The sequence below is a fragment of the Engystomops pustulosus genome, chromosome 2 (assembly GCF_040894005.1).
Source record: "Engystomops pustulosus chromosome 2, aEngPut4.maternal, whole genome shotgun sequence".
NCBI lineage: Eukaryota > Metazoa > Chordata > Amphibia > Anura > Leptodactylidae > Engystomops > Engystomops pustulosus.
In genome coordinates this window covers 93,750,914-94,276,956 of record NC_092412.1, presented here as the reverse complement: position 1 = coordinate 94,276,956, position 526,043 = coordinate 93,750,914, and the positions used below count along the sequence as shown (strand labels likewise).

The window sequence follows — 526,043 nt, the reverse complement described above, 5'->3', positions numbered from 1 at the left end:
CATGCACACTTTGAAAGGTGAAAGTGTGCATGTTATGAATATTTCTGTTGTAGAAATAAATGCTGCACAGCTGGCCACCGGATACATCAACAGGCCGGAGCCTCTCAATGTATCTGGCTGTGCCAGAGAGGCCGCAACATTATCATACACCGGAGCACAAGGGCTGGCTTATGAAAAATAAACCACTTAGTGCCTGTAGGCTAAAAGACAAAGAGATCACCAGTGATGAGGAGCTATGTTCTGTTGCCTTTACGTCAATTAACACTGGGAAGAATGCAAATAAGTTTTCCAAGGTGTTAAATGGAAAACAATACCTCCTTTTGCTACCTTGAAAGGCAGCACCCTTAACATCAAGTATGACCTACAAGAAGTCTAAAAACATGATGTGGGATTTAGCCAAACCAGTATATCTATTCCATAAGGAACAGACTCCCAACTGTAGACAGCACTGTTTCAACCTGATTGGGTCTCCTCAATACAGTGTAGGGAACTGATTTGGTCAATTAACACTGCAGATAAGATAAGATAATCCTTTATTAGTCCCACAGTGGGGAAATTCACAGCATTACAGCAGCAGAGAGAGTACAGAGAGTGAAGTACAAACTATGACAACAATAATATTAGGGATAAATGAACAAAAAGAAAAGGGGGATAAAAATGATAAAAAAAGATCAAAGGAAATAAAAATGAAACTTAAGAGGTAAATATTCCTTTGCAAAATCTTTCTAGCATAAAGGTCAAGCAACAAAGTGCACATTTGGTACCCACAATAAGATACATGAGGCATGTAATTGCTAACCAAATTTCTAACTTGCATTAACCTATACAGGAATAAGTTGCATTCTACAGATGTTTAGCAAGACATTTACAATCAGAAATTGCAGGTTTCCATGTCCTTGGAACATGACTTTATTTTTGCCTTAACTTAATAAATTTCTCTTGTTCTTGGTCATCCAGAACTATAGTGAAGGTATACTTTACCTTGTCAACCAGTACTCTGTTCCATAACAATGAAGGACAGGTGGCCAAAAAAAAAAAAAAGAGTGGAGATGGGTATAGCTGGTTTAGGTGCAATCCTGATTAGATTTCAAGATCAGAATTCCATTTTTTAAATCACATCAGGCCTGTTCTGTGTGCTGCAAAAGCTATAAGCGGTTTTTATGTTTAACATATTTTTTAAGAATATTTGATGATGATTTAAAATAATCCAGGCCCTTATTTATATTGATTGAATAAAAAGTGCTTTATTCTGCAATTTTCACACTGTCCAGTTTTCTCACCGATAAACATTTGTTTATAGAGGAGTATAACATATACAACAGAGGTGTAAAAAGGATATAATATATCCTAATATACCATCAAGAAATATTGATAATTCCCACTTTTATGTAAAATCCCACCCATTTATCCACACAAAATCTCCAAAGTCATGTGAAAATGAGAAATGAGAAACATTGGGGCAGATTTATCAAGCTGTCTGAAAGTCAGAATATTTGTAGTTGCCCATGGCAACTAATCACAGCTCAGCTTTCATTGTACCAGTGCTCATGAATATTTTAAAGGGGAACTGTGATTGGTTGCCATGGGCAACTACAAATATTCTGACTTTCAGACAGCTTGATAAATCTGCCCCAATATATTTAGTTTGAGATGAGTCAAGAGTAGAAGCTACAGGGTGAGTGTAAATTCAGACGCCTTTATAAATTCTTCTGCTCTATAATACCTATAAACATGTATTGGTGCCTTATTAAAGATAGGAATCAGGTTTGCAGTTCAGTCAGAAATAGGCAGAAACTGGATCTTTATCTGTAGCTCGCATTTCCAACTATATCTTCAGAGAATGCATGTGAACCCCTTTTTGAATGAACAGCACCATGAAATGAATGGTTCTCAATCCATAATTAAAAATAGACATACCGAATTCCAACTCAAGCCTGCATCCACCTGGCCACTAGGTCCTCTTGCCTGATTCGCTCAGCATCTAACAATGATAATACTGTTCTGTTTTTCCGCCTATCATGCTCCCATGGAGAATACCTCAACCATGTGATGTACCAGAGAACACCTATGACTCGTGTTGATTACTTAACTGCTAGTCAACCTAGAATTATCTGTCACCTTCCATAGCTAAACCCCCCTAATTTATTTACCTTGTTGGTCCTGTTTGATTTTTGTTTAGATTTCTTGTTTTATGTAAAGAATTCTTTATGAACTTTGGTAAACGGTCTGATAAGTGTCATTCATATAAAATACAGATGCCCTAAATCTGTCAAAATGCTATGCTCATAGAGAACAGACAAAAGTGGTGGATTCCCTTTCAATGGAGATAGGGCATACATATAGGGGCAGATTTATCAAGCTGTCCAAGAGTAAGAATGTTCTTAGTTGCCTTTGCCAACCAATGATACCTCCCCTTTAAAATATTCATGAGCACTGGTAAAATGAAAACTGAGCTGCAATTAGTTTCCATGGGCAACTAGGAACATTCTTACTCTTAGACAGCTTGATAAGTCTGCCTCATAGTCTTGTTTTAAGAAGAAGTGCCCTTTAAGTGCAAATTCAGACAGCTGCATGCAGTCTGGGGAAAAGAGTCCATGTGCATTGCACATTTTCAGCATCAACTGTGGCATCTTAACCCCTTCCCGACATTTGACGTAATAATAGTGCATTCCCGCATTTTGCAGTATTATTACGTCATGCTTCTGGCACCGGTATGTTACAGCTGGCACCCATCTCTAGTACCCGCAATCGGAGTGCAAGGGTCCCGTGCGCCAAATCAGACCCCCCTGCGGCGCTTACTGAGGGGGGGGGGGTGTCCAATCCTCCTCTGGCATCCCCGGGGTCTGACAGTGCCTCGGGGATGCACGGCTTCTTCCGGGAGCCAGGTTGGACCCGGCTGTGACACACTGAGCAGCATGCAATTTTTTTCAATTTTTTTTCCTACATACATTTAAGAGTTAATAAAATCTCATCAATGAGCTAATCACCCACTTAAATGAAGTATTTGTAAAGTGTATCTAATGTCGCAAAAAATAAGCCCTTATTAGTCCCAATTTTCCAAAAATAAAGATTGTATAGCCAATAAAAAGTGACAATGCATAATCTGCTCTGAATGGCGCAGCTTCCCTTCAATGCCCTGGCATGTGCCCATACAGCAGGTTACTGCAACATATGGCTATTGTTACACTCAGGGGAAATTTGGTATCAAACTTTGTGGACCATTTTGGTATTTTATACACTGAGAATTAGTTCCTTTTTTTGAAAAACACATTCATTTAGCCAAAAAAAATGTAAATTTCAAAATTGCATCCTTAACTTCCTTGCAAGTGACAAGTAAGTACAGGCGGTCCCCTACTTAAGGACACCCGACTTACAGACAACCCATAGTTACAGACAGACCCCTCTGACCTCTGATGAAGCTTTCTGGATGTTTTACTATAGTCCCAGACTGAAATGATCAGCTGTAAGGTGTCTGTAATGAAGCTTTATTGATAATCCTTGTTCCTATTACAGCAAAAAATGTTTAAACTCCAATTGTCACTGGGGCCAAATTTTTTTTGTCTGGATCTACAATTATAAAATATACAGTTTCGACTTACATACAAATTCAACTTAAGAACAAACCTCCAGACCCTATCTTGTACGTAACCCGGGGACTGCCTCTATCAGGATGATACAGGAAACATAGAAACCTTTAGAGCTTAGGCTGCCTCAGAATTAGTAGCATGTTTTGAGTACAAAATCTAAAACAAGAATTAAATAGCTATAGAAAGGTACAAAAAAAAAGTTTCAAAACACAAACAGAAAAAACGCACAGTATGAATTCTATGTGTAGTTATTATACTTAAAACCAGAAATAGCCTTGGCACCTGCCTCAACAGATTGTGAATGATTAGTTTTATCCCCGGTAAAATAATTGAAGGGTTAACAAGTCATCGTGATTCAGTGTCTTTTATGAAAATTTGAGAAATCGTACCCAAAGTTTAAAGCCCCATAACATCTTACAAAAATGAGAGAATGCATAAAAAACCATGGAGACATAAAGCAGACATCCGGTTAATGTTAGTTACTACGTTTATTTGCTGTTATGTATGGAAAAAGTAGAACATTTTCAATTTCAAAAATCGTGACTTTTTCAAAATTTTCAGTAAATATCTGTTTTTTTCATAAATAAACGCAACACATACAACCAACATTTTTCAACTAACATGAAGTACAAAAAGTGTCACAAGAAACCAATTTCAAAATCACTTGGATGTGTTAAAGCGTTCCAAAGTTCTATCCACTTATAGTAACATAGGGCAGATTTTAAAAAAATGGGCCGTGTCAAGAAGGTGAAAAGTGGCTTCGGCTTCAAGGGGTTAATGATTTATGATTTTAGCATGGGACAGTAGAACTGCAGTTGGGCAGGAACATACAGCATGAAACATTATTATGATGCATTGACTATATTTCTGTAAGTGCAGGAAATGCATCCTATTACTCACAGCCATTGGAATTTTAAAAAAAAACAGATATAAGATTTATTTAATCTGCTGACATCAACCTATTGCAAATAATGGTCCCAAGGAATCAATGCAGGAGAGACAGTAGCAAGAAACAATAGGACATTTGTTTTCAAAATTCAACATGATATTTTAAAGGCTGTAAAGAACTTTTTTTTTTTTCTTCCATTACATATTAGAACGGATCTGGAATTTGGATCAACTCCAGATTATTTCCAAATGCGGCCCATATCCAAATAAAGCTTTTAATGAATACTTGGGAAAGTCTGCATTCAGATATTTGATAAAATGACTGGATGAATTATAAGGTCGGATAAATTCTGGTCCATTATAATTACCCTGTTCTAAAGTTTGCCAAAATCAATACTTTAAGGCATTTGAGAAATTGAAATCAATTTTTGAGCTCAAGTAGAAATTTGTAGTGACATCCACTGAGACTTAATTTCCAGGTCAACTGTTAACCTGACTTGATGCACTGCTCAGTTTATAGGCCTTGACTTCCTTGCAAGTGACAAGTAAGTATCAGGATGATACAGGAAACATAGAAACCTTTAGAGCTTAGGCTGCCTCAGAATTAGTAGCATGTTTTGAGTACAAAATCTAAAACAAGAATTAAATAGCTATAGAAAGTTACAAAAAAAGTTTCAAAACACAAACAGAAAAAAACGCACAGTATGAATTCTATGTGTAGTTATTATACTTAAAACCAGAAATAGCCTTGGCACCTGCCTCAACAGATTGTGAATGAATAAATACAATCATTTCCATGTTGTCATCTAGAACAACTGAGAACCTTTTGTAAAAGCAGTCTGCTGATTAAAATACTGTATAGCATTATATAAAACCTTGACATACTATGACAGAATGAGACTTTCTGCAAAAGCAATTTGCACCTTTCAAGCTGAGCATTATCAAGAATTAAAGAGAAATATGACATGTAACAGAAGCATAAAGTTAATGAAAACATGAAGCATAGGGGCTCATTTTACTAAACTGAAAATATTTTCCTAAAATGAAAGAAAAAAATGAAAACATTCCCATTCTTTTGGACTTAGAGAACAGGAATGAAAGGTTCAGAACCATTATGATCTTCATTCATTTAGAAGACAGAACTCCCATGTAAAATTGGCAATACAGTGGGTACGAAAAGAATTCAGACCCCTTTAACCGCTTAAAGGCTATTCCACACCCCAGTAGCCTCTTCAGAAAATTAGCATATCAGGGAAATAAAAGTTATAAAAAGATACAGGGATGTGAGGATTAGCCGTTAAAAGGGCTATCCTCACGTACAATAGAGGCAGCTACCATCCGATTTACCTTAGTAGGTAGATCCGTGGTGGTAGGTTTCTTTTAAGGACTTTGCCATTTTTCACCTTCATGACATGGTCCATTTTTTCAAATCTGCCCTCAACATATGTAAAAATAACCCTATTTTATGTTTGTTAACCGTTTAAGGGTTTCACATGGGTTAAAACAAATTGAGGTTCAATTTTGAAATTGTAATTCGGTTGGCTAAATGAAGGCATTTTTCAAAAAATTTACACATTGTCCGTAGATAAAATACCAAAACGCTCCACAAAGTTTAATACCCAATTTCTCCCGCATATGCCAATATGTATTGGTAAACTGCTGTATTGATAAATGCCATGGCATTAACCCCATAGCGCAATAAGACGTACCTGTACGTTTTATTGCGCATGGGGTAGTATGAAGAGGGTTCACGGGCTGAGCCCTCTTCATACACACCGGGTGCTTGCTTCACAATGAAGCAAGCACCCGTCGCTAACACCCGCGATCGGTGCTTAACGAGCCGGCGGCGCGTGGGCGCCGCCATCTTGGCTCCGATCGCCGCTCCCCGTGACGTCATCGGGGAGCGGCGATCCGTTGCCATGACAGCCTCGGATCACACAGTGATCCGAGGCTATCATGTTTTAGGCCATCTATTACAATGTGCGATCTGCATATTGTAATAGATGGTGTGCAAAATCCCCATATACTGCCATACTGTAATATGGCAGTATATGGTAGGATCAATCAGACAACCTAGGGTTAAAGTACCCTAGGGAGTCTGAAAAATAGTAAAAAATTTTAATTAAAAAAAATAAAAAATAAAAAATTATATTAAAAAAACCTAAAAATTCAAATCACCCCCCTTTCCCTAGAACTGATATAAATATAAATAAACAGTAAAAATCTTAAACACATTAGGTATCACCGTGTCCGAAAATGCCCGATCTATCAAAATATAAGAATGTTTTTTTACTGCGTTTAACCCCGTAACGGAAAATAGTGCCCAAAGTCGCAAATGGCATTTTTTTTGCCATTTTGAAAAATATAAAAAAATCAATAAAAAGTGATCAAAAGGTCGAACAATTCTAAAAATAAAAGCATTGAAAAGGTCATCAAAAGTCGCAAAAAATGACACCACCCACAGCTCCATACACCAAAGTATGAAAAAGTTATTAGCGCAAGAAGATGGCAAAATGAAGAATTTTTTTTTTGTACAGGAGGTTTTAATTTTTGTAAATTTATGAAAACATTATACAACCTATACAAATTTGGTATCCATGTGATCGTATTGACCCAATGAATAAATTAGACATGTCATTGTGAGTGCACAGTGAAAGACGTAAAATCCACGCCCACAAGAAAACAGCGCAAATGCGTTTTTTCACCATTTTCACTGCATTCAGAATTTTTTTCCCGCTTCCCAGTATACGGCATAGACAATTAAATGCAATCATGATGAAGTGCAATTTGTTACGCAGAAAACAAGCCATCACACAGCTCTATACATGGAAAAATAAAAAAGTTATAGATTTTTGAAGATGGGGTGTGAAAAATAAAGACGCAAAAACGAAAAAGGGCCTGGTCCTTAAGGGGTTAAAGGGAAGGTGCACCATTCAGGGCAGATTTGCTTTGTCACTTTTTAAATGCTATGCAATCGTAATTTTTTTTTGGCAATTTGGACATATAAGGGCTTCTTTTCTACAAGATAAGATGCACTTTAACCCCTTAATGACCACCCTATTGGGATTCTCCCGCAGTCATTAAGGGTAATTAAGATTTTGAGACATTGGGTACCGAAAGTGCCGGTGTCTGGCTGTGAGTGTATAAGTGTTTCCGCCGTGGATTGGACCCCTCCTGGCAGGACCCGGTTGTGTGTTACTTACACTGTACACTGCGTATACATGTGTGTATACAGTGTAAAGGCTTGAACAAGCGATTGGATGAACACTTGTTCAAGCCAAGAAGTGAAAAATGTAAAAAAAAAATGTTACAATAATTAAATAAAATTCTCCTAATCAGACCAATTACTTATAAATTTTGGAGGAAATATTAATAGCCGTAAACAAAATCAACCCAGCCATAGAAAACCTCTCTACACAGCTAGCTGAGATCAGAAATGACGTATTAGCAATTAGAGAGGATCTCACCAAAATGGAGCATAACAAACTACCCCTGGACCAGATTAAAGCTGAAAACAAGGAATTACAGCTTGTGGATATGGAAGACCGATCTAGGAGATCAAATTTAAGAATAACTGGATTCCCAGAGGGGGCGGAGGGGAAGGACCCGAAGCAATTTATACAAAAATGGCTGGTGGACACGGTTGGCACACAAAGTCTATCTTCCATGTTTTGCGTGGAACGTGCTCACCGTGTCCCGTGGAAGAGACCAAAACCAGGCGTTCACCCCCGATCAATAATATGCAAGATTTTACTATCAAAGGACAGGGATACGATAATCTGTGTATTACGGAATAGCAAAGAGGTTGCTTTTGACGGGAATAAAATTTCAGTCTACCCAGATTATTCGAAACAGACAATGCTCAAGAGAAGGGGATTTTCTGAAATAAAAAACGTCTAATTCAGACAGGTTTAACTTATTCCCTACTTTTTCCAGCCCGCTTAAGGGTAGTATATGAGGAAAAATCTTGGTTCTTCGACAATGCAGAGGAGTGAATGAAATGGGTAGAATCTAAAGATAGATAATTGACAGTGGCTGGAGGTGGGTGGTGTAGTGGGGCGGTGGGGGGGGACAGAGGGACTACCCAAGGTATGAGTACCATAATAGGATCTTGGTACACTAAGAGGGGAGAGGGGGGTAGCCGATCGGGAGGGAGAGGGCACAGTTTTTTTTCCCTCCCCTGTTTATGACAGATGTTCTCTTTAATCACATAGAACTTTAGGGGGCTGGGAGACGCATAGTAAAAAGACGCATAGTATTTGATATTGTGCAATTACATCTACCAGCCATAGTATGCCTGGTTGAAACCCATCTGAGTAAAGAAATGGTGAAACTGGGTTGGAAAAAATGGGCATACAAGTGTATTGCAGTGTAAAGGCTTGAATAAGCGATCGGATGATCGCTTATTCAAGCCAAGAAGTAGAAAATGTAAAAAAGTAAAAAAAAAAAAAATTAAATCTTTTTATAATATAATTAAATAAATAAATAAAATAAAAGTCCCATAATCTCCCCAGTAACACATAAAATGCAAATACAGTAAATAAAACACAAAAACATACATATTTGGTATCACCGCGTCCGTATTAATCTGTACAATAAATCTAAATCAATATTGAACCCGCTCGGTGAACGATGAAAAAAAAAACTACGAAAAACTTCCCGTAATATACAATTTTTCATCAAACACCATCATAAAAAATGTTCTAAAAAGTGATCAAAAAAAGATACGTTCCCTAATATGATACGACTGAAAAGAACAACTCTTTTCGCAAAAAATAAGCCCTCAACCAGGTCTGACAACATAAAAATACAGAAGTTATGGCAATAAAAAGTTGTCAATAGTAAAAACAATGCGATATTCTCCAATATTGGTTTTGCTCAGGAAAATTGAGCAAAGATAAGAAAAACTATATAAATGAGGTATCACAGCAATCGTAGTGAACCAGAGAATAAAGATAAAATATTATTTTTACATTAGGGTGAGCGGGGGGGGGGGACGGGGAATGCTAAAAATCCAAAATAAAAATTGATGATTTTGTTTGTGCCCCCCTTGAAATAGTTAATAAAACCTCATGAATAAGCTATAGACCCCCCCTAAATGAATTATCTATACATTGTATCTCATTCCGTAAAAAATAAGCCCTCATATGTTTGCATTACCAAAAAAAATAAAAATGTATAGGTAGTACAATGTGACAATACAAATCTGCAGTGAATGGCGCCTCCATTCATTCTATACTCGGCCGTGCGCCTGTACAGAAGTTTACCACCACATATGTGGTATCAGTACACTCGGGAGGAATTGGGCATCAAACGTTGCAGTGCGTTTCATCATTTAATTTATTCTGAAACTGTCAGTTTGGCCTAAATGAATGTATTTTCCAAAAAAATTCCATAGTTTCTAAATCGCAGGTCCATATTGTTTTAACCCATGTGAAACACTTAAAGGGTTAATGGACTTAATAGAAGTTGTTTTACATACATTGAGGGGTGAAGTTTCTATAGTGGGGTAATTTATGGGGTTTTACTATTATTTAGGCCTTACAAAGTCACTTGGAAGCTGAGTTTTCCCTCAAAATGTGAGTTTGGGCAATTTTCATGAAAATGAGAAAAATCGCACCTAAAGTTCTGCACCTCATAACATCCTAGAAAAGTGAGAGGATGCATAAAATATCATCCCAACATAAAGCAGACATTCCGTAAATGTAATTTATCAAGATTTTGGGGTATTTTTACTTCCTATCTGTAAAGCAGAACATTTCAAACTTGGAAAATGAAGAATTTTTACAAACTTTTGCCAAATTTTCACTTTTTTTCAGAACGAATCGCAAAACATATCACTTAAATTTTATAACTAACATGAAGTACAATGTATCACGAGAAAACATTCTCAAAATCACCGGGATATGTTAAAGCGTTCCGAAGTTATAACCAATTATCGTGAGACATGTCAGATTGGAAAAATCGAGTCTGGTCATTGAGCTGAAAACTAGTGTCGGTGATAAGGGGTTAAAGAATCTAGAAACCTCTATCCCTGGAGAGATGCAGGAGGTGCAGGAATCAACTGGGACAAGACCATGCTTTTTCCCCTGGGTGACACCTCTCCAACTAGACTTGGGTTGATCAACATCAACCCGTCCGAGCAAGAGATGGAATACTTAGGGCTGAAGATCTCGTCTAAGGTAGATGACTTTGTCAAGCTTAATGTTGTCCCAGTCATTAATAAACTGAGGGGTAAAGTGTCGATATGAACCAAACTACCACTGTCTAGAGCAGATAGGGTGGGTCTCCTCAAAATGGTTATCTTACCCCAGCGGTTTTACGGGTTGTCGGCCTCCCTGATATGGATTCATGACAAATTTTTCACTTAATCGAAAGATTGATAAACGAACTAATATGGGGGCGTAAGCATGTAAGAATAAAGCTAGATTTCCTATACAAAAAGTATAATGAAGGCGGCTTGTCCATCCCCAACTTTAAACTTTATTTCTTAGCATCTAAAATATGTTTTTTGTCTTGATGGAAAGATTCTGACGCGATGAACGACATAATAGGAAAGGCTAAGGGACTAGGGCAATGGATGGAAGTGTTAGAGTCAGGACAGCTGGGCACTGGCGAGCTGCGAAAAATCCCTCTTTGCAATATGCTTAATGAGACATGGAGAACACTAAAGAAAGTAGGGCAAATAAAATAAAAAATTTTATAACCTGTACATTGTGACAATACAAATCTGCTCTGAATGGCGCTGCTTTCATCCTATGCCTGTCCGTGCTCCCATAGAGCAGGTTACCACCACATATGGGGTGTCGAAACACTCGGGAGAAATTGGGCATCAAACTTTGCAAAATATTTCAGCATTTTAGTCATTATGAAAGTGTCATTTTTTGCCTAAATGAATGTTTATTCCCAAAAAAAGTCAAGAGTTAATAGAAGTTGTTTTACATACGTTGAATGGTGTAGTTTATAAAGTGGGGTCATTTATGGGGTTTCACTATAGCGTAGGCCTTTCAAAGTCACTTGAAAGCTGAGTTGCCCCACAAAATGTGAGTTTTGGCGATTTTCATGAAAATTTTAAAAATCACACCTAAAGTTCTAAGCCTCATAACATCCTAGAAAAAGGAGAGGACGGATAAAATATCATCTCAACATAAAGCAGAAATCCCGGAAATGTTAGTTGTCTAGCTTTTGGGGTAGTTTAACTTCCTGTCTGTGGCGTGTACTCATCTCCTTTGGTATGGTATACTAACAATCTAATATAGCAGTGGTGGAGACCCTTTTAGAGACTGAGTGCCCAAATTGCTAACCAAAGTCAACATATCTATTACAAAATGCCAACATGGGAATTTAGCCCAATATTGCCATCCATATCACTATACAAGGGCCACATAATACTGGTACATGATGACCATCACCATTACCACAACATAAATACCACAATACTGATAATAAAGACTACTATACAAATAATAATATCACTAACCTAGCGCAAACAGTGATTCATTTTACCGCTATACAAGAATAAATAATACCGGAATACAGTGATAAGTATTACAACCATACAGAGATAAATAATACCACTGATGAATATTGCAGCCATACATTTAGGGATAAATATTACAGCCATGCATACAGGGGTAAATATTGCAGCCATACATATAGGGATAAATATTACAGCCATGCATACAGGGGTAAATATTACAGCCATACATACAGGGGTAAATATTACTGTCATATATACAGTTACATACACTCACCGGCCATTTTATTAGGTACACCTGTCCAACTGCTCATTAACACTTAATTTCTAATCAGCCAATCCCATGGCGGCAACTCAGTGCATTTAGGCATGGTCAAGACATGGTCAAGACAATCTCCTGCAGTTCAAACCAAGCATCGGTATGGGGAAGAAAGGTGATTTGAGTGCCTTTGAATGTGGCATGGTTGTTGGTGCCAGAAGGGCTGGTCTGAGTATTTCAGAAACTGCTGATCTACTGGGATTTTCACGCACAACCATCTGTAGGGTTTACAGAAAATGGTCCGAAAAAGAAAAAACATCCAGTGAGCGGCAGTTCTGTGGGCGGAAATGCCTTGTTGATGCCAGAGGTCAGAGGACAATGGGCAGACTGGTTCGAGCTGATAGAAAGGCAACAGTGACTCAAATCGCCACCCGTTACAACCAAGGTAGGCAGAAGAGCATCTCTGAACGCACAGTACATTGAACTTTGAGGCAGATGGGCTACAGCAGCAGAAGACCACACCGGGTGCCACTCCTTTCAGCTAAGAACAGGAAACTGAGGCTACAATTTGCACAAGCTCATCGAAATTGGACAGTAGAAGATTGGAAAAATGTTGCCTGGTCTGATGAGTCTCGATTTCTGCTGCGACATTCGGATGGTAGGGTCAGAATTTGGCGTCAACAACATGAAAGCATGGATCCATCCTGCCTTATATCAACGGTTCAGGCTGGTGGTGGTGGTGTCATGGTGTGGGGAATATTTTCTTGGCACTCTTTGGGCCCCTTGGTACCAATTGAGCATCGTTGCAACGCCACAGCCTGAGTATTGTTGCTGACCATGTCCATCCCTTTATGACCACAATGTACCCAACATTTGATGGCTACTTTCAGCAGGATAATGCGCCATGTCATAAAGCTGGAATCATCTCAGACTGGTTTCTTGAACATGACAATGAGTTCACTGTACTCAAATGGCCTGCACAGTTACTAGATCTCAATCCAATAGAGCATCTTTGGGATGTGGTGGAACGGGAGATTCGCATCATGGATGTGCAGCCGACAAATCTGCGGCAACTGTGTGATGCCATCATGTCAATATGGACCAAAATCTCTGAGGAATGCTTCCAGCACCTTGTTGAATCTATGCCACGAAGAATTGAGGCAGTTCTGAAGGCAAAAGGGGGTCCAACCCGTTACTAGCATGGTGTACCTAATAAAGTGGCCGGTGAGTGCATTACCGCTGTACACACACAGGGATAAATATTACAGCCATACACACAGGAATAAATATTACTATCATATATACAGGGATGCATATTACAGCTTTATATAAAACTCTGGGAAATAGTGGCAAAGTCACATATCAGAACCAAGCTTCCTGTCATTGTTTACTTTTAGCCAGAATCACTGCCAAGAATAAAAAGGGCCACTGTCTAATGGGAGATCTATGCTGGATTGCCCAGGAAAGTGGTGGAGTGACTATAGGTTTTTTAAATTATTTTATATGAAAGTATGAATAAGCTTCCACCAGCCAGTTGTTGTGGGCATAAATGCTGCACTAACATGGTGTTCTGCAGAAAAGGAAACTACAATTCCCAGCAGATCCATAGGTCCCTAAGGGCATGTTGGGAGTTGAAGATACACACAGGAAAAGATGAATAGTAACCAGATACAGAGTGTGTCAGACCTCACCTTTATAATCCTCCTGCCACTCTCTGTAGTCTTTGGGGAGGGTGGATGCCAGGGAACTTTTGTGTGTATAGCTGTACAGCTCCAGCAGGAGGCTGCTGCTGGTAGGATGAGGGGGCAGGGCACAGCACTGGGGCAGAGCGTGCACTCATCCCACTGCTGCTGGAGAAAATCACTGTCAGTGCTGCTCAGGGAGCAGATCTTCAGTGTCACAGTAGCAGCACTGATACCTGTAGAAATGCTTTGATGGGCAGGCATGCTGAGCAGGGAAGGAAGGTCCCGGAGGAAATCATGAAGAGCTGCCGTAAGTCCTCTCCCCTGGCTGCTGTGTGTAGTAGCAGCGGAGAGAGTGTGTAACTATGTGTTGCCACTTGTTTTCAGTTCATTGGTGCCACAGGACACCAGTATAGTTAATAACACAGAGGCCCCGGGGATTCTCTGCAGCTCCGGTTGTGCTGTAGCATCTCCTGCCTGGCCGGAGCTCTGATTATAAACTGAACCTGTGCAGGGGAGGGATGTGTGTGCCCACAGAGAGAGCTTTGCGTGCCCTCTGTGGCACGCGTGCCATAGGTTCGCCACCACTGTAATATTGGGTATAGGTTTGGCTTTGTGAGTTCTTAATCTTTTCATGTCTCCTTATGTGCCATATCTTTTTATTGATGGATTGTATAACCTACTTTTAAGCCCTCTAGTGGCTGTTACTTGTATACATGTCACTTTTTATCCTTTTTCTTGGTCTACGTATTACTGTCCTTATTGTGTGATACCTTTTACCATGATTAATAAAGATTGATTACATTTTCGAAATTTGGAGTTATTTATTTTTTGTTCAAGTATTTGGTGGTATTCCTGTCTGGAATGCAGAACATTTCAAACTTTGAAAATGAAGATTTTTTCCAAAATTTTGCAGAATGTTCATTTTTTTCCAGAAACGCAAAACTTATCACTTAAATTTTACAACTAACATGAAGTACAATGTGTCTTGAGAAAACAATCTCAAAATCACCTGGATATGTTAAAGCATTCCGAAGTTATAATCAATTATCATGAGACATGTTAGAATCGAAAAAGCGTCGGTGATAAGGGGTTAAAATTCATTTTAGTTTGCCTTAAGCTTATTGATTAAGATTTTATTAACTATTGAATGTATGATCAATTCTGGTTTCAGATTTTTGCACTTTTTTGGAATGTTCACTGTACCATGAAATAATATGTTCTCTTTATTCTATGGATCACTACAATTACAGTGATACCTGATTTATATATTTTTTTTTATATATATATATATATATTTACAATTTTTATTACATTGACAATCTTCTCATTGTTTGGGAAGATGTCCATCCCAACCTTCGTGCAGAACTTGAATCATAACAATTATTACCAGGAATGTTTTTTTTAGCTCATGAGAAACAATAAAGATTAAAAAAAAAAAAAAAAAAAACTCTACAAGGAGGATGACAATGGGTGGCGGACAGCTGGGATTTATTTGGTTATTAAGGCTTTATTTATTTAGAGCTTTAATAACCTAATATAATCCCTGTTGTCCCTCACCCACTGTCAGGGGCAGACGCAGCACCCCCTCTTGCCTGTCAGCTGCTTGGTTTTGGCAGGTACCTAGATCATATTTCCCCTCTTTTTCGCGTATACCGCATCCCAATTTTTTAGCTGATGTGTGGATAAAAAAAATGCCTTTTTATTTCACACTACCCGCCAGCATGTGGTAAGTACCCTCGGGGAAGGCTGCTGCAGCATATGTTCCTTTGTCGCAACCTCCTCACCTCCATACTCATCCAGCTCCCTCTGCACTTTCTGAGCAGCCAGGGAAGGAAGATGGTGTGGAATAGAGGAAGAGTGCATGAGGAGACAGACACTGGCTGCTACAGTTGCTGCCCTTCCCTCGGACTCACCACATGCAGCCGGCAGGGAGCCAGGTAATGTAAAATAAAGTATTTATAACGTGCTGACAGTATGCAGCATGCTGACAAGGGAGTTTTTAAAATCAGCATACCTTGGCCTATTTGAACCTGTCGTCAGCTAAAAATTACATTCCTGGTGACAGGTGTGCTTTAAATTTAAGAGAACAGGTTAACTTCCTAATGGGTGCGGATAACACTGGCAACTTCTTTAAATATAAAACCACAAACTGTTAACACTAGTTGCAATCCATCTCACACAGTTGCACAGCTGTAACTGTTCTGAGAATACATAAGTGCTTGGAGCCATGCAAATGATTAAACATGTTGGAGACAAATTTATTATACGGTTTACCCATTCTGGTAAACTTTCCACTTCTGCCTGTTGAAGCCATAGGTCATATCATCAACTGGTAAATGATTTTGGGAATTCCAATGACATTCTGTGTCTTGAGGAATTTTGGTGGGTAAGGGGGCAGTGTGTTTATTACTGTATGTATAACCCCTCCATTACCACCAATCCCATGTCACTGCTTACGGATGGATGTGCTTGCCACAGCTGGAAACAAAAGTGAGTACACTCCTAAGTTTGGCCCCCATTCTTGTGATAATAGTAGCTTCAAGCTGTCAGGCCCGACCATTCAGATGGTTATCCCCTTTCCTTGGACGTCATTAAAAAAAATTAAAAAATAAAAAACACTTAAAATATAATATGCAGACAATCAACTTCCCAAATAATTTTTTGCCATTAAATGGCTTTACATGATTTATAAGAGTACAGGTTACAAAATGCCTAAATCAACATTGTTTCACTTTTTTATGATTCAAATAAAATGGTCACATTATTCCAAGTGGTTAAGATAGAATATGATTTGGTCAGTGATCATGGGTTTGTGCGTTTGTTTTTAATTTACAACAGTCTCCCACTGATTGCTTAATTAAGTACAGTCATTATTTCCAGATATAGCACACACAACCGGAAAGAACATCCACAAAACCGTGTGATAATTACCAAAAACATTGAAATATATCAGCAAAATCAGTATAAGATCAGCAATTTAGTATGACCTCAAGGTGATTACTTCTTACCAAGTAATAAAAGAATGTACCAGTGAAGGCAACATGTGGAGAGTAAGTTAGTGTCTAATACATTGAACTAATTGATGAATATGGTAGCATTTTCACATGAAAATTACCGTATATTCTCAAGTATAAGCCGAAATTTTCAGCACAATTTTTGTGCTAAAAAAGCTCCATTTAGCTTATACTCAGGTATATAAAAAAAAAAAATAAAGTTAGTACTCTCCAGCGTCCTCCACATAGCATGTCTTCAGGTTCCCGGCTGGCAGAAGGACGGTAGAAGTATCAGATAACATCATTGCATCTGCTGGATTGAGAGTCATGTACTGCCGCTGCACAGGAGGAGAACAGAAAGGTATGTCCGTTTTCTTCCCACTGCTTTCAGGAGGAGGGAGTGTGGATGGTGACTGGTTACAGTGTGTGCAAATATTGGCCATGCTGGTGTTTTTTCCCTCTATACTACCCCCATCAGACAAACCATCAAATTTGGTTTACAGTATCATCTCCTTGCTGATGATACCTGGCTGTATACTTCTGAATTAAGGAAGGGGTGATGTTGCGTGCAGAACACTACTGAATGTCTCTGCTGTAACTAACATCATGTCCTCTCTCTCGTTGAAACTTTATCTTAGACTGAATTTCTTATGTTCCCACCATCTACTAACCAATCCAGCCAAGACTTCTCCATCTCGGTCTGTGGGATCACTATAGCACCGAGGCAGCAGGCCCCCTATCTTAGGGTTGTCCTGGACTCTCCTTTGCACCGTATATTCAATCTCTTGCTCGGTCTTGCCACATGCATCTTAGAAACATCTCCAGGATCCATCCATTCTGACAACTAAAACCTCTAAAATACTGTAACCCCCTACTAATTGGACTCCCACTCACTAAACTCTGTTCTCTACAATCTATTCTTAATACAGCAGCCAGGCTTGTCTTTCAGACTAAATGGTACACAGATACCTCCAGTTTGAGCCAATCACTGCACAGGTTGCCCATCTCCTTCCCAATGCAGTTTAAAATAATAACCTCCATCCACATAGGGAGGTGCAGCATTATGCAGGCTATCTCACTTCCCAGCCCAACCCGAGTTCTTGATTCTGCTAGAGACATTAGATTAATCTCTACCTTAATTTGAACCTCTCATGCACGTGTCCAACTTCTCCCAAGCTGCACCCATTCTCTGGAATACTCCTCTCTTGACTATCAGCCTAATACCCAACCTCCAAAGTTTCAGGCAAGCCTATCTAGTTCGCTAACCAAAATGAAAGGTTAACTCTCCGTTTACGGATCCATCCTATGTGTTTCCTTACCTGTCAGAGCTCTGCAGAATGGTGTGTTATGTGGTGGCAAAAAAAAAAAACCTAGTGGACAAAATCTATCCCTGCATTTCTGCTCCCTGTTACTTGCCATTTCACTGGGAATAATTGGGCTTTAACCCCTTCCCGAACCTGACGTAACTCTACGTAATAGGATGCAGGTAGTTCCCCGCACCTTGTTACAGAGTTACATCATGGTGAATGCCCGGGCACAGAAGCTTTGAAAATGAATAATAATTTTTTTAAAAATTTGCCAAAATGTTTAAGTGCTAGACTTATAAAACCACTTAAAGTGACACCTTGGGCTTGGTCCTAAACCCCTAAAATGGCTAACAAATTGTTAAAGTAGTAAAAATAGAGGCTCACAACAATGTCAATTAATATTGTATCAACATGTATTAAGAAAGATCCAGCTAAACAAAAAATGCTGTGTAAATATAAGTGTCTCACTGTATGGACCTTGTGTGAGGTCATAACAGGAGGAGCATCACAGAATGCATCTACTACATCTGGTGAACACAACACTTTTTTCATAGAAATGGCTTCCAGTGAATAAAATGATTTACTTCAAAAGGGGTATTGCCACTTCAGCATTTTAATGTTATTGTTTGTATAATGAAATGTTACATATAGTATAGTATTCTAGATCTCGGCTTGCTGTCCTTGTATAGAAAGCTTCATTGTTTATTTCTAGTGGATAGAAATCTGACCATGGTCACTCACTTGTTTGACCATAGTCAGATACCTATCCAGTGGAAGAAATGATAGAAGCTTTCTATTGAAGTCAGCAGAAGTACAGAGATCTAGAAAACCATGAGGAATTGATACAAAAGTACCGTATTTTTCGGCCTATAAGGCGCACCAAAAATCCTTTGTCTCAGAAAACAAAGGTGCGCTTTATAGGCCAGTCCGCCTTATATATGAACTTCTACAGAAATGTACTACAGACAAGATGTACTGTATATTTACCAGTGTTTAATAGCTCCATCCCCAGAAATTTCCTGTACCTTCCCACACAGTATACAGGGTCCCTAGCTCCTGAAGTGCCCTGGCACCACAACTAACATTGTGCCCATCCTGCCCTCCCCTAGCACGGAGAGACCGGAGCTGCCATAGTGCCGACCACGAGGCAATCATCATCATCAGTAAACAATCCCCCATACCTGCCCTGTAATAGGGGAAAGAGAAGCAGCCACAGGGAACCGCACAGGAATAACACCCTGGCTGAGGAGGGAAGGAGAAGGGGCAGAGGGAGACCGCTTAACCCCTGCTGCATCACCCTGCATTAACCCCCAGCAGCCCATACCTCTGAGATCGGAGCTCTCTGACACTCTGAAGACAAGTTTCCTGGGAAGTGTAGCTGGCTTGAACTATGCACAGGTCTGCCACCTGCTGGTCATTTTTAGGTACTGCATTTGATGCTGCGCCTTATACTCCAGTGTGCCTAATATATGAACCTAGATGTCTTAGCAGGCATTTATTAGAGGTGCACCTTAAAGTCCAGTGCGCCTTATAGGCTGAAAAATACGGTATATTGGAAAAATATATAATTCTGCAACAATAACATTTATTTGTTATTTAAGAAAGAAAAATTAAAGAATAATAGACACTTTCTATTATCCTCATCATAGTCTAACAATTTTTTTAAAATATTTCCAATGCCTTTCTGTATTATTCCCAAGAGCAGTTTTATACCATCTATTGTAGAGGAGATGACTACCAAACTATTGTATCCTAGGACTTCATGTCAAATGATATTATCGTAGTGCCTCCATCAGGAGGAATTTCAACTTTTCTGTATCACATTTTGTCATTACAAAGACTTTATGTTTTCTCTCCAACATGCCTAATGTATCCAACACCATCATTCCTCGGGTCAAAGTGCCACTTAGTTCAACCCCAACTGCACAAGAAATAGAATCGGTGACAAATTTATCATCAATTGCTGCAGCCACAGCGTAGGAATCGCAAGTTATAAATCCTTTAGCCCATGCCTCTTTTTCCTCTGCACAGCTTTTGGTGTATTGTACAGAATGAGATGTTATTCTCCTCATGAACTCTGCCTTTTCTGTTTTCTGAGAGATCCAATCATGGTAAAAATCCTATAAAAACCAAAAAAATATTTAATACCCAAAGCTAATAATAACAAACATAAAATACATTAATACATTCCTAATAAAAAAACAGGTTATTCAGATAAGGTTATTCAGATACACCAGATGGATTCCTTTTACAAAGTAGATCAGGTGCAGCAAATCAGACATTTACATCTACACTGGCTGGATGCTGGAGTCCAAATAACTGAATTGGGGTATCATCCCTCTTAGCTTATTAACTCCTTCGTGACCGGTCATTATTTAGGTAAATTTTTGACATTCTGCTAAGCGCTTCTTTAACCCCTTCACGCTCTTCGACGGATATATCGGCCGCAGAGCTATGAAGGGTGTATGAAGAGGGCTCACGGGCCCCTCTTCATACAGAGATGAGCTTTGCTTCTTTGCTTTCATTGTAATGAATCATATGCAAAAACTCCATATGCTGCGATACAGTAGTATAGCAGTATATGGTAGGAACAGGTGTTAGAGGCGCCGGCGCGAGAAGCTCTATGTAATAGTACTGCAAATTGCAAGAACGCACCTCCCGCGATGCAGTACTATTACATCAAATGTCGGTAAGGGGTTAATATTCCATGGCGTATACTGGGGGGGAAAAAATGCAGTGAAAGCAACAAAAAAAGTTTATATGCATTTTAAAAAACAACATGTGGCTTGCCTGTGTTACTCACTCCTCAGATCTTAGCCCCCACCTTTGTGCTCCTGTACAGCTCCACCTCCTGCTCCTTTTCAAAGGTCACAGTCTGGTGAACTGACATCAGAGGGTGAGGGACAGAGCTGTACAGGAGCACAAAGATGGAGGCAGCCTGCAGCTCAGACAAGTCAAATGTTTTTTTGAACTGCATCCAAACCAAAGCCATCTCCCTAGGAGTACCCCAGGATTTTGTCAGGATGCAAGAGTAAGTTCTAACACACAAATATATTGTAATGCAAATGCTTAGAAAAGGCAGAGAGGCATTTTGCACTGCAGATGTCATGGGCTTTTACAATCTGTCTTTAGTGAAAATGAGGTCCCTGGTGACAGTCCCTGTGTGGCAAAGCCAGACCATCAGTAGCAGTGAAGTGAAGAGGTTTGACAAATATCCCATAAACGTTGCAGAAACAATGTGCAGCAGAAGCTGTATTTCCCGGCTTATTTGGGATCTGCGGTAAAAAGTGGAATGCCAAAATGGCAGTAATATACGCTTCAGAAACCAGGTGATGATTTCAGCTCGTCTCTGATGCCGGCAGAAATACCGCCTGGGTAAATCCCATAGTCATTACAATACATGGAAAGATACCCACAGGCTGGTACTAAACAGCAGAGGGGAATGCGTGCAAATCAATGTAGGACATTCAGGTCACTGGTCATTGCTGCAAGGTACAACTTACCCAAGGAAGGTCATTTCTACAAGTGAATTCCCATGTTGCAATGTGAGTTGGACAATCAAAGCTGTTTAATACAACGTAAGCTGCTTCTGGATCACAAGCAAAATTAAACTCTCCGCAGACAGTGATGTTGCCTCTTGCTGAATTTAGAAGGACAAAAAAAAAAAAAAAAAAAAAATTACTACACATACTGTATATACTATACAGAGACTTATTGTCACAGTCACAAACCTCCAGCAGCCACATCCAGGTGTTAGATGGCAGCTAAAAATAAGATAAAATGACTTGAAAACACACAAATAGGGGAATGGTGGATTCTTTACAAAAGATATTTAATTGGCAGGTGCATTGCCTAACTTCTCAGTCCTGCAGAGCTTGAAGGGGTATTCTCGCCTGGGCATTCACATTCAGTTTGATAAATCAGCTATATATAAACATTTATTCAATTAGATGTTATTAAAAAAAATATTCCTGTGTGAAGATAATTTCTCATAAATGTAGTGATATGGTCCCTTAGAAACAAGACTGTGTCCGTGGATACGGCCACCTCTGCTGGAGGGATTGCACAAAGAAACAACAAGTTTTAGTAGATGAAATGTCCGGGAGTTACTGCAGGTCCCAAAGCCGTCCCGTGGTAATCATTGCTGAATCTAGGTGGTCAGGCAGGACTCAATAGCGCATGTTTGGCCACTGCTGCCAAAACGTCAGGTGGTCGTATCCAAGGAGGCTATCTAAGAGACAACATGGCTAAATTTATGAGAAATTACCTTCACAAAGGAACATTTTTTTTTAATAAAATCCAATGGAAGAAATGTTTAAATATGGCAAATGAATTTAATTAAATGTGAATGCCCAGATGGGAATACCCTTTTAAGCATGAATCAAGTTGGATGAAACAACACACAACTATGCCACATAATAAGGCTGGGTTCACACTACATTCTTACCATACGCTACAAGGACACGCCAACATATGGCACAGGCATATCCCACTATATGCTTATGCATTGGGATACAGGCAGTCCCCGGGTTACATACAAGATAGGGTCTGTAGGTTTGTTCTTAAGTCGAATTTGTATGTAAGTCGGAACTGTATATTTTATCATTGTAATCCCAGCCAGAACTTTTTTTGGTCTCTGTGACAATTGGATTTTAAAAATGATGGGTTGTCATAAGAACCAGGATTAGCAATGAAGCTTAATTACAGACACCTGTAATAACTGTTATAGCTGTTTATTGTAGCCTAGGACTAAAGTACAATAAATTACCAATATCCAGTGGTCCGTTTGTAACTAGGGGTCGTCTGTAAGTCGAGTGTTCTTAAGTAGGGGACCGCCTGTACATCGTCCAGTGACTCCTCCTCTACCATGAATGTGGAAGGGAGGCATGAACAACAGCAGCAGCCAGTGATTGGCTGCTGTTAATGTATGGGGTGTTTCATCAGTCACTGTCCTTATATCTGCCAGCGAGGCTTCAATACGTTGCATCCACTCTTGTAATTTGTCCGCCAAGCCTATACGTCGCTCAGCAGTAGTGAGCAGGATGGAAAGACGACTGGTGAAATGGTGACAACTATGCCTCAGTCTGCCAGTTTATATGAATGGGTAAACCATAATCATAAAATTCTTGGTACCAAAGAGTACTTACATTCCATGTTACCGCCCATAATAAACAGATTTTTAATTTTCTGTGGAAATGTCGCATCCATGTTTACAGCCAAAGCAAGGTTGGTCAATGGACCAGTTGCAACTAGTGATACCTACAATAAAACGTAATCCAAAAAATGTTAAATAATTACGCATTATAAACACATTAGGTATCGCCATGTCTGAAAATGCCTACTGAAAAAACAATAATGGTTTTTCACGGCATTTAACCTTGTAACTGAAAATAGCGCCCAAAAGGCAAATGGTCCCTTTTTGCCATTTTGAAAAATATAAAAAAATTCAACAAAAAGTGAAAAAACGGTAGCAATGAAAAGACACAAAAAATGACACCTGCCACAGCTCTGTACACCAAAGTGTGATAAATTTATTAGCGCAAGAAGATGGCAAAATGAAGAGTTTTTTTGTACAGGAGGTTTTAATTTTTGTAAATGTATGAAAACATTATAAAACCGACATAAATTTTGCATCCCCGTGATCGGACCAACCCAAATAATAAACTAGACATATCATTTGGGGCGCACAGTGAAAGCCATAAAATCACACAAGAAAATGGAGCAAATGCGTTTTTTCATCATTTTCATTGCATTCAGAATTTTTTCCCGCTTCCCAGTAAACAGCATAGAATATTCAATACCATCACTATGAAGTGCAATTTGTAACACTTCAAAAAGAGGCTTATTTTTCGTCCCGGGGTTAAACGTCAGAAAAACATATATATTTTGATAGATTGAACATTTTGGGAAGCAGCAATACCCAGCAGCAGCAATACACATGTCCACCATTTTTACTCTTTATATCAGTTCACAGGAAAAGGGGGTGATTTGAATTTTTAGGGTTTTAATAACATTTTTGTTATGTGACGTACAGACACATTCCACGTCGGTAAGGGATTAAAAGAATATAAGGCAACAACATTATTAAATATGGAAACATCTGTAGTGGACAGTCAAGGAACCTTGTATACTGTGATAGGCTAGAAATTCTAGAAAGGACATTTCATACCCTGCTTGAGGAGGCTGGTAGTTTAATGGTGTAAGAGTCCCCTGCATGAACCTACCGTATTTTTGGGACTATAAGGTGCACTAAAAATCCTTTGATTTTCTCAGAAATCATAGGTGCGCTTTATAGTCCAGTGCGCCTTATATATGAACCGTACTGACAGACAACAGCTGCCATGCCAAGTGAATCCAAGTGTAGTGTAACCAATGGCATCACAACTCCCAGCATGAGATGAATCAGAGCTATGAGGAGGTAAATATATGAGTAGAGGCTGTGTTCACTACTCTTTTATTGAACACATTAGGCTGCTGTGGTGATGTTCCCCTGAGGCTGCATATGTGACCTTATTACCTAGAGCCTTATGACAGGAGTTGCATGTTGGGGGTATACCACCATGTCCCCAGTCAAAAAATTGTTGCCCCTGTACTTATGTGGGGCAAATTAGTCAATTCATTTGATTAATTCACCCTTAAGGGATTTCTGATTGATTTTTCAATAGAGACCCCCATGCTGCTATTCTGATATAGTATATTACTGAAACTGCAACACCGTGTGCAAAGCAGCATCAGCTTGTATATATTATACTGTGCAAAAGTTTTAGGTAGGTGTGGAAAAATACTGCAAAGTAAGGGCTCATACACACGACCGAGTGCAGCCCATTGAACCGGGCAGTATGGTGGCCAGATTCCACAGTGGACAAGAGATAGATGTATATGGATACATAATGCAAGGACATCCTGTCTGCAAGGATGCGTGCATTAGCCCCAGGAATGCTTTTCTAAAAAAGTAAATATGTTCTACTTGTGGTCTTTGCTTTCATGTACTTATTGAAAATACTGTCAAAAATATGGGGATTGGGACCCAAATAAGTGGAAAGAGGATGCAGTTTTTCCACTCAAAACCAGAAGTGAATCCAACAGGATTACAATTCTATGTGGATCTACTTTAACTGAAACAACTGCAACAATGTACCAGAAAATAAAGCGAGGGAAACCACCCCACACGAGTCGTAACGGTTACCAACAAAAGTAAAACCACTTGACATTCCCAGCACTCCTTCACATTTCTCTCAATTACAAGATCATTTTAAGAACCTACTGTACAAAAGTAAGATGCCATCATAACTTGGCCATTGCTTAGAATTGATTTCCCCTTTACTGCAGAGAAGATAGGACCAATTCATTAAAGAGGACCTGTCGCCCATAATTTCGGCACTAGGAGCTGCACCAGCATTATTAGCCAAACTGGCAGCCTAGATATTGGTACTTGTCTAATCCTGATGACCCCCTTACGGAAGGAAACTACCAGTGCTGTGAAGCTACTTACTAAAGAATTCACACATGTTAAAAAAAATAGCTGAAAACAGATAACTGGGGTTAGGAGATTAACCTACCTGACCAGGGTATTCATTAACAATTCTCATCATTGCAAGAACAGCATGTTCTTTCTGTAGAAGGTCAAGACCAGGGGCTGTAGAATCTGGTACATCACCCAATCCATCAACACCATGGTAACAACTGGCATGGAGCGACTTTCCCAGTAGCGGTCTACTAGCGCCTCTAAATACAGGAATCTGCAAGATAGATTTAATCTCATAACACGCAATATACAGGAAACTTCCTAAAAGAGGATGTCCCACAATGATCACATGTCTAGAATATAACTAATAAATGTCCTATTGCCACAGTCCCAGCACTGGGCTCTCATTTTTTTGTCAACTCACGGTGGATGGTAAGGCAGGGAGGATTCACGCCGCACCCTTTTATCACTTTGCAGGGGACAGGGGACTACACCACTTGCTGTCATCACTTACAGAATAGTGAAGACTTCATGTAAAGAGAAAAGAGGCGGCACTGGGATAGCAAGTCTCTCCACAGAGGCTTTGTTACCTAACCATTTCCATACCCAAAGTTGAATTTTAGCTTCAATAAAGCATATTTCCTTGGCCCATTCTAAAAATGAATCTCAAAACAAGGAACAAAAAGTTACCTGGAGCTTATTGCAGATTTTTAAGACACGTAGAACGTTTCTGCAGACATTTTCTAAAGTAGAGTTTCCATGGCAGCAGGTGATCCCCAGGATCTCCACATGTGGAGCCACCAATGCCACCATAAGCGCTTGAGCGTCATCTACTCCACAGTCCACATCCACAAGCAGTAATTTCCTGTCCATCTTATAAAATCTGGGAAAAATAAAATCAGTTCATTAAAAGTTGTAAATGGAACTTTATAGGTCAGAGCTTTTATCCTATATCTATCCTCTTCTACTCTAAGAGTTGCATACTATCTCTGCTTTTATATCAGTTAGATATGTCCACTTGGACGAAAAATGGACCATATTTTTTAGCTACTCTGAAAGGTCTCATAACATTGAGGTGCACTTTTCACGGCCGTCTGGGGGGGGGGGGGATGTATATGCGGCCGCATATACATCCCCTTAGATGGCAAATCTATATATGTTCTATACTTCCCTGTGTGCGCAGCCGAGCGCCGCTGTTCTCTATGGAGGGGTCACCTCCACCTCCTCTCCAGTGCACAGCGATATTCCCGCCTGGTTGCGGACAGGCAGGCATACGGCTGTGTAAACGTACCCTAACTCTTTATTTTCAGGCAATCCCAGTACATCAAAATCAAAGAGCAGCACCACCTTTCTGACTAGCGTGTCTGTTGCACGCCAAAAAAACACATCCATTTGCAGTCTGTGTGGTATTGTAGCCGTGTCTGCCTTTTTGACGTCCATATGGCATCTGCAAAATTGTATGGTTGTCTAAAACAAGATGGCAAAAAAGCTGGTATCATTTGATAGGGACAATGTTCTTTTGCAGACCCATCGACTTATATGAAAATCTGTCATCCACAGACAAGCAAACAAGAATGCACGTGCAAGTTATTTAACCCCTTAAGGACGCAGGGTTTTTCGGCCGATTTCTCGCTCTCCAACTTCAAAAATCCATAACTTTTTCATTTTTCCGTGTACAGAGCTGTGTGAGGGCTTATTTTGTGCGTAACAAATTTTACTTTCCCGTGATGTTATTTATTTTAGCATGCCGTGTACTGCGTAGCTGAAAAAAAATTCCAAATGTGGAAAAATTGAAAAAAAACGTCACGTGCGTCACGTTCTTGTGGGCTCAGTTTTTACGACTTTCACTCTTCGCTCCAAATAACATGCCTACTTTATTCTTTGGTTCGGTGCGATCGCGGTGATACCAAATTTATATAGGTTTTATTGTGTTTTAATACATTTTCAAAAATTAAACGAATGTGTACAAAAAAGAAAAAAAAATTTTTGCCATCTTCTGACGCTAATAACTTTTTCATACTTTGGCGCACGGAGATGTGTGAGGGGTCATTTTTTGCGAAATGAGGCGACGTTTTCATCGCTTCCATTTTGAGGTCTGTGCAATATTTTGATCATTTTTTATGTTATGTAAAAAGGTGTAAAAGTCGCATTTCGGACATTTGGGCGCCATTTCCCGCCTCGGAGGTCACTGCCGGCCGTAACCGTTTTTATATTTTGATAGATCGGGCATTTTGGGACGCGGCGATACCTAATATGTTTGTGATTTTTACTGTTTATTATGTTTTATATCCGTTCTAGGGAAAGGGGGTGATTTGAACTTTTAATATTTTATTAATTTTTTTTATTTTTGAAATTTTTTTTTTCTTTTTTTTTTCACTATCTTTTAGACCATCTAGGGTACATTAACCCTAGATGGTCAGATCGCTGCTACCATATACTGCAATACTTCTGTATTGCAATATATGGCATTTTTGCAGCACATTCATTACAATGAGCCACTGGCTCATTGTAACGAATCTGCAGCTGCCAGATAGCCTCGTGTCAAAAGAAGACACGAGGCTACCATGGCAACCGATCGCCGCCCCCCGATGACGTTCGGGGGCGTGGCGATCGAAAAAAAGATGGCGGCGCCCGCGCGCCGCTGTCTTTTAAATGCCGCCGGCGACTTTGCCGGCGGCAACGGGGGGGTTAATAGCTGCGATCGGTGCTAGCACCGACCGCGGTTATTAGCGGTGGGGGTTTTATGCATTTTGCAAAAACCCCCACCTTTGTATGAAGAGGACTCAGCCCGTGAGCCCTCTTCATACATCCCTTATACCTCTGCGCCGTAGAGCTACGGCGCAGAGCGTTAAGGGGTTAAAGGGCTATTCTCAACTGGGCATTGACATTTAATGTAATTCCGCTGCTCTATCTATATACACACACATACATATTTCTTCAATTGGACGTTATTTGTTAAATATCTAGGCACAAATAGTTATTGCCTATGAAACGTCCAGAAGTTAATGCATGTCCCACAGACGTCCTGTGGTAATGAACACTGAATTCAGGTGGCCGGATGCCTCATGGCGCATGTCTGGCCACTGCTGCCAGGGTATGGAGGTGGTCGTATCAAAGGACAACTCTGTTGTTTCTATGGGACAACATGGCTCCATTTATGGGAAATTATCTTTATAGTTATAGTGTCTATATAGTGTCTGCGCTGCTATTGTGTCACATGCTACCCTTTTGTGGTGCAGCTGCGCTGGCCTCCATGTGACACAAATTAGGGGGCGTGCTCGTCGGTCGGTCTGACTGATTCGGACCAAGCGCCGTATTTAACTTACAAATTGTGTCACACGCCCTATGTTAACCCCTTCCCGACGCGGGTCCGGGTGCAGGGAGAGGGCTCGCGGGCCGAGCCCTCTCCATAGCCGGTAAGTTTTGCTGCATATTGCAGCAGAGGCTTACCGGTAACACTCGCGATCAGTGCTAGCACCGATTGTGGGTGTTTTCACTGCGATCGCCGCCGCCAATGCTGCCGGAGGCTTTAAAAAGATTGCTCCCCGATGACGTCACGGGGAGCGGTGATCCGTTGCCATGACAGCTTCGTGTCTCACGGAGGCCCGAAGCTGTCTCGTTTTAACCCATTCATTACAATGTGCTATCAGCACATTGTAATGAATGAGGAGTAAAATCCCCATATACTGCCATATTGCAGTATGGCAGTATATGGTAGGATCGATCAGACAACCTAGGGTTAAAGTACCCTAAGGAGTCTGAAAAATAGTAAAAGTAAAAAAAAAGGTTAAAAAAAAAATTATAAAAAAAAAAAACTAAAAATTCAAATCACCCCCCTTTCCCTAGAACTGACATAAATATAAATAAACAGTAAAAATCATAAACACATCAGGTATCGCCGCGTCCAAAAATGCCCGATCTATGAAAATATAATAACGGTTTTTCACTGCGTTTAACCCCGTAACGGAAAATAGCGTCCAAAGTCAAAAATGACATTTTTTTGTCATTTTGGAAAATATAAAAAAATTAATGAAAAGTGATCAAAAGGTCGCACAGTCCTAAAAATAATAGCAATGAAAACGCCATCCAAAGTCGCAAAAAATTACACCACCCACAGCTCCGTACACCAAAGTATGAAAAAGTTATTGCCGCCAGAAGATGGCAAAATAAAAAAAAAACATTTTTTACAGGAGGTTTTAATTATAATTATTATAAAACCTATACAAATTTGGTATCCCCGTAATCGTAGCAACCCAAAGAATAAAATAGACATGTCATTTGGGGCACACAGTGAAAGCTGTAAAATCCAAGCCCACAAGAAAACGTCGCAGATGTGTTTTTTCACCATTTTCACTGCATTTGGAATTTTTTTCCCGTTTCCCAGTACGCGCCATGGAATATTTAATACCGTCACTACGAAGTGCAATTTGTTACGCAGAAAATAAGCCATCACAGAGCTCTTTATGCGGAAAAATTAAAAAGTTATAGATTTTTGAAGGTGGGAAGTGAAAAATGGAAGTGAAAAAACTAAAAAAGGCCAAGTCGTTAAGGGGCTAAAGATGGTGAACAAAAGATGGTGAACTCTGTTGGGTCAGTGCAGGGAAGCGACAAATTCATGATTTCTGTTGCACAATCTTAGTAAACGCTGCACCCAGTATTATACAGAGATAGCACTTTCAGTGCATTTCCTAGGTAGATGTGTCCCACTATATCTAACCTGATGCTCTGAGTCAGACTCTATAAGCAGCCTCTGATAAAGCTAGGATTGTGCTTTAAAACATGTTAATGTGAATAAGCCCCTAGTTCCCCTGTTTGTACCTGACTTCATGTAATATCTGATTTTCTGCATACAAATAGTTTCTGAGCGCTAAAGTTGGGGTTATAGTAGGTTACTATCACCAGGTAAGAACTGGAGAGGGGTTACCTATAGCTTACAATGTATATTAAAGAGAAATATAACTACACAGTCATGAGATACAGGACAGAAGCCTCTATACAGCTCTTGTGTAATGCAGCAGGAAGGGCCGTGCAAGCAGTAATGGAGGCGCTATTCTCCTTACTGTACATCGCCCGCACCTGCGGTCTCCATATACTTACCTTCAATGGAAGCGACCGCGCTTTCCCACACTCCTCTAGTGTCCCCGGCCCTATAATCCCGCCCACAGCCCTAAGTGAAAGCACTGCGCTGTCAATCAACAGCGACACGTGATCTTCAGCTAAGCTCCGCCCTACGGCTCACTGGCGGGAGTGAAGCCTCGCCTCTGGAAGAGTAGGCTGTAGTAATCCCAAAGCGTTGTGTACGGGCTGCGCTACTAGTAAAAAAGCTGATTACATCATGTGTGACATAAAATACTCAGAATTCTGAAGAAAAATAATAAGAAACCTTTAGAAAGAAAACATCAGAAATGGAAAGAACTGCCATTACAGCCTTGTAAAATCTGATATGTGTTTTGTTGTGTCGAACCAAACTGAACCTTGTGTTGGGCTGTCAGCAAGCAACTAAGGTCAGTCTGTGAAAAACAGACTGCTCACTGTCTGGATTTGGCAGGTGGACCACGTTGTAGAGGACGAGCATCAGTGATATACAGTGGGGCTTATTTACTAAGGGTCTGCGGCTGCACTTTTGTTGGATTTCCAAACGGTTTCAGGTTTTGAGTGGTTGTGACAGATACTTAATAGGGGATCGTGTTGCACACGATCGGCTTTTGGCGCAGCTTGCTTTCATGCGACAGAAATCAGGGAGCATGCCGTTGGACGATACGACTGATTCAGGCTGTGTGCGGGATTTAACTTTCTAATTGTGTCGCAGGCCCAAGCACTTATATACACCAGGAAGAAGAAGGTGAACTCCGTCAGACCTGAGCAGGGATGCGACACATGTAGGATATCAGGCGCACAATCTTAGTGAAGCGCAGCAGAGTGCATTATCAGGGGACAATGCACTTTCTGTGAACGGGTAAGTCGAACTGTAATGCCATATATATTACTAAAATGCTCCAGTCCTCTGCACTCTGGTCAATCTTTTAACTGGCCAGTGCACAGACACACCATAATGGTGTGCCACCAGCCAAACACAAGTTGCATGCTGTGGACACACGTTTCGTTCATAACGCAACTCTATTGCACAGGGGGTGGACTCGGCCTGATAGCATATGCGTTTCCAAAGAAACGCATTCCATTGGAGTTATCGATGGCATGTATTTCCCTGGTGATCGTGCCGAGATGCGAGAGTTGCATTATGAACACAATAATCGCGGAACGTGTGACTGCGGACTCAGTTTGGATCTCCACTGTGATCTACACAGCAAAATACGTATCAGATTTTACAATTATGTTATATTTGTTATATCCATTTCCCCATATCTGCTAGATATTTTGACAGAGCAGCCCGGCAGTCTTAGCCATCATAGACAAAAGCACAGTTTTTCCATCAATTATTATTTTTTGTTTTTTTGCACACTGTCACATTAATTTCAATGTGAACACAACTGATTTTCATGTATTCATGTGGAGGCTGCAGAAAACTCAGAGCAGGTCATTCTGATACAATGCCGGGAATGTTAAAAATATGAATGCCACATAGATGATACCAGGGTTGGACAGGTGTACCTAGGGCCCACCAGTGAAATTGATTCTGGGGGCCCACCCTACTGCTGCATAGAAATGTTATCTATATTACGTCAGTCAGGGTCAAAGAATTTCTAGGCATTGAGATAAGAAATGAATTCCTTTCTCCTATCCTTGCTGCAGCGCTTATGCTTTTTCAGGGAATTTTGTGTACAGTCACACGTCAATCTTCTACAGGTGCTATTAACTAGGGGTCCTGCCCCTGTTAATGCCTGAAAGTAAATTTCAATCAATCGCAAGCGTTTCCCTGGAAACACATGTGCGTTCGGGCCGAGGACCTCCCCCTGTGCGCTAGCGTCGCGTTATGAACGGACGCCTAGCGCTACGTGTTACCATGGCCTAAGGGCATCTTGGTAGATTTAACTCTTCTCGGCCGGCCCGCTGACTTTAGATGTCTCTGCAGTTTTCTGCAGCTCCCGCTTTAATCGCGGGAGCAGGACAAGGTCTCTGGGTGTCAGAGGCACCCGGAAGACCCTAGGGAGAAGGGAGATGCGGTTCATTAACGCTTCTCCCTTTTCCGCTCCACCGCGCATCACACTGAATAAGCGTGATGCATAGAGGAGCTGAGCCACCGGCTCCATAGACTTGGCGGTCGCAAGACCGCCGGGTCTAAAGGGGTTAACCAGAGCTGCTGGGCACTCCCCTGTAACGGAGGCTCTTATAGATGCCTTAGATCAGGGTCGGTCTGGCCCGCCGGGGAGCCGGTGAATCCCCCGGTGGGCCCCGACTCCTGTCACTATGGCATGGGCCTTTAATCGAGGCTGCTCCTCTACTACTAACAATAGTACTTGCATCATTCAGATGCAAGTACTATTGCTTACAGCGCGGCGCAGGACGTCCTGTGCGGCACTGCTGTGACACTTGCTAGCGCTTCCTGTGTCCCTCCCACAGAAGCAGCCAGAGAAGGAGCGAGGGGGAGGAGGCGCGGGAGCACCACATTCAAATCTGTGGCTGCTGCACAGAGGATGATGACAGCTCCATCCACTGCCATGACGTATCCCCTGCCTGACCTGGACCTGCTGCCGGATATCAGGTAAGTGTAATGTGTATATGTATGTGTCTTCCCTGTGTATGTGTTTTACATGTGATATATGTATATGTGTGTGTATATACAGGTATAACATGAAATAGGTTTATATATAGGTTTAACCCCTTAAGGACGCAGCCTGTTTGCAGGTTAAGGCTCGCAACTTTTTTTTGAAATTTGACCAGTGTCTCTTCCTGTGGTAATAACTTTTCAACGCTTTAAGATATCTCTGTGATTTTGAGACTGTTTTCTCGTGAGACATTGTAGTTTATGTTAGTAGTGTCATTTCGGTGATCCGTTCCTTTTTTGGGGGGTAAAAATTCAAAAATTTAGGAAAAATTTGAAAAAAATGACTATTTTCAAAGTTTCAAATGTTATACTTTTTAGACAAAAAGTGATACCACAAATTTTTTTTGATAGAAACCTTTTGCCATTGGTCTTCTTTTTATATCCATTATTTGTTTTAAGTTTCCATTTTTTTTTTATGGATGTGAGAAGGTTTGAAGTTTTAGTAGCAACTTCTCAGATTTTCTTGAAATTTGAAAAATGCGAACTTTTTGGTGATCAATTCAGTTTGGAAGTGCTCTATAAAGGCTTATGTACTATATACCTCCACAAGTAACACCATTTTATGAACCTAACATCTCAACCTATTCAAATCAGCATTTAAGAAGTCTGTTAACCCTTTAATTATTTTTCCGGAAGCATATGAAAATGGAGTGGAAATTTTGAAATTTCAATTTTGGATTTCAATCTTTCCAATTTAGCCCTAAAATGGATACATTCAGAAGGAATTTGAGGTAAATATATATTCCTAATTTCTTGCCCTGCTTCTTCCGAGTACGGCGATACCAGACATGTGGATGTCAGCTGCTGTTTCCCCGCACAGCGATGTCCAGAACAGAGTTAGCGATACTGGGAATTTGGAAAGCCAATTTGGCTGCAAATATTTTGTGGTGCCACAGTGTAATTGAAGAGCCCCTGAAGTAAAAGTACAATAGAAAACCCCCCAAAATGTCACCATTTCGGAAACTAGACCCCTCAAAGAATTTATCGGTGGTTGTGGTGAGCATTTTAACCCCCGACACGCTGGTCAAAATTTTATGCAAAGTAAATGGTGCAGAGTAAAAATTGCGTTTTTATCTCAAAAATGTCATTTTAGTGCCTCATATACTGTGCCCAACCCATGCCACTTTAGACAAACACCCCAAAAATCATTCTGCGGGTTGTCCCGAGTACAGCAATACCACACATGTGCCAATAATTTACAGACTGGGCACACAGAAGGGATGAGAACAGAAGGAGTGAAATTTTGATTTTCCATCTCCGTTTTCACACGTTTGGATTTGGAGTGCCATGTCATGTTGGCAGGGCCCGTGAGGTGCCAGTGCAATAGAAACCCCCAATAAATGATACTATTACGGAAACTAGACCCCTCAAAGAATTTATCGGTGGTTGTGGTGAGCATTTTAACCCCCGACACGCTGGTCAAAATTGAATGCAAAGTAAATGGTGCAGAGTAAAAATTGCGTTTTTATCTCAAAAATGTCATTTTAGTGCCTCATATACTGTGCCCAACCCATGCCACTTCAGACAAACACCCCAAAAATCATTCTGCGGGTTGTCCCGAGTACGGCAATACCACACATGTGCCAATAATTTACAGGCTGGGCACACGGCAGGGGTCAGGAAGAAAGAAGCACAATTTAGGTTTTCAAGCTTCGTTTTCACTAGATTGGTAATGGGGGGTACCCCCGAGGTACCAGTACAATAGAAAGCCCAAGTAGTGAACCCATTTTGGAAAGGGCACCCCTCAAAGAATGTATGTAGGCTTGTATGAGTATTTTAACCCCTAAGGTGCTGGCTCAAATGTAATACAAAGTGAGTAGTGCAGAGAAACAGTTGTATTGCAATTTATCAAATATGCCATTGAAGTGACAAAAGTATTTTGCCCAACTCATGCCACTGGGGAAAAACACATCAAAAATCATTCTGCGGGTTACCCCGGTTAGGGCAATACCCCATAGGAGGCAATAATCTGTAGGATGGTGACACGGCAGGGCTCAAAAGGGAATAACTTGTTGGAGCACAGACATTGTACTTTTTTTTTTCTTTTTGGCATCATGAAAGATTTGTAGATGCCAATAGGGGCCAGTACAGTAGAAACCCCTAAGAACTGACCCTATTTTGTAAACTACACCCCTCCATGAATTAATCTAGGGGTATAGTTAGCATTTTAACCCCACAGGTGGACCCCTGAAAAAGTGCAAAATGGATAGTGCATAGTAAAAAATATCTATTATGTCATTTTGTGCCCAGCTGCTGCCATGGGAGACAAACACCCTAAAAATCATGATGCATGTTTTCCCGGGTAAAGCATACGGGACAGTAATCTACAGGCTGGGCACATGGCAGGGCTTAGAAGGGAAGGTGCGGCATGATGTATAAGCTGTGCGTCAGGGTAACAACAGGGTACTCTAAAAATCCAGGGATGTATGATAAATTCGGAAGCAATCTTTCATACATAACCCTGGTTTTTCTGGGCATGTCTCACAGTGATGAATGGTGTCCTTCCGAATGCCATTTTTGGAGCACACCCTGCACCTCTTTTGTGACCTTCCCTTGCTGGCTGTTTGGGGAACTACTCCTGGAAAGTGCTGCCCTGGTACAATACGTGATGTGGCCTCACTTCCAGATGTGCTAGCACTCCCCCCTTCCTGGTCTCCAAAAAGAAAGTACTTTATTACCATCTCTTGAAATTCCAGGAAAGTTCCCCTCTGGCCGGCATATCGATGCAGCACATAAGCATTATACAATGCCATCTGCATGATGTGCACGGCCAGCTTCTTGTACCACACCCTCGACTTCCGCATGGCATTGTACGGCTGAAGCACCTGGTCAGACAAGTCCACCCCTCCCATGTATTTGTTATAATCTAAAATACAGTCTGGCTTGGGGGTTTCTGTACTGGCACCTCGTACTGGGACAGGGGTGGTGGTGTGCTCATGTATTGTGGTTAATACAAGGACCTCTCTCTTGTCCTTGTACTTAACACACAATACAGAGTCGCTGCATAGTGCCCTGCTTTCGTGCCTTTTAAGTTTTTGCCCAAGCAGCGACTTAGGGAGACCTCTCTGATTTCTGCGTACAGTGCCGCATGCCGCAGTATTTCTGGAAGTGAGGCACTTGAACAGGGTGGTGCTGGTGTAGAAATTGTCCAGGTAGAGGTGGTAGCCCTGGTCCAGCAGTGGGTGCACTAAATCCCACACTATCTTCCCTGTAACACCCAGGAAGGGGGGGCATTCTGGGGGCACTATAGTGGAGTCCTTCCCTTCATATACCCTGAACTTGTATGTGTACCCTGATGAACTTTCGCACAGCTTATACATTTTCACACCATATCTTGCCCTCTTATTGGGCAGGTACTGGCGGAATTGAAGTCTCCCTTTGAATTGTACCAGGGACTCGTCTATGCTCACATGTTTGGCGGGAGTATATGCCTGGGCAAACTTGGCACTAAAATGATCTAATATGGGCCTGACCTTAAATAACCGATCATAACTGGGGTCACCTCTGGGTGGGCACTGTGTGTTGTCAGTGTAGTGCAAAAACTTATGGATGGCTTCAAAGCGCATCCTGCTCATTGCCATGCGGAACATGGGGGTGTGGTACAGTATATCTGTGCTCCAGTAGTCCCTGATTGAAGGCTTCTTTACTATCCCCATAAGGAGTATTATGCCCCAATACTTGTACATCTCTGCTGCAGTGACAGGGGTCCACCTGTAGGGTTGTGCATAAAAGGACGTGGGGTTTTGGGCAATATGTTGTGCAGCGTAGAGATTTGTCTGAAATATAATAATATTTAGCAGCTCCTCATCGAAAAAAAACTTAAAAAAGTCTACAGCTCTGAGCCCTGTCGTGTCAAAGTTAATGCCAGGATGGCCCAAAAAGTCAGGGACCTGAGGGGTATAATTATCTGGGGCTACCCATGTGGGGTCAGTGGAAGCCCCAGACGCTTCTCCTGCAGAAGTCCCAGGCGCCTCTCCTGCAGAAGTCCCAGGCGCCTCTCCTGCAGAAGTCCCAGGCGCCTCTCCTGCAGAAGTCCCAGGCGCCTCTCCTGCAGAAGTCCCAGGCGCCTCTCCTGCAGAAGTCCCAGGCGCCTCTCCTGCAGAAGTCCCAGGCGCCTCTCCTGCAGAAGTCCCAGGCGCCTCTCCTGCAGAAGTCCCAGGCGCCTCTCCTGCAGAAGTCCCAGGCGCCTCTCCTGCAGAAGTCCCAGGCGCCTCTCCTGCAGAAGTCCCTGGAACCCTACAGCGCCTTCTTGGGGGTCTTTCCAGGTCACTGGAAGATGAGCAGGAGGATGATGATTGGTAAAAGGGACCATCATCCCCACTAGCTGACTCGGTGTCAGAGGCAAGCATGTTATATGCCTCCAACACGGTGTACGTCTTCTGAGACATTGCACACAAAAAAAAATAGAGAACAAGAAAAATTAGATAATGTGCACCAAACTACACGGATAAACCGTCTAGCAGGCACACAAAAAAAAAAATATAATGCACACCAAACTACACGGACAAGCCGCACAGATGGCACACACAAAAAATAATGTGCACTAAACTACACGGACAAGCCGCACAGATAGCACACAAAAAAAAAGGTAATGCGCACCAAACTACACGGACAAGCCGCACAGATAGCACACAAAAAAAAATAATGCGCACTAAACTACACGGACAAGCCGCACAGATAGCACACAAAAAAAAATAATGCGCACTAAACTACACGGACAAGCCGCACAGATAGCACACAAAAAAAAATAATGCGCACTAAACTACACGGACAAGCCGCACAGATGGCACACACAAAAAATAGCTAAGTACGGGTACACCTACGGCGTTCTGGAAAAAAAATATTACCAGGCACCGAAAAAAACCTATGTGCACCGCGCAAAAAGGCGCTACAAATGCACCTAGCTTGCCCTAAGACAAACTAACTACCGCTAAGATTGCTAAAGATTCTGTGCAGCGCTATTCACACGGCGCACTGAAAAGTGCGTCCAGTGCAGAACAACGCTAACACAGCGCACTGAAAAGTGCGTTTGGGTTCAGAAGGGACAGACAGGGAAAAACGGAAGACACGTGGGATCACACAAGGCGATCACACAGGGAACACACAGGACACAGGAAAAAACAGATAGGGATGGGAATTTGTAGGGAACAATAGGGATCAGATAAGGATCAGAACACTATTTATAGTGTAAAAGTGTATTTTGGTGCACACAGTAACGCTCTTTCCTCTCTCCAGCGATACCAAACCAAAATGGTGCCGCTGGAGGAAGAGGAAAGTGCTAACAGCACATTTTTTAGCCTAAAATCGCTGTAATTGGCCAGTCAGGTTTGACTGGCCAATCACGGCGATCGGCGGGCGGGACCGATTTGATTGGTCGGGTGACGGAGACAGGAACTCCTCCTACCTCTGTCACCCAAATTTCAGCCCGATGTCACCACGTCTCGCGACGTGGTGACAATTCTAAAATAGTATGCGCTCGCGCAGTAGCTGTACTACGCGGAGCGCCAATAATGGGAAGCTGCGCAGTACAGCTACGGCGCGGAGCGCTAAGGGGTTAATATGTAATGTGTGTGTGTGTGTGTGTGTGTGTGTGTGTGTATATAGTGATTGCTGGGGGAGCTGCATATAGTGATTGCTGGGGGAGCTGCATATAGTGATTGCTGGGGGAGCTGCATATAGTGATTGCTGGGGGAGCTGCATATAGTGATTGCTGGGGGAGCTGCATATAGTGATTGCTGGGGGAGCTGCATATAGTGATTGCTGGGGGAGCTGCATATAGTGATTGCTGGGGGAGCTGCATATAGTGATTGCTGGGGGAGCTGCATATAGTGATTGCTGGGGGAGCTGCATATAGTGATTGCTGGGGGAGCTGTATACACTGATTGCTGGGGGAGCTGTATACACTGATTGCTGGGGGAGCTGTATACACTGATTGCTGGGGGAGCTGTATACACTGATTGCTGGGGGAGCTGTATACACTGATTGCTGGGGGAGCTGTATACACTGATTGCTGGGGGAGCTGTATACTCTGATTTCTGGGGGAGCTGTATACTCTGATTTCTGGGGAAGCTGTATACTCTGATTTCTGGGGAAGCTGTATACAGTGATTGCTGGGGGAGCTGTATACAGTGATTGCTGGGGGAGCTGTATACAGTGATTGCTGGGGGAGATGTATACAGTGATTGCTGGGGGAGATGTATACAGTGATTGCTGGGGGAGCTGTATACAGTGATTGCTGGGGGAGCTGTATATAGTGATGCTGGGGGAGCTGTATACGGTGGTTACTGTATACAGTGATTGCTGGGGGAGCTGTATATAGTGATGCTGGGGGAGCTGTATACGCTGGTTGCTGGGGGAGCTGTATACGCTGGTTGCTGGGGGAGCTGTATACGCTGGTTGCTGGGGGAGCTGTATACGCTGGTTGCTGGGGGAGCTGTATACGCTGGTTGCTGGGGGAGCTGTATACGCTTGTTGCTGGGGGAGCTGTATACGCTGGTTGCTGGGGGAGCTGTATACGCTGGTTGCTGGGGGAGCTGTATACGCTGGTTGCTGGGGGAGCTGTATACGCTGGTTGCTGGGGGAGCTGTATACGCTGGTTGCTGGGGGAGCTGTATACGCTGGTTGCTGGGGGAGCTGTATACGCTGGTTGCTGGGGGGAGCTGTATACGCTGGTTGCTGGGGGAGCTGTATACGCTGATTGCTGGGGGAGCTGTATACGCTGATTGCTGGGGGAGCTGTATACACTGATTGCTGGGGGAGCTGTATACTCTGATTTCTGGGGAAGCTGTATACAGTGATTGCTGGGTGAGCTGTATACAGTGATTGCTGGGGGAGCTGTATACAGTGATTGCTGGGGGAGCTGTATACAGTGATTGCTGGGGGAGCTGTATACAGTGATTGCTGGGGGAGCTGTATACGGTGGTTACTGTATACAGTGATTGCTGGGGGAGCTGTATATAGTGATGCTGGGGGAGCTGTATACGCTGGATGCTGGGGGAGCTGTATACGCTGGTTGCTGGGGGAGCTGTATACGCTGGTTGCTGGGGGAGCTGTATACGCTGGTTGCTGGGGGAGCTGTATACGCTGGTTGCTGGGGGAGCTGTATACGCTGGTTGCTGGGGGAGCTGTATACGCTGGTTGCTGGGGGAGCTGTATACGCTGGTTGCTGGGGGAGCTGTATACGCTGGTTGCTGGGGGAGCTGTATACGCTGGTTGCTGGGGGAGCTGTATACGCTTGTTGCTGGGGGAGCTGTATACGCTTGTTGCTGGGGGAGCTGTATACGCTGGTTGCTGGGGGAGCTGTATACGCTGGTTGCTGGGGGAGCTGTATACGCTGGTTGCTGGGGGAGCTGTATACGCTGGTTGCTGGGGGAGCTGTATACGCTGGTTGCTGGGGGAGCTGTATACGCTGGTTGCTGGGGGAGCTGTATACGCTGGTTGCTGGGGGAGCTGTATACGCTGATTGCTGGGGGAGCTGTATACGCTGATTGCTGGGGGAGCTGTATACGCTGATTGCTGGGGGAGCTGTATACTCTGATTTCTGGGGAAGCTGTATATAGTGATTGCTGGGTGAGCTGTATACAGTGATTGCTGGGGGAGCTGTATACAGTGATTGCTGGGGGAGCTGTATACTCTGATTTCTGGGGAAGCTGTATACTCTGATTTCTGGGGAAGCTGTATACAGTGATTGCTGGGTGAGCTGTATACAGTGATTGCTGGGGGAGCTGTATACAGTGATTGCTGGGGGAGCTGTATACAGTGATTGCTGGGGGAGCTGTATATAGTGATGCTGGGGGAGCTGTATACGGTGGTTACTGTATACAGTGATTGCTGGGGGAGCTGTATATAGTGTTGCTGGGGGAGCTGTATACGCTGGTTGCTGGGGGAGCTGTATACGCTGGTTGCTGGGGGAGCTGTATACGCTGGTTGCTGGGGGAGCTGTATACGCTGGTTGCTGGGGGAGCTGTATACGCTGGTTGCTGGGGGAGCTGTATACGCTGGTTGCTGGGGGAGCTGTATATAGTGATTGCTTGGCCTTAATCCGGTTCTGGCTGTATCTGTTTTGTACTCCATGGCGGTACTTTATGAATTTTATACTACATGGCGGTACTCTGTATGTATTTATATAACATGGTGGTACATTGTATGTATTTTGTACTAAATGGCGGTACTCTGTATGCATTTTGCATTGCTTTATTTTCACACCAAACCTATATGATGGATCTGGTCCTGACACTCCCTTATATATTACATATATAGGGGGGGGGGTCTCTCTATGGCTTGCCTCGGGCAGCATAAAGGCTTAAATTCTTCACCCCTGCATGGGAGGCCAATGGCTGCAATAGTACTCGATGCGGCCGGAAGCGGCCGCTTGAGTACTATCACTGAGTGTGTGCACCGCACTCAAACCTTAGATGCCTTATATAGTGATTGCTGGGGGAGCTGTATATAGTGATTGCTGGGGGAGCTGTATATAGTGATTGCTGGGGGAGCTGCATATAGTGATTGCTGGGGGAGCTGCATATAGTGATTGCTGGGGGAGCTGCATATAGTGATTGCTGGGGGAGCTGCATATAGTGATTGCTGGGGGAGCTGCATATAGTGATTGCTGGGGGAGCTGCATATAGTGATTGCTGGGGGAGCTGCATATAGTGATTGCTGGGGGAGCTGCATATAGTGATTGCTGGGGGAGCTGCATATAGTGATTGCTGGGGGAGCTGCATATAGTGATTGCTGGGGGAGCTGCATATAGTGATTGCTGGGGGAGCTGCATATAGTGATTGCTGGGGGAGCTGCATATAGTGATTGCTGGGGGAGCTGCATATAGTGATTGCTGGGGGAGCTGCATATAGTGATTGCTGGGGGAGCTGCATATAGTGATTGCTGGGGGAGCTGTATACACTGATTTCTGGGGAAGCTGTATACAGTGGTTGATGGGGGAGCTGTATATAGTGATGCTGGGGGAGCTGTATACGCTGGTTGCTGGGGGAGCTGTATACGCTGGTTGCTGGGGGAGCTGTATACGCTGGTTGCTGGGGGAGCTGTATACGGTGATTGCTTGGCCTTAATCCGGTTCTGGCTGTATCTGTTTTGTACTCCATGGCGGTACTTTATGAATTTTATACTACATGGCGGTACTCTGTATGTATTTATATAACATGGTGGTACATTGTATGTATTTTGTACTAAATGGCGGTACTCTGTATGCATTTTGCATTGCTTTATTTTCACACCAAACCTATATGATGGATCTGGTCCTGACACTCCCTTATATATTACATATATAGGGGGGGGGGGGTCTCTATGGCTTGCCTCGGGCAGCATAAAGGCTTAAATTCTTCACCCCTGCATGGGAGGCCAATGGCTGCAATAGTACTCGATGCGGCCGGAAGCGACCGCTTGAGTACTATCACTGAGTGCATGCACCGCACTCAAACCTTAGATGCCGGAGGGAATGGCAGCATGTATGGGGCGGGGGCATTAATAAAATATGGAGGGGGGATGGCAGTGTGTATCAGGGGCCTTAATAAAATATGGAGGGGGGGGGGTTGCAGTGTGTATCAGGGGCCTTAATAAAATATGGAGGGGGGGGGTGGCAGTGTGTATCAGGGTCCTTAATAAAATCTGGGGGGAGGGGCAGTGTGTATGACATTGTTTTATCCAGGTGACATTATACTGTAAGTAACTGTGGTATTTTTAGGGGTGCAGTGAGGGGGATCTGCTTCCCTCATCCCAGAATATTTCTATGTGGTAGTAAGTGGGCCCCCAAAATCAATTTCACTGGTGGGCCCCAGGCACCCCAGTCCGACCCTGCCTTAGATACAGGGGAAAACTTGCAAAAGTAAAAAAAAAAAGTGAACATGTCCCCCAGGGGTCTTTTATGACCTCATGGGGGACATATAAAATAAAAGCACACACATACACAAAATATTAACCTGTTCATGCTCCGTTTCCGATATATATCGGACGCTAGCACTACTTGCACTTTGGACGTCATCCTGTTGCGAGACAGGGTGACACCTCGGTGGGAGGTGTCGGCATCGCTAGCTGATACCCCTCTGATGACATCACAGGACTAATCTGGTGGTGTTGGATAGAGTTGTGCTAGTGATCTGTCTCTTTATTGTACCCCAAAACCCACTATTAGCGTGGAGGAGGAGTTTTAGTAGCGTTGGGGAGCAGGCGTAGCTTGGAGGAGTAGGAGGAGTTGGAGTAGCATGGAGGAGAAGGCGTTTTGTGGAGGAGCAGGCGTTATTCTGTGTAAGTTGTGTTCTATCCCCCCATCATGTCCCAGAAGACATATACTGACTTGGAAGTATATAATTATATGGCCTCCGATATGGGGTCTGCTAGTGGGGACGAGTGTGGGACGTTTTATTTGTCCACCTCACAAAGTGACTCTGAGGAACCCCCGAGAAGGCGCTTTTGTTGTTGTGCTGAAGTGCCTGGGACTTCTGAAGTGCCAAGGTACAAGGACAAGATAAAGGTCCTTGTACTAACAACAATCCTTGGGCATGCCACCACCCCTGCCCCTGTACGAGGTACTAGTATTTTGGATTACAATAGGTACATAAGAGGGGTGGATTTGTTGGACCAGGGTCTGGTACAAGAAGCTGGCCATGCTCATCATGCAGATGGTGCAGGACAGAGAGAAACTTTACTGGAATTTCAAGAGTTGGCAGTCAAGTAGTTGATTTTTGGAGACCAGGAGTGCTAATACACCATGTATTGCACAAGGGCAGCACTTTCCAGGAGAAAGAGAAGGACACAGAGGAGGTGCAGGGTGTGCTCCTAAAGGGGCATAAAAAACAAACGATATACCAGTGTGACATGTGCCCCGAGAAACCAGGGTTATGCATGAACGAGTGTTTCAGAATTTACCACACGTCCCTGGATATATAATTGTACCCTGATGCACACAGCTTATACATCATGCCGCATACCGCACATTCCCTGCTGAGCTTTTCAGTGTGCCCAGCCTGTAGATTATTGCCACACATGTTTGTCTCCCGTGGCAGGAGCTGGGAACAAGATGACATAATGGATATTTTGCACTTTTCACTATCCATTATGCATCATCCTTGAGGTCCACCTGTGGGGTTAAAATGCTCACTACACCCCTAGATTAATTCATGGAGGGGTGTACTTTTCAAATAAGGTCCATTCTCAGCGGTTTCTACTGTACTGATCCGTAAGGGCATCTACAAATGTTTTATGGTGCCAAAAAAATGTAAATGCCGGTACTCCAAATGCCATTCCCTTTCGAGCCCTGCCGTGTCTCCATCTTGTAGATTATTGCCACGTACCAGGGATAACCTGCATGATGATTTTTGGGGTGTTTGTCTCCAGTGGCATGAATTGGGCAAAATACTTTTGACACTACAATGACAAATTTTGAGCAAATTTTTCTCGACACCATTCAATTTGTGTTATATTTGAGCCTGGATCTTATGGGTTAAAATGCTCATACAACCCTAAATAAATTCTTTGAGGGTTGCCCTTTCCTAAGATGGAGTCACTACTCCCTTCTCAGGCCTGACGTGTCCCCAGCAAGTAGACTATTGCCACACATGGGATATTGCCATACTTGTAATAACCCACATAATGATTTTAGGGGTGTTTATCCACAGTCGGATGAGTTGGGCTGAATATATTTCTTCCTACTCTGGCACTTTTGAGAAAATAATGAAATTTTTACACTGTCCCCTTCACTTTGTATTACATTTGACCCAGCATCTCAGGGGTTAAAATGTTCATACATCCCTAGGTAAATACTTTGAGGGGTGCCCTTTCCTAAAATGGGGTCACAACTCAGCAGTTTCTATTGTACTGGTACCTCAGTCTAGTAACAAGGGTGCTCCAAAAGCAAAATTTCGCTCCTTCCCTTCTCAGTCCTGCCGTGTGCCCAGCCTGTCAATTATTGGCACATGTGTGGTATTGCCGTACTTGGGACATACTGCAGAATGATTTTTGGGGTGCTTGTTTAAAGTGTCATGGGTTGGGCACAATATATTCGGCACTAAAATGAAATTTTTAACTCTGCACCATTTACTTTGCATTAGATTTGGACCAGCATACTGGGGGTTAAAATGCTCACCGTAACCCCAGATAAACTCTTTGAGGGGTGTAGTTTCCTAAATGGTGACAACCTTGGAGGTTTTCTATTGTACTGTTACTTCAGGGGCTCTTCAATTACACTTTGGCACCACAAAACATTTGTAGCCAATTAGGCCGCCAAAAACCCAATTGCACGAACTCTGTTCTGGACATCGCTGTGCGACGAAACAGCAGTTGACTTCCACATGTTTGGTATTGCCATACTCGGCAGAAGAAGAGCAAAAAATTTTGCGATGTATATTTACCTCAAATTCCTTCTAAATGTGTCCATTTTAGGGCTAAATGAGAATACTCTTATTCAAAAATTTAATTTTCAAAATTTTCAATTAATTTTTGTTCACTTCCAGAGAAAGAATTAAAGGGTTAACAGACATCTCAAATGCTGATTTGAAAACTCTGAGATGTTAGGTTCATAAAATGGTGTTACTTGTGGGGATATATAGTACATAAGCCCTTATAGGGCACTTCCAAACTGAATTGGTCACCAAAAATGTAGCATTTTGTTTTAGGAGTTGCTACCAAAACTTGAAACCTTCTCAGATCCTTAAAAAAAATGAAAACGTAAAACAAATTATGGAAATAAAAAGAAGACCAATGGCAAAAGGTTTCTACAAAAAAAAATTGTGGTGTGACTTTTTGCCTAAAAGGTAAAACATTGGAAACTTGAAAATTGTCATTTTTTTCAAATATTTTCTAAATTATTGAATTTTTAGCCCCCAAAAAAGAAACTGATCACCAAAATGACACTACTAACATAAACTACAATGTCTCAAAAACGGTCTCAAAATCATAGGGATATCTTAAAGGGAACCTACCACTACGAATCTACCTATAAAGGTAGATCGGGTGGTAGGTGGATGTAAGGGACGTGAGGATTAGCCCTTTTTAGAGCTAATCCTCACGTCCCCGCTAGCTTAGCATAAACTTTAATGCCCTAATATGTTAATTTAATTAAGCGGCTACCGGGGCGTGGAGTAGCCGGACACGAGGCTACACGGCGCGGCTACTCCACGCCCCAGTAGCTGCTTTCCCCCGCCTACCCTGTGATCTTCGGCGCGCAGCTCCTGGCAGCTGCGCGCCCTCGTCGGAGAAGCCGGAGTTCTGCGCATGCGCATGCGCAGTAACTCCGGCCTCATTCCCGAGATCGCGCATCTTGGCCGGAGTTACTGCGCATGCGCAGAACTCCGGCTTCTCCGACGAGGGCGCGCAGCTGCCAGGAGCTGCGCGCCGAAGATCACAGGGTAGGCGGGGGAAAGCAGCTACTGGGGCGTGGAGTAGCCGCGCCGTGTAGCCTCGTGTCCGGCTACTCCACGCCCCGGTAGCCGCTTAATTAAATTAACATATTAGGGCATTAAAGTTTATGCTAGGCTAGCGGGGACGTGAGAATTAGCTCTAAAAAGGGCTATCCTCACGTCCCTTACATCCACCTACCACCCGATCTACCTTTATAGGTAGATTCGTAGTGGTAGGTGCCCTTTAAAGTGTTGAAAAGTTTTAGTTTTTTTAAATTCAAATATTTTTTATTCATTTTCAACATTTTTGCATTTAAATAAACAATCCCCCATTACATCCCCTCCCCCCCCCCCCCCTCTATCCCTCAAACCTACCAGACAGTAAAACATTTTACAATACAACAGAGTTTTGGTGTTACATGGGTGTACAAATGAGTCAGTATAGAATTGTACATGTTATACAAAGTTTTAACATAAAACCAATAGTGCCCTTTTAACAAGAAAAAGGGGGGGATGGGGGCACTGTTGAATAAATGGAACAAAGCAAATAGAATTAAATATGATACTTTATTGTTGAAAAATTAAAACATGTTGATAAAAGCATTTGTGGGCACCCAGAATAAGGTGCTTTAGAAAGTATGCAGTTCAGAACGGTGACACAGATGAGATAGAGTCGTCACCCTGGACTGAAATGGAGGAAATATGAATAATCAGGATACATAGGCACAAATGGTAGGGAAAGGTAATAGGCATATGCTATGCAATGGGTATGGAAAGGTACACAGATATTTCTATACTGAACCACTGTGGTCACCAAATGAATTGGTTGTAGTGCCTTACCAATAATGAAGATGCAACGACCTCCGCTGTCTGGGATGATGGCAGCCCCGATGAGCGTTTCGGCTCTGATTGAGCTTTCGTCCCCAGTAGCAAATGTTAGGGCTTCAGCTCTGTTCTGTACTTCCAGGGCATGCCTTAATTGTAAGTATTGATAAAAACAATCATGTGTAAGTTGAAATTCATCTTGCAGTTGTTCAAAACTTTTTAAAATACGCCCTCATACAACTGAAGTAGACCATGTATACCCCTGTCCTCCCATCTCCGAAATCCCTCCAGTCCCATCACTTAATCTAGCACGGGGTTATTCCATAATGGGGTAAATTTTGTATGACCCTCTATTTTCAGCATATCTTTAACTTTTTGCCAAAGTTTCTGGAGTAGGATAATCGTAGGAGCCCGATCAGGTGGTCTGCCCTGTGCGCCCAGTTCTAATATATAGAGAGGAGGTCTACCCCCTCCGTGTATCTGCAGCAGAATTTCAGACAACAGGCGACTATTAGGGTGGCCCCAGCCTTTCAAGTGCTGAAGTTGAGCTGCTAGGAAATACAACCATGGGTTCGGAGCCGCCAGCCCTCCCTGATCCTTCGCCCTTTGTAGTATCTCCAGTTTAATTCTAGCAGATTTTTTACCCCAAATAAGGGTTCTGAATATCTTTTTGATTCTGTTAAACATATTTAGTGGGATCCACACCGGGAATTGTGGAGAATGTACAGGAATTGGAGCATAAGTATCATTTTACATAGGTTGGTTCTACCTATTACTGTCAAGGGAAGGCAGCACCAAGTGTCCACCTTGCCTGTGACTCTTTCCATTAGTGGGGCTAAGTTATTGGGTACATAGTCAAGCACTCTGGGCGAAATCCAGATGCCCAAGTACTTGAACTTGGCAACCAATTGAATCTGATGTAGGTCCAGGTCAGCCGATAGAGGGTCGAGTGGCATTAATACTGACTTGTGCCAGTTGATGGCGAGGCCAGAATATTGTCCGAACTCTGTTAGTAGGTTCATGAATGGGTCAAGAGATCTATTAATGTCTCCTACAAATAGTAACATGTCGTCTGCGTATAACGCAATTCATTCCTCCCTATCTGCATAGTGGAAACCTTGTATATCTGGGGAGGATCTCACAAAAGAAGCTAGGGGTTCTATCACCAGAGCAAAAAGAAAAGGGGACAGTGGGCACCCCTGTCTAGTACCCCTGTGAAGGGCAAATGGTGTGGACAGGAGACCATTCGTTCTAATTTGGGCTTTGGGTGATTTATATAGCATTTGTACCCATTTCAAATATCTAGGTCCAAAAACCATTCTCCTCATGACTACCCACAAAAATGGCCATTCAACATTATCAAAAGCCTTGGCGGCATCTAATGGCAGTATTGCTCTAGTGTCCTCTCCCTCCTGCTGCATCTGTAGGTTTATGAATAGCCGCCTGAGATTAATGGCCGTTGATTTGCCAGGCATGAAGCCCATTTGGTCACTATGAACCAAAGCCAGTATCACCCCAATTAACCTATTGGCCAAGACCTTTGCAATCAACTTGACGTCTGTGCACAATAGTGAAATTGGCCTATATGACTCGGGCAATAGTGGGTCTTTGCCCGGTTTTGGTAGCCGTGGAAGCCGGGAGGTTGAAAAGTTATTACCACATGGAGAGACACTGGTCACATTTTTTAAAAAAAGGACTAAGCCTTAACTTACAAACTGCATCATTAAGGAGTTAAAGGAGATACAATGAAGGACTGTATGCAAACGAGCTTCAGGGGCTCCATGCTCCATAGGGGTTAAAGGGAACCTGTCACCAGAAGACCCATTTTTAGCACAACCCCAATCCCCACAGAGCATAGTACATATAGGTTTTACAGAAAAAAAGATATGTTATATGGAACCTTTCAATGCCATGTGCTCTGTGACTAGGCGCCTGGGAGTGGCTATAGAGGAGCAGGGGGTCCCGCTTAGCCAAGTGATGGGTCTTTTCATACCCTTATTATATTATACACAGTGCTGCCAAATCAAAATGTCCCAAATGTGCCACAATTATTATACATATAATCCTGTCCAAATCATTAATTTGGATACAGTAACCCTTAGGGCGCGTTCACATGTTGCGCTTTCATTGCATTTTCATGCATTACAACAGCTGAGGAGCGGTGATTTGCCTAATTACATTACTGTTTACTTTTGTTAACGCGATGTGAACGCATGCATTAGCAAAACGCATTTGTTAACGTATAGTTTATACATGTGTTAACATCACATTTACAATGCATTTTGTTAACGCAAATTTTAACAGTAATGTAATTAGGCAAATCACCTCATCTCAGCTGTTGTGATGCGTTTTAAAACACAATGAAAACGCAACCAAAGCACAACGTGTGAACGCGCCCTTAGGGTGATGCCACACATGGTGTTTTGAACCTGTTTTTAAGTATTATCTTAATTAAAACTGGTCAAAAATGGATGCTTAAAAACGGGCCAAAAACGCATTCAAAGCACCACGTGTGCCATCACCCTTGCCATCGCCATTTTTAGTCCGTTTTTTTTCCCAATTATCTTAATATCTTAATAGATAGCATCACTGCATCCTTAATGAACCATAGATTAAAAAAGGATCCTTATTGAACACTTATTGATGAACACCGCAGAAAAGAAACATTTTAAAACCCAAGTGATAAAAAAACATATGTACTCCAGAATAATACTGTTGCAAAGTACAACATGCCCGCAAAAAACAAGCCATCAACCAGCTCCGTAGCCAAAAAAGGAAAAATGTAATGCCACTTGGCAGACCGTGATTGCAAAGTGATAGATTTTTCCCCACATTTCAAGTCTTGTTTCCCTGTAATCGTATTGACCCATAGGATAAAGGTAACATGATTATTAGGTTATACGGTGAACACCAAAAAAAGTTACAAATCCAGTACAGAATTGATGCTTTTCTACTCCTGCCCTTAAAAAGAAAAAGTTCCTAAATTTTCAACAATAGGGGATACGAGCCCCAAAACGGTAACAATGGAAAAAGCATCTCATCCCGCAAAAAAAAAATGCCTTCACGTGGCCCCAATAATGAAAAAGCTAAAAAGCTAAAATTTTGTAGCCTACAAAAGGGGCCAATGAGGAAACTAAAATCCTGGCAGCTTCTGGGCGGCTGCTCCTTCCCTTCTGAGTCTCGCTGTGTGCCCATAAAACAAGTAACAGCCACATATGGGGGGGGGGTCACTGCATTGCATATCTTTTGGTAATGTGTAAATTTTAGGGCCATTTGGGAAAATACAGAAAAGCAATATTCGATTTTTAAGCCAGGTGACATCAAAATAAATTATCCAGACATTTCCTAAATAAGAAAATGTAAAGTAGACATATGGTAAATGTTATTCAGCAACTTATTTAGGTGGTAAATCTATCTGCATGAAAGCGGAATGATTTCAAATTTTGAAAATGGCAAATTTTTCAAATAATTCATAATTTTTTTTTTTGTAAATAAACTCTAAACCAGCCCAAATTTACTACTAAAATGAAGTACAACATGTGGGGAAAAAAACCAATCTCATCCAAGCCAACATGGCGGTGCCGGCTTTTAAATGGTGCCGGGAACTTTGCCAGCAATATGCAGAAAACACTCACCAGCTATCCAGAGGGCTCAGCCCGTTTCCAAACACCCACAGTCGACGCGTGTTTAGCAATACGTCATGTGTCATCAAGGGGTTAAGCCCTTGCGACACAATGAAAAATTACATTCTAACAAACCACACAGCTTTTGCGGCAAAAAAAAAAAGAACCTTTCAACACAAATAAATGATCCCCAATATTTTATTATATGAGGAGTGTCTCCCTTAGCTTTCTTTTTCAAAGCTGAGTTACTGTATATACTCGTGTATAAGCCGTGTAGTATTAAGTTTTTTTTAATTGACATTTTTATGTGCTGAAAAACCTCACCTCGGCTTATACACGAGTCAATTAAAAAAAACTTAATACTACAGGGAGCGGGCTGGCTGTATACTACATGGGGCTGGATGTATACTAACGGGGGGCTGGCTGTATACTACATGGTGCTGGCTGTATACTACATGGTGCTGGCTGTATAGTACATGGGGCTGGATGTATACTACTGGGGGAGGCTGTATACTACAGGGAGCTGGCTGGCTGTATACTTCATGGGGCTGGCTGTATCCTTCATGGGGCTGGCTGTATACTACGGGGGGCTGACTGTATACTACATGGGGCTGGCTGTATACTACATGGTGCTGGCTGTATAGTACATGGGGCTGGATGTATACTACTGGGGGAGGCTGTATACTACAGGGGGCTGGCTGGTTGTATACTACATGGGGCTGGCTGGCTGTATACTACACCCTCGGCTTTCACTCAAGTCAATAGGTTTTCCCAGTTTTTGGTGATAAAAATTTTTTGTTTCACTGTGCCCCAAAAAGTCTGATCTATCAATGTATAAAAAATGATTATTCCCAGCAGCAAAAGCCATAACAGAAAATAGCGCCAAAATGTCTGAAATTCCACTTTTTTGTCATTTAGCAAAATTGATAAATAAAAAGTGATCAAAATGTATAACAGTCCAGGAAGCGGTAGCATTGACCACGTCACGATGTCCAGCAAAAATTGCACCTAATACACTGAATTATGAGAAATTTATTAGTGTCAAAGGGTCGCACAGTGGGGATTTTTGCAGGAGCTGAGGGGGACACACCAAGTACAAATATTAGACCTGCAAGGCTGGTAATTGGTTAGAGACCAGGATGCTGCAAACAAAATCATGTTGCTTTCTGCTGGAAATATTTGGTTACTGGAGCCATCCATCATGGCTGACAGGCTTAAATTGGCAACTTAGATGTGCATCCCATTTACAATTCACAGGGCTATTTACTGTTCTGCAGACATTGAAACATGAGCAGTTACTTGAAACTGACAGAGAATTCCTAGAACAATCTTTTTTTTTAGAAAGGAGTTTAAGAAGCAATACATTTTCTTTGTTCCATGCTACAATATCTCAAAATCTTCAATATTTATCTTCATTAGGCAGCAAAAGCATGTATTTTATGCTCCAGTGATCTTGTGGCTTCTGGTTACATTTGCCTTGTATTATTGGTAAGCACCCTTTATCCCACAAATATACTTTAGCGACCATTCCAGATAAAGTGATTCCTAATTCAAGTGATCTCCAATATATAAATGGCAGCTAAATGAACATGTTGAATGGGTATATTGGCATATCTGATTTTATAACATGTACTACATTGGTTAAAGTGTTTCACTAGATTTGCTCATTAAAATCATTGGAAAAAATGGACACACCACAGAGACCCCATCCATGCGATGCTTTTTCAAACATTTGCAACAACACCCAAGAATTTTTCAGTGTTGCACCACCTTATATAGCTTTAAACTCCAGTCCAGATCATGAAAAAGTAGCAAAAAACCCACAGATTTAGCTGCCTGGAATATCAATCTCTAAGGTAAATCAAACAGAGCCAAAACCCAGGGGGGGGGGGGGGGGTCGAAGACACATCCTGACAATGTCCTGACTAAAGATAAATTACTTGCAATGACTCATAACACTCGAATAGAAAAAACTCACAGAATAGTTTCACCTCTAAAAGCTGAATGCAAAATATTAGAAATTTGTAGAAAAAAAATATTTTTCTTGTCTGGCAATTGGCATACTGTTCCAAGTGAGTATTTCCAGATAAAACTTTATGTAAAAAAAATAAAACAAGGGTCACACATTGGTCGTGCAGGACCTAATTGAGAGAGCCATATAGCACACAGATCACATTATGCAACGATAAATATTCACCATAATGAAAACAATCGTCTGGATAACGGTCCACCCAGGGATACCAATTAATGTTAGAGATTTTTATCTAGGGCCTAACCGCCCTTATCAGTTGTACAGGTGACTTTCAAATTAACCCTTTCATGGTTGTCCTGGTACCAGGAACTTGAACATAAAACCAAGACACGTCAGTCTCTTAGTGTATGTAAAGATCTTCTCCCGTTTAATCTCTCAAATGCATAATATCACAGACAGAAGAGTCATCAAAGAGGCGTGAATAGAATACTGCAATGCTATTGGCCATAATGAATTTACCAGCAGATTTCTCAGAAAAGGCTAATAGACCTTGTTCCCAGACATGTTTATACTAATTTCCCTGAGAAGAAAGAGATAAACTGGCACCAAAATCAAAATATTGAACTAAAGATGAAGAACAGTCTGGATTCTCATTAAATGTCAAGGGTAATTAGGCGAGCAAACACGTTACAAAAAATGAAGTTTGAATCATGACATTAACTGGACAGTGCTTTGACCCCCAGCGTGACCCCTGGCTAATACTTAGAATGGCGGACAGTCCCTTATTCTGGGATTTCTTAAGTCAAGATGGCGTCCGAAACCAGTGCGATCTCCTTAACAACGAGGAGCTATTTATCATCAGAGACAATAGTTTCGTGAGAGGCTTTCATAAGGGTTTGGTGGGTACTCTGTTTGGGTGTGTTATTACAACCAAGAGTAAGAAGAGGGAAAGAAAGGGTAAGCAAAAAAAGAGGGGGGAAATAGGAAGGGGAAAGGAAGCCATGTGCCTCACATGGCTGTTCATACCACCTTGTGCAACCCCAACGGTGTACAATCGTATGTTGAATCATTCCACTCACAGGAATATATTTTAAAAAGTCGCTGAGTTTTGTTAGGCCTCCGAAGGGGCCCAGACCATGATTGTCTTGTCGGGGTCCCTGGCCACCATCTCCTCCATTTTTTATATGAACCGGATTTCCGGCAGCCATTCCACAATCGTAGGGGGAGAAAGGTTCTCCCAGTGTCTTGGTATCACAGTTTGTGCAGCCGCAAGAAAGTAGCGAAGTAGACTTTTCTTAATTGAGGAGATGGCACCCACAGGACCGGGAGGAGCGCCAACTGAGGGGAAACCAGGACCGACTTACTAGTGACTGAACGGTAGGTGTTGAACACCATGGTCCAGTAAGGCTGGAGCACAGAGCAGCTCCACCATATATGCAGGATCGAACCCATCTCCCACGTGTGTCCGGGACCTCCAGGTATATGTTATTGAGCATGAGGGGACATCTTTACCAGCGGGACAGCAGTTTGTAATTTTTCTCTTGCGCACTACACGGCAGGGGCATTTTATGAGCACTACACTGTCAGGGTGATGGACAGATCAGACTCCCATGCTCCCACAAACCCAGGCTAACCTGGGGATGAGTCTTCCGGTAGGATACCATACAGTCTAGAAAGGGCATGCTCCGGTGGTCTAAATAGAACTTCAAACTCTGTGATGGAGGAGCCAAACCGTGTGGGACCAGGGTCAGCTCTAACAAAGAGGCCAATTGCTAGTACTCCATCCAGGACAGTGTCATGTCAGGGTTTGAGGCCCCAGAGGCCGCTCCAGAGTTTCCGGCCTTCCCAGAGGCCACTCCAGAGCCTCTGGCCTTCCCATAGGCCGCTCCAGAGTCTCCAGCCTTCCCAGAGGCCGCTCCAGAGTCTCAAGCCTTCCCAGATGCCACTCCATAGTCTCCAGCCTTCCCATAGGCGGCTCCAGAGTCTCCCAAGGGCCACTCCAGCCTCTGGCTTCCCAAGGGCCACTCCAGCCTCTGGCTTCCCAAGGGCCACTCCAGCTTCTGCCCCCCAAAGGGACACTTCAGCCTCCGGCCAAAAGACATACCAGACATCCTCAAGATATCCTCAGCTGGTTCCCTGCCAGGTCGAAGCACCTCATTGGGATTTGTCCTGTCTTCACTGTTCCTGCTCTCCTCCTCAGGTGTCCCGTCACCGAGAAGAAAAGGAGGAAGTGGAGAAAGAAGAGGGGGCTGAAGAAGAGGGGACCTAAAGGGGGGGGGTACTGTCATGGGTGTGCCCGCGATCAATGTCGCAGATTGCGGGTACACCTGTGCTCCGCGCTGTGGTGTTCCCCCCGGCCCGCACTTACCTTTCCAGGCACCAGGCTGTGGTCCCGTCCAGGCAGCACGCCTCCTTCGGCACCTCTCTTCACTCTCTGATGGATCTTCAAGTTATTCCCTGAAGTGAAAGCCCTCCTGTGATTCCTAGTGTTCCAGGGTTCCCAGGTTTCCTCTGTGTGCCTGTTCCAGGGCCGGTTCTAGACATAGTGGGGCCCTGGGCAAAACTAAATGTGGGGCCCCAAAATAAAACTATTTTATGACCAGTCACCGTCAGTAAAAGGCTCCCTTTTGTATGGTAAAACAAACTGTAATATGGGAGAATTTTATGGGAGATAGATGATAGGGAGATTGATGGGCAGCATGGTGGCTCTGTGGTTAGCACTACAGGCTTGCAGCGCTGGTAGAATTTGCATGTTTTCTCGGTGTTTGCGTGGGTTTCCTCCGGTTCCTCTGGTTTCCTCCCACACTCCAAAAACATACAGGTAGGTTGATTAGATTGTGAGCCCCATGGGGTTAGTGACTGATCTGGCAAGCACAGTGCCGCGCTGAATAATCTGCAGCAAAGAGAACGTTAAATCCATAGGGAACACCAAACAATTTTTTTCAGAAAATTGCACTGAGCATCACACAGATGCTCACTATCATTATACGCTCCCTTACACAATGGTAACCCAAATAAATAACTATATATCTATAAACCAAGCTAATGAGATAATAAAAGTCACTTTTAGATGTGCGCCATTGTATTATCCACACAATAACAGAACCCTCCGCGCTTCATAAGAATTTGAGTGAGAACGTCATAACATAGGTTAATGGAGGATGGTGTGAAATAAAAACTTTATTCCTGAACATGTGTGTATTTTTAGTGTTACATATAACTTTATGGACATGTTCTGGGTTGCAGTGTTAATATGTAGCCACATTAGGCGAAGAGGATCAAATATTCATCGGATCAATCGTGTCAATTTTCACTAAAAAAACTATCACGAAATAAAAGGCAATAAGAGAGAAAGTGTATTCTTAGATAGTTTTGGATAGGAGAGGGTTAAAAACATGAATATTCGTTTATATTATTCCTTATCAGAATGTAGTATCATATAAAGTGAATATTTCCATTATCTGTGAGGTTCAGCAGCTCCTGTGTGCAGCAAACTCTCCCTGTAGCCTAAGAATCTTAAGGGGGGTTTACACTTCAGAGAGCTGGATCTCTGGCTCTTTGACACATAGAACCTCACTTCCTATGAAAGAAGAGAGTCTCCTCTTTTAAATGAATCTAAATTTGTGTATCTAGGTGTCAGGGAAACGGAGATATTAACTGTTAAAATACCGTCAGGAGAGATTTTTATATTTAAAAATCGCACCTGATATTCTCACTTTAAACCTGAATATCTCTGGATCCAGGGCAGAGGTATTGCCATCCTGCCGAGGTCCTGCCCTCCGGTGATCCGTTCCTGTGGTTCCTGTTGCCTGCTTCCCAACCTTGGCTGCCACCGCGGGCCTAGTCCCACCCGTGGAACGACCTGGTGGCACCCCGCCGCAGCAAGACCATCCCGCTTTGCGGCGGGCTCTGCTGAAGAGCTGGTGACAGGGGTCACTAAGACTCTGGTCCCTGGTTGCGGCTAGTACCATCATCCCCCACGGTGGTCCAGGGAGTCCACAGATTTTTCCCACAGAGACTTGCTTACGGTTCATCCGCCCGAACCGTCACATAAAGGAGTCGAGGCATCACATCACATTTTTAACATGTTAATGCACCTGAACCACGACAGGTGACCGCTGTGGTAGCGGGCTAGGTCTCTTACAGTATGGTCCAGGAGAGTTTTATAGTGTAGGCTGTACAATAAGGATAGGTCGGCTGGGAAATACCTGGGATAATTCTCTGTATTTGAAATGTGTTGGTGCCACTTAAAAGGGAACTGAGATGCTAAATGTGCAACCACTGAGGCCGGTAAAGTGACATTCAGGTGAGGTTGACCTTGAAATTGCTAAGGTGGCCGAACCTCGTTAACTCCACCAGGATAGACGGGAGGGAGACACCGATAGATACCCCTCTGGAGTTGGCTGGCCAATTCCATGTCGGACCTGTTGCAGAGGGTAGGGACGTGGTCGGTGCGGAAGTGGGTCTCCTGTAGGAACAAGATAGCAGCTTTAAGCTTATGTGTTCCATATAGTACCTGGGATTGCTTTTGGAGGACATTTAAGCACCTGGCATTGAAGGAATAACAGATAAGAGGAACCATGTGAGACAGAGGGCAGGAAAGATGGAGAGGAAGGGGGGAGGGAAGAGGATAGAGGAAAGATGAACTAACAAATAAACCCGGGAGAGATTCCCACAAAACAATTGGGATACTAGTGGGTTAAAAGCTTGAATGTATTTGCCTCCTACTGTAACCCGCAGAGCAGGAAGCACCCCTTGTGGGAAACGGACCTTCTACAGAGGAGCTGTAGATTTAGTTATTGAGATAACAGAATAATACATGAATGTATATCCAAGGCAACATTATATAGTAACAGATCTCCATGGAATGTGCGGAATTGCAATTCCCACTGTACCCCTCCAAGGCCCCGCTACTAGGTTCATTGGGGAATATGACGGGGAAAGGAACCCCTGCTGAAGTAAGAGGGGGTAGGTAGGTCAACCTCGGCTCAGGACAACGGGGCACATCTATGCATCACCGGTGAGCCTAAGCACTCTTGTTAAGTCTTCTTGGAGGGGACGGTGAATCATGGAGAATCATATATACTCAGGGTAGAAAACAACTAGTCCATGTAGGGAGCAATGTGTGATACAGTCACCGTATTCAGATGGAACAAAGGTGGCCTCACAGCTGCGGGTCCCGATCTTGGGGGGGGCCCTCTCCGGTCTCTGGTGCCCTCTGAATCTGTTGCGGCTGCAAGGGCCTATCTGTGGACAAGGCGTCTGTCTCCAGGCGGCTGGGACCTCTCTGGGTTGCCTCACAAGGTGGAGTGTCCTAGCCTGCCAAATCTGAAAGCAGGGGGGAAGCCCCAGGTGTATGGGATCTTGGGCAGTTGTAGAAGCTCCAATAATGGGCGGAGAGCTCTCCGCTTCTGGAGGGTATATAACTGCAGCAGTGCATCCTGATTGACAAAGAGTAACAAGGAATATATGGCAGTATAGCCTACGCATTTCGGACGTACAGAGTGTCCTTACTCATGGCTAATGTACTTTCGATACTACTTTTATCAGAGAATTGGGATTAAAGATTTACGTTTTTATCTACACCTGGTGCGGCATGCGATTTCTTCTGCATTATTTCTCCTTCCCCTGTTCTCAGCATCGTCTACCATGCTGCAGATTGAAGCTACATGGAGTGGGTAGCTAAGGCATTCTCATGGCGGTCAAGCCTGTCTGTGTTAGCTGCAATGGAGGCCTCAGTAGTGGACACATGTTCTTCAATGCCTCTGAGATCAGTCCACAAGGAGGTCAGCTCAGTTCTGTACACTGCTTCCTGTCTAGATACATACGACTCCATGTATCTATGCAGAGCTTTGGCCACATTAAGCATGTTTTGTGAGAGATGTGCAACTTGATGTAGCGAGCCCCCTGGAGAATCATAACAAGGAGAGCTTGCGCCAGGGGATCGCAAGGCCTCAGGTGTGGATGGGCCAGATAGGCTTCTGCAGTAAGGGGGTGCTGGCGATGGCACAGGTGACAGCTATGCAAGTTATGGTTCAGAGCGGCCCATGTAGTGACTTTGTGAGCTGCCAGCTGCTGCATTGGTGGTCAGCGTCTCCTGGTCTGGCCCTCTGGCTGGTGGTAGGGGCCTCATATTGGCCCAAAGTATGCCACTGCGGCTCTAGAGTGCCAGGAGTCTTTGGGGGCCGGGTGTTCTCTGGCAGAGTTGGCTGGCGCTGTGGGACAGGGGACTGTACCTCCAGTTGCTGAGGGAAGGCATGAGGGTCCTCTGCGGCTTAGGTGAGTGTAGGGTCCGGGTCACCGTCCGGATGGCTGCTCTGGTCACCCGATGGCTGCAGTGCTGGAGAAGCTGGAGGGGAGGGCTCACGTGGCTGTGGGTCGCGTGCTGCAACAGGCGCGGTGGCCATCTTAGATTCCTCTGGCACCTTTACCGCTGGGAAGAACTGCTGGTTCCTGTGGTTGCAGCGGCATTTGGCAGGTCAGCTGGGGCCTCTGACCCCTTATTCTTTTTTCTCACCCCCATGCTTGCCTTGGAACGTGGCGGTCGGGTGAATAGGAGCAAGGATGGAGCAGAGCTCAGGAGAAGCACGTCCTCACTCCTCCATAGCCAGGCCACGCCCCTTGCAGATAAAACTTTAGATTCATATGTAGGCTGTTTTTAAAATGAATAAACAATAATAATGACAATGGGTTTGGGAGGCAGAGGAATTCAGCAGAAAATACGATAGACATGACTCCCAGATAGTCTCAAAAAGAAGTATGCTGTTGGATAACAGAAGGTGCCACAGCAACTTCAGCCTGAGGTTGAGAGAACACATAGCTCACCAGCTTGCAAGATCCGGGATGGTGGTCATCCTGAACCGGATAAGTAGAGGTATATTACGATTATATCACGATTACGAGGTGACATGATTCATTTATTTAAATATATGAATGGTCCATACAAAAAATATGGTGGTAAGTTGTTTCAGCTTAAATCAAATCAAAAGATGGGAGGGCACTGTCTCCGTTTGGAGAAATTAAGGTTTAATCAGGCGACAGGGCTTTTTTACTATGAGAACTGTCAATCTGTGGAATAGCCTGCCTCAGGCTTTGGTCACAGCAGGGACAGCAGAGAGCTTCAAGAACGGTCTATAGAAGTGTTTCCCCTAAATTCCTCATCGAATCCCTTCCCTTCCTTGGTTGAACTTGATGGACAAGTGTCTTTTTTCAAAAACTATATATGGCTAAAAGATTTTACAAAGTTAAAAAAAATAAACATTTTATAAAAACCTAATCACCTTTTGCTTAGAACTTATATAAAAATAAATTAACATATATAATGTCCCAAAATATCCAACCTAGCAAAATATGAAAAAATATTCCCAGTGTCACGGGCACCCCCGCAATCCGCAATATGGATGCACCCATGCCCCTCTCCGCTGTGCCGACCTAGCTCCCGTGGACTTACCTTTCCTGGTTCCCGCTCCCATCTGGACTAGGCCCCGCACGTGGGCCCACTCATCTAGGGCACGCGTGCAGTGGTACTTCAAGATTTAAAGGGCCAGCGCACAGGTGATTGGGGCTGGCCACTTCCGGATCTTCAAGCCATTTCCCTGAAGAGAAAGCCCTCCTGTGTATCCTGCATTCCTTTTTTATGGGCTGAGCAAACTGGGGCCTGGCTACATACTACACTCGGCTGGCTATATACTAAAAGGGGGCTGGCTATATAATAGCTGGGCTGGCTATATAATACAGCGGGCTGGCTATATACTACTTTGGGCTGGAAGGCTATATACTACCAGGGGCTTGCTGGCTATATACTGGGAGGCTGTGACCAATGCTTTTTCAACCCTTGGCTTATACTTGTGTCAATAGGTTTTCCTAGTTTTTGGTGGTTAAATTAGAAGCATCGGCTTATACTCGAGTATATACGGTATATAAAATTGGTATCTCTGTGATTCACTGATTCAAAGAATAAAGAAGGTGTAATTTGGGGTGCATACTGACACAAGGAAGTACAATTTCCAAAGAAATCTTACTTGCTTAACATATCCAGGAGCACTTTATGTTACCGTATATTCTGGCGTATAAGACGACCTGGTGTATAAGACAACCCCCCTACTTTCCTGTTAAAATATAGAGTTTAACCCCTTAGGGACATGGCCCTTTTTCGTTTTTGCATTTTCCTTTTTCACTCCCCACCTTCAAAAATCTGTAACTTTTTTCCTTTTTAGCACCGATCGCGGGTGTTACCGGTAAGCCTTTGCTGCAATATGCAGCAAAGACTTACCGGCTATGGAGAGGGCTCAGCCCGTGAGCCCTCTCCATGTAGCGCGACTCGACCGCCGCCGTCAATTATCGGCGTATAAGACGACCCCAAACCAGACAGAAGATTTTTCAGTCTTCAAAAGTCGTCTTATACGGTTTTTTATTTATTTTTTTTAATTAAATTGGGCAAAAATTAAAAAAAAAATTCTTGATTTTCCAAATTAAAAATTTTCAACTTTTTTGACACATTTACTGAACATCAGCTTTATGTTGATATGTTTTATTTATGTATCCTCTCATTTTTGTAGAATGTTATTAGACTTAGAACTTTAGGTGCGGTTTTTCACATTTTCTTAAAAAACATGAAATTATACTTTTGAGGGACCTGCTCAGCTCTCAAGTGACTTTGAGAGGCCTTAACAATAGTAAAACTCCATATATTAACATATATTAATATAAACTCTATATATTATTTAAAAAAAAAATGTACACATTCTCGGTGGATAAAATACCAAAGCGCTCCACAAAGTTTAATAACTTTAATAACTTTGGCATTGATGGGCATTGATTTTTTGGCAATTTGGACATATAAGATACTATGATTTTAGACACTTTAAAAATACTTAATTTTAGCTATCTTATTGATAAGATTTTATTAGTTCTTGAATTTATGGAGTAAAAGGAAATCATAAATTCTGGTTTTGGATTCTTAGCATTTTTTGGTGGGCATTTCACGGCACCATAAAATAATATGTTATTTTTATTCAATGAATCACTACGATTACAGTTGTATTTCATTTATATAGTGTTTTAACCATATTTTTAACATTTTACTGAAGAAAAACTAATCTGGAGAAAATGTAATTTGTTTTAGTATCGCCATCTTTTTGGAGACATAATATTAGCATTTTTTCAATTACTATATTGGCGCACATAACTTTTTTGATCATGTTTTAGTGAAAGGATTTGATGAAAAATTTAAATTTTTGCAAAGTTTTTCGTGTTTTTTTAAGGCGTTCACTGAGGGGTCCAATAATGTTTCCGATTTATTGTACTGATTGTTACAAATGTGGAAATACCAAATATGTGTGGGATTTTGTGATGATTAGATTCGTATGGGAAATGTTGGTGTTTATCAGCAATAAATTATGGCCAGGATAAGTTGTTGTTCTATGCCTGATGGAAAAGAATCGTCACCTGTGCAGCAGGATGAAACTGTGGGCAAACCATTCCAGAGCATAGGTCAAAGGCAGCAGCTGAAACTGATATGTGCACTTGACGGCGATCAGGATTTAGGTATATGGAGTCTTTGGATACAGGCCATAATCATAATCTTAATATCCTATATCAATTGCAGTCCATTGCATAATATCCAATTTCAATTGCATTTAAATGAATCCATTGCATAATATATTATGCTTGCTAGTTATATTAATTGCATGTTAAATGAAAAAAATTTTGATTTCCGGTGCACTGAAACTACAAATTGCTCAGAAACAGGAAAAGGTATTTCTGGAAAGCTAATATGATTTTTTAGCTACTTTGTAAGGCAACTCCATTGATATCATGTATGATGCGGGATTAAAACCCAACCAGTTTATCTATTCTAGAAGATTCCCAACTGTAGACAGCACTGTTTCAATGTGGTTGCGTCTCTTCAGTACAGCGTAGGGAACTGGTTTGACTTTTTACTATGGTCGGGAAGTATGAGTTCTCCTTATGGAGACTTTGTTGCCCTTTTCCAGTTTTGAACCACCAGTTCTATCTTTGAAGAAGTGCCAAGAATTCTGTAATCCAGATTAACATGCAATAAACCCTACAGCAGTTATCATAGTAAATAATGTTAGAAAAATACATCAGTCCATCTAGTCCAACCTAAAAAGGAATGGGAAATCAACTCCCATAATAAAGACAAATTTAAGAAATGCCTTTCTATTTTTTTTCTTCTATATTTTTGACAATGAGCCGTATTAGTCGATTTTTACCAAAAAATAAATTTGTAATTTTTAGTTACAGCTTTTTCTTACACATTTAGGATATAATGTTAATCTATCATGACCAAGCAAGGTGACCATTGTCCATGCTGTTTTGAAAAATGTTATTCAAATGTAATACAGGCTGCGTCTGCCATCTTGTGGATAGAAGTGGAATGTGTTTTTTTACTTACTGTATTTTATTTCATCAATTAAATCTGACAGCAGATCCTATCTGCTATTTTATTAACAGTGTGGTATGTTTTCTATAAAAGCTGCAAAAACAGGATTCCATTATTCTGGAGAGCAAAATTCAATCTAGTCAATCCCATTTTGTTCTTAATTTAACAGTAGGTGTTTTCCATAGATAAGAAATAATGTCGCATTAGGCATCTATTTCCACCCAACAATTTTTTTTTAGGTACTGTTTTCAAATACAGTCACTTACAGTCAGATTGAAATGGATGTCTACTATTTTCTAGTTATTTTAAATTCAGACAATCTTATTATTGCTATTTTCTATTTAACCACTTCTGGACAGCTGTTATACTTTATACTTCTGGATGGTCCGAACCTGACTCTGCAAGGACATACCCGTGCATTTAGAGATGAGCGAACATACTCATCGGAGCTAGATGCTCGTTCGAGCATTAGCGTACTCGAAACTGCTTGTTGCTTGGACGAATATTTTGCCAACTCGAGAAAATGGCATCTCTCACCATTTAGATTTTTGGCGGCCAGAAACAGAGCCAATCACAAGCTAGGAGACTCTGCAGTACACCTAGCATCACATGATACACTTACATGTTGATAGCAGTGGTTGGCTGGCCAGATCAGGTGACCCTGGGATAGACTAGCCGCTGCCCGCGCTGCTCGGATCATTCTGTGTCTGGATGCCGTTAGGGAGAGAGCTGCTGCTGGTCAGGGATAGCGTTAGGGTGTTCTATTAGCTTACTGTTAGGCAGGAGTGATTCTACAAGAACCCAACAGCCCTTGTTAGGGCTAGAATAGCATTATATTTTATTTTTTTATTTCCTTGTGGCTGGGCTTGCTGGCACTAGTAGTGCAGCTACTACCATATTGTGACGAATTTGCAGGGAGACTTGCGAACATTATTTTTGCCTCTTAGTGACACACATATCCATTTCAAACAGCTAAGTGGGACAATTTATTGGGGGTTTGATTGAATTAGGCAGAGTCTGCAGAAATCTCCAGAAATCCCAATCCACATTCTCTCTGCCGGTGAAGCGTACTGTACGTCACGTTTGGCGTAATCTAATACATTTTTTTTGTTCACATTAGTACCAGGACATTCAGCAATCCGCATTTCAGTTTGCTTGTTTAATGATATCTTCTGCGTGTTTCGTTCAGAAAGAAATTAAAAAAAAAAAAAACTGCCGCTGCTGCCTCCGCATGCCGTCCCCTATAGTGTCAGTGTCAATTATTGGGTGTTTTAGATGCTATCTAGCCTCACTCTGTCATCGCCATGCTGTTGCCCATAATTTTGGCATAATGGTGCGATTAGGCAACCTCAAAGGCATCCATGCATGCTGCCCCTGCTGTTTCCTGTCCATTTCCGTGGTGTTTCCATCATTTTCTGAGGTTTCCAGGTTTTTGGCCAAGCTTCCCTGTGCAGAGCCTTGGTCCCCTTGAAAAATGCTCGAGTCTTCAATTGACTTCAATGGGGCTTGTTATTCGAGACGAGCACTCGAGCGTCGGAAAAAGTTCGACTCGAATAACGAGCACCCGAGCATTTTAGTGCTCGCTCATCTCTGCAGAGTTAGGCCAGACTTGCCCACGAACGAATGTGAAATTGTATGATTTTGGTCAGCGTTTTGTCTGATTTTAGTTCTAGTGCTTTCCCTCAATACATTTTTGTATTCCTGGTTAAATTTTCACGTCTGATTTTCACAGCCCTGAAACATGTGCATGATTTTTACAGTCCTTGAAACATGGACATGAAAAACAGACCCCACTAGGATGGCATCCTAGTAACGTCCTTTTTTTTTCACCTAATCATTCATCATATGTCGGCGCTCATACTGTGTTTTTCTCTGATAGGATCAGACAACAGACTGCAAAAACCATCTGACGTGTGCATAACACAATAAGCTATCAATGAATTAGTAGACTATGACAGTGTCACGGGTGTCCCTGTGATCCACGTCTCGGATCGCAGGCACACCCGTGCCCCACTGCTTGGCGGCACGATCCACAGTCCTCACTTACCTCTCCACGCTCCTGCTTCCTCCTCCCCCGATCGACGTCCGAAATCCCTAGGGCGCGCGTGCGCCGGCACTTGAAGATTTAAAGGCCAGCGCACCACTGATTGGCACTGGCCACTTCTGGGGTTTCTATAAAAACTGACTGCTCCCATCCACCCCAGCTGGATCTTTGAGCTAAGTGCCATAAAGAAAGCTTCCACTGTGATTCCAGTTCCCATTATCTGTTCCCGTCCTGATTTGACCTTGGACCTGACCTTGATTCTGCACCATTGCTGCCAGACCTGACTATCTGCCTGTCCCCAACTTTAAGCCTGGATTGTGAATCTGTACCTCGACCTTGGCAGCCACTGCGGGCTTGTCGCACCTGTGGAACGACCTGGTGGCACCATGCCAAAGCAAGACAATCCTGCTTTGCAGCGGGCTCGGTTGATGACCGGGTGCTACTTAGATACCGGTCTCAGGTGTCAGCTAGTGTCATCATCCGCGGAGGTCCAGGGGGTTCACTGACCCCGAGCCCTGACAGACAGCACTTGTACAAGCAAATTTTTCTGTGGGAAAGGGTTCTTAGAGCAGTACTTTTGCCAAAGATCAGATAAACTTCTCCAGAGCATTCAATCCCTTGTTTAAAGTGACTATATCATCTACAGGGTTCGGGTAAGAAGGAGTCAAGAAATGTGCAGTGTTTCATACCCTTTTATTCACGTGATGTAGGTACAGTGTAGATTTTCTGTTGTGGAATAATGTGTAGATACTTTCTGCATATTACAAGCATGATTCACACACTGTAGAAAGAAATCTGTAGCGGAAACTGACTGCTGTATGCCTTTTTGTGAATTTTATGCCCACATTTCACCGTTTGAGTAAAATATGTTAGCACACTATTTCCAAAGTAAGTTATACAGAGACAGATTTGCCATATTTTGTCTTACAGAGGGTCTTTGACTGCATCCTCTAATAATTACAGATTCTTGTGTATATGATAAATTCATGTGTCCCCCAGCACATACATATTACCTTTGAAAATATAGCTACACAGTATCAGACTGATCCAGAAGTCTGCTTTATTATGTTTAATAGACAATAAATATCTGAGCGGTGCTCAAAACCAAGTTTTAATGAGTATGACTATAAAAGAATAAGGCTACTTTCACACGAATGAACGCTGCTCACCTCTTCTTTATCCATAGCGAGGCAAGGCGTACGGCCGTAAACATGGAAAAGATCTGTGTGGCCAGATATTGGTCCTTTACACGTTCGTGTGAAAGGAATCTCATGTCTATTGGCAATTCAATAAATATTGCAATCACTTCCTGTGATTTCAATGCGACTCAGAAGCAGCTACAGAGAAAAAATATATATACTTATGCCTGTGGTGCCAAAAACTGCTTTCAAAGTGTGTATATGCCACCAGTGTACACTAGGCCTACTGAAATAACTGGTGGCAATACGCATGGGGAAGCTAACCCCCACTCCCTCATTGACACTGGTGATATCACGACTATTTTTTGTCATACTTTTATCTGGTTCAGAGTTGTATTTGAATCACAGGGTGTCAGGGGCAGTATTTATTACCATACTGCCATGGACACATGTTCACATTTAATATGTGTTCTTTAGTCTTTTTATCATGGCCTGTTTTCCATATGATTTAAAAAAGGTATTTTTTGTTACATATGTACTCCCTAAGAGTTCATTGCAATGCCAATACACAACACTCTGCTCTCTTCCATGGCAATATCTTATATTGTGATGCTTGGCAGCAGTGTACTATTGTAGGATTTTCCTCTCCTGCATTCTCTCGATTTTCCATCATGAGTTTAAGCGACTCCTTAGAGCAGGATGCAGAACCCGCTGCCTGCCGACCCACGTGTTGTGGCCCTGGTCCTGCTGCCTGCAACCTCCTGTGCAGAAACAAGGGCGCAATTTTATTCTGTTTTTGCTGCGATTCACAGCAAAAATGAAATAAAACAAGTGTGCAGTAAGCACACAGTAGCTTGCAATAGCATCATCACATGAGCATCTGGCTTCTCCTCTGTATGGCCTCCTGTGGAACAGGGCTGCTCACAGTGAGGAGGAGAAACTACAACTGGGGGCAGGAGGGGTGGGGACTAGAAATGGTGGCAGGAGGGGTGGGGACTAGAAATGGTGGCAGGAGGGGTGGGGACTAGAAATGGTAGCAGGAGGGGAGGGCCTAGAACTGGGGCAATGGGGCGAACAAGAACTGGGGCAACGGGGGGGGGGGACTAAAACTGTGTACAACGGGTGGGACTAGAACTGGGCACAGCAGGGGGGATTAGAACTCGGGGCAAGAAGGAAGGGAACACTAGAAGTGGAGGCAACGGGGGGGGACTAGAGCTGGGGGCAGTAGGGGGGGACTAGAACTGGAGGCAGCAGGGGGACTTCAAATGGGGGCTAGAACTGGGGGCAGCAGAGGGGCTAAAAATGGGGGCAGGTGGGAGGGGGAACTAGAACTGGGGGAAGGAGGGATGGGTGGACTAGAAGTGGGGACAGAAAATGGGGCTAAAAATTGGCGCAGGTGGGAGGGGGAACTAGAACTGGGGGAAGGAGGGATGGGTGGACTAGAAGTGGGGGCAGCGGGGGGGATAAACCTGGGGGGGTTGCTGTGTGAGAAGGGGGTAGCACACATGGAGGGGGCTGTCTGAGTGAGGAAAGAGAGAAAAGACCTGGGGGGCTAGGTGTCTGTAAAGGGGGGGGAAAGCAGTTTTATAGTAGTTATATCCTTGTACATAGGAGGCAGAATTATAGTAGTTATATTCTTGTACATAGGGGGCAGTATTATAGTAGTTATATTCTTGTACATAGAGGGCAGTATTATAGTAGTTATATTCTTGTACATAGGGGGCAGTATTATAGTAGTTATATTCTTGTACATAGGAGGCAGTATTATAGTAGTTATATTCTTGTACATAGGGGGCAGTATAATAGTAGTTATATTCTTGTACATAGAGGGCAGTACTATTTTAGTAATATTATTGTACATAAAGGGCAGTATTATACTAGTTATATTCTTGTATACATGGGCAGTATTATAGTAGTTATTTTCTTGTACATAGGGGCAGTATTATAGTAGTTATATTATTGTACATAGAGGGTAGTATTATAGTAGTAATATTATTGCACTTAAAGGGCAGTATTATAGTAGTTATATTCTTGTACATAAGGGCCAGTATTATAGTAGTTACATTCTTGTACATATTATAGTAGTAATATTCTTGTACATTGGGGACAGTATAATAGTAGTTATATCCCTGTACATAGGGGGCAGTATTATAGTAGTTATATTCTTGTACATAGGGGGCAGTATTATAGTAGTTATATTATTGTACATAGAGGGCAGTATTATAGTAGTAATATTATTGTACATAAAGGGCAGTATTATAGTAGTTACATTCTTGTACATAGAGGGTGGTATTATATTTGTATTTATCACCGTGTTATCACCGTGTTACCTTTTTATGGGAACATTTTATGCATACAATCACATGGTTTATTAATAGCACTCACACATAGATAAGGCTCTATTTGGTCCATCCCAATACTGTTTAATTGAAAAGTTGTTATATAAATCAATGAGTCATATATTGAAAATTTTATGGACCTCTTCTATTTTAAACCCCCCCCTTCCCCCCCCCTTTCTCCCCTATTTCTCACCTCACCCATTTTTTCACCCCATCACCTATCACCACACTCATCACCTTCCCACACTTCCCTTCACTATCCATCCCTAAAATAGAAGTGATCCATAACAAATACATATATATTTTGGTCCATATACCTTTAATAGAGAAATGCATAATCCGCCTAAGAACTTACCTATAACTATTATATATTCCTTTTTTTTGCTGTTCTCTTTCCGGTCCTATGGATCATCGATATAGAACATGTACAATCTACCCTGTTCTGGAGTAATTGATGTTTAATAGAAATGTTAGTAATCTCAGAATCATTTCATTAGCTGTTTCTTTCTCCCCTCCCATCGATTCCTACATTGGCACATTTCTCACCTGATAATATACCGGGGGTGTGCGCGCACGGACTGTAGGATCCGCCCTCTGTTTCCATGACTCTCCCTCCGGTCACGTGTCCGGGTGTGACGTCACCGTCACATGACTGGTCACGTGCACGGAGATGAGCGTGGACTGGGGGCGGACACCTTCCAGCGTGTGTGCGCCCAGTAGCTCCGCCGGCTCGAACTAATAACTTTAATCAGGTGAGTGCACGATTTCCTCATTGGCCGATCCCTAAATAAAATCCAGCTGCATTCATAGGAACAATACCCCCAGACGAAGGCTTGCGCCGAAACGCGCGTCGGGGAATCTATCCACAGCAGACGGGAGACATAATCTAAACATGGGTATGTTTACAATGTATTTTTTTGCACATGCACTGAGCACTTTATATATTTAAAAAGCTGCAGTATCAGTCTGAATACTTACTAGTATCTCGTGCATGGCCGTTGCCATATATTTGTGTATGAATTGTATGATCCTCTCTAAACCCATGTGACATGATGTTTTAATACTCATTACTCTCCCAGACGCTCATGTTTTTAATTATCCCTGTGTGACATCCTCACTATCTGCTTGTATCCCCCACTCCCCCTTTATCTTCCTTTTGTGGAATATGTAATTTTTTAATGAAATGAAATAAAGATTTGTATACTTTTTGGCTAAAAATGGCTTAGTTTTGTGCTTGTAGGTGTAGGGTGGTATTATAGTAGTAATATTCTTGTACATAGGGGGCAGTAATATAGTAGTTATACTATTGTACATAGGGGGCAGTATAATAGTAGTTATATCCCTGTACATAGGGGGCATTATTATAGTAGTTATATAATTGTACATAGAGGGCAGTATTATAGTAGTTATATTCTTGTACATTACATAGGGGGCAGTATTATAGCAGATATATTCTTGTATAGTAGTTATACGCCTGTACAAAGGGGACACTATTTTATTAGTTATATTTCTGTACATAGGGAGCAGGGCTCTCATTCCTATTGCTCCATCTGATTATGTTATTACTCTGTAATGTCTTATTATTTTGTATATGTACCAATGATCTGTACAGCGCTGCAGAATATGGTGGTGATATAAAAATAAAACTTTATTATTATGCTCACAATTTTGTATATAAAAATTTTCCTTTTAAAATCATGCATGCAGGCCAGACATCAAGGCCCAACCCAGGGTTTCACCTCCAAGTGACCTGAGTTCATGACACTTGGTACATATTCTCATCTGAGTCCATCGCAACACACTAATTCCAGAGCACTACAGGCTACAGCAGAAAAAAAATATGTTCACAACAACTTGATTGCCCCAAAGAAAGTACTGTGTCCATTTAAAGAGATGTTTGCATTGTTTCTTCTTATTATAAGCTGAATTTCATCACCTTCATCCAATTTTGCAATTCCTAGAAAAAAGGATATATATTAAAAACTGTTCAAACTGGGGGCGTGGCCTAGCGCTTGATGTAGGAGGACGTGGGACACGAGCGCTCCTCCGCAAGTAGCCTGAATAGTCATCCTGACCCCGCTGTACCTGGGTAAAAAGGAGTTGGTCCGGTGCCGGGAGACCTGCGGAAGAAGCGGAGCAGGGAATTAAGGAGATGACGGGTCCCCGAAACAAGCGCTCGGCCGACAAACACGCCGAGCGCGCGATCCAAGATGGCGCCCGGACTCCAGGCGGAAGCGCTAAGGGACTGCGTGCAGAGACAGCAGCGCGCCTTGGCAGCTTTGCAAGGCAGTCAGGGGAGAGAACCCCTGGAAAGAGGTCGGATCCACAACCGGGGAGCCTTGCCCATGGGTCCAGGTACGCAGCGCTGGCAGAGGAGGAGATGGAGGATGAGAGTGAGGAGGAGATGGGGGAGCAAGGAGAAGCTCACGATGTGGGGGAGGAAACTGCTGAACCAACGATTGCTGATGTGATGAGGGCACTGCAACAGAATACTGCTACTCTGCTTAAGCTAACTGGCCAAGTGGGGGGCCTTAAAGAGGACATCTTGCTTTTGAGAAATGATGTGCATAAAGTGGCAGAACGCACCACAGCAGTGGAAGGGCGATTGCTGGAAGTGGAAGAGATGTTTCCCCCAATACAGCGGGAGGTGAGGGATCACTCCCAAGCAGTTATGCTCCTTCAAGCAAAGGCGGATGATTTGGAGAATAGACTGCGCCGAAATAATGTGCGGCTAGTTGGGGTGCCGGAACGGGTGGAGGGGCAGAACCCGGATGATTACTTTGAGAAATGGCTCTTGGAAACATTTGGCAGAGAGAATCTAACACAGCTGTTTGCGGTGGAAAGGGCACACAGAGTCCCTACTCGCCTAGGCCCGCCTGGCCGCCCACCACGTCCCGTGCTGGTGAAACTACTACATTACAAAGATAGAGATCAAATCTTGCGTCAAGCCAGAGAGCGCCAGGATATAATGATAAACGGTGCCCGGATTGCTTTTTTCCAAGATTTTTCTGCGGAAGTCCAACGACGTCGGATGCAGTTTCTGGATATAAAGAAACGCCTGCGGGCGCTCGCAGTGCCATATTCAATGTTATACCCGGCGAAATTACGAGTTGTAGCACTGGACACTACACATTTTTTTGAAACACCCGGAGCTGCACTTCATTGGCTAGACATCAATGAGCAAAGGCTGAGAAGACCTGCGGGGAATCCTGAGGACGCCTGAACACGGAAATGTGTGAGGTTCACGGTCGCTACCAGGGGACTAATACGTTTGGTTTAATATTCACTGGACAGTGCTGTGGCATGGAAGCGGACCTTCTATAATATCTGAATTGGAGTGGGGTGGAGAGAAAAATGCTGTTGAAGTTTGAAGCGGCTGTTATATAATTGTTTTTGCTTATATCTAGCATTATTATTTTCTCACAGGTACAGGGGGGTAAGGGAATTGTAGCGGAGGAGCGATCCGCTAAGTTACAGCTATGAGAATGGGTGATTTGTCTGTTAAGACGATATACTCTGCCCTGGGGGAACCCCTGACAGTTAGAGGGGTAACCTTAAGGGAAAACGGAAGGAGGAGATGGGTGATGGGTTGGTTAAGGGCTAGGAGGCTACAGGATAGCCCGTACCCTCTACGGAGGGGAGGTTTACAGTTCTGTTTAGGGGGGGTAGTTGGGGGGGCAAAGGGAGGGATGTGATCTGGTCTCTAAGAAGTTATGTACTGGTCGTATATGATGGGTGAGATTTTCTACTGTGCGTCCTGGAATGTCCGGGGCTTAGGCGCTGCAAATAAACAAAGGGCCATCTTTAAATATATGAAAGACCATTCAGTTTCCATAATGAGGTTACAGGAAACGCATTTAACAAAGGATACGGTGTCGGTACTACACCGTTCGTGGATTAGCCACGGGTTTCACGCATTCCATTCTACCTATTCGAGAGGAGTGAGCTTGTTGGTCAAACAATCAGTGCCTTTCCGATGCCATGCCTCCTTTGCGGATCCGGAGGGTCGATTTGTGGGGGTGCATTGTAGAATATACCGCTGGGATTGCATTATAGTGGTGGTATATGTTCCGCCGCCCTTCTCTAGCGTAACGCTGAGGGCGATATTGGAACGTTTGTCCTCTTTACCGGAGGCACCACTTATTATTATGGGAGATTTTAATGCCGTATTGGATGAAAGCATTGACAGGTTTCCTAGTGGGGGGGGGAGGGGGACTACAGGTTCCACACTACTGGCGAGATGGTGTGAAGAGTTAGGTATGCATGATTTGTGGCGGGTACGACATGTGGGAGTCCGTCAGTATTCTTGTGCCTCTGCTACTTATAGAACTATGTCGCGAATTGATATGATAATGGGCTCTGAGAGGGTGCTGCCGGTGGTGATGGACGTGAAGTATTTGCCTAGAACCCTTTCGGATCATTCCCCTGTTGTGATGCAGGTAAATGGAAGTGGAGAGAGGGAAGTGGTGAGTAAGAATGGTGGGATATGGAGACTGAATGCGTTTTGGTTGAAACTGTTTGAAGGGGTACGAATGAAAGAACAACTGAGAGAGTTCTTTGCCCTTAATGAGGGATCTGTGCCTAGACGGGTATTGTGGGATTATTTTAAGGTATATTTGCGAGACAGGTGTAAAAGCGAGATCAAAAAGGTCAAGGAGACTTCTAGGCAGATAGGGGCAGACCTACAAAGGAGGGTGGTGGAGTCAGAGGAGAATCACATTATGGGAGGTACCCCGGAAACTGAGAAAGTGTGGATGGAGGCACAACATCAGCTTACAAAATTCCATTTAGAACAAGCTGATAATAAACGTATGTTCTTAAAGCAGCAATTCTATGCGGAAGGAGAACAGACGGGAAGGTTGTTGGCAAGGATGGCTCAGGGGCAAAAAGAAAATAACTTTGTGCATAGTATGCAGAATGAGGAGGGAGAGCTGCTTACAGACACTAAGGGTATCTTAGGAGTCTTTGAAACTTTTTACGCCAGATTATATGCATCCAGGGTTAATTATTCAACGGCTCAAGTGGAGGAGTATTTGGGGGGGATTGCAATGCCCAGATTGGGACAGGAGGCACGGGATATGTTAGAGGGACCCATAACAATGGAAGAACTTGAGGAGGCGGCTATGGGCATGGCCAATGAGAAGGCCCCGGGTATGGATGGCATACCGGCTGAAATGTATAAAGAGTATGGGGATATCCTGTTACCTCAGTGGTGGGAAACCTTAAAGGAATGCTTTGAGGAAGGCTGTCTTCCTGCCTCATGTTATGAGGCATTGATAGTGGTGCTTCTGAAGGAAGGGAAGGAGGCCCAAATACTGGAATCCTATAGACCGGTCTCCTTGCTAACGTCTGATATTAAGATTCTGGCGAAAATATTAGCCAATCGGCTGAGCAGGATAATAGGGACTGTAGTACATCATGACCAAACGGGATTTATCCCATCCAAATCCACGGCTATTAATATACGTCGCTTGTTTTTAAATCTACAAGTACATCAGGAGGGGGCGGAGGAGGCGGCGGTGCTATCTCTAGATGCCGCCAAAGCCTTTGATAGTATAGAATGGGAATATCTATGGGCAGTGCTGAGGAAACTGGGCTTTGGGCCACATTTTATAAAATGGGTGCAGATTTTGTATAGGGCTCCTGTAGCTTGTGTCCGAGTTAATGGAATGGTATCTGAACGCCTGTGCCTGCGAAGGGGTACGAGGCAGGGATGCCCGTTGTCCCCACTATTATTTGCTATGGCTATTGAGCCCTTGGCCTGCCTGATAAGACAGCACCCGGACTTAACAGGGTTTAGATATACCGGGGGGGAGGAAAGGATCGCATTATACGCAGATGATATGCTCCTTTTCCTGGCTGGAGTAGACCGAGGCTTGCCCACGGTAATGAACCTCTTAATTCAATTTGGAGACTTCTCAGGGCTGCGCATTAATTGGACGAAGTCAGCATTACTACCTTTACGGGCATCTAGTTCTACCGGCATGCAGAGGTGGGGGATACCGGTGGTGGAGAAATTTAAATACTTAGGCATATGGGTCACAAGATCTTTGGCGGCTTATATAGATTTGAATTTGGCCCCTCTGTTGGGCAGAATGAGGTCCCGAGTGTTGGTGTGGAATAAACTGCCCTTATCGGCGCTGGGCCGATCCAACCTCATTAAAATGATTTTAATGCCACAATTACTCTACATATTACACAACGCACCAGTTTGGATTCCGAAGTTTTGGTTCCGAAGGATACATAGCTTGTTTAGGGACTTAATTTGGAAGAAGGGGGTCCCCAGAATTAAGTTGGAAAAGTTACAGCTTCCTAAGAGCCAGGGAGGTCTAGCAATCCCAAATGCATGGGTATATTTCCTTGCAGCACAATGTCAGCACCTCGGGGGGTGGGATATGCCTGGCTCGGAGTCATGGTGTCCGAGGGTTCTGCAGCATTTCTGTGGTCCATTGTCTCCAATGGCGGCTTTGGAGGCGGGGGTCTTTGGGAGAGTAGCTAGGGGACACCCGACAGTGCTCTTGGTTCAGAAAATATGGGGAACTTATAAGAAGATAATGGAGATAGGACCCATTACAAAATATACCTCTTTATGGGATAACCCGTACCTGGGGGAAATATATATGCTGGAAGGTATGCAAGGGTGGAAACAGCAGGGAATAAAAATGCTTGCACAATTATATGACCAGTCTGTACTGAAATCATTTCAGCAATTGGTGGATGAATTTGAACTACCCCGTTCATTGTTCTTTCAGTATCTTCAAATTCGCCACGCTGTGCAGGCTCAATTCGGCCCTGAGGAAGTGATGTTCTCCTCCATTAAAGTGATGCAGGGGGTAGTGTCTGCTAAGCATATGAGGGGGCTAATATCTCTTGTATATATGGTCTTACTGGATAAGGTGTTGGGGGACCCAATGTCAGGGGTGAGAAGAAAGTGGGAGGAGAGAGTCGGGAGCATGGAGGACGAGGAATGGGGGGAAGTATTGTCATCTCCAAGTACGCTGTCTATAAATGTGGCGCAGAGGCGATCGCAGCTGTTCTTACTCCATAGAGTATACAGGACGCCACAGGTGTTGCAAAGGATGGGTTTGAGGGGGGATGCCTGCTGTCCAAGGTGTTCAGAGGAGGAAGCAGACGATCTACATATGTTCTGGACATGTAGAGAGTTGGATGATCTGTGGAACAGAATGCTGGAAATGATACACAGGGTGTTTGAAGTGGAGGTGCCAAGGAATCCAAAAGAGTGCATGTTGGGGTATGTGGGAGAGCTCGAGGTTAATAAAAAACAACAGCTGGCAATAGCTAAGGTGTTATATCAGGTGCGCAAATCCATTGCCATGCACTGGTTGGATGCTGCCCCGCCGAGGGTGAGGGAAGTGCAGAAATTTTTGAATAATACCATATGGTTGGAGCTGAAGGTGAATGTGAGAAGAGGTGCAGTGGATAAATTTGAGAAGCAGTGGGGAAAGTGGCTTGAATGTCCAGGGATGGCATCGGAGGAATTGTCGCGGAGCTGGATGCGGGCCAGACCAGGGGGAGTGGTAGGAGTTTAGAAATGGTGGGGTATCCTAGTGGAGGAGGGAGCGGGTTAGGAAGATTGTAATGGTGGACCAGATCACAGGGAGGGAAAGGGTTCTGGGGAGGTAAAGGGGTGGGTTTTATTGTATTATCAATATGTTCTTCTTGATGCAGTTTGTATTATGCTTAAAATGTAAAGCTGTAATTTACTCTGAGATATCTGCGTTAATAAAATGATTTTTTGATTTAAAAAAAAAAACTGTTCAAACTGTATAAATTGTGGGGAACTGCTGTTAAAAACGGTCATAGCAACTATATGAAATAGCAATTAGTGCGCATCTTCTCCTTAAACCAGGCAATACGCCTTCCTCTGATATTCCGTCAAAATATGTATGAATAAATGAACAACTTGGTTTATTCATCCCCCTTGTTGGCTAAGTGGTAACATCCAGGTGTGATTTATTTTTACAAATCTCTATATAACAGATGAAGAGAAAAAAGAAGGGTTATGAGACGCTTCAGTCTTATTTCACACTTTCATATTTCAAATGCGGGCAGTCCCGGGTTGCATACAGGATGGGTTCTTTAGGTTTGTTGTTTAGTTAAATTTGTATGTAAGTCGGAACTGTATATTTTATAATTGTTGCTCCAGACAAAAAATGTTTTTGCCCCAGTGACAATTGGATTTTCATTTTTTTTTGCCCTTGTAGGACCAAGGATTATCAATAAGTCTTCATTACAGACACCTTACAGCTGATCATTACAGCCTGGGACTAAAGTAAAGCATCCAGAGAACTTCACCATAGGTCACAGTGGGTAGAGGGGTCTGTCTTTAACTAGAGGTCATCTGTAAGACAGGTGTCCTTAAGTAGGAGACTGCCTGTATTAGTTTTAATGAAAACAGAAATGCCAGTAGAGCTGAGAGTTGCTCTTCAAAATAATAGTATTTGTAATCTAATTAAAATTTGTGTCACACTTTTGACTTACCTGCCGTGAAACATGAATTGTTTGGGCTAGACTCTGGCATATTTTGTATGCATGTAAACAGAGTTACCACACTTGGATCATCACCCACTATATGTATCTTTTTCCTCTGAATTGCATGGCCCATTGTAAACACCTTATCCCTATACCAAACCTATAAAAAAGGAAGAAAATCAAAAAACATTCTTAATCACTACAATAGTATTACTATTTTATTTGCAATACAGCCTGTAATTTCCACTATATTATTTAAATAAACAATTATTATTAGATCTTGTTTTAATTGCTTGCTGGGGGTAGAGCTCCGAGCTTGTCACCCCAAAGATGAATCTGGCTGCTAATGCTGCATTTATGGTTTGAGTGATGATGCTGAAAGGTATGATAGAGACCCAATCTCAGGACCCTCTGATTTTTCCTCTGCTTGTAGCCACACATGGGGCTGCTTGGCTACGTTGATTGACAGCTGCCTTTCAGAGTCAGTTCCCCTGGCTGAGTTGGGTGTGTGTTCCTCTGGAAAGCTGGGTGGTGTCTTCAGAACCTGTGTGCTAGTATCAGCTGTGACCTGAGTGATGGATAACAGAAGCAGTTTCTGCTAAGGGTGGTGCCCAGGAACTACTTATATACAGTACAAACCAAAATTTTGGACACACCTTCTCATTCAAAGAGTTTTCTGTATTTTCATGACTATATTGTAGATTCACACTGAAGGCATCAAAACGGTGAATTAACACATGTGGAATTATATACTTAACAAAAAAGTTGAAACAACTGAAAATATGTCTTATAATCTATGTTCTTCAAAGTAGCCACCTTTTGCTATGATTACTTCTTTGTGCACTCTTGGCATTCTCTTGATGAGGTAGTCACCAGAAAAGGTTTTCACAGGTGCCCTGTCAGGTTCAATAAGTGGGATTTCTTGCCTTATAAATGGGGTTGAGACCAACAGTTGTGTTGTGCAGAAGTCAGGTGGATACACATCTCATAATACTACTGAACAGACTGTTTGTTTGAATTTGTATTATGGCTATATAAAATCAGCAAAGTAAAGAAAAACGAGTGGTCATTATTACTTTAAGAAATGAAGGCTGGTAAGTCCCAAAATTGGGAAAACTGAAAGCGTCCCCAAGTGCAGTTGCAAAAACTATCAAACGGTATAAAGAAACTGGCTCACATGAAGACTGCCCCAGAAAAGGAAGACCAAGAGTCACCTCTGCTGCGGAGAATAAGTTCATCCGAGTCACCAGCCTCAGAAATCGCAGGTTAACAGCAGCTCAGATTAGAGACCAGGTCAATGCCACACAGATGTCTAGCAGCAGACATCTCTACAACAATTGTTAAGAGGATACTGTGTGCAGCAGCCTTCATGGGAAAATAGCTACTAGGAAACCACTGCTAAGGACTAGCAACAAGACTTGTTCTTGGGCTCAAGAATACAAGGAATGGACATTAGACCTGTGGAAATCTGTGTTTGGTCTGATTATTCCAAATTTGAGATCTTTGGTTACAACCACCATGTCTTTGTGTGATCCAGAAAATGTGAACAAATGCATGGTTCTCACCATGAAGCATGGAGGAGAAAGTGTGATGATGTGGGGGTGCTTTGCTGGTGACACTGTTGGGGATTTTTTCAAAATTGAAGGTATACTGAACCAGCTGTGGTTACCACAGCATCTTGCAGCGGCATGCTATGCCATCCGGTTTGCATTTAGTTGGACCATCATTTATTTTTCTGTGGCTGTTTATTGCAGTCGCTTCACTCTTGTCTATTGCTATTGCTTTTCTATCCTGTGTATCCGGCCTCTGCAATGTTTATTCAACCATTCTCTATAATTCTCTTTGCTATAAGATTCTGTGCCTAGATCCATCTTGGATTTGACCCTGCTGTTTATGACAATGCTTGTGTGTCTATTATCTGTTGTTAGTCCCTCAGTGCCATGTTGTTGCGGGTGTGCCTGCGACCTGGACATGGGTCGCAGGAGCACCCGCGACACCATGGCACTGAGGGACAAACAACAGATAATAGACATATAAGCATTGTAATTCCATCCATTGTGTACTCTGCAGCCATGTGAAGGTTTTGAGGTATCAATTATATCTCTTAAAGGTTGCCTGTGATAAGCCATGATAGATGTAGAATAAAAGCCATATACTCTAATACATGCAAAATAGCGATATATATTGCAACACATGAACACATTTTCTGGTGTCCATGGGGGACTAATAAGTTGAGAATTTCTCATTTTTTTTGTCTGTGTAGTTTTTTTCAAGCTTTTAATGTGGTGTCCTTAAAGGAGTTGCCAAGCTTATTTTTTAGTATTATAAATTGGCAGCGGAGAGTGGACAAGCTTCTGTCAAGCAAAAACAACTAATCAGCTCTGCTATGAATGAATCAACAAAATCATAAATGAATCTTAAAAAAGAACACCATACCTGACCATATATGAAAAACAATCCGCTTTCTTTTATCAACATTTTATTTTGGCTTTCTTCGATAGAAGTTCCGTGTTTCAAACTGAGAATCCAAGGTATTATGGTATTATCACCTGAAATGTCATAAAGTAAGAAAATCTCATTTTTGCATAATCCCCATTCAATTCAGACCCCCCAAAACATTACGGTTTATCCGTTAAAAACTGGGCCAAGTGTAATTTTTTTTATAGTACTTCCATGTTGCATCCGTGTGCCTTTTTTCCAGCACCCATAGATTTAAATGGGCTGTGAACATAGACCATAATAGACCAGAAAAGAGGCACATTAGTTAAAGAAATTGACTTCTGGAGAATATATGAATATTATCTATAGGAAGAAAATAGATAGGTGCTTGATAGAAGATATATAAATAGATAGACAAAAAGCTAGATAGATAAATGGTTAGATAGACATATATATATAGATAGGAAATAGACAAATTATAAGAGATGGATAACTGGACAATACAAAAAAGGAAACCAAGTCCGCACAGTGGATAAAAACCTCAATAGTGGGGGTGCAGAGCCTTCCTAGATCATGGCAAGATCCTTCAGTAATAAAGTTAAAAAAGTGTAGGCAGCCTGATGAAGGTGGTTCACACTGAAACGTCGCCACTGTTTCAATAAACCTCACCCTTTGGAATTTTGCATCTTTGGAGTGCTGCCTACACTTTTTAACTTTATGGATAACTGGACAGATAGATGATAGATCCTTGTCCCAGTGTGTGAGCTGACAGGCCCACAACTACAAAATGCATTAATCCAAATATCTAATATATAAAACTGTGTGTGTGTGTGTGTGTGTGTATGTGTGTGTATGTATGTATGTATGTCCGCTAAAGGAATCTGTACTGTCGCATTTATAATCACCAAATTTTGCACAGTTGTTACCTGTGACTCAGGGAACATCTTAGACCAGGCTTTGAGACAATTGTTACTGCGTGCTTTCCAAAACCCACTTATTAACCACCATATACAGAAGCCATTGTCTGCTGCTGTGGCTGTTGAAAGCTGAGCTGTGATTGGTTGCTGTTGTGCCACAGGACATTTTTATGAGCTCAGAGCTTTGAGCTTTGATTGGCTACTACAGGCAATGGGTAGAAGACAATTTATGTGTGAGGTAAGATGAATAGGGTTACAGAGATAGGGGAAGATTATCGGAAATGTTTGAGGTAAAACTGTATTAGTTTCCCATGGAAACCAATCAGAGCTCTAAAACTTGAGCTCTAAAACAGTCAGTCAACAGACAGTCACTGAAAGAGATTGCCAGCGACAGACAGACAGTCAGAGACAGTCTGAGACAGTCTATAGATACATATAAAATATTTTTTGTTAACCCATTCTGTTTTGTTGTAGCTAAGAGCAGTTATTTACTACAGTTATTTACTACAGCTAGTTCTTTAAAAAATCTTCTTCATCAATCACATATATAACATATAGTACGACACTGCATATGCATAGAGTTCAAGCTTTGTCATTATTTAATAATGAACGAGCAACTGATTCTAAATCCGCAGCAAATATCAGTTACTGACTCCATAAGATTTGTAAGGGATTTTTTATAAATCCTATTCACTAGCTGTGACTACAAGGGATGTGGATCATGGCCCCCCTTCCGCTACAAAATAAGCAATTTTGGATGGCTTCTGATGCCTGTGCAATGGTTATGGAGCTAATGCTATGGTAAATTCCTCGGCCATCATGCAAAGTGTACAGATAGCCTAAACCTATGTGGGTTTGCTGCAGATCATTTTAAGCTCCCTGGCCTTATACAGCTTCTATACCTTATCTAACTAAGCTGATTAATTTGCCTTTGTAATCATTATTTTCCCTAAAGTTACTTAGAAAGAATGACTACCATGCATTACTGTGATACAGATGAAATCATCAGTATCAAACTTACATTTAACAATAGAAGCTGATAAAGGATATCCCAATCAGCAGAACAGGAGTTATAAAAATCCAGAAATATTTTGTGTTTTCTTCCTTTTTTCAATTTGAAATCTTTTCACTTAAGAGCTTTTTCAAATTAGTGCGATTTATTGCAGTCTAACGCTTACATCCTTGGCTCTATGCGATCAATCAATTCATGAATTTGTTTGACCTTTCTCTTTTCCAATATGTTCTGCCGTTTTAAGTCTTAGGACTCCGACAACAACACCGAGGGCTATAAAGTATCCAATATTAATCACTGTTTGCATTAATATTTGCCCTTCACATTTGCTGTTTTACGGATGTCCCTGTGTCATAGAGAAAGGGATAAGCTGATAGAACATGTATTGGTTGCTAAAGTCAACACTTAATATTCAGCATTCATAAATTGTGCACAAACCAGAAAAACAACAGGCGCACACAAGTATTTGTCATAATGCAGCATACAAGGTAATCCAATAAAGCACTTCAAAGGAATAATACAATTTAATGGATTCTACACATGTTTAATTAAATTTATTAGTGCACATTTTTTATTTAATGGACATAAATGAAACTCAAAGTAATAACCTTGCAACATGGTTTTACCAAGCCATTAAATATCTAGATTTATTTAACTTAAGCTGTCAATGATATATCGCAAAAGAACACATTATTGTTTTAGGTATTTGAGTTCAGGTTTTCTGATAGCTGCAAGTGAGTAGAAATAGTAGTTTTAAAAAATATAACTAGGCAGAAGCCTCCTACATTTCCCCTGATCTGTAAAGCATTGCGGAATATGTTGGTGCTATATAAATAAAGATTTCTCATTTTTCCTACACTTATCTATTATTATTATTTGGTTTCATACACCGGGTACAAACATATACATCTTTAAATGTTTTATTCTTTGTTTCATTGCAGAGAATTAGTAAGATCAAAAGTTCTTTATTTTGCTCCTTAATGTACATTCTGCACCCCATCTTTACAGAAAAGAAACAAATGTAGATTTTTTTTCTAATTTATTAAACAAGACAAAATGAAATATCACATGACCCTAAGTATCATCAGTATTGATTATATTATGATAGATAGGACTTTTTGAGATGCAGGGGTACCTAACATGTTTATGATTTTTACTGCTTCTTTACATTTATTTCAGTTCTAGATGAAAGGGGGTCATTTGAATTTTTAGGGTTTTTTAACCCCTTCCCGACGCGCGCCGTACTAGTACGGCGCGCGCCGGGTCCCGGTGCATGGAGAGGGCTCGCGGGCCGAGCCCTCTCCATAGCCGGTAAGTCTTTGCTGCATATTGCAGCAAAGGCTTACCGGTAACACCCGCGATCGGTGCTAGCACCGATCGCGGGTGCTTTCACCGCGATCGCCTCCGGCAATGCTGCCGGAGGCTTCAAAAAGATGGCGCCGCCATCTTGGCGCGGATCTCCGCTCCCCGATGACGTCACGGGGAGCGGTGATCCGTTGCCATGACAGCATCGGGCCTCACGAAGGCCCGAAGCTGTCTTGTTTTAACCTATTCATTACAATGTGCTATCAGCACATTGTAATGAATGAGGAGTAAAATCCCCATATACTGCCATATTGCAGTATGGCAGTATATGGTAGGATCGATCAGACAACCTAGGGTTAAAGTACCCTAGGGAGTCTGAAAAATAGTTAAAGTAAAAGTAAAAAAAAGTTTAAAAAAAAAAAATTATATTAAAAAAACCTAAAAATTCAAATCACCCCCCTTTCCCTAGAACTGATATTAATATTAATAAACAGTAAAAATCATAAACACATTAGGTATCACCGCGTCCGAAAATGTCCGATCTATCAAAATATTATAACGGTTTTTCACTGCGTTTAACCCCGTAACGGAAAATAGCATCCAAAGTCAAAAATGACATTTTTTTGCCATTTTGGAAAATATAAAAAAATTTATAAAAAGTGATCAAAAGGTAGCACAGTCCTAACAATGATAGCAATGAAAACGCCATCAAAAGTCGCAAAAAATGACACCACCCACAGCTTCGTACACCAAAGTATGAAAAAGTTATTAGCGCCAGAAGATGGCAAAATCAAAAAAAAAATTTTTGTACAGGAGGTTTTAATTTTTTTAAATGTATGAAAACATTATAAAACCTGTACAAATGTGGTATCCCTGTGATCGTAGCAACCCAAAGAATAAAGTAGACATGTCATTTGGGACGCAGAGTGAAAGCTGTGAAATCCAAGCCCACAAGAATACGTCGCAAATGTGTTTTTTCACCATTTTCACTGCATTTGGAATTTTTTTTCCCGCTTCCCAGTATGCGCCATGGAATATTAAATACCGTCACTACGAAGTGCAATTTGTTACGCAGAAAATAAGCCATAACACAGCTCTTTATGTGGAAAAATAAAAAAGTTATAGATTTTTGAAGGTGGGGTGTGAAAAATGGAAGTGAAAAAACTAAAAAAGGCCAAGTCGTTAAGGGGTTAATATAATTTTTCCCCACTGTAGACATCACTGTTTCAACCTGATTGGGTCTCCTCAGTACAGCATAGGGAACTGGTTTGGATGGGTGAGAGGCTTGTGACTAGGGTTAGGAAGTAAGAGTTCTGGGAGAATATGCAAAGTTTTCCAGGATGGGATAAAGAAAAACACGCCTCTTTTAGCTACCTTGTATGGTAGCCAAACCAGTTCCCCATGTTCCCCATTCCTTCTGGAATAGATATACTGGTTATGTTTTAATCCTGCATCATATCATAAAGCCTCTTGTAGGTAATGCTTGATTAAGGGAGCTGCCCTACAAGGTAGCTAAAAGAGGCATGGTTTACTTTATCCCATCCTGGAAAACTTTGCATATTTTTTCTGAGCTCCTTGGGCAGTTCATTAGACCTCATGATTCTCATGTGACTGTGATCTGTACAGTCTTATATAGACAGGTGTGTGCTTTTCTAATCAAGTCGAATCAGTTCAATCAAACACAGCCGGACTCCAATAAGGAGGAAGACCATCTCAAGGAGGATCAGAAGGAAATAGACAGCATGTGATTTTAATATGTGTGGCTCAGCAAAGTTTCTGCATACTTATGACCATATGATATTTCAGTTTTTCTTGTTTAATAAATTAGCAAAAATATAAACATTTCAATTTTTTTCTATCAAGATGTAAGCAGAGTGTACAATAATGTGCAAAAAAGAGCTTTTTAGCTTACCAATTGGCTGCAATCAAACAAAGAGTAAAAAATGTAGAGAGGTCTTAATACTTTCTGTTCCCACTGTATCTAGATTTAAAATGTACATATTTACTAATTGACAATGCACAAAATAATGTAATCCATCAATCCTAACTATAGTTAAAAAGATGTTGTTTGGTGTCAATTGTGCTTCTTTGAAGAGAACTTATGTCTTAATTTAAATGTTAAAATATTATAGTAACCATTTGGTTTCACGGTGTTGCTTATTCATATACTGATTAGATGGAACAATCTCTATTAGGACGTGAATAGGTGGTACTGTTTTACCCAGCTCCCTATCCATTACTAGTACCTTGCTAGCAGCATGCTGGGAGCTGGGATGAAGTGCTGAGCCCACAGATAACACTTTAGATACTGTGATCACTGCAGCAGTGACATCTAAATTAGTTATAGTACTGAGGTAGGTACTTTACTTACTTCTGGCAGTACCCCACAACACAATTACGTGCTGTTCTCTGTGCTGGAGGACAGCTGATGTCTTATAAATCAGGGACAGCTTTGTCATTATTTAATAATGAGCAAGCAACTGATTCTAAAACCGCAGCAAATATCAGTTTCTGACACTGATCTTTTTTCACAACATTTGTAAGGGATTTGTATAAATCCTATTCACTTGCTCTGACTATAAGGGATGTGGATGATGGTGCAAAGTAAAGGTTGAGCTAAGCCCCTCCTGCTGCCACAATACGAATGAGCAACCAGACGATTTTGGCTGGCTTCTGATACCTGTGGAAGGGTTATAGAATTGATGCTGAGGTAAATTCCTTAGCCATCATGCAAAGTGGTTTGCCGTAGATAAAAACAACAACAAAAATAACAGAGCAAAATTGTGCAGGAATAATAAAACATTTCTCTAAATACTTAATAAAAACAGAAAAGAATCTTACAAACCTTGATTTTCTGAATTTTTAGTTTTGTCAGGAATAAGTTGCAAGCAGGAATGGGAATCTAAAAACAAAAATAATCTGTTCTCAGTGTTAGTAATATTAATGGAATTCTTTTTTTTAAACTCTGTTTTAGTAAAAGGTTTGCAGGTATACATTATGCACTTTGTACAATGTGATATCGTATAACATGTCTTCATCTAAGTCAGTATATCTGTACATAAACAAGCAAGGACGGGTATAAAGCCCTGCAAAGAGCTAATATCACAGGATTAAGAGAAAAACAATACAATGAACATAAGTGAACTAAACATTACACTCTAGCTGCCTTTGCACTCTTCTGAAGGATAGGATATAAATGATGTCAGGTATATTCCCAATATCGCGGGTATAGGTTGGCGTGCGGGTATCTCCATCATGTGGAGAAGCATCCAGTTTGTTTTAATATATACGCTGTGCAATCTAGGTCAAGTCATTAATAGCTCCCACTAGTTCCTGTGGCTGGTGTGACGTGAGGGGGGAGTCACACCACTGATCCCATATTTTGTTAAACTTGAGGGGGCACTTCCTATTCTTGTAAATAACTTTCTCATACGTTATTATTTCATTTGTGAGTTTTATCCATGTACTGCACTTAGGGGGTCTTGGGTCCATCCACCTCAGAACAATTGCTTTTCTAGCCATGAATAGCGACTCATTGAGGCATATTCGCTCATAGTGCGACCAGAAGTCTTCATCCAGGAGCCCAAACAGATAGACTCCGGGAGAGAGGGGAACCGGCCTTCCCATTACTGACGTCAGTGTCGTTATGACCTCTGACCAATACCTCTGTAGAACTGGGCACTCCCAGATCATATGGTGGAAGTCTGCTGGGTTGTGGTAACAGCGGTGGCATTGTGGAGCAGGTATACGTTGAATTTTATATAGTCTTATAGGTGTTAAATAATTCTGATGTATAATATGTAATTGAATCATCTTATTATTTACAGCAGGGGATACCCGTAAGTGCGATTGGTATATTTCATCCATCTCAGAGTCTTCCCCAATTGGTATCAAGGTTCGCCATCTTGCCACCGCTGGTAGTGGAGTAGCCAGTGCCCTTGCATAGATAAGGTGGGAGTACAGCATGGAGATCAAGCCTCCAAATACCCTGGGTATTTGGATACAGTGAATTGTGCAGCTAGGGCATGGCGTAGTCTCAAGTATTTGTAAAAAAGCGTGTTAAGTAGACCAAATGTATCCTTCAGATCTGCGAATGCTTGCAGTGTGTTATTTGAGTATATGTCTCCCAGTGTCTTAATTCCATATGAGGACCAGTATTGGTCATCCCCTAATTGCGTTAAGTGTGTGAGCGTGACATTTCCCCATAGGGGAGTCTCTGCTGGTGTGTCTGTCGGGGATGATATTTGTTTAGCAGCTATCCATATCTTTCGGGCTGTGGTGTGAATGGGCAGAAGATGTCTCGTAAGTGGGGCCTCTCCCTCCAAAACAGACCAGAGGGTTCTCCCCTCTAGGTATGCAGACAGATGTGCTTCGGGAAACGTGGGTGTTGTGGGACCCAACCATGTTGGTAAGTATTTCAGCTGACCAGCCAGGTAATATAGGTAGACATTTGGTAGGGCCATTCCTGCTTGTTCTTTTGGCCGTTGTAGCTTTGCTAACTGTAGTTTGGATCTAGACTTGCCCCAGATAAAGGATATTAACATTGAGTCCAGGGTGTCAAAAAATTGCTTGGGTATGGGTACATATATGTGTTGTAAGGCATATAAAAATTTGGGAAGCACTATTAATTTAATTAGGTTGATCCTGCCTGGGACTGACAGGGGTAAGGAAGCCCATATCTTAAATTTGTCTTTAAATGTTATGAGAAGGGGATCTATGTTGTATCGTAGCGTGTCTATTGGGGTCCTGCTAAGAATGAATCCCAGATATTTAACTCTCTCAGCCACCTGTAGATTACATACTTGCGGCGGTGAGTGGTCCTATTCGGAGAGAGGTAGAGTAGATAAGATTTAGACCAGTTGATGGTCAGCCCAGAGTATTGGCTGAAATCATTAATAACATCGATTGGCCGAGGTAGTGTAGTGTCTGGATTTGCCATGAATAAGAGGAGGTCGTCCGCATACAAAGCCAGACATTCCTCGTGTTGTGTCTCAAGTACCCCCCTGTACAGCTCATCAGCTCTGATTCTCATAGCCAAGGGCTCAATAGCCAGTGCAAATAGCAGGGGGGACAGGGGACATCCTTGACGGGTGCCCCTACCCAACCTAAAGCTTCCTGACTGTTGGCCATTCAGGGCAACTGAGGCTTTTGGGTGAGCACATAACATGGAAATCCACTTAAAAAAGGAGGGGCTAAATCCAAAGTGCTCATGGACTGTTATCAAATATGGCCACTCTACGGAGTCAAAGGCCTTGGCGGCATCTAGTGACGCCAAGGCCCAATCCTCCCGCCGAGCCTTTCCTATCTGCAGCACTACCTGTGCACGACGCAGGTTATCCGAGGTGCTGCGACCCGGCATGAAACCTGCTTGATCCGAATGGACCAGTGAGACAACAGAATTCAATCTACGGGCAAGGATTTTAGTTAGAAGCTTGTAGTCTGAGTTTAGTAATGATATGGGGGTCTTTTCCGGGCTTTAAAATTAGCACTATCGTGGCCTCGTAGAAGGAGGGTGGTAGGGTACCTCTGTCAAAGGCTTTTTGTAGAACCTGGAGGAGAGGGGGAAGGATTTGGTCCTGATATTGTTGGTAGGTTTCAATCGGAAACCCGTCCGGGCCTGCTGCTTTCCCCTTAGGCATTTCCTTCAATGCTTCCTTTAACTCATCTAGGGATATGGGGGCATCTAACATCTGGTGTTGTTCCTGTGTAAGACGGGTGAAGGTCAAGTCACTTAGGTATTGAGCTGTCTCTACTGGGGTTTTGTTACATCTTGAGCTGTAAAGGTCTTGGTAAAATGAAGTGAATGTGTTGAGTATGTCTGCGTTGTCAGTCTGTATATTCCCATCCGCACCCATGATTTTGAGAATAGCTGGGGATGAATTGTTCTGGTGGACTACACTCACCGGCCACTTTATTAGGTACACCATGCTAGTAATGGGTTGGACCCCCTTTTGCCTTCAGAACTGCCTCAATTCTTCGTGGCATAGATTCAACAAGGTGCTGGAAGCATTCTTCAGAGATTTTGGTCCTTATTGACATGATGGCATCACACAGTTGCCGCAGATTTGTCGGCTGCACATCCATGAAGCGAATCTCCCGTTCCACCACATCCCAAAGATGCTCTATTGGATTGAGATCTGGTGACTGTGGAGGCCATTTGAGTACAGTGAACTCATTGTCCTGTTCAAGAAACCAGTCTGAGATGATTTATGAAAATCAAGATGAAGAAATCAAGATTCATCAGACCAGGCAACATTTTTCCAATCTTCTACTGTCCAAATTTCGATGAGCTTGTGCAAATTGTAGCCTCAGTTTCCTGTTCTTGGCTGAAAGGAGTGGCACCCGGTGTGGTCTTCTGCTGCTGTAGCCCATCTGCCTCAAAGTTCGACGTACTGTGCATTCAGAGATGCTCTTCTGCCTACCTTGGTTGTAACGGGTGGCGATTTGAGTCACTGTTGCCTTTCTATCAGCTCGAACCAGTCTGCCCAGTCTCCTCTGAACTCTGGCATCAACAAGGCATTTCCGCCCACAGACCTGCCGCTCACTGGATGTTTTTTCTTTTTCGGACCATTTTCTGTAAACCCTAGAGATGGTTGTGCGTGAAAATCCCAGTAGATCAGCAGTTTCTGAAATACTCAGACCAGCCCTTCTGGCACCAACAACCATGCCACGTTCAAAGGCACTCAAATCACCTTTCTTCCCCATACTGATGCTCGGTTTGAACTGCAGGAGATTGTCTTGACCATGTCTACATGCCTAAATGCACTGTGTTGCCGCCATGTGATTGGCTGATTAGAAATTAAACTGTTAACGAGCAGTTGGACAGGTGTACCTAATAAAGTGGCCGGGGAGTGTATATGGGCCAGGAGAGCACTAGATTGGTTGCCCATCTCAAAATATTTCTGTTGCGTGAAAAACATACAACGTTTCTGCTTCTCGTGGAGGATCTGCACATATTTCCTACCAGCAAGAAGCCAGGCCTCTCTATTGTTGTCAGTGGGGTCAGCAATAAACGTTGCCTCTAGGGAGACGCACTGGGCCGCTAATGCCTCTTCTTCGGCGGCTGTGGTCCTTTTTATATGTTTAATGCCCATCTGTAAGTATGACCTAAGCGAGGCTTTGAGTGATTCCCAAAAATAGGAAGGGTTATGGACTGGGGAGTTATGTTCTAGAAAGTCCACAAAATAGAGAAAAATATTTTCACTATGACCGGAGCTCCAAGGATTCTAAAACTTCGATGAACAGCACCAATCTTCAATTTCTCCTGCTGAAAGTATGTCACCATTCAGACTAGCACCATCGCATTCTCATTCTCCTCCTTTATTATATTGTAACTGGAAGACAATATGCAGGCAGATGGTGTGGTACGTTCCAACAAGGTTAAAATTTATTCCAATTCATTATACTCACAAAAATCCAATAAAAACCGACCCAGGGTTTCACCGGCAAGGCTTCAGCAACGCCCCGGAAGAAGCCTTGCCGGTGAAACCCTGGGTCGGGCAGAGAGAAAGCTAGCGTCCCGTTATGTGAATTTGTGATATGCGCATTTTTATTGGATTTTTGTGAGTATAATGAATTGGAATAAATTTTAACCTTGTTGGAACGTACCACACCATCTGCCTGCATATTGTCTTCCAGTTACAATATAATAAAGGAGGAGAATGAGAATGCGATGGTGCTAGTCTGAATGGTGACATACTTTCAGCAGGAGAAATTGAAGATTGGTGCTGTTCATCGAAGTTTTAGAATCCTTGGAGCTCCGGTCATAGTGAAAATATTTTTCTCTATTTTGTGGACTTTTTCAAAGACTGTGTGGACCGGTCTTATACCGTGAGTAGCTCCTTAAGGGGCAAACTGTGCACCACAAACAACTGTATTTTATGTTCTAGAAAGGACTGTAGGTGTATGGGCGTTTGGCACTGTTAGCTATTAGTGTTAGCCAGAAAGGGTGTATCTTCCTGATTCCCTGGACATGGTTGGGAGGGGAGCACTGTAGTTCGGCCATGAGAGGGGAGTGATCTGAGAGCCCTCGGGGTAAAAATGTGATACCAGTCAGCCAAGTATGTGCAAGGGTATTACCTAAAATGTAATCTATTCGGGAGAGTGTATTTCTGCCTGGAGTGTAACAGGAGTACTCCCGGAGTTGAGGATGACGACTTCGCCACAGATCAATCCAGCCCATTTCAGTAAGGAGCATCTGCAAATTAGTGGTACTTGGGTTGGAGGGGGCCGTGCCTGGTGCCCAAAATTTGTCAAGGGAGGGTTCCAACATAGAGTTGAGGTCTCCCATGCAGAGGACCGTGGCATGCGGATAAGCAGCCGCGAATCCCACTGCTTCATACAGTATATCTAAGGAGGAGGCTTGGGGGATATACACGCCAATGAATACGAATGGTTTGCAATTAATCCATGCATGAATAAATATATAGCGGCCCTCTGGGTCTTTACACACCACATCAGGCTCCCATCGCACCGTGCGATGTATCATAAAGGATACACCTCTAGAGTAAGAGGTATGTGTCGCATGACATGCCCACTGTATCCAGGGCTTTTTTAAGACTGAGGTGGTTTGACTTGTAAGGTGCGTCTCTTGTAGACACTTTGGGGGTCATTTACTAAGGGCCCGATTCGCATTTTCCCGACGTGTTACCCGAAAATTTCCGATTTGCGCCGATTTTCCCTGTATTCCCCGGATTGTGGCGCATTGGTGCAGGCATGCAAGCGACGGAAATCGGGGGGCCTGGCCGAGCGAAAACCCAACGGATTCGGAAAAAACGCCGCATTTAAAACAATAAAAGTGTCGCTTGGGACGCGCTTACCTTCACTTGGTCCGGCCCGGTGAACTTGAGTGCGTTCAGATGCTTTGCAGCGCAGCAGCACCACCTGGTGGACGGCGGAGGAACTACCTTGATGAAACCCGGCCGGACCCGAATCCACCGCAGAGAATGCGCCGCTGGATCGCGAACGGAACGGGTAAGTAAATCTGCCCCATTAAGTGTGGAGTGCGTCGTTTCATATAGGCAAAAATCATGTGGCGTTTCTTAATCTCCCCCAACCCCCTTACGTTCCATGAAAACAGTTTAAGTGACATAGCAATTTAAGCACAATCAACAGCTAGAGTTGCGAACAATTAAAACATACAACTAATACTTGCCAATGGTTAACTTTGCAAGTATAGATTGGAAAAAAGCTCGTGGACTAGTTTCCTGCCTGTAACACGTGGCAATAATAACGGGTTAGTCTGTGTTAGATGTAAAAAAGAAAAAAACAGACTATTGCTCCATTTACTGGGGCCCCTAAAAGCTAATACATTCTTAACATTTAACCAGTAAACATATATATTATCTTAGGTGATGAATAGACTATTAACCCCTTAAGGACGGAGGGTTTTTCGCCTCATTTCTCGCTCTCCAACTTCAAAAATCCATAACTTTTTCATTTTTCCGTGTACAGACCTGTGTGAGGGCTTATTTTGTGCGTAACAAATTTTACTTTCCCGTAATGATATTTATTTTAACATGCCATGTACTGCAAAGCTGAAAAAAAATTCCAAATGTGGAAAAATTGAAAAAAAACCGCACGTGCGTCACGTTCTTGTGGGCTCAGTTTTTACGACTTTCACTCTTCGCTCCAAATAACACGCCTACTTTATTCTTTGGTTCGGTGCGATCGCGGTGATACCAAATTTATACAGGTTTTATTGTGTTTTAATACATTTTCAAAAATTAAACGAATGTGTACAAAAAAGAAAAAAATTTTTTTGCCATCTTCTGACGCTAATAACTTTTTCATACTTTGGCGCACGGAGATGTGTGAGGGGTCATTTTTTGCGAAATGAGGCGACGTTTTCATTGCTACCATTTTGAGGTCTGTGCAACATTTTGATCATTTTTTATTTCATTTTTTATGTTATGTAAAAAGGTGTAAAAGTCGCATTTCGGACATTTGGGCGCCATTTCCCGCCTCGGAGGTCACCGCCGGCCGTAACCGTTTTTATATTTTGATAGATCGGGCATTTTGGAACGCGGCGATACCTAATATGTCTGTGATTTTTACTGTTTGTTATGTTTTATATCCGTTCTAGGGAAAGGGGGGTGATTTGAACTTTTAATATTTTATTAATTTTTTTTATTTTTTAAACTTTTTTTTTTCTTTTTTTTTTCACTATCTTTTAGACCATCTAGGGTACATTAACCCTAGATAGTCAGATCGCTGCTACCATATACTGCAATACTTCTGTATTGCAATATATGGCATTTTTGCAGCACATTCATTACAATGAGCCACTGGCTCATTGTAACGAATATGCAGCTGCCAGATAGCCTCGTGTCAAAAGAAGACACGAGGCTACCATAGCAACTGATCGCCCCCCCCCGATGACGTTCGGGGGCGTGGCGATCGAAAAAAAGATGGCGGCGCCCACGCGCCGCCGTCTTTTAAACGCGCCGGCGACTTTGCCGGCGGCGTTTAGGGGGTTAATAGCCGCGATCGGTGCAAGCACCGACCGCGGTTATTAGCGGTGGGGGTTTTGTGCAAAATGCAAAAACCCCCACCTTTGTATGAAGAGGACTCAGCCCGTGAGCCCTCTTCATACATCCCTTATACCTCTGCGCCGTAGAGCTACGGCGCAGAGCGTTAAGGGGTTAATATACATGTGTAAATATTAGATACCAGGTTTATGCAACGTTACCCGTTCCCCTGAAGGAGGGTGCATATATGGGCTGTCCAAGACATTATGACCAGCAGAGCCAGTCGTAGGGTACGTCCAACCATCTCAGTGGCAGCCCGCCGGCTGGTATTCAGCACCTTGGTGATCTCCGCAGGGTGTTTATCCAGGAATCGGCCTCAGTAGGAGACGTGAAGAAGTGTGTACTCTCCTCATAGATAACCCGAAGGCGAGCTGGAAATGTCATACTGTACTGAATCTGCATCTCCCTTAGACGCTTCTTCACTCCCATAAAGGAAGCCCTCATTTTCTGGAGGGCAGTCGAAAAATCAAAGAAGATCGATATGTTGGTGTTCTGGTAGGTGATGGTACCCTTTCTTCTGGCAGCCTGTAGTAGTTGGTCCCGGTCCTTGCTGCTCAGGATCCTGGCGAGCATAGATCCTGGCCCCCAGTAGTATACAGCTTGTCCCCAGTAGTATACAGCCTGCCCCCAGTAGTATACAGCTTGCCCCCAGTAGTTTACAGCCAGTCCCCAGTAGTATACAGCCTGCCCCCGTAGTTTACAGCTTGCCCACAGTAATATACAGCCTGCCCCCAGTAGTATACAGCCCAGCCCAGCTTTAAAAAAACATAATAAACTTATATACCTACCCTCTGGTGGCCCCAACGTGCAGCGATGCCCCCCGATGTCCGCGCGGGTCTTCTTCTGGCTTCCGAGCCCGTCTTCTTTCTTCTCTAACTTCGTGCTGGGCGCTGCCATTGTTCTCCCCCGGACGGCGCCTAGTATGATGCGCCGCTGCTGACGTCATACTACCACCCGGGAGAAGAACATGGCGGCGCCCAGCACGAAGTTAGAGAAGAAAGAAGACAGGCGCGGAAGCCAGAAGAGGACCCGCGCGGACATCGTGGGAGCAGCGCTGCACTTCGGGGCCACCGGAGGGTGAGTATATAAGTTTATTATTTTTTAAATATTTTTTTAGTATATATATGTGCATAAGCCGAGAAGACGTTTTTCAGCACATTTGTTGTGCAGAAAAACTTGGCTTATACAAGAGTATATACGGTACTCTATTTCTAGACTCCTCAGGGTACTTCAACTCCAGGGGGTCAGATCACTTATACAATATACTGCAACACTACAGTATTGCAGTATGTTGTAAATTCACTGGATCTGTAAAAGAGTCTGCTGACAGCTGGCTCCTTTAGAGATCCTCCTATGACAACTATGGAACCCTGCATTAGGGTCTTGGCTGTCATAGCAACTAGCTGACGCCCATCAATGACATCACTTAAGTGCTGCCATTGTGTTTGATGGTGGTGCTTAAGAAGTTAACACCAGCATGAGCCATGGGTGTAAGCTCCATAATGTAGTATTTGACTATTGTAATACCGTCAGACAAAACGTGTCAGGGGTGGATTAAGAGTGCCATACACCCTGGGCTGCTTGAATATTATAGCACCTAATGTACAAATTTGGAATTCACTTCCTATATATGGCAAAATTTGGCCAGTAGTTTGGGTAGCCATTAGCCCCCTAGAAAGCTTGGTCCCCAAACCGCCAATATTATAATCCACTACTGGTTGGAGCTAAGGAGGGGGCGTGTGTTATGCTAACCTTCTCTGACACTGTCCAATCAGTAGCAGACAGCGTTACAGAAAGTGTAGTGTATGCTCTTTATCATAATCTGTCACACTGTCAATGGCTTAAAGGGGTATTCCCATCTGGGAATTAAAATTTAAGTAAATTCATTTGCCATATGTAAACATTTCCTCAATTGGATGTTATAAAAAAAATGTTCTTATGTAAAAATGTTGTCCCTTAGAAACGAGATAGCTTCCTCGGATACGCATGAATATTGCATGAATTGCATCAATTTTACTACAATCAATTTTTCATATTTAAGTTGAATAGTGTCACACAATCAAAAAGGCCCCTAAAATTTTGTTAGAGCTAGATTAATGAATGATTATAACAAATACACCTATTGATTTTTGGTGAATTTAAATATAAAACATTTAAAGTAAATTATTATTATATAAAATACACAAGAAATTGATAGATTGCTGCCACCAAAGCTGTTTTATGCAAACACAGCACTGTCCTGATTTCAGTGCCTAAGATTTCAGCACAGGGAACAAATTCTTCACTAGATGTGTACCATAGCGTTTCATCAGTTGCTTCAGATGGGGTGCAATCAACTAAATGCAATTTATGAGAAGATCACAATCACATTCCTCTCCACCTGAGCACAATAAATTCATACCTTTACTGTCAGATGCATGTCTTCGTGATCGTGTGTTTTGTAGTAGACTTTCTTCTTTCTGGACTTCTGAAGATTTATCTCTCTGTAAAAATTGTTGTAAGCCAGGTTATACAACTGTGCAATTCCCTATAGTTAAGTCTACAATCTAAACCAATCCAGCATGTGTAATATTTGGAAACCCCCTTTTTATCTAGATTGTAAAAGATTTATATGTCTAATATATTCTGAAGATTATTTTAAAGGGAACCTGTCACCAGGGACCTCATTTTCACTAAAGACAGGTTGTAGAGGGCCATTACAGGTGGCTTGCAAAGATGCTTTCTGTCCTTTTTGTGCATTTGTATTAAAATATAATTGGGTTTTAACTTACCTTGCACCCAGACAAAATCCTGTTCTGAGTCCCAGGTTTTCTTTTGGTTTGGATGCAATAAAAAAAACAGTGGCTTTTCTTTGCTGCTCAATCACTCATCAGTTCTTGGCCCCACCAAGTGCTCCTGTACAACTCCATCCACCCCACTGATGTCAGCATATCACACAGTGAACAGTGTAAAAGTCTATCATCCTCTGTCTGTCAGACTCTGTATAAACTCAAGCATCTCTCATCTGTCTCATCTCTCTTTCTATGTGTCAATGTGTTAGTGCAATGTCAGAAGCCCGATGGCAGTGTATATACACCTGTACCCTGATAATCTAACCACAATGTCACCCCACAGAACTAGATGGATCATAATGTGTCTGCTAAGAGAGGCCCCGCCCCCACACCCTGGAATCTTACACTGACCATCATGGAGTGGCGTCATCCAGAAAATCAACTTTGAAGTGAGATGTTTACGAAGTCAAGCTCTCTCTGCCTTAGAACGATCCCTTCAAAGTAATTGATGGTCCTGCATTCAATGACTTCATCGATCAGATCTCCTGAAGTCTGGCACATGATGTCAATCACATAGAGGGAGAGCTTGATTTCGGTGTTAAACTCTCCTCCTCCTTGACTTTATACAACCAATTAACATCTCACTTCAAGTTGATTTTCTGGTTGATGTCACCAAGCTGGGCCATGAAACAAACACGATCTAGAAGCTGTTCAGCTTCTTGAGAACATAATGGCAGTGGTTAACTAGGCTTATTTCTGATGACAGGTTCCCTTTAAGTAACTATTGCAAAAGAGCAATTTGATACAAACAAGTGTGAAGTCCAAAGTGCTGATTTCCTTAAATAAATTATAAATAGATATCTGAATATCTGAATTCAATAATACAAACTAACCTGCAAATCTTCACCCCAGGTTGGGTGTGCCTTACTGGGTTTGTTTTCAAACACATTTGTAGAATAATGTTGATATCTGTCAACTTTTTTGAATGATCTCAGCTCATCTTTTAAGTTTGTGAGCTCTGCTTTCAAAGCAAAAATATTATAAAGTAATACAGCTGATAGGCTGGACAAGAGAAAAATGATGACTGGAAGAAGGACCCATAATAAAACTCCTTTTGAGTAGTGGTAACAACAGAAGTGGATCCTTTTTTGTTCATTGATGGGTGGACGATAATTTACTGCTGTCATTTCTTTATCTATGTTGTAGTTCTTTATAGGATATATAAGGATTTTCTTACTTGTTCCCTTGTAATCCTTGGTGTGCTTCAAAATAAAAAGCAAGTTTCCAAATTCACATCTTATTCCGTCCAGTGGGTTTCACGTAATTATCTGTATAGTTTGTAATCCTCATTTTTAATTGTATCAGCTAGTTCCTGGATCCTTTTTCACGCTAACAATTGTTTCTTTGCATTCCGTGTTATCACATGACGTATTTCTATTTGCAATCTTAAGTAACTTCTTCTTTTCACAAAGGAAGTATTATTTAATGATATTTTCAGGAAGGCAAAGTGTCATCTTCTCTTTCTTTGTTACTGTAGACTACATGTTTATCATAATATAGATGAACAGGTTAAGGAAAGTGGAAAAAAAATAACAGACTTGCCCTCTTTGGAAATGTAATTTGTTGGAAGTATTTTTATAAAGACAAGTAATCCTTGGCAACTGTAATCTGTGGGTAGCAAATGTTGAATTACACTGTTACCGGGGTACTACTTGAGGCAAAATTTGTGGTATTATTGTATTCATAAACTGTGATGTTGAGTCAAGCAGAAGGTGGTGCAGATTTACATCAATAAGGTACATGTAGCACTGATCTATAGCTTTTCCATGTGCAGTGATTGAGTCTTACAAGAAAATTGACACAAGCCCATGTGTTCAACCATGTAGCCAAATAAGACAGACAAATTACACAGAAATGATTGATATGCATATCTACAGTAGGGAAAATAAATATTTGAAACACTGCCAATTTTGCAAGTTTCTACAAAGAATTTAGAGGACTGTCATTTTTGCATGGATACACTTAAAATGTAAGATTCAGAATTGAAAAAAAAAATTAATTTGCAATTTATTGTATGAAATAAGTATTTGATTACCTTCCAACCATCAAGATCATAGCCTCTCATACCTGTTAGTTTTTCTTTAAAAAGCTCTTTTGGCAAGAGCTGTGCTGGGCTAAAGGATGATAGGCAAGCAGCTTGTTGAGTAGGCAACAACTGTTGCCGCAAATATTAGAACATGAAAGAAACCCAGGTTTATTGTTAATCTTTCACCATCTGGGGCTCCATGCAAGATTTTTCCATGCAAGATCTTGCAGAAATCAGCTCAGAACTACACTGGAGAACCTGAGCTGAAGTCAGCTGGGAACACAATCTCAAAGAATAACACTAGTAACAAACTATGCCGTTGCAGATTAAAATACTGCTGGACACACAAGGTCCCCCTGTTCTTGCGAGCAAACATTTGAAGTTTGCCGATCTGTGTAATCATGTGTTCAGATTAGACCAAAACAAAGCTGTTTGGTATATATTTCACTTGCGGATTTGAAGGAAGAAGAAGGATGAGTACAGCCCCAAGAACTACATCACGTCCAAACCTTAAAGGGAACCTGTCATCAGCATTTGGCCTATTAAACCACTACCAGTATATTGTCAAACAGCGTAACACCTTCTAGTTTTGCTTCTTTCATGTTTCAGTGTGGTGGTGTTGATTTCCTGGTTGATTCTACCACACTAGATCATGAAAGAAACCCGATCTGGCAACATATTGCCAGTGGCTTATTAAGTCTATTTCTCCCTTTAAAGCATGAGGGTGTAAACATCATACTTTGGGGGTATTTTTCTGAACCATATTGACGGGAGGATGAAAGGGGCCATGTATCGTGAGATTTTGGCCAACAAGCTCCTTAACTCAGTAAGAGCATTGGAGATGTCATGGGTCATGGCAGGATCTCCCAGGGACACTAAAAGGGGGCTCCATAAGAAACCATCTTCATTTGAGGGCACGTTTCGGCTCCACCCCCGATGTAAATTCCGGTGATCATGGTGGCACTGATCACAGGCATTAATTTTTTAAATGCTGCTGGCAAAGTTGGATACTTCCATTTTGAACATCGCTCCCCAACGATGTCATCAGGAGAGTCGACCCTCCCAATAAGTGTCAGCACCTCTAATTTAATGCCTCTGCTGCATTTAAACAGTTGGCAGTGATCGTGGGTGCATTACTGGCTGGGGTCCATTTTTTAAAATCCAGGTCCCCCCCAGCCCGAATTTTAATGCATCCACTCATCAACAGTAGGAACTATAAAAGATAACAATAATACTAAATAAAGATTGTTAAAAAAACACATACAAAGAACTTCATAATAAAAATGAAACCCTTTTTAATCTCTTAAGATAAGTCCTGGGTTTAATGACTGATATTTTTTTTAGCGAATTTACAGATGCTGTGGTGTCAAACGTGTATTTGTTTAGGTTTTTTATGTTGTTTACATTTTTAGTTTTATTTGATGTTAAGGTTACAAAAAGTTTATTGTAAGTATGTTTTTTAAGTTCATTTTTAGAATTATTTAAAATTAACATTATAAATTGATTCCTTATTGTGGGACAGTCAAAAATTCTTAAATTTTATTGGGTAATATTGCATCTGGATCAGAGGTGTACTGGGTCTAATTAGACCAGGCTCTGATTAACACTTGTAGACTCAGCCACAATGTGACTGTCGGTTCTATACAGCTGGCGGCACTGCCACCTCCTCTACTCACTGCATAGTGCTACTTCATTGCTATGTAGTGTGGAGAGGAAAAGGCAGAAGCAGTAGTAAAACCACTTCTACCTTTTTCCTAGGTCTCTAGCTCTTGTTGACAGTTGGAAATCTGGTCCTTCTCCTCCTGTAATCTGAGCAGTAGCAGGAGAAACTGCAGCAATAGGGCCCGCACCCCCTGCTGTCAAAAGACAATGGGAGGTAAGGATCAAGTTACTTAAAAAACTGAAAAAATAAACATACACATTTTTTATATCGGCATGACCCTAATGAACCCAGAACCAAGAGAACCAAGGAATTTTTGCCTTCTCAGTGAAAAAATATAAAGAAATGCTTGGTTTTTTAGTCACAGGATCAAGGAGTGTTGGCGAGGACAGGGCTGAAGATCAATCTGTCATGATTAAGTAAGAACCTCACAACTGGACACTTTGAATGGAGGCTGGTGCTTGGCATCATTGTTTCTCTTCTGTTAACCATGGTTATCTCTAAAGAAACACGTGCAGTCATCATTGCACTGCACAAAACTGGCCTAACAGGGAAGAGTATTGCAGCTAGAAAGATTGCACCTCAGTCAACAATCTATCGCATCATCAAGGAATTCAAGCAGAGAGGTTCCTTTGTAGCCAAAAAGGCTCCAGGGCACCCAAGAAGGACCAGCAAGCGCCAGGACCGACTCTTAAAAGTGTTTCAGCTTCTGGATCGGGCTACCAGCAGTGCAGAGCTTGCTCAGGAATGGCAGCAGGCAGGTGTGAGTGCATCTGCACGCACTGTGAGACTGCGGAGACTCTTGGAGCAAGGCCTGGTGTCAAGGAGGGCAGCAAAAAAGCTACTTCTCTCCAGAAAAAACATCAGGGACAGACTGATATTCTGCAAAGGTACAGGGAGTAGACTGCTGAGGACTGGGGTAAAGTCATTTTCTCTGATGAATCCCCTTTCCGATTGTTTGGAACATCTGGAAAACAGCTTGTTTGGAGAAGACAAGGTGAGTGATACCACCAGTCTTGTCTCATGCCAAATGTAAAGCATCCTGCAACCATTCATGTGTGGGGTTGCCAAGGGAATCGGCTCTCTCACAGTCTTGCCTAAAAACATATCCATGAATAAAGAATTGTACCAGAATGTCCTCCAAGAGCAACTTCTCCCAACCACCCAAGAGCAGTTTGGTGATCAGCAATGCCTTTTTCAGCATGATGGAGCACCTTGCCATAAAGCAAAGGTGATAACTAAATGGCTCAGGGAACAAAACATAGAGATTTTGGGTCCATGCCCTGGAAACTCCCCAGATCTTAATCCCATTGAGAACTTGAGGTCAATCATCAAGAGACGGGTGGACAAACAAAAACCAACAAATGGTGACAAAATGCAAGCATTGATTGTGCAAGAATGGACTGCTATCAGTCAGGATTTGGTCCAGAAGTTGATTGAGAGCTGCCAGGGAGAATTGCAGAGGTCCTGAAGAAGAAGGGTCAACACTGCAAATACTGACTTGCTGTAGTAACTCATTCTAACTGTCAATAAAAGCTTCTGTTACTCATAATATCATTGCACTTGTATTTCTGTATGTGATAAAAACATTTGACATACACACATAAAAACCAGGGGGCAGCAGATCATGTGAAAATATAATATTTGTGTCATTCTTAAAACTTATGGCCATGACTGTAGGGGAGATAAACTTGCATTTGTTAAGATTTTATTACCTAAACAATGACTGGGCCAATTATTTAGAATGAGCATATGTAGGAATGTTAGTGGTGATTGAACAATCATTCCTCCTTCATATAGTTTGCATTTGCCGATGGAAATGTGTGCCAATCTATCTGATATTGAATGCCAGCAATCTTCCCATGCACCACCCTGTATATATGAGTTATAAAAGGCCACAAATAATGCAATATCTACTCAATATCCATATATTCAGATGCTTGCATTAAATCTAGTTACATAAATACTACAGCTACTGGAAAACCGGTGCAGTTAATGCATTGACTGACATTATAATGGAGTGAAAGTGATAGAATAACTGCTGAGTATTTGTCGGCTCAAGGACATCATCAAGGTCACAAATATTGGCTTCTGGCTGCTTCTCAAATACATTTACAATTCCTTTTTTCCCAATGTGCTTTCACAAAAATTCTAAATGGTTTCCCATGAGCTTGTGAGGGCAGGTGACATCTGTTTCCTTGGGGTTAACTGTAACAAAGGCATTTCATACGTATTCTATGTAAATGAATGTATATAAATTATGGCACTAGGATAACTATTATCTGATGACTCCCGCTCATTATCCTGCGCAATATGTACTTTTCCCAAATGCAGCAATTACGTACAGTATATCCATGCACAGTGTCCAAACTGCTAGCTTCACTTTCGCTTGCTGGTATCAACACTGGCTGTCTCAATGGAATGAGAAGTCACAAGGTAAATCAAATAAAAAATGTGGCTGCTTTCTTCCAAAAACAGTGCCACGCCAGACCATGGTTTGTGCAGCTCACCTGTATAGAAATGAATGAGCTTAGTTGCAATACCACACACTACCCATGGTCAGGTGTGGCACTGGTTTTGGAAGAAAAAAAGAAGCCATTTCTTTCAATCTCGGGAGAATGCCTTTAGAGTGGTATTCTGGGAATATAAACTTCTGATACAAAAAAACGAAAATGCTATAAATAAATGAATACAACAAAACTCAATGTAATTAATCACAAAAAAATTTCAAAAAGTTTGCTTTTATGATTCACAAAATTTTATGGACTTTCTAAAGTAGGCAGGCTCATCTCCAAGATGACCGCCATCTACAGTAACCGCTCCTGCCTCTTATGCTCTGCTCTCAGTGTAGGTCAGTTATGTATTGACTAGACACACCTGCCCATACTGTACAACCGCCAAAGACTTGTCAGGTGACAGCACTGGTTGATGCGTAGCATTACACAGGGCTGAATTATAGGCAGGGTATCCAGAAGGCGCACCTCCACTTCACAGGATTCAGGGACCTCTGCCAAATCAGTGGGTTTGGACCGAGCCTGCCAAACCAGCAGCTGCCTGGCACCTGGGGCTGGCACCTAATGCAACAGAATAGAGTAACTGATTACATGGTGTTATGTACTGCTGTACAGAGACTTGGGTGAAGACGCTGCAGCTGACCCTCTGTTGAGATAATGAGAAAATGCTACTTCCTGATAGCACTAGAGTGCAATAAACATGGAGGAGCCAAAAGAGGGGGAGGAGAAGAAGTAGGGAAGAAATATTCAGCCTTCTATCATCTGCCTGGACACCTGGGTGGCTCTTCAGCAGGTCAGTGAGTGTGGGGTGTTGGGTGGTTAGGGAGTCCAAGAAGCTACCTGTCCACCTGTCCACACACCACCTAAACCATACAGGCTCCTGCCACCCAGTAGCTACCACATAGAACCCAGCCCTCCCCCTGCTCCCCCTTGTCTTAATGCCATACACCGATTGTGGGAGCCAAAACCCGCTTTCTGTCTCATTCTATCCTCTCCCTCCATAAAGACATTTCTGTTTATATGACCGCATAAACTTCAATTGCCTACATCATAATAACTTCCCCTCCACTCAATAAATTAAGTTAGTCTCTGTGCTGCCCCTCTTCCCGATCACATGCCATTCTCCTATTCCTATGACAGAGCCTGGTTATTTTGTTTTCCCCCTGTCCCCACCATAATCACTAACTACTGGCTACTGTGGGGCCACTGTCACTAAATTGGCTACTGTGTAGCAATGTTACTATATTAGTTACTGTGTGGGGCCTGTTTCTGTATTGGATACTGTGTAGGCACTGGTACTATATTTGCTACTGTCTGCGCATTTTTTTGACAATGATATAACTGCTCACCTATAGACAGGAGATGCTCTAAACATCACAGCAAATCACTGGCTGTTGCCAATGTTAAATCCTCCTCCCGATTTGAGGGGGAGGAGTTGAGCTGGGAAATATATCCCATGCTATAAGAACAGTGGGATACATTGTAGCCCTCCATAGTAACTATATATCAGGAAGCCTCATGATGTACACTTGCAACAAAAACAAGTTCTGAATGCATACTATAGCTATCTGGTTAACTGTTGTTTGGTTCTGCTCCAGTATCTATGTGGTATCTTGGTTATGGTCCTGTTTCCACATAGTTTTGGTCCTGCAACAATGTATCAATCTTGGTTCTGGTACCATATCTATGTAGTAAGCTTAATTCTTATGCCGTTTTTAGGTTCTCATCTTGGTTCTGATAACATATATGTAGTAAGCTTAGTTAGTAAGTACTTACCTGAGTAGTTAGATGTGTTTTAGTACTGTCCCCATGTAATCCGTTTAGTTATGTTAAAGTTCTATGAAACAAGTTATACCACTGTAGTATTGAATGTAGTAAACTAAAAACTGCAAACCGTTGGGGAGGCCACAATCTCTAGCCCTAGCCCCCATTCACACTACCATATGGGGGATGTATGTTTGGCCGCAAGCTTGCGGCCGTACATACGTTCCCCATAGAGGGCAATGGTGACCCTCCTCCTCTTCATGGCGCCGGCCGTAGCCGTGCGGGCTTACATCAGTGTGAATGCGCCCTTACACTTATATATCCAATGTTGTCTAGTAGTACAAGATCAGAAACCAATGTGTGCACTTTAATCTGGCCCCAGATTCTATAGATTTTGAATATACTTTCATATCAATCCTTGATTCGGGAAGCATAATTTCTTATTTTCTTTAGATAAAAATGTTGCTTTCTTACAGCTAGGCCAGTTTACAGCTTAGCATGGTTAGTGTGAAAGATTGCTGGATGGGAAACAGCCGATTGAACATTTCCATGCCACTTAGGACAAGAAACTCCAAACCTTCTCTTTGTGTCTCATAGTACTGGTTTTCAGTAGTTGTTTTTTACATGCATTGTATCCTGCTACAGAATAGCATTATAAAGAAAAATAATAATAATTCAGTCTTAAATTCTCTACTTCATTGATTCTCCAAAGTGGGCAGTAGATACTCAAATCTGCTCAATTCCAGATGTAATGAACACATACTACTGTATATTTAAGGATTCCATATGCGCTTTTTCAGCAGTAGATGGCAGCATATTGTAAGATGATTAGGAACTGCTTCCATGATGTGCATATGTATCACAATAAATGGGAGTCTAGGTAAACCCATCAACCAGAAATTATATGGCCAGGACTCTCCTGTGTGTCAGTTAAATTTAATTTTGCCACTGTAATTGTTGAGCTTTTTTCTATAAGCTCAGTTTAATTTCCAGAGGCGGCTGGACTTACAAAAGTAATGTGTAGAGACGCTTACTAATGTTTCATGCAATCAGTGGACAAGTGGAAATCATTATTAGGAAGCTGTATATTATGTAGGTCTTTGGGCTCCTGGCTAGACACCTGGAGGACTTCAGCATTATCCTTTCGACTTCCCTTATCCTGATAAGCATCGGATATGTGCGGTTTTCCCTTCACTTTACATACAGAACATGTTACCTTTTTCAGAATACTTGTTATATTTGAGAATACCCTTGTAGCCAGACCTTGATTCATCTATCGGACTAGTCCGCAGTGGTACCGCTATGTGGTAGAGGGACATGAATTAGCTATGATGGCCATTGCATACAGTGGTGGGAAAGGGTCGTGGGAACTACATGCTCTGTCTTAAATACAACTTAAAGGAGGTTTCCCATGAAAAAAAAATTCTCAAATTTCAATACCCTAGTGAGGTTTACACAAGATATTTTTTAACCCTTTACTTTACAGTTTTACTCCGTTTTAGCTCCTATTGCTCCCTAGGCTGCCCAGTGTAAGATTCCAAGCTGTGGGCTGGGCCTCTCTAAGCAGACACTTCATGATCCCTCTAGTGCTATAAGATGCCGTGTGCTAACAATGCGCTTAGATTATCAAGGTACATGTTTATATACACTTTCATTTAGCTTCTGAACATTCACTAGTATCTGACACCTATATCTCACCTCTAATACACAGAGAGAGCTCTGCTATATGTATCCCACCACCTTCCCTAGATAAACACCTTATCTGCCTGTAGCTTGTAGATTAACTCTCCTCACGCTGTTGCTTGCCGGCAGGAAGTGTGTGTGTGTGTGCGCTTGTCTTGGAATGCAAAGGGGGGGGGGGAGCTGGAGGCAGAGTAGAGCTCAGTGCAGCATCAGACAGGAGAAGGATCTGTCTTGCCTAACCCTTAAGTCAGAAGATTAACAGTCAGATCCCAGGGAAATCAAAATTTTATACACCTGGACTGATAGAAACAGGTTGGAAATATATCTGTGAAATGCTGTATTTTTGTTAATATATTAGAATTAAAAAGAGTGTGTTATTTTGTTATCATGAGTACATTTGAGAATCTTGTCTTCATGGGAATACCCTTTACGTACAAACCTAAAGAACTTAATACAGGGACTGCCTGTAGAGTTCATTTCCCAGAAATGTTATGGAACTCCAAAAGGACAGGATTGGTGCGCACTTCCTCATCCCTAACCAGGAGCTATTTAGAATTTCTTACTCCTGTCTCCAGGTCTTCTCATTAGTTGCACCAAACAATCAGATTAATACAAACTTATGACATTTCCTTAGCATATTACAGAGTGTTCTGTGACAGGTGATGGAAGTAACACACTGTATATGTGAGTGGTCATCTGTCAGGCTGGCTGTAAACACTCTTGTATCAGAAATAACCATCAACAGAAAGCAACACAAAGCACTCATCTGTCAAGCATTTTGAAAACATGAATAATTTATTCTAAGTATGTACATCTTGACATGAGTAAAACTGGTGTTAAAACAGCTTTCATACAAAGTGAACATTCTTACAATAAGATAGAAGCCCTTGCAATGTGACTGTGAGCGTAACGTCACATCATGGATAGTGCGCTAAGGACATGTCACCACATTGTTTCATTTAATGGTCATCTGCTTTAATGTGTAAATTGCCACTAGCAAATCTAGAACTAGAAATTCTTCCGTTCACTGGGTTTTCAGTGCAGGTCCTGTAAATGTATCACTTGCTGGGATACTGGTATGGAAGGCAACAATTTCATTTCCTAGCGAGTACGAAAACCTCACCCAAATCATTCAAAAAAATACCAATAATATAGATTACCAAACCCAGCCCATGATTAGAAGTAACTATTGCTTATACTCCATTATCTGACCATTTATTGCAATGGATGAAACAAAAGGTGCAAGTTGTAACAGAACTGTGGGTTAAAAGGGCCTGTCCTCAAACTCTGAATTATACCTTAAAGGAAATCTACTATTAAAATCCATCACCATAAACCAGGGACACTTGCTCATAGATCCAGGCACTGTGACTGTGGTAATTATCTTATTTTTGTTATCCATGGTCTCCTTCCTTATTAAATCAACTTTTAAAATAATTCTAATGAGCCTGAAGCTCTGTGCTGCATCTTCACACGATGTTAAATGGTCACACTCTTCCAATCCCTCTTTCTGGTGTAATGTCAGGGCAGCAGCACACAGTGCAGAGAGTGCTGAGGGAGCAGGGGGAGAGTAATAATCTGTTACTGTTAAGGCAAAGCATGGAGGGGCTCTGGTAGAGCACTCATGGCTCAAAGGCATGATTTTCATTTTAAAAGTTGACTTTAGAAGGAAGGAGGCCATGGATAACAAATATAAGATTACCTCAGTCATGGTGCCTGGATCTGTGTGTGGTAGATTTCCTCTAATGTAGGACACTGGGATGAAGCCTGCCCAGGTTGCCCCATAAAAATACTTTCCAGACACAGATAAGGTGAAGTGGTGCATTACCATGGTAAATTATAGAAACCAGTAAATAATACAAGCATGCATAACAACAACTGCTGAATGAATTGCACACAATATTAGAAATCAATCTCTGATCACAGCACATTAAAGAACACATAATGGATCTCAAAAAGAAAACTATACCGTTCTGTACAGTATATTAGTTGACCTAACATATACTGCATATCACTACTCTGTAGAATAGGTTATACTGGCATAGTAGTCCCCCAGGATGGTTTTTTAGCCAGCACAATTCTCTACCATGATAAACTAAGCTTCATGTTACCAAAGACATAACAGATGTTCTCTCGGACTTTGGAAGAGCTTTCACCACCATCACCGACCTCAAGTCTTTCATAGGCTCTGTATTTATTTCAATATTTTCAGCCTTCTATTTACTGTAAGGCCTAAAATATTAACACTGACTTCTTTACAACAGTGAGCACTTGGCTGGGGTTGGTGAAAATGGTGGAAGGCCCATTTTAAAGGAAGGAATTGATCAAAGGGTAGTTGGCTTTCCTTTTTCTTTTCACTGTTGGCAACAGGCCATGTATGGTGCAGCTTTTCTTGATAATGATCAGCTTCTAAACCGGACATGAAAAGAAGCCATTGTTACTTGGGTCAAGGGGCAATTTTCCTAAGAGGCCACAGACACTAACTTAATCAGACCATGAGTAAGTCCAATGTGCCAAAATGCATTGATGTGATGGCATTTTCGACATGACCCATTTTTATTCTCAATAAGAAGCTTCTCTTCCGACTGGTACTGGACTGCAACACTTTTTGTTAAACTTAAAGTTGGTTGAAATTTCAACTAAATTGACTTATCTTTGAGTTAAATAAACAACTAATAATTATTTAATTGAACTAACTTTCCACAATAGGAAAATTTTTTCCATGCCACTGAAAGTTTATAGCCAGTCTGAATGACTGACTGTAACGGCCAATATGAAATATCAGTTCCGATGCATCAGAAGAACAACCTAATCCCTAACAACCATTTTAAAGTGAACTGCAACATTTGTGTTGATTTCTTTTCATGTAATTTTACCAGAAGCAGAAGACATGACCAAGGCATATATATGTATATGCATATAACTGTATAATTTCAGGTAAACCTGCCAAGTAGTTGGTTCAAAATGAGGGATATGTTAAAACAGTGCATGCACTGAACAGGAGTTTATTGAGAAGTTTCCATAGAAAGAACTGAAGTGTCAGCTACATCACGGACACACTCCGCCTTCTCATGTTTGGAAAACAAACAGTACAAATGACATTCTTTTAATAAAGTCCCAGAAACTTAATATACAACAGTGCAAGGGGAAGATGTTGGCATTCAGATTATTGTCACATTTGATGTTTTTGCATTTTCTTCTGGACAGTGATTACTTGTTAGTTCTTTTATAAATTGTTCAAGTGCAGCAAAATAGCCTTGGCACTGCCAGGTGTCATTATGTGTCCCATCTGGGAAGATGGCTAATCTCTTAGTCCGGGATGGAGAGAGTTCATAGAGCTGTTTCATCATGAACGGTGGAATTAGCTGGTCAGATAACCCAGAGATGAATAAGGAAGGCATTCGGCACTGAGAAATTTTCCTGTAGGACAAAAACTTATTTTTGTAGCACCATAAAGGAAGATACCTCATAGGAAGAAAAGAAAACAGGGTGCTGGCCATGTGAGGAATGCTAAGAAAAGTATTTTCTAATATCATCGCTGATATTCTGTGTGCATTTTCAGATGCTAAATGAATGGCCACACCACCCCCTAGTGAGCGGCCAAAGAGTATAATTTTGGTTTTATCAATGTCAGGTCTGGTCATGATGTAATCAAGTACTGCTTCAGAGTCTAGGTACAGGCCTTCTTCACTTGGCTCTCCTTCACTTTTTCCATACCCTCTGTAGTCAACCAAAAGTAAATTCACTTTTAGGTTAACCAGCATCAACAACGCATTCGGTAATCTATGGCCAATATTTCCTGCATTACCATGAAAATAAATAATGGTTGGTGAAAAGTTTGAGTTATCACCTGTGTATCTCAAGAGGATGAGGTTGAGATGTACACCATCCTTGGTTTTAACAAAGATATTTTCATGTGGTATTCCAGTAGGCATTGGTACATAAAGTCGCGATGAAGAAGGCTGGTCGGGAAAATAAAGAAGTACGTCCTGGAATTTAAATAGTATTCCAGCTATGGAGACAAATATTAGGAGCAGCAAAATAATACCACCATACATATTAAACGTTAATATTAAAGGGAGAAGACATATCCGACATAGTCCCCATGACCAAGATCCTAAAGTTAGTAACCAGCGCTCGGCACAAGCCCAAAATTTCAAATGTTTTTCCATTCTTGTTCTCTTGTATTTGTGCCCTTGAAAAAAGAAAAAAAAATCAAATGAGATGGCATATACGAATGCTCAGTTACATTGACGTCAAAGCACTTACTCATAACCTAAGCCAAGAAAATGATCATTAAAACCTGTCAATGTTTGAACAATCTGGATATGATTGTGTGTCGCACGCGATCGTTTTTTGGCGCAGCTGCACTGGCTTTTATGCAACACAAGTTGGGGGTCGTGCCGTTGGACAATCTGACTGATTCGGACTGAGCACGGGATTTAAAACTTTCAAATTGTGTCGCAAGAAAATGCACTTACATGCATCACGAAGAAGAAGGTGAACTCTGGCGCATCTGAGCGGGGAAGCGATACATGCAGGATATCGGGCACACAATCTTAGTGAATCGCAGCAGAGTGCATTATCATGGACAATGCACTTTCTGTGAACTCCTCGGACCAGGTAAGTAAATGTGCTCCATAATTTGCCATGGGACTGACTAGGAGCTCAAGGAACGTATTCTGGCAAAAGCCAGGAATGCAGATTCCCTGACATATGAAGGTACCAATCTCCAAGTCTTTGTCGATTTGTCATGACTTACTCTTCATAAACGACACTAGTTGAAATCACTTTCAGCCCAGCTCAGTAACCACGACATACCATATTGCTGAACGGCCAGACATTCTCACTTCATTCCTATGTAGACCTCCCTGAATTGTGCAAAGCAAGAATCTCAAAATCCCCGACATAACTGATTGGGAGACCAATACACCTTCCCCTCTGCTGCAGTGATCTCAGTACAAAGGAAGAAACAAAACCAGCTGGCAAGAAACGTGCTGGAAGAATAGACTATCCATAGTAAGTAAGATTGACGTGCTTATGTCTTGATGGCTCCATCTTCTTCTACCTTTACCACTTCTAAGACTTACCATTGATATTTAAATGGGATGCTAAATAAGAAACCTGCGCAGTGAGATGTGCTGGCCACTACCATGACCAAATTTTTTCATACTAATGAAAGTTTACTTTCTTTGCCTATGCTATAGGTAGCTCACAAAATGATGGTTTGAGGTCAGTGTACATCTCTAGCTAAAGTCATAAAGAAAGATAGAACTGAAAGATTAAAGCTTTGATCCAGGGAAAAAAAAAAAAAAACACAAAAGGCGGAACAAAGCACATACCCGCTTGGCATGACAAATCTGGGAAGCCTCTGACAAAATTAAAGCCCATTCCTTTGCTGATGGCAGAGATTTTCCAATTATTTGTCTAAACTATAATCTACCCAACATGCTACCAATATACGGTGGAAGCTCTGGGGGTCTCCAGTACTGGTAGGGGTATTCCGGGAATATGAATGCCTGATTAAAATAATCGAATACAACAAAACTCAATGTTATTAATCACAAAACAGAGCTTAAATAGTTTGCCTTTTCTGATTCACAAATTTTTATTGGCTTTTTAAAGTAGGCAGTTATATCCAAGATGCATGCCATCTACAACAAGCCTTCAGTTTTCGGTAACAGCTCCTCCCTCTCATCCTCTGCTCCCAGTGATGATCTAACAGGCTGCCTTGCTATGTTACCATAGTGCACATTACTTCACTGAGATGGGTCTCATCACAACACTGGTCATATTGGGTGCACTGCAACCAACCTTCTACAGCCAGACATAGTGATCATCACTCAATCTGCCCAGGCAGGTGCAGGACACGTGATGTAGATATGTGACCAGCGGCCATCTCCTGTCCTGTGTCTCCTCCACAGGGACAAATCACAGGACTGATTAAAGGGCATTTTAATTCTTCATTACAGTGTATGTCCACAACATTTTTCTGCTAATGGCAACAAAATTTTAAATAACTAATTACATATTAGATTATATTTTAAGGACCCATTTGTATATGAATTATGCCGATTCCTGGAATACCCCTTAAGATACAATGTGTCGCGAGAAAACAATTTCAAAATCAACTGGATATGTTAAAGTGTTCCGAAGTTTTAACCAATTATTGTGATACATGGCAGATTCTAAAAATCGAGTTCAGTCAATAAGCTGAAAACAAGCATTGGTGACAAGGGGTTAACAACCATAAAGTACTCCGGAATTTGATGGCGCTAAATAAGTAAAGATTATTTTTTATTAACAACCATAATAAAATAAACATACCTAAAGTCACAGTGGAGAATAAGGCAGGACAGTGATTTCTTCAGGTAGCAGCACTACAAGTAGTCCTCCTATATCTTCTAGGACCAGCATCCACTGAGACACAGATTATTGGAACCTGTTTCAAAAACAGAAATAATAATAGTTATATATTTTGCAGTATATTTGCAACATGTAATAGAGCCTTAGGAATCTATCTTTCAAGCACTGAAATGGATCCCCTTCATCATATCAGTCTCAGAACATAATGCCACATAACAATCATACATTCATTCAGTCTTGCGCATGCGTAAGAACTCTGTCCCGACTTGCAGACAGCCAGCAGTCATCACTGCACGTTTGCGAAGATATGGGGCCCGAGAGGGGGGGGGATAATAATTAGTGGTGGGCGTGCCTAATTAGCGGCCCGCTGAAGCATTGAAATAACAGGGCCATCTATCCCCCAAGGTAACACGTGTGATTGGGTAATCTGGTGGTAGAGGTCCTTTAAAGAAAAACTACACAGAAAGCAAAGTCAGTTTTCTACAGGTTATATGTACAGTATGGGTCTTTGGTCATGGGCAGTAAACAGGGACACTGATATTTTAGGAAGTAAGCTAATATATCAACATAAAATACTCCAACTTTTGGAGGGCAAATTAACAAAAAAGGTCAGATGTGCACATAGCAATGTTTGATATGAAGAGAACTGACAGACAGTCTCATGATCTGCATTGTTTAGATGTCCATTATAAAGAGCTTTACTTAAATGTATGCAGTATGTGCTGCCATTCCAGCCAAACACCATGAGGGAAATTTATTAGAGGTGTCAGATAACAGTGGGGCAGCAGGGTAGCTCAGTGGTAAGCATTACAGCCTTGCAGCGCTGGGGACCTTGCAAGTCCAAGGGCCAACATCTGCAAAGCTTCTGTACATTCTCTCCGTGTTTGCCTGGGATTCCTCCGGTTTCCTCGCACACTCCAAAACATACTGGTAGGTTGATTAGATTGTGAGGTCCATGGGGACAGGGACCGATTTGGCAAAGCTCTGTGTAGCGCTGCATAATCTGTGTGCGCTACATAAAGAACATTATTATTATTTTAACTGTTATAGTTGCCCAAGGGGACCAATCAGAGCTCATCTTTCATTTTCCCACAGCTGTTTATAAGTTTTAAAGCTGAGCTCTAATTGGTTTCCATGGGTAACTAGAACAGTTCTGCTCTCAGACACGTCTGATAAATCTCCCCCAATATAAAGAGTCCCCCCCCCCCCCCTACATATCACACTCAGGGCAGTCTCTATATTGAGGGCTTGCTCCTGTAATCCAGCATTACACCCCTTCCTCACATAGACAAGCAGCATATACCCAGTTATTTCTATACGTGCTCACAAGCATTGGTGACAGTGCAGCCTCCATCATGCACAATGTCATGTGTGTGCCAGGCAGACGTCACACTGCAGACATAGGAGAAGGACGGTGCACACATACACTGCCATCTACTACATGGGACCTCGTCACCACACTAGCCCCCTACAGTGCTGCCCCCTACAGACAGCGCTGACGTATAGCGGCCATGCCATCCCCCGCGCTGCGCACATACTGCTCACATGGCCTGTACAGGTGGCGGCTCGCTCTGGGCCTCTCATCCCATCGTACTCTGGTCCTGTCTAGATTGGAGTTCTTCCTGGTTGGGATGATGTCAAGGGAAGGGGCGGGGCCTCTCGGGGAAGGGGTGTGGCTTCCTACACAGTCCTTTCACATTGCAGGAAGCTGTAACGTCTCGTGGTTCTGTCTAGAAGAGGAGTTGTGTGTGGCAGGTATGATGTCACAGAAAGGGTGGAGTCTCCCGGGAAAAAGGTGTGGCTATGGTCTTGTCTAGAATGTAGTTCTTCCTGGTAGGGGTAACGTCATGGGAAGGGGCGGAGCTGTCTAGAATACCGTTGCTCCTAGTTGGTATGATGTCACTGAAAGGGGCGGGGCATCTCGGGAAAGACTTGTGGATTGCTACACAGTCTTTTAGCATTGCATTTGATGTCTGATTATACGTGGAGGGGAGAGGGTGGACAGGAATGTGTATGTGTGTGTATATAGAACAGGACGGGATGTTATGAGGATTGGAGTAAGCTCGGGGGAGCGGCACTAGTACGTGTAATGTCTGATTATACGGAGAGGTCAGGTTACATGTGTGTATGTATAGAGGTGACTGTATATAGAACAGGACGGGATGTTATGAGGATTGGAGTATACTCGGGGGAGCGGCACTAGTACATGTAATGTCTGATTATACGGAGAGGTCAGGTTACATGTGTGTATGTATAGAGGTGACTGTATATAGAACAGGACGGGATGTTATGAGGATTGGAGTAAGCTCGGGGGAGCGGCACTAGTGCATGTGATGTCTGATTATACGGAGAGGTCAGGTTACATGTGTCCTCATTACATCCAGCAGTGTTCTGCACATCCTCACCTCATACATTACTCCTCTGATTCCTGTGATGTGAACAGAATGGGTAGAAAGCCACACCCCCTTTCCCCAGAGGCCCGCCCCTTCCCGTGACATCAGCTCAACCAGGAAAACTACAATGTAGACTGGACGGTCAGACATTACAGCTTCTCTGCTCCCTGCAGTGTGCTGATACACACAAGACACCAGGTTGTTGTGAGTCTGTCGCTTCCCGTTATGTCCCACTAGTGATGTACCTGACTCCTAGCTGCGCAGTTATCACTATGCTCTACAACTATTTCAGTTTTACATCGCACTTTCCAGTTACATGGGGATCAGACACCATTGATTTGAGCTGTCACTTCCATGTGTTGCAGATGTCACTTACCTTTGCTGTAGACACCTGTGTTGCAGATGTCACTTACCTTTGCTGTAGATACCTGTGTTATAGATGTCACTTACCTTTGCCGTAGACACCTGTTGTTGCAGATGTCACTTACCTTTGCCGTAGACACCTGTTGTTGCAGATGTCACTTACCTTTGCCGTAGACACCTGTTGTTGCAGATGTCACTTACCTTTGCCGTAGATACCTGTTGTTGCAGATGTCACTTACCTTTGCCGTAGATACCTGTTGCTGCAGATGTCACTTACCTTTGCCGTAGATACCTGTTGCTGCAGATGTCACTTACCTTTGCCGTAGATACCTGTTGCTGCAGATGTCACTTACCTTTACTACAAGTGAACAATGGATGTGCATCGGTGTCTGGAATTATTGAGGTGTTCCTGTCACTTATCTGTGCTCAAGTTGATGGGGTTCCTGTATGTTTGACACATATTTCTGTCACTTGCCTATAATGGGTTGTCCCCGGTTGATGCAGCGCTGGGACAGCGTAGGCGTGCCAGGCCACTGGAAGCTTAGTTGGGGGGACTATTGCTTGATCAGTCACTTGCCTATTTAGTAGATGACAAGGACTTTGAATCAGTGCCTTTTTGTAGATGTCGCTTGCATGTTTAGTTGACCACTTCTGTTTTCCTTGCAGTTGCCTGTTCTTTAGATGTCACTTCCTAAGAAATAAATAAAGTGTTGGGGACTATTCCTTTTTAATAGCAACTTACCGGGGCTATAAATGACACTTAGCTTTGCTTACATCTGCCTGGCACTTCTCTTCTGTGTAATGTCCCTTTACTGTTGTATCAAAGTTTTAACTATTGATGTGTATCAGGTACCTAAAGGGACTATTGTCTGTGTCACTTACCTGTGCAGTAGATGTCACATGCTTATTTTATAAATGAGTGGCAGCCACTATGGCAATACTCATTGCAGGGCCCAGAGCAAAGTTTCTCAAACTTTTCCAGTAACAATCCCCATAGCAAAAAATTCCAACATGAGTAACCCCAAGTAAGCAACTATTTATATGTGGTAACAAAATAACGTTCTGTCCAGGACATCAGTTGGCATCTGTCTTATTTGACAAGAAGAATAACACAGCATGCAATTCTTTTTTACCTATGAAAGTGATTTGAAGGGGTATTCCCACAAAGACAAGATTCTTAAATATACTCAGAATAACAAAATAACACTTTCTCCAATTCACTGTTATTAACAAAAATACAGCATTTCACAGGTATAATTCTAACCTGTCTCTATCAGTCCTGGTGTACACAATTTCACTTGTCCTTTATAAAAATTAACCGATAAATGACTACAAATGTAAAAATAATCATTTTTCCGATTATCTCAGATTCTGTGAAGCATCCATACACAATCCATGTGTTTCTAGGTGCCAGGGTTCAGAAGATATGGCAGTTTGAAGTTAGCCACTTTCATGACGTTTATAAACATCCTTTCTGAACAGGCATGTACAAATAGGATGTATATAGCAGTATGGCAGCCGTGAAGGGGTTAAGGAGGGGAGCAAAAAAATGGAAACACAAAAATGAAAAAGGGCATAGTTGGGAATGAGTTAAACAATAATGTAACTCAAAGTAAATACATAGTTGGGTCTGTAGCAGAAAGCCTTAAAGGGCATCTACCACCAGGATGAAGGACTGTATGTAAATGAACCTGAGGGGCCCTAGGCTCCATAGGAGTTAATGAAGCCTGGAGCCCCTCGGGCTCATTTACATACAGTCTGTCATCCTGGTGGTAGATGCCCTTTTAAAGACAGTATGCTTATAATGTAAATGAGAAAATGGATTATTAGCTATGGTATGTACCTTATCAGGATGTACCCTCTGGGTTATATGTAGTACAGGAATAGTAGATGATACAATTTTCTAATACACAGTGCACACAGATTTTCCTTCAGTCTGTGCCGTGTCCTGTCTGTAAAGAAAACAAATTGTATGGCCCAGATATTTTGGTAAAGGTTTAGCCAGTTTGATGGAAAAAATGAGAAAATAGCTCACTGTATACAATTTATTTTGAGTTATTTGTCTGATGATTCACAACAAAATAAATGTAATTAATCAAATATTTCATTTAAGATGATTTCTTACACATCATGAAAAACACTATGTAAAATTGTTAAAATTTGTACAGCTGTTCTAAATATATCGTAATTTAAATGAGAAGTGAACTGTAAAATGTGACATGCACATGACCCTTGGTCATGAGAGGGTTAAAGAAGGCATAGTCATGTGCCCTTCCATTAGCTACCACTTGGTGGCACATGGCTCCCAGCACCCTGAAATGCTCCCTCTGCTGGCAGGATGATTTTGCATTTCAAAAATAGAAGATTCCTATCCAACCCACAAATCTGATGCCCATTCATGTATATAACGGCCTCTTCTTTGTAACAGGTTTTCAGTGAGATACAATTGCAGCCATATTGCCATTTAACTTGATATTCTCTTTGCAGGATATAAACCTTGGGTGCTCATTGGTGTCCCCATTTTAATGGTTCCAGTTTCGGCAAAAAGACTGTGAATTTTGTTTTATATTTATAGGTTTGTATTTTATTTATTCTTTAAGATATACTGGGGGGAGATTTATCAGAAGTGTTTGCGGGCAAAACTGTTCTAGTTGCCCATGTTTTCATACAAAATGTTTACTTTACTTCAAATCTAAAAAAATACATATATGTTTGTATGATCTCCGCTGTGATGGTACCGGGCCCAGAGAATAAAGGGAAGTTGACATTTAGAGCGCACAATACAATCTGGAAAAAACAAAAAAATGGCATTGAAGGATTTGTTTGTCAAGTTCACAGAATTTTACTTTTTTTTTTTTACGCTTCCCAGTACATGGAATATTAAAGGGAAGTCCCATTTTTAGCACTCCCCCATTCCCCACAGAGCATAGTACATACACTGCCAAAGTGTTTTTGTATAAAAAATTGGTTTTACAGAAAAAAAGATATGTTATATTGTACCTTTCATTAGCATCTGCTGTGTGACTAGGCAGTTGCCAAATGGGAGGGTCTGGAAAGGAGCAGTTCCCCCCACCCTTGAGGAACAGCTACTCCATGTGACCTTTTCAAATATATGAAAACACCCATCACGCCCCCTGCTCCTCTACAGCCAATCCCGAGTGAGGGGAGTTATTCAAATATTTGAAAAGGGCTCCTTTCCAGCCCCTCCCATTGGGCAACTGCCTAGTCACACAGCAGATTCTAATGAAAGGTACAATATAACATATCTTTTTTTCTGTAAAACAAATTTTGTATACAAAAACACTTTGGCAGTTTATGTACTATGCTCTGTGGGGACTGGGAGAGTGCTAAAAATTGGTCTCCTGGTGACAGGTTCCCTTTAAATACTCGAAGGACAATTTGTTATGCAGTAAACAAGCCCTCATAAGGGAAAAAAAGGGAAACGCAAAAACAAACATGGCATCAGCAGGAAGGGGTCAAAAACTGGTGTGGGAAAATGAAAGTTGAGCTCTGAAAAGTTTTGCTCTCACACACTGATAAATCTCCTTCCCAGATTATTTTCCTTAGATGGTGCTAGTCAAAAGTTTTAACCATATACGAAGATGCTCCGGATTAATTCTATGTCAGGTCCTGCTTGGCATAGAATTGACCTTTAGCCTGTGGTAGGAATGTGTTGCCCCAGTCCACTCCCCACCCACTCGGATTGAGTCATGATAAGATTTTGACAACGTGATTTAAGTACTGAGTACAAAGTACTCCGTTGCTGCAGGCAGCCACAATTGCACAAGTAGCTGCCAGTTGCAGTGCAGTGAATGCAGATTTCTATAGTGAACCCTTTCACAACCCCAATGATTGCTGTGTCATCAACCTGGAGACTTCTACAGCTTGCCCTATAACCCTTCACATCATAGTTTTTATTCATGGTGATCTTTTCATTAACCACATCTACAAAGGTATATCCATGTCTGCTACTGGGCTCTGTCAGCCCGTGTGCATTTCAGGCATCCACACCTGTCTCCATAGAATGAGCCGCCTCCTGCTTTCGGATGACTCTCTCGGTTGGAGTAATTAGCTAATGGATGCTAGTAGCGTGTTGTTTTTACCTGTTAAGAAAAGTGTAATAGACCACTTCTCTCTGCAGAGACAATTTAATCTGATTACTTTTTTTTTTTTAACATGGGAGTATATACCATATTTTTGGACTATATAACGCACCAGATTTACTCATCCAAAAAACTCACACACAGCTCTGCTACATCCATTCACTTACATGAAGACATTAAGCACTGCTATATACATTCACACAACATATCTTCTTAAAGAGAACCCGTCAGGCAAATTAAAAAAAAACTGACATTAGAGAGCATTGCCTCTATCCCTTCATTGTCCCTCTGCATGCCTGTAACCTTAAGCAATGAGGTCCTAAGGCTGTATGCAAATGACCTGTGAAATGTCCAATGAGTCATTATCATATTCAAGCTGTCCAGCTTATTCATGAGTGGGAGGCACAGCCACACCCCCAATGCTTGACTGACAGCCTGTATAATGATGTGAGGTATAATGGTCTAATGGCTCCTCCATGTGCTTCCTGGTGCTGGCGGCCCCCTGCAGCCTGTGTGTGTATAGGAGAGATACAACAGCTCCAGGCAGCCATGTTATAGCAGAACATGTCATGTACTTGTGTAGCTGATGTCTGTCTCACACATGTGTATTAGGAGGGAGAGCATGTCAGTAGATGGAGCACAGACACTAGCAATGCTTTACTATACATTAGACACAGACATGAGCAGGGGGAGGAGAGGGGAGGGGGAACAGGAGTGACATCACTGCCTCTGACCATGTGACCAGCCTCATTTACATAATAAAGAAATTATGGTTTTACAATGATTAATGTTTGAATTGACTAGATAAAGGCTGGGATGGATCCTTGTGAGCTGCTCCAACAGGTAGTAGTGACTGGACAAGTGACACAGACCTGATGACAGGTGTCCTTTAAGGTTCTTGCAGTGATGCAGAAAGCATGTTATTAGTCACATGCTTCTGACATCACTCTAGGTCCTGCTGTAACGCTGTCCGAACTGGCAAGGAGAGGGAAGAGAAGTGTAGTGGTTCTCTTCTTTGTCAATCTCCATTACAGCGTCAGGAGGGTCTGGCAGTGCTGGATCATCATGACCTTCAGAAATCTGATGTAAATACTTTTGTGTAAAAACTACAAAAGTGCTTAAGGAATGATACCTTTATTGGCTAACCAGAAAAATTATATTTGGTGCAAGCTTTCAGGGCACACAGGCCCCTTCTTCAGGCATGGATACAAATGAAGCACTGAGAGAAAAACACAATATTTGAGGGATGTTACAACAAGATAATTAGTACATATGGTGAGACTCAATTAAGATAAGCTGGGGCAATAAAATTAGAGGTTATGTTACACAGAGAAGGGTGATGGGCAGGGGGTGGGGGGCTAGGATGGCAGGGGTCTGGAGTTAGTCTCTTGTGGGGATTGAAGCGAGTCCATGTAATGGGCCATAAACCCAGGTGCAATATTGAGGCCTTGTGTCAGTGACTGGAAGGTCATCATCAATTTGAACTCCCAGGTTTTCCTTTCTCTGCTGTCCTTAAAGTCACCTTTCAGTATTAGGACCTTTAAATCCTTCTCGCTGTGGCCTGGTCCAGAAAAGTGTTTTCCCACAGGTGTGTCCATCCCCTCACTTATGGTGTGTCTGTGAGAATTCATCCTCCTCTGAAGTTTTTGTTGGGTCTCCCCAATGTATATATTATTTGTGTGACACCTCATGCACAGTATCATGTACACAACATTGGAGGATCTACAGGAGAATTTGCCTGGGATTTTATACTCCTGTTGTGTGTTGGGGATGTGGACTGTGCTTGATGATAGAACATGGGCACACGTCTTGCATCTTTTGTTATGGCAGGGAAAAGTGCCCGTCTGTGTTGGTGGTGAGAGGGCACTTCTTACCAGGAGATTCCTTATGTTTGGTGGCTGTTTGTAAGCAAGGAGGGGTAGGTCCGGGAATATGTCCTTTAGCCTGTTGTCCTTATGAAGAATGGCTTGGAGATCTTCCGCAATTTTCTTTAAAATCTTCATTTGTGGGTTGTACATGACCACCAGGGGCACTCTGCACTTGTCCTCTTTATGTTGGTATTCTAGCAGGCTGCTCCTTGGAATCCTTCTAGCTCTGTGGATCTGTCTATCTATAACTAGGGGGTGATACCCCTGTTGTAAGAATGTTCTTCTTAGTGATAGAAGGTGTTGTTCTCTATCCTCACTCTCTGAGCAAATCCGGATGTATCTCAGAGCTTGGCTGTAGACAATAGATTTCTTGATATGTTTTGGATGGAAACTGTTCCACTTTAGGTACGCTGGACGACCTGTAGGTTTTTGATAAATTGTAGTTTGTATGCTGTTGTCCCTAATGTATATGGTTGTATCCAGGAAATGTACCTTAGATTTTGAGTAGTCCAGGGAGAGTTTTATGGTAGGATGAAATTTGTTATAACTTCTGTGGAAAGACAACAGTTCATCCTCAGATCCTGACCAGATGATAAGCAGGTCATCAATATAGCGGAAGTATGCTAGAGGTTGAGTGGCGCAGGTTGTAAGAAACTCCTCCTCTAGTTTTGCCATGAACAGGTTGGCATACTGTGGTGACATTCTGCTTCCCATGGCACTTCCCATACACTGCAAGTAAATGTCCTCACCAAAGGAGAAATAATTGTGATGCAGTACAAACCTGATGAGCTGTAGGACAGGTTCTGTGGCCATGTTGTTCTTCTGCAGAAAGTATTTACAAGCAGCTATACCATCTTCATGTGGGATGTTGGAATAGAGGGATGCAACATCCATAGTTGCCAATATTGTGCCATCTGGTAGTGGACCCAGGTTGGAAAGTTTACGGAGGATGTCGGTGGTGTCTTGGACATAGCTAGGCGTCTCCTTCACTAAAGGTTTTAAAATGTTCTCCACCCAGCCAGAGATACCTTCAGTTAGGGTTCCAACACCAGAAATGATTGGTCTCCCTGGATTGCCATCTTTATGTATTTTTGGGAGCATGTAGAATGTACCTATTCTGGGAGTGTTTGGTATTAAATCCAGTAGAGAGTCAGATATTGGGTCAAAGCCATTAATGATCTCAGTAAGTTCTCTTGTATATTGTACCGTGGGATCTTCCCTCAATGGTGTGTAGTATCTTTCATCAGAAAGTTGTCTTTTAGCTTCCTGAATGTAATCTGAAGTGCTGATAATTACTACAGCTCCACCTTTATCTGCTGGTTTGATGACAATATCTTTGTTGGATTTTAATGACCGTATGGCTTTTCTTTCTTGTATGCTTAGGTTGTCCGTGATGTTGTGATTTCTGTCTAACAATTCCGATTTCACTTTTTTTCTGAAACAGTCTATGTAGTAATCCAAGGTTTGATTAAATCCGGGTTGAGGGGTCCAATTAGACTTTTTCCTCTTTCTTGATGCTTCATGTCCCGGGTCAGTCTGTAATGTGGACTCACTTTTGTCAAAAAAGAATTCTTTCAGTCGTAATCTGCGAAAAAATTCTTCTACATCACTGCAGAATTGTACCTTGTCAAGTGGTTTTGTGGGACAAAATGTCAGTCCTTTAGATAAAACATTTATCTCCACTGTGCTAGGTTTATACTGAGAGAGGTTTACAACAGGGGATGATGCATCCAAGTTGTGATGTTGACTTTTCTTACCTTGTTCTTTGAGACCTGCTCTCATCCTTAACCTGTTAAGTTTTTTTAGTTTGTTGGTAATAAGTTGATCTTGTAAATTATTGAAAAAGTTCTCCAATGTGTTTATAGCCAGGTTCGACCCTGTTCCTTGTATTGTGTCCATCATACAATTAATATCCTTTTGTAGATTTCTTTTCTTGTTGTAGAAAAATCCAATAAGGTGATTCCGTAGTCGTTCAGATGATCTGTAGCAAAGATTCTGTGAAAAGTGAGTGTTGTAAGTATATTGAGTTGGATTTTTGATCATCAAGCCTTTGGGGATAAGATTCTCCTTTTTGCATCTGGATAAAAAGAAGATGTCGCTGTTCAGTTGTGCCAGTTTCTTCAGTTGGTTCTTAAGGTCCATTTGTGTTCGGTAGATTGGGGTATCCTCCATTGTCATAGTATGTTGAGAAAATTGTTGACGTACCGTGTTAGCCAGGAAAAATCAAAAATCTGATGTAAATACTTTTGTGTAAAAACTACAAAAGTGCTTAAGGAATGATACCTTTATTGGCTAACCAGAAAAATTATATTTGGTGCAAGCTTTCAGGGCACACAGGCCCCTTCTTCAGGCATGGATACAAATGAAGCACTGAGAGAAAAACACAATATTTGAGGGATGTTACAACAAGATAATTAGTACATATGGTGAGACTCAATTAAGATAAGCTGGGGCAATAAAATTAGAGGTTATGTTACACAGAGAAGGGTGATGGGCAGGGGGTGGGGGGCTAGGATGGCAGGGGTCTGGAGTTAGTCTCTTGTGGGGATTGAAGCGAGTCCATGTAATGGGCCATAAACCCAGGTGCAATATTGAGGCCTTGTGTCAGTGACTGGAAGGTCATCATCAATTTGAACTCCCAGGTTTTCCTTTCTCTGCTGTCCTTAAAGTCACCTTTCAGTATTAGGACCTTTAAATCCTTCTCGCTGTGGCCTGGTCCAGAAAAGTGTTTTCCCACAGGTGTGTCCATCCCCTCACTTATGGTGTGTCTGTGAGAATTCATCCTCCTCTGAAGTTTTTGTTGGGTCTCCCCAATGTATATATTATTTGTGTGACACCTCATGCACAGTATCATGTACACAACATTGGAGGATCTACAGGAGAATTTGCCTGGGATTTTATACTCCTGTTGTGTGTTGGGGATGTGGACTGTGCTTGATGATAGAACATGGGCACACGTCTTGCATCTTTTGTTATGGCAGGGAAAAGTGCCCGTCTGTGTTGGTGGTGAGAGGGCACTTCTTACCAGGAGATTCCTTATGTTTGGTGGCTGTTTGTAAGCAAGGAGGGGTAGGTCCGGGAATATGTCCTTTAGCCTGTTGTCCTTATGAAGAATGGCTTGGAGATCTTCCGCAATTTTCTTTAAAATCTTCATTTGTGGGTTGTACATGACCACCAGGGGCACTCTGCACTTGTCCTCTTTATGTTGGTATTCTAGCAGGCTGCTCCTTGGAATCCTTCTAGCTCTGTGGATCTGTCTATCTATAACTAGGGGGTGATACCCCTGTTGTAAGAATGTTCTTCTTAGTGATAGAAGGTGTTGTTCTCTATCCTCACTCTCTGAGCAAATCCGGATGTATCTCAGAGCTTGGCTGTAGACAATAGATTTCTTGATATGTTTTGGATGGAAACTGTTCCACTTTAGGTACGCTGGACGACCTGTAGGTTTTTGATAAATTGTAGTTTGTATGCTGTTGTCCCTAATGTATATGGTTGTATCCAGGAAATGTACCTTAGATTTTGAGTAGTCCAGGGAGAGTTTTATGGTAGGATGAAATTTGTTATAACTTCTGTGGAAAGACAACAGTTCATCCTCAGATCCTGACCAGATGATAAGCAGGTCATCAATATAGCGGAAGTATGCTAGAGGTTGAGTGGCGCAGGTTGTAAGAAACTCCTCCTCTAGTTTTGCCATGAACAGGTTGGCATACTGTGGTGACATTCTGCTTCCCATGGCACTTCCCATACACTGCAAGTAAATGTCCTCACCAAAGGAGAAATAATTGTGATGCAGTACAAACCTGATGAGCTGTAGGACAGGTTCTGTGGCCATGTTGTTCTTCTGCAGAAAGTATTTACAAGCAGCTATACCATCTTCATGTGGGATGTTGGAATAGAGGGATGCAACATCCATAGTTGCCAATATTGTGCCATCTGGTAGTGGACCCAGGTTGGAAAGTTTACGGAGGATGTCGGTGGTGTCTTGGACATAGCTAGGCGTCTCCTTCACTAAAGGTTTTAAAATGTTCTCCACCCAGCCAGAGATACCTTCAGTTAGGGTTCCAACACCAGAAATGATTGGTCTCCCTGGATTGCCATCTTTATGTATTTTTGGGAGCATGTAGAATGTACCTATTCTGGGAGTGTTTGGTATTAAATCCAGTAGAGAGTCAGATATTGGGTCAAAGCCATTAATGATCTCAGTAAGTTCTCTTGTATATTGTACCGTGGGATCTTCCCTCAATGGTGTGTAGTATCTTTCATCAGAAAGTTGTCTTTTAGCTTCCTGAATGTAATCTGAAGTGCTGATAATTACTACAGCTCCACCTTTATCTGCTGGTTTGATGACAATATCTTTGTTGGATTTTAATGACCGTATGGCTTTTCTTTCTTGTATGCTTAGGTTGTCCGTGATGTTGTGATTTCTGTCTAACAATTCCGATTTCACTTTTTTTCTGAAACAGTCTATGTAGTAATCCAAGGTTTGATTAAATCCGGGTTGAGGGGTCCAATTAGACTTTTTCCTCTTTCTTGATGCTTCATGTCCCGGGTCAGTCTGTAATGTGGACTCACTTTTGTCAAAAAAGAATTCTTTCAGTCGTAATCTGCGAAAAAATTCTTCTACATCACTGCAGAATTGTACCTTGTCAAGTGGTTTTGTGGGACAAAATGTCAGTCCTTTAGATAAAACATTTATCTCCACTGTGCTAGGTTTATACTGAGAGAGGTTTACAACAGGGGATGATGCATCCAAGTTGTGATGTTGACTTTTCTTACCTTGTTCTTTGAGACCTGCTCTCATCCTTAACCTGTTAAGTTTTTTTAGTTTGTTGGTAATAAGTTGATCTTGTAAATTATTGAAAAAGTTCTCCAATGTGTTTATAGCCAGGTTCGACCCTGTTCCTTGTATTGTGTCCATCATACAATTAATATCCTTTTGTAGATTTCTTTTCTTGTTGTAGAAAAATCCAATAAGGTGATTCCGTAGTCGTTCAGATGATCTGTAGCAAAGATTCTGTGAAAAGTGAGTGTTGTAAGTATATTGAGTTGGATTTTTGATCATCAAGCCTTTGGGGATAAGATTCTCCTTTTTGCATCTGGATAAAAAGAAGATGTCGCTGTTCAGTTGTGCCAGTTTCTTCAGTTGGTTCTTAAGGTCCATTTGTGTTCGGTAGATTGGGGTATCCTCCATTGTCATAGTATGTTGAGAAAATTGTTGACGTACCGTGTTAGCCAGGAAAAATCAAAAATCTGATGTAAATACTTTTGTGTAAAAACTACAAAAGTGCTTAAGGAATGATACCTTTATTGGCTAACCAGAAAAATTATATTTGGTGCAAGCTTTCAGGGCACACAGGCCCCTTCTTCAGGCATGGATACAAATGAAGCACTGAGAGAAAAACACAAAGATATTGTCATCAAACCAGCAGATAAAGGTGGAGCTGTAGTAATTATCAGCACTTCAGATTACATTCAGGAAGCTAAAAGACAACTTTCTGATGAAAGATACTACACACCATTGAGGGAAGATCCCACGGTACAATATACAAGAGAACTTACTGAGATCATTAATGGCTTTGACCCAATATCTGACTCTCTACTGGATTTAATACCAAACACTCCCAGAATAGGTACATTCTACATGCTCCCAAAAATACATAAAGATGGCAATCCAGGGAGACCAATCATTTCTGGTGTTGGAACCCTAACTGAAGGTATCTCTGGCTGGGTGGAGAACATTTTAAAACCTTTAGTGAAGGAGACGCCTAGCTATGTCCAAGACACCACCGACATCCTCCGTAAACTTTCCAACCTGGGTCCACTACCAGATGGCACAATATTGGCAACTATGGATGTTGCATCCCTCTATTCCAACATCCCACATGAAGATGGTATAGCTGCTTGTAAATACTTTCTGCAGAAGAACAACATGGCCACAGAACCTGTCCTACAGCTCATCAGGTTTGTACTGCATCACAATTATTTCTCCTTTGGTGAGGACATTTACTTGCAGTGTATGGGAAGTGCCATGGGAAGCAGAATGTCACCACAGTATGCCAACCTGTTCATGGCAAAACTAGAGGAGGAGTTTCTTACAACCTGCGCCACTCAACCTCTAGCATACTTCCGCTATATTGATGACCTGCTTATCATCTGGTCAGGATCTGAGGATGAACTGTTGTCTTTCCACAGAAGTTATAACAAATTTCATCCTACCATAAAACTCTCCCTGGACTACTCAAAATCTAAGGTACATTTCCTGGATACAACCATATACATTAGGGACAACAGCATACAAACTACAATTTATCAAAAACCTACAGGTCGTCCAGCGTACCTAAAGTGGAACAGTTTCCATCCAAAACATATCAAGAAATCTATTGTCTACAGCCAAGCTCTGAGATACATCCGGATTTGCTCAGAGAGTGAGGATAGAGAACAACACCTTCTATCACTAAGAAGAACATTCTTACAACAGGGGTATCACCCCCTAGTTATAGATAGACAGATCCACAGAGCTAGAAGGATTCCAAGGAGCAGCCTGCTAGAATACCAACATAAAGAGGACAAGTGCAGAGTGCCCCTGGTGGTCATGTACAACCCACAAATGAAGATTTTAAAGAAAATTGCGGAAGATCTCCAAGCCATTCTTCATAAGGACAACAGGCTAAAGGACATATTCCCGGACCTACCCCTCCTTGCTTACAAACAGCCACCAAACATAAGGAATCTCCTGGTAAGAAGTGCCCTCTCACCACCAACACAGACGGGCACTTTTCCCTGCCATAACAAAAGATGCAAGACGTGTGCCCATGTTCTATCATCAAGCACAGTCCACATCCCCAACACACAACAGGAGTATAAAATCCCAGGCAAATTCTCCTGTAGATCCTCCAATGTTGTGTACATGATACTGTGCATGAGGTGTCACACAAATAATATATACATTGGGGAGACCCAACAAAAACTTCAGAGGAGGATGAATTCTCACAGACACACCATAAGTGAGGGGATGGACACACCTGTGGGAAAACACTTTTCTGGACCAGGCCACAGCGAGAAGGATTTAAAGGTCCTAATACTGAAAGGTGACTTTAAGGACAGCAGAGAAAGGAAAACCTGGGAGTTCAAATTGATGATGACCTTCCAGTCACTGACACAAGGCCTCAATATTGCACCTGGGTTTATGGCCCATTACATGGACTCGCTTCAATCCCCACAAGAGACTAACTCCAGACCCCTGCCATCCTAGCCCCCCACCCCCTGCCCATCACCCTTCTCTGTGTAACATAACCTCTAATTTTATTGCCCCAGCTTATCTTAATTGAGTCTCACCATATGTACTAATTATCTTGTTGTAACATCCCTCAAATATTGTGTTTTTCTCTCAGTGCTTCATTTGTATCCATGCCTGAAGAAGGGGCCTGTGTGCCCTGAAAGCTTGCACCAAATATAATTTTTCTGGTTAGCCAATAAAGGTATCATTCCTTAAGCACTTTTGTAGTTTTTACACAAAAGTATTTACATCAGATTTTTGATTTTTCCTGGCTAACACGGTACGTCAACAATTTTCTCAACATACCATGACCTTCAGACACAGGCACTTTTTTGCAAAATTTTTTTTTGCTAAGTTCTGCTGTACTCCTTTACCATTGGAGCTTCCATCATGTATTAGTTAGGACATTCCCCAGCTGAGATACGACATGAACACAGCCTTTTATATAGTCCGTAGCCACCCATATATTATGGAATGTATAATCCCTCTGCTGCATTGATCTATTCCAGAACACGAAATCTTAAACAAGTGTTTTATGTCTTTGTTTACAGATTCCTGGCAAAATGTCCTCAAAAACTGTGGCTTCTCAGGTTCCATTTGCAGATCTCTGTACTACTTTGGAAAGAATTCAAAAATGTAAGAACAGACCGGAGAAAGCAAAAATTTTAAAACAATTTGTTGACTCTTGGAGGAAATTCCACGGTGCCCTTCACAACAATGACCCTACAACCACAGACTCTTTTTATCCCGCAATGCGACTTATTTTACCCCAGTTAGAAAGAGAGCGGATGGCTTATGGAATCAAAGAGACTTTGCTTGCCAAATTGTATATCAAAGTTCTTGGTTTGGCCAAAGATGGCAAAGATGCTCTTAAACTTTTAAATTATCGAACTCCTACTGGCGCCAATTCAGATGCTGGTGACTTCGCGGCAATTGCATACTTTGTGCTTAAATCGCGTTGTCGAAAAGAAGGAACTTTATTTATTAAAGATGTCAATGACCAGTTAGACTTAATAGCGAGCAACAATGTCGGTAAAAAGAAGGAACTTATAGAGAATAGTCTACTGCATTTGATAGCAAACACCACTGCTCTGGAACAGAAATGGCTGATAAGAATGATCATAAAGGACATGAAACTTGGGCTAAGCCAACAAACTGTCTTCTCCATCTTTCACCCAGATGCTGCAGAACTTCACAATGTGACCACCGATATAGAAAAAGTGTGTGTAAAGTTACATGACCCCAATGTATGCCTTAGTGATGTTTCGATCTCACTATTTTCTGCTTTCAAACCAATGCTTGCTGCTATTGCTAACATTCAGCAGATAGAAAAACAAATGAACCATCAGAGTTTTTATATTGAGACAAAGCTTGATGGTGAAAGGATGCAGATGCACAAGGATGGAGATGTATATAAATACTTCTCCCGGAATGGGTATGATTATACCCAGCAGTTTGGTGGTTCTCCTCTTGAAGGCTCCTTAACTCCATATATTCACAATGTCTTTCATAAGGATGTGCAAAACTGCATAATTGATGGTGAAATGATGGCCTTCAATCCCAATACTCAGACTTTCATGCAGAAAGGTAACAAGTTTGATATCAAAAGGATGGTTGACGATTCTGAACTTCAGACTTGTTTCTGTGTGTTTGATATTTTGATGTTTAATGGCCAAAAATTAGCTCATGAAACACTTAGAAAAAGATACGATATTCTTCGTGATGTATTTATCCCAATTTCTGGTAGGATTCAAATTGTTCAGAAAGCTGAAGCCAGCACAAAAAAGAATGTTGTAGATGCACTAAATGAGGCCATTGATAACCGTGAAGAGGGGATAATGGTTAAAGACCCCATGTCCATTTATAAGCCAGATAAACGTGGAGAAGGCTGGTTAAAGATCAAACCTGAATATGTAAATGGACTCATGGATGAATTGGATATTCTTATTATTGGAGGGTATTGGGGAAAGGGTCTGCGTGGTGGAATGATGTCCCACTTTTTGTGTGCAGTGGCAGAGAAACCGCTTCCAGGAGAGAAGCCCACAGTCTTTCATTCACTGTGTCGTATTGGCTCAGGCTACACCATGAAGGAATTATATGACCTAGGTTTAAAGTTGGCTCCCCACTGGAAGCCATATCGAAAACGAGATCCGCCTTTCAATCTCTTGTGTGGGACAGAGAAACCAGAAGTGTTTATTGAGCCTTGTAATTCTGTTATTATTCAAGTGAAGGCAGCAGAGATTGTTCCCAGCGATATGTACAAAACAAATTGTACTCTCCGCTTCCCACGAATAGAAAGGATCCGAGAAGACAAGGAATGGTATGACTGCTTGACGCTGGATGACTTGGAGCAATTCAGAGAAAAAGCCTCTGGGAAATTAGCTTCAAAACACTTGGATGTCAGTGAAGAGCCACCAGAAAAGAAACGAAAAACTGTCCCGAAGATTAGGAAAGTAATCGGTGTGGTTTCTCATTTGCAAGCACCAGATCTTACCAACGTCTCAAAGCAGTCTAATATGTTTGAAGAGGTTGAGTTCTGTGTGATGAGTGGTACAGACAAGCATTCAAAAGCGGATCTGGAGAGCATGATAGCGGCTTGTGGTGGCATAGTAGTACAAAATCCTGGAGAAGACACCTATTGTGTTATTGTAGGGAACACAAACGTCAGAGTGAAAAATATTATCTCATCGAATAAGCATGATGTTGTTAGAGCAGCCTGGCTACTTGAGTGCTTTGAAAATAAAGCCTTTGTACCTTGGCAACCTGGCCATATGATTCATATGTGTCCGTCCACAAAGGAACATTTCGCTAGTGAGTATGACTGCTATGGTGACAGCTATGTCACCGATACTAATGAGTCTGAGCTGAAGGACCTGTTTACTAGAATGCCTGCCATCCAGGAGAAAATCCCCCTAGACATGATTGCTGACCTAGAGCAACGCTATTCATGGGAGAATTTGTCTAACAGTCTATTTCGTCAGTGTGTTGTGTATCTAGATCTATACACCATCATTAATGACCCACGCTCTAAAATAGAAAATTCTTCTTTGAGCATAAGAGCATTGGAGTTACAATTTTGTGGAGCCAAAGTAGTAAACTGTCTAGAAGAAGGAGTGTCACATGTGGTGTTAGGTGATGACTTGTCTCGTTTAGCAGAAATTAAGAGTCTAAGAAGAACATTTAGAAGAAAATTTAAGATTGTTCCAGTTCTCTGGGTAGTTGATTCAATGAAGACGGGGACTTTTCAGATGGAACAGGAATATTTGATGTGAATTCTAATTTTAAATGTACCTTAAGTTACTTTTTAATCTATATTTTATAGAAATGAGCAGACCCGATGGTCGTGTTCGCCTGCCTGACCCGGACATCTTGGCGGCTGAATCGCGAATTTGGCAAATTTACGCCCCCAGCAACTAGCCATGGCTATGATTGCCAGGGGGTGTCCTGGTCAGGCAGCCGAACCTGACCACTGGGTCCGCTCATCTCTAATATTATATTTCTATAAAAATTTTTATGTAAAGTAGTCCTTTCTCCTGTATAGATATGTTTTAGTCACTGATTGTATATTCCATATTTTCTTATAACTTTGTGTTGTACTGTTCCTTTGGTTTTTCCATATAGTTATATATTTGGAGTTAGACAACTGGGTGTTACTAGTTAGCTTTATTCCCATGCATGTCTGACACTGTCAAACCAGTGCTGTTGGTATTGAAATGAATGAGGACGCTACACTGGCAATACCCACTTGCCTTTATTACCGTTAAATTTCTATAAGGAATAGCAAAGGAAAATCACAATGTAAAGTTATAAGAAAAGATGCCCCAAAATTGTTATTTTGTGGGTATTAAAATTATTTATTAAACTAGTAATGTCATGAGAGGTGACACATTCTGATTTTATGGTCAATGTTTGTTTGTTTTTAGACAGTTTTCAAGATTTTGATGAATGATGATGTCCTTAAAAAATAATCTAGCCTTCTCGAACCTGAACACAAGGTGTACTTAGATCCTTACCATTCTGTATTAAGTTTTAAGATTCTATATAAACATTTCTCACAATACAGTGTACTATATGCAGGTGTCTAGGATCTCTTACACACTGCTCATTATGTCTCCAGACAGCAGAGTTGCTATTGCAGTCATGCAGTGGCAGGGGTTTTCCAGGTGGGGTCAGTATTGTAGATACAATCTGTTCTACTTCTTTTAGGAAATATAACCTTTATTGTGCCTTTTTGACTGCAAACATTTTAATGCTTTTATGTAAAGGGACATTGTAAAAAAATAAAAGTTTCTATTTAATTTGCCTGGTTTTAGTTTTATTACTAGTGCATTTTATGAAAATAAAGCTATTATGTTTTTGATTAAAATTTATTTTCTTTAAAGAAATATACACACACAATATACAATTTAAAGAGAACCCGTCATGAAAATAACCCCCCTAATGTAAATATATTTTCATATATTAGAGAGCATTGCCTCTATCCCTTCATTGTCCCTCTACATGCCTGTAAACCTAAGCAATGAGGTCCTAAAGCTGTATGCAAATGACCTGTGAAATGTCCAATGAGTCATTATCATATTCAAGCTGTCCAGCTTATTCATGAGTGGGAGGTGCAGCCACACCCCCAGTGCATGACTGACAGCTGCTCCATATAATGGCTGCTCCATGTGCTTGTTGGTGGCCACGCCCCCTGAAGCCTGTGTGTGTGTATAGGAGAGATACAACAGCTCCAGGATGCAGCCATGTTATAGCAGAACATGTCAGATACTTGTGTAGCTGATGTCTGTGTTTCTGTGTATTAGGAGGATGCAGCATGTCAGGAGATGCAGCACACACACTAGCTATGCTTTACTATACTTACACACAGACATGAGCAGGGGGAGGGGTAACAGGGGTGACATCACTGCCTCTGACCATGTGACCAGCCTCATTTGCATAATAAAGAATAGATGATTTTATAATGATTAATGTATGAAATAACTATACAAAGGCTGGGATGGGATCCTTGTGAACTGTTCCAACAGGTAGTAGTGACAGGACAAGTGACACAGACCTGATGACAGGTGTCCTTTAAACCAGAGGTTTACTTACATTATCTAAATCAAAACATATATATGTTTTCTCACTATGTGATATGAAATCAGAATAAACTTTTCCCATTTTAGGTCAATTAGGATTACCAAAAATATTTATGTATGCTAAATGCCAAAATAATGAGAGAGAATGTTTTAGGCATTTTTATTACTTTCTGCAAAGGCCAAAGTTTACATTAGTATTCATTAGATTAGTATTTGGTGCCATTGCCCTTAAACTGGGTCAAACGTTTTGGATACCCTTCCGTTCATCCATTTGCGCCCAAGCTTTAACCTCTTGGCTCATGTCTTGAGATATTCCTTCAGTATTGCCACATAATTTTCTTTCCTCATGATGCTATCCACTTTGTGAAGTGCACCAGTCAAAACAACCCAGCCACATATTACTGCCAGCCCCCATGTTTCACAGTTGGGATGGTGTTCTCAGGTGTGCAAGCTTCTCACTTTTTCCTCCAAAACGTATTGATTGTCATTATGGCCAAACAGTACAATTTTAGTTTTGTCAGACCACAGGACATGTCTCCAAAAATGTAAGTCTTTGGGGCTTATTTAATAAGGGTCGCACTTCTGTCGGACTGTGTGTTGTTCTGGGGATTTACACAGCTTTGACAGGTATTTAACAGGTGTCTGTGCTGGGATTGTGTCGCACATGAACGGTTTTGGCGCAGCTGCACTGGCTTTCATGCAACAGAAATCGGGGGTGGGCCGTTGGACGATCCAACTGATTCGGACTGAGCACAGGATTTAACTTTCAAATTGTGTCACAAGACAATGCACTTACATGCACCAGGAAGAAGAAGGTGAACTCTGTCATACCTGAGTGGGGAAGCGACACATGCAGGATCAGATGCGCGATGTTAGTGAATCGCGGCAGAGTGCATTATTGTCGGGACCGGGTAAGTAAATGTGCCCCTTTGTTCCTGTGTACATCTACAAACATTAATCTGAGTTTTTAGGTTTCTTTAGGAGTAAAGGCTTCTTCCTGGCAGAGTGCTTTCCAGGCCATGTTGATACAGTTCTCATTTCACTGTGAATAAGCACCTCCAATATTAAATCCTTAATGACCCCTTTAGTAGGAAAAAGGTTACGGGACATTAGTTCTAGCTGGTGCCAGTGTTGTGCTGTGAGATCACAGCCCAGACCCGACACTAAAACCCCTTACACGCGGCGGTCAAGCAACGTGTAATTATATCACCCGTGGAGCTTAGTGAAGGATCCGATCCCTCCTACCACTGCCCCGGGATTCGGCAAGTGCCCCGAGGCTGCCGGTTCCTCTTCACGCCGGATTCCACCTGCTGGCAAGTGTATTGCAGTGTAAGGGCTTGAACAAGCGATCGGATGAACGCTTGTTCAAGCCCAAGTCTGTAATATGTAAAAAATCATTTTAGAATAATAAATAAATAAATAAAAAAAAGTCCCATAATTTCCCCAGTTACATATAAAATGCAAATAAAGTATATAAAACACACAAAAAAGTACATATTTGGTATCACTGCGTCTGTATTAATCTGTACAATAAATCTAAAGGACGAAAAAAAACAGATCTGACAACAGAAAAATACAGAACTTATGGCCCTGAAAAGTTGTCCATAGTAAAAACAATGCGATTTTATCCAATATTGATTTTGCGCAGTAAAAATTGAGCAAAGATAAGAAAAACTATATAAATGAGGTATCACCGTAATCATAGTGAACCAGAGAATAAAGATAAAATATTATTGTTACGGTGAGCGGGGGGGAAAAGAAGTGCTAAAATCAAAAATAAAAATTGATTATTTTGTTTGTGTCCACCTTGAAATGGCGAATAAAATCTCATAAATAAGCTGCAAATAATTATCCCTCATATGTTTGCATTACCATAAAAATTTGGAGGCCACTGAAGTACCACAGACAACTTGCTAGGATCCATCTGTAGAGCCCTGATGGAGATTATATATCTGAGGAACGGAAAAGGCGCCCAGTAGGACTTCGTGCTACACAGAGATTCCTGGGGTTCGCTTATTATTACCGACAATTTATACCACATTACTCCTCTCTTGTCTCTCCCATTGTGGCATTGGCAAAGAAAGACGCTAATCCTAAACTCTGGCGGATGAAGAATTGTTCTCCAAGCTGAAGTCCGCCTTTTGCCTCTGCTCCTGTTCTCACGCGGCCTGATTCGGAGAAGCCATTCCAGTTGGAGGTTGATGCCTTCTCAGTGGGAGCTGGAGCGGTGCTCACCCAGAAGGGGCCCAAAGGCCGAACTCTAACCTGTGGGTTCTTCTCTGCTGTGTAGAGAAATTACTCCATAGGAGACCTAGAACTAGTGGCCTTAAAACTTGCCCTAAAAGAGTGGCGCTATCTTCTGGAAGGAGCTCGCCATCCGGTTTGCGTATATATACGGATCACAAGAACCTCCTCTATCTCCAGACTGCTCAGTGCCTCAACCCACGACAAGCTTGCTGGTCGCTCTTCTTTTCTCATTTTGATTTCTTGATTCACTTTCGGCCCGCAGAAAAGAACATCAAGGTTGATGCCCTCTCTCGTGACTCTTATGTTATTGGGGAAGAACCGGCTCCTCAGCATGCCATTCCTCCTGAACAACTGCTTGTTGCCGCTCCAGTGGACCTTTGGCAGCTTCCTCCTTGCAAGACCTACGTCCGACCTGCTCTTCGGAAGAGGATATTAACATGGGGACATTGCTCTCGTATGGCTGAGCACCATGGGATGCAACGCTCTGTTGCTCTCATTTCCCGTTTCTACTGGTGGCCATATCTTGTCAAGGATGTACAGGATTTTGTGGACTCCTGCACTTCCTGTGCCCGAAACAAGCCATCTTGTCTAAAACCAGCTGGTCTTCTCCTCCTGGTACCGATACCCAGCTGCCCGTGGACTTTATCACGGATCTTCCGCCTTCCTCTGGTAATACCATAATCTGGGTGGTAACAGACCAGTTCTTCAAGATGTCCCATTTTTGTGCCTCTGCCAGGTCCGCCGTCGGCTCCTCCCCTTGCCAGCTTCTTCTTCATCCACATGTTCTGACTACATGGACTTCCTCTGCACATCGTCTCAGATCGAGGGTTCCATTTTGTTTCCAAGTTTTGGCATTCTTTGTGCAACCAATTACAACCAATGACCAATTAGATGGATTTCTCATTTGCATATCATCCACAGTCAAATGGAGAGAGTCAATCAGAACATGGGTTGCTATTTGCGACACTGAATCTGCTGGGGCTGCCCCCTTCTTCCTTCGGAAGAATTAATTCAAGATCAAAATTCCATCTGGGAGCAAACACTTCAGTCTCTACTCCGGGCGTCCGCCCGCAAAAAAATCTATTCTCCAATCTTCTCTCCAGGTGATAAAGTGTGGCAGTCTTCCAGATACGTCTGGCTGAAGATTCCCAGCTACAAGCTTGGTCCTCATTTCTTGGATCCAATCGAGGTGCTGAAGCGTATCAATCCCCTGGCCTATAAACTCCGTCTTCGTCCCACTATTTGTATTCCAAACTCCTTTCATGTCTCTCTTCTGAAGCCAGTCAAGTTCCTCCTCCTGATCCTGAGGCTAATTCCACCAATGTCTTTGAGGTGAAAGAAGTTCTGGACTTGAAGACGGTGAGAGTTAAGCGGTTCTTCCATGTTGACTGGAAGGGTTTTGGACCTGAGAAGAGGTCTTGGGAGCTCGAAGACAACATCCTGGACCATAATCTTCTTCAGAGGCTCCTTCAGGCCAAGAAGAGGGGGAGACTGAAAGGAGGGGTACTGTCACGGGTGCCCCTGCGACCCATGTCTCTAATCACAGGCACACCCGTGTGCCTCTCTGTACCCCTACAGCCTGGCCATGGTGTCACTCATCTCTCCAGGCTCCAGTGGCGTCTCCAGTGGACTGGAGCGTGTGATCCAGCCTCCTAGTGCACACGCACCGCCTCCTGCCTGTCCCTGATCACGATTCTGCCTCACAACACTGTACCTCACCTTTTCCGCCACTGTGGACAAAGTCATTCCTGTGGAGCGACCTGATGGTAGCACGCTGCAGCAAATCCAACCCACTTTGCGGCAGACTCTAGTGAAAACAGGGTGCTACCTACACTACGCTCTCAGGTGTCTGCTTATGTCATCGTCCACGGTGGTTCAGTGGGTCCACTACCCCTGGAGCCTTAATCCTGACAGCATTGGCCTCTTTTTTTGTAATCTGGCATGTTACATTTTATACGGTTTTTGAGCACTTTAACTTACCAAAATTATTTTCAGATTGCTTTTTTTGTGACACATCGTACTTCATGTTTGTAGTGAATTTTGGTTGATATGTTTTGCGTTTATTTATGAAAAAAAATAAAAATATGCTACATTTTTTGGAGAAATGTGTCATTTTTAAATTTGAAATGATCTGCTTTTGAGACGTTTTACCACCCTAATGATTGCTTACTAACTTTTCACTTATCTCAGTTTTATGTTTTCATCAATTTTTAAAAGTCCTTTTATTCTTATAGGATGTTAGACAGCTTACAAATAGAATAGAGTTTATCACTTTTTTTGCCGAAATTTCTACACATTTTGGGATAATTTTTCTTTTGAATGTGTCTGTAATATAAAATTATTAGAATCCCCCTATGAATCTCCCCATTTTCAAAAGTACACCCTTTTTAAAAAAACTTTAAGATTTAACCCGCTGCATACTAATTAAAACAATATAGAGATGCAATTTAGAATGGTCTAATTTTGTGGGTAATACATTAATTTAGCCCTATAATTTACACATTTCCAAAAGATTAAGAAAGAAAACCCATCTTAAAATTTGTTATGCCGAGTACGGAGAGACCCCACATGTGGACGCACAGTGAGCCGCAGGAGGGAAATGCAGCTGCCAGTTTTATCCTATAGAACTTGTATAGGGTATTTTAGTTTCCTCATTGGTGCCCTTTTTAGTCTAGATTTTTTTTTTTTTTTTTTTTTTTTTTTTGCGGGATGAGATGTGTTTTCCAGTGATACCATCTTGGGGTTAGTATGCCCTATTGTTGATAACATATTGACTTTTGGGGGGGTTGGATTAATAGAAAAGCATTCATTATGTCATTGATTTTTTTTATAATACAGGCAGTCCCCGGGTTACATACAAGATAGGGTCTGTAGGTTTGTTCTTAAGTTGAGTTTGTATGTAAGTCGGAACTGTATACTTTATCATTGTAACCCCAGCCAGAACTTTTTTGGTCTCTGTGACAATTGGATTTTAAAAATGTTGGGTTGTCATAAGAATCAGCATTAACACTAAAGCTTCATTACAGACACCTGTGATAACTGTTACAGCGGATTATTGTAGCCTAGGACTAAAGTACAGTAAATTACCAATATCCAGAGGTCCGTTTGTAACTATGGGTCGTATGTAAGTCGAGTGTTCTTAAGTAGGGGACCGCCTAAAGGGATTTCCCAAAAGGGATTTTTGGGAAAAATATAGCCATATAGCCTAATAAACATTATATTTTTATTCTATAGGTCAGTAAGCTGACGTGGACACCATACTTGGATATGTTTTCTTAGGTTTTACTAAATTTCTCACAATAAAACCTTATATAGGGAAAAATCTATCATTTTTGCTTCACCGTCTTCCAAGTGGCATAATACTTTTATTTTTTTACTTATGGAGCTGGTTGATGGCTTGATTCTTTTGCGGGACTTGTAGTACTTTGCAGCAGTATCATTCTGGAGTAGATATGTTTTTTAATCACTTTTTATAGCATTTTTTGTGGGATAAAATAGCCGTTCATGGTGTGGGTTCAATAATGATTTATTTTAATTCTACAGGTCATTATGGAGTGATGCTATATGTGTGGGGATTGTGTAATGATTTTGATCTTTTTCACATTAAGTGTTAATTTATGTGTTTATGGGGATTTTGGCCTTTTTATTTTATTTTTTATTAAATAACTTTTTTTTAAACTTTTTTATTACTTCCCCAAAGGGACATGAACAAGTACCGTATATACTCGTGTATAAGCCGAGATTTTCAGCACAAAAAATGTGCTGAAAAATCTTACCTCGGCTTATACACGAGTCAATTAAAAAAAAATTAATACTCACCCTCCGGCACCCGGATCCTTGGCGGCAGCACCCGGATCCTCGGCAGCGGCTCCCAGTCCTCAGCGGCGGCTTCCTCTTCTCTCTGCATTCTTCACTAGCCGGCAGTCGCGTCCATGCAAGCTGCCGGCGGGCCCACACTATGATGCGGCGGTGTCATAGTGCACGCGCCGGAAGCTCGCATGGACGCGACTGCGGCTAGTGAAGAATGCAGAGAAGCCGCCACCGAGGATCCGGGAGCCGCCGCCTACTGCCGGCTAGTGAAGAATGCAGAGAAGCCGCCGCCGGGGACCAGGAGCCGTGCCGAGTATTAAAGGTGAGTATCGTCGGAGGGTGAGTATTAAATTTTTTTTTTTTTATTAGCTTGGCATACTTGGGGCAGGGCAGGCTGTATACCACTTGGGGCAGGGCAGGCTGTATACCACTTGGGGCAGGACAGGCTGTATACCACTTGGGGCAGGGCAGGCTGTATACCACTTGGGGCAGGGCAGGCTGTATACCACTTGGGGCAGGGCAGGCTGTATACCACTTGGGGCAGGGCAGGCTGTATACCACTTGGAGCAGGGCAGGCTGTATACCACTTGGGGCAGGGCAGGCTGTATACCACTTGGGGCAGGGCAGGCTGTATACTACACCCTCGGCTTATACTCGAGTCAGTAGTTTTTCCCAGTTTTGGTGGTAAAATTAGGGGTCTCGGCTAATACTCAGGTCGGCTTATACTCGAGTATATACGGTAATCCTCTAATTTGGTGTTTATGATAATGGGCTGCAATACTCATGTATTGCAGGGTATTGGCTCAGTCAGCCTATGCACATGCATAGGCTGTCACTGTGTGCCTTTTACATCCTGTCAGAGACGGAATCTTAAAGGCACTCCCTACGGACAGCCTTGGGGTTCTGATCGGACCTCAGGGCTGCCATAGAAACAACGGAACCCCCGAGGATGGCAGGGGGGGAAGCGATTGTGGGGGAGAAACCCCTGGCTGGCAACTTAAATGCCACAGTCACGCTAATCGCAGTATTTAAAGGGGTATTCTCGTCTGGACATTCAGTTTGATAAATCTGCCATATATAAACATTTCTTCAATTAGATGTTATTAAAAAACATGTTCCTGTGTGAAGATAATTTCTCATAAATGTAGTCATTTTGTCCCTTAGAAACGAGATAGTTTCCTCGGATACAGCCACCTCTGCTGGAGGGATTGCACAAATAAACAAAAAGGTTTTTGTGTATGAAATGTCCGGGAGTCACTACATGTCACACAGCCGCCCTGCGGTAATGATCGCTGAATCCTGGTGGTCCGGAAGGACTCTATAGCCCAAGTCTGGCCACCACTGCCAGAGTGTGACGTGGTCATATCTGAGGAAGCTATCTGGTTTCTAAGGGACAACATGACATCATTTATGAGAAATTATCCTCACACAGGAACATTTTTTTGAATAACATCCAATTGAAGAAATGTTTATATATGGAAGATTAGTGAAATTGAAAGTGAGTGCCCAGACGAGAATACCCCTTTAATGGGTTAAACACCTGTGATCGGAGCTCACTCGGACCGCAGGTGTTACACTGGGGTGTCAACTGTTAGTTACAGCTGACACCCCATGTTTTATGATGCTGGCCTAGCTCGTTATCAGAGCCTAAATCTCTACCAATTTGGTCAGTCTGATTCAATCAGTACTAAACCTATAAGAGTCTGTGTCTCCTGCGCATTAACACGCTTGTTTCATCATCTCAGCCCTGAACATGTACAGTACTGAGGGTTAACTACTTTTCTGCTGTGTCATTCATATATGGCACAGAAGGGGTAGGAAAATTAGGAATAAGTTGTAGAGTTAAAGGGGTATTCCCATTTCAGTAATTTAATGTTATTGTCTGTATGTTGAAAAGTACAACTTTCCAATATACTTTCTGTACCAAATCCTCACAGTTTTCTAGATCTCTGTTTGCTGTCATTCTATAGGAAGCTTCTGTAACAAGCAGTGGGTTGTGACCCCACTGTGCTATCCAACTGATTTGACTTTGGGCCACACACTAAGGGGGTTATCCCTGGACCTCTACGGTATTCACCCTTTTACCCCTATACAGGGATCTGGAGTTCGCTGCAAAGAGATTGCAAAGCTGCTACCTCTTGTGGTGGTCCCAGTATAGATAGTAGCCGGCTCAGCTGGCACAGGGACACCGGTACGTGGTACCAAGGGATAGGGCAGAGTGGGTAGTCAAAGTCATCCCGGAGTCGAGGCAGGCGGCATACAATCAAAGCCAGGAACAGGCAAAAGGTCTTGGCAAGCTGCACAGGATCAGGAAACAAGCTGGGGTCGTACACGAGAATACAAGCAGAATCAGATATTATACAGCAGGACCAGCAAGCTTGGAACCGTTGCTCAGGCGCAGGAAGCAGGGCATGCTTGGGTAATAAGGTTGGAGGTGCACAGAGATTGGCTGGGACACGCTATTGGAAAAAGCCCTGTTGCTTCAAGGAGCCTGAAGAGGTGCCGCCCGCACCCTAAAGGAGCTGAAGTATGGGTGGACACGGCAGCTGAAGATAAGCCTGCAATGGAGAACACACCAGAGGCGGAGCCCGTTGCCAGCATTACAACATCTATATTTACTTCCTTTTGACAGACATCTGACCATGGTCACACACGTGCACGGCTTGTTATAACCCACAGCTCTGATTAATCTCTATGATACTAACGAGTTGTGCCCACGTGTGACTTTAGTAAGATCTCTGTCCACTGGAAGTAAATATGGAAGCTTCCTATAAAAGGACAGCAAGCAGAGATCTAGGACTTGGTACAGAAAGTATATTGGAAAATTGTAGAACTTTTCATTACACACACAATTATTTGCTAAAATGGGAACATTCCTTTATGGTATAGAATTGTGTAAACAGAATCATAGTATATCAAGTGTTATTATGTATCATTCTTATTGAAGAATGATAATCTGTGTGGTCTAACTGTCCAGAGCTAGCCCTACATCTCTATCATGAGCATTTTCACACATTCAATTCGAATGCCTTGAACAATATATTGCATTCCTTTGGCACACAGCTAATTGTTTCACACAGTGAGAAAAGTCATTCTCCTGCTGGGGCTACAATTGATAATGTTCCAGAAGCTGCTGCAGTTCAGTATTTCCAACACCTTGACTTAAAAAGATGGCTCTGCTTAGCCTCCTTAACAATGTATTATAGCTACTGGTAAAGGGAATCTGGCATTCATGTATCAGGATATACCATGTGAACTGATGTAGTTAATACCACTGAGTTATGGAATAGAAAAAATTGTTATATTGTCGCATATGCAATCTGCCTGAGCCCCACCCCCTTGCCCTAGCTTTCTGTTAGGAAACGCTAGCGTAGTGTTAAGGATCTGATGACTGCACCCTCATGTATCCTGTGGACTTCAGTTGCTGAAGGAAATAGACGTCAGGTGGCAGAAGAGTCTCAATTAATGCCCATCACTGTGTCTTTTGTGTTTCATGCTGCTTTATGCGTACATTAACCCTTTCAGCTCACTGGCTGATCCCTCTCCATAGCCGGTAAGTCTTTGCTGCATATCACAGCAAAGACTTACCAGTAACGGGTGTTGACCCGCACATCGCCGCCAGCAAAGCTGCCGGCGGCTTCAAAAAGGTGGCGGCGCATGGACACCGCCATCTTATTGGAGATCGACGCTCCCTGTGACGTCATCTGGTAATGGCAATCCATTGCCATGACAGCCTCGGGTCTTCGGAAGCCCCTAGGCTGTCTAATTTCAATCCATTTATTACAACGTGCGATTTGTAATGAATGAGGAGCAAAATCCCCAGCAGTATGGCAGTATATGGTAGGATCAATCTGACAACCTGGGGAGTGAAAAAAAAAAATGTAAAAACAAAAAAGGGCGAGGTCCTTAAAGGGTTAAAGTCCAGTAATGTAATGTTATGATGTCTGCTTTATATTACTGGACAAATTTATGGTCACATGACCTCCTTTCCTCAGACTAGTGTCCATCTGAAGCCTAGAATCTTCTGAAATAGCAGATACTCAGGTTCAGTAATCACAGTCAGTCATCTCAGTCCAGGCATGTGCTTAAGTAGTGCCCTGGATCAGAGAGGCATTGCACTTTGGACATTTGTGAACATTTGAATATTTCCCATTTGCGGACTAAGCTCTTCTTACTTTATTTAACATCAAGGGTTAACTTTCATTAATCTATAGTGTTTTGTTGTACTGTATCTGTATAGATTAGTAGTAATATTTAATAAACATTGAGAGTAATTTCTGTGTATCTCTAACTATAGAGAAACTAGTAATTTTCCAACTATAGTACAGATTGTTTTGCAGAGGAAAAATAAACTTGTTTACCAGTCAAGTAGACAGCTTTAACCTTTAAAATGACAGGTGCTATCTGGAAAGTTGTTTACACTTTAGAATCTTGCTACCATAGAATATTATAAGGGTTATTGTGTCTGCCACTACCACCTTTCGACAAAAGAAGATCTCTTCCAGGAATACTACTCCTTCTTTAATTCCCTTCCTTCCTCCTTGCCCCCAACCTCTCCTGATAGAAATTATCTTTCAGATGAGTCTCCAAGGACTGGTCTATCATATCTTCACTATAAAACATATCGCTATTACCCCATATGCTTAAACTGTTTAATGGTTTTATGCAGGGCTCCCCTATGAACATTTAGTGACATGGATGCCCCACATTATCCACAAACATCAAGTGGGATTTTAAGGTATAGACAAACTGGGGATAAACACATGTAGGATGATAGACCTTATTGATATAGCCAATAAAACGAAGGTGTGAATTCTGTTTCTAAGTATTGATGCAGAGAAGGCCTTTCATCTCCTGAACTAGCACTTTTAGTCCCTTTGGCTTTCAAGGGCCTTTCCTGCAAGCTCTAAAGGGGCTATATACCCTCACTCTTCTCCTCTACAAATGGGACTAGGCAGGGATGTCCCCTCTCTCCATTATTACATATCCTGAGTATAAAGATCCTCGATGCTCATATTAGCCTTAATCCTTACATTAAGGGAATATATGTATGTGAAATTAACCTTTAAAATTTCTCTTTTTTCCAACAATGTCCTCCTAACCCTCTCTGAACCCCTTATCTCCCTCCCCAATCTACATTTTCAGTAAGATTAATATGTCACCTTTTGGATATAAAATATACTCAATCTTTCTCCTCAATTGTTGCTCTCCTTGCAAGATTCTTTTACATATAGCTGGCGCCAGACATCCTTAAAATATTTAGGGATTAAGCTTATGCCAAAGGTACAAAAGCAACTATGAGATTGGAGATCTCTATAGCTGTCTGTCCCAGGAAAAATAGCCGCTATTACAATGTCAGTCCTCCCAAGACTCCATTACCTTTTTGAAACTGTATCGGTCTGACTCCAGTTTTACATTCTATTTAAACAATGTTTTTAAATTTTATTTGGTCCGCCAAGAGAAACCGAATATCTAAATCTGTACTAATTCCGTTAAATGAATGAATAACATAGAATAGTGGTGAAGCAATGCATAAATGATAATGTGAAAATATGAGAGTATGTACAGAGTATAAAAATTATGTGAAAAAATGTTAATATACTGCATCTACAAAACGATTCTGAAAGTAAAAAAAAATTGAAAAATAAATTAATAACATGATCAGAGAGCGGAGTTCATCATGTGATGGAAATAGATCAAGTGTGCCAAGCACAAATCAATTCATTAAGCCAATTCAGTGTGTTCATGCATGTATATGCAACCATACACATCCACACATATGTGATCATACAGATGTGCGTACAGCCATACACATCCATTCATTTTTATTCACATACACACTTTTGAGACCATACGACTCCATGCTCACAGTCACATATCCAATACATGCTAAACCATATCAGGCAAAAGTTTTTCTTAAACAATCCTCCGCACTCCTATAGATGAGAGAAAGCAAATATAGATTGTATATATAAACAATAAAATTGGACAAACAAAACAGTATAAAGAATATGATTAAAAACAAGCCGTAACAGCCGTAACAAGCCGATCTCTCCGCAGATTAGCGTCACAGTTATAAAATTTCTTCAAATGTCTCAGGATAGGTTTCAATTTTTCAATTTCTGATTGGTGGTGGTTAGTGCTGCTGTAATGCTGTTTACATGTTCCCTCGTTCTAGTACGCAATTCCCTCGTTGTCATGCCGATATAAATCATCGGACATTGACAATGAGCAAGATTAATCACTCCCTTTGTCTCACAGTTAATCGGCCAGGGGATTGTGAATTCTCAACCACCACATAGATCAGAAAAGGATGATGTTTTCTCAATATTAGGACATGCAATACAGCACCCACAGAGGGTACATCCCCATTTTGGCTTTGAAGCACCAAAAATTGTCACTTTATTCTGTTCCAGAGTAAAATAATTCCTGACCAAGATGTTTTCAAGATTGTGTCTGTAGTAAGAAGTGGCCAAAACCAAGCCAAGCTGGATGTCATTTCTTTCCACAGATTAGGGAATGGAGTTACCAATCTGGGAGACTGGATCTCAATAGTTTTAGTTTTCGGTTTCAACTAGGTCACCCTTGATGCATGTTTGGCTCTCTGATATGCCCTTTTAATGGATTTGTGCCTGTACCCTTTATTCAAAATCTCTGTTTCAGCTCTCCAGCACATTTATCAAATTGTTTGTCAGTAGAGCAAAGTCTGCAAATACGTAAGAAGTGTCCAGTTGGAATTGCATTCAAAACCCTCCACGTCTTTAAAATCTGTGCAAGCAGTTTGCACTAGAAAGAACATGTAAAGTACACCAGAAAACTGGTGCAAAGCCCCAAATGTGGCCCAATGTGTTAAAATTAGAATGGATATAATATGTTTATTATGATCCTGTAGTGGATAATTTTTATTGTTGTGTTTTTATTTCCTTTGATGCCTTTTATTGGTTTATTTGAAATATATGAATCCCATGAGGTGGACTTTTATTGTTATCCCCCCTGGAATTCCATAACCTTCATAAAGGCTTTGCAAAAAATTTGAGCTACTGGACCTACTACTGTTTTAGATGCCATATATTTGTTAGACTTAGTTTTGATGTGTTTTCAATAATAAACATTATTTTTTTTTTATACTTGTTGGCCTGGTGCTAAGTGTATTCTTATAGGCGCTGTAATTTTTTAATGCAATGTTGACCTTGCTATGTTCAGTGGGAATACTTACTGTATTAGTGTTTTAGCCTCTATAATCAGCATAATGCATCGAGCAGCTCTGCATTGTCCTTGGGCTGACATCATCTTGTTCCCATATTCTGCAAAGCTGTCACTTAGCGACATCCCTTTGATTTTATTATTTGGGTTGATAATTTCTATAAATAACTTGTTTTACAACCTGAAATATTTTTTCTTTGCTCCCATCATAGTAACTGTAAAAATATATAGAGATATATCTTGTTGTATTTTTTCAGATCACATTTAGCTTGCAATTTTTAAAACCCATCAGCTATTGCAAGATGGTCATCTTTCCCTAGAGAAATGTAGGTTGCAAATCTCCAAAATTTGGAGAATTATAGAAGCAAAGTCCCATGAAGAAAATAGACTGTGAAAAAGTCAACTCATATATTGAGGCATAAAAGCTAACAACCAGACTATTCGGTCCCAAGCCATCACTTGAGACCCTAGTAACCTGTTACTGTTCTAGTGACCTGTTTATCTATAGTGTAAAGTGCCTGCTTTTAGAGTTATATCCAATCTCCAGTACTACAGCAAGGTGTCAGCGATATACAGTATCTACACCTCTCATATGAAGATATAAAACTTTTGATGCAATGTAAAGTAGCCATACCTCCCAACATTTGGGAAAAGGAAAGAGGGACAAAATGGCGGCACGCGTAGCGTGCCGCGGCGATCCCCCTAAGCCACACCCCCAATCACTCCCTGGCCACGCCCCAAATGTTAGCCATATTAAAATAATAAAAATCATCATTTAAAAAAAAAAAAAAATTATCCTCATTGGGATTTGAACCCAGAACCTGCAGTGTCCATGTACAATAATGTCACAGCGCCTCAACCCACTGAGCTATAACCTCTGTGATTAACAAGTAGAGAATTTTGGTAACTAAGAACTATATACTGCCTTGGTATATAGGGAGGGATCTTCTCAGATTATTGTAATTATTGAGACTATTATTATTATTATTATTATTATTATTATTATTATTGAGATGATTATTATTATTATTATTATTATTATTATGGAGATTATTATTATTATTATTGAGATGATTATTATTATTTTTACCATTATTAATAATCATCTCCATAATAATAAAATTTATAATAATAATAATAATAGTGTCAATAATTACAATAATAATCTCTGAGAAGATCCCTCTCTATATATCAGGGCATTAGTCTGTGTCACAGTGTAAATGGCAGATAACATGTCTTACTTACCAGAAATCCTCAGCTCTGTGTCACTGGGCTTATAGCTCAGTTAGTTAGGCTCCTGTCTATGGTGCAGAGGGTCCCAGGTTCGAATCTCAGCCTGGACAAAACTTTATGTAATTTAATTATATAAAGAGCTTGTGTCTGGGGAAGCCCTGGAGACCATATATGGACAGATAGAGATCTGACCTGATGACGTGGTCCCTGCTCTCTCCACTAAGCCGACACTTCTCTGAAAAGGATTCCCTGCCCGATGTCTGCTCTGGGGAACCCTAGGAGATGTGACCATATATGGACAGATCTGAAGCTGATGACGTGGTCCCTGCTCTGCGCTAAGCCGACACTTCTCTGAAAAGGATTCCCTCCCGATGTCTGTAGAAGCCATTCTGTACTGTGAGTTCAGACTTTCAAAGTATTTACTATGCGGACACAGCGGCGGGACACAGCGGGACCTGGGGGGAAAATCCGTGACAATCTCATAGCTGCCCGTGACGCGGGGCAGGGGTACGAAAAACGGGAAAGTCCCGTCAAAATCGGGACGGTTGGGAGCTATGAGTAGCCAGTGTACAGCTTGTGTTACAGTGAAAACTTACAATCACACGACGATGTGCCCACCGTACCGTAGTAAGGCGGGCACACGTCGACGCCCACCCGGCGTCTGCTCAGGCCCTCTCCTCACCATAGTGATATATGCCACACGGCATTACGACATGTCCTATCTTTCTCCCGGCTACAGAACGGTACAGTGTCGCACGTGTGTGGCAACGTACCGCTCCCGTATGGTGCTGTGCGCCCATTGCCATCTATGGGGACATATATACGCCGTATATACGTCAACCGTATATACGTCCCCCATACGCCCATGTGAATGGAGCCTTAAAGTGTAACCGTCATTCTGAACAAAAAAAAACTAAAATACATAATTCTGCTCCAGGTGTCCCTGGGAATTATTCCTCAAAATATTTTGCCTCTTGGTCCTCATTTAGTACCTTTTTTGGCCCATAGCAACCAGGGTTTCCAGCTCTCAAAAAAACTACAATCTGCAAGATGGAGAGGCGGGGCCTGCCTGCTGTCACCTCATCACAAGCACCTGCTGCTGACCAATGAGACCAGAGCTATCTTATATCTATCTATCAATCTATCTATCTAATATCTATCTATCTGTCTATGTAACACTCCAGCACAGCACATGAGGGCACAGCATGAAGACTTGGAGATTGTCTCCTGCCACTTCCTTGTGTGCGGTGATGGGGGGAGGGGAGCTGCAGTTTCTGTCAATGTGGATTATTTGTTGTACACAAGTGTAGGGGCTGAGGAGAGAGAAGATGAAGGTGCTTGGTTATTACATTAGTCAGGGCTTCTTCCTGCACATGACTGAGTGCTGGAGTAGAGACACATGACTGCTGCAGCACTGAGCTATGAGGTAGCTGTGAGCAGTGAGACAGTGAGCCATGAGGTGATCAGCTGTGAGCAGGGAGGGGGCGTGTCTCCTGTTGTAGTCTTCTTTATGAAGACGGAATGTCCATAGTAACAGCTATCTGAGCAGTCACTGCCATCTAGGGGAAGTCTGCAGAATACAAGAGGAAGGAGCAAGATTTGGCTAACTAATCCAATTGCAAAGGGCTTAAAATTACCTGCCCTACAACCAGGGCCGCACCTGCCATGAGGCGAGATGAAAATCTCGCCTCAGGCGGCAGATGTCCGAGCCCTGATGAAAGCGGCATCTTGTGTGAATAAAATGAGGGTGATTTGAGCACCCATTGCCGCCCGAATCACCCATCATTAAATTAATCGCGTCTGTTTCTTTAAGAACACAGACGCGATTAATATACAGAGCGGCGCAGGCCCGTTTGGCTGCGCCACTCTGTTGCACTGGAGGACCCAAGCGGCGTGTGATGATGTCACGCCGCCTGCGTCCTGGCACAGATCGTTCGGGGGAAGCAGAGGAAATGGCAGCGGCTGCGTGCAGTCTCGGGTCTCGGGCAGCGGCAGCGTCAGCTGACGATCCCCTCCAGACTCACAGGGAGCACTGGAGGAGGCTCAGATCATGCACAGCAGCTGCCCGGGGCTGTAGATGTTGATGGCGGTCCGTGTCAGCCCCGAACTCTCAAAGCTGCAGCTCCTCCTGCTCAGGTTACCGGCACCATCGGATCCCCATGATGCTCACACAGAAGCAGCCCGCATCTGGTACAATCTGGAACAGCAGCAGCCCGAGCCACACAGTTATCTTGGGGACACAATAGGAGGAACTGATGTATGTATATAATGTGCATGGTATGTATATACTGTATGTATGATGTCTATATACTGTATGTATGTGCATACAATACAGTATGTACAGTATATGCAGTATGTGTGTATATATTGGGGCAGATTTATCAAGCTGTCTGAAAGTCAGAATATTTCTAGTTGCCCATGGCAACCAATCACAGCTCCCCTTTAAAATATTCATGAGCACTGGTAAAATGAAAGCTGAGCTGTGATTGGTTGCCATGGGCAACTAGAAATATTCTGACTTTCAGACTGCTTGATAAATCTGCCCCATTGTGTTTATACTGTATGTGTGTATATACTGTAAAGTGTTATATATCCAAGTATATTATGTGTATATGCTATATGTGTTTAGAATGTATATGTACTATACAGAATGTATGTATATGATGTGTATATATTGTACGTGTGTATAAATGTATGTGTACATATTTTGTGTGTGTATATACTTTATGAGTTTATATATGATGGGGATTTTTATGCAGGGCCCCAACAGCCCTCTTGACTTTTGTAAGGTGAGTCCTAATTAACCCTTTGAGGGAGGATGAGATAGCTGCCGGCAGCGAGCTGACAGAGTCAATGAAAAACACAGTCGGTCTTCCGATGCACTCAAATCAAACTGTTTATTTCAAACCAATACCGCTATATTTTAACACATGAAGATCAGCATTTGGGATGTTGATAAGACACTTAGATTCTATTGGCCATTATGTTTTTGTACCAGCACATTCTAAGAAAAATGACTAGGCCTTGTTTACAGCCATGCTTATCTACACAATGGCTCCTAGAAGCTTCTTCATAACCAAAATAAATAACAAAAATACAGAGGCCCGAAGGACAGTAAGAAATGCCAAGGATATTGTGAAAAGTCAAACAACAGTTTAAATGAGAAAAATAGCTGAATTAAAACATTTAACCCTATAGCTTCTAAGAGGGAAGCATACCCCCCCCCCCCCAAGGTGGCCGCTGTATCTAAGATGGCGGACAGTAGTCAAGATGGCGTCCGAAACCAGTGCGACCTCCTTAACAATTCCCCCCTTGTTTGAGACTGCAGACCTACAACCTCTCAAAGCGACCTCCTCAAGCTCCAGGTACATACAGGTAGGCTAAGCCCGTACCTGCTGGACTTGTTAACTCTTCACCAGATCCCCTGGAGGCCAGTCACTAAAAGGGTTAAAGGTCTGCACACTCAAATCACATCACTGAGTTCTCATAGTTCACAGGTTTATTATCAGGCTGGTTCTCCAAATGGGAATCATTCTCCATTCCGAGCACTTCTCCTCTGGTGGTTCTTACTGCCCGGACGGCCATCTGGGACATGGTGGACTTGATGAGGGGGACCACACAGCACGCAATAAGTGACAAGAGCAAAATCACAATCCCCAATATCACCCCCACTTGAGTCAAGAAACTCTTTCAGTCCCCCAACCAAGTAAAGAATGATGTGTCCACTCCCGAATTCTCCTTTAACTCTGCAGATAAGGCCTCAATTTTGTGAAGGGCGCGTGTTATTGACCCCCCCGGAGAAGTGTTGTTAGGTATGTACGTGCAGCAGGCAGCCCCCACCATCTTGCAAACTCCTCCCTTCTCAGCAAGAATCATATCCAGGGCCATCCTGTTCTGGAACGCCATGATGGATGAGGCGTCCAACTGCTCAGCAACACCTTTGAAAGCATCTCGGGTATAGTTCACAAATCTCTGTTGGTTACAATAGATATAATTAATCCAATCAACATTTTTATTAACAGTTATCTGGGGAATTATGGACTCTAGGCCTGCCCATATCTGGTTTCTAGCTTTAAACTCATCTGGGACCCCCCTTGGGACTCCTGTTGCATCTAAGTACACCCGGTTATCTAAGGACCCCTTGGGTGCTTCTCTTTTTGCTCTTGTAGGTTTCCAGAACCCCTCATAGTTCTCTACTTTTTCTTCATGCACCCGGTCAAAGGTTTCCCAGGGGACCACTAGGAAAGGTTGTATGAACTTGATCACTGCACACTCGCCCTCCCACCCCTGGGGAAGGTAAGCCCTAACCTTCTTATCCCCACAAAACCAATACACATCTGACACTGCCACTTTATGGGATCCTGTGTTGGTTATACCAGAATAGGTCTTGTTGCACCAACCGTAAGTGAAGTTACCAACTTTAGGAGCATTTTGGTCGGCTCTGTAGATGCAGAGGAGATCCGTGTTAGCATTCACCAGGGCACCAGAGGGAGGCTTGTATGGTTTTACAGCATGGTACTCCTTAGTCACTGGTTCACACTTGTTATCTGCGGAAGATTTGTTTTGAAAAAGAGTCATAAGACAACCAAAAAGAGAAGTGGGAGCGCTGTCAGGGGCAGCTGGAAAAGGGACAGCAAGGAGAGAAGATCTAGCCATGCCACAGACCAAACAATTGCTCATGTTCTGACTGGCTGCACTATATTTCATCCATTCCACCCATGCATTAGTAGCTTCATATCCTGTTTCTATGGCTAATTTGTCCTCATAGCTAGGATTTGCTCGGGCCACTATTCCACGGTATGCTGGTACCTCTTGAAGGAAGACATTGGTCGTCCGACCATATGGTCCTTCCATATCACGTATCCAGAATGGAGTTCTATAGTCCTCTGCTGCTCCCCCATATGTGCCTATTATGTACATGCCTTCATCATACTCCCCTGGGTTTTCTATGGTGATAACAATCTGATTTCTCCCCAGATCACATGGTCTTTTCGTTATTGTCATACGGCTCTTAAGTGACTGTCCCCTGTGATCCTTCCTGTCAAGGGCCGACTGGGGTTTGTATCCCCAGTCACCTCCTGTGTTCCACCCTACTGCACCCCAGTCTTTACAGGTCTTTCCCCAGTAGTCATCTGTTACACATATGTACTGTGTTCCCTCTTTACACATGTGGGCCTCCATCCAATTTTCACATTTTCCCCCTGGGCATCCCCTCTTAATTTTGCACTTTGCTATCTCACAAAAGCTCAGCTCAAAACTTGCCACCGTCACTTCAGTGGAGTTATACCATAGTGTTTTGTTTCCCTTTTCTCCTGTAATTGCAATTACTTTATGTTGGTCATGAGTGCATTGGACAATTAAGAAAAGGATATGTATGCCCACTAGGATGAGGGCTGTTGTACTTTCTTGCAATGTGAAGCATGGAGCCATGTTGGTTTCCCCTCAAGCTTGACAGATGTGGCGTTGGTCAGCAGGACTTGGTATGGACCATCGTAGCGAGGCTCCAAACTCTTTCTGGTGTGTCTTTTCACGCACACGTAGTCTCCAGGCTTCAGGATATGGGTCCTGAGATCACTATCTGGATCTGGAAGGGAATCAAAAACACTTTTGTGGACCTTTTCTAGAGCTCGACTCAACTGGATAGCATAGTCCACTTGGTTTCCCCCCATCAGCTGTAAGGTCTGCGGGAAGTACAGGCCTAACCTCGGTGCACACCCAAACAGTACTTCAAAAGGGGACAATCCTGTCTTTCTGTTGGGGGTGGTTCTGACTGAATAGAGGGCAGCAGGAAGGCACTCGGGCCATGGTTTCCCTGTATCCTCCATGGCCTTCTGGATCTTTAACTTGAGAGTGCCGTTTAGTCTCTCAACCCTTCCACTAGCTTGGGGGTGGTAGGGGGTATGTAGGGATTGTTCTACACCCAGGAGGGACAGGGTCTCAGTCATTACCTGTCCAGTGAAGTGGGTTCCGCGATCGGACTCTATGGTCTCTGGGAGTCCAAACCTGCAGAAAATCTCACTCACCAACTTCTTGGCTGCAGCTCTGGCAGTAGCCTTGGTCGTGGGAAAAGCTTCCGGCCACCCTGAAAAGAGATCAATGCACACAAGCACGTACTCGTACGTACCACTTTTTGGTAGCTGGATGAAATCCATCTGCAGTCTCTGGAAGGGATACAGCGGCTTGGGTGTCACTTTCTGTGGGGTCTTTACCACCTTACCCGGGTTGTGGCGGGCACAGACTATACAGGCCTCAACTAGTCTAGTGACAGGGGTAGTAATGCCCGGGGCAAACCACTGGCGGTTTATAAGCGCTAGCATGGCCATTTTGGATGTGTGTGTGTGTCCATGGGCTATTTGACTTACTGCTGGGTACAGGGATCTTGGCAGGCACACCCTCTCTCCCAGTATCCAGGTCCCATCGGCTTGCATCTGGGCCCCAGCTCTCCTCCACACTTCCCTCTCTTCTAATGACACTTGGGCCACCAGGGACAGGAACACCTGTGGATCAAATTCTTTAGGCTCAGTACTCACCATAAAGACTACCGGACAGTCTCTGGGTTCCCTCCGTGCAGCTGCCTTCGCTGCCCTGTCAGCCACATCATTGCCCTTGGCTTGTGGAGTTGCCAATTTTGTGTGTGCTTTCACTTTTATTATCCCCACCTCTTGTGGAAGTAAGAGAGCATCCATGAGCTCTTTAATCAATTGGCCATGCTTAATGGGGGTCCCTGCAGAGGTGAGGAAGTCTCTGGCCTTCCATATGGGTCCATAGTCATGACAAGCCCCATGGCAGTATCTACTGTCCGTGTAGATATTTGCCCTCTTACCTTCCGCCAGCTGTAGCGCTTCCTTGAGTGCCATCAGCTCCGCCTCCTGCGCTGACCTGTGTGGAGGGAGTGGTTCTGCTTTTACTACCTCATGTGCGCCACTGACCACTGCATATCCAGTGTAGAACCGTCCATCTTCTCCCACCGACCTGGAGCCATCTACAAAAAACTCAACATCCGGGTTAAATAGCTCCTTATCTGTGACATGAGCAAAACCACAGGTTTCCTGTTGGATAAGGGACAAACAGTCATGCTCATGCTCAAGTTCAAAAAGCTCCTCATCTGAAAGGCTGTGAAGGAACAAGGAGTCTGGAGGGGACCCTTCCTCCCCCCTCTCTGAATCCTGTAAGGCTGGCAACAGAGTGGCAGGATTCAAAGTTGTGCACCTTTTCAGTGTGACGTTCGGGGGCATCAGGAGTGCACACTGGAGTCTGAGCTGTCTGGCCATGCTCAGATGTTTGGGCTGTACCTGGGTGAGGACGCTGTGCAAGTCATGTGGGGTTTTCACAGTAACTGGGTAGTCCAAGATCAACTCACTGGCCTTGCTGAGCAGAGTGCTGACTGCAGCCACTGCTCTTACACATGAGGGGGCTCCTCTCACAACTGAGTCTAGCCGGGCTGAATAGTAGGCCACCGGCCTGGGAAGACCACCATGCTCCTGAACTAAGACACCTGTGGCATGACCTTTGTACTCAGTACAGAACAAGATAAATGGTTTGCTGTAATGTGGTGTGCCTAGGGCTGGGGCAGACAGGATTGCCAGCTTAAGGCTATGGAATGCATCAATTGCCTCTGGAGTGAGGGCAAATGGGATAGAGGCAATGCAGTCATAGAGAGGTTGCATCAGGCTGGAAGCAGACCTTATCCAAGGCCTGCAGTAGCTTACAAGTCCCAAAAACATGCGAAGGGACTTAAGGCCTCTAGGGAGGGGCATGTTCTGAACTGCCAGCTTTCTTTCCTCTGTCAGGTGTCTGCCTGCGGCTGAGAGGCAGTGGCCTAGGAAGACCACCTTCTCCTGGCAGTACTGGAGCTTATCTCTGGATGCTTTGCAACCCTTTTGGAACAAAAAACACATAAGATCAATAGATGCATCTTGACAAACCTGCAGGGTGGGTGCACACACCAGTAAGTCATCCACATACTGCAAAAGTACAACATCAGGGGGGGGAAACCAGTCTGACAGTACTTCCTGTAGAGCCATGGAATACTGGGTGGGGGAGTTTTGCCCCCCTTGAGGGAGCCTACACCATGTGTACTGGAAAAATTGGTTAGTGAAAGCAAACAAAAACTGGCAAGCTTCGTGGAGGGGTACTGAAAAGAATGCATTTGCCAGATCAACCACTGTAAAGAATGTGGCATCCTCGGGAACTCCTGCCAGTAAGGTATGTGGGTTAGGGACCACTGGAGTGATCGCCTCAGTACACTCATTGACAGCCCTTAGGTCATGGACCATTCTGTAGGTGTCTGGCTGCCCCTTTTGAGTTTTCTTCTTTACTGGAAACAAAGGAGTGTTTGCTGGGGATTCAGTGCGCTTTATCACCCCTGCCTGCAAAAGGTCTCGTACCTGGGTATTGACAGCATCTTGTTGGGCGGGGGTTAGAGGATACTGCCTTAGTCTAGGAGGCTCCTTTCCTGGTATTAGGTTTACCATTACCGGGCTGACTGGTAGTAGCCCCACATCAGTTTTAGAGGTGGCCCAAAAGGCTATGGGGACCTCTGTGTCAATCCGGTTGTCCACATAAATCTGACCCACGGTTTCCGGGTCAACAGCGAGTGCTAGGATTTTACACACCACCTTTTCAGGAAGTCCTGAAGACAGGGTAATAGTGCCGTCAGGGTGATACTGTATACAGGCCTGCAGTGCCTGCAACACGTCCATCCCTAAAAGGTTCTGTCCTCTGCCTTCCAGTACCAAACACTTTGTTACTACTGTATGGTCAATGGTCTTACCAAAGTCAAGTGAGAGAGGCACCGTTGTGTGGTATGATGCCTTCTGTCCATCAAACCCAGAAGCTCTGAGTGTCTGTTTTGAAATCTGATCAGGTTTCAGATGTTTTTTGTTGATAACAGTAATGGCTGCCCCCGTGTCTACAACAAAAGGAACTAGCTCCCCGTTCAGTTTTATATCAAGTACCTGATCACCTGTGGCTGTGCCTGTTGTAGTGACAACAGCCTGCACGGGGGACACGGGGTTGCCTGCTTCCTAGCGTGGAGCAGGGCCCCCACCTTGAGTGGGGCTGTCTTGGGGAATCTGTGGGCTGTCTTGGAGGGGGAGTGCCTGCTGACATCCTGGTTCATTTCCACCCCATCGAGTCTCTTTCTGTTTCCTAGGGTATGGGCAGTCAATCTTGTAATGTCCCACCTCCCCACAGTTGAAACACGCCCTCCTTTTGGGTCTGGCGGCTGGTACTTCCGGAACTGTTGTCAATCTTACTCTGGCAGTGGTCGGTTCGTGACCAAGTCTGATCTCTGTCCCTCTGGCTTTCTGTAAGAGTTTGGTAGGTCCCTCTGTACGCCAGTCTGGTAAAGAAGTCTCCAGCCCGTTACGCACCCTTGGTAACAATCCCTTAACAAAACAGTTGGCAAAGTGCGCTATGTGCTGGTCATTGGTCAAATCATATCCCATGTGTCCAAAAGCTGCATACAGTTCCCCGTAGAACTCTTCTACTGGCTGTCTGGGTCTCTGTCTTATCTCATCCAGACATATAGGATTTTCTCGCAACCTTTCTCTAGCCCAGCGTTCCATGCTTTCTATAAAATGCTGGCCAGACTCCAATGTCTCAACAAAAGGTGCACCGTCCTCAGGGAGATAGTTATGCAAGAATGACTCTAATTGTGGTCTCATGCTCTCTTTGACTAGGTCCCACATTCCCCGGGGGAAACACATGCTACATAAGGTCTCCAAATCTTGCCAAGTACACTTAAATGAAGTGTTGGTGTTAGTCAAGTAAGAAACAAAATTCATGGGCTCTGCTATAGGGTCGGGGGCTTGCCTTTGCTTGGCATCTAACTCTGTTGCAGACCAGGGTCTATAGAAATTCACACGACCATATTGTGCCGACTCCCCTTCCCTCAGTACGTGTCCTTGTCCGTCTACTATCGGAGCTACTGCAGCATTCTCTAATCTCACTTCAGTACGGACGGGTCTTATGGAATGATGAGGTCTAGGAGCTCCACAGTTCCTGCAAGTCTCAGTCCAGTCCGGGTTTTGCAGACCACATCTGCAACAGGTCCATCCGTCCGGACCTTTTGAATTAGTACTGCCCTTGGCATACACTGGTCGGATTGGGGTTGGGCGAGTGGTCTGTCCGTCACAGTATCTGTCTGTCAGGCAGTTAAGGGGGGGTGATTGCTCAGAGAACTTCTGATACCATCCCTTCTTTCCTTCAACCTTAGTCCAACCCTTTAATGTCAGATCTCTACTCACTTCAAGCCAGCCTTCTGCCTGTGCATACCACTTTCTGTCCTTAAGCCAGCCGCTTTTCTCCTCTAAAGCTGTTTCCCACTTATGTACATTCAAGGGATCATCTGACATACCCAAACCCTTTAAAATTTCACTACTACCTTTTGTCCATTTCTTTCCCTTCATGTGGGACACAATCTGAGTAGCCTTCCTAGGTCCGCACCCTTGGCTTACTTTACTTTGCTTACTTCCCATCACAAATGTCTACAACCGCAACACTGCCAAACCTGTCCCCCACAGATACAACGAATCCGACACCTTGTGTGACCGACCCCAAAGAAACCAGATACCAGACTTCCACAGAGGACTCTTTACCAAGTCTCCCTTATTGACTCTTTACCAAATCAACTCTCTTTACTGAACTACTCTCTACTTGACTCTTTACCAAGTCAACTCTCTTACTGACTCTTTACCAAGTCACTACTAGTTCTTACAGTCATCCACAAAGTCGTTCAGACTCCAAAATGAAGCTAAACGCACACTTGATCAGAGTGGGTCTCCGCTGCACGTGCACAAATTGAGCTCTCTACCTCTATGGGTAACCCTATTGACACTAGTCAAACAGTACTATAGACACTATGATAATCTGACAATCACAACAAAGTATCTCCTACTTTAGCAGTGCGGACCTCTAAGGGTTACTCCCTCCCGTCCCACAGCTTCAGCTAACATCACAGACTGTCTGAGCATCTGTCACTGTCCAGTCTCTGTTCAGTCTCTGTCCATCACCTTACAAAGTGGTTCTTTGCCAAAAACTATGAGCTTAGGTTACAGTGAACAACAGTGGCAAATACATAACACAGAGACAGTCTTACCCGGTCAGTCCAACCAGTGAACCAGAAGTGACATATCAAGGTAGACAAGAAAAATTAATCTCTTACCCTGAGAGCGCTCTGGTCAGTTCTGTTCACCGAGCCGGCGGGGACACTTCACGGAGGCTGTCTTGGTGTTGTTGTTGTTTACTCCTAAACCCACCCAGATGGACGCCAAATATGATGGGGATTTTTATGCAGGGCCCCAACAGCCCTCTTGACTTTTGTAAGGTGAGTCCTAATTAACCCTTTGAGGGAGGATGAGATAGCTGCCGGCAGCGAGCTGACAGAGTCAATGAAAAACACAGTCGGTCTTCCGATGCACTCAAATCAAACTGTTTATTTCAAACCAATACCGCTATATTTTAACACATGAAGATCAGCATTTGGGATGTTGATAAGACACTTAGATTCTATTGGCCATTATGTTTTTGTACCAGCACATTCTAAGAAAAATGACTAGGCCTTGTTTACAGCCATGCTTATCTACACAATGGCTCCTAGAAGCTTCTTCATAACCAAAATAAATAACAAGAATACAGAGGCCCGAAGGACAGTAAGAAATGCCAAGGATATTGTGAAAAGTCAAACAACAGTTTAAATGAGAAAAATAGCTGAATTAAAACATTTAACCCTATAGCTTCTAAGAGGGAAGCATACCCCCCCCCCAAGGTGGCCGCTGTATCTAAGATGGCGGACAGTAGTCAAGATGGCGTCCGAAACCAGTGCGACCTCCTTAACATATATAATGTATATATGAGTGTATAAATATATCTATGACTACATAAATGTGTGTGTATGAATTTATACATTTGTGTGAGAGTGTATTAATGTGTGTATGAGTATAGAACTTTATGTAAATGTATATAAATGATAAATCTGCTATGGGGCTGCGTGGGAACGTAAATGGAGGTTATTGGGGGGGGGCAGCATTTTCAAGTTTCGCCTCAGGCAGCAAAAAGGCTAGAATCGGCCCTGCCTACAACATATCAAAAGTTTTTTCGAAATGACAGTTACACTTTAAGGCTGGGTTCACATCATGTTTTTTGTGTATGCTCAGCCTATATGTTGGGAAAGCTCCTGGCATATATGCTGAGTGTATACATTGACATATAGGGGGTCATTTACTAAAGGCCCGATTCGCGTTTTCCCGACGTGTTACCCGAATATTTCCGATTTGCGCCGATTGTACCTGAATTGCCCCGGGATTGTGGCGCACGCGATCGGATTGTGGCGCATCGGCGCCGGCATGCGCGCGACGGAAATCGGGGGGCGTGGCCGAACGAAAACCCGACGTATTCGGAAAAACCGCCGCATTTAAAAACCGAAAAAGTGTCGCTTGGGGAGCGCTTACCTTCACCTGGTCCGAGGTGGTGCATTCCGGCGCGATGAGATGACTTTCAGCGCAGCAGCGGCGGAAGAACTACATTCATAAATCCTGGCCGGACCCGAATGCAGAGCAGAGAACGCGCCGCTGGATCGCGACTGGACCGGGTAAGTAAATGTGCCCCATAGTATCAGATGAAGGGATAGCTTTTGCCCAATCTTTTGCTTGTATCCATCAAAAAGGCAGGATGGAAAGATGCAGCAAGTTCTTCGTTGTTCAGCAGGAGCAGGAAGTGTCCATACAACGTATGGCAAATAACGTGATGCAAACCTAGCCTAAATTTGGTGTGCCCTCAAAATAACTTTTCAGACAGACATTAATTTCTTAGACGCTGCCAACAAAAGTGAGTACACTGAGTAAAAATGGTGCACAAAGTGTCAATATTTTGTGTGGAAACCACTATTTTCCGGCACTTACCTTAACTCTCTTGGGCATGGAATTCACTAGAGCTTCACCTGTTGCCACGGGAATCCTCTTCCATTTCTCCATGACAACATCACAGAGATGGTGGATATTAGAGACCTTGCGCTCCTCCACCTACAGACTGGGGGTGATCCACGTGTAGAGACAGGTTATAGGGAGGATGGGGACCCCACCATCTAGCCGGTCTGACACCTGCACGATCAGTAGTATCATTATCCTGAGGACAATTTAGTACTGTCTCACTGACTGTATAATCCTAAATAATATGCATGGTTTGCATGTCCAATGATTGGTTGCAACACACCAGGGATCATACCCCAGAATATATCCAAAATTAAAGGCTCTGCACAAATTCATTAGAATCATGAAAGTGTTTTTGATTAATGACAAACAGTGTCCCAGTAACGTTTTGGCCTTTGTCAAACTCACTGTAAAGGGTGTATGTAATGAATGCTCCAGGCATAGTGCTGCTGCACATACAGTAGGTATCAGCATGCCGCTATGTGCAGCAGAACTATCCCTGAAGCATTCATTACATACACACTTTATGTGTACGAGCCCTCTTCCTAGGGAACGCCCCCTGGATCCGGAATGGATGGCTGCAGAGGGCCGCCTCGAAAAGCAGCATGATTGGCTGCTGCGATACGAGCCCTCTCCTCCTGGATCCAGATTGGACAGGAGGACGCTTAGGGCCGCCCCTGTGGGTGGGGCCTCCCCTCTTTTTAGATCGGGCTTGCGCTCGCGCGCGCCAGATAGTGCCGAGAATGTCTAGGCGGCTGCACATAAGAAAATAATGTGAGGTGCAGCCGCGCTATTACCTACATCCTCTTGTGTATACCTCTGATGACACGATACCCATATAGTGGGATCGTAGAAACGCGTCAGGTGTTAAAACATGTTAGGTAGATTAGGATACTGACCGATAAAAATATATAGTCAGCATTCAATGGGTGAACAATACTCGGTGATGTGCTATAAGTGAAACAGAAGGTGACATGTAGCATCACTGTCACCTCATATTAGCACTTTAGTTCGTTGTGTGTGTGTGGATACCTAAGAAGAGCGTGATCTCACAAGCTACCTTCATTGTGATCTCGCTAGGTGCCACACACGACGAACCATTTTACACTATCACAACAGCACTTTATTCAGTGTGTAGACATCAAATTTCAGACAAAACAATTTTTGTTCTGACATACACACTGTAAGCCTGATATTATCAGTCTATGGCTGAAGAGTGGTTAAAAATTATCTTTATTGTGCTAACATCACTAGGGGATTGAAATGTGAGAATTTTCTTTTATGGGCAAACCCCTTTAAGACTCTAGACCAGGCCTAAAAAATGATTCCATTCCTAGATCTCAAAATGAATAAAGTCCCTAGACCAAAGCAAAGCATTTTCAAGTTTTGCCTCAGGCAGCAAAGAGGATAGAATTGGCCCTGCTCAAAATTTCACTATCCTCCTTGAAAATTCTGCTTTTCCAAATGAGTCACCTATTAGGAGTTAGTTAGTTTTTCATTATATCTCTTAGCTTTTCCTATTACCAGCCAAATGTGAAAAGACCAAATTAGGCCTATATACCCATGGTGCGCTTTCACTTCTGCACTCATTTCTAAAATCTGAAAACAAATCATAATACTCCTTACAGCTGAATATGACATATTGAGCATCAAAATTCCATTGGTTCTCCTGACCTTCTATGGTCTGCTGTATTCCCAAACACCAGTTTCTATCCATTTATTGGGTATTTCTGCATAATAAATGTGGGGGTGAATTTTGTCTTTTAACACCTGGTAAAAATAAAAAAATCAACACATCAGTTCAAAATATTATTTTTTATCTTTACAATTCACTTATTGAGGTTTCCAATGTAGCAGATTGAAACTACCATGGGCCCCATAACAGTCTTGAGTTTTGAAATACATAGATACAGCCTCATACTCCTGATCCCCCAGTACATGATGTCCACTAATATTACCAAGCAGGTTTGTTCTCTAGAACTGCTCATCCACTTATCCACAATAGAGATAGGACATTTAACCATCAAAATCCATTATGATAAACCAGGTACACTTACCCATAGATCCAGTCACTTTGACTGTGATAATCTTCTTATATTTGTTATCCATGGCCTCCTTCTTTCTGAAATCAACTTTTAAAATTATGTTAATGAGACAGAAGGGCTATGGGGTTGTCTTCACACTGTGCTTGAGCACTCCTGTGTGCTGCTGTACTGTGATCACAGTAGGCAAGGTAGGGGGAAGTGCTGAGGGAGTAGGAGTGGGGGAGACCTGCTCCTGCAAAGTAAAAAAGCCTGTGAAGCTACAGCATGGATAATAACCCTGTGAAAGTTTCTGGCTCATTACCATCATTTTTTTTGTTATACCGAAGACCACAAACTACTCTTAATGGAAACAGAGCAAAATCCTGACACAAAGGAAGTTACCCAACTCCTAGGACAACTCCTTTCAGATTTGATATAAAATAGTAAGTTATTTCAGTACTGCACCACCAAATCTGCAAATGTTCTATTGTAAGGCTCTTGGGACATTATAAAGGGCATTGTATTTATATATTGATTGAGTGGAAGAGTTTCTGGGGCCTACATGAGTACATGAAATTTCCTTTTAATTAGAGGAGAATGATTTTTTTTGATTGGCACGGCTTACAGCATTATTACGTGTGGGATCTGATATAACAGAGTACATCTCGAGTTAACATCACTAATTTGCAGACTGCGATAATGATTTTCATTATGTTAATTCGGAAAGGAAGCACAAGGAAAGTGAAATGGAAGGAAATATGTGCTTGGAAATTCTTACTTTGGTAAGATACATTATTTTCTCATTATACTGAAAATTAAAGAACGGTGGTTGTATTAATGTTAACTAATAATTTAAACCCATAAAAAAAGATGTGAATTTATATTTAAGTACAAAAAATAACATTAAAAAGAAACTTTATAATAGTCAAGATGTTAACTATTAACCTTACACTACAGTCCCACACTTTCATTGCATACTCCTCATTTCATTCTCAGTAAATATTTTTTCTGCTAATTTTTTATTATACGAGATCTATCCCGCTAAGGTTTCCAAAGGAAGAAATTAAAAGGATTCAAAAATATATTGATAGATACATCTGGAAAGGTAAACCGCCACGGGTTGCCCAAGGAAACGTTACATGCCCCAAAATCCTTAGGAGGGGGTTGGTCACCCGAACATTCTAAGATATCAAGAAGCTATCTTTATAGAACCAATAAAAATTATATGCCAAAATTCAGAGAGCGAAAAGTGGATAGCAATAGAGTAAGGGGCAATAAGGAACACATCTCTGAAAAACCTGATTGTAGTAAACTGGCTTTGAGGCCTCATTCACGCACCAATGCTTGACACCACCAAGGCAATGTTAACAGCCTGGCAATCGTACCACTCCAGTTGGGTTACATCTGGGGAGGCAAGATGTTGGGTTGGAGGTACTAAGTCTGTGCATTACTGACTGTCTGTGATTAAATGGAAACATGAAAACATATCTTCCATAGATGACATTTACAAAGAAGAAATACTAATGTCCTTTGAGGCCATTTGTAAAACAAATGTAATATTCCCAGTGGTAAATTCCTTAATTACAAGAAAATAGAGATGTTTTTAAAATCTGAAAAGGTATTGGAAAAAATATCTACTAATAATGCAAACTTGCCAATATTTATAAAGTTTCTTAGAGAAAAAAAAAGTGGAAAGGTGGTATTTCAATTACATATACACATGACATAACATGACTACTCTAAATCTCTCAAATAGGAAACTATCATACATGTCAAAATGGGGAAACAGAGATAGGGAACATTTTCCCATTTAAAGCTTGGTGCTTGTCAATAAATGAGGTTCAAAACAGCTTAAGCTGTCTAAATCATAGTGAATGCTTTTTAAAAAATATTTTAAGGTGGCATTTATCCCCTACCAGGCTAGCAAACATTTATAACAATACATCTGATATCTGTTGGAGAGGGTGTGGTAAACAGGCAAACCTTCTTCATTTGTGGTGCTATTGTCCACTTATCACTGACTTTTGGGCACAAGTGGCACATCTGTTTGAAGGACTGTGTAAAAAAAAATACCAGCCTCCCCAGAGGCACTTCTTCTCAATATTATGGAAAAGAAATGTTACCATCTAGGGAACATAGAATCATTTTTAGGCTCTGCTCAACAGCCAGGTTAGAGATTCAGGCAAAGTGGAAAAGTGACTCCATACCCCATATAGAGAATGTGATACTGGGGATGAACAAGCTAAGATACTGTGAGCAATTCATGCACGAAGGGGGGGGGGGGTATTAAGTAAAAAAAAACTTGACAAGTTAGGGTTGGGACCTCTGGACTAGCAACTTGTGATATGTAAATTCCGTATAAGAGAGAACTTTTTTTCCCCTTCTCTATACTGGGGAGAGAAAGAAAAAGGAAAGTGGAATAAGAAAATAAATAAGATGGGGTTAAAACAGAGAGGAGGAGGAGGAAGGGAGAAGGGAAGGGAGAAAGGGGTAAAAGAAAGATAAAAAAAAAGGGGAAGAGGAAAAGTATAGATTAAGGAAGGAGAGCAGGGTAGAAGATGCTACTGTTAATGTAAAATCAGTTATCAGATGACACTCTTGATATGTATAGACAGGTTCTTCACCTTGCATTTTGATTGTTATGTTGACTTGTACAAACTATTGTATTTTTTCTATATGTGATGTATAAATTAATTTCATAAATAAAAAAACAAAAAAAAAGAAAAAAAGAAAGAAAGAAAAGGGCTCACGGGAATGAGCCCTTGTTATACAGATTTCACCGATCATGTCAACCCTTTAAATGCCGCCATCTTTGTTTTGATTGTTGCTCCCTGTGATGTCAGGGCATTTTTGGGTCATACATATCCAGGTGACATTATACTTTAAGTGACTGTAGTATTTTTAGGGGTACAGTGGGGGGATTTGAGCTAAAAACATCTAGTGGTGAATTTTTGATTGCATGTTTTTACACAAAACTATGGCAGGTTGCAACTGGTGTAGTTTTGCCCAACAGCCACATCGCCCAACGGGTATATCAAGAGGCTAATACCTCTTGATGTATCTGGCAGGACTTGGGGGTTGTGGTGTTTATCATATGTTACATGAAGTATTTCAAAGCAAAAAAATTGGCTCTGCTGCAAAAATAAATCCCTTTTGCCATATCCTGAGATTTCTTTTATTAAGAAAGTGATAATTACGATACAAATATGAGTAATCCTGAGCTGAGAAAGACTTTATGTTTTTGGATCGGCCATTCTTTGTTTTAGTACTAATTCAATGGCATAGAACATAAAGTGCACAAACTGCTATTACCATAAACCTGCTTTAAGAAAGATTACATAAAAGTCAAATCTCCTTAGGTTGATAGAAAATATCCACTGCATTAATGTATTATTTCAATTGACTTTCCTAGCAGAATTGAAGAAAAAAACATGTCATATAAGGATTTTTTCCCCCGCGTCCTAAATGATTTCCTTTCAGTTGACTATCAGGTTATAGCCATTATAATAAAAGCATGTTTGCTCATCACATAAGAGGAGGAAATACAGTGTGCTTCAATGCATTATAATAATAGTACGAGTATTAAGGAGGATTAGCTTCAGTGTATAAGGAAGAACTGGGGGTATTGTAATAGAAGTGTACAAGCTGCTTTGCTGTTACATGGATACTGTATTTGCTGGATTCTGTGAAAAGCCACATTGAAGATTATTATTGATCTAGAAGGTTAGAGGTTAATATTTAAATTTTTATTTACTGATTTGAAAAAAATGTATTGGATTCTGATAATGAACTCCTTCCTTCTCTTCTGGTCCAATATGGTGAACCTGGATTTTAGAGTTATAAGTCTTTCTTATTATGCTCTGCTAGCTTTTTATCTGCTTTACACTGAAGAATGACTGCTGATTTCCATATTGCTAGCAGCAGAAGCTACTGGGGTGTCATATTATAAAGGGGATCAATGCTATTCAGCAGAAGAAGTAAGTCATATCAGTAATCTCCTGCTATTGGCTCAAAGTGACTTCAAATTTACAGAGAGAGAGAGAGATTGGCAAGATAAGAACTGCTGAAAATTATAATTAAAAGTCAAATAAAGACTCACAAACACATAGTGCTACTGATTACTCCAACGTTTGTTGAAAGGTGAGGTTCGCTTCAAAGACATTTTTTCCTGAAAGTTGCATAGAAGTGAATGGTGTGACCAGGGACACCGCTAGGTCCTTAGATCCAGGACTGCAGATCTCTTGGCCAGAGCCCCAGATGTCCCGGATCAGAAGGTCATTGGTCCCGCTGTCTGGGGAAATTTTTCCACTCTCATCTCTGTGTTATCAGGACACAGATAGAGACGAATAGCGTAGTGGTGCTCAGAGCCGTCAGCTCCTTGCAACACTACCCAGAGCAGGAGAAGCGATAATGTAACTACAATGGTTCTCCTGCTTCATGCAGCTCAATCCAGCAGCCAGGAGACGCAATGTGATGACTTCACCGCTTATCGTCCTGCACAGAAGACAGAGGATAAGGAGGGAAGACAGAGGTGAACATTAGAGGGTTTTTTTACTTCAGTGTGGGCATTACTGTGGACTGTTGCCATTACTTTATAAATCGGGCATTACTATGGACTGGGAGTATTACTTTATAAAGAGGGCATTACTGTGGACTGGGAGTATTACTTTATAAAGAGGGCATTACTATGGACTCTGAGTATTACTTTATAAATCAGGCATTACTATGGACTGGGAGTATTACTTTATAAAGAGGGCATTACTATGGACTCTGAGTATTACTTTATAAAGAGGGCATTACTATGGACTGGGAGTATTACTTTATAAAAAGGACATTACTGTGGACTGTGGGCATTACTTTATAAATCGGTCATTACTATGGACTCTGAGTATTACTTTATAAAGAGGCCATTACTGTGGACTGTGAGCATTATTATACATAGAGAGGGCTGGGAGCATTATTATATATAGAGAGGGCTGGGAGCATTATTATATATAGAGAGGGCATTATTGTGGACTAGACTATTAGAAACAAAATGAAGAACAGATCCTGTTTCAGGAGGCATGTGCCAGCAGGTAAGTGCGCTTGATTTAAAAGAAATGCATCCATGTGGTAGATAATCTTTTTTTTTACTAAAGCAAGATAGACTGAAACTCACAAATCAGACTACATAGGAGTCAGCAAAGGACTGAGCCCTCTTCATACAGAAGAGCAAAGCCCCATCGCTATTACATCACGGGTGTTAACCGAAGTCGCCGGCGGCACTTAAAACATGCCGCACCATGGGCGCCTCCATGTTTCTTCCGGTCGTCGCTCCTCCAAACGTCATCTGGGGCGGTGATCGGTTGCCATGACAGCCTCGGGTCTTCGTCAGACCTGATGCTGCATGGTGTCTGTGGATTCGTTACAATGAGCCAGGGCCTCATTGTAATGAATCATATGCAAAAACGCCATATACTGCAATACAGTAGCATTGCAGTATATGGTAGGAACGATCGGACCCATCTAGGGTTAATGCACCCTACAGGGTCTAAGAAATAGTGAAAAAAAATGTAAAAATGTAAAAAATTTATAAAATATTAAAAATTCAAATCACCCCCCTTTCCCTAGAACTGGTATAAAGATAATAAACAGTAAAAATCACAAACACAATAGGCATCGTCACATCCCAAAATGCCCGATCTATCAAAATATAAAAACGGTTATTGACGGCAGTGACCTCCAAAACTGGAAATAGCGCCCAAATGTCCAAAACGCAACTTTTACACCTTTTTACATGACATAAAAAGTGTAATAAAAAGTGATCAAAATGTCGCACAATCCTCAAAATGGTAGCAATGAAAACGTTGGCTCATTTCACAAAAAATGACACCTTACACAGCTCCATACGCCAAAGTATGAAAAAGTTATTAGCGTCAGAAGATGGCAAAATTTATTTTTACATTTTTCGTACACATTCGTTTAATTTTTGTAAATGTATGATGATCGCACTGAACCAAAGAATAAAGCAGAGGTGTTATTTGGAGAGCAGAAAAAGTCGTAAAAACTGAGCCCACAAGAACGTTAAGCACATGCATTTTTAAAAAAATTTTCTACAATTTTTTTCCTGCTTCCCAGTATATGGCATGAAATAATAAATAACATCACAGGAAAGTAAAATTTGTTACGCACAAAATAAGCCCTCACACAGTTCTATACACGGAAAAAATTTAAAAGTTATGGATTCTTGAAGGTGGAGATCGAGAAATGAGCGAAAAAACTCTGCGTCCTTAAAGGGTTAAGGCACAACTGAAGTAAACTTCTTCCTTGTTTAAAATCATGGGAAAGTCTAAGGAAATCAGCCAACATATCAGAAAGAGAATTGTGAACTTGCACAAGTCTGGTTCCTCCTTGGGTGTAATATCCAGATACCTGAAGGTGCGTTGTTCATCTGTACAAACAATTATACACAAGTAGAAACAATATGGAACAACCCCCATTACCTTTAGAGGCCTGTATGAAACATTGATATATGAAACTCTATTCTTACTACATTACACATTTAGAGAAACTTTTACAGCCACTCTCCTTGGAAGTGGAAATACTCCTTTTAATCCCTGTTAGTAAAGTCAGACCCGCTAGATCATTTATCCATTTTGTTCAACATCAGACAGTTCTAGTATCTAGTCCTAATTCAGTTTCCAGTTATTCTGTTTTGCCACTGTGACTACTATCACAGATAGTAATGGCTACTGCTTATTAATTCTGCTCTTCCATAAGGGAAGTCATCACCTTTCTGAAGCTTGTATAAGCTTTGTCAATATTCTATTGAATGTAGCCTACCAATTTATCAGATAGTAACATTTCTGACAAATTTTTACACAAAATCCATGGTGTGTGTTGGCTTTTCTTTTTGTATAGTGTTTAGCTTTGGAATGAATAGTTTGATATATTAATACATTTTAAGTGAACTTAATTTTTTTATTCTAGAATTCTATTTCGTATTTGGGGTGATTTTTGAGGGTCTTAAAATGCATTGGAGTGTTACCCATGAAGAGGAAGGTAATTTATACGGACTTTAATCTATTCTGATTCATCCTTAGACATTCATTTACATATCTGCCAGGCCTCAGTGACACTGAATGGTTTATACAAAATTTGCATGTATTTTGAGAATGCCATTGATGTATTTTTTATGCATTCTTCATTTTATTTTTTGCATTAGGCATGTTCGTGGAATGAATGACATCTCTTTCGGTTTCTAACTTGTATGATCATGATTTTGAGTAGCATATTGTAACGACTCCTTACTGTAACTATGCAGAGTACTGTATACATGACTAATTTTTGTTTCATTAAATTAGATTTGCTTAAGGATTATATGAGATGCTAATAAATGCTAATGACAGTAAAAGTGAAATGGTTTAGTAATTTATAGCTTTATATATATAACGGTATATATGTAGGAAGATGTGGATACATGTAAAGGGCAGCTCAGTGGTTAGCAACAGTGGGTTTATGATATTAAAACAAAAGGCAAATATGCTTCAGCTATTCCAGTTTCCTGTTAATTGCCTTTCTATGAAATTGACCCTAATGCCTGGTGTATGCTTGTGATAGGGAAATTAGATTAAAGGCCCCTTTGAGGACAAAGCTCATCTGTGTGATGGCTCTTTTACAGCACTACAGAAAATATTGGTCAGTAGAAGCCTTATGTGAAAGAGTATTTTTATAGAAATATAGAAATCCTTCTAATACAATAAAAAATATTGTGGTGATTAGCAACCTAAAATATTTATTTTGTTAATTATTACAATCAACATAATGCTTGGCTAGTAAAAGCCAGTGGGGCACATTTACTATGGACCTTGCACCAGTTATCAATCGGACTTTGCACCATCTTTTATGAGCAAACTGCTTGCACATGTGTGCCGCATGCAACCTTTTGTGTCACGGCTGCACGCCACACAAATTTATGCACTGAAATGCACGTTTTGGTGCACAGTCGGACTGTGCGCCACATTTAATATGCAAAGCCTGAGAGAAGTGTTTTGGGCGCCCTATTTAAAGATGCACCAAAAAAAGTTGGTGTGCAGAGGGTGTCAGATTCATAAAGAACGGGCACCAGAAATCATGAATCTGGTGCCCTCTGCACACTACACAGGCAAACTGTACATAGTACAGACTTCCCTGTTTTTAGTCAATGTGCCCCTGTAGAAAGTGTCTGAAACTGTCTGAAAGTCAGAATATTTTTGGTTGCCCATGGCAACCAATCACAGCTCCCCTTTAAAATATTCATGAACACTGGTAAAATGAAAGCTGAGGACAGTGTTTAGAGACACTTGGTGAGGAAAATAACGAGGCGTTCTCCACGTACCAGTGCAGCAGGCCGAAGAAGTAGTTACAGAGGAAGGTTGCAGCAGGACAAATTATAGTTCTGAGGAAAATAACACTGGCAACCCAGTTATAAACCAACAAACCAAGAGTGTTTGATCACATATAACTATCTGTATATTATCAACTTCGACAACAGTTAAAAGGAACCTGTCACCAGGAGACCCATTTGTAGCACTACCTCAGTCCCCACAGAGCATAGTACATACGCTGCCAAAGTGTTTTTGTATTAAAAATTGGGTTTACAGAAAAAAAGATATGTTATATTGTACCTTTCATTTGCATCTGCTGTATACATTTGTATACAATTTCTTGTTTATAATTTTCCTTTGTTGGCGTGAAGGTTTTCTGTAATAGCACATAGGACTAGGGATATAAAAACTGATAAGTGCCACTACAAAGATTTTTATCACATTTATCTATATGAAGTATGATGGGATTTTTCATCTAAATGGAGCGATTCATTTAGAGCTATGGTCTGTGCTTTTCAAGGACTAAAAGTTAATTTTAATTAAGTCAATTTACGAGACTAATATTTCCTGTTAGATATTCAGATACATAAAGCAGCTTATTGTTATGAGAAACGTCCACAGTAGGAATACTAATTCTTTTTATAAAAAATAAATTTGTCTATGGTATGAAAGCTTGAACACTCCCATGCCATTTCAGTCTACTTTGAATTGGATAAGAACAAGATAACAATGAAAAAATCCTGTTATGATTTTGTGACTCATTTGGATATGTTTTCACTATTTTTGCAAAATAAGAGATTTGACTTTGTGAATTGATTTAGTGATTTCTTATAGTATTCCTTCATTCACCAATATCGTCAATACATATTGTCAGTACGTATACTTTGTATACTTTGCAAGTACAGGCAATCCCTGGGTTACGTACAAGATAAGTCCCATAGGTTTGTTCTTAAGTTGAATTTGTATGCAACTCGGAACTGCTTTTTATAATTGTGGTTCCAGACAAAAAAATTTTTTGCCCCAGTGACAAATTGGAGTTTAACCCCTTAAGGACGGAGGGTTTTTCGCCTCATTTCTCGCTCTCCAACTTCAAAAATCCATAACTTTTTCATTTTTCCGTGTACAGACCTGTGTGAGGGCTTATTTTGTGCGTAACAAATTTTACTTTCCCGTAATGTTATTTATTTTAACATGCCATGTACTGCAAAGCTGAAAAAAAATTCCAAATGTGGAAAAATTGAAAAAAAAACGCACGTGCGTCACGTTCTTGTGGGCTCAGTTTTTACGACTTTCACTCTTCGCTCCAAATAACACGCCTACTTTATTCTTTGGTTCGGTGCGATCGCGGTGATACCAAATTTATATAGGTTTTATTGTGTTTTAATACATTTTCAAAAATTAAACGAATGTGTACAAAAAAGAAAAAAAATTTTTTGCCATCTTCTGACGCTAATAACTTTTTCATACTTTGGCGCACGGAGATGTGTGAGGGGTCATTTTTTGCGAAATGAGGCGACGTTTTCATTGCTACCATTTTGAGGTCTGTGCGACATTTTGATCATTTTTTATTTCATTTTTTATGTTATGTAAAAAGGTGTAAAAGTCGCATTTCGGACATTTGGGCGCCATTTCCCGCCTCGGAGGTCACCGCCGGCCGTAACCGTTTTTATATTTTGATAGATCGGGCATTTTGGGACGCGGCGATACCTAATATGTCTGTGATTTTTACTGTTTGTTATGTTTTATATCCGTTCTAGGGAAAGGGGGGTGATTTGAACTTTTAATATTTTATTAATTTTTTTTATTTTTTAAACTTTTTTTTTTCTTTTTTTTTTCACTATCTTTTAGACCATCCAGGGTACATTAACCCTAGATAGTCAGATCGCTGCTACCATATACTGCAATACTTCTGTATTGCAATATATGGCATTTTTGCAGCACATTCATTACAATGAGCCACTGGCTCATTGTAACGAATATGCAGCTGCCAGATAGCCTCGTGTCAAAAGAAGACACGAGGCTACCATGGCAACTGATCGCCGCCCCCCGATGACGTTCGGGGGCGTGGCGATCGAAAAAAAGATGGCGGCGCCCACGCGCCGCCGTCTTTTAAACGCCGCCGGCGACTTTGCCGGCGGCGTTTAGGGGGTTAATAGCCGCGATCGGTGCAAGCACCGACCGCGGTTATTAGCGGTGGGGGTTTTGTGCAAAATGCAAAAACCCCCACCTTTGTATGAAGAGGACTCAGCCCGTGAGCCCTCTTCATACATCCCTTATACCTCTGCGCCGTAGAGCTACGGCGCAGAGCGTTAAGGGGTTAAACATTTTTTGCTGTAACGGGACCAAGGATTATCAATAAAGATTCATTACAGACTCTTTACAGATGATGATTGCAGCCTATAGTAAAGCATTCAGAGAGCTTCACCAAAGGTCACAGTAGGCAGAGGGGTCTGTCTTTAACCCCTTAACGCCGAAGCCACTTTTAAAAAAATTAGGAACACATTCCTTATCACATTACGTTACATTAAGTAAGAGTCACATGAGATAGTACATGTTGCGTAAAAGGCTTCAGATATGACTACCACAAATTCAAGTTCCAGTTCTTCCCGTGCCCCCAACAATTTTTAGTTATTTAAGAAACAAAGCCAAGATGGAGCCTCCAGACTCCACGAGGAGACCATAGAAAATTCTCCAAGGTGCTGAAGCCACTTTTCACCTTCCTGACACGGCCCATTTTTTCAAATCTGCCCTGTGTCACTATAAGTGGTTATAACTTCGGAACGCTTTAATATATCCAAGTGATTTTGAAATTGTTTTCTCGTGACACTTTGTACTTCATGTTAGTCGAAAAATATTGGTGGTATGTTTTGCGTTTATTAATGAAAAAAGGGGTATTTGGTAAAAATTTGGAAAAATTCTCGATTTTCGAAATTCAAAATGTTCTACTTTTTCCTCACAGTCATAACAGCAAAAAAACTTAATAACTAACATTCACCAAATGTCTACTTTATGTGGACATGGTTTTTTATGCATACTCTTATTTTTGTAAGATGTTATGGGGCTTTGAACATTAGGTGCGATTTTTCACCTTCACAAAAAACGCTAAATCCTGCTATTAAGGGACCTGCTCAGGTTTAAAGTCACTTTAAGAGGCTTAAATAAAATTAAAACCCCATAAATTACCTCATTATAGAAACTACACCCCTAAACGTATGTAAAACAACTTTTATGAAGTTTGTTAACCCTTTAATTGTTTTACAGGGGTTAAAACTAAATTGGATGCAATTTTTAAATTAACATTTTTTTGGCTTAATGAATGTGTTTTTCAAAAAATGTATAAATTCTCAGTGGATAAAATACCAAAACGCTCCACAAAATTTGATACCCAATCCCTCCCGCGTATAACAATACCCCATATGTGGTGGTAACCTGCTGTATGGGCAGACACCATGGCATGGAGGCTAAACTGCGCCATTCACAGCATATAAGAGCTTATTTTTTGCAACATGAGATGCACTTTACAAATATTTCATTTTAGTGGGTCAGTAGCTTATTGATGATATTTTATTATCTCTTGAATGTATAGAGGAAAACAAAATTGTAAATTTCGTTTTCCTTTCTTATTGTATATTTCTCTCAGTCGTACACCGTACACTAAAAATACTATATTATTTTTATTCTATAGATCACTACGATTACGGTGATACCTCATTTATATAGTTTTTAAAATATATTATTACAATTTTACTGGATAAAAACTAATGTAGTTCCAGACCAAAAATTTTTTTTGCCCCAATGACAAATTGGAGTTTCAACATTTTCATTGGTGCCATTTTGGCACACATAATGGGGGTCATTTACTAAAGGCCCGAATTGCTTTTTTTCACAGTTTTTTTCTGATTTGCGGCGAATTGCCACGGGTTTTTGGTGCACGCAATCGGATTGTGGGGCATTGGCGCCGGCATACACGCAACAGAAATCGGGGGGTGGGGCCTTCGGAAAACCCAACGGAATCGGAAAAAATGCGAATTTTTTTAAAAAAAGTGTCGCTTGACACGCGCTTACCTGCACCCAGCAACGGATGGTGAACTCCGGCGGACTTCAGCGCTGCAGCGACACCTGGTAGACATCGGGCGCACTAACTTAGTGAATCGCCAGAAGACCCAAATCCTCGACAGAGAACGTGCCGGATCGCTACAGGATCGGGTAAGTAAATCTGCCCCAATATTTGGCACAATTTTGTAAAGGTATTTTATGAAAAATAACTTTACAATAATAAAAAAAAATGTAAAAAAATTACTTTTATTTTTTACTTTTTAACAAGTTAGCTTGAACAAGCGATGCTCTTCTTCACCTAACACAGTGTAATACAAATGTATTACACTGTGTTATGTAACGCACATGCTCAGTGTGTTAGGGGAAGGAGATTGCTAAGCCCTAGGGCACTGCCAGACCCCAGGGCTTCGTTCGGAGCAGTGAACCCCCCGATAAGTGCCGCAGGGGGGTCAGATTCACAAGAAATACCCCGTACACGGCGAAGTCAAGCACGACCGCGGCTTTTAAGGTGTTAACACCCCCGATCGGAGGACCGCCGACACCCGCAACTTCTGGTGCTGGCTCCATTCAAGAGCCATGCACCTCCCGCCATGCAGTACTATTACGTAAAATGTCGGGATTGGGTTAACTAGGGGTCGTCTGTAAGTCGGGTGTGCTTAAGTAGGGGACTGCCTGTAATAGGGAGAGGTGAGTTAACCATAGCCTGAAAGTTCTGGTGGTGACTTCACTACCATGATAAAAGGGAACCCTTCTAGAGTCAGTACACAGGCATACACCTTAGATGGTTGTCGGAGCTCACTAAAATCAGTAAGAGCATATGAGTGTAATAGAGGGGCGCCATTATTTGGGAATGCCCACAGCTAGACATAATATAGAGCGGAAACTATTTCCTGTGATCTGCTTCTTTAGAGGGGTTGTCTGGTTTTAGAAAGAAGAAAAACGTTTAAAATTAAGAAAAAAGTAATTGTCCGGACTCGTCAAATTCTCTTGCAGTGGTATGAATTAGATCAGAACTCCTCTGCTTGTAGCCACACCCAGGGCTTCTTGACTGGGAGCATTCATTGACGGCTGCCTTTCAAAGTCAGTTCCCTTGACTAAGCTGGGTGAGTGTCCCTGGGTGGTATCATCAGAACAAGAATACTAGTATGAGCTGTGACCTGAGGTGTACAGGTACTACTTATATACCTGCCCCATTCTGGTTTCTGCTAGCTGATTATTGTAGTCCCCATTCTATGTCTGAATCTACTGTTATTACTATCGCTGAGCTATTCTGTGTATCTGACTACTGCTATGTTTGACCATTCTCTTGCCATTTACGCCTTGCTGCCATCTTGGATTAGACTCCGTTCGGCCTGACTTTGTTTGTTTGTCTATTATCTGTTGTTTGTCAATCCGTGTCTTTTCTCTACTTTTTCCTATACCATTTTCCCTCAGACTTGTGTTCAGTTATTGCCTCCATGTACTTCTGTGTCCTTGTGTAAACACTGACCTGTATCTGACTTCCTGTTATCTGTCTGCTCCACCATCCAGCAGCTGCCAGACTAAGTAAGCTCCCCCTTTCACCTAGACAGTTTATTTGCTGTAGGCAGGGCCCTAGCATGTAGGGACCTCGCAAGGTCAGTTCACCACCCAGTCTTGACAATAATGCTTGGCTCTAGGGGCTCTAGTCCAGCATGGCACCTCCCATAACAGTCAGCCTCTTTATTATTACACAGAGGTTTAGTGGTTATGTCGCATCTACATTGTGCACCTGCTGAAACCTATTTTAGGCTTTAGTGGTGCACCCTGTCTACACAACATCGCTGCTGAGTTTTTGTATATAAACAGAGGCCATAGGGTCCACAGAAAGTCCCCTCATTCTTTCAATCACTGTCAGTCATTATAAAAAATAAAATACTGGCTTCATGTATTAGGGCATAATAAAAAAAAAAACATTTGCTCCTTAGAAGGTTTTAAGATGAAAGGTATTGGCCTATTTACTTCAAGTTTTGCATGTTTAGGATCACATGACCCTCTATCTGCGGTCATTTTATTGACAGGTTTGTCTGGCTGATGAGGTTAAAGATATTTTTGAAGCAGGGATTTACTTTACGTTTCAAGAAAGCAATGCAGAACTGTTAATAGATGTGCATTGGTAAATTACCTAATATCACAGCCCCCCACACATCAAAGAAAACTTGAAGTAAAGTGGCCACCGCCATCTTCGGGGGGGGGGGGGGGGACGTTCCTATGGCAGTCCTGAGGTCCGATCAGGTCTATGACGTCATCTTAAAGGCACGGTGTTGGGCTGCCACAGCTAATGCCCTGCAATACATCAGTATTGCAGAGTATGATCATGAACAAGCAATCAGATGATTGCTAGTTCATGTACAATGGTGGAACTAGTAAAAAAATGTTATTCAATAAAAAATAAATTCATAAATCAATAATGCCCATAAGCCCCATAACATATAGAGACATATAATGCGTAAAAAAGTCTAAATCATAACACAAACCCCACATATATAGTATCACCTCGTCCATAACAACCCGTAGAATAAAAGCAAATAATTATTGAACTTGCACGATGAACGCTGTAAAAAAAAAAAAAAGTACTCCAGAATGACACTGTTGCAAAGAGCAACATGTCCTGCAAAAAATAAGCCGTAGCCAAAAAAGTTAAAATGTTATGCCACTTGGAAGATGGCAATGCATAAATGATAGATTTTTCCTCACATTAGGGTTTTATTTGGAAATTTAGTAAAATGTAAGAAAAAATGTTCATGTATGGTATCCGCGTAATCGTATTGACCCATAGAATAAACATAACATGATTATTAGGCTATACGGGGAATTGTACAGAATTGATGCTTTTCTTCTCCTGCCCTCAAAAAAAGTTCATAAATTTTCAACAATAGGGGATACCAACCCCAAAATGGAAACACTGGAAAAAGCATCTCATTCCGCAAAAAAAAATGCCGACACATGACCCCAATAACAAAAAAGCTATTTTAAAATTTTATAGCCTACAAAAGGAGCCAATGAGAAAACTAAAATCCTGGCAGCTGCTTATAGCTAGCACTTGGACTTATTTTCCCCAATCCCGTCCTTCACGCCAGTGGGGTGCGGCCAACGAGGAGTGGGCCAGCTCAGGGCATTCCTGTCCCCGGTGCCTGCGCAATACATGTAACCGGTGGATTTTCACATGTGGAAATTTGCCAGTTGTGTTTATTTCTACGCCAGGCTCTGCCCATGACCTGGAGGGGCTGTCATACACCGGTGCACTATGTGTGTACTATAGTGTGTTTTATACTGTATGTAAGTGTATAAACATTGAGTGTATACTGCATATATTAGTATATATACAGGCAGTCCCCGGGTTACATACAAGATAGGGTCTGTAGGTTTGTTCTTAAGTTGAATTTGTATGTAAGTCGGAACTGTATATTTTATCATTGTAATCCCAGACAGAACTTTTTTGGTCTCTGTGACAATTGGATTTTAAAAATGTTGGGTTGTCATAAGAACCAGGATTAACACTAAATCTTTATTACAGACACCTGTGATAACAGTTATAGCTGATCATTGTAACCTAGGACTAAAGTACAATAAATTACCAATATCCAGAGGTACGTTTGTAACTAGGGGTCGTATGTAAGTCAAGTGTTCTTAAGTAGGGGACCGCCTGTACACTATTTGTATGAATACAGTAGGTGTGCAAATTTTATGTGTACATACAGTATGTGTGTATAAATGTATGGATGTGTAAATACTGTATGTGTGTATATTCTGTATGTATTGGTGTATAAATGTATACATGAGTGCATAAATGCATATTACGTAAGTGTATACGAGTATATAAAAATGAGTGTATGAGTTTAAAACTTTATGTGTGTATATCATACATATACACTCACCGGCCACTTTATTAGGTATACCTGTCCAACTGCTTGTTAACACTTAATTTCTAATCAGCCAATCACATGGCGGCAACTCAGTGCATTTAGGCATGTAGACATGGTCAAAACAATCTCCTGCAGTTCAAACCGGGCATCAGTATGGGAAAGAAAGGTGATTTGAGTGCCTTTGAACGTGGCATGGTTGTTGGTGCCAGAAGGGCTGGTCAGAGTATTTCAGAAACTTCTGATCTACTGGGATTTTCACGCACAACCATCTCTAGGGTTTACAGAGAATGGTCCGAAAAAGAAAAAACATCCAGTGAGCGGCAGTTCTGTGGGCGGAAATGCCTTGTTGATGCCAGAGGTCAGAGGAGAATGGGCAGACTGGTTCGAGCTGATAGAAAGGCAACAGTGACTCAAATCGCCACCCGTTACAACCAAGGTAGGCAGAAGAAGATGGGCTACAGCAGCAGAAGACCACACCGGGTGCCACTCCTTTCAGCTAAGAACAGGAAACTGAGGCTACAATTTGCACAAGCTCATTGAAATTGGACAGTAGAAGATTGGAAAAACGTTGCCTGGTCTGATGAGTCTCGATTTCTGCTGCGACATTCGGATGGTAGGGTAAGAATTTGGCATCAACAACATGAAAGCATGGATCCATCCTGCCTTGTATCAACGGTTCAGGCTGGTGGTGGTAGTGTCATGGTGTGGGGAATATTTTCTTGGCACTCTTTGGGCCCCTTGGTACCAGTTGAGCATCGTTGCAACGCCACAGCCTACCCGAGTATTGTTGCTGACCATGTCCATCCCTTTATGACCACAATGTACCCAACATCTGATGGCTACTTTCAGCAGGATAATGCGCCATGTCATAAAGCTGGAATCATCTGAGACTGGTTTCTTGAACATGACAATGAGTTCACTGTACTCAAATGGCCTCCACAGTCACCAGATCTCAATCCAATAGAGCATCTTTGGGATGTGGTGGAACAGGAGATTCGCATCATGGATGTGCAGCCGACAAATCTGCGGCAACTGTGTGATGCCATCATGTCAATATGGACCCAAATCTCTGAGGAATGCTTCCAGCACCTTGTTGAATCTATGCCACAAAGAATTGAGGCAGTTCTGAAGGCAAAAGGAGGTCCAACCCGTTACTAGCATGGTGTACCTAATAAAGTGGCTGGTGAGTGTATGTGTATATGAGTGCGTCAATGTGTGTGATTATACAAATTTGACACGTTTATACAATTTTTTTTTTGGTGAAAGCGGGGGCCCCATGCAGAAATCTGCTACAGGGCCCAAGCTCTCCTAGTTACACCCCTGGTGGGGAAAAACAATCTCAGAATCCCTTTGATAAGTAACAGTGCTCAAAAGTTATAACCATATAAAGCAACACATGTTAGAATACAAAAAATGTGGCTGAGCCTTATGCTATAAAATGGCTATGTGCTTAAGGGGTTAATATGCTGTGTTTGTTTGTTTTTTTTATAACTAATGTCAGTTCCATATATTGTTGCTAAACATCTCCACTTTGGTCTTGCCTGTCAAATGATATTATTCTAGTAGCATTGTGATTTTTTCAATTGTAGCTTTAAAAACTAAAGCCCCACTGCCATGTTCTTTTCAAAAGGCCTGATAATCCTTCCAAATAACCCATACCTCTCTACGCCAAACATAGTTCATATTTAGAAGATGCTCTTTTAGAAAAGATAAAAAACTGGAGAAAGAAAAATTCTTTGCATCAATTCTGACACGTTTCTGTACCATTTTAGGAAATATTTGCCCATGTAATCACTATTTATTAAAACTTTAATGTGATAAAAATGTTTAATGTAGCATCAGCGGTTAAAAAGCTTAATACCGTTATACATTTATTTTTAAATGAGCAGACCGCTCATTAAAGATAACTTTTATCTTTATGCTAATGTTGCTGAAGTCCCCTGGGTTGTTCACCCCCCAGGACTTCTTTTCTGCCCACTGCCTCCTCCATTTCCCCCTCCAGGCTCCAGAATTACACGGGAGACATAATGTTGAAGCCTGGAGGGGCTCTGGTAATGCCTCCAGAGCACTTTAGCAACATTATCATAAAGATAAAAGTGATTTTTTTAAAGGAAGCAGACCATTAATTAATATAATAAAACATCCCCTGCCGGATCTTCAAGTCCTTCAACTGAAGAGAAAGCTCTCAGTGTTTCCTGAGCGTTTCCAGACGCCTCCATGTTTCCCGTGTTCCTGTGGTATTCCTGTGTTCCGGTGGCCATCCTGAGGTCCTGCCTACCCTGTGTAGACACCCGTGGAGCCATCGTTCACTGCGGGGCTCCAGGGACTCTACTGACTTTAGTCTCAAGACACTCTCTCACACCTCCGTGCGTGACAACAGTATTCACAGCAGATCTGTATTGTCATAATGTACAAGCTACCAAATTAAATTTTTTTTGGTAATGCTAACATATGAGGCTTATTATTTGCAGGATGAGATACAATGTATAGATAATTCATTTTGGGGGTCTATAGCTTATTCATGAGATTTTATTAACTATTTCAAGGCGGACACAAACAAAATCATCAATTTTTATTTTGGATTTTTAGCACTTCCCCCCCCCGTTCGCCTAACAGAAAAATATTTTATCTTTATTCTCTGGTTCACTACGATTACGGTAATATCTCATTTATATAGTTTTTCTTATCTTTGCTCAATTTTACGGAGCAAAACCAATATTGGAGAAAATCGCATTATTTTTACTATCGACATCTTTTCAGGGCCATAACTTCTGTATTTTTTTGTTGTCAGATCTGAGGTGCAGGGGATATGTGAAGAGGGCTCACAGGGTTTGTTGTATATTGCAGCTAACCCCCACCACCAATAACCGCGGTCAGTGCTTGCACCGTGCATGGCTATTAACCCTTCTTATGCCACTGGCAAAGCTGCCAGCGGCATTTAAAAGACGGCGACGCATGGACGCCGCCATCTTGAGATTATTGCTCCCCCGAACGTCAGACTCGAGGCTGCTTGGTTTCTGAAGATTCATTACAATGACATCGCATAAAAAATGGAATAAAAAGCGATCAAAATGTCGCACAGACCTCAAAATGGTAGCAATGAAAACTTTGTCTCATTTCGCAAAAAAATGACACACAGCTCCGTACACCAAGGTATGAAAAAGTTATTAGCATCAGAATTTTTTTTTCTTTTTTGTACACATTCATTTAATTTTTGAAAATGTATTAAAACACAATATAACCTGTATTAATTTGGTATTTGGAGCACACAGTGAAGGTTGTAAAAACTAAGCCCACAAGAACGTGACGCACATGCACTTTTTAACAATTTTTTCCAGCTTCCCCGTACACGGCATAGAATAATAAATAACATCACGGAAAAGTAAAATTTGTCACGCACAAAATAAGCCCTCACACAGCACTGTACACATAGAAATGAAAAAGTTATAGATTTTTGATAGTGGAGAGAAAAAATCCTGCGCCATTAAGGTGTTAAAGCGCATCATTTTTTAAATCACATTTAAGAACATATTTGTGATGGTGTTTGATAAAAAATTGTATATTACTGGAAGTTTTCCGATGTTTTTTTTTACGTCGTTCACCGAGCAGGATCAATATTGATTTAGATTTATTGTACAGTTTAATATGGACGCGGTGATACCAAACATGTAAGTTTTTTTATGTATTTGTGTTTTTTATAATTTATTTGCATCTTATGTGTAACTGCAGAGATTATGCAACTTTTATTTATTTAATTCTTATTATAAAGTTATTTTATTTTTTCCACATTCCATACTTCTACATATCCGATCGCTTGCTCAAGCCTTTGCACTCCAAAACACAAGTATTGCAGTGTATAATGTAAGTAACTGAGCATGCTCAGTTACATACAGCCAGGTCCTGCCAGGAGGCGGAACCCGTCGAGAAGAGGAGCCGACAGCCCGGGGCTGGGACAGGAGAGATCCATGGCGGACATACCTACACGCCAAGGTCATGCTTGACTGTGGCATGTAAGGGGTTAAACACCCGGGATCTGAGTTTTCCGATCCCAGGTATTATTGGCGGACCTGGGCTGTGATATCACAGCCTGAAACCGGCACTATACTGACCCGATGTCCCGAAATCTTCTGACGCGACGCTGCAGAAAGGCGTCGCACCAGAAGAAGTACCTTTAATGACCGCCGTAGAATCCCGATAGGGCGGTCATTAAGGGGTTAAAGAGGTTGTCCACTTTCAGCATATATTTGTTTAAAGAAAAGTTATACAATTTTCCAATATACTTTTTGTATCAATTCCTCACTGTTTTCTAGATCTCTGCTTGCTGCCCTGATATAAAAGCTTCTATTTTTACTTCCAGTGGATAGAAATCTGTCCATGTGATGAGCCATTATTTTTACACAACTCCTATTACTTTGTGTGATAATAACGGCCCATGTACCTGCACCTCTATTACATCACATGGACAGATTTCTATACACAGAAAATAAACAAAGAAGCTTCCTATAGAATGACAGCAAGCAGAGATCTAGAAAACCGTGACGAATTGATACACAAAGTATATTGGAAAATTCAATAACAATATCAAATATTTGCTAAAAGTGGACAACCCCTTTAAGCCAAATTCCATTCAAATAAAACTTAAAAGTAGAAGGCTGACTATTACAGCAGAAAACATTAGCAAAGATATTTAAAGATAAGATAAGAGATAAGATACTCTAAAAGTCATAGGTTAGCAGGAAAGGAATTGCTTGAGCTCTTTAAAATGAATAGTGACATTTTCTAGGCAACAAGTAGGCACATATTACTGTTGTAATGACTAATGAAGATGTGAGCTTTAAGTCACCATTATGTGACTGATCCCTTATAAGTGCCACCCATGTGATTTCATAGGAGAATGGAAAAGAAGATGTTCCATACTTTCATTACTCATCTTTTCCACCATTATGTACAAAAATAGAAAAAAATCTCCCCGTATTGAGATGCTTCTGTATTTTGTCTCAAGCACATAAATGTTGTTTTGAGATGTTTGCTATCTGTTGTTTCAATGGTCCTTGTATTTCTAGGGGCTTGGCCTTGGTTTCCACAGCCCTGTCTGTGAGCTGACTTCCTTTATTTACACATTAGTTTTTTCTAAGCATCCTACTTGGTGATTTCCAGAAATGGTACACATTTTTTACACTATTAGTCAGTCTCTTTTGTGTCAGTATTGCATCCGCATCGGTTTTTCTTTTATATAAATTGGGATTTGTTCATAAGTTTTTCTTCATAACTGCAAAAAAAAATTAAAAATGATGGTATCATTAATAAGAAGGCAAAGAAAAATGGTACCACAGCACCTTCAGTGAAAAAACACAAATGTCATAATTTTTTTTTGTTTTACCGACCCGTAGACTATTGTCGCCTGTGATCGGGCTCTATGACAGTTTGTTTTTCCACAAACATCAGATCAGTGGTAAAAATAAAGGGTCAGTATGCTGAAAAATCACAGATTTTATGGAGAAAAAAACTGATTTGTGTATAAGCTCAAATATAGGCTCAATAATAAGACTAACTAAAAGAGGCCAAAACTATCTGCATGTACTGCATATACTTAAGCCTGGGTTTTTTTGTGCTTAAAAAGCCTCACTCGGCTTAAACTCAAGTATATAGAAAAAATAAAGTTAGGACTGACCCCGACACCCAACCCCGGTGTTCTCTTCTCCCGCAGCACTACTTCGGGGTTCCAGGCTGGCAGAGACAGGTCTACGTAATCTGCTGGTACAGAACCTATGACAATATAGTTTGTGTGCCGGGAGATCGCATAGACCTGCCTCTGCTGGCCCGGCCGGGAACCTGAAGACGTGCTGCGGGGAGAAGAGGATGCCGGGGGGGGGGGGGGGGGGGGGGAATCACTGCCGGAAGATGATTACTGAGTTTATTTTTTTTAAGGGGGCACTCTGCTGGACTACTAGACATTTTATTAGAGATTAGCGGCTGTGTTTCCCACCTGAGGCTTATACTCGAGTCAGTTCATTTTCCCAGTATTTTATGGTATAATTAGGTACTTCGGCTTATACTCGGGTCGCCTTTACTTGAGTATATACGGTATTTTTCCTACTCCTATGAAATCACATGAACTGACAGATTTAACGCTGGCATAGAGTGGGTACAGAAAGTATTCAAACACCATTACATTTTTCATTCTTTAACACTGTAGCCCTCCACCACTTTGTGTGTTATGGCAGAGGGTGCCGATGGAAGCTTCTCCTCAGTGCAAGACATATGACCATATGCAATATACATGACCATGGCAAAATCCAGCAAAATGATGGGTTTGCACTGTGGCTTTTGTCCCAATTTCTGCATATCTTTCAACCTTTGCGTTGTAATGCACAGCAGGTTGTGCAGCAGTTATTGACATGAACAGGCAGAGAGCCCCTATGCACTGCACCCAGATAAGCTTCACTGACAGGTCTCTCCCGGTGCACAAGTAAGTAACAACACTCTCTGCTCTATTATTGGAGAGCTCCAGAATGTAAAGGGGGCGATTCTCATGATTTATGCAATACCGAGAAAATACTAATAAAAATAGTTTAATAGATGAATAAGATATGAAAGAATTAACCTTGTAAGGAAGCACATTACTAAATACTAACCTGCATGAGAATGGAGATTTAACTAACCAGGTTTTTATGTATCAGAATTTTCTATTGGAAAAACAATAGCAGAAATATTTTTTCTTTGGGCATATTCACACACAGCAAATTGGAAGTGAAGAAATGTCTATTACTAATTACCAGAATGTATCTTTACCTGCAGAAAGGATAAGGATTTCTGCAAGCCTCATTCAAAGTCACATACATTTCTGCCAAATCGGCCACATGTGAACAGACCTTTATCTGTTTAATGCAGTAGAATGGATTTGTCGGGACCGATTCACCTGCTCAATGGACTATAGGATTGGTAAAGCTCTGCTCAGGGCTGGTGATCAGTATGTGTCACTATTCATTCACAAATTTCTCATTTATTCGTACACCTCAGAATGCTACAAGCCAGGGGAGGGGGTTTCCCTAGATTTGGGGCTTTGCTAATTTTCCAGGATTTGTCATGGACATACCTGTCAGGAAGCTGGTGCTCTTATTGCGTCTCCTCCAGCTTTATTGAGCCTGCTACAATCACAGCGCTACAATACACAATGATCCATTCTCAGGAGGTATAGGACTCTGCAGGAGGATGTGTGATGTATACTTGGTATATGAGAGTGTAACACTATGGGGCAGCAGAGAACAGGACTGCAGCAGCAACAAGCAAACAGCAGCTGCTGCGGAAGTCTGAGCCTCACACAACTAGCATGAAGGAAAATACTGAATCACTGCAGGGGACTGGGCGCTGGAGATGAAGACACATACACTACAATGTCAGGTCACCATGGAAAGGATCTGTAAGAAATGGCTATGGAGATGCATCATTTCCAGCCATTGCTATACACTGATATCATACAGTATCCATAAGCTAAATTTATAGTCCTTTAGATTAATGAGCACATACAACAATATGTAGATATATGAAGCTCAATTGCTACAGTATAATATCCAGGGTCATTAGCAATATATACATATATATATATATATACACACACAAACTATAGTGTTTTATCTACTGTAATGCTAGGGGACAAGCTAGAATAAGTGTTATCATCTGTCATGTATCAGTCAGGTCAGTTGTAGGCGAGTAACCCAGGGACTGCCTGTATGTCTGTGTATATATATATGTATATGTGTGTGTGTGTGTGTGTGTAGTGTAGCAGATCTGGATCTCAACGTTGCATGCACCCACTAGGAATTTCATGGTCCCTTGTAGACCCCAACCCACGCAGATTATTTTCATATCTTATACTACTATACCTTGCTCTGGACTGTAGGGAGATTTGGGCCTAGAGTTTGAACTAAACTGATGTTTAGTGATGAAAAACTGTAATAAAACAAAACTTGCTGCACAGAAACTATAACATAACTAGATGTATTACTTGGGGGCAGTAGCAATCTAATCTAATTACATATATACAGTACCAGAACCAAGATAACCATATAGATAAGTTACCAGAACCAAGATTTCAACACAGAAGCAGCACCTGCAACAAGCCTACAACATAGATATGGGATTGGAACCAAAATTAGTCCAAAGATATGTTACCACAACCAAGATCTCTACATAGACACAGTATCATAAACCAGCTTATACATAGATACAGGGCTGGAACCTAGCTTATTACTTAGAAATAGGACCAGAACTAAGATCACTACAAAGATATGTTACCAGAACCAAGCCTACTATATAGAAGAAGTGTTTTGGTGTATTATATACACCAGAAGCAAGCTTACTAAATAGATACAGGACTGGCACTGAGATTACTGCATAGTTATAGGACCACAACCAAGCAGAGTGAGACCAACAGTAACATAAAGGTGCAGTCAGAACAGGTTGTATTCTACCGCTTAATTGTGGCTGAAAATAAAGGATACTATACAGAGGTTGTGCACAACGTCTAAACAGAGGTGTATATTTAGTTGGACACACACATAGGGCAGATTGCAATGATGTGCAAATAAAATGTGCACATAATAATAATAATAAAATATTTTATCTGTGGCATATTTTGCATCTTCAGGCTTCTTTTAAGGCAATGTAAGGTAAATAATGACCTCTTGCGTTAATGTCGCTGACATCCCCGGTCACACGGCCAGGGTCTCATGCATTGCAGGCCGAAGGCCTGTTCACCATACACTATGGGGGGATCTGGATTTCAGAAGATCTCACAATGTACAAGGTCATTGCATTGCATGTATGAGTGAATGGCAGTGAATATACAGGAAAGACCTGTACACGCTGACATGTCTTATAGAGGCACTAGTAACAGTAATAAGGATACAGAGGCCCCTTTTCTGGTCTGGTCTGTGACTGGAGTATGAGTATTCCCCCTTTAATAGGAGCCTTCCATGTAGTGCAGTGTCATGTATATATTTAATGTAGTGTGAATATCGTCATGTATAAATGCGGTGTAGCGTGTATAGTGTCATGTATAAATGCGGTGTAGAGTGTATAGTGTCATGTATACATGCGGTGTAGCGTGTATAGTGTCATGTATAAATGCGGTGTAGAGTGTATAGTGTCATGTATACATGCGGTGTAGCGTGTATAGTGTCATGTATACATGCGGTGTAGCGTGTATAGTGTCATGTATACATGCGGTGTAGCGTGTATAGTGTCATGTATACATGCGGTGTAGCGTGTATAGTGTCATGTATACATGCGGTGTAGCGTGTATAGTGTCATGTATACATGCGGTGTAGCGTGTATAGTGTCATGTATAAATGCGGTGTAGCGTGTATAGTGTCATGTATACATACGGTGTAGCGTGTCATGTATACATGAGGTGTAGCGTGTATAGTGTCATGTATACATGCGGTGTAGCGTGTATAGAGTCATGTATACATGCGGTGTAGCGTGTATAGTGTCATGTATACATGCGGTGTAGCGTGTATAGTCATGTATACATGCGGTGTAGCGTGTATAGTGTCATGTATACATGCGGTGTAGCGTGTATAGTGTCATGTATACATGCGGTGTAGCGTGTATAGAGTCATGTATACATGCGGTGTAGCGTGTATAGTGTCATGTATACATGCGGTGTAGCGTGTATAGTGTCATGTATACATGCGGTGTAGCGTGTATAGTGTCATGTATACATGCGGTGTAGCGTGTATAGTGTCATGTATAAATGCGGTGTAGCGTGTATAGTGCTATGTATACATGCCCTTTAGCGTGTAATATGCCATGTATACATGCGCTGTAGCATGTATAGTGGTCCTGTATACATGTGGTGTAACGTGTATAGTGGTCCTATATACATGTGGTGTAGTGTCATGTATACATGTGGTGAAGCATGTATAGTGGTCCTGTATACATGTGGTGAAGCATGTATAGTGGTCCTGTATACATGCGCTGTAGCATGTATAGTGTCATGTATACATGTGGTATGGTGTCCTCTATACATGTGGTGAAGCATGTATAGTGTCCTGTATACATGCATAGCTTGTATACATGTGGTGAAGCATGTATAGTGGTCCTGTATACATGCGCTGTAGCATGTATAGTGTCATGTATACATGTGGTATGGTGACCTCTATACATGTGGTGAAGCATGTATAGTGGTCCTGTATACATGTGGTATAGTGTGTATAAAGGGTCCTGTATACATGTGGTGTAGCGTGTATAGTGGTCCTGTATACATAAGGTGTAACGTGTATAGTGGTCCTGTATACATGTGGTGTAACGTGTATAGTGGTCCTGTATACATGTGGTGTAGCATGTTATGTGTCCTGTATACATGTGGTGTAACGTGTATAATAGTCCTGTATACATGTGGTGTAACGTGTATAGTGGTCCTGTATACATTTGGTGTAGCATGTAGTGTGTATAGTGTCCTGTTTACATGTGGTGTAGCCTACATAGTGTCCTGTATACATGTGGTGTGACATCTATAGTGGTGCTGTATACATGTGGTGTAACATGTAGTGTGTATAGTGTCCTGTTTACATGTGGTGTAGCCTGCATAGGGTCCTGTATACATGTGCTGTAACATGTATAGTGTTCCTGTATACATGTGGTGTAGCCTACATAGTGTCATGTATACATGCGGTGTAGCGTGTATAGTGTCATGTATACATGCGGTGTAGCGTGTATAGTGTCATGTATACATGCGGTGTAGCGTGTATAGTGTCATGTATAAATGCGGTGTAGCGTGTATAGTGCCATGTATACATGCCCTTTAGCGTGTAATATGCCATGTATACATGCGCTGTAGCATGTATAGTGGTCCTGTATACATGTGGTGTAACGTGTATAGTGGTCCTATATACATGTGGTGTAGTGTCATGTATACATGTGGTGAAGCATGTATAGTGGTCCTGTATACATGCGCTGTAGCATGTATAGTGTCATGTATACATGTGGTATGGTGTCCTCTATACATGTGGTGAAGCATGTATAGTGGTCCTGTATACATGTGGTATAGTGTGTATAAAGGGTCCTGTATACATGTGGTGTAGCGTGTATAGTGGTCCTGTATACATAAGGTGTAACGTGTATAGTGGTCCTGTATACATGTGGTGTAACGTGTATAGTGGTCCTATATACATGTGGTGTAGTGTCATGTATACATGTGGTGAAGCATGTATAGTGGTCCTGTATACATGCGCTGTAGCATGTATAGTGTCATGTATACATGTGGTATGGTGTCCTCTATACATGTGGTGAAGCATGTATAGTGTCCTGTATACATGTATAGCTTGTATACATGTGGTGAAGCATGTATAGTGGTCCTGTATACATGCGCTGTAGCATGTATAGTGTCATGTATACATGTGGTATGGTGACCTCTATACATGTGGTGAAGCATGTATAGTGGTCCTGTATACATGTGGTATAGTGTGTATAAAGGGTCCTGTATACATGTGGTGTAGCGTGTATAGTGGTCCTGTATACATAAGGTGTAACGTATATAGTGGTCCTGTATACATGTGGTGTAACGTGTATAGTGGTCCTGTATACATGTGGTGTAGCATGTTATGTGTCCTGTATACATGTGGTGTAACGTGTATAATAGTCCTGTATACATGTGGTGTAACGTGTATAGTGGTCCTGTATACATTTGGTGTAGCATGTAGTGTGTATAGTGTCCTGTTTACATGTGGTGTAGCCTACATAGTGTCCTGTATACATGTGGTGTGACATCTATAGTGGTGCTGTATACATGTGGTGTAACATGTAGTGTGTATAGTGTCCTGTTTACATGTGGTGTAGCCTGCATAGGGTCCTGTATACATGTGCTGTAACATGTATAGTGTTCCTGTATACATGTGGTGTAGCCTACATAGTGTCATGTATACATGCGGTGTAGCGTGTATAGTGTCATGTATACATGCGGTGTAGCGTGTATAGTGTCATGTATACATGCGGTGTAGCGTGTATAGTGTCATGTATAAATGCGGTGTAGCGTGTATAGTGCCATGTATACATGCCCTTTAGCGTGTAATATGCCATGTATACATGCGCTGTAGCATGTATAGTGGTCCTGTATACATGTGGTGTAACGTGTATAGTGGTCCTATATACATGTGGTGTAGTGTCATGTATACATGTGGTGAAGCATGTATAGTGGTCCTGTATACATGCGCTGTAGCATGTATAGTGTCATGTATACATGTGGTATGGTGTCCTCTATACATGTGGTGAAGCATGTATAGTGGTCCTGTATACATGTGGTATAGTGTGTATAAAGGGTCCTGTATACATGTGGTGTAGCGTGTATAGTGGTCCTGTATACATAAGGTGTAACGTGTATAGTGGTCCTGTATACATGTGGTGTAACGTGTATAGTGGTCCTGTATACATGTGGTGTAGCATGTTATGTGTCCTGTATACATGTGGTGTAACGTGTATAGTAGTCCTGTATACATGTGGTGTAACGTGTATAGTGGTCCTGTATACATTTGGTGTATTGGTGTAGCATGTAGTGTGTATAGTGTCCTGTTTACATGTGGTGTAGCCTACATAGTGTCCTGTATACATGTGCTGTAACATGTATAGTGTTCCTATATACATGTGGTGTAGCCTACATAGTGTCATGTATACATGCGGTGTAGCGTGTATAGTGTCATGTATACATGCGGTGTAGCGTGTATAGTGTCATGTATAAATGCGGAGTAGAGTGTATAGTGTCATGTATACATGCGGTGTAGCGTGTATAGTGTCATGTATACATGCGGTGTAGCGTGTATAGTGTCATGTATAAATGCGGAGTAGAGTGTATAGTGTCATGTATACATGCGGTGTAGCGTGTATAGTGTCATGTATACATGCGGTGTAGCGTGTCATGTATACATGCGGTGTAGCGTGTATAGTGTCATGTATACATGCGGTGTAGCGTGTATAGTGTCATGTATAAATGCGGTGTAGCGTGTATAGTGTCATGTATACATGCGGTGTAGCGTGTATAGTGTCATGTATACATGCGCTGTAGCATGTATAGTGGTCCTGTATACATGTGGTGTAACGTGTATAGTGGTCCTGTATACATGTGGTGTAGTGTCATGTATACATGTGGTGAAGCATGTATAGTGGTCCTGTATACATGCGCTGTAGCATGTATAGTGTCATGTATACATGTGGTATAGTGTGTATAAAGGGTCCTGTATACATGTGGTGTAGCGTGTATAGTGGTCCTGTATACATGTGGTGTAACGTGTATAGTGGTCCTGTATACATGTGGTGTAACGTATATAGTGGTCCTGTATACATGTGGTGTAGCATGTATAGTGTCCTGTATACATGTGGTGTAACGTGTATAGTAGTCCTGTATACATGTGGTGTAACGTGTATAGTGGTCCTGTATACATTTGGTGTAGCATGTAGTGTGTATAGTGTCCTGTTTACATGTGGTGTAGCCTACATAGTGTCCTGTATACATGTGCTGTAACATGTATAGTGTTCCTGTATGCATGTGGTGTAGCCTACATAGTGTCCTGTATACATGTGGTGTAGCCTACATAGTGTCCTGTATACATGTGGTGTAAGATGTATAGTGTTCCTGTATACATGTGGTTTAGCATGTAGTGTGTATAGTGTCCTGTTTACATGTGGTGTAGCCTGCATAGGGTCATGTATATATGTGGTAAAGCATGTATAGTGGTCCTGTATACATGTGGTGTAAAGTGTATAGTGGTCCTGTATACATGTGGTGTAGCGTGTATAGTGGTCCTGTATATCTGTGGTGTAGCATGTAGTGTGTATAGTGTCCTGTTTACATGTGGTGTAGCGTGTATAGTGGTCCTGTATATCTGTGGTGTAGCATGTAGTATGTATAGTGTCCTGTTTACAGAGTTTAAAAAAGGCTAAGGAGCAGCACCGCGTTTAAAAGAGAAAAACTTGGTGCAGGTCTTCAGGGTCCAGTGCTGGCCCGTACATCCAAAGAAAACTGATAATGAAGCAGCACTCCGTAGATGTAGTAAAGTGAATTTATTCCACCTTCATGATGCGACGTTTCGTCTATTCAATCAAGACATGCTTGAGAATGTCTTGATTGAATAGACGAAACTTCGCATCATGAAGGTGGAATAAATTCACTTTACTACATCTACGGAGTGCTGCTTCATTATCAGTTTTCTTTGGGTGTCCTGTTTACATGTGGTGTAGCCTGCATAGTATCCTGTATACATGTGGTAAAGCATGTATAGTGTCCTGTATACATGTGGTGTAACGTGTATAGTTGTCCTGTATACATGTGGTGTAGTGTCATGTATACATGTGGTGAAGCATGTATAGTGTCATGTATACATGTGGTATGGTGTCCTGTATATATGCGGTGTAGAGTGTGTAGTGTTCCTGTATACATGTGGTGTAGCGTGTATAGTGTCCTGTATACATGTGTTGTAGTGTGTATAGTGTCCTGTATACATGTGGTGAAGCATGTATAGTGTCATGTATACATGTGGTGAAGCATGTATAGTGGTCCTGTATACATGTGGTGAAGCATGTATACATGTGGTGAAGCATGTATAGTGGTCCTGTATACATGTGGTGAAGCATGTATACATGTGGTGAAGCATGTATAGTGGTCCTGTATACATGTGGTGAAGCATGTATAGTGTCATGTATACATGTGGTGAAGCATGTATAGTGGTCCTGTATACATGTGGTGAAGCATGTATACATGTGGTGAAGCATGTATAGTGGTCCTGTATACATGTGGTGAAGCATGTATAGTGGTCCTGTATACATGTGGTGAAGCATGTATAGTGTCATGTATACATGTGGTGAAGCATGTATAGTGGTCCTGTATACATGTGGTGAAGCATGTATACATGTGGTGAAGCATGTATAGTGGTCCTGTATACATGTGGTGAAGCATGTATAGTGTCATGTATACATGTGGTGAAGCATGTATAGTGTCATGTATACATGTGGTATTGTGTCATGTATACATGTGCTGAAGCATGTATAGTGGTCCTGTATACATGTGGTGAAGCATGTATACATGTGGTGAAGCATGTATAGTGGTCCTGTATACATGTGATGTACCCATGAATGATGTGATGCTGTGGTGTATAAAGGAGAGCCGCAGTGTCTCATACACACAGTACACACTGTGCGGTGCTGATGAGAAGACGCATCCCTCTCCATGTCTCCCAGCAGTAAGGTGTCAGACAAGTTGCGGTTTCCGCAGCAGAGGCTGCTCCAGTGATTCGTCTGCTCTCGCCTTCCTCCTGAGCCTCCACCTCCAGAGCTTCTCCTTCTCCCGCTCCTCCGCCAGCGCTGCCAATGCGCCAGGATAGAGAGATCTCAGTGCCGGGGATGACGCAGAAGAGCGAGCTCCCCCCAAAAAGTGTTTCAGGACGAAGATGGCGGCAACTTAGCACAGGACCAAGATGACTGTGGCCATCAGGAGGCAAAGCGCAGGGTGTAGCAGCCGCTTGCACCAGGAGAAGACGCCCGGCTAATGAGCGGCAGCCCCCGGGAGAGCAGAGAGGCATGCGGGCGGGCGCATAGAGATGTATGTACCGCTCCATCGCCTGATTCTCCTCAGAGCACATGACATCGCCGGGCAGCTGGGTATAGTATGCGCAGTGTGTGTAGTGCCCGTCCATCGTGCCTCATACATCACTGTCAGGGAGAGTCTTATTACATGTCGTGTCTATACATTGTGTGATCCTCCATCTCTCCCCGCATAAGTCATAACGCATTCCTGCCCACCAACTTCCCAATGCGTTTGGGCGACAAACAGTTAAACTGGACCACTGAGGGCTTGGCCACGCCCCCGCATTACGTCTGTTCTGACAACCGTTACACCCCGCCCCTGCTCTATCTCATACACTGAAGAACAACACGGTGTGCGCCCCGCCTCTTTGCTGACCCCGCCCCCTCGCAGGTCACATGCTTTTGTATCTCCGCCGCTCGTCCTGACAGCCGAATGCAGCTCTATACATATGCAGCGCCCCCCCCTCCCTTAGCCACGTGATTCGGCCGTGCAGCACTTAGCCAGTGTTATGACCTGCACAGCGCAGGCGCAGTATATTAAATAAGACGCCGGGACGAGTGCCTTCATGCACATCTGGTCCACCTTTCCATCATGTAACCAGCTGCACAGGTAATGGCAGGATCTATACGCCCCCTATTAACCCTTCCTTCCCCCTTGTCATGCTGTGACGGCAGTGTACTAGCTGCAGCAGCAGAGCCTCGTACATGACATAGAGTCCAGCAGGCACACAGTCACATGTACAGTGACAACATGCGTCCAGACATGACTGCACTGTCACTTCCCCCAATGCAGGACTATTATTTATGCTGTGTGCCACCAATTATGAGTCATTTCTTTTTATTATCTTTTTCACATCTGTACATAATTTTCTCTCTAACTTGGCGTTTTTTATACAGATCAGGCTTGAGAAAGGTCTGGGACAAGACCGAAACGTTGCCTCTCGTTGATCTAGACTCCATATTCCTTATTTTTTTCCTGTGGATGGATTGCTACCGCTGTAACGTGCACAAATTTCCGGCAGCTTTATGCCGCGAATCTCAATAAAACACTACTTGAATCAGCATCGACATCCGTGTGTGCCGTGGGGTCTACACCATTGGATTCTGGATTGGAGTATCCTACCACTGGGCACCACCGAGTACTGGAGTGTGCGGTACCACTGCTATTGAACACACTGTTTCTCACCTTGGACCAGCACCTCAAACAACATCAGATGTCTTCCAACATATATTCCTACAATACCGAGGAAGCTGCACAGATTATAGCTAATGTGACAGCCACCAGACAGTTTCCACAGATTCCCACCACGGAACCAAGACCTCGTGATCTCGAGCGAGAGTACCGGAAATACACATCACACGGACTACATTGTGCTACTCTGACGGAATATTGTGGAGTGGAAAGAATCCCACGGGGTCTTCGCAGTCGGTTACGACCTACCGCTTTTATCGAAGAACTCGAATTTGAGGGCATCCTCAATAAATGCTCCTTCGACCTCATACTGCAAACTGCTGACGTTCTTCAATCCAAACCCACGCTTGAGTTCATAGAACAGCCACCCGCCACCATACTTGAATCAGCATTCACAACAGTGTGTGCCGTGGTTTCTTGATCATAATTGTGGTCACCCTGGCCGAGGAGCTCTCACGGTGGAGTCAGCCAGAGCAGCACCTTCCCAAAATATGACCAGGGGTGCTTGGATGTGTCGGCAGTTTGATGACCGCTCCAAAATCTGGTTTGCACCCCGAGAGAACGAGAAACCTTTCACTGATTCTGAGAGGGCTCAGAAATGGCGACTGTCTTTAGCATCTCTCTTGTTTTTCACAGTTCTGCTTTCTGATCATTTGTGGTTCTGCGCTGAAGCGAATGTGACACGGACCAGAGACAAAGAGCAGGGCACCTTTATGTCACCACCACCAAGCATGGCTGATCAATTCCCATCATCAGTGGAAGGACATATACTCTCACCTACCCTTCAATCATATCCAGAAAGCCTTAGCCAAGGCAAAAAAGCTATTTTTCTAGGAAATTCTACCAAACCTCTGCTAGAAACCTGTTCCCCGCATAATCCATTTGTTCAATGTTATCTTGTTGATGATGCCGAGTCTGTCTGTAGGAACTTGAGTGAGGGCTCCTGGATTAAGTCTACTCAGTTTAACTTGAGTCATTTTTACCTTCCCTTTTGTAATTCCTATACACTTTCAGATTTGTTCTCTGGGTTCTCAAATCCGGACACTATGAACTGCAGTGAGGACATGGTGGAAAATGGAGATGTCGCTGGTTGTAGGCACTGTGTCCAGGCATATAGAGCCTATGACCAGCATGCTCAGGAGAAATATCAAGAATTTGAAGTTGTGCTACAGAAATATTTACAATCGGATGAGTATTCGGTCAAATCCTGTTCTGAAGACTGCAAGGTAGGACATTTTGGGTTTTTTCTTCTTGGCTGCTCAGGCTTCTTGGACATTCCAGAAGTCGTCATGATTGACATCCAGGGACTGGCAGATGAACTTGGCTCTGTGTATACGGACTAGGGAGATGTTTAGAGCATTTCATGGCCTGACCTTCACTGGTTACAATTTAGCATTTGTGACAAATGCTTCTTTTGTTGTTATAGGTTTGGTTTCTAGTGGCATATATATATTCGGTGCTGAGGATTATGAATATGATATCTGTAAGGCTGGCATGTTGCTTGTATAGGGTTTTACTTATGCATTTACAAAGGGCTATAGTCTCATTTGCATTCAAGGATTCTTTATATCTTATTGCTTGTGATGTAGCTGCAGTGTCTTGGGGTCTGTTAATAACCGTATTAGAGGTTTCGGGACCCATGGCTTTGACAGTGACCACCAATCTGTGGTAAATGACCTGATCTACTACTGTTGCACTGCTTGCATTTATAACATGAAGCATTTATGCTGCTGTGATGATCATGTTTTATTCTAATGCTTGATACCTCATGTTTTATCCCATTTCCATTTAGTCCTATGGTTTTTCTATGCATTATGTTGCCATTAAATCTCATACAAAATGACCTCTTGCTATACGATCAGATGAATGGGAATGACCTACAGTGTGTGCAATCGGATGCATCCACTCTTGTCTGATCCCATAATGTGGTGGATTGGACATCACAGACGGAAGGCCTGCAACAGGGCTATGCTATCAGGCCTTCTTGTGGGTGAGAGTATATATCAGCACCTTCTTACTCAGAGATGCTGGATTTAAGACCTTGTATTTGCTACTGATTTTATTGCAATGAGAGAAGGTAATATTTTAATACTCTTTAATCAGGTATAATTTGTTGCTTTTTCTTATGGGTTATTCTATTGTATTTGACTGCATTGATATGATTATAGTGCTATTAACATTTATCCATGAGATGTTGTGAGGCATTAAATTTGTATGGGACATATCTACTGCAGTCTAATTCAGTTGCTGTCCATGGTGCTGAAACCTCATGCGAGGTCCTGAGACTTATCCATATCCAGTGACTGCCTCTGATGCTACATTTGGTTATGTTGCATTACTGTCTGGTTCAGCAAAGGGAGTAAAATGTATATATAATTTTACACAAATACAAGTTATTGGATACAACGTGTGTATGTATGTGTGTATATAATCTATATATATTTTATGAAAAAAATTAGTATGAACGATTAAAGTATAAAGTGTAACTTGCTGTTGTATAGCTTGGACCTTTAGATGATTAATGTTAAGTGTGAATGGATTATTCCAGATTGTTGTTTTGGCTCCTCAATAATCGACAATATAGTACAATCACTGTGTCTACATTCACTACCTTAAATACGACTGTGCAAAAAGTTTGGTTTTAAAAATTACAGTCAAAATAGATTGATTTACATTAAGTTGTAAAATATATATTTTTTGGTTAATGAAGAATTACAGAGAAGCATATGTTTCTTAAAATGGCTACGTTTAAGAAAATTCATGTAATGTGTGTGAAAAAATATTACACAAACATGAAAGATCCATGTTTTTCCTGGTTTAATTACCTGGTGGATGTTTTGCCTAAGTTTTTCACTGAATGGACTTGATGTATTAGCTTAGTGCTGTTTCTCGTAGGATTTTGGAGGTCTCATTTATTATCGATAAGGCAGTTTGTACATAAATGTAGTGTGAGAAGAATAATAGTTTATTAGTTTGAAAGGATTTGTCAGCCACTAGACCATTCTTATCTATGGGACATGATTTTCCTAATGTTCTGGTTTCATATGTTTTTATTTGTACAAAGTACAATAACTTGGTACCTAAGTATTTGCTGGCCTGAACCGATGCTGAAAGGGGCCGTCTCAAGTTTTATTATCTCCTTATCTGTAACTAGCCTGTACTGATACCTAAAGGGGTTTATTATCTCCTATGCCCCTGTTTTATGGTTATATTCTAACATCTGCGTTTTCTGGCACTCCCATATTGTGGATAACAATAAAACTTGGTACAATACCTTTAAGGTATTTACCTTTTTATATGTGAATTGTGATTGAGCAAAGCTGAATAATGATGCAATGTCTTTTTATATGACATTATAGACCGCACATGCATAATGACATGCATATTAATTGTGGACAAGGCAGATAGTGCACAGCTGTTCTAGAAACACGTGCTGCATTTCTACATTGTCTATATACAATAACAGTGTTTAAACACTAATACAGGTTGTTAACCAGTGAAATTACACATATAATCTGTTTTTTAAGTCTTACCCACCCCCCTCATTGTTCTATGTGTTACTATTGTAGCGTTTTTGGGCAAGTGCAGTGGCACATGTGACATACTAGTTATGTACATGCTATACTGGTGTGTGGCTACTTCAACACACTCATGGGACAAAAAAAAAAATCACTTGACTCGCAAGTAATGGGATGACTGTGTGTGAGACCCAGTGATATAGAGGAGGGGATGTAAAAAGAAAGAGGGGTCAGTGAAGGAAGTGGGGAGTGTAACTGTTTAAAGTAAATTTACCAGCAAAATCAAGCATGGACAAACCAGGGACACTTACTCATAGATCCAGGTACTGTGTTTATCTTCTTATATTTGTTATCTATGCCATCCTTCCTTAACCCCTTAAGGACGGAGGGTTTTTCGCCTCATTTCTCGCTCTCCAACTTCAAAAATCCATAACTTTTTCATTTTTCCGTGTACAGACCTGTGTGAGGGCTTATTTTGTGCGTAACAAATTTTACTTTCCCGTAATGTTATTTATTTTAACATGCCATGTACTGCAAAGCTGAAAAAAAATTCCAAATGTGGAAAAATTGAAAAAAAACCGCACGTGCGTCACGTTCTTGTGGGCTCAGTTTTTACGACTTTCACTCTTCGCTCCAAATAACACGCCTACTTTATTCTTTGGTTCGGTGCGATCGCGGTGATACCAAATTTATACAGGTTTTATTGTGTTTTAATACATTTTCAAAAATTAAACGAATGTGTACAAAAAAGAAAAAAATTTTTTTGCCATCTTCTGACGCTAATAACTTTTTCATACTTTGGCGCACGGAGATGTGTGAGGGGTCATTTTTTGCGAAATGAGGCGACGTTTTCATTGCTACCATTTTGAGGTCTGTGCGACATTTTGATCATTTTTTATTTCATTTTTTATGTTATGTAAAAAGGTGTAAAAGTCGCATTTCGGACATTTGGGCGCCATTTCCCGCCTCGGAGGTCACCGCCGGCCGTAACCGTTTTTATATTTTGATAGATCGGGCATTTTGGGACGCGGCGATACCTAATATGTCTGTGATTTTTACTGTTTGTTATGTTTTATATCCGTTCTAGGGAAAGGGGGGTGATTTGAACTTTTAATATTTTATTAATTTTTTTTATTTTTGAAACTTTTTTTTTTCTTTTTTTTTTCACTATCTTTTAGACCATCTAGGGTACATTAACCCTAGATAGTCAGATCGCTGCTACCATATACTGCAATACTTCTGTATTGCAATATATGGCATTTTTGCAGCACATTCATTACAATGAGCCACTGGCTCATTGTAACGAATATGCAGCTGCCAGATAGCCTCGTGTCAAAAGAAGACACGAGGCTACCATGGCAACTGATCGCCGCCCCCCGATGACGTTCGGGGGCGTGGCGATCGAAAAAAAGATGGCGGCGCCCACGCGCCGCCGTCTTTTAAACGCCGCCAGCGACTTTGCCGGCGGCGTTTAGGGGGTTAATAGCCGCGATCGGTGCAAGCACCGACCGCGGTTATTAGCGGTGGGGGTTTTGTGCAAAATGCAAAAACCCCCACCTTTGTATGAAGAGGACTCAGCCCGTGAGCCCTCTTCATACATCCCTTATGTAGAGCTACGGCGCAGAGCGTTAAGGGGTTAACCTCCCTCTGCCTATAATCTTGCAGCAGCAGGAAGTGTAGGGGGGGGGAGGGGGGTGACCTGCTCTGCTCATTGTAAGAGCAAGTGAAAAGACATCACTGAGGGGCTCCACTAACGCCCTGAGAGCCTGTCATGCTCATTAGCATAATCTTACAAGTTGATTTTAGAGGGAAAGAGGCCATAGATAACAACAAATATAAGAAAATTACCACAGTCACGGTGCCTGGATCTATGAGTAACTGTCCCTGGTTTATCAAGATGGAGTTTGATGGTTACCTTTGACTGGTAACATCTGGTACGTACATAAATACATACATGTATTAATACTACTGTTGTGAACGGGTAGTCATAAGTATTTCTCTACTCACAGTGTAAAAGTTAAGTTTTTTGAGCTGCTTTACAGTCCACATATACCTACATATTAATCAAGTGTAGGCAAAATATCTCTAGTTTTCTTGTCAAGAATGCCTCAAAACTGTGAATGCATGCTGTGTGTGTGGGTGTGTGTGTTTTTTTTTTTTGTTAAATTGCACAGCAAAAAAAGAAAACTAAACAAATAAAACCACAATTGTGTGTGAACTTACTTTAAGACGTTTTTACTATGTTGCAGTCTGGCTACATCACTAGGGTAGTAAGTGCATACGTGTAATGCATCGATCTCAGCTTTTTTAGGTTTAAGTTTTTTGTACTGACAGGTGTAGGTGGCTGTGCTCTTCAGTACAGTTGAAACTTAAAGGACATCTACCATCAGATTACCAGGCTCCGCCGTCATATAATTTATTCACGCCCCGTGGTGGGGTCAGATTTGACAGCCAGTGACGTCAAATCTCGGAATGTGAAAATCGTTGCACATGCATGCGGTGGTTAACATTCACTGCGCCACTGGCTTGCTGATGTGAAATAAGAGCCGGTGACGTCATCAGATGTCATAACGCTCTCGCCGTCCCCAGGTCGTGATTGAATTATTTCATGGCGGAGCCTGGTGGTGTTTGACATGCTTATTTGCATATCGTAGAAATTGTTTTTTCTCATAAATATGGCCATACAAAGTTATGAGAAATGAAGCTTGATGAATGCAGGGACGTGGAGGTAAGTAATAATCATCTACCATCAGGTGTCCTTTAATGTATGGGGGAGGAAGGGCGACTGCTTCAATAACTCCAGCTTTATCATAGCATCAGAACAGATTGCAAAAAGTGAAACAAATTTTACCCTAATAAATCTCCTTTAGCTAGCAACTGTACAAATTATTAGCAACTGTTAACTGAGAACTATGTCTTTTATACATTTCCTAAATTTTGCTCATTTTGCATATACGTTACTGCCAATTACATGGTCACGATGAACTGTTAGTGAAGAAAATGTGCAAATTTTATTGGGAAACCCCTTTGAGACGACTTTTACAGTATTACAAAGGGGGTAAACAGCCAACAACTCTTTTTGTTATAGGCAAGTCTGCAAAAATTATATTCTCATAGTACAATATTTTGCCAATACTAATAGCTGTAGTGAAATCTGTTGTGGAGAGAGAACATAATGACTGGGGAATGGAAAGTTCTGGTGTATTTGGGCATAAAAAGAAGTTTCCCCAATACCACAATATTTATAATGAATCTTACAGCGTGCTCTGTGTATTCAGCATAATTTATAACATATTTAAATAGATATTTCCGGTTTTCAGCCAGGAAAATGTTCTAATCAGCAGATTGTATAATGGGCCTCACCGTTGTAATAGAGTGAAAGTTGATAAAAAAAAATAAATGCAGCGTTAATGTTCATGTGCTACGTAATTCGATAATGAAGATTCTCCTCCGTTTTCTCAGATTGATGTCATTAGATTGATCCGTACCGACTGATCCACTTTATTCCTTGTTAATATAAAGTGTTGCTTTCTTTTATATCCCTGTAAAAATACTTTGTAAAAGCTTCATATTAAGTAGCTGAGGTTAATTTAATGTATTCCTGAAAGCAAATTATAGGCGTTAATTACATTATATTAGAATAACATACTACAGTAAACGAGTTTTAAAAATGAAATCACAAACACCAATATTTAAAGCCGTTTTATTACAAATTACGTTTATTAGGTCAGAACTATCATGGGACACAGTTATTCATCCAGGCAACCAATTAACCAAAGCAGATACAAGCTAGAGGAAGGTTTTGTGTCTGCATAATGCCTCAGATAATGGGGTATACATTACTCTGGTTAATTATTGTTACATTTCTGTCATTTATTAGATTGCACCTTTCTGGTTCCCCCATTGTTTATATGTAGAGGTGGAAATATGCTTATATTTGTCCCTGAATATGGGGAGGTATACATTTGCTTCTTGGTGTGTAAAAGAGAATGTACCGTAATAAAAATCGAAAAATGTAATATTTTCATTATCTTTGGTATCTCTACTCATCCACACCCAATGTCATGCATAAAGCAGAAATAAGGGGATATATGTGCTCCGGTATCTACTTTAGAGAGTGACTGGTTGCTATAAATGTGAGGTTCAAACTATTATTGTAAGATGAAAAATAAGTCTAAAGGCAGATGAAGATGACAACAGACACATGGCCACACTAAATGCAATACTATCTAATGGATCAGTGACCACACTTAAGTCTATTTTTGTTTTCCAGAATCACCCTTTGTATTTAATCCATTTATTTTTCAATGGAAAAATCAGTCAATGGACCCAAGTGTCCTACAGATTTGCATACATCTATGAATTTATTTTGTATTGGTTCACAACTGTGGCAGATTTCATCTGAGCGAATAGCACGGTATGCTATTTTTAAGCATAAAAATCATATTATGTTATGAAGCATCACAACACTTTCCAGACCATGTTACTTTCATGGTGGCTTTAGCACTGAAGTGAAGCTCTCCCCACTTCAGCACAAGCTTTCTGCTGTGATTGACATGAAGAACCATCAACTACAGTGGTTAGGAGAGCTTGACTTCAGTTGTAAAGGCTTTGTCTCCTTGCCTTTACACAACCAATATACATCTCACTTCAAATTTGATTTTATGGGTGATACCACCACACTGGGCCATGAAAGAAACATTATCTGGACGGTTTTTCTTATAAACTAGTAGTGGTTCAGTAGGTCAATTTCTGCTGACCGGTTTCCTATAAGTAAAATAAAGTATCTGAAACTCAGCAGGACCAGTTAATCAATGAGTCAGTGAGATCTATGATGCACAATTCTGAAACAAAGTGTTTTCAAAAACTGAATTAAAAATGAACTTTTTGGGAGGCTGAGCTCTTCATTATTCATTCACATTAGTCTGTCTTGTGGGACAAGTGGAAATTAACCCTTATTCAAATTTTCTGAGGATATGGGATTTGTCTTTAATTTCTGTGAATAATTTTTACTTCTATGCTTTGCCTCTCCTTATACTGTTTGCTTTGGCTCATTTGGTTTTCAAGACATTCTCACAAAGAAAGCATCCAGCTGTTGCTATTCCTGAAATATTTCACCTCTGTTGTCAGGGGACACCTGTTAAAAGTAAATATGCTGGAACTATCTCTAGTGCTCTGTCATTTATCTGAAGAACACTGCTGCTAAGTCCCAAGTGTATCTAGAAAGCAACAATGGTATTTCACACAGTTTCAATATTGGCAACGATCAGACGGTGAAGATGGTTACCTTCAGTGTAATATAGCTTGTTGGCAACTGGGTTTACACTAATGTGCTATGGATTTGTTAAACTGTAAAGTTAAATATTCTGTGTCTTTGTGATCTTTGCAATGAACGGACTCAGAACAGGGTAACTGGGGATAAACAATTTTAACAGTATTTCAATGGGTTATTTGTAATGTAAGATCTAAAAGAGAAATGGATTTAACGTGATACACGTATTACCAAGTCCACTGGGGCCTTTGACCTTTTAAGCAATTATTGGCTACCAAATGTGATAATGCATGTAAAGCAGTCAGAAATGCTGCAATACCAAATACCCTCACGGATCATTTCTGTTGTACCCTCAAATGAGTAGAGCGGCTGCACGCACTTGTTGGACTTTTCTTTTATATGACATTGAGGGAGATGGCCAAGGGCAGTGCTTGACTTCTTCAGTCAGCATCATAAACCATAAATTAAAAGGCTGCTCTATTAATTTGGGGTACAGCATATTCTGTTTTCTTGATCCACTGAAGCCCCCAAAGATCAGCAGATTATCCATTATCCGTGTGCCTTGTGCCAAAAAAGTTTTTTTTTTCCTGTTAAATGGTGAAAATAAGTACAGCCGTACTGGTAGTCAACTTTTTCAACTTCAAAAAACCCATATTACAACTTACAAATATCTGACGAAAAAAAATTGGTGCAAACTTATTTGTCAGTTTCCAACCCTTCCACAGACTATGATATTGTAATGTAGCACAAATGCTATTATTTATAATACCCTGATGGTATCATTCTCTTTTAGTAAAGGATTGAATTCCATAAATGCTTAAATGGTGTAATACATGACTTGTGATGTACTTACTCGGAACTGCTGCGGCCCATCACTTACCTCAGGATGCCATGTACTTCAGGAAAAGTAAACCATTGGATTTCAGTTTTATCACTCTTGGACATTGCCTTTTACTAAATAAACGTGACACTTCAAGTAGTACTTACCTGCAAAGACACATCCAAAGCACACAATCCAGTCCACTTGAGACTGTTTGCAGAACACATGGCATGTATAATAACTGGATTGTTTGCTAGTGGTAGTGTTAATTCATGTGTCCACATAAGATATGCCAAAACAGTGATCTATTAAATAATGAAAACCTGTCTTACATAATATGCATCACAATGCCTGATTTCCTAATTAGAAGGACGCCTATGAGAATGGGAATAAGGGAATAGCTATTGTAAAGGTACAGAATACATTAAGCACACGGAGGCACTGCAGAGTGCTTTCTCTTGGCACAGTTCAGCAAGAATGCCATCTTGGCAGGAGCGATGTTACATAATGTGTGCAAATACATTTTGTATAATTTGGTAGGAGAATTGGCATCATTTTCAGAATCTCTGCTAGAATAATGAGTGGGTCTCAATGGTGGCGTACAAATGGAGCATGACTATTGCATTTTGTTTCACTGGACACTGCCCAAATTGTATTAAGATTTTACAAGGTCTTTTTTATATCTATATTGCATAAGTTAATCTACATGGGAGTTATCATAAAGGGGTTGTCCAATTCTAGCAAATGCGTTTTTGTAATACGTTCTACATTTTTTCCAACTGTTAATACCTCACAGCCCTGCTTGTTGTAATTCTATAGGAAGCTTCCTTATTTACTTCCAGTGGATAGAAACCTGTCCATGGTCATGTGATGTCACACTGGTGTGCCAGCTCCAGTCTCGTCAGGGGTCGGTCATAGTCCAGTCAGTCAGTCAGTCAGTTGTGCCTCTTCATTTAATGAACAATTTAAATTTGCTAGAGTTGTCTCAGTTGGCTATTTAAACACAGAAAACAGGGTATGTAATGATTTCTTGTATAAATATTCTTTTAAGGCTATATTCACACGGCCGTTGGGGGATGTATATAAGGCCGACGTATATACGTCTTATATATGTCCACTATAGGCCGGCAATGGGCGCACAGTGCCGTATATAGCGGTACGGTGCAACACACGTGCAGCACCGTACTGTTCCGTACACGGGAGAAAGATAGGACATGTCCTATCTTTCCCTGGTATATGGCGCCACGCGCCATACATGGCTATGAAGAGGGGTGGGGGTGAGGAGTGCCAACATGTGCCCGCTGTGCTACAGTACGGTGGGCACACGGTCATGTAAATGTATGCCTAGGAGTCATTTATTTGTGTATAAAAAATAATAGTTAAAAAAAATTATTAAAGAAAAATTCAGATGCATATAGAAGATAAACAAGTAACATCATAAACATATTAGTTATTGGCGCATCCCGAAATGTTTAATCTATTAAAATATAAAAACAATTATTTTTAGTATTAAAAAGTTACAGGTGTCAAAATATTGCGACACAGGCAATATATATATATATATATATATATATTTTATGCAAGGTTTTTTTAATTCTGGAAGGGGCTAACATCTTGCAAGGGGGATGTTTAACATTCATGCCAGCTTCATGACCTCCTATCTCTGACATGTAGGTCACAAGTATATAAGAGCCAGAGCTCTCCTGTCACGCCTCCACAGGTTTTTAATCTGTTTATTACCATCCCGTCGTAAATAAGATGTTTGTATGTATATCATTGTGTTCCATTTTTTAAGATCATTTGATGATCACTGCCTTGTGTGTATAAAATGTTGTGAATTTATGTTTTATGCATAACATTTATTTCTGAGGAAGAGAACTAGTATTCTCAAAACCATCAAATATACTCCGCTTCAAAAAGGTATTACCTGATTTCTTCACTCTTCTGCTACTTCCTATGGTTTATACGGTACAAATGTACACTGCTAGCCATATTGGAACTGCCTATAATACTTTTCTTTAATGGAATGTCTTTTGCCTATTCAATATTTCAGGCATATATTGGAGTTATAGGATATAGCTGTAATGTATGGCAACTGAAATGTTTAGGGCTTTCAGAATTAAACCTGTCTTCCAGGTTTACAATAATGTATTTCCGGTAAGTAAACGAAATATAGATTCTGGATAATCCAGCATTTCTTTCTGGAATTCATTAATTAGCAATTTCCAGCACTGTACACAGATAGGAAGATACCAGTAATTGGGTTTTGTTTCCATTGCAATGCACAGTCATTTCAGATAATGACTCCTAGTGTCATCAGAATTCCTTGCCATGCAGCGTGCATCACCATGGGACATATTTGCATGGAAGTATTATGTTTCACTGAATTTCCGGAGACCTGGAGAGTTATCAGATCTCTACTCAATATCAATATAAAATGTAACTGTTCTGTGTATGCTGAGAACCCTTCTTGTGCTATCGCCGTGTGCTGGCTTCCATATGTCAGCTGGTTATGCCTCCCTGAGGAATAGATAAGTTATGGAAGCCATTTCCATCGGCTATCGTTTTGTCACAGAGTTGCCCAATTCATATAGCAATACATAGTCCCTAGACTGTCATTCCTGTATTTACATCTAAGGTTTCCACTTATTTGGTGGAAAACTGATTTTTAGGCCTCAATGCTGTATACCATTTAGTCTTCCTATTCATCATAGGAGCTCTGGCAACCTAAGCGTATCTGGGCATGTGGCCTATGACATGCTGATTTACTGTGTGATATAACAGCAGCATAATACATCTGCATTAAAGTGTGTGGGATGGAAATCATTGCATGTACTCCCCACTTCCTACCCGGATGTGGATGGTTCCCGATGCTTGAGGAATGCCTGTTTGATTAAGGTTCGGGCACCCTTAGGGTCAAAGGCCAATTTCTTAATATTACTTACTAAATAATGACTCCATGGAGATAATTTTTTTTTAATGCCAATGTGGCAAAATCGTCACTGCCTTGCCACTTATCTAAAAGGGATCAGGGTAAAGGAGGTTGCCATTGGGATTAAATCCTCAGGATATAACAGCTACTAATATATGACAATGACAAATCCGGCACCTCCTCATATAATAGGTCCACACTACACAAGAGTATCGAACTTTGAAGGCCGGTCTGAAAACCATTGCTCTTTATAGATGCCTGCCAATGAGCATTCCTCGTTGTGTGTGTGTGTATGTGTATATATACATTTGTTTACTAGGCCAATTACCTGGATTAGTAATATGCATGTGTTTATGTTTCCAATGCTATGTGCTCTATCCTAAAGGGGGCTGTCATTTTGTGGTTGATCCTCTTGTTTTGAGGATAGATGAGCTATAGCCAGTATACCCCTATGTGTCTGTGGTTGACTCTGTTGGAATATTTGCCATATGATTTTTCAGGAGCATTTGTGCAATGAAAATATAACATATCACTCATGATTATGGGGTTTTGCATAAATGCATTTTGGGCAAATGCTAGACACATCTACATTAGATGAAAGTACCATACTTTACCATTTTAATGTTTGGGTGGAAACTCTAATATGTGTGCAGTCACACGCTGATGGAGAACTTCCCAAAACATCAAACCTCTGCCTGCTTCAGCTTTTAGTGAAGCAGTTATGTCTGTTCTACTGTCTTTGTTCATAAAAGTTTATCAGTGTTTGGCATTAGTAAATATGGCATCTTCCACATTAGAATAAATAAGTTTTATCTGCCTTTGATAGTCAGTATTTATTATCGGCCCATCGCAGGTTTATCCACGTAATGAGAAAAAAACCTAAAAGCCACGATGGCGACTGCAGAAGCTGTAAAAATATATAACAAATGGATTTCAGCAAAGTAAAGTACAGTTCAGAAGTGATGCCATAAAGAAGCAGCTCTGCTTTTCACTTTTATCTCTTCATAAGAAGCGTAGATATAAATGCCTTTAACCTACTTTTTGTTTCTTCACAACAGCGCTTTCATTTGCCGCAGACAAAGCAAGTTAAACAGTTTTCCAAGGAAATGAAAATACCATTGTGGCATTACGTTATATACGGTAGTTTATGGGGGAAGAAGTATTCAAACTTTTATATAAGAGTGTTAAAAATGGAATTATGTGCTTTGTAAATTTGTAATTTAATATGTACGTTCAGGTCATGTCCATATGTTGAATATTTACTTTCCGCTTCCCCTTGGTCACCAATGCCTCCGTTTTTCCTTCCCCAGAGGCTGTGATGTCACATAGGCTTCATGTGACTGGAGCAGCCTATCATTGGCTCAGTGGTGTTGATATGAGGAAAGCATAGGGGAATGCTTCCATTTTTGGTTCCCTGTATAGCTTCTGTCATGCTTCCATTATCTATATTACGTTTCTCCCAAACTTTAGCATAATAAGAATTAATAATCCTATATTGGAGACACAGAAGTCAGGTCAGTCTGTAGAATTTTGTCAACTACATGTGGACTTTAGGACTCCACAATCTAATCATCCTACCAGTGTGGGAGGACCCGGAGGAAACCCACGCAAACACATACAAACTCTTTGCAGATGTTGACCCTGGGACTTGAACCCAGGTCCCCAGCACTGCAAGGCTGTAGTTCTAACCACTAAGCCCCCATGCTTCCCTATAAATTTAACTCCATTGTTAAGAATCTTATTTGATGCTTTTTGTTTGTATCATGTAACTGTGATGTCCTCTCTTTCTACTTAACGTTCCAATCATAAAACCAGAATTGCTTTTGTGTTAATCGCTCTCCCCCCTTCTTTTCATGACACCACTGGACTGAACTTAATCCTTTTTTAGATTTGGATATATTTGTTAGTGAAGACCTTCCTCTAGTTTGGAATCTCGTAGAATCGTTTTCTCCTATTTATGTATTCAATGTAAGATTAAAAATGTGTTGAAAAGGTCCTCTTTTTGTGACTGATGACTTTCATTTGCAGCCATTAGACTTGCACTGCTTTCCATTACATCTTTGCGGTTGGGTCTGCAGCTTATTTGCACATATCATTGATTTTGTTGCTACACATTGCCATTTCATAAGGTTCTGAAGAATTAAAATGTATGAATACAAATCTATGACACCGACCTCTCTATATATTCAGTCTTGGATATGATGAAGCAAATTTTTCAGTAGACTTCTAAAATGTGATGATTATAAGACAACTGTATCATCAGTAATTCCCTAAACAATTTCCCACAGTATCTAAATCTTGTTCTGTGTGAACAGATGATTAAGATATTTAGAGAGAGCTGCTGCAGAGAAATAAAATTCTCTCAGCATAGCACAGTAGTCACGTATATGACGCTCAGAATTTTTCAATGGAGACCAGCTGAAGGGGTAGTCGTGTACCCCTTCATTCCCATAATACAGAGAGAGAGAAGATGCCAGAACTCGTATATCTCTGTGTGTATATGTATGAATGTGTTATACATTGTTTTATAGATGTATTCCTTTTGTTTTAGGTAATGTGTGAATTAGAAATATTTTGGGTATATAAATGGACTAGTTATACTTAAGCTAGACAGCTCCATATTTATTAGTGTAGTCTATTTCTTAATATAAAATCTGTTGCATTATTAGATTGGTGTCTCTTGATGATTTATGTTAGCACACTTAGTTTATAAAGGCATTATCCAGTCACAACAAGTTATCCCCTTCCTAAAGGATGGAGGATGAGTTGCTGATTGGTGTAATTCTGTGAAAGCTATACAATATGAACATTACCCCCCCCCCCCCCCACAGTAGATAGGTAGCCACAGCACATGCCCCCTGAGTATATAGCTAGCTAAAGCAAAACATAATACTGACCTACCTGTGCTCTCTGCAGCTCATGTCTCTGTGTCGCTCCCACGCTTTTCTCTATGACCCAGGTGCCGTCGCCTAAGCAGTGCTTTCTAGGTCGCAAAAAGGACACGGTAACATCGCTGCCTATGCCCAGTGTATCTGAGTCTTAGAAACACACAGAGCCGATCACTATTCATCTGGCTCGCAACGCATAGGTCCCATTGATTGATGTAGCCAAATACTGCATCAGAGATGTAGAGATCAGCAGCAATGTTTATGTGTGACCAGCTGCTCTGATCATTTGGTCGTTCAGCTTTTCTGGGAATCCGTAGGGGTTCCATCCCTGGGATCCCCCCGATCAGAAAGCTATAATTTGTTGAGACTGGATAACCCCTTTTTAAGTTGTGACTGAAAGTTGCAATGTTGTCTGCCAAAAATTGCCCCAAATTTTCAATACATCGTTTTAGCCATGGTACAGTGCGTGGCCTGTGAAGTGCCACAAATAATAATGCCAACGTTATCAAAGTTTTGTTCCCATTTATTAGAAAAAAAAGATATGGTTGATGATGAGGGTATTTCATGTGTGTTATATATAATATCCTCTTCCCTGTGCCTGCCATTAGATACTTTTAAATGCTTTGTGGGATGTCATTGACCGTTATGAATTTCAGCACATATGCTATGAAATAATCACTATAAATCACAAAAGCAATGGTGCTTGCCACAGGATATCAGATTGTAAGAATTATATTGCAATGACTTCCCTACACGTTATTCTGAAAAATGTATTAAAACCTACATAAATCTCCAATACACATGTGCAGAGGTATTTTACTGGAGCATGAAAATGGGAGCTTGCATTGATATGACTTTCCTCAGCAATGGGAAAACTCTGGAAATCTGTAATTCCCCCCCCCCCCCCCCCCCGTGATCTTTACGTTAAGAAAAGTATAGAATAGTAAATAATTGCAGTAATAATTTCAGAATTATAATACAACCTGTGATTGCATGGTGAAGGTATTCTGTAGATACACACCACACTCTATTATAGCTGCACTGATAATTATAACCTTACATTTAAAGGGATAAGTGCCAGAATTGAAATCTTTCAGCTTCTGTGATTGTAACAATGTAAGTGTTAACAATTTATGTAAATATGCAATTATATCATTATGCCTTCTCTAACTAGGCACGTTTTAGTTATAGAACTAAAAATGAATAGTGTGCATGCATCTGTGTCTAGAGTCTAGAAGAGGCGTGCTCGAGCACTTAACATAGAGAATATACAAAAATCCCAACCTGTTCACCCTTACATTCCTTCTTTGCTTTTATTCTATTTAACATAACTTAAAAATCAAATTGAATCTTAGAAATGCCCTAATGTAATATATATTTTTCTAAATTGATATTGAACCGTTTTGTATGTTATAGGGCTTCTCTGTGCACTTAGTGCTATTTAGGCCTTGTCTGTGCCCCTACCAGTACATAGGCCTCGTATGTCCTCTAAATTACCTAGGCCTTGTCTGTGCCCCTACCAGTACATAGGCCTTATCTGTCCTCTAAATTACCTAGGCCTTGTCTGTGCCCCTACCAGTACATGGGCCTTATCTGTCCTCTAAATTACCTAGGCCTTGTCTGTGCCCCTACCAGTACATAGGCCTCGTATGTCCTCTAAATTACCTAGGCCTTGTCTGTGCCCCTACCAGTACATAGGCCTCGTATGTCCTCTAAATTACCTAGGCCTTGTCTGTGCCCCTACCAGTACATAGGCCTCGTATGTCCTCTAAATTACCTAGGCCTTGTCTGTGCCCCTACCAGTACATAGGCCTCGTATGTCCTCTAAATTACCTAGGCCTTGTCTGTGCCCCTACCAGTACATAGGCCTCGTCTGTCCTCTAAATTACCTAGGCCTTGTCTGTGCCCCTACCAGTACATAGGCCTCGTATGTCCTCTAAATTACCTAGGCCTTGTCTGTGCCCCTACCAGTACATAGGCCTCGTATGTCCTCTAAATTACCTAGGCCTTGTCTGTGCCCCTACCAGTACATAGGCCTCGTATGTCCTCTAAATTACCTAGGCCTTGTCTGTGCCCCTACCAGTACATAGGCCTCGTATGTCCTCTAAATTACCTAGGCCTTGTCTGTGCCCCTACCAGTACATAGGCCTCGTATGTCCTCTAAATTACCTAGGCCTTGTCTGTGCCCCTACCAGTACATAGGCCTCGTATGTCCTCTAAATTACCTAGGCCTTGTCTGTGCCCCTACCAGTACATAGGCCTCGTATGTCCTCTAAATTACCTAGGCCTTGTCTGTGCCCCTACCAGTACATAGGCCTCGTATGTCCTCTAAATTACCTAGGCCTTGTCTGTGCCCCTACCAGTACATAGGCCTCGTATGTCCTCTAAATTACCTAGGCCTTGTCTGTGCCCCTACCAGTACATAGGCCTCGTATGTCCTCTAAATTACCTAGGCCTTGTCTGTGCCCCTACCAGTACATAGGCCTCGTCTGTCCTCTAAATTACCTAGGCCTTGTCTGTGCCCCTACCAGTACATAGGCCTCGTATGTCCTCTAAATTACCTAGGCCTTGTCTGTGCCCCTACCAGTACATAGGCCTCGTATGTCCTCTAAATTACCTAGGCCTTGTCTGTGCCCCTACCAGTACATAGGCCTCGTATGTCCTCTAAATTACCTAGGCCTTGTCTGTGCCCCTACCAGTACATAGGCCTCGTCTGTCCTCTAAATTACCTAGGCCTTGTCTGTGCCCCTACCAGTACATAGGCCTCGTATGTCCTCTAAATTACCTAGGCCTTGTCTGTGCCCCTACCAGTACATAGGCCTCGTATGTCCTCTAAATTACCTAGGCCTTGTCTGTGCCCCTACCAGTACATAGGCCTCGTATGTCCTCTAAATTACCTAGGCCTTGTCTGTGCCCCTACCAGTACATAGGCCTCGTCTGTCCTCTAAATTACCTAGGCCTTGTCTGTGCCCCTACCAGTACATAGGCCTCGTCTGTCCTCTAAATTACCTAGGCCTTGTCTGTGCCCCTACCAGTACATAGGCCTCGTATGTCCTCTAAATTACCTAGGCCTTGTCTGTGCCCCTACCAGTACATAGGCCTCGTATGTCCTCTAAATTACCTAGGCCTTGTCTGTGCCCCTACCAGTACATAGGCCTCGTATGTCCTCTAAATTACCTAGGCCTTGTCTGTGCCCCTACCAGTACATAGGCCTCGTATGTCCTCTAAATTACCTAGGCCTTGTCTGTGCCCCTACCAGTACATAGGCCTCGTATGTCCTCTAAATTACCTAGGCCTTGTCTGTGCCCCTACCAGTACATAGGCCTCGTATGTCCTCTAAATTACCTATACAGGCGGTCCCCTACTTAAGAACACTCGAGTTACATATGACCCCTAGTTACAAACGGACCTCTGGATATTGGTAATTTACTGTACTTTAGCCTTAGGCTACAATAATCAGCTGTAACAGTTATCAGAGGTGTCTGTAATAAAGCTTTTGTGTTAATCCTGGTTCTTATGACAACCCAACATTTTTAAAATCCAATTGTCACAGAGACCAAAAAAGTTCTGGCTGGGGTTACAATGATAAAATATACAGTTCCGACTTGCATACAAATTCAACTTAAGAACAAGCCTACAGACCCTATCTTGTATGTAACCCGGGGGCTGCCTGTACCTTGTCTGTGCCCCTACCAGTACATAGGCCTCGTCTGTCCTCTAAATTACCTAGGCCTTGTCTGTGCCCCTACCAGTACATAGGCCTCGTCTGTCCTCTAAATTACCTAGGCCTTGTCTTTGCCCGTTGACTTTACTGCAATTTGACAGTAATGATCACTGTCTTTCCCTATTACACGCTGTGGTTTTCACAGAGGGCTCCATTAACATAATCAAGCTTTTTGTATACTGCACGAATTCTCAGATTACGGCACAAGTGAGACCTGCTTATTGCTAGGAACCTCCACATTCTATTGTTATTGCCAGAGGAACCTGAGCTAAAGTGTAGTAATAGTATGTCGGCATGTGGCAAGGGGTGTATCGAGAGGGCTTGCAGGCCGACGGCATGTAACAGCTGGCGATACATGTGCGGACCACCTAGGGTTAAGGTATCCTAGTGGGTCTAAAAAAATAGTAAAAAAAAAAAAAAAACAAAGAACTGAAAGTTCAGAACTGCTTATAAAACTGTAACTAAAATTCATAAACATCCCACGTCCCAAAAGTCTCGATGCATCAATATATAAAAATGATTATTCCCGATCGTGAACCCCTTAAATCAAAATGGTACCCAAATGTTGGAAACATCAGATTTTGTTTTTTTTCCCATCAGGCATTTGGATTTTTATTGCTTCCCAATAAACGGCATGGGAAATTTAAATCCTGCCCAAGGAAGTACTGGAAACGCAAAAGCAGCAGAGCAGAATACGGACACATGGGTGCACAATTGAACACCAATTCTCTAGCACCTCCCAGTTGTGGAGGGTGCATTCGTTGGTGCAGAACAGATCATGTTTGTTCATTGATCTTTTAAAGGGAACCTGTCATTAGAAATGTAATTTTTTTTTTCTGGTGACAGGTTACAATAGCCCATGCTATGCTGATCTTAAAAATGCCTTTGTCAGTGTTGTGAATCATTTCAGTAGTTTATATAAGTTTAATTTACATTACCGGAGTCCCTGCCAGCAGCATGAAGTGAGTACTCGGGCTGTGTCTCCTCATGCATTCTTCCTCTACTCCACACCATCCCCTTACTCTGCATGCTCAATTCACATGACCAGGAGTGGGTAGGAGGGAGCTGCATCAGTGCAGAGGAGAGAAGACTGACACTGATGCTGCAGCTGCCCCCCTCCCTGGGACTTCCCAAATGCCACTGTCATGGAGACAAGTAATGTGAATTAATGTGAATGTGAGATAGGTATTTTTTAAAATCGGTATAGCTTACACTATTGGAAGCAGTAACCGGCTAAAAATGACATCCTGGTGATAGGTTCGCTTTAATTATTAGGCACTGATGCACCTAAGGACACAGAAGCTGATGGTGTCCAAAGCCAGAGCATGCCAAGCAGCAGGAACAGGTCGGTGGGACTGGAAGGCTTTCACCACTTCCCCTTTTTAACATGCCCTTTTTATGTACTAATTCTGCAAAAGGAAAAATTGGAAAATAATTTTGGATGTAAGTGCCTCTTGTCTGCCTCCAGGTTATTCTGTGGATTATTCTTATAAAATATGCAAATTATAATGATGGGGAAACCACAAAAGAGAAGAACTTTAAACAGAAAATGACTAAAATAATGAGAATGAATAGCTTGGATTGTTATCTTTTTACCCTTTTTAATGCCAATTAGCGATTTACTAGTAGCTTTTCAACAGGTTGTGGTCAGTGTTACAAAGCACTTTCCATAAGCTTCCTGATGCCATGGAGAGCAGGAGGGTGACCTTAGCTGTCCCATGAGTGTGTTGCGCTTCAGTCTGCATAATGAGGCCGGCTGTAGGGAGATCGCGATGAGGATGGCAAGAGGAGAGGGACACAGATGCTCCACTTATTTGCATGCCCAGTCAGAATGTGCAGCTTTGACACAGAATTATGATTTAGAAACTGAAATTGGTTTGGGAACCCTGAGTGAGCGGTGGCAGGCAAACAATTACTGTAGGAAAACAAATCTAATTGCTAAAGATTTCTGTGTGACAGATAATGAATGTTTTCAAGAAATGCATTACTGCTTACACCATGACTCCATGAAAATATTACTCTAACCTGAGCTGAAATGAAGTAAACCTTAATATATTTATCAACTGCCTAAACACCATTACATGTTAATTGAAGTGTATCTATAGTGGTGGCTGTGACCATTCAAGCCCTAGAAATAGAATACAAAAATTAAAATAGATCCTTATTCAGTGCTGTAAAAAGATGTCTTGGGGCCGCATTGCAAAATGGAGTAGCCACTTTCCTCTTTTTTTTTTAAATAATAAAGTTTAGTCCGGCACACATTTTGAAAACCGGACAATTGACATTAACTCATAATCAATCTCTAATATACAATTATAATATGATAAAACTCTGCCTACAGCCACCACTAGGGGGAGCTCAGTGCATAGAAAGAATACAAATTCAACCAAATTCAAAGGAAGCTGTAACAATCTCTTTCCAGCGAGCTCCCATTCCTTATCTAAAATTCACCAATTAAGGAAACAGGAGATGGCCATGGCAGGGTGCCCTTCACCCACGAGCCCTATAGCTACTGCATGGTGTGTTTGCAGGGTATGTGTACAAATGTTCTTTAATTATTTTGCAAACAAGTCGCATATATTCATTTTATTTGGGAAGTCTTGATGACAACCAGTAAAGCTTCTATAATAAGACCCAACCTTTTTAGACCATCTGAACAATTTATCAATATGGAAAGCATTCTGTGAAAAATGGCGAGTGCGTTGGCCAGATTCATTAGCCCGACCCCTGATGAAGCCAGGTCACTGGCGAAACATGTCGGGGGGCTAATCTCTTTCTTAATTTTAAACTGCAGTGTACCTAGAGAGAGGTGTTACCTTTGTTCTGTTGGCTGGTGAAGTTTAGGGTTTGGTTGTGACAATCACAACATGTTTCTGTACAAGGTTGGGATCGGATTGATCCCTTACCACAGGAATCAATGCATGGGTTTAAATGATAATAACTCATAGCATTCAGGTTTGTATCATCGCAATACTAGCAAATACTATCTACTAGCCACTACAACATCAAACCTAATATCCATCACCCGCATTGGCTAGGGTGCTCACCCGCTCCCCTTCATCCTACAGGGGGCCGTCTTTCCAGCCATTTTTTGATGCTACTATTTAGTCTTCAATACAACTTCACAATCAAAGGCCACCTCCCCTGGGGCATTTGTGTTTTTAATGTATTATTCTTGATTTGAGCACTTAAGTGGTTACTTCATATCTTATTTGTACTATTAATAAAAGCTAAGTTTTAGCTGTCACTATCTATTGTCGGGATATGGGCTCTCCTATGCCGTCCTAGGACGGTTTTTGTACTTACCCAGTAAAAACCCTGCCTGACAATTGGTCCAATCTTTTGTTTAAATTTGGCCGGATTATACGTACTGACCACAGTCCAGAGGACAGGACTCGTATGATATAGTCATGATTACAGTGCGCACTGCTGTTCTTGGAGGGACAAGGGACTCCTTGCGTCATAAACAACTATAATGCACAGCCTCCCATTCCCAGTCCTAGGGGACTGAATTTCGCAAACTAACCAGGTGCCTCTGGCTGGTTTCACATCAACAATTTGTTTCGCAGTCTATAAAGTTCAAACAATAGTAAATGTGTTTTCCCCAAAAAAATGCTTATTTACTTATTTCTAAATAACTTCTGTAACTAAATGACATTAATGTCCATAGACTTGCATTAGAGTGACTAGGATGCAAATGAGAAACCATTCTGAATGAAATAACAGTCCAAGGAATGACTATAACGGCTCTGTGTGATGTCTGTTTTCATGGACGATTCCTTCACATAAGGGCCGTTTCTATTCTAAGGGAAGTATATATGCATAGCAGGGTGATTTTTTTTTTTTTTTTTTTGTATTTGCTGAGTGTACATACACCACAACATACCAATTAAAGGTATGTGTATATACTGTACATAGGGAGCTTCATCATTATATATGTTATTCATATAGCTATACGTACATGTGTGGATCATAACCTAATAGCCCTAGTATTAACAGTGACTACAATGGATCTCTCATGTCAGAAATGCATGTAACCATGAAGTGGCTTAATAATCAATTTGACAGTCTGCCTATTGAAGATGAATAAAGATTTAGGAGGGGGGGGGTGTTATTCAGATTATTGGTTGTGATTTGCTGGGAACTAGTGACATCAGCACCAGACAATCCCTTAGTGGACTGATATACTGCAGTCTCATGAATATTGAATTATTGACCCACAACCATTTGACCCTCTGCGTGAAGGTGATGCGTGTAAATCAGATGTTTCTATGGCAACACTGTAAAGAGAAAACCCAAAGCCCAGGAAAATCTGTACTTTTTGTGAAGAAGATATGTTATTGTAGCAGATAATTATCATTTATTTTTCTTAATGCTGGATGTTTTCCATATGCCTCATTGAACAAATGGCAGCATTGGTGGAACAATTTCTGTGATTCTGTAAAAAAAAGATAAAAAAGAAAGCATGTCGCAGCTTGTTAAGTAGAGACAAATAGTTTTGCAGAAGCGATTTACTTAATGCCATCTGCATTGCAGTCATCTCAAGTCATACTGAAAAATATTTGTCTATTCACTTACATAATGGTCTGATCGCTTCATATATGTAACCAATATTAGCAGCTATCGCCGCATTGATTTCAGTGTCAGATACGCGTGTAGTTTTATTGTTCTACTTATTGATCCATAAATACATAATTACACAAATCATTTCATGGAAATCCCCAGAGGCCCAGATTAGTTTTTTCTTCCTGTTATCTATAGACTTCACCTCCCGCTACTAAAATACTCATTTGTAGATAAGGTGGATCTGTTGTTCTGGAGGAAATATTCATTACCATTTCCACACATGCATATATGGAGGGGGGGTATATATATATGTGTGTGTGTGTATATATATTGTCATAAAAAATGTTATATACTGTATATACTCGAGTATAAGCCGAGACCCCTAATTTTACCACCAAAAACTGGGAAAAACTACTGACTCGAGTATAAGCCTAGGGTGGGAAATGCATTGGTCAAACCCCCCCAGTAGTATACAGCCTGCCAGCCCCCAGTAGTATACAGCCTACCAGCCCCTAGTAGCATACAGCAGCCTCTAGTAGTATACAGCAGCCCCTAGTAGTATACAGCAGCCCCTAGTAGTATACAGCAGCCCCCCTGTAGTATACAGCAAGCCCCTAGTAGTATACAGCAGCCCCATGTAGTATACAGCAGCCCCCATGTAGTGTACAGCAAGCCCCTAGTGGTATACAGCAGCCCCCCTGTAGTATAGAGCAGCCCCCCTGTAGTATAGAGCAGCCCCCCTGTAGTATAGAGCAGCCCCTCTGTAGTATACAGCCTGCCCCCCTGTAGTATACAGCCTGCCCCCCTGTAGTATACAGCCTGCCCCCCTGTAGTATACAGCCTGCCCCCATGTAGTATACAGCCTGCCCCCATGTAGTATACAGCCTGCCCCCATGTAGTATACAGCCTGCCCCCACGGCCCTTAAAAAAATAAAATTAAATACTCGCCCTCCGATGTCAGCGTGGCTCCCCGATGTCGGCGAGACTTACCGATGTCCCCGATGTCGGCGCGCCCCGTCTTCTTTCTTCTCCGCGGCTCCTCTTCACTCTTCCCGCGCCCATGTTTTCTTCTAGCAGGCGCATACTATGACGCGGCCGCTGCTGACGTCATAGTATGCGCGGCCATGAAGAAAACATGGCCACGTCGATGATAGAAGAAAGAAGAGAGAAGAGGAGCCGCGGAGAAGAAAGAAGACGGGACGCGCTGACATCGGGGACATCGGTAAGTCGCGCCGACATCGGAGGGTGAGTATTTAATTTTATTTTTTTAAGAGGGTAATTTTTTGGGGGTAATAGACTCGTGTATAAGCCGAGGGGACGTTTTTCAGCACATTTTTTGTGCTGAAAAACTCGGCATATACACGAGTATATACGGTAATTCATCTATGTAAATTATGGCATTGGCATTAGTACTGCTAAAGAAATTAAAAAAATATAGCAGTAGCTATCCTTCACAATTCAGTTCATTAAATTTATGCAGGCTTTATTAGGGAGCAGAATACAGCATCTTGGAGCGGGTGACCATGCTCCCCTGGTTAGAAGTTTTTGAACCTTTAAGAAAAGTATTTAGTAACAACACAGGAGGGACACAATGTCACTTTACAATTGCAAAAGGTTACATTCATTGAAATTCATAATGAAGGTTAGTTTGTGCCAAGGGTTCTAGCATGTGGATAAGAATTGTTTAATGCTCGTCCACGCTGTAGATCTCGGAGTAACTATGCTGTTGAGATTACACATCTTGTGCATCTCCAATGTAGGTTAAAGATGTTGTCTATGATTAGGTAATTTATCTGGTAGACTCTTTCTTACTAATGGGAATCATTGGGGATTATTCACAATTGTGATTTCATGGCGGAATTCAAGCATTTACTAAAAAGGACATGTCAGGAGAGTGGAGGTCGAAATACAAATGTTGTAACAAGCAAGTGAAGAAAGGAGCGTAGAGAAGACCTTCTGGTAAGCATGATTGGCTAAGGCTACTGGGGCTTGGAGTAGCCTTTTAAACAGGGACTGTATAGGAATGAGGCAAATGGTAGAAACCTACCATCAGATAGATCTTCTTAAGTAGATCTATGATGGTAGGTTTCCTTCAAACCTTCAACTTTCTGAAGTTGTCACCATTTCATTCGGAAAGAATATAAGTTTCTGTTGTTCTCCTGATAAGACTAAGACATGTCTTAAAGGCAATCAGCCAGTTTGAAAACCTAAAAGAACCTTCACTCCAGCTCCTCTTGACCTTGGCGCCGTTCGTCACTAAGATTGACTTGCCGGGATCACCTAGAAAACAAAGTTATAATTTACAGCACAGATCTAAATGTCCGCTGCTGCTGGCTGCTAATTATGCACGCCCTTGCCACCGTGAATTCACGCCTCTCGTGTGACGTCGCCTTGCTCTCACAGCATGGGAGCGGGAGGTGCAGGGGTGTGCATAATTAGCAGCCCAGGGCGCTGGCCATCTTGCCCCCGCTCTCAGTGCTGCTAATTATAACTTTCTTTTCTAGGTGATCCCAGCCTATGAAGACTAGTGACGGACAGCACCGGGATCAAGGTGAAGAGGATTGGGGGTGAGTTAATTTTTCTTTTTTAATGTTTTTGAACTGGTTCAGTTCCTTAAATTTTCCCGGTCCCTATAACTACCCAATTTTGGGTTATTAGGAAGACACAATCTTGCCTTTTTCTGCAAAATAATGATGTTAAAGTAAACCTCTGGTTTTGCTGTAGTGATCTTCATTGAGGCATGCCGGTTTTTCTTGAGTCGGGATCCCCCACTGATCTCCACAACAACGGAATGTGTGTCACATAGTGAAAAAAATGGGTTCCCTGACTTTATGATAAGGTTTCCATTTCTCCAGCAGAAGGGTGATTGAACTCCATGGTCGTCTACTGCACATGCAGTCTCTCAGCAAAGCTAAAGGAAGAGTTCATTTCTATTGACGAGCCTTTGATCAGAATGGGGGCATAACCTCAAACCTCTGACCCAGGTGATCTTCTATCACATCCCAGTGGATGCCAGCTTCACCTTTGTCCTATTTCTAGACATTGAAAAAGATAGATTTCAACTAAAGACTTTTATAAAAATAACAACAAATCTATTTGTTGCAGAAAATATGTTTTGTATTTATCCACAGGGAAGATGAGAAATATGGGATCACACTTCCCAAATACCATCCTATATAATGGGGGGAGTTTTTTTTCCAACCTTGCAAAAAACAGAGTTTGTGTAGGGCAGGGATAAAGTAGAGCCACTATGCTCTGCTGGATTTACTAACTTCACACTACTGTACTTGTGTGACATGATCTCATGATAATTGGCTTCAGTCTTTCTGTAGTCAATTGTATTGTGTCCATCCTTTTTGTAGGCATATGCTGTACTGGGCTATGGGGGTATCAAGACCAGTCCAAATGACAGTATTATCATATTCTGTTTCACGTATATCACCATGATAAGACCATAACAGATGCATCCTGCTACATGCACTTAAAGGGAATCTGTCAGGGTGATTTGGGACACTATGGGCCGGTGGTTTAGTGTTCCAAATCACCCTTGAAAAATTTTTATGTGAGCGTTCGAAAAAACCAAACATTTATACTCGCCTCTTACCCCCGGCACCTGCGTTTTCCAGCAAGTGAAGTTGGCGTATTACACTCTGGCTTCACTGCACGAGCATTGTAGGTATGGCGTATGTGCAGTGAAGCCAGGCTATTATTTTGGGACCCTAAATCACAGGTCCATATAGACCGGTAGTTGTTTTAGGGTCTCAAACATTCATCGATTATATACAGAAGATGATGTTTAACTTGGATTACACTTTATAGATAAAAGAATTCTGGCAAAAGCACCCTGTAGATACTGTATAGCATTATAGCAACATTGCTGTTTTCTGTCATTTACAGAGCACCATAAATGTTGTTCCCAGATGTGTAGGGTTCCAGAAGTACCGTAGCTGTGGAAAACCCCTTTGACTAGAATTTAGGCACGAGTCTAGGAAATTCCTGACTGGTAATGAGTGATGAAAGCTCCAACTACCTTGAAAAAGATCACAAAGGAAAAAAAAATAAAAGCGGATTCTATAAATTCCCAGATAAATTGTCTCCTTATGTTACCTTAGTGATTTGGAGCAGCAAGCTGTTAAATACGCACTTGAGCTCTAATCTTCATTCTAATTCAAACATCTTTTTAACGCACGGAGTGAATTACATGTGATGCTAAAAGACTCGAGCCGCTGCGTCTCAGATCCAGCCTTTAAACATTCATGTTTACTGCACCTGTCTCTTGAAAATCCCTTTCCCTTGTACAGTGCATGGCATTTGCTGTCATGTAAAACCTGGTATTAGCTTGGTGTGCTTTCCTTGTCTCCTTAGAAACCTTTCTGAGTGATTTCCTGTAAAGGAAATTATCAGCCCACATTTAGTAAAGTACAGTTACACTGAATACTGTTTTGACTGAATTATCAAAATGAAATTGCGCGCTGCTCAGCAGGACTCTATTTGGAAAGCCATGGGTCGTCTTGGTTCACGTAGGGACAAAGGTCCAGTCTATTCTTACTTTAACTAACTGTATTAATAAAAAAAAATAGCTTGGCTTCTTTCATTGAAAATGGATTAGACTAATTCTATTATCATGATATGTAAACTAAGTACACAATGTTACAGATAGATAAGGCCTCTATGCCCGTTTTTTTTCCCTTCTCCCGGAGAGACAGGCAGATTTGATATGTTACACTGTTAACCTAGGTTGATGTCTGTAGGGGAAAGCTGTCTAAATCGCTGCTTCTCAAAGCAGCCTTCAAAGCGGCCTAACTGGTCATGACAAAGCCCTTATAGGATACAGGTGACTTTGTAAGACATTGTCATTTTGATGGACTGTAAACTAAATATAGAGATCATTAAACAGACAGAAGAATTCTGGGTTTGCACAGTAGAAAGTGTAAATAGGTGATCTGCATTCTATATATGGACAGAATTACTGGACACAGTGTTACATAGTGATCATTACATAATAGCAATAAAGCTATAGGACGTGGTACCAGAGGTAAACGCTGCGTCGAGGTCTTGGATTCTCTGTTAAAATTATTTATATCATCAAACCAGATCCAGATTCATAATGGCTACCCTGGATTAAATTACCAATTTAACATTTTTTCCTAAATTTCCTGCTAAACAGAAATTCCATTGATGACCGGGGGGCTATAATAAAAAAAGCTTATTCACCTAATCACAGACTTATTTGCTTATTGGTGGGGTTTCTGGGTAATAGACCTCCACCAAGCTCATATTTATGAATTATTCAGTGAAGTTATTTGTTTTTATCTTAATTATAGATCACGAAAATAAAGAACAAAATGAGAGCGTAACGGCATGACGTAGCACGTAGCACGTCGCGCTGCACCGCCGTTCTCCCTACCCCCGCTCCCCACGCTGACCTGACTCAAGCTCCGGGTCCCGGTCCTGGCCCAAGGAGAGAGAGCGGAGGACTCGGGCGCAGGTCCGGGTGCCATAGTCGGTGGCTGCAGCGGTCCCCCGCGTGCTGTGGAGGGAGGCCGGCCGATGCGGGCGCAGCTGTGCGCGAGTGTGGCGCAGGTGTGGCGCACGGGCGCCCAAAACGCTGAAAATCCAAGCGCCGAAAAGCCTATGGTCCTGGGGTGTGCTGGCTACTAGATGGCTCCAAGATGAAGACGACCGAGGGACAGACGATACGAAGACGCCCGGTCCCGGAAACGCGCTGACCTGGAGGGGTGCATTCTGAGACCGCTGCCGAGGCGGCGGGGTTGGAGAGTTTCCCTGGATGACGGCGCGACCGGAGATAAAGGCTGTAAGCAGTTCATCGTGTTTGGTCCCTGGGTGGCAAGCTGGTGACGAATCCGTGCTGATACAATTCCCGTGGACGGGTGAGATGTGCCTGTACCTGGATTGATTCCCCTGCTGCGCGTAGCGGTTCGTCAAGATGGGTGAGATGTACCTGGCCTCAATCTTCCTTACCCGTGTACTAATTCATCTGTATATGGTGATAACTCTGACTTATTGCTAATCGTGCTAACATTGGCTTGATATTGGCTTGCATATGCTACTAACTCTGCTCTGTTGCTAATTACACTAACATCTGTTGGACATCTGCTTGCTACTTGTTTCTGATCTGATCGTTCGATCTCAAATATCTACACTTATTATGTAACTATTTGAATTTTGTCAGAGCAAGTTGGAATTTTATTACTCGGTGTCCTCGGGGGCATCATATCCACAGGATTATAGGAGAGCTACAACGGAATATATGTAATATACTATCTCTGGACTTAAAACTGTCTTACCTCCCCTAGGGTAATTGGTTCCGGTTCTGTCTATGTGTCGGTTTTAGTATCAGCCCGTCCGGCTTACTGAATAGTTTGCGGTTTTCTGTGTCAATCTCCGATCTTTCCTCCTATTGTTTAAGTGATTTGTGTATTGTAATAACTTAATATTACTCATTGTCAATTGCTATTGTCAAGTGGGTTAGCACACCTGGTCCGGTTTATAGGCGCCTTAATTTGGGTATATGTATTTTTTCCTAGCTGTGTAACACCGTGCTTTGGGGTATATTTATCGTAGCAGAGATGCCTCCTAAAAATGCTGCAAGGAAGTCCTTGGGGACAGCATCCCCCAAAGAAAAAGAGAAAGGAGGGGCTAAAGGAGAGAACTCCGCAAAGTTGGACAAATTATGGAAATCTCCCCCAGTTAAAACTAGGACAGGATTATCGAGTCAGAAAAACTTGGAAAATGAAACTGTAGATCCCAAACCGCAGGGCTCGAGGTCGGGCCCGGTAGAGGAGGAGGATCGGGACGGGGGCGAGGCAAACATGGGTGGTGAAAACGAAATGCTAAAAGAGATCTTAGACTCCATAAAATCCTGTAATTCAGCAATACTGGGGCTGACAGACCAGGTCGGGGCCTTGAGAGGAGATGTCTCCATTATGAGGGAAGAGCTGAACCGGCTAAGAGATAAGCAAAAAATGGCAGAAGATAAAATTACTAATATTGAGAAAGAGGTCTGTACCCTCAAAAAAGTCACCTCGCGTCTGGAGGTAGAGAACAAGGCCCTGAAAGGGAAAATAGCGGATATGGAGGACCGCTCAAGAAGAGCGAATCTAAGATTAATAGGGGTTCCAGAAAAAGCTGAGGGGGATAACCCCGTAAGCTACATTAAAGAATGGTTTTTGAAGGAAGTAGGGAAGGAGCTTCTTTCCCCGCATTTTGATATTGAGCGGGCCCATAGAATTCCGGCAGGCCCCTATATTCCGGGGAATACTCCCCGTACCCTTATATGCAAAACATTACTCTCGAGAGATCGGGATATGATACTGAAACGAGCACGTGATCTAAAAGACCTTACAATACAAGGGGCTAAAGTAGCAATATACCCGGACTTTTCTAAGGACACTCTTCAGAGGAGGAAGAGTTTTTTGGAGGTAAAAAAAAGGTTGAGAGACAAGGGTATCATTTATTCGTTAATGTTTCCGGCCAAATTAAAAATTATTTTTCAAGGCCAGTCCCAGTTTTTCAATACCCCAGAACAAGTTTCAGATTGGTTGGATCAAAAAGGTCTTTGAATATGAATATTTAGGCCATTACATCTATTTCGGGTCAGCAATGGGGGGTAGGTGGGAAGGGGGGGCGGGAAAGTGGCTGAAGCAGGAAGAGTTGTACTATGGTAGAACAGGTGGTGGGATTTGGGGGGGGTGGGAAAAGCCGATGCTGGGGATGTTGTCTGGTTAGAGCATGCTGCTGTGCCCTTTGTTGTTTTTTGTCTAGATATAATAGATGGGTACTAGGTTTATAGTATGGAATATAAGAGGGCTTAAAGATCGTTTGAAACGCTGCATTATCTTTGACTACATAGTTAAACAACTCCCTGCGATTGTTATCTTATTGGAGACACATCTTGATAGGGAATCTTTGGCTCTGGTAGAAAGGAGGTGGGCCAGTCAGATATACAACTCTGTCTTTTCATCATTCTCTAGAGGAATCTCTATCTTGATTCACAGATCCGTTGCCTTCCAAGCCTCAGATATAAGTTGTGACCCAGAAGGAAGATACGTATTCCTGTCAGGTATACTAGATGGCAATAAATGCGTTTTTGCAGGAGTCTATATACCTCCCCCTTTTAGATATCAGGTCCTGATAAAGCTACTGCGGTTTATTGAAAGGGTGGGGGATTGCCCGGTCTTGATTATGGGCGATTTTAACGCTGTAATGTCTGAGGAGAAAGATCGTACAGGTGGGAAAAAAAACCTGAGAAGGATAGAGAATGGAGATACCCCCTTTGCTAGGTTCTGCCAGGAAGTGGGCTGGAGAGATGTCTGGAGAAGTTTAAAGGGGGAACTTCAGATTTTCTCATGCTACAACCGTTCCCATAACACTTTTTCCCGGATTGACCTAGCATTGGCTAATGATTTGGCCATTGATTGGGTAGGGAAAATGCGGTATGATAACCGTTCTATCTCCGACCATTCCCCAATGGTTCTCGAGTTGTTGGGATCAAGGAACCCGCCTGTCAAGTTCTGGAAGCTCAATGCGCATTGGTTAGTGTTATTGTCAGATGAGGATAAAATCAAGGGAGAGCTTCATAGATTTATTGTGTCAAACAGAGCCGGGGTTAACCATGGGCTAATGTGGGATGCCCTGAAATCCTTTATTAGAGGGATACTAAATTCAGAAATCATTTATTTGCGTAAGCAATGGGCCAGTAAGGAGAGGCTCCTAAACAAAGAGCTGAAAGAAAAAGAAAGGGCCTATTTGGAGAGTGGTTCGAGGGAGCGGCGTAATAGTTTTATTGGGGCACAAGAGGAATATAATAGATTCATGGCAGAGAAGGCGACACAGAAACTATTCTTTTTGGACCAAAGGGCACATTGTGAGAGTGGTATGCCGTCAAAGGGGCTCCTGCAGAAAGTTAAAAAACAACAAGAGGATAATAGAATAACAGCCATAAAAAACAACTTTGGGGACACAACTACTAACGCTGAGGAGATTAGGGATACCTTTTTACAATTTTTTCAGGGTATATATACCTCAGATTTGGAGGTCTCATTAGATGATATAAGATCCTTTTTAGGTAAGGTTCAAATTCCCGCGATTTCGAGGGAAGGGGTAGAGGCGCTATCGCGCCCGATAACGATCGAAGAGCTGGAGGAGGCTCTTGCTTCCTCTAGACGTAAATCCGCCCCGGGTTTGGATGGGCTCCCTTTAGAAATTTATAGTAGATTTGGTGCCATTCTTTTACCCGTTTTGATGGAGACCTGGGAATTTTCGCAAAGGGAGGGTAGGCTACCTGACTCGTGGTATGAAGCCAGCATAGTCTTGATTCGGAAAAAAAATAAAGATCCTTTGGAGGCGGAATCTTATAGGCCGATTTCGCTTATTAACGCAGACGCCAAGCTGATGGCCAAGTTAATTTCAAATAGACTCAAAGAGCGCGCCCCATTATTGATACATGAAGACCAATGTGGCTTCTTGACTGGGCGACAGAGTAAGACCAATATAAGAAGGCTCTTTGCGGGTCTCCAGATGGGTCGGGGGGGGTCTCGCTCCATCCTGTCTTTGGATGCCTCTAAGGCCTTTGACAGGGTGGAGTGGGACTTCCTCTGGGAGGTACTGTCTAGATTCGGGTTGGGCGACCGGTTTTTGAGCTGGGTTAAACTCTTTTATAAATCCCCGAAGGTCTGCGTCAGGGTTAATAGTGATTTCTCCCCTTTCTTTACACTATCTAGAGGGACAAGGCAGGGTTGCCCCCTGTCCCCGCTCCTATTTGCGTTCTTTATAGAGCCCCTAGCAATAAAACTGAGGGCAGACAGTGTGATAGAAGGGGGAGGAATAGGTGGTGCTGAGGACAAGATAATGTTATATGCTGATGATGTCCTTCTCTTCCTCAAGGACTCTGATACATCGGCTCCAAGGGCCCTAAAGGTTATTCAGGAGTATGGTAGGTTTTCTGGTTTTGAGATAAATACCCATAAGTCAATCATGGTGCCTCTGGATGAGGACTCCCATCCTAACTATTTGTTGTTTGGACTTAAGATCTCCACTGCTTGTGAATATCTTGGCTTAAAGATCACTGCCAAGGTTGACGACTACATCTCCTTGAATCTAGTGCCCTTATTAATAAAAATTAAAAATAAGGTGAACACTTGGAATACGCTACCATTAAATCGTGCTGAGAGAGTAATACTTATAAAGAGCGTTCTGCTGCCCCAAATTTTATATGTTATAGCTAATGCTCCATGTTGGATAGGCAAGAAATGGTTCGGGTTTATCCGTGCTATTATAAACAAGTTACTGTGGGGGAGGAAAAGGGTCCGCATCAAGCAAGAAACCCTAATGCTGAATAAGGAAAGGGGTGGGCTGTCGCTTCCCTCTTTCTATCACTATTTCTTGGCAGCCCAGACCCAGTTCATTTTGGAAAACAGACAATCCAATATATTTTTGGCGCTCACCTCGTTGGTGGAACGTAGATTTGATTCAATGCTGGCACTATTAGAGTCAGGCCAACTGAAGCGTTTGAACGCTAAGAGATTCCCTTTGGCTCGGCTATTGCTGTATACTTGGAGAGATCTTAGGAGGTTATTTGGTATTACTGGAGGTTTTAAATTTACTCCGTTGTGGAGTAATCTCAACTTTGCGGAACTAGCTAAGATGGACGATGTCGGGTTCTGGGAAAGAAAGGGAATTACGTCCTTGGGACAGTTGGAGGAAGATGGGACCTTGCCCTCCTTTCAGGACTGGTGTATGAGGGACATGCTTGAGGAAAGGGATTTTCTTAGGTACCGTCAAATTGAACATGCGTATAGGAAAGAGACACAGCACGATAGGTTTAGGACGCACATAGGGGGTAAATTTATAGATTTATTAGATTTAGATGTAACTCGAATTAATTTAGCTAATATTTATAGGCTTCTTAGGTATACTATAGATCAGAAGTTTAGTCACGTATCTCAATTGAAATGGGCAAACCAGGTCGGGTTTATCACTGGGGCACAGTGGCGTGATATTTATAGGAATGTGGTAAGAGCAACAATTAATCTAAATCACAGATGCACACAATTATACATTTTATATAGAATTTATTTTTCACCAGATTTAATGTTTAAAATTGGTTTAAGGGAAAATGCGAATTGTAGGAGGTGTAATTGTTCACAAGCAGATATTTTACATGTTCTATGGGATTGTCCTAAGATCAACCCCTATTGGGAGGAGATATTTATGAGATTAGAGGCCCAGTTCCAATGCTCTTTCCCGCGAGTCCCCACCTTTGGGCTCCTGGGCTTGATACCGATCTCCTTAGATGACAGATTAAAAAGGGATCTGGCCCTGAAGACCATGTTTCTCGCAAGATTAGTATTAGTTAGACACTGGCTTGACGAAAAGCCTCCAGATGTGAATGAATGGAGCAACTTAGTTAAGCGTATAAAAGCATACGAATGTTCATTCGAGAAACGATATAAGAAAGGCAACAGACTTAATGAGGTATGGAATCAGTGGAGGTTATAGAGGGTTCTCTGTAACCCATGGTGTATAGATTGTGTCCATTCAGCGTCTCCGGCATCGGTAGAGGGTGGGGAGGGAGGGGGGCTTGGGGGGGGGGATCAAGACTGGGACATTTTGTGTTTTGCAATAGGATGGATGATCTTTTGTAGATGGAGTAAATGCATAGGAGGTTATTAACAATTTTACATGTAATGTTTTAAATGGTATATGGTTTCTGTTGCAAACGATGTCTTGTATCATTATATGGAATAATAAAGCATTTAAAAAAAAAAAAAAAAAAAAAAAAAAATTATAGATCACATTTTTAAAGGGATTTTGCCATGTTTTCTTGCGATCCCCAATCTAGGAGAGAGTTGCGATCCCCAATCACAAGGTTGAGGCTTCCTTTCAAACTAATGAATGGAGTGGTGGGCCAAGCATGTATCCTGCTGCTCCATTTCCTGTATATGAGAGTACCATAAGTACCCAAGTATAGACTGTGAAAGAGTGCCAGAGACCCAAGTGTTTTTCTCTGACACTCCCATAGAATGAAATGGCACAGCAGAATGCATTGTTTAGTTTTATGGAAACAATGACAAAATCTGCTCCACTACATGAAACCTCTGGCTTTTTTATAAACTTTCATTGTTGAGTTTAGTTTGAGTGACAGATTAGTGAACCATTCTTGTGTTCATTTAGTTTTGATGTAATAGTCCAGAATATTTGCAGACTTCACAGATGTGACTGTGAAACTGTTCCTGCTGAATCAGAGTCTTCTGTTTTATCATATTTCTTATTGTAATTTATTCTAGTTGCGGAAATTCAAGACGTCAGCGAGCATCTTGTTCTCCACAACACATGCTTTTTGTATAGTTAAATCATCTTGCATGCTGGAAGCGTCACGATTTGTTGTGGGTGGTCAGCATGACTCATGGCTTGAGTGGTCTTCTCTTCACTCCCGCTTTTGTTATTAAGAACAAGTTTTCAAATCAATTTGCTCAAAAAGTGGGTCATACTGTTGCAGCCAGAGGTAAAATCACACATTTTGCAACGGCTTAATATCTTCAAGACGGAGGGGAAGACTCATAATAACAAGTCATTAGTGGTAAACAGAGAATGTTAATTACCACTTTATTTTCCTTTTTACTTTGTGGCCAATATCTTTGTTTTCTCTTCATGGACAGTTTCTTATATAGACTAAATATGCAAATAATATTGTCCCTCGTGTTCCTTTCTATTGTAAATACCAGTTTTATATCAATTTATTGACATGTAAAGGTCACTTTTTGGTGGATTTTATGGAGCATAAAAAAAACCTTAGGTTGTCATATGCAAATTTACTGTAACTGGTCACAGGGATCTAGTAATGTAGTCATTGCAGTCACATGGGATTTCGTTGGCAGTTTGGCTGAGCATTAGTTAAACGTGCTCCTGTGCCCTGACTAAGGAAGGTAAACTGCATAAGTTGATAAAGTAATGGAAAGCTTGACAGAGTTCTGTTAAAGGATATTTTCTTTCCAGACACATGACCAGTAGTCTCCCCTCATGAATGTAAAGCCCCTCCAATTAATATAATGTCCACAGCAGCCCCTTCATATAATATAATGCCCAGCAGAGCGCCCCCATTAGTATAATGTCCTGCCAGGGCTCCTATTAGTATAATGCCCAGCAGAGTGCCCACCCCTATGAAAAAAAGCTAGTACACTCCCCTCCGGCGCTGATCCCCAGCATCCCTCTTCTCCCCACAGCACCTCTTCGGGTTCCTGGCCAGGCCGGCAGATGCACGACACTGCTGCATCATAGTTTGTGTGCCGGCAGATTGCATACACGTGCATCTGCGGGCCCGGCTGGGAACCCATAGAGGTGCTGTGGGGAGAAGAGGACACCAGGGGTCAGTGCTGGAGGTTGAGCACTAACTTTTTTTTTTTTTACTCGAATAAAAATCTGTGTGGGGCTTTTTCAGCACTAAATTTTGTTTTGAAAATCGCTACTTATACTACAGTATGTACGGTATTCCTGCGGTGTATTTGGATATACCCATTCACTATGCTGCTACCATATCATGTTGCAGATTTTCAGTGTGTAATTCGCATTGTGTCCAGGTAACTTAAATCAGCACAAATGTTTGCAGTAGTAATTCATTAGGGTTTTGGGAAACTCGATTTTTATACACTGTACTATATTTCAGTTGATGATTTTTGTTGCAAATACCTCTGTATGGTCGGTACTACATTGGTTACATTAACCAGCAGCCTTCAACTGGAGAATTCTTGAGGTTTCATTCACAGATTTGGTGATCTGCTACTAAAACAGTCTCTATTCCAAACAATAACATCATATATAACATAGTGGGTCTCAGTTACTACGGGTCGCAGATCGTACTTTTGTCGGACTGTGTGCCTATTTCGGGAATTATGCGGCTTGCACTGGTATTTAAAGGGAACCTACCACTACGATTCTACCTATAAAGGTAGATCGCGTGGTAGGTGGATGAATGGGACGTGAGTAGAGCCCTTTTTTGGGCTAATCCTCACATCCCGGCTATCTTTTAGTAAACTTTAATAAGCGGGTATGTAAATTTTTTTAAGCGGCTACAGGAGCGTGGAGTAGGCGGACATGAGGCTACACATAGCGGCTACTCCACGCTCCAGTAGCCTCTTTTCTCCGCCTACCATTTCCGAACACAGGCCTGCGTTTGTGCGGCCATAGCTCCGGAGCCGGCGCTACTGCGCAAGGGCAGAACGCCAGGTACTCGGACGAGGGTGCGCAGGCCGATGATGAAATGGTAGGTGGAGAAAAGAGGCTACTGGGGCGTAGAGTAGCCGCGACGTGTAGCCTCATGGCCGGCTACTGCACGCCCCATTAAAAAATGTACATACCGCTTATTAAAGTTTACTAAAAGATAGCCTGGACGTGAGGATTAGCCCAAAAAGAGGCTATCTTCATGTCCCATTCATCCACCTACCACCCGATCTACCTTTTATAGGTAGAATCGTGGTGGTAGGTTCCCTTTAACTAGTGTGTGCGCTGGGATTTTGGTGCTTTTTTTTTTTGCGCAGCTTTGCTGGCTTCTATGTGACACAATTTAGGGGGCGTTACATTGGATGATCCGACTGATTGGGATTGAATGGAGAATTTAACTTTCAAATTGTGTCGCAAGCCGAAGCACTTCGGACAAAGCACTTTCTGTGAACTCCAGTAGCCGGGTAAGTAAATGTGCACCAGTATGTTCCCACATGGCAGATTTTTGCAAGTAAACATTCCAATTTTTTTTAAATTCCAGGTTGTATAAAATTCATGCGGAATCCAGATAATGGAATTAAACGTCACCATACCAAACAAATTTAATTAAGTAATGTCATGTGGTTTAACATTGTTTGTTACACAGTGTCCCATTAGAACCTGTATAATATGGGGTTCAGGAGCGTTGCCGGTTGCCATTCTGTAACCGCCCTGCATGTTCTAAGTTGTATCGATGTCCTGAGAAAACTGATACAGTTTAAAACTATTTACAATGTCTGTGTAACTATGTAATATTTGTTACATGAATAGAGCTGCTTGACTGTAGGTGTCAAAAATAATGGATACTGTATCAGTACCGCAACTTAGGCTGATGGTTTTACAAAATGTAGCGGTTTTTTTCCATACAAAATGGCTAAATAATATCTTCAGCCCATCAGTCTGAGTTCTTGGCGCTTCATTCTTATTATGTATTCCTTATGTATCTGCTTTCCTTTTAGCAGAAGCGCATACGTCATTTCAGAGGCCAAAGTAGCCCAGTGTTTTACATTCATACAAATGAATTCCATTAAAGATCTTGTCAATCCATCCCGCACTAATTTGCCTAAACTGTAAACAGGCCTTCACACTCCAGAAGAGGATGTCAGCGAAAGCTTTCATCCATTGGCCACTTGTATCTTAGGTTTTGGCATCTCATTCTTTGTATATATCATGCAGAACAAGACGGAATCAATGTTTTTTCTCTGTTCACATAGTCCCTAATTAAAACACATGAGAGTTGATAATTGCTTTTATTCCTTTTTTAATTGGCAGCTGAGCAGATTACTGGATGATATTTAATGATTAATGACTGACAGCACTTATTCATACACCTCTGCCCTTCCTGTGGTGACTTTCTTGTGTGTGTCTTTTTTCCTTAGACATCCATGCTACAAGCCAGGGCCGGTGCTAGCACAGGGCATACCTGGGCAAGTGCCAGGGGCCAGACACTACAACTAAGAGGCATAAAGCTGTACATAAAGAATCTATGGGGTTGAAGGGGACTTTATATAAAATAACCATAAGGGGGCTGTTTGTTATAATAAGCTCTGGAATATTTTAAGGAACAGGAGACAGTTTGTTTTAGTTTTTGACTTTTTAATGGTACCATGTAAGATCACTGCAAAGGGGCCTTCTGAGTCTCTGACGCCTTGGAGCCTACTGAAACCTGGAGCCGATGCTGCTGCAAGCTATATAGATTTTAATCTGTTTCCATTAAGTTTTGAAAGTCGTTGTCATAATACAAACAATTATACAGGCAAATTCCCTAATGCATGCTGAAACACCGAAAATGTATTTATACTTCAGGCAACACGGACTAAAGGGTACGTATTCCTTAAACAAACATAATATTTGGGTCAGAACACCTATGTACAATGGGCAGCAGAAAGTTAACTTAACCCCCCTCCTCCCAACGGATGTAGATGTGTGGACACTAAATATTATCTCCTAATGCTTCCCCTGTCCCAAGTATTTCCAATGTCAGGGCAAGGCTTGCAAGGAAGAGCTAAGCTGTTACCATAAATATGGTTACAATTGTGGCACTCTCAACATAATTTGTATAGTAAGTATAAATTGATTATATATTGAATTAATATGCTATACCCATAAGCGTAACTATCATTTGAGGTTTTTAATATTGTATGTTGGGGGATGTGGTCAAAATTTTCTAACATACTTTAATAATACATTCTGATTAGTTGGTAAAAAAAAGCCTATGGAGGCTGCATGAGCTCACATCTTATCTACCTGTGTGTGTATTAAGCAGCCCTGGCAGTGGGGATTAACCCCTTTACTTTCAGCGTGATGAAAGAGCCAGGTAATGTGAATTAAACTTGTATAAACTACTGAAAAGATTCAGAATGCTGATAAAGGCATTTTAAAATCAGCATAACATAGGCTATTAGAACCGGTCACCAGCTACAAATAATATTCCTTTAAATCAAATTTTAGAACAGGGAATGATTATTTTTTAATTGGTGAGGGTCTCATTGGTCAGACTTCCACAGATCTCATACCTATTCCCTAATCTGGGTAGAGGAGATAACCTTTTAAAGGACATTTACTACCAGCATGAATGTAAACCAAGAACACTGACATACTAATGTGTGCCACTTGTGGCAGGATCTGCTCATCTTTTAGCTTCTCATCCCCCTGTTTTAAGAAAAAATCTGAGCCTGATGGGCTCCAGGCTCCATAGGTTTTAAAGGAGCCTGGAACCCCTGAGATCATTTGCATAATTTTTGAATCCATTTTTTCTTAAAATCAAGGGCATAGGAAGCTTAAAGAGCAGATCCAGAGGGGGCACACATCAGTATGTACGTGTGCTCGGTTTACAATCCTTCATCCTGGCGGTAGATGTCCTTTAATATTTTTGTACATTAAATCATACATTTATATTATACATTTTGAAGACATGACCTATGGTTTCCGTGTAATGTATAACTTTCAATAGGAACTGAAATGTAGAAAAAAATTATTTAAAATCTATTTAAATGTTTACAAATTGTGACTTTATTTTAATAATCGAAAATCCAATCCTACCGGAGAAATTTATTGCAATGAAAGTATTTTAATTAGAAACTGTCCTATAAATGTGTGTTTATGTAATTTGACTGTGTTGTGCGAGCATCTAAACCGCCACAGCTAGATAAATAATTTATAGTGTTTGGATAATGCTGACTGCGGAGATATTCTCGCAGTGACGGAAACCCAGGACTTAATGTCAGACTATAAGCACGATTGAACCAAAACATAAGGTACACGATGGCTATTTATATAGTTGAACTGTAAATGATACTGCCGCCACGAAGACTTATAATGGTCAGGAACGACTCTGCAACAAAACATGGATGAATCTATAGAGATATGTGTCCACGAGAATGATTTTGGCAGATAAAAGCGCTTCTAGGTGAAGATTATTTTATGAATAAAAAATAGTTTTATGAACATTTTGCAAGATAAATTTTAGCCATTTCTAATATAATAGTTTTACATGTCCAGGATGGGTTCACATCCCGTTGTTAGCATACTTTGGGAGGATTGCTGATGTTTCCCTACAACAGAGGGCTGGGAAGTATGCCACTGTATGCTCATATAAAGGGATAATTCCTCCTGTTCCTCCCCTCTACCCGGAAAGCGGGAGGAGATGCGAACATTGGCAGTAGCATATACCTAAAACAAGGTGTGAATGTAGACTTATATGAGCTTTTCTATTAACAACTACCGAGAAGTACTTCCTATCCCTTCTGTATTATGAGAACACTATTGGACTGCTCCGAAGAACCTGATAAATATTAGAGCCAGTGTTAAATTATCTCATACAGTATAATACTTACTTAGGAATCTATCACAATTTATGCTGCAGAGGCTTTCTATGGCTTCTCTAATATTGATTCCTTCCTGTCTGACTTTTTTGTGTTATTTTTTTTAGCGTCATTTTTGCACTCTAAGTTACTGTTTACTTTTCTATAATGTGAACACTTTAACTTCATGTGAGCTTTGTGAGGTTTTGGCTACATATGGGTGCTATTTTGAGCTACATGTGACTTATTGATCAAAAATCATGGTCACATATTGTAAAAAAATCAAAGACTTCTATTTTTTGTTAAAGGAAATCTACCATCAAAATCAAGCATGGATAAAGAAGGGACAGTTACTCATAGATCCAGGCACCGTAACTGGTAATTTTCTGAGGGGCTCTGGTGGGTGTTTCTAGAGCCAATCAGTACTGTGCAGGTGGTTACGATGAGCAGAGCATCCCCCCCCCCCAGCCCAGCTCAGCTCTCTTTCCCTCCCTCTGCCTGAGTAATCTTGCACTAGCAAAAAATGGAGGGGAGACATTCCCCGCTCATTGTAACAACATGAGAAACAACATCACTGGAAACGCCTACTGGAGCCCCACAAGTGTAATTTTAAAAGCTGATTTTAGAAGAAAGTAGGCCATGGATTACAAATCTAAGAATATTACCAGTCACAGTGGATCTAGGAGTAAGTGTCTCTGGATTATCATGGTAGATTTTCTTTAAACTACTGCGCCAATGACAAAATAAGAAACTATAAACAAAAATAGAAACTTCAAAATGGTATCCATAAAAACTACAAATGACCCCACACAGCTCCACAGATGGAAAAATATAATTATTGGGGGGTCCTGAAAAGTGATTACTCCTTTTTTTGCAAAATAATTTCAGAATATGAAGTGAAAATACAATTATTCAGTTTTGATGACCCCAGAATTGTACTAACCCAGAGAATAAAGTTATCATAGTTATGATGATGGACACTGTCAGGTATATCCCTAGGCTGAGCAGCTTGTACTGGCAGACAATCCTACTCCAGGTCCTGCACAGAATTGTTCTGTAGCTTTCAAACTATCAGGCCTAAATGTTTGCAGGCCACAGAAAGTGCACAGGTGCAGGCAGAACTCCCGCCCCAAAACACTCCGTGCCCTCCGTCAAACCCCCGTGATATCATAATCTGTGCTGTTCTGTCATGAGGAATTTTCTGCTTAAAATAAAAGTGCTCTGTTTCTATGTCAGTAAATACTTGTCCTTTCCAGACATATGTCCTTGTCAGTTCATTGCTTCTCATTACATTTTCTGAAAACACCAGTTCATTGCCAGATTTCATATTTCAGTAGGGGGATTTCGGGAACATAAAATGTTGTTATTGAGTGTGACAGTCAAGTGGCAATTACTGTCAGGATTACTGTGACATGAAATGAAAATAATTTAGCATTTCAGTGTCGAAAGCAGAAGAGTCATTTACAAGCATGGAAGCATTTAGAAAACTTTCAGAAAGTCTTAAAAAGGTTTTTCGGGGCTTCTACATTACTGTTTATTATTAATAGACACATGGGGAGGGGGATTTATCAATGTAGTTACATCAGTTTTCTGGCATACAAATCACAATTGCCTCAGCTGCTGATTTACACCAAATTTGCAACTTTGCAATTGCAATTTCGTTTGTGACATATGCCAGCCTTTTCACTTTAGCCTATTTATGTGAAATTTATGTGACTTATGGGACTTTTTATTAAGTTGAAGATTTAGGTACCTATCACTCCAGTGCAGACTACGACCAATACTGGAGATCCCCAGAACAGACTACTACCAATACTGGAGACCTGCAGAGCAGACTACTACCAATACTGGAGCCCCCCCCCCCCCCCCCAGAGCAGACTACTACCAATACTGGAGCCCCCCCAGAGCAGACTACTACCAATACTGGAGACCCCCCAGAGCAGACTACTACCAATACTGGAGACCCCCCAGAGCAGACTACTCCCACTACTGGAGACCCCCCCCCCCCAGAGCAGACTACTCCCACTACTGGAGACCCCCCCCCCCCCCCCAGAGCAGACTACTACCAATACTGGAGACCCCCCAGAGCAGACTACTGCCAATACTGGAGCCCCCCCCCCCCCCAGAGCAGACTACTGCCAATACTGGAGACCCCCCCCCCCCCAGAGCAGACTACTGCCAATACTGGAGACCCCCCCCCCCAGAGCAGACTACTACCAATACTGGAGACCCCCCCCCCCAGAGCAGACTACTACCAATACTGGAGACCCCCCCCCCAGAGCAGACTACTACCAATACTGGAGACCCCCCCCCCCCCCAGAGCAGACTACTACCAATACTGGAGACCCCCCCCCCCCAGAGCAGACTACTACCAATACTGGAGACGACCCCCCCCCCCCCCCAGAGCAGACTACTACCAATACTGGAGACCCCCCCCAGAGCAGACTACTACCAATACTGGAGACCCCCCCCCCCCCCCCAGAGCAGACTACTACCAATACTGGAGACCCCCCCCCCCAGAGCAGACTACTACCAAGACTGGAGACCCCCTCCCCCCAGAGCAGACTACTACCAATACTGGAGACCCCCCCCCCCCCCCCCAGAGCAGACTACGACCAATACTGGAGATCCCCAGAACAGACTACTACCAATACTGGAGACCTGCAGAGCAGACTACTACCAATACTGGAGCCCCCCCCCCCCCCCCAGAGCAGACTACTACCAATACTGGAGCCCCCCCAGAGCAGACTACTACCAATACTGGAGACCCCCCAGAGCAGACTACTACCAATACTGGAGACCCCCCAGAGCAGACTACTCCCACTACTGGAGACCCCCCCCCCCCAGAGCAGACTACTCCCACTACTGGAGACCCCCCCCCCCCCCCAGAGCAGACTACTACCAATACTGGAGACCCCCCAGAGCAGACTACTGCCAATACTGGAGCCCCCCCCCCCCCCAGAGCAGACTACTGCCAATACTGGAGACCCCCCCCCCCCCAGAGCAGACTACTGCCAATACTGGAGACCCCCCCCCCCAGAGCAGACTACTACCAATACTGGAGACCCCCCCCCCCAGAGCAGACTACTACCAATACTGGAGACCCCCCCCCCAGAGCAGACTACTACCAATACTGGAGACCCCCCCCCCCCCCAGAGCAGACTACTACCAATACTGGAGACCCCCCCCCCCCAGAGCAGACTACTACCAATACTGGAGACGACCCCCCCCCCCCCAGAGCAGACTACTACCAATACTGGAGACCCCCCCCAGAGCAGACTACTACCAATACTGGAGACCCCCCCCCCCCCCCCAGAGCAGACTACTACCAATACTGGAGACCCCCCCCCCCAGAGCAGACTACTACCAAGACTGGAGACCCCCTCCCCCCAGAGCAGACTACTACCAATACTGGAGACCCCCCCCCCCCCCCCAGAGCAGACTACGACCAATACTGGAGATCCCCAGAACAGACTACTACCAATACTGGAGACCCACAGAGCAGACTACTACCAATACTGGAGCCCCCCCCCCCCAGAGCAGACTACTACCAATACTGGATCCCCCCAGAGCAGACTACTACCAATACTGGAGACCCCCCCCCAGAGAAGACTACTACCAATACTGGAGACCCCCCAGAGCAGACTACTACCAATACTGGAGACCCCCCAGAGCAGACTACTACCAATACTGGAGACCCCCCAGAGCAGACTACTACCAATACTGGAGACCCCCCAGAGCAGACTACTACCAATACTGGAGACCCCCCAGAGCAGACTACTACCAATACTGGAGACCCACAGAGCAGACTACTACCAATACTGGAGACCCACAGAGCAGACTACTACCAATACTGGAGACCCCCCCCCCCCCCCCAGAGCAGACTCCTACCAATACTGGAGACCCCCCCCCCCCCAGAGCAGACTACTACCAATACTGGAGACCCCCCCCCCCCCCAGAGCAGACTACTACCAATACTGGAGACCCACAGAGCAGACTACTACCAATACTGGAGACCCCCCCCCCCCAGAGCAGACTCCTACCAATACTGGAGACCCCCCCCCCCCAGAGCAGACTACTACCAATACTGGAGACCCCCCCCCCCCCCAGAGCAGACTACTACCAATACTGGAGACCCCCCCCCCCCAGAGCAGACTACTACCAATACTGGAGACCCCCCCCCCCCAGAGCAGACTACTACCAATACTGGAGACCCCCCCCCCCCAGAGCAGACTACTACCAATACTGGAGACCCCCCCCCCCCCCCAGAGCAGACTACTACCAATACTGGAGACCCCCCCAGAGCAGACTACTGCCAATACTGGAGCCCCCCCCCCCCCCGAGCAGACTACTACCAATACTGGAGACCCCCCCCCCCAGAGCAGACTACTACCAATACTGGAGAACCCCCCCCCAGAGCAGACTACGACCAATACTGGAGATCCCCAGAACAGACTACTACCAATACTGGAGACCCACAGAGCAGACTACTACCAATACTGGAGCCCCCCCCCCCCCCCGAGCAGACTACTACCAATACTGGAGACCCCCCCCCAGAGCAGACTACTACCAATACTGGAGACCCCCCCCCCCAGAGCAGACTACTACCAATACTGGAGACGACCCCCCCCCCCCCCAGAGCAGACTACTACCAATACTGGAGACCCCCCCCAGAGCAGACTACTACCAATACTGGAGACCCCCCCCCCCCCCCCCAGAGCAGACTACTACCAATACTGGAGACCCCCCCCCCCAGAGCAGACTACTACCAAGACTGGAGACCCCCTCCCCCCAGAGCAGACTACTACCAATACTGGAGACCCCCCCCCCCCCCCCCCCCCAGAGCAGACTACGACCAATACTGGAGATCCCCAGAACAGACTACTACCAATACTGGAGACCCACAGAGCAGACTACTACCAATACTGGAGCCCCCCCCCCCCCCAGAGCAGACTACTACCAATACTGGATCCCCCCAGAGCAGACTACTACCAATACTGGAGACCCCCCCCCAGAGAAGACTACTACCAATACTGGAGACCCCCCAGAGCAGACTACTACCAATACTGGAGACCCCCCAGAGCAGACTACTACCAATACTGGAGACCCCCCAGAGCAGACTACTACCAATACTGGAGACCCCCCAGAGCAGACTACTACCAATACTGGAGACCCCCCAGAGCAGACTACTACCAATACTGGAGACCCACAGAGCAGACTACTACCAATACTGGAGACCCACAGAGCAGACTACTACCAATACTGGAGACCCCCCCCCCCCAGAGCAGACTCCTACCAATACTGGAGACCCCCCCCCCCCAGAGCAGACTACTACCAATACTGGAGACCCCCCCCCCCCCCCCCCAGAGCAGACTACTACCAATACTGGAGACCCACAGAGCAGACTACTACCAATACTGGAGACCCCCCCCCCCAGAGCAGACTCCTACCAATACTGGAGACCCCCCCCCCCCAGAGCAGACTACTACCAATACTGGAGACCCCCCCCCCCCCCCCCAGAGCAGACTACTACCAATACTGGAGACCCCCCCCCCCCAGAGCAGACTACTACCAATACTGGAGACCCCCCCCCCCAGAGCAGACTACTACCAATACTGGAGATCCCCAGAACAGACTACTACCAATACTGGAGACCCACAGAGCAGACTACTACCAATACTGGAGCCCCCCCCCCCCCCCAGAGCAGACTACTACCAATACTGGATCCCCCCAGAGCAGACTACTACCAATACTGGAGACCCCCCCCCAGAGAAGACTACTACCAATACTGGAGACCCCCCAGAGCAGACTACTACCAATACTGGAGACCCCCCAGAGCAGACTACTACCAATACTGGAGACCCCCCAGAGCAGACTACTACCAATACTGGAGACCCCCCAGAGCAGACTACTACCAATACTGGAGACCCCCCAGAGCAGACTACTACCAATACTGGAGACCCACAGAGCAGACTACTACCAATACTGGAGACCCACAGAGCAGACTACTACCAATACTGGAGACCCCCCCCCCCCCCAGAGCAGACTCCTACCAATACTGGAGACCCCCCCCCCCCAGAGCAGACTACTACCAATACTGGAGACCCCCCCCCCCCCCCAGAGCAGACTACTACCAATACTGGAGACCCACAGAGCAGACTACTACCAATACTGGAGACCCCCCCCCCCAGAGCAGACTCCTACCAATACTGGAGACCCCCCCCCCCCAGAGCAGACTACTACCAATACTGGAGACCCCCCCCCCCCCAGAGCAGACTACTACCAATACTGGAGACCCCCCCCCCCCAGAGCAGACTACTACCAATACTGGAGACCCCCCCCCCCAGAGCAGACTACTACCAATACTGGAGACCCCCCCCCCCCCAGAGCAGACTACTACCAATACTGGAGACCCCCCCCCCCCCCAGAGCAGACTACTACCAATACTGGAGACCCCCCCAGAGCAGACTACTGCCAATACTGGAGCCCCCCCCCCCCGAGCAGACTACTACCAATACTGGAGACCCCCCCCCCCAGAGCAGACTACTACCAATACTGGAGAACCCCCCCCCAGAGCAGACTACGACCAATACTGGAGATCCCCAGAACAGACTACTACCAATACTGGAGACCCACAGAGCAGACTACTACCAATACTGGAGCCCCCCCCCCCCCCCCGAGCAGACTACTACCAATACTGGAGACCCCCCCCCAGAGCAGACTACTACCAATACTGGAGACCCCCCAGAGCAGACTACTACCAATACTGGAGACCCACAGAGCAGACTACTACCAATACTGGAGACCCCCCCCAGAGTAGACTACTTTCAGTAGGGGGATTTCGGGAACATAAAATGTTGTTATTGAGTGTGACAGTCAAGTGGCAATTACTGTCAGGATTACTGTGACATGAAATGAAAATAATTTAGCATTTCAGTGTCGAAAGCAGAAGAGTCATTTACAAGCATGGAAGCATTTAGAAAACTTTCAGAAAGTCTTAAAAAGGTTTTTCGGGGCTTCTACATTACTGTTTATTATTAATAGACACATGGGGAGGGGGATTTATCAATGTAGTTACATCAGTTTTCTGGCATACAAATCACAATTGCCTCAGCTGCTGATTTACACCAAATTTGCAACTTTGCAATTGCAATTTCGTTTGTGACATATGCCAGCCTTTTCACTTTAGCCTATTTATGTGAAATTTATGTGACTTATGGGACTTTTTATTAAGTTGAAGATTTAGGTACCTATCACTCCAGTGCAGACTACGACCAATACTGGAGATCCCCAGAACAGACTACTACCAATACTGGAGACCTGCAGAGCAGACTACTACCAATACTGGAGCCCCCCCCCCCCCCAGAGCAGACTACTACCAATACTGGAGCCCCCCCAGAGCAGACTACTACCAATACTGGAGACCCCCCAGAGCAGACTACTACCAATACTGGAGACCCCCCAGAGCAGACTACTCCCACTACTGGAGACCCCCCCCCCCCAGAGCAGACTACTCCCACTACTGGAGACCCCCCCCCCCCCAGAGCAGACTACTACCAATACTGGAGACCCCCCAGAGCAGACTACTGCCAATACTGGAGCCCCCCCCCCCCCCAGAGCAGACTACTGCCAATACTGGAGACCCCCCCCCCCCCCCAGAGCAGACTACTGCCAATACTGGAGACCCCCCCCCCCCAGAGCAGACTACTACCAATACTGGAGACCCCCCCCCCCCAGAGCAGACTACTACCAATACTGGAGACCCCCCCCCCAGAGCAGACTACTACCAATACTGGAGACCCCCCCCCCCCCCAGAGCAGACTACTACCAATACTGGAGACCCCCCCCCCCAGAGCAGACTACTACCAATACTGGAGACGACCCCCCCCCCCCCAGAGCAGACTACTACCAATACTGGAGACCCCCCCCAGAGCAGACTACTACCAATACTGGAGACCCCCCCCCCCCCCCCAGAGCAGACTACTACCAATACTGGAGACCCCCCCCCCCAGAGCAGACTACTACCAAGACTGGAGACCCCCTCCCCCCAGAGCAGACTACTACCAATACTGGAGACCCCCCCCCCCCCCCCCCCAGAGCAGACTACGACCAATACTGGAGATCCCCAGAACAGACTACTACCAATACTGGAGACCCACAGAGCAGACTACTACCAATACTGGAGCCCCCCCCCCCCCAGAGCAGACTACTACCAATACTGGATCCCCCCAGAGCAGACTACTACCAATACTGGAGACCCCCCCCCAGAGAAGACTACTACCAATACTGGAGACCCCCCAGAGCAGACTACTACCAATACTGGAGACCCCCCAGAGCAGACTACTACCAATACTGGAGACCCCCCAGAGCAGACTACTACCAATACTGGAGACCCCCCAGAGCAGACTACTACCAATACTGGAGACCCCCCAGAGCAGACTACTACCAATACTGGAGACCCACAGAGCAGACTACTACCAATACTGGAGACCCACAGAGCAGACTACTACCAATACTGGAGACCCCCCCCCCCCCCCAGAGCAGACTCCTACCAATACTGGAGACCCCCCCCCCCCAGAGCAGACTACTACCAATACTGGAGACCCCCCCCCCCCCAGAGCAGACTACTACCAATACTGGAGACCCCCCCCCCCCCCCAGAGCAGACTACTACCAATACTGGAGACCCACAGAGCAGACTACTACCAATACTGGAGACCCCCCCCCCCAGAGCAGACTCCTACCAATACTGGAGACCCCCCCCCCCCAGAGCAGACTACTACCAATACTGGAGACCCCCCCCCCCCCCCCAGAGCAGACTACTACCAATACTGGAGACCCCCCCCCCCCAGAGCAGACTACTACCAATACTGGAGACCCCCCCCCCCAGAGCAGACTACTACCAATACTGGAGACCCCCCCCCCCCAGAGCAGACTACTACCAATACTGGAGACCCCCCCCCCCCCCCCCAGAGCAGACTACTACCAATACTGGAGACCCCCCCAGAGCAGACTACTGCCAATACTGGAGCCCCCCCCCCCCCCGAGCAGACTACTACCAATACTGGAGACCCCCCCCCCCAGAGCAGACTACTACCAATACTGGAGAACCCCCCCCCAGAGCAGACTACGACCAATACTGGAGATCCCCAGAACAGACTACTACCAATACTGGAGACCCACAGAGCAGACTACTACCAATACTGGAGCCCCCCCCCCCGAGCAGACTACTACCAATACTGGAGACCCCCCCCCAGAGCAGACTACTACCAATACTGGAGACCCCCCAGAGCAGACTACTACCAATACTGGAGACCCACAGAGCAGACTACTACCAATACTGGAGACCCCCCCCAGAGTAGACTACTTTCAGTAGGGGGATTTCGGGAACATAAAATGTTGTTATTGAGTGTGACAGTCAAGTGGCAATTACTTTCAGTATTACTGTGACATGAAATGAAAATAATTTAGCATTTCAGTGTCGAAAGCAGAAGAGTCATTTACAAGCATGGAAGCATTTAGAAAACTTTCAGAAAGTCTTAAAAAGGTTTTCCGGGGCTTCTACATTACTGTTTATTATTAATAGACACACAGGGAGGGGGATTTATCAATGTAGTTACATCAGTTTTCTGGCATACAAATCACAATTGCCTCAGCTGCTGATTTACACCAAATTTGCAACTTTGCAATTGCAATTTCAGACTAGACTAGAGCAGACTACTACCAATACTGGAGACCCCCCCCCCCCCCCAGAGCAGACTACTACCAATACTGGAGACCCCCCCCCCCCCAGAGCAGACTACTACCAATACTGGAGACCCCCCCCCCCCCCCAGAGCAGACTACTACCAATACTGGAGACCCCCCCCCCCCCCCAGAGCAGACTACTACCAATACTGGAGACCCCCCCCCCCCCCCAGAGCAGACTACTACCAATACTGGAGACCCCCCCCCCAGAGCAGACTACTGCCAATACTGGAGCCCCCCCCCCCCCCAGAGCAGACTACTACCAATACTGGAGACCCCCCCCCCCCAGAGCAGACTACTACCAATACTGGAGACCCCCCCCCCCAGAGCAGACTACTACCAATACTGGAGACCCCCCGACCCCCCCCCCCCAGAGCAGACTACTACCAATACTGGAGACCCCCCCCCCAGAGCAGACTACTACCAATACTGGAGAACCCCCCCCAGAGCAGACTACGACCAATACTGGAGATCCCCAGAACAGACTACTACCAATACTGGAGACCCACAGAGCAGACTACTACCAATACTGGAGCCCCCCCCCAGAGCAGACTACTACCAATACTGGAGCCCCCCAGAGCAGACTACTACCAATACTGGAGCCCCCCAGAGCAGACTACTACCAATACTGGAGACCCCCCCCAGAGCAGACTACTACCAATACTGGAGACCCCCCAGAGCAGACTACTACCAATACTGGAGACCCACAGAGCAGACTACTACCAATACTGGAGACCCCCCCCAGAGCAGACTACTACCAATACTGGAGACCCTCCCCCAGAGCAGACTACTACCAATACTGGAGACCCCCCTCCCCCCCAGAGCAGACTACTACCAATACTGGAGACCCCCCCCCCCAGAGCAGACTACTACCAATACTGGAGACCCCCCCCCCCCCCGAGCAGACTACTACCAATACTGGAGACCCCCCCCCCCCCAGAGCAGACTACGACCAATACTGGAGATCCCCAGAACAGACTACTACCAATACTGGAGACCCACAGAGCAGACTACTACCAATACTGGAGATCCCCAGAACAGACTACTACCAATACTGGAGACCCACAGAGCAGACTACTACCAATACTGGAGCCCCCCCCCCCAGAGCAGACTACTACCAATACTGGAGACCCCCCCCCCAGAGCAGACTACTACCAATACTGGAGACCCCCCCCCCCCCCCGAGCAGACTACTACCAATACTGGAGACCCCCCCCAGAGCAGACTGCTACCAATACTGGAGACCCCCCAGAGCAGACTACTACCAATACTGGAGACCCACAGAGCAGACTACTACCAATACTGGAGACCCCCCCCCAGAGCAGACTACTACCAATACTGGAGAACCCCCCCCCAGAGCAGACTACTACCAATACTGGAGACCCCCCCCCCCCCCCCGAGCAGACTACTACCAATACTGGAGACCTCCCCCCCCCCCCAGAGCAGACTACTACCAATACTGGAGACCCCCCCCCTCCCCAGAGCAGACTACTACCAATACTGGAGACCCCCCCCCCCCAGAGCAGACTACTACCAATACTGGAGACCCCCCCCCCCAGAGCAGACTACTACCAATACTGGAGACCCCCCCCCCAGAGCAGACTACTACCAATACTGGAGACCCCCCCCCCCCAGAGCAGACTACTACCAATACTGGAGACCCCCCCCCTCCCCAGAGCAGACTACTACCAATACTGGAGACCCCCCCCCCCCAGAGCAGACTACTACCAATACTGGAGACCCCCCCCCAGAGCAGACTATTCCCACTACTGGAGACCCCCAGAGCAGACTATTCCCACTACTGGAGACCCCCAGAGCAGACTATTCCCACTACTGGAGACCCCCAGAGCAGACTACTCCCACTACTGGAGACCCCCCCCCCCCCAGAGCAGACTACTACCAATACTGGAGCCGCTCTGCTTTGGGTCCTGATAGCATCGCATACAATCAGGAGTCGGGACACTGAGCAGAGCATCAGCTGAGGACTTCTCACTAGCTCCCACCACTATTGGCTATCTGCACCAATGAACTATTCCATCAGTTATTGGACGCAGTTATTTTCAGCAGGGTGGGGTACGCATGTGACCATTTTTGTCAGATTTGGACATGGGGAAATTGAGGATTCAGAAGTTTTGACTTGCCAACTCCACAGCCTTGTTAGATAGTCTAAGCAGGCTTCGTGTACCTGTTTTTTTTTTTTTGATGATTAATTTCAACACAAAACACACCACAGATATAGGGGCAGATTTACTTAGCTGTCCCTGCGTGATCCCCGAGGTGGGTTCCCTGACTCCAATGGACAGCTGTCGCGATTCACTACGAGCTTGCGCCCTATATCCTGCATGTGACGCTCCCCCGCTCAGGTCAGCCGTAGTTCACCTTCTTCTTCCCGGTGCATGTAAATCTTCTTACACAAATTCAAAGTTAAAACCCGCGGTTTGCCCGAATCCGTCGGATTGTCCGACGGCCCGCCCCAGATTTCTGTCGCATTAAAACCGGCACCGATGCGCCAAAATCCGATCGCATGTGAAAAGTCGGGGAACCCGCCGAAAATGTGCCGTGGGACCCATAGTAAATAAGCCCCATAGTTTTATCCAAGTAGCCGTAAATTCTAGAGTTTACATTGTAAATGTGGTCCGTGAGCAAAATATTATAAAACTGCAAATATTCATGCTCAAAAGAATTTCACACCAACACTATGGGGGTCATTTACTAAGGGCCCGATTCGCGTTTTCCTGACGTGTTACCCGAATATTTCCGATTTGCGCCGATTGTACCTGAATTGCCCCGGGATTGTGGCGCACGCGATCGGATTGTGGCGCATCAGCGGCGGCATGCGCGCGACGGAAATCGGGGGGCGTGGCCGAACGAAAACCCGACGTATTCGGAAAAACCGCCGCATTTAAAAACCGAAAAAGTGTCGCTTGGGGAGCGCTTACCTTCACCTGGTCCGAGGTGGTGCATTCCGGCGCGATGAGATGACTTTCAGCGCAGCAGCGCCACCTGGTGGACGGCGGAAGAACTACATTCATAAATCCCCGCCGGACCCGAATCCAGAGCAGAGAACGCGCCGCTGGATCGCGACTGGACCGGGTAAGTAAATGTGCCCCATAATCTACAAATGCCTTGTTTTTTCATTAAAGGTAACATGTCACAGGCAGTACCATCTTATGTATTATGCACGCCCCCAGAGGTCCATTTATCATATTCCTACGTCATAGCATTCATGAAAAATCTGCTTTTGTTCTTTAGTAAGATGAAGTCAAGGAGGTGGGTCTGCTCCACCAAGCAGTCGGGCAACCCCCCTCCTGATCTCCTAATGTCCACGTAATTCTCTAGCAATTTTGAAATCTTGTGCATGTGATCTTGGAGCTGACACTGCGCGTTCTGTGAAGGCTGTACACCACACAAGATCTCGGGATTGCAGGAGAATGACGTGGACATTAAAAGGCAGGGCTTGGGACACTAGATGCATGGAGTGGGCAGAGCTCAGGAGGCTGGGTTGCCTGACTGCCTGGTTGAGCAGCCCCACCTCCTTGACAGCTGATTGACTGCAGATTTTTCATGAGTGCTGTAACGTAGGAGTATGACAAACGAACCTCCGGGAGATGTGCATAATACATAAGAAGGTTCTATTTGGGCCTTAGGGGCTATTGTGCTGACCTGTTTCCTTTAATAAAATCAAATGGTAATGCAAAATAAGCAAGTTTTCCCATCTGAGACTTTATCTACCATAAATCAAGCATGATAAACCATGCTTCCTTTAAAAAAAATCAACACCAGGGGGAGTTGCCAGAAGAGCCCCTCCATGCTGCAGATTCACAGGCTGTTACAGTGTGCAAGGAAGCTGAAATGGGTTCTTTTCCCTGCTCTTTTCTATTAGGAGCTACCTGGTGTGGCCCCTATTCTCATGATAGGAGTATCCCTTAAAGCCACTTTTAGTTTTCCTTTATCGTTAAATTCTCATTTTATTATAATAATGTCAATTGCATGATACAGGTTTATTATAATGTGGGTTTTTTATTCTATTTTATGATAAGGTAAGAAGGGAGTAAGATGCAGTTGTGAATAAAACCAGAAATGAAGCCGTTTCAGCTACGTGATAAGCCTAAGGATTTAAGGTAGAGCAGGGGTTTTTGTGCCGGGTAAGAAGATTGGAAATCCCTTTTACTCCTGTAAAGCTTTCCCCATTATTGCAGACAATAATGCAGTGCAACTTGCAATGTAGTATATATGTCCAGTAGGTATTCCCAATACAGACTAATCGATCTGAAGGATTATTTACTTGAATATTATTAATTATTATTATTTTTTGGGAATATTCTGTATTTTTTTTTTTTTTAATGCACTGTTTTTGTTCATGACCGAGAAAAATTAATACATATGTAATTTCCTGTGTGTGTTAACCATTACCTCGTTACAATGCATCACTTCCTCTCTCCATGAGAAGGATAATGGCAATAGTGGTCGCAGCGGAGACAGTGCACCAAAAGTACCTGGGAGAGTGACAACTATTTTATTTTGATGAGATAATGGAATAATTCTATACAGTGGAAACTAGTACATTATGTCAGCACTCCCCACCTTCTACTGTGCTGTCACCTCCCTCTCTCACAAAATTAACACAGTTGTATAACAGATGTTCTACTACACATGACTAAATATATTTAGGGTGTTGAACAAATCGTCTCCTTTGAGAAAACTTTCTTTGATATAGGATTTGGACAGTGTTTATGGAACAATGTAAATTGGTGTAGTAAAAACAAGTTTTGCCAAAACATTTCACCTTGACTTTTATATCAAAATGGACATTCGGCGATTTGCCTACAGTTAGCGCCACACACTGCTATATGCAGCCTCTTCCAACTTTCAATACTGCCAACTCTGTCTGAAGAAGGTCTGTAACGGACCGAAACGTAACTGAAAGTTTTGTTAATAATAATCTACAAGAATATATACAGTACAGTGTGACTAAAATTTACTATTACTTTATATTGAGGGAATTAAGATCCTTTCCAGAGCACCTGTGAAATCTGAATAAGGTGTGCAGCAAAATTTTTGTTGTTTTGTATGAGTGACCCATTTATTTCTATGGAGCTGCCAAATAATTATCCCGTACATCCCTAAAGAAGTCAAAGTCATCCATGTGTATTACAGGCGGTCTTTTTACAGGGAGACCTTTGGTGCCTTTTCTTGCTCATCACTACGGTCCCAGCAGTTTGGGACCACCTCTTTTATTTATATTGTAAACAGTTTGGATATAGATTTTGGCCTCATTTACATATAATTTTTACTCTTTGAAATATTCAAACGCTATTGTGGCACCTATTGGGGCAGATTTACTTACCTGGTCCGTTCGCGATCCAGCAGTGCGTTCTCTGTGCTGGATTCGGGTCCAGCCGGGATTCATCAAGGCAGTTCCTCCGACGTCCACCAGGTGGCGCTGCTGCGATGAAGCTCCCTGAAATGCACTGAAGTTCACGATCCTATTCTGGATGAAGGTGAGTGCAAGCTCCGCGACACAATTTCCTTTTTTAAATGCGGCGGTTTTTCCGAATCCGTCGGGTTTTCGTTCGGCCACGCCCCCCGATTTCCATCGCGTGCATGCCAGTGCCGATGCGCCACAATCCGATCGTGTGCGCCAAAATCCCGAGGCAATTCAGGTACAATCGGCGCAAATCGGAAATATTCGGGTAACACGACGGGAAATGCGAATCGGGCCCTTAGTAAATGACCCCCAAAGTGTCATTGAGGTCATGTTTGAGGCAAACTTATATTTTTTTCTTGAGTTTGCTGTATAACAGAGGTATAAAATAATGACTTCTAGTGGTGACTATCTCTGTAAACCAAAGCTCCACCACATAGTATTTTTATGTGTCTATTTTTTAACCTCTTGGTTAGTAAATTTAAATAGTTTGAGACCAGTTGTGTTAGTAATTGGGTGTAGAGAAAATAGTTCCACTTCATTTCTTAAGTGTTTAGCTATAACTTGTCTAAATGCTCATCCAAATCAAACCCTGGAATAGTTGTTTGAAAAAGCATTTTCTTTGTAAAGCCAATAAATATGGTATGAGTTTGTGATTTGCTAAGAAGTAACCATTTGGGGATAGTTTATGATACATAATACATTAACAGAAAGGGATTCCCACACATAGAAGAAGGATGAAAGTATTGTTCTCATGGCAGAGCATCACTGGAGACAAGTTGACCACTTTGCATTGTGGCCTATATCTATGTGCGGGAAACAAAAGACACTGGACACTTACAAAGCTTTATACGATTTGTTTCCCTGTGAAATGTAGTTGAAATTGCCTTTTGGAAAATACCTTCAGATCTCTGTTTTTCAGCTCTGCGTGATGTTGTCAAAGCTTGTTGCCGGCTGCAAAATGGAAAATTACTGAAGCTGTGTTGACTCCCTGTGCTGAGATGATTTTGTGCTTTTGGGGAAAAGTGTAATTTTCACCTCAGCAGCCATTTGTTCTAATTTTTCATAAAATACACTGTTCTACTTTCCAGAGGGTAAAGGAATATACGGCCGCCGTTGTCTTGGAAGAGTAGGGGAAGTCTTAAAGTATCTGAAGGAGACATATTGCTTGTTTAGCAAGTTTCTAGGTCTCTCATAGATTTATAGCAATTGAATAGTTATGGCTATAACTAGTGTACAAATGGACAATGTATATATAATGTAGAAATTCTAAACACATATATTAATACCTAATAGAATGAAAGTAATAGTGCAATATACTGGAGTTGTATCTTCACATTGAATATTGAAAGGGGTTATCTGGGACCAAAGCGCTGATTGATCATCTGTATCTGATTAGGATCAAAGGGGTTTTAGCAAATTTGCAAGTTATTCCCTTTCCACTGGACGGGGATAACAATCTGATTGTTGGAGTTTTGACTGCAGAGATATCAACTGGTTACAAGGATGGGACCTCAGCAATTGGGAGAAAGTGGATCCCATTCTCTTTGATGTTTAAAGGGGAAGAACAAGTGTGAACCTTGCCCCTCCATTTAATAGAATGAGAGTGTTGGAAAATGTAGAGCTCAGTGTTTGACTTCCTCCGACACATCATACCGAATGATGTGGCCAAAAGCAACTCATCCTGCTCATCAATTGGTTAGTGGAAATGAGCCCTATATCGCTGGGGGTCCTAGAAAATGACCCTCACTGCTTGACTTGTCATTCCCTGTCCTGTGGATAGAGGATAAATTGCAAACTCTGTGCAACCCCTGTTTAATAGACCACAGGTTTTACGCCAGGGCTGAGAACTCTTCACTACTTACCCTGCACAATGCCAAACATGGTTTAGCAGCTGTGTTTGGGGCTTAGACTGGTCATGTTACCAATGAATGTGGCAATGCAGGTCTGTGAAGCTAAGGTGGTGCTCACCAGATTGCAGCTACAGCTTCAGAAAAATGATTGTTTGGGTTCCAGGTGCCAGATCCCCACTAGCCCAGTCACATTGACAGGTCATTAATATTTTTACCCCTTAAAAGTATTCTAGAATATTATACCGCATTTTGTATGCACTGAATAATTATATAGACAACAATTTGGTAATGCATTTTTATTGATTCCATAGGATGTTGTTTGTTCATGGTGTCCAGGCATAATGTTACAGATGGTTACTTACCATAAAAAAAGAGAAAAGGGAATAGAATACACACACACATTGCAGGGTCAGAGGCTCAGGATGTTCCCCTTGGAAAGAGAAATTATAGTATAAAAAAATTGTCTACCTATGTATCTGGCCACACACTAATTCAGGCCCTCTAGATCAAAGCTTTAACTTATCAATGTTTCTTGTAATTGATGTCTCATGTTCATGTGTGTTGTATGCTACTGGTAAGTAATAAGTAGGTTAGTGGGATGTAATGGCAATCCATGTGGCACCATTTAGGTTAGCATTATTATGGATTCTGTTATGTCGGCTGCTGTCAGATGCTCCGGTGCAGATGTCCGCACACACTAAGCTTTGACTGTCAGGATATAGACATAAAAATCAGTTTCTTTTACTTAACGAAGCTGTTTACTTCTTCGCTGGTGTTTTAGGTTACTAGGAACTAATACACTAGCAAGGCCATTAATATTTTTCCAGGATGACAAAGTATGTACAGGTCAGGGTTACTGTGTGTCCCAGTTTTCCTGTTTTATGCCATTTGAATCTGAGCCCTCAATGCTTTTTTTTCTGTAGTAAGAATATATTAACTCTGTAGTGCTAATGGTGTAATGCCTTTTATACTGTAGATGCCACCTTAAAGGCGATTCCCAGCATTCTTTAAACATTATAATGCTAATTAATAGTCTTTATTTGTATAGCGCCATCATTAGAGGAGAGCAGAAAATTATAGTCTTAACCCTTGAAATATCACACAATTGTTACTTTCCCAATATTTCTGGTCTACTGGTCCAGACGCAGCATAGTCACAATTATTGCTTATGATCCAATGTAGCCAATAACTGTCCACAAGTGTCTGATGACCACATAACTGCTTTCCTTATGTCACTGTCTCAAGATTCTTGTTGCCTTAGTGAGTGGTAGGGAATCTTAAACAAGCAAGTTAAGCAGGAAAAAGAAATGTTTTGTATTAATGTTCCTTAAAGGTGATCACATGGATTGGAACGAAGCAACTCATGCCCCACATAATGCAGGTTGTCAAGGCGACTGCTCAGACTCCAAGTCCTCTGTATTTGTTCAGGAGAACCCATCAGGATTTCACAATTACTACTGGGATGAGTGGATGGATGTGAAAACTTCTCCATAATAATAAACTCTTATGCGGGGGCCCTCATCAAAGAAATTAATTTATTGTATGAGCAGTAAAGACTATTAAATTATCCCCCTCTAAAGACTGGCATGACATGCTCTTAGCTTATTGTCAGCAATCCTGCTTCATTTATCACTCACCCAATAGAAATAACTAACATAATAAGGTGTATTTAGAGTGTAACTGTAAAGTTACTGACAAAAAATAGTGTTGGAACAGCTGGAGAGAGCCTTTGATAATAATTCCAATACCTATGTCATTCTGCTGGCTTCTTCCTAGTTTGAGATATATCTGGTATATACCAAATTAGATTCAGCTAATTCTGATGTCAGTGGGCACTTCCTGGCTGTGACATTAGCTCACCCCACTGGAACCAGAAGAGGACATGTTTGTAATTGGCCAATCTGAAGTATGTGACTTCAGATCTGAAGTCACATGCTTGTGACATCACTACAGGTCCTTTTGCATCAAACTCAGTTCTTTCAAATGATGCAGGACAGCTTGTTGGCACAACAGACCATCTCAAAAAGCCTCCTGTCATCTCTAGCTGACTATACGGTTTCCCATGGAAACCAGAAAGCAAGGCAAAACCCCCCTGGGTGGGGGTGGGGCAAAGCAAAAAATTTGTAAATTAGAGAATTTCTTATTTCTACTTAGTGCAAAAGTTTCTATACCTTACAATTGAACTTTAACTTTACAATTATCATCATCATCTGCCATTTTATTGCCCATATAATTAGCTTATCAGGGTCACCCCGCATGGAGCGGACATTCTGAACTGTATCTTCAAATACATTTTGGAGAAGACGGAAGGATCCCTCAGGCATGGTTCTGCAGTTTTCTGTTCTTTCTAGATTCGGAGTGATGATGTCCTTTCAATTGGCGCACGACTACACCTGTCAATCCCTGACCTCTGCCTTCTGAGCATCTTTTGAGGACAGTGATTGGCTACTGAGGTCACATGATAGACACAATGGCCCAGATATATGAAAACTGGTGCAAACTCCCTTGGTGCAGTTTGTCTTACTCATATGCAGGTTGCGCCAGATAATCTAAAAGTGTCGCAAGCTCTTAGTTAATCTTCTCTGTTTCCAGGATGTGCTACAGTTGCACCTTTTTTTGTGCACCTTTGCTTCATGCTGTTGTGAAACAATTGTTGTGAAGTGCAGTAATAAATGGGTTGCAAACTACAACTAATCACTAGCACTGCACAGTTTCCTGAAGTGTCTGACAAAGTGCCATGACAACACAAAAGTGTTCATAAATACATGTGCGAGCTCAAAAAACCCTTTTTTTGGAAAATGTTTAGACCGCTTTTAAATTTTACTCTTTCGTTTCATTGCAGCCAGTTGGTAAAATCAGGTTTTCTTTGCTCATCAATGTACACTTTGCACCCCATCTTGAGAGAACCCCCAGAAATGTAGATATTTTTGCTAATTTATTAAACATGAAAAAAATTATATGCAATATATATGAGCTCCTTGGGCAGTTCCTTAGACCTGATGATTCTCATGTACTCTGAGGGTGCGGTCACACGTCGTGTTTAACGCATGCGTTTAAAAACGCATTGCAATAGCTGGAGAGTGATTTGCCTAATTAAACAGCTGCTAACACCTGTGTTTACAAAACGCAACAGTTAACATCGTTGTTAACACATGCGTTTGTTAACACATCGTTAAAGCATGTGTTAACATCGCGGTTAACGCATGCGTTTTGTAAACACAAGTGTTAAGAGCTGTTTAATTAGGCAAATCACTCTTCAGCTATTCCAATGCGTTTTTAAACGCATGCGTTAAACGCGACGTGTGACCGCACCCTGACATGCACTGTGAGGTCTTATATAGACAGGTGTTATTGCCTTTCCTAATCACATCCAATCAGTTAAAATACACCTGGACGCCAATGAAGGAGTAGAACCATCTCAAAGATGATGAGTTAAATATGATTGTCGCAGCAAAGGGTGTGAATACTTATGTATAACTATATTGTGCATAAAATTCTACTGTTTTTGATGTAGCTCTTCCTGCCATTCTTTAGATTTCGAGGAAACCCTCAGACAGAGGTCTGTAGCAATGCTCTTTATATTCCAGTGACAGCTGCCTTGGTTCCTCCACACGCATCAGTCAAATCATTCCCTCTTTTTTTCAGTGTATATCCTTCTTATTCCTTCTCTTTTTGAGGGAAAGCATTCCCGGTGACTTGGTTATAATTGCAGCCTCTGTTCTGGGTAATTGCTCATTCATTCAAAAGGTTTGCTGCAATATTTTCAAACAAATTGACATCATTCTGGTGCTGCAGTTAATCGACTATTCAGTAAAACACAGTAAGGGTGAAGACACACATGGCGTTTTTGGGCCGTTTTTGGGCCGTTTTTACTTAGTGCGTTTTCAGATCGTTAAAAACGCATGCGTTAAAAACGCATCCGTTTTTAAAAACGCATGCGTTTTTGTCCGTTTTTCATTGCGCAATTTCGGAAAAACGGACAAAAACGGATGCGTTTTCAAAAAACGCATGCGTTTTTAAAAAACGGATGCGTTTTTTAACGCATGCGTTTTTAACGATCTGAAAACGCACTTAGTAAAAACGGCCCAAAAACGCCATGTGTGTCTTCACCCTAAGGGGATATCTTCCTGCATTACCAACATGCCCAGGGTTATTGCAGGAAACACTTTATGTCCAAATCATTTAACCTTTGCTGTGTGCTTTTAGAAAAATATCCCTTCCATGTTTTACTCATCTCATTTTATACAATACAAAAAACATAAAGGCCTCTGTAATTATTTAGATAAATTTGTTTTGTTAAAATCAGAAAAGCGACAATTGCTTTATCATTTTAAGTTTTATACTGAATTTTTTGTAGTATGTACCTTACCTTTTTGCAGTGCATTATACTTAAGTGTTTCATTTTTTTTCAACTTCTTTCCCAGCTTCTTTTTATTTGAGTCACACTCTGGAAGAAGTCAGCGTGAATGTTGTGTGACCTCTGTAGGAGTCTGGATCTTTCTCTGTAGCATTATGTCCTGCAGAAGTGAAGCTGTTTTTGTAATACAGCAGGTAGATTACTTCAAGAGTTTGCAAGCTGCAGCCGGGAAGTTAAAAAAGAACTGGATTCCTGCTCTCTCTATCCAGCGACGCAAACCACATGCATCACAGCTTTTACATTTTGTAGCTATAAGTTTCACTATCATTCTCACTTGCATTTTAAACCCTTCCTGCCAATGCACTTCGATTTCGATTTTGAGTTAAAAATTTTTTGCTCCTCTCCTTACCGACGCACGCCGTACTTCTACTTCGGGTCCCGGTGCATGCCGAGGGCTCACGGGCTGAGCCCTCTCTAAAGCCGGTAAGTCTTTGCTGCATACTGCAGCAAAGACTTACCAGTAACACCTGCGATTAGAGCGGAGGATCGCCACTCCCCGTGACGTCAACGGAAAATAGAGCCCACAGTCAAAACTGGCACACTTTTGGGATTTTGAAAAATATAAAAAAAAACAAAAAGTGATCAAAACATTGTACAGTCCTAAAAATGATATAATTGAAAACGGCATCAAAAGTCGCAAAAAATGACACCACCCACAGCTCCATAAACCGAAGTATTAAAAAGTTATTGGCGCCAGAAGATGGCAAAATAAAAAATTGTACAGGAGGTTTTAATTTTTGTAAATGTATCAACCCAAAGAATAAAGTAGACTTGTCATTTGGGGCGCACAATGACGCCGTAAAATCCAAGCCCACTAGAAACAGCCTCAAATGCATTTTTTTCAACATTTTCACTGCATTTGGAATTGTTCTCCCGCTTCCCAGTACACGGCATGGAATAGTAAAGACCATCACTATTAAGTGCAATTTGTTACGCAGAAAACGAGCCATCATAAAGCTCTTTACATGGAAAAATAAAAAAGTTATAGATTTTTGAAGGTGGGGAGTGAAAAATTAAAATGAAAAAACAAAGCCATAACTTCCGCATACAGAGCGCTTTTTTTTTTGCTAAACAAAGAATACTTCCTAGCGATGGTATTCAATATTTCATCCCATATACTAGGGAGAAAAAAAGAAGAAAAAAACCCAAAAAAGGTAAAAATGACAGAAAACAAACGCATTTATGCCATTTTGGCGCTCTGGTTTAATGGCTTTCACTCCAAATGACACCACTCCTTCTTTTTGGGTCGGTATGATCACCAGGATAGTAGATTTATATAGGTTTTATTATCTTTTAATAGATTTAAAAAATGTTTCTTTGTTTTGCGATATTCTGATACCAATAGCTACAGCATACGGAGCTTTTTTTTTTTTGCAGGAGGCAATGTCGTTTTTATTGCTACCAATGACCTATTGATCACTATTTATTCTTTTTTTTATGTGTGGTAGGGAAAGGGGGGTGATAGTTTTTTTCGCTATACATCTATAACAATGTGCTACTGGCACATTGTTACAGATCTGCATAAATGACAGGTTTTGGAGTCTTGTCATGGTCACAGACTGTTGCTCCCTCGACATTATTGCCAGAGGCATTTATATATGCTGTATGAATAGGGCTCAGCTGTGAGCCCTCTCCATACTCTTCTTGCTACCCACTATGTACTGTTGAAGTGGTTTGCTGCAAGGGGTTAGTGGCTGACATAGTTGTGCTGCCCATTTAATGGTTGAGGTCACATGTACCATTGGCGCTGAATTTACAATTAAGTCCAATTAAGTCACACCTATAAATCCTACAGTGTTAGTTTAGAGGCTGTAAGAATAACACTTAACATTAAATGTTTGGTCTCAAGAAGGAATCTAGGCCCCTCCATATCATGTCCAAAGTATCATTATATATTGTGCACAAAATTGTATACAATATTAAATGTGTGATTTCTATAAAGTTAAAATCATGTCTTTATTATAAACATTTATGCCTCTCTTGATACATCCCAAACTTTTATGCGCCTTATTACCAGCTGCCTGGCCCTGGTCACTTATTACTAATCACTTTTTAATTAACTTTTTGGTTTTTGAGTCACATGCAAATCTATACACTTCATCAAATTTCATTACCTATTAATCGGCCCAATCCTTCAGTTCCCACAAACTCCTCTGTAATATTATACTATCCTCTTTTGTATAAATTACTTTACAGAGCTTAGTATCATCTGTAAATATTGAAACTCTACTGTGTAAACCCAATCCTACACTCCATGCTTTCCTTAAACTGACTGTAGGACAACTGGCTGGAGCAGTATCCTCCTCTCTGGATCCTCTCTGTAGTAAAACGGAGAGATTGTTAAACCCAACACCTTTTTCTAATGCTCTTCCTCACAGCATGCCTCTGGATAGGCCTTCAGTACCTGGAAACCACACTGATCAGCCATTTTACACCTGCTGTCAGCTGTTCTGTACAATATGTATAGAGACCTTTAGCAGCCTGACATTTATCTTCTATCCACAGGATACTACTTACTATAACTCAGATACATGACTTTTATTCAATGTATTTCATTGTAAACAAGTTCCATGTTCTAAAATGTGTTTTATGAATTGTTATCATGATAAATTAACTTAACCTATTTTGTATGACCCCAATTGTCTCAGTAGGGTGTTTATAAAAGCTATCCTAAAGTTGTTATAGTTAAATATGAAATCTTTTTATAACCCTATCAGATCACATTGTGGAGTTGATTGATGAGTAAATTAGTACTTTCCCAGAGGTTAACAATTCCCTTCGAAGTTTTACAACTGTGCAAAGAAACAAACGTAAAGAAAATCACCATAATTATTGTGTACTCGAGATTGTTTGTCACTACTCTAATAATAGGTATTCAGAAGACTAGTTATCTGGACGCTGATTATAACTGGAGCTGGAAAATAAAATATGCAAGAAAAACATGTCGCTTGTTTAATCAGGTGCTAATGTAATATGGTTTTGTTTAACATTGTATAGGGCAGGGAAATGGATCTGATTTCATAGATTTTATGACAAGCTTGTAAACTGTAAATAGTCATAGAGTAACATTATTGTATATATGTATAAGAATCTTGCCAATTAAACGCACTAGAATGCTGTAACGGCCCCATGCTGCTTTTTTCATACATTTTCCCTGGTTGTTGGACTATTTTGCTCTTTTACAAAATTTTGGACTTGCATAAGTAATCTTTTTTATGTTTTTTTTTCCCCACATTTTATAATCTCTCAATTCAAAGTTAGCAATTTTTTGGACTGAAGATTTTTTCAATGCAGTAAAGATGACAACATTTTCTGTAAATAAAAAAAGACTTCATGCATGGTTTAGTTAAAGGGATTATCTGTAGAAAATGAATACCAAGCATTTCCCTTCTAGTTCGTTTACAGACTGTATGTTGATCCCAGAACAGGGGCGTAACAACACTGGTAGAAGCCAAAGCTGCCGCTATGGGGCCCTTAGTGTCATGGCCCCGTCATCTGAACTGATAATAAAGAATGGAGGATGTGCACCATTATATACGTATTATGCTGCATGTTGTAAAGCATGATATGTGTATAACATACATGTGATGTGTATATGTACTGTATGTGTGTATATATGCTGTGTTGTCTGTATATAGCACTGTATTTTTGTGTATGTGTGATGTGTATATACGCTATAAGTGTGCACATGTGTTTAAGAGTGTATAAATGTGTGTGTATGCGTGAAGAACTGTATGTTTATGTGCAAAGTTGTATAAATGTCTGTGTATAATAGTGTAATACAAGTTTATTATGAATGGGGGTCCTATTCAGAAGTTTTCTATGGGGCCCTGCCTCTCCTACTTATGTCCATGCCCAGAATGTTCCCACAATCCATCAGGGTTACATTTACACTGATGGGTAATTACACTCCTAACAGTTAACATTTCATTAGATCATGTGATGGATTATGTGCTGGATTCAAGCTGTTGTACTGAGTAGATCTAGTCCCCTCTTTGTCCCAAGCTGCCAAACAGGGCATACACATCTCTTTGCTCATGCACTGTTCGGTAACAATAGTAACTGAGCTGTATGTGGTCTATTTCCAGCTCAATCCAGGAATTTCTTTCCTTTTAATTATATCCAGATTTGGATAGATTCCAGAAAAATACCCGACATGTAGTTCCAATCTCTAAACCCTCTATGCACTTTGTTACACTGTGTGTGTGTTGGTAGACACTGAAGGAGTTAACTGTGGATGGGCGGTATGTTTCCCCTGGGTTTTCCTACTAAGCAAGGCCTTAGTGCTGAGTTTGTGTTCTCCAGCACCTTGGACACAGGTGGTGGGAGCAGCCTAATCAGGCTGCATAAAGCTGCTGAACAGAGCTGAGAGCGTTGGCTCTGAAAGGAGGCTGGAGAGCACACAGCCCTGACCCCTGTGCCTGGAGCAGCAACGTCTTTTGTGTTTTAGTGGTGAGTTAGAGGAACTCTGTTTAGTTAGCACCCAGACGGGTAGGATTTTGTTTGTTTGATGCCTGAATGTAAAGGCTGTTTTACTTTGTACCTGCTGCTGCAATAAACGCAGGCAAGACCTGTTTTGTACTAAACTTTGGTGTCAATGTCTTGAACTGCATCACAAATCTCCGCTACCTCAGACTCTACTGGGCCAAATCTCCCACAGTGTATATATATTATATGTATATTTATTTATTATTTCATAGAGATATAATGAAATATAGGAAGTTGGATATCTACATCCACCATTAGGAGGAGCTTAAAGTGGATACCCAAATATTATCAAAAAGTAGCAGTCTGGCCTGGCTTCCAGGTGGCCTAGCACGCCTACCCGCTTACACGTATTGACGTATTACATTATATTTTTTTTTTCTTACCCTTAAACCAATTTCGTAGGTTCTCAACACACCATTTGCATACTTAATGAGGCACGCAACCTTTGTCTTGATTTCCAAGTTTTAGTCCAAAGTATGCCAAGTATACCTATAGCAGCGGTGGCGAACCTATGGCACGCGTGCCAGAGAGGGCACGCAGAGCCCTCACTGCTGGCACGCGCCCCATCCTCCCAACCACTGCCAGGTGCGGACAACCACTGTCCACACCTGGTTGTCATGGCTGTTAGCAGTATCGGAGCTGACGGTAAGCGTCATTACGCTGCCTTGCCTTACTCCGTGTGCGCTGCAGTGATCAGCCGGAGGAACGCGGAGTCTGAGGTGAGTTTTTTTTAATTCAGCGCATCCACGGGGCATAGTAGATCGACAGGAGGCTGATTTCCTGCCCGCTCCCGCCCCTCCCCTAAGCAACTGTCCCGAAACTCACTGCGCCGCTACCACAAGCCCCCCCGCGCCCGAACCCCAGCCCGCTATCGCACCCCTATCCCCCCACCCAAACTCCACCCACACTCCGCCCACTACTGCAATTTGCCTGCCCGAGCTCCGGCTGCTGTCACTACCCTCCCCCCCCCCTCATCAACTCTGGTCACTACCCCCTCCCCTGGAACTCATGCCTCATAACCCCACTGCCCCGAACTCCAGGTGCTGCATCCCCCCCCCCAGCCCTAACTCTGGCTGCCCACCCTCTGCCCATCTACACTACTGACCCCCCCCCCCCCCTGAAACAACAGACACCTGAACTTCTGCCCACCAGCATGGTCGCCACCTTGGACAACCAAAGAGCAAGTAACATATGTATTTCTATGTATGTATTTATGTATATGCATGTTATATTATATATTTATATGTGCATTTATATATTTATACCTGTTTGAGGGCTTATTTTTTGCGTAACATATTTTACTTCTCATTTATTATTCCATGTCATGTACTGGGAAGCTGGATTTTAATACTTTCGCTGTGCGCTCCAAATCCTTTGTCTCCTTTATTCTTTGGTTCGGTAAAATCACAGTGATACCAGATTTGTAGGTTTTATTGTGTTTTAATACTTTTTCAATAATTAAAACTGTGTACGAAAAAGAAAATAGTTTCGCCCTCTTGTGACGCTGATAACTTTAGTGCACGGAGCTGGGGAGGGGTGATTTTTTTTCTTAATGAGCCGTTGTTTTCATTGCTACCATTTTGAGGACTGCATGACCTTTTGATAACTTTTTATTACTCTTTTATGTGATAAAATGGTGGCGTTTCAGTGTGTATAGGACTGCTGGAATCCGAGCTCAGACAGTCCTGTGTAAATTGATTCTAAACTAAACCGTCAGTTTTCTGGTTAAATTGCCGTACTGGCACTTTGCGATAAGTAATTAGGTTTTGGGTTGCAGTTTGGGCACTCGGTCTCTAAAAGGTTAGCCATCACTGACCTATAGTATATAGTATAAATATAGCTTTGTGGCAAATCCTAAGGTCTATTATTTTTTCAAATATTTTTTATTTTCAACACACCAAAATACATGGAAATTATATGAAAATAATCAAACATCTTTTTAGTTACATACATGTTATCGTAACGTAATGAATAATGACACCAACCATTACTGCAGATCTGTTTGTTCAGCACTGCTGATCTGTTTGACAGTCCTGCATAGACACAACCCCACCACGAACTCTGTGTATAGAAAGCTGAATCCCCTTATAAGGATGTAAAACAGCTTCCAATGATAAAATTACAAAGCGAATGGATTAGTTGCTACATTCTGTTCCCTTGCCTTATGCAGTTCACCCAATAGTTACATCACGTGTGTCTCTAAACAGAACGTGAAGAGATTCTAGTATTTTATATTGATCCTATAATATATGAATATGGGATGTAATATTTTACAGTATTGCAGGCAGTGATAACACCTGCAATGCGTCTGGAAACACGCAGCCACTTTATGACTAATATTGTCTTGCAGTTTTCTAATAAGCCAGTAATCAAATAATGTAATGATTCCATTTCATAACAAGAATATTTGTTCTTTCCCACAGAGCGAGTGCAGATCAGTAGCAGCGGTAATAGTAACTTGCACATAAATTATTTCTTACCTGGTTTCTTCTGCCCATTAGTTGTGACAAAGTTGCTAATTAGAAATTAAAGGTCATCATTAATAATAAATTATATAACCATTCCACAGTCATCTGTACGTATGAACTGTACGCACAGCTGACTTTGCCAATGCAGGGAAGATGAGTTTTTAACTAATCTTCTTAACTCATTATAGGAGCGCAATATGAATTTGTGGTTTTCGTGGTTCAGGTCTACTTGTACCTACTATTTAAATGGGTTGTCCGGGATTATAAATAGTTTTATATGTGGCTGGGGGGGTTCTCTAAAAGTAAAAAAGAACTCTTGTTTACCCCTGCCCCTGTCCCCACTCTCCCGCAGCAGCGTCCGTCACCGACGCCTTGTGTTTATATACATAGGCCGAAGGGAAGAGTTTGCATGAGTTTCAGTCCGGTAGTAGTAGCAGCAGCATGGCCGTATACGCACCTCACTGCCAGCCACTACATGTAAACAGAGGCTGCGGATGCCGTTGCTGCCAACCTTTGTGTACAGAAAGAAGTCAGCAGTGATGTGCGCTGCTATGGGAGAACAGGAGAGGGGAGGTAAGTGTGAGCTCTTTTTATTTTTAGAGACCTCTCCATCCATATATAAAATGATTAGTAAGGGAGTGACTACTGGGATCCCTAGAAATCCAGACCACTGGGATCCTGTTTTCACTAATGAGTGGAGTGACCGGTCAAACTTGCATCCAGAAGCTCTATTCAATTGCAAGGGTTTGTTGGAAATAGCCAAGCCCAACACTCTGCTGTCTCCTCCTTCTTTCATATAAACTGTAAATGAGATTGCTGGAGATAGCTGAGCATTGTGCGATACATTTTCCTGTTTTCTCATACTCTTAAATGGAGCAGAAAGTAGAGAATGCTTATCCTGCCCCTCCACCCATATGTGGGAAGGATGTTTTCCAGATTGCTGGGGGTCCCAGTAGTCACGCCCTCACCAATCTCAATTCCTTTTAAAGAGAATCTGTATTTCTTTTACCCCACAAATCAATAGCTCTTGGGATGTAAAACAACTTTGCCGATTATCTTTGTTACCTATATCCAGTAGTTTCTTTTCTATATCCCTCAGATATAGTGCTCAGTGCTGCAGTAGCTGTTTCCTATGTTTGTGCTGACAAGTCCTGGAGTCCGTGGTATAAACAAACTCTATGGACTCCTGGGAGGGGAGGGGCTCCTAATTCAGCGCCATGTTGTGAGGAGTGGAGAAGGGAGACGCCTTAATGAGCTGCATCTCCCTTATCCCTAGGGCCTCCGGGTGTCTCTGACGCTGTAGGCTCCGGACCTGCTCCCACTGACGTCTAAAGTCAGCAGGCAGTCCGATAGGACTTAATATGTATAACGACAACATCCATACATGGTAATAAAACCTAATTATATAGGGAATAAAATATTGTGCTGTGTTAGTTCAAAGTCCACAATATAAATGGTAAAGTTCCATATTTAGGCACTATGGACTCATATTTAGAGTAAAGATCTTAAAGTATCAAAGCAAAGTAATCTAGAATGTCCAGAAACAATGGTAGATAAAGTCACGTCCAGTACATGGAATGGAAAATAAGATTTGCTGTATATTGCATTTTGTCAAGAACAAAATGAAAAATGGGATATGCTGTACACTGTAACTGATATATGGTTGGTGTAAAAACTCACAAAAACGTGTTTTATACGAACTCCATTAGTCCCCTGGCATCTAGTGCAGAGTCTCCTTTGACTTTAGTTGGATATCTCTGCACATGCGTATTACTTGTTTAAGGTGCACCACTGATCTGATCACAGGAGACCGGATTCACAGGAGTACTTCCAGCAAGCGTGTTACGAGTTTGAGGCGCACCACTGCTCACTGGAGACCAGATTCACAGGAGTACTTCCAGTAAGGAAAACCAGTGTTTATAGCAATGCAATCTCATTGGAATTGTACATATACATAATGCATCATAATGCATTGTGAAGAAGTTGGAAACTTCAAAACGTGTGTAGCAAAATTATACTTTCTTTATACAAATAGGATTCGCCAGTCCACTATTTTACATGCATCAAAGGTTGCGGTGAATGTATTATTTATACGTACAATTCCAATCCCATTGCATTGCTAAGAACACTGGTTTTCATTGCTGTAGGTACTCCTGTGAAGCGGTCTCCTGTGATCACTGGTGCACCATAATAATATGGGCACTATACAGTGCTTTTGTGCAATGTTAATGTGGTGTAATGTTAATATACTGCAATTCATGCAAGGTAATCATTACTGCACATAAATACTGTGCATGATTGTGTAACTCCTATTGTAGGTGCAGTCAGTGAGGGCATAAGACAGCATGGAACTACACTATTTGACTACACTATTGGAACAAGGCTGGAACTAAACTATTTGAGTAAGAAAGATAGTTAGGATACATTCAGACGGCCGTATGGGGGATCTATATATGGCCGATGTATATATGCGCTGTATATAAGTCCCCCAGCAAAAATTTTCGTTTGTGCCACTATAATTTTTAATATATTCATACTTTTTTCCAGAGGTCATCAGAGTTCATTTTTTCCAAAGTACAGTGTGTTTGCTAGCTCCCCCTGGTGATCAAACCAGGGAAGTGTCACAAGGTTTGTTTTTTACCAGTTCATCCTAAACACCTTTAACCTATGTAAACACCTGAACATACCTTAAAAACGATAGCGGCACAAGCGAAAATTATTGCTGCCCAAACCAGCACAAACGTAGCACTAACGTTTGATACCGGTTTTGATTCGGTTAATGTGTGTGGGGGGGCTGCTTGAACGTTTGACCTTTTTAATTTTTTGTTCATTTATTAAAAAAGAAAGCAGCACAAACAAAAATTTGAGCAGCACTGGTTTGGTTTGGATTGGCCAATGGGGGGGGGGGCTGTATGACCTCTGATGACCTCTGGAAACTTCCATTAATATCTTAAAAACGATAGCGGCACAAACGAAAATTTCTGCTGCACAAAGTAGCACAAACGTTTGACACCGATTTTGTTTGATTTGAACAAGGTGGGAGGGCCAACTTCACTCAGGTTCTTCTATCGGGCCAGGAGCTACAGCAGTGACACGAAGAGGCTGCAGCTCCCAGCCCAGAGAGATTTGAGATGCCGATTTATACGCATGAGGGTATTTTCTAGGAGTAAAACTGTCTCTACATGTCTCCACCCATGTGAGAGAGATTTTTTTAACACGCTTTCAGAACAGAAAATGCCATCATTTTGGAAAGAAAATGGTGAACCGCACAAAGTTGGCATCATTTTGTTTTCAAAGTGGAAATCACATATAATAATTTGGTAAAATCATTATAACTTTACAATTACACTTTAAATTCTAAGACCTTAGCTACCATGAGTTGGTGTGCAAAATAGGTTTTATCTGAAACAAGGTATACTTTACCACAGCAAATTTATATACTAGCGCTATAGCTTGGGTGTATAGAGGCTAACTGACAAACCAATATTTTGGCTCTTCACCTCTATTGCCCATAGAATAAATATTCATTCACTAGTAAAATATTTTTTTTCTACTGTACAATAATAAGTTTGAGTGGACTCTAGTGTTTTTCCTATAACTACACCACTTTTGTCTAAAAAAAGATGAAATTACTTTTATTTTGGCTTTTTACTTACTTTTGAACACATTTAAATATAATTAACATTTCTGGGCAACAATGGGGGTATTCTAAAACTGGAAAAGGAACTTGTATCTGCCACTACTGAGGCCAGTAATAGCCTGCAGTGGTCAAGTGCTGTACTCTCCTGATTCCATTCTATACCATCCCTGATTCTACCCATGAACGTATTAATGCCAGACAACCCATTTTAATATAACCTTCTCAAAAATAACCTTGTGAACCTACCTACACCACGCCATGACACATGACATTAATAATTTACTGTTTGGGAATGTTGTTGCAGAGCTTCACTTACTATTGGTGATTGGTATTGACAGCAGGGGCCGTAACTGATTTGGCCATGCCACTTTTGGGTGCCGACCTGACTACACTGCAGCCTGAAGTCCAGGAGAAATGAGTCATATGTATTCCAAATGTTTACAATAAAATGTTTAGATTATCCTGCAAAAAACAAACCTTCAGCCCACTGTATTAGCAGTGCAAAACTATTTCTTTAAATACATTTTTGCCATAATGGATTTGTATTTTGCAGAATCACCAAAATTCATAAACAGAAGATAGGTTATTGTTACTAGTAAGCAACAAAATAATTATTGCATTAATTTTTAAAAATTTTTTTTAGTTCTCCCCAAATAGTTAATAAGATTTCCTTAAAAAATGTATAGAAATTCCAAACTTCTTAAAGGGCACCTACCACTACGATTCTACCTATAAAGGGCTAATCCTTTAAGCGGCTACTAGGGCGTGACATGGGGCTACTAGTCCCGGCTACTCCACGACCCAGTAGCCTCGTTCCTCCGCCTACCATGTAAGGCCTACAGGTGCGCGGCCGTAGCTCCGAGGCCGGCGCTACTGCGTAACGCCGGCCCCAGTAGCCGCTTAAAAAAATTAGCATATACAGGCATTAAAGTTTACAAAAGGATAATAGGGCTATCCTCACGTCCCATTCATCCACTTACCACCCGTTCTACCTTTATAGGTAGAATCGTGGTGGTAGGTGCCCTTTAACACTTAATTTGCTGAATCTGTGAGGTACAGTGTCACAATGGAAGCCCGTTCTAACACACATAAACATCCACGTTCCACTATGTAGTCCCAAAAACCTACATCAAGTAATGCCAAAAGCATGTGGGTATGTGTGTTAGGGTGTTAGGTACATGTGTCGCACAGCCAACACTGTGCATGGACAAAAGAACATCCTATTCACAGTGAAGCATAATGGAGGAAGCAATATGCTCTGAGCTGATTACTGTAGCTGAAGCTAGGGCTTTAGACAAGGTGAAGAAATATGTGAACAATTGCAATTATCATTAAATTCTGGCACAAATCCTTCATCACTCTGCATCACTACAAATAAAGCAGAAGGTTAAGAAAGAAACAAGACCTAAGTTTTGGAATGGTCCATGCAGAGACCAGACCTGAATCCAGTAGACAACCTGTGGGTTACCAGAAGAGAGGTTTACTTTTAAAAATGGGGCTCAATTTATAAATTGCGTATTCAAGACTTTGCAGTTAGCCTATCAGTGCGGTGTAGATGACCTCCAATGTGCTTGGTGCTCTAGCGCTCCAGACCTCTTCAGTGTTTCCAGCAAGACACTTGGGGCTACAAGGGCGTTTTTGAAATGGGAAACGTAGCATGATACTTAAACTAGAGAGCTGACTCTTCACCAATACGCCATCTATCTGCCCAATTCTATACATTGTCACACCATTCACTGTGCGTTAACCCTTGGTAAGCTGTGTTAAAAGTGGAAATCAAATGTCAAAAAATAATAATACAGCATAAAACAGAGAATACTGTACGGTCCGGGTCTGAGAAATTTTCTGCTTTTCATAAAAGCCAAATTAGTTAAAGATTTTCTGTCGCCGTTCCCATTTTTAATGCTGCCATATTTCTCACTGGTCTCTTCTGCTTTGTTTCTCTTGAGTTGCAAATAGCTCAGTCAATCACTGGCTGCATCATTGACCCACATCCTAATACCCATATAGTCTTTTACTTGTTAATAATTTTGTATTTGGCTAAAAATAACTTTGCTTATGATCCTGTCACAATGCAGTATTTCTTATAAAGTACATATCAAGTTCTTCACTTTCAGCAAATATTTCATATTCTTCAGTTTTCTAGACCTCTGCTTGCTGACATTAAACGGGAAGCTTCATTGTTTACTTCCTGTGGAAAACCCCTTTAAGTGAATGAGTAAAGGGCTTAGTCCTGGAAAGAGCAATCGAGTTCTGAGGAAAAATACAGAAGGGAGAGGGTGAACAAAGAAGCATTTATTTAGGGAGAATAAATCTAAAAGATGCAGATTAGAAAATGTGATGTTTGCCTGAAAAGATACATTTTTAGGGCAAGTTTGAGAACATTTTGTAACATTGTGGAAGTTGCACATAATCCGATTGTCAAATGTAGTTTATTAGAACAGACATTATTTAGCTTAACAATGTAAGTGCTGTGTCTACTATTAAACTTCTTTTGTAAGAATATAGAGGATGGATTTAATAGCGCTGTAAATTTTGCAAGCTATGTACATCAGGTACTCATAAGTTACTTACAGTCATGAACACACTGGGGGTCATTTACTAAGGGCCCGATTCGCGGTTTCCTGACGTGTTACCCGAATATTTCCGATTCGCGCCGATTGTACCTGAATTGCCCCGGGATTTTGGCGCACGCGATCGGATTGTGGCGCATCGGCGCCGGCATGCGCGCGACGGAAATCGGGGGGTGTGGCCGAACGAAAACCCGACGTATTCGGAAAGACCGCCGCATTTAAAAACCGAAAAAGTGTCGCTTGGGAAGCGCTTACCTTCACCTGGTCCGAGGTGGTGCATTCCGGCGCGTTGAGATGATTTTCAGCGCAGCAGCGCTACCTGGTGGACGGCGGAGGAACTACCTTCATAAATCCCGTCCGGACCCGAATCCTGTGCAGAGAATGCACCGCTGGATCATGAATGGGCCGGGTAAGTAAATGTGCCCCACTGTGTTAGCAATCACTTTGCAACTGAGGTTCAACTTGGATAAATGAAGGATCTTTCTGTACTTATAGATCATAGACTAAACAGCATGCAGTGTCAATCAGCTGCTTCTAAAGCCAGCAGGATCTTGTTGTGTAATGAAAGAGGTATGGACTCATAGGATGGGGATGTAACATTAATACTTAAAAAAAATGATGTAGCCCTCTCTATAAGAAGTGTTAATCTGTGGATTTGACTGAGATGATGTCTTCAAATTAATCTTTGATAATTGAAATTAAAAAAAAAACATGAGTAATCAGATTGAATTCTTGTTACTATACCCTCTCCCTTTTATCCACATCCAGTGCATTCCTTGATTGAACTTGGCATGATATGACTTTTTGAAGCCATTCTAACTATGTACCATTTTAAATATGTAATGTCTTTGTTAACCATGCTTTTGGTGTGGTTGTATATACACACATTTTATCTTTTTAAGAACCCTTTCCCTTAAAAATTGTCATAAAATTTCTCTAACTTTGATGTATACAAACCAAATTACAACATGAAGAATTATTATGCACCCCATTCTATTCTAAAAACCCACATACTTTCTAAAAAGCAGACACTTGTCCAATTTTCTAATTTGCATTAAAGAATTTATAGAGAGAGGCACCATTGTGCAATTTAGGTGCAGAAAAAATGCATAAAAAACGCATAAATATTGGCTTTGAAGGCAAAACAGTGTCCCAAACAGATAATAATAATAACTCTTTATTTATATAGCACTCAGATTACGCTGCACTGCACAGAGATTTGCCAGATCAGTCCTTATCCCTAATGGAGCTCACAATCTAACCAACCTACCAGTATGTTTTGGTGTGTGGGAGGAAACCAGAGGACCTGGAGGAAACCCATGCAAACCTGGAGAGAAAATACAAACTCTTTGCAGATGTTGACCTAAAATTAGTTTTACACCAATTATACAATCACTTATACTGAAATAAACAAAAATCAACCTTTCAACTACAAAATTTTTTAAACGGTTACAACCGGCACAATGTAGTGAATAAATACACTGAAAAAAGCAACCCCTAGAACCTATGTATTTTTTTTGAAAGCAGACAAATTGGTGCTGGCATTTGTCTCGATCAACAGTTGACTACCCGTTACACCCCAACTTTGTGACATATTTCCACATAAAATTCACAAAAGTGGGTAATTACGCCCACATAGGGATGTACAAATAATAAGTTAAAGTTAATAGATTTATAATTATTAAAATAATCAACATAAACAAAAATTCTCTAAACATGAACTCTCCCAAAGATGCTAAACCATAAGCCATTAAATATTTGGTTGTAATCCACAAATGTATTTATAATTTATATTTATTTATTTTGCCCTGTTCTGATTCCTGCATCACTTGCCCAATGAGTGGCCTTTACAAGCCATGGAGCATCACAAGTGACTTCTTCCGGTCCTAGAAGGTCTAGAAGTGGTCTGGTTGACTATTGCATTCAGCAGGATCCATTAGACTTTCCCTCATGAATTTCAGAAAAGGCCGACTGTTCACCTTCCATTTCTAGTTTCTATTGCGCTCTCCTAAAATGGTGAGCGTAACAGAACGCCCCAGGTGTGACGGGGCCTTTAGAAAGATTCTTACCTATTCAACCCTGTCACATCCACTCATTTCTATACAGGTAAGCTGCAATACCAGCACATCCCTTGTCGAGTGGGGAACAGTTTCTGCAAGAAAGCGGCCATGTTTAACAACCTCCTTTAAGGATGACCTCCACTTAAGTCTAACTCTAAACCTGGTCTTAACAGTATTGAAAAGTCATTTTTTTTTCTTAATGATGTAAATGGGTAATCAGTAATAAGTCTTCAGTAACTTCCAGATGTGTAAATGAAAGGGAATGCCAAGCTAGGTTATTGGTATATACTTTACTTTATGTGCATGCTCATATTTATAATTTTATGAATTTATGCCAGGAAAATGCTTCATTGTTAATTTGTGTCTAGACTGTGATTAATTTCCTTGGGTAATCTCTTTCTTTTTACTTCAAGTGTCTTCATTTCTAATTAAATCTCATTAATTAAAGTGTAATAAGTATCTGCATCATCCATATACCACAGGTTAAGTATTGCTCATTAGTATATTGTTCTCTCAAAAAATGAACATGAAACATTTCAATAAGGAGTAGGCAAATTCTTGTGTAGTGACTCCCTGTGCTGCTCTTCATTGCCGTGCTGGGGGCTGTGGACAAAGGTGTTCTTACCTCCAGGTAAGCGCAGCTGTCTGCATTTGGTAAAGCGTACCATATTGCCTTTAGGGAGGAAAGTTGAGGCATGAGTAAAGGCCCAATGCACAGCTCAGTGTCCTTTTGCAGTTCTGCACTTTTTAAAACATTTATTTTTGTTTATTATCAAACTAGCATTGAGTAAAATAATGCAGGCGGCACCAGACAGTTGACCCCTAGATACAGATGGACCTCTCTGCCCATTGTGACCTCTGGTGAAGCTCTCTGGATGCTTTACTTTAATCCCAGGCTGCTATTATGATCGTCTATAAGTTGTTTGTAATGAAGCTTTATTGATAATCCTTGTTCCCATGACAGCACAAAATTTCGAAAATCCAATTGTCTTTGGGGAAAAATTTTTTTGTCCGGAGCTACAATTGCAAAAATATATCAGTCCTGACTTATATGCAAATTCAACTAAGTACATACCTAGAGAACCTATCTTATATGTAACCTGGGCACTGCCTGTAAAACATTTGTGCAACATTGTTTACATATGATTTATTAATCATGGTAGATCTTTGCCTTTCAAGAAGAGCTCTTCTGATCTCTTGCGCCACATGACAGAATATGCAGTCACTTTGACCCTATACTGTGACCATGTACAAACTCTGTGACTAGGGGTTACTTAATATTACACTCAAAAATCTATATATTTTTGATATATCGCGTTAAATAAGAGCCTTAACAAGGAACAGTAGGCCTCAAGTATACCATATGTATAGTGCTTAATCTTCTAGTAGAGAAATTGTCTCCAGCTGTACTGCTTAAGGCCTTACATACACAATCGTTGTTTGGAGCTATGTGCTATTCATTTTTCAAACGACTGACGCTCACCCCATTTTCTTCTATGGGCTAATGCCGACAGCGATGTATTTCATGGCTTTGTGTATAACCCGACTACCAAGGCCACAAAATATACAGCAGGCCCTATACTTGCCCGGGATTGCGTCCTGTGCAGACATTTTCAGTTGTCAGGGGCATGTGAGTAACTCAAAGATGCCAATTAAAGCAGTGAAGAACTTTTATTACAGGTATATTTGTAAATTGCCTAATGTATAGAGACGGACCCTTTGGGTGGGTGGGGGGTTGATGGTGTTATTGTGGGATTATTTGTCATCCCTTGAGTTTACCTCAAAGAAAGTTTAGGCGGGACAAATTTTATTTCCTAAAGCTGTTGCTCCCCCGATATAGCTCTGCAAGGGTGGCATTAACCCCTTCACGCTCCGTGGCGGATATATTTGCCACGGAGCTATGAAGGGTGTATGAAGAGGGCTCACGGGCATATCGCAGCAAAGACCCATCGCTAACACCCGCAGTCGGTGCTTTCCTGAGCTTATGTGTTACACTATATGTTAAAAACAAAATCAAAATCACCACAAAATCAAAGTTAGATTTTGGTTTATGTAATAAATAACACTTACTTCTGCAATGTGGTTATTTACCGTATATACTCGAGTATAAGCCAACCTGAGTATAAGCCGAGACCCCTAATTTTACCATCAAAACTGGGAAAACCTATTGACTCGAGTATAAGCCGAGGGTGGGAAATGCATTGGTCACCGACCCCCCCCCCCCCAGTATGTATACAGCCTGCCCCCAGTAGTATACAGCACTGCCCCCAGTAGTATACAGCACTGCCCCCAGTAGTATACAGCACTGCCCCCAGTAGTATACAGCACTGCCCCCAGTACAGCTTGCCTACAGCAGTATACAGCACTGCCCCCAGTAATATACAGCCGGCCCAGCATTAAAAGAAAATAATAAACTTATATACTCACCCTCCGGTGGCCCCGATGCGCATCGCTGCTCCCCCGATGTCCGCGCGGGTCCTCTTCTGGCTTCGGTGTCCGTCTTCTTTCTTCTCTAACTTTGTGCTGGGCGCCGCCATTGTTCTCCCCCGGACACCGCCTAGTATGACGCGACGCTGCTGACGTCATACTATGCACCGCCTAGAAGAAAAACACGGCAGCACACGGCACGAAGTTAGAGAAGACAGAAGACGGGCGCGGCAGCCAGAAGAGGACCCGCGCGGACATCGGGGGAGCAGCGCTTCGCATCGGGGCCACCGGAGGGTGAGTATATAAGTTTATTATTTTTTAAATATTTTTTATGACTTTTGACTTATGTATGAATTGTGTATAAGCCGAGGGGACGTTTTTCAGCACATTTTTTTGTGCTGAAAATCTCGGCTTATACACGAATATATACGGTATTTACCGCTTATCTATAAGGTTTATACAGTATGACTTAAAATTGCATATTCTGCTCCCCACACATTACAAAAAAACATGAAGTAAAGAGGCCCTGCAGTTTTATATTGTGAGATAGTAGAAGACTATGTGTATACAGACATATTATTGGTTGCGGTAATTAATGCGTTTTTTGTTTTTTCCCTGCACCTATTGGGGCAGATTTATCAAACTGTAAGTTACTAACTTCTGTGGGAATATGCCCCCAATCGGTCTAAAAGTCCTTCCATTAAATTTATCAATGGTTTTATACAGTATTTAGATACTTTTTTGACTTTTGACTACAATTCTGGTGCATTTTTCTAAATTAAAGGAAATCTACCCCCAGGATGAAGGATTGTAAACTGAGCACACTGACATACTGATGTGTGCCCCCTTTGGCAGGTTCTGCTCTTCTTTTAGCTTTTTATGCCCCTGATTTAAAAAAAAAAATCTTTAAAATTATGGATATGAGCCTGAGGGACTCCAGGCTCCATTAACACCAATGGAGTCGGGCTATTTTGCTTAATTTTAAAAGCCTTTTTCTCCAAAAACAGGGCATAAGATACTAAGAGAAGAGCAGATCCTGCCAGAGGGGGCACACACCAGTATGTAAGTGTGCTTGGTTTACAATCCTTCATCCTGGGGGTAGATGTCCTTAGCCAGTGAATAAAAGGTGGAACGTTAAATTAGGCAGTCATCAAGCATCAGACATTGATAAATTAGTAACACCCTAAAGAAGTAGGGGAACTTACAAATTAGCTGTTTTTTATAAAAATTCTCTTTATTTTTTAATCATTAATAAAATACCATTTTTAACAGTTGTTAAGAATTTAAAATGATCCCGAATAAGTTGAGGTTCAAGCAGCCCAGATATCGCAAGTCAAAGGTTCCTGATGTTACATTGCATTACATTCTCATACATTAGTATTCCTACCATTTAAATAGACTTTTCTTTGTATTGAACAGAATTCGTTTTGATTACCTTGCTACTGAGCTGCCTTGTACCTCTCGCCCCGGGGCGAGAGGTACAAGGCAGCTCAGTAGCAAGGTAATCAAAACGAATTCTGTTCAATACAAAGAAAAGTCTATTTAAATGGTAGGAATACTAATGTATGAGAATGTAATGCAATGTAACATCAGGAACCTTTGACTTGCGATATCTGGGCTGCTTGAACCTCAACTTATTCGGGATCATTTTAAATTCTTAACAACTGTTAAAAATGGTATTTTATTAATGATTAAAAAATAAAGAGAATTTTTATAAAAAACAGCTAATTTGTAAGTTCCCCTACTTCTTTAGGGTGTTATAAGTTTGATTGGGGGGAAACTACCCGTACTCCTCCATAGGACATAATTGATTTGGTTATATTGATAAATTAGTGTAGTAGCTGTATCCTCTATAGTAAGTGTCTTTGTATATAATCTTCTTTGGGTACTCTTATTAAAAACAAAATAATCTTGCCCCTGAAAATCCATTCACTGAACGTCTCTACTTTTGAAGTCAAAGGTTTTATATAAACTGAGAAGACGTTTGTTCATAAAATCCTAATCCAGCTTCCTCCTCAGTGCAGTACATCCAGGAGCCAGTGATCTCACATCCCCAGATTGTAAGGTTTCTACTCCTCTGACAACGGAGATTTCTAGCTAAATTACTTAGAGAGGTTGGATTTCTTCTAAAGTGTCAATTTGCTGCCCATCGGAGGAGCATATGTTCAAGGAGATTATATAAACGAAATGCCAGTTTCTGTAATCTGTTGTGCTTTTTTTTATGTACAGCTGTCACTTCCACATCAAGGGAATGAAGAATCGCCATTAAAACGGTAATGCAGCAAATGGTGAAACCCACTTGATTTTTAATTATAGAATTTTAGGAAAATGATACCTCACAATAATATAAACTGTATCATTTTTCCAATCCTGTCCATGTCCTACCTATGGAGGATCCAATACTCTGGATTATTAAACAGTAATAGTCATGCAGTTTTCCTGTACACTTCCTGTATCAATTCCTCGCTGTTTTCTAGATCTCTGCTTGCTGTCATTATTTCAGATGCAGTTTTCAATGTCCAAACCAGGAATGGACTAAGAAAAGGAGGATGAGTAGCACCTCTCAGTTATATGTTCTCATCCATTATAATCCACACCTGCTTTTGGCTTCAAAAACTGCACCAGAAAAACTGAACATGGGAACACCCCCTCTATGTTTACTTTCAGTGGACACAAATCTGCGCATGTGCACACAAGTGCCTGGCTCGTTATAACACACAGCTCTGATTAGTCTCTGTGACACTAACGAGCCATACACCTGTGCGACACCACATGACCATTGACAGATTTTGTATCTACTGGAAGTAAACGAGCTTCCTATTGAGTGACAGCAAGCAGAGATCTAGAAAACTGTGAGGAACTGATACAGAAGGTACATTGAAAAAAAAGCAATTCTAAACTATAATGTATAGAAGTATATCCCTTTTTAGGATAATTCTTTTGTGGCCCAGAACTTTTATAAATTTTAATTCCTCCTATATGCAAATTTCCTAAAGAGGCTACTGGGGTGTGGAGTAGCCGGAGCTGAGGCTACCTGGTGCGACTACTACACGCCCCTGTAGCCTCTTGCGTTCCACCTAACATTCATAAAAGTTCTGGGCCACAAAAAAATTAGCCCTGAAAAGGCTATACTACTATACATTAGAGGAACCTGCCACCGGATCTACCTTAATAGGTAGATCCGTGGTGGTAGGTTTCCTTTAATCGGTTTGTTTAAATAAGCTTTTAGTCCCCATACTCCAATGACCACTTTCCAATTGCTTAATTTTTTACGGACATCTCCATACAGAGTTGAATTATCCATTTAAATATTTTCTAATATGAAGAGTTAAATGGGTTCTCCCAAGTATATGGTATCCCTATCCAAAGTATAGAGGAAAAATAGCTGATTGGTGAAAGTTCTACTGCTGGGATCACCACTAATCACGAGAATGGGACTCTCCAGTGTTTGGGGATCTCGCTCTCACTAATAGGTGGAGCGGCAGGTTGAGCATGCACTGTTACTTTCCATTCAAATGTATGGGAATGAAGGAGTATACAATTACCGTGTTCTGCGACCTCTGAAAGCTCCGTAGACGGTGAGTTTTCAGAGAGCAGCAGGGCGCATGTTTGTCTGGGGTACCAGAAGTCGGACCTTACTTAATCAGCTAACAGGGCCTGTGGGTAGTTTAGCTTTCCAAATCGCACTGATAGGTTCCCTTTAACCCCTTATCACCGACACTAGTTTTCAGCTCAATGACCAGACTTGATTTTTCAAATCTGACATGTCTCACGATAATTGGTTTTAACTTCGGAACGCTTTAACATATCTGGGTGATTTTGAGAATGTTTTCTCGTGATACATTGTACTTCATGTTAGTTATAAAATTTAAGTGATAAGTTTTGCGTTTCGTTCTGAAAAAAAGTGAAAATTTGGCAAAAGTTTGTAAAAATTCTTCATTTTCCAAGTTTGAAATGTTCTGCTTTCCAGACAAGATGTAAAACTACCCAAAAAGTTTGATAATTAACATTTACAGAATATCTGCTTTATGTTGGGATGATATTTTATGCTTCGGTCATTTTTCTAGGATGTTATAAGGTGCAGAACTTTAGGTGCGATTTTTCTTATTTTCATGAAAATTGCCAAAACTCACATTTTGAGGGACAACTCAGCTTTCAAGTGACTTTGAGAGGCCTAAATAATAGTAAAACCCCATAAATTACCCCACTATAGAAACTTCACCCCTCAATGTATGTAAAACAACTTCTATTAAGTCTATTAACCCTTTAAGTGTTTCACATGGGTTAAAACCATATGGACCTGCGATTTAGAAACTATAGAATTTTTTTGGAAAATACATTCATTTAGGCCAAAACTGACATTTTTAGAATAAATTAAATGATGAAACGCACTGCAACGCTTGATGCCCAATTCCTCCCGAGTGTACTGATACCCCATATGTGGTGGTAAACTGCTGTACGGGCGCACGGCCGAGTATAGAATGAATGGAGGCGCCATTCACAGCAGATTTGTATTGTCACATTGTACGACCTATAAATTTTTATTTTTTTTGGTAATGCAAACATATGAGGCTTATTATGTACGGGATGAGATACAATGTATAGATAATTTATTTTGGGAGTCTAAAGCTTATTCATGAGATTTTATTAACTATTTCAAGGGGGACACAAACAAAATATTTTGGATTGTTAGCATTTTTTTTTCCCCCGCTCACCGTAACGTAAAAATAATATTTTATCTTTATTCTCTGGTTCACTACGATTGCGGTGATATCTCATTTATATAGTTTTTCTTATTTTTGCTCAATTTTCCTGAGCAAAACCAATATTGGAGAAAATCGCATTGTTTTTACTATTGACACTTTTCAGGGCCATAACTTCTGTATTTTTCTGTTGTCAGATCTGGTTGAGGGCTTATTTTTTGCGAAAACGGTTGTTCTTTTCAGTCGTATCATATTAGGGAACGTAACTTTTTTGATCACTTTTTAGAACATTTTTTGTGATGGTGTTTGATGGAAAATTGTATATTATGGGAAGTTTTTCGAGTTTTTTTTAACGTAGTTCACCGAGCGGGTTCAATATTGATTTAGATTTATTGTACAGATTAATACGGACGCGGTGATACCAAATATGTACGTGTTTTTGTGTTTTATTTACTTTATTTGCATTTTATGTGTTACTGGGGAGATTATGGGACTTTTATTTTATTTATTTAATTATATTATAAAAAGATTAAATTTTTTTTTTTAACTTCTTTTACACTTTCTACTTCTTGGCTAGAATAAGTGATCATCCGATCGCTTATTCAAGCCTTTACACTGCAATACACTTGTATTGCAGTGTATATTGTAAGTAACTGAGCATGCTGAGCATGCTCAGTTACACACAGCCGGGTCCTGCCAGGAGGCGGAACCCGGCACAGAGAGGAGCCGACAGCCTCGGGTGACTCGTCGGAACCCGGGGCTGAGACAGGAGGGATCGGATCCCCCGATCCCGGGTGTTAGTGCCGGGTCTGGGCTGTGATATCACAGCCCGGCACCAGCGAGACCCGGTGTCCCGAAAACTTCTTCTGACGCGCCGCCGTAGAAAGGCGTACGCGTCAGAAGAAGTACCTTTAATGACCGCCGTAAAAAGCCGATAGGGCGGTCATTAAGGGGTTAAGATGATTCTCCAGCCCCACAGTGGACTGGTTAAGCTACAGATCTGGAATTGTGAATTCTAAAGCAATTCACTTTCTTGGGGTTTTCCCACAAAAGGAAATTCTCACATTTCAATCGCCTAGTGATGTTAACACAATAAAGATCATTTTAACCCCTTAACAATTTTACTCAGTTTTATTGCTGTTTTAGCTCCTATCACTCTCTATGATGATCTGTGCAAAATCACAGGGTGCGGGCGGGGCCTATCTAAGCAGATACATTATGACCCATCTAGTTCTGTGGGGTGACAATGTGGTTACATTATCATGGTACAGGTGTATATACACTTCATCTGGATTCTGACATTGTACTAACCCACTGACACCTAGAGAGAGAGATGAGAAGGGTCAGAGATCCATTAGATTACACACACAGCGTTGCTACATCTGTGTTCTCACAGATCGTGTCTGCCTGCCTCCCCCTTTTCCCCGGATCACTTATCTCCTTGTAGTTTGCAGCTCGTCTCTTCTCACAATCTCCTGCCAGGAAGTGAATCAGTGTATGTGTCTCTCAGCTCCATACAGGGGGCGTGGCTACAGGCACAAGACACAGAAATCTCATCTGCACAATCTCCCACAAACATTCAAGATGGCTGCCACCTGACCCTGAATCTGAAGTTACAGGGTCGGATCTAGGGCCACTGAAACTGTGTACAGCAGGACTGATAGAGACAGGTTGGAATTATATCTGTGAACTGCTGCATGTGGGAATACCCCTTTGACGTTTCATGAAAACGTTTAAATTGTACAAAGTAGGCCAATTTTCACCTCATATTTCTCTGAAAGGGTTCATACTATGATGATTTTTTCTTCAATGTGTGTCCCAGTGTTTACAAACCCTATTTCGAGCGGTTTAAACATATTTTTTGGGAACTGATCTGACATTATTGATGACATTGCGAAAGAAATAAAAGGAAGTGCTATGTTTTTTCCACTGTACTGTATTGTGTAGTCCCAGCATATATTGCTCCTGCTATGCTGTAGCGGTAATATATCTGCATATGACCTTCAGCAATACTTATTAGCCTACTGAGAGTTATTCTTTTCTTCACAGCCTAATGTAACCCTGCCGACTGGAAAACATTGTGAAACAGTCATTAAATTATCAAATGCTAATTTGCTTCTAAATACCTCTGCATCTCATTAAGTGTATCAAAAATAAAAGCTACAAATTTAGACAACATTCTGGCAGACATGGCCTATTTTAAGAGCTTAAACTAAAGTCACAATAACAGCCTTATACGAAAAAATAGCTGGAGGGTTGAGAAAAACACTTCTATTATTTTTCACTTCACCTTCTCCTGGCTGTAAGCTTTCTGTGAAATTATAACAAGGATTAGAACTATAATATTCTCACAAAGTTAAAATCTACCAAAAAAAATTACCGTATATAAAAAAAACCCCCCTTAATATGCATTTAATTGTTTAATGTGACATAGAAACCTATTATTACGATAATTTGCCAAAACGCTGGCTCTATCCAAAATAATCTACATGAGATCATTCCAGAAGACTGTTCTCGCACCACTTCTCTAGAATATGCAAGTCCAATTGAAACTGCAAAATCTCTGTTACTGGAAATGTGAAAGAGCAATTTACTAAAAGCATCCAGATTCCATTTTAAAAAAAATCTCTTCTGAGAATAAAAGATCTGGTGATCCTGATGCTTCGATGTGGCTCATTTGTGGGACCATTTCTAAAAGTTGAATGTGAAGTTATTGACCCATAAAAGTTGAATGAGACCACAAGGTGCATCTCGGGTCTAGAGACTTCAGCTGATTTAACTAGCACCACCATCACAGACACCACTGCTGCATGCCACCAACCACAGTTGATATACATGTTTCTTACCTACAGATTTTTCTGCAAGCGGTAGGTTGCTTAGGGGGACAATATTTGGATCCTCTGCTTACAATGTGTGTTCTCTGAAAATGCATAAAAGCTAGAAAGAGAATAATATCCTCTCTGTCATAATAAAAATTTTCAATTTATAAATGGCATCTGGTCAATAGGGAATATATTATATCTTCTTAGACAAACGAAGCAATGAAAACTGGACTGGTTTGACTTTGGCACAAGCCTTCAGAAGGTTCCCATCCCCGCAAAGGTTGCATATCAATTTTGGTTAAGCTTCCAACGCCATTCCTGTCTCACTTACAAGAACTGACATACAGTGAGAAAAAGAGAAACACAGATTCATCATTTGTATGAGCATTTGAAAACTCAGTTCAAGCATTTTTTTGTGACCACCCCTCCCCTACAGGTAGATACAGTACATCAGGTTAGTAGTAGCCTTTGAGAGGTATACATTCCACTAAGGAATTTCATTATAGTGTACAGGCATTAGTATATTTATGACCATGAAAATATGAAGATTGTACTCCATATCCTACATATAGGCAGCAAGTTATGAAGCAGCAGGAGCTAAACAGATTGTACTGTACATGATTATACTTATCAGATTATACAAAGGGGCACATTTACCAAGGGTCCGCACACCGCATTTCCGGCGGGTTTCCCTACTATTTCCGATTTGTGCCGCATTTAACGGGTGGCGCACCCGATTGGATTTTGGCGCAATCACGCCGATTTTCATGCAACACAAATTGGGGGGCATGGCCGTCGGACAACCAGACTGATTCGGACCAAGCGTGGGATTTAAAATTCAAATTGCGTCGCAAGACATGCACTCACATACACCAGGAAGAAGAAGGTGAACTCCGGCGGACCTGAGCGGGGAAGCGACACATGCAGGATATCGGGTGACGGACTTCATCCTCTTCGGACAACTTACCTTGGGCATCACGACAGGACCGGGTAAGTAAATGTGCCCCATAGTGTCCCTTCTATAGACAGCAAGTTATAGAGCAGGATAGACTATGCAGATTATACATAGTATCCTGTCTATATGCAGCATGTTATAGAACAGGAGGAGTTTAGCAGATTATGCATCGTGTCCTGTTTGTAGACATCATGTTATAGAGCAGGAGTAGCTTAGCAGGTGGATATCTATGTTTTTGGGACAAGCTTTAATAGAACTTACATTTTTGTATTGATAGTGTTGTTTTTCATATGTTTAGTAATTGGATTGTCCTATTGACTAACCAATTGACAGGATGACTACTTTTATACATAGAAAGGTTATAATAAATCTTTTTGGATGCTGCTTGCCGATTGGACTGCCTAATGGTGACATGTTCCCTTAAAGCACTCTTTTTTTTCTTTGTTTTTAAACAATTAAGAGCAAAATGACGAATCAAAGTCTGATAAATCATGTATATAATAAAAGGGCAATTCATAGAAATTATTAAAAATAGTCAAATTAAAATGCCCGATCAAAATATGATAACAGTTTTTCAATGCGTTTAACCCTGTAACGGAAAATAGCGCCCAAAGTCAAAATGGCACTTTTTTACCATTTTGAAAAATATAAACAAATCTATAACAAGTGATCAAAAGGTTGTACAGTCCTAAAAATGATATAATTGAAAATATTATCAAAATTTCGCAAAAAATGACACCCCCCCACAGCTCCGTACACCAAAGTATAAAATAGTTATTAGCGCCAGAAGTTGGCAAAATAAAAAAAATTATTTTTGTACAGGAGGTTTTCATTTTTGTAAATGTATGAAAACATTATATAACCTATACAAATTTGGTATCCCCTTAATCGTACCGACCCAAAGAATAAAGTAGACATGTCATTTGGGGCGTTTGTGAAAGACGTAATATCCAAAACCGGTGTTTTGTATGCGTTGGAAAAGGGGTAGTCTTATACGGCGAATATATCTTAAACTCTATATTTTATCAGGAAAGTAGGGGGGTCGTCTTATACACCAGGTCGTTTTATATGCCGGAATAAACGGTAACATTAGGAAAAGAATATGTACAAATTCTGTTTCTGCCTGGTTCTGTGCCAGGCTTGGAGTAATATAAGGTTGTGCTTGATGTATTTGTAGGAATAACATAGCTTTTCTGTTTTCAACTATTAACAAACAAAACAAACCAAGGAAACTACCTGTGTGAGAAATTCTTAAAGGGGTTATCCGGGTTTAAACATTTTTTTATGGCCGGGCTGGGGAGGGCTAGTTAAACATAATAAACATGTACTTACCTCCTCCGGCGCCGCCGATGTCCCGCGCCGCGGTCCCTTCGATCCGTGCCCCTGTTTGTTTACAGGGGCACGGAAGCCGCGCACAGGGAGCTTCCGGTCCACGATGTGGACACCTCCTCCCATCCGTCCCTATCTCTCAGCGTTGTAAGCACTGGGAGATGGTGCGCATGGGAGCTGCCGGCCGGAAGCTCCCTGTGCGCCCTTGTACTGAAACCGGCGCACGAAGAAGACGGGCCGTGGCGCGGGACATCGGCAGCACCGGAGGAGGCAAGTACATGTTTATTGTGTTTAAATAGCCCTCCCCAGCCCGGCCATAAGAAATTTTTTAAACCCGGATAACCCCTTTAATTTTATAGTTCACACACTGGAAAACTAAAAAGTAGAAACTTATGATGTGCTTGTGCTACAAGTATTAAATGTGCACTTTACATAAGAAAAATTGCATGTTGTTTTATGAATTTTTACAGGGTTGTGGAGAAAACTAAAACCTAAAACCTAAAGCAGTGTACAGAGAACATACACTAGAAAATTCTGCAAATGAGCAAATGTACATCCACGATCATCTAAAGTAAAGACCTACATCAGGAATAAAACAGACCGACAACCCTGCTTTTTTAAGTCCATGTATTGACTTCACAGAAAATAGACAAATCAAATAAATAACTGATTATGTTCTTTATAAATGTTTTTAAGGCTATCTGTGCACATTGCAGATTAACATGCGGAAAAATCGACATGTAAATCCACATTAAAGGAAATTTCAATTCAATCAAAATCAATCATGATAAATCATAGACACTTACTCATAGATCCAGACACCATGAATGTGGTAATCTTCTTATATTTGTTATCCATGGCCTAAAATCAACTGTTATAATTAGGCTAATGAGCCTGAAGTGCCCTAGTTGGCGTTACCAGAGCCCATGCATTCTGTAGCGTTACGGGCTGTTACAATGAGTAGAGCAGGCCTCCCCACCCCCCTGTACTTCCTGCTTCTATATTACACAGGCAGGGGGAGGAAAGAGAGCAGGGGGTTGGGTAAGATGTGTTCTGTAATTCTGTAACAGCCTGTAATATTAAAAGTTAATTTTTAGAAGGAAGAAGGCCATTGATAACAAATGTAATAAGATTACCAATCATGGTACTTCGATCTATGACTAAGTGCCCCAAATTTTTTATGCTTCATTTTGATGGTAGATTTCTTTTAAATATACAATTGCATGCAGATTCGACTTTAAAGGTTGAAACTCCTAAGACACCTCTGACCAGCAGAACAGCAGAAAATAGAAGCACAAAGCCAGAATGAAGCTACATGTACATTATGTAGCAAGGCTAGCTTACTCTGGAAATCCCACAATTCCAAAACACAAGGTAATTGCTCACAGACCATTGAGTGGGTAATTTAGCTGTCATCAATACAGTAGCTAGGAGACTTTTTGGTTTATATAATGATATAAAGTTTAAAATGGATACATGTCCTCTAGCAGCTTTCTCAATCTAACAGCAATTGGCTGCAATTGTCATCTGCTGGATGTTGACACGTGTTGTGGTAGTCGCAGGTCAGGCCTGATAGAGGAGAGTAATGAGGCATGTCTGCATGATATCTTGCTTAGACTATCACAATGAATCATTTACTTTCATGAGATTATTCAAGTAAAACTCATAAAAGTAATAACACAATGAAATAAGCTTCAAGCTGTAGAAACTAAGAGCCACATATTTTACTTTGTATTTTATATCAGATCTAATTAGCTAAATATTCTCTGCTAAATTTATGTGAAAAGAGGACTGCAAAGTGTGAGTCAATTAAAACCAAATCTTTACTCTGTAAAGGGGGACAGCAAAGTCTATAAAATGTGATGTATGTTTATATGTGAAGTGTTTAGTTCACATTTTCCTTAATTTTAAACCTATATTGGATAAAAGGAAGTTGGAATAAAAACATTATACCCTTATACTACCCTCCAAAAATGCCCCAAAACCAAGATTTGTCTACTTATAAGCGTATTCCGTGAATTTTCTCTTAATGAAATATCATCAAGATTGATCAACAGTATAAAAAGTCATTGGTTGACATAAGGAAAAACTTCTTAGAACGACAATGGAGATTCTTAAAGGGCTATTCCCACAAAGACCAGATTCTTAAATATATTCAGGGTAACAAAATAACATTTTCAACCTGTGACCTGTGTGCTGCGGCACACTAGTGTGCCGCGACACAAGGTTGAGTGTGCCGCGGGGAAAGTTCCCCGAACTACGCTGCCCCTGTGTAGAGCTGCCCCTGTGTAGAGCTGCCCCGTATTTCTGTGCCCATACTTACCTCCAAGCCCCGCGTCGGCTCTGTAGCTCCTGCACCGCGCGCCTCTGGTCACGTGACTGACGCGACCTGACGTCAGGTCGCGTAAGTCACGTGACCAGAGGCGCGCGGTGCAGGAGCTACAGAAGGTGGGCGGATCGCCATTAGGAGTGAAGGTACGTGGAAGAAGACATCAAGGGTAAGTATATAGGGTTATTATTTGTATAGGGAAGGCAGCTAGGTTCTTTTTTTTTTATTAGTAAAGGTAGGCTGGGGCTTTTTATTTAGAAAAGGGAGGCCTCTGGGGCCTTTTAATTAGTAAGGGAGGCCTCTGGGGCCTTTTAATTAGTAAGGGAGGCCTCTAGGGCCTTTTAATTAGTAAAGGGGGGCTCTAGGACCTTTTAATTAGTAAAGGGGGGGCTCTAGGGCCTTTTAACTAGTAAAGAGAGGCCGCTACGGGCTCTTAATTTGTAAAGGGAGGCCTCTAGGGGCTCTTAATTAGTAAAGGGAGGCCGCTAGAGGTTTTTATTAGTAAAGGGAGGCAGCTATGGCCTTTTTATTAGTAAAGGGAGGCAGCTAGGGCCTTTTTATTAGTAAAAGGAGGCAGCTAGGGCCTTTTTATTAGTAAAGGGAGGCAGCTAGGGCCTTTTTATTAGTAAAGGGAGGCCGCTAGGGGCTTTTTATTAGTAAAGGGAGGCAGCTAGGGCCTTTTTATTAGTAAAGGGAGGCCGCTAGGGCCTTTTTATTAGTAAAGGGGGGCCGCTAGGGCCTTTTTATTAGTAAAGGGAGGCCGCTAGGGGCTTTTTATTAGTAAAGGGAGGCCGCTAGGGGCATTTTATTAGTAAAGGGAGGCCGCTAGGGGCATTTTATTAGTAAAGGGAGGCCGCTAGGGGCATTTTATTAGTAAAGGGAGGCCTTTTATGACGGTTTTAGTGTAATTTTGTGCTATTTTGGTTGGTGGTGTGCCCCAGGATTTTCTAAGTATAAAAAGTGTGCCGCGGCTCAAAAAAGGTTGAAAATCACTGGTCTAATCCACTGTTAATAAACAAAAATACAGTACTTCACAGATATAATTCCAACTTGCCTTTATCAGTCCTGGTCTCTACAATTTTGGTTACCTCGGGATCTGAGTGTAAATCTTCTTCTGACTAGGGTTGGGCATGGCAGATTCTTCTCATGAATAGTTTCTCCTATCTGCATGCTGCAGTGTCTGTCTTCTTCCCCTCCCCCTGCACTCCAAGCTAAAGCGAGCTAAAATGCAGACACACGCAGACACTTCCTGCCGGCAAGCAGCATTGCGAAGAGACGTACTCTACAAGCTAGCTGATGAGATAAAATCTTGATAGCCCGGGAAGGAGTTTTAGCAGAGCTGACTGTGTGTGTTGCAGCTACAATATAGTAGAGATGTAGCTGAGCTAGAGTGTGTCAATTTGTTTTACATCCATCTCATGGATCTCATCATCTGTCATCTCTGATCTGTCTCATCTCTCTTTTTCTGTGTCAGATACTGGTAGAATATTCAGAAGCTAAATGAAAGTGTAGATAAACATGTACTCTGGTAATCTAAGCACATTGTCCGCACACGGTATCTCATAGCACAGAGGAATCATGTAGTGTCTTGGAGAGTCCCCGCCCACACTCTGGAGTTTTACACTGATCATCACTGAGTAGTAGCAGCTAAAAAAGCAATAAAACTAAGTAAAATTGTAAAGTAAAGGTTAAAATTATTTTGTATTGTGTAAACATCACTAGGGGATTCAAATCTGAGAACTTTATTCATGGGAAACCCCTTTAAATTAATGTGGTTACCCTGAGCTCAGTTTTGTAATTGAGCTGTCTTCTCTTCCTAGCTGGGGGGATCATAAAGGCCCATATACCGGAGTTCTAGCTGGATCTACAAGTGCTCTTTTGCTTATGTCTTGCTCTCTGGGTGTGATGGAATAGTAGGAACTCCTACCCCCTCTTACCCCATCCATTTAATGTTATTTGTTTGTTATGCACAAGCCTGATGGGGTACTTGTATACAACATTGTATTCCTTAATTGTCACTGCACCTCAACCTGTTACCCTTTTATACTGTTATTTCTGGTACTAAATGGTTACTAAAATGTTATTCAACTAATTTTATTGGTCATTGGTTAGACTGCTCTCAACTCTGCTGTATAGTAACGGGAAAGGTACATCATGCCCTTTGGGTTGCTACACAGTCTATGGATCAACCTATTTTAGGGTCATTCAGCCGTAGTAAAATCCTGATAGAAAATAGTAATGTGGTTGCAAAGGAAAGACATGATAATGCAATTCTTTCTTTTTTTTACAAAATATGTGTTGGTTAAGCTGGTGCCATGCGTCTTGTCAGGTCACCCTCGACTTAAAATTAAAAAAAAAAACTCAACTAGTTGTTGGGTAAACCCAACCTTGAAGAGAGATATTTTTGGATACTTACAGCTGACTGGCTTAATAGGAGTGACCTATTGGTTGGTATTTTGGATCCTGTTGGTAAGGTGCATAATGAATTTTCTTTCACAACTCGCATAGGACTACTAAATGGACCTAACAGAGACTGGTAAATCAAAAAGAGAACCCTGCCAAAGTGTTCTGTATTCCCTGGGTGTTACTGCCTATTTTTAGCTAAGCAGTTCTTAATCCAAAGGAAAGACCTTTAGGATTGCATTTTCTTCCCTTTTCACTCCTACAGCAACATTTAATTTTTTTTAGCTTTGACATTATTGGAATTCCAATTCTGAATGAATGTGTAGCCCTAAAAATGATCTTCTGTAGTTCTATAAAAACTGAAGGCCATTTGTCCCTTATATAATCGTCCCGACTGGCCCTAGCAGCCGACGAAAAGGTTCGGGGCACTCAAGAAAAGTAAATGCGATAAAAGTAATTTGTTTTATCCATGCCTTGCATATCAACATTTCAATTCTCCTGGGACCCTTATCATGAAGGATTCGCACCATGGATGCAATAAATTAAATTTATCCAATATATCTGCTTAATAACAAATCTCAGTGAGCAAATATGACTTTTATTGAACAGTTCACTTGGCTCAAAAATGGCTGTTTTCTTTTACATATTTAATGTTGTAAAGCAGTTATTAATTTGGTTTTATTATTCCATGTAAACATTGTAACAATCATTAGGAAATCAAGAGCCGTTTCTGTAGCTAATAGCTGCAGCCTCATACATGCAAATATCAGTAACCTATCTGGGGATTTCCTCTGGATTACCTCCTAACAAATGACATTTAATTAGTCTATTGTTGTGGAGAACTCTGCATTAAATTACTTTATTAATTAAATAGCATTAGGACTTTACAGCTGGGGTGTATACACTAAATATGGATTTCTTGCTTCTGCTCTTTTATGTTGCAGAATATCACAAATAAGGAAACAAGGTTTTCGGCATTTTACAAGCATCAATAAAGCCTTATTCTTGACTGGACGGTGCTCTATTAAAATAATGGGGAATGGTGGTCATGCTCTGTGTATATTTCCTCGGGGTATTCCAGGAATAAGCATAATTTATATACAAATGGGTCCTTAAAATATAAGCTTATATGTAATTAGTTGTTATTTAAAATTTTGTTCCCGTTAGAAGAAAAATGCTGGTGACACAGACTGTAATGAAGACTTAAAATGCTACTGGCCCTTTAATCAGTCCGTTAATTTCCTCCGCACGGTCCGTTGCAGAGCAGACACAGGACAGAACACGGCCGCTGGTCACATGTCCACATCACATGTCCTGTACCTGCCTGGGCAGGTCATGTGATCACCACTATTTTTGGCTGTAGGCGGTTGGTTGCAGTGCATCCAGTATGGCTAGTGTTTTGGTGATGACAGTTACACATCATTACTATGGTAACAGTGCAAGAAAACCTGTTATATCATCACTAGGCGCAGAGCATAAGAGGTAGGAGGAGTTACTAAGAACTAAAGGATCTTGGGACTTGTAGTTTCCAGTGGCAGCCATCTTGGTGATAACTTTAGAGAGGCCATAAAATTTTGTGAATCATAAAATCAAACTATTTAAGCTCCATTTTGTGACTAATGACATTAAGTTTTGTTACATTCATTTATTTACAGCATTCTGTATTTTTGTATCAGACGTTCATATTCCCGGAATACCCCTTTAAAGCAATCAGTGGGCTTAAAGGACACCTGTCATCAGGTCTCTGTTACTATTTCTGTCGGAGCAGCTCACAAGGATTCCATCACAGCCTTTATCTAGTCAACTCATACATTGATCATTATAAAATCATCTTTTCTTTATTATGTAAATGAGGCTGGTCACATGGTCAGAGGCAGTTGTGTGCTTGGCCCACTACTATTTAATATATTTATTAATGATATAGAGGTAGGAATTAATTGCACTGTGTCTATTTTTGCAGATGACACCAAGCTGCGTAGTATAATACAGGCTATGGAGGATGTTCATATGCTGCAGGGTGACTTGGACAAACTGAATGTTTGGTCATCCAGTGGATGGCAAATGTGGATAAATGTAAGGTTATGCACCTGGGGGCTAATAATCCACAGGCAACATACGTCCTTGAGGGAGTAAATCTGGGAAAGTCTCTCACTGAGAAGGATCTTGTAATAGTGGATTATGGATTAAATAACAGCGTTCAATGTCAATCAGCTGCCTCTAAATATATTATTTATCAAATATATCAAAAGTGGTATAGACTCTTGGGATAGGGATGTAATATTACCAAGGCATTGGTTCAGCCTCACCTGGAGTATGCTGTCCAGTTCTGGGCACCGGTCCATAAAAAGGATGCCCTAGAGCCGGAGAGGGTTCAACGTAGAGCCACAAAAATGATAAGGGGTATGGAGGGTCTCGGTTGTGAGAAAAGATTAAAACAACTAGATTTATTTAGTCTGGAAAAGAGACAAATATGAGGGGGCATGATTAATTTATATAAATATATGAATGGTCCATACAAAAATATGGTGGAAAGTTGTTCCAGGTTAAATCAAATGAAAACACAAGAGGGCACTGTCTCCGTCTAGAGAAAACAAGGTTTAATCACCAGAGGCGACAGGGCTTTTTTACTATGAGAACTGTCAATCTGTGGAATAGCCCGTCTCAGGCACTGGTCACAGTAGGGACAGTAGAGAGCTTCAAGAAGGGTCCAGATGCTTTTTTACACCTAAATAACATTGACGGTTATGTTATATAGAACTGTTTCCCCTGGGTCCCTTCCTCGTCCGGTCCTTTCCCTTCCTTGGTTGAATTTGATGGACATGTGTCTTTTTTTTCGATTGTATAAATTATGTAACCATCTTCTAGTGCTAATGATGTTTTCAGAATTTGGTGTACGGAGCTGTGTGAGGTGTCATTTTTTGTGGGATGAGCGTTTTCATTTTGGGGACTGCACAACCTTTGGATCCCTTTTTTTTTTTACCTTTTTTTTAATATGTTGCTAAATGTGGTGTTAAAGTCATACTGGATTCAAAGCCAGGAATAATTATTATATTTTTTTAGATGTTATTTTTTAAGACAGTTTTATGATTTTCTTTGTTTATTTTTATATCAGTTCTTGGGAAGGGGGTGATTTTAACCTTTTTATGGGTTTTTTTTTTACAATTTATCAGAACCCCTAGTGCACTTTAACCCTAGGTTGTGTGATTTCTCCAACTATATACTGCACTGTCGCTGGTCATAGTTTGGACATCAGCGATGCAAAGCATCCCTACACCTCCTTGATTGAATGTGATGGACATGATCTATTTTAAACATTCTAGAGATGTATCTAAGCAAAGCAAGTTTCTTGTACTCTTTTATTTTTTTAAAAAAAACTTCATTTGTACCATAGTAGGTTTAATGTGCACAGTAGATTTCCATTATACTGCTTACATAAAGCATAAGTCTATGATTTAATGCCATTGGTGAAGGAGAACTCGGGGCTTAACAGGGTTAAAATATTGTGTTGCCAACACAATTTGATTAGTTTTAAAGGTTTGCAAGTGGCAAGTGACGTAAATTTCTAAATTATTATTCACAGATTAGAGGGCACATGGAATATATTAATGAAAATACCGTCTCTAGAGATATCGATTTACGCAAAAACCATGCAATTTTAAAAGGAAGGCTAAATGACAGATCAAAAGCATTGAATGAATTTGAATCTGTGCTAGAGAAAGCAAGCAAAGTGACGATCCTAAGGATGAGGCATATTCAGCCGTTTGTAAATGGGAAATGTTCAGGCCTGCAGGGCAGTCTCCTATCTAAATGAACTACTTGAGTGATCTAGCGGATAAATAATGAAAACAAACATCAATGGCCTGCTTTGTGGTATATTGATTCTGTACAGTAGAACAGTGTCAGATTGGTCTCATGGAAAATACGGAATACTCTATGAAATAATGAGTGAATGTTAATGGATGAGCTGCAATATTATACAGAGGATTGCAAATGTATGTATTCCCCATGAACCATCTCTTTTATTTTAAACGTTACAGCCAGAAACTTAAATGTATTTTTTAAGGGATAAAGCAACAGTTTCAAGTATTTGTGAAGCGTAAAATTGTATGTACTTTGGAAATTTATCATGGTAGGAAACCTCAATTTTCAAGTCTTCTCAGTCCCTTCTGACAACTGGTGGGGCAATCTTGATGGTGGGGCTGGTGGTGTGAGTGTTAAGGGTGATGTGCTCTGTTGGATTTCCTACAACACTACTCTGTTTCCGCAAAAATAGACCAGTGGCTTATATAAATGTTTCCTCCTAAAGAGTCACTAGGTCTTATTTTCTGGGGGATGTATTATTTTTCCATGAAATCATTGTTGAAACAAAAAAAAAATCAACATTTATTAATATCCTGTAAGCTCTGCAGCTCCTCCACAGCAACCCTGGGCCTCTTGACTGTTTATTCTAGTTTATTCTCTTCTTGCCTGGGATTTAGGTTTAGGAGGAAGCCCATCTTGGTAGGTTAGCAGTTCAGCCAAACTTCTGCGTGGCCTGTTCCTTGGTTTTCATTATGCTATTTGATTACTAACGTTCTTGAACAAAACTCTGAGCCCTTAACAAAACGGCTGTAGTTTTTACAGAGAATAAATTACATACATATTTTACTAATTAGGGAGCTTCTAAAGGCAAATGCACATTGAAATGTGATGCATGCATATGCCTTCAGCCCTCTGTTCTCTGATACCTGTAAATAAAATCCATTTTGTTCATTGGATACAATACGGAAACACATGTTTTATTTTATTTCTACTATAAAAATATTTTACACTGTATGTTGCTCTATAATATAATGTAAGATTACAACAAGCCGAGAGGGAGGAGGATGAGACAGTGTAATGCTCTGTGAAGCTACAGTGAAGACAGGCTCTGGTAACATTCCCCAGAGCTCTTCTAGTTCATTAGCATAATGTTATGCTTAGTTGTTTTTAGAAGGAGCATCACAGATAACAACAATATAAAGATTACCGGTCATGCTGCCTGGATCTATAAGTAATTGTCCTTGGTTTATCATACTTCATTTTGTAGATTATTTCTTGTATCATGCAGTTACCTGTACACGTGTGCATTCCACATTTCTCTAGATGTACAATAGTTTTACTACTGCACTTCCATCCAATCTCCAGATTATGGAGACATTAGATGGATACTTATGTTGTAGAGCTTAAAGGACACCTGTCATCAGGTCTGTGTCACTAGTCCTGTCACCTCTACCTGTTGGAGCAGCTCACAAGGATCCCATCCCAGCCTTTATCTAGTTATTTCATACATTATTCATTGTAAAATCATCTATTCTTTATCATGTAAATGAGGCTGGTCACATGGTCAGAGGCAGTGATGTCACTCCTGTTACCTACCTCCCCTCTCCTCCCCCTGCTCATGTCTGTGTGTAATGTATAGTAAAGCATGGCTAGTGTGTGTGCTGTATCTGCTGACATGCTGCATCCTCCTAATATACAGGTGAGAGACACAGACATCAGCTACACATGAATCTGACATGTTCTGCTGTAACATGGCTGCCTGGAGCTGTTGTATCTCTCCTAAACACACACACACATGCACACACAGGCTGCAGGAGGCGTGGCCAGCAGCACATGGAGTCATCACATCATTATACAGCCTCACATCATTATACATGCTGTCAGTCAAGCACTGGGGGTGTGGCTGTACCTCCCACTCATGAATAGAGTGGACAGCTTGAATATGCTAATGCTTCATTGGACATTTCACAGGTCATTTGCATACAGCTTTAGGACCTCATTGCTTAGGTTTACAGGCATGTAGAGGGACAATGAAGGGATAGAGGCAATGCTCTCTAATGGCAGTTTATGAAAATATATTTACTTTAGGGGGGTTATTTTGCATGACGGGTTCTCTTTAAAAGAAATCAACCATTGCAAAAAACATAAAAAACCTACAAATCCTCACCTTCAGGCTGCTAATTATGTATGCCCCGCACCTCCCTCTCCCAAGATGGGAGCTTGGGAGAGCAAGGTGATGTCACATAAGAGGCATGAATTCACGTGTCTTGCATGACTTCACCTCCCTCTCCCAGCATGAATAATTAGCAGACTAGAGTGTCGGACATCTCGTCCCCATGGTCGTTGCTGCTAATTTATAAGTTTGTTTTCTAGGTGATCCTGGTTTGTCAATCTTAGTGGCGGCCAGCTCCTGGATCAAGATGAAGAGGAGGTGAGTATTACTAGGTTTTTTCTAATGTTTTTAGCGTGGTTGAAACTCCTTTTGCTGTCAGATTACATAGTAGTCTATGTAAAGCAAAGGGGGAAGAGCTGGCCACTTTAGTTCCTCCCATTAGCTCCAAGTTTGCTGCAGATTTGCAAAGACTGCAGAGAGGAAATTATTGAAAAATAAAGAAAATAACAATCCATCTATTACCCAGAATCTGTGTTTTTTCCTCATATATACATAAGTTTTCTGTTTTCTAAAACCTTTTTACAAAGGGTTAGGTACAGTTTATAGTTTTTTCTCATTCAATAATTGTATTGCGGCAAAAATTCCTGTTTGTGACGTTTCGGCAAATACAATGTTGCCTTTTTCAAACATAAGCTGAAGATCATCGCGTTTCCGGTCTAGGAAAGAGCGCTATGCGGATGTCACGTCTGTGCTCAATCAACTGCACTCTTCATTGAGCGCAGACGTGAAATCCACATAGCGCTCTTTCCTAGACCGGAAACCTGACGATCTTCTTCTCCTTGCGCTTTTGTTTGAAAAATGCAATATTGTATTTGCCGAAACGTTACAATCAGGATTTTTGCTGCATAAAATAAAATCGCCTTTTTACCTGAAGAGTGCCTATATTTGCCTTTATTATCAAGGTCTCCTTACTGCCCTCTCCTTAGGGATCAATAAAATGTACAGGAATTTCTCCTGAGCATGGTTATGAAGAAGTGATTGCAGCAAGTGACTTTAGGAGCTACTGTGAGGATTATGAAGGAGATAATGGGGCAGATTTATCAAGCTTTCTGAAGTCAGAATATTTCTTGTTGCCCATGGCAACCTATCACAGCTCCTCTTTTAAAATATTCATTAGCACTGGTTAAATGAAAGCTGAGCTTTGATTGGTTGCAATGGGCAACTAGAAATATTCTGAATTTCAGACAGCTTGATAAATCTGCCCCAATGTATTTAAGATCAAATATATACACAACTGCTGGAAAAATATACACTAAATATAACTTAAATAACCTGAATGAGGCAGCATTGATTTAATGTACCCCATCAGTCACAATATTGGTAAGTTTAAGCCCCTTGCCCACAAGTGACTGTGGTGCGAGATAATGAGCTGTACTCAACATGTCCTTTCAGACTTGTCAGGAGAATAACCAGGTTGTCTTTACATGATATGAATATTGATTTCCTGGAGCCTTTCTGCACCCTTAGAATATATGAATGTTCCTGTTATTATTCCTTTCATTGATCAATAGGACCCAGACCCGGAGTAGGAACAAGTTACTACAATGCTGGATAATTGTTCAGTAAATATAGTCACAATACTGGCATCTCTCGTCAGCAAGTCCAAGATCTCATGTGCAGATAGGTAATGAAGCAATTTCACTCGACATGTTTTCATTCCCTTATTTTCAGCTCCACTATCTACTGTACTCTGTCACATGCAGCCTGCCACCGATTACCGTCAATACTACTGCTTCCCAGCAAAATAATTTACAACCCCGCTCACTGCCTCGGAAAACCGTCTGCCACATTCTCAACTCTCAGTAGAGACTGTCATAGTAACCACTCCTGGTGTAGATGGAAGGTGAACCCCACTGGCCTCGTGTTTAACACTTGCTTTACTTGATGAGTTCATTTAGTATATAGAAGTGAACATCTATAGAAGGGACTAGGTCTAATCATCAGTACAGTGAGGACTACAGAACAATCCCCACTATCTTATTGCCCAAGGTAAAATAACGCCTGAATGCAATGTAGAAATCACATTTATTCCCAGTAGGAATTTGTATAGATTGCTTATTACTTTTTCCATCAACAAGGGAAGTGAAAAGAAACATGAATGGAAGAGAGAAAAATGAAACAGAAATGTAATGTAAAGTATTTATATCACAAAAAAATATGAAAAATGCAAATCTTAGGCCAATTCATGTAAATATGGTGTACACCAGTTCTAATAAATGAATGCACTCCAACCAAATCATATACTTGCCCCGGGACTTTTGGGGGCCAATAATATCTCCACAACATGAAATCACAAATGCTGAAATGATGCTTTATAACTGGGTACCTTGTACCAATTTGGCATTGGGGCCAGCAGCATCTAGTTTCAGTACAGTGTGTGAATAAGGATGTGCCATCCATTAGATCTCAACCAAAGGATCCTAAGCAAAACAAAAAGTATTTGTTCGCCTTATCCTCACAATTGTGTAGAATCCATGTTAAGTAGCTGCTTGAATACTACATTTTTTGTGAATAACACAACTGCATTCTTTGTTTTACCTTTGTTTTTGTCCCTTTTCATTTTATTGTTCTTTTCTGGCATTTCACAATGTAAACTTTATATATTGTTTATACTCATTTCTTAAATACAAAAACTATTGGGGGAAAAAACTTTTTTAATTTTTTATTTATTTTTTTAATGCGTGTATATATAGTTGAGGACGATCAATGAAGGCCTGACGAGAATGCAATCCCCTGCGATCATGCCATCTGCCATTCACTATCATGGGTATGCCAAAGATAGCCAAACTCAACACTCGCTATCTCCGAAACTCCCATAGAATTAAATGGATCGTCAGGATGCATGCTAGCCTTGCTCCTACAGCCATTACTGAGAACGGGATCCTCATTCTTTAAATCATGTGGGGTCCTATTCTCCTGATCAGTGTGTGTCACAGCAGGACCCATCACCTTGTTATCCCTCATCCTCAGGATAGGCAAACCCATTCAATATTTGTGATCGGTGTCTAATCAACCGCTCGGTAGCTATAAGGAGGTGTTGACGTGATTCCAACAACATTTGATCACTTAGGAAAGGATTTCCTGTAGGACTCACATGTGGAAAACTTGACATCACTAATTGTGGAATAAATCCCGGCCAGCAAGAAATATAATAAGGGGGCTTGGATAATACTTGGCACTTGAACCTGGAAGATCCCTTTAACATGGATCAATGTATCTGATAATAAAATGTGAGCATTTTGCATACTGTGCTTTTTCTATTCACTTTTCTCATTTAATTTCGCTGGCTCACTTTGTAAAGTTAAATGTTACCCGCCGCGTACACCGATGAAATGCTTATTCATTCCTCTCTTAGGTTGCATAGTCGGAGCAGATAATTAGATTCAGGTGGATTCTGTAGTTGCTATAGAAATATGCATTTGAATAGAAACTGATTCCCTTTCAATATATTTTTTTTTTCTGAGAAATTACACAAAGCAAATAGACTACGTGCAGCACCCATTGAAGCGATATTCCTCGCTATGAGCCAGTGTGTAAGGGGGATTTTACTACACAGTACTAATGTGCGACATGACGGGAAACAAGAATTCATTAGCTCTGGCTAATGGGAATGCTGATGTCATATTTAACATATGTTCTGTTGCATGAAATTGCAGAAAGGAAATATTTGCTCCCTTCTGACACTTTATCTCTAGAATGCTCATGAATCTGGAATCAAATGAAAATGGCAGAAGCCTGTGCCCCCCCCCCCCTATACCGCACCTTCCACATTGCTCTATGTACTAGTGGGCTGTTGGGTATGCAGTAATCTATATTTCACAATTACATAATATTGTAATTTATCAAATTAAATTCTATGTATAGAAATGAGTGAATAGATTTGGTACAAATATGGCCATTTGCAGGCATCAAATCGAATGTGAATCTTTTCTGATTCGCTTCTTTTCCGTTAACGGAAGTCTAACCGATCCATTGAAATGTCAATTGATTTTGATCAACTTTTAACGTTGTTTTGTTATTGCACCACTTTTGTTTGGCTTCTGTCATTATTGTTTTTGTGAAAATTGAAATCTAAAGGAAATCTACCATCAAAATCAGGCATGATAACCAGGGACACTTACTTGTAGATCCAGGCACTGACTATTCTAATGATCATATACTTGTTATTCATGACCTCCTTTCTATTAAAATTAACTTTTATAAGTTTATATGCTAATGAGCGAAGGGGCTACCCTAGCCTCTGTCATCTGGCTTTACACACTGTTATACTGTCTCACACTTCCCCTGCTCCCTCAGCACATGTGCAGGGTATCCCCTTAGTCTCATTAGCATATTTATAAAGTTGATGTTAAAGGAAGGAGGCCATGGGTAACAAATATAGGAAGGTTACCACAGTCATAGTACTTGGATCTACCTGTAAGGGCCCCTGGATTATCAGGCTTGATTCTGATGGTAGGTTTCCTTTAGAATTTTGTAAAAAAAATTAACATAACAAGATAGCATAAAATAGAGTTTTTTTAATATATTGTTTTAGAGGACTCGAGGGAGGTATTATAAGCCAAATGTTTAGGACAATTACAGCAACATCGGTACAGATCCACAAAGAGCCTTGAGAAAAATTTGTTGAAGCTTCTACAAATCTAATCTTTAATAATACACTTTTCTCAATAAATGTGTGTGAACCTAGTGCCCAGTTTGTGAAAATGTATGATATGTGGCACCCAGCTGGTTTAGACAGTAGTGTTTATTAGCCCCAACGGGATTCCAGAATTGTGAATATTTATATATAATGCAAACAACATTTCCTTAGCATTTATGATTTGACAGTTAATATTAAAGGGTCCTCAGACCTAAATGCTATAAAGCTACCCACCACACTCTTTTCTGATCTCAGACTGAAAACATCTGTCAGCCGTTTTTGTGGTCCATACATCACCGTGCAATCTCTTGTTGCATTTTTGAGAATCCACAAAATGGGATTGATGCCACTACTTGTCTCCATTTTTTGAAGGGTTACGTGATTGAGTTTTAGGGTCTGGTTTTTAGGTAACACAGATGGTACAACAATGACACTGTAAAGTATTTTTCACATTCCTATAGAATTCCATAAGAAGGCTTGAGCCATTGAAATTATTGTCAATATGCCACAAAAATAGTAGCTATTACACAAAAACAACGTTCTTGTGCATGTAGCCCGGATGTGTTTTCTAAGCCTGGCATCTGAAAATCCCTGTTAATCAGCTTTTACATACTATGACTGAGGCAGAAGCCACTAAAGGCTCTGCTAGGTGGCGTTTCTGTGGTGTTGAAACAATTGGCAGGTATCTCACACCCTATAAATAACATATCTAATGTAAAGGTCATTAATAGGTTTTTGCTTCAAATCTATCCAGCTACATTTAAACTATCTATCTATCTATCTATCTATCTATCTATCTATCTATCTATCTATCTATCTATCTAAACAAGGGAGAGTCCTGAGCAGCACAGCTGAAGCAGTGAGTGCAGTAGCCGGTGATTCCTTGGCGGAGAATCCCAAATATATCAAAGTGAAGAGGCAGCACTCCAAGTAGTGTTGAAAGGGAGTGAACCTTTATTCCATGAATCAATCTATCTATCTATCTATCTATCTATCACCCTGTATGGAGAAGGTTATGACCGTATTGGTGGACTGTGAGTTTTATATCATCCCATTTATCTCTACTTGACATACAAAAGACCCTAAGGTGTCTGATATATATATACACTCAAAGGTCACTTTATTAGGTACACCATGCTAGTAACGGGTTGGACCCGCTTTTGCCTTCAGAACTGCCTCAATTCTTCGTGGCATAGATTCAACAAGGTGCTGGAAGCATTCCTCAGAGATTTTGGTCCATATTGACATGATGGCATCACACAGTTGCCGCAGATTTGTCGGCTGCACATCCATGATGCGAATCTCCCGTTCCACCACATCCCAAAGATGCTCTATTGGATTGAGATCTGGTGACTGTGGAGGCCATTTGAGTACAGTGAACTCATTGTCATGTTCAAGAAACCAGTCTGAGATGATTCCAGCTTTATGACATGGCGCATTATCCTGCTGAAAGTAGCCATCAGATGTTACAGGGTACATTGTGGTCATAAAGGGATGGACATGGTCAGCAACAATACTCAGGTAGGCTGTGGCGTTGCAACGATGCTCAATTGGTGCCAAGGGGCCCAAATAGTGCCAAGAAAATATTCCCCACACGATGACACCACCACCACCAGCCTGAACCATTGATACAAGGCAGGATGGATCCATGCTTTCATGTTGTTGACGCCAAATTCTGACCCTACCATCTGAATGTCGCAGCAGAAATCGAGACTCATCAGACCAGGCAACGTTTTTTCAATCTTCTACTGTCCAATTTCGATGAGCTTGTGCAAATTGTAGCCTCAGTTTCCTGTTCTTAGCTGAAAGGAGTGGCACCCAGTGTGGTCTTCTGCTGCTGTAGCCCATCTGCTTCAAATCTGCGATTTGAGTCACTGTTGCCTTTCTATCAGCTCGAACCAGTCTGCCCATTCTCCTCTGACCTCTGGCATCAACAAGGCATTTCCGCCCACATAACTGCCGCTCACTGGATGTTTTTTCTTTTTCGGACCATTCTCTGTAAACCCTAGAGATGGTTGTGTGTGAAAATCCCAGTAGATCAGCAGTTTCTGAAATACTCAGACCAGCCCTTCTGGCACCAACAACCATGCCACGTTCAAAGGCACTCAAATCACCTTTCTTCCCCATACTGATGCTCAGTTTGAACTGCAGGAGATTGTCTTGACCATGTCTACATGCCTAAATGCACTGAGTTGCCGCCATGTGATTAGAAATTAAGTGTTAACGAGCAGTTGGACAGGTGTACCTAATAAAGTGTATATATTCTTAAATGGAACCTATCAGCAGAAATTGACCTAATAAACCATAACCAGTGTGTTTCCAACCCATTTACTGATGCGATAATTGAGGACCATCCATACACCACATAATATAAAACACATATTTTATTACATATGCATTAAAAATATATATATTTTGTTGCAGTAAAAACTAGATGACTGACATCAAGTAATGGACACTCAAGATAAAGACCTGATCATACACAGATAAACTAACACACAATATTAAAAAAATAATAATAATAGGAGCCCTAGAATGTAGTGCAATGTCGATCCACCCAAAAGGCGGAATGATAGTGGGAAAGATAAATCAAGTTCTAGCACAAGGGTGCACCTGCTACTTAACAAAATGCAATATCAATCAGTGATACAACTATAATATGAGATCAAGGAAAGTAGAATGTGCATAGCCAAGCGATCTGAGGTCCACCCTGACACGTATTTGGGCAGAACAAGCCTTTTTCAGTGTGTTGCCAAGCAGCTCAACACCTTCCAGATCATGTTTCTCTTATGACCCAGTGTGGTGGCATCATTCTGAAAATCCAACTTTGGTAATGAGATGTTGGTTGTATGAAGTCAAGGAGGAGGAGAATATAACACTGAAGTCAAGCTCGCTCTTGCTTAGAAACCCCTTTTCACTGTAGTTGATGGTCCTGCATCCAGAGACATCAATATCCAGATCTCCTGATGTCCGATGCATGATATCAATCACCGAGGAGGAGGCGTTCAAAGCTCCCCATCTTGACATCAGTGTTAAGTTCTCTGCCTCCTTGATTTTATACAATCAATTTACATCTTACTTCTAAGTTGATTTTCAGGTTGATGCCATCACACTGGGCCATGAAAGAAAAGAAAACTAAAAGGTTTTACACTGTTTGACAATATACTTACTATTAGGCCAATTTCTGATGACAGGTTCCCTTTAAGGTCATTCACAAAATATATTCCACTATTATAAACTGAATCAATACATGTTGCAATCTGGGCCAGTTGATAGAAAGCGATATGTTAAATAGGTTTCTCCCCTCATTTTGTGTCTAAAGTGTTCTGAATATTAAACTAGTGAGACATGTTAAGCGCTGCTTGTGTAAGAGCCTTGCTGGATGACTGAGTGATTTCTTTTTACCCAGCGGGTCATTTCATTTTCGTTTGAACAAGATGGCCAGTACAAAGTCTTTATGCATTGGCTTATGAAGCATGAAGACCTCTTCAACCAAACAGATCTGTAGAATATATGTGAGGCTGTTTGCCCTAGTTTATTTCATGTCATTCATTTTACAGTTTGTGTCATTTACCAAACGGAAATCAAATAAATACCACGGGCGTTTCTTAATTGCATCTGCATCTTTAAATACTGCAGCGATGTATATAATAAATGTATTTATTGCAGTGATGTTTTGTAAAGTAAACTTTCTCTTACATTACACTTATGTATATTAGCTCTGGCAATCAGTTTCATTATGCAAAGCTGAATGTTATGAAGAGCTGTAAAAAAAAAAAAGTGATAATTAAAAAAAGTTTATCCAAAGATAGAGCAGTAGCTGAGGTGGCAGGAGAGATTGTGTACAATTTAGAGGAACCTCAGCTAAACACCATGCTTTAATAGCTTGCACTATACAACCAAGCTATACTGCGTAAATACACTTTTCAGAAATTAATAGTGCATGTGATATTGTGTAAAATATTTCATCAGGGAAAGCAGCTTTCCTGTTCCTTTTTTTTTTTTTTTTTCCTTCTTAAGTGTACATTCACATGGCCGCTATGGGGGCCGTGATCTGGTTGCACAATTTTTAACCAGATCATGGCCAACATAGACTTCTATGTCTCCCGGTGATAGTGCAGTGAGGAGGAAGGAGGGGTGAAGAGCGCTCACTCCTCCACTTCCTGCCCTGTGCTCCGTTCTGGACGGGAACCTGGTCGTGTGACTGAGCCCCTATCCTGTAGTGAGCTTTGTCTATGAAAGTCTTCTGAAGTCCCTCCACTTCATATACAGTAGATAAAGAGAATAATAATAATTCTTTATATAGCACACACAGATTTTGCAGTGCTGCACAAAGCATGTGACATTGGTCCCTGTCCCCATAGGGCTCACAATTTAAACAACCTAACAGTATTTTTTGGAGTGTGGGTGGAAACCGGAGAACCTGGAGGAAACCCACACAAACACGGAGAGAACATACAAACTCTTTGCAGATGTTGATCTTGGTGGGACTCGAACCCAGGACTCCAGCGCTGCAAGGCAGAAGTGCCACCACTCAGCCACCGTATTGCCCATTCGGCCACCGTGCTGCCCATAAGGAGTTAAGTGGGGTAGGTGATAGCTAAGTGAAGAAAAAAATATTTTGTACTATTGATTTATGCAAAGCTTGCCAAAAAGTTAGCACCCAAAACTATGTATGATACATGTAAATCAGCCACATACTTTTTTACGGATTTTGTTGCAGATACAGTACCACTGAGGATTTCTCCTCTCCCATTGAGAGAAACTGGAGCACCCAGAGAAAACCCACGCAAACACGGAGAGAACATACAAACTCTTTGCAGATGTTGACCTGGGTGGGATTCGATAATGATTAACTCATTTCATACCTAAAGAATAATTACCTTGATAATTCAGGAGATTAGACAATCCAGATTAGAACTGAGATTTTCCATTAGTCACATTTAGTTACAAATAACAAGCACCTCAACAAATATGAGATAAAATGTGTCTTTTTAAAGAAGGCCTGTCACCAGAATTTTACCTCTCCCATGAGTAATAACTGCTGGTAAAGTCCTTCCCATATTAACTAAAATGATCTGAAACTGAGGCACTGTATCTTAATTATAGCCTTTTTTTCAATACACAAATGAATATAGATGAGTCAACTTCTGAAGAGAAGGTAATTTTTTCTCGGGTTGCCAGTAAATAGTGCCTTCTTCATTTGTCTGACAGCTTAGTGCCTCTTAAAATCTAGACCTGAGGAGACAAGAAGCCCTCTTTCTGTACTTACCAGAATACTGTCCCTCTCACACGCATGGTGTATGTCACACACCCCCCACAATGGGCAAGGACAATATGCTATTGGCAGACCCATGCAGTAGTGGCTGGGGCCAACTAAGGCAAAGGGAGAAAATGTTTGCAGAAAGGTTTTAAAGGCTGGAGGTGGCAGATTTTAGGCTGTGACACCTGCGCTGTGCTTTCAAGCAAAGACACCAGGGGAATGAGTAAGGTTTATTGTCCCTGTTCTTGATGACAGGTTTCCTTAAACTTACTAATGATGTGTTGTGCCTCCTCTTTTAAGAGAACTGATGACTAAATGACATCACTAACAAACAAACAAAAAGGGCATACAAGAGGAATGATATGCACAAAATTTATAATGAATTAATAACAAAATTTATTGATAATAAATGGATAAAAGTACACATACATATATTAAAATCTGGCTTTCAGGAGAGACAAGAAGGTTCACATGAACCGTAACCATGGCACATATAATCGATATTACATGTTGCCTAATGTAAGACAAGCATGATGGGGTATCCAACCATTATACACTGTGCCCAACCAGACCATACGTAAACATTAGCACTCATATAAAGTGCAATAGCATAAAGGTGAAGCAATGTCCATGCATCAATGAAGTATAGTGGTCTGGGTCTTGTTGACCATGGTTACCTGACTGGGTCAACAAGACCCAGACCACTATACTTCATTGATGCATGGACATTGCTTCACCTTTATGCTATTGCACTTTATATGAGTGCTAATGTTTACGTATGGTCTGGTTGGGCACAGTGTATAATGGTTGGATACCCCATCATGCTTGTCTTACATTAGGCAACATGTAATATCGATTATATGTGCCATGGTTACGGTTCATGTGAACCTTCTTGTCTCTCCTGAAAGCCAGATTTTAATATATGTATGTGTACTTTTATCCATTTATTATCAATAAATTTTGTTATTAATTCATTATAAACTTTGTGCATATCATTCCTCTTGTATGCCCTTTTTGTTTGTTTGTTTGTGTCATTAAAATCCTTCACCAGGTGAGAGGAGCATATGTTATTCCCTATTATAATTCATCATTGGTATAGTTTTCTACTAACCTTTATTTGTTACATTTTATTCTTACCATTTTTTGTAACTAAATGACATCACTAGTTGTCTAGCTAATGGCATCACGTGACTGCTTCATCTGCAAATCACATTTACGGGTAATCGCGTGTACTGTAGGGTTTCCAGGATTAGATCAATGCAGTTATGAAATCTCCTCCAGTAGTGCCATTAAACGTCACATTACCAGCGCAGGCACTGCCAGGTATTCTCCTCCAGTGAGTGTGTGGTAATAGTTCTCCATCATATTACACGTTCTACAAGGGGATTTGTACTCAAACTTGCCACTTTTTGCTGGCCTGCACATGTGGATTGCCTTGATAAATCTGGAGGAAAGATTGTAAAGTGGAGTGGGTAGGTAAAAGGTGGAAGAAAAGCACAAAACAATCAAGAAATTACCAAAATAATACATTCCCCTCATTAATCCATTCAGACCACCTTTTCTAAACACATTTTCACACTGCTGTGTGAAACTTGCAGCATTGTTCTACTTTTTGTGACAGTCGAGCTCCAATAATGCCCTTTTCATATCTATGGAGGATTCCATAAAAAGACGTCGTTTTCTAACACAATGCAAATGCAATGTGTTGGTTCAGTGTTTCCCTGATTAAATTGACGATTATGGCAACGCTCGCATGAAAGCAGACTTCCTTATGATGCTAATGCAAAATTCAGTAGTAGTATTTTTCATAATAACAGTTTTGTCCAATAATTGTTATCGGAAACGCAAATAGTTGACATAGGCAGATAGTGATAACTTTACAGGTTAAAATTCTCTCTACAGTTTATCTCATGAGATTCACAAATGGAGATAAGGGAGGCCACGGGCCTTTAAATATCTCAAGGCATCCCAATGTGACGAACACGTCAGAGTTTCCCTCATCCTCCTCTAGGCTCAAGGAGAAAGAAGCCGATATAACGCTAGTGTTTAGCTAAGAGCTACAAACATGTTATATCTTACTTTTCTTTAAGTACAAATTTAGGATAGAAGAGAAGGGCGCAGTGAGCAAAAAAAGACAAAGTAATGTTTCTTATTTTAGTATGGAATCAAAATATTCCACCCCTGTTCCCAAGTGGTCAAGTTCATTATTCCTTTCATCTTGCGTATGCACAGCCGCACATTTTATCTTATATTATTCGGAACAGCTCACTGCAGAACAGATACTCTCAGATGGAAAGGCACACTAATGAAATATGCATTTTATAGTACTTTTACTGTTGAATAAATTATGTGTATTCTCCTTTCTGGGAGATGCCTCATTCAGAAGTTCTCATACCTCAAACCACATTTTATGCTCATGAAACGCAAGAGAAAAATAGCAAAGTATCAAAAGATTGATTGTTGTCAAACTATGTCTAAGTAATAGGAATAGGTTAACAATGTGGATTGTACCAAGGGGTGTGTAAAATATGCATTAGATGCTTTGCAGTATCAATCTGGGAGTCTCTAAGGTATACCTGCTCTGCAAACAGTCGTATCATCTTTTAGTTAGCTTAACTGAGTACACTTGCTAAATCAAGACATTTTCCAATTCTTCCCCAGGCTGCAATTTGGTAAATAATATAGCCAATCTATACTTAGAATAAAACTCTGCTTTAGAAACTGTCTCAGATATGTCTTAAAGTATATCCAGTGATGATGGGTTAACATTAAATTGATGGCAACAATACTACTGCATGTAGAAATCTTTTCCTCTTTTATCCATTCCTTTCTTCCTGTTTGTGTAAATCAGATATATGTCTCTGACATTTGAAGAGATAAAAGAACCGGATAGTGTTCTTGATGACTTAAAGAAGACCCATAACCAGACCAGACCCCTCATTCCATTAATACCCACTGGTAAAGTCCTCCCCATATCAACTGAAATTATCTACCACGAGGCACTGTACCTTAATTACAGCCTCTTTTCTGATATGCAAAGATGAGTGAAAAAAAGAAAGACGGCTCAGTATTTTGTTATGTCACTGTGTGAGCAGACAGTCTTTTTCTTTTCCTTCCCATAGTGCTGTACCTCACACTGCTCACAGCGGTCCGGCGTATTCATGAAGGGGCGGTACAAGGAGGCAGTGACTGCTGTATGAAGCCCGGCCTATGGCGTGGGCGGGCGGTCTGGGGCAGAAGCAGCCCCATGAATATGCTGGACGGCTGTGAGCTCGGTCATGGTGAGACTATGGCGCTTCAGTGTCTGCTGGATTTATGGGAGGGTTCTGATAAAGCTAACAGTTTAACACTGCTAAAAATGGGGTAGCACTAGAAGCTGCTTACTTACCCCATACTTGCCCTATCTTCAAAGTGCTTAAGAATATGATGGCATCCTGAAACAAGTAAAAATATGGTGTACAGTAACAACCGAAGAGGAGTTATGTGAATGTTTAAATGGTTGAACATTCCTAGAATAATAATGGCACAATATTTAGTAAATAAATAATATGTAAATATGATAATATTTACATAGTAATATGATATTTGGATTGTGTATGGATACTTCATAGAACTAGAGTTATCCACCCTTAAAGTTGTAGTTTACAGCTTTCTATTTCTGAGATGTCGATAAGAGGACCTGTCACCCCGATTTTGCCTCTAGGAGCTGCTTATTAAAGTAGGCATCTCCCTAGCCCTACCTCATAAAGCCCTTCCGATAAAGCTAGCAAACACTGCACTGCCATAGCTTTCAGAACGCCAGACCAAGCTTACAGCGGTTCAGCGTATTCATGAGGGGGCAGTGACTGCCGAATGAAGCCTGGAAGTCACCGCCAGCCTGTTGTATGGGAGGGGAGGTCCGTGGGAGAAGCAGAGGAGTGGGGAGCATCCCCTCATGAAAATGCCGGACCACTATAAGCTTGGTCCATCGTTCATGCACCTATGTAGTGCAGTGTTTGCTTCCTTATAGGTTTGTTCCGATAAAGCTAGCCATTTAACACTATTTCTGGGGTAAGGCTAGGGAGATGCTTACATTAGTAAGCAGCTCCTAGAGACAATATTGGGGTGACAGCTCCTCTTGCTGTGTTAATATAACTTTTTGTGGCGCAGCTTTTCTTAGAACTCTCTATTGTTCCACTTTTGTGTTTTGTAGGTACATTGACAACAGGTGTTACTGGTTAGGGGCATTTACCTGCATTATTTACAATATCTAATTCTTTATTAGTATAAAACTTTGATACAAGGTGCCTGCTAACACCCATTGTCAATTTATACATTTCAAAAGAATTAGAGGTATTATACAACAAATAGGTTCTCTGTAATGTAAAATATGGAAATCTTGTCAGACTCAGATTTCACTATTCATGGGCACAAAGATCAAAAAAGCACATAAGCCTAAAAGCTATAAACAATGTTTATATTTGTCTCATATGTATCTATTCAGCCATCTATCTCATAATTGTCCCCGGAATGTTTGCTGATAATTTGATTTCCTGATCTTTACATAGGAAATCAACTTGGGAATTGTAGCATGGTTTGCTTTGAGACGGGTAATGTCAAGTCATGTCACACACAAATGTCATATCATATCACATGCACTAAAAGAAACATAAGCTGCATGGGAAATTGGATAGACATTTAAACTTCGCTGTTGGCAGTACCTAAGCAATGTACAGTGTGTGTAAAAATAGTTCTAATTATTGCAACACGTCTAGTTTTTACCTGATTTCATGCTTAGTGATCTAACTTAGTCAAACAGGAAATGCAGCAAAAAGGTTTCATAGTTAAAATATATAATTTATAATCCCATTTTACTTGGCTTTCAATTTTAGAGTAAACTAGAAACAAATGGTGTTTAAGACGATACAACATAAAAGTATTTTCAGGAATCATTAAATATAAATTTAAAAAAAGTAAAATCTTCCAAATCTACGGCCACATTTTTTGCTGTACATGGATTAGTAGAATTCAAGAATTTCCTCTCATGAAAATTCTCATGAAAAACTTACACCTCACACAGCTACGCACACCGAAGTATGCAAAAGTTTTGTGCGCCAGAACGTGGCAAAATTAAGAATTTTAAAAAATGTAATAAAACACAATAAAACCTATGTAAATTTGGTATCCCTGTGATCGTACCGACCCAAAGGATAAAGGAGTTATATCATTTGGGTCACACAGGGAAAGAAAATGGCGCAAATGCGTTTTTCACCAGTCTGCAGAGATGAATTACAGACCTCAATACGCAGATGTAGGGGCCACCCAATACTGTTCAGCAGTGGAATGTCCACGATGAACATCCATATGCAAAAACTACCAGAAGCAATTGAAATCACCAGGGAAGATAAATCCTGCATCCCAAAGTGATTTTTTTCCCCCCTATGGCCAATATATTATGCTGGAGCCCACAGAATATTGATAGTAATGTAACAACATTCTGTGCCTGGCCTTACTCATTGGCATAATATCAGAATACTTTACTCTATTCCGTGTATTACTGTGATAATGAGTATATTAAGTGAACCCCCCATTACGCAGGAATACATTAAACAGGTTACCATGGCACCAAAAAACATCTGCTAAACAAAGTCAAAGTAATGATAAACACATTTGAGATCCTTTTGTTGTTGATGCTCCTTCCAGATGCACAGCGCTATAAAAGAGCTATCAGCGAAGCTATCCATTAGCTGGCAATTCAGAAAAATTTCATCAAGTTATCCCCAAGCCATTTCTAAAAATCTGCCAACTGTAGTTCTTCTTCGAGGGATCCGTCAAGTTTTCATTTAGTTTTGTTTTCCTCCCCTAATCTTTAGTAGCGTAGGAAGCTCAAATACATCCAGATTTTTATTTTCTTTTAAGAAAACAGAATTTAATGCAAGAAGCACACTCCACCCTCAGCATCTCCTCAACTGTGAAAGGTGAGTATAACACAACTAGGAAATGTATACTTTTTGGAAAAAGTAAAAGTTCAGTTCAGATGTTTCTAGTGGCTAACGCATATTAAGATTTTCTCCTTAAATTTCCATTAATGCAATTTTTGATATCACAACTGATCTACCACCAGGATTGTAAACCAAGCACACGAACATACTGGTTTGTGCCCCCTCCGACAGGATCTGCTCTTCTTTTGGCTTCTTAAGCCCTTGTTTACAGCCCCACCTAATATATTCTGTAATTTGCTTTTCAGGTTGCTCAGCCACCAGACTTCTCGTGTGGTTGACCCGAATTCAGCACATTTCATGTATAAAAATAACCTCATGAGCATCTGTCTGCTACAGTATAACAATGCATTGTTGATCTGTGATACAAGGACATATTTTGTCCCTTCTACTCTAATGCATAAGGCAAGAGAAGTTTCACAAGAATTGTTGTAGTTTCAGCATAAAAGCACAGAAGGTAAGGATCACAATTTGTGGGAAAGAGGCTGGTAGCAGGTTATTGATTGATTGTGTACTAGAAAAAAAGGAAATGTAGTGTATGACTTTATGTAATAATAAAGTAAGACTAAATTTTAGATTCACCTGTGATAAAAATTAGTATTAAAAGAAATCTACCATCAGAATGAAGGATTCTAAACAAGCACACTGACATACTGGTCAAGATCTGCTCTTCTCTTAGCTTCTTACGCCCTTATTTTTATGGAAAAAAAGGCGTTCGTAATTATGCAAATCAGCCTCAGGGCTCCAAGCTCCATAGCTGCTATATGAGCCTGGAGCCTCCCCTCTTTCAGACGTAACTGTCCAATTTCTTGTGGAAATAGTCTTCAGACTAAGGCTTCATTCACACAACCGTATGCCCACCCAACAATAGTCGGCAGTGGCGGATTAAATGTTTGCATTTCCAAAAGTAACCAAAATGCCACGTATGAATTTGTAAACTTTTTATCATGTGGTATCGGGGGCATTTTAACCCCTTGCAACTGATGGGCTTTTTCCATTTTACTTTGTTTATCAATCCCCACTTTCAAAAATCAATATTCCCTGTACAGAGCTGTATGAGGGCTTATTCTCTGTGTAACACATTGTATATGGTATTTTATATTCCATCCCCTGTACTTGGAAGTGGAAAAAATCTAAATGCAGTTAAATTGACAAAAAAACGCATTTGCTCTGTTTTTACGTCTTTCACTGTACATTCCAAATGGCATCTCTAATATATTCTTTGGTTTGGTACCATCACAGAGATGCCTAATTATATAGGTTTTATTAGGTGTTAATAGATTTTAACAAACATTAAAAACTTGTGTACCAAAAAAGATTATTCATTTTAACATATTCCAATAACTTTTTTATACTTAGGAGTACGGAGTTGGCTAAGGTAAAATTTTTTCCTGAAAAGCTGATGTTTTCATTGCTACCATTTTGGGGACTGTGCGACCTTTAGATCACATTATTATTATTATTATATTTTTTATGTGTTGCGAAACAGCAAAAAAGTGTTGACTCGGGTATTTGAGCATATTTTTCCGTTATGAAGCTAATCAATTATATGAATTTTATTTGTCATTTTTATTAAAAAATTTTTATTTTTGTGTTTTTTTTTTGTTTTGACTTTTTACATTACTAGTATATGAACTAGTAATCATGTGATCACTAGTTCATACTAATGCACCGCAATAACCATGTATTGCAATAACCATGTAGCTACTCGGTCCCTTCGCCTTCATTAGGTCTTTGGCAGCTCGGTACCGAAGACGGCACCCTTCCTTCTGCAAGGGTTAACAGTCGGATCGGAACAGAGTTCCGTTCTGGACTGTCAGAGCAGGTTTCTTGCTGTAATAAGACAGCCGCGGCACTGCTCTTCCCTGCACAGGGGACCGTGCAGTCCTTAGGTTAGGCCGACTAAGGTCCCTTTTTTTTGTGGACTTTGATTTTATGTCTTTCACTGTGCACCCCAATTGGCATGTTGACTTTGTTCTTTGGGTTGATGCGAGCAAAGGGATACCACATTTTAAAACCTTCTGTACAAAAATTTTTGATTTTGCCATGTTCTAGCGCTAAAAACTTTTATACTTCAGTGTACAGAGCTTTGGGTAGTGTCATTTTTTGCAACTTCTTTAAGAACTGTAAGGCTTTGTGATCACTTTTATATTGAATTTCTTATAGTTTGCAAAAAAGATGCATTTTTGTCTGTGGGCGCTATTTACCATTACAGGGTTAAACAACAGTTATTATATTTTGATCGATTGGGACTAGGAGATAACAAACGTGTTTATGAGTTTTACTTTTTATTTATATCAGTTCCAGGGAGGGGGGAGTGATTTCAAATTTAGTGTTTTTTTTAACTATTTTTCAAACCCCTACGGTACTTTAACTTTAGGTTGTCTGATTGATCCTACCATATACTGCTGTACTACAGTATGGCAGCATATGGGGATTTTCCACATCATATTTTTCAATGTGAAAATCGATTAAACTCAGGTCTTTGTATGACCCAAGCCTGTCATAGTAACAGATCGCCACCCCCTGATGACCTCACAGTGGGGCGGTGATCGAATCCAATATGGCGGCACCCATGCCGGGATTGAAACTGCTCCAGCAGCTTAGCTACCGGCACCGATGGCAAGTGTTTGAAATATGCAACAAACACCCACCTGGTGTGGAGAGGACACGGCCCGTGAGCCCTCTCTATCCTACTGCTCCAGACGTGCTCCGCACTATAATCGTGTACGTCTGTAAAGGGTTATTGTTGTGGCTGTGCAAAAGATTTAAAGCTCTGCGCCCAGTCAAGCTCTGACACATATAAATATGTATTATGGAATAATAAACAGTGTAAGACGTAAAAACAAGATGTGTCCTGTTGAATATAGGTTTTAGGATTTTTAGAACCATAAACCATTCTCGTGGCAAATGAAAAACCATTGTACATTGTTCCCATTCTGCATAGTCTTATTAAATCCCCCAAAATGAACCTTAAATGTATTTAAGCCCTGAGCTATATTTTAGCCTAGAAGACAGTAATCATACAGTACAGGAACACAGGCATTATTTATTATCCAATACTCCATGCTGTCTTGATGCTTCATTATAGAGACTGATGAGATATTTGATGATTTCACATCTGCAGATTATGAGAACATGTTGTACTCTTGAAGACAAAATGTTTCCATGCAAGTATATTGCACTTTAATTTAGTAAATTTTCAAGTGTACAATGCAGCCTTAGCATGCCAGAAGAAAGATCTTTGTTTGTCTGCCTCTACTTAACCCCTTAAGAATAAGAAAGTTGGAAATAACTCACACATCTAATTTTATGTTTGATAGTAAACTTGTTACAATGTGTTTACAGCATAGACATCCCTTCCATCTCTGTCCATTCTACCTTATATAGCAGTGGTGGCGAACCTATGGCACTGGTGCCGGAGGCGGCACTCTGAGCCCTTTCTGTGGGCACTCGGGCCATCGCCCCAGCACACGAGACAGAACTCAAAGAATCTTCCTGCAGTTCCAAGCAACTTAAAAGATGCTGCTTTCGGTCATATTTTGATAGTTGCTTTGCTACTTGGGACTGTAGGAAGAGGTAGAATGAGTAGACAGGGCCGAATTATCTTTGGAGGACCTCCTGCTGGCCCCACTATTTTCTCTGTATACAGAGGGAAACTGGAAAGAAGCTAAAATGAAGAAAAATTTCCATCTTTCTACTGTGTTGCTGTTCTCAGGAGGCCAATATGATTGAAAGTTGTTGAACAAGGAGCAATAAGTTACTGCTTTAATTTTTGGTTGGCACCCCACGATAAATAAGGGGGGTTTTGGGTTGCAGTTTGGGCACTCGGCCACTAAAAGGTTCGCCATCACTGTTATATAGCATGTCACTATATGGGATACCAGACCTTTATCTGCCATGGTGATGGAAAGGTAATAGTTATATAAGGATGCATTGTACATAAATATAATTCAAATATAGAAAGATGCAGAAGAACAGGCACTACCCAAGTCTCTCCATACTATGAACACTGTGTGAACTCTCCCCAATAGCACGGGACGGTACCTTCTCCAATCGCTGGTGTAATGGGATCTATTGTGGTGCTCTGTTCCCAATAGAATAGAAGCCAGTAGCGGAAAGTCCAAGAACAGAACGGCACTCACTTTTCTCAATCCACAAATCCATTATTCAAGCGTTAAAACATCAGACGCCGGGGTGCACAGATGTCTGATGTTTTAACGCTTGAATAAAGGAATCGTGGATTGAGAAAAGTGAGTGCCATTCTGTTCTTGGACTTTCCACATAAATATAATGTCCAGTGATAAAGAAAGCATTGAGGCAGGTAAATTTATACCATCTAAATGAAAGACTGTAAAGTTAGGCAGGATAACCTTAAACTGTCCCAGATTTACTATCCGGTATCAGCCACTGTGATAAATCTGTCACATTGTTTGACCTCCTAGTCTAACTCTACACAACCTATTTATTGGTTTAAAATTTAGCAATAAACTGGCAAAATGTAAGTATAGGGCAGACAATGCTTGAATACATACAGTTTAATTTTTTGTGGGAGTATTTGGGCTTGAGAAATAGAGAAAAAAAAAAAGATAAACGGGGAACATTTATGATAAGTTAGAAAAATTGAATGACAGCTAAGTGGTTATCATAATTATCATAATCATAGAGAGATCAGTTGAGAGGATATGTATAAGCCAGGCAATAAAGTGTTCAGCGTAGTAAATCTATAGAAGCCAAAGTTTTAAGGGCTGTCAGAAGTTGCATTAACATTTGTACAAGTATCTATGATGCCTCTAAAGGCAGTATTACAGATTTATCTGAGTGTGATTTTTCATCCCAGGCCCCTCCACTCCCCTGGGCCGTGAGCTGTAGTTGATTTCCTAGCTCTTGGGTCTAATAGAAGTTCAAATGACCAGAGCTAAGATACTTGGTCACATGACTTTCTACAGTGGGCCGCGAGCTGGAGTGATGAGGGACTCTGCCCATATCAATGGCAGTGTCTTCAGAAGGATCGAGCTGTTTTTGTGATAGCCTGATCCATTACTGTGATCTGATATTATCATTCTGTCAGTCTGGTGTGTCAGCCCTTATCTGGTCTAGGAGATCTGGTGTGTCAGATGTCTAAGATTGCTAGAATTGTTTTAAAAAATATGTAAAAAAAAATGGTGATCAGAGTATTATTACACTTCTGGAAATTTGTTAGTGTGACCTTTGAGCATATATTTGGGCAGATTGAGCAAGAAATGTACACATAGGGGCAGATTTATCAAGCAGTCTGAAAGTCAGAATATTTCCAGTTTCCCATGGCAACCAATCACAGCTCAGCTTTCATTTCACCAGTGCTCATGAATATTTTAAAGGGGAGCTGTGATTGGTTGCCATGGGCAACTGGAAATATTCTGACTTTTAGACTGCTTGATAAATCTGCCTCATAATGTAGAAACTGATATACACTCACCGGCCACTTTATTAGGTACACCATGCTAGTAACGGGTTGGACCCCCTTTTGCCTTCAGAACTGCCTCAATTCTTCGTGGCATAGATTCAACAAGGTGCTGGAAGCATTCCTCAGAGATTTTGGTCCATATTGACATGATGGCATCACACAGTTGCCGCAGATTTGTCGGCTGCACATCCATTATGCGAATCTCCCGTTCCACCACATCCCAAAGATGCTCTATTGGATTGAGATCTGGTGACTGTGGAGGCCATTTGAGTACAGTGAACTCATTGTCATGTTCAAGAAACCAGTCTGAGATGATTCCAGCTTTATAACATGGCGCATTATCCTGCTGAAAGTAGTCATCAGATGTTGGGTACATTGTGGTCATAAAGGGATGGACATGGTCAGCAACAATACTCAGGTAGGCTGTGGCGTTGCAACGATGCTCAATTGGTACCAAGGGGCCCAAAGAGTGCCAAGAAAATATTCATCACACCATGACACCACCACCACCAGCCTGAACCGTTGATACAAGGCATGATGGATCCATGCTTTCATGTTGTTGACGCCAAATTCTGACCCTACCATCCGAATGTCGCAGCAGAAATCGAGACTCATCAGACCAGGCAACGTTTTTCCCATCTTCTACTGTCCAATTTCGATGAGCTTGTGCAAATTGTAGCCTCAGTTTCCTGTTGTTAGCTGAAAGGAGTGGCACCCGGTGTGGTCTTCTGCTGCTGTAGCCCATCTGCCTCAAAGTTCAACGTACTGTGCGTTCAGAGATGCTCTTCTGCCTACCTTGGTTGTAATGGGTGGCGATTTGAGTCACTGTTGCCTTTCTATCAGCTCGAACCAGTCTGCCCATTCTCCTCTGACCTCTGGCATCAACAAGGCATTTCCGCCCACAGAACTGCTGCTCACTGGATGTTTTTTCTTTTTCGGACCATTCTCTGTAAACCCTAGAGATGGTTGTGCGTGAAAATCCCAGTAGATCAGCAGTTTCTGAAATACTCAGACCAGCCCTTCTGGCACCAACAACCATGCCACGTTCAAAGGCACTCAAATCACCTTTCTTCCCCATACTAATGCTTGGTTTGAACTGCAGGAGATTGTCTTGACCATGTCTACATGCCTAAATGCACTGAGTTGCCGCCATGTGATTGGCTGATTAGAAATTAAGTGTTAACGAGCAGTTGGATAGGTGTAGCTAATAAAGTGGCCGGTGAGTATACTTTCCTGTTAATATCACTTCAACATGGATAGCAACAAATAAAACTGTAATCACATTGGTTACCGTTGGGAGTCATATATGACAAGAGAACAAGAATAAAACTTTCTAATTGTGAGAAGAGGAGATATTGGCATAGAAAGGGGTAAAGGAGAGCAGTAGCTTTAGAGAAAAAAAAACACTTGGGTCCAGAAATATTTGGAAAAGGATACAATTCATTACAAGACATACAATTGGGGTCTGGATTCATATGATCTGAAAAATAAAACTGAAATGCAATTGAAGTGTAGACATTCATGTTTTAAGAGTTGAACAAAACTATCCTCTGAATGTTTAGGCATTGCAGCCCTATTTCTTATCCCTCAGTATTTAATGAAATAAAATTTTCACTTTATGTAGCCTTACATAATGATGATCCATCTACTTGTGGAAAATGTTCTGGAAGATGTTGTGAAGGGGCTTTTCCTAACTGTTGAAATGATTCAGCTACCATCTACCCTTGTTGTTTTTATACGGATGTCCAGGCTTTTCGGAGTTCTTCCCCCTGACTCCCCCCAATGGATTTTTTATTCTGTGACTAATGCTGGTCTTTTTCCTTCCATTGAGTGCATGCTGTAGGTTCCCAGCCTCCAAATGCCAATACAACCCATAGAATTGACTCCAGACATTTTCTTGTTTAATTTAATGGGCTATTATCTCATGAATTCTTCCTCCCTTATGATGTGAATACCTTATGTTAAGAGACCATTTCAACCATTTATTGGAGATGAAAGGAATTTATCTACTTGTTCTAAATTGTCCATCATGACCCACTTGTTTTGATATAAGATCATTTTCCAGCTATATTTATCCTTTAGACTTCTAGGAAAGTAGGGAAACACCTAGGCCTTATTGAGATCTGTACCGAGCCATAGCCCACAATAAACTAAGAGCAGATTTTGTCCACTTAATAATTAATCATTAATACAGTGATCTCAGCCATTACATCATATATCCATCTGTGCTGGGTAAAGCCATGTATTGGAATCTGATCTGACTATTTAAAATTAAACCCCTGACATGTTTTTCATTGAACAGGAATCCTCAGTGATGCTAAATGCCATGTCAATGTGATCAATGCATGTAATGCCTCCCATAAATATTAACCTTTATTAACCTTTAGCAGAAATAATAGTTATGTTTTGTTTGTATTAAATCTCTTTTTATTGGTTTTTAACATGTGTACAGCGAATACAAAAATACCTTCCATGTTACAGAGTTGTGATAGTTTACTCGCCCACTGGGCTGGGGTTGGTGGAGTAGGTGATTTCCCAAGGGCTGGAATAACGTCCTTTTGCTGCTAAGATAAGTTGCAACCACAGGGGTCTAACAAATATAGCTCTTTTGTGCTCTTTTTGGCTATATAGTTTTTTTTTTTTTTTCTACAATACAACTCATTAGGAAGTTGATTCCAAGTTGTAGCAGTGAAACACAATTATAAAGCTACATATACTGTAAGAGGAAACTGATACATTAACCCGTGATTTGACTGAGCATATAATCTATTGTATTTCTTAACAATAACAAAGCTTAAATAACAAAGCTAAAAATAAATTTTACTAATAAGGTATCTATACTGTATGTATTGTAATGTATTGTAGAAAATAAATCTTGTAATTTTAGCTCTCCAAACCATGATAAAGGTACTTTAGGTCTTACCGGTGCCACTCAGGTGTCCATCTCCAGCACCTCTATGCCCTTACCCCTCCGTGCTTCAGCACACCCACAGCCCGTTAGGATCCTTCCTGCACTTGGTGACATCACTATTCTGGCTCACAAGATCCCACACTTGCACAATGTACAGCCAGAGGAATCCTCCGAGACGTAGGGGGACGTAGATTAGGTGGAGACTGGAGGGGCTTTGGTAACCCCAAACCACTTCTGGCTCATTAGCATACTGATTAAAGCATTTTTCAGGGTAATAAAGTTTTGGGAGATTTAAGCAAAAGGCATTATGGAATAGGTATTTTGAGACATAGAAGGCCTTTTATCTTGGTTTAAGGGGCTTAAATTGTATGATTGATTTCCTTTAACCATTGTTTTCACGTTCACAGGAGATTGAAACATCCTAGTTCATACCTACACAGAAGAAAAAGCTAATTACCTCATGATTTCAAGTTAAGAGTTGCATGAGAACCATGTCCTCTAATGAGACCTTCACAATGTGATCCTCAGAGAGTGAATTAAGGTCCGCCACCCCATTCAATCTTTCATAATGATTTTATTTCATCCTGGAACTTGCTTTCACAAGACTACAGCAGATTTCCAAAGGAACATCAAAATAAAATGGAGTGCGACAAAAAGCTTGAAGCAGAAAATGGGAATTACAAATATTTTTGATCTCCAGCACATTATTTAAATTAGCTGTACAAAGGTTTTTTTTTTCTTTTTTTCTGAATTCTTTAGCATCGTATTAGAGGTAAAATGTGATTTCTGCTACCAGTAATCTAAGCTACTCAAACATTGGTGGGTGAGACTTTTTCATCCATATTAAGAATTAAAATTACCTTTTCTAGGTGATGGTATAGTCTTATATCCTTCTTTCACTGTTTAAGAAGAAAACTGGAAAGAAATCCATATTGGATGAAATTTTGACTACATTCTAATTGTTTTATTTAGCCCATGTGTGTGTATAAATAGATATATGTACTGTATGGATAATGATCACTGAATACAGTATGTAATCCATTTAGCTCTAAAGTGATGTGGGAATTGCTCTAAATAAGGCTGTTGTAAAGTTTCTTCTCTATAAAAATAATAGAATTAATAGTTGACATTTGATGGGAATAGTTCATAGGAACAACAATTAACTTGGGGATGTGTTGATCATTTTATTTGGGTTTGTTTGTCCCTAATGTAACACCAATTACAGAGTGAGAATGCAGTTGCCTCCTCTGTGGTGACAGCTATACTGAGGACATGTTTTGGCTTCAAAGAGTCAGCAGGTTGGAACAAATCAAATAAAACGTATCAGTTTCTTTGTCATTTATTTGTCAAGAATGTATCTTGAATTTCTCTTCTTTGATTAGCTTTTAAATGTCTCGGAGTTAACCCCAGGAATGAATAAAACAAGAAGTCCGTAATCTCGGTGGAAATTATTGCTTATAGTTCAACCCAGATTGTAACGCTCAACTTGATACAGACACTGGAAATAAAGATTGTTTATCAAGCAAAGAGGCAGATATGGAGTATTGCGGGAGCGGCGGAGCTTTATATTATTGTATATTTATACTGCATTGTATGTGTGTGTGTGTGTGTGTATATATATATATGTGGGGTAGGGTCCGAAACATTGCTGACACATGGTAAAAAAAAGTAACTCAACTGTCATATCTGGGGTGCTGCCGTTTTCTTGGTGGGGCTCTGGACCGCCATTTTGTGGGTACAGGAGGTCCCCTACTTAAGAACACTCGACTTACATACGACCCCTAGTTACAAACGGACCTCTGGATATTGGTAATTTATTGTACTTTAGTCCCAGGCTACAATGATCAGCTGTAACAGTTATCACAGGTGTCTGTAATGAAGCTTTAGTGTTAATATTGATTCTTATGACAACCCAACATTTTTAAAATCCAATTGTCACAGAGACCAAAAAAGTTCTGTCTGGGATTACAATGATAAAATATACAGTTCCGACTTACATACAAATTCAACTTAAGAACAAACCTACAGACCCTATCTTGTATGTAACCCGGGGACTGCCTGTATTGTGCTGCTCTCTCTCTCTCTATTATATATATATATATATATATATATATATATATATATATCTCCAGGGTTTATGTTCACTATACTAAGTATTCAATTCCAACACTTCTAAAACATAAAGGGAGCAGCCAGCTTGATCTTAGGGGGATTGGCTAGAAAAGGGAAGATATGGCTAGTAATTTGCTCAAAGGCTTTCTTACACACTGTACATGGCATCTGAGGACAATGTGTGGCAGATACTGAGCTCACTGTGGTTAGCATTATTTTGAGCTGAAGTTAAAATGATAAAAAATTATCCATCCACTAATCTAATATACCAGCTTTTTGAATATTGCCTCCTGTATTTTATGGTGACAAAGATCAATGGCATCTTCAAATATTCTTATTGATTTATAGTAGAGAATATACTGTCAAATACTGTTTCCAAAGTAAGATTTTCAAAGAATAGCCCAGCCAGAACCACTGGTACGGTCAAGAGAGGATAGAGTCATGATCACGTAGACTAGTCATAATCTTTTATAATAGTGGATACATTAACAGATTAAAGGAAATCTACCATTTTGCTTTTATGCATTATGAACCAAACATACCTTGTGAGTGCTATTGCTACACTGATGCAGAAACATATCTTGTTTAATCACTGAATTTTTTTTTTGGAGTGGTTTAGCTGACAAAAACAATCATAAAATTATGATAAGGCTGTGTCACTCCTGTGGCTGCTCCAGTGCTTCTCCATTTACCCTTATTATGCACTGCTTCAGGAAACGCTGTAATCACTGTGTAGAAGTAATCAATCTCTTCACCATCCCCCAGCTGCTGTGTATGAGTCATCCAGCTTGGGTTGATTAGTTCTGTCTGGACAGTTCAGGAAGCTCCATGTGTAATGTGTTTATGTAGGCACCCAGCTTTCCCAAGGTCGTAAATTTTATAATTGTTTTTTCAGCAAAACCACTCTGTTCAGGGATTAAACCAGATGTGTTTCTGCATCAATGTAGCTACAGCATTCTGAAGGTATGTTTGGTTTATAATACATAAAAACAAATGGTAGATTTCCTTTAATGGTCTTTTGAAACATTCTTGTTAGAACATAGCCATGTGTTTTTAAACCAGGTATCTTAATCCAAAAACTTTTCTGTGGTTGATATTGTATGTATATTATTAGTGTCCAGCTGCACTTTGTTCCGTAGTCTGAGCTGTAATAACAGACACAAAGCACAGTCAGCTTTTTATGAAATACAGGCGGTGCCCGGGTTACGTACAAGATGGGTTCCTTGGGTTGGTTCTTAAGTTGAATTATGATTGTAGCTTCCGGAAAAAAAAAAAGTTGTTTATTGTAGCCTAGGGCTAAATTGACAGTAAATTACCAACATCCAGAGGTCTGTTTGTAACTAGGGGTCGTTCTTAAGTCGGTTGTTCTTAAGTAGCGGACCCACTGTAGAGCCAACATCTGTAGGGCCAACATCTGTTTTTCTTGTTCAATACAACTCTTAAAGGCTACAAAACTTTTATGACTTTTTTTGCACGGAAATCCTTCTCCAGGTGAAGGTACAAAATGGGCAAAAATCTGACGCACGTTGAACACTCTCTCGTAAATATGTAGAGTTGGATTATTTTGCTAGAAATGTACATGATATTTTGTGTTTACCCATCCTTGTGGGATTCATACAAAGCTTTTGCCTTGGAAAGCGGTGTAATATAATTTGGACTAATACAATTTAGGTTTGCAGCAAGCAAGAAATGAAAGTATTCACTGAACACTGCTGAGTTCTACACAGATTAATATAATTTAGACAAAGACTCTTTTAATATTTATTAGCATAAAACAATTGAAAACCAGCCTCGAAATCTGCGGCATTCTGAGCCATACTAAGAAAATGTTTTTGTTTTCTTTGACAATATTTAAGACTAAAAGTAGAGTAAAATGATACCGTGTTGTGCTCATCTACATATTTTCAATAATATTGTTCCATTTCTTTATGGACTGCCTCTGCTATATACCAATACTATAGTATTGAATTAAAGTATGGCACATTTTTAATAAGGCAACGTATTTCCTATTCCGAGATCCTTGAGAATAAGAATAAATTATTCATTTAGATTATTATACATTTTCCTGTCTGACTGATGATCTCTGTAGCTGTACCATACTTGATTTCCAGTTCACTGCCTCAACTTCTGCACTGAAATATTAAAGACGCCAGTCATAAATATACTGCAGGAAGGAGAAAAGCTGCAGGCACTTAACCACATGGAAAAGTCCTTTTTGTCATTTGTATGGTGATATAGGAATGAAAACATTACAGGCTCAGTTTAGTAAAGGTTGCTCTTTGCATATTTAACACATCTATTAAAAGTTAATGTCAGTTTTGGATATCATACCTCCCATGCAACAGTAAGGATATTGGGCGGCTCTCTCCTTTCTTTTCTGTTTGTTTTGGGAAAACACAGCAACTTTTTTTTCAAACTTTTTTTTTTGGAATTTTAAACTTTTTGTAGGGAACCTACCTCCAGGACAGATCTGGTAATATGTTATATTATCATATTGGCTAAGATGCACCATACGACCTCCCCCACTGTTCTACTGAAGGAATTGTCGATGTAGTCTCTAGTTGCATCTCAAACTATAGTATTCTTTAGTGCATGTACATAGACAAAACCACCACCACCAGCTGTATTGTTATTAGTCTATTATTGTTAAAGAGCAGTCTGTTATCTGGTCATGTCGGGTGAAATAAAATAACAGATTTCTATTCTTCCATTACACTTTGAAATGAAGGACTAAACTTACAACAAGTTACCACCAATTAACATGTGCTAACACTCTCTTACACTGTCGATCACCACTTGGGTGTAAGACTGTGTTGCTACATACCCCTTTGACAATGGAATTCATTCTACAAAATACACTTTGATGTTTCCCTATATTTATACCACAAGGGTATGAGTAAAAGCAGGGTCCCCTTCCCTTGACATTCACATTCTTGTCCCTAAACCAGGCCAGGATGCTTGGACCATAAACCAGGATTCACCCAAACCAGACCCAACAAAAAAACCTAATTGTTAGGTGGGGGGAATTCTACCAACACACTGTATAGAGGTCAGCCAAAGGTGGTATCTGAGCTCCATACTGGTCTCTGCTGTTACTTTATCAAAAGCAATGGTATGGCCCCTCAGCAACAGGGAGCAATATATATCCCAAATCATCCATACTGTTATATTCATGTTTAGTACAGGACATTGTTTCTGATATAGCAATCCTGAGTGCAAGTCAAACATGTTCATCTGCACTCCATTCCATACTCCAACACTAGGAATTCAGCAGTGGAATTTCAGCATCCGACCTTTATTCTCTATTCTGTAGATTCCTTTCAAAGTAAAATTTTAGAGGACTTTAGTGTCCTATCATAATAAAATACTTTCCTCGTGTCCTGTACATGTGCCTTCAATGCTCCCTTCTTTTCTTTTCTTTTGTTTTGGTTCAACTAATAGAAGTGTTCACCAGCCCAGTCTATTGTGTAGCAACATATAACAAAATGGCCCAGCCTGGTGTAGAATTGTGCTAGAACCAGCATCAGGAACTGGCAAAGCCTATGTCTAGTGCATCGGCGTCACCTCCCCATGCTGGGCTACTCCTCACCGGTAGCAGAGTGGGTCAGCAGGCCGCATATACATCCCCATAGACGGCAATGGCGGCCCCGGTGGCGGTACGGTGCCGATCCACGCCATATACAGGGAAAAGATTTGTCTATCTTTCCCCTTGTTTACGGGCCGTGCGCCGCCGCTTTTCTCTATGGAGGGGTCACCTCCTCTCCAGCGCACAGTGGTACATCCGTTGCTGGCTGCAGAGGGGCGGGCATACGGCTGTGTCTATGCACCCTAATACCGCAAATTTGGCGGGGCCTGGTTTAGGCTGGCCACCAGATACATCAGGAGGCCTCCTAATATATACAGCGGCAGAGTTTTACCATAACATATGATAAATCTTCCCCCATGTAAATTCCATATAAAAGAGGATAGCTTACAATTAGAAGAAAAGCAGCCACTCTTCTCCCCTATAATAGTGTGTATTGTTTTTTTTTTGTGTCTGTGACCGTGCAGATGTTTGTGCTGCTAAATATCCGATTGGAATTACAGGGGCTATGATGTTACTTGCGGAGTATAAACCAATAAGCAGGGAGGGAGATTTTCTCTGAGGACGAGATTACATAAATCAAACAAATGGCTGGAGAGGGCACAATTACATCAAGCATTTTCCATTATTGGCAGATACTAACACTTATAGGAATTGCAGGAATTTGAAATTTAAAGTGCACCTTTACTGAAATCATTATTTTAATGGACAGTCATTTAAATAAAATAGTGTGTGCTCAAGGGCACAGCATTCCTCCAAATATTCCATATAAAGACTACACAGGCGCACAGACACTCCTCAGATCTTTGAAGCTCGGTTTTCTGTTTGCGTAATTGAATGAGGGAATATCATTTTCTTCCTAAACTTACTTTTCCATCAATATTTTCCTTATTCCTGCCATCAAGTCTTTAACAGTTTGTCTATGAAGCAATACTGCTAACAGAACCAAAGGATATTTTTAGGTTAGGTTTCTCTAGTAGCATCCAGTCTTATTAATTCAGTTCTGAATATTGCCTCTAGAGTTGGCTGTCAAATGTCAGACCAAGAAATATACTGTACCAACATTTGCCAAGTTTTCTAAAACATTTCGATATTAATTAGGAGAAATTTATATAGCCGTAAAAAGTGAACTTTTCCAACAAGCCTAGCAATAGCACACCAACACCGGGATTCAATGCCTGTAATGCTTCTAATTTGTATAACATACTGTTATTTGCAGAAGATTTTACAAGGTGTCCGCTATCTTATAAAATGATGCACTGCTTATATATCATTTAAATGTTAGGTTATGCAGAATTTTGGCAATCTTTCAAAAATTATCTTTATCGATATCTACGTGCTATAGCTTCACAAACTGTCACACTGTGCAAGAACACTTGTCTTAGCCTCCCCCTGCTCTGTCTGCCTGCTGTAATCTCACAGTGGGAAGAGGGAGCTTCTCCTGCACAGGATAACGACATGTGACGCTGCAGCACAGAGGGGCTCTGGTAATGCCCCCAGAGCCCTTCCGGGCCATTAGCATAGATTTAAAAGTTTGTTTTAGATGGAAAGAGGTCATGGATAAAACATATAAGGAACACAGTGCCTGGATCTATGAGCAAGTTTTTGTGGTGTATCATACTTAATTTTGATGGTAGATTTTCTTTAAAGATCAGTTTAACTGCTTCCCCATTATGTAAATTGCATATAGAATACAGTGATGCAAGGATTCTCCTTCCCCCAACGATCAGCCTTTATTACTGAGTGATACCTTAAAATATCTTGCACTATTTGCACTAGAAATAGTTCTCTAGGTTTCAGACTCACTTTGATGTTCCCATAGGCATGATCAAGTGGGAAGACTATATACGACTATATATTAGCTAATATTGATCTGATTAAAGGAAATCTACCACCAGGATGAAGGATTGTATACCAAGCACACTTACATTCAGGTGTGTGCCTCCTCTGGCACGGTCCACTCTTATTTAAGCTTTTTCCGGCCTTGATTTTACAAAAGAAGGCTTTGGAAATTATACAAATGAGTCTGATGGGCTCCAGGATCCATAGCTGTTAATGCCCAGAGATCCTTGGGCTCATTTGCATAATTCAAAGCCTTTTTTCTTAAAACAAGGGCATAAGAAACTAAAAGAAAAGTTGATCCTGCCAGAGGGGGCACACCAGCATGTACTGTAAGTGTGCTTGGTTTACAGTATGTCATCCCGGTGGCAGATTTCCTTTAAAGGCGGTTGCCCACGATCAAGTTTGGTCTAAGTAAATTTCTTTGTTTGCGGTGGGAGTCCCGGGCGAAGCACTGGACCACCAGACTGAAATGCTGAATTTAGTCCTGTAATCCAAGGTTTGAGCCGGGAAATCCTACCAGTGCATGAAGAGTTTTCCTTAGACTCAACTTGGTCATGGAAAACTGGCCTAGCGATTAAGGATTACATGAAAAACTAACACACTCAGATCGTTTCCCCTCAGATCCTTCTCCCTCTCTTCTTCTTCTATGGACATCTATCATAAGATCCCTTTGTAAGCTTGGAGATTTTTTTGTCTATTAATTAGCAATTTGGGAGTGTCTCTATATTATTGGTCACTTTTTAATCAAAGATAACTGTGTCAGACTATAAAAGGACAAGAGAAGTGACCCTGTTTATCCAGAATTGGCCCAATAGCTATTCTAGAATTGTTTTTAGATCATGTGAAATACAAGAATTTACTACAGCGATTTATAAAGTTGTCACTAGTGACAAGTCCCCTTTTGGATAGGGACATCCTATTGTTTTACTCATGTGTAATGTGTTTTTGCACAATAGAAATAGAAGCATTTTCACTTTTGTAAGCAATTTATTTCTACTTCATTAATATTAAGGTTCCTGCAAATCTCTAATAATCTCTAGCAGAAATAAGTGATCGATGTGTCTAAATTGCCACCTCGTTGTGTGAATGGTTAATTGCACAATTATTGGACCAAGTTCACAAGAGTTATGCATAGAGTGGACGCACAAACCTTATAGCGGCGCCATAAACATATCAGTAATAAACTGAACATCTTCAAGCAGAAACGGGGAACACGCAGCGTCTGACTGTAGTTGAATTATAACTCTCAGCATGCTCTGCCAGTGAACAGCTTGTTCTGTATTGGAAATGAAGCATAACAAATATCTGGAGATAAGCAGCTAGGCACACTCAAGTCTGCACCTTTTGTCACTATACAAGCTCTTTACTTCCAGACAAAACCGCCCCCCCCCCCCCAATTCTTTGAAAGATGTAATGCATGATTAATCCTAGACAACTATCGTTCATTAGGTTCAATAGTAACAGCCACAGCTGTGTGTGCGGTATTATTTCACATATCATAGCACTCGATGTATACGCTGCTCGTGCCATGGAAGTTTTCTGTCTAGGTCATTCATGCTGCGTCAGGAAAGGAAGAGAAGATATCATAAAGATCTATGGCAGGAAAACTGTATTATCCTAGACGAATAATGGAAGAAATACTGTATAGTGTTACAAGGAGATCACTATAAAGACAAGGTGATTGGAAAAGGAAGTTGTAAGCTGAACATGGGTCAGTATATATGACTGTACCTGAAAGCATTATATCATATCCTATCATATAAGGGTATAATGGTTGGAAAGGGGCTTGTGAGTGGATGTAATGCCGACTGTTTAAGTAAGGGGAATCTATCGTGAGGGTGTATCTCCACAAACCACCACCAAGCTGTTATACAGAACGGTGACCGGATCACAATGTGCTCCTTTTTTTTTTATCTGATTCAGCATTATGCAGAAAAAGTAATGTGAATGCTGCATGATTCTTATATGTGGACACAAGCATTGGGGGGACAAGCATTTTCCCCAGCCCTCACACCACTCTGGGCATGTCGGCGCAGGCAACCAGACGCATGTCAACCAGACCGCCACATTAGTTTTTGCTGGAAAATCGTCGGAGACTATAGCAAGAAACTCAGCCAAATCAGACCTGGTCTATAGGTTGGAACTGGCGGAGTTTGCACCCTTATCCCCTAAGTGGCCCAGAGCATCTTAGTGGATATGAGTGCTGGACCACCAAGGGGGATGGGGGGGATTTTAAGACACGCCTTCCAAACGCCCCCCATTTTCTTGATCCCACACCAATATCGATTTGCCAGTGATGGCAATACCCCATATATCAGGAACCCAAACCAAAACTGCTTTACTTTTACAGCCTGGCCTATCTGCACACTAACGCATTATATTGAATGGTGTCGTCCTCATAGCTGTTTTCAGGTTACATGCATGCCCAGGTCCTATTCCTCTCTGAGTTTGTGGCCCCGTGAGTGGTGACAATTGGTTTGCAAACAGTGGCCTCAAAACCATTCCTTGTGACATGTGAAAAGCACACAGCCATGTAGGCTTAAAATTATGTTTTATGTTTGGAAACTTAAAGTACTAGAATGTCATTTTCCCAACTCTCTGAATGAGAAGAAATGTTAATTAATCCATTAACATCCCTGTCAACTATGAACAGTAAGTTCCAATATGCCTTAGACATCATAGGAGACAAATAGATAGCTTTACATTGCGCCAGAAATGAATTATGAAGAACATGTGATAATTCTTTTCACTTCCTTAGCTTTAGTGATTTTCACTGAAGCTTTATTGAACCATTCTTTTCTATGTGCTCTTTCACACAGCTATTGTTTTCAATTGATCCGTCGTCTGTTGAAAAACTTTTAGAACCTTTCATATTCTTTTCACTGTTGTGGATCACGGAAAGTAATAAAAGGAAAGTCTGTGGGTCAGCAAAAAAATAAAATAAAATAATAATAATAATTATAGTCCATTTTTTTCCACTGATGGAGCTGGGGAAGCATTTCTAACCGGTCTTAAACCTTAACTTTTTTCCTTTTTTTAAAAAATTACACAATGGAAGCTTAACAGATGTGAAAAAAGGGATTCAATGGACACGCCCTTGTTCTGATCACATGTCATCATATGGCCTTATAACGTATCCTGGAAGAATAGATCTTCATATAGTTGGAGAATTAAACATATCATCAGTTAAATTTGTGGCATCATCACAAACTGAGAGGAGTCCTATTTCTTATTTTGTCTTATTAATGTGATAACAGCTGTTCTTACTCAATTGTCAAGATCTGTCTTGATTGGCCTATCATATATGTCCCTGTATGAATAAGGCATAACAAAAAAAATGGATAGGTAGGAGCTGAGCTGGATTGTAGCTATAATTTATACCAGAATGAGCAAATTCTAATGAATCATATATTCCAAGCCCCCTCATATCTGGCCCTGCCCATGTATAATGCAAAGTGCTGTGTAATAAGGGTTAGTTCTATTAAGTCTTCCATTAATTGCACCAGTCATGGTGCAGCCAAAAATGAAATTTGTATTACATTTAGAAATGCAACTACAAACCACTGTGGGCGGGGCTTGGCCCAAACGCATATGCGTTTTCTTTGAAGCACATACACTCGCTAACAAGACACTGGTTGCTGGTTACTGATCACATGCTTTTGAATGAAAACGCATAGGTGAACGAGCCAAGTCCAGCCCCTGGGGGGTTCGCATTGCATTTGTAGCAAAAAGCAGGTAAGGTAACTTCAGAGGTAAGGTACAATGGAAAAACTTGTTCCTGTTCTGTGTCTTCCACAAAACCTGCTTTTGACTCGCAATACTTAAAGGACATAACTGAAGACCTAAATAACTGGCCCTAAGTTGGGCCCTAAGTTGGTGCTGTATAAACAAAGGACAAAACTTAATGAATAATAGTCTTGTGCCTAGGGTAATGCCTAATTGCATTAATTTAACAGTTAATCACAGTAACTAACTAACACAGAATACATTTTATAAGTGGGTTTTGATATTTTCCGGGATTTTCTATAGCAGAACCCCCTGGAGATCCAAAGAACCATTGTATGAGGTTTCAAAAGAGTTCGGAGAAATATTTTATATAAAAAATATATTCAGCTCAACACTCAATTTAATAAATTAACTAAAACTATTTAGGTTTTTCTAAAATAATGGATTAAGTAAAAATTGATGTGTTGTGTAGTTGCCTGAAAAGGCTGGCTATATTTTGACATTTTTGTTGGTTTTGCTCAATTTTTTGTAAGAGCTTAAGAATGTTCTTATTTTGACAAATAATTTGCTAAAATGTGTTGAAGGAAGACAATCTGGCGTAACAATACTGAAATGTTATTCCTTCAGGCTCCATGATCAGCATGCAGGCTGGCTTCAAGCACTATTCCCAAGACAGAGCTAAAGAAATCAAACATACAGTATACTTAGCAATTTAAAGTAACTTGGAGACTGCTCAATAATTTAATAATTGTGGCTTGGAAATATAAAGAAAATAGCCTGTTCCTATTCCAAAAGTAATACAGCACAATGTTCATGATCACAGTATGAGGGGCAATAGGTGGCTTTGGAACAATTATTGTATTATATAGATAATGCCGGTCCCCTGTGAAAATAAGGAGCACTGAGTGGGTGAAATTCTTAAATTACAGCTTTCCATAATGGTGTAGGGTTTATTCAAAATGAAATGACCAAGGCTGGTATTTCAGCATAGATCAACTCTATTCTGTTCTGTAAATGTAATCATTGATGAAGCATGTTTTTAAGCCAGTAGACTAGGGCAGGCTTGGGTAACTTTTTTTTTTTTTTTTTGTTTTCTGTCACGGGCCTTTTTAATATTTATAACATCAATGAGGGTAGAAAACAAAATTATCATAAAGTTATTTATTATTTTTGGCTGAATATTTAATTTGTGAGATGTGCAACATTAGCTGGTATTTATTATGTTAATGAGACATAATCAGACTCTATGCACAAAAGCATCCGAAAGGTAAAGTTTGTTAGGAGCCGGCAGGGCCAAGTGCCAGGACCCAGAGCTACTGGGGGGCCCACATAAGGCTGTACATAATGAATCCATAGGGGGGAAGGGGGGCTGTATCTAATGAATCCATAGAATGTGAGGGGGGTTTATATAAAATAACCATGAGGGGCTGTTTGGTATGATAAACTAGGAAATATTTTGGGACAGGAGACTGTTTTAGTTTCTGAATTTTGAATGCTGCCATGTGAGTTCACTGCAAAGGGGCCCACTCAGGCTCTGTCACCCTGGGGCCTACTGAAAGCTGGAGCTGACCCTGAGAGCAGGAGTGTCTAATTGTGCTCCAATCGGCTAGCTCTTCCTATGCTTTGTACTAGGCAGAGATGTAAGAAAACCAGCAGCAATGCATATATGGGGTAATGCACTATAAACTTTTAGCAGGACAAGACCATACCATTTTTTGGCTACCCCTGCCCTAGCATATGTAGATAGTTGAATGGCTGTTTGAGATGGGGGGAAAAGAGGGGGCGGGGGGGGGGTTATACTTTTTTGTGTTTTAACTGAAACCCAGGAGGTCTCTGGGTCTCTGAGCATTTCCTCAGTGTAGTACAACAATAGAATGTCTCTGAGCATTTCCTCAGTGTAGTACAACAATAGAACGTCTCTGAGCATTTCCTCAGTGTAGTACAACAATAGAACGTCTCTGAGCATTTCCTCAGTGTAGTACAACAATAGAACGTCTCTGAGCATTTCCTCAGTGTAGTACAACAATAGAACGTCTCTGAGCATTTCCTCAGTGTAGTACAACAATAGAACGTCTCTGAGCATTTCCTCAGTGTAGTACAACAATAGAACGTCTCTGAGCATTTCCTCAGTGTAGTACAACAATAGAACGTCTCTGAGCATTTCCTCAGTGTAGTACAACAATAGAACGTCTCTGAGCATTTCCTCAGTGTAGTACAACAATAGAACGTCTCTGAGCATTTCCTCAGTGTAGTACAACAATAGAACGTCTCTGAGCATTTCCTCAGTGTAGTACAACAATAGAACGTCTCTGAGCATTTCCTCAGTGTAGTACAACAATAGAACGTCTCTGAGCATTTCCTCAGTGTAGTACAACAATAGAACATCTCTGAGCATTTCTTGCACATAGGACAGTGATTGGTTGAACATCTTTAAGTAATTCTTATATTGCATGAGACCAATATGAGTGTGGAAACATCTTGGTTAATGTTTGAAGCAGAGCACGAGGGGATCAGAGAGTGATAAGTAACATTTGTTATGTTAATGGACCCTGTGTAGCCCTTTCCAAACTTTAGTAGGCTGAAAAGAACACCCTTCAATTGGTAATTCTGCTATACCTATGCAGCAGTAATAAAGGATGTATACAAAGGGTAAACACAATTTAGTGTATTGTAGACTTCCAGTGTCAGCTTGTAGAAGGTCTAATCTAGGATGTAAAGCCTTGAAGCTACCCTGAGGCATCACTTCCAAATATAAATAAGTAAATAGGAGTGCAGAAGACCATTTAACCTTTCATGAGTGATGCCTGTGTAGAAGCTGACAAAACTATGAGGAATGAATCAATATGTTTAATATCTCATAAGTGTAAATATATTATGTACATTTCAGACATATAAAGAATAGAGATTAGAATAATATTTTGTCCAATCTCTATAAATATGAAGTCTTTAAATGGTGACTGGTTAAATGGTTGTCACGGTTACACCCGCGATCCTCGGTACGGATTGAGGGTGTACCCGTGCCTGCTGCTGCGGTCCCCGCTCCCCCAGCTCTCACTTACCTCTCCAGGCTCCGGCCTGCACTCTTGCTCCCAGCGTGGAGGCCGCATGCTGTTTCCATGCAGTCGCGTGCTCCTGCCACTAGAGGGGGCGCGCCCAGACTTCTCCCAGCCTTAAAGGGCCAGCGTCCTCCTTATTGGCTCTTGCATTCCTGGCTCGGCTATATAGCCTGGCGACTCCCAGCATCCCCTGCCGGATCTTCATGTCCTATTACTGAAGAGAAAGCCCTCTGTGTTCCCGAGCGTTTCCAGACGCCTCTGTGATTTCCGTGTTCCGTGGTGTTTCTGTGTTCCTGGTTTCCTGTGTTATTCCTGTTGCGGTCCTGCATTCCTGTGGCGGTCCTGCAATCCTGTGGCGGTCCTGCAATCCTGTGGCGGTCCTGCCAGCCGTCCTGTGGCGGTCCTGCCAGCCGTCCTGTGGAGGTCCTGCCAGCCGTCCTGTGGAGGTCCTGCCAGCCGTCCTGTGGAGGTCCTGCCAGCCGTCCTGTGGAGGTCCTGCCAGCCGTCCTGTGGAGGTCCTGCCAGCCGTCCTGTGGAGGTCCTGCCAGCCGTCCTGTGGAGGTCCTGCCAGCCGTCCTGTGGAGGTCCTGCCAGCCGTCCTGTGGAGGTCCTGCCAGCCGTCCTGTGGAGGTCCTGCCAGCCGTCCTGTGGAGGTCCTGCCAGCCGTCCTGTGGAGGTCCTGCCAGCCGTCCTGTGGAGGTCCTGCCAGCCGTCCTGTGGAGGTCCTGCCAGCCGTCCTGTGGAGGTCCTGCCTTCCCGTGGTCCTGCCTTCCCGTGGTCCTGCCTTCCCGTGGTCCTGCCTTCCCGTGGTCCTGCCTTCCCGTGGTCCTGCCTGCCTGCCTTCCCGTGGTCCTGCCTGCCTGCCTTCCCGTGGTCCTGCCTGCCTGCCTTCCCGTGGTCCTGCCTGCCTGCCTTCCCGTGGTCCTCGTGTCCCTACCTTGGCTGCCACCGTGGGCCTAGTCGCACCCGTGGAGCGACCTGGTGACTCCCGCCGCAGCAAGACCATCCCGCTTTGCGGCGGGCTCTGGCGAAGACCAGGAGTTCACTTAGACTCCGCTCCCGGGTGCGGCTAAGGTTGTTATCTCCCGCGGTGGTCCAGGGAGTCCACTCACTTAGTCCTAAGGGACTATTCCCCATAGACTGTGACAATGGTGAATATCTTACCTAAGGCATTACATTTTGTCTTCACTGAAGCAACTATTACCTCCCCGGCCATTCCCAGGCAGCTTCTGGTGGAAAAGAAGTATTGGACATGTTGGAGTTTAATATGCTCTGTCCTTTGTTGTCATGGGAAATGGAGACCTAGAAAGAACTAGTTATCTTCTCCTTATATAAAATGCATGCTCAGGTGGAGTAGTGAGGCATAGCGTCTCAAGCTGCAGCTATTGAAGGTATATGCCTATCTTAAAGAGAACCTGTCAGGCAAATTAACCCCCTAAACTGCCATTAGAGAGCATTGCCTCTATCCCTTCATTGTCCCTCTACAAGCTGTATGCAAATGACACGTGAGATGTCCAATGAGTCATTAGCATATTCAAGCTGTCCAGCATATTCATGAGTGGGAGGCACAGCCACACCCCTATTGCTTGACTGACAGTCTGTATAATGGTGTAATGGCTCCTCCATGTGCTTCCTGGTGCTGGCACCCCCTGCAGCCTGTGTGTGTATAGGAGAGATACAACAGCTCCAGGCAGCCATGTCATAGCAGAACATGTCAGGTACTTGTGGAGCTGATGTCTGTGTCTAACACATGAGGATCAGGAGGATGCAGCATGTCAGCAGATAAAGCACAGACACTAGCAATGCTTTACTATACATTACACACAGACATGAGAGAGGGGAGGGGTAACAGGTGTAACATCACTGCCTCTGACCATGTGACCAGCCTCATTTACATAATAAAGAATAGATGACAGGTGTCTTTTAAGACTATATGAACATTATATACATGAAGGAGTTGTGTACTATGAACGATATCTGTACACCTGTACAGAAGAAGTTCTTTTTGAGGTTTCTCAGATAAGAAAGTTGTATACATTTATTGTTTTGTTTTTTAAATTTTCTTTTTTTTTTAAATTTAATATCGTAGTAAATAGTATCAATATAAAATACATCAAACTATTTTGGGTAACAATCGTACTGTACAAAATATACGAAGGAATCTACCATTGGCTTGGCACATATGCTTCCAATAGAACATACACATTGAAAAAGCTTTGGTACATATATTGTTAACATGAACAGTAACATTGTTTGTGGAACTAGACTACTTAGTAATGGGGATGGGAGGGTATGGGCCCAAGGAAGTCCTAAATGGCCGGACTTATGGGTTATAACGTGTAGGGTGTGGAAATGGGAGAAGCTAATCTCGCCTTCAGTGAGGAGGAGAGGATGGGGTGTAGGGTGGTTTAGGTGGGGGGAGGGGGGTAGGATTACCTCTGAGATTCCTTGCTGTTTGATTAACCTTACCACAAGGGGGCATACTAGATGAGAAAGGGACATTTATTGATCTTACAGTCCATTACAACGTAAAATGGTGCCATTAAAAATCTTAAATCGACCCCCCCCCCAAAAAAAAAATAAGCCCTCACACAGCAATGATCATTGGAAATGTAATGGTTTTTATGATGGTAATGGTTTTGGTATATGGATACCCATTGGTTCAGTCAGCTTCATTTGTCCCTGTATTAGTTGAAGGATGATTCATTGGAATAGCATAATTGCACATGTTGCATAATTAGCTCAATAATTCCGGAGCCATTCGGCAAACAACGTAAATCAGGTTTCCAATGCAGTGTTGTGCCTTTTTGCGTCAGTAGAGGGCGTATCTCAATATATACCTAGCAAAGGTTGGATTCTGCACCACAATCCACACCACTTACGAGATATCTGCAGCAGAAATCTGTTGGAGATTTATTTTCTGCAGTAAAGGTGTTTGATTTGGTTGACTCTGTTTCAGTACATTTCTACTATATTATTATGAAGTGGTTTTTCAAGGCGTAATATGTCAGACATCCTAAGGCTACCTGCACACACACAGGCCAAGTCAGTGGAAACTGGACTGTGTGTGCTGGTTGGATCCCATGGACTGAGTGCAGTGCACAGACTATGAACAGTTACAGTGTCTGCTCTGCAGTTTTATCGGCAAAGTTTCTTCAAAGATAACAATGATATGAAGAGTAGAGACCAAAGGAAGAATGGGAGAGGAAAACAAACCAATGCTAATGTACTTTTCCTGCTGTAAGGAAGTGAAAGAGAACATCCTAAATAATTACAACTTTCAGCTGCATGATGGAAAATGTTCTTTCTGTAACAGTGTCCATTGGGTGAAGTGCTTAAAATGTTACATTTCTAAGCTGTTCTGTGACTTTGGTATCGATTAACTGCCATGGTTTAATGACAAAATAACAGAAGTTACTAGAATTTAGTGCTGCTGCATCAAGCGGAAATCAACATAAATAACCCTCTCCTGCCTAGTGTAGGTACAGGTGGAGTCCTTTATTATTTCAGAGGGATCTTTGGAAAAGTTTGCAATTCCTAGCTTTTGAATGGTAAATAAAATGTCCTCCTGCCTGGTCCTCATTAATCTACATTATTTCAGTGAATGTGACAAGTGATTTAATATGTATGGTACATATATCAGCTGAGAATTTTTAGAATTTTGGGGTGTCTTCGCTTTGAGCGACCATTGCATCTATGGGGGACGTATATGTACGGCCACATGCTGGACGTATGTCCCCCAGGCGGTTGTGTCCATGGGGCCTTACTACAGTAACTGAAGGTTGAGTTAGTAAAAAGTAGAGACAGACTGTAACTTTAGTTTGTCATTTAGTTAATACCCCTCCCCCATGACACCATTGCTAATATAGATACTGCCAATGTCACTGTCCTATGTTGCATTAGTAGTATATGACCACAGCAGAGTATTGGTTTCCATATGATGTGTAATTCATTAGTCTCCAGGACTCCGAGCATCTTGAATGAACGTCATAATGAAGTAATTGTACCAGTGCTTTGCTTCATTGATTTCAAAGAATGTTTCTGGCCAAACCATTGCTATGGGAGCTTAATAAGTAACCTTTTTTCATTGTCATTTGGACTTTGGATGTGTCATTAAAGCAGAATGTTTGAATCTGTGTTTGCAGACGGTTGCTGCCTTTAACTTTATATATTTCATTGCTTTGTAAACTTTATTTGCCCATTGATTTCCTGATAAATACAATGAAATAAAGCTATGTCCTCATGGTTGTCAATGGCAGTGAGAATTCATTTTGTGAGCAAACACTGTTTTATGATGCAGATAATGAAGTAAGGTACACACTTCCTCTAAGAAGTGTTGTGTTTTCGGCTACTGTCGCGGTTAATCATCTGACAGTGAAGCGCTGGACATTTCAGGGAACCTGTATTTCTTTCCTTTTTTCAATTTAAAACGAGGGATAAAGAGACTTTATTAGATAACCTGCTGCATTGATTCTTGCATCTTTAGTTAACAAATTGCCTACAAACTAATTTTATGTAGCCAATTATAGGGTACAATGACTTCATGACACTAACCAGCAGAAATAGCAGCCAAGTATCCTGAATGTAGCTGCACTATATTCATGAGCTTTTTATTTAGGATGCAGGTACAGTATGTTATAGCATATAAAGGTGAAACATTGTATATATTAGGACACTTTTCTGATTATGTCCAGTGGATCATAATCTGTCCTGAATGTTTGGTGATATAAGTGAAAGAGTGATTACAGTTAGCATACAACTATTGCATTCATCTGACATGATGCAAAAGGAATACTGGGTAACTCTCTAAACTTTCATTACACAAAATCTTTATTTCCCTTCAAAGCTCAACATCAATGAATGATATAATATTTAACTTGGATTACTGCACGTCTACAGATGTTGTATGCCTGCTCCTGGGAACCTGTCACCAGGGACCTCATTTTCACTAAAGACAGGGTAGAGAAGTAGAGAAGTCCATTACTCCTGCAGTGAAAATGTGTCTTTCTGCCTTTTTTAAGCATTTGCATTACAATATATTTGTGTTTTTAACTTGCTTTGCACCCTGGCAGAATCCCATGTTAAGTCCCAGGGGTTGACTCTGATTTGGATGCATTTAAAAAAACAACACATGACTTGTCTGTGCTGCAAACTCCTCAGCTATCATCCCCCACTTTTGTGCTACTACACAGCTCCTCCTTCCTGCTGCTTTACAGAGGTCACAGCTGACATCAGTGGGAGAGGGAGGAGTTATACGGGAGCACACAGGTGGGGGCTAAGAGCTGAGGAGTGAACAGCACTAACAAGTCACATGTTGTTTTTTGAAATGCATCTAAACCAAAGCCCAACCCCTGTGACTACACAGAGAATTCTGTCAGGGTGCAAGGTAAGTTAAAACACACAATTATATTGTAATGCAAATGCTTAGAGAAGGTAGAAAAGGATATCTGCAATGCAGCTGTAATGGGCTTCTACTACCTGTCTTTAGTGAAAATGAGGTCCCTGGTGACAGCAGTTATGAGTAGGGGTAGCCCAATCTGAATAGAGTAATCTCTATATGACTAATGAAGGGAAACCGGGATCAGTGTTTTAATGTCTTCAGCAGCCCCATAGAGTTGTATGGAGCAGCAGTAACACCACATGACCACCCCACCCCTGGTGCCACACGTAGCGCTTCGTCTGCGCTTGCAAATGCAGACAAAGCCGCGCCCACCGCTTTGTCTGCGTTTGTGTTCGCTACGTGTGGCACCAGCCTTAGATGTTTAGTTGTTTTCATGGAAGTAGCACAGGTAGGACCTCCACCAATCCTGTGGACTTGGAATAGCTGCTTACGGCATATTTGGTGTATGGAGAAGTCGAGAATTATTGCTTGTTCAAATGATAATTTATGAAAGTCACATACAGACTACAGTATAGTCAGATAGACTTGTGGTTAAACATATTCAAACAGTTAATAACCACAAGTGTCTTTAACATCTGGCTGATTTCTTACAATGTCTAGTATAAAACATCTTGAAGATGCACTTGAATAGAGTAATTTGAATAGGGATAGCATGTACATTTTCTCAGCCTATATACTACAGTATAAAAGCTGCATTTATTATGTATTATATTTTAAAGCTTCATTAAAGCTGCTCAGGTGGAATCACAACACTATCCACACTGCACAGTGGATCAAACCTTTGGTGTTAGGTGGCAGAACCTAATATACTGGCTGTCAGCTGAACGCTAGTGTCACAGTGTATTGATGTGATCAAAGTAGCGCACATTCTAATCCCCCCAAACGGTATCAATTAAAATTACAGCACATCAAAAACAACAACTAGCTCTGTTGGTAGAAAAATAAAAACATGACTTTGAAAAGAAGTGCAAATCTGGTACAAAATTATAATCTATATTAATAAAAAAAAGATTGTAAAACATTTTAAAAGCACACAGAACGGGGCAGATATATAAAAATGTAATTGTTTGCACTAGTTTCATTTACCCTTGCAGTGTACGCAGTGCAACACATAAGTTATTTGTGTGGCAAACTATCGATTAATCAGCCCACTTTTCAGTTGCACCTATTTTATTTTGGGGCACTTTGCTTCAAGCTGTTGTGACAGAATTGTCGAGTTTAAGTTATATGATACGATTTAACTTTATTGAGTCAACTTTTTAAAAAAAAATGAAAAAAAATAGGGAAAATAGTGGTCAGATGCTGGAATTAATTTTATTGTGGAATACCGTATATGCTTGTGTATAAACCGAGTTTTTCAGCACAAAAAATGTGCGGAAAACCCACCTTGGCTTATACAGGAGTAAAAAAAAAAAGTTAACCTACCTACTTACCTTCTGGCACTCCCGATGCTCCATGCGGCCCCCTGCGCCTCCTCTTCTTTCTTCTCGCTGCCATATCAGCCGGCAGAGGCACCGACATGCGCTCTGGTGGCCGGCGCACACTATGATGCTGTGGTGTTGCCGCTGATTATGTCATAGTGTGCGCCATCCAGCAGAGCGCATGGGGCGCCTCTGCCGGCTGTTACAGTAGAGAGAAGAAGAGGAGCATTGGGAGCCGCGCCAAGCGTCAGTTAAATTCATCTTATTTTAATGACAGTTTCCTCTGATTTCAGTCCTAGTGTTTTCTGACCATTAGTTTTGTAATCCTAGTGTCAGATTTCTACATCCAGGTCTGAGCTAATTCCTTGAAACTCGTGTTTGGTGCTCGCATCCATTCTTTTTCATGTACCCATTGTCTTAAATTTGCAAGTTTCACACATGGCTTGCATCAGAGTAGTGTATAGTTTGATTTCTCAGGATTGTGTTGGATTGAATCAAAAATCAGTGTTTCAGAATTTTGTCTAGTTTTTTTTCTGTTTTATGTTGTTTTGGTATTCTTGAAATGTAGCATTTCATAGTTTATACGGTTGAAAAAAATGTCCATCAAGTTCAACCAAGGAAGGGAAGGGATTGGATGAGGAAGGGATTTAGGGGAAACAGATTAAAGGGCACCTACCACCACGATTCTACCTATAAAGGTAGATCGGGTGATTTCATGTGAACCGATACAGACATGGGGTACATTTTGCAATTGTAAAGGGTATAGGACCTTAGATGACATAACCTGCTCACATGAGCACCGATACAGACATGGGGTACATTTTGCAAATGTAAAGGGTATAGGACCTTAGATGACATAACCTGCTCACATGACACGAAGTGCTGAATAGTAAGGATGCATAATGTTCAGCTATAAAGGTAGATCGGGTGGTAGGTGGATGTCAGGGACGTGAGGAGAGTTCTTTTTAGAGCTAATCCTCACGTCCCCGCTAACTTTTAATAAACTTTATTCCCCTAATATGTAAATTTACTTATGCGGCTACTGGGGCGTGGAGTAGCCGGGCACGGGGCTACACAGCGCGGCTACTCCATGCCCCAGTAGCCACGTTACTCCTCCTAACCTGTGTGTTCGGCGCGCAGCTCCTCGTAGCTGCACGCCCTCGCCTGACATGCTGGCTGAGCAGCCACAGCTCCGAGGCCGGAGCTACTGCGCATGCGCATGCTCTAAAAAGAGCTCTCCTCACGTCCCTTAACTCCACCTACCACCAGATCTACCTTTATAGGTAGAATCGTGGTGATAGGTTCCCTTTAAGTCTGTAACTTACAATCATAGGAGAAAATTGTTTGAGGCAATGTACCTTGGGTGAAAGAGTACATACAGCTATGGATTAGAAAGGAGATCTCCAACAGTTTTAGGCCTCTTTCAGACGGATCTATGATTTATCCAGTCTTGTATTTCTGTGCTGAATAAATCTGTGTCACCTTATTTATATCCGCCTCTCTCACGGCACAGTGGGCAATACGGCCAAGTAAATATCTGGCCGTATTGCCGATTGAAATAAATGTGGCCGCATGATACCTGTATGAAAACGGTATGGTGCGGCTAGCATACGGCCGTTGTCATATGTTTGTGTAAAAGAGGTCTTACTGGGTAAAATAAACCTTTAAGTAGTCAGAGTTCAATGATGGTAGTTCACTGGTGGAATTTTATCAAACTGATTCAAAGAACAATTAAGAAGTTTTCACCAGCGGTGAATCGTCCTTTTGAAAATAGAAATAATAGCATTGCTTGCTGTGGGCAGTAGTTATAATAAATCTTCACAATTTTCTTTTATTAGCTTTTTATGTTTTTTTCTATGTAATTGATTCATAGTAATTGTAAGTGACAGCCCTAATCTAAATGGTACATTTCAAGAATGCCAAAACAACATAAAACAGCAAATTTTTATTTTAATCAGTGTGAGAAGAAATCTAGATAAAAGGCAGAAAAGATGGCACTTTTTCAGCTGCTCATTGTCCTTGAGTATATCAAACAGATGGCATTGCCTGTGAGTGAGGTTATTGGGGGCCTGAACGCCTGTGTAGGTGATGATAAATGATTAGTTAGTTCCAGTTTTAAAAGGACTGTCCAGGAGGCTGGGATGAAATGAAGAGATTCCAAGATGAAAGACTCTGAGATTTCTCTACATATTTTTCACTTCTAAGATCTAAGGTAAATAAATGTATCAAACTTGTCCACTGGCTTTTTGGAGTATTTTGCTATGAGACAACGTACTATCAGTGTCTTAAAGAAAATCAGATAAAAGAACAGAACAGGCAAGGAGATACCATTTCCATAACCTTGAATCAAAAGAGGAAAACCCTCATAAAGTAGCAGCACAACCAGTAGTGGATTATAATTTAGGCTGCTTGGACTGTAGCCTGAGGCTCATGGCCACCGAAAGCAGCCACTAAATTTTATGCTACAAAGGACTTTCACTAATTAAATCATTGTATGTCTGGCTGTACACACGAGCACACATGATGGACCTTTGAAGCTCCCCTAAAGGTCCTGAAACCACAGATTAAAAGCAGGAAAAGGGACATATCCTCCAATCCTCAAGAAACTTGATTCTAGTATCATATGTAGAAAGTGAATTCCAGACTTGTAGGGGCTATAATTTTCATACAGCCTAGGGCCCATGGCAATCTGTATCTTCCCCTGAGCACAATCATAGAAATATGGGAGATCCTATTAATGTCCAAGTGACTACTACACAAGGTTGTCTGGTATGTTCTTGACCCAACAACTGTTTTCATAACTCTCCTCTACTGAATTATAACTTTTACTACATTGTTAACCCCTTAAGGACGGAGGGTTTTTCAGCTCATTTCTCGCTCTCCAACTTCAAAAATCCATAACTTTTTCATTTTTCCGTGTACAGACCTGTGTGAGGGCTTATTTTGTGCGTAACAAATTTTACTTTCCCGTAATGTTATTTATTTTAACATGCCGTGTAATGCGAAGCTGAAAAAAAATTCCAAATGTGGAAAAATTGAAAAAAAAACCACACGTGTGTCACGTTCTTGTGGGCTCAGTTTTTACGACTTTCACTCTTCGCTCCAAATAACACGCCTACTTTATTCTTTGGTTCGGTGCGATCGCGGTGATACCAAATTTATATAGGTTTTATTGTGTTTTAATACATTTTCAAAAATTAAACGAATGTGTACAAAAAAGAAAAAAATTTTTTTGCCATCTTCTGTCGCTAATAACTTTTTCATACTTTGGCGCGCGGAGATGTGTGAGGGGTCATTTTTTGCGAAATGAGGCGACGGTTTCATTGCTACCATTTTGAGGTCTGTGCGACATTTTGATCATTTTTTATTTCATTTTTTATGTTATGTAAAAAGGTGTAAAAGTCGCATTTCGGACATTTGGGCGCCATTTCCCGCCTCGGAGGTCACCGCCGCCCGTAACCGGTTTTATATTTTGATAGATCGGGCATTTTGGGACGCGGCGATACCTAATATGTTTGTGATTTTTACTGTTTATTATGTTTTATATCCGTTCTAGGGAAAGGGGGGTGATTTGAACTTTTAATATTTTATTAATTTTTTTTATTTTTTAAACTTTTTTTAAACTTTTTTTTTTTCACTATCTTTTAGACCATCTAGGGTACATTAACCCTAGATGGTCAGATCGCTGCTACCATATACTGCAATACTTCTGTATTGCAATATATGGCATTTTTGCAGCACATTCATTACAATGAGCCACTGGCTCATTGTAACGAATCTGCAGCTGCCATATAGCCTCGTGTCAAAAGAAGACACGAGGCTACCATGGCAACCGATCGCCGCCCCCAGATGACGTTCGGGGGCGTGGCGATCGAAAAAAAGATGGCGGCGCCCGCGCGCCGCCGTCTTTTAAATGCCGCCGGCGACTTTGCCGGCGGCAACGAGGGGGTTAATAGCCGCGATCGGTGCTACCAATATGTCTGTCTGCAGTATTACAGGTATTTACACCAGACTGCAGTAACCAGATCAATACAGCACTGTGTACAGTATACTGTTATCAAAATGTGTCATTCTGATTGTAGAAGATGAAGAACAAGATGTAATAATATAATTTTTATAAAAACATTTGGTGTTAGCGCTGGTGCTGAGTCAGACATCAGCAACAGGGCCCAGTGTCTCACAATCTTCTTCTGAAGTGCCTCCGTAGAAAGGCATCACATCAGAAATAGTGCTCTTAACGAATGCCCTAGAATCCCTATATGGCGGTAGTTAAAGAGTTAACATTTTAGCAGAAACCCACATTGCCAATATTTAATGGTTAAAATCTGGACAATGCCCAGAGACACCATAAAAGTGTTGGTTGGCTTTAGATCATAGCCTTGTTGTGTGACCAGTTTGGATCAATGACTACACAGATAATCAAGATTGTAAACCCCGATGAATGTGGGATAATACAATTGCTGTATATGAATAGCAGGAATACATTTATATATTTTCAACCAAATTGTTATTGTCTTCTATGTAAAGTGTCCAAATAATATATCAAATGAAGTCTTCTAGCAGTTTTGACCCTTCAAATCTGCAGGCAGTGTTAGATTGCAGTCCAGGAGGGCTGTGTAATCTTACAATCATACTGTATATTTGTGTATTTTGTTAATAGTAACAGGACTGTGAGAAATTCATGAATATTCCAGGATTGTAGCTGGACTCTGATTAAAAATGTGTTTGATCTGTTGAGATCGCACAGCAGTTTAAGGACACGCTTCCAGTATATACTATATATATTCTATCTATAATCCTGGAATATAAATTTACTGCCCTGCCTCTACTAACACACCAATTAAATCAGGTGCTTGGGACACCTAAACTAAACAGACCCTACCCTGGTATACAATAAGTAGCCTGCTAAACTAATATTTCACCAACCAATTGAGCATCCAAATGAGCTTATTCATTTGGTTATCACATGCATGTACAGCAAACTGTTAGCTCGATCACCTTGCAGCTCCTTCTCCATCTTTAGACAACAGGCTTGTGTCTGGTGTCATTTTAAAGAGAAGAATTCCATTTTGATATCAGAACTGAAAATACCCACAGTTAAGGTTACAGTCATGAGTGGAAGTAGGTATTGAAGAAACTGAGGACTGGAAAAAAACATCATTTAAGTTTCTTTTTCTACGCCAAAATAACAAATCACCCTTTTGGAGGCTAGGGAGAATATCCCCAGGTCTGTGAAAGCCTCAGGGACCAAATATGAGGCACCTCCAGCAGCTTGATTTCCATTCATTAGAGTTGTTTATCCATTTGTCATCCCATCAACACAACATGGAAAAAAAATCTTTATCCGGCATTCACTAAGCAAAAATAATAAAACGAAAGGTAGGAAAATGCTGTGTACATGACTCCTAAACCTTCCAATCCACCGTGTAGCCCCTAGCACAGTAGTCATAATGGGGCTCATTTACTAAGGGCCCGAATTGCTCATTTTCGTCGGGCAGAGGAAGGTGAACTACGGCGGACCTCATCGCAGCAGCGACACCTAGTGGATATAGGGCACGTGACCTTTGTGAATCCCGGCAAGCTCCGGATCAACGTCGGACAACGCGCCGCGGGATCATGAATGGACCGGGTAAGTAAATGAGCCCCAATGTGTTTTGAGAGCACTTCACAGTGAGATTTTGTAAGATATTATGCAATTACTACAGAACTTTGGATTTTTAATGATTAAAATGAAAGAAGGAAGAATGTAAAATGGTCATGTAGATTCAGGAGCACTATTATGCACATAGTTGGAAGGAACATATTTAGATTTTGATGTAGGCAGGTAATATATGCACTTCAGTTGCAGTTAGATAACAATGAATTAATCAACGTGATTTAATTCATTTTTAAAGGTTATCTCTATGGCGTGTTCAATATGGAATCATTTGTGCTATTTATTGAAGTCCGGATGGATAAAACAAATAGAATTAGAATTATATGAGCAAATGCTATTTCTAAGACCTTCTAGCAGAAGGAAATAGCTTTATAACAAAATTACATAACAGCTGTTATTGCTAGGGACTAGCACAATAATATATTTTTTTCTCTTTCCGTCTGTCTCTGCTTCCAGAGAGAGTTATTTAACAGTAGTGACTTCAAGGACATGAGCTATAGAATGGAGACAGGCGGGATGAATCATTGAATTGTCTCCTATGTAACATACAAATAGATCGATCAATACAGAACATGGGGAGCAAATAATAGATCACATGTTATGATGTGTTGTCATGCACTTTAAAAACTCAAATAAGTCAAATATTACTTCATTTATCATCCATCCCATTTTACTCCCCAGAGCAACATTGCTGTTGTGGAAACATATTTGTGAATATCAGGTTTGATGCAGGGCACTAGTGGTACTGAGGAGACCACTATAAAGAGCTGAACACACCATCAGTCTGCTGCACTTATGACTGGCCCAATAAAGGCAGTAGGGAAGGTGTTTGGAGCATAGAATAAACTAGTGTAAGATGCTATTCATTTACCAATTAAGGTAAACATTTGTCACATATCTAGTGAATTGCTGATAAATGGTGTAGCCTGGAATACAAGTTTTAATTAAAGGGGTATTCCCATTTCAGCAAATTACTGTTATTGTTTGTTTGATGAAAAGTTATACAGTTGTCCAATATACTTCCTGTATCAATTCCTTACGTTTTTTGTAGATCTCTGCTTGCTTTTTTATTCCATAGAAAGCTTCTATGTTTACTTCCAGTGGACAGAAATCTGACCATGGTCACACAGGTGGACAGCTCGTTAGTATCATAGAGCTGTGTGATATAACGAGTCGTGCACCTGTGTGACCATGGTCAGATTTCTGTCACTGGAAGTAAACATTGCTTGCTTTTTTATTCTATAGAAAGCTTCTGAGATCTACAAAAAACGTGAGGAATTGATACAGAAAGTATATTGGACAACTGTATAACTTTTCATCCTACAAACAATAACAATAATTTGCTGCAATGGGAACACCCCTTTAACCAATTACCAATGGTGTTACAGAGCTATATAGGTATTCTACTAGGTGTCATTGATTTTATTTGTGTGTAAACCCATGGAATATTCTGTTCAGTACATTATTGATTATAAATAATGCTGACACCCTGTTCATAGCTCTTATTCTGCTGATACTACATGTGCTGCTGAGCTTTGGTGCTTGCAACCAGCATCAGGACCTAGAACAATGTGTGGATGGAGCAGGAGAGGCCTGGAAGTGGTGAGCATATTTCCCCAAGTACTTTTACACCATTTAGCACTCCCATCGCTGGTAGAAGCACCGAGCAAGAGGGTGCTGCATGCAACTTGCAATCGCTGGTTGTGCACCTCTGCTTTAGCATTTAACATTGTAGTAATATAGATTGGACTTGATGTACCTGCATCTTTAACCTTATCTTCTATGATAATACAGGCGGTCCCCTACTTAAGGACACCCGACTTACAGACAACCCATAGTTACAGACGGACCCCTCTGCCCACTGTGACCTCTGGTGAAGCTCTCTGGATGCTTTACTATAGTCCCAGACTGCAATGATCAGCTGTAAGGTGTCTGTAATGAAGCTTTATTGATAATTCTTGGTCCAATTAAACCAAAAATTTTGAAACTCCAATTGTCACTGGGGCAAAAGAAAAAAAATTGTCTAGAACTTCCATTATAAAATATACAGTTTCGACTTACATACAAATTCAACTTAAGAACAAACCTCCAGACCCTATCTTGTATGTAACCCGGGGACTGCCTGTATATCCAACCTTTGGAAGATTAAAAAAAAGTGTGACCACGCAGAATAAAAATGAATGAACAAATGCCCATGCTTTTTATCTATTTTTTTTTTTAAATTTAGCACTCTCTATATATTTTTTAAATTTTATTTTGTGTTAATTATTTGGTACTGAAACTCAAGGTATGGAAGAATTCAGGGCCCTGGTATATGGCTGCTGTTCTATTGTTGTAAAGGTCCTGTGAAGTATTCACACAGATTTTTAATGGCTACATATAGTACCTCTGCAGATGTGTCAAAAAAAATATTTGTGTCTTTGTATAGAATTGGAGGTTTATTGAGGTACAGTAGAATTGTGAAGAACTGTATAATGTCTCTGTCCAAATAAATAAAAGTATTACATAATTATATAGGGTTTGAAGCAACGACAGTGAGTCGTGGTGCGACAGCATTGCTAAGGATGGGACTACAATAACAAGTCACGGTGATGCTCAGAGCCCCATCCTTGGCACTGTGGTCAGTCCCGGAAATCTGTCCAGCACACGGTCTGGGATTTGTATGACTTCCATTAATGGCAATTATACCAAACACTTTTTCTGGTAATGGGGTTTGTGACAGTGACTCGACTGTCTGGGTCTAAGAATAGTAGCTGAGTGTGTTATCGAAGACATAAAAAGTAGGTGCAAGGCTGATGAGAGCCCGGATGTACTGTAGGCTCTGATGTTATTCAGCTTTTGGTCAGGTTTACTTTACAGTTATATCATGATGACCATCGAGGTAGAAATGGAATCAATGCTACGACATTCCCATATATGCAGTAGCTATATTGGCGCATACAGTACACACAGCCAATGTATAGTTTTCCCTAATGCTGTTAGTGTAGAATAAGCCCCAGGAGAGCGCCTTTTGCCGGTTTGATAAGATAATGGAGTAATTAGCGAACTTGATCGATTCATTTATCTTGTCACCTCCAAAAGAGATAATTATAGCACAGCGGCAACCACAGCACACTAGATGAATAAGACAGGAAGATTTCCAGAGAAACACCTAAAGAAGGCAGAAAAGACACAAAATTCAACATATTGCGCATTTACTGACTGTATCGTGTTTAATGTGTGCAAAGTTCCATGCACAACATTCCTAGTATTTCAATACTTTAGATACTTTACTGCTTTGCATTCTACAACACTGCTCTGATCCATTAATATTCTGTCCCTGCATTCAGACTGATTGTGTATTCTGCACAAGCGAGGACCTTCACTCCACTTCACAAATGGCAATATTTTTCATTATGCCCTTACATTGCAAGCAGCAGAAGTGAAAGCCACCCAGGCACCTTGTAAAACAGCCGACAGAATTTCAGAAAATAGAGCACCCCAAAGATTTATATGGGTATGTGTATATATATCACCTTTATTTCTTTCAAGGAACCTCAGGTGTATTATTAAAAGAATCAGAAGTATTTCCTAGTGATAATTGGTTGATGAAGCTTTTAAAATATTTAAATGGATTGAAATTTTCACAAAACATCTGAAGTCTTAGTGAAAAAATAGTAGGCACGTATTTATAGGGCTGTCCAACAACATTCAATGATGGCCTACCCTCCAGATATTTGATTTTTATTAGGGGCTGACAGTCAACCCCTGCATTGGTTACCTGTTTTAACCTATGAAGAAGATGGCCCTGTGTCCCATACAGTGGCCATGTGCTGTAATTGCAGACTATGCTGCCATTGAAGTGTATGAGAATTGACCCTGCAGTTATGACATGTAGCCACTATAAAAAAAAGGGAGATATTGGCTTCCAGGTTCACGCAACAGCTAAATGATGCCTCCGCTTTGCCAATCAGATATTGATGGCCTATCCCTTTAAAGAAGCGACAGCAGTTACTTGACTGTGACAAACAACTAGCAATGTTCAACAGTGACAAACATGGCCTCTGTGAACGATGACACTTCCAGCCCAGCCATAGAGGTTCACCACGGAAAAGGGCAGCAGAAGCAGATTCTTTTTTTTGCCCCATATCCATTTCTAGCATTAGCCTCTATATTAGACCTTGGTAAATCTTTGGTAAACAGATTGATAAATTTGGCCCATTGATTGCAGCTGCCATAAAGTGCTCATACTATGCTACACTATATGCCTGCACTCTGGGCTGTTTTAAGTATTCAGATTTACAGGCACAAGATAGGGACCAGAGGTTTGTTCTTAAGTTGAATTTGTATGTAAGTCGAAACTGTATATTTTATAATTGTAGATCCAGAAAAAAAACCATTTTGGCCCCAGTGACAATTGGAGTTTAAACATTTTTTGCTGTAATGGGACCAAGGATTATCAATAAAGCTTCATTACAGACATATTACAGATGACTATTGCAGTCTAGGACTATAGTAAAGCATTCAGAAAGCTTCACCAGAGGTCAGAGGGGTCTGTCTGTAACTATGGGTTGTCTGTAAGTCGGGTGTCCTTAAGTAGGGGACCGCCTGTATAGCTACAATATTCAATAGCACGTTTTTATCAGTCTGTTATGAGCAGAATTCTGTTGTAATTTTTAGACAAAAAAACTGCCTTAATGACATCATTTCAGATGATTTTTTATTTTGGTGGGATGGGATGAGTGTTGTGAACATTCGCCTTGATATTTTTTTTTACAAACGGGTGCATTCACACGCCTGTCTCCGGTCGCATATACGTCCCCATAGACGGCAGTGGCGTGTGGTGCCGTTCCGCGCCGTGCACTGGGAAAAGATAGAGCATGATAGAGTGAATTTACCCTAAGAAGACTTTGTTAATGTATATAAAAAAGTTCACCGCATCCCACCCCCCTACATACAAAATAAATAAGTATCTCAAGTGACAGTTTTGCTTTAAACGCCTTGCAACACATTATCAAGGGATTTTGCGACTAGTACAGCAGAAGGTGGCAGGACATGCAGCTAAAATTAATCTAATTCACCAGAATTTTGGTGCATCTTTGTGGTGTAAACTAATAGGTGCTCAAAGAGCACCTATCCTGCAAATTAACCCATGCAAAATAAAGACTTTGTTTAAAACTATGACTAAAAAGCATTGTCCTAATCTCTAAATTGTTCCTTTCCATGGCTGCAATGTTATAGAAATCAGTTTGCAAATTTCTATGCAACTTCCCTAATGTCCTACATAGTAAATGTTACTTGCATTGCCCTGCCTCCTTGTTCCTGATTGATAGGCAATGATATTTTGCAGGATGGGGAGCTCTGTTACATCATTGGGAACTTAGTGTCATCCGGTCACATGACTTTATTTAAGGTCCTGTAATATTTGCAACATCTAACCCATGTATGTATTTGATCACACGAAATTACAGCATGCCTCCATGGATGCATGCTGTGATTTCATGTAATCAGATCTGTGGATGGTTTACAGTTTGCTGTTAGGAGGGTAAAGGACCTGTGATGATTTCTTTATGGTCATATGACATGCTGAGAAGAGATGGGAGAGGCCGACTGAGCAGGACAAGCCTCTGATGCCAGGGAAATATAAAGTTGATTTATGTGGATGTGAGGGAAACAATTTTAGCTAAAAGAAGGGTGTTCATTAGTTAATATGGCTCTATAGCTGTATTTGTGAAAATGTGGTGAAAGGTTCTCTTTAAGGTACAACTAGAGAGTCTTAAAGTATGCCAGATTTACCGTACAGAAACAGACCCAATAAACCACTAGCAGTATGTTGTCAAGCAGCGGAACCCAGATGACCAAGTGTGGTGGCATCATTCAGAAAATCTAGTTTGAAGTGGGATGTAAATTGGTTGTATAAAGTCATGGAGACAGAGATTTTAACAATGAGATCAAGCTCTTTTCCTCAGAAAGCCCCTTCACTGTAATTGATGTCCCTGCATCCAGAGATATCAATAACCAGATCACCTGAAGTCCGAAGCATGATTTCTATCACTGAGGAGGTGGCATTTAGAGATCCCCATTTTGACTTTTGTGTTAAAGGGAACCTACCACCACAAATCTACCTATAAAGGTAGATTGGGTGGTAGGTGGATCAATGGGACGTGAGGATAGCCCTTTTAAGGGCTAATCCTCACGTCCCTGCACTTTTTTGATAACTTTAATTTGATATTTATTCAAATTTACTTATGCGGCTACCGGGGCGTGGAGCCGCATATGAGATTACACGAGGCGGCTTGACTCTGTACAACCAGTTTGCAGCTCACTTCAAATGTTTTTGCAAAGGTGTTGCGCTGCTTGACAATATACTGGTAGTGGTTTATTTGGCCAATAGCTGATGATAGGTTCCCTTTAACTATTTGGTGCACTATAAGACTTCCTAGTATAACTGTGCACTTAAAGTGGACCTGTCACCGGCACTAGGAGCTGCTTACTAAAACAGTCCCAACAGTGTTACACTGCTAGCGTTGTTGGAAACCTCTGATAACGCTAACAGACACTGCCGTGATGTACACTAGAAATGGTCCGGGGTATTCATGAGGGGGTGGGGCTAGGAGCGTTGACTGGCACATGATGCTCCACAATCACTTCTGGCCTATGGAGTGGGTGGGGCGGTCCTGGGGAGATACAGCTTTTCCAGCTTATATCGCGACAGTGTCTGCTAGCGTTATCAGTGGTCTCCTATAACGCTAGCAGTGCTGGGACTGTTGTAGCAGTGCCGTTTTTAAGGGTGACAGGTCTTTTTTAATTTTAGAAACTTTTGATAGACCTGCTCCAATGCATTTAGCAGTCAGTTGGGAGAATTTATTATTAGCCTTATGGGGTGCTCCACTGTTTCTATTTTTCCTTGTTAAGTACATTTAACATGTACATTACATTAATGTGGAGACACCATTTCATTGAGAGTATCTAGGTGTAGGTGGTGATGTTGTACTTTCATCCCTACAATTGTTCCTTCTATCTTACGCTCATTTGAATAAACATAACATATTAACATTCCATTTGTATTTTCTCTGTTCCCAATCGTTCCTTTTCTTTGACTGTATTCTCTCACATGACACTGTTAAGAATTGCTTTCACTACTCGGTTATTAGATTTTGAGATGTGTACAGGAAACATATTTAACACCTTAATTATGCTAATGCATTTTATTACAACAAAACAGAATTGTCATTTTCCTTCTGAGTGATGATGTTTAGAACGTGGCCTCCATGACTTCATAATTAGTACTGCACATCTAAATAATAATACCTAATCATGGAGAAATGTCTTCGACAATGTGTTTTGACTGATGCTCGGCTCTATTAATGTTAATATTTTACGGCTATACTTCTCTTTGATTTCTTTACTAAAAAATGCAAGAATTTGCTTTCTAGCCTTTAAAAAATTTCCTATGTTGAAGATGGTTACAGTGGGAAAAAATGTATGAGCTGAAGTTACTACTTAAAGGAAACCTGTCACAATGATTTATGACACTAAACCACCCACAGGTCCTTATTCACCAGAGGTTTAGTGTCCCGAATTTCCCTTTACAATGTTGACATGTTATTGCAGCTTATAAATATTTCTATATAACGTGGTAATAATTTCATCTTGCAGTAAACCCTTGTTTAAACTGTTGTTTTGTGGCCTTCTGCATATAGTATAGGTAATTTTTTGTTTTCAACCCTAACTGTTGTAAACTTGGTGTTGTTCCTCCGCTTCAGTGAACCATAAAAAATATATAATCATAATTTACTCCATTAAAATGACACACAGCATTATTTGGGCCCTATTTGATACTAGTCCAGTGTGTAGAAACTATGTCTGAGTATTGCTGGTGTACTATGGAGTTTTCTGTTTTTATCTCTGCATGTTGTGTTTGACTACCAAGAGCAGCTGTTCTGTGGGAGTTTTCCATGATAGCACAAAAATACTAAAACAAAAATTGTATTTTCACCTATAGGTTTTGTCCTCTGCTCAAAGAAATAGGTGTGTGCTCATGGGAGAAGGAGTCCGGTCCGGCCCCAAGGGTAGAAATGTATGAAAAACTAAGAAAAATCCATAGGCACCAGCTCAGACATAGCAAAAATTATTCAGTCAATTTATTAGCGATCCATATTAAAAATACAAAAAAGCACACATATTAAAAAGTGTAAATTGGACAAAAAAGAGGTTACACGTTTCAGACTCAGCTTACATGGTCCTTATTCATACCATGAGACTATGGAAGTCGGGTCCAAAACCTGTGACCTCTTTTGTCCATTGTACACATTTTACTAGGTGTACTTTTTTGTATTTTCAATATGGAACACTTAGAAATAGATTGAATAATTTTTACTATGCCTGAGCTGGTGCATATGATTTTTTTTTCCGTTTTTCGCTGATTTATGGGAGTGTTTTTGTAAAGCCCCCAACAATCTACTGTTGATAACCAAGTGTGTGCTATGGATCCGTGTTCCCTGTTAGATCTCAACAACAGTTATCTGCATTCACACTCTTTGGTATTATTATGTGTGTTGCACTGCTATACGCTCTGCAGTTCCATTGAGTTGAATGGCACTTAATTCAAGAGAGGGGGACTCAAGACCAACATATTCATGGTTAATGGGGCTCCTAGAGATGGAACCCTAGCATTCAGACTCATCTCAACTCATCTTGTGCGTGAGGACGAAGCTTGGTTTTTGAGACCGCTTTAGTGCTGGAATTATATCCCTTACTCATCATAATCATCACAATTATCAAAATCTACTATAAAGGTAATATAATTACTATATACAATACTGTAAAAGACCAAGAATTAGTGTGTCTGATTCCACAGTGCTCATTGGAATAAATAGCCACAGACATTAACTGTACTGTTAGTCTCTAGGAATAAGCCAAAGCATCTACCGTAATCTCTATTCTAACTTAAGAAATTGGGTAGGTCTCCTTTGACAACTTTTAGTTGATGCACACAAAATGCAGCATGGACTCACAGGTGAAACATGAAGCTCAATATCAAAGGTCACTTAACTCCCTGAAGACCAAGTAAGAGCATCATTTATATGGCATATTAGTATTTATTTTAATGATCTTAAGAGACAAGTTCTGATGGGGAATTAGTTTTACAATTAACCGGAGAAAACTCTACATAAAAATGAATGCAGCTCTGCTGATATGTGCAGAAGTCAGCGACGCGACTGGAAAGATTCATCGGAAAACTGTGCCTTGTCACAGTAATGTCATGGAAGTTTTTACTGGTCTTTTGATTTCTGGTGACACGTCCAGATTCCTCTTGTGTCCTGAAGGGAATGTGCAGTCTCTAATCTTTGTTTGATTTGTCCTGAGAGAGAGATTTATTTTTATTATCTATTCACATTCTGCTTCCCGCACTATATTTTAGGAATTATATAGCCTGGAGACAAGTGCAGTGAGTGAAACTAATTCTTCTGGAAGGGCATGTAGCCAGATCGAACTATAGCATCTTCTGCTCCAAGCTTATCTGCATAGTGCTGATTCCTCTGCCAGAGGCAGAAATATTCGGAACGCCAATCTATTATGGACACTCTTAGAGAACACATGTACTAATACAGGTGTTGTCTGTATAGGCCGTTTTTCACGTGTGGGATTTGCAAAAGTAGAAAATGCTGAGAGTTTCACGCACGTTAAAAAAAAATTGCACGTATGTGCTACATGAGAGCAATTGCCCATTTATTTTAATTACATTATTAAGGGCCATTTTTTATTTTTCTGTGGAGGGGCTTTAGTAAAATGTTCAGTTATTGCAGGTTTTCTACAGATATAAGAACTGATTGCTGGGGGTCCCATCATGATGTGTGTGAGATGCTTATAACTGAGGCCGGCGGCACACGTGGCGTTTTGAACCCGTTTTTGGACCATTTAAGCAGTCCATTTAAAAATGCATCTGTTTTTGACAGGTTTTACCAATGATCTTAATTAAAATGGGTCAACAACAGACTGCTTAATAAAGGCCCAAAAACAGGTTCAAAACGACACGTGTGCCGCTGGCCTAAAAGGTATTTTGGTGAGAATTGTCTAGCAGCTAATGCTTTTAATTGCCTCACAACTCTCCACCAATGGCAGATGCGTGGGGAAGGATCAGGTAGAATTGTTTCTTTGGAATATAAGCACCCATTTAGGAAAAAATATCATGAAATGCTGCAACAAAGACACTCTCTATGCCACGTTGCAGGGTCTTGTTTTCCCTGGTTGTACCCTGTTTCCCCGAAAATAAGACAGTGTCCCTGAATCTATGAGTAAGTTGATCATGCTAGATAGCAGATTTCCCTTAAGACTGTCTTGTCTTACTTCTGTCTATTATGACTCCTATTAGTTGGCGTAGTTTACTGCAGTTTTTTTTTAACTCCAGGTTCATGGGTTTCTTGTTCATAAATCTGTCCCGCACAATTTTATTTCAACACCAAGCCATTTCTAACACACAATGCAGAAAAGAGTTGAGAGTCATAACCTTGGCTCACTTTTATCATTAATCTGCCTAATTTGATGTGCACCATTCTCTCTGCTACATGACTAGAAAGTGTAGTACGGACATTGATAAATCTGCTGCATTAACTTTTTGGATTTCTGGCAAAAGTTTTTTCTTTTTTTTTTTTTACTTTTACTCTTTTACAGCAGTTCACAGTTAAAGATGCCAGATTCTACATTTTATTCATCTGTAATGAATATTTCTATGATGTGTAAGATACAGATTCCAATCTTGCTATTTTCTTTCTCAAAGAGTGGAGCCGTTGAGAAGTGTATAGACAGTTCATAGTGACATGTGAAGGTAGACTTTGGCAGCATTTTATCTTAATATTTGGTCTCCTGCTGGGCTGCAATACACTATGACATAAAGCAGTCATGGCAAACTTTTTAGACACTGAGTGCCAATGGGACAATTTAATCAGTAACTTATTACTCTTTGCTGAGTCACAGGTTTAAATTGTATAGGCACCTGAAGACACCAATACAGTAGAAAGAAGGAGAAGGATTATCATTGTAGCTTCCTTCTAGGGTCCTTGGCTGCCTGGGACTGCAAGATGCCTTGAGTGCTGTCTGGCAAACTATGCACTGGGGTGATGGCGCGGGTGCCCGTAGAGAGGGTTCTGTGTGCCACCGCTGGCACCCGTGCCATAGGTTTGCCACCACTGACATAACGTATAGTCTAGATAGCAAAATAGTCTAGCAAGCTGCTTGCTGTTTACATGGGTACAGGAAATGACTATTGGACCGTAGTAGCAAAAGTAAAATTTCTCTCTTCGTTATAACCAAGTCAAAATGATTATACTATGAAAAGAATAAATAATGTATTTGTCAATTGTATCTTTTTAGTTTTTTGTGTGAATGTCCGAAATATAGAATCATTTATATCTATCTATATTAGATCCAGTAACCTGCCCAACCATCGTCCGTCTTTCCATTTGTCGAAGCGTTTTGTGGTACTAATTCATTTCATTACTATAAACAAATGTTGTATTAAATTAGTATATTTTATTTAATAAAAGAAAAATTCAAATACTACAGGGAAATGCAATTGTTGGTGTATTTACCTGTTGCAGATGCACTTATAGTGTAATGTAACAACACTATGCTCCTACATTCTATATACATTCATATTACAACTGACCATGGTGTTCTCATTCACATATCCTAACTCTCCCAATATTGGGTCTAGTGGCAAAAAATTACCTTAAAGGGGTATTCCCATCTGGGCATTTACATTAATTTAATTTAATTAAATTCATTTGCCTTATGTAAACATTTCTTCAATTGGATGTTATTAAAAAAAATTTTCCTGTGTGAAGATAATTTCTCATAAATGTAGTTATTCTGTCCCTTAGAAACGAGATACTTTCCTCGGATACGACCACGTCATACTCTGGCAGCGGTGGCCAGACTTGCGCTATAAGGTCATGCCAAACCACCAGGATTCAGCGATCATTACCACAGGGCGGCTGTGCGACCTGCAGTAACTCCTCGGACATTCTATATACAGTAACCTTTTGTTTCTTTGTGCACTCAATCTATCAGACGTGGCCGTATCAGAGGAAGCCATCTCGTTTCTAAGGGACAACATGGTTACATTTATGAGAAATTATCTTCACACAGGAACATTTTTTTTAATAACATCCAATTGAAGAAATGTTTATATATGGCAGATTAATGAAACTGAATGTAAGTGCCCAGATGAGAATACCCCTTTAAATTCTCCAAGTCGGGTCATAAATCTCGCTACACATTCTCCTCACATGAACCATGAAGTATCCAAACTCTAATATCACGGGAATTAGTAATCGGCCTGTCCAATCTAGGAAGCACCACTGGATCAAATGATTATAAAGCTGATTTTATCCAATTAATGGAAAATCCTTAATAACTACATAATCTTCTAATCCCTTCCATAGCCGTTAGAGTGATGAGCTACTTTCAATTAAAAACAACAGAATGCTGATGTACTTTCCCTTTAAACATATGGATTCTTTACATTACTGTAGGTGCCTAAGACGTGACTAAGACCTTTCCTAAGAAATCAAATGTATTCTGAAAAATACATTTCTGCAACACTAATTCAGGAATTTATTCTTATAAACAGATGTTGCGTTGGGAATGATTTGCCCTCTTTATACGGATCTGATTGGGATTTGATGGACCTTCTTCTTGGGCCACATACACACTACCGTTTGAGGGAACATGATCACATCCCCCATAGACGTCTATGGCACAATGAACACACAGTGCCTCACCTTGCTGTCTTATATTTTGTCGTAGTATGGCGCTGGGCGCACGGCTTTCAAAGGTGAGCATATGGTAGTGTGCATGAGGCCTTATACGGTAATTAATATAAATCCTTACAATACCTAATATGACTTTTTATTTCCTATGACATAAAAATTACCCTTTATTATAAAATATTTTATTGTTTCTGGAAGTAAATGCCCAAGTCCATTGAAGATATTTCTATGTCATGTTTCTTTGTGGGGGATGCTAATTAGTACAGACCTTAATTGATCAATGTGCACTGATTTAATTAAGCAAATTGCCTTAGCATTAGCACAGTATGCTGTTCTAGTACAATACCAGTAAGTCACTAATGAGGCAGGGTTCATTTATAGAACACAGGTTTACCAGTAGGCTCAAACACCAAGAATTCTCTAAAAGATCAGGACACAGAAGACGTTCTGCATTATCAAAGGTGTTATTACCACTGGGAAAGTGTGCTCATTTAGGGTCATAATCTCCAAAATGTCAAAGGAGGATATAATTCCTAGTTGTGACATTTTTCTTGTTACTTTTAAAAGAAAAAAGTGCATATTAAAGAAAATAATACTATGCCAGACACAGCAGGACTTATTGCAGAATTTTCACATTGCCATATTTATTAAAATCATACATAGAATTTAGTAACATAATTTTTAAATAGGAATTGTGAAAGTGGCAATACTCACCTGACAGTATTCCAGATGATATGATTTACTTCTTGTATAGAATGGCACTGCATGGTCTTGAATTTCACAAGATTCCCCTTTAACATGAACGTATGATTTCTCCAGTCCTGTTTTTTAGTGCTGTATGAATCCATGTATACGTGACGTTTTTTATCTGTTTGTCACCTTATCCGTACTGTATCCGTCTAAAATCCAGTGATGGCTGGCCGACGGAATGCGCCACTGGTTCTAGTTTCCTTGGATACTGCAAGTATATATGGCAGCATCTGGTGCACAATTGTATGCAGCGTGCATGCAACACATATGTTAAATTTTTTCCATAGACTTCTATTGGGCATAGGCCTTATTGCCCATTGTAATGAATGGGGCCATATGCTACACATATATACATCCATTGTCATATGTTCACATGCGTGAGACCTAAGAAAGGTGATGAAAATTGAACGTAGGAACATATTCTTGCCGTGTTCTTTGTGTTACTTTCTCATACATAAATGTTCTATACATTTCTGCATGAATGTCATTCTGAATGGTCTGATAATCTATAATATTCAATTAATTCTGGATTTTGTAGCATGGTGGTTTACCTACAAACAAAGTATTAACCCCTTCAGGACCGCCTTCCTCTCCATGCGCGCCAGGTGTTAGCTGTATTACACAGCTGACACCTTCTGGGAACTGCCAAGATCGGTGCTGGAAGCGATTACAGCCTGCTGCTGGGCGCCTACCGAGACATAATTTGAGGTTACCAATAGTTGCAATACAAAGCGCATCACTATTGCTGTATTAAAACATCATGCCATTCTGCAAACAATGACACCTTACACAGCTCTATGCATTGAAGTATAAAAAAGTTACGGGTGTCAGAATATTGAGCTGCAAGGCATTTTTTTAAATGCAGTGTTATTGAACTTAATTTAACAGTATCGAGACATTTATAAACTATTTAAATCTGATATCCCTGCCATCATACTCCTCCAAAGGATAACCTAATCTTGACCATAAAAGTAAAGACCATTAGAATATGGCACAACTGGGTTTTTTTTTTCACCAACTCCACCATCTTTGAAATTTTTTTTCAGCTTCCAAGTACATGGTGCAGAATATTATATGGTGCCTCTAGAAAATAACATTTGTCTTGCTCCCACCAGGGCCCAGTGTGTGGAGGCCTTGAATCATATAATGAGAATGGAGGAGATGAGGGCCACAGAGCTTTTGGTGGACTTAAAAATTTCTAGATACACTATCATCTGGACCCCCTGGATTGACTCTCCCTGCTCTTTGGAGTTTGATTCTTCGGTGACAGGACAATGACTCTCTTCTTCATCTTTACTTGATTGTTTGTGACTACCGTTGTGCACAGTCCTACATCCTCCTCTTCTTAACCTGTTTCTTCCTTGTGTCCTTCCCATTTGTGCTTATCCCATCATCCCCTCAACCATTCCCTCCCCTACTATTTTCCTTATGTGTCCCATTATGCTTCTCAATGGGCATAGATTCTGATATCTACACCTTTCGATATGTATAGTTGGAGATACAAGTGTACTACACTAACTCTTCTGTAATGCACCTATTTCAATGACTGAGTTTGTACTTTAATTGATATTGACTGATTGATATTTACAATCACTCACATTTTTGTCAATGTCATAAGTATCAATAAAACTTATTGAACAGAAAATTTGTCTCGCAAATAACAAGCCAACATGCAGCTTTGTAAATAATAAAATCTTAACGTTAGGGCTTGTGGAAGGATAGTAGTGAAAAGCGGAAATACAATACACTGAAAAATCTTAGTTTTGAAGGAGTTTAAGAGAATCTGGCAGCAGTTCTTATCATACAAAGTTGCAGACTGTGTAGGGCAGCAGATCTGTGTGCTCACCTTTGTGTATGTGAGTAGTGGCAGGACTTTGTGAAATACAAAAAGCTTCAATCTTGAAGTGTAACTTAATTCAGCAGAGGGTTTGTGTTCACACTGCTGTGCTCTTGGCTCTCTGCATTGATCAGCCTATCAACTCTAAGGGGAACACAGCATAGAGGACATAAAGCTGTTATGAATATTCGCTTCTTAAAGGGGTTTGTCCATGAAAGAAGTTTCTCAGATTTCAATCCCCTAGTGATGTTTACACAATAAAGATAATTTTTCACCCATTACTTTACAATTTTAGTCGGTTGTACTGCTGTTTTAGCTCCTATTACTCAGTGATGGTCAGTGTAAAATCCCAGAGTATGAGTGGGGACTCTCTAAGTAGACATACTATGATCCCTGTAGTGTTGTGAAATACAGTGTACTGACAATGTGGTAAGATTATCATGGTATAGTATCTAACATAGAAAGAGATATGAAACAGATCAGATCATTGTGCATTTTACAGACGATGACACATTCACCACTGCTACATCTCTGTTCTACCACACTATCCCCCACACAGATAAAGAACTTATCTGCCTGTAGCTCATAGTTCTCCTCTCGCTGCTGAAGTCAGTGTGTATCAGTGTGAGCTCGTCCTGGAGTGCAGGGGGGAGGGGCCGCTGCAGGGAGCAGAGGGAGAGAGAAGCTCCGCTCCACAGAATCGGGCAAGATGGCTGCCGACCCTAATGTCAGAAGATACAGGGTCGGAACTAGGAGCAACTGAAATTGTGTACACCAGGACTGATGGAGACTGGTTGGAATTATATCTGTTAAATGTTGTATTTTTGTTAATAACAGTGAATTGGAGAATGTGTTATTTTGTTATCCTGAGTATATTTTTTAAAAAAACGTGTCTTCATGGGAATACCCCAATAAGGATTAGGTCCTTTTCCGTTATTGCATTTTTGGACTCTACTCTCCATGTTCCAAAATCCATAATTTAGAAATAAATTTCCACTATAGATCTGTATGAGGGTTTGGTATTTGGTATCAAACTATACTTCCTTGTGGCACCATTTAAACAATGTACATGGATGGCGGAAAGAAGTGGGAGAATGTATTCTTCTGGGAAGTGTGCTGAGGGCTTTTACTGTGTGGTTCATATCACATCCCCTTATCCTAGCTGAATTGTGACTTTTTCAAGGTTTGTATGCAAGCCTTGATTGATCACAATTGGTTTTTCATAAGCCATCAAAGAAATTGTATTTGCTATTTTATACAGGTTTTTCAAGACTCTCAAGGAATTACATATTAGAGGGGTTGTCTGGGGACCCACAATTCTAACCGATTGGGACTGGCCCTATAAAAGACCAGTCCTTCATATAGCCCATTAATTGTGAGTTCTGGACAACTCCTTCAAACAGTGTGCTATGTGGAATCCAAGGTTTGTTAATAATATGAAATAATATGGCTTGTGGAGGCTTTTTCAGAACTTGTCTTCCGTGTTGATTTGTCTAGTTAAAGATATAGAGATTTGATGCAATTAGTCCATAATTATATCCGGTGTTATAATTCCTAACGTTATTATGTCAGAAAACAAATTGCACATCATTGGGATGTCTCTGCAGCTCAGTTAATTCGCGCAGGATAAATGAGTTAACTGATATTACGCTACACCTCTACCTAAAGCACTGTATTAAGAGCACTTCTCATTTTCGGTAAGTAGGCCTCCAGGAAAAATTTTAATCAATTATAATAAGCATTAAATTGAAGCCAAATTCACTGTCAACTATTTGAGTCACACATGTTATGCAGGTTTCCAGGTAGGAAAAAAATTAAATACATTTCAAAATGATTGAAAAATATTAATAGGATATCTATCAAAGTAGGAGACCATGATTATAACATTTCACAAAGTTTAGAAAAGTGATTATTAGAATTTTCATCATCAGTTTTCTTTAAATTGTACTTTATTCATCTCTTTGCGGGAGCAGCGTCAGACTGTCTAGACAAGTGGAAGAAATTTGTCATAGTCCCGTTTCTAAATAACAATAATGTCACTTTCTTATATGCTCAGGCATGCCTTGTTTTTCTGCATGCAATACAGGGTCAATGAACAGTAGAAGCACATGCTCTATCACAGTTTAAAAGATGACTCTGATGACTTTTAGAAATAGTGCTTTTTTGCATCTTTATGCAGTAGGGTATTTTCAATATGCCTACGCCTTCTTTCTATGGGAAAAGTATGGCAAGAGTGGACAGGGAGAGAAAAGCGGACAGGGAGAGAATTGTGATCCAGTAAAAGTGGCGCACTCGAAGTAGGATTATAAAATGGAGTTTAATGAGTCTAAAAGCACAACGCGTTTCGGGATTGGAATAACCCCTTTATCAAGTGACAAAGACTATAGCGGAGGACGGATTTGCATGCTCCGGTCTTTCTATGGGGGCGCATGCTAAAGAAAGCATAGAAAGAAAAAAAGCTGTGCCTGTATACTAAATAGCTAATTTGCATAAAGATATGTATGGAATCTCTCTAAAATGTCAGGTAAAATTTTCTGAAAAGCTTAGAAACAGTGAGGTAAGCCTTGTATAACAGCCCATCTCTTCTTTTATAACCCCAAAAACTTGAAGCCCCAATAGTTATGTCTTCTATTTGAATGATGGTGGTTGAGACCCTTTCACTGCTCTCTAGAAAGTTCTCAGAAATGTAAGATCAAACATTTTGCTGTATATGTAGACAAAAAAAAAAGCTGCTGCCATGTTGCCTAAGCCTTAATAACAGCATTTAGTGATGCGCTTTACAGCACAGCACAGATGTATTGAGGTATATCATGAAAAGTATTCTAGATGTGCTCTAAGGAGCTAGGAGTTGTAAAGAAGTGGTGACATTGTATATCATCTGTAGTGGAGATGCTAAATGGGTGTCACAGCTTAATATACAACACATTTTACAATTAAAAGGGTTGTCTATATATTCCCTGGAAACATCTTTAACATTTTGACATAATTCAGATTTTAGCTCTAGGAACAGTATACAGGAGGACTAAATGATGCCGGAGCTGCTCTTTGTATCAACTCTTCACTCTGATTATGAGCTCTTCAGAGGACTCTCTCTAGCATAGGGGAAGCCCCCTTTAACTAATATAAATGCCTTAAAGTATCCATTTTCTTAAATGCAATTTTTGTTCAACAAATAATGCTAAAATGAAAAATACTATGCAAATGACTGCTTACTATGTAAATAATATCCACTTTTCCAGATTAACCTCTCAGGTATCCCGCAGTTCATTTCTGACCTTTGCCAGCGGTAACATTTTTAGTCAGCCAGTGTTAGGTGAGAAAATGTTCTTGATAATAGGCATAATTAATAATAATTTCTTCCGTGCATGCCGTGTAGACTGTATAGATTCCATTCAGTCATTTCCATATGCTGGAACAGTTGGATTCACAATCTTCTGGAGGGCACATTTATGAGACTACATGTTTCAGCAGAAAGCAAAACCATACAAAGTAGGATTCTATAACTACCGACTTTGGATGTTTTTTACCATACTTTGAAAGGTAGTTTTCTAATATAACTGAAAAACTCCTGGCTGAAGGACCTTTAACTGCGTAAAAATATTTTTCACAATTTTATAATAAAGTAGAAAATTTATACAATAATACACCATGTACACTCAAATAATACACCAAATGTGCAACACACTGAGGGGGATTTGTTATTGCAGTTACACCAGTTTTCTGAATGTATACGTGCCATAGAATTGTCACATGGACCTTATTTGCGCCTTTTCCGCGACTATTGTCTACCTACTCCCTATCACAATTGTGATTGCTAACACCAGATGTATCAAGGGAATCTAGATGTCAGTTTTATAATGTGCGACTCGGCAAATAGTTTGGAACTGCTGTGTCAAAATCTGTGACGTTTCAAAGAAAAATCCAGAAAAAGCTGCAGCCTGGATAACTGGTTGCACCAGAATCTGCAACTTTTGTGTGACTTTTCACATAAAAATACGGAAATACACCACTAACCTGAACCCCTAATATGCTGGATTTGCAGTCTAAGCCAAAATAATACATCTAAAACTGCATGCATTGTCCATTCATAATATCCCTTCATAACACATAGGAGTTGCAGTCCATGAAGTATTGCACTGTGCATTTCACAGCTTCTTGGTTAAATTCTGTGCGTCCCTGAGTGAACTTGGCTCCCTTAGCCTTATGGTTTGTTCAGATGGTTACTTCGGCTGTCTGCCAAAGCAGCACATTGATGAATGGCTGCATCTAAATACCATTGAGAATCTCCAGCGTTCATGGGATCATTAATCCCAATGCCTGAATGTCTCGACACTATACACAAAGAGAAAACTTGGTTACTAATGCTGGAAAATTGGGCTGCTGTGATCCTACATGGAGGCCAACGGCTGGTGTGAAAACCAAAAGTCTTGTTAAAACTGCACTGCCAGAGCTTGATAGCTTATGGCTACTTGTCATTGTCATGACTTTTCTAGGCATGGTTTAAAGGGTACCTACCACCACGAATCTACCTATAAAGGTAGATCGGGTGGTAGGTGGATGTATGGGACGTGAGGACAGCCCTTTTTAGAGCTAATCCTCACGTCCCCGCTAGCCTAGCATAAACTTTATTGCCCATATATGTTAATTTAATTAAGCGGCTACCGGGGCGTGGAGGAGCCGGACACGAGGCTACACGGCGCGGCTACTCCACGCCCCAGTAGCTGCTTTCCCCCGCCTACCCTGTGATCTTCGGCGCGCAGCTGCCAGCACACCAGACAGGACTCAAAGAATCTTAAAGTGATGCTTACTTCGCTACTTGGGACTGTAGGAAGAGGGAGAATGAGTAGACAGGGCCAAATTATCTTTGGAGGACCTCCTGCTGGCACCACGATTCTCTGTGTGTAGAGGGACACTGGAAAGAAGCTAGAATAATTCAAATTTTCCCTTCTTCTTTCTACTGTGTTGTTGTCCTCAGGAGGCTAGTATGATTGAAAGTTGTTGAAAAACAGGGAGCAATATGTTACTGCTTAAATTTTTGGTGGCACCTCGCGATAAATAAGGGGGGGTGTGGGTTGCAGTTTGGGCACTCGGCCGCTAAAAGGTTCGCCACCACTGCCCTAAAGAATGGCTGGACCATTTTATATGTCACCCCTTTATTCTCATAGATTGTAAGCTGTTGCGAGCATGGCCCTCATTCCTATTGTTTCATTTTCTGATTTGTATGTAGCCCATGATCTGTACATCGCTGCAGATTATGATGGTGCTAAAGAAGTAAAGCATTATTTTTCTTATTAATACTATCATTATTATTATTAATATTCTGAGTGCCTGCACCAGCACCCGAGCAAGTGCCGTGGCCCAGAGCTGGAGGGAGGCCACATCTCCATCCCTAACAACCTGGCAATGCTGGGTGCTTGTGCTGTAAAGTGGCGCTCCGTGTGCTGCAAGACGCCTGCATGTCTCTGCATGTAAAGCGCTGTGCAGCTGCCAGCAAGAGGAAGCAGCAGAGCGGAAGCCCTGGCGGAGGACTAAGGTGAGTATTTATTTATTTTATTACTGATACATTTACAAGTCCATGGGGGGTAAGGAGGGGCTGCATATAATCTAGGGTCAGGGTCGGAAATCAGGGGCCACTGAAACTGTGTACAACAGGACTGATGAATGATGCTGTATTATTGTTAATAACAGTGAATTAGAGAATGTGTTATTTTCTTATCCTGAGTATATTTAAGAAACTTGTCTTCATGGGAATACCTCTTTAATAAAAACCCATAGCTAAATCAAATGAATCACACCTTTTACACTTTTAGATTTCATTACACATTGTACTATCAATAGCAAAAAACTTTTTATTAATAACAGATCGGTATATGAAGGTAGTAGAAGTCCCATGAAGTATCCATTGTTTCAATGCTTTAAAGAGGTTGGCCACTTTACCTCATGTTTTTTGTAAATTGTGTGTAAGTGTGGGTGAGGATATTTAAATAGAAGCCTCCTGTCTATTACTTCATCATCCAGACATTCCTGTCCATAAAATGGTTTCAGGTGGAGCGTCATGGGATGTCTATCTGTCCGGGAACAATCTCTGCCAGGACCTTATGATAGTATTCATGAATATTAGATAATAATTCTTTATTTATATAGCGCCTACAGATTACGCAGCGCTGCACAAAGCATGACAAATTAGTCCCTGTCCCCAATGGGGCTCACAGTATGTTTTGGAGTGTGGAATGAAACCTGAGTACCTGGAGGAAACTCACGCAAACATGGAGAGTTGCAGATGTTGACCTGGGACTTGAACCCAGGACTCCAGTGCTGCAAGGCAGAAGTGCTACCCACTCAGCATTCAACAATTACCATAATAAGGTTATTGTTATAGTGAGGCAGTATATTAGAATACTGTATATTGTACAAGCACCCTATGAGGGTAAAAAAAAATTAGAAAATTACCACAACCTAAACATTTGAATCCCCATCCCCCTTATTATATATAGGGAAACCTTTAAATTAACAACCTAAGCGATAGCACCCAAGTTGTGGGAAATTGTATTATTAATTTATATTAGATGTAAATAAAGAAGTCAAGCCAAGTTGATTCTTTGAAGTCAGTGGATTTCCAATGAATTCTGTTAATTTCTTTGTTTGTTAAACTACAAATCCTTTCTGCTACATTTTGTGGCGTTTCATTGTTCAAGTCCGTAGGGAACCTACATTTTCTATCTATTTAAGTCAAAACTAGGTTAGGCTAAATAAGCCACAAACTTCATTATTCTTGACAAAAGTACAGAGGATTTCTAGGCTGAAGGACTTCAGCTGTGTCATTAATTAATATAATTTTAAATAATATAAACATTTTGTGTAGCCAATAAGTTTGTTAATTGGGCTAATTTAGGTATTTAATACTGGTATTTCTAGTTTATTGGATGTATGTTGCAATTTACTTTCTTAATTTCCGTCACAAATCCATTGATATTATAGAATTTGGCTCACATTTGGTTCTCACCAGGGTATTTGTTATTTTTCCCAAAAATTAGTGTGCAGCCTTCAACATTATTGCTGCTGTCAAAAATACTGCAACCCTAATGGAACATATTATAAGTCAGTACAGTCCATCAGATTATTTTAAGGATCCTGAAGTAAATGTGTAGTAAAGTATCTATTACTTTTTAATGAGCAGTTTTAGTTTCTAAAATTAAAAAATATACATTGCCTTATGTTTTAGTTTTCAAAACCAACAAGTGAAGAACAATCTCATTTGAATGAGATATTAGGCAAAATGAGAAATCAAAAAGAGTGAAACTGTTTTAAAATCAAAACATCAAAACAAAATTATAGGCCAAGCAAATTTTGACAAGCGTCCAGCACGATCCAACACTTTATTGAAGTACAAATATATCCATGACATTGGCAACAAATATCACAGCGACCTGTTCGTCTGGTTAGTGCATACAACATTTAAAAGTAAAGCCCTACTATGGACATCTCTACCCCATGTGACATAGTCACGTGAGAGGCTAACCTCAAGTGATCAGTCCCGTCCCTGATCTATGTCAGGAGGAAGCGATAAGTAAGTTTACCTAACACATACTCTTTACATATTTAGGTAGGTTTCTTTGCTAAAATTATAGACCATCCTTTTAAACCCTTCCTGCACCTTGGCATAATATTACTTTGTTACGCGAATATACTTCCCGCACCGGGAGGTGCTTTTACCTTCTGCTTCTGGCTCATGAACGGAACTGGCACCAGAAGCAGCGAGTGTATATATCACACTCTTACACCCGTGATTGTGTAAGGGTCTTCCCTTTAGGGATCCAATCCCCTGTCCCGCTTACTAGGGGATCCAATCCTCTTCAGGGCAACCCGAGGTCTGCCGACCCATTCCGGGCTGACTATAAACTGTCTGCACATTTGCATTACATAGTATTGTAGCTCAGTGTCTTAGAATTCAACCAGCGATTAGAGCATTTCTGGTTCAAGTCCAAGTTTGCGTAAAGTAAAAAAATAAGGGAAATAAAAAAATAAGTTTAAAACATTAAAATAAATACAAAATAAATAAAATATAATCCCCTGAAATCCTACATTTTCATACAGACACTTAATAAAATATAAAATACACAACCCCTCGTTCACATATTTGGTATCGTTGTGTCCATGACAGTATGTCATTTGATCAGGGTGGCATCATAACAGGTCCTTTAGCCTCCAAACATTAGCAAAATGCACACCATGCATATATCTGAGCACATGGTAGTATCATGGCATGATTACAGCATGCCTATGTGGACTTCTACTCCTCCCCATCCTCCACGGAGGCAGCTGTGATTTCATGTGATCAGATACATACATGGGATAGACTGCGTGAATGTAACAGGTCCTGAGATGATTTCATCTAAGTAGTGACATTGGACTTAAGTCAGGTGAGTAGCATATACTTTTACAAACTGATTTTATTTTACATTGCAGCCAATGAAAGGAACCATTTAGGGAATGCTTTTTAAATCATGGTTTTTAATTTACTATTTATTGTCATTTTGATGTAATCATTAATTTAATCATTAAGCATGTCTTCATGGAGATTTTGTTGTCCAGCTGTAGGAGCATGGCGACAACAGCTTTTAACTCTGTACCATCTTTCTATAATTCTTGGTATAACTGATCAGTGTTGGGTGTCATTCCCAACCAATCAATAGTACCTAATAGTTACCTGTAAAACCACATTAGTATGATATTTTTATGTTATATTTGTTTTCACTTAAAGGAAATCCGTCATTAATCCAAATGACAAATTCCCATAGACTTCTTTTCAGGGTTTCCCATTCAGTTTAATGATAAAAATACACCACAAGCTCAAGTATATGCCGAGTTTTTCAGCACATTTTTTGTGCTGAAAAATTCAGACTCTGCTTATACTGGTGTATGAAAAAAAAAAATAACAAAAAAAACTGATTACTAACCATTAAGACTCCCCAGGCAGCTCATCTTCTTTCTTCATGTTTGCTGCTGCTGACATCACAGTTTGTGTGCTGGCTGGGACGTGCGCAGGGACCTGTTGCTGACCTTGAGTCGGGGCACATGAAGAAAGAAGAGGAGCTCCCTGGGGTATCAGAATAGTGTGTACTCAATATATTTGTTCATGTGTTGGCCATACTGGGGGCTGGCTGACTATATAGTACTGGGGGCTAGCTATATGCTAAACATGGCTGACTGGCTCTATTCTGTAGGGGGCTGCCTATATACTACAGGGGGCTGCCTATATACTTGGGGCATGGGGCTTCTGGCTATATACTAGAGGGCAAGTGCTAGCTATATTCCATTGGGGGCTGGCTATATATGACTGGGGGTTGGCTGGATAAATAATAATGGGGACTGGCTGGCTATATATACTGGGAACGCTGTGTCCAATGCATTTTCCACCCTAGGCTTATACTGTACTCAAGTCAATTGGTTTTTCCAGTTTTTGGTGGTAAAATTAGGTGCCTAATTTTAATTATTAAATAAATCTTTAAAAAGTAGCTGGCACCATGTGTTTTCTCTTCTACATTGTCTCAGTTCACTTATCTCCCCCTCCATCAGGAATTTCACTACAGCGTGTCAAATACTGCCACAGTTTCTCTCTGCTCACTCATTTTCCCCTCTCTCATTACTGAGGGAGTGGGGAATGAGAGAGCTGAGGAAGACATTGGAGAGGTCTGCTGGCTTGAGTTATGGATTTTTTAAATAAAAATTGAATTGGAAATGGTGAGAAGACTTATGTGGGAATCTTTCATTAGGTGTTGAAAACTTGATGACAGGTTCCCTTTAATTAAGACGTCGTAAAAATCATTTTTAATATTTTGTATATATCTTATCTATGACACATTTTTTATATTGAAATTTCATATACTAGAACAGATAAAAGATAATTGAAATCATAAATGTTGTACGCTAATAGAGGGAAACAATATTGCACATTTCCAAAGGGAAAAACTGTTGTTCTGTACTCTGATTTATGATTGTAATATTTATCCGGAAAGATCCTTGAATAATCATTTTAAGTTAATATGATGGTCATGGTATCATAGTAGATAAGGTTGAAAAAAGACACAGGTCCATCAATTCCAAAGCAAACTCCTATGGTGTTTATCCAGAGAAAGGCGAAAAAAAAACATAAAGTTGATGCCAATTAGACCAAAGTAGGGAAAATGATTCATAATTTTGCTCTCAAGAAAGTCATCTAGGCCGTTTTTGCACTTGTACCAAGTTTCGACCATCGCAAAATCCTTTGGCTAAGAGTTCCACAGTCTCCATGCTATTACTGTAAAAAACATTAAAAACCTGTCTATAGCTGTGACAGAACCACCTCTACACTAGGTGTAGAAAATGTCCCCATATCCTTTAGCCTCTGACCATGGTAAAAATAAGATCATTAGAAATATTTCTTTACTGCCTATTTATATAGATAGCCTTGTAAAATTCTGATTTCTAGTCCACCCATCTCCTAAATAACTTTAGTTTGTTTTCCTTTGCACTCATTACAGTTCAATTATAATTTTTTATATCCTGTTTTATACAATATTCCATGTGTGATCTGACCAGTGATTCGTATAAGGGAAAAACATTGTCCTTATCATGAGAATTTGAACTTTACCGACTTACAGACAACCTCTAGTTAAAGATGGACCCCTCTGCCCATTGTGACCTCTGGTGAGGATCTCTGGATGCTTTGCTTTAGTCCCAGACTGCAATGATCATCTGTAAGGTGTCTGTAATGCAGCTGTATTGATAATCATTGGTCCCAGTATAGCTAAAAAATTTGAAACTCCAATTGTCAATGGGGCAAAAAACTTTTTTGTCTGCAGTTTTTTGTCTACAGTTTCGACTTACATACAAATTAGACTGCCTGTACTTGATTCATCTCACTATTAAATTATCCTTGGCAGCAGCTGCCTGCTACTCATCTCTAAAGCAAAAATTTACCAATAAAACAAAGATCTACCAAAACCCCCAAGTACTTTTGTACTTTTTGTAACCATGTCCGTTACTTTCACATTTATTTATATTAAAGCTAACTTACTAAATGACTATACTAAATGACATTGGGGCAGATTTATCAAGCTGTCTGAAAGTCAGAATATTTCTAGTTGCCCATGGCAACCAATCAAAGCTCAGCTTTCATTTTATCAGTGCTCATGAACATTTTAAAGGGGAGCTGTGACTGGTTGCCATGGACAACTAGAAATATTCTGACTTTCAGACAGCTTGATAAATCTGCCCCGATAGGTTTGCAAGAAACATCACATTTTTAATAGATTTTTAATTCAATATCAGTGGTTTTCTTTTGGGTTTAGATGAGGACTCTGGGCTGGTTATTTCACTGTTTCAACATTTTTGGTTTCAAACAACTACTTTACCTGTTTTGCTGTGTGACAGGGTGTTTTCCTCCATAAATATTGCTGGCTGTGTTCCAGCTGGAGTGTTGAAACGATTACCCATGGAGATTTTCTGCATTATCCTGTTCTCTGATGCTTTTGTCTTTCAAGGGTCACCAGCCTTCTTGGGGGACTTGAATGAATTTGTGATGCTGTTGAATTTGTAAAGATGCAATATTCTTGAAACTAAAGACTTTGGCACCAGATTAACACCAATAAGTTGTAGATACTGTATCTGAAAGTGTTTTCTAATTTTGATTTGTGCTTTTACTATTCTCTCATTTACATTTTTATTCTGTACTATATACAATGTATGAAATAAGCTTAAAATATTGTTATTTAATACCTGTATACATAGAGCTACACAATGACCTGGACAGTTAGAAAATAGTTTTTTGTTCTATAGATTTGATCTCCAGTGTATATGGCATTATCAGAATTAACAGAATAAAGTTAACTTATATTTATACTGCACACAATATCTAACGGAAACATAAATGGTTACTGTGAGCCCTGTGATGTCAAACATACAATATAGGTCCTGTTATTATTTAAGCATTATATTTATTTATATTTATTTTTGTGTAGGCTCCAAACTTGGTTCTGTCACATGATCAAAGAAAATGTGAAGGTGTGTTAAGTGGACCTATTGAGGTACTAAATGAACATCAACAAAAACAATGACTAAAACAACAAAAATAAAGCATGGTCCTTAGACTCAACGAGGCCAGGGTCATTGCAATGATAATCACCTAAACAAGGTCTTCTAATCTCCTACACAAATATTTGTGAAATTGATTATCTCGTGATGCATGCATAGGCTTTTAATTCTATAACATTAAGCTGCGCTAAGTGAACGGGGGTGGGGGGTACGATTGCTACTTTTGTGACACACTTGACCTCTACAAAGTATCGAACAAGCAGTCTATCACGTTTTCTGAGAAAATGTACATAACCTAGCCTTGAGCTATTGATCCGTAACTTCAGAAGAAGGAAAAACTGAATCCATTAGTCGACTATTTATAAGCCCATGACATGTGCAGTGGAACTTTAAAAGTCTGTGGTATTTTAACAATGATTTCTTATTTTCTTGATGTATTACTCCAAATCTGACTTTTTTTTTTTTTTTTTTAGAAATAGACTTAAGATGTCATTAGTAAATGTAGCACATTCATTGTTTACTAAAGTCTAATTAACAATGTTATTTTTCAATATTGTGTTAGGACTTTTGTTCTGTATATGCACCTTCCTACCTTCACTTCCTCTTTTGCTGTTTTGATATTGGTGTGCTTTTATTTTAGTTTTGTTCCATTTATTAGAATGGTACTTAGCTGCATCCAAGTTTTATGACAAATGGTCCCATGGTGTAACTGGAACACCCTTAGATTGCTGCCTCTCATAGCTGTCCTGCAAGAATTATAAATCAGACAAAATCAACTTGTTTCGGATGCATTTTAAGCTTTAACTTTGCTGTTACAGGGGTGGTGGAGCTTAACCGTTGCATTGCACCATGATGAAAATGTGACATAGCTATAGGACCTTCTAATTAGCAAAACCTGTTGCAAAACCAGGTTCCCCTACAGCCGGACTATGGCCTATGATGTTTATGCAGTATGCAGTGGTATGGAAAAAATATTGTACCGTATTTTTCGGACTATAATGCGCACCGGAATATAAGGCGCACCATCAATAAATGCATGCTAAAATGTCTAGGTTCATATATAAGGCGCACCGGACTATAACACGCACCTGATTATAAGGATAATGTACAGTTCAATGCACAGTTCAAGGCAGCTGTTGTCTGTAAGTATGTTTCATATATAAGGCGCACTGGACTAAAAGGATAAGGATTTTTTGTGCGCCTTATAGTCCTAAAAATATGGTAGCTAAAACAGCAATAAAACTGAGTAAAATTGTAGAGTAAGGGGGTTAAAAATCTTTATTGTGTATTGTAAACATCACTAGGGGATTGAGAACTTTCTTTCATGGGCAAACCCCTTTAAGTAACCTGAGAATATGTAGTGTTAGATGGAGTATTAACCCCTTCCCGACTAGTGCCGTACTAGTACGGTGCGCGCCGGGTCCGGGTGCATGGAGAGGGCTCGCGGGCCGAGCCCTCTCCATAGCCGGTAAGGCTTTGCTGCATATTGCAGCAAAGGCTTACCGGTAACACCCGCGATCGGTGCTATCAGCACATTGTAATGAATGAGGAGTAAAATCCCCATATACTGCCATATTGCAGTATGGCAGTATATGGTAGGATCGATCAGACAACCTAGGGTTAAAGTACCCTAGGGAGTCTGAAAAATAGTAAAAGTAAAAGTAAAAAAAAGTTTAAAAAAAAAATTATAATAAAAAAACCTAAAAATTCAAATCACCCCCCTTTCCCTAGAACTGATATTAATATTAATAAACAGTAAAAATCATAAACACATTAGGTATCGCCGCGTCCGAAAATGTCCGATCTATCAACATATAATAACGGTTTTTCGCTGCGTTTAACCCCGTAACGGAAAATAGCATCCAAAGTCAAAAATTAAATTTTTTTTGCCATTTTGGGAATAAAGAAATTAATAAAAAGTGATCAAAAGGTTGCACAGTCCTAAAAATGATAGCAATGAAAACGCCATCAAAAGTCGCAAAAAATGACACCACCCACAGCTCCGTACACCAAAGTATGAAAAAGTTATTGCCGCCAGAAGATGACAAAATAAAAAAAAAATTTTGTACAGGAGGTTTTAATTTTTTTAAATGTATGAAAACATTATAAAACCTATACAAATTTGGTATCCACATAATCGTAGCAAACCAAAGAATAAAGTAGACATGTCATTTGGGGCACACAGTGAAAGCTGTAAAATCCAAGCCCACAAGAAAACGTTGCAAATGTGTTTTTTCACCATTTTCACTGCATTTGGAATTTTTTTCCCGCTTCCCAGTACACACCATGGAATATTAAATACCGTCACTACGAAGAGCAATTTGTTACGCAGAAAATAAGCCATAACATAGCTCTTTATGTGGAAAAATAAAAAAGTTATAGATTTTTGAAGGTGGGGAGTGAAAAATGGAAGTGAAAAAACTAAAAAAGGCCAAGTCGTTAAGGGGTTAATAAGCCAACGATGCCTTTTGACAAGTGGAGCTTAAAGGGGTATTCCCATCTGGGCATTAACATTTTATTCATTTGCCATATGTAAACATTTCTTTATTGAATGTTATTAAAAAAATGTTCTGTGTGAAGATAATTTCTCATAAATGTAGCCATGCTGTCCCTTAGAAACGAGATGGCTTCCTCGGATACGACCACCTCACATTTTGGCAGCAGTGGCCAGACATGCGCTATTGAGTCCTGCCTGACCACCTGGATTCAGCAATTATTACCACAGGACGGCTGTAGGACATGCAGTAACTCCCGGACATTTCATATACAGGCAGAACACCCAACTTACATACGACCCCTAGTTACAAACGGACCTCTGGATATTGGTAATTTATTGTACTTTAGTCCTAGGCTACAATAACAGTTATCACAGGTGTCTGTAATGAACCTTTAGTGTTAATATTGATTCTTATGAAAACCCAAAATTTTTAAAATCCAATTGTCACAGAGACCAAAAAAGTTCTGTCTGGGATTACAATGATAAAATATACAGTTCCGACTTACATACAAATTCAACTTAAGAACAAACCTACAGACCCTATCTTGTATGTAACCCGGGGACTGCCTGTACAAACACCCTTTTGTTTCTTTATGCAATCTCTTCAGCAGAGGTGACAGTATCCAAGGACACAGTCTTGTTTCTAAGCGACCATATGACTACATTTATGAGAAATTATCTTCACCCAGGTACATTTTTTTAATAACATCTAATTGAAGAAATGTTTATATATGGCAGATTAATGAATCTGCTGCAGTACACTAGTATTGCAGCATATTGCAATGAACACTCAGTCATGTTCCACCCTGGGACAGAATAAAACTGTCAAAAAAAGTTTTTAAAAAAGTGCAAATCTGTAAATTTCACCTCCATTTTGTTTTGTCCCCTGTGAAACATCTAAAGGGTTAACACACTTCTTAAAAAGAGAGCATGCATAAAAAGCCATGCCAATATAAAGTCGACGTTTGGGAAATGTTAGTTATAAAGTTGCTTGGGTGCAGCTTTGAAAAATGAACAATTTTTAGACATTTTGCTAAATTTCATTTTTTTTCATAACTAAAGAAAGACAAAAGATATCATCACCATTGTTCTATTAATTTGAAGTACAATGTGTGATGAGAAAACAATCCCAAAATACCCTGGGTATGTAAAAGTGTTACAAAGCTTATAACCTCCTATACCGACGCGGGACAAATTAAAAAAAAAATCAGGCCTGGTCTTAAACTCCTAAAATGGCTTAGTCACAAAGGGGTTAAATGAGACAATTGAAAAACATCATTGTTATTTTTCCAAGTCCCTTCATACATTTAGGAATTTTGAATTGCTGACTGCATAGATGGATTAGTTTGAAGGCACATTTGACTTTGCCGTCGGCAACAATCGCTCAGACCTGACTTCCAACAAATCACACATTAAATGGAAATGCATTTGGGATTTATTTTGGCAATTAAACCGTTTGTGTAACCCTTCTAGAAATAAGAGGTCTGTAAGTTGGTATCATGGTGCAGTAGGGGAACGGTTTAAAATATGTAGATGTAGAATGCACACACACATGTGTGTATATAATATATATTCTGTAACTGTTCTATATCTTTTGTATTAAATTAAGTTCGGGTTTTAGACAAAGACAAGGGAGAAGGGTCATCATTTAGTCATCACACACATCCATTAGGACGAGATCTTTAACCACTTACCCCTATACTCTATAATTTACACAAAGGGAATATTATATCAGCAGCTTTGAAATTTGGTTAAATATTCCTGATTAGAGGTTCATGTAATATCAATGGTTTCTAGAGTCCGGCTACAATATATACTCTATATACTTCACATATATTACATATCTATTACAATTTCTTTCAAGTCAAATTCAATCTCTATATGAAATTATACTTTGAAGCCTTAACGGTGAAATCTTCAGATTTGAAGGTAGATTTAGATCTAATTGCAGCTGTACTGCTCACAGCATGACATGTTCAGCTCTAGAAGTGCTCCCTCTTGTTACCCTGTGTTACAGGCACAGCTAGAGAAATTGCTGCTTATGTCTTTCCAAATATATGTGAAAAATTTTTCACAACTGTTAATATGTATGTGTTTTATTAAAAAAAGAAGCAATGTTAAACCTAACATTAAAGGGGTTTCCCAATGATCAAGACATGGATGGCCCTTTTGGAGGATATGCTATCATTATGTTATCTGTAGTTTCTAATGCCTCTTCATTGTATACTTTGGTCACTTTACATTCATTCAAGCCAATTTTGAACAATGCACAATGCATTGTGAACCAAATATACCTTGAGAATGCTGTATCTACACTGATGCAGAAACATATCTTGTTTAATCCCTGAATTGAGTGGTTTTGCAGAAAAAAACTATTATATATATATATATCTCAAAACCCCCTTAAAATGTGGATAAAAATGTCTGTTGACTATGAGACATAATCAAATGCACAAAATGTATTAAATAAATATGCCCGTAGTTTAAGCAATAGTGGCTAGAGAGTGGTCTGAAGGACCACTCTCTTAATAATCAGTTCTTCAAATGAATAAATGGCTGCATTGTTTGCATTAGTTTTATAACTCTCATCACTTGCTCAGTGTCTCATCCCAGAAGCAAAGAAGACTGCGCCTTTAGCAGGTCCAGAATGTATATGTACCATAGCACCTTAACTGAAATATACACCTAGGGGTAGATTTATCAGAAGTTGTTCTTGTTTCCCTTAAAAACCAATCAGAGTTCAGCTTTAATTTTCCCACAGCTGTTTTTAAAATGAAACTGATTTCTGATTGGTTGGCGTGGACAACTAGAACAGTTCTGTAGTCGGGCACATCAGATAAATCTCCTCCAAGGCTATGTATTTATATTGCTGGAGTATCTCGGGATAGAAGTACTTTTTTTAAAGAATGTTTATAACTATGGGCTAGTTCAACTATAACCTAGATTCTTGTCACTGGATATATTTCTTTACAGCGATGCTATAGAGACCTTCCTAAAACAAAGTACACAATAAAAGTAATTCTGTAATAAATTCTTCCCTGTTTGCAATTAAAAAGAAAGCTCTTAGCATGTTCCATTCCTCTGAAAAAAAGATGCATATATTTTATACTTCTGTCTCAAATCTCATAAAATCCTTATGGTAAATTTATGGAGGGAGCTGTTCGATACATTGTGTTCTTTAGGAACAGATGTCTGAAATTTATGTCCATATATCATCCAATACCACAAAGGCCTAGTCCAAAAAGTTTACAGGCAACATTTTTTTTTTTTGTGTGTACACTTATTTATGTTTTTCCTTGTGTTTTCTAACATTTTTATTACATTGTAACTTGTGACTATTTTTATTACTGCAAATATTAGTTACTTTAATTGAATCAAATATGTAAATAGGTGAACAATGTCTGATAGTGTTTCAGAAAGAAGTAAATTGGTTTCTGACAACATAAAAGGGGTTTTCCACACAATGAACACCCAACTAGAAGCCGCCCTAAGACTCATTTATTCTCATTTTAATTGACCGCGGAGGTTATTTCCTTATCAGTGCAGTTGCAGCAAAGCCTGCTGTGCCCTTTGTACAAAATTTTTTTTTTTACCCATTTCGGTTTCAAATATTTCCACATTTACAAGGTATAATTCATAATATGACAAAGGTATAATTCATAATACAACAGCCATCTCTTTAAACCCCTTGAATGGTCACATTTACCAGATTCAGATGACCCTGATTTTTTATTACAGTTGTGACAATGCTGCTTTGATGATAAATGATCAAGGGACATTTAAAGCTGGCACATCTGTAATCAAAGATTCACAAAGTAAAGTACTTGTTAAAATTAAGTGTCATCTTCTTTGACTTCTAAAGCGCATTTAAACTTCATGAGTTGTATTATACATTCATTCCATTAGATCTGCATTGTGACAGCCGTTTTCAATCAGTGTATCTTAAGCCTTTATGTTGAGGGCTTCCTTCAAGGTCTTAGATAGATATGACGGGGTATATTAGAAAGAAGCTGGAGGGCCTCCCAAGCTCTGATCCATACCCATAAATTACAGATTGGTGATTACTTTGTCAAACAGATGGCAGGTCCAGTCTGTGAAACGTTTCTTATCAAGATCCTGAGATATTACTGCACATCTCCTGCATATAGAGTATGAAATGTATGTTGGCAGTACATTATGTGGAAGGAAGTTTGAAGACCGTTAAAATAATATATATTAAAGAAAATTCAATGTAAGGAATGCTCCAAGCATAGCTGATATGTATAACTTATTTCTTAGTTTCAGTTCGCAAAACTCTTGAATGGATCAAAAATCGCCAAAACCTGTATTTAGAGGGACCTGCTCAACTTTCAATTGACTGTGAGAGGCCTAAATAATAGAAAAAAACATAAATTTACACCCTCAACGTATAAAAAAAAACACTTTTAAGTTTGTTAACCCTTTAGGTATTTTATAGGGGTTAAAACTATGTTGAAGTGCAGTCTACAAATTGTAATTTTTTTTGGACAATGCATTTTGAGTGGAAAATTAAAAATTCACAATAGATTAAATGACAAAAAAGCTCCACAAAGTTTGAGACCCAATTTCATCCTAATATGCTGATATGGGCGCACAGCCGGGCATAGAATGAGAGCAGCGCCATTCAGAGCAGATTGGCATTGTCAAATTGTACAGTGTCAGGATTCAGGATGCGTGGATCCACTGGACCACCGCGGGAGGTGGTGGTGCCTGGGACTGGAGTCTAAGTGGCCCCTGGTCTTCACCAGAGCTTGCCGCAAAGCGGGTTGGACTTACTGCGGCAGGGTACCACCAGTTCGTTCCACAGCTTAGACTAGGCCTGTGGTGGCATCCAAGGTCGAGGTACCTTAGCAGGAGACAGTCTTGTGGTCAGGTCCAGGCACAAGGTCAGGGCAGGCGGCAGAGATGCAACGTCAAGTCCAATTCGGGGTCAGCAACGGGAGGTCCAGGCAGATGGGAACGGGAACACAGGCACACAGGACACTGGAACTCAGGAGCAGGAACACACAGGAGCAGGAACGCAGGATACACAGGAACACACAGGAACGCTGGAGACACAGGAATGCTGGAGACACAGGAACGCAGGATAATCACTAGGGAGCTTTTTCTAAGGCTGTGAGGCACAAAGATCCGGCAGGGGACACAGGAAGGGGCTGGAATTTAAGGGTGCGTTCACACGTTGCAGTTAAAACTGCATCGCAATCAGCTTTGAGGTGGTTTTAGGTGCAGTTTTGTCATTTGAACAGGTGAAAGACATGAACTGAACAAGTGAATTTGATTTTGAAGAGGAAACCTGCTCCACAAATGTCATTCACTCATTCAGTTCATGTCTGTCACCTGTTCAATTGACAAAACTGCACCTAAAACCACCTCAAAGTTTTAACTGCAACGTGTGAACGCACCCTAACAGATAAGGCAGCTGGCCAGGCGCCAATTATCGTTGCGCAGGCCCTTTAAATTTTGCAGAGCGGAGCACGCCCTAGGAACTGGACATCGCAGGAGCTGGACATGTAATTTAGCCTTTGGAGCCTCCCTGCCGAGTAAGGCACACGGGTGCGCCCGTGGCCCGGGATATGGGTCGCAGGGTCAACCATTATATAGAATATAGGGGCTTGCTTATTTGGGGTATCTATAGTTAATTGATGAGATTTTAATAACTCTTTGTTGGTGGAGGAAATGACAATTATCAATTTTGGTAAGATTTTTTACTATAAAAATTAGGTTGTTTTTCATTCTATGGGTTGCCACAATTACGGAAATACCTAATTTATATGGTTTTTAATTTTTTTCTCTTTCAATTTTCAAGATCTTTAGCATAATCTGGAAAAATATAATTAGAAAAAGACACACTTATTTTGAAAGGCAATAATGAATGCAATATAGATACTCCGGAAACACATAATCATGTTAAAATAGCTTTGGATTCTTACTGTATGTTCTGTCTGGAGTGTAATCTCACTAGCAGTCACTAGCTCAGACTCTCAAGCACTGGAATAGATTTGTTTTCCCAATTTAAAAGCAGTTTCAAGTCAACATATTGGGGGAATTGTGTCAGTCTTAGCAATTTACTCCAGCAAGGTTTGGTCTAACAAACTTATTGGGAGACTGCATGTGTGCTCAACATTGGCTGTTTATGCATACTGCCCCCACCCAATCCTAATCCACCATCACTGCATTTAAAATATATATTGTATTGCACGGTCTATGCCCCAACTGGACCTCACAGTGTTGTCAACTCTACTGAATATTTGTCTCTAGATTTTTTGCAACTAAATGTACATTTTAAAACCGTATTGTTGACATGATACTGACAATGAAACATAAATAACATGAGAATAATACTAAATGTAGAAGAAGTATATAAAAAATTACAGACTTTGGGAAAGACCCTTAGCTTTGGCAGCAGCCAATCAATGTTCACTACTTTTACCATTTGCAGAGAAACGTAATCCACTGTGTGTGCAAACATTGGGGAGCACCTTGGCTCTCTCGGCAATCCGCATGACATATGCTTAAAACAGAGGTCAAAAACTTAATGTGAACCCAGCCTTATTTTACTTGCTGGACTATCATAGTCTTCATTAAATGGCTCACTGAATGTAATGTATGAAGCAAACATACCTTGAGAATTCTGTAGCTACACTGATGCAGAAACATATCTTGATTAATCCCTGAACTCAGTGGTTTTGCTGAAAAAAACGATTATAAAATTATGATGATGAGGCTCTGTCGCTCCTTTGGCTGCCCGGAGCTCTTCTCTTACCCACTGTATTGTCCTGCCCAGCATAAGCCGAGAATACGTAATCACTGTATTGTCCCTGACAGGCAGAAGTAATCAATCGCTGCACTGTCCCTTACCTGCAGGGTATGAGTCATCCAGCTCAGGTTGATAAGTACTGTGTGGACAGTTCAGGCAGCTCCCGTGTATGTGGAATTAATGTGTTCATGTACTCCGGACCTGCGCCCACTGACGGTCTGAGACAAGTTAAAATCCAAAAGTCTGGTCATAGTCGATTAATTAATACCCCCAGTATGTTTTGCTATCTGGAATATGCGCAAAGAAACCCTTTAAGCCATTGTTCTGTAACTATAATTGATGTTATAACAATATATGCATGGTTAGTTAACCCAAAAAAGACATAACTCATGGGTATTTGGAGATTAAAAATCCCTTTCTTGCCATACAGGAATGTACCTGGATCAGTTTATTTTTGAGTAAGGCTCCATTTATACCTGTGTTCAGAATTCTAGTAGTTTTGAGTTTTGAGAAATACTGATGCCCTGGAAGCTCCTCACATTCAAGATAATGTGGAAACTGAGTATCTTATATTATTGGAAGACCCATAAAAAGGACCTAATATCTGGTAGTCACCTTTTATTTTTTCAAGATAAGAGTGGTAGGAAGTTTTTTTTTCATACCTAAAAGAATTCTTCAACTTTATGGAGCAGCCTGGAAAATTGTCTCCCACTGAGTTTCCCTTTAGCCTGGGGGACAGGAATTGATTTCTAAAGGCACTTCACTGTGTGTGCAACATAATCCAGAGCTTCAGGGCTTGCAGCACCACTATGATTCTTGACTCAGCTGGAAATGAAATATAGCCTCCAGAGAACAGTGAGCTGTGAAATAATACTCTCATTAATATCACTTTGATGCTCTGCTATTTCTGTTGTAAAAAATAATCAAGGCAAGAATATTATTGTTTTTGTCTACAATTTACTCTTGTCTGGAGCTTGTAGAGTGGCATCTGAGATTCTCTTGATACATATATACATGAATTGCTTTAACATCATGTTTTACTTAGATACATTTTATTGTGTGTTGATGTTGACTTCACATTATATGTGTTTTTATTTGAATAACTATTGTTACTTTTTATGATTTGTACACTTGCACTATGCCTCTAGCTGTCAAGGTGCTCACCTGGAAGCTAAAGTGTTAAATTAAGTTCCAGTTAGTTCCAGGTAGTCACCAATTGTAGTAACGGACAAAAAAAGGATGCCCATAGCATTAGAAGCTGAGATCTAGAGGGTAGACCTCCAATGGTAACTCGTGAAAACCACAATCCATGGCGAATGGCATCGAACTGCTGAAAGTCAGCTAATAAGAGAGATGCTGAGTCCAAACAAAGGTTATAACGTTGTAATGAGAATTGAACAGAGTATATCCGTCCAGTCTAGACCGAACAGGAGAACAGTACAAAACCTAACTGGTAGGTATCAACTCAACAGGGCAAGGAAGAAACATTACATTTATAGGTGGGGCAATGACCTCCATAACTCAAAGAGAAATAAACCCCCAGAAGCAACGAAACACAACTAACATTGACTGGAAGAAAAAGGGAAAAACATGAGGAAAGGGAGGGGGGAGGTAATACAGGAACTAGCACTGAAAAATGGTACAAAACGAAGCGCAAGAGCTTAAGAGATTGAACCATCTGTAACCCTACAAGAAAATGCAGTAAAGTCTCTGAAAGCCATCCAATGGCCCAGGTGGAAGAAAACCAGGGCATACAACATCACCAGCCTTCAATTCTTCCATCTTCATAATGTGTTTGCCCTGGATGAAACATTAGAAAAAAGTTGAATGGACCAGTAGAACTTCAATTAATTGCATTAATCTATAACTTATATAGATGCAAAATGATCTTTAAAATCTATCATCATGGAGGACTACATTCAAAGGTCAACAAGAAAAGACACTGCTCAAGGCATCATTACTTTATCTGCACTTATGAAATTGACCTTTGCTTGATTTGTTTGCTTAATATTCCTGGACAGAATATGGCTCTTTACATGGCTATCATGTTACTTATGTAGCAATAATTGGTTGGCCATTAGTAAGGGTCTTTCTCCAATAACAAAAATGATCCATTTCTGTTTCCCTATAGCTTAATCTCCTGCAGACCTTCAAATTTAACTTAAAGGGATTGTCCACTCTTGAATCTCTGCTTCCTGTCATTCTGCCAAGAAAGCTTCTATGTTTACTTCCAGTGGAAACAAATATGTCCATGGAGAGTAATCAGAGATGTGTGTTATAACGAGCTGTGCACAGATTTCGGTCCACAGGAATTAAACCTAAACGTTTTATATAGCAGGCAGCAAGCAGAGATCTAGAAAACCATGAAGAATTGATACAGAAAGCTTTTCACTATATCAAAATACGGTAAGAAATTAGTTGCTGAAAGTGGATAACCCCTTTAACTCCAGCACACATTTTGGTCTGAAAAATACCACCATTTATTTCCATCTCTGTGTTACAAACACTTTACAGTCATTGTAGTTGTATGATGGCTTTCATACAACATGGAGTGCATGAGGTCTTCTTGTTGCCTTATGTACAGTGTCCTGCACCATAAAAAGGGCCATTGGTAGCCTAAAACTGTGACAAAATAACACATTCTCTAATTCACTGTTATTAACAAAGACAGCATTTCACAGATGAAATGATGTACACAATTTTGGTTGCACCGGGATCTAACCGTAAATCGTCTGACCTAAAGTCGGGTCGTGACAGGTTCTTCTCCGGAATAGCTTCTCTTGTCTGCTTCTCCTCCCTGCCTTCAGCCCCTCCATTACAGGATGAGCTTACACACAGACACGGGGGGGGGGGAGCACTCTTTGTGTGTAATAGCTCAGATATAGCAGAGATGACAGTGTTTTTATAGCTTAGATGTAGCAGAGCTGAAGTGTGTCATTGTGTGTTATATGAAACTCTTGGATCTCATCATCTCTCATCTCTCTTTTTCTATGTGTCAGAAACTAGCAGAATGTTCAAAAGCTAAATAAAAGGGTAGATAAACCCTGTATCAAAGCACATTGTCAGCACACAGCATCTTATAGTGCATAGAAATCATGAAGTGTCTGAATTTTACACTGACCATCACTGAGTTATAGGATCTAAAACAGCAATAGTACTGAGTGAAATTTTAATGTAATGGGGCTAAGTTTCAGAACTTTCTTTCATGGGCAAACCCCTTTAATAGTATTGCATTGCCATGTTGTGTAGTCATGAATTTGAAGATTGAAAATACATATAACTCTTTCATGTCTCCACATAGTGTCAGACTGTAGGTGTTCTACTTATGGATAGGTTGCCAATTAAGGCCACCTTAAAGGAGACTTAATAATAATGTGGAGACTTAATAATAATTTTAAAAATCCAGCCCTTAGAAGTTCATTAACCCCTTAAGAACTTAGCTCATTTTCCAAATCTGCCATGATATGCAGTTATAACTTTGGAGTGCTTTATCTCACCCAGTTTATTTTCATACAGTTTTTTTTTATGATTTGTACTTCACAATAATGCTATATTTGCTATAATTTTCAAGTAAATTTCAGATTCAATATTTTTAGAGGACAATTCATCTTCATAAAGGTTTAAAAAATTTTTTTTATTAGAAACTCCCCACAAATCACCCCATTTTAAAAACTACATCCCTCAAACTATTCAGAAGAGCCTTTGGTAAGGTTGTTAACCCTTTAAGCTTCTCACAAGAATTAAAACATAATGGAGATTCTATTTGTATTTTTTAAATTTTGACAATAAAATGATTATTTAGACATATCAGATTTTGTTGTGGAATTTGTTGTGGGGCAAAACCCCACATGTTAATGTAAGCTACTTTAAGGGCCACAGCAGAGCGCAGAACGGAAGGAGACATTGAGCTTTTAGAGGGCAGATTTTGATTACATTGTTTTCAGGTGCCATTGTATATTTGAAAAGTTCCTGAGCTACGAAAACAGTGACGCCCCCCCCCCCCAAAAAAAATATTATCCTATTTAGAAAACTATACCACCCAGTGGTTTATAGTGAGCTTTTTACAAACACGGATGTTTTATAGAAAATATTTACATTGGCTCGTGTAATTAAAAATCTTTTTCCAAAAAACCTTGCTTTTGCCCCTAAATTTTTATTTTTAGAAGGGGTTAAAGAAGTAAAACGCACCCATAGTTTGTTACCCAGTTTCTTCTGAATGCAGTTATATCCCACACATGATTACAAACTGCTGTATGGGCGCACTGCGGCGCTTGGAAGGGAAGGAACTTCTACTGGCGGATTTTGCGGGAACAGATTTCAGGTGCTATGTCGCATTGGCTTAGTTCCTAATATAATCAAATCAAACTGGTGGAGAGCCGAGGATAAGGGCAACAAATTCGAATGCCACTATTAAATCCTATGCTCTAAATATCCCCACCCCCGGGACCTTGCGCATGCGCAGTACACTTGCATCTCCGGACGTATTTTGAGCACGCACAACGCACCGGGACCTCGCGCATGCGCAGTACACTCTCTGGCCGTAATTCGCGCATGCACAACGCACATTCATCCTGGACTCTCGCAATCACCGGGAGGATGTGCTGTTAATGTGCGCACGCGCGGTTGCTGTGTACAGCAACCACTGTGAGCTCATCATGTGATGGGCTGCCGGGTAATTCACCTCCCCTTCCTGTGTTGTCATATCCCCTGCTTGATATTCCTATTTAATTGCTTAGTTCTTATTGGCTGATAGAGATATATAATCCTCAGTGCACTTGTACCTGACACCCCCTTGAGAAAGTTAGTTGGCGAAACACGTGTCGGGGTATCACTGTGTATACCTCTCTCCTCGGTATGGTAACTATACTTTTGACTCTTTTAGGCTTCCCACTTACGAGCTAAGGCTTGTACTTAGTTGCTCCATACTTAGGTCATTATACCATGGGTCCCTTACCGATTTTCTTTTCTTCTCCTTGATATTTTTCTTGTCTATTGGTTGGTTATGCACTGTTTTTAATTAAGTGTCCCCATTGTATGGCTACCTTCTCATTCATTTTTGTGATGATTATTATTTTTGTGATGAATTAATAAAATGTATTGAATATTCATAAATATTTTGTGATTGCATCATTTTCTTGAATGTACACTTTTCATATTTGACATTAGTTCCTAATATAGTAGAGCAGTAACAACCTCCAGAGTGGACGCATTTTAAAAACTTGACTCCTCAAGGATTGCAGTAACACTATTTTTGGGGGCGCAATACCTTGTTGTTTAACTTTTATTTAGCTTTTAATTTGTATTGTACATTTTATTAACATTTTATACATATATATATTCCTGTTTTTGTAAATATTTGTAAAAAGTAAAGGCTCTGTACTTGATGTAGAGACTGTTCTTTTATTAACCTTGAAGTCCATTTGTACAGCAGTTTTGAACTCTTTATGAAGTTCATTATTTAGATTACACTTGGTCAAGTTAGGATATCTGCCAATAATAATTATGGGGCAAAGGTGTAGACTATAATCTCTAATTGACTATAACATATTTCTTTTTCTCCTCTATAAAATATTTTGGCAAGATCCTTTAACTTAAAACATAAATCATGTTGGTGAAAATGTAGCAATGAAAATAGACTTGAATTATGCCAAAGCTGATGTGTGTGGTTTGTACTTTGTGGTTTGTATTTTAAAGACCTTACTCACTGTAGCAATAGAATGGGCTTGCAGTAAAGTGGTATGAGAAGTGCATTACTAGAAGTGACAGGGTCCCAAACAAAACCACTGAATATACTTACTAGTAAAGTAACACATATGTATATACTCAGATCTGTCCCAGTAGTTGCTGACCACATCGGGGGAAGTAGACTGCAGGAAGCAGAGATGATGGATTCCTAGTCCTGCTGTCCCCTCTTCTGACATTTCTCATCTGAGCTGCCAGCTCCGGTGAGCACTGTAGAAGATTGCACTGCTATATACATATAGGGGCACATTTACTTACCCTGTCCCACGGAGTTCAGAAAAGTGCATGTTCTACGATAATGCATTGTGCCGCGATTCACTAAGATTATGCGCTCAATATCCTGCATGTGTCGCTTCCCCGCTTAGGTCCACCAGAGTTCACCTTCTTCTTCCTGGTACATGTAAGTGCATTGCGACACAATTTGAAAGTTAAATCCCGTGCTAAGTCCGAATCAGTCGGATCATCTGACGGCACGCCCCCTAATTTGTGTCACATGGAATACAGCGCAGCTGCACCACAATCCGATCGCGTGCGACACAATCCCAGTGCAAACCCCTGTTAAACACCTGTAAAAGCTGCGCAAATCCCGGAAATCGTGAACAATACAACGAAAGTGCGTTTGCAACCCTTAGTAAATAAGCCACATAATGTACAATGTGCAGAATAATATGTGTACAATGGTGCACATCCTCCATTCTTTAGTGTTTCAGGTCAGATGCTGGGGCCCCCCGACACTGCGGGTCCCATAGCAGCTGCTTTGGCTGCTACCACTGCAGTCATGCCCCTGAGAAGGAGCAAAACTTACAATGCTCCCGAGAATAGGGAGTATATAGATCTTTCAGATTTATAATCCAGACAGTCTTTTAATACAAGAGTTTATTATTATACATTAAATATGTGGGGCTGAAATATACAAAAATTTAATTTGATCTTATATTTGTAATGATCCAGTATATATAAATCCCTCCTAATGCTCTTGGAGGTTCCATAGAAAATGGATGTGGGTACAGCAATGTTCGAATTATTGCACAAAGCACTATGAAATCTCTTTGGATAGACAATTCACTGCAGATGTAAGTAATTAGATTGTATTATATGACGGCTGAATATAACACTGTGAGAGTGTGTGGGTTTCCACATTACAATAAAGGTTGGTGCATTGTAGATTTGTTGAGCTCAAAATATTGACATATATTTCCAGCTTTTCCATATTCATGTCTGTGATTATGATGAGTCATTCCTGGGTAGATGTGCATTCTGTTAAACTTTTTACTATTGCTAAAACAAGTAATGTATCAATTTTACACACATTCACAGTCTAAAGCAGTGGTTCTCAACCTTTCTAATGCTGTGACCCCGCAATACAGTTCCTCATGCTGTGGTGACCCCAAACCATGCAACTCGCAGTAAAAACACAGTAAAATTTCGGCTCCGATGGCTTTAGACGACCCCCGGTTTTGGTCGTTCGACCCCCGCTGGGGTCCCGACCCACAGGTTGAGAACCACTGGTCTAAAGTGTCTTTCTGGTAAAACTGCACAGTGTCATTGTAACAAACAACCTTACAGTGTTAAACAACTTCATTTACTGGAGAAAGAAGACTTTCTAGAGGATATTTCTTTTCTCTGTGACCTCTTGTATTTACAGAAAATGTAGCAGTTTGTCCTTTGTCATTGCTGGAAGAACCCATTTTTTTCAAAGTGTCATAAGAATGTACATTACAAAATATGAAAACCTATCGGGAAGGACCTCAATAGACCCTTTTGTTAGAGAATAAGTGCAGCTGGGAAAGCTCTCATGGAAATGGAATATCGGAGACCATGGATTATCCTGAAGATATGCACAGTTGTGATTTGACATGACATGAGTTCAAAGATGGCAGGACAACAAGGAATTGTAAAAGTATTGAATTAATAGGAAAATTTTGCAGTCAGCATTTGTATCCTTCACATGTTATTAAATACAATGTAATTCATTGACTTACTAAGGAAATCTTTCCTTTTGAATATGCCTCTAAAACTAAGAGCCTTAATATTTCTGTTAAAGGTTAAAAATTATAATCACCTAAATTGTTCCTAAATGTAACATACGGTACATGGAAATTGTAGCAGTCAAGGTGGTGTCACACGTGGCGTTTTAAACTCATTTTTAATCCGTTTTAGTTATGTGTTTTCAGTCCTTATAAAAAAGCATCCATTTTCGTCCGTTTTTAATTAAGATAATTGGGAAAAACGGAAAAAAACACATGACTAAAAACGGACTAAAAATGTGTTCAAAATGCCATGAGTGATGCCACCCTAAGGCTCTCAGTGCGACCAACCAGTTTTACTATGGAAAATTAAAACTGAACTGGTTGGTTATTGATAAATACTGTACCGGACTTCACACCACTTTATCTTTGCACACTCCAGGTTTGTTTTTTTTATGTTCCCTATCAATAAAAAAAATATGTATAAAAGGGAAGATAAAATAGATGAGCACGTTTTATAGATGCCTGCACTTTTTGAAAAGCTTATACAGAAAGGCAATATAGGGAGTCATTATGGGTGTAAGTAATATCTGTGTCTGAATTAGGCTAAACAGAGCAATATTAAACGGGTTATCTCTTAATTCAATGGAATAAGGTCAAGTTTGTATTTCTTGGCATTTATTGAGAGAGCATTGTTAAAATGGAGACAATGGTTGGGGACATAGGAGGCATTTTGTTTGTGTGGATGCATGATGTAATAATCATAATCAATCTTTTTGTAGCACCATCATATTCCACAGCACTTTACAAATCATGGGGTGCATATACAAACAAAACTTTACAGGGTAATAACATAGTTATATGTATGTATAGTTTCCAAATTCTAGAGGTTACATGGCACCTCCGTTGTTTGTTAACTATAAATGTTGATCTCTCTCTGCTACTTGCCTTTATGTTTTGGAAGAAGGCTTTAACATGCAGTGCGAAAGAAACCACCACCATGGGGGAATACATTGCACTTGTAATGATTTCCTTTGGGCCCAAGCCACAAAGCACACACGTACCGAACAGGGTTTAATCACCACCAGTTTGGCATTACTGACCTAGATTATACATGGCTAGAGATTGCTCATTATTTGTAAGAAAATGGCTTATTTTCAAATTGAGACTTTGAAATACAATTCAGGTCAAATCCGATAGTATAAACATAGCTTAAAGGGGTTGTCCACTTTCAGCAAATATTTGCCATGGTTTGTGTAAGGAAAAGTTATCAATTTTTCCAATATACTTTCTGTATCAATTCTTTATGATTTGCTAGATCTCTGCTTGCTGTCCTGCTAGAGAAAGCCTCTATGTTTACGTCCTGTGGATAGAAATCTGTCCATGATCATGTGATGAACACACAGGTTCATGAGTCGTTGGTATCACATGGCTCTGATTACTCATAATAACGGCTCATGCATCACATGACCATGGACAGTTTTCTATCCACAGGAAGTAAACATAGAAGCTTTCTATAGTAGAACAGCAAGCAGAGATCTAGAAAACCGTGAGGAATTGATACAGAAAGTGTATTGGAAAATTTGATAACTTTTCCTTACACAAAACATATAAAATATTTGCCAAAAGTGGACAAAGTGAGTTTGTAATTTCCAGCGAAAGGAGACCTGGGACATTCATTATGCAATATATTTTCTTTTCTGATCCAGGGTCAATTATATAATTGCCAATTGCGCATATATATATATAGACTTATTTCCTCTTAATACTACAGACTACTGTTCCTGTTTGCTATTTACATATTATGGTCCATTTCAACTATTGTGTATATTTTTTTACTCATATGTAAGTTATTTTTGCTCTGCCAGCGATTGGCACAGTTTGAGGAAATGTAATCCATAGAGTCCTGTATCTTTCCTTCCAGAAGATAGAGGAGTAGCGCCCCCCATCTGTGTATAAGCAGATCATGACAGAAGTCATTTAAAGACATGTGAGAAGATAATTATGTTGAAATGTAACAAATGGTAATATTCTAAGTTGTATATTCTTACATTTTTTATGGGTGAGGATACATTGGATTTACCTACTACTACCATCATGTACTACTATATACACCATACATTACTGAAAATCATTGCCGGGAGGGTGTGTACGATTTTGCCGATATTAAACAGAAAGGCCAGTTGCGACCTCCTCACAAGATGTGGTCTTTGGATGTTTCTGTATCTATTTGGTGTCCCGCTGTCACATAGATATATCCAGGCAGATGTATTAATATTTTATTATATTCTCTGTTGTTAATAATATCCTTTTTATGCCAGTGAAGAGCTAAATGTTTCACTCAATGCAGGGAGATACTATTATACAGAAATGTACAAAAACCAGCAGCATGGCAAGCATCTTACATCCTTAACTCCTTCATATCCTTATGTAATAGGCCAGAAACATAGAAGGTTGCTCTGAAAGTTCTGTTAATGCATAAATTATATCCTTTTCAGCCCACTTGTTTTCACATTTAGAGCCAAATCTCAGCTAATCGTACATTTTTAGAACATTATCTCCTACTCTGTTTTCTGTTTAGCAAATGGAATATGCCACCTGTTCAAAAATATTTTACTAAACTTTTACAGTATTTTGCATAAAATAGCACCTCTCAAGAAACAGCTGCCAATTTTGTTTAAAGGCCGTAGATAAATTATGATTGGATTATATAAGTGGTTTATAAGAAAACCTTGGCAAAATATATGTTAGAAAAAAAATGAACAAATTTATGTGTGATAAATCTGAAATGTGCAAAATGCCAACAGTCCTCCCAGTTAAAAAAAAAAAAAAAAATCTTTGAAACTTTTGATAGCAATCATAATACCAATTTTATATATATATATATATATATATATATATATATATATATATATATATATGAAATTATTACTGTAATTTGATACTTTCCCTGTATAAATATATTTCATGGACATGAATTTATCTCATACAACATTTCATAGTTGTATAGGATATAATTATAAGTTTAACCCCTTTGTGACCGATGGTCATTGGTGCCTGAATGTCTAGGTCAATTTTTGCTATTCTGCTATGCACTTCTTTAAATGAGGATAGCTTTACATATCATAACAATTTTTTTCATGACATGTGAGACTTTATCTTGATAGGATAGTTTGATTAATTACAATCTTTTTTCTTTCTAAAATTTGCCAATAATTGACTACCAATGTGAAAAATTAAGCTTTTTTTGTCATTTTTCCACTTCAAGTAGTAACTTTTACCAAAATATGTTATAAATATGTACAGCATTATTCCATCACCCTTTTCCAGGTTGAGATACAGATGCAGAGGGGACATGTACCTCTGCAAAGTGAAAGTGTAAATCTCCTGCAGCTTCTTCTATATTCTGCATCAGCTGACAGGCTGGTGGGGGGCACAATTTAAACCTGAACCCTTGCACCTAAAAAACACAATTGTAGTGTAATATTATAACAAGAGAGTCTCCTCTTTAATATGATTGTGCATGGATGCTTAACAGAACTGAAGATAACCACTCCTTAACAATCGGGAATAGAAAGCTGTACATAAAAACTATTTTTTAGTACAGCTTTAAGGTGGATATTTCCGGTTCTGTTAAGCTTCCATACACAATCCATACATCATATTAAAGTTGGCCACTGTCATGAAGTTTATTAATGTCCTTTCTGCACGGAACATGTGCAAATTGGACATATATAGCCTTATGGCAGTCGTGAAGGGGTTAAAGGGAACCTGTCATCAGGTTTTACCCAACTCAACTACTAGTTCCCTCAGGTAGAGAATGACATGTCCTTTATAGAATTCCCTCTTTTATGTTAAATCTCACCCATTTACCTATAAAAACAAAATCTCCCCCAAAGTCAGGCTAATATGACTCTACGCATGCCATTTTCACATGAGATGAGTCAAGTTTAGTGGTTGCAAAGATATTGTCAATTTAGAAGCCCATATCTTCTGTAGTATTCAGAAACAGGCTTTTTGTGTAATAAGAAGAAGAGTCTCATCTTTTCCCATCATGTAGGCTTGATCCCATCAAGCCTACAGTTTTGTGAGCTACAGAACTGGACATACGGGCAGTTAAAAAAAAGGGTGGCTTTATCTGCAGGTTGCGTTTCCAACTATTTTGCTGTCTATATATCTGGTCCTGTAGCTCACAAAGCCGTAGCCATATGATTATCTTAAATATGAGATCCTTATCTTTTTTATTACATAAAAAGCGTGTTTCTAGGTACCATAGAACTGCAGATAGGGGCTTCTGAACTGACACTAGCCCTGCACCCACTAAACTCCTCTTGTGTAAATGAGGTGAGAAAAGTCATATTTTCCTGACTTTGGGGGAGATTTAACATTAAAGAGGGAATCATAGAAAGGACGTTTCATACCCTACCTGATGGGACTAGTTTAGTGGGGTGAAAGCTGGTGACAGGTTCTCTTGATGGATGGGTTGTTTTTTTAGTTTTTTTCATGGATGGTACATAGATTCACTAAATAATAGTAATACTTTTAAACTGGATCAGTGCACACAGCTGTTATTTTAATGCATGTGACCGATCCATTAAGAAGTAGAGTATGTCCTAGTGAGACCTGTTTTTTACAGATCATTCAGACTATAGTTTATAAGGATACATAAATGATGCTAAACTGATAAAAAACGGAAGGCGGCATCCAATTTGTTTTTACAACAGAGCTTGTTTGTGTGAATCTGGCCTAACAATTCCTTTGGTCCCTAATATTTATACTTTATATTCTATGTTGTGGTAACGTATTGTAGTTTTTGTTTTAAAAAAATGTTCTCTACCACAACTAGCTTTGTATACTTTTATTATGACAAGCACAAGCTAATAATCAAAAATGTTAAGTCTAAGAATAACCATTTACATAATGAATTAATAATCACTATGTCTCTGAAAAGTAGGGAGCAGTAGAGAAATAGGACATTATATACCAGGAAGGAGCCATGGCCATTCCCCAAAGGACGCAGGGCAATGTGTTTGATAAATTAGTTTGTGATGCAACAAGAGCTCATCTATAGCCGTCTCACTTGAATATGCTTAATGAGCATAAAGATTTAGTAGCCTGTCCTTTCAGTATGTTACTAAGCATATGATACAGTTTGGTTACTAATATGTCTTTCCAACCTATGGATAAGAGGATTATTTTAGCAATGGATAGGAAGTTCCAAAAGGGATAACCGTGTCAATTAAGACTATGACAACATACACTGAAGAATTGTATTCTTGCATTGAATATAGATATAGAAAATCTATAAATGTCATTCATCAAACTTCATGCTCTAGTTATAAAATTTCTACTTTAGGCACAGCTTATAATGTGTGTGTGGTTCGTATTCGCCATATACAGGCATTCCCCAGGTTACATACAAGATAGATTCCTTGGGTTTGTACTTAAGTAGATTTTGTATGTAAGTCAGAACTGTATATTTTTATACATTATAAAAGATTATCAATAAAGCTTCATTACAGACACCTTACAGCGGATTATTACAGCCTGGGAATAAAGTAAAGCCTCCAGAGAGCTTCACCAGAGGTCACAGGGGGCAGAGGGGTCCGTCTGTAACTAAGGGTTGTCTGTAAGCAGCTGTCCTTAAGTAGGGGACCTCCTGTACATGTTTATCAGTGGTTAAAATGTATTAGCCTAGAGTCCGGTGTATTTGGCTCGTGAGTAATGCCTAAGCTAGATATAATTGTAGCAACCTATGAAGAATAATGTTATAACGTTAGAATCTAGGTTCACTCTAGCTCTAGCTATCTAAAATAGTGGACAGCATCGGTGCACAAAAGTCCTCGTTGACTATAATGGAGACTGTTGGTATTATGTTCAGATGTGTAGAGGTTCTTAAAGTATGTAATGTATGTGTGTTATTTTGTGAAGAAATGCATCACTCTTGTTCTCACTCTGGGGCTCATTTACTAAGGGTCCGAATCGCGCATTTTGACGGGTTTCCCGATTTTTTTTCCAATTTGCACCGGGATTTTGGCGCACACTATCGGAATGTGCCGCATCAGCGCAGGCTTTTACGCAACAGAAATCGGGGAGCGTGGCCGTCGGAAAACCCGACGGATTCGGAAAAGCCACAGAATTTTTTATGTGTCGCAAGAATAGCACTCACATACACCGAGATGGAGAAGGTAAACTCTGGCAGACTTCAGCGCAGCAGCGACACCTAGTGGACATCGGGCGCACGACCTTAGTGAATCCCGAAATGCCGCTGGATCGCGACTGGAGCGGGTAAGTAAATCTGCCCCTCTGTGTCTGATTCTATGTCTGATTCTATGTCTGAAGCTTGAATTCAGAAGTCCATGTAACTGGACCATGGACTCTACCCCCTTTCCCAGCTATATACAGCTATTACCACTGCCCTTGATCATGGACCGCCCTGAGTCCTGTGTCACGTTCTGACCACATTTCTGGGAACATAATATTATCTATGATGCAATGACAGAATGTGGTCATCTCATTACACAGGACTTTGCATGGTCTGTGTACAACACCCTAAGACACAGGAGAAGACCCCTCAGAAGTACTGGTTTTTATCCAGAACAGCACTTACCCTCTGACAGTAGATGCTTTGAGATGTAAGAAACGTAAACACTACATTAATGCATGTCTGTATAGGAAGAAATGGTGAACATTGAACGCCATGTTACCTGTAATATAGCATACTACAGAAACAAAAAAAAGGGGGACACAACAGAGGACGGCGCCTCGGGTAATAACGTCGGGTATTCAAGTCCTGTAGATGATATAGAGGGTGCTCACCTTATGTAGAGCTTGGTGTTATGCATAGATTCCCACTCCTGGGGGAAGGACTTTGATGTTGCCGATCCGGATTTGGCTCTCTCTGTGGAAAACCAGCAGCTCCCACAACTCTATGGACCCGAAACTAAAGGTTTCGGTAACAGCAAGTGTAATATAGGAAAAATGTAAGAGTTTGCGTGGGGCGCTAGGGAAGAACCACTTGAGCCTTTTGAGTGATAAAAACCACGATCCAGTCGATTAAAAAGGTTAAATTTATTTCGGATCTTACCGATCAAATGAAGAGTAAAATGGTGGTACAAATTGATGGTCCCTTTCAACGCGTTTCGGGTCGCAGACCCTTTCTCAAAAAACAGACAAGTATATACATAACTATGTTCAGACATGGACTTTAAATACAAATACAGCATATTACTTACATTCCCGGGTTGGTGGATGACATGGCGCCAAAAAAACAGGGGAGTTACATCTGCATGCTTCCAGGGAAATACGCCGAGTGGATTGATTACTCCACTGCGCATGCGCCAAAAGACCGGCTCACCGGAAGTGACGTCACCGTTGTCACGGTGACGCGTCCCCTCCATACCTCTTCCCCAGAATTATGCGGCGCCGCAGAGAGGTAATGTCATTCGCTCACCGTTGTTATGGTGATGCGTTCCATATTATGATCTCTCGTATGGGCTTTTGAAGCGTCCGTTATCAGCTAGTAAAGATAGCCCTCTATTGTATCGGTGATGTTTTTCACCTGTCACGGGCTTATCTGACATAAGTGGTAGATGTATATGGAAAAGAAAAAATCCTATAAGAGAGGCAGAAGAGGCGGCAGAAGAAAATCTAGATTCACCATTTTCACAGGAAGACTCCCTAATAGAGACCCCGAAAAACAAAAGGACCCGCCAACCCAAGTAGTAGGGGGGTATATAAAAAATCAATGATAAAATCAAAGGAGCTGAAAAAGACAGAAGTAAGAATGACAACAATATAGTTAAAATATTTAACCTCTCCTCCTTCGAATTATCGGATTATGAAACTAAAATTCTCCAGAAAGGGCTCTCTTATTGCCCTACGTCCAAGTCTGACGAATTTGAACTATTCGTCGACTTGAATAAATTTGTACGTAAATTAACCCTTAAGAGGCATTTTAACCTAATCGAGAATAATAAAACTGGGACAACACATAATAATCTAGAGACGACTGCAATAGAACCCAGCCCAGATATACTCCCTAGACATACGAACCTAAAACCGAAATCGATTTTTTACCCGACACACCATAAGGGGAACTTCGTGGAGACCTTTTACACTCTAGTATCCACTGAGTTTCGAAATCTCCATTCGCAAAGTAGGGGTAACAGTGGGACGCAAAAAAACAACTTGTCATATAAAGAGAGAATAGCCCTAAAGAACCTAGCGACCAGGGATGAATTGGTTATCAAATCGGCCGACAAAGGTGGGGGTATAGTCGTTATGAATAGAACAGACTATGTCACCGAAGCCTTGCGACTAGTGTCAGATACGGATTTCTACCAGAAACTAGACAGTAACCCTACCCAGAAATTCAAGCAGGAATTATATACGCTATTAGACGAGGGTCTATCCCTAAATATTCTAAACAAGAAAGAACATCAGTATTTAAAAATCGAGGAACCAGCAATGGCACTCTTTTATCATTTGCCAAAAGTTCATAAGAACCAAAAGAATCCCCCGGGTAGACCTATAATTTCAGGGATAAATTCCCTAACTTCAAATCTGTCCCATTATGTGGACTTGTATCTTCAGAAGTATGTTAGGGAACTAGACTCGTTCCTGCTAGATACATCAGATCTTATCAAACACGTCATTCGACAGAAATGGAAAAGCTCTTACTGTTTTATCACCTTAGATATCGCGTCACTCTATACAAATATTCCACATGACCTAGGAGTACACGCTATATCACATTTTTTGAACAAAGACTCCTCCATCCCTACAGAACAGACTCACTTCCTTTTGAGAGCAATAAATTTTATACTGAAGCACAATTATTTTTCTTTTTTAAATAAGATATTTGTGCAGAGAAGAGGGACAGCAATGGGAAGTAAATTTGCACCCAGCTTTGCAAATTTATATGTGGGACTGTTTGAAGAGCAGGTAATTTATCAACATCAAGCATTCTCCCACTGTCGCCTCTATAAAAGGTTTATAGACGACATATTTATAATTTGGGATGGGAAAGAAAGTGAAGCCGAACAATTCATAAAAACAATTAATGACAACATGTGGGGACTTGAATTCACGTGTAATATTGTGCAGAATGATGCTGAATTTCTGGATGTAGTGGTATCACATACACCAAAAGGTACTATTAAAACAAAGTCATATTTTAAGAAGGTGGATAGCAATAGCTATTTGGATTTTAGTAGTAGCCACTTCAAAAAATGGCTTACTAATGTACCTTATGGTCAATTTAAAAGAATAAGAAGAAACTGCACTGATAATGCTGATTATGCTCAACAAAGCAATGTTCTCACAGGGCGTTTCAGAGCTAAAGGATATCCACCAAATCTTGTACAAACGGCACAGAAAAGAGCAGCGGCGCTTAGTCAGGAAGATTGCCTAAAACCTAGAGAAAAGAATACCACCACAGATGGGAATGACATAAATTTTATTACCACTTTCTCGAGTGACAGTCAAAAAATACGCAGTATACTCAAAAAACATTGGGAAGTATTGACACACGATCCATACTTGAAAGACAGTATACCTAAAAATCCCAGGTTAACTTTTAGAAGATCTCGCACCTTGAAAAATATAATTGCACCAAGTCGCCTGAGAGCAGAAAAAAGTAGAAACACCCAAGTATCATTCTTTCCTAAAACTATAGGCAGCTTCAGATGTGGCCATGCGAGATGTAAATGCTGTGATACAATCAGCCACCGACGTACCACGTTTGTGTCAAATGTGACTGGAGAGACATTCCCAATTAAATCCTTTCTCAACTGTAGCTCGAGGTATGTGGTTTACTTAATAGAATGTACATGTAAACTCCAATACATCGGTCGTACAATACAACCTCTGAGGGAGAGATTTAATAATCACAGACACAATATCGAGAATGGATATGCTCTACATAGTGTATCCCGACACGCAGCCTCCCATCACAGTTGCAACCTGAGGGAATTTAATCTGACACCCATAGAACACATCGACTCTACAACCCCGCAGAGATTTGAATACCTGAAGAAAAGGGAGATGTTTTGGATATTCAAGATGCAATGTTTGGTCCCGAATGGTCATAATGAAAGCCTTGAGAGTGTATTTTGAAAAAAATTCCTCATTTTATATAAAATTCCCCCCCCCCCCTTTTTTATTCTAGAGTTTTTTCTACCAATATACATATAATTTATAATTTTAGCACCAAAAATTATGAGGTTATTACTGAATAATAGTATTAGAGCTATATGTTAACATCTGAACTAATTTATAGCTATTTTTCCCAGGCAATGATTTAATTATTTATTTATTCATCAACTAATTTATTTATTTTTTAAGCCTTCATTTAACAACAATTTTATGTATGTGGTATTTTATGAATTTAGCCGTTTGTATAGTTGCAAACTGGTCATATTTTATATTTAATTTATATTGGTCATGTATTTGTGGTCGTGTGTAAGAAAATAATTTGTTCAAAATAAACTGTTAATATATGGAGTTGTGCATATCCGTGCACAAATCCATATACATCTACCACTTATGTCAGATAAGCCCGTGACAGGTGAAAAACATCACCGATACAATAGAGGGCTATCTTTACTAGCTGATAACGGACGCTTCAAAAGCCCATACGAGAGATCATAATATGGAACGCATCACCATAACAACGGTGAGCGAATGACATTACCTCTCTGCGGCGCCGCATAATTCTGGGGAAGAGGTATGGAGGGGACGCGTCACCGTGACAACGGTGACGTCACTTCCGGTGAGCCGGTCTTTTGGCGCATGCGCAGTGGAGTAATCAATCCACTCGGCGTATTTCCCTGGAAGCATGCAGATGTAACTCCCCTGTTTTTTTGGCGCCATGTCATCCACCAACCCGGGAATGTAAGTAATATGCTGTATTTGTATTTAAAGTCCATGTCTGAACATAGTTATGTATATACTTGTCCGTTTTTTGAGAAAGGGTCTGCGACCCGAAACGCGTTGAAAGGGACCATCAATTTGTACCACCATTTTACTCTTCATTTGATCGGTAAGATCCGAAATAAATTTAACCTTTTTAATCGACTGGATCGTGGTTTTTATCACTCAAAAGGCTCAAGTGGTTCTTCCCTAGCGCCCCACGCAAACTCTTAAATTTTTCCTATATTACACTTGTAATATAGCATAACAGTAAAAGAAATAATGGGAAATTATTGCATTTTATACATTTGTAAGCCAGAAAGAAAAAAAATATTTTTTGAAACAAATGTAAAAATGCTTGTTTTATTATGACATTATATCTTAATTATGTGGAGCAGGATTGATATATTGGCCATCAGATTGCGTTGTGACTTTGTATCTCATATTGGGATTTAGAAGATGTACTTGGTCCAGTTCCATTGTGTCTGGCACTTCTGTAGGTGAATGTTTGTTATGGCCCTCACACAATAATATTAATGAACTGAATGATGGCAACCAACTCCACTGATTTATATGAATCTATATAAACTGGGATTTAATCTTTGCCACGCTCATTCATTTTAATGAACAAAACCTTTTTATCACTGCCGCCACACAAATTGCTTCTTCACATTTCAACATTTGTTTCAGCGCTTATACTGTAGATTATTTATCAGGAGTTGCAATTGTTATACAATTTATGCTTGCATCCATCAGCCAAGCCGGATTCTTATTTTCACTATGTTGTATTATATTGATTTCTTGATTCAAAAATTGAAATACAAATATTGATATCTTAATAGTCACATAAATATAAAAGAAAATCAATTATGTGTGCGAAAAAACTGTGGTCTTTAAACCATGTCTGACAATTTTTCAGTTCATAGGATTTGTTTCATTTTAATATGCATATAAATATTTGTTCCTAGCTTAGCATATTACACACTTATTTTGAGTGCAGAAAATCTATATTGTAGTGTATGGGGCTTATCAAATTTCATCCACAGGTATACAGTTAAAAGAATCCACAATTTAAAGGTTGAGCTACACCACACTTACCCTACACCCACAGCAAAATCATGGCATAAAATGCGTGCATTTAGCATAAATCTTCCCTCAGCCCCTCTGTTGATCATTTGACGCATACAAGCTATAAAAAATCATGAGCTCATGCTGTCGAACCAGGAACACAGTTTTACACAGTTTAATTGCTGTTTAGCTCCTATATCTCAGTGATTGTCAGTGTAAGATTCCAGAGTGTGGACAGGTAGACAATATGTGCTGACAATGTGCTTAGATTGTCAGGATACAGGTTTATATACACTTTCATTTATCTTCTGAACATTGTACTAGTATCTGACACAGAAAGAGAGATTATGAGATCTAAGAGATGGCTATTACACATGATATTCTCAGCCATGACATACACTATTAGCTCTGCTATAACAGCCATGACATACAATATTAGCTCTGCTATATGCCCCTCTCCCCTGGATAAAGGCCTTATGTGTCTGTAGCTTGCAGCTTTACTCTTCTCACGATGTGTTGCATGCTGGCAGGAAGTCTCTGTGTCTAAGTGAGCTCGTCTTGGAATGCAAGGATGGAGGCAGAGAGCAGCTCAGTTCAGCGTCAGACAGGAATGCTATATGCACTCCCAATCCTAAAGTCAGAAGATTCGGGGTCAGGTCCAGGTGCATCCAAAATTGTGTAAACCAGGACTGATAGAGACAGGTTAGAATTATATCTGTGCAATGCTGTATTTTTGATAATAACAACCTATCAGTACACTACATGTATATTTTTCAGCATCCATAGGCCACATATATTCTAGTAAAGAAAGAGAGGAAAATGCGGCACTCACTGGAATGATGTTAAAAACGCTTCTTACTTTTGGTAGAGGTAACAGGACAGAGTGAGGAGCTGCCTCGCTAAGGTGACGGGCCGTTTCGCGTGTATACACGCTTTCTCAATCCTTCAGCTTGGGCTTGAGGAAGCATGAGGACACGCGAAATGGCCCGTTGCCTTAGCGAGGTAGCTAATCACTCTGTCCTGTTACCTCTACCAAAATAAAGAAGCGTTTTTAACATCATTCCAGTGAGTGCCGCATTTTCCTCTCCTTTTTTTGCCTCATTTGTCTGCATATATTAGACGTGCACCCTGGACTGCTTTGAATTCCCTAATACCCAGTCTCCTGTCTTTGGTCTGCAGAAGGTGATTGTTAATTTTGGTGTGAGCAGTGCCGACTATTGGACCTTTTTTTTTCTCCTCTCCCTCCTGAATCACATATAATCTAGTTCTTCATGGGATTGGGTGGAGAATCCAAAGGGCACAGTGTTCATCAGGATATGCCTAGTGGATGTCCATTGGGATACATCCCAAAAGTATTTGTAAGCAACATAGTTCTGCAATGTTCAGCAGATATTGGTTAAAGTTCAGATATTGCAGAGTTTATGATAAATTTTAAAACCATTATATATTTAAGTCCTTAACTGTTAAAATATTGAAATATTATGGCTTGAGAGTTACATTAATCTTATACTAAATAATAACTTATCTGTCAAACTCAGTACTGGGGTGCCGGCCAGGGTGTCCCCAGAGATGGCTCGGAGTGCCACCTCTCACCACTTCTGGAATAGACCTTTATTATAGACCACTTATAATAGGCTATAATAAGGCAGAACTAAGGCTAGTAACAACCCAGGGCCGGCGCCAGCACTGGGTATACCTGGGCAAGTGCAGGGTCCCAGAGCTGCTGGAGGGGCCAACATAAGGCTGTAAATAATAAATCAATATGGTATGAGAGTGGCTTATATAAAATAACCATAATGGGGCTGTATATTAAATAACCTTCAGGGAGCTGTTTGGTATGATAAAGTAGGGAATATACCCTGTAACAACCGATCTGTTGTGTGGACCATTCCAAAAACATCCATGTCTTATCCATGTGCCACACTGTCCCTCTGTTTTCCAATATCTGTGTGCAGTCTGCTTTTCTTTGTAGTTCCATAAACTTCTGTAGGAGAGATAAGGACACAAATAAGAAAAAGGTAGCACTTGTAATGGTTTTCTCAGGTTCAGTTGGCAGCATTAAAGCAGCTATGTGTTGGAGCTGGACAACCTGCCGTTTTCTGCCGTTGCATGGTTTGGGTAACTATTCATAATGATATCCATGTGTTTTAGGTATAATGATAACCTTTGCAGTATTTGTGAATCATGCAAACCCAGATGTCACATTTTTTTACCATTACATGTTTCCTGCTGAACTGACAACATTTTAATGTGATTCATTTCTCTTCCTACAAGACCACAAATTTAACAAACTGTCATTTAACATATAATATTATGTTAGCAGGAAAACAAGGGCATTTAGGGCATTTTGTCAGCCACCAACGTGAATTGTAACACAAGATGTTAAGTGTTTTAGCTGACATGTGGAAAATTTTCCCATGTGATCCAATATAATTCCTTGAAATGTAGTTTGTTACTTTTTAGGTATTGTGTGTGCAGTAAACAACCCTGTGAAGGATTATTTTTGTAATTTCAGAAATTAATAGAGCAGACAATTATGGTAAATTTGGTAGTATACAGCATCAAGTAAAGCAGCTTATCTGTGCCTTTTTCTGCTTCATTCTCTTGCAGTGAGTAGTGTATCTAAAAGCATTCTCCATATCAGAGAGATAATGTTTTCATGCCTACAGAATATTTTCCATGATGAATCAGATTTGTAAGGAGGTTAGACTATCCAGTGACTGTAAAGAGATAAGCAATTAGGAATATTATCAGGTGCCTTTATCTATCAGCTGTCTTCCCCATAATCCACCAACTGCATAAACAAAAAAAAACACTGTAACATATTTCTTTAACAAAGTGCTACAAAATTTAATATAATCCTCTGCACTATTTATTTATAGCATTTTGTTAAAAGTTTAGTTATGCTTTAACTAGTTTTGTTGTCATTGTCTACTGATTTCTGCAGGTGGCCATATAACCACTGCTATTGAACTCGTTATGTGCATTGGTCCCATAAAGGGCCCTCATTCTCCTAGTAATTCTTCATGCCAGTGGAACCAAGAAGCTGTAGAGCTATCCTCAACATGTTTTTTACCACTATTGAGACATCTCAACCCTCTCAATTACCTTGGTTACTTCAAGAAACCATTATACATAATTCATTACCAAGAATCCATACAATGAATCCACATGAAACGTTATGTAGTCCACTTAAAAGTCACAATATTGTGGCTAACAAACTGCCTTTAAAATAGACTACCATATATACTCAAATATAAGCTGAGTTTGTCAGCACAAAAAATGTGCTGAATGCCCCAAATTCGGCTTGTCTTACGGTTGTCTTACAGCTAACGGCACTGAAGTCAAGGAGAGGAAATCTTCCTCCTCTTGCGTGGTCCTTATAACAGTGACATAATGTACATAATGCACATAATTATGGCATACAGATATTTGTGTCGGCCCCCGTGGTCCAGATATGCAAGTCTCATCAATGAGGCCAGTGAATGGCTGCAGTGTTAATATGAATGATTCAGATGATGCTATTGGCTGCTCATAGTCAAAATAAACCAGTAAGTAGTTGCTATATTCTGAAAGTAAGAAGGAAGCCAGGAAATATCTATTCAGTGAAATAAAGCAGAAGTTATAACAGTGTAGAGAAACAAACTGTTATTTTAGAAAAATTGCATTTGGTTTAGAACGGTAACATCGTCATTTTTTTCTAAGAATATAGCCTGTGTAAAAGAGGTGCAGAATATTTTCACTAATTAATTTATCTAATTTTTTATCTTTTGTGTCACTATTGAGGGTAACTTAAAGAGAATCCATCACCACAGTTACCTACCTGAACTACTATGTTATGTAGGTCTATGCCCACACATGCCACCCATACATATGCTTTTATCCGTGGAAAAGTAAAATTGCTTTGAAGGCGTTAATAGAGCACTTCAGGGCTCCACCTCTATAGCAAAACAACATCCTCTAATAAACTTATACTGCCCAGCACCTTCCCCCTCCCTCTACATCACTCCTGGGGCCAGCAAGTGTTGGTGCACTGTCACAGCACATCAGCCTAATTTGTATATTTCTAAAGTAACATTTTGCCATAGAAGTAACAACTGGTTAATTGAATAAAATGTATGAGCGGCATTTGTGGGCATAACTCTAAAAACATAGCAGTTCGGGCTTATAAATTGTGGTGCATTCACTGTCACATTGTAGAGGACATATTATGGCTTCCAAAAAAAGTTTAAAAATGTATACTTACCTTCTTACAAGTTCTCCTGCTTGCAACCCTCGCACTCACATGACCATTGAAGCCAGTGTCATCACTTCCAATGTGACCGGCACCAGGGGCTTCCGAGACCAGTGCACCAAATCTGCTCCAGGCATGCCTGTAGACTACAAGCTATGTTTAATTTGTTTTAGCCACCAACTTGTAAATGTCAAAATAATTCTGTATATCAAGTATATTGTGATCATCAATGGTGGCTGGTCACACCATGGGTGCACTGACCTTTTTTTTTTTTTTTTTTTTTTTTAAATGTACAGCAAAAGCGCACATGTGACAATATGACAAAAAGTATTTATTTACTGAGTTGTATATATTAAACAATTAATTGGACTTGCAGAATTAAGTTACATTTTGTATTTTTTATCAACTATTACACAACAATATAGATGAACGGGGGTTCGGATGCATTCCACACAACCCGGCCATATTGCCAGATTGGCGGCCATGCAAACAATCCAGCAAATTGACGTCCCAACCTACTAACCAGGGCTGTGATTGCCCATGGGGGACTGTTAGGTACGTTTTTAATTTGCCAGATTGAATGCTTGGTCGGCAATATGTCCGAGTCAGGTACCTCAGAACCCTTGGCCCGCAGTTAATTCGGGTCCGGTCATCCCTACACAAGATTTCCGTATATACTTGAGTATATGCTAACCCGAGAATAAGCCGAGGCCCCTAATTTTACCACCAAAAACTGGGAAAATCTATTGACTTGACTATAAGCCGAGGGTGGGAAATGCATTGGTCACAGCCCCCCAGTATATAGCCAGCAAGCCCCAAGCAGTATATAGCCAGCCAGTTCCAAGTAGTATACAGCCAGCCACCTTTAGAATATAAAATACCAAAAGAAGAAGCAAAAGAGGAAAAAAAACGCAAGGCTACAAAATGAGTAATGGAAAAGTGATAATCTTTATTACATATCAAAAGACCTAAAAAATATATAAAAATAAAAGATAAATGCATCACAGGACAAGATACATAATGCACGCCAGGTAATAGGTCCTGATAAAGTAAAGTATCAAAAGAGTAGTACAGATAATAAGTAATATAAAGTCACAAAAGCACATATAATATAGCAAGAGGTAATAGACTATAGACACTAGTGTACGTATACATGCTTACAAAAAGCAATAAGGTGAGGAGTGTACCATAGCTACCAACAGATGTACGTCCAACGTGACAAGAGACATAACATGATCAGTGATAGTTAACTAAAATGCCAAAAAGTGGCGAAAATAACGTTGGTGAGACAATAACAGGACAGACTGGCATGCAACCCCCACGCGCGTTTCAACCGCAGCAGGTCTTTGTCTTTAGTATATAGCCTGCCAGCCCCATGTAGTATATATCCATCCCCCTATAGTATACAGCCAGCCCTCTTCAGTATTTAGCCAGCCAGCACCCTTTAATATTCAGCCATCCACCAGTAGTATAGCTAGCCAGCCCCCTGCAGTATACATCCAGCCCGTCCCCTGCAGTATACATCCAGCCCGTCCCCTGCAGTATACAGCCAGCCCCCTTTAGTATGCAGCCAGCCTGCCCCCTGTAGTATGCAGCCAGCCTGCCCCTTGTAGTATGCAGCAAGCCTGCCCCCTGTAGTATACAGCCAGCCTGCCCTCAGTAGTATACAGCCAGCCTGCCCCCTGTAGTATACAGCCAGCCTGCCCCCTGTAATATACAGCCAGTCTGTCCCTGTAGTTTACAGCCAGCTAGCCCCCATGTAGTGTACAGCCTACCAGCTCCCAGTAGTGTACAGCCTGCCTGTTCCCTGTAGTGTACAGCTAGCCTGCCCCCTGTAGTGTACAGCCAGCCTACCCAGCACTTTAAAAAATAAACTTACTTACCTTCTCCTTGATGCTCCGGTCCCCGCAGCTCCTCTTCTTTTTTCTTCTATAACAGCTCTACCGGCGGGCGCATACTATGATGCGGCCGCTGATGATGTCATAGTGTGCGCCGGCCGGCAGATAACATGGCCGCATCTCTGCCGGCTGTTACAGAAGATCGAAGACAGAAGAGGAGCCGTGCCGACATCGGGGAGCCGCACTGAGTGTCGGGGGCCCCAGAGGGGGAGTATGTAAGTTTTTATTAATTGACTATATACTAACTATAGTTTTTTTTTTAGTGCATAAGCCGAGGTGAGGTTTTTCAACACATTTTTTGCTGAAAACTGTGCTTATACACAAGTTTATAAGGTAATGGGAAAAAAAAACTGAATAATTTTGATGTTCATAGTATTATCATCTATGACACAGAACTATACTATATAGTATATACTGTATATTATACACTCTTCGGCCTGGAACTTTTTCATTCGGCTCATACAATATTACAATATTTTCCTGGCTTGAATCTTGGCTTTTCACTTCAGCAAAAATCTATTACTAAGCTGCTAGATTTTCCAAATGGGTACATTCTGCAAATAGTTTTAAAAGCCATTCACTGTTTTTAATATTGTATTACATTGGAGTGTAAGAAAATGAGATACTTGCAAAGTAATTAGAAATCATTGTATTGAAGGTATTAGTAAAAGGCATTAAAATATATTGAGATTTTCTGAAAATGAGAGTGTAGCGTCTAAAGCAGGAATGGATTTTGGCAGAGCTATGAAAATATTGAAATTGAGTTTCCACAAGAGCAGTAATTTTCTTTCACTTATCTGTGAGAGCTGGACTTTGTGCATTATAACATGTCCCCAAACATGTGGTTCATATAAACAAACCCTAGAAAACGTATTTTCTATGCAGTAATAACCCCTCAATGTCAGATCATTGGGATACACGTCTCATCACCCCCCATAAACTTTGGTTTAAAGAGGCTGTTGGGCTCCAGCAACAACTGCATCTTATTCATTGTTAAATTTGTTGAACCAAGTTTGCATGTTGTCACCTGTTCATAGGAAAAGGGCTAAAAAGCTTACGGGTGAGAGTCGCACTGCTTGGACCCCTACCAATCATTAGAACAGGTGACCCATTCTTACTAATTGATAGTGCATGAAGGTCGAGTATGATTCCTGCCTCCCCAAACTATAGTATAAGGGTGTCTGAAATTGCTGAACGCTGTGCCTGGTGCCTGGCAACGTCTGACACTCCCATACTATGGACGCATGCTTTATCAATTAGTGACACAGGACCCCCCCAGAAGTTGCACCATTACAGATCGGCTTATTATTTCATACCCTTACCTCTTGTGGGCGCTGTGCTAGTCATTACAATGTGACATTGCGATCTCATCCTATGGAGGCATTGTCATTTATGTGACAGTACTGAAGGAGGTTTATGCTAACATTATGTGAATATGTTAGAAGTCAGACCAGCATAAAACAATTATGTAATAAAAGTTATATGTTATCATGCTCAATAGAAACTATTCCAATATGGTTGCAAATTTAGTATAGAATAAGAAATAAGAAAAATTTACTGGTGCAACACCTTCCTTGATGATACTGCAGAGAATGAGGGAAGCCTTTAAGCTAACCTTTAGATGACCATTTTACTGAGGTTGCGCTATGATTGCGATTTGCTTGTTAGTTTTTCATTTTAAGGGGATTTCCTGGATATGGATGGCTTATCCATAGGATAGCTCATTAGTGTCAGATCGGTGGGGGTCCAGCATACAACACCCCCAGGGATCAGTGGTTCACAGTTGGCTCCACCACAGCAACTAACCCAAAAACAATAGGTGATTACCCAATTATGTATCATAATAAATAAGAGGATATTCACCTGCTACTACAACTTTTTAAGTGATAAAAATGAGTACCAAAAAATAAAAAAACTGTATTACATTTAGCAGATGTAAAAAGTTTTAGTTTTAGTCTTTTCTTTCATTTTGTAGTGACTTGCGCTAGGTTAATGATTTCATTATAAAAACACACAGTCTTCCATTATTTAACTGCAGACTGTACCTAGTTAACAGATCTAGGGATAATAAAGCAAGACCAAGCAGATAACACAATATGATGATACAGTATGAAGTGACCCCAGTAAATACAAGCATCTGGGGAGTCTCTGGCTTATTATGTAAAGGACAGAAAAGTTGAAGTCGTCTTACTAGAAAGTGTGTTAAGTTCTTCAACACAGGGACCAATTATTGTGGCAAGTTTACTCCCTAGTGGATCCATCATGTAATGTTAGGACACTTGTGCAAATTAGTAGAAACTATAACTGACTTGACCTAAAGCATGAATATGTGTTCGGCAGGAACCCCAGGCAGGCGGGGAGAATAAGCTGTCCTCCGAGATGCATTGCATTCATTTTAAGTGCTAAATGTTTTACGGTATAATGTCATTGCATTCAATTATTTATTGGGAAGTTACCAGCACAATATTTTACATAATACCTTTAAATTACGCTTTTTCTATTTCCCTTTACCTGTTGGATAATAGCCCTATAAACATTACACATTTCTTCCTAATTGGTGGTGGAAGCTGTTCTACTGAAATGCCTGCTTTAACAGACTGCCATTAAAATACAAATTATGTTATAAGATGAAATGATGGAACTATTCTCCAGGAAGAAAAAGCTCAGGCAACTGATTATAAAAGGGAGAGGTCAGGATCGCATTAGAGTCACACTATACTTTATAGCTCTTTTTTACCGTACAAAATGCTCTAACTTCCGTCTGAGTCAGGGGCTTCAGTGGCTCCTCGATGCCAGTCTTTCAGTGTAGGAGTGTGTGTGTGCACACCGCCGAGGCCGGAACTTCCTGTCTTGCAGAAAGGGCTCATAACGATGGGGCTCTGGAGGGGCCACACTGCCAGGTGGCCTGACGCTGAGGGGAGGAGCAGATGGCCCCCTACAAATCCAAACCGGATAACCTAAGCATATGTTTTTATATAGACATAGTATTACAACTTTGGGGGTATATTTCCTAAAAAGAAATTGGTTGGTGATGTAGAAGGTACTATACATCCATTAACCTGAAAAATTTATATGAAACTTTGTTCAGGGCAATGTCCAACGACAATGCACTGTGCCGTGATTCAAGCAGATCGTGCACATGATTTCTTACATGTGTCTCTTCCGTGCTCACGTCCGACGGAGTTCACCTTCTTCTTCCTGGTGTATGCAAGTCCTTGGCTTGCAACACAGTTTTTAAGTTAAATCCCGTGGTGTGTCCGAATCCATCGTGATCGCCTGATGGCCCGCCCCCCCCTCCGATTTGTGGCAAATGTAAGCCTGCGCGATTGCGACTAAATCTGATCACGTGCAACACAATCACCTACTAAATAGCTGTCCCAGCAGCGTGATCCCTGAAAATGTAAAAAAACCTGGCGGAAATGCCCGCGGGACCGTTGGTAAATAAGCCCATTGGGGGAGATCTACTAAGGGCTCGATTCGTGTTACCCGAATATTTCCGATTTGCGCCGATTTCCCCTGAATTGCCCCGGGATTTTGGCGTGCGCGATCGGATTGTGCCGCATCGGCGCTGGCATGCATGTGACGGAAATCGGCGACGTGGCCGAACAAAAACCCGATGGATTCGGAAAAACCGCTGCACTTAAAAAAAAAAAGTGTCGCGGGACTCGCGTTTACCTTCACTCGGTCTGGCTTGGTGAAGATCAATGCATTCCGGGGAACTTCAGCGCAGCAACACCACCTGGTGGACATCAGAGGAACTACTTTAGTGAATCACGGCCGGACCCGAATCCACCGCAGAGAACGCGCCGTTGGATCGCGAATGGACCGGGTAAGTAAATCTGCCCCATTGTGTCAATTTTTTTACACAGTGCCTTGTGTTACATTCATGACATGTGGCCAGAATGCAGGTCCGTTAGCCTTCTAAAAATAGCAAACTGTACACCATGTATGTGATCACATGAAATCACAGCAACCTACATGGAGGATGAAGAAGAGTACAATTCCATGGAGGCTGCTGTGACTTTATGTGGTAACATAGATACATGCATGGGGTACAGTTTGCTATTGTTAGGAGGCTAAAAGACCTGAGATGTTGTCACTCTGGTCACCTGACATGAACTGTGACCAGTAAGGAGGCATAAGGCATGGGGAGGAGTAGATGGGAGAGGCTGGGGCCGAGTAGGACATTCCCCCACGGATGCTAGGTAATATAAGATAAAAAGATTTATGTGGATGGAAGCGAAACTATTTTTAGGTAAAAGAAGGGTGTCAGTCAGTTATTAGAGCTCTACAGGAACCTGTCACTTGATGAGCAAATGCGGTGACAGATTCCCTTTAAATGATAGTTAAAGCCTGTAACATTTTAGATGCATATTTATGAGTTTCATCTTTTTGATTGTTCTCCCAGCATTTAGGGGGATCCTTTTTGTATTATTTTTTTGTGCTGTCACTTTGCGTTGCCTTGTGATTTTTATTAGCTTAAATGATGAAATTGGTCGTACTTCACTGTGCTTTTATACATTTTATGCCTATAATTAGAATCTGCCGAGAGGCGAATTATCACAGAACATGGGTTTTGATGAAGTCAGGATCTGTTTGCAGGAAGGTTTGCCCACCTGTGCTGCTCAATCTACAGTACCTTAGCGCTCAAATGAAATGTGACTTGTAGCAAACAAATTGTTTAGTGCACGGCAGACTTGGTCTATGAACAGAGGTTTGTACTTTCTCGTTTTTGTCTATATTTCTTCAGATAGACCCAAAACAAGGGTCTTTTTCACAGCATGTAAAGGATACCTTGCAAAGGGTGAATTCCACTATATAGTCTGAATGAAATAGGTGACATGCTGCTGATTTATTTTTGCAATGTGTGGGATAAGCTTAAATCACATTTACTCCTCTGCTACAGGCATCTTAATCCAGTTTTTTGTAGTGTGTTTGAAAATCTTTAGATGCCATCTAAAGTGGCTGATAAAGCTTAATAAATTTGGTTTCATTTTGGCACACAAGGCTTTAATATCTGGCATAGATTTGTGACTTTTTTTGTGAATTTTTTGTGACTTCTATGTTTTTTCTGCTCTAAAGTCAATTCCGGCCTACATTTTCATACTTCAGAAATCTTTCTACCACATCTTGTTTCAAATGATAAATCTGGAGTAAGTTGTTGTGAAAAGGCTAATGGGTAGAGAAAATGAAGCAAATTCGGCTAGATTGACTGATCTGTAACTGCAATAATACATCTCCCCAATGTCTTGTACCTCTGTCTCACTGGAGAAATGTTTTGCATACTGCTATCATTTATTACATTGTCTATCTGTAGGAGTCTCAAGACGACAATTACTCAACTAGGTTGGTCCCTTTATCACAGCTCTGGTGGATTTTATCAACCAACAACAGTTCCAAAGATGGAACTCTGACCATCTTAAGATAAAATTTCAGTCCCTTTGTGTCTGTTGAAAGTTTCTAATATGCAAAATTTGAGACTACATCAACTACAGAGATCCTGATGTTCCTCAACCAGTCGATGATCCATTAGAAAAAGTGACTTTTCCCAAAGAATGGCTAAAATACCATACAGATCTGAGGTTTGTGCTGCGTTTTCTTAATCTCCGATATACAAGGCTGAACTTCACTAGCTCACCTCTGTTGGAAATATATGCACATGGCACAGTCCAGTTTTAAAAGTTGACATTTTTTATTGTTCTAAAAACATTTAGATAAAATAGGCCTTTTCATAAAAATGTAAACTGTACATCAAGTGTTCCTTGACTGACCCATGATTCGCTTTCAGTACAGGCTTCATATGGGCTTTACAAAGGATATCTGTGGAGATGAAAAAACAATTGCCAAATGGGTGTGGTGTTTTATCCATTCTTTGGGAAAGTTGACATTTTCTTCTGGAGGATTGACTGGTTAAGGACCTTCAGAATATCGCTCTTTGGTGTAGCCTCAGATTTTGCATGTTATGAATCACTATGAAGCTTGGTGTTCCGCCTTGGCTTCCAACCTTACTGCTGTGGATTTTTGCTTGCAAGGCAATGATTAAGGTGGTTAGGATTGGAAACACTTCAGCCCAACTGATTTAATATAACATGCGGCAGGTAACCTGGTGCAGTTTATAGGTAAAGTCTACACCAGTTACAAGTTGTCTTAGATTTAAATTCTGGTGCAAAGGGTGTGCAAGAATCCATAGATGTGGGCAGTATCTTCTGGTACGTCTCAAGCCAGATGCTTGAATGGGGCACAAACCACCAGTCTTCAAGGGGTTGTACCAAGTTTGATCGTCATCCTAAGTTTTATTTTTGTCCCATATTTACATAAAAGGGGATAGAAATTGTAACGTGAGGATCTGTCTGTTGGGACCCCACCGATCATGAGAACTCTTTTTCTCACAAATTGATGGAACAGCAGGCAGACCATTCCTCCTGCTACATGTTTCAATAAAATAGGTATGCCAACATTTGCAGAGCACAGTGCTTGACTATCTCTGACACTCTCTGCAATTTCCTATGCTCCCTTAGTATTAGTAATAAATGGGATTGTAGTATGTATTCTCCACCTCCAGCTTCATTCAGTTAGTGACCCTAGGAGTCCCAGCAGTTAGACCTGTGGATAGGCAAGAGCAATCAAACTTTGTACCACTCCTTAAATAAACACCTTTAACAGCTTAACAGAGCTCCTCAACGTATAACATTTATACTGTATTATTTGAAGCATTCCTTCTGTAGATAAGGTTGTGTGCAGTGGTAAAATAAATCTATATTGTACACTGTGGAACTGTACATGTAATTTCATTTCTGGAATACAGCAAATTAATTATACACTTTTTGCCTCAATTTGCATGTATTGATTATGAAATAAAATAAAAAAGGAAATGCATCAATAGCTCCTGCCTAAAATGTAATCCATTTCAGAAACAACATTGTAACAGTTGCTTAGCAACCGGGAGGATGAATGAAAGATGATTTGAGGACGGAGTTCAAATACATAGACTAAAGCTCAAACACCAGCTAAGTGAGGGCGCCAGCGGATAACCATGATCTTTTTTCATTTATTAGATACAGTAAAAACAAGTATTATTCTATTGAATGGATACAGCATGTGCAGAAACAACGACTGGAGTACATTCACCTATCAATTTATTTTTCTTGATACAATTTGTACATATTAGTAACCACAAACAAAGCCCTTTAATGAGTTTCTTTGAAAATAACCTTCCCCTAACCCCTTTCCTTCATTAGATGTAGTAGTAGTGACTTGCTGACTCGTGACATACTACTATGTCCAGCATTTGGCAATGGACCCTGAACGGAGCTGGTGTCAGCTGTATATTACAGCTGTCACTCCCCTTTAACACCCGCGATCGAAGGCATGGCCGTGGTGTGTAAGGGGCTTCTGAAGTGCTTACCAGGGAATTTGATCTTCAGATGGCGGCCTTGGGGGAAGGACCCGGCTGTAACACACTGAGAATGCGCAGCTATCTGTACTGTAAATCGGAAACATTATTGGACCTGCTTGGTCAACATTGTAAAAAAAACCCTTAAAACTTGCCAAAAATGTAAATTTTTTAAATAATATCTCTTCACAAAAATGATCCAAAAAGTGTTTTTTAACCCCTTAAGGACGCAGGGTTTTTCCGCTCATTTCCCGCTCTCCAACTTCAAAAATCTTTTTCATTTTTCCGTGTACAGACCTGTGTGAGGGCTTATTTTGTGCGTAACAAATTTTACTTTCCCGTAATGTTATTTATTTTAACATGCCGTGTTTACTGCAAATCTGAAAAAAAATTCCAAATGTAGAAAAACTGAAAAAAACCCGCACGTTCTTGTGGGCTCAGTTTTTTCGACTTTGACTGTGCACTCAAAATAACACCTCAGCTTTATTCTTTGGTTCGGTGCGATCGCGGTGATACCAAATTTATATAGGTTTTATTGTGTTTTAATACATTTTCAAAAATTAAACGAATGTGTACAAAAAAGAAAAAAAAATTGCCATCTTCTGACGCTAATAACTTTTTCATACTTTGGCGCACGGAGCTGTGTGATATGTCATTTTCTGCAAAATGAGGCGACGTTTTCATTGCTACCATTTTGAGGTCTGTGCGACATTTTGATAATTTTTTATTTCATTTTTTATGTGATGTAAAAAGGTGTAAAAGTCCCATTTCGGACATTTGGGCGCCATTTCCCGCCTCGGAGGTCACCGCCGGCCGTAACTGTTTTTATATTTTGATAGATCGGGCATTTTGGGACGCGGCGATACCTAATATGTTTGTGATTTTTACTGTTTATTATGTTTTATATCCGTTCTAGGGAAAGGGGGGTGATTTGAATTTTTAATATTTTATTAATTTTTTTATTTTTTTTTCACTATTTTTTAGACCATCTAGGGTACATTAACCCTAGATGGTCAGATCGCTCCTACCATATACTGCAATACTTCTGTATTGCAATATATGGCATTTTTGCAGCACATTCATTACAATGAGCCACTGGCTCATTGTAACGAATCTGCAGAAGCCATGTAGCCTCGTGTCAAAAGAAGACCTGAGGCTACCATGGCAACCGATTGCTGCCCCCCGATGACGTTCGGGGGCGCGGCGATCGCAATAAAGATGGCGGCCGCCGGCCAATGACATGGTTAATAGAGGTGGGGGTTTTCTGCAAAATGCAAAAACCCCCACCTTTGTATGAAGAGGACTCAGCCCGTGAGCCCTCTTCATACACCTTCTTACACCTCTGCGCCGTAGAGCTACGGCGCAGAGCGTTGAGGGGTTAAAAGTTATGTGCGCCAAAATGGTACCACTGAAAAGAACAGCTCCACATGTAAAGAATAAGCCCTAAATCAGCTTTGTCAACCAAAAAATACCAACGTTATGTCTCCTAAAAGATGGTGATACGAAAACAAATGAGATATTCTCTATATTGGCTTGTCTTCAGTAAAATTAGAAAAAATATATAAATATCACCATAATCATCGTAATCATAGTGATCTATAGAATAAGGATAATATATTATTTTTAGGTTACAGTGAATGCCCTCCCAAAAAAAGCAAAACATAGCAAACCATAATTGACAATTTTCTTTTCCTCCATATATTCAAGAGTTTATAAAATTTCAGAAATAAGCTAAAGACCAACTAAAATTAAGTATTTGTAAAGAGCATCTAATCATGCAGAAAATAAAAGTGACAATGCATAATCTGCTCTGAATGGCGCAGGTTCCCTTCAATGCCCTGGTGTGTGCCCATACAGCAGTTTACCACCACTTATAGGGTATTGTTATACTCAGGAGAGATTGAGTATCAAACTTTGTGGAGCGTTTTGATATGTTATCAACATGTTATGTTAAAAAATACATTCTTTTAGCCTAAAAATTTTTGTGTTAACCCCTGTGAATCCATTAAAGGGTTAAAAAACTTCATAAAAGTTGTTTTACATATGGTGAGGTGTGTAGTTTCTATAACGTTTATGTAGCTTTACTATAATTTAGGCCTCTCAAAGACACTTGAAAACTAAGTAGGTTTCACAATATAAAGACAACACCTTTATTTTCAATATAACAGTTGATGATACAACCAACCACTGTGCTAGACTTCCACTTCCACTTCCTTTGGAGTGGAAGTCTTGCACAGTGGTTGGTTGTATCATCAACTCTGTTATATTGAAAATAAAGGTGTTGTCTTTATATTGTTCTACACCAGCGTGTATTCCACTAACTCTGTAGAGCCAGGTCAAGAAAATTATGTGACTTTGGCTGAATTTTAAATTGGTTTTGTCCCTTCCAATTTTATTTTAGACGCCACAATAAAAGCTAAGTTTTATCCATATAACCCGTTTTGCTCATACAGAGGCTTAGAAATAGTTTGGTTAAGTGTTTTCGCATGTTTTTAGGGGGGACATTCAAAGGGTCCAACTGGAGTCTGGTGCCAAATATTTCTCCCCTCAAAGCCTTCGCCCTTTCCCAAAAAAGGAGCTATAAGGAGGCCAGTCCAGAAGATATGGTACAGTGTACACATATCCACCAGGCCCTTTCAGCAAGTAGATGGTATTGCGGGATTGGCTGTATGCAGCAGTGTGGCGGTTTGATACCAGTGCATAAGCACCTTGTATTAGGTTTCTTAATAGGTGGTGCAAATGGACTTTTCGCTTCTTACAGATCTGCCACACTGAAAGAGTATAGGCAGTAGGGCCTAATAAGGAATAAGAAAGCTTAAGAAAGGGTTGGGCCCCCATAGATAAGTTTTGGGGTGTGTTGGTGCCATCCGCAATTTCTTAATTTCAACCTATTTGAATTGGCAGATAGCGCAGTTGTTACCCAGAAGTAATGGACTATATCTGGAACCAACAAACCTTGGGGGCAAGCATGACCAATTTTGGCATTCTATGACGTCTATTATCCCAAATAAAATAGCTCCTTGTAAGGCTTTGAGGCCACTAGTCTTTGTTTATATATATATATACATATATATATACATATATATATATATAACAAAGACTAGTGGCAGCACTCTTATGACTATAAATAAGAAAGGTTGGCAGCACATCCCAGAGCACGGACAATGGGTCCTTCCAAAAAACAAAATTCAAAAAAATGGCAGCACTCCGAAAGATATGTAAATAAAAAGGGTACTCTTTTATTCCAACATGTGCCAAACAGCTACGTTTCGGCTCCTATAGCCTGGAGCCATCCTCAAGCATGGTGTACACACAAATGTTTAGTATTTTATATTGAATACAAAGGAAGTGACACCATCTCAAAAATACATAGGATATTATGTCAGTAATAATTCATGTTTCCATTATAAATATACAATACATAAATAACAATAAGGTGCTCATATTCATATACATAAATCAGTGTAAAGTGTGATTGTGCATGTAAGCTAAATATGGATCACACGCTCACCATCACCATCAGATGGAGCTCCCTGTATATGCCTGATGTTTTGGAGTGGCAGGTGTCCATTTTTTCTGAAACCAATTACTGAAAATCCTACTTAGTTTGAAGATTATGCAATTTCTGGACACTTTCAGATGGAAGCTTGTTCAAGTCTCCACCGGATAAAGCAGGGTAAGAAGGAAGCATCGCCATAGAAGGGGTGGTATGTGCAAACTGGGACATGGATGGAATGGCCCCTAGACTGTCTTCTGAGTCATCATTCCCCATGAGTGATTGCTGCTATTAATCGCTGGAGCAGGCACCTCTGGTTGTACTGGGGGTGTTCTGTATAGGGGCAAATGATGGGGTAGGCATTACAGGGTCCAGAACAGATGTTGGATAGAGGGGGATTTCGGCCACCTTGTTGGTCAGACCATCTCTGTGGCAGGGGAGGGATTCTGCACTCTGGTCCGTGGCACTGCTGGCTGGTATTTTGCAGCTCCGTTTCTCTGTCCAGAACGCTGTAGATAAGGCTGACTGCTCTGCTAGTGGGCTCTGGGCTGGCGGTGATGGACATGCCCGCATCTGTCCCGGCGGGGAAATCTAGAGTCAGCTGCAGCTCCACCGTCCCCAGCTGCAAAGATGGTGCCGACACGCATGCTGTCCACATGGAGCAGGTGAGGAACTGCTCAATGTTCCCACTGGAAGCTGGCACCGGAGATTACAAGGGGGCTAGCTCTGCCTTTTTCAGGCATTTTTTGCCCATCATGGCTATGAAAAATAGTTCATAACCGGGACGGATTTCATGGACCGACCACAGTAGGTCAGTACCAATTCGGCAATGCTGTTTTGCAAGAGACTCCTTGCATCATATATCATATATCACATTCTCTTCAATGTGAGCTGTACAATCAACTGACTGACCACAGTCATTTGCTACTGGTTTTACTGTGAAATCATTTAAAATCATGTCCTGCCTCCTCTATGATCTCTATTTCCATTTCTATTTCAATTCTTGGAAAGATCTTGTGGGAAAATTAAGTATTTCTTGGTATGAGTGTAATCATTTTTTTATAGAGAAAACATAATGATGGCCTGAATAATTACATTCAGGAGACGGGGAGAGACATATTTCCACATTTAATTAGAATAATGAAAACTGACCTTAGCTGGAGAATGTAAAGCTTTGTGTGTGTGTTCGCTTTTCAAAGCCCCCCTGTAATCCAAGAGTAAAACTTAATTATCTGAAATGGGTAACCACACTGAGGGGATGAAAGCATCGACTGTTGGATACGTTTAGAACGTATAATAAGTTTATTATTTTAATTTGCCACTTATCACATTGCCTATGCAACACATCTATGGTAAAAATGATTGATGTAGCTTATACTAACATTTAACATTTCCACATACTCCGGTGGTCAGAGAAGGGCGCACCCATTAGGTGATGCTCTGTAGGATAAGTGACAGCCTTTTCATTAAATATCATTTAAGCCTTGTAGCAGGTGCATTGTTCTGATAACTTTACCTGACTTCAGATTGCTTTAATGACCCATTAGTTTGGTTCGCTGAAAGGTTAATTCTGTTCTCCACATTTTTTTTGGCTGCTTAGTAAGCGTTTATTGTGACTATGAAAGGAAGACATATTATTTTTTTATTTCTATTAACATGGAAATAGGAACGAATTAAAGCAAAGGACCATTACAGTTCATAACTTTGTCATATGGGTCTTTTATATTTGTGATTGGAACTAATATGACTCTATCCAGCAGGGCTGGTCATAAAAAATGTGCTGCTTCTAGATTCTTTTACTCCTTCCCTTCTGTGGTTATCTCTTAGGAGTAAGAGGAGGCTGAAACTGGGAAGCTGCTAGGCTGAGGTTACTATTATGTATACAGTAGAAGGAGACAGGTGTCGCAGGACCACTCAGAAGGAGGTTCATAAAGGCATTATGGGCCTTGTAGGAAACTGCCATCACACATAAATTCTCCTGAATATTACTGCTCTTCTTATGTGGCAGAGAAACCTAAGACTGCACAGATAGTGACTTGTTTTTAGCACGCTCAATAGATACAGTATGCCTTTGGTTAAAAGCCTTGCTACAAATAACTCTTCACATTTTCATTCAATTGCTCAAAAACTTCGAAGGTTATTAGGCCACAGCTAATATTTTGATGCATTACTGCAGGTGTAACCCCCTCATGACTGTCAAGGCTATATAGGCCCTATTGGCACATACCCTGTGCAGTTAGAACATGTATAGACATTGTGGCAGGGTCACACTTCAAATGGCTATGTCTTCTGAACCGTGGTACCTAAAAACACAGTTCATTTTAAAGAGGAGAACCTCCCCTTTAGTAGTTCAAATGTTAAAGTTACATTTGGGGATGACATTTTCAAATACAGCTCCTGAATGTAACTTTAAGAGTAGATATTTCTAGTTCTGTGGAAGCTAGAAGCACACTTTTTGTGATATTAAAGGGAACCTGTCAGCAGAAATTGGTTTAATAAACCACTACCAATATGTTATCAAGCAGCTGAGAAGCTTCTAGATGATGTTTCTTTCATGGACCACGCATGGTGACATCATCCAGAAAATCAACTTTGAAGTGAGATGTAAATTGGTTTTATGAAGTCAAGGAGGCAGAGAGTTTAACACTGAAGTCAAGCTTTCCCTGCCTTAGAATGCCCCCATTACTGGTAATTGATGGTCCTGTGTGGGACATCATTGATCAGATCTGCTGAAGTCCGGTAAATGATGTCAACTACATGGGAAGAGGTGTTGAGAGGCAGGGAGAGCTTGGTTAAAGCCTAACTGACTTTATACATCTCTCTTAAAAAGTTGATTTTCTGGATGATGTCACCACTCTGGGCCATGACCTAGAAAATGTTCAACTGCTTGACAACAAAGTGGCAGTGGTTTATTAGGTCAACTTCTGATGACGGGTTCCCTTTAAATCCTGCCTGAGGCCGCATGAAGGAGACATAGGGAGTATATGCAGCCTCTGCATCTGTAAGTGAACCTGGAGAGGGGCAACAGATTGACGTATACATATTTTTTTTAACATATTTTAGTAAATGTTTATAAAATGTTTGCTTATTAAAGCGACTTTAATGGGAAAATTGATAAATGGAGTAAGGACATTGACATGTACATTAAATTCCATTGGTTTACATCCAATTCACAAAATAAATGTCTAATACATTTGTTAGTTGCCAGTTACCCTTGTGTATATTGCTATCATTTTACATGCTCCCATGGAGCTGTCAGGAAGGTGTTCCCATGCAATTAGAAATGATAGTCATCCTGTGATGAAGGATGCAGTCTAATAAGGAACTGGAAGAAACTGAAGTGTATGGATGAAGCTGCATATTTATTTGTCAGTCCTTCATTAATAATATCCTAATAACGCTGAACTCCTCATTAGATATGACAAGAGGTAATAGCTGTATGTCTGGAAGGAAATGATTATGTACTCAGGAAAGGATGTGGGCCAAGGATTTTCTGTCTTTCTTGCTCTGATTGTATATTTAATTAAGGCAATATAAATAAAAATATTTGTTGTGCTTTTTTTGCTATTTTTAATTGCTGTCGGAAATCTTGATCAACTGATACTGCTTTTGGTTTCTAGTTCTGTGTATCCTATATCACCTCTACTGTGCTGTCCATCTACAATATACATACAGGGTGTGAGGAGGTACAAGGGGCCATTATTAGTGGCAGATATGAGTCACCGAGGTGCCAGGCTTCAGTGAAGATAGCTGGTTAATGTTTGGTCAGAGAACTTAGGTTTCTGACATTTTTTCATGTAGCATGGCTGCTTCTTGCAGTTGGTCCAGGTCGGTTTTTATTTGAGTAGCAGCAGGGTGGGTGACTACTCCTACATATCCAGACAAACAGATAAAGACAGGAAGCTCAGGTGAGCTGGGGGATGTGTTTTGCAGTCTAGGAGTCTGCTATACTGCATGCAGAGCTGGAGGTGTTACACAGCCAAGGATCAGCAATAGTGACATTGACTACCCATGCTGGTGGATGGATACACAACCCAAGGGTACATTCATACTGCCGTATGCCCGCCCCGGCCACATACCGTTGTGCGCTGGAGAGGAAGAGGGGACCCCTCCGTAGAGAACAGCACACACGGAAAGATAGAGCATGCCGCCATTCCCGGGCCGCCATTGCCATCTGCATATACATCCCCCCAGAGGGCCGTGTGAATGTACCCTAAAAAGGACTGTGAGTCAAGCCTGTTTATATGGACTGTGTTTTTCTGTTATATGCTGAAGCAAGCTATTCTGTTAAACTGTTTTGTAAAGAGATGAAACTGTTACCTGGACTCTTACTGAAGTTGCCATTTGAGTTGATCCCTCACAAGGGGTACATTTTCAACCCCTTACCGACATGTGACGTACTATCACATGTGCGAGTGTAAGGAGAGGGTTCTCGGGCCCCCTGCATATGGCACCAAACACCCACCGGTAACACCCGCGGTCGGTGCTGGCATGTTTTTGTGGTACGGTATTCATAGAAGTTTCTGGGAGTACAAGACATGGCCAACATACGTCCTCCACTGCATACAGGCTGTTTTTGTGGTGGGTTTCCCAGGAGACTCGGTAATGTGGGTGCCAGTACACCCACAATTCATTTGGGGATACGGCCAGTTTACAGTGGCATACGTTTTCCATACGGGTGACACACAACCCGTTTTTACTGATGCAAAAAATGAGACCGCAAAGTGCATTCTGTTATGTTCGTGAGGCATAACACTGCCAGAATGGCATAAAATTTGGGGTTATTTGGTGGTTACAGTGATCTTGGAAGAGCCAACTGGCATGATGATTTTGTGGGCAGAAACAACATTTTTAATGACAGAGCCTGTTCTGTGTTGTACCAGTTATTGTGCATTTTAAAAAAGTACATGTAATATATAAAAGTTATGCCATGAAAGGTAGGTTAGAGGTCAATGGTAGTTCACCTGCACGGCGTTGGGGACACAATTGTATTGTGTATTAACTACTGCCATAAGATTTATGAAGGCGCCCTCTTTTACAGCGTCTGGCCCTTGTGAGGATGCTGTAAATTGCCTGTTTAGATCATACTCCATTATGTGACCCAGATTTAGTGCACCACTTTGATGATTTGTGGTGTATCAGTATGACCAGAGTGACAAGCCACTATGAGCTTGGTAAGAATTGGTCATTTATGATTTAGTAAGAAATAGCTCATTTTGACCTAAATATTTTTCTGATAAATATTCGTAATCCTGGAATTTAAATGATTTTGAAAACTATAACCATGTCTAGAGATTTTCACAACATATTGCAAGTTTCATTAAAAGAGTCACACAATTTTGTTTACATGCGAAGGCCAATAGCCGTAAGCAACATTAAATTGTCTAGGAAAGTTCCAGCTACCCTTGTCTTGGGTGACTTCAATTACGAGAACAAACAAGACAAAGAACAATTAATGAAAGTTCTCTCAGAGGTGGTTGTAAACCTCATGGGAGATCATGGTGATTACTTTTCTCCAAGCAAATAACCATTGCTGCCTGTTTTAGAAGCAGTGGCTCTTCGGTTTGGCTGGCTTCCATATAGCCTGGGCCGAAGTCAGAGAACATTGAACTGTTTTATGGAAGAGTTTAACACTGAATTAGGTTAACTTAACTTAATATTGTTTCTTTCCTTCTTTATATATAAAATGAGAGAGGATATTTAAAAACTTTTAATGTGCTTTTATAATTGTTATAAATTACTGTATATATACTTGAGTATAAGCCGAGGTACCTAATACCAAAATACTGTGAAAATACTGTGAAAACGTATTGACACGAGTATAAGCCTAGGGTGGGAAATGCAGCTGCTACTCTCTACTAAAATGTCTAGTAGTCTCCCCTCATGAATAAAATGTCCAGTAGTCTCCCCTCATGAATAAAATGTCCAGTAGTCTCCCCTCATAAATAAAATGTCCAGTAGTCTCCCCTCATAAATAAAATGTCCAGTAGTCTCCCCTCATGAATAAAATGTCCAGCAGAGTGCCCCCACAAATAAAATGTCCTACAGAGTGCCCCTACAAATATAATGCCCAGAAGAGTGCCCCCTTAAAAAATTATTATCCTGCGGTGCTGACCCCCGGTGTCCTCTTCTTCCCGCAGCACCTCTTCGGGTTCAGGTCGGGCTGGCAGAGGCACGTATATGCGATCTGCCAGCACACAAACTATGATCAGCAGGCGACCACGTTGCCGCATCATAGTTTCTGTGCCAGCAGTAGAGGTGCTGCTGGAAGAAGAGGGCGCTGGGGGTCAGCGCTGTAGGGTGAGTACTAACTTTTTTTTTTATATACTCAAGTATAAGCTGAGTGGTCTATTTCAGTTTAAAAATTGTGCTGAAAAACTTATATTCGAGTATATACGGTCATCTTCTTTTTCATGTTTTAAAATTCATATGAAATCTCTTGATCACTTGTGGTGTACATTATACTGCAATTCTACAGTATAGGCCAAAAAGCTGCCAGCAGTCATCATTTATAAAATATTATATGGCAACCACTGATCCTCTCCTGATGCCGATTTTTATAATGGTTCTGACATTATGACATGCTTACGTTACCTGTGCATAAGCGGTTAAATATACTTCAGTAGAACCATAATGATCTTCAACACTGTACACAGAATGACTCTAGTGGGAGCTAAATTTAATTTCCCTTCTTTGAAGTACAAGAACATATGCTACGATGCATTTCATGAGAAGCCAATAAAGCTTCATTCAGACTCCATGCAGATGTCTCCTCAGTGAGAATTAGCCATGCAACCGCAATCTGAACCACTGAGCCACCACACAACCAGAAAGTAATATTTGTGTATATAGCAAAATTTCCAAAGGTACAGCACATTGGGGCACATTTACTTACCCGTCCTGTTGCGTCTGCCGATCTGGAATGTCTGACGAGGATTCGGAGCTGCCGCGATTCACTAAGATCTTGCGTCCAATTTCCTGCATGTGTTGCTTCCCCACTCAGGTCCGCCGGAGTTCACCATCTTCTTCCCGGTGCATGTAAGTGCGCGTGTTGCGACACAATTTTGAAAGTTAAATAGTTAAATTCTGCGGTTTGTCCTAATCGGTCGAATCACGGCCCCAATTTGTGTCGCATGAAAGCCGGCGCCGATGCACCACAATCCGCTCGCAATCGACAGAAACCCCTGTGCGATTCAGGGCAAATCAGAAATATTTGGCAAAACCCATCGGAAATGCGTCCGATGGACCCTTAGTAAATGTGCCCCATTATGTAACTTCATTTACTTTCATAGTTCTTTGTAAACTTGTAGAGTTATCCTTTTGGCATCCCTTAATGTCACTGACTATTTTTAGCCAAAGAAGATGGTAGTTTACGTTCTCGTACAGAATCAGGTTGGCATTAAAAAATGTATCAAATGTGAAATGTATCCTAATTTTCTGTAATGTCTTCACTGCTAGATGCATTTCATAATGGTGTGCAAAATTATGTACTTCACAAGTGTATACTGGCTTCAAACAGTCTCTTCCGTAGTCTGGTTCTAGTAGGTTTCATTTGGCCCTTAAATGGAACCTGAAAACACATTTTCACACATACAGCTAGTGCCAGGTTCCTAAAGAGTCCTATTAACTAACTGACACCCTTCTTTTATCTAAAAATAGTTTCCCTCACATCCCCATAAGTCAACTTTATCTTATATTACTTGGCATCATAAGAGGCATGTCCTGCTCAGCCAGCCCCTTTCAATCAACCTCTCCCCATGCCTTATGCCTCCCTACTATTTAACAGTCCATGTCATGTGACCAGGATTGTCCTATACCCTTTACATTTGAAAAATTTACTCCATGTATGTATCTGATCACATGAAATCACAGTAGCCTCCATAGACATCTACTCCTCTCCATCGTCCGTGAAGACATGCAGTGATTTCATGTGATTAGATGAGTATATGGGGTACATGTTAGGAGGCTAAAGGGCCTTAGATGATGTCTCTATGGTCACATGACATGAATGTAACACAAGGCTCATGTAAAAAATTGATACAATGTTTGCTATAAGTAAATAGAGATTAATATGTTAATATGGTTCCCTGGCAGCCTGGGAGAGAAGAGTCAAATCAGTAGTCAGAAAAACTAACTTGCATCTAACTGACAGCTAAATTTAGGTGATATGGGGAGGACTTGTAACCCTTTATCTGCAGGCATTGTTAGTCAAGGTTCTAAAATTCTGGTGACAGGTCTTCTCGAAGCGCTTCTTCTCAGCATGCCCCGTACCATCTCAAGAGACCTCATAGACCAGTGGTGGCGAACCCATGGCACTGGTGCCAGAGGCGGCACTCGGAGCCCTCTCTGTGGGCACCCAGGCCATCACCAGAGAGGACTCCAGGTATCTTTCTGCAGTCCCAGAGAGCCCTGGACTTGCTGTGTACAGAGCAATTTTAAAGTGACAGCGCTACATGGGACTACTGGAGGAGTGGTAATGTGTGGACAGATCTGGATTATCATTGTAGCTCCGGCTCCGGCCCTGACAATTCTTCCTGTTTAGGGGATCCTGGAAGGAAGCTACAACGATCATCCAAATTTCTCCTATTTTCTGCTTTCTTGGTGTCCTCGGGGTGCTGACATGAATGAAAGCTGCGACGCATAAATCACTAATTAAATTTCGGTGTTGGCACTTTGTGATAAATAAGTGGGTCTTGGTTGTAATTTGGGCACTCAGTCTCTAAAATGTTCGCCATCACTGTCATAGACTGTTCTCTCTAGTGGTTGACCCTTTACACAGCAGGCAGATGTCACTAAGAGGAGAGACCTCAGCAGCAGGGAGAGCATAAAAGAGAATGATCTGACACAGCAGAGGGAGTTGGTATTGTACAAAGGAGGGAAGGTATCATAAGGCAAACATTGTGCATTGGTTTGTTGACTGTGTTAGGGGCTGTGTTGCATGTTGGATGTATCATAGTGGCTTAGACTGCTAGGTAAATCTGGCATATGAGGTGTTAGGTCTGCAGGGTATTTGAGACTTTCTTGTTGAAAATCCACAGGTTTATACACAACTAGTTCTAAACCATCTCCTAACCCAGGAGGGGACTGGAGTGAATTTGCACCCAAATTTGTAACTTTAGAACATTGTACATCATAAATATGATGTGAACATTGAGATTGCCTGACATTAGTAGGAGAAGATGCTACAATTCTGCGACAATCAAATGCCAGAAATCTGGCAGAATAACAATGTTAATGCCAATTTCCCCACCATTAAGCAGGACGTAGAGTTGTAAGAGCAGTGTGCAGATAATAATAATGACTCCAAGACTCGATCCTCTTTGATGGTAGGGAACCAAGGGAACTTTTATCAACTTTCAAAAGTGAGCAGAAGCAGTAATGTTAAAATCAGATTGAGAATTAGTATTAAAAAGGTTATGGTAGGATGGTGTGGCCCTTGTTGTTCACCCTTGGCCTAAATCCTTAGATCAGAAGAAGAACAGACATGTAAATGAAATTTTATAATTTAATATCCATTTGTGGTGTGGGAACTGGCCCATTATATCACAACTTTGACTCAACAGCCCTGATAGTAATTATTTCAGTGCTTGTACGTCACAAAACTGCTGTACAGGTCCTGATAAATTTCTCCCCTTGAATTTTAGAAAAAAAGATCTTGATATTTTCTACCTTGATTTATTTTGGAGGATTAGAAAGTGTTAACATATTTAAAATAAGTGTTGTATCTTTTACAACTAAGGGAAGTATTTTGGAATTGGCTAGTAGAAGCTTTAGGACGCTCAGGGCTTAATGAACATAACACATTTTCATTATTTTAATGTGATATGCTATGTAGTTATATAGTTACTAAGGTTTCAGTGATGCAGGAGTCCAACAAGTTCAACCTGTTATTAACTGAAAATGTGTTATATTCATTCACAGAAGAAAGCAAAACCCCTCGAGAGCCATCCGCTTCAGAAGAAGGAAGAAAATTAGTTCCCAACTCCTCACGTGGCAATGAGGATACTTTTAGGAGGACTTACAGAATTACACAGGATGTAGGCAAAGCATTTCTAGGCATGCTAGCTTTTGTTTAATTATTGTCCTGAAAGTGAAGAATTCCTTTCTTTGTGCCAGTGGGTACTTTCAAGTAAACTCGGTTAGCCTGCCTAAATATATTGACATCTGTTACTGACACTGTAAAAACGTTTACACTCTAATTGTTTTTGCATTGGTGTAACATGTATATTTCATGTTCTGCATACCTCCTACCTGTTCTTCATGCGGGCGGGGCATTCGTGCTGGATTTTGGGTTCTACCCAATGTTCTGGACAGCAGATTAAATTCAATATTGATTCTCGATGGGGTGGCAAAAATGTGCAGGGAACAGAGAGGAGGAGACCACAATATGAGGAAGGGGTAAAGAGACCTTACACAAGTGGAGGCATTATACATGGTACAGTGTCACGGTAAAGGGGCTTTACACAGTATGCAATTAAAGTGAGTAAAATATTTGGGGGTAGGTTAGGGACGGGCACAGGGCATGACTCGGGGCTTAAATCTTTTTCCTCATGTTATCCTCCAATTCCTGACACGAAATTTGGGAGGTATGGTTTGGAATGTTGTAATATAGTGAAAATAAGATAACCTATATTGCAGAAAGTATATTGAACATATGTTTTTAACTATTCTGTGGTATCTGTTTAAAAAGTAACTGTAAAGGGTTTTTTTTTCCACAAATCAATAGCTCTTGAGGTGTAAAACAACTTTGCCTATTATCTTTTTAACTATATTCAGAATTTTCTTTGCTATCCCCCTTAGATTACCTTAGTGATGCAATGGCTGCCTCCTCTCTATGTGCTGATGAGCCCTGTGAACCCATACTTTGTTTACACTTTGTTTCTTCGTCATTGTAATCGGAGGGGAGGAGCTGCTGATTTCTGCTCACAGAGGAGGAGGTCATGTGTATGTAGCAGAGCTGGATGTGCCCAAAACAGTGAATGCAGATGCCACCTGCACAGAATAGTGAGGTACAAGATCTCCCTGTTCCCTATCAGTTCCTATCAGGCATAGACTGACAGACATTAGTCTCCGCCAATTTCACCTCTGGGAAGAAAGATTTTTGTCAAACAATTTCAGAACAGAAAATGCCATAACTTTGGAAAGAAAGGGTGAGCAGCACAAAGTAGGCATCATTCTTTTTGTTTTTAAAGGGGAATCACATATAATAATTTGGTAAAATCACTATAGGTTTACAGTTACACTTTAACTAAAAAAATTATTCATAAAAAATATCTCAAGTATATCAACTGCCATAGCCATTCATTTCCCAATTAATGTGTCAGGTTCGCTAGGGAGATTGCTGGGACTTCTGGTTCTTCTGGTGGTACCAGCAGCGTTCTCCGAACCCCGGCGCATATGGGGATCCGCAAAATTGGGCCTTTTCTCTCCCACCTGACTCTCCATCCCGTTCTTCTCTTGACGCTTTTTTTTCTGCTTTAGGCCAGATTTATGATGAACCTGACCGCCGAGCACTTGCAGTTTCCCAGATCTCTGTGTCAGGGAAAACGGACAGCAGAAGATTATTGTGCCCAGTTCAGACAGTATGTGACTGACTCGCAATGGAATGACTGCGCCCTAAAAGACCAATTTATGTCCGGACTGTCAGACCGAGTACAGGACTTAGTCTTAGCTTATGCCGAGCCTCAGACATTAGATGATGCTATGACTCTGGTTGATCGTCGCCTAAGATCCAGGCGATCACCTCGGGTGTCCTCTGACTGTCAGCCAGCGGCCAGTCTGTCTCCAGGTAGTCCAGAATTGGAATCCATGGAGCTGGATAGCATCTCTCCTGCACAGCGGAAGCAACATCGACTGAGACGTCATCTTTGTTTCTACTGTGGAAGTCCTGATCATCTGGTCAACACCTGTTCCAAGAGGCAGCAGCAGGAAAACTTCCGCTTCTAAGCAGTAGTCGGGGGGACTGCTTAGGAGCTCAGGTACTCCCAATTGTGTCTAGAATGTATTTACCTTGTACGGTTAAGTTTCAGTCTGTTTCCTTCACTGGTCGCGCCTTTTTGGATTCAGGTGCTGCGTCTAATTTAATCGATTATAATTTTGTCTCTCAGTTTTGCATGTCATTGATTCCATTGTCCACTCCTGTCCAGATGTCGGGTGCGGATTTGACCCCTCTACAGGCAGGGTTGATCAAATTCCGAACCCCGCAGATAAAGCTTATGGTAGGAGCTATGCATGAAGAATGGTGTTCTTTCCTAGTTATGGAAAACTTGTCTGAAAATGTCATTCTTGGTCTACCCTGGCTCCGGATCCATAATCCGGTAATTAATTGGGAAACTCTGGAGCTGGTTCATTGGGGTCCTCACTGTAAGGATCACCTGTCCAAAGTTTCATTATGTACAGTAGTGGCGGAAGATCAGAGTCTTCTAGGTTTTCTCTCGGATTACTCAGATGTGTTTTCAAAACCCTTGTCCCAAGTCCTTCCTCCTCACAGGGAGTTTGATTGTAAAATTGACCTTCTTCCTGATGCTAGATTGCCAAAGGGTCGTATATATAACCTGTCAGTACCAGAACGGGAGGCACTGAAGAGTTATATTGATGAGAGTTTGGCAATCGGACATATCCGTCCCTCTGAGTCGCCCACTGGGGCCGGGTTCTTTTTTGTTGAGAAAAAAGATGGTGGTTTACGGCCGTGTATTGATTATCGAGAATTAAATAAGATAACGGTAAAAAACTCAGGTCCTCTCCCCTTGATCCCGGATCTCTTAAATCAGGTTTCTGGGGCCCAAGTTTTCTCTAAATTAGATCTCAGAGGGGTTTATAACCTGATTCGGATCCGAGAAGGGGATGAGTGGAAAACCGCATTTAATACACCTTTGGGGCACTTTGAATACCTGGTTATGCCCTTTGGTTTGAGTAATGCCCCAGCGGTTTTTCAAGGGTTTATGAACTCCATCTTTCATGATTACATCGTTGTGTTTATGGTGGTGTATCTAGACGATATTTTGATTTTCTCTCCTGATATGGTTTCTCACCAGCAACATCTCCGCCAAGTACTTACCAGGTTGCGCAAAAACCACCTCTTCGCTAAGCTGGAAAAGTGTGTTTTTTGCGTCCAGAAGGTTTCCTTCTTAGGTTATGTTGTGACTCCCTCTGATGTACAGATGGATCCGAGTAAGGTTCAGGCACTCACGGACTGGGTTCGGCCTACCAATCTTAAGGCCCTACAACGTTTTTTAGGTTTCGCTAACTATTATCGGAACTTTATAAAGAGCTTTTCCGTGATCGCCAAACCCCTCACGGATCTGACCCGTAAGGGTGCTGATCCGAACAATTGGTCCCCTGCCGCTTGCACAGCGTTTGAAACTTTAAAAGCGGCATTCTCGTCAGCCCCGGTTTTGGTTCAACCTGACCTCTCTCTACCGTTTGTTGTCGAGGTTGATGCCTCCGAGGTAGGAGTAGGTGCAGTGTTGTCTCAGGGGTCTTCCACTCTCACCAGACTTAGGCCCTGTGCATATTTCTCTCGAAAATTTTCTTCTTGTGAGAGGAATTATGATATTGGTAATCGAGAGCTCCTTGCCATTAAGTGGGCATTTGAAGTCTGGCGACACTTTTTGGAGGGAGCTCTTCATCTGATAACTGTGCTCACGGATCATAAGAACTTAGTATATTTGGATACGGCTAAATGCTTGAACTCACGTCAGGCTAGGTGGGCCTTGTTTTTCTCTCGCTTCAATTTTGTGGTCACCTACCGACCTGGGTCAAAAAATGTGAAGGCTGATGCCTTGTCCCGTAGCTTCGGGACTCCTGAGCTTCCAGAGGCTGCTGACAGTAATATTTTGTCTCCAGGGGTTGTGCTGGCAGCTGTCTCCTCCCACCTCTCCTCTCAAATTTTAGCAGGACAAAGATCTGCACCTTAAGACCTTCCGGAAGGCAAATTATTTGTTCCTCCTTCTTGTCGTTTGAGAGTGTTGGAGGAGACGCATTGCTCGGTTTTGGCAGGTCATCCGGGAATGCGGAGTACCTTGGATCTCTTAAAGAGAAGTTACTGGTGGCCTCACATGACTAAGGATGTGCACGCATTTGTCCAAGCCTGTCAGGTCTGTGCGCGAGGAAAGACTCCCAGGAGACGTCCTGAGGGGCCTCTTCTTCCGCTTCCAGTTCCCACCAGGCCGTGGTCTAAAGTGTCTATGGACTTCGTCACTGATCTGCCAGCATCTCAAGGCTGTTCAGTGGTTTGGGTGGTAGTGGACCGCTTCTCTAAAATGGGACACTTTGTTCCATTAAAAAAGTTGCCTTCAGCTGAAGAATTAGCTGAATTGTTTATACAGAATATTGTGCGCCTCCATGGTATATGTAATAGGACGCTGGTAGTTCTATAAATTGTTATGCAATATAACAATTAGTATCACTACCTTCCTTGTACTATTTACTATATTCTATATCTTCTGTTTCTAGTCTCTGTATTGTACACTATAATTTACCACACTCAGGGTTAATACCAATAATAATTATTAACACACTAGAAGTATACAATGTTAATCACAATACCCACAAACCCACAGAATCCAACCCACCACAATGCATATAAACACACACACACACACACACACTATAATAATCCTCACACCTAACTATCCCTATTATTACAGAGAACGAAGGGGGACAGGGAGATTGACAGGAGAGCAGGGGTATCGAGATAGGTTAATAGATGGAAGCGGAGAAGCAGGGGTACAGAGATAGGTTAATAGATGGAAGCGGGGAAGCAGGGGTACAGAGATAGGTTAATAGATGGAAGCGGGGAAGCAGGGGTACAGAGATAGGTTAATAGATGGAAGCGGGGAAGCAGGGGTACAGAGATAGGTTAATAGATCGAAGCGGGGAAGCAGGGGTACAGAGATACAGGTACTCAGCCCAATCCGGGAAGGTGCTATAGTGTCTACTCTATGGTGATCCTCTTAGCTGGTGGTGATGGCAGATTCCTTCTCCTTTCCTAGTTGGTCTGTAGGGAAGATTTTTTCTTCCTCTATCCTCCACACTCATGCCCTTATAAGTCTGCCCCTTGTCCCTTCCCCCCACAATGGTGAACAACAGATGTTTACCTTCATATCTTGTATATCCATTTGGTCACCCATTCAGCCCCCCTCAGGTGGGAAATGACAAAAGACCCTAGATTCCCATCCAGACATATAGTCTCCGAATAACTGACCCTGGGTAGTTAAACAACTTTAGAGACAAAAGGACCTGGATTCCCATCCAGATATAGAGATATAAATTGTCTCCGAATAACTGACCCTGAGGAGTTTGAATGACTTTCCCATAATAAAGGGGGTTGACATCCTGTTGCCCTCAGTACATCCTGAGTAAGACAGCAGGTGTGTTCTTTCCCAGGAGAAAGGAATATTACAGAGGGATACACATATATATACATATATATACATATACACACACACATACATACACATATACATATATACATATATATATATATATATATATACATATATATATATATATACATATATATATATATATATATATATATATATATATATATATACATACATATATATTACAAATCCTTTACAGTATACCAGATGATATTGTGTCAGATAGGGGCGTACAATTTGTTTCCAAATTTTGGCGAGCATTTTGTTCTAGACTGGAAGTTAATTTGTCGTTCTCGTCGGCGTTTCACCCTGAGTCTAATGGTCAGTCCGAGAGAATGAATCAGGAGATGATTCAATATCTGCGACTCTTTGTCTCGGACAGTGGGTGAAATTCCTTCCGTTGGCAGAATTTGCTATTAATAACCACTGTAGTTCGTCCACACAGGTATCTCCGTTTTTCTGCAATTATGGTTTTCATCCTCGTTTCTCTTTTTCATCTGTGCCTGTCTCTAAAATTCCTCGAGCAGAAGCTATTACATCCAAGTTGCGCTCACTCTGGTCACAAGTTCGGGAGAATATTCAGAGGGCACAAAATTCTATGGTCCAACAAACTGAAAGAAGGCGCACTAAATCCGATACGTTTGAGGTGGGGGATAAAGTGTGGTTATCCACGAAAAACCTTAAATTGAAGGTCCCCTCTTTGAAGTTTGCGCCCAGGTTTGTGGGTCTGTTTGTTGTTACTCATATTGTTAACCCGGTTTCCTTCAAGATTACACTTCCAGCAGGGTGGCGGGTCCATAACACCTTCCATAAGAGTCTTTTGAAGCGCTATGTTGAGCCTGTTTTGCCTCTTTCTGACCCTCCTTCTCCATCTATTGTGGAGGGGAATCTGGAATTTGAGGTGGAAAAGGTGGTGAATTCCAGATGGGTAGGTAACTCCCTGCAGTACCTGGTCCATTGGAAAGGTTTTGGTCCTGAGGATAGGTCTTGGGTTCCGGCTAGAGATGTTCATGCTCCACGGTTACTCAGGTTATTTCATCAGACCTACCCTCAGAAGCCGTCTTTATGATCTAGGGGTCTGAAGGCCCCCCGTCAGGGGGGGGGGGGTACTGTCAGGTTCGCTAGGGAGATTGCTGGGACTTCTGGTTCTTCTGGTGGTACCAGCAGCGTTCTCTGAACCCCGGCGCGTATCCGTGCAAACTCCACCTCTCGTCCTGGGCAGCGGCTGCTAAGATCTCGCGCTGTCTAGGAGTGGCTGGGACTTTGAACCTCTGCTTGGTGCCTGGTTGTTCTGCACCATGAGGGGTTAATTCCCAGATGCTGTCCAGCTCCTATCAGGTTCTGGAGGTAGAGTTCTGGCTGCATAAATTGCAGCTTCACTAGTCACCTGTGCCAGTGTTTGAAAATCCCTTTCTCCACTCGCTGCTACTAGGTTGTATTGCTCAGTATCTGTATCTGTATTGTTGTTACCTCGGCTAGTTTTTGACTTTGACTCCTTGCTTACTGATTTTGCTATTGACGTACCCTCTCGTTGTGACTCCGGCTTGTTTACGATTCTTTTGTGTTTTATGTTTGTCAGTCTGTTTGTGTTTCCCTTCCCTCACTTATCCAGCGTATCTCGAGTCTTCAAGTAGTCGCCCCACGGTTTAGCGTGGGGGGGCTATAGGAAGGGACAGAGGTTGGCGCAAGCTCAGGGCACACTATCCCCTGTCTTTTGTGTACCAATCTTAACATAATGACTTAACAATTTTCAACTTTATCTGACTACTTTCTTTCTCTGAAAATCACAATAAACATTGCTGTTCTTTTCCGTCCAATGAAAACAGTTGATAGACATACGTTGTATAAGGAAACATGAATATAAAAGACACACTTCAAAAAGTATGAATGAAAAATTAGGTTAATTTCACATAAAGATTTTTTCTATACATTCAGTGCATACGTTTATGTTGAACATGTATATCTTTTTGCCTTCATCTGCTCAGTATAAGTCACATCCAGCAGGAAACACTGAATGGAATGGAAGCAGGCTCCATTTTCCCATCCTACTTTCTGAGAGACATATATGTTCAGCAGAGGCCATAATAGCCTATAGGGGACGGATGCAGTATATTGCATCCCTCACCAGCCTCCCCTGAGTGTATGCTCTGAGAGGTCTCCAGTGATGTATCTTTTTATATAAGGACAGTTACACCACTCGGGAGACAACCTGAACATTGGTAGCAACTAACCACTGTTCATATCCCCTTGTATGAGCATCCTGTGGGATACATTGTAGCCGTATTGGCAATCCACACATCATATCCTTACAATGGAGGGCTACAAACATGTGCCCATTATGTGAATTAGAACATTTCTGGCCGGTCTTTTTATATATTACTTTGACAAACAAGTTGCCACAAGCTATTCGCAATTAAAAATTATGTAAAAAAAATAATATGCCAATATTTGTAGCTGTTAGGACAAATCATTTCTCTCCCCTGTGCCTATACTGAAACTGATTATGGCTTATATAAATGCAAGTATTATCATGACTGTTAAGCAGAACTGATGCAGCATACTAATTTATTCATTAAAGTGTAAATGAGCAAATTATAATCTGAGGTAGTTGCATGTTATTTCTTGTCACTATCCTTGTAGGAAGCCTGAGTATTTCCCAAGCTATTATTAAAGATTGTTCCAAGCATGGACCATGCTACCTTTTCCTCTCTATATAGAGATCAATGATTCTAGTTCACATCATTCACAGATTCATAAACTCTGCAACTTCTAAAGGCCTATATATGCCCATTAGACAATAGTTGATGAAAATGGACCATATTTCAACCAAAGTATTTCAAGGTGACATGTCAATATTGGTCTGAACACCTTTATTCCACAAACTATGTTTAAATGAACCTGTTATCAGCAATTGATCTAATAAACCACTACTAGTATATTGTTGTACAGCGTAACACCTTCTAGTTTTTGTTTTCTGTTCCCCACACAAATGTATGGAGCTGGAAGTTGCCATATAGATAAACATTCTCCCTTAAGATCCTTTGCTAAAGAATTAAATATCATTAAATATACAGTGTAGCTTTTTTATTGGAAGCTCCTGTGTATAATAATGTACTTCACGATAGGTAATGACATGTATTTTAACAAAGTATACTTGGAAAGACATAAATGACAGTCTTTTAACTGGTTCACTGCGGCCGTCGGGTCCCGCTGCATGGAGAGGGCTCACGGGCTGAGCCCTCTCCGTAGCCGGTAAGACTTACTGGTAACACCCGCGATCGTTGCTAGCACCAATCGCGGGTGTTATCATAGCGATCGTCTAGGATCGTCGCTCCCTGTGACGTCATCGGGGAGCGGCAATCCGTCTCCAGGGTAGCCTCGGGTCTTCGGAAGACCCGTTTTAACCCCTTCATTACTGATAGCACATTGTAATGAATGAGGAGAAAAAATCCCCATATACTGCCATACTGTAGTATGGCAGTATATGATAGGATCGATCAGACAACCTAGGGTTAAAGTACCCTAGGGAGTCTGAAAAATAGTAAAAAGAAAAAAAAAAGTTAAAAAAAAAATATAATAAAAAACCCTAAAAATTCTAATCACCCCCATTTCCCTAGAACTGACATAAATATAAATAAACAGTAAAAATCATAAACACATTAGGTATTGACGCGTCCGAAAATGCCCGATCTATCAAAATAAAGTAACGGTTTTTCAATTTGTTTAACCCCGTAACGGAAAATAGCGGCCAAATTTGAAAATGGCACTTTTTTGCCATTTTGAAAAAATATAAAAAAATATATAAAAAGTGATCAAAAGTTCGTACAGTCCTAAGAATGATATCATTGAAAATATTATCAAATGTCGCAAAAAATGACACCAACCACAGCTCCGTACAACAAAGTATAAAAAAGTTATTAGCGCCAGAAAATGGCAAAATTTAAAAAAAATTTTTTACAGGAGGTTTTAATTTTTGTAAATGTATGAAAACATTATAAAACCTATACTATTTTGGTATCCCCGTAATCGTACCACCCCAAGGAATAAAGTAGACATGTCATTTGGGGCGCTCAGTGAAAGCCGTAATATCCAAGCCCACAAGAAAATGGCGCAAATGTTTTTTTTCACCATTTTCACTGCATTTGGAATTTTTTTCCCGCTTCCCAGTACATGGCATGGAATATTCAATACCATCACTATGAAGTGCAATTTGTTACGCAGAAAACAAGCCCTCACACAGCTCTTTTTGTGTAAAAATAAAAAAGTTATAGATTTTTGAAGCTTACAGAAGTGAAAAAAAGAGTTACACAGCGCAGGCAATGTGATAATTAGTAGTCATAGAATAGTAGGGTGACAAGGTACCATTGTATAAATGAATCTAAAACATAGAGAGAGCTGCTGCAGGACGCCTGATGACCATTGTCAGGACGAGACAACGGACATGGTGCAATTGGGATCGTGTTGAAAAAATACTCAGGCTTTTGTCGCGCTGCTCTAGTTCAGTAAAACGTTTATTTTGATAGTGGTGGACCACCACTATCAAAATAAACGTTTTACTGAACTAGAGCAGCGCGACAAAAGCCTGAGTATTTTTTCAACACGATCCAAATAGATTTTTGAAGGCGGGGAGTGAAAAATGGAAATGAAAAAATAGGAAAGTGCCCGGTCCTTAACCGGTTAATGTTCAAATCCACCCTAGCTGTAACAAAAACAGTGCTAAGAGACCTTTAAAGGGGCTTGCCTCTTAAAGAAAGTTCTCAAACTTTAATCCTCTAGTGATATTTACACAATAAAGCTCATTTAAAACTCATTACTTTACAATTTTACTCAGTTTTATTGCTTTTTAGCTCCTATAACTCAGTGATGTTCAGTGTAAAATCCCAGAGTGTGGGAAGGGACTCTCTGAGCAGACACATCATAATTCCCCTGTGCTATGAGACTCTGTATGCTAACATCCGGTCTTAGATTATCAGACCGGATAATCTTCTATTTAGCTTCTGAATGTCCTACTACTATATGACACAGAAAAAAAGAAATGAGACAGATCAGAGATGAGAGATCCATGAGATGCATATAACAGACAATGACACACTTCGGCTCTGCTACATCTGCTATAACACACATAGATGGCCCCCCTTCCCTGAATAAAGACCTTATCTTATCTGTAGCTTGTAGAGTAAACTGCGTAGTGCTTGCCGGCTGGAAGTGTCTGTGTGTGAGCTCATATTGTAATGGAAGGGGGGGCTGTATGCAGAGTTCATTAGCATATTCAAGCTGTCCAGCTTATTCATGAGTGGGAGGTACAGCCACACCCCCAGTGCATGAATGACAGCCTGTATAATGATGTGAGCCTGTATAATGATGTGCTTCCTGGTGCTGGCCACGCCCCCTGCAGCCTGTATGTGTATAGGAGAGATACAACAGCTCCAGGCAGCCATGTTATAGCAGAACATGTCAGGTACTTGTGTAGTTGATGTCTGTGTATCACACATATGTATGGGAGGATGCAGCATGTCAGCAGATGCAGCACACACACACACTAGCAATGCATTACTATACATTACACACAAACATGAGCAGGGGGAGGAGTAACAGGGGTGACATCACTGCCTCTGACCATGTGACCAGCCTCATTTACATAATAAAGAAGAGATGATTTTACAATGATGAATGTATGAAATGATTAGATAAAGGCTGGGATGGATCCTTGTGAGCTGCTCCAACAGGTAGTGGTGACAGAAATAGTGACACAGACCTGATGACAGGTGTCCTTTAATGACATTGAATTAGGAAATGTGTTATTTTGTTATCCTTTAAGAATAAAGGATTTATTTTGTTATATACTTAAGAATCTTTGCAGTAAAGAAGGAAGAAGAGAAAGCATGCACCTATATGGCAACAATTGTAAATAACAAATTTTATTGAGTCTAGAACAGGATATACAAACAAACGGACACAAAACAATAAAAACAATTAAAACACTGTGCCACACAGAGCACAGGCGACCCCCCTTTTTTAAGGGTGTGGGAAGGAATTCCCAACCCCGGGGAAACCCACAACCGTCCAAAAATCCACCACCTGAAGAGTAAACCCCCACAATAAACAAAGTATAGCAGTGTAAACAGTGTCAGGAAAACCTGACTATGGTCCAATACAATACCTCCTACCAATGAGTGAGTATGCAGCAGAGTAGGCAGATATGACGGGGGAGGGGGGGTGGATCGGCTGTGGGCCAGGAGACCCCACGCGTTACGTCACGCTAACGTGACTTCCTCAGGGGTAATGGTGGTTGCTGTGCTCGTCTCACCTATATACCCAAAATGCCCCCAATTACCTGTGACAGGAGTGTGCAGGGGAAAGTCCGGACATAGGAAGTAGTAGGCTTGACCCCTCAGCCGGAAGTGGATGATGCCGCATGCGCATGCGCTGTGCGATCAAGGTGTAATAGATACGAGGCGCCCAATATCAAAGCGGCGCATGCGCCAAGCGGGAGCGACCCGCTGATATGACATATGAAGTAGAAGTGAGGTTGCCGCGAGTATGCGCATGCGCATATGACACTAAGCGCAGGCGCCAGCATAACCAGGGTAATCATGGAACAAATATAATTGGATAAATACAAACAGTAATAAAACAAAACCTACGTGAAAAAAAGGGGACGGGGGGGGGGGGGAGGAGGGGGGGGCATACAGGTGAGACGGGGCAGCAACCAAAAATGAAAAGAAATAAAGTGTCACAATGGAAATGAAAATGCCCACAAAACACATGACAGTCAAGGAAGTTCAGGAAAAGCGGCACAATCATATGCATAGTGTAATTATATAGTAGAGATCAACAGAATGGAGATACAATTGCATAATGTACAACTCTGGGATCAAGGGAAAACTGAAGAATAGGGCATGGGGATCAGAGGAATCAGACGTCGAAGTGGAGCAGCGAAGGAGGAAAGATGTCCTGTTGGAATCCTGGCCATGGATGTCGACATTCCCAACCAAGGACCGCCGTAGTCGGGAGGAGAGGATGGGCACGAGGGGTAAGAATGAGCCAAGGGAAGCAAGTAGGTTAGTGTTGCATGGGTTAGAGAGCTGGAAGAATATGTAATGAGAGAATATGATGGTTAGAACATTAGTAAAGATGTTATTTTTGGGTAGGTGCATGTGTACATGTGTAGGAACTACATGTGTAAGGTGGTGCGTGAAGAGAGAGAAGGTGAGGTGGGTGCCAAGTGGTGAAGAACGCTGAAGGGAGGGAAGTAGGGATGCCAAGGGAAGAAGGAGTGGAAGGGGAAGTGCTGGAAAGAGGGGGACCCATGAAAAAAGAACCCAAGTATGGGGTCCCAGTGAGTGGGCGTGTCACATGCAAACCAATAAATAAGCCACCAGGGAATTGGTGGGTGTGCATGGGTGAATGTGGGGAGGAATAAATGAATATGCAAACCACAAGTAAGAGGAGGTGGAAGGTGATAAAATAGCAAATTTTACTGACCTATAGAACCTGGACAAAAAGAAATAGTGAAACCCTCGTGGATGTATCTAAGTGAAGACCTGAAAATAAGAGGTAAGTAGACATAGTTGTGGAGAGCATATATATAAACAACGTGATACCAACCCTGACTAACACAATGCAAAAACACTACAATGTATCCAAAAAGGAAAAATGTTCTTAGGCAACTTACCTTGATGTTGTTTTAGTCCCTTGGTCATTGTTTGTAGAAGCCAGTAAAGAGGAGATCCTCATTCAAGCCTTTCGGTGCCTGACAATCGAGTTTGAAGATCCATCGTGCCTCGCTCCGAAGCAGAGCTAAAGTAGTATTTCCACCCCTCGGATTCTTACGTATAAGTTCCAATCCCATCACTTTGGTTCCGTAAGTTTTTCCTTTATGGCACATTCTATAGTGTGCTGCAACCGTGGACAAAGGTTTGTCTTGGCCAAAGTGGGTATCAGCATTTAATATTGTAGACAAATGTTGTTGAACGCGTTTGCGCAGTTCCTGCGTTGTTTGTCCAATATATAATTTATTACACGGGCATCTTAGTGCATATACCACATTTCTGGTCTTGCAGTTGATGTAATGGTGGAGTTTATATTCAACACCCGAAAGTGGGTCTTGGAAGGTCTCACCAGTCTGGATTAGTGGGCATACCGAACAATTACCACATGGGTATGTCCCCCTAATTTTGATTCCTCTACCCGTCGAACCTCTGTGTCGCTGGAAGTGGCTATGTGATAAGTTATCCTTCAAATTCTTTGCCCTTCTTGCGACCAAGGGAGGATTGGGGGGAATGTGGGAAACTAGTCTCTCATCACTCAGTAAGATATTCCAATGTCGTTTCAACAGGTGACGTATTTCATCCCACTGATTATTGTAGGTCACAATTAATTTTGGGATATCTGATGTTGTGGTGACATGTGTCTCAAGGAGGCTTGAGCGGTTGGCATCCCGCGCTCGCTGATATGCATGTGAAATCACCTTCTTAGGGTACCCTCTGTTTTTTAGTCTGGTCGTTAGATCCCGGGAGTGTTCCTGAAAGTCCTGTTTACTCGTACAATTCCGTCTAATACGTAAAAATTGACCAATCGGTATTCCATCACGGACGTGTTGTGGGTGGAAACTCCCATAGTGAAGCAGGCTATTGGTCGCCGTTTGTTTTCGAAACAGAGTGGTGAGAATTCTCCCATTATCCACACGAATCCTTAGGTCCAAGAAATCTGCTGAGAGAAGAGAGAGGTGGGAAGTAAGACAGATATGCCAAGGATTCACATTAAGATGTTCAATAAATTGTTGACATTCATCCAAGGTTCCGGTCCAGAAAAAAAGGATGTCATCGATAAATCGATGCCAACCTATCACATATTGCTGGAAGGGCGATGAGGGATAGACGTGCAACTCCTCCCACCAACCCAAAAAGAGGTTGGCGTAGGAGGGTGCACATCTAGCCCCCATCGCCGTCCCCGACACCTGTCTGTAAAAGGTGTGGTCAAAGACAAAGTAGTTTTGTTTCAAGATGAAGTCCAAGAGGTCCAATAGGAAGGAGTCATGCATGCGGTTACCCGTGCTGTTGGCATTCAAAAAGTGTGCCACTGCCCGGATACCATCTATGTGCGCAATGTTGGTATAGAGCGCTTCCACATCTAGCGTGACAATGTACGTATTCGGTGGCAATACAACATTTTCCAATTTTTTGATAAGATGAATAGAATCACGTACATATGAGGGCAAAGATAACACCATTGGTTGCAGATAAAAGTCCAAGTAGATACAGGGTTTCTCACAGATGCCACCAATACCCGCTACGATGGGTCTACCAGGGGGATGAGTCAATGACTTATGCACCTTAGGAAGTAGATAAAAGGTAGGAACTATTGGGTGCTTAGTAGTCATGAACTGCAATTCCTTTTTGTTAATAATCGCATATTGGTTGGCAGATGTCAGTAGACGGTCCAATTTGGCCTTGAAGACGTCAGTGGGGTTCGAGGGTACCGGGGAGTAGTAGATTCTGTTATCCAGTTGCCTTTTGGCTTCTGCCATGTAGAGGTCTATCGGCCATACGACAATATTCCCCCCCTTGTCCGCCTCCTTAATGACGAATTGGTTGTTAGATTTAAGGGTGCGCACACTCAGTTGTTCCTCCTTCGAGAGGTTGGTACCCCTGTGATGATTGGTCCGCATTTGTTTAATGTCTCGTACTATACTCCGGAAGAAGAGGTCGAGCGCCGGTATTAAGCCGAGATTGGGGGTGGCCTGCGAAGGTAAGCGTGTTGGAAAAAGACGCCTACCTGCATATTCATCCTGGTCAGTTTCCTGGAGTAATGCCAGCAGATCAGAAAACACTCTTTGGTCCTCTAAGGTGAGGCCTTCGACCAGTTTTGGTTGTTGGTACAGGACCCGAAAGGATAATTGCCTGCAATATAAGTAGACATCTTTTGTCAAGTCAAATTTGTCAAGGTAGCAAGTGGGGGAGAACATCAAGCCTTTACTAAGTACAGAAATATCAGAGGGTGTGAGGGGGTAATCAGACAAATTGATAATCTGTAGGTCACCTCCATTGGTCATTACCTCCTCTGGTTCCTTCAGTTCTTGGTGTTGTTGTTCCGTCTGGTCCCCCTCTTGTGTGACGGGGACCAGTCCCTGTATCGTGGGCCCCTTTTGCGTTTGTTTTGTTGGGCGCTTGTGCCTCCCCCGTCTGATCTGCCCTCTCCCTCGCTGCTGTCCGTGGATAAAAAATCACTGGTCGATTGTTCAGTTTGTGTATCATACCGGGTTTGTGATGGAGTGTATCTCCTACCATTCCCCCTATGCGTCCATCTATAGGCCCTATTTCTCTCGAAATCAGCTTTATCTCGGGACATCTTATCCTTCTTTTTTTGTATTACCTCCTGTTCCAACCTATCAATAATATCCTTGAGCTTGTTCTGGAATGGAATGACCAAGGTGGCCTGATCAAATTTTACCAGCTGTTCCTCTAATGTTTTGATCTCTGTTCGAATTCGTGCCAAGGATTCTTTATCGTGGGACAATAGTAATTGTATCAAGATATTTGAGCACTGTAAAAGACCCTGTTCCCATAACCCCCGAAAATTGGAGTCCACTTCCCAAGAAGGGAAGATTTGTACCCTGAGGCCCCGTGGGGCAATGTTCAACCGCAAATATTCCTCCAAACTTTTTACATTCCACCAAGTGCGTGTCAATTGTTTATGTAGATCGATAAGTTCCCCTGAAATTTTCTTAAAGGTAGCATCACCCCTCTGTTCAGTTTCAACTGTCCCAGAGAAAACAGAGTTGGATTGGCTTAACCACAGAGATTCCCTAGACTGTAGGTCCATGACGTACAAATAATCAAGTATATCCAAAATAGTAAACCAAATGATCAACAAAGGTAAAAGGTCGTTAAACCACTAATTATAAGTCACAAATTTTGAGAAAGGCGTGCTCAGAACCGCAGAAATAGTGACCATGTATAGAGGTCACCCAAACAATGTAGCTTCAACAAACAAGGGGGGAACGGCACTGCCCAGGTATAAACACAAGCCAAGGTGCAAAATGAACTTATGCAGTAAAGAAGGAAGAAGAGAAAGCATGCACCTATATGGCAACAATTGTAAATAACAAATTTTATTGAGTCTAGAACAGGATATACAAACAAACGGACACAAAACAATAAAAACAATTAAAACACTGTGCCACACAGAGCACAGGCGACCCCCCTTTTTTAAGGGTGTGGGAAGGAATTCCCAACCCCGGGGAAACCCACAACCGTCCAAAAATCCACCACCTGAAGAGTAAACCCCCACAATAAACAAAGTATAGCAGTGTAAACAGTGTCAGGAAAACCTGACTATGGTCCAATACAATACCTCCTACCAATGAGTGAGTATGCAGCAGAGTAGGCAGATATGACGGGGGAGGGGGGGTGGATCGGCTGTGGGCCAGGAGACCCCACGCGTTACGTCACGCTAACGTGACTTCCTCAGGGGTAATGGTGGTTGCTGTGCTCGTCTCACCTATATACCCAAAATGCCCCCAATTACCTGTGACAGGAGTGTGCAGGGGAAAGTCCGGACATAGGAAGTAGTAGGCTTGACCCCTCAGCCGGAAGTGGATGATGCCGCATGCGCATGCGCTGTGCGATCAAGGTGTAATAGATACGAGGCGCCCAATATCAAAGCGGTGCATGCGCCAAGCGGGAGCGACCCGCTGATATGACATATGAAGTAGAAGTGAAGTTGCCGCGAGTATGCGCATGCGCATATGACACTAAGCGCAGGCGCCAGCATAACCAGGGTAATCATGGAACAAATATAATTGGATAAATACAAACAGTAATAAAACAAAACCTACGTGAAAAAAAGGGGACGAAGGGGGGGGGGAGGGGGGGTGGGGGGCATACAGGTGAGACGGGGCAGCAACCAAAAATGAAAAGAAATAAAGTGTCACAATGGAAATGAAAATGCCCACAAAACACATGACAGTCAAGGAAGTTCAGGAAAAGTGGCACAATCATATGCATAGTGTAATTATATAGTAGAGATCAACAGAATGGAGATACAATTGCATAATGTACAACTCTGGGATCAAGGGAAAACTGAAGAATAGGGCATGGGGATCAGAGGAATCAGACGTCGAAGTGGAGCAGCGAAGGAGGAAAGATGTCCTGTTGGAATCCTGGCCATGGATGTCGACATTCCCAACCAAGGACCGCCGTAGTCGGGAGGAGAGGATGGGCACGAGGGGTAAGAATGAGCCAAGGGAAGCAAGTAGGTTAGTGTTGCATGGGTTAGAGAGCTGGAAGAATATGTAATGAGAGAATATGATGGTTAGAACATTAGTAAAGATGTTATTTTTGGGTAGGTGCATGTGTACATGTGTAGGAACTACATGTGTAAGGTGGTGCGTGAAGAGAGAGAAGGTGAGGTGGGTGCCAAGTGGTGAAGAACGCTGAAGGGAGGGAAGTAGGGATGCCAAGGGAAGAAGGAGTGGAAGGGGAAGTGCTGGAAAGAGGGGGACCCATGAAAAAAGAACCCAAGTATGGGGTCCCAGTGAGTGGGCGTGTCACATGCAAACCAATAAATAAGCCACCAGGGAATTGGTGGGTGTGCATGGGTGAATGTGGGGAGGAATAAATGAATATGCAAACCACAAGTAAGAGGAGGTGGAAGGTGATAAAATAGCAAATTTTACTGACCTATAGAACCTGGACAAAAAGAAATAGTGAAACCCTCGTGGATGTATCTAAGTGAAGACCTGAAAATAAGAGGTAAGTAGACATAGTTGTGGAGAGCATATATATAAACAACGTGATACCAACCCTGACTAACACAATGCAAAAACACTACAATGTATCCAAAAAGGAATCTCTGTGGTTAAGCCAATCCAACTCTGTTTTCTCTGGGACAGTTGAAACTGAACAGAGGGGTGATGCTACCTTTAAGAAAATTTCAGGGGAACTTATCGATCTACATAAACAATTGACACGCACTTGGTGGAATGTAAAAAGTTTGGAGGAATATTTGCGGTTGAACATTGCCCCACGGGGCCTCAGGGTACAAATCTTCCCTTCTTGGGAAGTGGACTCCAATTTTCGGGGGTTATGGGAACAGGGTCTTTTACAGTGCTCAAATATCTTGATACAATTACTATTGTCCCACGATAAAGAATCCTTGGCACGAATTCGAACAGAGATCAAAACATTAGAGGAACAGCTGGTAAAATTTGATCAGGCCACCTTGGTCATTCCATTCCAGAACAAGCTCAAGGATATTATTGATAGGTTGGAACAGGAGGTAATACAAAAAAAGAAGGATAAGATGTCCCGAGATAAAGCTGATTTCGAGAGAAATAGGGCCTATAGATGGACGCATAGGGGGAATGGTAGGAGATACACTCCATCACAAACCCGGTATGATACACAAACTGAACAATCGACCAGTGATTTTTTATCCACGGACAGCAGCGAGGGAGAGGGCAGATCAGACGGGGGAGGCACAAGCGCCCAACAAAACAAACGCAAAAGGGGCCCACGATACAGGGACTGGTCCCCGTCACACAAGAGGGGGACCAGACGGAACAACAACACCAAGAACTGAAGGAACCAGAGGAGGTAATGACCAATGGAGGTGACCTACAGATTATCAATTTGTCTGATTACCCCCTCACACCCTCTGATATTTCTGTACTTAGTAAAGGCTTGATGTTCTCCCCCACTTGCTACCTTGACAAATTTGACTTGACAAAAGATGTCTACTTATATTGCAGGCAATTATCCTTTCGGGTCCTGTACCAACAACCAAAACTGGTCGAAGGCCTCACCTTAGAGGACCAAAGAGTGTTTTCTGATCTGCTGGCATTACTCCAGGAAACTGACCAGGATGAATATGCAGGTAGGCGTCTTTTTCCAACACGCTTACCTTCGCAGGCCACCCCCAATCTCGGCTTAATACCGGCGCTCGACCTCTTCTTCCGGAGTATAGTACGAGACATTAAACAAATGCGGACCAATCATCACAGGGGTACCAACCTCTCGAAGGAGGAACAACTGAGTGTGCGCACCCTTAAATCTAACAACCAATTCGTCATTAAGGAGGCGGACAAGGGGGGGAATATTGTCGTATGGCCGATAGACCTCTACATGGCAGAAGCCAAAAGGCAACTGGATAACAGAATCTACTACTCCCCGGTACCCTCGAACCCCACTGACGTCTTCAAGGCCAAATTGGACCGTCTACTGACATCTGCCAACCAATATGCGATTATTAACAAAAAGGAATTGCAGTTCATGACTACTAAGCACCCAATAGTTCCTACCTTTTATCTACTTCCTAAGGTGCATAAGTCATTGACTCATCCCCCTGGTAGACCCATCGTAGCGGGTATTGGTGGCATCTGTGAGAAACCCTGTATCTACTTGGACTTTTATCTGCAACCAATGGTGTTATCTTTGCCCTCATATGTACGTGATTCTATTCATCTTATCAAAAAATTGGAAAATGTTGTATTGCCACCGAATACGTACATTGTCACGCTAGATGTGGAAGCGCTCTATACCAACATTGCGCACATAGATGGTATCCGGGCAGTGGCACACTTTTTGAATGCCAACAGCACGGGTAACCGCATGCATGACTCCTTCCTATTGGACCTCTTGGACTTCATCTTGAAACAAAACTACTTTGTCTTTGACCACACCTTTTACAGACAGGTGTCGGGGACGGCGATGGGGGCTAGATGTGCACCCTCCTACGCCAACCTCTTTTTGGGTTGGTGGGAGGAGTTGCACGTCTATCCCTCATCGCCCTTCCAGCAATATGTGATAGGTTGGCATCGATTTATCGATGACATCCTTTTTTTCTGGACCGGAACCTTGGATGAATGTCAACAATTTATTGAACATCTTAATGTGAATCCTTGGCATATCTGTCTTACTTCCCACCTCTCTCTTCTCTCAGCAGATTTCTTGGACCTAAGGATTCGTGTGGATAATGGGAGAATTCTCACCACTCTGTTTCGAAAACAAACGGCGACCAATAGCCTGCTTCACTATGGGAGTTTCCACCCACAACACGTCCGTGATGGAATACCGATTGGTCAATTTTTACGTATTAGACGGAATTGTACGAGTAAACAGGACTTTCAGGAACACTCCCGGGATCTAACGACCAGACTAAAAAACAGAGGGTACCCTAAGAAGGTGATTTCACATGCATATCAGCGAGCGCGGGATGCCAACCGCTCAAGCCTCCTTGAGACACATGTCACCACAACATCAGATATCCCAAAATTAATTGTGACCTACAATAATCAGTGGGATGAAATACGTCACCTGTTGAAACGACATTGGAATATCTTACTGAGTGATGAGAGACTAGTTTCCCACATTCCCCCCAATCCTCCCTTGGTCGCAAGAAGGGCAAAGAATTTGAAGGATAACTTATCACATAGCCACTTCCAGCGACACAGAGGTTCGACGGGTAGAGGAATCAAAATTAGGGGGACATACCCATGTGGTAATTGTTCGGTATGCCCACTAATCCAGACTGGTGAGACCTTCCAAGACCCACTTTCGGGTGTTGAATATAAACTCCACCATTACATCAACTGCAAGACCAGAAATGTGGTATATGCACTAAGATGCCCGTGTAATAAATTATATATTGGACAAACAACGCAGGAACTGCGCAAACGCGTTCAACAACATTTGTCTACAATATTAAATGCTGATACCCACTTTGGCCAAGACAAACCTTTGTCCACGGTTGCAGCACACTATAGAATGTGCCATAAAGGAAAAACTTACGGAACCAAAGTGATGGGATTGGAACTTATACGTAAGAATCCGAGGGGTGGAAATACTACTTTAGCTCTGCTTCGGAGCGAGGCACGATGGATCTTCAAACTCGATTGTCAGGCACCGAAAGGCTTGAATGAGGATCTCCTCTTTACTGGCTTCTACAAACAATGACCAAGGGACTAAAACAACATCAAGGTAAGTTGCCTAAGAACATTTTTCCTTTTTGGATACATTGTAGTGTTTTTGCATTGTGTTAGTCAGGGTTGGTATCACGTTGTTTATATATATGCTCTCCACAACTATGTCTACTTACCTCTTATTTTCAGGTCTTCACTTAGATACATCCATGAGGGTTTCACTATTTCTTTTTGTCCAGGTTCTATAGGTCAGTAAAATTTGCTATTTTATCACCTTCCACCTCCTCTTACTTGTGGTTTGCATATTCATTTATTCCTCCCCACATTCACCCATGCACACCCACCAATTCCCTGGTGGCTTATTTATTGGTTTGCATGTGACACGCCCACTCACTGGGACCCCATACTTGGGTTCTTTTTTCATGGGTCCCCCTCTTTCCAGCACTTCCCCTTCCACTCCTTCTTCCCTTGGCATCCCTACTTCCCTCCCTTCAGCGTTCTTCACCACTTGGCACCCACCTCACCTTCTCTCTCTTCACGCACCACCTTACACATGTAGTTCCTACACATGTACACATGCACCTACCCAAAAATAACATCTTTACTAATGTTCTAACCATCATATTCTCTCATTACATATTCTTCCAGCTCTCTAACCCATGCAACACTAACCTACTTGCTTCCCTTGGCTCATTCTTACCCCTCGTGCCCATCCTCTCCTCCCGACTACGGCGGTCCTTGGTTGGGAATGTCGACATCCATGGCCAGGATTCCAACAGGACATCTTTCCTCCTTCGCTGCTCCACTTCGACGTCTGATTCCTCTGATCCCCATGCCCTATTCTTCAGTTTTCCCTTGATCCCAGAGTTGTACATTATGCAATTGTATCTCCATTCTGTTGATCTCTACTATATAATTACACTATGCATATGATTGTGCCGCTTTTCCTGAACTTCCTTGACTGTCATGTGTTTTGTGGGCATTTTCATTTCCATTGTGACACTTTATTTCTTTTCATTTTTGGTTGCTGCCCCGTCTCACCTGTATGCCCCCCCCTCCTCCCCCCCCCCCGTCCCCTTTTTTTCACGTAGGTTTTGTTTTATTACTGTTTGTATTTATCCAATTATATTTGTTCCATGATTACCCTGGTTATGCTGGCGCCTGCGCTTAGTGTCATATGCGCATGCGCATACTCGCGGCAACTTCACTTCTACTTCATATGTCATATCAGCGGGTCGCTCCCGCTTGGCGCATGCGCCGCTTTGATATTGGGCGCCTCGTATCTATTACACCTTGATCGCACAGCGCATGCGCATGCGGCATCATCCACTTCCGGCTGAGGGGTCAAGCCTACTACTTCCTATGTCCGGACTTTCCCCTGCACACTCCTGTCACAGGTAATTGGGGGCATTTTGGGTATATAGGTGAGACGAGCACAGCAACCACCATTACCCCTGAGGAAGTCACGTTAGCGTGACGTAACGCGTGGGGTCTCCTGGCCCACAGCCGATCCACCCCCCCCTCCCCCGTCATATCTGCCTACTCTGCTGCATACTCACTCATTGGTAGGAGGTATTGTATTGGACCATAGTCAGGTTTTCCTGACACTGTTTACACTGCTATACTTTGTTTATTGTGGGGGTTTACTCTTCAGGTGGTGGATTTTTGGACGGTTGTGGGTTTCCCCGGGGTTGGGAATTCCTTCCCACACCCTTAAAAAAGGGGGGTCGCCTGTGCTCTGTGTGGCACAGTGTTTTAATTGTTTTTATTGTTTTGTGTCCGTTTGTTTGTATATCCTGTTCTAGACTCAATAAAATTTGTTATTTACAATTGTTGCCATATAGGTGCATGCTTTCTCTTCTTCCTTCTTTACTGCATAAGTTCATTTTGCACCTTGGCTTGTGTTTATACCTGGGCAGTGCCGTTCCCCCCTTGTTTGTTGATACTTAAGAATCTTGTGTTCATGTGAATACCTCTTTAAGTGAGTACAGATCAGTATAGTGAAAGAAATGCATGTACAGAGAAACCGAGAACGTCAGCAGAAAAAAACGTTTCTACCTGCCATTTCAGTGCTTCTTTGTAATGTCCGATGGTGTGATGTTATTATAGCTTCTTCGTCAGAAAAGCTGATAACAGAATAGGATCTGTTTATTTTCTGCTCTAAAATTGGAATCTTGTTTGATTTTTTCTGCTTATATTATAACTCTATAACATAACCATATAACCATGTTTGCCTTGATCTCATGTATTTAATATTATTTGGCTCAGTGATGGCATACACCTTGTTATCTAATGTTCCTGAGAAATTTCAAATCTAGAGCTTGACACCAGTGGTTCTTGGTGTACATCCACAACTAGAATAAGCCCTTGACAGTGTATAACTACACAACAAGAACAGCCTGAGCTGCAACAGTGATGCTAACCTCCCCCAATTCACTATGCGCCCAAGAGGCTCCCGCCTTATGGTACATTGGGTGACTGCATGTATTCTACTCCAGGTCCTGCCTGGCATAAAATTATGATATAGAGAATGCACCAAGCCATTTCAATCCTGTCCTGATATATGCCCCCCTAAGAGTGTCATGTAGAATCACCCGCACAAGAATTGGCCTCCCCAATGCTGAAAGACCAGGCACAAGCCGAACTTTGAGGCATGTTTCTAGGGAATGAAAGCTACAATACAGCATGTCCATGACATGATGGATCATCCATAATTAACAAATTGCAGTGCCTATGTGTGAAGCCACATTCACATAGCTGTGTGCTCACCTGGACAAGAACCTGCGGATAGCACCCTGCCCGGTGGAGAAGAGAGGGGAAATGAGCACTCCTCACCCCTCCTCTCTCCACTGAACGCAGAGGAGCCCCAGCTCGGTCATGGATGCGATAAGACACCGTGCGCTCCGTGACCAACTTCTATTGTGACTGTGATCTAGCCACAATTACGACTTTGTAAATCAGTCCTTAGGCTACATGCACAAAGGATGGAGTTTTACACAGGTTCAAAACGACTGATATGTTGCATGTATTTGCCCTGCATATTTGTCCTGTTTTTCTCCTCTTTCTTTCCCGTATGGGCACAAAAAGTATAGCTGTGTCCACCATATGTTGATCGTACAGTGCCAATAAAATACGGAAGGTGGGCAAATGATGTCTTCAGATAGTTTCAGTCACTAGATTATGTGTAAGGCTACTTCTGGCCACAATAGAAATTGCTGGCACCAATCCACAATGTAGTGAGCACACGGTGTCTTACCGCTCGGCGAAATGTGGCCACTTGGCTTAAGGGTGGGGTGAGGAGTGCAGATAAGGACCTTTGAAAAAAATTACGTTGTGCATGACTACATTTAAAACAAAAGACAGCTGTATAAAATACGGAGGAGACACGTCCATGAAACAACATAGTGTACATCTAGCCTTAGACTGGAGTTAGACTAAGGTACAGTGGTCTGTGGGGTATTATAGATCATGCATAAAATTGCTTTGCGGATAGACTTGTTAAGGTAACCTATTAAATTTGAGCTTGTTTCTATGTCTTTCTGGTAGATGTAAAACATATCTTCATTGCAATTTCTCCCAAATGTATAAAACCTGAGAACATAGGAACGAGAAAATGTAACACACATGATTAGTCATGCTGTATTTATAGCATTTGTAATTTCAACAAAGAACAGATTTATCACTAAATGCTCTCAAATCTTCTTGGATCACCTGCATTTAAACAGTTTCTAGATGGAAAAGATGTGTCAAATCACATTTCTCCTGCTATATTTAGCGTTTCTTGTCACTTGAGTGATTAAATTGGGAGAGGAAGGGTGGAAGGAAGCTGCCTGACAAAGTCTATTCTAGTAGTATGAATATTCAAGTCTTGAACTGCTGGTAATCATTAGACTCAATAAAGACACATCTGGGGATGCTTTTAAGACACTCAAATTAAGGAAATATAAGCATAAATTGGACACATAAAACAAACATCCTAATAAAACTACATATCAACAATGTTCGTAAATATTCGCCTATTTGTCCTCTGAAATATTAAGTCTTAAACATCATTTTTGTTTCATTAAATTTTTAAATGATTTATCCCTACTATACCCTTAGGAGAGACATTGCATCACTTCCCAAAAAATGTTGTAATTCTAGTCTTTGCTCAAAGCACTTACATTTTACCCTGCAGGTGGACAATGTGTAAAATATTCTAGTATTAATTAACATTTTAATTAATAGGCTCTCAATCAGTCGCATTTCTTGTCGCTGCTGGATTATGTGAGGCCTTACTACTGCAGGGAGGCAATACTTAGTACACAGCAGGCTATTACTCTTCTTGCACTATTTACTTCTAAGATGTTGGTAATAATAGCCCCCCCAAAAGTACATCTTTCTATGGAAGTTGCTGAAAAGAGTGGTTGTAATCTGTGGCTAGTATACTAAAATGCTTTCAGTATATTTTCTGTATTAACTCTTTGCAAGTTTTAAAGGAAATGTACCACTTTACAAAAGTAAAAAAAACACCTATACATACTCCCTGACTCTGCTCTTCTTCTTTTATGCTGGTGCTGGTCTTCGCTTATATTGACACGCAGGGATTACCTAGAAAAAAGTTATGGTATATAAAGCAGCTTGGAGCGCGAGGACAAGATGTCCAGCGCTACGGACTTCGAATTATTCAACCCTCACACACATCCCTCTCCCATGGTGAATTCACGCCTCCTACGTGATAGAGGGAGTGAGACGTCACACAGGGGACATGAATAATTAGCAAGGCTGCTAATGGTGTTTTTTACTTATGTGAATTAGTAGATTTCCTTTAATATCTCTGCTTGCAGTCATTTATTTGTTTTCTGACGCCATAATATTCTCTTAAATGGAAACTGTAAGGACCTCACTTAGTAGTGGTGGACATAGACATATACACGCATTCAAGCATATCTTTTTGACCTGGTCATTTCCAGGAAATGAGAACTTTGATCTGTCATTAAAATAAATTGGGCATATTACCCTAGGAGGCCCCAAGCGTAATAAGTGCTTTAGATCTATGTAGTGAACCTGGTCCAATATCTGTGCTGTCCTGTCTCAATTCCTGCATGATTGTCTTCTGTCTTTGACATATATCCATAAATCTTTTGTCCAAAGAAGGTGATGTAATGTTCATGTGTCAAGAATCTGTCAATAAAGGCCAAAGGGGAGGAGTTGGGCGGGGCTTGCTGGTCACAAGACTTTATTTCCTGTTTCCATAAAAGTATGTTTGAACATATGCGGGTGAAAGCATATAGGTTATGGAGGCTTCTTCAATAAAAGGATAGCTCCAAAGTTCTTACCAAAAGCCTCTGTGTTTGGGTCATGGTTTTCAAGACAAACAAATCTATTTGTCTGTGACTAAAATACTGATTTAGGCCCCTACACACCAACATGCACGGCCTATGGAAACAGACCTGTGTGCTGATTCAAGGAATCTGTCTGCTAGCCGAACAGCAGCCGTGCACTATAACAGTTGTTGCAGTGTTAGTGCTGCTGTTCAGCTTTCAGACAGGGACTCCTTTCATCATATATCACTATGATGCCTATGATGCAAGGACTCTCGTCATCGCACTGCGCTCAATCCATGAGATCTGATCAATACACAAGTCCATTTCCATGGACCAAGCAAGTTTGTCTGCAGGGTTTCCTTATTTGGAAAACTGTGGGCTGTAAGGAAGCTGTTGAAAGCACAGTGAATGTCTGGAAATAACATCGTAACTTGAGGGGGTGAAGAGGTTGCGATCGTACTCGGGCTCAAGAGTTTTAGGGGGCCCTTATGGTGTCACTTTCCCATATGAGAAAACTATTACTATAAACCATACATTCTAGTCGGGGGCCTGGCACAGACTTTGCACTGGGGCCCATCAGCTTCTAGCCACTGAACATCTGTATTTCATGTTTGAGTAACCTGGTATATAATGAGCTTTTAAAGCGTAATCATTATGTTGTGTGGGGGTTGTGTTGTGAACATAATATACTTCATTAAGAAATTCTACTTAGTTTGTAAATAATCGGCCTGCCTGTGCCCCTTTATTTCTATGTTGCTATGGCAAATCTGTCAACAAGATTGAAGATGGGGGTCTCTCTTCTCTTCACTTCTCCTGTTGTTTACACAGCAGTGAGTGAGTTAATCCTTTCTGCTCTTTCCATGACTTTAGTGTACTAAGAGCACTGTATTCAAAGATCAAGCTTAAAGTGAAGGGGTTAATCCTCCCTTCTCAGAGCTGTTGAACTAAACACACAGATATTACATTTGAGCACCTGCTGCCTCCACACACTGTGCGCACTGAACTATGCAACTCTATGGGAGGGAGCAGCTTGATTTTTTTGCAAACTAAACAGAATTTTTTAATGAAGTATGTAAGTCAATGTTGTCTTGGACTGTACATCCCCATAAGTCTATGGCTACTACACTCAAAGTACTGGAACCTGTTCCTATGCTTTTGAAGTGAAGGAGGGGTTCAGACAGAAATGTTATAATGTTTAGGAGCCAACAGCCCATAGTTATTTCCTTCTTGATATTTCAAACACCCATAAATGTATTGCTTCTGTTCCTACCTGACTGAGCACTTTTTGTGTCTGAAGCCCTATAGATGCCTCCTCTGGCGCTGGACATGCTTCCACCTCCTGCTTCTATGACTGACTCATCTAGTGAAAGGGAGGCATAAAAATCATACAAGGGCTTTTTAAAGTCCACAAAGGTTTTCTAGATCTGTATCGCCTCTTGTATAAATCTTGGACCACACAGGTTAAAGCATTTCTTAAATTTAAAATGTGCTAATGCTAGAATACTGGCTCTCGGCAATCTTCTAGCTCTCTCAACATTTGTTGAAGTTGAAGGACTGGCCAACTAACCACTTTTATCAGTGCCACCTTATAGGCTCTCAATAGCTGGAAATTTTTATTTCACAACCGAGTTGTGATGATGATTTATTACAACAAAGTAGTGTTACAATTGTAAGTTTCGGCCCACTGGGCCTTTGTCAACCACTGGGTGAAAGATCCAAAGGATAATATAGTAATTATATACAGGCGGTCCCCTACTTAAGAACACCCGACTTACATACGACCCCAAGTTACAAACGGACCTCTGGATGTTGGTAATTTAATGTACTTTTGCCTTAGGCTACAATAAACAGCTTTAACAGTTATTAAAGGTGTCTGGAATGAAGCTTTATTGTTAATCCTGGTTCTTATGACAAACCAACATTTTTTTTTAAATACAATTGTCACAGAGACCAAAAAGGATTTGTCTGGAGTTGCAATTATAAAATATACAGTTTCGACTTACATGCAAATCCAACTTGAGAACAAACCTACAGAACCTATCTTGTAACCCGAGGACTGTCTGTATTAGGAAATCTCATGGATCAAATAAACGTATGTGCAGACCTAATAAGACTGAGATATAGTTGTCACTAGGTGGCTAATAGGTTGACATATAGCAATAGGGTAGACTATAGTACTATGACATGGTAGGGTACAAAAATGTAGGGGACAAGCCTCAAAAATGTAGGGGACAATTACAACAATAATAATAATACAAGCAGCAGCTACACTTATCCTGGAGGTAGATTACATAGATGTCTGTTCCCCACCTACACATCATCACTTAGAGAGAGTGTAAACGGGAAGATATACATGTTAGTATATAGTACAGGAGAATCACAAGGATCAGACCGTCCATGCTTTTTAGCGGCAGCGTTATTGCGGAGGAAAAGGATGTTAGGGAAGTGTCTTCCATCATTCTGTAAAAATTCAGAGTTATGTGCAAGCTTTCCCACGTGACCACTGTGGCTAAGGAGAGACGCAGGAGGTTACTTTCTCAGACGGAGGCCATCAACCGCATCCATCAGCATCCATACAAAAAAAATGTTCCTTCCCTAACCAGACATAATTATTTTTCTATATTTATGGCTACAAAATGCACAATATAAAAAAGCTATATGGAGGATTAGTATTTCCAACCTAACGATTTATTCTTTGGCTTTAACATTGATTTGCACAATGATCTACAAATTTAAGGTTGTTATTAGCATAACCAAAGAGATATGTAAATGTATGTCAATATGTAGTGGTAATGTGCCAGGGCTTTCAGTAATGAAGTCTTAATGTAAATAAGAGGACATCAATCGTACAAATGACTGCTATGGATTTTTCATAAACTAAGTCTTCCGGAGGATTCCAGGGCTTAAGGCACAAACTGGCAGCAGCTCTGAATTATTTGAAAGTCTTTTGTTTTCTCTGCCGCTTTCCTACATATATATTTCAGTACAATGGTTGTCATTTGGATGTGCTTCTAAGTATACAAGATGTGCAATGAATGAATGGACCATCAATGTTCACAGACAACCCCTTTAATTTTATTTAGTTTACATAGCCTTTCATTTTATGAAATTTATTTTATGTCATAGCCAACTGTGAATCCCCTTGAATTAATATTTGATGGTTTTAACGTGTAGATATCTTAAGACCCTTTGTTATTGCTGCCATGACATGTCAGATTTGCTCTTCATGTACAGTTGCTATCTTGAGCGATCTGGTAGATATCAGACATTATCTTAACATGCCCAAGCACATTCATTTCAGTGTACTACATGTCACATGTTCAGTTTATTGTTGGCACTTAGAACTCTCTAGAAGCCCTTGAGATCTTTAGAATAATTCTTTTACTGCTTATTCTAACTGCAGACTATGGTGAAGTAAAGGACATATCACCCTTTAGACCAGTGCTTCTCAACCTTTCTAATGCTGTGACCCCGCAATACAGTTCCTCATGCTGTGGTGACCCCAAACCATGCAACTCGCAGTAAAAACACAGTAAAATTGCGGCTCCGATGGCTTTCGGCGACCCCCGGTTTTGGTCGTTCGACCCCCGCTGGGGTCCCGACCCACAGGTTGAGAACCACTGCTTTAGACAATCCTGCGTTCTAAGTTTTTACAAATGTGTAATTTCTTTATTTAGGATTTCTTTAAATAATGAGAGAAAGGGTGTGCTTTCTCTTATTTCTTAAAGAAATCCTAAATAAAGAAATGATACAATAGCAAAACATATATAAAAACATTGGGAAGCTATAGAAAGCAACTCATATACAAGAGAATCTACAAACTGTAAACCCATATACTACTATAAACCCGTAACTATATCTGCCTACATGTAGGAATGGGTTAGGGTAAATACATATTTTTTTTCCTCTTTTATTTAGATTTTGTCCAAGATAATGATACTCCCATTGCCTGAACCGAAGTATACCAGACGTCTTAAGTTTTTTTTTAATTACATTTGTTGTTTGTACCAATTATGGTCCATTAATCAGGAATAGGGGGACATGGATGTTACATGCTTTGGGGTTGTTACCACAGCCTGCATCTCCGCCTATGTATATATTTTTTTTAATTCTCTGTTTAAAGGAAACCTACCATTTAGAATGGTAGGTGTAAGCTGTAAGTACCGAGCACCCGCTCAGGGTGAGCTGGTGCCGGTACTTACTTTCGTTAGTGTTATAAACCGCGGTATCGCGGTTTTAACACTTTTTAAACTTTAGAGCAGGAGAGGCTTCGGCGCTGCGTGCGCACGATCGTGCGCGCGCCTACATAGGAAATAGTGGATGTTGTTGCGCGCACGGTTGCGCGCAGCGCCGAAGCCTCTCCTGCTCTAAAGTTTAAAAAGTGTTAAAACCGCGATACCGCGGTTTATAACCCTAACGAAAGTAAGTACCGGCACCAGCTCATCCTGAGCTGGTGCTCGGTACTTACAGCTTACCCCTACCATTCTAAATAGTAGGTTTCCTTTAATACTAGGCAGTTTAAGTATTCCTCATGCGCATGAAATTTGGGATGTGTGCTAGATGTTGAATTTACAGATTTCAAGGCCCTGTGAATAAGCCAAATGCCGAAGCCCCAAAATATATTCCTGCCCTTATTTGTGGATGACACAAGGTACATAAGACTCTTGCATCCTGTGATACTGTCATTTGAAGAGTGCTTCATCTGGCAGGGGATGTGCACAATTACCGTACTCTTACAATAAAAGCTGAATGTTACAGATTTTTAGTTGGGACCGTGGGAAAAAAAAGCAGTTGATTGAATGATGTGGGTTTTTGACTGTAAAAAAATGCATTGCAAAATTCATGCCTTTTTGCATGTTACCATGTGTTTGGCTGATTTTAATCTGTTTTTCTTCATTTCTGGAAGTGTAAGCAGTTGTGAAAATGTTAATACAGCTGCTTACACTTACAGAAATGAAGAAAAACAGATTCAAACTAGCCAAATGCATGGTAAACATACAATAACGCATGCGTTTTCAGTGTGTTTAAAAACAGACCAAGAATGCATCATGTGACTGCACCCTTAAAAACGTCATGCAAACACCGGGGTGGCTCATATCACCAATCAGCACCCATTGTTTATATGAGGGGGGGGCACTTATAAAATTATTTTGTGACTTATTAGAGTGTTCATTCCTTTTTTGTGACTTTTGTTGCTATTTTGCAAGTTCATCATGTTGTTTTTTTTTTAAGTTTATGCGTTTTCAGTGTGTTTAAACGGTCCAAGAAAGGTCCAACTGTGTGACAGCACCCTTAAAAATGCATGATAATCTGTTATGAGGTGGTTTTAGGTGAACTTTTTCACCTGTTTAAAATAAGAAACTGCACATAAACCACCTCAAAACTGATTACAATGCCATTTTAAAAGTGAAGTGTAGCATTTAAGCCTCTTTGTGGAAAGGTTTTTACAGTAGGTTATTCATTTGTAGAATCAAGAAGGCCTTGGCCCGATCACATTTATGTTTCCAGGGGAATGCATGTGATTGTAAACCAAGCCCCGGTGTCATTTAAACATCCCCCGTGCCCTAACGTTGTGTTTGTAAGCACAGCGCTAGCGGTACCCTCAAGCTGTGTTCACATTTGGCATTTGCTTTGCATTTAGAAATACAAGGTAAACTGCTGTGGGTGGTGTATGGTCCGATCACATCTTCATACAAACGCATGCGATAGATAACCAGCAACCACTGTTTTTCTTTTAAACAATGCAAAACAGTGGGTGCTCTATACCAATCTTATGTTTTTTTATGTTAATGTAGATTTGATCAGGCCAAGCATGGCCCACAGGGATTTGTCTTGCATTTCTAAGCACTAGATGATGACTATGGTGGAATATTAGGTGCCCACTTAGGTGAGTTTGCCCCCCCTATGCTAAACTCCTAGCTATGCCTCTACCGCCATTATATCCTTTCTTCCTCATTAGCTCTTCATTATATACACCTTGTTCTCTTCTTGTTACTTACTTACACACATAAAATAATACTGTAAAATCAGACTACATCCAGTTTGTTTGTAGTCTGTTACTCTGGTGTCATAGTGATTGACGCTGACACAGAATAATAAAACAGGTTTATGTAAAAATATTTATAAATACTATTTGCAATGACTTTCTGGAGTGAACCCATGACTAAGGTTAAGAAAATTCTCACTCTGGCACAGTTACACTGTGCAAGTACCTGGTACGGTGTACAAATATTCTTGGAAAGTCATGAGTTAGTCGGACCAGTTTATTGTCTTTTACTTCAGGAGTAAAAATATCTTAAAGGAGTCCAGAAACAGTTTCCCTTTGTTAAAAACTGTTCAGTCTGGAATACAATGCATTCTTATTCCATTTCCATTCCTGATTATAAGTGTTTTCAAGACGTTCTTTAATTTTCTGGTGTAAAAAAAAACCTCTTATGGAAGTCTTGGAAGTATTTCAATAAGACGGTAAGCTGTATTATTTTCTATTCAGTGTTCATTTTTCCTGTGCACGCTTAGCTATGTGCATTGAGTTCTTTGCAATAGAAAAAGTAAGTGACAATCTACCATTCAGCACAATGATAGTATTGTGCCATCTTCTCTTTTTCTTATTATTGAAAGGAATTGTTTGTGGAGTCAAGCACAGCCAGTATTGCAGTAAATACCAGAGCCTCATACATTGTGAAATAATTTATGGCTTGTCATTCTCATCTGTTTTATAAAGCTATGATTTATATTTGTCACTGCAGTTCCAATTTAACATCTTACATGAAAAGTAACCAATTTTAAGTGGCACAAGATTTTATAAAAATGACCAATCCCTGTTTATTTAGGTGTAAGCAATGGGATAAACAAATTACAAAATAAATGGTAATCAGTGACTGGTAGTAAAAAATAACTATTAATACTGATGCTTCATATGGACTGATACTCTAAAATGAAGTGCTATCTGTGTGAAGATGATGTAATACTTTGCACCATTGTTATAATTGTACAATGCAACCTTAGGCCCTATGCACATGTGCATTTTGCAGGCCGTGTGGTATAATCGCAGGTATAATCAGAGAGTCTCTCTAACAATTCCCAACCTGGGCACCACCAGTCAGCAGGAATATAAAGTGACGTCAGTGCCAAACACATCACAGAATTATGCCAAAGTCATCAAAGAGCACGGTACCAATTTTTTTTACAAAGATGGTGTGATGAAGGACATTTCGCAGGACATTTCGCAGCCATTTTGCAGCCATCTGACATACCGTATGTGTGTGCAACGCTTACCCCACCAATGTCCATAGGAAATGACTACGAGCTCCATAACGTTGGTGCACATTCCCGAAGTGGTGATGCATTGTACCTCACTGTGCATGCACCAAAACATGAACATGCCCCATAGAAGGGGGTCACAGCTTGGCTGATGGTCAAAGCAGATGGTCGTGTGCATGAGGTCTTACCGTAATTATATGATAAAATGAGACATAGGTAGAAGAAGGCCAAAGGCTATTCCACGGATTCCTTTATAGTAATGGCACCTTTCAATCCTGGAAACTCAACCCCCCCCCCCCTCACACCCAAATACTGTACCCTCCTGTTTTTGTTTGTACTTTACATTGGACTGATTTTCACATTTTTGTACAGTCTGTATATATATGTGTCTATATATTTCTGCATCATCCGTATATGTTCTATGGCTAACCATCCGCTGCCACCTATGATCCCCTATCTGAGAGCCTAATTAGCCAATTGGATGCTACAAGAAACAACACTGATCAATAGAGGATGATTGGTTAAAATTAACAATGGCATTGAAAATATAGCAGTGACGCCCATTGAAGGAAGCAAAGAGGAGGAGGTTTTCTTTAATATATAAACATCTTCATTGTAAATTGACTTTTATTTAAATTAATTATATCAAAATAAATGTAACAGGGTCGCCTGCTTTTCAGGCCTTACCCAGAATCACCTCTGGACTTTGCGGCATTGTCATAATTTAATTTTACCTAAAAGGATTTTGCCCTGAGAGTATGTTCTTCTAATTTCCTAAAATGCTGAAAAGCTGATCATTGTAACCAAGGTCATACAGACAAATAAAGCAGCCAAGTGTCTTAGAAACCGTAATATATTACATGCTTAGAATGTACTATATAGGATAAAAGTTAAGCTCCTTTTTACCCCTGGCTGTGCATTAAGGCAGGTTGTACAGTTACATCAACATTGTAATAAGAGCAATCTGTGTATTTTTGAAGCATTTGCTGCAGACTGTAGCCAGTGCATCAGCATATTGAATGCATTGTGTGAATTCTAGGAGACCGATACAACATGGCAAGGCAGTGTCTATGTCTATGGTGTCTGTAATGAATCTTTATGGATAATTCTTGTAACATTACAAATAAATGACAGAAATAATTTTTTGAAAATCCAATTGTCACTAGGACAAAAAATCTTTTTTTTTTTTTTCTGGAGCTACAATTATAAAATATACAGTTCTGACTTACCTACAAATTTAACTTAAGACCGCCTCAGGCGGTCCCCAGATTACACGCAGGATGGGTTGAATTTGTATGTAAGTCGGAACTGTATATTTTATAATTGTAGCTCCAGAAAAAAAGAAACCTTTTTTGTCCTAGTGACAATTGGATTTAAAAAAAAAAAAATTCTGTAATTTTTTTTGTAATGTTACAATAATTAGCCATAAAGTTTCATTACAGACACCACAGAACTGGTTATTGCAGCCTGGGACTGAATTAAAGCATCCAGAAAGCTTCACCAGTGGTCACAGTGGGCAGAGGGGTCCATCTGTAACTAGGGGTCATCTATAAATCAAGTGACTTTAAGTAGGGGACCGTCTGTATACAGATAAGAATAAGAAATTCGGTAGGGTGCAGACGTACTAATAACATCCATGTTCTAGCACCTAAATCCCATTGCCAACACTTGCTCCATGCATTTACAAGATTTAACATACCAAACATAGAAACAGTGAATACAGCATATTCGTTCAGTGATTCTAGGTTCAGCCCGGTAAATCTTGCAAGTGCACTTTGTGAGTTTGTTGGACCAAACTTGGCTGTGGGCAGTAGGTTTAGGGATCAAAAATATCCTAGCAACTATAAAGACCCCACAAATATCAAGGCCTCTCACAAAGGGTTTGACAATATTAATAAATAGGCCTAAAGATAATATACGTGTATTCATTCTCAATCTTGTTTTATTTGAGAATGGCTGATTTATAGGTAAATAATTCAGAGAGCGGGGTGAACACACTCAGTACTGTACAACTATTAGAGCTGGGGAATTTCCTGATCTCTTCAGAAGTGCAGATAAATATTCAGGAACACATTTTCACGGAAACACTGTGTTTCTGTCTCGGAATACTTTGGGATTAGCAAAACAGCGGCAGCTTGTTTTGCAATTTAAATCACAAATGTTGTCAAAAACTTTGAATTAAATCAGAGTGAGACGATATTTTATGTGAGTTATTTTTGCTTTTTGTAGCTAATGTGTACTGGGGAAATACCATGAGTAATGTAAGATATTCTGCCCTTTCAATGTTCAGTGTATTTTATTTTTGTAAGAAGCTAAACAAACTCTTTAACAATTTCTTTAAATTGTATATTATTAATTTTTTTTAACATTGTCAATATTTAGCAGCGTTCACATCTTCCAAAAAGTAATTTATAGACCTCATTTAGAGATGTAGTTTGATGTGCTTGTTTTTGTGTAACAATACAATATTATGGATAGATTGATGTGCTTTAATATTTTAGAAAATGCAGATTACATGGTGAATGCATAATTAATATCTCTTGGGAAATGGTTTTTGGATTAATAGAGTACAAAATTTACAGTGTACACTAAAAGCTCTTAACAAGCAAACTGTTTTAGTACTAGAGGAGAAGATTTTTGTCAATATGTTGGCTTAAAGGATACATGTCAGGCCGAATTGTGTCCATAACGACCTGTTAGTCCTTCACTAGTCCTTCTTTGCCCACTCATGAAATAAAAAATTTTCAAACGGCTCCTGATGCCGGACAGTGAAGCTGGCGTACTACACCTCGGCTACACGGTGCTTGCATGATGACGCCACGGATGGTTTCAATGAGTGCGGCAGAGATGTTCTAGTGCACTTCATCTTACCCATCTCTAGGTTTTTTTGATAGCGGGACTTGCGAAAGGGTAGTTTGGAACACTAATTCCACAGAAGTCACAGTTTATTTCTTCTTTTGGAATGTATAATGAAGATTCACTGCCATTTTAGTCTAATACACAATGAAGGCCACACTTATATGGTACCAATGATGTTACTGACTAAAGAGAACATAATGTAACTGTAAAGCATACCTGACCCCTACACTATGCAGATTATACTAAGGGAAATTAGTATAGTAATGGTGGACAAGTCTTGTACAAACCAGCAGTTTTTGCCCTATGCTTTGTTTGTGACAGACAGGGGCATGAAATCCTCGGCACACCAAATTTACTATAGACTCCACCAGAAAACAGAGACTGTAAAATTGGTGTTTAGGGGAGACAATCAAGGCCGGCGTCATCATACAAATAATAAAAAAAATCTTTGAAGGCTTGTAATATAAATTTCATCTTTACAACATTAAAGGGGTGTTCCCATTTCAGCAAATAAAATGAAAAGTTTTACAATTTTCCAATGTACTTTCTGTATCAATTCTAGATTGCTGTCATTCTATGGAAAGCTTCATTGTTTACTTCCAATGGACAGAAATGGTCACACATGTGCACAGCTCGTTATATAAAACAAAAACCGTCTTGAGACGGCATAGAAGAGCCCATATCCGGACAATAGAAAGTGGCAACTAAAACTTAGCTTTTATTGTTATATAAAATAATTTATGGAGTAACCACTTAGTGCTCAATTCAAGAAATATGTATTAAAAACACAGATGCCCCAGGCAGGGTGGCCTTCAAGTGTGAGGTCGTAACTTGAGGCTGTGTCAATATATCAAAATTGGCTGGAAAAACAGCCCCCTGTACGAGGAGGGGGGAAGGGTTAACACCCTAACCAATGCGGGTGTTGGAGTTATAAATATGGTGTTTCAATAGCTGGTAGAAAATATTTGGTAAGTATTAGCCCGACCCCTGATGAAGCCAGGTCACTGGCGAAACATGTCGGGGGGCTAATCTCTATCTTCATTTTAATTTGCAGTGTACCCAGGCTGGGGTGTGACTTTCATTCATTTGGCTGGTTGAATTTAGGGTTACATCCTAGGGAGTAGTAATAGGTTTCTGTACAAGGTTGGGATCGGATTGATCCCAGACCACAGAAATCAATGCATGGGTTTAAATGATAATAACTCATTGCGTTCAGGTTTGTATTTTCCTAGCACTAGCAAATATTTTCTACCAGCTATTGAAACACCATATTTATAACTCCAACACCCGCATTGGTTAGGGTGTTAACCCTTCCCCCCTCCTCGTACAGGGGGCTGTTTTTCCAGCCAATTTTGATATATTGACACAGCCTCAAGTTACGACCTCACACTTGAAGGCCACCCTGCCTTGGGCATCTGTGTTTTTAATACATATCTCTTGAATTGAGCACTAAGCGGTTACTCCATAAATTATTTTATATAACAATAAAAGCTAAGTTTTAGTTGCCACTTTCTATTGTCCGGATATGGGCTCTTCTATGCCGTCTCAAGACGGTTTTTGTAATTATATCTAAAAAAAACCCTGCCTGACAATTGGTCCAACTATTGTAAAAATTGACAGCTGGTTATATCACACAGCTCTGATTACTCTCTGTGATATAACGAGCTGTGCACCTGTGTGACCATGGTGGCAATGAGGCTTTCTATAGAATGACAGCAAGCAGAGATCTAGAAAACCATGAGGAGTCGATAAAGAAAGTATATTGGAAAATGTAGTTTCTCACCATACAAACAATAACATTAATTTGCTGAAATGGGAATACCCCTTTAAGTTTAAGATGAAAAGAAAATTTGTTGTGTAGTAAGAAAACTCTTAAAGCATAACTGTAAAGTTACTTTACAAAAGATAGTTTCACTTCAGCTGGAGCGAGCCTTTGACAACAATTCCAACACTACCTGTATTATGCTTCTAGCTTCTTCCTATTCTGAGATATAGGGCTGATAGATATATGTTTCTATCTGTAAAACCCTTCCTGTGACATGAGCTATGGGCTGTGATGCCAAAGCATTGATGCCATTTACGTGAACGTGCACCAGAGCCAGGAGCACCACCAGGCGTACTTGGGCAAGTGCCGAGGCTACCACTGTATGAAGAGGGCTCACAGGGTCTCTTGTCATACAGAGGTGGGGTTTGCAGTATATCTTTGCCGCCAAAGATATGCCGCCATCTTTGTTGAGATTTGTCGCTTCCTGTGATGTTGCTTTGTACGACCCGAAGCTGTATGGCATTTGCAGATTTGTTACAATGCCAGTGGTATTGTAATGTATACTGTGTAAAAATGCCACATACTGCAATACAGTAATATTGCAGTATATGGTGGGAACGACCAGACCATCTAGGGTTAAAATTCACTAAAGAGTCTAAAAATATTATAAAAAGAAAAATAAAAAAAATCCCTAAATATTTGAATCGCCCCCTTTTCCTTAGAACTGATATAAAACTTGATTAACAGGAAAAATCACAAACATGTCCGATCTATCAATATATAAAATGGGTTATTCTTGACGGTGAACCCCATAACGAAAAATTGGGCCCAAATGTCTGAAACGCCACTTTTACATCCTTTTACATCACATAGAAATCACGTAAAAAAATTACACCTTGCCCAGCTCTGTTAACAAAATATGAAAAAGTTATTAGCTTCAGAAGATGGCAAACCGTTTTCTTTTGCTTACACTTTTTAAATTTTTGAAAATGTATTAAAACACAATAAAACCTGTATAAATTTAGTATCCCCTGATTGTACCAAGCCAAAAAAATAATGTAGATGGAGTGTACAGTGAAAGTGAGCCCACAAGAAAGTGATGCAAATGCATTTTGGATTTTTTTTTTAGCTTCCCAGTACAAGGCATGGAATAACAAATAACACAGAAAATACAACCTCACATAGATCTGTACAAGGAAAATTGAAAAAAAGTTAGATTTTTAAAAGTGAAAAATTAACAAAAAAAAGCTGTGATGCAACGCTGCCACCTACACTACATAGGAATAAACAGATAAACACATCATCACACAGCATCACAGTATGTGAATGCACACACATATATACACAGAAACAAAATAGGGAATTCATTAATAATGTTCATTTTGAGTTAATTTGGAAATAAAAAAAATTGTATAGTGTAAATTTGGGGTAAACTTTTCACCCCAAATAACACTAAAAAGAAAAAAAATGTCTCAACTTTTATTATGTTTCTATGTGTCCCGAAAAAAACACACAAAAATGTAAAGGTAGCATGCAAAAAAAAAAAATGTTATGGCCCTTAAACCACCAAAATTCCCTATAAATGCCCGGTCACTAAAGCCTTTTCAGGCCGCATCACTAAGGGGTTAAACAGAACAGGTGTATTTATACTTATCGTCATCAGCCATTTAGGAAAACATTGGACCATTCAGAGATGCTCACTGAACTTCTGAGTTTGCTGCACTGAAAGTAAAGGGGCCGAATAATATTGCACGCCAACCTTTTCAATTTATTATTTTGTATAAAAGTTTAAAATATTCAATAAATTTTGTTAAATTAAATTTGTTAAAATCGACGTTCTGTGCGTTCAGAGATGCTCTTCTGCCTACATTGGTTGTAACGGGTGGTGATTTGAGTCACTGTTGTCTTTCTATCAGCTCGAACCAGTCTGCCCATTCTCCTCTGACCTCTGGCATCAACAAGGCATTTCTGCCCACAGAACTGCCGCTCACTGGATGTTTTTTCTTTTTCGGACCATTCCCTGTAAACCCTAGAGATGGTTGTGCGTGAAAATCCCTATAGGTCAGCAGTTTCTGAAATACTCAGACCAGCCCTTCTGGCACCAACAACCATGCCACGTTCAAAGGCACTCAAATCACCTACCTTTCTTCCCCATACTGATACTCGGTTTGAACTGCAGGAGATTGTCTTGACCATGTCTACATGCCTAAATGCACTGAGTTGCCGCCATGTGATTGGCTGATTAGAAATTAAGTGTTAACGAGCAGTTGGACAGGTGTACCTAATAAAGTGGCCGGTGAGTGTATATTCAATGTGGGTAACTTGTTAATTGCTTGATGAAGCAAGTGGCGAAACATCGCCACTTGTTCAATAAAGTTCACCTTTTATTTGGAAATTGGAAGCACGGAGTGCTGCCGCTTTTTACTTTTCATACATACACATTTCTGCCATATTCAAACTTCTAACTCAAACAACTCTGCTCCATACCATTCTTGGTATGTAATTGGATGGCCTGAAGCATGTGACTAGCCTCCTAGCTGACAAACGGCTGCAGATAGCTAATGAGTGTAAATTAGAGAATTGCTAATTTTAGTTTAGTGCAGAGCTAGGCAAAAGTTTTTATACTTTACAGTTGTATAGACGACCTCTCAGGTCAATAAAACACTTTAGCTACAAATACTATAGGAAGCATCTCCCTAGTCCTCCCCAGAAATAGCACTGTTAAATCTCTAGCTTAATTGGAATATACCAAATAGCTATGAAATACTGCAGTATGTAGTGGTGACAGACCTAGCTTACAGCAGTACGGGGTATTAATAAGGGGGCGGTCTGAGGTAGCGTGGAGCCTGGCAGCATGGAGCCTGGCAGTCATTGCCGGCATATGGAGTTGGAATGCCCCCATCCCCCCTCCCCCCCCCGAGATTATCTGATGAGAGGGGAGTGCCGCAGACCCCCCCCCTCATGAATACGCCGGACCACTGTAAGCTAGGTCCATCAATCGGACTACCACATACTGCAGTGTGTGCAAGTCTTTCTAGAGAATATACAAGGGTAAGGTATCATGGAGAGAATTGTACCTGCTCTGTGTGTTTGATCACTCCTGGTTTGGGCTCAAAATAATTGAAGGAAATAATTCAAGACCTAACGAATATGTAAATTGGTATTTAGACTCAATTTGTGAATTTATCATAGATCAAATGTATGCCAAGAGTGGAAAAGTTTGTCCATAATTCTTTTTAAAGGAAACCTGTCATCAGGAAGTTCATTTTTACGTGATGACAGGTTCCAAAAGCCTCTGGCTTGTTGATTTAAAAATGCCTATGTCTTGCATCTGAAATATTCCATAATAATTTCTTTAACGTTACCTGTCTCCCTCCCAGCAGCTTGTGGTGAGTCCCAAGGAGAGACAATTCCAATGAGAATTTATTTTGGCAAAAGCAGGGGGAGGGCAATGAGTGAGGAGGAAAGGAGAAGATAACTCATGCCATTTGAACTGCCCTTGGGACTTACCAAACCTCTGGCAGGGAGTCACGTTATGTTAACCCGTTAAGGACCGGGCCCTTTCCTGTTTTTTCATTTCCTTTTTTCACTCCCCACCTTTTAAAATCTATAACTTTTTTATTTCTACACGTAAAGAGCTGTGTGAGGGCTCGCACTTCATAGTGATGGTATTAAATATTCCATACCATGTACTGGGAAGCGGGAAAAAGATTCCAAATGCAGTGAAAATGGTGAAAAAACGCATTTGCGCCATTTTCTTGTGGGCTTGGATATTACGGCTTTCACTGAGCGCCCCAAATGACATATCTACTTTATTATTTGGGTTGGTACGATTACGGGGATACCAAATTTGTATAGGTTTTATAATGTTTTCATACATTTCCAAAAATTAAAACCTCCTGTACAAAAATTTTTTTTTTGGATTTTGCCATTTTCTGGTGCTTATTACTTTTTTATACTTTGCTGTACGGAGCTGTGGGTGGTGAAATTTTTTTTTGCGACATTTGTTAATATTTTCAATGATATCATTTTTAGGACTGTACGACCTTTTGATCACTTTTTATAGATTTTTTTATATTTCTCAAAATGGCAAAAAAGTGCCATTTTTGACTTTGGGCGCTATTTTCCGTTACGGGGTTAAACACATTGAAAAAACGTTAATATATTTTGATAGATCGGGCATTTTCGGACTTGTCGATACCTAATGTGTTTATGATTTTTACTGTTTATTTATATTTATGTCAGTTCTAGAGAAAGGGGGGGATTTGCATTTTTAGGTTTTTTTATTACAATTTTTTTTTAAACTTTTTTTTTATTTTTACTATTTTTCAGACTCCCTAGGGTACTTTAACCCTAGGTTGTCTGATCGATCCCATCATATACTGCCATACTACAGTATGGCAGTATATGGGTATTTTCTTCCTCATTCAATGTGCTATCAGCTTTTTGAGGCTGCCAGCAGCTTTGCCGCCAGCGATCCCTGTGATAACACCCGTGATCAGTGTAAGGGGTTAAAAACAGGGAAAATCATATAGTGTTTGACGCAAAGTAAAAAATGGTGACTGGGTCCACTGCAATAGCAGAACCAGATTGACAGTGAATTAGTGATAGTAATGCGCTCAATGTGCAGTAAAAGCATACAGTATTTGGCTTTGGCATGCCTGAAAGACTCTGGTGCCCTTAAAAAAAAAAATTACCAAATAAGTTCTTGTAAGTTTTGTAAAGTTCTTTTATACTTCAATGTAATTGCCTGCTAGCTTTCCAGCATGAAAGCTGATGAACTGTCTAGTGTCCTTACATTCTAGGAGTAGAAATTGGCCCACTGAAGAAATTATTTTGCTTGTGTTTTTTACAATTCATGCAATCATTAAAAATTAAGTTATAAGGTAGTAACTCAGTGGTACAGAACACCAGTCAAACTACATACAATTTTTCCAGAAGTTTCTGACTTATAGTGCTGATCTGGGGATGAGGTCAGTCCATAAGCTCTGGTGGGATGTCTTTAGACTATATAATGACATTTGCCCTCTGGGAGTTGTGAGACACTGAAGGGGTTAACTGTGGATGGGCGGTATGTTTCCCCTAGGTTTTGCTATTATGCAAGGCCTTAGTGCTGTGGTTTGTGTCCAGCACCTTGGACACAGGTGGTGGGAACAGCCCAATCAGCCTAATAAAAAACGCTCAGCAGAGCTGGAAGTGTTGTCTCTCTGGAAGGAGGCTGGAGAGCACACAGCCCTGACCTCTGTGTCTGGAGCAGCGAAAAGTGTTTTGTTAGTGGTGAGTCAGAAAACCATTGTTTAGTTAGCACCCTGACGGGTAGGATATTATTTTGTTTTTGATGCCTGAATGTAAAGGCTGTATTATTTTGTTCCTGCTGAAATAAACACAGGCTAGACCAGTTTTGGACTGTACTTTGGTGTCACTGTCGTGAACTGCATCACAGCACCCCGCTACCACGGTCTCTACTGGGCCAAATCTTCCACAGAGTTCATACTTCCCTTGAACTAGCATTCCTATCTTTGTTCCCTAGTTCTATTTCCAAACTCAAAAAGAGCTTACTCTGGAACTAGGATGAGACATATAATCCCCTGACTGTGGAGATCCACAGGGCGAAGTGGATAGAGGCTCTTGTCACCATCATGCTCATGGAGGAAGTTCATGCCATAAAATCTGGTCTCCTTGGGTAACTTTCTGGTCCACCACTACCACTTGGTTGACTGTGGGCAATGTCTGCAGTGGACACTTAACCACCTCCCCACCCCTACCTTACCTATCCCCTATGTGTTCTTGCATGTTTTTGGCTTCCCCTGATCTATTTGGTTAGTTATGGCCAGTATTGACAAATCTGATTGACATCTTTGTCACATGGTGCCATATATCATGTACTTTATGCCATGCTGCACTCATATCTCCAATTACTACCTCTACTCACACGTATGTATAATGCAGTTTCCAAATGCATATGTATACCTACCCTTTATAAATGTGCAATATCTAATAAAGCGTTATTGAACCATAAATAAAATGTAACCACCACATTGTTTGCGGCCCAACTTTAGTGTTCCCTGAGAAGAGGAAATCTTCATGCTTAGTGAATGTACAGTACTGTAACAAAGTCCTTGTACAATATGGTTTTCATTTCTCAATTCTTCCGCATTACAAGTTGGGGCAGTAGAATCAATGTCACTGTCTGTGATTTGAGTAAGTAGTACTGTATTTTCGCACCTCTAAAATCCTTCACAGATCTCCAAAGCATAACAGTATAGCATAACAGTAGAGAGACTAACTGACATATTAGGTGCCAAAACTAGCGTCAGGGATTTCTCCTGCTTTTCATTAGGTTACATTCACACGACATTGTTCCATACCATAGTACGGCAGGCACACGTCGGCGGTGACGTATGTTGCACGGTGCTGTAATCCAGGGAAAGATAGGACATGTGATATCTTTCTCCTGGCTATGGGACAGTAATATGGCGCACGTGTGCTGCACCATACCGCTCCTGTATGGCGCCGTACACCCATTACCGTCTATGGGGGACGTATATATGGCGTATATATGTCCCCCATACGGCTGTGTGCATGTTGCCTAACTGTAATACATCAAAACAGAAAAAGAAAAAAAACATACATACATTTGTATTGCTCCTGTTATTACAATTCACCACAAAGCTTTTGCCAAGTACAAGAAGCAAATAAGCAGAAGATGTCCCAGGGGGAGACGACCCTACTATCTGTGCTTAGGACCCAGTGCTAGATTTAATTTTCAGGAGGGCATTTTCCCTGCAGTGCCTTCAGTTTATAATTTTAGTTTGCTATTCACTCATAACTGCAGAGCCCCAAGACAACCTTTTAGGAGCTCTGTGTTGTACTATTGCATCAATCGGAAAGTTGAGAGTAGTTCTACAATCTCCGCTCTAGACAAAAAAGTCTTGAAAAACCCCTTTGTCTGCTTGTCCATATGTCGCAGGGTTTCCAACTTATCCAGCCTTATCATATATCTCATTACTTCAGGAATGGTGGGCATAGATGGTTGGATCCAATGGTTTATTATACATCTTTTCACCACAAGTAAAGTGGCATGTAAGTCTAGATAAGAAGATAAGAAGCTGTGGGTCCATGGGTTTCTGATTGCTATTTTGTTTATGGTGAGATTGAAGAACAGAAACATTTTTGAATTGGAATTAGATCACTTGCACACAACAACATTTTCGACCCATGGTCTGTTGTTTGCAATCTGTCTGTGATTGGTTGGAGAGATCTGAGACGCCAATAACAGTATAATAGACCTTTCTGAGCTGCAAACTTCGCAGGAACAGGACCTGCTCCTAGGTTTGCGGCTTGGGTAGTTGGCTCACACACCATGGAAGCCTTGTGAGCCCATTGTATTGCAGGGCTATGGAATTCATGTAGGCTATGAATTGCTTTCATATGTTACTTTTAAATTAACAATATACCTAGCATTAGCTTCCTCCTGTACACATGCATGTTTAGTCAATGGGGCTTGGCCTCTTTATTCGTCCTACATATGGTAAAGGTGATACAGGTGGTCCCCTACTTAAGGACACCCGAATTACAGACAACCCATAGTTACAGACGGACCTCTATGCCCACTGTGACCTGTGGTGAAGCTCTCTGAATGCTTTATTATAGTCTCAGACTGCAATGATCTGCTGTGAGGTGTCTGTAATGAAGCTTTATCCTTGGTCCAATTGCAGCTAAAATTTTGAAACTCCAACTGTCACTGGGACAAAAGAAAAAAATGTGTCTAGAACTTCAATTATAAAATATACAGTTTCGACTTACATACAAATTCGACTTAAGAACAAACCTCCGGATCCTATCTTGTATGTAACCCGGGGACTGCCTGTACAGTGTAATTTACATTAATTGTAAACCGTGTACAGGCATTCCCCGAGTTGCGTACAAGATAGGGTCCAGAGGTTTGTTCTTAAGTTGAATTTGTATGTAAGTCGAAACTGTATATTTTATAATTGTAGATCCAGAAAAAATTTTTTTGGCCCCAGTGACAATTAGAGTTTAAACATTTTTTGCTGTAATGGGACCAAGGATTATCTATAAAGCTTCATTACAGACAACTTACAGCTGATTATTGCAGCCTGGGACTATAGTAAAGCATTCAGAAAGCTTCACCAGAGGTCAGAGGGGTCTATCTGTAACTATGGGTTGCCTGTAAGTCGGGTGTCCTTAATTAGGGGACCGCCTGTAATTTACAATTATACTATTGCGCATTACATCACCTTTACACTGTATAATGTTTTGGGTTTGTATATAAATCTGTATGATCCAAATGTAATAATTGCGGGGGAAGAAAATACTTTAATCTGCAACATATAAGTGGGAATTAGACATCTCTTATAAGGGTATGTGGTGATTAAACTGGCAAGTTCACCAAAGGGTTTATGCAAACTCCAAAAGTCAATTTATAGAATGGCTTTGTATGATTCAGTCTAAAAATACTTTTCAAGCCAGATAGTGTCCTAGATTTTTCTATTTCATGCTCATGGGAATTTTGTAAATAATCTTCTATTCTAATTTCTGTTTGTTTTATTGAGTTGTGTGTTTTTATATTATTCAATAACTATTTGTCTGTAAAACTAGAGTACATGTCTTAAGCCAGTTAAAGTTTGTCCTTAAGACAATTTGGGCTTGATTTATCAATTTATTGATTACAGAATTGTGTTGTAATTTGCACCATTATAAAATATAAATGCCTTAAATCACTCAAAGGTTTTAGACAACTTTTAGACACTTACATAACTATTGCAACAAAAAGGGGTGTGGCATTATAACAGGTGCATAGTCTTATGGGAAAGGGGGTGTTTGGCAAATATTATTCAAATTGTTTTTTGGAGGCATGTTTCTGGAGTAAATTGAGCCAACTTATGGGAGATATCAGAAGTTAGACAGTGATAGAATGTCCCAGATCTCTTATTCAGCATTATACACTTTTGAGCAATCTACCCCTCTATGTGCCATTAAGTTTGGAATACCGTATATACTCGTGTATAAGCTTAGTTTTTCAGCAAAAAAAAAAGTGCTGAAAAACGTCCCCTCGGCTTATACACAAGTCTTAACCCACTTAAAAAATAAAAAATAACCCACTTTAAAAAAATAATAAACTAATATACTCACCTTCCAATGTCAGTCCGACTCTCCGATATGAGCCCGGCTCCCCGATGTCTGCGCGCCCCGCCTTCTTTCTTCTCCGTGGCTCTTCTTCTTTCTTCTGTCATGTACACCGCTTTGTTTTCTTCCTGGCCGTCGCATACTATGACACCAGCAGCAGCCGCGTCATAGTATGTGCCTGCTGAAAGAAAACATGGCCGCTTCCATGACAGAAGAAAGAAGAAGAGCTGCGGGGAAGAAAGAAGACGGGACGCGCCGCATCGGGAAAAATCGGGGAGCCGCGCTGACATCGGAGGGTGAGTATATAAGTTTATTTTTTTTTAAGTTCAGGGGAGGGGGGCTGGCTGTATACTACTGGGGGCTGGCTGTATACTACTGGGGGCTGGCAGGCTGTATACTACCTGGGGCTGGCTGGTTGTATACTACATGGGGGCTGGCAGGCTGCATACTGCTGGGGGCTGACAGGCTGTATACTACAGGGGGCTCGCTGGCTGTATACTACTGGGGGCAGGCTGGCTGTATACTACTGGGGGCAGGCTGGCTGTATGCTACTAGGGGCTGGCTAGCTGTATACTACAGAGGGCTGCTGGCTGTATACTACTAGGGGCTGGCTGTATACTACTGGGTGCTGGCAGGCTGTATACTACTTTGAACTGGCTGACTATATACTACTGGGGACTTGCTGGCTATATTCCGGGGGGGGCTGTGACAAATGCATTTCCCACCCTCGGCTTATACTCGGGTCGGCTTATGCTCAAGTATATACGGTAGTTTTTTCAGACTTTTTTTAAACTTGTCCACAAAACACAAATGTGGACAATTTTACCAAAATATAATAAGAAATATTAGCCATCCAAGAGATGGTGCCTTAATCCAGAGTGAGCTACAGTGCTAATAGTAGTTATAAGCTTTCTTCATTTGATAGACATCTACATGCCTGTTTAACTATCAAACTATTCAAAATGAACATTTATGAATGTGAGTTTAGGAAAATGAGAATCCAGCTAAAGTCTCTTCCCGTATGCATCTAAGGGATATAATTCATAGCAGGGTTTGTGAAATATGACTGGATTTTTTGAGATCAGGATAATTTATACAGCAATGTGCAGAGAAATCTTATTGTTGTAGCGTTCCTGTCATATCAACAAAGACAACATAGAAATTGTATTTGAAAAGACAGGGATAAAATAAGCTGACAGCAATTCTCTGTTGGAGAGACCTGAAAATGAATTGCGGATCAGATTAATCCATGAGGCATCCATTGAGGGGCTTCCCCGTATCATACAGTAGGAGTAAATGTGCTGAGCAATCTCTGCTTGTGTACATTTGCCAAAGGCAGTTTTTATAACTCCCCATGTGCAACTGACAAACATTTTACAAGCTTGTTTATGAGCACTAGCCAAAAATGCCAGCTACAAGTCACATCATTTCACATTAGGAATGTGGTTCAAAATGCTGTGCTATCTATGAACCCACAGTTTCTAGTGACAATGTTTCTAACACTCCTATTTAACAAGAAATGTTCCCCCCATATTCTCAAACATATAAGAAACAGATATTTAATTTTTTTTTCTTATTTGCGGACATAATCATGGGAACAGGCACTGTGCCTGAGCTGCTAATAGCATATAGATATATTCTTTATGTCAGCTATATAGACCATAAAACCTTGTAACCGGGAAGTGTTCATTGATGTCTGAGAGCGCTCTGTGACCTGTGTCAAAGCCAATGTGCAAGGAGGGGATGAAGATGAGTTGTATCTACTGTCTTTTGGCAGCAGTGTATTATCTAAATATGTGTTTACTTTTCATCATACGTAATATGGACTATAATAGTAATGGGACTACTGTAAAATTATCTCTTCTTTCAGAAATGAATCTTCGGCCGCATGATTGTCATCAGGGGCCAATCAGACTCCCAGGCCTGTCATTCAGCACAATCTATAACAGTGTGCCAGTGGCACACTCTTATAGCTCAGTAGGAAAATCCCTGTATACTACAGTACTGTAGTATTGCAGTATATGTTGGGATCGAGCACACCCCCTAGTGGGTCTATAAATTCAGTAAAATAAAATATAAAAAGTAAAACAAAAGAAAAATTGTAGCAACACAGGAAGGGTTAGCAGCACTCGTAGTGAGCCACACTGGTACTGTATAGAAAAGGCTTGTCTTTATTTCAGCTGGGGTGCATCACAAGTATAACAAACATGGATCACTGCGTTTCTACGTTAGCACGTCTTAGTCATGACATGACTGGAGATCGTGACTAAGGCGCGCTAGCGTCGAAACGTGTCGATGCATGTTTGTTATCCTTGTGATGCACCCCAGCTGAAATAAAGACAAGCCTTTGTTAAACAGTACCAGTGTGGTTCGCTACGAGTGCCGCTAACCCTTCCTGTGTTGCCATATGTGGTTGTGGAGTTGGAAACCTGACGGCGTGCACCACCGCATGGAATGACTATTGAGGCCATTGAAGGGAATTGGGTGAACGAACCAGATGCTTTTGACTTTTATTGAAAAAAATATTATAAAACCTTAAACTTCAAATCACCCCCTTTTTTACCTAGAACTTATAAAAATATTTTTGGTATCATCACAGCACAAAATGCCTGATCCATTAAAATATAAGAACTATTATTTCCAGCAGTGAAAAATATCGTCCAAATTGTCAGAATCAACACTTCTTTTTCCCATTTTGCAACGCATAAAAATTTTAATAAAAATAGATCAGAAGGTTGTGTAGTCCCCAATGTGGTAGCATTGAAAATGATGTCTCATTGCACAAAAATCTACGTTACACAGTTTCATATTTTCTGTATAAAAGATTTTAATTCTTTAAATCTACTTAAAGATAATATAACCTATATAAATCTCCGCTGACCCATAGAATAAAGGGGAGTTTGCACAGTAAAAGGCATAAAAACATGGCCAAAGAGTGTTTTTGCCAGTTTTGCAGAATTTGGATTTTTTTTCCAGCTTCCCAGTACTTGACATTCAATTTGTTATGCATTAAACATGCCCTTATGCAACTATGTTCACAGAAGTATAAAAGAGGTATGTATGTGTCCATATCTCTCATAATTTTATATGTTTTATTAGTAGCTGGTAGTCCAGCAGCAGTGTTGGCGCCAGCACTGGGCAGGTGCCGGGGGCCAGAGATGCTGGGGGGTGGGGGTAAGCAGCCTGTACCCCCAAGTCTTTTTATTGGCATTTTCCCTGGTTTTTTTACTTGACATTAGTGATCAAGACATGCCAACCCCATTCATCCCAATTCTAAACTACTTTCCTTAGACTGTTGGGCACAAAGAATGTTCTCGGTGTGATTGAAACCATTGGGCATGTTAATATGAAGCGATCTTCATATAGTTTGGCTTAACCATTTGATTATTACTTTGGCTTTTATGGCTAGCCTAACACACAGAATATTCTTCATACTAGAAAGCCTTTGCATTATTCAGTCGGCAGTGTAATATTGAGGAGCTGGTGGCTGACGTCAAAGAGCATCAGTATCTGCTATGAGAACACCATAGTTCCACATTCCCACAGGCAAAGAAATCACATAATAAATGCAATTCTGTGCCATGCGATGACACTTCAGATCAGTTTAGTACTAGTAGGAAGCCCCGTCATGGTTCATACTTTATACGGTAAGACACCATAGTACATGAGTGGTTAATCTTAATGACCAAAGCTCACAGAAGCGCCATCTTTTATGACATGGTGACATGTTTTCTTCCTATATTTACAGGAACATGTGTGATTTAATTAGGGCTGATACTATGAAAGTAAAACATAACAAATGACATAAATTGATTTAATGTGCTCTTTCCCTCACCTCATTGACATATTACATGGACTGATGAGCAGCTGTGCTTACATTACTTACTGTATATGAAAGTCTGTGCAGCCAGGTTCTCCAGCTGAAATGCGACTTCTAACTTGGGATATATTGCCTTCCTGAGTAGAATGATGGAATAAACAAGCAGTTGCTATATTATCCAATCTGTCACATCCCAGCTGGGTGGGAGTAGTGAGGAAGAATTTCCTGAATAATTCTTGAATAATGAGCTCTTCAACCTTCAATGACTTAATATAAATCAACTCCTCTAAAGCATCAACATTCAGGTCATAGTATGTGTGGTGTGTAAATGATTTCAGCATGTGACTTGAGGGTATAGAAAATCACATCAGGAGATAATGGACTTTTTCATTCTTAATAACAAGTCACAAATGGCTGAAACAGAACAATAACTATTGTTATCTAATAATGGCAAATAAAAGTGGAGGCACAATATAAAGACCTGACAATAACCTATTATAACTCTCTACTGCAATACCTGCAATTCTTACTAGTGCTCTGTCCCCACAGTTCTGGTGTACTTGGTGTACTTTGCACTGCATCTATATATAACAGATTCTAGAATCTACCATCAAAACCAAACATGGATAAACTTACTCATTGTTCCAGGCACTGTGACTGGTAATCTTATATTTGCTATTCATGACCTCCTTCCTTTTAAAATCAACTTTGAAAATTATGCTAATGAGCCAGCAGGGTTATGGACATGTTATAAAAGCCCTCACCAATTTTGACTTGAGCAAAAGTGGGCAGAAATAATGAAGGTCTTTCTATCCTCAGCAGACATGCATTTGTATACAGCTTAGGCCTTGATGAGCTGTAGAAGTGACCTGCGTATTTAGACGCCAGGAACGGACCAGCCAGCGCTAGTAGGGGGAATTCAACTTTAAAAGATATTTCTAATATAGCAGCTTTTTATTTAGGTTGGACAAGGGACATACAGGATTGAAATATAAATGATAATATTTTGGCTATGGTATATCTGATCACTGTATTTGTAACAGTGGTTCCAAGTTGTTGTTGTTGGATTTTTTAGGTCAATTATCACCGAAATACAGGGGTTTCGGTAGTAAATGTGAAGCAGTTCCCTCCTTTTTCTAAACTTTAAAAAACTTCTTTCATAATTGACTGTGGCATCAATAGATCAACAAACTGCCATCATGCCATGGCCACTAGATCCGGACCCCCAGAGTCCTCTGCAAACTCTTGATGAGGGGGAAGCTTCTCTGACTGCATGATCACCTTAACGTTCCTATATGTCCAGAAGCATTAGCAGCCAGCTTATTTGGTCATACAGATACAACGATTTGGAGGAAGAGTTTAAAACCAAAGGCTCACTGCTCTGTCATAAGAAGCAGAGCTGTGGATTAGGGGCTACCAGAAGACTCAACTCTACTTGGAACCCCCAAAATGCCAAATCTGACTCTGTGAACACCGATAAACAGTAAATGTGTTGTAAAATTCCAATAATATGTGTCAGTTCTCTTACTTTAGGTAGCCTATGATTCTTTATGTATCCAAAAATGTTACTTTAATAGAAAAATAATTGTTAATCTGTGGCAAAACAGGTTACAAACTTGTATTTGTCACCGATTTTGTTGATTTGCTGTGGATTTTATCTTGTTTAATGCAATGGGTTAAATCTGCAGCCCTATTTGGGACATGTGTCTAGCAACCAGTAGATTTCTTAAAGGGGTTGTCCACTTTCAGCAAATAATTGATATGGTTTCTGTAATGAAAAGTTATACACTTTGCCAGTATACTTTCTGTATAAATTCCTCATGGTTTTCCACAGCTCTGCTTGTAGTCCTGCTATAGAAAGCTTCTGTTTACTTCCAGTGGATAGAAAACTGTCCATGGTCATGTGATATCACACAGGTGCATGAGCCCTTATTAACACAGAGAGTGATCAGAGCTGTGTGATCCTAATGGCTCATGCACTGTGACATCTCACCATGAACAGATTTCTATTCACTGGAAGACAACTTAGCAAGCAGAGATCTAGAAAACCATGAGGAATTGATACAGAAATTATATTGGCAATATGGCAGTATATAACTTTTCATTACACAAACCATATTAGTTATTTGCTGAAAGTGGACAACTCCTTTAAGTCTGCACATAACCAGACAATTGGAACAGAACAGAGATGAGACGAGGCTGAACAAGAGGTAGATTGGTGATCTGTATTGTAATAAATATTGTTCAATTCATAACCAGTCCAGTTCTACCTTTGTCAAATGTCAGACATGTCAGATTTCTGGCTACAATATATAAATGTGGTACATTAGTTTACAGACCTTTTTTTCCTTTGCGCAATATGGCTATGACATTGCACTGGCATGTACGATTTTGAATTCGATGATCTCCATGAAGGAGTGGTAAAGTAATGTAGTGAATACTAATAGAATTTCAGAGACAAAACAACGGATACACCGACAGAATGTAAATGCGCTAAATTGATTCAAGGCATCTGCTTGAAATGCAAGAATGACTCTTGTATTACAGGCACAATGAATGAGTTAATACGCGAATTTGGTTCTAAAACAAATGTGTACAACATAGTCGGTAAGAGAGGAATCTGACGGCAACTGATTTAATGCAGAAGGGAAAAAAAGGGGCTGTCATGCCGGTTGTAAGTTCTTACACAAGAGGATCATTAGCAAGTGTCAAGTCACCCAGGCAGACAAAGCAGTCCGGCATACCAATCACAGCCATTGTTAGATATAAGGTTCTTGTTGTGACAAAATGACAATGCCACAGTATGATTATCAAGTGTCATTTAGCATGTTAGGAAAGCCAGAAGAATAGACACTGTTGTGGTCAGTGTTCACCTGATGGAAGATCTTAATTACTGAATGCGAAAGCAATGGCTGCCACTAATGAAATGGCGTTGTGACAGGAAGATGTTAGGCGCAACCTGAATTTTACTCAAAACTTGCCCAAACCTCATAATGAACAGATAAGAATTTTTGGTGACAATGTGATTTTGTCCCCAGAAGGAGATTAATCATATCCACTATTGTTCACAGATAGAAGACAGGAGGAGGCATGCCTGATAGTTTTGCTCACTCTCCTTACTAGAAAAGCTAGTACTACTAAAGCTACCTGCATAGTAGAGCACTGTTAGAGGCTTGCTAGCCCTGTCCCACAGATAAATTGTAAACCTAAACCTAGTCTTAAACTGCTCTAGATGTATCATCTGCATTAATGATTTTCCTTTTAAATTAAAAAAATGGCTGTAATGTTTATGAACACATAAAGCTCTGTACATTTCTGCTTAGTGCCAGTCCTCTTTGAGTAACCAAAAAAATGGTTTAAAACAATTAGAAAATGTGGAATAAAACCACTTTAGTTTTCTGCCTAAATTTGGGCACATTTTTATTAGTTCATCTGCCCCAATATATTTTGCAGAGATTCAAATAATTATGTTTAGAAACATACCATATATTTCTAGTAACTAGAGATGAGCAAACTTTATGTCTGCATTCCTGTTTGGGTCCGGGCACAAAACCCAGATATATTGCCAGATTGGCAGCCAATCAGCCAATCTGGCACATGAACACCCCTAGCAACTAGTCATGGCTATGGGGAGTTCCTCTTGCCATTCAGAGCCATGGCTAGTAGCTTAGGGCATTCATTTGCTGGAATCGGTGTTTGGCAGCCACTCTATCCGGGTCTGGCGGATAAACGCGAACTCGGATATCAAGTCTCCTCATCTTTACTAGAAACACCTGTAAATACTTGTAATAGACAAATTCATTTAATGCTTCTTTATTGTAAATGTTTAATACCTTATCCAATATTACGCATTATTTAAGAATACAAACTTATGACTAAATTTGCGTCAATGATCAATCCAATCTATTCTGAGTCATCTAAAGGTCTATTCTTTGTGAAGTCATTTTTAAATTAATCCGAGATTTCATGCCTCAAGCTTGAAGACATTTATTGACAGTATATTGCCTTCAAAGCTATTCTTCTCCAGAATAAGAAAAACATGGTTAAAATTTGACATTGGCTGTGGAGTGTGCAGGGTACAGGGTGCGCCTAATTGTGGTGCTGATTCTTCATGAATCTGGCGCCCCCTGCACTGCTCAGGAAGTGTGCACCATTCTTTTTTGGTGTACTTTGTTCATGCTGCAAAATTGTGCCGCACAGTGGGACTTAGCGCTAACATGCCCCTTTTGGTGCACATATTTTCTGCACTGTCGGACACAGTGCAGCTGCGACATAAAACTGTCACAGACACTTTATAAATACATGTACAGCAGTGCACTTTTTTCATTGCAAATTCTGACAGAAAACTGGTGCAAACCCTTTAATAAATGTGAGCCATATTCTATAGACAGTAACTTTTTTGCACCTTGTAAATGCTAAACATGGAAGGGATATACATGTTATGAAAATGCAAATTATACATATGGTAGTTGGGTTGGTACATAAATACACCCTTAAAAAGGAAGAGGAAAAAAAATGAACCCACTAGAACACCTACAAATGGCTTAATAGGACTCAGAGTTCTGATATTACATTAAAGGGGATGCCCAAGTAGATAAAATCTGCTACACATGCCTGCTACAGTCTGAAAATGGTGCTGAAGCAGGCGCTACTGTTTGGGACGACACTACCGACCTCCGAAAGAGAATTGGCAGTCGTGGACAGTGCCACAAGTGAACGGGTGTGTGGGTAGAGAGTATATGCAGTTTATTCTTTTGGCACCTGCTACGGGGCATAAATCCGTGCACACTACAGACGTGTGAGGGTCAGGTGAACTGAACTTTTATTATTGAATACACGCTTTACTATGTAGTATTTTTCCACACCTGCCCAAGGCCAGGACTGTGGTCATGCCATAAATCCCAGATTATGTGATGGACAAAACACAGTCCCAGGGACAGGAGTCCAAGCATCATAGTAAAATATAATGCAGTATATATATAGTTATATTCCTACTAAAAACCTATATCTGAAGCAGGTGCTACTGTTTGGGACGACACTACCGACCTCCGAAAGAGAATTGGCAGTCGTGGACAGTGCCACTAGTGAACGGGTGTGTGGGTAGAGAGTATATGCAGTTTATTATTTTTAAAGTCCCACAAATTTCATATATCTAGTTAACTCCTTTAAATAATGTACCGGTAATCATAATTATATATAGGTTTACCCCAACACAGCAGGAGGTATGCCCAACAAATGCATTATCTTCACCTCATGTTATTAACAGTAAAAATCAAGAAGACTTCTTGATGAATTACATAACATTGTTCCTTTTTGCGGATCTCTTATGCACGGTGTTTTTGAGATTTTACCACCAAAGAGCTTGACAATATTTTATAAGACAGGTCCCAGCTCCAAAGAAGCTCATCATTACTATAGAGAAAATCCCACCAGCAATTTTTCTGAGTCGGTAATGTGTAATGAGATTCTATCCAAGATTTTAATATATTATTGCAAAGGAACCCTCAGAAATCACATTCACTACTATGCACAATCTGTTCTTCTTCACAGAAACCTTGATTTAAGCAAGAAGAGATTGCCTCCTATTCACAGTGGATGAATTGTACATGCAAACAATCATGCGTTTTAATAAAGAACAAAAGCCTTTGATGCCTCAGTATCATGGCAGGTGCTATAGGAATAGATTATTGAAATCCAATGCATAGCTATGTAAGGGTCCTTGTTAAGATGGTAAGAAGTAAGGCTGGTTGGAGAATAGAGCCAGATGTAGATTCATTTTATATATTTAAAAGGCTGCATCAACCAAACTTCGTATTTAATTTACTTTACTACTTACCGGTAAGTGATAAAAAAAAAAAAAAAAGCCAAAAAACGTATACAGCTTAATGTAATATGAACCTGCTTTTAGCGTTAACAACAAATCAACGAAACAATATGTTGTCTATTGGTGGTAAAAAGTTAGCAGAAGAGTAAATATATGTTATAGAAGAGCAACTACAGATATAAAGGCAAATACTACATACATGTATATTACATATACACACAATATGATCAAACTACACGTGTACAGTGTTATGGACATAACGCAACATATGTAAACATTTTATGTGGATGTTACTTTAACTCATAGAAATTATTGAAGAGCCAGGATAAGCTATACAGCACTGGTGTTCCCTAATAACATTGGCCTAAATCACAGTATAATATGCTGCTCATTTCTTGAAGTATCTTGTCAGGGAATTGTTCCATACATCTTGAAGAACTCACCATAGACCAGTGTTGGCCAACCTGTGGCACGAGTGCCTGAGGTGGCACTCAGAGCACTCTCTGTGGGCACCCAGACCATTACCCCAGCACAGAGATTCCAGACAGGACTCAAAACTTCCTCCTGCCGTCCCTGGCCACCCAGGATGTACTGTGATCAGTTCTATTTTAAAGCTACAATTTCTTAGCTGCCTGGGACTACAGGAGGAGCAAGGAGGTCCAGACAAGGCTACATTATTATTGGAGCTCCTGCTCTGGGTCCCGCAGTTCCTACTGTTCAGGGGCCCCTGGAAAAAGCTACAATGTTAATCTGAATTTCTCCTCTTTTTATAACTGTATTGGTTTCCTCAAGACACCGATACAAATAAAAGCCCGAGACAAAACAGGTAGCAACACGTTACTGCTGAAATTGTCATGTTGGCACTTTGTATTTAAATAAGTGGGTTCGGTCATAGTTTGGGCACTCGGGCTCTAAAAGGTTCGCCATCACTGCCATAGACCTTCTGTGACTTGCTCAAAATGTCATCTCTTCATTTCTTCCCATACCCAATTGTGTTGAATTTAGGGTTCGGTTGCTTTCAGGACTTGCTAAAGATACTTTTTATAGAAAAAGAAGTTCTCCAGCACTCCAACAGACAAATGAATAAAATCTTTAGATTTCAGACGTGTTAATATCCACAACGCATACAAACATGTAGCCCTTAAAACTTTAAATAAAGAAGATTTTATCCTTTTGTCTGTTGGAGTGCTGTAGAACGTCTTTTTCTATATTTTGGCACCTCCTTTGGGGCATAAATCCGTGCACACTACGAACGTGTGAGGGTCAGGTGAACTGAGTTTTTAGACTAATTATGCTTTTTAATGACATTGGCTGTATGTTGGGGTAATTGCTCTAAAAACTTTTATTATTGATGGACAAAACACAGTCCCAGGGACAGGAGTTCAAGCATCATAGTAAAATATAATGCAGTATGTATATAGTTATATTCCTACATTATCTCTAATAAAAACCTATATCTGCTTGCGGGTTTTGTGCCTAATATAAAATTTCATTCATCTGTGTATGTTTTACTATTGCACAAAAACTAATTCCAGTTATAACAATAAATGAAACAATTTCAATTGTAGCTATTTCCTAATTATCTATAAATAGGCTTGACAAAGGCTTCAGTCTTGGGAAGCCAAAACGTAGCCATGGAATAAAAACACCAGTTTTTTCACCTTGAAATGTATGTGAAGTTTACCACACTTCGTTGGCTGGCATCCATTTCCAACACAGGATTCTAGTCGGTTGCAGTCGTGCTCTGGACTTTTTGTTATATATCTCCTATTATTGTCATGTTTTTCCTATAAGATTTTAAAATCCATCCCGACATGTTTTTAAAATACTGAAAGCTGAAGGGTCTCTGGGGTAGATCAACATCTCCAGGAAGACGTACAGTATCTCTAAAGGAAATTGTGTTGCTTACAAATATTTGCACGAAAAGTCATGAAGCAGAAATGAGTTGTGTTGAAATAAATGACTAATCCATGTAGGGTCTCATGATAGCTCACACTTGATTCTTGCAGGTCTTTGGGAAGTGCAGAGAATACTAAAGCTGATAAATAATAGAGTAGTATTCTAGACCATAGCTAGTCGGCCTGTTTCAATGACGGACAGTATTTTGAGTTGAAATGTTTCCTTGATAGTTTGAAAATCCCTGTAGGCATCTAGATACTGAATGTATAACTAGATGTACTGTATGTCTTTGCTAGGAAATACTGCAAGAACCCAGCAATATTGGCGGCCAGTGGGTATAAGAAAACTTCTTCTCTTCATGTAAATATGAATTTCACAAAGAGAATAGTCATGTAGCAGAATATATATACAGCAGATGGGAAAGCTGCAACCTTTGCTCTCGGACGATCAGCTTCACTGTAAAAAAAAATCCATCACAGCCTAAAGACAATGAATACTTACTGTAATCCCCTTCTGCCATACAAATGTAAAATGGCAATGAAGTCTCATAATAATGACATTGTACATAGATTTGCAGAGTATTTAGCATCAATACCTGTCACTGAATGTTGTAGAAATATAAGGAAGAGGATTGCGAGCCGTTTATCACCATGGATCCAATGTACTGCATACAGGCAGTCCCCGGGTTGCGTACAAGAAAGGTCATGTAGGGTTGTTCTTAAGTTGATTTTGTATGTAAGTTGGAACTGTATATTTTATAATTTTAGATCCAGACACATTTTTTTTTTGGTCTCAGTGACAATTGGATTTTAAAAATGTTGGGTTGTCATAAGAACCAGGATTAACAATAAAACAGAAAAAAATGGAGCAGTTAATAATAGTAAATATTGTACTTCATTAAGTGTCTTTCTTCTGCTTCTTGCTCCTTTAGTAAGCAGTGTATCTGAAAGTCTTTGGAGGTCTGTCCTCTTCAAATGTATAAAGACTTTTAACTTTTTGCATACCTAGAGCATATTTCCCTTAATGATTCAGTTTCAACAGAGAGTTTAGACTTGTTAGAATTGTTAAGTTATTTCTCAGGTGTCACTGGAGTGCGAGATGGAAAGCTCATTTACAGAAACTGTTTAAATAAGGAAGAAAGGCAGGGGAAAAAAAAGAACACCACATGGTCATATCTATTTCATAAAGGATAATAGAAAGTGTACTATTATCTGCATTATTGATTTATGCAATGTTGTTAAAGAGTTTAGTTACACTTTAACCATTGACTCTCAACAGGATTCAGTTGAAATTAAAGAGGACCTCTCGCCACTTGTACAGGCCTTTTAGTAAATACAGAACTTGTTCTTTTCATAAAATAACACTTCTGGAACAATGTTTCTTAGTACTTTATGCTCTTTTATTAATCTTATTCCTCCTAGAAACATATGAATTAACTGACAATTTTATGTAACCGCATAATCCAGTCAGTGCTTTCAGTACCATCCTGTGAGAACATCCTTTGGTCAATTTATTCTTATGTATTTAGAAGGAATAACAGAGTCAGACATTGATAAAGGCCTGGATTTACTCTCCTCCCTTTATTCTCCCTCTTTTAATCTGAACACTTTCACACAAAACAGACTTTATTATAGCATATTAGAGTATCTCCTGTGTAATTTATTTACACCAGGCTTTATTGCGTTTCCTTAGAACTTAAAACATTTCCCAATCCTCATTGTGGATATATGGCAATTGTTTTCTTTTGCTGATGATTCTATTGATCATTCTTTTCCATTAAGGTTTGGTAGTCCTCTTTTCAGTGAAGAAGTTTGACCAATAATCTGGTGTTTGTTAGTATGTTGTTAAATGTTTTAGATTTGTATGTATGTACTTATCCATATTATAAGGGATACGTATCAAATCCCTGGAAGCTTCTGCAGTAAGATCCCCAACAGTGAAGAGACATAAGTGCCTGCAAGTATTTCTGTGTTAATATATTGGTGGTGAAACCCTGTGTGTCTTATGCTGGTGTGGGGATTATTAAGACTGATGTACAATGAGATTAAATCTACCAATAGCTAGTCACAAAGAGAACTGTTACATACTGTATGACTATATGACGTATATATATATATATATATATATATATATATATGTATGAAAGTAAAAATAGGCTGCACACCACTATATAAAAAAAAGCCTTGAGAAAGGATTCTGAAGGGGATCCGAAACGTAGCACTTGGGTGCAGCCTATTTCTACTTTTATGTATGAAGAGGTGGAGAGTCAAACCACTGAGAAGGGCGAGCACCCAAACTAAGCTTCCTAAATTGGTGCAGCTCTGAACTTGATTCATATATATATATATATATATATATATATATATATAATATAATATATATAATATAACTATGTGCAGCTCCTCGGGGGACTTTTAATGATATTGTACTTCATTGGTTTCGTAAAAGAATGGAATTATTAACAGAATTTAAGATAAGTATATTTGACTCAGATTATTCATATGTGTAGATTGTACTGGTCATAGGTTGTAGTTTGTTTTAATTATCTTTTCAAGGATGTATAAATGGTAAAAGGAGAAGCATTCTGATTAGAACTTGATGCATCTGTGTTTTTTTATATATATGTCTCATCTTTTGTATTGATTTCATTTGTTTGTTCTCTCCTCACCCCACAAATATCCCTCCAAGCTCCCTAATCCCATTATTACAGTCATTGTTTTCTGAGAAGAAAATCTTGTAAAAGTCTTATTAACTTCTCTAACTGTAAGCAAGGTTTCTTGACTTAGAGAGAGAACATTGGACACATGCTCCAGCATGACATTGCTCTTAACAGACACATCAGGCAGTCATCCTTATTCTGCTACTTGTAAATTAATGCTAGGAAAAAGTCCTATTAATTTTAACAAATTGATCCCTAGTGGGTACACCATGTAATGATGGCCAAATTGTCTGCGCAACCGACTCAGGAAGGGAAAACTTAGCTAGAAGGAATTGAAGTAACCCTTACAGCAAGGTAATCATTACAAGTCCTCATCATTTACTATACACACATATAAAAACTGTAGCTTATAAAGTTCTATGAAGAGGATCAAACTCACATATGTGTCTGTGCTACCCAAAATTAAAACATATAATCTAATTGTATTATCTAAATTAGTGTCTCTTATTAAAAAGAGCTTATTTCAGTCAAAACCGATCAAAGGAAGAATTCTCAATATATAGACAGATGTTTCTGTTATTTATTTATTTTCTTCTCAATCAGTCATCAAACTATTGTCTGCAGTGTTCTGCAACACAGCACAGACTGGAACACAGGGCAATAAATATAACATGCTTACTGAGAGGAGAATAGCATATGGTACAGGCATAGACCCTGCGCTATACATTACACACTGCACTACATCCACGTTCTAATAAAGCTTTACACATCAACAAATCAAAAGGAAAGTAACATGATGGAACGGTTGGGAAAAGAGGGGAAAATCACAGGCCGGAAGTGTATGGTTATTATATATATATATATATTATGGTGTGTGTATATATCTATCTATCTATATATCTATATATATATATACACACAGTATATATAGATATATAGGAAGTGTATGGTTATTATATATATATATATATATTTATTTATTTTCGTATGAATGTGCCATTACTTTGTTGTGTTTTCCAGGGTTCAAAACATATGAATGGTCTATTTCAATAGGTAAAGTGGGTATCCAATTCATGGAAAAAATAGAGGATGCTCCTAATTTGGAATAGCTTGTGGACATTAAACAGTCGTGTGAATATTCTCTTATTGAGAAGGAGAGGAGAAGCTTGTAAGTCCTCTTCTTCATCAATGTCTGGACTGGTCACGTCCTTAGCTTTGTAGTAGCTTTATGAGGTGCCTTGGATAACGTTCAGGGGAGGATTGGTTCTCATTAAAGAGAGTAGTGTAAGAAGACTTCCTATGCTTCATGGTAAAAAAAATGCACATAATTATGTTTATACATCATAATTATACTTATTGTATGTATATGAATTAGTCATATTTTTCCTTCTGCTATAAAAAGGAACATACATCTCGCCTATTCTAGTAATTTGTACGACTTGTGCATTATCATCATGGTGACCAAACTTATAGGGTAGATGCATACACCTGGTAAAAACATGTTGTTTGCAGCTCGTATGAGCAATGACGATTGTTGACCAAAATATATGAAGTCAGGTAGTTCAATCTTAAGCTTCGTTGGATGCAGCTTTCAATTGGGTTTATCAACATAAATAATAGAAAGAAATTGAATTGAGCCCTGTTAGGGGGTGGAGGTAATGCTGTTTCGCCATGTGTTTCCTAAATACGAAAGTTTGGGTCAGTTCATGTTTTGGGTATTGGGACTTGCAAACTGATAAGATTTTTGAGGTTGTGTAGAAAAGAGCTGAAGTGGTAATTGTTTAGTGTATATGGAAATAGAGACTCTACTCAGTGGAGCTCAGAACAGCATTGAGTTGCTTATTTTTCACTGTGAGTTAATATTTCATAATGATTGAATCTGGAAATGATATATTAATACTATACACCTTTTGCTTTTCAGTATATCATAGAATGGTTTGAAAGAACTTTATGAATTATTGTATGAATGAATGCTTTCATTACTTGTCTGACATTCATGCAGCCTTACCTTTGTCTTTGATGGAAATCACAAATATGTACTATGAAGTTGTATTGTGCAGTCATTGTTGCTCATTAATACTGAATGCCATGGATGTCATTGTTTTTTCTCGACTAGGATGTTGTCACTTTTGTGTTATGTAATACAATGAAAGTGATTTTTTTGGTGTCTTACTGTAAAGTAAAGATTCTACATTGTAGACGACAGCGGGGGGGGGGGGGGGTGTAATAATAGAGAGCCAAGGCAGCGGATGTGCCGCTTTAGTGGCATCACATGCAGACCGATATATCATGTAATTTATCTGCTGTATCCGATGAGAAATATAATTAGTTCATGTTTTATATTACACTACAGAGATGTCAAAATAATGATTATTCTAAATCCCTGGTGTGGTGGTTACTCATCCTATTGAGGCTCACTTGTATATATTTGTTTGTGTCCCAATAAATAAAACAGACAGCTATATCATATCACCTTATGTTTTATTTTTCAGACTGTCTACAAGTCCTGGCTATGTTCCCAGTTTTTTGAAGTTACACAATCTGAATGCAGTAGCAAAATCCCTTGCAAGCAATACTGTTTGGAGGTACAAACACGGTGTCCGTTTATATTACCAGATAATGATGACGTCGTCTATGGTGGGCTATCAAGTTTCATCTGTACAGGTAATGCACATCGACCATTTAGAAATCAATGGATATGGTAGTAGTACAGATATCGTAATAGTACAGTGCCTTGCAAAAGTATTCGGCCCCCTTGAACCTTTCTACCTTTTGCTACATTTCAGGCTTCAAACATAAAGGTATAAAATTGTAATTTTTTTTGGTTAAGAGGGAAACAGTTGTGAAGTGGAACGAAATGTATTGGATATTTTAAACTTTTATAAAAATAATAAACTAAAAAATGGGGAGTGCAATATTATTTGGCCCCCTCAAGTTAATACTTTGTAGCACCACCTTTCGTTGTGATTACAGCTGCAAGATGCTTGGGGTATGTCTCTATCAATTTTACTTATCGAGAAAAACAGCTCGAGCTCCGTGAGGTTGGATGGAGAGCATTTGTGAACAGCAGTTTTCAGCTCTTTCCACAGATTCTCAATTGGATTCAGGCCTGGACTTTGACTTGGCCATTAGAACACCTGGATATGTTCATTTGTGAACCATTCCATTGTAGATTTTTCTTTATGTTTGAGATCATTGTCTTGTTCATAAATCTTAAATCTCTGTCCCAGTCTTCCAGAATGGTCCTGTATTTGTATTTCCCATCAATTTAACCATCTTCCCTGTCTCTGCTGAAGAAAAGTAAGCCCAAACCATGGTGCTACCACCACCATGTTTGACAGTTGGGATTATGTGTTCAGGGTGATGAGCTGCGTTGCTTTTATGGCAAACATATCGTTTGGCATTGTGGCCAAAAAGTTCGATTTTAATTTAATTTGACCAGAGAGTACCTTCTTGCACATGTTTGGTATGTCTCCCAGGTGGCTTGTGGCAAACTTTAAACAAGACTTTTTATGGATATCTTTGAGAAATGGTTTTCTTCTTGCCACTCTTCCATAAAGGCCAGATTTGTGCAGTGTATGACTGATTGTTGTCCTATGTCCAGCAGAGTGCCCCCATTAATAAAATGTCCAGCGGAGTGCCCCCATTAATAAAATGTCCAGCGGAGTGCCCCCATTAATAAAATGTCCAGAGGAGTGCCCCCATTAATAAAATGTCCAGCGGAGTGCCCCCATTAATAAAATGTACAGAGGAGTGCCCCCATTAATAAAATGTCCAGCGGAGTGCCCCCATTAAGAGAATGTCCAGCACAGTGCCCCCTTAAAAAAGTTAGTACTCACCCTCCAGCACTGACCCTCTATGCAATCTGCAGGCGCAGAAACTATGATTTCAGCAGGTGGCGACACTACTGCCTCACAGTTTCTGTGCCGGCATATCGCATAGACGTGTATCTGCCGGCCCAGTCGGGAACCTGGAGAGGTGCTGTGGGGAGAAGCGGCGCCAGGGGTTTGGGGTCAGAGGGTGAGTACTAACTTTATTTTTTTTTTATATACCCGAGTATAAGTAGAGGGGGGCTTTTCAGCACCAAAATTGTGCTGAAAATTTTGGTTTATACTCAAGTATATACAGTATTTACTTAAAGAACAAGAAGTTATTGGAACCACCACCTATTATCAACCCTGTTATTCAGTCATCACTGTCCAGGTGTCACATAAGCGACTGGTAGTTTCTAGAGGAGCAGAGCACATACAGGATTGCTACAGCATCTCATAATGTCTGTCAGTGTCATCATCAAATCATTAATCAAATTCTTCTTCCTGTCTCCTTTCAAGTAATTTATTTTAACCTAACAATTCACTTTATTAGTATAATGACAACATAATTGAGATGGAGATGCGTTTTTTTAAGTTAACTTTTGTAAATAATTCCCCAAGAGCCAGGCAGTAATATTAAGATATGCATGCAAAATCATTACATTTATGGTGGATGTTATGCAACACTGATGGCAACTGATGCTAGTAGTCCCACGATGAAGATAAGTGTGAGTGAAAGTCACATTCCCCATACTAAGTTTAGACCCTTGTTTCTTCATGGCTGTATTATATCTTTTAATAGGACAACACTAAAGTTATGATGCTTTGATATACAAGCTGTACACTGACTGCTTTACATTATAACAGTATAAAGTTTGTGTACCATTAATATATCTCATCACACAGCAATTTACCCCTTACCGATGTGTGACGTATATATACGTCACACAACGGCTGCTTGTGTATGGAGAGGCCCCCTCCATACAAGGTGGGAGTTTGCTGCCTCCAGCATTTTAGATAGTTGCCATGACAGCCTCAGGTTTTTATAAGTCCCAAAGCTGTATAATTTTTGAAGATCAGTTAAAATGTGGCCAGTGGTACATAAATAAATAAAAAAGATTAAAAAATAAAAAAAAACTAAAAACTAAAAATTTAAAAAATCTAAAAACTACAACTGATATAAACATAATGGGGCAGATTTACTTACCCGGCCCATTCGCGATCCAGCGGCGCGTTCTCTGAACAGGATTCGGGTCCGGACGGGATTTATGAAGGTAGTTCCTCCGCTGAAAAGCATCGGAACGCGCCGAAATACACCGAGCTGGACCAGGTGAAGGTAAGCGCTTCCCAAGCGACACATTTTCGGTTACTAAATGCAGCGGTTTTTCCGAATCCGTCGGGTTTTCGTTCGGCCATGCCCCCCCCCGATTTCCGTCGCGTGCATGCCAGCGCCGATGCGCCACAATCCGATCGCGTGTGCCAAAATCCCGGGGCAATTCAGGTACAATCGGCGCAAATCGGAAATATTCGGGTAACACGTTGGGAAAACGCGAATCGGGCCCTTAGTAAATGACCCCCAATGAGTAAAAATCATAAACATGTTAGGTATGCCTGCATCCCAAAATGTCTGTTCTATCAAAATATAATAATGGTTATTCCAGGCGTTGAACCCTGTAACGGAAAATTGCATCCAAATGTCGGTAACACCACTTTTTCACAATTTTGCAACATATAAAAAAATGTAATAAAGAGTGATCAAAAGATTGTACAGTCCCCAAAATGGTAACAAAGAAAATGTCAGTTTATCCCGCAAACAATTACACTTCACAGCTGCGTACACCCAAGTATGAAAAAGTTATGATCACCAGAAGATGAAGAAACAAATAAATTCTTTTGTACAAAAAAATTTTTTATTCCGCATCTTAAGATTAAGATTTTTAAATGTATTAAACACTTAAACCAAAATCAATTTAGTATCCCCATGATCGTACCAACCCAAAGAATAAAAGAGATGTGTCATTTGGGGAGCACAGTCGTAAAACCCCAGTCCACAAGAAAATGGCTCAAATGCATTTTTCACCAATTTCACTAGATTTAATTTTTTTTTTCCCGCTTCTCAGTACATGGCATGAAATATTAAATACCATCACTATGAAGTGAAGATCCACGAGGTACTGTCCCGCTCCTATGGGCGCTGCTGTATTCAGTGCGTAGATAGACGATAGACTGGTGATCATAAAATATTTATTAATAATAGGAAACACTACACGTTTCGGGTCCAGCCCGGAGCCTTTGTCAGGTGAGAAGTTACATACCTATGTAATCACCCATCTTTCCCTTCAAGTCATAAAATATAAATTAGGTATTGCCGCGTCTAAAAAAAAATGCCCGCTCTATCAAAATATAATACCGGTTTTTAACTGTGTTTAGCTCCATAACGAAAAATAGCACCCAAAGTTGAAAATGGCACTTTCTTGCCATTTTGAAACATATAAAAAATTCTATAAAAAGTGATCAAAAGGCCGTACAGTTCTTAAAATAGAAGCATTGAAAATGGCATCAAAAGTTGCAAAAAATGACACCACCCACAGCCACTACACCAAAGTGTGAAAAAGTTATTGGCGTGATCCCGTGATCACACAGACCCAAAGAATAAAGTAGGCATTTGGGGAGCACAGTGAAAGCTGTAAAATCCAAGCCCACAAGAAAATGGCACAAATGCGTTTTTCACTCCCTTTGGAATTCCTATACACTGTATGGAATTATTAAATACCATCACTATGAAGTCCAAAAAAATGACTATGTGGTGAGTCAATTTGAGAGCGCAACTAATTTACACTGTTATTTGTCATATCTTAAGTATTGAAAAGACATAATAAAATATCTCCAAAAAAGTGAGGGGTGCGCTCACATTTGTGTGATACTATAGAACCAACTGTTCCTGATGTCTCTGCTTTACACTGTATCAAAATATGAAATGACTGCCTTGTGTTATTTCCCAGGTTTGCAGCAATCTGGGTTAATTCACAAAGGTATATACTTAAATCATGATTTATTTGCAAATTAAATGGTTCCAAAAATCCCCCAACCTCCTATGCTAGCTGTTTAAAAGTCTGCATTTTCGGTAAGTCTCTAGCATCTCCATGTGGCCGTTTTAAGAATAGCAAGACATTCAACAGAAATACAAGTGATGTCATGTATTCATTGGAGGAAAGTGTAAGACATGGGATCAGGGTTCTGAAATTTCATTTATATGTAAATATATTAAATATATAAAATTCATAATGTTATTAAAAAGAAAAGATTGACAAAAAATGAAGTTCTTTTAACGTTTCTTAGCAGTACAGTTAATGTGTTGCAGTAACAAAGAATGTAGCATTTTACTTTCATTATATTCCTAAAATGATGATTATGAAATGCTTTCCACTGCATCTTGTGTGAGTAATGAATTATCATACAATTGAAGAATTCAGCGTGGTCCATGGCCTCAGTTATTTGGTTTTTCGGTAGCTGTCTTTCCTCAGCCCTGGTGTCTGAGGAGCCTGAAGATGGCTTTGCAAGAAACCATAAGTGTACATGAGTCCTCCTACAGCTTATGTATTGCAGGCTCAGTAAAGTGAAGCTTGGCATAACCAATTTCACAAATTAATAGGGTAAGCGATAATAGTAAATTTTGTAGTATTTGTAGAAAAGCTTATCTGCGCCTTTTTTTCTACTTTTACTACTGTAGTGTATTTGAAATACTTGTGAGCTCCATCTGCTTTATGAAATTTTGTGGGTTATAAAGACAGCATTCTTAAATATACTTGGGATGGCAAAATGTAGCATTTCACAGATATCATTCTAACCTATCTCTATCAGTACTGAAGTTGTTGCTTTTTTGGTTATTTGATTCTACCATAAACTCAGTCCTGACTATGGACGGGCAGGTCTTCCTGTCTGGTCAGGTAGAAGAGCTGAGTGTGTGTTTGACTAGATAGGTCTGAGGACTGAGTGTGTCATTAGGGATTTTAAATCCATCTCATCATCTGTCTCATCGTTCTTTTTCTATTTGCTAGATATTAGTAGAATTTTCATAAGCTAAATGAAAGTGTAGCTAAATCCTGTACCCTGATAATCTAAGAACAGAGTCAGCACACAGAATGTCGGGTACAAAGGAATCAGGAAGTGTCTGATAAACTATTGCCCACACAGCTGAATCCCACACCGAGCAGCTAAAGCTGTGATAGCAACAAAAGCAGCAATAAAACTGAGAAAGATTTTACTTTTAACCCCTTGCTTACTTATCTTTATCATATTATCATCACTATGGGATTAAGATCTTTTATGATCTTTTATAAACCCCTTTAATGATTCAGCTCTCTGAAGAGATTAGACAATCCAGGGACTTTCTATGAAGAGTTAAAGTTGTTGGCCACTAATCAGAAACTTTTTAAGGGTAAGTACAAGACACTAATGGGGTCAACCATATTGTACTTGCCCCGGTAAAGTTTCTCTGTTACCGGCAGAATAGTGCTTGCATAAAGTAATGAGTGCAGTAATATAGTACACAACTCTCTTCAAGTCCTCCTGCCGATGGGTCACATGACCTGTGGCTTCTGCAGGCTACAGAGGCTCTTTGCAATGCTAAGTACAAGACACTAATATGTCACCCATATTGTATGTACCCTGGTAAAGTTTCTCATTAACATCCAAATACTCTAAATCATTAGATACTTTATTAGGTCCCTTTACCTCTTGGTTGCCTGTGGATTATAGGACAGAAAGCTGATGTACACAAACTGCTTAAAGGGGTTTTCTTAACCCCTTTTAACCCCTTACTTTACAATTTTACAGTTTTATTGCTGTTTTAGCTCCTGTCACTCAGTGATGGTCAGTTTAATATTCCAGGGTGTGGGCGGGGACTCTCTAAGCGGACACTTCATGATCCATCTAGTGTTACTTGCTGACGGTGTGGTTAGGTTATAAGGGTACCGGCTTTATATACACTTTCATTTACCTTCTGAATATCGTACTAGTATCTGACACATAGAAAGAGAGAGGAGACAAATCAAAGATGAGGACATCCATGAGATGCCTATTGCACACAATGTCACCTCTCCTACTGCTATGCCTTCCCCGATAAAGAACTTGTCTGCCTCTAGCTTGTAGTTCTCCTCATGCTGCTGCGGAAGTCAGTGTATGTATTAGTGTGAGCTCCTGGAGTGCAGGAGGCGGGGCTAGAGTGCAAGAAACAGAGGGAGAGAGAAACTCCGTGAAGCCTCAGGCAAGATGGCAGCCGACCCTATAGTGAGAAGCTATAGGGTCGTGTCTAGAGGCAACTGAAACTGTGTACAACTGGACTTATAGAGACAGGTTGGACGTATATCTGTGAAATGCTGTATTATTGTTAATAACAGTGAATTAGAGAATGTGTTATTTTGTTATCCTAAGTACATGTAAGAAACTTGTTTTCATGGGAAGACCCCTTTAAGTAAGTAATAAATGGCAGGGGAAATAGAATGAGACAAGAACATAATTCTTTAGCCCCTTCTCTCATTTTGACTGACATACATTAGTATTGCAGTTTATTAGTCTGAATAAGCGATCATCATCCCCATAGTGGGACAGAAAAAATAAAAAATAATAAAAATTTCACACTGCCCATTTCATTATGAAACTACCATACAACATAAACAATGGAAAATCAGCACGCTAACCCCACATATTTGGTGTAGCCGTGTCCATAACATCCCACACAGTAAAATGTAATCACCAACGAACCCCAATGTACACTGTGAAAGAGAAAATTACATGAGGCTATGTAGGGTATTATAACAACAAGCAATCAAACAATTGCTTGTTCATAACCCATGGTGGGACAAGTAAAAAAAAGTTTAAAAATGGTTTCAAGTAAAAATAAACTAACAAATTAATAAAAATGCCCCCAAAGCCCTGAAATATATAATAAGTGAAAATCACCATAAAAACCCCACATATAAGGTATCACTTTAATGACCCATGCAATGAAAAAAATCATTAATAAACCTGCACAAGGAACTGCATTAAAACATTCTTTAAAAGAAAAATACCAAAAATATGATTTTTACCTATTTTGTCTTGCATAAAATGCAATGAAAAGTGATTAAAAGAACGTATTAATACAAAACTGGGACTGTTGTTAAGTCCCACAAAAAGCAAGCTCTTAAAAGCTCTTTTACAAAATTAGTAAAACTTAAGCAAAAAGTTAGGTTTTTGCTATTGCAATCGTACTGACTAATAGAATAAATCAAACATTTACTTGGGGTACTGTATATGGTGAACACCAAAAAAAACCAAATCATAGTTCAATGACAAAATGTATGTTTTTTCTATTACATCTCTACAAAAAAGCCACCCCAAAATAGTATCACTGAAAAATGCATCTCACCCTGAAAAAATAAGCCCTTACATGGTACCATTAGCGGAAAACCAAATATTTTATAGCTCACAATAGTGCGCCCATGAACCAACTGGCTAATGCATGACCCGCCTTCAATTCTGGGCCTCCCTGTGCTCCCATACAACAAGTAACGTCCCCATGTTGGGTGTCTTCATGCTCGGGGGAAATTGCATAACAAATTTTAAGATGAGTTTTCTTTTTATCTTTTGTGAATAAGTTAATTTTAATGTAAAGGAGGACCTTTCACCCATAAAAAAGCATTAGGAGCTGCTTACTAAAGTAAGAAGCTCCTAGTGCTACAACAGATGTAGCAGTGTTACACTGTAGTGTTATCGTAACACTCCGATAACGCTAGCATACACTGCCGCACTGTACAATAGGAACAGCGGTCCAGCATATTCATGAGGGGGCGGTCTGAGGTGCTGCTTCTCCCCCGTACTGCCCCTCCCACTACATAGGACGGTGGTGATTGCTGGGCTTCATGCGGCAGTCACCACCTCCTAGTCCCACCCCCTCATGAATACTGCTTCCTATTGTAGGAAGCAGTGTCTGCTCGCTTTATTGGAGGTTTCTAGCACCTAGTGCGTTTTTTTGACAGGTCCTCTTTAAATGAGTATTAGTGACCAAATCAGACCTTTCTAAATTTCCCTGTTTGCTTTCTTCCAATATTCCTAAAAGCTGTTTCTGATTGAGCGGTCCAGACTCGAAAACTGAGTGATATATAGGGGCTTTCTAATATTATATCTTTCAAATTTCCTTGAAAACAATAATGATCCCCAAAAAAAAGTAAATTCTAAAATTCTTGAAAATACAAAATACTGATGTTCGATTTGTAAGCTGCTTAATATCAAAATAAAATACCCAGACACTTTTAAAAATATGAAAACATAAAAGGAAAGTTTATTTAGCAACTAGGTGGTAAACTATCTGTCTAAAAATGAGAAAATGGTTGAATTTTGAAAATGGCAATTTTCACCTTATAAACGCGAAATTTTGCTAAAATTTCCCAACATGTGACGAAAAAACTGTTTCATAAATGCTTTGATAAGTTAAAGTGTTCAAAAGTTATAACCATGTCAGATTACACCAAATGTCACTGCTCCATAAGCTGTAAACTGGCTACGTCCTGAAGGGGTTAGATTCACCTAAGTATATTAAAGAGTTTACTATAATAACCTACACTATTCATTTATATTATTTTGTTGAAAATTTTGTTACGATAAAAAGAAACTAGCAGGGCCCCACATATCACATTGGTATATGCCCCTAGCAGTAAGCACACAAGAATTTCTGTCCTGCCTTAAAGGAAATCTACCATCATAATCAAGCATGATAAACCAGGGACACTTACTCATAGATCCAGGCACAGTGACAGTATCCAGGGCCTCCTTCCTTCTAAAATCAACTTTTAAAATTATGCTAATAAATGAAATTATGCTAATAAAACTGAAGTGGTGTTACCAGAGCCCCTTTTTGTGCACAGGCTGTTACAGTGAGCTGGAACACTTCCCCCTCTTACTGTGTGTTTAAACGGCACTTCCCCAGAGGGAAGCAGGGCCAAACCCGAGGGGGAGACCCACTCCTGCACAGTGTAACATTCTCTGAAACTTCAGAACGTAGGGGCTCTGGTAAATTTTAGAAGAAAGGCGGCCATGAATAACAAATATAAGAAGTCGACAACCTCTTTAAAAAGCAAAATATGATGAAATTGTCTTATTTCTATATGTTACTGGTTTATTCAGATAGAATACATTTTTTCTTGCAGGGCTGTATGAAAACTATCCAACCAATGCAGAACCAGAATGCTGTGATGTCAGATGGGATTTATCAAGAGATAACCAATCCAAAGGGACTAATAAACAACAACAGGACTCAATGTTGTGTCATAGGACGTCACTCACAGCTTCATCAGCATCCAGACTGTGTAACAGCAGACTTAAACTGTGTGTTCTCGTACTGATACTATTACATACAGTACTAGCAGTTTCAGCAGCACAAAACTCAACAGGACTGGGTTTTGAAAACTTAAGAATTTTGGATGACCGTTCAACAAATGAGGAATAGAAAAAGGGAAATATTTCACTGGAATGATACACTTCTGGCCCACTCCAGCAAAACGCAGTCACATGTAATGGAAACGAGGTGCTTGTACCTTATGACTCATTTTTACAAGTCAGTCTGTGTAAAAGTGGCAAGAAGGGCCAGGCTCCAATCTTCAAGGACAACATGGGACAGCTTTTTATTGACTAAAAGGCTGTATGGTGACTTAAATTTCTCACGCCATTTTATACACTGTGTTTTAATGTATGGATTTTTGTTTGATTTTGCACTTGTTAATACAGGATTTTATTTTTGGGATGGTTTCTCAAAGCTATACTGAGTCTTTTCACTGTCTATCTATTTCTAGCCATTGTCTGTAATCATCTTTTATGTCCTGTCAATTTCTACTATTGAAGCAGAAGTGCTATGAACACAAGCATAGCAAACAATAACAACACTCGTATCCATTCTGCCCATATAAACCACAGTTTTACCCATCTCCTCGAAGCAAAAAAAAAAAAAACTATTTCACAAAAGAAGAAAAATCCTAGAATCTGCTTGGCTGTAACTGTGTGATGATACATAACATCTACACCCAGGATGCTGGGGGTATGTCATTGTTGCAACGAGTGGATAAATCTTGTGACTATAGTTTGGAGAGGGTGAAAACAGTGAAAACTAACAATTGTTCTTAAAATGTTGGGCAGTAATCCCATTTTATGTGCACCTATAGCAAACTGTGTTGTTCCAGTTCCCATTAAAACAAAAAAGTCCAGTCTTTTCACTGGTCAGTTGAACATGAGCAACCTTTCAGAATTCTGTATGTTGATCCAGTTAAGCTCAGTGAGTAATATAGATGAAGGCCTTCACATTGGAGGTACAATTTTGGCATTCATTGTGAATTTTGTTTTCATTTCTGCTGTAGTTACAGTATTTCATATCAAACATAAGAATTGTGTGTACTAGGAACCTTTAGAGTAATGGGGGTTGCTACAGGAACACTAAAGCCTTTCTTAAATTGCTAATTCCCTCCAGCCCAAAGCAATGTGCTGATTTTTTTTTTTTGATAATGATTAAGGGAAATACACAATTTATGCATGGGAGGGGTTTTAGTAAAAGGGAACCTGTCAAGCACATCTAGCCCTCCAAACTTGTGTACTGCTCTGTTTCTCAGCATGATGATATTGTCAGTGGCTTTAGTAAATTATAAAATGAACCCCCCACTCTGCAGTGTAATCCTGTGAATTGAGTCAGCCGGGTGTTACTGGCTATCCTGAGTCAGGCTGCAACACCCCCTCCCTCCCCTGTTTATAGGAGGAAAGAGGAGAATGGGGGTGTTGTAGCCTGACTGAGGACAGCTCAGTAACACCTGGCTGACTCATTCACAGGATTACAATGCAGAGTAGGGGGTTCATTTTGTAATTCACAGGAGCGCGGACTCATTTCAATATCATCGTGCAGAGCAACTCACTACAGTAAATGAGGTAGGACCTTCAGTTTAGGGGGCTAAATGTGTATGCTGGGTCCTAATATTAGGCATATAAGAGCTAAAAGCCAATTCTTGGCTTTTCTATAGACATTTGTTGTAGAAAGTATATAAATTGGTAAGCTTAAGACAATATCAATGCATGCTGACAGAAAGCAATGGGCTGTGTGTGCAGATCCTATCGAATATATCCAGACCATCTTGTATGAAGCTGCATGATTTCAACGTGCAGCTCTATGTACACAAGTCTATATTCCTCCAAAAGAAAAGCTTCATCTGGAAACATACAAGAATGTATCCCTCGGTTTTAAACAGAGGTACCAACCCATGGAGATGAAAGAAAGCTTACTTATCGTCTGTACATAAAAGAATATCATTATAAATACACTGCATACTGGTGCTCGAGATTAGAAAAAGAAGATTCAACAAAAGCTATTTTTTGGGTTTTGTGTAAAATTGCAGTTCAACCTTACAATGAGACTTAGCGGCAATATTAGGCACATGGGCAATAGTGGTACTGGGATTTTAAGACGATTTTATTAATCAGTAACCCCTTTATATAATTAGTATATTTTCATCAGACTTTGCATAAATCAATAATGCATAAAATTATTAGAATTTTTGATATATACGTTATCAAAGAAAATACTCCCCCCCCCCCCCCTCAGTATGCAATCTAAATTTTGGTTTCTATTCAGCCTTGGCTTACCCAGAGGAATTTCAGCTTGTAGATGTGTCTGATTATATAATACAATATTACTATATATCATCTGTATAGTCTATGGAGAGGGGACTGAGAGCCATGGGAGGAAAGACAAAGGCGCTGGAGTTTAATTGAACATTTCTATATTGTTGCAAACAATTTATTCCCATGAATAGAGCTCAGAGATGTTGGAGGACTAGAGAGAAAACCTGCAATAGGTAAAAGGGCTACAATTGACCAACATGGTCCTCACACTTTATTATTGATTTCTGCAAAGTTTGCTAAAATTTTAGATGTCTACTGTCTGATTCATATATCATTATAAATTGGTGTCACTGACAGAATCCTCCTTGGAAGTGCTCAAGGGGGCGTGTTATTGTCTGCAGGAGCCAGAAGGGGCTCTGTTGACACCCCCTGAAGCACTTGCTGCTCCTTAGCATTTTTTTAAACATCATTTTTAGGAAAAGAAGATTAAATCAGTGATGCTGCTTTATAAGTTGTGAGTCAGAGGGTAGATTTCCTTTTGAGGGTCTCCAACCAGAAATAATATACATGGCTATAAGAGTAGAAAGTTTTGGAATCGAAAATAGACACAAACCTCAATTAGGTTACAGTTAAAATGCCATTGCTGAGTAGCATCAGCATAGAGGAATAGGTATATATAGGTCTCACCAGAGCTGGATGGTATCCTGGGGTAGTCCCCGCTTTCAACAGATATTGAACCCTTTGTACACATCTGTGAATGTTGCTATTCAATGAGAACAAGAAGCTCATTGTACTCTGTAACAAGGGGCCTATGACATCTTTATTGTATTTTAGTGGCTACTAGACTACACAGTGCTGTATGTCCATTACCTCCATGCCAGAAACATTCTTTTTACATTTTGCAGTAACATTAAAGGAAGGAAAATTTATAAGGGCTGTTCAAATAATTAAACTCAGTTTCCTTCCTATTCTCTTTCTACACTTGGGAAGTGCACTTCAGAATGTTTGCTGTGTAGCAGGGATACGAAGGAAAATACTAAGAGCAAACACTACGTCTTGATCAAGAGGCCTCCCCATTTATACACTTCATCTTTACTACTTCTCTGCTTCATCGACTACCTGAGATATGTAGGAAGAACCAATACTATGCATTTTTCACTTTTACAAAATACTCTCCTTATTTTTCATCATAAAGAAACGGCGCTGAAACTCACAAGTGAGTCATTTGTACATAATAGCGCAATAACACGAAATTGCACCAGGAATAAAGAAAACAAAGAAAAAGTAAAAAAAACCTAAATGTGGATTTTCTTATTTTGTTTTTTGGAATCACTTTCAGCACCATCTTTTTGTTTGGTACTTTTTCTTGTCGGTCAAACACATTGTAACTGCATTTACATACTGCAAAAATCAGACTAGTAGAATGAATAATATATATAAAAACAAGCCTTAATTAATGGTAGAATGTAGATTTTAGGTAGATAGTGTATTTAAATATAGCGGAGCAATAACTGGGTGGTACGTAAGTACAGTAGAAAAGGGCAAGGATAGAGCAATGTCTATAAAGCACTTAGCAGGTAAGCTCTTGTTCAACTGATCTACTGTTGAAGTACCTGTATGTATGGTCAGTAAACAGTTTGTTCTAACCTTTATCTACCTCTGCTGGGCAAAGGCCAATCAACAGTCTTTTCTTTATGTGTTGTGCCGTGTGTATTACGTGTCATGTCGAATCCATGCTCATTCACCTTTTTACATATTGCACCATAACAGTAGCAAGGTTCTTATAATTCATATCAATAAATGGTACTTTGGATTGTCAAAATAATACAATAATACATTTGAAAAACTCTGGAGCTGCTGTATTCTTCTATGATATTACTGGTAAATAAGACTTCTATGTTTTGCTTCGTAATGGAATTATGATGGTTTCATTGTATTCAAAGACAAAAATCTAGAGACCCAAAAACGTTTGCATTTCACCATAGTTGCCAACATAACATATGGATAGATTCTGAATAAGCCGTATACCAGATTATATGACTGGTTCATATGTTCTAAGCATCTACCTTCATTCAAATATGCAACTATGACTGACATTAATACATTATCCTACTACAGATTCTGCTACCTACTGTATGTTTATTTATCTATTCTTTTCTTCCATTCTTCCTTTCCTCCTTCTGCATCTATCTAAACTAGATATTTATCTATCTTTCTAGTCTGTCTATCTACAGAAAACAAAGTAATGCAGTACTCCAGTAGTATTTCAAGGTGAAAAAACAGGTGGTTTTATTCCATGGCTACGTTTTGGCTTCCCAACACTGAAGCCTTGAGTGTTTGGCTACGTTCAAGCCTTGAATGTTTGGCTACGTTCAAGCCTTTGAATGTTTGGCTACGTTCAAGCCTTTGAATGTTTGGCTACGTTCAAGCCTTTGAATGTTTGGTTACGTTCAAGCCTTTGAATGTTTGGTTACGTTCAAGCCTTTGAATGTTTGGTTACGTTCAAGCCTTTGAATGTTTGGCTACGTTCAAGCCTTTGAATGTTTGGCTACGTTCAAGCCTTTGAATGTTTGGCTACGTTCAAGCCTTTGAATGTTTGGCTACATTCAAGCCTTTGAATGTTTGGCTACGTTCAAGCCTTTGAATGTTTGGCTACGTTCAAGCCTTTGAATGTTTGGCTACGTTCAAGCCTTTGAATGTTTGGCTACGTTCAAGCCTTGAATGTTTGGCTACGTTCAAGCCTTGAGTGTTGAGAAGCCAAAACGTAGCCAAACACTCAAGGCTGGAGTGTTGGGGAGCCAAAACGTAGGTATGGTTTTTCGCCTTGAAACACTATTGGAGTGCTGCCTTTCTTTGTTTTGTGTATGTCTATGACGTTTACCACATTTCAATGACTGGCATCCATTTCCAGCAAAGGATTATAGTTGGTTGCTGCTCTGGACTCTTTGTTCTATCTACCTATCTATAGATCTGCCAGTGCACAGAAATATCGAGAGTTGGCATTTATGATTCAGTTATTATGATACTGTTATAATATATTTTGATTGATTAGAATTATGTATTCCATCAATAAACCTTGAATACTTTTAGACCCTTAAGTCGAGGGTCTCCAGGTTTTACTGGGGCTCAGGTAAATTATATCAGTGAGAGAAATATTCAATATGTAGTATATTTTATGAATGTAATATATATATATATATATTTCTATGTCTGTTACACTGGTCTTAGGAATGAATGGATGCATAACTTTCAGTGAGATTTCTAAAAAGGATTTACACGAAAATTACAGATGCACATTCATTTTAGTGGAGGGCACCTTGCAATTATTTTTATATTTTAATTATAGCTTTAATGAGTTTAATTTATTTACAATATAAAATAGAAAGTTATATAATCCCCACCCTCAATCTTTTATAAATATTAATATATAAGTGAAATATGATTAAAGTACCATTTCATTAAGTGAATATAGTGTAAGATGCTATAAGGAGAATTATTTATTAAATCTATTTTTATGAACATAAAAGCTAGGCAGTTTGCAAGCATAAATATGCATATTTTTTTACATTGATTTTAGTTGAATTTATCCATTCATAAATTATTCTCTGATACTTTGAGTAGCACAGAAAATCACATGAAAAAATCTGCCCTTGTATTTTCTTTTTGCACAAAGTTTATTGTACTAGTTACAGCAGACCAATACATTTGGCTTCCTTTCATTGGTAAGATTTCAGATTCAGAAATGTATTACTTTTTAATTTACATTTCCAAAACCGTGAAATATGTGGGGTACACAATTTTGCAATTTTAATGCATTAGTACATTCGACAACACAAAAATTGCATAGTTTCACGGTATTATAGAAACTTAGAAATGGCATGAAGTGCTTTCTTTTCTGTATGAAAAGAGAAACGAAAAATTCAACTTTGTCTACAACTAACATTTTACTGACAAAAAAAAGTATTTTCAAACATTTAAAAGGGCAATGGATCAGATCATGCAATAAAATGTTCTACATTCACCTTTTTGTGATCATGTGGAGCTGACATCCCTCCTGACATGCTTGTTTTAGTTCCACATAAAAAATAGCAAGTCTGGAACATATTTTCTTAGAACTAGAGTTGTATCCTTTCTCTGTAATCCAATATTTATGAATATATTGACAACTTATAACTCTTCAAAGAAATGTGTCGGACATTGTCAACACTAATCTCCTCTTCTAACTCCAAACTGTAACTCTAACTAGTGAATCTGTTTTTAAATATTTAGGGGACAAATTAATGTTATTATTTGTATGATGAAAAAATATACAATATTTCAATATAATTTCTGTATCAATTCCTGCTGGTTTTCTAAATCTCTGCTTACAGTCATTCTATAGAACATACTTCCAGTGGACAGAAATCTGACCATGGTCACACAGGTGCACAGCTCATTAGTATCACAGACAGTAATCAGAGCTGTGTGTTATAACGAGCTGTGCACCAGTGTAACCATGGACAGATTTCTATTCACTGGGAGTAAGATGATATATATGATATAGAATTATTGTATTGGAAAAAGTATTGACACGTTATTACAAGACCTGGCATAATACCTTTACAAATAAATCCTCTGAGAGTGTGCATGTTGCCTTTAGAAGAGACCTCAAAATGCATACATACATGACATAGTAAAATACATGCCATAACATATTCAGCATCTACTAAATAAACTGAGGACATTATGTGATTAAAAAAAATTGTCATATGTAAAGAATCAGAGCCAATGGGGGAATTTATTAAGAAATAAAATTCCCCCTGGAGTCCCGTATCTACTGAGTGGCACCGGCCAGTTAGTAGACACGGGGGAAAATGCTGCAAACTGGCGGGATCAGGACATTTATTGGAAAATACATAATAAATCTCTCCTAATATGTGCAGCGTAAACTGTATTCTCTTTTTAGAGTTACCATGTTATTTTAGGTTTTGTCTCATCTTCACACTAATAAACACCTTTCTTTTTCGGATGCCAAAAGACCCCTATATAAATGTAAGGTTACGAAACCAGATGAATTTTGGAAGGACCAGACAGGCCATGTCATGCATAGGGAGCCCCACAACTCTTTCCTAAAGATGATGATGGGGAAGAGAAAGATTGTTCCAAATTTCAAAGCCCAATCCTTTTATTCTTGCAGCAGAACAGGTGTCACCAGAAGTTTTGGGCAGTCACTTTCTTCCTTCTTCTGATTCCCATGTTATACACACGTAGCCAAACCAATATCATGTGTGTGTATTGAGGACAGTTGGCACTCTATTGCTTTCTTGCAGTCCACTAGTAGACACAAGCCCTTTTAGGGCCGTCTATATATGTTTGTTCATAAACTGTAAATATTTTGTATTAAATGGTACAGGCCTTTTGAAAAGTTCTTGCTCTACTATATTTTATAATTGCATTTGCTTCTTTATATATTGTATTATTTTGTATAACAGAATAACTGTATATACAGATATCTAATATACTGTATATCTGTAAAATCTGTTTAGTACATCAATATGCTTTACACTTTCTTTACATTGTGGTCAATATTACAGCCAGAAGCAAACATGAGCTAAAGTCTTATTTACCAGTGACAATTTTTCATAATCTATGTTATGCCTAATGCCTTTTATGTCCGAATCCTTATGTATCACTGAGTCTTAAACATGAATTGTATGTGTTTTCTGTTGTCTTTTTCTGTTGTTGATCTGCTATAACTTGCTTGTATTTATATTACCTTTTAAATATTACTTTTCTTTTTTTTTTCTTTACTTTTTTTTCTGTTCACCTTGAAGAATGGCTATTGCTGTATAACGTGTTCTCCTCTACAAAGTACTTCCAGTGTAGCAGTGAGGTCCACACCTCCCTTTTGGAGCCTGCTATAAAACTGCAAGCAGACAAGTACCTGCATTTGAAATGAAACAATAATAATCATGTATGATGCAGATTTCATTCCATCCCTTTGCCATCAGTAATCTTTGTATGGCACAGACTTGAGCATGCTTGTGTTGTGTGCATCTTACTTTGCCAGAATGAATTTGCATCTTGCCACCATTGTAACCATTCTCCTTTACCACCCCCTCATGCTGTATGCCTATACATACATGATTAAAATGGTTTAAAAAAAAATACAAGAAATACAAAATACAAAACAATATTTCTGGAAATCATAAAAATGGTTTTTATTTTTGTATTCTCGTGGTGCAGATTACAACCATGTCTCTTCTGTCTTATTTTCAGCAATAGGGAAAATCCACATTTTGTGCAATATGTTAAAACTGCTAAGCCAAATGTCATTCAACACAATCAGAGCTATATGTTATTATTACTTACTGGCATTAACATTGATATTACATTATACTGGGATTTTTTTGTTCATTAAAGAGACAGTATTCATTTTTCAATTACGGTACTGGAAGGGTGTCCTCCTTGTAATGGAAGCAACATTGAGGTTCAATAGAAGTTATTTGCAGAAACTTCTAACAGAGACTCTATTGTTTGTGACCACACATACAAAGCTTAAGTGCCAAATCTTTCATTACAATATTATGTCATGTCCATGCAAGAAGCATGGAAAAATACAGCAGATTAGGGCCAGTGCACATCTCCAATAGGTCTTCAGTTATTTTGAACCAAAATCAGGCGAGGCAGAGCACACAGAACAGCAGGGCTGGGGAGTATGTAAGCCAAACTTCCGACTCCTCAATTTTCCTAACTCCCACTTTGAATCCAACACCACCAAAATAGTCACCGACTCCAACTATAACAGTCCTGTTTTCCTGGTCACTCTGGCAGGTATAAGATGAGTGCTGGCATTCCTTCCCAGTGCCTTTTTCCTCTGATCTCTAGCAGAGGAGCTTCCTCAATGAAAATCCTGGAACAGGGGTGCACAACCTGTAGCCAACTGGACACATGCAGCCTGTTAAGCCTTAAAGCTTTTTTTTACACATAACAAGTTAGGTCCTATTCACAGCATAGGGCCTAACTTGCTGATCGGTGGGAGGCTCCTAGAACGGGGGGGGGGGGGGGGGGGGAGATGGGGGTTCGGTGTACCCCCTTGTTTTGTGGGAAATACCCTTTGAGTTCTGCCCCACATCCTGCTGGCAGTCAGAGTCCAATGACTCATTGGTGCAGAAGGTCCGGTAGCGGTGAGTGCAGCTAATAAGTCATAACCACTCCCATAACCACTCCCAGGTCCCCTCCTGCCGCACAACTCTGTGCAGGCCCCTACAGCATTTCTTTCTTGTGTTCTGCCCCCTCTGCCACCTCTTCTAGATGTCATTCAGTTCTCAGGACCTCTCATACTTGCACGTTACACTCTCCACTGGACTGCTGTCTTCTGCTCTTTGCAGTTGCTGTATTGTGAAGCCACGGTGTATAGCAGACGGCATGGTAGAAGTCCTGATTGGGGCATCTAGCCGGAGCCCAGACATTCCTGCCTCATTTACATAAATATTACATTAAGATTTAAATCGAAGGAACCTACTGATTACCAAAGGAATGCCTGTGATGTGGATGTTCACCACGACCAACAGAGGTTGTATTCACAAAACACTAAGCAATGAAATCAGGAACATCTTGATAAAAAAACTAGTTATTTTAGAAAGAACATCCATTTTTTAATGAACAGAGGATTACATGCTTCATTATAATGGTATTTTGGAGTAAATATGTAGAAGCTAGAGTTTATTACTAGTGAGCTAACTGGTATCCCTCAAGGCAGAGCCATGGGGGAAAGGAGGAACAACTACTACAAAGAGTGGAGATATATAAAAGTTTTTTTATTTCAACCAATGATAATCATAAAAACAAACAAAGAGACATATAGACATAGTACATACGGTGCGGTAAGACACAAGGAAAGAAAGGCATACAGAGCCCAAGACAATGTAGAAACATAGAACTGTACGTTGTTGTACAGAGACTAGGTGGACCGTGTATAGTGGGGAAACCTCTGGAGTATTGGGCTACACAGAATTAGCATGACAAATCATATAACACCAGTGTGTGGGTCTGCCCTGGAGTAACACTAGTCCTTACCAATTGAAGATGGAAATAGGGTGTTCTACTGGCTGGGATGACTGCCTGCCCCTACTAGTGATAAAGACTAGGACAGAAAACAACTGCCTGGTTCAACTGTTCTTTTATAGGATGCTACTGCTAAACCTGCTACTGCTGCAGTCAATTGTAAGTGTTTACTCAAATAATGAATTATCTAGAAGCAACAATGAATTTAGCAGAACACACTCAAAGAATACTATAGGTTGGCGCCTACAGAAAAACTTTGGCGCAGTTATTGTTTTTCATATTTACTCTACAGTGCAGATTAAAATAGTAAACTCTGTAATTAATTTTTTTTTAAAAAACAGCTTCTGTTTATTTGTTCTGCAACTTCTTTCTCCTGTTGTGAGCAGCCTATCTGAAAATCTTCTCGAGTCCATACACATCAGAAACATCAGCCTGTTTGTGCAGGCTCGGCCCTTTTTTAAAAAAAATTTGACCATTTTCTCTTGTGGTGATAACTTTTCAACGCTTTAAGATATCCCTGTGATTTTGAGATTGTTTTCTCGTGAGACATTGTAGTTTATGTTGGTAGAATCATTTCGGTGATCTGCTCCTCTTTTGGGTGGTAAAAATTTAGGAAATTTTTTTTCAAATGTTCCACTTTTTAGACAAAAAGTCATACCACAAACTTTTCTTGGTAGAAACCTTTTGCCATTGGTCTTATTTTTATTTCCATTATTCATAGTATCATAGTATATAAGGCTGGAAAAAGACGCAAGTCCATCAAGTCCAACCTTTAAGAATTAAATAAATGTTTTATCCCCATAACCCGTGATATTTTTTCTCTTGAAAGGTATCCAGGCCTCTCTTGAACATGTACATAGAGTCCGCCATAACAACCTCCTGCGGCAGAGAGCTCCACAGTCTCACTGCTCGTACAGTAAAGAACCTTTGTCTATGTTGATGGTAAAATCGCCTCTCCTCTAGGCATAGTGGATGCCCCCTTGTCCTGGTCACAGGCCTAGGTATAAAAAGATCTTTGGAGAGATCCTTGTACTGTCCGTTCAGGTATTTGTACATTGTAATGAGGTCTCCCCTCAGTCGTCTTTTTTCTAAACTGAATAATCCCAAATTTTGTAATCTGTCAGTGTATTCTAATCCCCCCATTCCCCTAATAATCCTGGTTGCTCTCCTCTGCACCCGTTCCAGCTCTACTATATCCTTTTTATACACTGGTGCCCAAAATTGTACACAATATTCCATGTGTGGTCTGACCAGGGATTTGTATAAGGGCAAAACTATGTCTTTATCATGAGAATCTATTCCTCTCTTGATACATCCCATAATTTTATTTGCTTTAGCAGCAGCGCCTGGCTCTGGTCACTAAAATTAAGTTTACCATCCACCAATACCCCAAAGTCCTTTTCAGCTCCAGTTTTACTAAGTAATTGACCGTTTAGAACATAATTATACTTTTTGTTTCCATGGCCCAAGTGCATAACTTTACATTTATCTACATTAAACCTCATCAACCATTTCTCTGCCCACTCCTCAAGCTTCCACACATCCCTCTGTAATGCTAAACTATCGACCTCAGTATTTATTACTTTACACAGCTTAGTATCATCTGCAAATATTGAAACTTGACTGTGTAAACCCACTACAAGGTCATTAATAAAAATATTAAAAAGGAGTGGCCCCAATACTGACCCCTTTGGCACTCCACTGGTAACGTCAACCCAATCTGAGAATGTGCAATTAATGACCACCCTCTGTTTTGTATCACAGAGCCAATTACTTACCCACATACACAGATTTTCTCCTATTCCCAGCAGTCTCATTTTATATACCAACCTTTTATGTGGCACGGTGTCAAATGCCTTTGAAAAGTCCAGATATACAACATCCACAGCTTCCCCCTGATCCAGTCTTGAACTTACCTCCTCGTATTGGTTTTATGTTTCCATTTTTTTTACAGATGTGAGAAGGTTTCAAGTTTTAGTAGCAACTTCTCTGATTTTCTTTTGAAAAATGCAAAATCTTTGGTGAACAATTCAATTTGGAAGTGCCCTATAAAGGATTATATACTATATATTCCCACAAGTAACATCATTTTATGAACCCAACATCTCAAACTATTCAAATCAGCATTTGAGAAGTCTGTTAACCCTTTTATAATTTTTCTGGAAGCAAACAAATATGGATTGGAAACTTTGAAATTTCAATTTTTGATTACAATATTTCTCATTTAGCCCTAGAATGGACACATTCAGAAGGAATTTGAGGTAAATATACATCCTAAATTTTTTTCCCTGCTTCTTCCGAGTACGGCAATACCAGACATGTCAACTGCTTTGCCACACAGCGATGTCCAGAACAAAGTTTGTACTATTGGGTTTTTGGAAGGCCAATTTGGCTACAATTGTTTTGTGGAACCACAGTGTAATTGAAGAGCCCGTGAAGTAACAGTACAATAGAAAACACATACAAACAAATCTGGCTTCAAGAGCAATTGTCCACTCCCAGGATATCATAAAATATTTGAATTCTTTATTTGGAAAATACCATATAAATACAAAAATAAAATACATCGGACATGGAAGGTAAGTAGAGTCGGGATAAACCCCTATGCGTTTCGGATAGAAAATATATCCTTAATCATGGGGAAATCGGCACTACTACGTAAGCGTCTTCACTGCGTCTTCACTGTGAGGATGAGTTAACAAATAAAACAAACACTCGTCCCCACTTGTTGACTCCCTATCAGAGGCCATATAATTATACACCACAAAGTCAGTGTATGACTTCTGTGACATGATGGGGGAATAGTATAGAACCCACACAGAAATACAACTACTCTTCCACAGAACAACACAGAACACCTACTCCTCCGCAGAACAACACAGAACAACGCCAACTCACCAAAATGGTGATGTTAGAGAGCGTTGGGCTAGTAAGATCAGCCCCCCAGCATCACAGATCGCTGCCATTGGCCAATCTGAATCGATTGGCCAATGGCGGGGATCGGTGTCACAGGACCAATCAGATCGCTCCTGTGATGTCTTCAGTTGGGTGTCGGCTAGCGACAGGGTGATGTCCGAAATGCAAGTAGCGCTCACTTCTGATTGAGATATATATATATATATATATATATATATCTCAGACGCGGAGCGCTAAAGGGTTAAGGACAGGATCTAATGATACATTCAGTGGCAGATTAAGACTGACATGGGCCCTGGACTGTATGAATATTATAGCTCCTACAAGTCTGAAATTCACTTCCAACTTATGGTACTAGTATAAAGCTATTTGGAGAATGGAGGATGCTTCGCTTATGTCTGCTTTCAATCTGCAGTTTCAGGACCTTTGGAGGAGCTTCAAAGGCCCTCAAATAATATATTATAATCCATTACTCTTTACAGGTCTAGAGCATATCACTCATCTCTGTAAGGAGTTAAGACTTACCTGGAACTATCTGCATATAAGAAAGTCATTAGAAACATGAACAGACCCCTTTATTTATCAGTTGTCATTGGAATACAGGACAGAAAGCTGATATAAACTACAGGAAGAATGGCAGGGGTAAAAGGAAACGGGTAGAATCTTTTTTACAAGTAAATTTCAATGTTTACAATTATCTTTTGCACTATTGGTTTATGCAATTTTGCTGAAAGTTTAACATTTGCCTGTCTCTCTAGATGGTGTAGCCCTAAGATTCAAACTACCTCTATTACCAATATGAATACAAGAATCGACCAGGTAAAGTGCTCAATAAAATGGGTTTTCATGAACAAACATACACCTCATTTCATAGTGAAGAATACCAAGAGTCAACCAAAGATGTAAGAAGCTCAATGATATTGGACTTGTGATCATGCACCATCTCAAAATTGCAACCAAGTGTGTATTGGAAAAAAAAATCTTATAATTTTTTTTTTTTTTTATAGGAAACAGATTTATGCTTTTGGCCTTAGACTTACTATAAGTACTAGTAATGAATGCTCTTTGCCCCATACCCTAGCATAGATTTAGAAAACCAAATCGGTAAACGCGATGAGATGTCTATTATTAAAAGAACCCTTATCAATAGACCTTTTATAACCTTTTATAATCTTCATGTAAAAGTTCTTGAACCAAATTAGGTTAAATGGGATGTTATCTGAGATGCTGATCAATGTAAGTATCCAACTTTATCTATACCACCATGTAACGGTCTTGTGGCCAATGGATGAAAAGCTAAAATTTATCTATTAGGTAATTACATTATTTCCTATGTTATTTGATTCGGAAGAGCTAGTTTTATGTTCAGCTATCCACAAACTTTTAGCATGTATTGTATGCTTATGCAGAAAAATATACTAATGTACTACTCTATTGAATATCTGAGATATTTCTAGATCAACAATGGGTTTTAAGTACCTATCACCATTATAAAAAATGAAAATTTAAGAACCGCTGATGAATATTAAACGTGTGTAATGTAGTCAATTGCATCCATTTCAGATCTAAAAAGTTAATTTTCAAAAAAGCATACAATATTCTAAAAGGCTAAGGACAAATAACTATTATTGTGACATATGTGCAGCCACTTAGCATTCCAATTCCTTCACACACTGAGCTTAATATGTTATGTATAATTCCTACTGGATCTAGTTATATGCAGTAAAACAGATAGTGGCCAAACTGGTAGACATAATATTTATTCTATAGGATACCTGTAGAAGTATTTGCGTTGTCAGATGGAATTCACACCTGATCTTATCAGCAAAAAAATTCCACAATATTTTATGGATTGATGCGCTCTTTTAAACACAAAGAAGCATAACCTAAACCAAGCTGCATACTTGTGTAAATCTCACTCCTGAAGATGGACACTAACACGTACCACTGCCTATAAGGACTGCAATGTTCAATTACATGCCTAATTACATTAACCCCTTCACAAATGCCATGAGGCTATATATGTCCCATTTTCACATGCCCGTGCAGAAGGGACGGTTTAGCTCCTGCACCCGGGCACTTGGAAAAAATTCTGGTGTCATTATTAAATCATCAATAATGCTGTACATATTTATACCATATTTTGCTTAAAATTACTACTTATTATAAAAACTTTAATTGTAAAAATAACAAAAAAAGCTTTTTTCACATTTGTAGAAATTTATTGGCATATTTTATACAGAAAATAATATGTAATTAATAAAACTATCCTATCAAATGTCATGAAAAAAAAACAAAGTAAATATTATTATGATATGTAAAGCTTTATTGCCATTTAAAGTAGCGCATAGCCAAACGTCAAAAATTTACCTGAATTCAGGCACCAAAGACCATCAGTCACGAAGGGCTTAAACATGTTGAGATGGGTCTCAGGCCAGGTAATTAGACAGGTTTTGTCTATTTTCAGTAATACAATTTATATGAAATGCCCAAACATGTGAAATGAATACAGTGATGGGTATTGGTTATGTATAATATTACACATTTTATGCTTCGGATTCCATAAATAAAGCATATTCATATCCACTTATTCAGTTTAGGATTCGCTCCACTCCAAATCTGTTATCTGAAATGCTAGTCTTCACCATGACCAGCAAATTCTCCCTTTAATGATGCATAGCAGTAAGGCTTTCATTTAGGACTATACTTAGACTTGAATTATTCTAAGAACATTTGTGATTGTCATTGTGAGTGGCTTGAAAATCACTTTGAAAATGTTGCAGTCAAGTGAGAAGTTTGGACATATCTGATGCTATTTCAGTGGTAGAGGTAAACTAATGTGAAATTGCTGCTAAATTTGCCATGGATAGTTAATATACATACAGTAGAGCTGTTCTAAAACCTTGCTGAAAGCCCAAAATTTAGAAATTAAAAAAAGAATTAATTCCAAAAATATAATATGAAAAAAAAAATTGCTACTGACTAGACTCCAAAGCTTTTCTCATTTATATATATGGAGTGCCTTCTGCTCCGTGTGCCACTGCTTCTCATATAAACATTATGGAAGATTTTAACAAGTGTATTGGCAAGTATTAAAACTTTGGCTTCAGATGTTTAATTGTTAGTTTGATTCTTTTTAAACAAACATAAATATATATAATATACAGTATATCATATAAAAATATATATTGGTTATCAAGTCCAGAATATATTGCTTGATTTCAATAAGAGTAGACAGCATTATGTGACACTATCGTCTTAATACCAAATATTTGAACCAAATATGTACAGTAATTGGAAACAGTAGAAAATTAAGATCAATTATTAACTATGGTTATAACATGAAGTGTTCATATTTTCAGGAAAAAATACTTGGATGATTCCCACAGATTGCATTACTTAATAACAGAAGGCTGGACATTTGTCATTGGAAATTTCAGGAAGTTAGAAAGAAGCAATGACAGAAGGACTACAAAGACAGAAATCCTCATAATATCTGTAGTCGTATAACAAGATAAATAAACAGGAATCAGACATGTAAGTCTTTACAAACTGCAGTATCATAGAGAAAATACATTGAAGTTCAATGGGAAAAGAACACTGGATCAGTTATTTGGGTCTAGATGACCACCGTAAAGATCTTTGTTTTTCTTTTTTGGAGTTTTGTTTATTGCTGATAACATTTAGTTAAGTAGATAAGATAAGTAAGTTTCATCGATCTAGACATATGTATTTACCCCCAAAAATGACCTTTTTGTAGTTGTTTACCATTTTTTTTAAATTCTTTCTTTTCTCATTGTATTATTTTTTATTTCAGGGATTTTCATGTTGCATTTTTATCATGTTTTTGTAACCACTTCCCTGCTATGATTAATGTAGAATTGCAGTACAAAGTGATGAAGTCATGACAAAACTGTGTTAAACACTGGAAAGCCAAATTTCAATCCTGATGTAACTAAAACTTTCAGGTTTAGGTGCCATTATAAGGACTCTTTACGATTTTGATTCAAGTAAAGAAAGTCCATATTGCCATATCAGTCCCCTCAGTACATAACTGCAGCACAAGAGCCAAGCTCAGTACATACATAGAGTACCAAATCCAAGCTCAGTAAAGAAATTAGCATCAGAACCATACACTTAGTAGACAACATAAATACAAATGTAGTCAGAACAACACAGTGACAGTGCTGCAATCCATAACTGTTTGACACATACTATGTACAGGGAGAATAATAACACCTGGTAGACAAGAAGTTGTTTACTAAAAATAACTGCCACAGAATTGTGACCTCAAGCACTTGGTCTGGTAACTTGGATGGGTTGATTGAATGAGTTCTCTTTTATCTTCTTGACTATTTCCAGCCAAGACTGCAGATTTAGCAACACAAACATTTTAGATTTCTCAAAAACTAAATACTGTTCTCCTGCTCTCCTTGAGGTCACAAACACTACAGTAGCCCAAATAGTAAAAGTGCCACCACAGTAGGCAGTGTAATAATGGTGTTCTCGCTTAATATAGCAATGCACAATATAGTAATGGTGCCCCCACAGAAGCCAAAATAGTACCACTGCCACCACAATAGCCACCAGAGCAATGGTGTATCCACTGTAGCCAATATATTAATAGGACCCCCACAGTAAGCAATTTAATAACAATGTAACTGAACAATAGACAATATAGTAATGTTGCCCCCACTGTTGCCAATATAGAAACAGGGCTTCCACAGTAGGCTATATAGTAACGGTGTACCTGCAAAGCTCACGCAATACTCAGGGCACAGGAATTACCAGGCCCCTGCCCTGAATTAACTATGTTCTGGTGCAGGCACATAATGTCATTACAACAGCCTGAACCGGAACACAATACAGACAGAGCAGAGGACTAGATTTTTGTTCTGCATATTCTGTAAACAGAGGCAGGTAGATGCAATGATCTGCCCACACTGGAAAATTGTCTACTCAGGGGCAAGGGCATAAGTCTGTCCTGACTTGATGGTGACCCAACAGTCACATGGCACCAGTGTTGGGGCCCACCGAAGGAGCACACTCTCGCTCACCCAATCGGTCTACCACTCAATAAGCCCTCTACTCTACACAATATTCTTAATGCAGTAGCTAGGCTGCATTGCACAGCCAAATGGTATTCATAAGCATGGAGTCGCTATTCCCACCAGTAAAACTGTGGCTGCACTGTGACTATTATGTGCCCAAATTAAGTGTAAAGAGAAACCTGAAAATTCTAAAGCTCATGCATAGGTAAAAGGATGGGGAAAGTCTTAAACAAATAGATCATTTTATGTCTATTTGACCGCAGAAATCATGCCAAACAATGAGAGCGGTGGTGGTTCATTTACCTAAAAGTGATCACAAATCCACATGTGTTAAACATGTGCCTAAATAAGTGCTTTCAACCACCCTAATATCAACTGATAAGCAGAGATTCCCTGCTAGGGGCTCTAGACAAAGAACAAAAAGCATAGGTGAAAAGGGGCATCCTCTGCCTGTGCCATTCTTTATTTGAATCAGAGCAGACTCAGTTTATGACATTTTTATCTTTGCAGTTGGGTGAGAAGATAAATGCTGAAAATGCACCACGAAAGCCATTTTCATGAGGGCTCCCGCAATCCATGTCGCGGATCTCCCGTTCCCAGCGTGAAGGCGCGCACGGACTTAAAGGGCCAGCGTCCTCCTAAATGGCGCTGGCTAATCTGGCTCCCCCTTTGTAATCCGGCACCTCCCTTCCTTCCTGGCCAGATCTTCAGCATTGTTACAGCATTCCAAGGAACTTCCAAGGTTTCCACACCTCGCTTCCCACAGTGGTTCCTGTTGAAGTGATTGCCCATCAGCGTTTCCAGATGGCTCCATGTATCCTGTCTCCAGCGTTCCCATATGCTCCTGGTGTGTCCTGTCTTCCAGCGTTTCCAGACGCCTCCGTGTCTCCTGTCTCCAGCGTTCCCATACGCTTCCTGCTGCGCCTTCCAGGGTTCCAGTCCAGTGGTGTCTTCAGTCCATTCCAGCGTTACCAGTGTTCCTCCGTGTTCCTGCTGTCATCCCAGGCTTGGACTGTTTCCTGTACCTTGGCTGCCACCGCAGGCCTCATACCATCTCCTGCGATGGTCCAGAGGGTCCACTGGTTCACAGACTCCTCCCCTTCAGACTCTTCCCATAGAGACTTTTAGTTCTGTTGTCTGTGTGACGGTTACAGTAAGATCCGGCCATGGACTCCGCCAAGGCCATGGATCCTGTTATGGACTGTTCCAAGGACTCATACCAGTACCTGTCAGATGTTCTTGCCCAGCAGTCTCAACTGATTTTTTTCTTGGGGAGAGGATCTGAGTAGGGTTGCCACTCAGACAACCTAGACTCCCGGCTACCTCAGGCTTCACTTCTGCAGCTTCCCAGTGCTGCTCCGGCTTTCCAAGAGCCACTCCAGCTTGTCTCCATGCCTCAACAGCTGTCTAATCGCTAGCAACTACAAGTCCAGCTTCCATGTCGGCCTCGCTTAGCCCTGGTGTTCCAAAAGCCGGCCGCTGTTCTTCCTCAGCTTCCAAGCTCTATTTCGGTTTTCCAAGAATCACTCCAGCCGGCCGCCATGCTTCCACCGCTTCCAAGCTCTCCAGAGTCTCCGGCTTTCCCAGAAGCCACCCCAGAGTCTCCGGCTTTCCCAGAAGCCTCTCCAGAGTCCCGGCTTTCCCAGAAGCCTCTCCAGAGTGTCTGGCTTTCCCAGCAGCCTCTCCAGAGTCTCTGGGT

At 40.8% G+C, this 526,043-nt stretch overlaps 5 protein-coding genes and 2 long non-coding RNA genes across 16 annotated transcripts; 3 read left to right on the top strand and 4 right to left on the bottom strand.

Annotated features, from left to right (window-relative positions):
• Positions 1-18,587: 18,587 nt before the first annotated feature.
• On the bottom strand, positions 18,588-30,906 carry LOC140118103 (nucleoside hydrolase-like). The gene is made up of 6 exons (XM_072135551.1): positions 30,759-30,906; positions 26,352-26,544; positions 25,756-25,935; positions 23,344-23,455; positions 21,700-21,836; positions 18,588-20,316 (listed from the first exon to the last, which is right to left on the bottom strand). Exons 2-6 carry the CDS (start codon positions 26,532-26,534, stop codon positions 19,972-19,974), a joined length of 957 nt encoding a protein of 318 aa, XP_071991652.1. The 5' UTR covers positions 26,535-26,544; positions 30,759-30,906; the 3' UTR covers positions 18,588-19,971.
• Positions 30,895-77,813, top strand: LOC140118105 (uncharacterized). 2 transcript variants are annotated; one of them, XR_011853138.1, is made up of 4 exons: positions 30,895-31,165; positions 31,471-31,617; positions 33,180-33,321; positions 77,306-77,813. It is a non-coding gene; the product is annotated as an uncharacterized lncRNA (long non-coding RNA). The 2 variants fall into 2 exon arrangements; XR_011853137.1 differs by having other exon boundaries at positions 30,895-31,617.
• TNFSF13B (TNF superfamily member 13b) lies at positions 70,748-98,537 on the bottom strand. 3 transcript variants are annotated; one of them, XM_072135552.1, is made up of 6 exons: positions 97,440-98,537; positions 96,177-96,258; positions 86,092-86,148; positions 80,010-80,122; positions 77,583-77,733; positions 70,748-71,037 (listed from the first exon to the last, which is right to left on the bottom strand). In XM_072135552.1, the coding sequence occupies exons 1-6, from the start codon at positions 97,731-97,733 to the stop codon at positions 70,925-70,927; spliced, it is 810 nt and encodes a 269-aa protein (XP_071991653.1). In that variant the 5' UTR covers positions 97,734-98,537; the 3' UTR covers positions 70,748-70,924. The 3 variants fall into 3 exon arrangements, with proteins under 3 accessions (XP_071991653.1, XP_071991655.1, XP_071991654.1); XM_072135554.1 differs by lacking the exon at positions 86,092-86,148; XM_072135553.1 differs by lacking the exons at positions 70,748-71,037; positions 77,583-77,733 and adding an exon at positions 77,814-78,141.
• Positions 98,538-107,021: 8,484 nt separating this feature from the next.
• ABHD13 (abhydrolase domain containing 13) lies at positions 107,022-114,522 on the bottom strand. Of its 2 annotated transcripts, none has more exons than XM_072135550.1 (3): positions 114,157-114,522; positions 112,580-112,694; positions 107,022-110,447 (listed from the first exon to the last, which is right to left on the bottom strand). In XM_072135550.1, the coding sequence occupies exon 3, from the start codon at positions 110,422-110,424 to the stop codon at positions 109,414-109,416; it is 1,011 nt and encodes a 336-aa protein (XP_071991651.1). In that variant the 5' UTR covers positions 110,425-110,447; positions 112,580-112,694; positions 114,157-114,522; the 3' UTR covers positions 107,022-109,413. The 2 variants fall into 2 exon arrangements, with proteins under 2 accessions (XP_071991651.1, XP_071991650.1); XM_072135549.1 differs by having other exon boundaries at positions 114,164-114,521.
• On the top strand, positions 114,500-132,919 carry LIG4 (DNA ligase 4). Of its 4 annotated transcripts, none has more exons than XM_072135544.1 (3): positions 114,500-115,209; positions 117,862-117,949; positions 129,173-132,919. In XM_072135544.1, exon 3 carries the CDS (start codon positions 129,185-129,187, stop codon positions 131,891-131,893), a length of 2,709 nt encoding a protein of 902 aa, XP_071991645.1. In that variant the 5' UTR covers positions 114,500-115,209; positions 117,862-117,949; positions 129,173-129,184; the 3' UTR covers positions 131,894-132,919. The 4 variants fall into 4 exon arrangements, with proteins under 4 accessions (XP_071991645.1, XP_071991646.1, XP_071991649.1 ...); XM_072135545.1 differs by having other exon boundaries at positions 114,500-115,215; XM_072135548.1 differs by lacking the exon at positions 117,862-117,949.
• A 61,711-nt stretch (positions 132,920-194,630) lies between these two features.
• On the top strand, positions 194,631-507,346 carry NALF1 (NALCN channel auxiliary factor 1). Of its 3 annotated transcripts, none has more exons than XM_072135543.1 (4): positions 194,631-195,019; positions 195,901-197,421; positions 496,377-496,548; positions 505,883-507,346. In XM_072135543.1, the coding sequence occupies exons 2-4, from the start codon at positions 196,687-196,689 to the stop codon at positions 506,179-506,181; spliced, it is 1,206 nt and encodes a 401-aa protein (XP_071991644.1). In that variant the 5' UTR covers positions 194,631-195,019; positions 195,901-196,686; the 3' UTR covers positions 506,182-507,346. The 3 variants fall into 3 exon arrangements, with proteins under 3 accessions (XP_071991644.1, XP_071991643.1, XP_071991641.1); XM_072135542.1 differs by having other exon boundaries at positions 194,631-195,078; XM_072135540.1 differs by lacking the exon at positions 194,631-195,019 and adding an exon at positions 195,341-195,613.
• On the bottom strand, positions 254,080-256,908 carry LOC140118100 (uncharacterized). The gene is made up of 3 exons (XR_011853136.1): positions 256,766-256,908; positions 255,380-255,447; positions 254,080-254,314 (listed from the first exon to the last, which is right to left on the bottom strand). It is a non-coding gene; the product is annotated as an uncharacterized lncRNA (long non-coding RNA).
• Positions 507,347-526,043: the final 18,697 nt, after the last annotated feature.

What these genes read in the sequence shown, in the direction of transcription:
- LOC140118103 (XM_072135551.1), bottom strand. Translation starts at nt 26,534, where the DNA reads ATGGACAGGAAATTACTGCTTGTGGATGTGGACTGTGGAGTAGATGAC. An exon ending in TATGGGCGGTAACATGGAAT is followed by an intron (nt 21,837 to 23,343) that starts GTAAGTACTCTT and finishes TTCTAAATTCAG; the next exon opens with CAAGAGGCAACATCACTGTC. An exon ending in GTAGAAATGACCTTCCTTGG is followed by an intron (nt 20,317 to 21,699) that starts GTAAGTTGTACC and finishes TGGTTTTTATAG; the next exon opens with GATTTTTACCATGATTGGAT.
- NALF1 (XM_072135543.1), top strand. Translation starts at nt 196,687, where the DNA reads ATGACCAGGGGTGCTTGGATGTGTCGGCAGTTTGATGACCGCTCCAAA. An exon ending in CCTGTTCTGAAGACTGCAAG is followed by an intron (nt 197,422 to 496,376) that starts GTAGGACATTTT and finishes TTTATTTTTCAG; the next exon opens with ACTGTCTACAAGTCCTGGCT. An exon ending in ATCAAGTTTCATCTGTACAG is followed by an intron (nt 496,549 to 505,882) that starts GTAATGCACATC and finishes TTTTTCTTGCAG; the next exon opens with GGCTGTATGAAAACTATCCA.
- LIG4 (XM_072135548.1), top strand. Translation starts at nt 129,185, where the DNA reads ATGTCCTCAAAAACTGTGGCTTCTCAGGTTCCATTTGCAGATCTCTGT.
- TNFSF13B (XM_072135552.1), bottom strand. Translation starts at nt 97,733, where the DNA reads ATGACAGCAGTAAATTATCGTCCACCCATCAATGAACAAAAAAGGATC. An exon ending in ACATGCATCTGACAGTAAAG is followed by an intron (nt 86,149 to 96,176) that starts GTATGAATTTAT and finishes TTTTGTTTTTAG; the next exon opens with ATTCCCATTCCTGCTTGCAA. An exon ending in TAAAAATTCAGAAAATCAAG is followed by an intron (nt 80,123 to 86,091) that starts GTTTGTAAGATT and finishes ATGACATTTCAG; the next exon opens with GTGATAATACCATAATACCT.
- ABHD13 (XM_072135550.1), bottom strand. Translation starts at nt 110,424, where the DNA reads ATGGAAAAACATTTGAAATTTTGGGCTTGTGCCGAGCGCTGGTTACTA.